This window comes from Prunus mume, linkage group LG4 (genome assembly GCF_029339155.1).
Source record: "Prunus mume cultivar Tortuosa linkage group LG4, ASM2933915v1, whole genome shotgun sequence".
Classification (NCBI taxonomy): domain Eukaryota; kingdom Viridiplantae; phylum Streptophyta; class Magnoliopsida; order Rosales; family Rosaceae; genus Prunus; species Prunus mume.
The window spans coordinates 14351272-14915139 of NC_142701.1; the positions used below are offsets into that span (position 1 = coordinate 14351272).

Sequence of the window (563868 nt, forward strand, 5' to 3'; positions counted from 1 at the left end):
AGTGCGTAGGAAGGAATCCAACTGGAAGGAATTCTTTTTTTTTTTAAAGGCAAAATTTAGTGCCTTTTTTGTGGTCGGTTGTAGAACCGTGTAAAAATGGGCATTGTTGTTAAAGAATCGACACACGAGGAACGCATTTCAGTGGGACTGGACCGGGATAAAATCCCCACGCGCCATTCCTCGTGGCCCAATTTGCTAAAGCCAGAATCGACAGCACATTGACTTTGTTCTAATAGTCCATAAACAGTGGCAGGCAAGAGCAGGCAGCCTTCTACCAACCATTAATGCAGGCAAGAATAACTCAAATACTGTCATTGTCTTTGACAAGTAGCAAGTAGGTGTGAGAAATTCTCTTTATATAGTTTTTATTGTTGAGAAATTCTAAAATTGTATTTATAATTTAATTAAAAGAGTTATTAGTCATAAATTATCAATAGAAACTAGTCATAAAGGGCAATTATAATAATAAACTAATTTAATATGAAAATTAAGATAATTTGGTACGCCTACACTAACAATCACGTATGATCGAAAAAACTATGGCATAGGCATACTAACTAACATTACAAACTCAAAATAATAATAATAATAAATAAAGCTTGAAAAAACCAAATTATAACAATACAAATAAAACTCTCACAATGGAGAGATGAAAAACTCTCACAAAAGGCCTCTTTTTATAATTTAGACCATCGATTGTACTTAAAAAAAAAAAAAAACTACCAAACTTGGATTGGAACCATTTTTCCGCGGTACAATACCAAAACATCTTCCAGGTTTTGAGGGCTTTTATTGTCTTTTTAATCCCAATAGGAGGGTAGTTGGCTAGCTAGTCTTGCTAGAAAATTCTCGTTTTAAACGTCTTGAGCCTATTGGCTGCTTATAAGTTGCCTTCCTCTCTTCCCGTCTTTTGCTCACAAAAACATCAAACCATATAGCAATCAAATAATCAAACATGGAGAGAGGAGAGTTCAAGGTGACCATGAGCAAGCAGGAAGTGGTGGCTGCTGCCTTGCCATTGCAAGAGCATTGGCTGCCACTCTCCAACCTTGACTTGCTTCTGCCTCCTGTGGACGTGGGGGTGTTTTTCTGCTACAAAAATGAGCAGAGCATGAGCTTCTGGTCTATGGTTGGGGTTCTGAGAAAGGCCATGGCCCAAGCTTTGGTCACTTTCTATGCCTTCTCTGGTGAGGTGGTGCAAAACTCTGTTGGGGAGCCTGCGATCTTGTGCAACAACCGTGGTGTCGATTTTTTCGAAGCCTTTGCAGATGTTGAGCTTAAGGACCTTAACCTTTATGACCCTGATGAGAGCATAGAGGGCAAATTGGTTCCCAAGAAGAAGCATGGGGTGCTGGCTGTCCAGGTATCTGTCTCTCTAGATAGATCATGTTATGTCGACATAGATAAAATCTGGACCAGCTAGAACTTGACTTTGGGAACTGTGGGAACCAATTAAATCAAAACCCTAGGTCAAATAATTCCTTCCATTTGGGGATTATTTGACCTAATTGGGAATTACTCAACCTAATTGGGAGTTACTCAATTTAATTGGGAGTTACCCAATTAAATTGAGAATTACCTAATTAAGTTGGGAATTGATTTGATTCCTACCCCAATTCCCAATTAAATGAGGAGTTACCTAATTAAATTGGGATTTGATCTGATACCTACCACGATTAGGGATTTGATTTACCCTAATTAATCAAATCAATGCCAAATCAGGGAGGAATAATTCCTTACCAACTACGGAATTATTCCTCTGAAACCCTAATCTCCGAGACCATTATAAATACTTGGCTACGCACAAAGGTCAAGGTACGTCTAAATTCCTCTGAAACTCTGCAGAAATTATTTCTCACAAACCCTAGCCACCACTTTCTTTCTCTCTCGACACAAGGCTCAGCCACCACACACGGCTCCACCCGGTTTTCTTGAAATACCCTACCTAACTTAGGCATCGGAGGCCTTTGGCCAACACCCGGGTGTGGTCCTTTACCCGATCTGTTTTGCAGGGAGAAAGAGAAGTGGAGAAGACGAAGGAATCTTAGACGAATATTCTAGTGGGACGAAATTTGCTCCCACAGGAACCTTAGTTATATCGAATGCCACAAGAAAAACTTGACTCATTAATTGCAAACTCAAAACCTTAGTTAAAATCATATTTACGTTATAACAAAATATCCCAACACGAATTGCAGGCAACTGAGCTCAAGTGTGGAGGAATGGTGGTGGCATGCTCGTTTGATCATCGCATAGCAGATGCCTACTCGATCAACATGTTTCTGGTCTCATGGGCTGAGATGGCTCAGTCGAAATCACTCTCTCTGCTACCAACTTTTCGTCGTTCTTTGCTCAACCCTCGTCGTCCTGGTCACATTGATCCCTCCCTAAACGACATGTACGTGCCCATCACAGCTCTGCCACCTCCCAAAAACGACACTGATGTTGACCAAGACCATCTCATCAGTCGCATATACTACGTCACAGCTGAGCAACTTGATAATCTGCAAGCCCTTGCATGCTCCAATGGGTTCAAAAGGACCAAGCTCGAATCGTTTTGTGCATTCTTGTGGAAGATGGTGGCTAAATCTGACACTAAAATTGGTTGTGCCCAAAAATTATGCAAAATGGGCATTGTTGTTGATGGACGTACAAGATTAAGTGAGCGAGAAAATTACCGAAGTCACCATGCCTCACATATGGCTACATACTTTGGAAATGTGCTATCCATTCCATTTGGTGGGGAAAAAGTGGAAGACCTAGTTGAAAAGTCGTTGAATTGGGTAGCTGATGAAGTCCATGATTTTTTGAAATGTGCTGTGACAAAGGAGCATTTTTTGGGGTTAATAGATTGGGTTGAGGCTCATAGACCGGTGCCAACCTTGGCCAAGATATACAGCAGTGGAAGTGAACAGGGGCCCGCTTTTGTCGTGTCATCGGGGCAAAGATTTCCTGTTTCGAAGGTGGATTTCGGGTGGGGACAGCCGGTTTTTGGGTCGTACCATTTCCCGTGGGGCGGCAATGCCGGGTATGTGATGCCAATGCCGAGTCCGGCTAGGAAAGGTGACTGGATTGTGTACATGCACATCTTCAAAGGGCAATTGGAGTTAATAGAGAAGGAGGCTGCTCATGTGTTTAGACCCTTGACTTTTGATTATCTTAGTCAAATTTGAATATTAGTGTTACCACATCCATTAGCTATGTCTATCTCTTTAATAGTAGCATGATTGCTGCAACTATATATATGTATGTCTTGTTTGTATCAAAAACATGCATGCATATGGTTCATATCATATGTTAGCCAAGTGTTTCGCCTATTTACTGTTTAACTGAGTTACCTAAATGTAGCGTCCAATAATTAATGTCTACAAAAGAACATACTAAAAGTCTACTTTTCTTTATGCAAAGAGTCATTCAAGTCAGCAAGTAACATGCGTCAAGGCAAGGGCAAAGGCGCATGCCAATCCTTAATCCTTTTTTTGGTCGAAATCCTTAATCCTTTGTCATTGAGCTGCATGAGATCGTCTGAAACCCACCTTCTTGATTCTAGAGTGTAAATTTTTTTGAAAAATAGAAACTTGATGTTAAATTTACTGAAGTTCATCCTATATTTGGTGGAAATTATTCTACCCTATTTCGGTAAAACTTAACTCGTTCCACAACTTTTAAAAAAACAACTTGGCTCATTCTGCCTAAGCAACTTTCAAGAAAAAACCAACTAAACTAATCGCGGATAATAAACGAGAAACTTAAGAAAATTCTTGATTCCGCTTTTGGAAAGTACTTGCCAAATTCTCCTTCTTTTTCTTTTTACTTGTTTTTACATTCAATATAACTTTCTTTCTGTTTTGAGACAAAAGCCAACTTGTTTTATTAATTGAAGAAAGTTGCTCCTTTTCAATTTAGGGCATGCACGTGTCCGAAGGTAAGAAGCGAAGTACCTTGCACTTCCCTAATAAATCAAAATGTTAATAACGTTTTTAACGTGAGAGGTGACATATGCATATGCCGAAAGTGATCTTTAACACTAAGCTCAAAGAAGGAGCAATTACTTGTTTTCACATATTTGCAATCATTAATTCAAGAATGTTGTTTTTGTTTTTACTTTTATTTAGTTTTGCATGTGCATGCACCCAAACCTAATTGGCAGTCCCATTGACCTAGTCCGCGGGGACCAGGGGCCGTGTACATATTTGTGTACACAATCCAAATACACTTTCATACGTGTAGAATTTTTTTTTTTCCTCCAACTCATCTCCATCTTTATCACCCTTCCACAATAATGACATTTCTTCATTGACCAAAAAAAATCATGACATTTCTTTCGGGCTTTATACAAATAGGCACTCATTCTTTTTTTTGTTTGTTTGTTTTTTTTTTTAATAGTCGAAATGGTGAAATGATCATTGAATCAGAATCCAAATACAGACCACCATGTAAAAGAAGGCAAAAGCCCAACCCCACACAGACTGAGAAAGGAAAAACAAGACAAGACTCAAGAGAGACCAGCATGAAGCTTATCCCCACTCAGACTAAGACCTTACAAAGATTAACTAGGAGGGCACAGCAGCCCATCCGACACCAAGACATGAACCAGGGACTGCGGTGGCTGATAGGCCCAACTTTCCAGTTCCACGGACCGAAACCTATTGACGCCGCCTTGGGCAGCACGATTTGCTTTCCTAGAGACCCAACTCCATCGGACCTCGCAGAAGTTTTGACTAAGCAAGCGAATTTCTTCCAAGAGAGGCAGAATGCCCAGGCTTGGTTGCAAGTACGATCGTTAACACCATCAACAAGAACTTTGGAGTTAGTTTCCATCACAATGGCCAGATGGCAGCCTTGAGAAGCTAGATGGAGACCTTTAACCGCCGCCGCTGCTTCAGATTGGAGAGCAGAGTTGCTCCAGTAGGGATAGGCCAAACAGCACAAAAGGACCATCGGTATTCCGAATCACAACACCCAATCCCGCCTTGATAGAGTCTGGTTTGACTTTGACATACTCATGCTGTGGGGGGATAATAGGTACTCATTCTGACATAACATATTATACAAAAACTTTTATAAAGTCTATTTGGAGAGAAAACTCTAAAATTAACCATTTGTCATTTTCTAATGACTTATTTGTTCAGATGCCCCCTGTAGTTTCCAAATACTCATCTCCCCCCTCAACTTCCATTCCGTGACAAAGGTTACCTCATTCCGTTAGTTTTCAGATAAAAATCGTTAAATCAATTGACGTGGCAAAGGTAATTTTAAAATAAATATTTTTCTATGGAGAAATTATTTTAAATGTTGCACCGCTCGTGTTAGGAACATGTCATACACTGTTGTTTGACCTTATTTGGTCACTACAAGCATATGATTAGTCTTGTGTTTGTTAGAGTTTTCTTAGTTGTAAATTTTTTGCAAAAATGGACACATTCTTGGTGATGAGCACATACAATGCGGGAACGCCAAATATCGGCATTGATTATTACCTAAAAACCAAATTATGCAACATTATCCTCTAATAATAATAATAATAATAATAATAATAATATCATCCCTTTACTATACTAGGTTACCTAATTTTATGCATTGATTTTCCTAGTATCACAAATTAGTATAACTAACATATGGTATAATGTTGGTTATATCTCTAGTTAGTTAAGGGGTTTTTTTTTATTAATTACAAGCGATAATCTAAATTATTTTAAATTAATTTAATTTACATAGAGAGAAACTCGAACTTAGGTGCAAGAAGGTAAACTCACCACTCTCACCAACTGACCTAAGCTACATTTTCTTCTTTTGGGGTTTAAATTGCTCACAATGTTGATTATCCCATTATGTGAACCAATTTGTTTCACAACTGTCCTTTTTTATAGCAAAATTTAGTACCATTAGGTAAAATGGGCATTGTTTGTTAAAGTAAGAATCGACACACGAGGCACACATTTCAATGGGTCTAGACTAGGATAGAATCCCCACGGCACAGTCCTCGAGGCCCACTTTGCTAAAGCAAGAATCCACAGCACATTGACTTTGTTCTAATAGTCCAATAAACTGTGGCAGGCAAGAGCAGGCAGCCTTGTACTAACCATTAATGCAGGCAAGAATATACTCAAATACTTTGTCATTGTTTTTGACTATTTTTTTTTTTGGTCAAGTGTCATTGTTTTTTACTATTAAGTACCAAGTATATATGTGTGGGAAATTCTCTTTTTATAGTTTTTTTTAAATAGAAATTTTAAAATTGCATTTCTAATTCAGTTAAAAAATTTATTAGAACTAGCCATAAAAGTTCATTACAATAATAGAGCGGTCTAACCTCAAAATTAAAACAATTTGGTGCGCCTTCACTAACAATCACGCATGATCGAAGAAACTTTGACATAGGCATCCCCACTAACATTGCAAGCTCAAAATAATAATAATAAATTAAATCTTGAAAAAACCAAACTATAATAATACAAATAAAACTCTATCAAAGAACAGATGAAAAGCTCTCACAAAAGAAAGATAAAACTAGGGCTTGTCCAATATATATCCCTACATTTTCTATTTCCTAGACATATACCCATCACTCTATAAATCTATGTGTAAAACCCAATTTCAAATTTAAATGACCAGTAGGATATAAGATGTCGTAGTATTTCTATGTTTTTACATTGTTGCCACTAAACTTCATATTTTATTTATAATTTATTTCAAGTATTTCATTAACTGCCATAATTGTAATTAATATACTCCCTATTAATAGCATATCAATCACCCCATTTCTTATAGTTGTCATTCCCTCTCACATCTCGCCCCCTAAAATTGCAAACAAACAAAAAAATCTGTAAATTACATATCCAATAATGTACCTATGAAAATTATAATATAAATATATACATATAAAATATAGGTATCCAATAAATTACATATAAATTACATATCCAATAATGTACCTATGAAAAATAGGTACATTATTAGAGGAAAAAAATCGGTAAGTTATTTGGAGAGAGAAAATAGGTTCATTTAAAAAAATTACTTTTAATAAAACAAATAATAGGTACTTTATTCAAAGAAAAAAGTCTATATTATTTATAGAAAAAAATAGGTACATTATTTAGATAAATAATAGGTACTTTATTCGTAGTACGTATGTTATTCAAATGGTAGGTACATTGGATGTCATATAATACCTAAATCCTAATTGTAAGTACATTAAAATTAATGTAGGTATATTAGATGTCGTATAATGTAGGTATATTGGAATAGATAATTATGTACACTTTTCATACTAGGTAAATTATATTTTTCATAAAACAAACAAGTAATAGGTACATTATTTTTTCAACATAATTAGTATGTATAGTTTTATTCATAAACAATTATAAAGTGGATTATTAGTCATGTATAATTCATAAAAAGAAAATAACATAAACATTTTATTAAAAACTGATTACCCAAATTTGAATTTATTGTTAAATTTTTTTTAAAAATGTTTCAAAATTAATTCCTACATCCATTACAACAATTTGGAGATCTTTCCAAATTCAACATCTGTCATTATATACAATCCAATTAAAAACTGTTTCCATATTGATTCCTATATTAATATACAAAATGCAATAATGGCTTAGTTGAGGATATTTTTGGAATCTGAAAAGTACAATAAATCAGATTTTATGCTTAATTAGGTAACTTGCTGAGTTGAATTCTAGTCATGGGATTTTACTTATACAAATTGGGTATTATTTATAGGAACAAAAAGTGAATGGCTTTAGGTACGGCGAATTGAATTTGAAGGGTGTAAGCCAAATTTACTAATAAAATTATCAAACTGGGAACAATTTTTCCGCCGTACAATACCAAAACATCTTCCAGGTTTTGAGGGCTTTTATTGTCTTTTTAATCCCAACAGAGGAGGGTAGTTGGCTATCTAGTCTTGCTAGAAAATTCTCGTTTAAACGTCTTGAGCTTATTGGCTGCTTATAAATTGCCTCCTCTCTTCCCGTCAAGCTCACAAAAATATCAAACAATATAGCACTCAAATAATCAAACATGGAGAGAGGAGAGTTCAAGGTGACCGTGAGCAAGCAGGAAGTGGTGGCTGCTGCCTTGCCATTGCAAGAGCATTGGCTGCCACTCTCCAACCTTGACTTGCTTCGCCTCCTGTGGGACGTGGGGTGTTTTTCGCTACAAAAATGAGCAGAGAATGAGGTTCTGGTCTATGGTTGGGGTTCTGAGAAAGGCCATGGCCCAAGCTTTGGTCACTTTCTATGCCTTCTCGGTGAGGTGATGCAAAACTCTGTTGGGGAGCCGAGATCATGTGCAACAACCGTGGTGTCGATTTTTCAAGCCTTTGCAGATGTTGAGCTTAAGGACCTTAACCTTTATGACCCTGATGAGAGCATAGAGGGCAAATTGGTCCCCAAGAAGAAGCATGGGGTGTCTGGCTGTCCAAGTATCCGTCTCTCTAGATAGGTCATGTTATGTCAACATAGATAAAATCTGGACCAGCTAGAACTTGACTTTGGGAACCTTAGTTATATCGAATGCCACGAGAAAAACTTGACTCATTAATTGCAAACACAAAACCTTAGTTAAAATCATATTTACGTTATAACAAAATATCCTAACACTATAGAAACAAAATGAATTGCAGTGCAACGAGCTCAAGTGTGGAGGAATGGTGGTGGCATGCTCGTTTGATCATCGCATAGCAGATGCCGACTCGACCAACATGTTTCGGTTTCATGGGTGAGATGGCTCGGTCGAAATCACTCTCTCTGCTACCAACTTTTCGTCGTTCTTTGCTCAACCCTTGTTGTCCTGGTCACATTGATCCCTCCTAAACGACATGTACGTGCCCATCACAGCTCGCCACCTCCCAAAACGACACGATGTTGACCAAGACCATCTCATCGATCGCATATACTACGCCACGCCTAAGCAACTTGATAATCTGCAAGCCCTTGCATGCTCCAATGGGTTCAAAAGGACCAAGCTCGAATCGTTTTGTGCATTCTTGTGGAAGATGGTGGCTAAATCGACACTAAAATTGGTTGTGCCCAAAATTATGCAAAATGGGCATTGTTGTTGATGGACGTACAAGATTAAGTGAGCGAGAAAATTACCAAGTCACCAAGCCTCACATATGGCTACATACTTTGAAATGTGCTATCCATTCCATTTGGTGGGGAAATGGTGGAAGACCTAGTTGAAAAGTCGTTGAATTGGGTAGTGATGAAGTCCATGATTTTTTGAAATGTGCTCTAACAAAGGAGCATTTTTTGGGGTTGATAGATTGGGTTGAGGTTCATAAACCGGTGCACCTTGGCCAAGATATACTACTGATGGGAGTGAAGAAGGGCCTGCTTTTGTCGTGTCATCGGGCAAAGATTTCTGTTTGAAGGTGGATTTGGTGGGCTGCGGTTTTGGTCGTACCATTTTCCGTGGCGGCAATGCGGGTATGTGATGCCAATGCCGAGTCCGCTAGGAAAGGTGATGGATTGTGTATGAAACGACCGACCCAAATTCCACTTTGAAATCCGGGCGAATCCCGTTTTAAACTAACACTGTATCTGTGGATCGTAAATGACCAAAATGCCCAGAAGCGATAACACAAACTCGGGCCCTATCTCGTGGCTGCGCTTGGTAATAGGCTGCCTACGCACTTTCGATGGATCAAGCCACACGTAGTTCTTTCACCGCCCGACATAATTGGTTCAATTATCCGTAAAACATACTCTAGGGTTGACGTTTTCGGAGTATCCGGGACTCCGTTTTACGATCCGTCAAATACTATACGATCCTGGAATTACCTAGATCAACGTACCTGAAAATTGTTACGATCCAACGGTGCAAAACTAGTGAACCCGGAAATCATACACTAGGCGAGATCCGTTCGGGGTTCAAACGGTATCCGAATTAAGATCCGCGAAATCCTATGCGCTCGTGAGGACAAGAAGATCACTCTAGAACTGACTGTGGTTCCCACCCTGCTGCCCACGCGCCGCCATCGCGCTGGCAGCGCGTGGTGCCTAAAGCGATAACGCCTCGCCGGAAAATCTCAACATCTCGGTTCAAGACTCCTATCCTAGGTAAAACACCCTATTTGGAACCACTTTTGTTCTTGGACCAACCCCAAAAAGTGGCCGGAAATGGCCGGAACAGTGACTCGAAAACCGGCTGAAACCTAGCTCGTAAATCGAGCTATCTACGCTGGAAATTTCTGAAATCCTACCCAACCAGCAGCTAGAGCACGAAAAATAGCTAGAAAACCATACCTCACTCGTCTGAAACGATGGCCGGAGGAGGGAGAACGAGCTCCACGAAATTCCGTCAAAAACTGTCCAAACCACCCTGTTTCGTGGCGGTTTCCGGCTACCACGACGGCAGATCGAGACTGAGATGGGCTGGGACTGGAAGAGCAAAGTGTGGTGGTTCTAACGTGACCGGTCTTGCCTGAATCGGTGACCGGAGGTGGGAGAAATCGCCCCGGGAAGCTGGCTGGTCGAGCTCCCGAAACCCAGAAATTTCTGGGTTTATATAAACTGAAGTTTGAAATATTTACGGTTATGCCACTGAACTTCTTTTGATCGTAACTCCTTCGTTACAACTCCGATTTGAGCCCGTTACATGTCTACGAACTCGTTTCGTCGCGCTCTACGCAACGGTACAACTAAAATCCCCAAATTCCTTCCCGGTCAAAAAGTCAACTTTTAAACTAATAAAATATTCTAGGGGTATTTTTGTCTTTTTCTCAAATAAATTAATAATTAAATATTAATTTTAGGTTTGGGTTATTACAGTGTACATGCGCATCTTCAAAGGGCGGTTGGAGTTGATAGAGAAGGAGGCTGCTCATGTGTTTAGACGCTTGACTTCTGATTATCTTAGTCAAATTTGAATATTAGTGTTACCACATCCATTAACTATGCCATTATCTTTAATAGTAGCTTGATTGTTTATATATATATATATATATGTGTGTGTGTGTGTGTGTGTGTGTCTTGTTTGTATCAAAAGCATGCATATAACATGTAGAAAAGTTGATAGTGGTTAAAAAATCCAACCAATAGTTGGGTTTAGTCCTCGAATTATTGTTTGTTGATATAAGTTCTTTGACTAGTTTGCCATGTAAATTAGATTCTATTTTTAACAAGTTGATTCAAACTTTTGTATTTAATTTTTTTTTTTCCTATTATATCTCTATTGTCTAAAACGGGTAAGATGATTGGTCATTAATGATTAGATTTGATCATGTACAATTAAATGAATAATTACATTTTGAATGTAACTGTCGGTCCTTCATTTTTTTTATTTGACTTTTGCAAATTCCATTTTAACATGGATTTTATTATTGCACATGCAAGATTTTATTTAACATGAATGTGACCCGAGATCATAGCATTCCATGTTACAAGATTCCGTTTCCCTTCCGTTTTCTTCGAAAAGTTGTAGGTAATTATTTTTACTTTTGTTCACCCTATGGTAGAAGTATAGTATATATTTTCATAGATATATTATCTTATGGTGTAGGTATATTGTCCTATTGCTTATTACCTATTGCATAGGTATATATATGTGTATTTTTTTTTTTTTTCATATTTTAGACAATGAATAATAGTATTTTATGTACATTTTTTTTTTATAGGTAACATACAATTTTATTTGTCTGTTTTTGTATCTGACTTACAGGTAGTCTTTTAATTTATGTTCATAACTTATAGGTAATATTCTAATTTATATTCATGACTTATAGGTAACACGATTAACAGCATCAGTTGACCCAGGTGACCGATCACACTACCGATCGTTTTGTCACAGAGGGCATAATTCTCAGATTTGAGCTAGGCGACCGATCGTGACCATCTTCGCGACCGATCATTTCGAAGCCAAGAGCATCATCTTCTGCTCCAGACTTGGGCGACCGGTCGCTATCGGATGGGCGACCGTCGTTTTCTCTCCGAGAGCAACATCTGTACTATCCTTACCTACATCATTAAGTCTAAGATCCTTCAATCTGAGACTCTCCAATTCACTCTCCCTCTCCCCCTGAATTGAAGAAGATGGAGAAACATAATACGACACTTCTTCATGGAAAGTTATGTCCAAAGTAATATGCACCTTTTGAGTAGGAGGGTGATAACATTTATAACTATTTTGAGTAGTAGAATAACCAATGAAGACACAGCGTAAAGCACATGGATCAAGTTTACTCCGTTCATGGGAGTATACATGAACATAAGCAACACACCCAAACATCTTCGGAGTCAACTTAGAGATAGAAACTAGAGATGTATGGGCACAAAACACATCAAGCGGAGTCTTGAAATCAAGAACCCGATTAGAAGTATGGTTAATCAAATAGGCCTTGGCCAAAACACCATGGCCCTAAAGCTGATGGGGAACAGACATGTCCAGCATAAAAGAGCATGCAACTTCAAGTAACTAACGATTATTGCATTTAGACACACCATTTTGCTGATGAGTGAATGGAGTGGCAGTTTGATGAATAATGCCTTGATCATGAAGAAATGGGTCCAGGTATTATTCACATATTTACCTCCGTTATTAGTCCGAAATGCTTTGACTTAAACATGAAACTGAGTAGACACATAGCACAAAATTCAGGAAGAATAAAAGCAACATCATGTTTATTCTCATCAAATACACCCAGATTAAGTGAGTGCAGTCATTAATAAATGTAACAAACCAACGAAAACCATTAGAAGTCACACGAGCAGGGCCCCATCTGAATGTACTAAGGGAAACACAGTACGATGGCTCTTGACCATTACACAAGTCTCATAGTTGAAGCTAGACTTATCACATGAACTAAATACGAAGGAAACAAATGCTTAAGATAGCCAAATAATGGACGTCCTAAGCAACGATGCCATAACCAAAATTGTTGTTTGTCTTTGATACTACCACTCTGAATTTTATTAGCAACACAATCACGAACTGCTGCAATCGGTAACGTTATGTAATACAACCCCCCTATCCGTTTACCATGCCCAATCATCTCGTGAGTCTTGAGATCTTGAAAGGAGAAATGGATAGAATAGAAAGTAGTAGACACATTAAGTGTATCAAGCAAATGAACAACAAATATTTGGAACCAAGAATGCACGAGCCAAGGGTAAAGAAGGGGTAAGGTGGATGTTACCTTCATGGGTAACGTGAGAAGGTAAACCAATAGCACTAGTAATATAGGGGTCACAACGGGTACGAGACAACTCATCAAACAGATTAATATCACAAGTCATATGATCAGAAGCACCAATGTCAATTATCCAAGTATTGGAGCCCATACCTGGCATAGTCTCAGAAGCACACAAATTTGCAGACGAGGCCTGAGGATTGGCATCGTCTTGGGTCATAGTGCAAGCGGCCTTGGGACTATACATGCGAGCTTTGTAGTCAGCAAACCAATCAGGGTAACCATGCTCTTTAAAATGCTTTTCAGAGTAATGATCACCATTAAAATGACAACACTTACGAGAACCTTCAAAAGGACGAGAACCATTAGAAGATGCGGGCTTGTGAGATGACGAGTGACCGGTCGTATCTTGACGGGCGGCGAGTCAGTTACGAGCAGGATCCACTTTAGGGCCATCGCACCACCCCCGAGCATAGCAGACTGACGAGTGTTTTCCTCCATGACCATGACATAAGCTTCTAGAGGAGGTGAGACAGGATTGAGAGCAAGACTTCTACTAAATACACCATTATACTGTGTGAATCAAGTCCTCCTAGAAAATCATGAACTCGATTGGCTTCACTCTCTTTCTGACGACAAGCTACATCAACAAAACAACTAAATACATTTGGAAGCAAACAATTAATCTTCTGTCAGATAGCATAGAGACTTTTATAAATCACTTTCACAGATTCACCATTCTGACATGTAAGTATGGACTACCGTCGGAGTTGAAACAACCGAGAACTATTCTGAGTCACAGTATAAGTCTTCCGAGCAGCCTCCCATATATCAAAGGAAGTAGCACCGCCTTTAAACAAGCACGAACTGGTTTAGTCATGGAATTGAGAAGCCATGACTGCACCAAGCAGTTATCTTCTTCCCATTCGGTATAGGCAGCAGAGCCTGGAGATGGAGCAGTCTTCTTCCCATTGATCCAATTTTCCATATGACGACCAGTAATCGTAAGGCATGCACTACGAGACCAAGAGGCATAATTGGAGCCATCCAATTTGTCAGGAGTAATAGGGGTTGAGTAATCACGCAAATGACGTTCCTTTTTCGTTCCAGAAACATTAGAACGTACCACAACTTTGGAATCATCACCCATGATAGCAGCGGAAACACAACACGATGCAGATAAGACAAACACGGCACATGCACGGGCACAAGAGAAAACCCTAAAAGAAATTAGGGTACACTGTGCAACACAAGTGGGCACAATACACATGTCACCAGAAAATAGGCTCTGATGCCAAATCAAATAATATGGATAGAATATTTTTAGGTTGTATTTCATTCTCCAAAAGGATGTATTTAATACAAGAATGTAACCCTAGTATGGTCAAACTTGGAAACAAGATAAAATAAAAATTACCCAATATCTGTACAAAAGGAAAGAAATAGAGTCCTAATATACTATGAAATAAATATCCTAATTAGACTAGGATCTCGCTAAAAAAAACTTGCTTTTTATTTTTTACAGAAATGTGGGGATATTATGCCACCTACAATTTTTCAGTAAATTTGGATATTGTTACCAAGCACCGCTGGCCATGACTTTTTCTAGTGTATGGACATGGTACATTAAACATTGTATTTCAATAATCAAAACCATCTAGTTTTTAGATATTCCTACAAAATTAATCTCTGCAAATCATCACTTGAATCCGAAATCATTTAACCATTCCATTAGATGGTTGTTATTATAGTCTTTTCTTGAAATACCGCGTTAGTCTATTTTGTTTGTCCCAATTAGATGTCTTAATTTTCAATTTGCCTCATTTTTGCAAGGATGATTTATGAATGAACACCTGAAAAATAGACAGTTTGGAACGTGGAAAAAAAATTTGTACAGAACCCTAAAAGGTGTCCCTCGAATAAAATTATTTTAGGAATCCCTAGATAAATGGGGATATATATAGGGAGCAGATCCGTGGCACTATATTTTTTACACAAGTCTTGCCACAAATTTTCAACCATTAGATTATAATGAATTGAATGGTTGAGATTATGTTTCATTAATTACTTAAATTAAATTAAATCTCTAATGCCAAGTAAATTTTATTTTTATTTATTAGTTATGATAACCATGTTTGCTTTCACTTGTTGGTTTCTTTGGAAATGGAGGAACAAAAATATTTTTGATCAGGGGTTTGTGTTTCCCAGCAACCCTAGACTCATCATTCTTATGGCTGCTGCAGATTGGACACAAGCCAATATTGAAAAAACTAGAAAACCCACCCGCTCTCTCACTGCGCTCTCTTGGCAATATCCGAATGAAGGAGTGATTAAAATCAATACTGACTGGTGCAGAAAAGGTGAGGATGGACGCATTGCTGCTGGGGGTGTACTAAGAGATAGTTCAGGCAGTGGATGAGAGGCTTTGCTGTCAATCTTGGTGTAGGACAAGTCTTGGAAGCTGAGTTATGGGGCATCTATCTTGGACTGAAACTTGCTTGGGATATAGGTTGCAGTGTAGTTGTGCTTGAGTCTGACTCAGTGACCGCGGTACACCTGCTTAACAAAAATGTGGAAGACCTTCACCCTCTTGCTACTATGTTGTGGGGATGCAAGGACTATATAAACAAAAACTGGGTTTATTATATTCATCATGTATATCGTGAGTGCAACATGGTAGCCGATAAACTAGCTGAATTGGGTTCATGTCTTGAGTTGGGTTTGTCAACTTTCCAGGACCCTCCTGATAGTATTAGGCCCTTTCTGAGTGAAGATCTACTTGGAGTTTGTAGGCCTCGAGCCATTGTTTAATTTCTTTGTTGGGCGTTAGCCCCGTCTCTTCACCAAAAAAGAAAATCACTCAATTATCTTTCCTCCTTTTGTTTTCTTATCACTAGCCTCAATGCACGCGCTTGGCTTTTTTTTAAAAAAAATTAAAATTTATTTTGGAATTTAAAAAGATAATGGGTAGTTGTGTTCAATAAAAATAGGATACATTATCTGATTTTTCTTTTAATTTTAATTTTTTTTAAATATGAAAAGTGTGAATTTACCATATTATCCTCATTTAATTAATAATTTCCATTCTTAGGGCCAGTTTGGTATTGCTGTGCTGTGAAAATAATCATTGTCAGATTTGCTGTGAGAAAAAGCAGTTTGACATTTGGTAAATTTTTTGTTAAAAATGTTGTTGGTAATAATTTTATGTATAATCAGAAAATGATTGCCGCATAATCATTAAATACAGCGCCTCTTCAAACGATTCTCAGTATAATCAGAAAATGAAAGCACCTCATTAGCTGCTTTCCCTTATAGCTTTCTCTCACAACAATTTTTAACAATAAGTGATTTTCTCATAGTGTACGAAACGGGTTGGGTTCTCAAATTTTTTAAAAAATCACTTATCACCACAAATAAGCAATACCAAACTAGCACTTAATGTGTGTATTAACCAATGACATTTTTTGGTATTTTGAATATTTCACCATTCTCTGCCTTTTACTTTATATATACTAGCCCCTTGGCACATGTTAAGCATGCTTAGGTCAATTGGTTTTCTTTTTTCTTTTTTATTTTATTTTTAAAATTAAGAATAGGTAGTTATGTTCTATAAAAGTATGACCTATTATCTGATTTTGTTTTTTTTTATTTTTTTAATATAAAAAATGTGAATTTACCATATTATCTCTATTTAATTAATAATTTCAATTCTTAATGTTTGAATTAACCAAGGGGATTTTCTGGTATTTTGAATGTTTCATCATTCTCTGTCTTTTGCTTTATATATATAGATATAGATTTTCTCAGTTCTCAATTAATATATCCTGCGAAACCTCACAATTACCTTCCCCTTGTCATTGACATCTACACCAACCGAGCATTGTCCCACGACATAGAAAAATTGTCTCAATAAGCCTACCAATATTGAAGAGAAAATAGGATATTAGTATTTAACCAAAAAAGAAAAAGCCCAAATTTGTTGCAATATTTCTTCTTTATGGTTTGGTTGGTCTAACTCTGTGTTGCTCTCTCTCTCTCTCAGTGTTTTTTTTATAACATCTTAATGGCTTACAAGATTTAGCTTTTATTCAATATGATTAATAATAATATTAAAATATATGGAAAAGACAGTTCACCTTTAGAAGAAAGAGGAGGAGGATGGGAAAGTCATTGCCTGAAGAATTCTAGAGGATAGAGAACGACAAAATGGGAAGATTTGATAAAACATTAATTGAGGATAGAGAAATAAGAAAGAGAAAGTCAATTAATAATTATTTTTAATATATATTTTTCTTAAAAAATATATAATTAGTTTAGTTAATCTTAACCATTCAATCCATTTCAATCTAATAATTAAAAATTTGTGTCGAAAATATAGTGCAACGGATCCGTACATTACTAAAAGGATATTAATTAAGATATTCTCAAATTTAAGCTTGTCAATTATGAGCTGAGGTTTGCATGTTCGGGCAATTTTGGATTTAAGTTTGGTGAGAAAATATTATTCTGTAGATTTATGCAAAGAGTCATTCAAGTCAGCAAGTAACATGCGTCAAGGCCTTGTGCTTGTCGTCAATTCATTGCATCTTTTTCTACTCTGGGAAGGGCCTATGCCAATCCTTAATTATTTTTTTGGTCGAAATCCTTAATCCTTTGTCATTGACCTGCATGAGATCATTTGAAAACCACCTTCTAAATTCTAGAGTGTAAATTTTTTTGAAAAATAGAAACTTCATGTTAAGTTTAAGGAAGTTCATCCTATATTTGGTGGAAATTATTCTATCCTATCTCGGTTAAACTTAACTCGTTCCACAGCTTCTAAGAACAAAAAAAAATTGGCTCATTCCAACTGAGCAACTTTATAAATAAATAAATAAAAACAGCTAAACCATTCGCAGATAATAAACGAGGAACTTATGAAAATTCTTAATTCCGCTTTTGGAAAGTACTTGCCACATTCTCCTTCTTTTTCTTCTTCCTTGTTGTTTTTACATTCAATCTAACTTTCTTTCTGTTTTGGGACAAAAGCCAACTTGTTTTATTAATTGAAGAAAGTTGCTCCTTTTCAATTTAGGGCATGCGCACGTCCGAAAGTAATTAGCCAAGTGCCTTACACTTCCCTAATATATCAAAATGTTAATAACGTTTTTAACGTTAGAGGTAACATATACAGGGACTTTCTCGGTTACGAAGTGCAACTGTGCGGAGTCAATGCGGAGTTTTATTGTGGCCATTAGATTACTTTTACGCTGTAGATTTGAAACTTGATTGAGAGAACTCGTTTTCACATCGTGGTAAATATCAAAACTTTTCAGTATTTTCGTCAGAACCAAAATTTCCAGTGCTTACACCTCCAATCCACTAACCTCTATTTATTTTTTCCACCTCAACACCTTCCCTTCCCTATGATTTCATCCGATGCTTTCATCAATTGCTATATGTGACTCTGCATATGCAATACGTCATTTCGTCGCTGATTTGGGTTTGGCTTTTACTTGGTCTTCGTATAAACTTGCCTCTTGAGATACCAAGGCACCATAGGGTTTAGACAGTCTTGTTGGCCTCATTAGTGGTTTAGACAGTCTTGTTTGCCTCATTAATAATGAATTATCACCACATTCAGTTATTTCCCCTCTACCCTCTTCCACAACTATGTCAGATTTTGCGGCTCTTGTCCATCTCTTTAATATATATTTATTTGGCAAATACTCAATTTGTTACATTTTTCACGTATGTCAACACATGCCTGCACAAGATTCCTTCAAATTCAAATTTTTACATATACATGAAGCTCTGCAACTTTGTCAACCATGACTTCTCGCACCTTCAACTTGAAGCTACCATCTTTTTTCCTCTCCATTACCTTATAAAAGCATAAATTGTCATCATCTTTCGCAAGTTGAAGTACACATGCCAAACATTTTCCACAACTCCTTTTGAAACTTGCAGAAATGGTAGTCATTTGCTTCTCCATTATCAATGGAGATTCAACATAGGCTGCTCATTGATATCAACATGATCAGCAATTATCTCTTCATGACGTTGCTGGGCAAGCGTCCTATTAAACCGTAGTATGAAATATATAGCTTGAAAAATGCATGAACACCCTCTACTCGTTGGCTACTTGACATTCCTGCTAAAAAAATATCTTTCACATATACCTTGCACCCATCTTGAACATATTCTATAGATTGAAGATAGCCACTCATCATCATTTAGTTTACCTTTGTGGACCACATCCATCCACTTTGACTCAAATTCTTCCTTTGTGTCTAATTCCCACACACAACTTCGAAGTTCTTTATTTTCATCCTTATATGCAAGTGTTTATCTTTTGAGAAAACATATCCAAAATGTGTCAAATGCAATATCCATGAAACACACCTGGAAAAGCTTGTGAAATAGCATTTCCATGGCTGGATCCTGATATGTAATAATTATTTTGGGTGGACCAGCAAGCATAACTTTCTTAAATTGCTCAAACAACCAAAAGAAAAGACTTAGTGATCTCGTTGCTCAAGGACCCACAACCAAAAAGAATAGTTTCCCCATGGTTATTAACCCCTACCAATGGGGCAAATACCATACCATATTGATTAGTATTGCATGTGGTATCAAATACAATCACATCACCATAAAACTTATAGGCTCTTCTAGATGTTGGATAAGCCCAAAAACAATGTTTAAGCCTATCATCATCGTCAGCCTCTATCATAAAAAACAATGATTCGTTTTTTGCTTGCTCACCAATAAAATGCTCACTCAACATCTTTGCATCATGCCCCTTCATCTTTCTCTCCAATTGTCTTTTTTAGTTATATAAATCTTTCTTTGTATATTCAATGTTTTACATCCCTCCTGCTCAGTGGCTGAGCCACCTAAGGACCAGGGTGGGCCCAGGCCCTCTTTTTTTTTTTTTTTTTTCCCCTCATATTTTTACTTATATGTTTGCTTCTTAGAGTAAAAACTCTTCTTTTTTTTTTTTTTCTCCTTCTCTTCCTCCTTTGTTTAATTTAAGCTTTGTGAATTCTCCTTTCCCCCATTTTACATGTCTAAGTAGGGTATCTTAATATTGGGATTTATGAACATTTTTTGTATTTCTTCTCTCTGTTGAAGTATAAATTATTAAATTTTGAGTCTTTAATAATGTAGATGATGAGATTAATATTCAAAAATATGAAATTCAGGACAATTATGATTGTAATAAATGGATCAATTATTAATCAAGTATGAAATGATATTATTAACTCCCTTTTTCTTTCTGTCTTCTCTCTTCCGCGTCTTTTCCTCTTGGTTTTTTAACTTCTTTTTTCTTCTTTCTTTCTTCTGTCTTTTGCCTCCTTTCCTCTCAGTTCTTTTTTCTTCTTTCTCTCTTATTATTTATTTCTTCTCTCTTTTTCTTTCTCCTCTCATTTTCGTCTTTATTTTCTTTCTTCTTCCTCTCTTTCTCTGATTTTCTATTAATCTAAATTTTTTTCTTGGTTTTATGTTTCTCTCTCTCCCTCTATATTTCTTTCTTTGCAACTCTCTTTTTCTATTTCTCTCTTCTTCATTTTTTTTTCTCTTCGTGTTTTGTTTCTCTGTACATATATGTGTTCATCTTGTAGATCTGGGTGAAGTTCTTGGAGATATGGGTTAAGTTCTTGTAGATCTGGGTAAAGAGCTTGTAGATCTGATATGATATTTCATATTTTCTATGATTTTAGGCTGATGATGGTACTGATAATATCGATAATAAAATGCTTGATAATATCGCGTCATTTCTCAACAATTTCATTTATTTTTCAGTTTCAATCGTGATATATTGCCCAAAAAAAGCAAGAATGAGTACGAAATTATCGCCTCTGATATTATCGCGAAAATATCGATATATTGACTATAATTAAGTGGATATGGCCTAAAATATCGCTCATTCAAAAAAACGAAATTATCGGCGAAATATCGCCGATAATTTCTATATTTAAGACTGTGGTTGTTATAGAAGTTATGGCATCCTCAGGTGATTCAAACTCTTGACCAATTTTTGGAACATGCTGGTTTTCTATACTTGAGGATTGAAAACTAATTCTGAATTATTTTCGTTAGTATCTTCCGTAAATTCATATGTCCCGAGTCCTTATGGGCTTCCCATCTCTAAATTTTCATCTATTAAAGCAAAAAATAACAAAAATATTGGCCAATGGGACATTGGTAAACAATAGCAAAGAATACTGCAGCAATGCTTAAACCAAAAGCCAAACTCGTAAGAACATATCAAACCTGAATTAGATAAACTTTCAACCAAAAAATGAAATAGAATAACTTAACCAAAACCATACAAAACAAAGACCAATTAGTAGACAAATCCGTATAACCCATACATCAGTGCTTTCTGTTTTTCCGATTCCAACCTTCGTGATTTCCAATGAAACCCAAATCATTTTAGTAAACAATCTCATACCATAAGAAAATCAGAAAACTTTGCATAAGCAAAATGGAAAATACCCATATATCATAAAGCAAAAAAAATATATATATATATATATATATATATAACCTGGAGGAGCAGCTATATTGCCAACTGCCAAGGATGAAAGCACAGGGATGAGAAGGTGTTCAAAAGAAGAAATAAAAATATTATAACCCGAAGGAGCAGCTATGATATTGCCAGGGATGAAAGCACAGGGAAGAGAAGGTGTTGTGGTGGAAGAAAGAAATAGAGGTTAATAGATTGGAGGTGTAAGCGCGGGAAATTTTGGCTCTGACGAAAAGATTGAAAAACTTTGATATTTATCGGGATGTGAAAACGACTTCCCTTAGTCAAGTTTTAAACCTATAGCATAAAAGTAATTTAACGATCACAAATAGAACTCCGCATCAACCCTGCGCAGTTGTACTTCGTAATGGAGAAAGTCCCACATATACATATGCCGAAAGTGATCTTTGTCATATGCCGAAAGTGATCTTTTTACACTAAGCTCAAAGAAATTAGTTTATTGGGAAAAAAAAAAAGAAATTAGTTTATTGGGAAAAAAAAAAAGAAAAAAAAGAAAGAAAGAGTAATTACTTGTTTTGACCTTCTTTTTTAAAAAACAAGCAATAATTAATTCAAGAAAGTTGCTCTTTTCTACTTTCACTTAGTTTTGCATATATATATATATATATATATATATATATAATTGTACACAAAAATTCTCCTATGCGAATGTTTGGACATTTGGACGTTATTATCATGCGAACGCCATGTATTTTCCATTATCCCTCCCTACTTTCCTTGCAGCCTTTAAGTGCTTGGCACTCAACAATACTATTGTCATTAGCATCACTTCAATACATATAGAGATACCTCTTCAAAAATCCATTACAAGCCAAGTTGATGCACAGCCGTTGAATTTTTCCTTGTATATGCAACATGCTGCTTGATCATTCTTCTGAGATGCCACTGGCCACAGATATATAGTTTTGTTCTTACCCCAAATGACACTTGAGAAGCAGAGCTTCTCTTATTTCTGTTTTCTTTCAATTTTGGCATAATAGTTTCCTTGCATTGTTGACATAATATTTATATTTTACTTGAATTGCAATTCTCAATTCTCAATTCTGTTTTCTTCACTCTGGTTCTTTGAGAAATTGGATTTCTTGCAGTTTGGTGGAGTGCTCAGATATTTGCAATTTGATTAAGGATGGTGACGATGGGCCTTGATTGATTTTTATTTTTTTAAAAGATCTTTTTGTAACCAGAAATTGTATAGCCTTCAGTTTGATTTCTTGTAAGGAAGAAAGAGATGTTCCTTTTTTTTTTTAGGGTTAAGAGTTTATACGTTTTACTCAAATCAAATATTGTAAATTTAACAGCATGTGTAGGTAGTGGAAAGTGTACATTGCTATATATTTTGAGATTTTATATGGAAGCATAAATTTTATAAAATAAAATAAAAAAAAGCATCGACCAAAATAAAAAAACAAAAGGGTTCAGTTTATTTATGCAGCACAGGGAGACTTGAACTTTGTACCGAGAGAGGCGGAATTGAAATAATATAATTGAACATGGATTAAAGCCTTGATGTAGAAAACAAAGATGAAATGGGAGAGGCATAGGAGACCTTTCCAATTCCAGTACTTTAATGCCCTTCTCCTTCGTTTCTTTCGCCGTTCCTATCATCTTTTCCCCCTCCATTGTCATCAACTTCCTTTTCTGCCTCATCCACCATCTGTCATCATTTAAATGAAATTGCTCTTTAAACATGAGGAGCTGATTTTCTCACTCCTCTTTTGTCCACTTACACGCCCTTTGTTGGAAATTGTATGTTCCCACTTCACTTTTGTCCACTTACACTCCCTTGTATATTATAGTAAAAAGTATTAAAAATAAAAGGGAGTGTAAGTGGACAAAAGTGAAGTGGAAAAATCAACACCCTATATATAGAAATGTACATACTAGTATAATTGAATTTTATCATGTATGAATGGTTTAAGTAGTCATATATTCAAATACTCGAAATATCATGAGTTGATATAAAACTATTTGTACCATTTCAACTAACCGTTTTCTATACTTTTAACGGAGGTGACACTCAAAATCATCGACCAAGATGGTACAAATGCCAGTGTATTCATCCAAACTTACTTAAGACTTTTTCTCCTTTTCTTTTTGCTTGTTCTTTTTTCTTTTTCTTGGATTTGTTGAGAGGTTATGAGCTTTGCTGGTGATTGTAATTAGAACAAAATGTAACTTAAAATAAATGAAGGGGTTGTGTTTTGAAATCGAGAAAATAAATTATAATACACCCTTTGAACCCCTTCATTTTTTTATACCTATTTATTCTTTTAAAATGAAGGGGTTGTGTTTTGAATTATTTTTATTGTTATTTTGGTCAAGAGCTTAAAGAGTTTATATGCGGGTGACTTTTTTCGCATCACACACGTAGCGTGGTTTATAATTTTTCAAAAACAATTTCCTATTACGCACATAGCGCAACTCAAAATTTAACAAACAAATCTTAAATTATAAAATTTTAACAATAATAATTAAAATTGAAAATTAAATAAAAATAAAGAGACAAACTTGCTAAGATTGAAGAACCACTAAAAATATGTTGATACAATTTTGGAGAGAAAGAGAGTCACTTCTTTTTTGGTTCTCTAGTAATTTTAGGCTTTTTTTTTTTCCGTTTGGCTTGGCTTATTGGAGGCTTGTTTGGTTGGAGGCTTGTTTGGTTGGAGGCTTATGTTCTATTATTTTCGTTCGGTTTTTTGGGCTTAGTGGATTCCTTATCCACTCCTTGTGTGTGGTGTTAAAGATGGCTAAGTGGGTAGCCTTCTTTTTATACAGAATGATAGGCTAACTTACACAGTGGGGTAGGCTGATACAATTTTGGAGAGAAAGAGAGACTTCTTTTTTGGTTCTCTCGTGCTTTTAGGCTTTTAGGCTTCTTTTTTTCCGTTTGGCTTGGCTTATTGGAGGCTTGTTTGGTTGGAGGCTTATGTTCTATTATTTTCGTTGGTTTTTGGGGCTTAGTGGATTCCTTCTCCACCACTTAAAGATGGCTAAGTGGGTAACCTTCTTTTTATATAAAGTGATAGGCTAACTTATGTATAAAGGGGTAGGCTGACTTGGTTAGTTGTACCGGAATGGTCGAATTCTGACGTTTGATGTATTGAGGGGTACTACTTTTAGCACGGCTCATGTTAGGTACATGTATACTATGTTGGTTGATCCTATTTTATCACTATAAGCATATGATTAGTTTTGTGTTTGTTACGTTTTCTCGATTGTAAAAACCATACAAAAATGGACACATTCTTGTTGATAAAAGCACACAATGTGGGAATGCCAAATATCGGCATTGATTGTTACATAAAAACCAAATTATGCAACATTACCCTCTAATTTATCTAATAATAATAATATCATCCCTTTACTATACTAAGTTACCTAATTTTATGCATTAATTTTCCTAGTATCGCAAATTTAGCATTGCTCGTGTTAGGTACATGTATACTTTGTTGTTTGACCCTATTTTATCACTATAAACATATGATTAGTCTTGTGTTAGAGTTTTCTCTATTGTAAAAACTATGCGAAAATGGACACATTATTGTTGATAAAAAAAGCACACAATGTGGGAATGCCAAATATCAACATTGATTATTACATAAAAACCAAATTATGCAACATTACCCTCTAATATACCTAATAATAATAATAATAATAATATCATCCCTTTACTATACTAAGTTACCTAATTTATGCATTAATTTTCCTAGTATGGCAATTTTAGCACCCACTTGTGTTAGGTACATGTCATACTCTGTTGTTTGACCCATATTTGATCACTATAAACATATTATTAGTCTTGTGTTTGTTAGAGTTTTCTTGATTGTAAAAATTATGCAAAAATGGACACATTCTTGGGTGATGAGCGCACACAATGCGGGAACGCCAAATATCGACATTGATTATTACCTAAATATCAAATTACGCGACATTACCCACTAATATACTTAATAATATTATCATCCCTTTACTAAGTTACTTAACTTTATGCATTGATTGTCCTAGTATCACAAATTAGTATAACTAACATCTGGTATAATGTTGGTTATATCACTAGTTAGTTATGGGTTTCTTTTTTTGAATTACAAGCGATAATTTAAATTATTTTAAGTTAATTTAGTTTACGCAGAGAGGGACTCGAACTTGGGTGCAAGAGAGTGAACTCACTGCCTTGACCAACTGCCCTAATCTACATTTTCTTATTGAGGGATTTAAATTGCTCACAATGTTAATTATCCCATTATGTGAACCAATTTGTTTCACAAATGTCCTTTTTAAAAGCAAAAATTAGTACCTTTTATGGTTGGTTGTAGAACTGTGGAAAAATGGGCATTGTTTGTTGACGGACGCACCAGGGTTAACTAGCGGAGTGGAAATTCATGAAAATGGAGTGCGCTTGCTACACACTCTCTAAGGATGTATTGATGAACCAATTCAATTTCTTACTTTCTTTGGATTTGGAAAGAAGCTTCTCCTTTCCGTACTGCTAAAAGCTTGAGGTCAAATTATTTGACAGGGTTTTTGATTTGGACTTATGTCAACTTTTTTATTGATGTTATTTCAATAAACGATTAACTACATCATTATAATACAATACATTATATTTTGATGATCCGAATTGTTATTCATTAAGTATTTTTCCATATATTATTTATTTTATTTTAATGTTTTCTTAAAGCATTGTGTTCTTCCATTTTGTTGATTACAATTAAATGTCTTAATAATTTTCAATTTAACTAACTATATGAATGAACATTTAAAAACATACTGTTCGGATTGTTGAAATAAAATCTGTAGGCCTCATTTGTTACACAAGATTGTCTTAACATGGACTATGTTTTAAGGACTGTCGTGGATTGACTTAGCTTGGTTTAAGCTGGATTACATTTGTCCTACGTTTGGTGTATGCTTGAACTAGGACTAAGTTGTATTATTTTTAAAATTATTAATAACGGGGGCAGAATTATTTTTTTATTTTTTAACTTTTCTTCTCTCTCTGCACCTTTGTCTTCTTCGTCTTCCTCCTCCATCTTCTCCATCCTCTCTCAGTCTCCTCTTATTCTCAGTCTTCTTTTTATCTCTGCTTTTTTTTTTTTGCTCGAAATTTTTCTCTCATTTTCCTCATTTACTCGTTTTCTCCTTTTCTCCCTCTGCTCGCAAAACCGTCATCGTCGCCTACCACCCTAAGTCTGAGCTATGAAGTCTTCGTCGTCAGCCATTGGTGCCAACTAAAATCGTATGGCTATGATGGTAGTTTTTCTTATCATCTGAGTTTTGAATGGAAGTCCAATTTTATAGTTTTGGATTTGGGGCTGAGTTTTGAATGGATCTGAATTTGAATGTTCTTGGAGTTTGGTTTCTAGTCACATTTTTGTTGTTTCTCAAAAATTTGATGAAGAAGCGATGGTATACATACAAGAATATGAAATGCACCTTCTTTCTCCTTGGTATTTTTGTTCTGGCTGCGATGGTGGAAGGTTTGGAACGGTCGCAGCACTTGACGATTACGAGGGACTATTTGTCCCGCTTTCTACACGGGCTTCACTAATACCACCTAAGGAGGTGTTTTTGATTGGATCAGTACTAGTAATCCCACTTAAAATTCATTAGTACCAAGTAAAACAAAGATGGGATAAAAGTTAATACAAGCCAGTTTAAGTCTAGAAGGTAAGGTGTACCAAACAAGACCGTAGTGTACTCTGAATCGTTGGTCACAAATAAGGTTATACCCTTATACATGCACACAGTCCTCTCCTCGAGGCCTAATTTGCTAAAGCAATAATCGACAGCACATGGACTTTGTTCTAATGGTCCAATAAACAGTGGTAGGCAAGAGCAGGCAGCCAGCCTTGTACTATTCATTTATGCAAGCAAGAATATACTCAAATACTTTGCCATTGCTTCTGACTATTAAGTACCAAATGTGTGTGAGAAATTCTCTTATATATATATATAATTTTTAAAAAAATTTAAGATTGTATTCGTAATTTAGCTAAAAAAATCTAGTCATAAAGGACCATTACAATAACGGAGCGGTCTAACATCAAAATTAAGATAATTTGGTGCGTCTTCACTAACGATCATGCATGATCGAAGAAACTCTAGCATAGGCATCCTAACTAAGATTGCAAACTCAAAATAATCAAAAATAAATAAAACTTGAAAAAACCAAACCATAACAAATACAAATAAAACTCTCACAAAAGAAATATAAAAAGCTCTCACAAAGGAGAGATAAAAAGCTCTCACAAAAGCATCTCCTTATAATTTAGACCATTGTACTATAAATAAATAAATAAATAAACTACCAAACTTGGAACCATTTTTCGGCCGTTCAATACCAAAACATCTTCCAGGTTTTGAGGGCTTTTATTGTCTTATTGATCCCCATAGGAGGGTAGTTGGCTAGCTAGTCTTGCTAGAAATTTCTCTCGTCTTGAGGCTATTGGCTGCTTATAAATTGCCTCCCTTTCTTCCCGTCTGTTGCTTACAAAAATATCAAACCATATAGCAATCAAATAATCAAACATGGAGAGAGGAGAGTTCAAGGTGACCAGGATCAAACAGGAAGTGGTGGCTGCTGCCTTGCCATTGCAAGAGCATTGGCTGCCACTCTCCAACCTTGACTTGCTTCTGCCTCCTGTAGACGTGGGGGTGTTTTTCTGCTACAAAAATGAGCAGAGCATGAGCTTCTGGTCTATGGTTGGGGTTCTGAGAGAGGCCATGGCCCAAGCTTTGGTCACTTTCTATGCCTTCTCTGGTGAGGTGGTGCAAAACTCTGTTGGGGAGCCTGAGATCTTGTGCAACAACCGTGGTGTCGATTTTTTTGAAGCCTTTGCAGATGTTGAGCTTAAGGACCTTAACCTTTATGACCCTGATGAGAGCATAGAGGGCAAATTGGTTCCCAAGAAGAAGCATGGGGTGCTGGCTGTCCAGGTATCTGTCTCTCTAGATAGGTCATGTTATGTCGACATAGATAAAATCTGGACCAGCTAGAACTTGACTTTGGGAACCTTAGTTATATCGAATGCCCCGAGAAAGACATGACTCATTAATTGCAAACACAAAGCCTTAGTTAAAATCATATTTACGTTATAACAAAATATCCTAACACTATGGAAACAAAATGAATTGCAGGCAACGGAGCTCAAGTGTGGAGGAATGGTGCTGGCATGCACGTTTGATCATCGCATAGCAGATGCCTACTCGACCAACATGTTTCTGGTCTCATGGGCTGAGATGGCTCAGTCGAAATCACTCTCTCTTATACCAACTTTTCGTCGTTCTTTGCTCAACCCTCGTCGTCCTGGTCACATTGATCCCGCCCTAAACGACATGTACGTGCCCATCACAGCTCTGCCACCTCCCAAAAACGACACTGATGTTGACCAAGACCATCTCATCAGTCGCATATACTACGTCACAGCAGAGCAACTTGAAAATCTGCAAGCCCTTGCAAGCTCCAATGGGTTCAAAAGGACCAAGCTCGAATCGTTTTGTGCATTCTTGTGGAAGATGGTGGCTAAATCTGACACTAAAATTGGTTATGCCCAAAAATTATGCAAAATGGGCATTGTTGTTGATGGACGAACAAGATTAGATGAGCAAGGAAATTACCAAAGTCACCAAGCCTCACATATGGCTACGTACTTTGGAAATGTGCTATCCGTTCCATTTGGTGGGGAAAAAACGGAAGACCTAGTTGAAAAGTCGTTGAATTGGGTAGCTGAGGAAGTCCATGATTTTTTGAAATGTGCTGTGACAAAGGAGCATTTTTTGGGGTTAATAGATTGGGTTGAGGCTCATAGACCGGTGCCAGCCTTGCCCAAGATATACAGCAGTGGAAGTGAAGAGGGCCCCGCTTTTGTGGTGTCATCGGGGCAAAGATTTCCGGTTTCGAAGGTGGATTTCGGGTGGGGACTGCCGGTTTTCGGGTCGTACCATTTCCCGTGGGGCAGCAGTGCCGGGTATGTGATGCCAATGCCGAGTTCGGCTAGGAAAGGTGACTGGATTGTGTACATGCACATCTTCAAAGGGCAGTTGGAGTTAATAGAGAAGGAGGCTGCTCATGTGTTTAGACCCTTGACTTTTGATTATCTTAGTCAAATTTGAATCTTAGTGTTACCACAACCATTAGCTATGTCATTATCTTTAATAGTAGCATGATTGCTGCAACTATATATATATATGTATGTCTTGTTTGTATCAAAAACATGCAAGCATATGGTTCATATCATATGTTAGCCAATTATTATATACCCAAGTGTTTCGCCTATTTACTATTTAACTGAGTTACCTAAATGTAGCGTCCAATAATGTCTACAAAAGAACATACTAAAAGTCTACTTTTCTTTTTGCAAAGAATCATTCAAGTCAGCAAGTAACATGCGTCAAGGCAAGGGCAAAGGCGTATGCCAATCCTTAATCCTTGCATCTTTTTCTACTCTGGGAAAGGCGTATGCCAATCCTTAATCCTTTTTTAGGTCGAAATCCTTAATCCTTTGTCATTGAGCTGCATGAGATCGTCTGAAACCCACCTTCTTGATTCTAGAGTGTAAATTTTTTTGAAAAATAGAAACTTGATGTTAAATTTACGGAAGTTCATCCTATATTCGGTGGAAATTATTCTACCCTATTTCGGTAAAACTTAACTCGTTCCACAACTTTTAAGAAAACAAATTGGCTCATTCTGTCTAAGCAACTTTCAAGAAAAAACCAACTAAACTATTCGCAGATAATAAACGAGAAACTTAAGAAAATTCTTGATTCCGCTTTTGGAAAGTACTTGCCAAATTCTCCTTCTTTTTCTTCTTACTTGTTGTTTTTACATTCAATCTAACTTTCTTTCAGTTTTGGGACAAAAGCCAACTTGTTTTATTAATTGAAGAAAGTTGGTCCTTTTCAATTTAGGGCATGCACGTGTCCGAAGGTAAAAAGCCACGTGCCTTGCACTTCCCTAATAAATCAAAATGTTAATAACGTTTTTAACGTGAGAGGTGACATATACATATGCCGAAAGTGATCTTAAGCATATCCGAAAGTGATCTTTAACACTAAGCTCAAAGAAAGAGCAATTACTTGTTTTCACATATTTGCAATCATTAATTCAAGAATGTTGTTTTTGTTTTTACTTTTATTTAGTTTTGCATGTGCATGCACCCAAACCTAATTGGCAGTCCCATTGACCTAGTCCGCGGGGACCAGGGGCCGTGTACATATTTGTGTACACAGTCCAAATACACTTTCATACGTGTCGAATTTTTTTTCTTCCTCCAATTCATCTCCATCTTTATCACCCTTCCACAATCATGACATTTCTTCATTGACCAAAAAAAATCATGAGATTTCTTTCGGACTTTATACAAATAGGCACTCATTCCTTTTCTTTTCTTTTTTTTAGTCGAAATGGTGAAATGATCATTGAATCAGAATCCAAATACAGACCACCATGCAAAAGAAGGCAAAAGCCCAACCCCACACAGACTGAGAAAGGAAAAACAAGACAAGACTCAAGAGAGACCAGCATAAAGCTTATCCCCACTCAGACTGAGACCTTACAAAGATTAACTAGGAGGGCACAGCAGCCCATCCGACACCAAGACATGAACCAGGGACTGCGGTGGCCGATAGGCCCAACTTTCCAGTTCCACAGACCCGAAACCTATTGACGCCGCCTTGGGCAGCACGATTTGCTTTCCTAGAGACCCAACTCCATCGGACCTCGCAGAAGTTTTGACTAAGCAAGCGAATTTCTTCCAAGAGAGGCAGAATGCTCCAGGCTTGGTTGCAAGTACGATCGTTAACACCATCAACAAGAACTTTGGAGTTAGTTTCCATCACAATGGCCAGATGGCAACCTTGAGAAGCTAGATGGAGACCTTTAACCGCCGCCGCTGCTTCAGATTGGAGAGCAGAGTTGCTCCAGTAGGGACACGCCAAACAACACAAAAGGACCATCGGTATTCCGAATCACAACGCCCAATCTCGCCTTGATAGAGTCTGGTTTGACTTTGACATACTCATGCTGTGGGAGGATAATAGGTACTCATTCTGACATAACATATTATACAAAAACTTTTATAAAGTCTATTTGGAGAGAAAACTCTAAAATTAACCTTTTGTCATTTTCTAATGACTTATTTGTTCAGATGCCCCCTGTAGTTTCCAAATAGTCTCAGTTTGCCCATTGATATTTTAAATGACTCATCTCCCCCCTCAACTTCCATTCCGTGACCAAGGTTACCTCATTCCGTTAGTTTTCAAATAAAAATCGTTAAATCAATTGACGTGGCAAAGGTAATTTTAAAATAAATATTTTTCTCTGGAGAAATTATTTTAAATGTTGCACCGCTCGTGTTAGGAACATGTCATACACTGTTGTTTGACCCTATTTGGTCACTACAAGCAAATGATTAGTCTTGTGTTTGTTAGAGTTCTCTTAGTTGTAAAATTTTTGCAAAAAATGGACACAGTCTTGGTGATGAGCACATACAATGCAGGAACGCCAAATATCGGCATTGATTATTACCTAAAAACCAAATTATGCAACATTATCCTCTAATATACCTAATAATAATAATAATAATAATAATAATAATATCATCCCTTTACTATACTAGGTTACCTAATTTTATGCATTGATTTTCCTAGTATCACAAATTAGTATAACTAACATATGGTATAATGTTGGTTATATCTCTAGTTAGTTAAGGGGTTTTTTTTTATTAATTACAAGCGATAATCTAAATTATTTTAAATTAATTTAATTTACATAGAGAGGAACTCGAACTTAGGTGCAAGAAGGTAAACTCACCACCCTCACCAACTGGCCTAAGCTACATTTTCTTCTTTTGGGGTTTAAATTGCTCACAATGTTAATTATCCCATTATGTGAACCAATTTGTTTCACAACTGTCCTTTTTTATAGTAAAATTTAGTACCATTAGGTAAAATGGGCATTGTTTGTTAAAGCAAGAATCGACACACGAGGCACACATTTCAATGGGTCTGGACTGGGATAGAATCCCCACGGCACAGTCCTCGAGGCCCACTTTGCTAAAGCAAGAATCCACAGCACATTGACTTTGTTCTAATAGTCCAATAAACTGTGGCAGGCAAGAGCAGGCAGCCTTGTACTAACCAGTAATGCAGGCAAGAATATACTCAAATACTTTGTCATTGTTTTTGACTAATTTTTTTTTTTTTGGTCAAGTGTCATTGTTTTTTACTATTAAGTACCAAGTATATATGTGTGGGAAATTCTCTTTTTATGGTTTTTTTTTAAAATAGAAATTTTAAAATTGCATTTCTAATTAGTTAAAAAATTTATTAGAACTAGCCATAAAAGTTCATTACAATAATAGAGCGGTCTAACCTCAAAATTAAAATAATTTGGTGCGCCTTCACTAACAATCACGCATGATCGAAGAAACTTTGACATAGGCATCCCCACTAACATTGCAAGCTCAAAATAATAATAATAAATTAAATCTTGAAAAAACTAAACTATAATAATACAAATAAAACTCTATCAAAGAACAGATGAAAAGCTCTCACAAAAGAGAGATAAAACTATCAAACTGGGAACAATTTTTCCGCCGTACAATACCAAAACATCTTCCAGGTTTTGAGGGCTTTTATTGTCTTTTTAATCCCAACAGAGGAGGGAAGTTGGCTATCTAGTCTTGCTAGAAAATTCTCGTTTTAAGCGTCTTGAGCTTATTGGCTGCTTATAAATTGCCTCCTCTCTTCCCGTCAAGCTCACAAAAATATCAAACAATATAGCACTCAAATAATCAAACATGGAGAGAGGAGAGTTCAAGGTGACCGTGAGCAAGCAGGAAGTGGTGGCTGCTGCCTTGCCATTGCAAGAGCATTGGCTGCCACTCTCCAACCTTGACTTGCTTCTGCCTCCTGTGGACGTGGGGGTGTTTTTCTGCTACAAAAATGAGCAGAGAATGAGCTGCTGGTCTATGGTTGGGGTTCTGAGAAAGGCCATGGCCCAAGCTTTGGTCACTTTCTATGCCTTCTCTGGAGAGGTGATGCAAAACTCTGTTGGGGAGCCTGAGATCATGTGCAACAACCGTGGTGTCGATTTTTTCGAAGCCTTTGCAGATGTTGAGCTTAAGGACCTTAACCTTTATGACCCTGATGAGAGCAAATTGGTCCCCAAGAAGAAGCATGGGGTGCTGGCTGTCCAGGTATCCGTCTCTCTAGATAGGTCATGTTATGTCAACATAGATAAAATCTGGACCAGCTAGAACTTGACTTTGGGAACCTTAGTTATATCGAATGCCACGAGAAAAACTTGACTCATTAATTGCAAACACAAAACCTTAGTTTAAATCATATTTACGTTATAACAAAATATCCTAACACTATAGAAACAAAATGAATTGCAGGCAACTGAGCTCAAGTGTGGAGGAATGGTGGTGGCATGCTCGTTTGATCATCGCATAGCAGATGCCTACTCGACCAACATGTTTTTGGTTTCATGGGCTGAGATGGCTCAGTCGAAATCACTCTCTCTGCTACCAACTTTTCGTCGTTCTTTGCTCAACCCTCGTCGTCCTGGTCACATTGATCCCTCCCTAAACGACATGTACGTGCCCATCACAGCTCTGCCACCTCCCAAAAACGACACTGATGTTGACCAAGACCATCTCATCAGTCGCATATACTACGTCACAGCTGAGCAACTTGATAATCTGCAAGCCCTTGCATGCTCCAATGGGTTCAAAAGGACCAAGCTCGAATCGTTTTGTGCATTCTTGTGGAAGATGGTGGCTAAATCTGACACTAAAATTGGTTGTGCCCAAAAATTATGCAAAATGGGCATTGTTGTTGATGGACGTACAAGATTAAGTGAGCTAGAAAATTACCGAAGTCACCAAGCCTCACATATGGCTACATACTTTGGAAATGTGCTATCCATTCCATTTGGTGGGGAAAAAGTGGAAGACCTAGTTGAAAAGTCGTTGAATTGGGTAGCTGATGAAGTCCATGATTTTTTGAAATGTGCTCTAACAAAGGAGCATTTTTTGGGGTTGATAGATTGGGTTGAGGTTCATAAACCGGTGCCAGCCTTGGCCAAGATATACTACAGTCGGAGTGAAGAGGGGCCTGCTTTTGTCGTGTCATCGGGGCAAAGATTTCCTGTTTCGAAGGTGGATTTCGGGTGGGGACTGCCGGTTTTCGGGTCGTACCATTTCCCGTGGGGCGGCAATGCCGGGTATGTGATGCCAATGCCGAGTCCGGCTAGGAAAGGTGACTGGATTGTGTACATGCGCATCTTCAAAGGGCAGTTGGAGTTGATAGAGAAGGAGGCTGCTCATGTGTTTAGACGCTTGACTTCTGATTATCTTAGTCAAATTTGAATATTAGTGTTACCACATCCATTAACTATGCCATTATCTTTAATAGTAGCATGATTGTTTATATATATATGTGTGTGTGTGTGTGTGTGTGTGTGTGTGTGTGTGTGTGTGTGTGTCTTGTTTGTATCAAAAGCATGCATATAACATGTAGAAAAGTTGATAGTGGTTAAAAAATCCAACCAATAGTTGGGTTTAGTCCTCGAATTATTGTTTGTTGATATAAGTTCTTTGACTAGTTTACCATGTAAATTAGATTCTATTTTTAACAAGTTGATTCAAACTTTTGTATTTAATTTTTTTTTCCTATTATATCTCTATTGTCTGAAACGGGTAAGATGATTGGTCATTAATGATTAGATTTGATCATGTACAATTAAATGAATGATTACATTTTGAATGTAACTGTCGGTCCTTCATTTTTTTTATTTGACTTTTGCAAATTCCATTTTAACATGGATTTTATTATTGCACATGCAAGATTTTATTTAACATGAATGTGACCCGAGATCATAGCATTCCATGTTACAAGATTCCGTTTCCCTTCCGTTTTCTTCGAAAAGTTGTAGGTAATTATTTTTACTTTTGTTCACCCTATGGTAGAGGTATAGTATATATTTTCATAGATATATTATCTTATGGTGTAAGTATATTGTCCTATTGCTTATTACCTATTGCATAGGTATATATATGTTTTTTTTTCATATTTTAGACAATGAATAATAGTATTTTATGTACATTTTTTTTTTATAGGTAACATACAATTTTATTTGTCTGTTTTTGTATCTGACTTACAGGTAGTCTTTTAATTTATGTTCATAACTTATAGGTAATATTCTAATTTATATTCATGACTTATAGGTAACACGATTAACAGCATCAGTTGACCCAGGTGACCGATCACACTACCGATCGTTTTGTCACGAGAGCATAATTCTCGTTTGAGCTAGGCGACCGATCGTGACCATCTTCGCGACCGATCATTTCGAAGCCAAGAGCATCATCTTCTGCTCCAGACTTGGGCGACCGGTCGCTATCAGATGGGCGACCCGTCGTTTTCTCTCCGAGAGCAACATCTGTACTATCCTCACCTACATCATTAAGTCTAAGATCCTTCAATCTGAGACTCTCCAATTCACTCTCCCTCTCCCCCTGAATTGAAGAAGATGGAGAAACATAATACGACACTTCTTCATGGAAAGTTATGTCCAAAGTAATATGCACCTTTTGAGTAGGAGGGTGATAACATTTATAACTATTTTGAGTAGTAGAATAACCAATGAAGACACAGCGCAAAGCACATGGATCAAGTTTACTCCGTTCATGGGAGTATACATGAACATAAGCAACACACCCAAACATCTTCGGAGTCAACTTAGAGATAGAAAGTAGAGATGTATGGGCACACAACACATCAAGCGGAGTCTTGAAATCAAGAACCCGATTAGAAGTATGGTTAATCAAATAGGCCTTGGCCAAAACACCATGGCCCCAAAGCTGATGGGGAACAGACATGTCCAGCATAAAAGAGCATGCAACTTCAAGTAACTAACGATTATTGCATTTAGACACACCATTTTGCTAATGAGTGAATGGAGTGGTAGTTTGATGAATAATGCCTTGATCATGAAGAAATGGGTCCAGGTATTATTCACATATTTACCTCCGTTATTAGTCCGAAATGCTTTGACTTAAACATGAAACTGAGTAGACACATAGCACAAAATTCAGGAAGAATAAAAGCAACATCATGTTTATTCTCATCAAATACACCCAGATTAAGTGAGTGCAGTCATTAATAAATGTAACAAACCAATGAAAACCATTAGAAGTCACACGAGCAGGGCCCCATCTGAATGTACTAAGGGAAACACAGTACGATGGCTCTTGACCATTACACAAGTCTCATATTTGAAGCTAGACTTATCACACGAACTAAATACGAAAGAAACAAATGCTTAAGATAGCCAAATAATGGACGTCCTAAGCAACGATGCCATAACCAAAATTGTTGTTTGTCTTTGATACTACCACTCTGAATTTTATTAGCAACACAATCACGAACTGCTGCAGTCGGTAATGTTATGTAATACAACCCCCCTATCCGTTTACCATGCCCAATCATCTCGTGAGTCTTGAGATCTTGAAAGGAGAAATGGATAGAATAGAAAGTAGTAGACACATTAAGTGTATCAAGCAAACGAACAACAAATAATAAATTGCAACAAATATTTGGAACCAAGAGTGCACGAGACAAGGGTAAAGAAAGGGTAAGGTGGATGGTACCTTCATGGGTAACGTGAGAAGGTAAACCATTAGCACTAGTAATATAGGGGTCACAACGGGTACGAGACAACTCATCAAATAGATTAATATCACAAGTCATATGATCAGAAGCACCAGTGTCAATTATCCAAGTATTGGAGCCCATACCTGACATAGTCTTAGAAGCACACAAATTTGCAGACGAGGCCTGAGGATTGGCATCGTCTTGGGTCATAGTGCAAGCGGCCTTGGGACTATACATGCAAGCTTTGTAGTCAGCAAACCAATCAGGGTGACCATGCTCTTTAAAATTCTTTTCAGAGTAATGATCACCATTAAAATGACAACACTTACGAGGACCTTCAAAAGGACGAGAACCATTAGAAGATGCGGGCTTGTGAGATGACGAGTGACCGGTCGTATCTTGACGGGCGGCGAGTCGTTACTGAGCAGGATCCACTTTAGGGCCATCGCACCTCCCCCGAGCATAGCAGACTGACGAGTGTCTTCCTCCATGACCATGATATAAGCTTCTAAAGGAGGCGAGACAGGATTGAGAGCAAGACTTCTACTAAATACACCATTATACTGTGAATCAAGTCCTCCTAGAAAATCATGAACTCGATTGGCTTCACTTTCTTTCTGACGACAAGCTACATCAACAAAACAACTAAATACATTTGGAAGCAAACAATTAATCTTCTGCCAGATAGCATAGAGACTTTCATAAATCACTTTCACAGATTCACCATTCTGACATGTAAGTATGGACTACCGTCGGAGTTGAAACAACCGAGAACTATTCTGAGTCACAGTATAAGTCTTCCGAGCAGCCTCCCATATATCAAAGGAAGTAGCACCGCCTTCAAACAAGCACGAACTGGTTTAGTCATGGAATTGAGAAGCCATGACTGCACCAAGCAGTTATCTTCTTCCCATTCGGTATAGGCAGCAGAGCCTGGAGATGGAGCAGTCTTCTTCCCATTGATCCAATTTGCCATATGATGACCAGTAATCGTAAGGCATGCACTACGAGACCAAGAGGCATAATTGGAGCCATCCAATTTGTCAGGAGTAATAGGGGTTGAGTAATCACGCAAATGACGTTGCTTTTTCGTTTCAGAAACATTAGAACGTACCACAACTTTGGAATCATCACCCATGATAGTAGCGGAAACACAACACGATGCAGATAAGACAAACACGGCACATGCACGGGTACAAGAGAAAACCCTAAAAGAAATTAGGGCACACAGTGCAACACAAGTGGGCACAATACACATGTCACCAGAAAATAGGCTCTGATGCCAAATCAAATAATATGGGTAGAATATTTTTAGGTTGTATTTCATTCTCCAAAAGGAGGTATTTAATACAAGAATGTAACCCTAGTATGGTCAAACTTGGAAACAAGATAAAATAAAAATTACCCAATATCTGTACAAAAGGAAAGAAATAGAGTCCTAATATACTATGAAATAAATATCCTAATTAGACTAGGATCTCGCAAAAAAAAACTTGCTTTTTATTTTTTACAGAAATGTGGGGATATTATGCCACCTACAATTTTTCAGTAAATTTGGATATTGTTACCAAGCACCGCTGGCCATGACTTTTTCCAGTGTGTGGACATGGTACATTAAACATTGTATTTCAATAATCAAAACCATCTAGTTTTTAGATATTCCTACAAAATTAATCTCTGCAAATCATCACTTGAATCCGAAATCATTTAACCATTCAATTAGATGGTTGTTATTATAGTCTTTTCTTGAAATACCGCGTTAGTCTATTTTGTTTGTCCCAATTAGATGTCTTAATTTTCAATTTGCCTCATTTTTGCAAGGATGATTTATGAATGAACACTTGAAAAATAGACAGTTTGGAACGTGAAAAAAAAATTTGTACAGAACCCTAAAAGGTGTCCCTCGAATAAAATTATTTTAGGAATCCCTAGATAAATGGGGATATATATAGGGAGCAGATCCGTGACACTATATTTTTGACACAAGTCTTGCCACAAATTTTCAACCATTAGATTATAATGGATTGAATGGTTGAGATTATGTTTCATTAATTACTTAAATTAAATTAAATCTCTAATGCCAAGTAAATTTTATTTTTATTTATTAGTTATGATAACCATGTTTGCTTTCACTTGTTGGTTTCTTTGGAAATGGAGGAACAAAAATATTTTTGATCAGGGGTTCGTGTTTCCCAACAACCCTAGACTCATCATTCTTATGGCTGCTGTAGATTGGACACAAGCCAATATTGAAAAAACTAGAAAACCCACCCGCTCTCTCACTGCGCTCTCTTGGCAATATCCGAATGAAGGAGTGATTAAAATCAATACTGACTGGTGCAGAAAAGGTGAGGATGGACGCATTGCTGCTGGGGGTGTACTAAGAGATAGTTCTGGGTAGTGGATGAGAGGCTTTGCTGTCAATCTTGGTGTAGGACAAGTCTTGGAAGCTGAGTTATGAGGCATCTATCTTGGACTGAAACTTGCTTGGGATATAGGTTGCAGTGTAGTTGTGCTTGAGTCTGACTCAGTGACCGCGGTACACCTGCTTAACAAAAATGTGGAAGACCTTCACCCTCTTGCTACTATGTTGTGGGGATGCAAGGACTATATAAACAAAAACTGGGTTTATTATATTCATCATGTATATCGTGAGTGCAACATGGTAGCCGATAAACTAGCTGAATTGGGTTCATGTCTTGAGTTGGGTTTGTCAACTTTTCAGGACCCTCCTGATAGTATTAGGTCCTTTCTGAGTGAAGATCTACTTGGACTCTGTAGGCCTTGATGAGTCGATTTTATATTATATATTTAACCCTATTCTTAGTATATTTTGGTTAATATTTTGGAAGAATTTTGATACGTTGAATTATATTTTCAATATAGGACTTTCGACTCTCTCTGGAGCAGAATATAATCAAATGGACGAATTTTGGAGTAATTCCAGTTGGAGGACGTACGTGAGTCACTTAGCTTGATCGTATCAAAATATCAGACTTTTACACTAAGCGATGATTTCCTGGTGAATAAATGAAGGAGCGATGTGCAGTGCTGGAATAGTGACGTTTTGGGCTTATATTGCGTTTTTGGAGCCCAAGATGACCTCGGATGGGTTTGTGGCCTTCTGGAGAAGTGTTCGGAATATTTTTATCTTTAAAACGAGCTATCTTGGGCCAGATTTGGAGGAGATTTGAGACCAAAACGTGGCTGGGCAGATTTGGGCAGATTCTCCTAATCCAATTTGGACTTTATTTCCTAGTCTTATTTTATTTTAACTTAATTTCCTTGTGGGGATTGGGTAGCTAGGTTTTAGGAGGTATTTAAGCTTCTTTTCACTGCAATTTAGCGGGCTCCTTTTAGAACTTCTTTTTGGCTTTTGAAGCAATTGCTAGGGTTTTGGATTTTCGCTACTTTGAGGTGTTTTCATTCTTACTCATTCGAATTATATTTTCTTGGATTTCAATTATGATTATGTGTAACTAATTCCCTTTGCTAGGGCGAGGCCGTAAGCCTTAGCATGAATATGTAGTTTTATTAATTTGCTTATGAATGGATGCATGTTTGCTTTGAATTATTAATCACTGTGTTTAAAACTATCTATCTATTTTAATGATTGATCACCATTAGGATATGTAGACAAGTAATTTGATGCAATTTCTGTTGGAACATCACCCTGAAATTGAGGAGGGCTTCTTGTGATTAGTAATTGTAAGTTCACTTAAGGCGAACATCACGCTCTTAAGGGTTGCATGGTTTTTCAAAGGGTTTTCACAAAGCTTAATGAGTCTTGCATGTTTATATTTGATCTGAACATCACAGACGGATTGCATGTTAGATATACGTTTTCGCTTGAACATCACAAGGAAAATATGCATTAGGAAAACCTAACCTTCAAAGCATATATGTGGAAATTCATAAGTAATTGATAGAATTGCATAGGATTGCGACGGTGTTGGCTAAGCCCTAGTTTTCTCTAAATTGTTAGTCTTTAAAAAGAAATTGTTTTTCTTCTTTGCTGTTATTATTTCCCAACTTTCATATTTCTTTTACTGTTAGTTTAATCTTTTCAAATTCATAAACTTCAAATCTTTGATAAAATCTATTTTATTTATTAATTAAGAGTTAGTTTAATTACAGATTAGTCAAACAATCTTTGGGGACAACGACCTTGCATGAGCATTTATACTACAATTACCTTGTATTCTTGCAAGTATTTTCAGTGATTTTAACCCTGTTTGCGCAGGTACTAAAAATCCTATTAAGAAATTGGCGCCGTTGCCGGGGATTGTTTTAACTAATTTGTTTTTATCATATTCTTAGTTGATTTTGTTTACACTTTTTCTGTTTTTATTTATTTATTTATATTTTTTTAATTTTCGTCAAAATATTAATATTAAAAAAAAAAAAATTGAACATTGCTTTGATTCTGCAAACTGCATGGTCCGACAAGATCAGGAACTTCACATCTTATACAGTTTGATCCGAACCAGAGCGCACTCTGCATAGACAACGAAGAGAAGTTAATTGGGCCAGGACCTGTTCACTCAGGCACTTTTTGCAGAATTTGTTTGTAGACGAGGGTAACATGGCGTTAGAATTACCTGCAGCAGGTAGACCACTCAGAGAGTCATTGGCAGCCCATGCCACTGATGTTCCTAATTGCATAGTCTATCCGGCCCAGGAAGAGGGTGATTCGTTCGAGATCAAGCACCACATGCTTGAGATTTTGCCAACATTCCGTGGGCTGCCCAATGAAGATGCGAACATACATATTGCAAAATTTATTGTGGGTTGCAAGAATATTTTGATTAGGGGTTTTTCTGCTGAAGCTATCAAGTTACGTCTTTTTCCTTTCACTTTGAAAGACAAGGCAGAAACTTGGTTATTTACTCTACCAGCTAATAGCATTACTACTTGGCAGCAGTTACACACAAAATTCCTGAACAAATATTATCCAGCATCCAAGACATTGAATTACAAGAGAGAGATTTTGACATTTACACAGAAGCCTAATGAAGAGTTTCATGAAGCATGGGAAAGATATACAGAGATGTACATAAAGTGTCCACATGTTAATATTGATTCAGATACACAGATGAATATTTTCTTTGATGGGCTTAATCCAACATCTAAGAGTCATGTGAATGCATCAGCTGGAGGATCGTTGTCAAATAAATCTGCACGAGAAGCATTTGAATTATTTGATATGATGGCTACAGAATCTCAACAATGGGCAGCAGAACATTCACAGAAAAGGGGAATTTTTGAGTTATCAGCAGGATCTCCTAACATGTCTGCACAAATGGCACAAATGGAGAAGAAAATTGATGCAAAGTTTGACATTATTCTACAACAAATGGCAAGTTCTACACAGCAGCCACCTGTAACAACAGTTTGCACTATCTGCAGCATGGTTACACACGACATAATGGGTTGCCCACATAGAGACTCCTACCCAGAGCTTGTTGAACAACATGTCAATATGATGAACAGCTATCAAAGGCCTAGGAATGATGCATATGCCAATCATTACAATCCAGGATGGAAGGATCATCCTAATTTCAAATGGGGTGACAATCAGAATAATGCAAAACCATTCCAAGCATGCCCAAAAACCTTTTGTTCCCTCCAAACCATCTCTGGATGATCAACTAGCTAAATTGGCAGCAACAACTCAATCATTCATCGAGGGTAACAATCAAAGATTTCAAAATGTTGAAGCATCAATTAAAAATTTGGAGCAACAATTTGGCCAGCTAGCTGCACAGATTTCAGACAGAGACAAAGGCAAATTTCCTAGTCAAACGATTCCTAATCCAAATGGACGTGAAGATTGCAATGTTATTCGGACTTTACGTTGTGGAAAAAGTTATGACAATCGTGAAAATAGCATTCAACAGGAGCAGCAAGCAGTGGAGGATAATATAGAAAATTTTGCAACAGCAAAACCTACCAAAATTGCAGAAAAACATAAACGGAAGATCCAGAAACTGTTCAAAACAAGTTCCTGAGCGTGTTTATGAGGCCCCAATTCCATATCCAGAACGTTTGAAGCCAAAAGCAAAAGATCAGCAACTCAAGGACTTTAGGTAGACATTATCCAATGTTCAAATCAACATTCCGTTACTGGATGCAATCAAGAAAATTCCATCATATGCCAAATTTTTGAAGGAAGTTTGCAGCAGCAAAAAGAAGCTTCTAGATTTGGAAAAAGTCATTTTGACAGAACAGTGCAGCGCAGTTTTGCTACACAAATTGCCGCCTAAGAAAAAAGATCCAGGGAGTTTTAATATTTCTTGCACTATTGGAAATTCTAATTTTAAAAGTGCTTTAATTGATTTGGGTGCAAGTATTAATTTGATGCCTTTTTCTGTTTTCCAGCGATTGGGGCAAGGAGATTTAAAGCCTACATCAATGATACTTCAACTAGCTGACCGTTCAATTACTTATCCAAGAGGTGTTATTGAAGATCTAATTATAAAAGTTGATAATCTTTATCTACCAGCAGATTTTGTGGTTCTAGACATGGATGAAGACATTCAAACACCTATTATTTTGGGGAGGCCGTTTATGGCCACTGCTAGGACTTTAATTGATGTGGAAGCTGGAACATTGACTCTAAGGGTTCAAGACCAATCTGTGGTATTTAATCTGTTTGAGACTACAAAACAGCCTACGGAACAGCAAGATTGCATGCGTATTGACATGATAGACAGTATGGTTCAAGACAGATTTTATGGCAGCTCAAAAACAGATCAGTTGCTACATGTTTTACAAGGGGAACTTGGGGCATATTCTGAAGATGAAGGTGTTCTTGAGTACATTCACGCATTGAACGGTCTGCCAACAGTATTGCCAAAGTTTAGACATGTTTACGAGAGTTTAGGGGAACCTAAACAGCCCCTTAAACCGTCCGCACAACAGCCACCAAAACTGGAGTCAAGCCTTTACTGAACATCTGAAATATGCATATTTAGGAGCTGCAGAGACGCTGCCAGTTATAATTGCAGCAGATTTAACACATACAGAGGAAGATAAATTGCTTCGTGTGTTGAGAAAATATCAAGATGCATTGGGATGGACAATTGCGGACATCAAGGGAATCAGCCCAGCACTATGTATGCACAGAATCTTAATGGAAGACGACGTGAAGCCAACAGTTGATGCTCAACGCCGCCTTAACCCAATTACGAAAGAAGTGGTCAGATCAGAGGTTATGAAATTACTTGATGCAGGTATGATTTATCCTATTTCTGACAGTAAATGGGTTAGCCCGACTCAAGTTGTGCCTAAGCGGACTGGTATTACAGTGGTGAAAAATGATAATAATGAGTTAGTTCCTACACGATTGACTACGGGATGGAGAATGTGTGTAGATTATCGGAAGCTTAACACAGGGACAAGAAAAGACCATTTTCCTTTACCCTTCATTGACCAGATGTTGGAAAGGCTAGCTGGGTGTGCTTTTTATTGTTTTCTTGATGGTTATTCTGGGTATAATCAGATTCCAATTGCACCAGAGGATCAAGAGAAAACCACTTTCACTTGTCCATTTGGTATTTATGCTTATAGGAGGATGCCATTTGGATTATACAATGCACCTGCTACGTTTCAACGTTGTATGATGAGTATTTTTTCTGGCTTGGTCGAAAATATTGTGGAAGTTTTTATGGATGATTTTTCTGTTTTTAGGGATTCATATGATCAGTGTTTACAGAATTTATCATTAGTTCTTGAGAGATGCCAAGAGACACATTTAGTGCTAAACTGGGAGAAGTGTCATTTCATGGTGAAACAGGGAATTGTCTTGGGTCATTCAATTTCTAATAGAGGCATTGAGGTTGACAAAGCAAAGATTGAAATTATTGCAAAGCTGCCACCCCCTACATCAGTAAAAGGTGTGAGATCTTTCTTAGGACATGCAGGTTTTTATCGTCGGTTCATCAAGGATTTCTCCAAGATTAGCCAACCTTTGTGCAATTTATTGACTAAGGATGCATCATTTACTTTCGATGAGGCCTGTTTAGAAGCATTCAACAAGTTGAAATCACTCCTAACTTCGGCACCCATCATTGCTGCACCAAATTGGGATTTGCCATTTGAACTAATGTGTGATGCATCGGATTATGCTGTTGGGGCAGTTTTAGGGCAGCGGAAAGATAAGCTTCCCCATGTCATTTATTATGCAAGTCGTACTCTCAATGATGCACAGCTTAACTATGCAACTACAGAGAAGGAATTGTTGGCTGTTGTGTTCGCACTAGAGAAATTTCGGTCTTATTTGGTTGGGGCTAAAGTGATTATTTATACGGATCACGCTGCACTAAAATACTTGTTGTCTAAGAAGGATGCAAAGCCTAGATTGATTCGTTGGGTTCTTTTACTTCAAGAATTTGACCTAGAGATTAAAGACAAGAAGGGCAGTGAGAATGTTGTGGCTGATCATTTATCTAGATTAATTATTCCAGCAGCTACGGAGGCAGATTCTCTACCATTGAGTGAGAGTTTCCCAGACGAACAGCTATTTGCCGTCCAAATCAACACACCTTGGTTTGCAGATATTGTCAATTATTTGGTTAAGGGTGTGATGCATCCAGATTTTTCCTACCAGCAGAAACGGAAGTTTTTATTTGATGTGAAGCACTATTTCTGGGATGAACCCTACTTATACAAGTATTGTGCAGATCAGATTATTCGCAGGTGTATTCCAGAGGCTGAACAAGACAGTGTTTTGACATTCGCACATCAGCATGCTTGTGGTGGTCATTTTGGGGGAAAACGGACAGCAGCTAAAATATTACAAAGTGGGTTGTATTGGCCTACTATTTTTAAAGATGCTCATGTTTGGTGCCAGGCGTGTGATAGATGTCAACGTGTGGGCAATCAGTCAAAGCGGAATGAAATGCCACAACAAAGTATTTTGGTTGTTGAATTATTCGATGTTTGGGGCATTGACTTTATGGGACCATTCCCGTCATCCCATGGCAATCAGTACATATTGGTGGCTGTTGAATATGTTTCTAAGTGGGTCGAGGCTGTTGCAGCACCCACAAATCAAGGATCTGTGGTACTGAAATTCCTCCAAGGCACTATTTTTCCACGTTTCGGGACACCTAGAGCGATTATCAGTGATGGGGGAAAGCATTTTTAAATAAACAGTTTGCTGCACTACTCACTAAATATGGGATAAGTCATCGGGTGGCCACTGCATACCATCCTCAAACTTCTGGGCAAGTTGAAGTTTCTAATAGGGAAATTAAGCGCATCTTAGAGAAAACAGTCAATGCCAGCCGTAAAGACTGGAGTGTTAAGTTGATTGATGCTTTATGGGCCTACAGAACAGCGTATAAAACGCCAATTGGGATGTCCCCCTTTCGGCTTGTTTATGGTAAAGCTTGTCATCTACCTATGGAGCTTGAACACAAGGCTTATTGGGCAATTAAGGAGCTTAATTATGCCTATGATGCAGCTGGAGAAAAAAGAAAATTACAGTTGCACGAGTTGGAAGAACTCCGGAATGACGCATATGAAAGTTCAAAGATATACAAAGAGAAGACAAAAGCATTCCATGACAGCAAAATTCTCCGAAAACAATTTCAGCCGGGTCAGAAGGTTCTATTTTTCAATTCAAGGTTGAAGTTATTCCCTGGAAAATTAAAATCTAGGTGGCAAGGTCCCTACAATGTTACTAAAGTCTATCCACACGGCGCTGTGGATATTACAAATGGGAAGACTGGTTTCGAGTTTAAAGTAAACGGTCATAGACTCAAACACTACTTGGAGGCGCCGTTTGACAGTGCAACCGAGTCGGTGACTCTGAAGGAACCGGTGATTTGACCACCAGGCTTCTGCAAAGTCTAGCTACAGACTTAAAATAAAGCGCTCATTGGGAGGCAACCCAATTTTTCTAAACTCTCTAATCCTTTTAATTTCAACAAAATAATAAAATTTAAAATTTAAAAAAAAATTTGTTGTTTTCTTTAACTAGATGTTTTTTTTATTTTCTTTCTACTCCTAACACATCATTGATCCAATGCAGGGCACAACAATCAGCAACAAACATCAAAAGCAAAAAAAAAAATCCTAGGTCGAATCCGCACCCAAAGAAGAAGTCTACACAGGAACGACACAACAATCAGCAGCAAACATCAAAAGCAAAAACAAATCCTAGGCTGGAATCCTACACCCAGCAGCAAGTCTACACTGGAATCATGCACCCAGCAGCAAATCTACCAAATTTCCAACAACAAAAGATGCAAGGGATTCGAAATTATACCTATGAGATGCACGGATTGGGGGTCCTCAGGGCTTTTTGCTGTTTTGTCTTTTGAGCTTGTGTGTTTATTACCCTTTCCCTTGAATCTCTCTTGGATCCGCAGACCTTACACAGCGAGCACCAATATGAGTACCTGCATGGGCAAAGAACACACATCTCTACATATCACACATCTTTACAGATCAGGATCCAACATAAATTCTGGAATTACTCTTACCTTCGGATGGATATTGGAAGGCACTGATGCTGCGAGATCGAGGACCATCATGGATGTAGGTGAACGTTAGTGACGGTGCTGGCAGAGGTTTGAGACAGAGGCATGTACCAAGCGGCATCCTCCACCTTCAGATCAGGCTCTTTAAGTTTGCATGGAGCCAATCAACAGAAACAACAGACCCATTTGTAAACTCTGCTCGTGCCCCAGCTAGTAACGAAGCCATTGCACGAGGAACCCAAACCGACGCTTTATATTTCGTATAGGCAGGGTCAGCTCGTAAGTGTTCTATCCCCCTATTGAACAAAGAAGAGAAAATTTGGGGGCTTTTGACAGAGTGAGTATGAAGCAGAGTGGAAAAGGCGATGATGACCCAAGCGAGTCCTTGCTATGAGATCTACAAAGCATTTGAATTTGGGTTGGGAATCCAACAGAGATGCTGGTTTTGATTTTGACAGAAGAAGCAAAGGACTTTGGGTTTGAGAGAAATGACGAAGCAGCAGAGGAGATCGATTTTTCACAAGGCTAAGGTTTTAAGACAATGTGGAGTGGAAGTGGAGTTTTATTGTGGATAAGAAAATTTTAGTTTGGCAAGTAGCATATGAGATGCTGGTTTGGGTTTTGACAGAAGAAGAAACGGACTTTGGGTTTGAGAGAAATGACGAAGCAACAGAGGGTTTGAGAGAAATGACCAAGCAGCTCAGTTTGTGAAAAGGAACTGACACCGCAGCTACTACCCCAATATATTATATCTGTTGCTCGAATATGACACAAGTGTAGACGTGTGCGAGTTGGTCAGCTCGTCGTTGCAAGATCTTCGCTCCTGGTCCTGCCTTCGAACCCCTGTGGTGTCAAATTTCTGGGTATTTTCTTTCCTATTTCTTTTCTTTTATTGTTTTTCTCATTTTCTGCCTTACTTTATTTTCTTTATTTATTTTTGTTATTCTCTTTTGCTTTCCTAGTTTCTTTTCCTAGAGTGTTTTCTTTATTTTTTATTTCCATTTTCTAGGATTTAGTTGTTTGGTCTACTCTTGTTTCTTTTGCTTATTTTCCACACCTTGAGGACAATGTGTGATTTAAGTTTGGGGGTAGGAAAGTAAATTTTAGTTTTTATTTTTTATTTTTTATTTTTTATTTTTTATTTTGAGTCTTGTTTAAAATTTTCGTTTTTAAGTTAATATCCATAGATTATTTTAAACTTTAGAACAAATAGACATGGTGAAGATTAGTCCCACAATAGAGTCTTTTCTGTTTATTGTTGCTTAGACACTAATTCATGAATTATACTCTGAAATTTGCACATCACACCAACATGGTTTGTGGGGAGTACGATTGAAATACTTATTGTTTGTCCCAGTGTGTTTTAATTTTTGTTCTATATAAATAAGTTAGTTTGTGTTATAAAGTAATAATTGCCTCACCCGAAGCTTTGCCTAGTAACCGGGCCAGTCTTGCCTAATCAGCAGTGATTCTCGAGTTAAATCGTAGAGTTTTTGGCATGAGGCAGGGTGGTTAGTTGGTTTCGTAGCCTTTTCAGCTTGAGTTAATAAGTCCTTAGGGGTGTTCTACACCTAGTGCCCTAAAGCCTTAGTGGTTTGGGAGTCATTGACCTAAAGCTCGCTACATGGGTTGAATCGAAAGCTTAAGGGAGCCGACATTGCACAATCACTACTGTTACTGAAAAAAAAAAAAAAGAGAAAAAAAAGGAGAAAAAGAAAAAGAAATGTGTGAAGTAAGTGTGTGAAGTATGAATAAAAGGGATGAGATGTAAGGGTTTTAGTCGAGTCTCTTTAACTATGATGGTTCACTTTACACCGAAGGAAGTTTGTGAATTCTTTTCTAATTGATTCTAAATAGCTTAGACTTAGTGGTGGGATGAATTGGATCCTTTGAATAGATGTTCTAGTTTTTAAAATTCGCTATGGATTGCAACTTGAAGGTGGAAATTTTGTTCTGGTTAAAGTGTTAGCCAGATGTCTAGTTTGTTAAGTTTTTATTTTTGTTTGAGTCTTGTTTTGCTTGAGGACAAGCAAAGAGCTAAGTGTGGGGGTATTTTGATGAGTCGATTTTATATTATATATTTAACCCTATTCTTAGTATATTTTGGTTAATATTTTGGAAGAATTTTGATACTTTGAATTATATTTTCAATATAGGACTTTCGACTCTCTCTGGAGCAAAACATAATCAAATGGACGAATTTTGGAGTAATTCCAGTTGGAGGACGTACGTGAGTCACTTAGCTTGATCGTATCAAAATATCAGACTTTTACACTAAGCGATGATTTCCTGGTGAATAAATGAAGGAGCGATGTGCAGTGCTGGAATAGTGACGTTTTGGGCTTATATTGCGTTTTTGGAGCCCAAGATGACCTCGGATGGGTTTGTGGCCTTCTGGAGAAGTGTTCGGAATATTTTTATCTTTAAAACGAGCTATCTTGGGCCAGATTTGGAGGAGATTTGAGACCAAAACGTGGCTGGGCAGATTTGGGCAGATTCTCCTAATCCAATTTGGACTTTATTTCCTAGTCTTATTTTATTTTAACTTAATTTCCTTGTGGGGATTGGGTAGCTAGGTTTTAGGAGGTATTTAAGCTTCTTTTCACTGCAATTTAGCGGGCTCCTTTTAGAACTTCTTTTTGGCTTTTGAAGCAATTGCTAGGGTTTTGGATTTTCGCTACTTTGAGGTGTTTTCATTCTTACTCATTCGAATTATATTTTCTTGGATTTCAATTATGATTATGTGTAACTAATTCCCTTTGCTAGGGCGAGGCCGTAAGCCTTAGCATGAATATGTAGTTTTATTAATTTGCTTATGAATGGATGCATGTTTGCTTTGAATTATTAATCACTGTGTTTAAAACTATCTATCTATTTTAATGATTGATCACCATTAGGATATGTAGACAAGTAATTTGATGCAATTTCTGTTGGAACATCACCCTGAAATTGAGGAGGGCTTCTTGTGATTAGTAATTGTAAGTTCACTTAAGGCGAACATCACGCTCTTAAGGGTTGCATGGTTTTTCAAAGGGTTTTCACAAAGCTTAATGAGTCTTGCATGTTTATATTTGATCTGAACATCACAGACGGATTGCATGTTAGATATATGTTTTCGCTTGAACATCACAAGGAAAATATGCATTAGGAAAACCTAACCTTCAAAGCATATATGTGGAAATTCATAAGTAATTGATAGAATTGCATAGGATTGCGACGGTGTTGGCTAAGCCCTAGTTTTCTCTAAATTGTTAGTCTTTAAAAAGAAATTGTTTTTCTTTTTGCTGTTATTATTTCCCAACTTTCATATTTCTTTTACTGTTAGTTTAATCTTTTTCAAATTCATAAACTTCAAATCTTTGATAAAATCTATTTTATTTATTAATTAAGAGTTAGTTTAATTACAGATTAGTCAAACAATCTTTGGGGACAACGACCTTGCATGAGCATTTATACTACAATTACCTTGTATTCTTGCAAGTATTTTCAGTGATTTTAACCCTGTTTGCGCAGGTACTAAAAATCCTATCAGGCCTCGAGCCATTATTTAATTTCTTTGTTGGGCATTAGCCCCGTCTCTTCACCAAAAAAGAAAATCACTCAATTATCTTTCCTCCTTTTGTTTTCTTATCACTAGCCTCAATGCACGCGCTTGGCTTTTTTTTAAAAAAAATTAAAATTTATTTTGGAATTTAAAAAGATAATGGGTAGTTGTGTTCAATAAAAATAGGATACATTATCTGATTTTTCTTTTAATTTTAATTTTTTTTAAATATGAAAAGTGTGAATTTACCATATTATCCTCATTTAATTAATAATTTCCATTCTTAGGGCCAGTTTGGCATTGCTGTGCTGTGAAAATAATCATTGTCGATTTTGTGAGAGAAAGCAGTTTGACATTTGGTAATTTTTTGTTAAAAATGTTGTTGGTAATAATTTTATGCATAATCAGAAAATGATTGCCGCATAATCATTAAATACAGCGCCTCTTCGAAACCGATTCTGTATAATCAGAAAATGAAAGCACCTCATTAGCTGCTTTCCCTTATAGCTTTCTCTCACAGCAATTTTTAACAATAAGTAATTTTCTCATAGTTTACCAAACGGGTTGGGTTCTCAAAATTTTTTAAAAATCACTTATCACCACAAATAAGCAATACCAAACTAGCACTTAATGTTTGTATTATCCAATGACATTTTTTGGTATTTTGAATATTTCACCATTCTCTGCCTTTTACTTTATATATACTAGCCCCTTGGCACATGTTAAGCATGCTTAGGTCAATTGGTTTTCTTTTTTCTTTTTTATTTTATTTTTAAAATTAAGAATAGGTAGTTATGTTCTATAAAAGTAGGACCTATTATCTGATTTTGTTTTTATTTTTATTTTTTTAATATAAAAAATGTGAATTTACCATATTATCTCTATTTAATTAATAATTTCAATTCTTAATGTTTGAATTAACCAAGGGGATTTTCCGGTATTTTGAATCTTTCATCATTCTCTGCCTTTTGCTTTATATATATAGATATAGATTTTCTCACTTCTCAATTAATATATCCTGCGAAACCTCACAATTACCTTCCCCTTGTCATTGACATCTACACCAACCGAGCATTGTCCCACGACATAGAAAAACTGTCTCAATAAGCCTACCAATATTGAAGAGAAAATAGGATATTAGTATTTAACCAAAAAAGAAAAAGCCCAAATTTGTTGCAATATTTCTTCTTTATGGTTTGGTTGGTCTAACTCTGTGTTGCTCTCTCTCTCTCTCAGTGTTTTTTTTATAACATCTTAATGGCTTACAAGATTTAGCTTTTATTCAATATGATTAATAATAATATTAAAATATATGGAAAAGACAGTTCACCTTTAGAAGAAAGAGGAGGAGGATGGGAAAGTCATTGCCTGAAGAATTCTAGAGGATAGAGAACGACAAAATGGGAAGATTTGATAAAACATTAATTGAGGATAGAGAAATAAGAAAGAGAAAGTCAATTAATAATTATTTTTAATATATATTTTTCTTAAAAAATATATAATTAGTTTAGTTAATCTTAACCATTCAATCCATTTCAATCTAATAATTAAAAATTTGTGTCGGAAATATAGTGCAACGGATCCGTACATTACTAAAAGGATATTAATTAAGATATTCTCAAATTTAAGCTTGTCAATTATGAGCTGAGGTTTGCATGTTCGGGCAATTTTGGATTTAAGTTTGGTGAGAAAATATTATTCTGTAGATTTATGCAAAGAGTCATTCAAGTCAGCAAGTAACATGCGTCAAGGCCTTGTGCTTGTCGTCAATTCATTGCATCTTTTTCTACTCTGGGAAGGGCCTATGCCAATCCTTAATTATTTTTTTGGTCGAAATCCTTAATCCTTTGTCATTGACCTGCATGAGATCGTTTGAAAACCACCTTCTAAATTCTAGAGTGTAAATTTTCTTGAAAAATAGAAACTTCATGTTAAGTTTAAGGAAGTTCATCCTATATTCGGTGGAAATTATTCTATCCTATCTCGGTTAAACTTAACTTGTTCCACAGCTTTTAAGAACAAAAAAAAATTGGCTCATTCCAACTGAGCAACTTTATAAATAAATAAATAAAAACAGCTAAACCATTCACAGATAATAAACGAGGAACTTATGAAAATTCTTAATTCCGCTTTTGGAAAGTGCTTGCCAAATTCTCCTTCTTTTTCTTCTTCCTTGTTGTTTTTATATTCAATCTAACTTTCTTTCTGTTTTGGGACAAAAGCCAACTTGTTTTATTAATTGAAGAAAGTTGCTCCTTTTCAATTTAGGGCATGCGCGCGTCCGAAAGTAATTAGCCAAGTGCCTTACACTTCCCTAATAAATCAAAATGTTAATAACGTTTTTAACGTTAGAGGTAACATATACAGGGACTTTCTCGGTTATGAAGTGCAATTGTGCGGAGTCAATGCGGAGTTTTATTGTGGCCATTAGATTACTTTTATGCTGTAGATTTAAAACTTGATTGAGAGAACTCGTTTTCACATCGTGGTAAATATCAAAACTTTTCAGTATTTTCGTCAGAACCAAAATTTCCAGTGCTTACACCTCCAATCCACTAACCTCTATTTATTTTTTCCACCTCAACACCTTCCCTTCCCTATGATTTCATCCGATGCTTTCATCAATTGCTATATGTGACTCTGCATATGCAATACGTCATTTCGTCGTTGATTTGGGTTTGGCTTTACTTGGTCTTCGTATAAACTTGCCTCTTGAGATACCAAGGCACCATAGGGTTTAGACAGTCTTGTTGGCCTCATTAGTGGTTTAGACAGTCTTGTTTGCCTCATTAATAATGAATTATCACCACATTCAGTTATTTCCCCTCTACCCTCTTCCACAACTATGTCAGATTTTGCGGCTCTTGTCCATCTCTTTAATATATATTTATTTGGCAAATACTCAATTTGTTACATTTTTCACGTATGTCAACACATGCCTGCACAAGATTCCTTCAAATTCAAATTTCTTACATATACATGAAGCTCTGCAACTTTGTCAACCATGACTTCTCGCACCTTCAACTTGAAGCTACCATCTTTTTTCCTCTCCATTACCTTATAAAAGCATAAATTGTCATCATCTTTCGCAAGTTGAAGTACACATGCCAAACATTTTCCACAACTCCTTTTGAAACTTGCAGAAATGGTAGTCATTTGCTTCTCCATTATCAATGGAGATTCAACATAGGCTGCTCATTGATATCAACATGATCAGCAATTATCTCTTCATGACGTTCCTGGGCAAGCGTCCTATTAAACCGTAGTATGAAATATATAGCTTGAAAAATGCATGAACACCCTCTATTCGTTGGCTACTTGACATTCTTGCTAAAAAAATATCTTTCACATATACCTTGCACCCATCTTGAACATATTCTATAGATTGAAGATAGCCACTCATCATCATTTAGTTTACCTTTGTGGACCACATCCATCCACTTTGACTCAAATTCTTCCTTTGTGTCTAATTCCCACACACAACTTCGAAGTTCTTTATTTTCATCCTTATATGCAAGTGTTTATCTTTTGAGAAAACATATCCAAAATGTGCCAAATGCAATATCCATGAAACACACCTGGAAAAGCTTGTGAAATAGCATTTCCATGGCTGGATCCTGATATGTAATAATTATTTTGGGTGGACCAGCAAGCATAACTTTCTTAAATTGCTCAAACAACCAAAAGAAAAGACTTAGTGATCTCGTTGCTCAAGGACCCACAACCAAAAAGAATAGTTTCCCCATGGTTATTAACCCCTACCAATGGGGCAAATACCATACCATATTGATTAGTATTGCATGTGGTATCAAATACAATCACATCACCATAAAACTTATAGGCTCTTCTAGATGTTGGATAAGCTCAAAAACAATGTTTAAGCCTATCATCATCGTCAGCCTCTATCATAAAAAACAATGATTCGTTTTTTGCTTGCTCACCAATAAAATGCTCACTCAACATCTCTGCATCATGCCCCTTCATCTTTCTCTCCAATTGTCTTTTTTAGTTATATAAATCTTTCTTTGTATATTCAATGTTTTACATCCCTCCTGCTCAGTGGCGGAGCCACCTAAGGACCAGGGTGGGCCCAGGCCCTCTTTTTTTTTTTTTTTTCCTCATATTTTTACTTATATGTTTGCTTCTTGGAGTAAAAACTCTTCTTTCTTTTTTTTTCTCCTTCTCTTCCTCTTTTGTTTAATTTAAGCTTTGTGAATTCTCCTTCCCCCCATTTTACATGTCTAAGTAGGGTATCTTAATATTGGGATTTATGAACATTTTTTGTATTTCTTCTCTCTGTTGAAGTATAAATTATTAAATTGTGAGTCTTTAATAGTGTAGATGATGAGATTAATATTCAAAAATATGAAATTCAGGACAATTATGATTGTAATAAATGGATCAATTATTAATCAAGTATGAAATGATATTATTAACTTATTAACCCGTTTAACGCTTGAGGACCCCTATTCGAATTATTTTAAAAATTTTGTGAAAGGCCCCCTCTAATGTGAAATTTGCTCCGCCACTGCTCCTGCTTGCACTTCAAGAAGACTAAATTGTTGATGTGTTGTTCCTTCTTTTATCTTCAGAACCGCAATCTTAACCTTACACCCACTTCGTACTACACCTCACTGCTTTTCACTTCCATTAGAAACTTCTTTGGAATATACTCCTTTTTTGTAGCACACATGTTCTTTTCTTAAGATCTCATTAGCAGTTTTACTCCTTTGCTGACAATAACTTCAAACACTAAATCTCGCTTGTTTTGCATAGTTGTTATCAAGGTCTAAAATATCGAGAGTTTCGGAAATATCGATAGTCCAAAAACACGGATATATCGATGGAAATATCGAGAAAATATCGATATCGATAAAAATTGAATAAAAATCACGGAAATTGTAAGAAAAACTTGGAAATTTTTATTGAAACTTTAGAGGATGTTTATTTAGTCAATTGTCTTTTATTTTATCACAAAAAATTGGAATAAAATGCATGGCATGGTGGGTTAGAGTGATTTAAGTTGATTATGCAACGACCTAACAAACACCGTGTCTTTAGAAAATATGTAGTAATTAATGAAAAAAAATTAAACGCACCATAATTTTTTAGTTATAATAATTTACTACAATATATTGCATATGATAAGATATATGAGCTTGACAAAAAAATATATATATATATATATGAGTAACTTAGTACCACATTTAAAAAAAAACAAAAAATATATATATATTTAAAATATCAAATTTTTTAGGCCCAAACCCAACTATTTTATTATACCAACAAAAAGCCCAAATTTCCCAAGTCCATTGCCCAAGTCCAACAAGCCATTTTTTAATATCCCTAATCCTATCAAATCCCACTTCTCACTTCACTCTCTTTCTCTCACGCACTCTCTCTCTTTTCCTCTCAGATACTTTTAACTCTCTTTTTCTTTCTGTCTTCTCTCTTCGCGTCTTTTCCTCTTGGTTCTTTAACTTCTTTTTTCTTCTTTCTTTCTTCTGTCTTTTGCCTCCTTTCCTCTTAGTTCTTTTTTCTTCTTTCTCTCTTATTATTTATTTCTTCTCTCTTTTTCTTTCTCCTCTCATTTCGTCTTTATTTTCTTTCTTCTTCCTCTCTTTCTTTGATTTTCTATTAATCTAATTTTTTTTCTGGGTTTTATGTTTCTCTCTCTCCCTCTATATCTCTTTCTTTGCAACTCTCTTTTTCTATTTCTCTCTTCTTAATTTTTTTTTCTCTTCGTGTTTTGTTTCTCTGTACATATATGTGTTCATCTTGTAGATCTGGGTGAAGTTCTTGGAGATATGGGTTAAGTTCTTGTAGATCTGGGTAAAGAGCTTGTAGATCTGATATGATATTTCATATTTTCTATGATTTTGGGCTGATGATGGTACTGATAATCAAGGATTAAAATATCGGCCGTGCAGATAATATCGGGCCTCCAATTTACGGATATTTCGGGGGATATATCGTTATCATTTTAGGTATCGTGAAAAAATCAACAAAAATGACAGATATAGGCATTGAAACACATAATTTTGATGTAAAACTTTCATAGATATTATATACATTATCAATGAATGTATTGAACAAATAAAACTCAAAATTTACTAATAATAAGATATACATATGATGAAATATAAGTGGTATGTAATGCGCGTTAATGAAAAGTTTGAAAATAAAATGTTAATTAGAATGAATAAACCATGCATAAATCCATAGTTTGTTTAAACATTGGATTACAAATTAGATAAGTGTCCATCTACATAAATGAAGAGCTCCTATGAGATTCAAACAATGAGGAACAACCATCTACATTCATACAATAGTCATATCAAGTCATGTAACTCGAGCAGTTTATAAGCCATGTTTAAATATGGTGCACATAGGTCTCTCTTAAGACCCCTATTGTCCTCCCATATATGGGATAGTTAGGATTAACCAACTACTAGGTCCATAATCTTTTTTATCATCTTGAGCTCCATAACTAGTTCCACTATAATGAGACATGACATAACCATAGCCATCATAAGATTCATTTGAGTTAGTATTAGGTCTAGTTCCTATGCTCATAGATCCAAAACTGATTATCATGTCCTCTTCAGATGGATTGAAGGTATGTGGGCAGTGGACTGTGCATAGATTCTTCATATTAATATATTATAGGGTTCTCGACAAGGTTTAGCTATTTTTGGGTTTCAATTTGCTTCACTTGCCTTTAAAACTTCTAAATTTTTTTTGGGTTCTGTTATGGGTATCGGGAAATATCGGGGATATCGGCAAAATATCGGGGATATCGCACTTATCGGGGATATATCGTCGATACATTGGAAGATATGGCCTTACCCCCCAATATCGGTGTCGACAGTTGAAAATACCGATATATCGGCAGATATATCGGTGTATCGGCCGATATTTCAATCCTTGCTGATAATATCGATAATAAAATGCTTGATAATATCGCACCATTTCTCAACAATTTCATTTATTTTTCAGTTTCAATCGCGATATTATCGATAATATCACGATATATTGCCCAAATAAAGCAACAATGAGTACAAAATTATCGCCTCTGATATTATATTATCGCCTCTGATATTATCGCGAAAATATTGACGAAAATATCGATATATTGACGATAATTAAGTGGATATGGCTTAAAATATCGCTCATTCAAAAAAACGAAATTATCGGCGATAGACTGTGGTTGTTATAGAAGTTATGGCATCCTCAGGTGATTCAAACTCTTGACCAATTTTTGGTACATGCTGGTTTTCTATACTTGAGGATTGAAAACTAATTCTGAATTATTTTCGTTAGTATCTTCCGTAAATTAATATATCCCGAGTCCTTATGGGCTTCCCATCTCTAAATTTTCATCTATTAAAGCAAAAAATAACAAAAATATTGGTCAATGGGACATTGGTAAACAATAGCAAAGAATACTGCAGAAATGCTTAAACCAAAAACCAAACTCGTAAGAACATATCAAATCTGAATTAGATAAACTTTCAACCAAAAAACGAAATAGAATAACTTAACCAAAACCATACAAAACAAAGACCAATTAGTAGACAAATCCATATAACCCATACATCAGTGCTTTCTGTTTTTACGATTCCAACCTTCGTGATTTCCAATGAAACCCAAATCATTTTAGTAAACAATCCCATACCATAAGAAAATCAGAAAACTTTGCATAAGCAAAATGGAAAATACCCATATATCATAAAGCAAAAAAAAAAAAAAAAAAAAAAATTCTAACCTGGAGGAGCAGCTATATTGCCAACTGCCAAGGATGAAAGCACAGGGATGAGAAGGTGTTCAAAAGAAGAAATAAAAAAATTATAACCCGGAGGAGCAGCTATGATATTGCCAGGGATGAAAGCACAGGGAAGAGAAGGTGTTGTGGCGGAAGAAAGAAATAGACGTTAATGGATTGGAGGTGTAAGCGCGGGAAATTTTGGCTATGACGAAAAGATTGAAAAAATTTGATATTTATCGCGATGTGAAAACGACTTCCCTTAGTCAAGTTTTAAACCTATAGCATAAAAGTAATTTAACGATCACAAATAGAACTCCGCATCAACTCTGCGCAGTTGTACTTCGTAATGGAGAAAGTCTCACATATACATATGCCGAAAGTGATCTTTTAACACTAAGCTCAAAGAAATTAGTTTATTGGGAAATAAAAAATAAAAAAAAGAAAGAAAGAGTAATTACTTGTTTTGACCTTCTTTTTTAAAAAACAAGCAATAATTAATTCAAGAAAGTTGCTCTTTTCTACTTTCACTTAGTTTTGCATATATATATGTATATATATATATATAATTGTACATAAAAATTCTCCTATGTGAATGTTTGGACATTTGGACGTTATTATCATGCGAACGCCATGTATTTTCCATTATCCCTCCCTACTTTCCTTGCAGCCTTTAAGTGCTTGGCACTCAACAATACTATTGTCATTAGCATCACTTCAATACATATAGAGATACTTGTTCAATATGCAACATGCTGCTTGATCATTCTTCTGAGATGCCACTGGCCACAGATATATAGTTTTGTTCTTACCCCAAATGACACTTGAGAAGCAGAGCTTCTCTTATTTCTGTTTTCTTTCAATTTTGGCATAATAGTTTCCTTGCATTGTTGACATAATATTTATATTTTACTTGAATTGCAATTCTCAATTCTCAATTCTGTTTTCTTCACTCTGGTTCTTTGAGAAATTGGATTTCTTGCAGTTTGGTGGAGTGCTCAGATATTTGCAATTTGATTAAGGATGGTGAGGATGGGCCTTGATTGATTTTTTTTTTTTTTTAAAGATCTTTTTGTAACCAGAAATTGTATAGCCTTCAGTTTGATTTCTTGTAAGGAAGAAAGAGATGTTCCTTTTTTTTTTTAGGGTTAAGAGTTTATGCGTTTTACTCAAATCAAATATTGTAAATTTAACAGCATGTGTAGGTAGTGGAAAGTGTACATTGCTATATATTTTGAGATTTTAAATGGAAGCATAAATTTTATAAAATAAAATAAAAAAAAGCATCGACCAAAATAAAAAAACAAAAGGGTTCATTTTATTTATGCAGCACAGGGAGACTTGAACTTTGTACCGAGAGAGGCGGAATTGAAATAATATAATTGAACATGGATTAAAGCCTTGATGTAGAAAACAAAGATGAAATGGGAGAGGCATAGGAGACCTTTCCAATTCTAGTACTTTAATGCCCTTCTCCTTCATTTCTTTCGCCGTTCCTATCATCTTTTCCCCCTCCATTGTCATCAACTTCCTTTTCTGCCTCATCCACCATCTGTCATCATTTAAATGAAATTGCTCTTTAAACATGAGGAGCTGATTTTCTCACTCCTCTTTTATCCACTTACACGCCCTTTGTTGGAAATTGTATGTTCCCACTTCACTTTTGTCCACTTACACTCCCTTGTATGTTATAGTAAAAAGTATTAAAAATAAAAGGGAGTGTAAGTGGACAAAAGATGAGTGGAAAAATCAACACCCTATATATAGAAATGTACATACTAGTATAATTGAATTTTATCATGTATGAATGGTTTAAGTAGTCATATATTCAAATACTCGCAATATCATGAGTTGATATAAAACTATTTGTACCATTTCAACTAACCGTTTTCTATACTTTTTAACGGAGGTGACACTCAAAATCATCGACCAAGATGGTACAAATGCCAGTGTATTCATCCAAACTTACTTAAGACTTTTTCTCCTTTTCTTTTTGCTTGTTCTTTTTTCTTTTTCTTGGATTTGTTGAGAGGTTATGAGCTTTGCTGGTGATTGTAATTAGAACAAAATGTAACTTAAAATAAATGAAGGGGTTGTGTTTTGAAATCGAGAAAATAAATTATAATACACCCTTTGAACCCCTTCATTTTTTTATACCTATTTATTCTTTTAAAATGAAGGGGTTGTGTTTTGAATTATTTTTATTGTTATTTTGGTCAAGAGCCTAAAGAGTTTATATGCGGGTGACTTTTTTTCCCATCACACACGTAGCGTGGTTTATAATTTTTCAAAAACAATTTCCTATCACGCACGTAGCGCAACTCAAAATTTAACAAACAAATCTTAAATTATAAAATCTTAACAATAATAATTAAAATTGAAAATTAAATAAAAATAAAGAGACAAACTTGCTAAGATTGAAGAACCACTAAAAATATGTTGATACAATTTTGGAGAGAAAGAGAGTCACTTCTTTTTTGGTTCTCTCGTGCTTTTAGGCTTTTAGGCTTTTTTTTTTTTCCGTTTGGCTTGGCTTATTGGAGGCTTGTTTGGTTGGAGGCTTGTTTGGTTGGAGGCTTATGTTCTATTATTTTCGTTCGGTTTTTTGGGCTTAGTGGATTCCTTATCCACTCCTTGTGTGTGGTGTTAAAGATGGCTAAGTGGGTAGCCTTCTTTTTATACAGAATGATAGGCTAACTTACACAGTGGGGTAGGCTGATACAATTTTGGAGAGAAAGAGAGACTTCTTTTTTGGTTCTCTCGTGCTTTTAGGCTTTTAGGCTTCTTTTTTTCCGTTTGGCTTGGCTTATTGGAGGCTTGTTTGGTTGGAGGCTTATGTTCTATTATTTTCGTTGGTTTTTTGGGGCTTAGTGGATTCCTTCTCCACCCCTTGTGTATGGCGTTAAAGATGGCTAAGTGGGTAACCTTCTTTTTATATAAAGTGATAGGCTAACTTATGTATAAAGGGGTAGGCTGACTTGGTTAGTTGTACCGGAATGGTCGAATTCTGACCTTTGATGTATTGAGGGGTACTGCTTTTAGCACCGCTCATGTTAGGTACATGTATACTATGTTGGTTGATCCTATTTTATCACTATAAGCATATGATTAGTTTTGTGTTTGTTAGAGTTTTCTCGATTGTAAAAACCATACAAAAATGGACACATTCTTGTTGATAAAAGCACACAATGTGGGAATGCCAAATATCGGCATTGATTGTTACATAAAAACCAAATTATGCAACATTACCCTCTAATTTATCTAATAATAATAATATCATCCCTTTACTATACTAAGTTACCTAATTTTATGCATTAATTTTCCTAGTATCGCAAATTTAGCATTGCTCGTGTTAGGTACATGTATACTTTGTTGTTGGACCCTATTTTATCACTATAAACATATGATTAGTCTTGTGTTAGAGTTTTCTCTATTGTAAAAACTATGCGAAAATGGACACATTATTGTTGATAAAAAAAGCACACAATGTGGGAATGCCAAATATCAACATTGATTATTACATAAAAACCAAATTATGCAACATTACCCTCTAATATACCTAATAATAATAATAATAATATCATCCCTTTACTATACTAAGTTACCTAATTCATGCATTAATTTTCCTAGTATGGCAATTTTAGCACCCGCTTGTGTTGGGTACATGTCATACTCTGTTGTTTGACCCATATTTGATCACTATAAACATATTATTAGTCTTGTGTTTGTTAGAGTTTTCTTGATTGTAAAAATTATGCAAAAATGGACACATTCTTGGTGATGAGCGCACACAATGCGGGAACGCCAAATATCGACATTGATTATTACCTAAATATCAAATTATGCGACATTACCCACTAATATACTTAATAATATTATCATCCCTTTACTAAGTTACTTAACTTTATGCATTGATTGTCCTAGTATCACAAATTAGTATAACTAACATCTGGTATAATGTTGGTTATATCACTAGTTAGTTATGGGTTTCTTTTTTTGAATTACAAGCGATAATTTAAATTATTTTAAGTTAATTTAGTTTACCCAGAGAGGGACTCGAACTTGGGTGCAAGAGAGTGAAAAGTGCCCTAAGCTACATTTTCTTATTGAGGGATTTAAATTGCTCACAATGTTAATTATCCCATTATGTGAACCAATTTGTTTCACAAATGTCCTTTTTTAAAGCAAAAATTAGTACCTTTTATGGTTGGTTGTAGAACTGTGGAAAAATGGGCATTGTTTGTTGACGGACGCACCAAGGTTAACTGTGGAAATTCATGAAAATGGAGTGCGCTTGCTACACACTCTCTAACGATGTATTGATGAACCAATTCAATTTCTTACTTTCTTTGGATTTGGAAAGAAGCTTCTCCTTTCCGTACTGCTAAAAGCTTGAGGTCAAATTATTTGACAGGGTTTTTGATTTGGACTTGAGTCAACTTTTTTATTGATGTTATTTCAATAAACGATTAACTACATCATTATAATACAATACATTATATTTTGATGATCCGAATTGTTATTCATTAAGTATTTTTACATATATTTTTTATTTTATTTTAATATTTTTTTAAAGTATTGTGTTCGTCTATTTTGTTGATTACAATTAAATGTCTTAATAATTTTCAATTTAACTAACTATATGAATGAACATTTAAAAACATACTGTTCGGATTGTTGAAATAAAATTTATAGGCCTCATTTGTTACACAAGATTGTCTTAACAGGAACTATGTTTAAGGACTGTAGTGGATTGGCTTGACTTGGTTTAAGCTGGATTACATTTGTCCTACGTTTGATGTATGTTTGGACTAGGACTAAGTTTTATTATTTTTAAAATTATTAATAACGGGGGCAGAATTATTTTTTTATTTTTTAACTTTTCTTCTCTCTGCATCTCTTTCTTCTTCATCTTCCTCCTCCATCTTCTCCATCCTCTCTTATTCTCAGTCTTCTTTTTATTTGTGCTTTTTTTTTTTGCTCGAAATTTTTCTCTCATTTTCCTCATTTACTCGTTTTCTCCTTTTCTCCCTCTGCTCGCAAAGCCGTCGTCGTCGCCTACAACCCTAAGTCTGAGCTATGAAGTCTTCGTCGTCAGCCATTGGTGCCAACTAAAATCGTATGGCTATGATGGTAGTTTTTCTTATCATCTGAGTTTTGAATGGAAGTCCAATTTTATAGTTTTGGATTTGGGGCTGAGTTTTGAATGGATCTGAATTTGAATGTTCTTGGAGTTTGGTTTCTAGTCACATTTTTGTTGTTTCTCAAAAATTTGATGAAGAAGCATGATGGTATACATACAAGAATATGAAATGCATCTTCTTTCTCTTAGGTATTTTTGTTCTGGCTGCGATGGTGGAAGGTTTGGAACGGTTGCAGCACTTGACGATTACGAGGGACTATTTGTCCCCCTTTCTACACGGGCTTCACTAATACCACCTAAGGAGGTGTTTTTGATTGGATCAGTACTAGTAATCCCACTTAAAATTCATTAGTACCAAGTAAAACAAAGATGGGATAAAAGTTAATACAAGCCAGTTTAAGTCTAGAAGGTGTACCAAACAAGACCGTAGTGTACTCTGAATCGTTGGTCACAAATAAGGTTATACCCTTATACATGCACACACGAGGCACGCATTTCAGTAGGACCGGACCGGGATAAAATCCCCACGCCACAGTCCTCTCCTCGAGGCCTAATTTGCTAAAGCAATAATCGACAGCACATGGACTTTGTTCTAATGGTCCAATAAACAGTGGTAGGCAAGAGCAGGCAGCCAGCCTTGTACTAGTCATTTATGCAAGCAAGAATATACTCAAATACTTTGCCATTGCTTCTGACTTTTAAGTACCAAACGTGTGTGAGAAATTCTCTTATATATATATAATTTTAAAAAAAATTTAAGATTGTATTCGTAATTTAGCTAAAAAAATCTAGTCATAAAGGACCATTACAATAACGGAGCGGTCTAACATCAAAATTAAGATAATTTGGTGCGTCTTCACTAACGATCATGCATGATCGAAGAAACTCTAGCATAGGCATCCTAACTAAGATTGCAAACTCAAAATAATCAAAAATAAATAAAACTTGAAAAAACCAAACCATAACAAATACAAATAAAACTCTCATAAAAGAAAGATAAAAAGCTCTCACAAAGGAGAGATAAAAAGCTCTCACAAAAGCATCTCCTTATAATTTAGACCATTGTACTATAAATAAATAAATAAATAAACTACCAAACTTGGAACCATTTTTCGGCCGTTCAATACCAAAACATCTTCCAGGTTTTGAGGGCTTTTATTGTCTTATTGATCCCCATAGGAGGGTAGTTGGCTAGCTAGTCTTGCTAGAAATTTCTCTCTTCTTGAGGCTATTGGCTGCTTATAAATTGCCTCCCTTTCTTCCCGTCTGTTGCTTACAAAAATATCAAACCATATAGCAATCAAATAATCAAACATGGAGAGAGGAGAGTTCAAGGTGACCAGGAGCAAGCAGGAAGTGGTGGCTGCTGCCTTGCCATTGCAAGAGCATTGGCTGCCACTCTCCAACCTTGACTTGCTTCTGCCTCCTGTAGACGTGGGGGTGTTTTTCTGCTACAAAAATGAGCAGAGCATGAGCTTCTGGTCTATGGTTGGGGTTCTGAGAAAGGCCATGGCCCAAGCTTTGGTCACTTTCTATGCCTTCTCTGGTGAGGTGGTGCAAAACTCTGTTGGGGAGCCTGAGATCTTGTGCAACAACCGTGGTGTCGATTTTTTTGAAGCCTTTGCAGATGTTGAGCTTAAGGACCTTAACCTTTATGACCCTGATGAGAGCATAGAGGGCAAATTGGTTCCCAAGAAGAAGCATGGGGTGCTGGCTGTCCAGGTATCTGTCTGTCTCTCTAGATAGGTCATGTTATGTCGACATAGATAAAATCTGGACCAGCTAGAACTTGACTTTGGGAACCTTAGTTATATCGAATGCCCCGAGAAAGACATGACTCATTAATTGCAAACACAAAACCTTAGTTAAAATCATATTTACGTTATAACAAAATATCCTAACACTATAGAAACAAAATGAATTGCAGGCAACTGAGCTCAAGTGTGGAGGAATGGTGCTGGCATGCACGTTTGATCATCGCATAGCAGATGCCTACTCGACCAACATGTTTCTGGTCTCATGGGCTGAGATGGCTCAGTCGAAATCACTCTCTCTTATACCAACTTTTCGTCGTTCTTTGCTCAACCCTCGTCGTCCTGGTCACATTGATCCCGCCCTAAACGACATGTACGTGCCCATCACAGCTCTGCCACCTCCCAAAAACGACACTGATGTTGACCAAGACCATCTCATCAGTCGCATATACTACGTCACAGCAGAGCAACTTGAAAATCTGCAAGCCCTTGCAAGCTCCAATGGGTTCAAAAGGACCAAGCTCGAATCGTTTTGTGCATTCTTGTGGAAGATGGTGGCTAAATCTGACACTAAAATTGGTTGTGCTAAAAAATTATGCAAAATGGGCATTGTTGTTGATGGACGAACAAGATTAAATGAGCGAGGAAATTACCAAAGTCACCAAGCCTCACATATGGCTACATACTTTGGAAATGTGCTATCCATTCCATTTGGGGGGGAAAAAGTGGAAGACCTAGTTGAAAAGTCGTTGAATTGGGTAGCTGAGGAAGTCCATAATTTTTTGAAATGTGCTGTGACAAAGGAGCATTTTTTGGGGTTAATAGACTGGGTTGAGGCTCATAGACCGGTGCCAGCCTTGGCCAAGATATACAGCAGTGGAAGTGAAGAGGGCCCCGCTTTTGTGGTGTCATCGGGGCAAAGATTTCCGGTTTCGAAGGTGGATTTCGGGTGGGGACTGCCGGTTTTCGGGTCGTACCATTTCCCGTGGGGCGGCAATGCCGGGTATGTGATGCCAATGCCGAGTCCGGCTAGGAAAGGTGACTGGATTGTGTACATGCACATCTTCAAAGGGCAGTTGGAGTTAATAGAGAAGGAGGCTGCTCATGTGTTTAGACCCTTGACTTTTGATTATCTTAGTCAAATTTGAATATTAGTGTTACCACAACCATTAGCTATGTCATTATCTTTAATAGTAGCATGATTGCTGCAACTATATATATGTATGTCTTGTTTGTATCAAAAACATGCATGCATATGGTTCATATCATATGTTAGCCAATTATTATATACCCAAGTGTTTCGCCTATTTACTATTTAACTGAGTGTTCATTGGTCATATCAATCTCATTCTACTTTTCGTACAACTCAAATAAAGGCAAAACTTGCTTTTTTATAGAAAGGTGGGGATATTACGCCACCTGCATGTTTTTAGTAAATTTGGATATTGTTACCAAGCACCGCCGCCCGTGACTTTTTCTAGTGTCTGGACAGGATACATTAAACATTGTATTTAATTAATCGAAAATAGTCTAAGTTTTAGATATTCTCACAAAAATAATTTCTACAAAACATCGTTTGAATTCGAAACTATTTGACCATTCAATTATATGGTTATTATTATAGTCTTTTTTTGAAGTATTGCGTTAGTTTATTTTGTTTGTCCCAATTAGATGTCTTAATTTTCAATTTACCTCATTTTTTGTAAGGATGATCTATGAATGAACACTTGAAAAATAGACAGTTTGGACCGTTGAAAAAAAAATTGTACATAACCCTAAAAAGTGTCACTCAAATAAAATTATTTTAGGAATCCCTCGATAAAGGGGGATATATATAGCGGGCAGATCAATGGCATTATGTTTTGCAAGTTTTGACACAAATTTTCAACCATTAGATTTGAATGGATTGAATGGTCTCTCTTTCTCCCCTTTTTTTTTTCTAACATCTTAATGGCTTACAAGATTTAGCTTTTATTCATTATGATTAATAATAACATTAAAAAATATATGGCAAAAGACAATTTGCTTGAAGTTCCTTGTGTGTGGGTGGGTGGGGCCCTAAGCCTTTTCTTCGAGAGTCATAATCCATGTAGAACTATAACAACCCAAAAAATAAGTAGTTAAAAAAAAGCAAAAATCAAAGTTAGGGATGGAGAAGAAAAGAATCAGACACTTATAAAGCTTTAGAAGAAAGAGGATGAGGATGGGAAAGTCATTACCTGAAGAATTCTAGAGGTTAGAGAACGACGAAATAGGAAGATTTGATGAAACATTGATCAAGGATAGAGAAATAAGAAAGAGAAAATCAATTAATAATTATTTTTAATATATGTTTTTCTTAAAAAAATATATAATTAATTTAGTTAATCTTAACCATTCAATCCATTTCAATCTAATGATTTTATATTAATTAAGATATTCTCAAATTTAAGCTTGTCAACTATGAGCTGAGGTTTGCATGTTCGGGCAATTTTGGGATTTAAGTTTGGTGAGAGAATATTATTCTGTGTATTTATAAATTAGCGTCCAATAATGTCTACAAAATAACATACTAAAAGTCTACTTTTCTTTACTCAAAGAGTCATTCCAGTCAGCAAGTAACACGCGTCAAGATACTTTGTCGTCAATTCATTGCATCTTTTTCTACTATGGGAAAGGCGTATGCCAATCCTTAATCCTTTTTTTCGTCGAAATCCTTAATACTTTGTCATTGACCTGCATGAGATCGTTTGAAAACCACATCCTAGATTCTAGAGTGTAAATTTTTCTGAAAAATATAAACTTCGTGTTAAATTTACGAAAGTTCATCCTATATTTGGTGGAAATTATTATACTCTATCTCGGTAAAATTTAACTCGTTCCACAGCTTTTAAGAAAACAAATTGGCTTTTCTACCTAAGCAACTTTCAAGAAAAAACCAATTAAACTATTCGCATATAATAAACGAGAAACTTAAGAAAATTCTTGATTCCGCTTTTGGAAAGTACTTGTCAAATTCTCCTTCTTTTTCTTCGTATTTGTTGTTTTTACATTCAATCTAACTTTCTTTTACCCCCCATTTCATCCACAAAAAATAAAAAAAAGTTGCACCTTTTCAATTTAGGGCATGCACGCGTCCGAAAGTAAAAAGCCAAGTGCCTTGCACTTCCCTAATAAATCAAAATGTTAATAACGTTTTTAACGTTAGAGGTAACATATGCATATTGCCGAAAGTGATCATTAACACTAAGCTCAAAGAAAGAGCAATTACTTGTTTTGACATATTTGCAATCATTAATTCAAGAAAGTTGTTTTTGTTTTTACTTTTATTTAGTTTTACATGCGCATGCACCCAAATCTAATTGGCAGTCCTGTTGACCTAGTCCATGGGGACCAGGAGCCGTGTACATATTTGTGTACACAGTCCAAATACACTTTCATACATGTTGGAAATTTTTTTTCCCTCCAACTCATCTCCATCTTTATCACCCTTCCACAATCATGACATTTCTTCATTGACCAAAAAAAATCTTGACATTTCTTTCGGGATTTATACGAATAGGCACTCATTCTAACATAACATATTATACAAAAACTTTTATAACGGCTATTTAGAGAGAAAACTTCAAAATTAACCACTTGTCATTTTCTAATGACTTATTTGTTCAGATGCCCCCTGTGGTTTCCAAATAGTCTCTGTTTGCCCGTTTATATTTTAAATGACTCATCTCCCCCCTCAACTTCCATTCCGTGACGGTGGCCTCATTCCATTAATTTTCAGATAAAAATCGTTAAATCAGCTGACTTGGCATAGGTAGTTTTAAAATAAATATTTTTTCTTTGGAGAAATCATTTTAAATGTTTTTTTAAAATTTGACTTTTTAAAAAAACTTAAAAACCTAGCAGCCCCTCCCAACCCCTTTCTCTTTCGATCTCTGCTACTCACCACAATAGTCGGCGTTGGCTGCCATCCTTTATCCTCCGCATCACCTTCCCCTCCTCCATCGTCATCGGGATCGTCTCTCTCGTTCTCACTGGCTCTCTCTCTCCTTTATTCCTCGTTCTCTTTCCAATCACTCTTCCTCCATCATTATCACCCACACACCCCTTCCTCTTTTCCTCTTCAATCACTCATCATTCATCACCCACACAGTAGGTGTTGATTGTTGGAAATATGAGTGCTAAATTGCTATAAAATAAATACTGCACATAAAACAGATTTTTACAAAAGGAGAATTGAATTAGAAGAACCTTAATTGAGTCGAGGCAAGTGTTGGACACTTTGACCTTAAGATGAATTACGCCCCACACTGGTGCTTATGGTTCACTAGCGTTCGCCTCCCAGGATACAACGACTCCCCTCCTTGTGAAAGAAGCACTGCAATTCACAAGGAACTTTGAACCAAATTATGCAGGAACCTCTCTTTATGAAAACTCTAATGTTTTCTATATGTGAAAGTCTGTATGTAGAGAATTAAACTGAATTTTTAAAACTGCAGGAAGATTGATCTATTTATAGATGATGAAATACCCTTTCCAAAAAGGTATCCTTATCTGAAAAGGCAAACAATGCATCCCTTGGTTTGAAGAGTTGTCACCCCCCATGTGAAGATGTCTTTAACCCAAGGGTCATGTCTTTAACCCAATGGATTTTATTAATTTCTATTCAAATAGGAAAATCAATATTAGTTAATATTAAATTTTCCAACAATTTCTCTCCCTTTTTATTTTTCATTTTATTGAGTTATTTATTGGGGAGTTCTGTAAATTTTGGAAATGGTGGACTTTGGGTTGGATTCGGTTCTGTGGAAGAACTTAGTACAGTTTAGGGGGAGATATTTCTCTGGCGTCACTCTCTCTTCCAAATCTAAGTTGCAGGGGAAGAGAGGAGAGACGAGAGAGATAGCATGAGAGGAGATGGAGAGATGAGAGAAAGAGAGAGCGTCGGTGGGAATAGAGAGAAGATGAGGGGTTTGATGGTACCGTCGAGCTTGAGGGTTAGGAGGGGCTGCTGGGTATTTTTAAAAAGTTATTCCTAATTTATTAATTTTTATTTTATATATTCTTAAAAAATTTAAATAATTTCAGGTAACTTTTTATTTTTTTATTTTTTAAAGATGCCTCATCACGCACCACCCTCACTAAGCTTGAAAAAGGGAGAGAAGTACAAGCATGAATGAGAGATTTTCAAGTTGAAAAAAAAAATCGACAAACTCTTGCTAGAGAAAAAAATGGCATATGGGAGAGTGTGGAATTTTAAAGGGATGAAATAGAAGAAACGTGTGAAAGGATATTTATATATATATATATATATATATATTTACCCAAAACAAATTGCATTAAAATTATAAATTGGGTTTATTGTTTAGACTAACGTCCACCATTGGATTTAATCCAAGAGTAGTTGACCAAGATAGTCTGTGGTCCCTGTGGACCATGTGAACGGGACTGAAAGCCGAGCCAATTGTTGGTCAAGTACCATGCACTTCCTTAAATCAAATCAAGTTAATTTGTAATAACGTTTTTAATACTAACATATGAAGCTAATTAAAGTGATTTTTTTTTCTGTCAATGAGGGTTGGTTGAGTCAATAAGGATTGTTCTCTTCACTATTAAGGCCTAAGTTCGAGTCTCGTTGCCGACAATCCCTCTTAGTGAAAACCAAAAAATGAGCTAAGGCCCCTTTAATAAGTCCTCAAAGAGACCCCTAAACTTTTTTCCCAAAAAAATAAATACAAATTTATAAATAAACCCAATCCTAGACATGTATTTATAAAAAAATCCAAACACTATTTAAACATAGAAACACACCCAAAATCAACCCCAAAGTCAACTTTTTGGGTGTGTTTATAAATGAGTTTTGAGTATGTGTAATGATGGGTTTTGGGTGTGTTTATATGTTTAAATAGTGCTTGAGTTTTTTTATAATTTCAACCCCCATTTTGGGTGTTTTAGTGAAACTCCCAAAAATAAAAGAAGGTGATTTTAGCATAACTTTTCTGAATGCTAATCAAACTTTTTTTTTTTAAACTAGAAGCTCAAAGGGATTGCTTTATTTATTTATTTTTTTTTTAAAAAAAAAACAAGAAGGGTAATTAGGTACAGTGACAAAATTTGAAAAGTATAGAAAGAGAATATGGAACAAAGTGGATTTTTTTGTTATTATTTGGCCGTCACAACCAATGGATCGAATGAAGACTCTTTGATATATTCGTAGGTATCTGAAACATAGGAGACTTTGTGTTATTGAAGGTTAAACTAATAGCATCATCACCAACCTTTAATTATGGTGCATTAGCTATGCTCAACAAATAATTATTGGATTTGGAAGAAGTCACACCTTCACCATATAGGTTTGTTTTGGTCCAAATTAAAAATTCATCCAATAAACCATTTTAAGTATTAATAATTAATAGCCAATGAGGTCTAACCTAGTGAAAATTGGTCTTGACTTGTAGATTAGTGGTCTCATATTCAAACTGCGTGTGAGAAAACCTAATCCCCTTCTAATTTAGACTAACATTTGTATTAAAAAAAATAGTAATGACCAATAAGATAAAATTAAAGGGACTTAGGAGGGGCCAAGTAGTTTACCTATGATCAGCCAACCACTATTACCACAGTTGGTATGACATTAGAAAGACCAAACCCATAAACCTACTTAATTTAAAAAAGATTAAAGAAAAAAATAAATAAAATATACCCAAAAAAGAGGGGTCCCTAATAATGTTGGGTTACTACTGAGGTTGTGGAAGGCCAACAGAAAGGATTAAATATATACATCAGCTTAACAACTCTAGACTTTTGACTACATAATATGTTGTGTCACTAAATTAGGTCAATGCTAACTCCTTGAGGAGCAAAACCTACCTCTATAAAGATAAGAATTTTATATCTTGATTAGATTAATATAGAGATTAGTATAAGGAGAAGATATTAATTAAGCAGCTTTCACTGGTAAACTACTCTATGCTCATGATTGCTATGGCTTGTGTTGTGGTCAGTGGTCACTGTCATCAACAGCCAAATAGAAGAAACTTTCAATTAATAATAGTGGTTTCATGAAAATGCTTAGTATGAAATTACACTTTAGCCCCTGCATAACATTTGTCGTTTTGTTTGGTACTTTATTATCAAAACCTTACCATGTAGATCTTAACGTTTGTACGTTGTTTCAATTTTGGTTTCGCTTATGAAGGGAATTAAGAAACTAATTGAATTTTTAGCAGACAAGGAGAGAGAGAGAGAGAGAGGCGCCCACAACGCAAAAGTGGGCCCATGTAGCTTATCTATTTGTTATTCTTAATTAACGTAATCCAAATTAAACAAAGCTTCCCAGGTTTTCCATTCATAGTTGTTATCGACGGCTTAAACAACTTCAAGTTTGGTCTGAACTCGTCACTCTGGTTAGCTACTCCTAAAACTACGATTTTGTTAGGGAGTTGCTCATCAACTTGGTGACAACAGCCCCATGACAGGGATTTGCTCATCAACTTGACTAGCTAAATTATATTCAATCCGAATTCGCAATCTGCCAACCGAACATGTTAGATATCATTTTTTCGTGTTTCTTATAATTCAGCACTCATATAAAACAATAGAACTTCGTAATTTTTTTTTTTTTTAATTCAGAAATTTGTGGTGCCCGTGTGAGCTTCGCCTATCCGGTAATTACACCATGGTGCAGAGACTTGGAATTAAACCTGAAAAATCTTATGCAAATCCAGGCAGTTGTATGTTAATGTAGCACATTGTCAAATAAGAGTTTGATGTTACTGGATTGAAGAGCAAGACCAAGTTTACAAGAACTTGAACAACCAAAATTCCTCAAAGGCTTATAATGCAATGAACACTTATTTCCAACTCTTATTATAGAAACACAATAAAAAAAATACACATCAGTTAGCTACAAGCACTCTATCTTCAACTCCTGTTATCCATGAACAAAATGTACAATACCCCCATTAGGGGTAGAGGTCTATGAGGTGAAAGACCCTAACTGCCACCATCTGGTTTTTCTTCAAGGAGGCTTATACTCGCATCGAGGCTAAACTCATCCAATCTTTTTAACTGTCGCATCATTTATGATCAAGATAACTTTAGCTTGATGTTACAGATTAATCCGAGGTATTTAGCAGTGCAGTATAACTAGGCCTCATCATAAAGGAATTTTGTCAGGCAGAAATAGGTACCGGAACCGTGAATCAAATGGAAGAATGCCACAGTTGCGCGAACCAAGCAGACTTTGTCGCCGCTGTGATATGCATTGTTCAACAAAGGCGGCTTGGTGGGGTGGAAGATAATGTGATATCCATACAGCCAAATTTGAATCATCCACAATGCCCTTGGCAAAGCAGTGCAGCATTTTTGGCACCAACAACCTCCCCTTGCTGCTAACCCCAACTGAAGCTCTAACAAAATCACGCTGTGCTTCCTGAAGCTCGTCCCTCACATTTTTAGCAGTGTAGATCCTTACCTGTGTTTATTTATTCCACGTCAAAACATGTAAAATACAGCTCAACTTCCAAATGGAAATAAAAATTAAACGATCCTTCAGGAGAGAGCAGAAGTGTAGATATTACCGCTGGTGAAGAATACATTCCACAGCTTAATGCAAAGGTTATGAGTGGTTCATACACATCAATTGCAGATTTCCGTTGCTCATCTGATACCTTCAGCTTGTGAAGGGCAAGAAGCAAAGCCTGATAATTTATCACTAGAATTGTCAGTCAGGGAATGAAGTATATTAAGGTAATAAATTCAAAGTTAGTTGGATGAGATTGTTAGGCAAGGTTCATACAATTTGTGGTCTATGGAGTGGTGGTTTCATCTTCAGAATCACGTACTCAATGGCAGCTGCGCTGAAAGAATGACCACCAACAGTGTAAGCTGCCTGTAAAAGTACAAAACCAATTAATGCAGTCTAAGCATGAAAGCCAGTAATTCTTTGTTGAGTAGTAGATTTGAAATAACAAACTTTTACATAATAGTTTCATTGACATCAAGAACTTGAGAAATGCAAAACTAATGAAAGAATAATTTAAGAAATCAGACCTTTTGCATCAAAGAGAAAAGCTTCAAGTCACTTCTAGGGACTCCATAAGCTAAGTAAGCCTGTTTACAGGAAGACATATTCAACTCCACAATTTTGCATGCATGCTTTGCATAGTTGACCAATGCAACATACACTACACGTGTGAGAAAATAAAGGAAACTTACATGCATAATTAGTGCATTGTACAAGTTAATCCAGAAAGCAAGCTTCTCATTGCAACTCAAATGGATAGGATTTACTTTCGCCAGTTGCTCGACCAGTACTCTGTTCTCACAATAATTATTCCGAACCAAAAAAACAAAGAAACAAGGAAATTATTTTCAGAACAGCTCTATATTCAAACAACAATTTAGCAATTCCCAGAAAAAGGTAAGCGTTAATAAAGTTCAAAAATTGTTTATACAGTTATACTTGTCTGACCTATCTACAATCAGAGGCTTAGATGCCTACATCAAGTGAGTTACAATGGAACCTTAATTGACACTGAAATTGACAGAATATTAACTGAAGCAAATGTAAGTAAGCTATTTAGGAATTATGAATCAACATCTTTATGACTTCATATCTACATATAAATTCTTTTGAGAATCATGTGGGATCTATCAATAACTTGGGGATTGCTTCAAATTAATACTTTACTCAACCTGGAAGGGGAAAAAAGCCAATAGCCAATATGAGCTAAAGGTAAAGCCTGCAAATGTCCTAGAACATTTTGATATAATGACCATTTGAAGTATATTTTATATTTTTCAGAATAGCAGTTTCTTGATAATTTCATATAGTTTGCCAAAGAGAGACAATACAAATTCAAAATAAGAGCTTAATAAAATTTTACCTGAAACTCCTCAGTGCTCCTGCAGCATATTCTAATTGCTTCTTCCCAACTGACATCCAAGAAACTTCACTTGCTAATCCATAGTTCCCAATGTCAGCCCAACTCTGTTTCCCTCGAACTCTGTAGGGATCACAGGCATTCTCTGAGGCCAATACTTCAGAGTTACTCTGTATATCAACCTGTGGGCTCTGCACCCATGATGAAATCATTGACCGTTCAGATGATGACCACCATGAGGAATTGGAAAGATGCCCGCGTGGTGACAATGAAGAGGAGTAGCTCTCTTGTGCAGAAGATTTTGATGGTATAGCTGAATCAGCCAAAGATATGAATATATTTTTCATGCATCTGACCATATCCTCTGACAGTTGATTTGGATGATCCCAGAGGCCCTTGGAGGGCATCCCTTTAGGAATCTTCCTGTACTCAGCAAGTTGAAAAGATTTGGGATCCATCTTCCTAGACATTTTCATATCATGGCAACTTGCAACCGAGTCCTCTGCATACTGATAATCACAATAAAATGTTATGCCATGGGTTTACCATTTAAGCTCTTCAAACATTAAATACTATCTGAACATTAAACACTAACAGATACCTCAGTTACTGACTGTCTAGAAGATGCTTGGCCACTAAGTTCTGATGGTTGATCTTTTGTCTCCTGGCATGAGCCATCTTCAGAGGAATGATGTATTTCAGGACTGGAATGATCTGAAGACCTCAAAGAAGATGAAATCTGGATAAAGTAAAATGGAAGTTCATTATGCTGCAAGCCATTTGGCAAAGACAAGATGTTATGGCAACACTTTACCACTCAAAAAAAAAAAAAAAAAAAAAAAAAAAAAAAAAAAAAAAAAAACCTTATTCAGTTAAAACCTGAAATAATTAGCTGCTAATGGATGTTCAATCATCCAAAAAACAATCCTATAAGCTGCTCATGGGTTTTTTTTTTTTTATAATAAAACTCCCTGGTGCTCAAAAAGACTAGCATGTGAATGAGTTCACCTTTTAAAGCATCATTTCGGGAGTTGGAATAATTCCAAATTTTACTATTTGATATCATTTTATCATCTAAACTTGAATATAAAACTTTAGACTTGATTAAAACATAAATGTTACTTTGAAAGTTAAGCAGCTGGTTTCAACTTAGAACTTTATCTGAATTGAAGTATCTTACAAACTTCGTGACATTAACTAAGGATATTTTCAATTCTAAGGAGGAAAAAATAATAAATCTTGCAAAGTAAACAAGATGATATCTGCAAAGCAAGTAGAAAGTATACGTTCATAAGCTCAAAGAATAATAGCAATGCCATCAACATCAGCAACATCCTTACTCTTTTTTTTTAAGACATTGGACAATCTTGGAACTATTTAAGAAGAAATCGAAAGGTGTCCAAAACAAGGAGGGAAAGAATAAAAGCAGAAAATATACCGGTAGTTTCATAATGTCAGAGGAGTTAGGAGACGTTGACTGAGGAGATGGATGCCTCAGACGATATTCTGCAAGCCTTCGTTCATTTCTTTCTTGACTAAGTTGGAAATGCAAAGCAACCAACTCCTGTTCAAGTTTTGAAACCGTAACCTCAAGTGCAGAAATATTGCCTAGGAGCTCTTGAGCCTGTGCAAGTGGGACAAAAGACTACATCACAATCTAAAATCCCAATTTGAAACCTGGCCAATGGTTAAAATGGGAATAGGGATGGGATATCGAAAAGAGGAGTTAAGGAAATCATTCAAGCTCAGAAGAAAACAAACACATAGGTTTCCCCATTTCATGTAACTCTAGCTCTAAGAAAAAGTTAACCATAAAAGTGACGGGTTATACTCTATCAAACAGTTGGTGTAGATCCCACATCATTCACAAACCATGCCCTAGAATGGTATATGAGTTTGATGTTGCCTCTTCCCAGTAGCCTATGCTTTCAGGACTGGCCTGGGAGCATTATAGTTGGTATCAAAGCCATTACTAGGCTGCATCAATTTGCACGGAGTGGAACATTAACCAACCAACAAGGTTCTGTTGTTCTGTACAGAAGGGCCCAACATAGTGTGGCAAACATAGAATCCAACTAAGTCCTAGTTTAGTACATGAGTTTGATGTTGCCTCTTCCCAATTATTTGGGCTTCTGTGAGAGGCTTGGATACGTTACATTTGGAAACATTTTAGATTCTTTCATGTCATCATTCCACAGTTGATTTATTATAGTTAGCTTTCATTTAACTTCTATAGCAATGGAGTATATAGCATGCCTCATAAAGCAGTTAAATTTTATGAAGGGATTCCTGGGCTAACTAGTGATCAATCCAACCAATAAATAGTTTAGAATAAGCAATTACACAGAATTACCCTTCCCACTCTACCGAAATGCAACAACAAAGGGGAAAGACAGGAAATACTAGTGACAAGATCAAAGAGCTTGAACAATAGATATATCCTCTACAAAGAAATGTAGCATATAGAAGTAATGTAGTGTGCGTTAAAGAAATGTAGAGCTTCAACAATACATCCTCAAAATTTCCCTCCCCATGTCAATATTATGTAGAAGAAATGTAGTTGGCATTAAATTACCCTGAACTCCATGGTTGAAATGTCACATAGAAGGTTAGTTTTAGGACTTTCACAAGAAAGTTCAGCGGATGATTTATGAAAAGGTGAAGTTAATTAAAGAAAATAAAAATAAACAAACAGGACAAAATGGAAAACATACATAGTAAGGAAGGCCTGACCAACTGGAGCATTTAATAGCATTTTGTTCAATTGCATTTTCCAGAATAGCATGTAGCTCTAGTTCTTCTCGCAGCTGCTGTTGCAACCTTTGTACCTATAACAGAAGCAATTACCTTGGTGAATTGTAGTTTGTGACTATGAAAAGGATGTCCTTTTAAAATGTTAAATATTGGCTCTTTGACATTATGGAAGATATTTAAACAATTAGATGGGCCCTAGCTGCAACATTCCAATCCAGAAATCATATTCATATTTTTTAATTCCTATCTGCAAAATTCTGTCATGATATCATCAGTGTAATCCATCAATTCAACAATTAGATACACCGAATTCAAACTTTCGGGCATCTTCTAAGTCCAAATTTGGCATGACATTGCAAAGGACCTTCACAAGTTACCAACAATTCTCAGTGGCTTGACACTTGGGGAGATCCACTTTCTATGGAAATTCTTTTAGCATGCCATTAGAACTATGACATTACCTATAGGTTAACCTAAACTAGGAATTTAGCAACAGTTGAAGAAATGTTATCTGCTGCAGTAAAACAGAAATCCCTGGAGATGGAAACAGACATAGAGAACAAGCCTACTAAAATCCAGGTCCATATGGATAATCATGCATCCAGGACACAATCGGAAATTTTATACATTCTCTCACTGGTTGATAATGTTATACATCTATCTCCTAAGTCACAAGTCTTATTGAAAGTCAAAAGCAATATTTCGATACCTACTCTGCTCCCAACACTTTTGCATTGAACCCCATAGAAGATGCATAAAGAATAGTGGTACAGAGACACAATTAGTTGTTTTTTGCTTCTTGGTACGAAGAAAACTTACATCCTGTTCAAGCTGAAATCTGTAAGGGTAAGTATCAATGTCTTTAGTGCACGATCCAAATCTTCCAATACCTTCAACAGGATTGCTCACCTAAAGATAAAAACAAGCAGTGAAATATTTGAAGCAATTGACTTCAACCATGGAGCCCAAAAGGAAAAGGAGGAGAAAGTGAAGACAAAAGAAAACTATCTAAATAGCATAAATTCAACTAAATATAATTTCCAAAAAGGTCTCAATTTGCTGAAACACAAATCAAGTTTACCCGCATGGAAGATGAGTCCACCAGTTCTTACCCGTGAAATTGTGTTATCACTCTGAAGTTCTTTCACAGAATCTGACTGAATTTCCGAATTACATGTGATGCTAGAATGCGAATATTTGCAAAGAGAAACACTTCTGGAAAATGCAACCAAAGAAAAAATAAGAAAGCATTATTAAAGAAATAGCTTAGAGATCCACTCCATATATGGAAAAAAAAAACAAAAACAAAAGGTAGAGTAACTACAAAGAACAAGAATGAAAACTTACTGGTTCAAGCCAGTTTGCACAAATGGTGAGTCACACATCCTGCGATCATAGACTTTGGCGTTTATCACATAAAGCTCATACTGCAATCACCCAAAACAGCTTGGCTTCTGGTACTAGAAGCTATATGCACGTACATACAAACAAGCATCCCCAATCCTGCAAATCCACTTCAAATGTAAAACATCTGGCTCTTTTGCATTTTAAAAAATGAGGAATTTCAAGACTGTTTTCTGGTAGAGTATCTCAGTGTAGCTTGGAGGCATGCCTAAGTGAGATGTATAATTTTTTTTTTTTAAAAAGCACTGTACACCTGTGAGCCATATAAGGACAAACAAACTCATGAATGCACAGCTACCAGTCATTTTCAACACAACCACACAAATATTATCAGGACAGATTTATTAGCCCAAATTTCGGTTTCGAATTAAGACAGAACCAACCAAGACCCCGAAAGACTATGAAAAAATGGGAAAATTTGGCAAACAACCTTCTGCACTTCCATCATACAGCAATCAATTACAATTTACATTTCATGAAATTCAGAGCTGCTAAAAAAGCAGTCATTTACAGAGATCATGAGAATATGATATCTCCGACAAGAAACAGCCAGAATGATTAGATTAGAGTAAAGGGGCAGTTGATAGGACACGAAATGCAAAATAAAAAAAATGCTAAAGAACAGAAGTGGGGCACTCACTAACCCTTGTGCAAGTCAAAAGTCGCTTCCATTGTGAGTTAATAAGACGGCAATCTCAAACCTACCCTCTGAAAGTTTTTCTAAAGTTCATTTGGAGAGAGGAAGTGGTTGCTTTTAGCCCCATTTCTTTCCTTTCTATGGAATTAAAGAAAAAAAATTCTTTTTGATTGATGCCCATGCCCATGCCCCATTTCTTTCCTTAAAAAAATTCTTTTTCATTTCACACATATCATAATCAGACGGAGAAGGGTACTGGTTGTATCACTGTGTATTCAAAAGTGCGAGTCAAAAAAGGCAAAGGGGTTTGCTTTGCAAAAGCTTCCAAACTATAGGATATGATGAACTAAATTACTCAAAACAAAGAAGCAGCAGAAGATACAATTCCAGAGGACGGATCTCAGTGGTCCCTGTTGCCCAAAAGACCTCTCCTTTCATTTTTGACACTGATCACAATCTGACCCATGAAAAATTAAAAGATCCCTCTTTTTCTGAATGTTCAACAAGACAACAAGTAAAACAAAACAGGACCTTGCAGGACCCTTTTTCAGCTGCTAACCTCTCTTTGATTCAATTGGGTTTTGAAGAAAGCTAGCCAGCTATATATTTTTTTAAGGGGAAAATGAAAAAAAAAAAAATTGGCTCCAGAAATGAAAAGGGGTTGTTACTTGTTAGCTCAAAAATAAGTAAAAAAGCAGAAAAAGAGCATACATATAGCCTAGAGGAAGATTCACCAACTAGCAAAAGATCCTCTGCTTCTTGAGAGAAATGCACAAAGACCCTGAATCTGAAAAGACCCCAACTTCAATTCAAAAGCTTCTCACTCGGGATCCCTCTCTAAAACACCGATGAGGTAGAATGCCACAGTGTTGCATCAACCATATTCTCCCTCCAGAAATTCAAATCTTGTACACCTCAAAAGTGACAAAGATGCGGCTAAGCAGCTAAGACTTTGATTATAAGAAGGATTTCGTGTAAACAAAGAAACAAAAAGTTTGGAGAATATGGAACTACCTCCAAACAGCTAAACACTAAAATAGTACCTGCCCTTTGACTAACAGTGACAACATATCCAATAAAATATATAGGATAATGGGCTTCTTGTTTCTTGTTTGCTCTTGTTTTTCTGTCTGTTTATGCACAGAGCCTAGTGCAGCCAAAGAGAGATACTTGGGTTCAAATTTGGTCATGGAAAAAATGGTTTTGCATAGAGAGAGAAACACACACACACAAATAATTAGATACTTTCAGAATAGTGTTTGAAATTTGAAATTAGGAGAAGGAAAAAAACAATCCATTTGCCAGAAAACCATGCTGTTTATGTTACATGGGTATTTGAGCTCTTGAGTGAAATTGCACTCTCCGTCTCCATCTGGTCTAGAGATGCGTGAAGTAAAGCATTTATTTGATACTTCATAGCCGTAACAGACGTACAGTTAACACAGCACGAGGAATATAATATAAGGCATGGGCATATTGGGTAATTTAAATGTTCCCGTTTTAAAGCTTTTGTGTTTGACTTGGGGATATTCTGGTTTAACTTAGAATCTACAATAATGCTTCCTATTTTTTAGTTAAAATTTAGTTAAAAACACATAAAAGTTATTTTAAGAGCTCTTTATAAAATTTGAACTTCAATTATACTATATAATTTAGGGAGTCATAAATACTATAGTTATTTTTTAATTCAATATGATTCGTACATCTTTATAAAAAATAATATATAAAAAAAGTTAACATTGATTAAAAATTTAAACTACGCATAAAACAAACCAACATTAAATTATAGGGAGTTACGATGAGTCTTTTCTCTCTCTTCATATTTAAAGCCCTGTTTGGTTCATGAGAAAGGAGACTTGAAGATGAGAAATCAATTGTTTTCCCATGTTTGGTAAGCCCAGACGTGGAAAATCGTTGCTTGGCTCATGGGAAAATAGTGGGAAAAGTGAAGCCATCCTCCCAACTTGATAGTTATTTTTTAATTCAATATGATTCGTACATCTTTATAAAAAATAATATATAAAAAAAGTTAACATTGATTAAAAATTTAAACTACGCATAAAACAAACCAACATTAAATTATAGGGAGTTACGATGAGTCTTTTCTCTCTCTTCATATTTAAAGCCCTGTTTGGTTCATGAGAAAGGAGACTTGAAGATGAGAAATCAATTGTTTTCCCATGTTTGGTAAGCCCAGACGTGGAAAATCGTTGCTTGGCTCATGGGAAAATAGTGGGAAAAGTGAAGCCATCCTCCCAACTTGGGTTTTATTTTCCCTCCTCATGGAAAAGTTTGGGAAAATGAGCCAATATTAAATAAACATTTTTCATGACCATTTTGTCCCCATTAACAATTTAAAATTACAATATATCATTAAATGCATTCTTTTTTATTTGGTTTAATATGGGTATAATTGAATATTTATACAAACTTCATTTTCCATTCATACTCAAAACAAACATTGGAAAGGAATAAAGTGATATCTCCCGGTTACTTTCCCAGCATTACTAAACGTGGGAAATGAATATTCCATTTCTCATATCTTGGGAAATGACATGAAAAATAATTTCTCCTCAAATTCATTCAGTGAACCAAACAGGGCCTAGGAGCTCCTAGAAGTCTTTTAGAAGGTGGATATAGAACATAGTTGGAATTGTATTTTTCCAGTTCCTCCCTAAAATTTGTCTAAGGAGATGGTTTAGGGAGTTCATTGTGGATGCTCTTATTTATCAAAATAGATAAATTGACTTAAACAGTTTTTTTTTAAAACACAAATGACATTAAGAGAGGGGAAATCAAATCTAGGACATCGGGTGTATGGATAAATATTCTTAACAACTTGAGTTACAAAACCCTTGTCATCTTCTTGGGTTGTTTAGTTATTTATTTATTTATATAAAAATGATATTCTACTTTAATCTAATATAAATTACGGGAAGGGGGTTCTGAACTCGGATGCAGAGTGGGAAATACAATCGTTCTAGTCAACTTGGCTAAACTTATATATGCTCTTTTTGTTTAATTTTAATTTTGTGTGAGTTGAGTTTTGTTTAATGAAGATTTTTTTATCAGTTTTAATTTCTAGAAATTCTTAGAAATAAAATTGAACACTTTAAAGTTTGGAAATTAGGGGTTCAAGGCAACAACGATAGTTTTGAGTGTCCATCTATATCTTCAAGGCAATCATTGGTCTGCAACTGAATAGCCCATTGACACTATGGGCATGTTTACATATCAGTAATGGGTATGGGAGGAAAGGGAATGATTTCCATTCATGACTTCCCCTGCGTTTACTTGCAATTAGGAATGAAAAAATAAGTGGGCCCCACCTCAAAATCCGTAATCACATTCCCTCAAAACTGGGTATCAGATCAACTAGGGGGGAGTAGTCGATATGATTCTCATTCCTGTTTTCTCTTATTAACTTCCAAAGATACCCTTACTACTTTACTATAATTCCAAAACAACTCAAACCCTAAAATAAAAAGATAAAAAATTACACGCTAGAAGGAGAATACACGCCAGAAGGAGTTCAAACAACTCAAACCCTCAAGTGCCCAACAACGTGCCCAACAGAAGAGACCCGCACAAGATGTAGCAAGTGGTCCAAGTAATCCTCGTAGGAAGGTAAATGCTTTGAATGAAATGTCTAACAAATTTGGACTTATGGCTGAAGCTGTAGCAGGAATGGCACCTCAGCTTGCAGGCTTGGTTAATGTTCTTTCAACAGAGAAGGATCTTGCTGATATGCAAGCTAAACTTGGTGGTGAATTGAGGAAAATAGAATTCCTATCTCCTTTGCAAGTATTTCGTATCACCAATATTTTAGCCAAAGAGCATGATTTGCTGAGGGTCTTCTTTACCATGACCGATGAAGAAAAAAAAGATTATGTATTTAATCTTATGGAGCATGGCTTACAGTGATTGTTATTGATAAGTAATGGGCAAATGACTTACTAGGTTCATTATATATCTCTTCTTTTGGTAGTATAACTATTACGTATTTAATCGTATGAAGATTATGCAAGTTATTATTATTTGATTGTTTACTAGTTATGTAGGTGAAAGATATTTGTTTATTGGAGTTTATTTTTTCGTATGAAGATTTCTTTGATAACGGATTCCCTCTTACTGATAAATTCAAAACCCCCTTTCCAATAGTTTGGTCTATTCTTTGCATATTTATTGTGAATAGAGAATTGAGATAAATGAGAGAACAGAAAACAGAAAACAGAAAAGCAACACATGCAAATGCAATTCAAAACAAGAACTAGGCAAAGCATCAAAAACCCAAAACACAAATTAGCAAAATTACGATCCATTGATTAAATTAAAAACGAACATGGATGACACTTGACACTCACAGACAGCAACACAATGACACAAACTCACATGTAGAAATATATCCATCACTTTGACTTAGGCACTCTTTATTTATACTACATATGTTGTCGTTCTTTTCCTTCTTCTTTACGTTCATCTCCTCTCCAATGTCTCGAATCCTCAAAGCTTGGCTTGGTCTTCACCGAGGCTCTGCTGCTGCTTCCCCTTACTTCACTTGTGCAAATCATGTTTACACCGCATTATTGAGAATTATATATGTGTTGTAGTGAAAATGTGTAGGGCATTTTAGTAATCAAATTAATTTGGATTCTGATTCATGAAAATTAGTAAACAATAACAATGGGAATCAACCCCATTCCTTAACTAATTCCGTATGTTTAGTAAACAACGTAATGGAAATGATTCTTCCCATACCGATTCAATAGTTCTCCGATTCCTAAATTCTCTGATTCCTTTCCATACCCATTACTGATACGTAAACATGCCCTATTTTTATTTTTATTTCCTGAAAATCACTGCATGACGCCCAGAGAGAGGCATAAGACCAAACAACCTAGGCCCGTTGAGCCTTTAGTCACTGCTCCATTAAATTTCTGATTAAAGCACATAGGTAGAGCTGCCCCAAAAAAAAAAAAGCATATAGCTAGAATCTTAAAAAAGAAGTAGGATTGGAATATTATCTGCAAGAAAGAACAAATTATAGAATCTTTTACTGACCTATCGCCAATCTATGTCATTTTGAGGACTTAATCTTAAGAAGTTATAGATTTCCGTTCTAGTTGTTAATGCAACTGCTAGCTCCTTCTCTTCCAAATACTTTTCAGACTCCAGACATATGCCCCTCGTGCAATATGTAAATTGTTGGTTCTACATACGCTTAAGTGGTGGAGCGTGAAATTATAATTTGTTCTTATCAATTCATATGTGGCATTATTTTTTATGAATTTTCTTACATGTCTATATTACGCGTTCAACACATTGGTTAGAATAAACATGTGAGTGATTAGTTTAAGCTTGTGAATCGGTTGTTGAAGTTAAAACTACGCATTTTTCTCTAATGGAAGAAGGGTCAAATTCTAATTCGCCCTTCAAAATCGGAAGAAAAATAAATAAACAAAAGAAAAGCTTCTTTTAAGGGAAAGAAGGCTTTCTCACCAACACAACCAGCATGGTACAAAGTAATGCTACCATGGCAACACAGACACTGCTTTACATCGTCAATGCCACCATTTCCTTGGCGAGCTCCCAATAAACTTTTGTTAGACCAGAACTTATTTAAGTTGGTAAGAAACAATTTACAGATTGAGTTGCTGACATAAATCACATGATATGTCATACCAACATACACACTAAAGGAGAGAAAACATAAACATAAAAGATGTTCTCGCTTTTTCCACCCAAAGCAAAAGAAAAACAAAAAACAAAAGATGTTCTGGTTTTGATCCTGTCCAAAATTTACTCATCTTTTTCAGAATCTTACATGGACTCTGTCTTTGCTCGAGTTCTGGGAAGTCCTTCCTCATTGATAGCTCCTCGAGTATAGTCCAAGTTCATCCATGAAACTGAAGTTTGAGGCTCAATATCTGGTGCTTCATCAATGATCCAATCATCCATTGGATCAATTTCCTCAGCCACAATGCCAGTCTTCATGCCTGAGCAAAACTGCTGCAGGTGCAAATTATAGTGAACAAATGCGAGATCTTTCAGCCGTTGTTGCTCGATAGGATTCCTTCCATTTGTAACCAGCTTCTCAGCCAGAGTCCTTTTGAGCCCATATTTTGAAGCGCCATCACAGTTTTGGCTCAGAATTCGAATGGCAAACCGCTGCAGTTCAGGAAATTGATGTCCATAACAAGACCACCATATAGCTGCAGTCAATTTAACATAACAACTTAGTTTCAAATCTTGGTTTTTGACTGACCTCAAAACTACCGGCTTAATGCCTAATTGTAACAGAATAAGAAAACATACAACAGAACTTCCCTTATTCATTTGTTTATATTGATATCTTCTTTTACCTGGAGGAATGTTTCTTCCCCGATTTCTGTCTCTTCCCTCTTGAAAACTCCCTTTAGCAAGTCTATACTTACTGAATTGACGTGATATTAAGACTTGAGTTTGATAATGCTGCACCATTTGTACAAGAGAGTACAGAAGGGCAAATGCAACCTCAGGATCACCATTGAAATCCCTTGTATAGAAGAGACTTGGATTAAGATAATAAGCAGCCCCATGGAGAGGACTGTGGAGATGATTGTCCCAAATCTCATCAATAACTAACCAGAAAGGCATGTATTTGGATTTTTCGTTTTTAAATTCTTCTTGAATGGTCTCCTTCACTTGATCCATGGTTTCATATATGTACCCCACAAGTGGCTTGTCAGCCTTAAAGATCAGATCAAGAATGCGGATGAGTGGCATAGCTGCTTTCAAGACCATCCAAGCTCCAGTCCAGAAAGAGTGATCCTCCACCAAATCTGCAACCCTCTTGCCCTCTGCTCTTGAGGCCCAGGGTGACATGTTCCACTCAGACGAGGAGAACATGTCTTTCAGATTCTGCTTTTCTGATAAAATATTATTTAAAGTCATAACCGGCATTGCTGACCTTATCTTGGAGGGCTGAATTAGGTCCCTACCAAGTGTATGTTTCTTCAAAAGCTTCAAAACTGTTGCATGTCCATGAATGAACTTTGTAATAACCTTGGCCTTATCTAATATCCTTTTAACAGAGCCCATCATCCCAATCTTCTCTAATATCAGCTCAATGCAGTGAGATGCACTCACTCCCCAAAATACACCTTTGAACCTATTGTTGAAGTCCTCCTCCCCAATACCAGCCCAGCCTGTCGTAGAATCTGCCACTACCTGGACCACATTTTCTACCCCCACATCCTTCATAATTTCCGCCAAAAGTGAATATATGGCATCAATATCGAAGGATGAAATATCATGGGTGCAAAGATAAATTGCGCCTTCAGGGCAATTCACCAAAAAGTTAACAAGCTTTCGTCCCTTTTCATCAATCCAACTGTCCAACAAGATGCTGCACCCAGTGGTAGCCCATGATTTTCTAATCTTTGTCACATATTCTGTAACCTCCTTTACTTCATCCTCGAGTATCCAACCTCTGAGCTCTTCATAGCTGGGGATCTTGAACTCCCCCAGACCAGGACCAAGGGTAGAATGTATCATGTTTTTGAAGCTAGGTGAATTTGCAGCAGCAAATTCTAATCCTGTTTCATATAAGAATCTCCCGATGCACTTCTTGGCTTTCCTTGATGCCGTATCATCTATTGTTTCCTCATTGCCACCTCGTTTTGAGCCTCTACTTCCATTGGAAACAAAGACATTTCCTGTTTCACCATCTTCCAACGAAAATTCCATCTCTTCTTTTTCTTGGCTTCCATTCTGAGAGCCAGAAGTCTGAGAAGTTTGAGGCTTATTATGCTTAATGCCATTCGAGCTAGGACTGCTATTCGTCCTCCAGGGAAGATCAGGGAAATGCAGCTCCATATGTTCCATGCCAAATGTTTCTCCTTTTCTCTCCATCAACCGGTTTCTCATCAGCTCCCTCACATCAGCTGGAGCACTTGGACATGGCACTACATCTCCCCGGATTCCTCCTACATGGCACTTCAAACGGTATGAACCACTCACCACCTTACCGCAGTAGTTGCACGCCACTCTACCCTTTTTTCTATCAACAACTGTACAATGCTCATAAACGTTGATGGCTTCACTACCGCTACCATCCATTTTTCTTTTCAAATAAAACCCCCCCAATTTCACCTCAAGGTCTTTATGTCCAATGTGTACATCTAGTGTTTCAGCAAGCTAGGCCTGCAAATTCACCTCAAACGGTACTAAATCATACAATCAGTATGTATACATCATAAACACAATGCATGTAACTGATATGAGTTTGTGATCACAAAGCAAATAATTAGACTAACAAAAAAAAAAAAGGGATTCAAACAGAAAAATTATTCCTTTTGCCCACCACTTAGCCACCACAAGAAGAGGAAAGAAAAATAAAACCCCCATCTTTTTCTGGCTCATAAGGAAAAAAAGAACCATCTTTTGGGCCTTCTCTGTTATTTTTTTTCTCATTCTCTCACAGAGAACCAAAACACTAAGAACTGGAACCAAAAATAATTTTGTTATGTAGAATGCCAGTACGTGGTATCATGGTAAGCAATAAGTATCAACAAAAATGGCACTCAACAGTCACACATACATGCACACACAAACAAATAAATTTTGAAAAAAAAATAACAAAAACAAAAAGAAGAACAGAGGAAGAGAGCCAAGAGACATTGGTGTACATACCTTGACAAAGTGAAGAGTGAAGATGGAGCTGCCATGGCTGTGATCAGGAAGAGAGATTAGATTAGAGAGCAAAAGGGTAGAAGAAAGCCAGAGTCTTGATCAGGTGTGGCTTAGCTTGCAGGGGCAGTTATGAAGAAGAGTCAAGAAGTTCAAAAGGTGACTTGGCTGGTGCACAGTCTATGACACGCGCTCTCTGTATCAGTCGCCTCGTCGTCTCTCCTCTCTCTCATGCATTTTTTAGCCCAGTAGTGTTTGTGATTTCTCAGACCCACGCGCAGATGTGACACAACGCTCCACCCAAAATTGAATTGGTTCTTTTTTTGTTCTCAAGAAATTTGAATTGGTTTGAGAGCATTGCTTTGTACAATTTTTTCTTGTGCTTTGAATTTGTAATTAGCAATATGGATTTTTTTTTTCAATTAGGAGTTTATCAAGCAAACCAAATTGTAGCCTATTTAGTTTGTCCTCTTCATTAGAGAAAATGAGAAGGATGATACTCGAATTCTTATTGTAAGTGGTGTGGAGTTAGTGTTTATATTAATTGAACTCTAGAATTTTTCTTACTTTTCTTTTGATTAGTTTTTCCTTCTTTCATTATAATGCATAAAATTTCCATGTATTCTACATTATTTAATTAGATTTTCATTGTTTGATGTTAAGTATATCAAAGTTAGTGTGCATATTAGATGCATGTAATACGCGTGAAATTTGGTGTCAGATGATGAATCTCACATATTAGTAAGTTAGACGCATGTAAGACACGTAAACCCAATATGTTTAGTAGTCAGTTAAACACATATATTGTATACGTTAGGCGCATGTAATACACGTGGAATCTACTGTCATATAATGGATCTGATGATACTAGATGTGTTATGTTAGCATGTGATATACCATTGTTAATGTGTACGTTAAGTGCATGTAATACACGTGGAATGTATCCAGCCAAACAACAATAAATTATTACTTTAGACTTCAGATTTTGATGCTGAGCTCCAACTCTTTTTAATATGATTTTCTTTTAATTAATGTGCACCCTAAATCTTAGTTAACAAAAAAGGAATTGAATTCAATTTTGGAAACCCTCCTCAATACAAGAAGTGTATTGCCACCAACGTGAAACACGAGCCCTTCCATAAGTCTCCCTGCTCCGTCTCCTCAATTTGTATCCCCAAACGTTCCTTCTTGAATAACCAGAGATTCATCCCAAAATTGTTTTTCCAATTCTTCCATCGATCGCTCCACGTCGTAAGCTTTTTGCCCAAGCAAATAAAGGGTTGCATGAGCTAGAATGCCCAAAACCCTAGCAACCACTCAGAAAACCCTAACCCTTCACTCCTTGCAAGAGACGTGTTCTTACTTTCATTACAATGTTTAACATTTCATTATAATGTACAAAATTTCCATGTATTCTACATTATTTAATTAGATTTTCATTGTTTGATGTTATGAGCATCTACAATAGGCTCCCTAAACCACATTCTTAGAAAAAATTTAGGGAGGAATTGGAAAAATACAACTCTAACTATACTCCTGATCCACCTCATAAAATAAGGAGACCTCTAGGAGCTCATAAACTTAAGGACAAAGAAACAACTCTTAGAGATGGGCCAATCATAATAAATTAAAAAATATTTATAGTATTTATGATTCCCTAAACTAGGGAGTATGATTGTAGTTCAAATTTGATAGATAGTTCCTACAATAACTGTAGTTCAAATTTGATAGATAGTTCCTACAATAACTTTTGTGTGTTTTTAGTTAAATTTTAACTACAAAGTAGGGAGCATGATTGTAGATACTCTAAGTATACCAAAGTTAGTGTGCACATTAAATGCATGTAATACGCGTGAAATTTGGTATAAGATGATGAATCTCACATATTAGTGCCAAGTATACCACAATTATTATGTAAGGTGTAGCATGTAAGACACGTAAGTCTAATATGTGTGTTGTGTTTAGTAATCAGTTAAACACATGTATTATATACATTAGGTGAATGTAATACGCGTGGAATCTAATGTCAGATAATGGATCCAATGATACTAGATATGTTATATTAACATGCGACATCATTGTTACTATATACAAGGGCGGCCCTGGCATGGTTCAAGTGGTGCCACTACACAGGGCCCTAGATTTTTTTAGGGCACCAAATTTTTTTTTTTTACTCTATATTATATATATTAATATTATAAAAACTTTATATATACTCAAAGCGTGCAACACATTGACACAAAAGCGTATTTTTGGTGGAGATAGTTTCTAGTGCATATCCCTTAGTACAAGACCCATGTTTTAGTCATATATCACATCCATATGATTTCTCCTAAAAAAAAAGTATTTTTTTTCCACTCAAAACAAAAATGCATGCCTTCTTCTTTCTCTTGAACTTTTATTTTTTTACCAAACATTTACGAATTTATCAAATGAAAATATTAAAAAATTTATGAATTTGATTTGTGATTGTTATTACATGCTAATTGATGATGAATTTTAGTTATAAAAAAAAATGTTTTATGACATTAAGTAATGGCAATTTTTTTTTAGTATTTTCATATTAGATTATGTGAGGGCTGCAGCTAAAGTTTCACACAGGGCTCTCAAAATCCCAGGACCAACCCTGACTGTATAAGTTAAATGCATGTAATACGCATGGAATGTATCCAACCAAACAACAATAAATTATGACTTTCGACTTCAGATTTGATTCTGAGCTTTAACTCTTACCACATTTGTATACTACATCTTTATACCATCTTATGTGGCAGTTGAGGTGGACAGACACATTAATTAAAATTATTTAATATTTTCTTTTCTTTTATGATTTATTCCAGTATTTATTTTTCTAATTGCCTTAATTAAAATATACTTCATTGATTTTATTGATGTGGCATATAATATGGACATGTCACATTATGTGGTATAGAAATGTGGGATACAAATGTGATAAGTGTTGCATTACTCTTTTCACTGATATGCACCCTAACTATGCGGTTAACAAAAGGGAAATTCTATATGAACCCCATTAATTGCTCTTTACACCCCATAATTTTTTACACCCCACTAAAATTTAATAAAATTTCAAATTACTCATTAATCCCCTTTTTTTTTTTCCTAAATTGCCCTCATGAACCTCATTCCCTAACTCATTGTGTAAACCCCATCCCATATCAGACACCACCCACTGAAAACTCCCTTCCCTTTCAACACACCTCATCTGAAATCAAACCCCACCCCATCTGATATCAAGCTTCACCCTATCAAAAATTCTCTCCTCTTGCAGACACACGTCGTCGCAGAACTCATCCCTTTGCAAAGACCCATCGCACAACCCAGCAAACCTGTCATCGCACAACTCAGCAAACCCGAACCCATCTCTGTAAACCACCGAACCCCATTGCATCATCGCACAACCCATCTTCATCTCTGCAAACCCGAACCCATCTCTGTCAAGTTTTCACAAATCATTCGAAGAGCCAAGGTTTGATTTCAAATTTGATTTCTATATTTACGTTTCTAAGTGTTGATTAAGCCTACGTTTGATTTTACTTTTGAAAAGTCAAAGTCTGATTCTGATTTTGATTTTGATTTCAACGTTGTGTATAGTTCGAACCTGGTTTGCAGAAACTGGATTCTAGTTTCAGTGGATTACCACCGAAATGGTTACATTCATTCAGTGGTAGTCCACCGAATTTGAACCTGAGTTGTACGAAAATTTATTTTACTTTCGGTGGGTTACCACCAAAATTGTTACCTTGTTTCGATAGTTGTCCACCGAATCTATTTTTATTTTTCAGGAGACTCCCACCGAATTTATTTCGGTTTTTCAGTGATACTCTACCGAATATGTGTTCTTTTTTCAGTGATAGTCCACCGAATTTATTTCCTTTTTTCAGTGATTATCTACCGAATACGTTATTGAGTGTGTACTTAATATTATTTATTTTTATATATGAAGAGGACTCGCAGAGATACTATTGAGGCTTCATCATCCCGACCTAATAGACAGCGTCCCACGGCCTCAACGAGGAGGCAGAGAGTGCCTCCTCAAGATCACTTTGAGAATACTACAGAGGTTGAAGATGTAGTTCCTACTCATGATAGTAATGTTGACGCAGAGGTTGAAGATGTAGTTGCTACTCAGGATAGTAATGTTGAGGTACATGCCGAGCCTACTGAGCCATCTCGAGTAGGTCTCATTGATCCATCTTTACTTAAGAGATTTAAAACTCACATAGCAGCTGCAATTTTGAATAACAGGTAAGTCGTTTTACTGTGACAATAAAAGGTAGAATATAAGTCTGGTTCACGAGCCCATCGAAGTAATGCATCTCTACCATTGAATATCTACACATAAAACTCATATTATTTAAATATAAAATTTGAAACATTAATGCCACGTTAATGATACTAAAAAGGATTTCAGACAAATAATTACCGAATAAGTTGTGAATTGATCACTATAGTCCATTACACATTCTGTTCCCACATTGTTGCCTTCAGTAGGGGCGTCATCTTGTTTTTGTTCCTTCAATGGGAGTAAGATCAAAATAGCTTGGATTAAATTTGTGGTCGATAATAAGTTACTGAAAAAATAAATAAATTTTGATTGGATGCCACTGAAACGCTGGTAAAATTTCGGTAGAAAACCACTGAACTACGTTCCATCTTACGGTGGATCTCCACCGAATATTAAGTTTCGACCGATCAAACTCAACCGAAAACGGTGCAACGTTTGGTGGCATCCCACCGAATTTAAGCTATTGCGTTCGATCGATGTATCAACGCAACCGTTATGAATTACTGAACTTGCAAAACTCCAAAAAATAAACTTATACCTCATTCGAAGTCTCTTTAACTTCAATCTCACCCTTCATGAATAAATACAAGATATTTTTTCACCAGTATAAACGTATAAATCTAGGGTTTAGGGTTTAAGAACGTGATAGTTTGAGAAAAAAGTCAAACTAGGATTGCAGGAACATATGTGGGGTGTAGTGAGCAATTTAATTTTTAATTTTTAAATTTTTTGTCCTTAACGGTAATTGTGTACAAGGGTAAAATATGTTATTTATATTTAAAATTAGTATAGGGTGTAAAGAGCAAATAATGAAGTGCCAATAAAATCACCCTTAACAAAAAGGAATTGAATTTTCAATTAAATCAGTTTTTGGAAACCCTCCTCAATTCAAGCCCGCATTTTTAGAAACCCTCAGTTTTGAGTCAATTTTTGCTATCATAGAGAGGTGCAGAGTCAAATATTCAATAATTACCATTCCACTTCCAATTAGATGTGTTACACGCTGTGAGATTTGCCAATCCTGTTAGGAATCAATTGAAAAAGAAATTAACAGATATTTCAATTCAATTTAAAATCTTTCATGAGCTCTCTCTCTGTAAAGGTAAAGTAATTAGTGGCTTCGTGGATTGGGAATTTGGGACCTCTTTTTTTTTTTTTTTTTGGTCAATGGGCTTTTCGATTTGGTTTGAGGTTTCAAACCATTTGGATTCTGGACCGGGTTTTTGTCCTAATGCAACTCTGGTCTGACATTTTAAGGAAGAACTTTAGCTTTAAGATTAAATACTAAAAGAAAAAACAGTTGTGTTGTATTTTTGTTAGGTGTAATGTAATTAGCTCATAGAAAGAAAAAAAATTCTAATATATAAAGCAAACAAAGAATTTCAACTTCAAATTTAGATGTTTAATGTTAACTTCAGATTTAATTATATGCCAAAAACTATTTGGTTTAATGACATTTAGTCTTCACTTTGTTCGAGTAAGTAGAGTTTTAAGAAGTGTGAAGGCGGCAGCTATCGCAAATCCATGACAATTGACAACCCTTTGGTTTCAATACTTGAGTTATTTGCTTTGATGTCAATTTTCGCCATCACTTTGGAAGAGAGTGAAGAGTCAAATTATTGAAAACCAAGGCTTCATTGCTGTATGCTGATGATTAAAACAGTTTCTTCTAGTTTTCAGACCCTGCTAGCTTCATCTCCAAATCACATTGATAAGCATGGTTTCAATAAACAATTACCCCATGTTAACATATGGATTCTTAAACAAAAAGATGAAGGACAATTCAGACAAAAGTTCATCGAAATTTGAACTAGAATTGCTGATTTCCTCTTTCATTAAACTACTATTAGCTGTCAAGAGAGAGAGAGAGACACAAGTCAAGCAATCTCAATTCAATTTCTAGTTTTACCTACAAAACCTTGGAAGTTCTATACAAGATACAAACAATGGACTTTGGAGTAGTGCTGGAAAGGTAGAAGTTATTGCTGAGGATTTTCAACTACACCCTCATCTGGTTTCTCTTCAAGACGTTGCTTTTTGGTGCATGCTGGTGGCTCAGATTCACTGCTATCAGTAGCTTTATGCTTCAATGATAGAGGTGATGATGAGTCAGACTCAGCAGGTTGCGTCGGCGATACACCAGCTGATGATGAAGGTTGTTGTTCAGGCTCTTGGATGGAATTAGTCGTCAGCGATGACAAGGCTTGTGGAGAAAGTAAGGCGCTGCCAGCTTTCTGTTGCTCCTCCAAGATCTTCTGCAAGTACTTTGCATGATCTTCTATGCGTAGCTGAAGGGCCCTTTGAACCTACGTATGGATATAGAATAGAACCATAAAAGATTGAAACCAAAAGTTGTTAATGGGCTCAAAACCTGAATTACCATGAAACAGAAAATGCAGCCAAAAGCGAAAAAAGGGAAGATACAAAAGCAAACAATCTCACCTCAAGCTGCTCATGCAGTTGCTTCTGAACTTCCATTTGCATGCGCAGAGCCTCGGTGATTTGAATGCTCCTAATACCAGAAAGATAACGGTTCACAAAACAAAACAATAGTAAACAACATTTATTGAGAAAGATTAAATATATCAAAAGAAATATTCACCCTTTTCTTCGTCCATCACTTTCGCTGCTGCTTGAAGCTGCTTTCCTTTCTTCAGAACTAGAGGCCTTCTTATCTAAAGAGAGAAAGGGAAAAGTGCAAGTCAACAATTTGTCAGACCATTCAACTACCATAATACTAAAGCACATCTAATCTTCTATCCATCATGTCAAACAAGTTGCAAAAAGATGATTGTAAGGATGACCATAAGCATGTTTCTATTTTCATCATCTCTTCCTTACCTTCTCTTTTCTCTGGCATATACTTGGCAAGTCGGTATTTCTGCAGATGCCACGAAAATAACAATATATGGTCAAATAGCTAGAAGTAACACAAGATTTAGTCTCAAATCACCAAATAAATTAAAGATGAATACCTGTAAGTGGCTTTTCACATGATAAATGGTTAAGCCCTCAACATTCATGGCCTTTAATACACCTTTTGGAGTAGCCTCTACAATTCAAAGTAAACTGATGAGCATTTTATAAAAAAATTTACTAATGTTGGCATCTTTCCTAATGGTTCACTTGATCAACTGAGAAATTTGTGAATTGATAAATAGACTAACTTATAGAACTAGGACTCTGACTGAAAGGGGACTAAACCCCATTACAGTAGAACAGAAGTTGTTGTATTTACTTTCAGCACCGTCAAGCTTGTTAACAGCCTCTACAAAACGCTCATGGAGCTCAGGTGTCCATCGCATTCGTGGTCTATGTGCAGGCGAAGGTCCAGGAGAGGGGTGACTTGAAAGAGCATCAACAGGTGGTGTTGTCAATACTATGGCCGGTTTTAGTGAGGCTTGAGGAATTTCATATATTTCCTGTACAAACAACATATTCAAACGCAAAGTACTAGTAAGCATATGACAAGCAACATATCCCCAACAAATTCGAAACTGGCTAAAAAATAAGTAATTTGTAATTGCTTCATTCTTCTAAGGATTGTATTGATATGCAAAGTGAGAGCAAACAAATTACTTTTTGGAAGGCCAAACATTTGGTTCTCACACCACTCTGGATTTTATAACATAATATGTCAAAGCTGACACTTTATGTGGTTGAAAATACAAACCAGTAATATCTTGAATTCTTTTTTTTATGCATATCGCATTTGATCAAAATGTAACCAAAGATGACTACATTGTACTTACGTCAAGCCCGGGATTTTTTCCATTGTCCGTGATAGCTATGTCAAGTTGATCTGACAAAAACTGTAACTCTAATTGCTCTGTAAGTGCTAGAGTGTCACTTCCACAACTAATACCATGAAAGCTACCATGAGAGCCATCTCCATGCAAATTAAGAAAGTCTTTCATGAGATCCTCTGATTCTTCGTCATCATATTGATTGCACATATCGTCACTTAAGAGAAATGGCGATTTCGAAACAACAGCAGAAATGGACTGGCTATATGTTGGAGGATGTGGAAGAAATGGCAAATTTCCAAGCTGCCGAGAGGTTTCAGAACTCGATGAAGATGACTGATACAAACTGGTACAGAAAACAGAAGACCGCGAAAATGTGTTCTGGGAATGTTGAACACTAGATCCTTGAATATTTGTAGGAGAACCAAGAGATTCTGCCCGTATGAAAGGTGACAGGCGTGCAGATGAGCATTCACTGGCCGCTAAACTCCTGCCTTCTGATTCACTACCCAAAAAATCATGCATCTGGGATTTGGGAGTACAATATGATTGTGTCACTCCTTTGGTAGTCTCACTTTGAGGTACAGAGATCATATCATGGCGACTCATGATTGTAGATGGAAGCCCAACCTTCATCAATCTATCAAGTAGATGGTGCAATATACCACAATTTGGTAGCGGACTTGTACAGCTTGAAATCTATATATCTAGATTGAGAGAATGAATTAGAATCAAAGCTTCAAATGAGAGAAATCCATATATGGTTGCATAACAATGAAGACCAGGCAAGCAAAGTTTGAGTTTCATTTAAGTTCGAATTCCACCCAAGGAATCAGCAGAACCAAGAAGCTACATTTCAACTACAAAAGTTTTCTTCAACACAACCTACAGGCTAATATTTCCCACACCATATGCTTATTTCACTAATAACATAGACCCGGAACCAATAATTCGGTTACATTTAAATGGAGGGAGAAATTAGACCACCAACTTAGAGGCCAAAGGAACTAACTCAAATCTAACCCACCAGTAAGTTGTATAAGGACACACATTGAGCATGGTCTTCTCGTGTGAAAGACCATCTTCTAAGGTAGAAGATCTGCAGAAACGACCACCAAAACAGGTGATCAGCATTGTGGCATCTAATAGCAATTTGAAAAAAAATATATAACCAAATAGAATCAATCCAGTCACTGATTGACACGCTAACCAAGTAAAAGCAGAAAACCATTCATGAATACTTCACAATCATCTGATAGGTAATGTACATAGCATAGAGTAGATGACTAACTGTAAATGGATCACCACAAAATTGAGTCAAAATTATCCTAAAAGGCTACTTAGAGACTCCCATTTACATTGTTCTACAACTCAATAGTTTTTTAAAAGAATATTCCCCCATTTATACTCACAATTTAAACATTTCAAACTATTTGTGCCACAACTTCATTTTTTGCTAAATTTCCCCCATATGATTCTTAAGGTCACAAAACTTTCAAGCCAAAAAAGTTTTAATTCTTTTTTCCTTCTTGTGTCGTCAAGATTTTCTGCCTTTTCCTAATGAGAAAAGCATTCCGCCGTAACTTGAACCCTTCTATTGTTCAGTCCTTATATGCAGGATTTAATCACAAATTTTGGGTGCAATACCAAAAGACATTACCAATAAACCAGCTCACTTTATACAACAAACATTAGATTCTAACAGTTCACACTTATACCTTTATCAAAAGCAGACATACAGACAAAATTTAATTGCTACAAAAACCACATTGACCATAAACACAAAAGTTTTGCATTCATTAGTCAAAAAAAGGTTTGCAACTTTATTTCTTCAATAAAGAAATAAAAACAATGTAAACGGTAAGGGTTCAACAATTACTCAGTTAGAATTTATCCAACCTTCAGCTAAGAGTCAAAGAACGTGTAAACGGCACATGGAACCCTTTAGTCACTTGAACAAGGTTTAAAAACAGTCAAACAGGATAAAGCCCCTTTTACCTAAACCAATAGGATGTTTGTGTTAGGATTTTCTTTTATCTGGCTTTTTTTGTTTCTGTTGGGCTGAAGCCGTGTACCTATCAGTGTTGGGCTGGTTTTTTATTTTTGCATTTCCTAACCGTGTAATCCCTTTCATCTCTATGGAATGAATTACCTTGACCAAAAAAAAAAAAAAAAAGGATGATTCACACAGCAATCATATCCTTCCAAAATGGGAAAGTCTTCAATCTATTACTAATTTTGAAAATCACCTTCAAGATTAATTTGTGTATTAGGAGCTCTACACTCTATAGCTTCATTGAGTTGCTGATGAGTACTGGTTTCTCATTTATTTTTAATTGAGATTCCATCAAAAAATTAATTTTTTTAAGAAAACTTGTTCAAATTCAAAGAAAGAAGAAGACTAGAGCATGGCAACAGCTGCTAGCAATTTGAAAATCTTCCTTCATATTATAAATAATTGCACAAAAAACCATCTGATTCACCACAGAAAAAGAAAAAAAAAAATCACTGATTTGGGAAAAAGCTATCAAATTGATAAAAGTGTGGTGACAAAAACTGATAAAAATCTAACCTGATAAATAAAACATATATAGAGATATAAATATACAGGAAAGAGAACAAAATATGAAATCATAGCTTAATCGAGAGAAAGAAAGAGAGAAGATAGAGAGAGAGAGAGAGAGAGAGAGAGAGAGAGATGATATTTAGAAAAATACTGACCTGAGAAAGAGATCTTGTACTCTGAAAGAATTCTGAGACAGAGCAAATGAAATGCTGACTCACAGAGAGACAGGTATAAATAAATGTCTCACAAAGCAAACCCAACCAACAGAACGTTGTAGTAAAACAACGTTATATGAACTAAAATTTTATAAATTCTTGGCTCATGGGCAATTGGGTTTGCGAAGGTATCTCTATAAAATGCAAAGCTTGAAGCTTTGTAGGTGGCGTCTTTGCTCTTCGCTCTTTGGCTGCGCGCAAATGATTGAGTTTTGAGCGTGTGAAGACAAGATTATGAAGAAGATGGTTTCTTTCTTCACGCGCTCTTTTGGTAGAGGTAAGTGCACGCGCCAATGGGAGGTGCCGAGGTGGGTAGAGCCCTCTTCATCTGTCGGATGTGTCAAGTGGTAATTTGGGCCGCCAGCAATTTTGATGTCGTCACCTTTGATTTATTCCATTTTTGTAATTATTACAGAAAGCACTAATAATCTTTAATTAGAGTACCACAATCATTTCTATGACGTAGTACTTCTTTTTTACTTTGACAAATTTCTATGCGTATTCTTTCCTATCTTGTTGGCGCATGCGGACCCTACTTATCTATGTCAACAAATGTGAATTTCATATTACATTTTATGTCTATATAAGAATGAACGACTATCAATTGTTTATGAATGTGAATTTCGTATTACATATTAATCTTACGTGTATAAACAACTTACCCATTGTATAATGACAAAATTTTGGCATTGAATTCTCAAAAGTAAGGAATAGATTTCAATAAATAATAGGCATATGCATGTGATGATTTAACATGCTCACTTGTGATTTGAAACATCTCAACTATTGGTGTATGAAAAATTAATTCTTATAAGTTGTAACGATCAAGCTTTTTTTTTTTATAATTATAAATCATTTAGTGCTTATTTATTAAATTTGGTCAAATCACTATCACTAATATCTAAGACTTCATCCACCTGGCTAGTTACCCCAAAAGGCATATACTTTGAGTATGCAGAAATGAACCATTTCTTGATTGTGGGGGGCTTAATCTACCATGATGTTGGATAAGGAATACACCTCTACAAGCAAGTGAAGATTTTGGTTTGCTTGTATATCTTTATAAATTCATATACTCTCTTTGTATAATGCCTTATGTGGCGTATTGAGAAAATTATCATTTAAAATTCAGACTTCGTGTTTTTCCGCGTTGATTTTAAGTGTAACTTGTGAGAACAAGAAAATAAAAATGATGGATTTATAAATTATAATACTTTGTGTGTGTGATATTAAGGAACTACTTTCAGGTAGACCCTATAAAAATGTCACAACAGATCCTCTCAGCCAAGACAGCAAATGTTAAAATAATGTGATTAAGAACTTGAAAAACAGCAATTATGATTTAATTAAAGATAAGGAAAATGGGCCTCTTAGGCATCTCAGATGAATTTTCTTGGTTCTTCAGCCCCCCATCCATGGTCTCTACCATTTCAATCATTCTCTCCTGACCCCATCCACTAGGGTTTCACCCTCACAATTTGCAGCTGTCAATCAAAGGGTTATTTTTATGCATTGTTTTTATACATGACGTATGGTATAGGAATTTTGAGATAAAAGTATAGCTAGGCAGGCTAGTAGATACCAAAATGATCACAACTTTGTGTTTCCATTTCCAAAATTGTTACTATAACTCCAATAATAATTTATTCGTAGCCTTAGCTACAACTTAGTTAAATAATACAAATACGTGGGGTACAACACATAAAATAGACTCAACATGTTCTTCTTCTTCTTCTTCTCTTTGTGAGTATCTTGTTGCTAGTTTCTAATTAGTCATCTCCTAATTTTTTTGGTGTTAAAACTTATGATTCCATGGTGTCGTAACGTGTTTGGAGTTTAAGAGCTTAGTATTTAGAATACATTGAGAGATACTTTAAACGAAATGATAAAATTCTATCGTCTTTTTATCAAAAATAAAAATAAAAATGCTAGAACGATGTATTTTTAGATTCTTGTATTAGATAATTAAATGATTCTAAAGGGATCTTTGGTTTTTCATAGCTTTACTAGAAAATCAATCAACATGTTCTAATACGGTTAAGAGTCCTCTAGATTACACATCCACCACTTCAACAATTAATGGACCAAATCGCCAGTCTAAACCAAGTGCCAATATTTAAACAACAATCGGTACCTCTCTTTATCTAACACACAATTTTGCTTTCAAATAAAGAAAGAGACAAAGCGTAATCCTGTTTTATTATGATGTTATTTAATAGAGACGACACTCATATGTGTTTTGGTGAATTTTAAATTTATTAAAAATATAATACATAATGTGGTATAGTAATATGATCTCCTTAACATATCCGTTGTTTCATAACGACAATATGATATGATACTGGATTACAACCTATATTAACAAATGTACATAAATAATTTATACAACGTAACTGTATTCCAACATGCAAATCATATCACAAACATAACATCGACAATTTTACGTGACTATCATAGTAATTGATGTTATATCCAATCAACTTTCTGCAAAACTAGTGTTATACTCAAAACCATTTATAGCATTCAAATCATTAACCCTAAAAACCACCAATGAAAAACAAGTTGCTTGAATTGGTTCATTCAGATTCCACTATCTATAATTACTCTAACCAATCAGGCAAAAGTACATCATTTGACAGAATGCATGAATAGACTTTACATTTTGGATGTTGCAATTATTTTTTAATTTTTCTTTCCAACGTCACTGGTAGTCCCCACTGTGTGCAGTACTGAGTGGTACAGATTGTCAAACATGATCTAGCAACTTGGTTATCACACATAAACCAAATATCAATTAAACTCTAGACTATATTGCCGATATTAAAGAACGGATGGTATTTTTCTTCAGTTTATTATAAAATATCTGAAAATTGAATCTCTTTTGGTTTGATATGACAATCGCATGAATGATGCGAGAAGCGAGAATAGCCCTTGATACGCATTATTGGTACACATGAAATTACTCAATGTTGTTTTGATATTCTCGTTGATCATGACTTCCATGGAGGCAAACGGTCCCACAAAATGTCTCAAAGAAGCTGAGGTAAAGGGCATTTGGTATTCTATTCAAATAGGAGCCTCAAAAACTTTTATTTTTCTTAAAAATAAGGAGTTCTTAAATCTATATTTAATATTCAAAAATTTGTTTGGATATGCAACTTGAAAACTGTTTTTAAATCTTAAAAATTTGAGAACTTGTAGTCTTTAGAAAAAAACTGAAAGAACATATTTTTTTTGTTTTTAATAATTGGGGCGTTTTTTAGTTGAGAGTTTGAGTTTTTAAAAATAGCTACGAAACAAAGTTTTCTTTGTTTTGAATTCAAATTATATTTTTGAGTTTAAAAAGTTGGATTCAAGTTGAATATCGAACAGGGCCATGTGACTTGTGTGCTTCATCTTGTTTCCAAACAAAAAATTCATGAATCCGTCACTGTATGTGATGATGTGTTCAAAAAGAAAATCAATAGAACTTCGTTTTTCTTATGTCTTGTACTCCTCTCACATTATTAGCATGAGACTGATGCCATGCCATGGATATATCAAACTTAAGAGCCACTACATCCACAAGATTGGTAAGAGATATAACGAGATTTTTTAATAGTGAAGGAACACAAGGTTTAAAGGGGATGAGGAAGTTCGTTTAGAGTAGTGTTGCCTCATGGGGGTTGGAAATGGGCATTGGACCAGCAGAGTCATTGTCTCCTAACTTTTGCCCTGGATGTATGGTGTCACATGTGATGAAGGGTCACAATCTAAAACTTTCTGGTACTGTATGCACGCTTCCTGAGCCCACATTTATGCAAACCAAATGTGCTTGGGCCGAGATGGGTCCAAAATTATTTACTGATTTAAGAAGCAAATGATTATTTTTTATTGACAGCAACAATCCCAACCGAGACAGATTCCTACCTAACATATCAAATGCCCTTCTTTATTGATTTGTGCTTTCAGATTTGAGCATTGGAGGAAAGGAAGAAGAAGGCTGGGAAGTGTAACAGAAATTCAAAGCAAGACAGTGAGTGAATTGTGATTTCTATCAGCTCAGAGGAGTTCAAAACCCAAGTAAACAATAATATTGTAGGCACATTTAATAAGGTACACAAATTTTAGTTATCATAGTATATAGAATTTCGAAATTTATTTGGGTGTTTCTGGCATTCCACCAAGTTAGGGAATCACTACTTTTAATACTTGTGGCAGAATGCAGGGACCATTCATCAAAGGTTTCAAATTGAAAGCCACTTGACGTTTTATGATACACTTATAGAAGTACTACTTGGAGCTTCCTTTTACAATAAACAAACTCAACAATGCCATGAGTAAACTTTGGTTTCCATCTTCCACCAATGTAGTTGAGGATCCAAATGTTCATCTTGAACTTTAAATATGAGATTTACATGTCACGAATATTTTAGTAAATGAGATTTCTCGAGTGTTTAAGATCCATAATTTTCTTAAAATAATTAAATTTATATGTGAATTTTATTAACACAATAAATTAATATTTTAAAACTTGAATAAGGCAATTTACACTAAAAATGCAAATCTAAATGGACCTTAAAAATAAAAATGAAGGTATAGATTTCAAGATCTAGCAAAATATATTATTTAAAATGCCTAACGTATGAAGTCATGCAAAGGACAAACGGTCATAAGAATGTAGTCCAAAAGTCAAAAGAGAGATAAAGAGATAGTTGGGTTAGAAGGAAGCGGGAAGCCGAGGAAGTCGTCAAACCCCACAACACCAGAAAATCAAACTGTCGTTGATGAATGAAAGATTCATTCTTTAGTCAATTTTCATGTTAATTTTGTGTTTTGTTAATTACCCAAATCGTTTCTCTCTCAGAATCTCAGACAAAAATTTAAAACTTGAGGAAATCTTGAATTTTAGCTCATTCATAGCAGAAAGTCACTTCCTCAAGATTCTGACTTTCGTTACTTTCCCATTTCCCAATTCCCAATTCCCAATCCCAGCGACAACAGGGGGAAGATCTTTCTTTCTAAAATTGCAGGTTAGTTTTTCATAACAGCTGTTTTTTCATTTGCTTTTATTTAATCTTGTTCCATAACTTTGGGATTATTTGGATCCTTTATGCATACAGTATTTGGTGAATGGGCATCCATTTATTGACTTTATAGTTCTTTCTCAATACCCCATCTTGCAAAGTAATCAAATTTTTTTTTTTTCAAAGAACGAAAGAAAATCAGAAGGTAAGGGATAATCTACAGAAGAAAGTTAGAGTTGAGCTTCAGAAATTTGTTTAGAATGCATTTATGTAATAATTCCTCATATTTGGGATTCACAAACTTCAATGTGTTGGAAAGAATATAGTTTATGTGTTCCTAAATATTGGGGTTGGTAAGTACTAAGTATTAATTTAAGTCAAAACCTTGTGCAATCGGAACATTGGAGTGTCTTACTTTATGCATTAATGTTAGCACATTGTCTTTGTGTCCTGCGTCAACATCACCAGCATGTCCCATGTTTCTGTCTAGTCAGCTTAGTCTATTTAGTTCTGTTCACAATTTCTTTCTCTCTGTAAATATTGTCCACACTGTCTCAATATATGGCCTATGAATAAGTGACTGAGAAGATGTAAACTTTTTTGTAGACTTCATGGGAAACTATCCTTTCTGATATCATTGTATGGTACTAAGAATTCTGTGTAATTAGGTAAAATAGTCTTGTCGTCTCAACCTGTAGATGGGAGATGGAAGCCTGGAATACACTGTCGATGAGGCTCTTGTGGCCATGGGGTTTGGAAAGTTTCAAATTCTTGTGCTTGCTTATGCTGGCATGGGTTGGATCTCAGAAGCAATGGAGATGATGCTACTCTCATTTGTTGGACCAGCGGTTCAGTCTGCTTGGGGTCTTTCTTCTCAACAAGAAAGTTTCATAACCAGCGTGGTTTTTGCTGGAATGCTAGTTGGAGCGTATTCATGGGGCATAGTTTCTGATAAGCACGGACGTAGGTGGGCCATTTTTTGTTTTCTTATTTTTCTTCTCTTCAGTTAATTCAAACAGTCTGAACCTTTATGGGATCCTGTCTATTATGTTGGGGCCAAAAAGGTGGCTACTAATATCATGTGTTTATCATTTTATTTGATTTAATTTAGGCTCTTCTCTTAATGTCAAGATGCCTTAGATGACTCAATAGACATGTTTCAATTGACTACATAAAGTCATTTTGCAACATGGTTCGAAACTGTAACTTCAATAGCTGCGCCGTTGCTCATTATCAGACAACTTTTGATTATAAGAAAGACAAATCTTGGATTCATCACATAGTGATGATTGAATATTTTTCTTTTTAATTTTTAATTTTTGTGTGGATTTTGGTCTCAGAATTTGGTATGATCTTTTGATTATTGTTATTTTCCCTAAATTCTCAATCTACTGAAAAAGAAAATGCTAATTTTTAGGCATGTGATATCCAGTTGACCTATATTACTCGAACCATAACTTTAAATGACAGGGTTTTATTCTGCTAGTACTGATCACTCCTGCTTGGATTTGTTATTTGTAGCATCTACTTGCCATTTCTGATGTCCAGTTTTTCTGTCCATGCACCTGCACATTGTAGTAACTGTAGTTTTCCTTTTCTATTCTTAATTGGATACATATTTGATTCTTTATTCCTTTCATAGGGTTCACTGTGATCTTGAATGCACCAATTTTTCTGACTTAATGATTCTACTGGTTCTTTTTGTTTTGTCTGTACACTTCTATTTGTTCAGGAAAGGTTTCCTCATTACAGCGACAATTACTTCTGGAGCTGGTTTTCTGAGTGCTCTTTCGCCTAATTATACATCCTTGATCCTTCTTCGTTGTTTGGTCGGTGTTGGTTTGGGAGGTGGCCCTGTACTCTCATCCTGGTTTCTGGAGTTCATTCCTGCTCCTAACAGAGGCACCTGGATGGTTATTTTTTCAGCTTTTTGGACTCTTGGAACAATTCTCGAGGCTTCACTTGCATGGGTATGCTTTTGAGTACTTCATTTATATTCGTTTGTGTTTAAGCCAACTTTTCTAGATTTGATTTCCTGGATTTGTGTTTTTCTTATGTTTTGATCTTTCAATACTGGAATTAAAGGAACTTTGGCATCAATACTGTTACTAACTAGGCTTTAACAATTGTGTTAAGTAAATACAATGAACATAGCAAACATTAGTAGTAACTTCTATTGTCATTCCATAAATAGTGGATAATAAGCCAGTTGAACATTGGGTTAGCATATTTCCTTTTCTTTTCTTTGGGTGAATAGCTATTGTAAATATATCTAATTGCGTAACAAGTTGACAAACAGATAGCTTTCCCTATTCAGCTTACTTGTTCAGCTGCATGTAATTTTAATTTTCCCCTGTTTTGGGGCTGTAATGCCAATATATGTAATAAGAATTTAAGATTGGTGCCTTCATATATTTATGTTGTGTTCTTTGCAGTTTGTCATGCCAACGCTGGGCTGGAGGTGGCTACTTGGACTGTCTTCACTCCCTTCATCGCTTCTTCTTGTATTCTATTGGGTAGCACCTGAATCACCCAGGTATTTATGCTTAAAAGGGAGAACAACTGAGGCAATCAATATTTTGGAGAGAGTAGCAAGACTGAATGGAACAAAACTCCCTTCTGGAAATCTTGTTTCTGATTTAAAAATCGAGTTATCTGAAAAGAGTACTCTATCAGAAGATGCACGTTTGATCTCACCAGCAGAAAATGAAGATACGTCACCTAAGGAGATGGATTCTTCTGATATGGGGGGCATCTCTTCACTGTCAATGCTTCTTTCCCCAAAATTAGTCAGATCTACCTTGCTCTTATGGGTAGTATTCTTTGGGAATGCTTTTTCATATTATGGCCTGGTGCTTCTGACCACTGAGTTGACCAATGGACATAGTAAATGTACGCCAGATAAATTAGAGTCAGACAAATTGCAGGATACTGGCTATAGAGATGTTTTCATCGCTAGTTTTGCAGGTAAATTTATCTAATTATTTCAATGTTTGTAATTATTTATTTATGGAAAAAGTGTTATCCTATTTCTAGAAAATGGTTTAGTGACATTTAACTTTGTTTGGAATGAAGAGTTACCTGGGCTCCTCATATCTGCTGCCACGGTCGATAGACTGGGTCGTAAGCTTTCAATGTCAGCCATGTTCTTCTTGTGTTGCATTTTTCTACTCCCCTTAGTAATTCAACAGTCTCAGGGCTTGACCACTAGCCTTCTTTTTGGAGCTCGCATATGCATCACAGCGACCTTCACAATAGTCTATATATATGCCCCAGAGGTAAATTGTGAATGCATTTATCATTTTAAAAGCCAGTGGACATGAAAGTGTTTTTCAAGTGTGCAAATCCATGTTTTTCTTCAATGCATGATCGTCTGAGATTTTTAGTTTTTTGGGTTTCTTTATTATACAATTTTTTATTTGAAGTTGGGCATCTTTAACTATCAGAAGCGTTTTTGAATAGAATGAGTTTTCTTTCTTCCATTTTATTATTATTTATAAATAGTACTAAAGCTGGTGCTTAACTAGTTGTAGTTCTGGAATTAGAGCCTGCCAACTAAACTCTCAATCCAACATGGGGATAAATAAATTTCTAGGTTTAGAAATACCCTTACATGAGATTTATGTTCAAAAGGCATGGCGCTGAAACCAAGTTCAAACATCACACAAATATGTCAGGTCTGGCTTACTTTGGAAATTCCATGATGGCATCTTAGCAAATTGCATAAAATTGACTCTAAAATGATTATATGGCTTTGGTTGACATGAAACACATCAAATGTGGAAGATATCTAGAGCTCGTTTTCCCATTTTTAATTGAATGTCAACTAGTTTAACTAAAATTTTCAGTTATTATATTCTTTTATGGTGGAGACAATTATGTTGGAAATTCCATGTACTCTGAATCTAAACCACCTGGGTTCTAATTTTCATATGTTGGTATATGCGTCGTGTGTGTGTCACTGTCAACTTCTTGCACATAACCTCTAATTTCTCCACCATATTTAAATAATCTACATAACTGCAGTGGTAAAGCAAAATGCACTCACTGCTTAGGATATGAGAAAAACATGGTTGATCTAAGAAAAACCTTGCTTGTAGATTCACATTCTCGGTCTTCTGTTTGTATGAATTTGTGTGCTTATCCATGAAAATCAATTTGAACTAGTAACAAGTACTTAATCTCTTAATCTTTTGTTTGAACTGTAGATATACCCAACCTCAGTCCGAACAACTGGTGTCGGAGTTGCAAGTGCAATGGGAAGAATTGGTGGAATGATATGTCCTCTTGTGGCAGTAGGTTTGGTACATGGATGCCATCAGACAGCATCCATTCTGCTCTTTGAGATTGTAATTTTTCTTTCCGGGTTATGCGTTTTGCTCTTCCCATTTGAAACCAAGGGACGTGAATTGAGCGATACTGTATCATCTAACTCAGACAATCAAGGCCAGTAAATGCATTTGTATGAATATCCCACATACAGTAGAGGGGGCTTTCCCCCCAGTCTTTACACACTGTCCATTTGATAAACATGAAGGACAACAAGAATTAGTCAGGGCTTCACTTGTTCATTATACCAAATGCAGCTTGTGAAAATTAAGCAGCTCAAGTAGTGTTTTATTCTTTCCTTAGAACAAACTCTGTTCCTGAAGATCTTAAACTGATTTTAATGCATTTCTAAGTTAAAACTGAAAGGTAGGGTACAAGGATCAATTTTCATTAACTTCTGTGTTTTAGTTAGAATGCTGAAATGTTTTTTCAGTTACAGTTTGTTGGTTCTCATGAAACCAAAAAAGAAAAAAACATTTTATCAGACCCTTGAGGCCAAAATCAGAGACCACTATTGGTGTCCTTGGTTGCATCAATGAGTTTGTCCAATATTTTTAACTAGGCATCAAATACTCTGTTACCTATGAGCTGAGATCAAATTGACATTCATTAGAGAATTGAGATTTTTTAAATTTTTTATGTAATACCATTACCAGCAGTATTGAGGGACAGGAGAATTGAACTTAGAACCTTTAGTGCAGAGGTAAATATTCTCAAGAGAAGGGAAAGACAACATTTACAGGATCTTACAAGAGGCTTGGAGAACTCCCTGCTTATTTGTGGCACATGGTTACACCACCTTCTGACATCTGCTGGGAGAATTAATTTAGCACATATCACGTGACCTGGTTAGACAAGAGAAGGGAAAGACAACATTTACAGGATCTTACAAGAGGCTTGGAGAACTCCCTGCTTATTTGTGGCACATGGTTACACCACCTTCTGACATCTGCTGGGAGAATTGCTTTAGCACAGATCACGTGACCTGGTTAGCCAAGTTCTTCTCCATCCATGCACACTCCAGGACAACTCTCCATGTACTGCTACCACATCATAAGGACCACTTGGGAATCACTCAAACATTTAGGATCAGTTTGGCATTGCTATGTTGTGAAAATAATTACTTGAGATTTCTGTGAGAGAAATCGGTTGTAAAGGAAAACAAAAAATCAATTTATGAGTGTTTGGTAAAATTGTGTGTAAAAGTGCAGCAATTGTGTTCAATAACTAAAAAGGGCATAATATTAACAATTTTTTTTCCTTTCTAAATTAGTGAAAATAACACTTTCACTTATTTTTTCGGAGCAATAACACTTCCACTTTGACTTGTACAATTCTTGTGTTAACTATGTTTCAATTATAGAGTAATGAAGTCATTATTTTAGATAGCAATATCTCTCCGACATGCATAATATCTCCAAATGTCATGACCAATTACAAAACTGAACATATGTCCATTAATAATTTTGTTTACCCCACTATAGTTTATCTCTCCACGTCCAACAGTCAATTCCAAATTAATTGTCAATTCCCATCTAGTCCCGTCGAGTATACTCCATGCCCATCATCATCAATTTCTTCTACTCTTTAATTTCTACTCCTACTTGCATTATTGAATATATATGCATTCCCTTCCTTTTATTTTTAAGTTAATTTAGAAATTAAAAGAGTAAAACAAATTTATGATGATGATCTGGGAGATTTGGTCTCTTCCTGGTTTTTTTTTTTTTTTTTAAAATAAAAAAATTATCTGAGTCTCTTCCTGGTTTATGTACATGATTCTGCAGTGTTTTGGGTTGCTAGTTTCATATTGTTTTCTCAAACCTTTTGGGAGTCATATAATGAAGGTTTCATTATGTACACCAATAAATAAATAAATAAAACAGACAAGATGACAGAGAGACATCACCCATATACAAACTGAAAAAACGTAATAAAAACCAAAACAGAATGACATAAATATCACCCAGAAACAACCCCCCCAAAAAAAAAAGTGTGAAGTCCAGTGTGAATCCTAGAGAAAAATTATGCGGCTCATCCTTAAATCTGGGTCTCGCTAACATTATAGAAGAAAAGTGTGAAGACATTGTTAGATATGGGTTATGCGAAAATTAAAGAAGAAAAGTAAATTTTTGTTATGCGAAAATTAAAGAAGATAAGAAGAAGAAGAAAAAAATGAGGAAGGAGGAGAGATTCAGAAAACGCATGGGAAAAAGTACAAAGACAATGGAAGTAATATCTAAAAATTAAAAAGGTTAATTTGGGCATTTTAGGAAAATTCATTAAAACACCACTAGTTCCTCACTTGCTTTCCGCATAAGCGGAAGTATAATCATCCATTTACCTGCTTCTCCAAATAACTGTTAACAACAACAATTATGCTTGAAAACATATTTATTTTTCATTTTCCAAACATGTAGATGATAGAAAACTTTCAAAATAGTTTTAATATTTTTAGTCATCTTCCGCTATCAAACACACCGATGTGTAATTCTTTTTCCTATCTAGCACCATTCTTTTACTAGAAATCTTTCACAATTCATTTCTCTCAAATATTAATGTTGAGGATTTGCATTGGTTATTTGTACATTTCAAAGTCAGTGTCAGAAATTGATCATTTGGTCTATGGCAGCCATTGCACGAGTGGGTCAGCCTATGGCAGGTACACAAAAGTATAGTGTTGCAGATGTCAAAGACTCTGACCCAAGACTCAAAATAGAAGTAACTTTTTTCTGATGAGGAAAAACAGAAGTAACTTACAACCCAAACTATTTACTGTTTTATTTATTTATTTTAATTAGGAATTTCTTTTGGGTTGAGATAAAAGGTTAAAAACTATTGTCAGAAATTTATTATTTAATCTTCTTTTTAATGACCGAACAGTCCCCAGAGAAGTAAAAGTCACTCGGTGCTCATTAGATTTGCATATTTCTCTTTCCGGGTACCCACTGTTCTTTTGGCACTCAACATAAATTTACCATTTTAGTGACTTCCACGCCCAACTTTTATTTTATAAAATTCCAATTACTATTAAATAAATAAATAAAACCCAACAATATAAAACGAAAATGAAATTTGCTTTATTTTATGATGGGATACAAAAAAGAAAAAAAATAGAGAAGGCAAAGCGAGAAACTTCTTGTTTCTGCAGGATAAATATGGAGTACGTTATAAATATATAAGAGATATAATTGTTAATAATGTTATGAGGGAGAGAGAGATAGGTACATATACATATAGTAGATACACTCTGCCTCTGCTTAGATTCCCGTGCGCGGTGTCTCTTTGAAAATTGAAGATCTTTACTTCAGATTCATGGCGGCAAACCAACCGCAGGCTCCAGATCGTACGTCTGGTACGTCAATACCATCAAACCCATATCGCAAATAACCTTCCTTTTAGCTTTTTGTTTTTTTTTTTTTAAATTCTGCTTGCTTCTTCTATACCCTTTATCATGATTTTTGATGATTTTTGTTATCTGTGTTGTGGTGTTAATCTTTTCCTCTGATGGGTTTCTTTTGTTTGTTTGAATTTTGCTTTGATCCTATGTAAAGTCAATGAATTGGATAATTTTTCATTTACTTGTGAAATTACTTGAACAAGTTTCTGTATTTATTGGGGAAGTTGGGGCTTTAGCGTTTTTTAGTTTGAATTTTGGCATCCAAGGTTGGCTTTGTCCGTAGAACTGTGCCCTGATCTGGGTTGCAGGCACGCTTAGGAGTATCTAAACATTGGAGATCTATTATCTGATATTGTTATATGGCAGAATTATTGCAAGCTTTGGTCGTTTCATTTTCTGTTTTCTTGTTTGGATTTTTTGTTTGAGAGGTCATTGCTTATTGATATGTCGGGTCATATGATTGGGTTACTTCGAGGTCAGTCATCATTTAGTCCGAATGCTTGATATATGTATAATTGTATATGTATTAAGTTATGTTTGCTGCATGTATGTATATGGATATACTGAATATGCAGTTTTGATGATTATGTTTGGTTTGTAGGAGTCATTTGAATATTCATTTTCAGAATTGCTGTCAACAAAAAGCATGCGCTAGACTATAGAGTGGTTGTGCAATCAATTAATATGTCATGCGTGTAGTTACTTGCAGACTCAGTTTTTGTTTTTAAGAAGCCTCTGTTTGATATTGCACGGAATGCCAACTTTCCTGAACTAGAATTATATAGGTAGAGCATCAGGCCTTTTCTAATTTCTCGTTGTTGTAGTCTTTATAGGTGTATTGTCATGTTCTGGTTTACTGGGGACTGGGGAGAGGCAGATAGAAAAGGAAAGATATTTTCTCCGAAGTAGTAGGAGGTGGATGAATTGGAACAGTTAATATCAGACTAGCTTAAGATGAAAGAATTAAGGGAGGTAATGAGGCTTTTGAGGTCAATACTTTTTTTCTTTTTTTTCCTTTTCCTTTTAAAATTTGTGGGAAATTTTACTTCACTTCTTTTTTCAATATGGGTTATCACTAGAAGCTCTCTAGATAACTTATACGGTTGGGCATCTTGGTTCATTGTGTATCCATAAACAATTCCATGAATGTCATTATTTATAGTTTGAGAGGTTAGGGTCATATCTATGGCAGCTTTTCAGTTTTCTGAAGTTGAGACCTTTATATCTATCAAGGATTTTTTCTTCTAAAGAATTCTATTACTGGTGGCCAGCTCGAAATTTTGTATGTTTTATAACTAGATTTCGAACCTATTGATGTAGACATGACTGAAATATATTCATGTACTTCTATTTATCATGTGTGCATAGGTGTGCACGCGTGGATATGTGCGCACATATTCATAGCTTCAAGTTTTCCTATCACCGAATTTTGCTTTGGTTGGTCAATAATTTGTACTGCCTGTGTTTCTAAGACTCTACTAAGTCACTGAGCATACTGATCATGGATGCAGAAGAGAAACCTGCTGAACCAGATAACATGAAGGAGCAGGTAGTTGCGAATCCAGTACAATGCTCTTCTGATCCATTGCAATTGAAGTTAGTTTGTTTTCTTTACTCCCTCTTGTGCATGACAGTTTTCTGTTTGTTTATCTGTTATCAGCCCCATGTAGCAAAAATTGAGAGGTCAGTTTCTCCTAATCCTTCTCCAGATGCTGCCACAATAGGTCATCCAAGGGATGCAGCAGGTCAATCGGTTCCTTTTGGTTCAGGTGGAGATCACACTGTTATCCCACCTAATGTCTATGCCCCTCAGGCCCAGACCTTCTACTATAGAGGTTAGTCTTGTGTTCCTCTGGGTCTGGATGCGCAGCCATGGAAATGGGGGCCATTCACATCTGTACAAAGTCTGAAAATAAACTTCACTGTTTGTTGGCCTTCTTAACATACATTGATTCAGCTCCATCAGGGAGGAACTTTTTTTCCCATTTTCTGTGTGGAGTAGAACCAATCAAAATCTGGTTTACATTAATCTGTGAGGTTGGAATAGTTATAAATTTCAAAATCTGTGCATTTTTGGCTGACCTAGGAATTCAGGGTTCATAATTGGCTTTTTTAACTTAAGTTTTAAGTCAATGATAGTTTTTGACTCGTATAAGGAAAAGAATTGTTGTTATATTATTTATTTAGTTGTGTTTTATGTTACCGCCACTTATAGAAGGTAAGAGATATAATGTTATCATCTGTGATGTAGGTTATGAAAATGGAACTGGTGAGTGGGATGAATATCCTCCATACCTCAACGCTGAAGGGTTGGAGATTAGTTCTCCTGTGAGTGTATTTTTTTTCTTCTTCAATTCATATATCAACATTTCTGTTAATTTATTGTAATTTGATTTGATATTTAATCTTGATTAGGGTGTCTACAATGAGAATCCTTCTCTAGTCTTTCATTCTGGATATGGCTACAATCCTCAAATGCCCTACGGGCCTTACTCCCCGGTCACAACACCTATGCCGTCTGTAGGTGGTGATGCACAGTTATATTCCCCCCAGCAATTTCCATTTTCAGGACCACCTTATTATCAGCAGCTTGGTCCTCATAGCATGCCATATATTACTTCACCAACTACAGTTTCACAGCCAGAGCTCACCACTTTAGTTAGCATTGACCAACAAGGTGACAATATGCTTTTTGGACCAAGGCCTGGTTATCATCCACCAGTGGGATCTTTCGGTAGAGGCAATTTTCCAGGAAATCCGGGTAGTCATGGTTTTCATGATTTGCAGCAGGGATTTGATGGATTAAGATCTGGAGGACTTTGGTCAGATTGGTCTAAACCCTCAGACAGGCACAGGTCTTTGACTCCCTTATCGCCATCAGTATCTCCACAGCCACTTGGCCCACTGGGGTCATTTGGGCAGAACGTTGGAATGGTTTGTTCTTGTACCTGTGTATATCTTCTGATGACGTTCTTTTGAAATCTCGTTGGTCTTTTCTTCATCCTTCTTGCAACAATTGTTTGGGATATTATTTGGAGGAAGTTAGATTTGGTATATTAGGTAGAACTTGTATATTATCCTGGGTGCTTTTACGCAAAATATTATTTGCAATCTGTCGTTAATCACATGCGTGTCATGTGATGAAATTTGACTGTCTCCTCGTGCTTGTTCACAAAAGCAAACCAGAATGTTGGAGCAAGTGCTTTAGAACTAGGAAACCCAGGGAGCACAAAACTAACTTTTTTAATGGCTGTCATGCTCCTCTAGGTGTCATAGCCAATAATTGTATTAGTTTTGCACGCAACCTAGGCATATGACCTGATCAAGCCAATTAGAGTGGAGTGGAATTGATTGATTTGGTTGAAGATGTGCTTTACCATGATAGGTCTGCTCTTTAAATATATCCTTGGCCTAAAGCTCTGAATATTTTGTTCTCAAAGAAGTATGGTAAGGGGTTTACTGTGACTTCCTCCCAAGACTTCAAGTTTAAAAGTGATTAGAACTTCTTAAAACTTAATGATAGCATTTTTTCCTATTTTCCAGGCTCTCAGTGTACTTCTGACCGATCTTTATCTTTCACATTTTTCATATAGAAGTGTGTGAAAGCTTGTATGAATAAAATATTATTCTCTCTCCGTGTCCCTCCCTCCTCTTCCCTCCTTTTAACAGTTCCTAAAGCTACTTTCGACTTCATTATCACATCTGCTATTGTTGACCCTTATATTAAGTTGTTTACCTTGTGTTTCTTCTTATTTATGATCCCAGATTTTGTATTTGTGTAAATCCATGGTAATTGAGATATTATAGTTTGCCAGACACCATAACTAGATCTTCATCGTTAGTAGTTCTATTCTTGCAAGGAAAATTTATTGTTTATACTGTAAACCATGATTCCCAGTCAGTCATTGGATTCATTGGCATCCAAATCAAGACCTACAAATTTATATAAGTGGAATTAAGGAATGCAATATAGTTTATAGATCTAGGCATGGATTGTTTGAATTGAATAACTATGGGTATCTATCTACCGACAGTGGAGCTCAGGTGTAACCCTTAGGTCATGGTCGTCTTCCATCTTTGGTGTCAAGCAACTTTGGCTTATCTTTTATGAATGCATATCTTGGCAATGATGCCTGCCTATAAATGCTTGTGATATAGTTGATTGTCACTGACATCATCTGAAACTTGATGAATCTAATTAGACTCATGCATTTTAGTATTAATGCTGATTAATGAATTTTCTTCAGGCTTCTCAACAACAAAGGTCATTGTATGGGTTTGGATCTGGTTCAAACTCTTATAACAGAGGCTACATACCCAGTGGTTTTAATCAGGCCTCTAGCCTTGGAAATGCATCTTTGTCTAGTTTTGGAGCTAACAGTCGTGGCTTTCTATCATTAGAGAATAGCAAGCGGCATGTGAGGGGCAGTGGTCCCATATGCAGTTGCAATGCCCCCCTTGATATTCTTTGTGAGCAGAACCGGGGACCAAGGGCCTCAAAGCCAAAGAGTCAAATCATGGCTGATAGCTCTGTGGAGAATACCAAACATAACACTACTGCAACCAAGGTGCATGATGAATCATACAACAAGCCAGATTTTGTAACAGACTACAACGATGCTAAGTTCTTCATTATCAAGTCTTACAGTGAAGATAATGTCCACAAGAGCATCAAATATGGTGTCTGGGCCAGCACACCAAATGGGAACAGAAAGTTAGATGCGGCTTATCGTGAAGTTAAGGAGAAGCATGATGGCTGCCCAATTTTCCTCTTCTTTTCGGTAAATATATGGTCTTTTTGGTGAATACATGTTCGCAATATAATTAATGTATGCCATATGATTTCTTCTTTTTTCTTTTTCTGTAATTGTTTCCATTCTTTCTATTCCACCAGTTTTTCCTTATATGGTTATATTTAATAATACTCAGGTGAATGCTAGTGCTCAGTTCTGTGGGGTGGCTGAAATGGTTGGACCTGTGGATTTTGACAAGAGTCTGGATTACTGGCAGCAAGACAAATGGAGTGGCCAGTTCCCTGTCAAGTGGCATATGATTAAAGATGTCCCCAATAGTCAGTTTCGGCACATCATTCTTGAAAATAACGACAACAAGCCTGTAACTAACAGTCGAGACACTCAAGAGGTGACAATTTGTGAAAAGCCTGTTTTTATTATATAGGAGTTAATATTGCACACAGTTCTTATTTTTAATAATAGCCATAACCAGACGGAAACTATATATTTAGTTTGTTTACCTGAATACTTATAGTAGCTTGACTGAGCTTTTGACTATCGAACCAGTTGCAGTTGCTGCCAATATGTATGGACTATTAAGTGTGGTGGATTAGGTAGATGTGTATCTTTACTGGGAAAGGCCTTGGTTTTTTCTCATTCTCTCAAATCCCTCCGAAAGTTCTGTCTGAGATGTGCCACATATGCTTTTTGTGTAAATTCTAAGGTTCTAGAGTCTGAATTTTCATGTTGTTTTCTCCCTTCGTTTTCTTATCTAATTATGCTCAAATGCTGATTCTTAGGTCTCATAAACCAGGAGCCTCTTATTTTGAATCATGTGCAGCTCTTCTTGTCCTATGTTAAGGAGATTGCATTATAAATTTGATGAAAAAAATTTGGAGTTGTAGATTAGGAATCTCTAAGCACACAGTATTTCGGCAAGTGTTGTACTTTTGTTTACAATGCCCTTTTTCTCCCATATGTGCAGGTAAAATTGGAGCATGGGATTGAGATGTTGAACATCTTCAAGAACTATGAAACAGATATGTCGATTCTAGATGATTTTGATTTTTATGAAGACCGGCAGAAAGCAATGCAAGAGCGGAAGGCAAGACAGCAAGCCAGCCTGATTGCTGTAGGTGTAGTTGGAGAAAAGGAGCCCAGAAATACTGTTCAAATACCCAGTGATTTCATTAAGCACATGTCAAAGAGTTTTGCTCAAGTTGTCCGCTTGGATGAGGGTAGTAAAGAAGCTAATCTTTCTGAAAGAGCTAGTCCTGCTTCTGACGGCTCCATTGGCACCAGGGTAAAACTTGAAGATGCGATCCCAGTACCTGTGTCTTCTGCTCAGACCAGTTAGGAAGAGATGAATGCTCGGATTGTATGTGACAGACTTAAATACTACTTTCAGTTTTTGATTAACTTGTGATTAGGTTGCTGATGTCTCTGTATTCATAAGGAGTGCATCAGTATCTGAATGAAAAGGGGTTCTACCGGTTCTACGAAGCTGATGGCGGGCTTCATGTATCATATGCGTCGTGCGTGCTACTTTTCAATGGTAGTCATTAGTATCATAAGACTTGCATTGAGTGAGTAGTTTTCTTGAAAAATTGGATAATGTTTTTTGCTTTTTCAAGGGTCCCCATCTTTGCAGGCAGTTTAATAAGAAGTATGCAGCAAAAAGACCTTGATGGAAAAACCTCATATATTATGCTTGTTCACCATTTGATTCATTGATTTATTTCATCAGTAGCAAGCAATGCTGCCCCTATTTTGGAACCATGCCTTTTCATCTTCCATTGCACTTTATTTCATGCTTTTGTAGAATATGCTTCATTGGTTCCAAATGGTACTTTTCTTTTAAAAGAACCAGACAGAACAAGAATTGACTAACAAGCCATGACCCAGTTTTTTGTTCCTTGAAGTAAGCATTTCAGCATAATCTCTGTTCCCAAAATACATAACATGATGCATGTGATTGGAACATAACTCAGTTCATGATCCCACGATCATGCTTTTTCTTGAAGAGGAGTTCTCTTTCGAACTTTTCTCTTCTTTTTCTGGTTTGTGTGTAAATGTATTAACTGTAAACTGTATAGAGGTGGAAGTGCAAGTGTACAGCTGCTGCTGTCGTTTTCCTTTTTTGTATGAATCGTTGAGAATTTAATTCATGCTTATCTTCCTATGTTATCCACCAAGACACTGAAAATGCAATCCCATTTGTGGCTTCTAAATATAGGTGACAATGTTGATTGTCACATCAAGTTTGTGGGCTTTTGTGTTTCAGGATCAAGACCCATCTCTTGAGAATTAGTCAAATACTTTAGAAAACATGTGTACAAGATGAATGGTGAGGCTGTGTATTAAGACTTCAAATTCCAAGTTATTAAGGAAAGGGCTATCTTAAATATAATTTATTCAAGAAAAAAAAAAGAAAAAAGGAAGCCCCTACACGCTGGTTGAATGACATTAAAATAGCAGTTTACCAAAACAACCACCGCACATTTTGTTTTCATACAAGCGATGTTCCGGGACGACTGAATATGCATGAACTCGAAATATGAGGGAGATGTAATTAATCGATTGAGCTACAAATTTCTTTTAGAAAAAAAGAAAAAGAAAAATTAGATGGGGCTTTTCAGTTTATCACTTGCACTGCATGACTTATAAAAGAATGCCACGTGTCAGACAATATGAATCTGAAAAGACTACATTACCCCTCTTATCCAGATATGAAGATGATAGCACTCCTCACAGTAAGATACGTTGTAGCTGAGCACAGCGGATTATATCCCGCCAACAGTCCCATCGGCGACTTCGATGCCTTTGAGTTCTTCGCAAAGCACAAACCGAAGCTGCATCGTATATAACACAGAAAACATAGGGGCACAAGTTCAGAGCTGCTCATGAGCCTCTATAACTACGATTAGCGAACCAGAGAATAACAAAGAATCAACAGAGATGGTGAAAATCGTGGATTTGAGGAGAGTTCACGGCATGTTCCAAGGATCATCGGAGGAATTTTGGCGGGAAAATGTTTATGGCGGTTTGGCGACTCTTGTCGCTCTTCTTTTCGTCTTGGCTTGGCACTGTGCCAAGAGGTTCGTCTTTAGGAAATCCTCTTCCTCCAAGTCTTCTCCAGTTGGTGTCTCAAATTCTGATCCAACCAGTTCTGGGTTCAGGTCAAGTTTCTTAATTTTCCTCCTGGGGTATTTTCCTCTTAAATATGAGATTTTGCGAATTGGGTTTTATTTTCAGTTTTGTTGTCTTACATTTCCTTTTGGGTTTTATCTCTACTCAATTGGGTTTGTATTAATTTTTCTACAATTTGGTAATCGGGTTCAATTGATTTTAAGATATCTGATAATTGAGTTTTGATCAGTTGTTATCTCAAATTTCGTTGCGTTTTTCATGCTCTTTCTCCAGTTTTGGTAAAAAAAATAGTATTAAGTTTGGGTTGATTGATATTGAGTTTCTAGAAACCAAATTTTGTGGGATCAACTTGTGATTGTATTACTCAAGTATTTGTTCTGTTACTTCTGCAGCATCTCGGAAATGGTCACAGATGCAGATTTGAAGTTTCTAATTGAAAATTTGGAGGAAAATGACCCGTGAAAATGAGAAATGGGACAATGTCATAGAGAAAAGAAATGATCTTCTATCCTACTATGCTAAATGCTGCAAGCCTAAGGTCGTTCATACGGGTGTTGTTTTTCTGACAAGTTAAATCTGATTCTTGTGTCTTGTTGTTTCACGAGTTCATTACCCCAAATTTGCTCGAGGCATCTACTCTTGGTCTAGTATTTGTTGCTAGCACAACTACTTGTTTCCCTGTGTTACTCTACTGGTTCCAGAGAATAAAGGCTATGGAATTGAGTTAATGCATATTTGTTCTTGCTTTCAGGATGGCCCTGTGAAATACTTGAGCTCAACAATATTTGAGAATTGCTCTCCTGAGAAGCTGAGAGATTTCTACATGGACAATGATTACAGAAAGCAATGGGACAAGATGCTGATTGAGCATGAGCAGTTACAAGTGGACAAAAACAAGGGGGTTGAAGTTGGTCGGTCAATAAAAAAGTTTCCACTGTTGACAGCCAGAGAATATGTATTAGCTTGGAGGTTGTGGGAGGGGAAAGATAATACATTCTACTGTTTTATCAAGGTAACTGATTCCAACAAAATCGTTCACATGTAAATTACTTCTAGGCAATTTTGAGCCGTGCATAGTTTTTATTTTCCATGTGCTGGTGCTCCAAATGTTGTCTAGTGAATTTATGTATGCAGTTATGCATCTCTCTCTCTCTCTCTCTCTAATCCTTTACTGTTCTTTACCTTGTGACAGGAATAATCTATTATAATCTATTAAGCAGGGATTGCTTTAGGAATATTCTTGAAAGAAAAGTTTATAGTACATAACATCAGAAAATACCCTTTATTTGCTTGTAATTCCCAGCATTAACATAATACCCTTTATTTGCTTGTAATTCCCTGCACTAACATAATGCCCTTCGGTTTGTTTAGGGATTAAGTTTTTGCCTTTGATGCGTTTGATCCTTTTAGAACTTCTGCCTCTCTTTGTGAGTTACCTAATATGTTTTCCAATTTTTGGCAATAGCAGGAATGTGAACATCCTTTGGCACCACCCCAGAAGAAGTATGTGCGTGTTAGTATTTTCAGATCTGGTTGGCAAATCAGAAAAGGCAAGCTCCCAGCGAATCCCTCTTCATTTGTTTCCTTTCTCTCTACCTTATGAAAAAAATTTTCTTTGTCTTTGCAATTACTTACAATTTGTCAGTTTGTCCAGTTTGGGCTGCTTTTATTACTCGTACTGTACTACTGTGAACTATAAGGCGTATTCCAAATAAAACATATGCTTCATTAAGCTTTATCCTATTCAGCATGATGCAGGAAATATTCCAATAAGGATCATATTAGTTTTGCTTCATGTACTGGTGGTGGATAAAGGAATAATTTTCTTCTGCTTTAGCTTGACTTGCACTTTTCAGACCAAAAAGAAAGGAACCACTTACACTTACGTTAAAAGGCTTGTTTGGCTGACATTCTGGCAGACTGCATTATATCTGTGAAAGTGGTACTTGATGTCCTAAAATGAGAAAAAGAAACTGTTTATAATTTTGTAATTTTTAATCATCTCTACAGTGCCTGGTAGAAATGCCTGTGAAATCAAAATGTTTCACCAAGAAGATGCTGGTTTAAATGTGGAGATGGCAAAATTAGCTTTTTCCAGGGGCATATGGAGTTATGTATGTAAGATGGATACTGCACTTCGCAGATATTCTACAATCAGCAATCATCAGTTAAGTTCTGGTGCTACTGCTGTCACTTTGATTAAAAAGGTCAGGACAATTCTCTTCAATATAGTAATATTGTTTAACTGTTTATATACGTTGCTTGTCATGTTACATTTCTTGATAGCAATTGATATAATTTATCAGGGTACTTGGCTAGTTTGTCATGTATTAATTTCGGTTGAGAGTTAGTTGTGGTTGATGAATTGTCTTGGTGTAAGTAATAAACAAGTTTCAGTTGATGGTTAGTTGTCTGGGAACAGCTGTGTGTAGGCATCATGTTTCCTAAATCTTGGCTTTATTGTGCTGTTTAGTAAGGATTTCATGCCTTTTAAATTAATGGTTCTAAACAACTGTGTGCATTTTGAGTGTTGACTAAACTTGGGTTTGGTTGACCTAGACAAGGTTCTATTACATCCAGAGCCCATATTAGTACAAGTTTGCAGCATTGTGCAGCCGAGATGAAAGCATCATTTGAATGGTTGTGTTAACTCAATTACTACCCTCATGGATGTTTCTGGTGTTTTATATTGGTGAAATGATACTTACTGTCATCTTACAGGGATCGTTAGCATGCTTCCTGGTCATAGAAACAACTAGAAGGATTCAAAGGAACTGTCTGGTTCATATCTATAGTTTAGGACAATTCATGCCTGGGTTTTTTGGTTCCAGAGATTATAACATATCTAATCTTCTACATACTTCATCTGCATGCTGTTTTTGTTGTTGATTGTTATTCTCCTCCACACAGGTTCCCCCTGGATTGGAAGCCACAGATAGCATGACTTCTCAAGAAAACTCTGGAGCAACTTCTGTTCACAGACCAATCACTGGTGGGGGGAGGAAATTGTCAAGAACACCATCAAAGAAACTGCTTGCCAATGGCTTGCTGATTCTTGGGGGTGTGGTCTGCTTGTCTCGTGGTCACTCTAGCCTAGGTGCTAAAGTTGCCATGGTGTACATCTTAACCAAACTGAGTAAGCGTGGTGCGTCATCAAGTGAAAGCAGCCCAAGTTCAGGTGCATGACCTTGTTGGCATCACAAGTAATTTTGGAAGGCCAAGTAAAGTTTTGTTGTATAAATTATAGACAGGGCCCATCTACCAAGAAGACCGACTACTACACTACTTTTGCAAAAATGAGAAATGGAGGAAAGGGTAGGGGGTAGTTCCTCCTTCATGATTTTCTGTACATAACGCCTTCCAAATTCCGTACATATCTGCTACACTTTTACCAGATTTACATTCTGAAGCCTAGCAATTGGATTTCGCACTGATAAATAGGAAAGGCTTATTGATTCTGGTGCACTTTTTAAGTTTTAGTCCTGGAAACTAGTCATTATATGAACTCTTGTGGGTTACAGAGTGTAATGGTGTGTGGCTGCAGTTGGGCAGAAGAATTCATTACTCCTGTGTGATAACTCAGACTTCCTGCAATGAACTCAAAGCTACTTTAGAAGTTCTCAGAACTACTTTCATGGGTAAGGCGTTTGGACCATGATGTTTATATGTATGTGAGTACCATACTTACATCCTTCATTTTGTGTATTAATTATTACCTTGTGGATATGCGTTGATATCCTAATAATGTAAAATTGTTCTAGACTATTTCTTCTTGGTGAATTACACTCATCCACTGGAAATTAGACCCGGCACATCACCAGTCAGGCAATTGGCTCAAAGTGCATAGACTTTGTAATCGATGCCCTCTCTACACGAAGGAACTCGACCTTAGATAATAGAAAGGGCTATCGTTTGCTGGCAGCATAACACTAACAGATGCCCCATCTGCTTGCAATTTCATCAAAGGAAGGTCGTTTCATTTTATCATTCTATGGCCAAATCTGCATATGGTACTCATTATATTTGGAATGGTTCGGTACTTTCGTCTCCTTGGTTTCATAGCTTTTCCTCTTCTTTCTTTGTACCTCAAAAGCTACTTAGAACTTTCAAAGTCAAAAAGTCTATGTTTATCGGTAAGTTTAGAGTTCAGCCCAAATCTAGTCTTCACTCTATTTGATCTTATTTAATATTGTGTTCTGAGAGCATTGACATCATTATTTATGTGTGCAACAAAACTTTCTTGATGCCGTCAAAACTCACTCCCACCTCTCATGGAATCGAAAAGAATGCGCGCGTAATTTATTTGGGAAAAGGATTAGAAAATTTGGTTCTCTCCCACATACAAAATTTCACATCTGCATATTTCTGCTTTTATGCTGAACAAATCATATCTTTGGACATAATAATTTCTTCAATGGAGAGGGATCGTGACCTGCATAGCTTCCTTCTTTTTTTTTTTTTTTTTTTTTTTATTAATTTATAAAATCAACGTAAAAGGGGATTCGAAACTTGGGATATTCTAACATTGGAAAAGAAAAAAAATACACGAGACTAAGAAATTAGGTACCACTTTAGTAAAACTGATAATGTTAACTTATTGTGGAAGCTATGCAATTGTCTTCATTTGACCAAATTCTATGTGGCTATATATATGGTTTACATTTTTGGCATTGGTTAGATATAAGGTTGTTTTTACGCGGAAGTGCTCACATTTTAGTCACATGACCACTTGCTATGAGAAGAAATTCTTGTGTATAACCGCCTCCTGACAACGGCTAATAAGATATGGTTGGTTGTGAAAGGATAGTTGTATACAGAGATTGTATATGAAAACAGGTTAATATATATTTATTCTTTTTGGGAGAGGGGTATATATAACAGTTGTATACAAAAATGAAACAGGCAGCAAAAGGGTATGATGGGTAAATATCCAGCCGGGCATTTGAAAAACAGTTGAAAGAGGCGGAAAAACGTTGGGCTCTCGGGAGGCTCTCATTTGGTCCTCACGTTTCGCTGAGACTGTTGCAAATGCTGTCTTTCTCAACGATTTTTAACTGTACATTGTTAATGCTAATGCATCTTCTTTCCTCTTCCTCTCTAATTTTAGCCAACTCACATCATCTCTCTCAGAAAACCAACCCAAGAAACACCCCACTAACAACAACATTCACCAACAAAAAACATACAAGAAAACACAAAACAAGAAAATATAAAGTTTAGGATGCCTGCTCTTTTTTTTACCTTAATCAATCAATCAACATCTTCACCCAAAAATCCACCTATTCTTTTTCTGATTCAAAACCCATAACCCACCACCCTTTTCTTTTGATTGTTTAAAAAAAAAAATTTGTTTTTGCTTTCTGGGTATTGCTTCTCTTTTTGTGCTTTGAAAGGATGATCCATTTCCACAACATTCTGGTGTTGTGGGTTGTTTTATTTGGGTTCTTCACAACTGGGGTTTATTCCAAGACTAATTCCCAAGATGGTAAGCATATCTGATTTTCTAGTCTAATATATGTGTAATATGTGTAGTTTCTTGTGTTTAGATTTTAAATGTATAGCTTTAATCTTTTTATGAGGGTTCAATTTCATCCTGAGAGAGAATATTTATATAATTAAGATTACTGGGAGGTAAGGTATATCTATGAGGAAGTAAGATTACACATTTTACAATCCAATGAGAATTTCTTGTTAAATAAAAAAAAGTATTTGAACCATATGTTAATTCTCCTTTTTTTTAGTAGATGACTGGAATTACAACATTATCAGGCGAAATTTTCACCTGTGAGAGATGTTCCTCATAAGATCCATTGAAAAAAAGAAAAAAGGAAAGCCCTCAACCCTTGGCAAAATTTCAGAAATGCCAAGTCAGTTTGTTAACAATTTTCATAATGGCTTCTAGCTAGGCATCTACTGTCCTGATTTTGAGCTTCCTTGAAACATTTCTAATTTGTAATTCTCAGGGCCTGTCACCTTTACATGTCCTTAAATGGTCTTATGAAGATAAACAGAAATCAACTAATTGGAACATTCTATTCAAATACTCAGTTTAATGTCAGAAGTTTCATTTGAATATTTGTTTTTTATTTGTCTATACCACTGTATTACAAGTTTCATCAGAATTTTTTCTTGTCTGTTGCGCCAGTTTTTGAGCACCTTCATGACATGAGTTTCATTTGAATGTTCACTTATTTTTCTGTACCACTGTACCATCTACATCATATTTCCATTTTCCTCCATGAAAAAGATAAGCACTTAAATATTCTGATGTTTTACTGTGCTTTGCAGTCTCTTCCCTTAATGTGATGTATAACAGCATAAACTCTCGTTCGAAACTAAGTGGTTGGAAATCAAGTGGAGGTGACCCTTGCGGCGATTCCTGGAAAGGGATAAAATGCTCAGGCTCATCTGTAACTGAAATGTATTTCTCATTTCTTACATGCATATATACTTGCATTATCCAAATCTATGGTGAAGAGAGCGAACAGTTCGATTATTTACAAGATATATGCCTAAAATGTACAAGTTCAACCTATTTTCTAAATTTTATGCAGAGATCTGGCTGACCTTGGGCTCAGTGGATCAATGGGTTACCAGCTTGCAAGCTTAACATCTGTCACTCGCTTGTAAGGACCAGTTCATTAGAATAGGCTTTTCTTTTTATACATATTTTTGTTTTCAAAGCTCATAATCTGAAGGATATGCATTTGTTCGTCATAGTACAGTGATTTAAGCAAGAACAACCTCAATGGCGATATACCGTACCAACTGCCTCCTAATGCAAAGTACATGTAAGTCCGCAGACAAACACTTCTTATTATATAACATTGCATGTTATCATCCGGGTGTGTGTGGTGTGTGTGTGTGTGTGTGCATGTGCTTGCGTGGATGAATTTAATACGCGTGAGGCCATAAACTCTTGTTTATTTCCTGCAGATTGACAGTTTATTATTTCGTCTTGCAATACTTATTTGTTACAATGACTTTATCCAACAATCAGACCTCAGTTTATTTCCATCATTGTCAATACTAATCTAATTCCGTTGATCTGCAGAGATCTTTCTCAAAATGGCTTCACAAATACTGTGCCATATTCAATATCTCAGATGTCTGACCTTGAAACTCTGTAAGTAGAACTTGTTCTTGTGTTAGCATAATCTTGTAAGGAGCCACTCCCATTTCTCACAAATTTGTGGGTAAATGCAGAAATCTTGGTCGTAACAAGCTCAATGGACAGTTGACTGATATGTTTGGGAAACTTACTAAACTCAAAGAGCTGTAAGTTCTTCTAACTTTGCAGTAAAGGTTGTACTCTTCGTTTTTTTGTTGTTGGTGTTTTTCACGATTGTGCATTTTCTTTTCAAGAAGCTAGGGTATTTGAGTCTAGCTAGCACCAAGGTTTCATGCGTGTTTGTTATGTCTCTTACTATAATACAAACTTAAACTCCTCTTGAGCTTTTGTAAATGGCTTCTACTGTCCATTACCCCTCATTGTCCTCTTGAGCTTTGGAAATTCTATTCATACCCTGATTGCCGTGAAAGAATGTGACTAGTGGTAATGCCATTTTTGAATTAGATAGTTATTCTTGTATTTAGATATGACATAGATATCTGCTGTAATTGAAGGATTCTTGACTCACTCATATATATCATGAAATGGTGTGCAGTGATTTATCGTACAACTCAATGACTGGCAACTTGCCTCAGAGTTTTGGAAAGCTCTCAAGCCTGAAAAAATTGTAAGAATCAATACAATTTAAACCTGCATGCGTGTCCAAGGTTCCTGGTTGCTAAGTCCTCTATGTCTCCATGCAGGAATCTGCAGAACAATCAATTTACTGGTCAAATCACTCTACTTGTGTACACTCCCGTTGAGGACCTGTAAGTATACTTGAGCTAGATCCATAAATGATAGTTCTATATGTACCTGTTAGAGTTAGTAGTTGTTTTCACTCAACGAATTCATTATCATGCTGGCAGGAATATTGAAAACAACCGCTTTTCTGGCTGGATCCCTAACGAGTTGAAGGGTATAAACATAAAGTAAGTATCCTTTTCAAAGATCAATGTCAAGGATGAAGCTCTTAATGATTTGCTTCTGACTTTTTTTATTATCTAATTGAAGGTCTGGAGGAAATTCTTGGTCTTCTGGACCATCTCCACCTTCCCCCTGGTGCACGCCGTAATAGAGGAGGAGGGTCTTCCTCACAGAGTGGTGGGGGGAAGTCTTCTGTAGCCACCGGATTAACCATAGCTGGGATAGCTCTAGCCATATTGTTGGTGCTCGCAATTATAATTGCCCTTTTTTCAAGAAGAAGACGTCCTTCTACTTCACACCTCCTTGATGATGACAGGCTTAGCCAGCGTAAATCCTTTGGTGCCTCCTATTCATCTAAGGAATTGTCTAGAGAACTGAATCTTTCATTCAGAAATAAAGGTAATTTCTTCATTCAGAAATTTTTTTGATGGAAAATTTTGTTAGAATTGCCTTTGAAATATCTTTGATTATGAGTTTCTGATAAAGTTTGTTATATTTTTATTTGGATTTTCTTTGCTAATTTATTTGTATTTTAAGCTGTTCTAATGAAATCCTGCAACACTCTTAACATAGAACTGAACTACTGTAAATCTGCTTGCAATGTAACTCAACGTGTATGTGATGAGCTTTCCACCTGACATTATTTCTTGCCCCCCAAGTCTAGGTTCCTGCCCCATTGGTCATGCAGTCAAAATAATGTATCAACTGGCTTTTTAATATCTGTCACTTTACAAATGTTTATTAACTTTCTACTAACTAGATGATATGCCGGTGACAGATCCCGGAGCCGTTTCAATTGACATAAAGCCTGTTTCAAAATCTCCATCAATTGGTTTTAAGTCGCTTTCTGGACGTTTGCAATCCTTTGCCAGAAGAAGCACCTCTGTAAAAGCTACAAATTACGCTTTGGCAGATTTGCAGGTTGCTACTGCTAACTTTGCACCCGCTCGCCTTCTTGGGCAGGGTACCATTGGACGTGTCTATAGGGCTAAATATGATGATGGGAAGGTATAGTTTTCGATTACGATATATTTGCTACTCACCACCAAATCTTCTACTGGTTCATGTTATAATTTGTGTTTAAACGTAAGTCCTAGCATAAAACTTCATTGTGGAATTACTGATGTGGATACCTTTATCAACCGGAGTTAGGGATAGTCCTATCTTATTGTTAAGAGGTGTCTCTCAATTTTTACTCACGGTTCTTATGCCTTATGCATGTCAGGTTTTGGCAGTGAAAAAGATTGACTCCTCACTATTTCAAGGCTCAGCGCCACAAGAATTTTCTGACATTGTTGTAAATATCTCCAAGATTCGCAATGCCAACATCGCCGAACTTGTTGGTTATTGTTCAGAACACGGGCATAACATGTTAATTTACGAGTACTTCAGGAATGGCTCGCTTCATGAATTCTTACACATGTCAGATGACTACAGTAATCCCCTAACTTGGAACACAAGAGTCAGAATTGCTTTAGGCACTGCCCGGGCTGTTGAGTAAGTGAATATAAATCCTACTCCTGAAACTGCTCATACATTTTTCTATCAACCTGATTAGCCAATATGTTTAGCGATCTGAATCGAGCAAATCAACAATTTTGATTTACCAGGATTTCTTGAGGTCATTGAAATCAACCCTTTGTGAACTGTTTTCAGGTACCTCCATGAAGGCTGCTCTCCATCCACAGTTCACAAGAACATCAAATCATCTAATATTTTGCTTGACATCGAACTCAATCCTCGTCTCTGCGATTATGGCTTGGCAACCTTCCATCAGGTTAATTGCATTCTCTTGAAACTCAGTGAATCATTGTGTTTATAGGATCAATTACTTATATGTTCTTTTCAAGATAACAACCTGAATGGTGCAATGTATTCTTTCAGCGTACTAGCCAAAACCTTGGGATGGGATACAATGCTCCAGAATGCACAAAGCCATCAGCCTATACAGCAAAGAGTGATGTTTACAGTTTTGGGGTAGTCATGTTGGAGTTATTGACAGGTCGTATGCCGGTTGACAGGTGTGTTACATTGGCGTCTCGCACTGCCTTTTATTCACAAACCTTGTCAATGTCTTGCCAGTCTTAACCATTTTTGTTTCCTTTCGTTAGTTCAAAACCACCTGTAGAGCAATGCCTTGTCCGGTGGGCAACCCCACAGCTCCATGATCTCGATGCCTTGTCAAAAATGGTGGATCCTGCTCTCCGTGGACTCTACCCTCCCAAGTCAGTCTCGCGGTTTGCTGACATCATTGCCCTCTGTGTTCAGGTGATTTCTACACACCCAAAAATACACACACAACCTATATAGGAAACTGTAGCATTTATAGGGGCTCTGGTTAGGCTTGGCTTTGGGCATCTAGAACTGTAAGAGTGCTGCTATTTGTACCACATTTATTAACAGTCTCTCTGCAAAAGAGAGGCTGTTAGCAAGTTACTCAATAAATATGGTACAAATAGCATCATTCGAACGGTATTATCAACAATTCCATAAGAATTTTTTTTTAAAAAGAAAAAAAAAAAAAAGGGCTGTTTCTGCAAGTATTGGTTCACCTATGCATTTACGCTTTTATATTGAGTACTGGGAAATGACAGAAGATTGTCCTTGACTAACATTTTCATTCCTTAATTTGTATCTACAGCGGGAGCCTGAATTCCGGCCACCTATGTCAGAGGTGGTGCAACAGTTAGTGCGGTTAGTTCAGCGCTCTAGTATGAACATGAGAGAGGATCTTGGTCTCGGGGCGTCTCGTCACTCGAGTGCCATGAGCAGCACGAAAGAGGATCTTGCAGCTTCTCGCAGGTTGACCGACTTTTGATGGTGATCAATATCATGTAAGCAAGCATATGGGAGACAGAGATTGAGTCATTCCATTAAATGTTTTTCTCTGTCTCTCCCAAAGCTGCCCAATATTTGTTAATAGACTTACTTCAAAATTAATCTCATGAAGCCTGGGCCCTAAAGTTGTTCAAGGCAGTTTAGCTAGTTCATTATTGGAGAAGCAGATTTGAGAATGAGGAAAAAAAAATGGTTATTGGAAATTGTTCATGGGAGACTACAAAGCCAACCTCAGGGAAAGTGTATACTTCAACATGATGCATTTTGGGGGATGGTTAGGAATAGTTTGTAAACTTGGTTTTGTCCCCAACTGAGTCTTGGTTTTGTTCATTGCTCAAATTGATGAATGTTGATATCAACTTTAAACAAGTTTCAAAAATTTCTTAATTTGCAGAGATCTAGCTAGCTTGAGGAATCAGACATTGAGATTGAGTTATAATTTCCAATTTAATTTGGCTTTTGTTGGATTGTACTTAGAAAGCCATGATACAAGCACCCAAATCAAAAAAATTTCGGCTATTGTGTGCAAGTTGGGAGTTCACAATATTCACTCTCCAACTTAAGGGGGAAGTGTTGAGAAGTCAACTAAATCCTAATATATTAGGGATTGTTGATTAGCCAAATTATATGTAATTAATTATACATGATTTGCTTTCCTTTATTAGTCTCTTGATTGTAGGAAACTTGTGTATAGATACCCTTGACACTGTAAAGAGAAAATCATCCAGTAATCAAATATTCTTCCTTTGATTACAATTTTACAAGACCTAGTATGTGGCCCTTAGCATTAGCACTAGCCCTCACCCATACGTCACTCCCACATGTGAGCCATTCTGTCTCTTTAGCAATGTACAAACCTTCACATGTGAGTCATTATGTCTCTTTAACAATGTACAAATATTATGGGGTCATACACATTATTAAGAGTTCGATCTTGAGATTATTGATCTATAAATTAAAGTCAAAATCAACGTGAGCCTTTACCTATTAATTTGAACCCTTGTCACGTTGTAGTTGAAATGACGGAAGCAAAGATAAGACCATATACCTGAGAGAGAATTAATGTGATCGCAAAATTTGATTAAATTTGGGGAGGCTATCCATGGAGCCGTACCAAATGGGCCCATGCCAAGATAAAGCTAGCAGCTGTACCTACCAATAAGACCAACCCCACCGTTAATTTTTGCTCTTGATTTTCCAGCTGCGGTGGTTAATTTTTGCTTTTGGAATGAATCCGCATTCACATGTTAGGCTCACTGACTTGGAGTTTGGTGAGTAGGAATATTTAGTGGTAAGACTTGTTTTTTATTTGGCTAATATTTGTGCACGTCCACATTGACTTAATTGCTCCTATTTTTCCCTTAAGCTTGAATTATAAATATAATCTATCGCTTCTTTTTATAAAAAAGAATTACTAACAATTTGAGGCCAGACAATAAATAAACTAAATAATGCACCAAAAATTGTTAATCGTAGTTGTCATATGAATTGCTTTGGTACACTTTTTCTAAGTCTTCCATTTGGGCTAGCTTTTTTTTTACCACTGTGGTCTAGTCGTGCACGTTTAATTATGTACGCAATTATTTTTGTTAGTTTTCTTGGTGCAATATTGTATCATTGTTGACTTGCTGATCCGTACGCTTTTAGTGATGGGCTTGATTCTTATATGAGATATTTAGTTATATATTTATTTTTAGCACTAGCGATATAAATAAATTTTACATTATTTAATTTTCATAAACAAACCTACAAAATGACAGATAACCCTATTGAATTTAGGGAGATTTACTATTATACCAAATATAGGGCTCAAATTATATAAGAAAAAACTCTAATGAAATGGAATTTAGAAACACACCTAAAGCTTATTTACAACATAATAAAAAGACTTTTAACTTCTTATAAATTACAAAATTGCCATTGATTTCTTAAAACAAGCCCAACTCCAAAATCTCATTAAAAAAACCCACATCAAAGTAATTTATTGAGTGTTTTGGGTTTTATTATGAGGCTTTGAGGTTGTGCTTATTTTAAGAAATCGATGATAGTTTTATAATTTATAAAGTTCAAAACTTTTGCTATATTGTAAATTAGATTTAGTGTGTTCTAAAGTCCATTTTATATAGATTATTATTTTTTTATAATTTGGTTTTCTATATTGAGTATAATAGTAAATTTTTCTTTTTATATTTGTTGAACGCAGCATGCATAGGTACGTGTGCCGGCTTTAGCTTACAAAAATTTACACAAACACACGGAGATGGAGAGACACGCAAGATAGGAAAATCCAAAGTGATTCGGGTTGTAGGAAATGGACTATACTCTCTGTCCCTGTCCCCGAAGACCCATGACAAGGAGAAATTCAAAACGTTTATGAAAAGGAGAAATTCAAAACGTTTATGAAAAGGAGAAATTCAAAACGTTTATTCAAAAAATAAATTCAGATTTCATGTCCCCACACACGTAACCCAATCCCTTAATATCTTCGGCTTTCATTATTATGAGTTACTTATGAATTAAGAGTTGAAAGTTTTAGTCACCCAATAGGAGGTTCACTACTTGAACAAACTATGCGTTGACAGTGTTCAATTCCATGCCTCTACGTGTGGGGTTGACTAATTATTATAGAGTTTTTCTATTTAAACTTCGTTTTTTTATTTATTTATTCACCTTATATTTTAAGTTCACTTCAACTTTTATTTCAAATGTTCACAATTTCATAATAAATAAATAAATAAATAACTCATTAGCATCACATTCCACACCACGCTATCTCGCCCCTCACTATTCTAAGTTCACCTTAACCTCATATTAGAGTTCGTGAAGAGAATATAATAGTGTAATAGGTTACTTGGATTATAAAAAAAGAGTAATTTGACAATAAAGTATAGAAGAGTAATCTGGCAAAAAATTGAGAGATGAAGATCACCAGTTTATCAAATCAAGCCATACATGTAATTAAGGGATCTGTGGTGGCTTGTCCGTGGCCTGCACTTTTAGGCCACACCACGTCTATCTGTCCTTATCAAGGGTCAATGGCCTCAAAAGGCGACGACGTGTGAAAATGCCGTTCCCGGCATTGTCTGTGTAGTGTTTATTTTATATTATACATGGAGCTGTTCAATGCTGACTTCGTTGAAAGAAAATGACGTATAGCTGATCAGCTTAATTACCAAAAGAGCATAAACAACAACATCACATGCCTATATTTACCTCATATTGTCCCTATTGTTATTTGTCTAAGTTCTCCTCCATTTCAGCTCGCTATAACCAAATTCTCTACAATCTTCTCTGCAAACTGCACTTGCGGGGTCTCTCTCTCTCTCTCTCTCTCTCTCTGCGCGTATTAACCATACATATACAATATACACACACAAATATATCTGAGCTAGCTATCTGGCCAACCCCACCTCTCTTTCATTCTTAGCTATATAACCAAACTCTACAATAAGGTTTCTGCAGCTTCTTCTTTGCAAACTGCAAACTGCACGTACGGGGTCTCTCTCTCTCTCTCTCTCTCTCTCTCTCTCTCTAATATCCATACACACTATATATACAACAATTGAGACATTTACAAAATATGGAAAGCTAGGGGATCCTATGATTAATCTGCACTATATATAAGATTTTCTTGAACATGCACTATATATATTCACCTATAGCTACTTAGCTCATCTTTATGGTGTGTTACTTATACATTGCATGTGCATGAAACAGGTTCTTACTGAGAAGATATATATACCTTGATATATAATTAATAAGAGATATTGAAGAATGTGGAAGCTTAAGGTTGCAGATGGAGGGAATGACCCTTACATCTACAGCACAAACGACTTTGTGGGGAGGCAGATATTTGAGTTTGATCCTGAGGCAGGAACTCCCGAAGAGCGAGCTGAGGTGGAAGAAGCTCGTCTTAATTTTTACAATAATCGCTATCAGGTCAAGCCTAGCGGTGACCTCCTATGGCGTATGCAGGTATTTATCCATTTAATTTCATTACTACTCGGTAATATTCTCTTATTAAACTTATGTCCTCAAACTGTAAATTTGAGTTTAGCAAGAGAACATGAGTGTGTGTGGGTATAAAATATGATAGGTTTGTCTTGGTTTTTATTATTATAAGAATCTAAGGGGTTTCAAACTTTATATCATATCTTACCAAAAATAAATAAATAAATAAATAAATAAAGAAAAATTCAACTAGACAGATAGTTAGCTTTGAACCTAGTCAACTTTTGAATTCCTTTTCTTCTTTTTAGCACCCATAAGTTTGTTCTATAATCAGCATCATGAATTAACTTACTTTTTCTCTAATACCAATCATAATCCTCTGTTCACTAAACTGCAGTTCCTAAAAGAGAAGAACTTCAAGCAGACAATTCCCCCAGTAAAGGTTGAGGGTGGTGAGGAAATCACATATGAAAAGGCCACAGCCTCACTGAGAAGATCTGTTCACTTCTTTTCAGCCTTGCAGGCAAGTGATGGCCATTGGCCTGCTGAAAATGCTGGCCCATTGTTTTTCCTTCCTCCTTTGGTGAGTGTATAATTTCTAATTTCCTTATAATTACAGCTATTTTTAGAGCTTTGGTTAGATTTTTGACAAAAATTGAATGTTTTGGAGCTTTTTACTAATTTCCTTTTCAAATTCCTTTTTTTTTTTTTTTTCAGGTCATGTGTACATACATTACAGGGCATCTTAATACTGTATTCCCAGCAGAGCATCGCAAAGAAATTCTGCGTTACATATACTATCATCAGGTACATACTCATTTGGTATATTTGTTCACACAAATGGGATCAAATTTTAAATTCAATTTCCACTCCTTGTGCATATTTTGTGTTATTCTAGTATATAAAGAATGGTAATGTACTTTCAGAATCAAGATGGTGGTTGGGGATTACATATTGAAGGCCACAGCACCATGTTCTGCACAGCCCTGAGCTACATTTGTATGCGTATTCTCGGAGAAGGACCTGATGGAGGCCAGGACAATGCTTGTGCCAGAGCAAGGAAATGGATTCTTGATCATGGTAGTGTCACACACATGCCCTCTTGGGGAAAGACTTGGCTTTCGGTACGTATGGCCTTGTTGAATGGAAAAAATATGAGTACTAGTTGCGCATTTATTAGGCTTCAATTAATATGAGTATGTTGCTTTTGTTGTAGATACTTGGCGTGTTTGAGTGGTCTGGAAGCAACCCAATGCCGCCAGAGTTTTGGATGCTGCCTTCATTTCTTCCTATGCATCCAGGTTAGCACACCTGCAGATTGAAGAACTCTGCAAACTCAAGGAGTGTCCTCATGATTTAGTTAGAAGTTTTCATTTTTAACATCTTTTATCTTGAAAACGCAGCAAAAATGTGGTGCTATTGTAGGATGGTTTACATGCCTATGTCATATTTATATGGGAAGAGATTTGTTGGCCCAATCACGCCTCTCATTCTGCAATTGAGGGAAGAACTGTATGCTCAACCTTATGATGAAATTAATTGGAAGGGAGTGCGCCATCTTTGCGCGAAAGTGAGTTTAACTTAATTAAATTAGTTAATCAGTTTATGTTTCTTGTTTAAGTACAGAACCTGATTCCAGGTATTTAATTGCAGGAGGATATCTACTACCCACACCCTTGGATACAGGACATCATGTGGGATAGTCTCTACATATGTACAGAGCCTCTTCTTACTCGCTGGCCGTTTAACAAATTGGTCAGAGAAAAAGCTCTTCAAGTAACAATGAAGCACATTCATTATGAAGATGAAAACAGCAGATATATTACCATTGGATGTGTGGAAAAGGTAATGTAGATAAGGATACTGATATACCATGTAGGACTGTGGAGAAAAATATTATCTTTTCAGATTCTCATCATGTTATTTGCATTACTTGAACAGGTGTTATGTATGCTTGCTTGTTGGGCTGAAGATCCAAATGGAGACTATTTTAAGAAGCATCTTGCTAGGATCCCAGATTATTTATGGGTTGCTGAAGATGGGATGAAGATGCAGGTTAGTACGCATAGCATCCCAGATTATTTATGCTGTTGTAAAAATTATGCATATGATTTTAAGGCAGAGGTTTGCTCCTTTGGTCATTAATTCAAAGTGTAACTCACCTAAAAGAAGAATAAAAACCTTAGAAGTTGACATATTTATTGTTTGATTGATATATGCAGAGTTTTGGAAGTCAGCAGTGGGATACTGGTTTTGCCATTCAAGCTTTGCTTGCTAGCAATCTCACTGATGAAATTGGACCTACGCTTGCTAGAGGACATGACTTCATAAAGAAATCTCAGGTTCAATTTTAACTATAGTTTACCTATAAATGTGTGTCCATTAATTTGTTCAGACTAATGAATCCTTTGTCCTCAAACTGTACAGGTCAAGGACAATCCATCTGGTGACTTCAAAAGCATGCACCGCCACATTTCTAAAGGATCATGGACTTTCTCAGATCAAGACCATGGATGGCAAGTTTCTGATTGCACGGCAGAGGGTTTAAAGGTAACTAAATTTTCTCAAATGCTTCAATTTGACTTATCTACCCTGTCTGTTTATCTCCATGTTTCTCACAATCTCCCACACTGCAGTGTTGCCTGCTGTTATCGACGATGCGACCAGATATAGTTGGTGAAAAAATGGAACCTCAGAGGTTATACGATTCTGTCAATGTCCTACTTTCCCTACAGGTGAGAACTTGCCTGCAGAAAGGATTGTGTCTAAATTATTCTCATCCTGCAGCCCCTAGTCATAGATATGAATTTGAAAGCTTGTGCTTTTCCTGCAGCAATTTGATCTATATTTGTTTCGCATCATTCTTTCACCCTAGAGTTGCCACTCCTAATTGTTGCTCTAGTTTGAAGAATTTAATTAACTTTTAGCACTTCAACCCAGACTCATTAACTAAGCACCTTTTTTCGTATCATTGCAGAGTAAGAATGGTGGTTTAGCAGCCTGGGAACCAGCAGGAGCAGCAGAGTGGTTAGAAGTAAGAATTCTAACAAATTGGAGCCATGTTCTTGTGCAAATCTGTCAGATGAACAGAAATTAATGCTCTTAAAATAATCATTAGCAGATACTAATATTTTCCTCTTTTATTTCCCTCAGATGTTAAATCCCACAGAATTCTTCGCGGACATTGTGGTCGAGCACGAATATGTTGAATGCACTTCATCTGCAATTCAGTCTTTAGTTCTGTTTAAGAAGTTGTATCCTGGGCACAGGAAAAAAGAGATTGATAATTTCATTACCAATGCTACAGAGTACCTTGAAAACATACAAATGCCAGATGGTTCATGGTATGGAAATTGGGGAGTTTGCTTTACATATGGTAGCTGGTTTGCCCTTGGAGGATTAGCAGCTGCTGGAAAGACTTTCAATAATTGTTTGACTGTGCGCAAAGGCGTTGACTTTCTACTCACGACACAAAGAGAGAACGGTGGCTGGGGAGAGAGCTATCTTTCATGTCCAAAAAAGGTAAGATGTTGGAGGTGGATTGCGTTTTAAGCAAGCTTCAAATTTCTTAAACCATCCCATTGTCTTACATGAAAATATTCCTCTCTTGGCGGTTGATACAGGAGTACGTTCCTCTCGAAGAAAACCGATCGAATTTAGTACACACTGCATGGGCTATGATGGGTCTTATTCAAGCTGGACAGGCAGAAAGAGATCCTGCACCTCTTCATCGTGCAGCAAAGTTGATTATCAATTCTCAAATGGAAAATGGCGATTTTCCCCAACAGGTATCTTTCTTAGCACAACATTACTTGCATTGCAATCTTAATTTTTACTTGTAACTTTTTTCTAACCATTAGTCACTGAACTATGGCAGGAAATCACAGGAGTGTTCATGAAGAACTGCATGCTACATTATGCAGCTTATAGAAATATCTACCCTCTGTGGGCTCTTGCAGAGTACCGCAAGCGGGTTCCATTGCCTTCGGAAGCCTAAATCGCTAATAGTATTGTGTAGCTCATCCAACATAAAGGATTAAACATATATATATAAGAGCCAATTGTTGAAATTTATTTTTATGAGAGGGGATGCTTAGTGAGAATGACTTTGTACAAAATACAAATTTTTCAATAAATTTACGACGAATTACGATTACTGTGTACAATCCAATGAGAGAGGATCTTGCAGCTTCTCACCGCTTGAGTCAATTAGGTCAATTAAAATTAAACCTTAAACATTTGTAGAAGCATGGCCAACATATGACCTAGCTTTCAAGAATTTGAGCCTAACTGTACTGTTATTTTTAGATATTACATGCATGTACATTTATTAAGTTTACTGGGGAACTCAGTGAAGAATTAGCCAATAATCTTTCAAAAATACTAGTCATTATACCACGTTTATATATCACTTTGTGTACTCTCTCTTTAATAGAGGTGTGCCGGCTCCACCTCTCTAACAAAGTGGTATGCAAATGTGGTATGCCTAGCATTGCTCATAATCTTTTAGTCTAATGGCACACGAGCAAAATTGTTGATTAATTAAAAAAAATTACAAAGAATTGAGGATAATTAAAACATGGTCCTTGAATAACTTGGTATGAACCTTAGCTTCACAAAGGTCAAACCAGCTAGAGAAAGGAATCATATCATAAATATAGGTAGGTGTAGGATAGGAATATGAGCGGTAGAAACTTTGTGCTTGGTTTATATATGTCCATATTGGTGGGCTAATACAATAAATTCACTAAATAACACTCCAAAAGTTGTTAGTATTTGTCTTTAATGTGGTCCTAAGTGCATGTGGTATCCTATCATCAACACTTTCTTTTTGGGTTTTCGGCTTTTTGCTTTTTAAATAAAGTCGAGAGAGAAAAAGATAAGATGGAAATGAGGGAGAAAGAGGATGGTGGATGGTGGAGAAAGAGTGAAGATAGAAATAAAGGAGAATATGTATAAAATAAAATTTTGTTGTTTTAAATTTTTAGCTTTCACCTACATGATTTCATATGTCTTTGTCATGTCTTCACTCCTCTCATCTTCCGGATCTTTTCCTTTCTCACACACACAATCATGGTGGCATGTGGGTTCAAATCTTAAACTACTAGTTTGCAAGTTAATGCTATTTTTCACGAGTTTAGACCCCGTTGACATATATTTTGTTCCTTAATATTAAAAAATGTGTCAAATTCGATTTCCAAAAAATTATTAAACATGTTATCTAAGGTAAAGATATTATTGGGAAAATACACCGACATCAACATATATATTGTATTTAGTATACCTGTTCAATTATTATTCCACCTTGGTCCTACATGCTTAGAAAACGTTGACTTCTTTTATACCCAAGATTATTGTTCGCTTTGTTTTGATATGAGATTCAGAGATTGTGTTCTTTGTTTAAAAATCCCTGCATTTTCCATACTTTTCATGCGGTTTCCTATTTTAATGTATATATGCCTCAGTAATCGCTGGAAGCTTTGACTAGGTCTAGGTGGCTGTTGACCTCATGCCATTAGTAACTCTGTTCATATATATATTTTTATTATAAAAAAGCGATAGTATTTTATTAATAAGATAATCAAAAACACGTACAAAGCAACTAATGTACACGCAACTTCTTCCGTGAAAAATATTTAGATAGCTTTCTCCCAGCTGGAGGGAGAATCTTTTTCCAAATTTATGTGCATATTCAAATGTTGCTAAGCCCCAAACATATGCATGTGATCTTTTCATATGATAATTTGAGTTCATTAATGTGATGTATCAACTAATGTTAGTGTGAAGATGCCATCCACGTGTCTAGGTTTCAAGCTTGCTAAGAATTAATTCTTGAAGAAAAAAAGAGTGAAGTGAATACAAAGGAAGAAGCTTTTCCCTATTAGAGATTTAATTACGTTGGCGAATTTTAGTCAATAGGGTCATTACTTTCAATAAAAATCTTTGTACCTAACATCTCCACTAACTAAAAGTTCAACGCCATAATAATATAATTGTAGAGATTCTGTGTACATTTGAGTCAATGGCCAAAGAAAAAGACAAATTCAGATCATGCATATCCCCCAAAACCATATGAACACGCATTTGTAGTAGCTTTCATTTTTAATTACTCTGTATCATACAAAAATCTTTCATAAAGATCCTAAGTTTGAAAATTAAAATAGAATAATGCTAAGTTTGAAAATTAAAATGGAATAATGCCTTAAGTCTTATTGTATATAGAAGTTTTTGAAAAATCTCCGTATTGCTATTGGGACTGGGAGGCTCAAATTATTGAACAAGTTTTTACCCATATCTGCCATAATATTGCATTCTGTTTATCCGCCTTAAAAGAAGGAATGCAAAATAATTTTTTTTGATACAACTGTCATTATTCTTACAATAAAAATGAAAACACAACTCCCATTAAAAAAAGGAGGGAAGGAACTCGTGCATTTAATCTTTGATGTGCAATATTATAATTTTGTGTCGCGTGGAAGTGGCACTCATATTGAATCATTCTTGGGTGGATGGTGGATGGTAGATGGTGGAAGTGACGCACCTTACTTTAGAATATATAATAAGAACTACATGGCCTATGGGTGCTTGTTTAATTTCTATGGATCTATAAATGTTATATATAAGTACAAATTTAGGAAGGTGATATGTATTATTCCTCTATCGAAGCATATTAAAGAATCATTAGTTGCTGATCACGAAAAACTACTCTCCCGTTATACAAACACACACACACACACACGTATATAAATAATATAAACTAGCTAGCTGGCCAACCCCACCTCTCTTTCATTCTTAGCTATATAACCAACCTCTACAATAAGGTTTTGCACCTTCTCACGTACGGGGTCTCTCTCTCTCTCTCTCTCTCTCTCTCTCTCTCTCTCAAAATCTATAGATACATACATTGCATGCATGAAACAGGTTCTTAGGTAGAACAGCAGTGGCAGCTATATATATAAATAATAATAATAATAAGAAAGAGATATTGAAGATGTGGAAGCTTAAGGTTGCAGATGGAGGGAATGACCCTTACATCTACAGCACAAACGACTTTGTGGGGAGGCAAATATTTGAGTTTGATCCTGAGGCAGGAACTCCCGAAGAGCGAGCCGAGGTGGAAGAAGCTCGTCTTAATTTCTACAATAATCGCAATCAGGTCAAGCCTAGTGGTGACCTTCTATGGCGTATGCAGGTATTTATCCACTTAATTTCAGTAACTCGTAGTGTTATTTTCTTAGAATTTTTGTTGTCAAACTGTAATTTTAGATCACACATGCATATAAAAATTAGTTTGACTAATGATTTAAATTCAGAGTCTGATTACAAACAATATTGTTTATCTTATTGGGGTTATATTGTTTGTGATTATCTTACTGACCGTCTTTCTAATCAACATACAAACGTGAGTTCTAGTTACGTACGGATTCCACACTATAGTAGAAAATTGGTCAGTAAATGTTGATGGGTTGCTATTTTAAAAAGTTTTGAGCAGATAGACAAACTGATGATTATGAGGGTTTATCAGAAAAATAAATAAGTAAATAAAGATGATGGCGGAGAATTGACCTAAACCAAGGAATTGTTTACGCTGATAGTGACGTGTGTGTGGGGATATAAAATTACAAGTTTCATAAGAGGTTTGCATGATGCTCGTGTTCCATGAATCCACCATTAGAGACTCTAACAACCATCCCAACACTATCCTTCACGTCAAAATGTTAGACCTTTTTAATTTTGGTCTGTTTGTCTTGTTTATTTATTTACTTATATTTTATTTTAATTATATAGAGGCGGGAATTCAAACTTACAACCTCTTCAAATTAAATACAAAAAGGAATATTACTAGACTAGGCCCCGTTTGGAATTGCTTTTTTCTCCAAAAACCTGCTTCACTTTAAAGTTAAGCAGTTTTAGGTGTTTAGTAAAAATAAAATATCTCGATTATTTTAAAAGCGGGCCTTTTGACAAAGAACTTTTAAAAAGCGGTATGAGTTGCTTTTAAAGCTTTCAAAAGCAGAGATGAACCTTTAATGAATTTTTTAATTCCTAAATATCATCATTCATTTTAAAAAATAACACCACCTCTACTCCAACTCCACCACTTACACCACCACATTCACTACCTCCACAACCACCGCCATCGCCACCACCTCCACAACCAACACACCACCACCACCACCATGCTGCCACCTTCACCACCATGCTGTCACTACCACCACCTCCACAAGCGCCATCCCTACCACCACCACCTCCACTCCATCACTACCACTACTACCACATTGATTATTACATAACACTTTTAACATCATGTCTATTTTAGTCATTATTCACAGTTACAACAATTTTATATTAAAACTTACCAAACGGTTTTGACACTGCTTTTTGTACTAACAGCACTTTAAAAATATTGTTTACCAAACACGGAGCTGCTTTACTTTACACCTAATTATTTTCAAAGCACAGTAGAAACAACTTTTTTTAAAAAGTAATCCCAAACTGGGCCTAATAGTAACGTTTAAACCTTTGAACTTTTGCTCTCTGTCTTGTTTTTAGCACTTATAAGTTTTCATTTCCCTTTTGATGGGTAAAACCATTTGATATGTGGAAAGTGGTAACAAGAGAAAAATTAAAACCAAGGAATGATTACATAATAATAAATTTTTGGGAGTGTCAACATCTCCCTAGTATTCAAATCTTGTAGTTCCATCCGAGGTCCCAATTCGATTATCGCTGATACACTCCTAATACTAAATTAGAATGTTAAATATCGCTGCCACTCTTAATACTCTGTTCACTACACTGCAGTTCCTAAAAGAGAAGAACTTCAAGCAGACAATTCCCCCAGTAAAGGTTGAGGATGGCGAGGAAATCACATATGAAAAGGCAACAGCCTCACTGAGAAGATCTGTTCACTTCTTTTCAGCCTTGCAGGCAAGTGATGGCCATTGGCCTGCTGAAAATGCTGGCCCATTGTTTTTCCTTCCTCCTTTGGTGAGTATATAATTTCTATTTCCCTTATAATTACAGTTATTTTTTACAGCTTTTAGTTAGATTTTTTACTAAAATATGAATGTTTTGGAGCGTTAATTCCTTTTTTTTTTTTTTTTTGCAGGTCATGTGTACATACATTACAGGGCATCTTAATACTGTATTCCCAGCAGAGCATCGCAAAGAAATTCTGCGTTACATATACTACCATCAGGTACATACTTATTTATTTGGTTCATACAAATGGGATCAATTTTTAAATTTAATTTCCACTCATTCTGCATATTTTGAGTTAAACTAGTATATAAAGAATGGTAATGCATTTTCAGAATCAAGATGGTGGTTGGGGATTACATATTGAAGGACACAGCACCATGTTCTGCACAGCCCTGAGCTACATTTGTATGCGTATTCTCGGAGAAGGACCTGATGGAGGCCAGGACAATGCTTGTGCCAGAGCAAGGAAATGGATTCTTGATCATGGTAGTGTCACACACATGCCCTCTTGGGGAAAGACTTGGCTTTCGGTACGTATGGCCCTTTGTTCTACACAAATCTACATGCTTATAGTTGTTGCATGAAAAAAAGCTATGAACACTAATTGCATTATTAGGCTTCAATTGTTGTGCTTAACCGTATATGAAGATGAATTAATGTTGCTTAACTTGTTGCAGATACTTGGTGTCTTTGAGTGGTCTGGAAGCAACCCAATGCCCCCAGAGTTTTGGGTTCTGCCTTCATTTCTTCCTATGCATCCAGGTTAGCACAATTAATCCAAGTATTTCCACCTTCCACATGTTGATTGATTTAGTTTTTACTTGTAGTCTTCATTTTTAACCTCTTTTATCTTGGAAATGCAGCAAAAATGTGGTGCTATTGTAGGATGGTTTACATGCCTATGTCATATTTATATGGGAAAAGGTTTGTTGGCCCAATCACACCTCTCATTCTGCAGTTAAGGGAAGAACTTTATGCCCAACCTTACAATGAAATTAATTGGAAGGGAGTTCGCCATCACTGCGCGAAAGTGAGTTAAACTTAGTTAAATGAATTAATCAGTTTGTGATTCTTGTTTAAGTACAGAACCTGATTACAGTAATTTAATTGCAGGAGGATATCTACTACCCTCACCCTTGGATACAGGACATCATGTGGGATAGTCTCTACATATGTACAGAGCCTCTTCTTACTCGCTGGCCGTTTAACAAGTTGATCAGAGAAAAAGCTCTTCAAGTGACAATGAAGCATATTCATTATGAAGATGAAAACAGCAGATATATTACCATTGGATGTGTGGAAAAGGTAATGTGGATAAGGATACTGATGTACCTTATAGGAGACTGGAGAAAAATATTAGCTTTTCAGATTCTCATCATGTTATTTGCATTACTTGAACAGGTTTTATGTATGCTTGCTTGTTGGGCTGAAGATCCAAATGGAGACTATTTTAAGAAGCATCTTGCTAGGATCCCAGATTATTTATGGGTTGCTGAAGATGGGATGAAGATGCAGGTTGGTATATATAGCATCCCAAATTATTTATGGACTGCTGTAAACTTCTTTATTATTTTGTATATTCACAAATGCTTTTAATTTTAAGGAGTAACTCACCTAGAAGTTGACATATTTATTGTTTGATTGATATATGCAGAGTTTTGGTAGTCAAGAGTGGGATACTGGGTTTGCAATTCAAGCTTTGCTTGCTAGCAATCTAACTGATGAAATTGGACCTACGCTGGCTAGAGGACATGACTTCATCAAGAAATCTCAGGTTCAATTTTAACTAGAGTCAACTAAATTATCATTTTTTAATGTAAATGTGTAACAATTCATTTGTTCTGATTAATGAATCCTTTGCATTCAAACTGTACAGGTCAAGGACAATCCATCTGGTGACTTCAAAAGCATGTACCGCCATATTTCCAAGGGATCATGGACTTTCTCTGATCAAGACCATGGATGGCAAGTTTCTGATTGCACTGCAGAGGGTTTAAAGGTAACAAGCCCTTCAATTGAGATATCCACCCTGTTGGTTAATTATCTCCATGTTTCTCACAATAGCCCCCTCTACAGTGTTGCCTGCTGTTGTCGATGATGCGACCAGATATAGTTGGTGAAAAAATGGAACCTGAGCGATTATATGATTCTATCAATGTCCTACTTTCCCTACAGGTACTCTTATCTTGCATCTTAAGTCATAAATATGAGTTTGAGTGGTTTCCCTGCAGTAAGCAAATTGTGTCTTTTATGTCTATGTACTCATAAATAAAAAAACTTTATTTTACAACTCATTGCAGAGTAAAAATGGTGGTTTGGCAGCCTGGGAACCAGCAGGAGCTGCAGATTGGTTAGAAGTAAGCATTTTAACAAATTGGAGTCAGATTGGTTAAGTAAGAAGTTAATGTTCTTGAAATATCCATTAGCAGAAACTTATTCTCCCTCTCCTTTTTGTTTCCTCTAGATGTTAAATCCCACTGAATTCTTCGCGGACATTGTGGTTGAGCATGAATATGTTGAATGCACTTCATCTGCAATTCAGGCTTTGGTTCTGTTTAAGAAGTTGTACCCTGGGCACAGAAAGAAAGAGATTGATCATTTCATTACCAATGCTACGCAGTACCTTGAAAGTATACAAATGCCAGATGGTTCATGGTATGTTTATATTATCAGATATGTGTGTGTATATATATATATATATATATATATATATGTAAATATGTGAAAAAGAACTTAGTTGAGGAACATTTTGCACAGGTATGGAAATTGGGGAGTTTGCTTCACATATGGTTCCTGGTTTGCCCTTCGGAGGGTTAGCAGCTGCCAGGCAAGACTTTCAATAATTGTTTAGCCATGCGCAAAGGGGTTAACTTTCTACTCAAAACACAGAGAGAGAATGGTGGTTGGGGAGAGGCTACCTTTCGTGTCCCAAAAAGGGAGGGAGATGAATATATTTTTTACAAATTTATAAATACCATGTATTTATCAAGCACTATTTAAACATGAAACACAAAATCCCATAAAAGTGTGGTAAAATGAGGGAGATGAATATATTTTTAAGCTTCAAGTTTCTTAAACAATCCCGTTGTCTTACATTAAAATATTTGTCCCTGTGGTGGGTGATACAGGAGTATGTTCCGCTCGAAGGAAACCGATCAAATTTAGTACACACTGGATGGGCTATGATGGGTCTGATTCATGCTGGACAGGCAGACAGAGACCCTGCGCCTCTTCATCGTGCGGCGAAGTTGATTATCAATTCTCAAATGGAAAATGGGGATTTTCCCCAACAGGTATCTTTCTTAGCATAACATGACTTGCATTACAGTCTGCTTAATTTTTACTTGTAACTTTTTCTCACCGTTAATCACTGAACTATGGCAGGAAATCACGGGAGTGTTCATGAAGAACTGCATGCTACATTATGCAGCTTACAGAAATATCTACCCCCTGTGGGCTCTTGCAGAGTACCGCAAGTGGGTCCCATTGCCTTCCAAAGCCTAAATACTGTACTGTGCAGCTCATCCAACTTAAAGGATGCAACATATATATAAGAGCCAATTCGTTGAAATTCATTTTTATGAGGCTCAGTGAAATTATCTGTAGGATGAACTTAGAATGCCTAGAGGAGGGTGAATAGGCCAATTTAAAATTATAATCAAATAAATAAAAATAAACTTCGGTAGTAGGATTGATATGGCTTATCAATCCTGAAATGTGCTAGGCATAAAATAAAAGAACACGCAGAGAATTATTTTACGTGGTAAAACCCCACCTCTTGGGAAAATCCACGGGACTTCTCAGTCCAACACAAATCCACTATAGAACGATGATTACAAGAAGTAATCGCACACTTATCCTAGACACATTTTAGAGAATGTTTACAAACTTCTTCGTAACTCAACTTCTATCACGGAAATGATCTTTGACACTTATGTTGAACGCAATACTAGTCATGATCAATGTTTTGAAAGGCGAGGTGCAGAGGCAAAGCGTTTTTGTTCGCGCTATGCGAGGCGTAAGCCTTGAAGTGCTGAGGCGTAAGCCTTTCGAACATTAATTTATTTTAATAAAAAATTAATAAATAATACAATACACAATTAAATTGTACTACTAATTATTATTGAACCCTAATAATGTATTAAGTATAATCAAATATAAGTACTAATGGTCTCATTCATGCATAATAATCAATCCCTAAATCTAAAATATTTATTCAACATCAAAACAAAAACACAATTCAGTTCATATATTAGGGTTATACTATAAATAAATGAATATATATATATATATATATCCATGTTAATAAATTAATTTTAGAAAAAGAAAAAGAAAAAAAGGGTAAGTAGTTGTGTTTCAGTGAAAAAGGGTAAGTAGTGGTGTTTCAATGGAGGTTTTAAGCACATTGTTTGTTAAAAACAAAAAATCTTGATTTAAAAATAATAAAAAAGGCATGCTGAACGTCAGTGCTAAACGTGCGTTTCATTAACTATATGAAACGAAGTCGTTTCATTCCCAATGTACACTAAAAAAAAAAACACGCGAGGTCATCTTCTTCCTCTAACATGCTTGCGTAGCAGCTGCCCTTCGTCCGCCTCGCCACACGTTGCCACGCCTCTCCACGCCTCATTGCGCTAAAGCGTGCAACCTGCTAAATAGATGAACGCTTCAGCGATTTCCTTCACCTCGCCCTAACGCGCGCTCCGACACGCACTTAGGCATGCCTTTGAAAACACTGGTCACGATTGCTTCAAGCTCGCCGGAGGAAAACCGCCACCACGGTCTTGGTGTCCTCAACCGTATGAGTCACCGACATGCATATGTATGCAACATGAATGATGAATAGATTCGATAAATCACCAAGCAACAAGGGAGCACTTGATAACTTACCAAAGAAAATAAGCACGACAGCTTTTCCTAGAAGATTCAATATAATCAAAGATGTAATTGCAATGAAAAAAACTTAACATTGAAAATGAAACAACAATGGCTTTATGCAAAGCAGGTTTCTCTCTCACCAGAGAGAACCACGAGACTACACTTCCAAAGCAACTATGACTCTAAGACCCATTCAGACTAAAACTCCTAAGCCTGATGCAAAAAGGTCTCTTCAAGAGACATCCAACAGATGACAACCCAACTATCCAATTAGAATGTTAAGTGATGACGCCAAATGATGCATTGATGTGAGGAAACCTAATGACTTTCCACTACAGCCAATCTTTTAAAACAATATCTACCTAAACAAATTAATTAGAACCAATCAAGTAGGAAAGAATATCAAGAGATAAAATCTAATCCTATTAAAAATAGGGCTAATAAAAAAGTACTTGATTGAAAATAACTCTAATTAGAAATCCTATAATGAATGCATGATTATGTTATGATTTACCTGAAATCAGTTTCTCATATCGGTCAAGTCATGCCTCGGAAGTATGAGGTTGAGCGAGTTGTGCCAAAACGTCCGGTAACAATTCTTCACACACTAGTTTTCAATCTATGCTAAAGTGTAGAAAATGACAGCACAATTTTCATACTAACACTCAGCTTGATGCCTAGTGAGAATATCTGTGTATACACAATGTGTCAATAAATTTATGAAAAAGTTAGATTACCTATACAATTCAATTTTAATTAAAGAAAAATCTATTTGTGCCATATACTAAATTATGCTTTTCTTAGTTGATGGCTACAAGAGAAATGACGTACGTGTGAGATGTTCTTAAAATGATCAATTGAAAAGAAGGAAAAAAGTCCACAACCCTTGGTAACCTTCCAAAAATGCACCAATCAGTTTAAGGGCCTTTAACCCTGCTAATGACTCTACTTTGGGCCACAAGACCTTGTTTATTTGGACAACTGCTTTGATGTAGAAGATCCTTGTTGATGTGAAGAATGGTGTATTGGACTCTGGTGGCATTTGTTGTCAAGAATGATTTTCCTTGGTTGTGGATGCCAAATTGTTACTCTAGTGGCATTTGGATTTTGTGGGACAATATGTTGTGCCAAAACACTCCAAGACTTTGTTGTTGATGGACTATGCAACTATCAGACACAAGTCATGCAAAGATAAAGCACACAAAAACCAAAAAGTAAACAAGCACACAAAGAACACAAGAATTTATAAAGGTTCAGCGTTGTGCCTACATCCTCTTGGTGATTCCTGAGAAATTCACTAGTATGAAAGAACCCATTTGGTTATAATGAAAAACCCCATTTGCTCTCTCACAAACCCTAGCTCTCTTTTCTCTCACTCTTGGCTCAAACTCAATTTGATACCTTAGTTTTCTAAACTTATAATAATCTAGTGCTAAAGTGCCTATTTATATGTCATAGGTAACAATCTATCCTAATTCGCCAAGGATCCACGATGGATTCGCCCTCCTGCTCGAGAGCCTTGTGTCCACTCTAGCGCCTGGGTCGGAGCGTGCCGCTCGAGAGCCTATAGGTTTCGCTCAAGCGCGAGTGCCTGGGCAAGACACCACCATTCTAACGCTCGAGCGGCAGAGCCCAACCAAAACAACTGCAGCTCTTTTGATCGTCCGTTTCCTTCACTCCTTCCACATCTTTAGGTGAGCCAAAATCAACACGACTATCACATGCAAGAGCATAAACCGCAAGATGGCATTGTTCAGCAAAGAGTATAGAGCCTCAAGATCGCATATGTAATAGGGATTTCACGGGCTTGAGCAAACGCAACAATAGATTTTGTTAGAAATATGCTCTTAAAGCCAACTAATTATGTAATAGTTAGAGTTAAGGACATCTTTGATAAAAGACATATTATGTTATCAATGGACAAAAAAGGTTGTTTTATACATTAAATCATCTTATATTATCTTTCAATATGTAGAACAACCATAGTTCAAGGAATACACAAATAGATATGAGAGCTATGTAATGAGATTGCATACATGGAGACTTCTCATCTTCCATAAATCCTGAATATGTTCATGGTCATAAGAATATTGATTGGGCGTCAATATTCCGTGAAGACCAGTACACGCAGTATCATCTCTATATGTAGGGAATGACAAGGTCTCAAGTCATTAAGTGTGGAGACACATCTATATGTGTGTAGGTGCTTGTAGAAGAACAATTACACTGAACGCGATCCAACACATGAGTTACAGCATGAAAGTCTTTACTCACATGTCAAGCTAGAACTCATAAATTGCAATGGTGCAAACTAATCCTTAGACTTGAGGCATCATAGATATTTTGTGGTGATGTTGTTAATCTTTGAGGGCACTATACGGTCATGCTGAATTAGGCATAGCTTAAATGTGCTCATCAAGATTCTCAATAGAGTCATGGAAGCAAATGAATGTACAACAAGGAATCTTTACTCTTAGTAAATGAGAGAGAATACTCCAACATATGATTGGTCAAATCTCTATGCATATATAGTAGTGGATAAGACTTGAAAGAAGAAGTCTTCAAATCTTACCAGGATAATCATATAAAAGGAATGATTCACATTAGGATATTGACAATCGGATTCCATAATCTAATAATGTGAATAAGGAGTATTGACATAAGAGAAGGATTCAATTGCATAGTCATTCCAATTTGAATAGGTTCTTTCACAACGTCTCATTTAGGTCGGATAACCGTGACTTGCTGCTAGGTGACAACCATGGTTTGTGGATGTCCTAAAAGGTTTCAATTAACCTTTATTAATAGGAAGAATTTAATTGTGGAATTTAATTCGTATATCATCTCTAAGGAGTTGAGTCAACCTACTACCTTGCTAAAGGGAACCTACGGATCTACACACCCAAATAATGTGATTAGAGGTACAAATGAGGAGAAATTAAATGAGGAGACACAAGTTAATGGTTAAAAATCAAATGTCAAACTCAACGGTCAAAAGTCAACATGTTGACTGGAGCAATTGACCAAAGTCAAATAGTTCGATCGGGTCAATTAAGTAAGACTATAATTATAATTTAATAATTTAATTATAATTAAAAGATTAATTATGGAATTAATATTGACATATAGAAATATTGAATTGAGCTTTTAAATATAATTTAAAAGGAAATGGACAAAATAGTCCAAAAGGCTATTGGGTCCAAGGGATAAGTGGCATAAGATGACATGACCCATGGACCAAATGGAGCTCCAAATACCCACCCAATTATTTTTTGTATCCTATATAAGCTAAGTGTTGGAGAAAACCTAGTTAGGGTTTTTGGTTTTCCTACTTAGGTTGATAAGTGATCATCTTTGCATCTCATCTTCCATAAACCAATAATTGGTCTAATCAAGAAGTAGACTAGCATCCATGCTTCTTGATTGCCTTCTCTTCATCTCTAGGAGCATTTGGTGTGGTGAGGTAGAAGACTCCAATCTTGGAGCCTGAAGGTGAAGGAGTCAAAATCAAGAAAACAAAAGGTCTTTCCAAGAAAGATGTCCATTCTTGAGAAATCAAGAAAAGGTCATCAAGGGTAAAAGATCTATTCCCTTTTTCTTTTTCTATTTGTGTTCAAAGATACTTGGTTTAAAATGAAAAATGTTTAACTCAACAAGTATAAACAAAATGAGCAACCCAAGTAGAATGAGCAGAAGTAAGGCAAGCGACAATGGCAAGAACTGTAGAACTAAGAGAACTATTGATCCAGGATAAAACCAATTGTTCTTGTTGAATCCAAGTATCATAAGCAAGATTAACGACATCAGTAAGCTTGCCCTTGTCATCCGTAAGAAAAGGAAGAGGTGAGATAGCATCATCTTTGACAAAGGACATCATATTGCGGCTCTTGAGGAGAGGGAGAATCTAGGCCAACCAAATGGAATAGTTATTTTGATCAAGCTTGAAATGAACAACTTAAGAGACAAAGGGAAGAGCATCACCGGAATCAGAAGAAGAGGTCATGGGGAATAAAAAATAAGAAAATTTTTAGATTGTAAGTGTTGGAATAAAAAAAATCACAAAAAAAAATAAAATGAAACGTGGGTTGGATAAGCCCCATGATTTTGATATTTGTTATTAGCCACATCTAACAAGCAGAAAGTTTAGGGTAGAGAAGTAGGGGTCTAAACCAATGAAAACTCTTAAGAAAGCTTAGTGGCTCCTATTTTTGGGGGGCTGATTATTCAGTTTTCATACACTAAGAAGGACCTTGGTTTATAAAAGGGACAGCAGTAAAGAAAAAGAAAGCGGGGAAAGAAAGGAGAAAAGAAACGACAGAAGAAGAAAACTACTGCAGGAGAAAAAAAAATTATAAGAGCACAGACACAAGAGAATACTTTTCACAGGTATACTGAGTCTTTCAATTAGTTCTTGTTGGGTGGCAACCCTCAAATCATTTTTTTGGATGATGAATCCATATTGGGTGGCAACCCTCAAATCAAACTCTTGGATGATAAATCCATAATGGGTGGCAACCCTCAAATCATTTTCTTGGATGATGAATCCATATTGGGTGGCAACCCTTAAATCAAACTCTTGGATGATAAATCCATAATGGGTGGCAACCCTCAAATCATTTTCTTGGATGATAAATCCATAATGGGTGGCAACCCTTAAATCATACATATGTACGGAAAAGTCATGAGAGGATTCCTGTCCAACAAAGCTCTGCCGAGCAAAAGGAAATCCTCTGAAACAAAAATGGTGTTCTAAGGGTTAATTCCAGAATGCACAGAAGAAAAAAAAAAGGTGTGAACTACCTCTTGGACTCTCTGGCCACTCTTCTCCATCTCTGTATGAGAAACTTTTCTCTGAGTAAACTACATCAAAAAAAAAATGGAGATCTGCAAGAAAAGTGGCTATACTCCACTTTGTGTTTCTAAAAACAAAAATAGATGAAGCAGCCTTGTTTTTCTTTTATCGGAGGAAAAGCTTAGTGCAGCAACAAACCAAAAAAAAAAAAGATAGCCATCGAAAGGAAAAAGGTTGAAGACAACACTTTTTTTTTTCTTTTGTATGGGCTGGGTAGAGAAGAAGAAAAGTCAAAACAAAAAAAAGAAAAAGAAAGAAGGTGGCTGACGCCACTTTGTTGGAGATTGGAAGAAAAGAAAAAAAAAAGACATAAGAAACTTGTTGTGCAGAGGAAAAAAAGTGGAAAAAGACAAAAAAAATCTGAAACCTCTTGATATGTTGCGGCAGTTTTTCTTCTGGTTTTTCTTTTTGTTTGTAAAGGCTCTGTACTGATTGTGACTTCGTGTACCCTTTTAAAGATTGAACAGTAACAATGTTTGCTCTTAATTCGGACTGATCACAAGTATTCCAGATAAATATGGGATTGCAAGGTCTGATTTTACTTGGAAACAAACTCTACAAAGAGATATCTATCAGATTGTTTCAATCGCTTGCTGGACCAAAGCTCTTATGGGCTCCTTGTTCGTGGGCCAACTATCAACAAATATCAAAGGCCCGAGATAGAAAAATGGGCTGTCAAAAATAATTGCCCATTAACTTTCAAAAGTCCATAGTATTTAATGGGTAATCCAAATAATTACCTATTAAATTTATATAGGCCCAGATTTCTTGTTATATGGTTAATGGATTAATTCAACCATCTTCATTGCCATATTTGGGCCCAAGTCCAAATAATGTTAATTTTAGAAAATTAGTGGGTTAATTAAAATTGCTCATTATTTTTCTTGGACATTAACAAAAAGGAAAAATGGTACAAAACCATCCAATTGTTCTCGTGGGTCATCTACCCATGAAAATTCCAATGAGATTAAATTCAAATATCTCAAACACAAATTCTCAATTAGTGGGCCATACTTACCCATTAATTTCCAAATTTTCCCATATGTCATCTACCTACGAAAATCCCCAAATTATCTCAAAGACACAAATTCTAAATTATTGGGCCATACTTACCCATTAATTTCCAATTTTTCCAATAGATTATCTACCTATGAAAACCTTCAAATCGTCTCAAAGACACCAACTCTAAATTATTGGGCCACACTTACCCATTAATTTCTAAACCTCCGAACTACGTTGGTTTGATCCCTTTGAAAGGGTGTAGGCAATCTAGATACAACCATCCCAAACACAATTCCATATCGAACCCTTGGTTTATTCAGTTAGATTCACTCAAACACACTTCAATCAAATTCATTCAAATTCCTCATTTTGCAATGAGTCATTTACTTATTGCGAATTTTTGAACTACAAGTGGCTTGATTCCTGCAAGGGATACGTAGGCACCCTGAGGTTGAACTTGGGAGCAGCCGCAAAAACCAAACACACACATTCTGTTTCTTTATGATGGAATCAAAGGGTTTTCCCTTGTAGCGAGGGATTGTAATTAAGAGACTTGTGTCTTGAGTGGGTCGAACCTAAACTAATAAAACCCCATTAATTGATTAGTGGTGGTGAAATTATGTTAGGAGGTTCATATTTTCCTTCAACATAATTTTTTTTCCCATTAATTGTTTAGTGGTAGTGAAATTATGTTTGGAGGTTTACGTTTTCTTCAACAGTAAGTCAATAGGCTCTTGATACCATGAGAGAATTAGAACATATGGGGTAAAGCCTCAATCATCATGAGTGTATGTTGTATTGATTTATCTAGTATTATAGATAAAGTCCTATACAAAGGTATGATAAGAATACAATATAATCAAATAACCAAGAGAAATCCCACAAGGCATAAACATAAATACAAGATAGAGTCCTGAGTACAATAGTTATCTAATAATTTTGTGGTTGTAGATTCTCATGGCATTATTCAATTGCATCGTCTTTTTTGGTAACTGAATAATTCTATTAGGCACCCGCAAGGAAAAAAGAGACCTAAACAGACAGAGCAGCAAAAAAGAAATACAATAAAGGAGCCAGAAAACAAAGCTCCAAAGAACCAACTAAAGAGTAACTAGCTAAGAGGCCCAAGACAGAGCCACAAAACCAGAATTATATCATAGCCACATCAAGAATATAAAAGATTCTCCAGACGCATTGTAGAGGTAACAGGCGTCATCATGATAAGTGTAACAGGGGTGAAAAATGCCTTTAATTTTTCGACAATTGTCCGACACTTAGACTCCTCCTAAGTCAGCCTTCTCTTCACCTCCAAACCCGTGAGGCTTCAAAGTACACGTAGTGGAACAAAGTCACACCAACACACACAAATGAGACTTGCCTCATGCAGGAAACTTTCACACACACACACACACACACATATACGAGAAAGCTCCCAACCTTCTATTCACAATAGCAAATGATTACGAGTTTTCATTTTTAGTTGGATTACCACATCACTTGATCACTCAACCACACACCTTCACAAGGTATTTATAGGCCTACACTATGTAAATGACACCCTCATCTACTTAGGAAACTTTGCCAACCATAAGATCAGCCACCTAGACACGTTTTTCCCACTCAAAAAGCTGTCTAGCACTCCTAAGCCGCTACCTTGCAACCCACTCCTTCGAACAGGCTGCTACTACCAAGTAACCGCCCACTAATGCTCCAAGATAAGCCACAACCCGAGTTTTAAGCATGCAACAACTCTAGCCAGGTCTAACCACTCATTGACTGCTCAAAAACCATTTTGCCATGTCTTAGACCCAATCCATGTTTTTAGCCAAACTTCCACATCAGCCACAGCCGCCTACGTTCGCGCAGTCTATACGCACGCACCAGCACATGCTTGCGCTGCAGCCTTGCGCCTAATGTTGGCATCCTTCGCATACAGCGCGCATGTGCGAGCTTCGCCAGCACCCTTCATGCATCCTACGCAAGACGCACGCGCAGCCCCGCCGACATCTCTTGACAGATTTTGTCGACTTCGTGTCATATCATTGTCGCTGCCATGTCTTGGCTGCCAATTCCCAGCCCAAAACACATGTCTTCTGACCATGTCTTGCTTCACAAGTACACCTCTCACGCACCCTTGGCTTGCCTTAGCATGGTGCAAAACATCAAAACCATGTCATGGACTATGCCAACTTGTAAGGGTCTTACAAACCTCCCCTACCACAAGAGCTCGACGCCCTCATCAGCTCAACTCCTTGGCGGTCTTCATTCCTCTGAACATGACTTAGGCTTGCTTGAACCACTTCAGCATTGCTATCTCCCATGGACTCGTCATCACTTGACTCAACTAGGATCACCTCTACCTTGAACTCTTCCATCGACTCCACCCAAGGCTCACTTTCCTCCATTGGCTCCTCCTTAGCCTCGGAGTTTTCATTCCTTTTTTCCAACATAGCATTCTTCAAAATGCTATCGACGGCTGAGCTCTCCCATGGCTCCTCTTCCGACTCACTTTTCGAATGATCTGAAACAGAAAAATCAAATTGGGCCCCATCTGTCATCAACTCATCGAACTGCTCCACAAAGTCTCTATGCCTTGTGGTCATGTACACTAACTTGAAATCAAACTTGTCTAGCACACTTAAATAAATGACAAACTCGTGTCGAATGTTACCTGTACAATACATGTGACTATGCAACACACAAGTCCTCACCACAAACTTCCTATCCAGCAGATAAATCCTCCAAGTATCTAGATAATGTGCCAACGCCGCAAGCTGCATCTCTTCCAATCCACAATCCATATCCCAATTTGGAACCATGTCTTCAATGGCCTCTATTAGTATACCTCAATGCAGCAGAGAAGCATCAATGAAAACTTCTGAGGGCTCCATGACAAACACATCCATGAACACCTCAATCACAGGCAACACCGGTTGCACAATGGCATCTTGTCCCAAAGGATCTTCTGGTGAGATAACTCGTAGTGAATTCAATAAAACCATTGGACTGGTCTGGAGACTGCTGCCCTCTTCAACACCTTCATTTCCCTTCGCAACGATTGCATTCAAGTTCTGCTTTCTCGGACAGTCTTTTACACGGTGAGGCCTTTGGCAAAGAAAACAACTCGAGAACGTCTTCTTGTCCTTGCTTTCTCCACTTTTGGCACCATCTTGAACAACCTTGGCCTTCTTTCCTTTGTCGATCGTCTTAGTGTCCAAGTGTTTCTTCTCACCTTGCTCTTTCTTCCCATTAGAAGTGACTGCTGCTCTGTAGTTCATTAGTCTCTCCGCTGCAACAATGGCGGAGTAAGGCTCCTGACATCCCATCTCCTTAATTCCGACTGTGCCTAAGGCTGCAAATTCGTGAGGAAGTTGAACTTGTCCTCCTCAGACATATTAGACACATCAAGAATCAAAGAAGAAAAAACCTTCACATAGTCCTTCACTGAACCTACTTGCTTCAAATTCTTCAAAGCTTCCCTTGCAAGCCATGCAGTATTGCATGGAAGGACCTGGGCTCTTAATTTCTTCTTCAGACAACCCACTCCTCAATGTCAGGTTTCCCCCACTTGACACTTCTTGTGCACGAGTTCTCCACCACAACTTAGCATCTCTCACCAAGTACATGCTCGTGACAGACACCCTCTCAGCATCTGGAACCTAGCAACTTTGAAATACTGCTCCTTATCCCACAAGAAATTCTCCAACTCTTTGGAGCTTCGTTCGCCAACATAAGCCTTTGGCCTATGCACCTTTATCTTGGTTGTCATTGAACCCTCATGACTTGACGCACTGCCACCCATAACAAGCTTCATCACACTTAATTATGTCTCCACCTCCTTGAAGTTTCCACCGACGGCCTCCGTTAAGCCATCCATATCACCTAGAACATCGGTGACCTTCTTCTCCATCGAAGCTTTCAATTCTCCAAGGATTCTCTTGATCTCTGCTGTCTTGGCATTGAGATCTTTCATCTGGGCAACCATACTCTCGACTTCATCTCCAGACAAGGTACCAAGGAAATTCTCTATCCTTGATACTTTCTCCTTCAAGGAATCACTATCTTCAGCCATTCCTTCACAACTTCAAGACTATTCCTTGCTCAAAAATTGCCACACACGGATCCCAGGGGACAATCCGCAATTCGAACTCCACTCGAACACTATTCGAACTTTCCACTCGAATACACCAAAAACGTGACTAAGCACACTCTGATACCAACTGTAATAGGGGTGAAAAATGCCTTTAATTTCTCGACTCTTATCCAGCACTTAGACTCCTCCTAAGTTAGCCTTCTCTTCACCTCCAAACCCATGACGCTTCAAAGTACACGTAGCAAAACAAGTGACACCAACGCACACAAGTGAGACTTGCCTCACGCAGGAAACTTTCGCACACACATATACGGGAAAGCTCCTAACCTTCTATTCATAATAGCAAAGGATTACAAGTTTTCACTTTCAGTTAGATTACCACAACACTTGGTCTCTTAACTATACACCTTCACAGGTATTTATAAGCCTACACTATGCAGATGACACCCCATCTACTTAGGAAACTTTGCCAACTATAAGATCAGCCACCTAGACATGTTTTTCCACTCAAAAACCTATCTAGCACTCCCAAGCCGCCACCTTGCAGCCCACTCATGTCATGGGGTAGAATTTCCTCCTTAAAAATCTCTCCACTCCTTGGAACATGTTGCCACTACCAAGTAACAGCCCATTAATACTCCAAGATAAGCCACACCTGAGTTTTAAGCATGCAGCAACTCTAGCCACGTCCAACCACCCATGGACTGCTCAAAAACTGTTTTGCCACGTCTTAGACCTACTCCAGCACGTTTTTAGCCAAACGCCAAGTCCAGCCACAACCCGCTTATGCGTTGCACGCGCGCGCTTTGCCTTGCGCCGCTGCTTGCGCTTGTTCGCTTGTGCGCTGCAATCTTGTGCCCAATGTTGTCGGCATCCTTCGCGCTGTGCTCGGCTTCTGCCAGCACCCTTCAAGCATCCTACGTGCACGCGTGCAGCCCCTATCGACATCTCTTGGCAGATTTTGTAACAGCTCTCGTGTCATGTCGATGTGCTGCTGCCATGTCTTGGCTGCCAATTCCCAGCCCAAAACACATGTCTTCCGACCTTGTCTTGCTTCATAAGTGCACCTCCCACGCATCTTTGGCTTGCCTTAGCATGGTACAAAACATCAAAATCATGACGTAACCAATGCCAATTTGTAAAGGTTTTACAGTAAGGATCTAATCACCCGTTGAAGCAGATTATGGAAGACAAGGAAGCCCATCACGAGAAAAAAGCATGAACAAAAGAGGATGGGGGCTCATCGACCCAAACTTCCATACCCATCCCTCGGATTGCAATCGTCGCCGCCGCATCAGCGACAACATTGGCTTCTCTTGGGATCTAGTCCCAACGAACACTGGTAAACTTCTACCTCAACTCTTGGATACGCCTCAAGGATGGGTAGAGTTCCCAAGCTCCCTTGGCAATTTTCCCTAGCAGCTTTTGATGAGGGATTTGGAGTCAGACTCAACACAGATGTGAGAAAATCCTTGGCTAACAGCAAAAGAAAGACCCTCAATAATAGCCCGAGCTTCAGCATCCACAGCAGAGATGGACGTCGTCCTGCAAATTTTACCACTTTTGAACTCCCCATAGTGATTCCTAATAATTATTCCAATGCCAGTGTGCCCTAAGTTTTTGAGCCATGCAACATCAACATTTAGTTTCAAATAAAGCGCGAGGGATGCTTGCCCTTGCAATATTGTGCTCCTCATCAACTCAAACTTCCCCTCCACACCCCTATTTATGGCTCCCAAACTTGGAGTAGAGATGAAAAATTATGTCCAGTCCTCCTCTGAATCACGAAACCAAGATTTGGAAGATGGTGCTTGAAAATGGCTTTACAACGAGCCTTCTAGATACTCCTCATTCTGTGATGAGCTAAGGAGTGATATAAGAGATAACATCCAGATATCGAGGTTGGTCACATGTTGCTTATCCCCTATATATCCCAACGGGCTTTCAAACCAGACTCCGACCACCCATGGGTATGTAAGGAGGGCATGCTCAACCATTTCAAGATGCTTCTCACAGATCGGACATATAGAGGAACAAGGTATACGACGACTTGTTAAATTGGCCTTTGTTGCCACACAATTTCTCACGGCTCTCCACAGAAAATGTTTAATCTTTGGTAGAGTTTTAGCATGCCAAATCAGATTTCCATATCTTCTTATCCACTACTCGGGATCCAGATGGCCTACCAATAATCCTCAGGTTTGCCTGATTAAGTAAAAAGTGATATCCATATTTGACAGAGTATTGCCCGTGTTTATTGAGAGGCCATATAACTTAGTCCAAACCTGCACAACTGCCAATCAGGATAGAGCAAATGGCTGCCTCTTCTCTTGGGGAAATTAGGTGCCTGATCGAGTCCAGATTCCAAGACCTTGTATCAGGATCAATAATAGTTGCTACCCGCACCTCTCTACACATTTCATTATTTATAGGACATAGAAGCCGAGTACCCAGGGTATAATGAATCTGGCGATCATGTCATAAGCTAATATTCTGACCATTTATCGCTTGCCATTGAGTGCCACTGCTTATAACCTAATCCCCTCCAAGATACTTGACTAGCCCAATGAAGTCCTGGCACCTTTTTTAGCATTGAGCACATCTCCATTAGGAAAATACTTGTCTCTAAGAATATTGGCCCACAGGGAGTTAGGGTACATGAGAAGCCTTCATCCTTGAGATGCTAAGAGAGCATTATTAAACTCACTGAAATTACGAAAGCCTATACCCCTTCAACTTTTGTAAGCCCCATGTTCTCCTAACTTAGCCAATAAACTTTATCTGAATCATTTGATTGCCCCCACCAGAAATTTCCAATAGATGAATCCAACTCACGACAGAAAGTGATAAGGAATTTAAACACGGACATAGGATAAGCAGAAATGGCCTGGACCACAACTTTGTTTAACACTTCTTTCCCAGCCTGAGAGAGTGAGATGTTTCCAGCCATGCATTTTCCCAAGAATCCGGTCCTTTACATATTGCACAACACCTTTCTTTGATCGACCCCACACAGTAGGGAGGCTTAGATAGGCCCTAGGATTCTCAACTACTCTCATCCCCAACAAGTCATAAACACTAGTTTTAACATATGGCGGAGAGTTAGAGCCATTTCTGCTTAGTCTGAGTCCTTGAATGAAACCTACTACACAACCTTCATGGATCATAAAGGAGAGAGACTCACTAACCATAAGAAACAGATAAGGAGACAATGGATAGCCTTGCTGTAATCCTCACGAGGGGCGGAATTGCTTTCCCGGTTTACCATTAATCAGCACTGAAAACTTAACAAAGCAAACACACTTGAGAATCAAAGCAGCCCACTTCAGGTCAAACCCCATTTTAATCATGGCAGCCTCAAGAAAATCTCATTCCACCCTATTGTAAGCTTTACTCATATCCAACTTCATAGCCATTTCATAACTCTTTGGTTTTTTTAGAAGCTTGAGGTGATGAAAAACCTCATGGGAAATAATTACATTATCTTGTATCTCGCGGTTGGGAACAAACACACTTTGATGATGGGAGATTATTTGCTACAATATGGGCTTCAATTTATTTGCAAGGACCTTTGCGAAGATCTTATACGAAAAATTACAACAGCTAATGGGATGAAATTGGCTGACTGATTCAGGAACAAATTGTGACTAAGAATCAGTTGTGTTTTTAATAAGCTTTGGGCCAAAAAGTCAGAGTTTCTATCCAAGCTAAGGAAGAGATAACTTCTGAATTGGGCCAAGTCATAGACCCAATGGCTGCAGCCCAAACTTGTTTGACCTTTTACTTAGTAATTTTACCCACAGTCTAAATGGGTTTACCCAGGTAAATACACTTTACCCAAAGGATTTGTCAAATCTTGACAACTGGGGGAGATTTTAGGTGGTAAACCAAGGACTAAGCAACCGCATTAAATGCGATTTGAACGTTAAAGGCCTACTGAACTAACTTGTCACTAAAAGACCGAACTAAGGCCAGTTCTCACCGTCAACTTAAGAATCAAGGCACTCGAGTTCACCAGCTCACCCATAAAAGAAGGATTGATAGGGTAGTCAGCCATCTTATCACCTCATGTGCATATACAAATACCAAGAGGGTTATATATACTACCAATTTGGAAATGAACGGGACATGGACAATCTCTCTCGCATTCAAAACGAGATGAACATTCAAACTTGATCAATACCTGATCTCGTTGAATTCAAATTACACTATCTTCATTTTAAGATTTTCAGTTGACTACTCTTGAGATTTCTTTTGTTTATTGCTCTGCCATTACTGGGTATGATTCCTAGTTTACAGAATTAGTCTTTTAAGTTCTTTTGTTATCATCAACTCTTTGTATCTTGAACTGAACAGAGAGATATTCTGTTCCAAGTTGTAATATAGCCCGTTTTAATCTCAATACAAGGCTATTTACTCTTTCTTATATCTTAAAGCTCAAATTGGGCAATGTCAACAGTGTGAAGGTCATATCTGGTAGTGTAGCTCGATTTGTATATTGTTGTATCAGACTCTGTCTTATCATCATACAAAGTAGAATATTGAAGTTCTTAATCATACAAAGCATTAAAAAGAACTAATCAAAGCCAGTTCCTCACTTGTAGCACAATAGCTTGATTAGATGTTAAGAAATTTAGCGTGAATCTTAAACATTTCAAACAACAAATTAGTTACACATAATTTTATAGGTCTTAGCCAAGTACCAACAGTGGCACGCCTATCCAAAGTGAGCTCTTTATTCAGCTTGATCCAACATACAAGGGCATCAATACTTTAAAGATACGGTACACCTGCCATTTTAGGGTGAATAGTAAACTTGTGGGCTCTGGTTGAGTGTAGTTTTTGTCTTGCCCCTAGTTCATCAAAAAAAGTACAAAGAAAAAAAAGAGAATGAAGTAAGCTTTGGGCCTGGAAAACACGACGAAAGGATATTCAAATTTGAGGAATTACGATTACTTGTGGACAATCCAATGAGATTGAATCTCTTGTCAAATCCAAAGAGATTACTTGAATCAAAATTACGTGGTTTCGGGTTGAGTTACATGAATCATTATATAAAAACAAAAGGCATGACACAAGCACCCAACTCAAAGTCTGGTCATAGTTGAGTGTTGACATTTATTTTGGATACTGCATACTAGTATGTGGCCACTTCAGGCCGAACTACAGCCACGACTACGGTGGGCTGTAGCCCAGTAGGTTTTGAAAACAAAAATAAACCTACATCTATATGCTCTAGTCTAGTTGGTTTAATTATTGTTTGCTTCCTTCCACAAGTAGATCATCAAAACCCATATCTATAAACGTGTAAGCAACACGTTAGATTGTTTGCTTCTTTCCACAAGACTCTTTTTTCCTTTCTTTTTTCTGTTTTTCTGCTAGACCTCCTAGAAGAGGGAAATATTATTTGTTTTCAGTCTATTTTTATTCCTTTTTGCTTTTTTGAGGTGTTTAATAAAATATTATTTTCTTTGCCACTTTTTGGTGGGAAAAGGGTTTTAAAAAGGGCACAATATCTTAATCTAATTATTTATATTTTTGCACTTTGCATTTGTGAAGCTTATTCGATTGATGCGGAAAAAAATTAACATATATATTCCAACTGCAAACATCAGAATTAACATCATAATCAAGCAAGTAAAAGAGCACACGACCTACTCATATACATTCATTTTGATAATATGTATTTTTTGTTGTTGCATTTAATATGTTTTTTTTTTCTTTATGATAAAGCTTATTAGAAATTACCTAATGAAACTATGATTTATATGAATTAATTATAATTTTATTTATTAAAAACTACAGAAACTGTAAGTTTTTTAATAAAAATAATAATTAGATTTTAAGTTAAAAATTTTAGCTAGTAAAAATTTTAGCTAGCCCACCCATAAAAAAATTTCTAGTTCCGCCCTTCACCCATCCCGGGAGTTTTCTCACACTTTATTAAGTTATCCCAAGAGTTCAAATTTGAGACTATTGATTTGTAAAGTAAGATTATATTTTTAAATTCTGGAGCTAGACCAGTTAACAATTTTCACATATTTTAAAACTCTGGCTTAAAAAATGACGATAAAATAAGTTCACATAACAATACGTAATTAATTTCTGTTACAACTACTGTTGTCCACCTTAGCTCTAAGGGAAATTTATAAAAAATGCCAACAAAATTGTGTACGAATAATGAACCGACAACGAGATTATAGATATGAACCAATCTAGACCTTTGCAAAGGTCACAGCAGCGAGGGGAAGGAATCATATCATAAATATATTTTAAAGTTTCCATTATTGATTTTCTTGCCCTTGGTCCATTATGTCTGCATTGAGTTAAATTTAAATAAATTTGTTAATTTTCTAGTAGCAAATTAAGTTGCATCGTTCGGATTAATATGCTTCAAAAGATTCATTTTCGTTTAATTTTATTTTAACTTTTAATACTCACTTTGAGATTTTTATTATGTAAATATTTTATTTTTATTTTTTAAAAGCAACGTGGTAAGTTGGAGATACAAACTCTATGTCTTAGGTATATTAGATGGTACCGAAACATGAAAAAATTTATCGGAGACTTTAATACAAACCCAAAATCATTGTAAGCTTTTTCATATTAATGTGAACCTTTTTCGTGTTGTAAAATGACAGAAACAAAGATGATTAAATTGGGGGAGGCGATCCATGGAACCATACCAAATGGGCCATCCCCCCAGTTGCTCTTGAATGAATTATATTGAATTAATAAATACATATTTGTAGGCTCACTGACTTGGACTTTGGTGGGTAGGAATATTTGAGCACGTCCGCATTAACTTAATTGCTATTGTACCGTGGATTTTCAGTAACTATTGAGTGTTTTGAATTTTATTATAAGGTTTTAAAATTGGATTTATTTTAAAAAATCGTTAGTAATCTTGTAATTTAACCTATTTGTTATGTTGTAAATTGAATTTATTTTATATTAAGTATAATAGTAAATTTTTCATTTTATATTAGTTGAGAGCACATCGGTACGTGTGTCGGCTTCAGCTTGCAAAACTCACACAAACACATGGAGATGGAGACACGCAAGATTGGAAAATCAAAAGTGATTTGGTTTGTTGGAAATGGACTCTACTCTCTATTCCCAGTCAGCCATGCATGAAAAGGAGAAATTCAAAACGTTTATTAAAAGCAGAAATTCAAAGCGTTTATTCCAAAAATAAATTCAGCTTTCATGTCCCCACACCTAACCCAATATTCGGCTTTCATTATTATAAGTGAGTTAGGAATTAAGAGTTGAAAGTTTTAGTGACCCAGTTCACTGTAAAATTATATTTCATTTATATATATAGGACTTATACAATATGACTTGTATCGAGTCACTTACACAAACATATGACACTTTCGCAGTACGAATGAGAAATCCCCTCTCACAAGATCACCAGTTTATCAAATCAAATCATACACGTAACTAAGGGATCTGTCATGGCTTGGCCGAGGAAATAGCACTGACGAGTAAACGCCGACTTCATTGAAAAAAATGACGTATAGCTGATCAGCTTAATTACCAAAAGACCAAAAACAATAACATCACATGGCATACATACCTCATATTGTTTGTTTTGTCTATAAAGTTCTCCTGCATTTCATCTCGTTATAACCAAATTCAATCTTCTTTGCAAACTGCACTAGGGGCTCTCTCTCTCTCTCTCTCTCTCTTCTCTCTCTCTCTCTGCGCGTATTAACCATACATATACAACATACACACACACATATATATATATGAGCTAGCAAGCTGGCCAACCCCACCTCTCTTTCATTCTTAGCTATATAACCAAACTCTACAATACGGCTTCTGCAGCAGCTTCTTGCAAACTGCAAACTGCAAACTGCACGTACGGGTTTCTCTCTCTTTCTCTCTCTCTCTCTCTCTCACGCACACACAAATTTCCGTACACACTATAATACAACAATTGAGACATTTACAAAATATGGAAAGCCAGGGGATCCTATATATATATATATTCACCAAGCTACCTAGCACATCTTTATGGTGTATTAATTGTGACTTATACATTGCATATGCATGAAACAGGTTCTTACTGAGAAGATAGATATCAAGGTAGAACAGCAGTTGGTAGCTATATATAGCTTGATATATATATATATATATATATAATTAGAAAGAGATATTTAAAGAATGTGGAAGCTTAAGGTTGCAGATGGTGGGAATGACCCTTACATCTACAGCACAAACGACTTTGTGGGGAGGCAGATATTTGAGTTTGATGCCGAGGCAGGAACTCCCGAAGAGCGAGCCGAGGTGGAAGAAGCTCGTCTTAATTTCTACAATAATCGCTATCAGGTCAAGCCTAGTGGTGACCTCCTATGGCGTATGCAGGTATTTATCCACTTAATTTCGTTAGTACTTAGTAATGTTCTCTTGTTAGACTTAAGTTTAGCAAGAGAACATGAGTGTGTGTATGTTTGTCTTGGTTTTTATTATTAAATTATTATAAAAATCTTGAAAGGGGTTTCAACTTGATATCATATCTTATATAAAAAAAAGTAAAAAAAAGAAATAAAGAAAAATACAACTAGACAAATAGTTAGCTTTAAACCTGTCAAATTTTGAATTCTTTTTCTTGTTTTCAATTAGCACTCATAAGTTTGTTCTATAATCACCCAGAAGATAGGCGGGTAAGGCGGTCGTCTAAGGAATCCAAATTAGAAGGGCCCTCAATTTTTATAATACAAATTTATAAACCACTATATATATACATATGTATGTTACTTTTGTACCGTATTGATATTAAATTAAGCCTAAGTATTGTTTTTAAAAAGAATAATGATATTCTTACCATATTTGTATACCACATCTTTATATCATCTTATGTGGACAGTTGAGGTGGATAGCCACATCAATTAAAATTATTTAATATTTTCTTTTCTTTTATGATTTATTCCCGTATTTGTTTTTCTAATTGCCTTAATTAAAATACACTTCATTGATTTAATTGATGTGTCATATAATATGAACATGCCACATTATGTGGTATAGAAATGTGTGATAAAAATGTGGTAAGTGTAGTATTACTCTTTTAAAAAAGCCCAATTATCTACTCTAAAACTTAAAAAAGGAAACTCAATAAAGGACCAATTATTATTATTTAAAAAAGTTAAAAAAGTTAAAAAAGTTAATCTAGTTGAATATATGTACTGCAATAGGAAGCGCTATTGGAGGAAGAAAAAGAAGGTAAAAACGCACAAGACTATTGCTTTATATTTTATATTGAAAAAGACATGGTAGAAAAACTTGATTATGTAAAGTTAATTGATACTTTTTGCATCAAAAAATTTAAGACAAGTGATATTTAAGTGTTGTTTTGATGTATTTTATAAAGTTATTGTGTGAATTACATTTTATTTGTTTCTTTTTAGGTTACAATTGTGACTTTGAGTTCATATAATTTTTTCTACTTATCCAAAAAAAATCAAATAAATATACAAAAGGGTAGAATGTCACATTTTGGTGGTTGCCCTAGGGCCTCCAAAACCTTAGCACCCCCAATCAGCATCATGAATTAACTTACTTTTTCTCCAATACAAATCCTAATCCTCTCCTCTGTTCACTAAACTGCAGTTCCTAAAAGAGAAGAACTTCAAGCAGACAATTCCCCCAGTAAAGGTTGAGGATGGCGAGGAAATCACATATGAAAAGGCAACAGCCTCACTGAGAAGATCTGTTCACTTCTTTTCAGCCTTGCAGGCAAGTGATGGCCATTGGCCTGCTGAAAATGCTGGCCCATTGTTTTTCCTTCCTCCTTTGGTGAGTATATAATTTCTAATTTCCTTATAATTACAATTATTTATTAGAGATTTTTTACTAAAATTTTGGAGCGTTTTACTAATTTTCCCTTTTTAATTCTTTTTTTTTTCCAGGTCATGTGTACATACATTACAGGGCATCTTAATACTGTATTCCCAGCAGAGCATCGCAGAGAAATTCTGCGTTACATATACTATCATCAGGTGCATACTTATTTATTTGGTTCACACAAATGGGATCAATTTTTAAATTTAATTTCCACTCATTGTGCATATTTTGTGTTAAACTAGTATATAAAGAATTGTAATGTATTTTCAGAATCAAGATGGTGGTTGGGGATTACATATTGAAGGCCACAGCACCATGTTCGGCACAGCCCTGAGCTACATTTGTATGCGCATTCTTGGAGAAGGACCTGATGGAGGCCAGGACAATGCTTGTGCCAGAGCAAGGAAATGGATTCTTGATCATGGTAGTGTCACACACATGCCCTCTTGGGGAAAGACTTGGCTTTCGGTACGTATGGCCTTGTTGAATGGAAAAAATATGAGTACTAGGTGCATTTATTAGGCTTCAATTAATATGAGTATGTTGCTTTTGTTGTAGATACTTGGCGTGTTTGAGTGGTCTGGAAGCAACCCAATGCCGCCCGAGTTTTGGATGCTGCCTTCATTTCTTCCTATGCACCCAGGTTAGCACACCTGCTGATTGAAGAATTCTGTGAACTCCAGGAATGTCCTTGTGATTTAGTTAGAAGTCTTAATTTTTAACCTCTTTTATCTTGAAAATGCAGCAAAAATGTGGTGCTATTGTAGGATGGTTTACATGCCCATGTCATATTTATATGGGAAGAGGTTTGTTGGCCCAATCACTCCTCTCATTCTGCAGTTAAGGGAAGAACTATATGCTGAACCTTACCATGAAATTAATTGGAAGGGAGTGCGCCATCTCTGCGCAAAAGTGAGTTTAACTTACTAAAACTAGTTAATCAGTTTATGTTTCTTGTTCAATTACAAAACCTGATTACAGTAATTTAATTGCAGGAGGATATCTACTACCCTCACCCTTGGATACAGGACATCATGTGGGATAGTCTCTACATATGTACAGAGCCTCTTCTTAATCGCTGGCCGTTTAACAAGTTGATCAGAGAAAAAGCTCTTCAAGTAACAATGAAGCATATTCATTATGAAGATGAGAACAGCAGATATATTACCATTGGATGTGTTGAAAAGGTAATGCGATTACAGAATCAATGAAGGATGCTAATAGTTTTGAGGTTCTCATGTTATTTACAAATGTTGCCTTACTTGAACAGGTGTTATGCATGCTTGCTTGTTGGGCTGAAGATCCAAATGGGGACTATTTTAAGAAGCATCTTGCCAGAATCCCAGATTATTTATGGGTTGCTGAAGATGGGATGAAGATGCAAGTTAGTACACATTTTGTTTAAACAGTAGCAGTTAAACACCATATACAGTGAACTTTACTGTGATTTTGAATTTTCAAACATTTACTCTTCACTATATAGTTGTACGCATTTAATTTTGAGACAGAGTTTTGCTCCTTTGGTCATTAATTCAAAGTGTAACTCAACTATATGCAGAGTTTTGGCAGCCAACAATGGGATACTGGTTTTGCCATTCAAGCTTTGCTTGCTAGCAATCTCACTGATGAAATTGGACCTACGCTCGCTAGAGGACATGACTTCATCAAGAAATCTCAGGTTCATTTTTAACATCAGTGAACTCAATTATCATTTTTTTTAAATGTGAATGTTTAACCATTAATTTGTTCAGACTAATGAATCCCTTGCACCCAAACTGTACAGGTCAAGGACAATCCATCTGGTGACTTCAAAAGCATGTACCGCCATATTTCCAAAGGATCATGGACTTTCTCTGATCAAGACCATGGATGGCAAGTTTCTGATTGCACTGCAGAGGGTTTAAAGGTAACGAACACTTCAATTTAGATATCCACCCTGTTTGTTATCTCCATGTTTCTCACGATAGCCCCCTCTACAGTGTTGCCTGCTGTTCTCGATGATGCGACCTGAGATAATTGGTGAAAAAATGGAACCTGAGCGATTATATGATTCTGTCAACGTCCTACTTTCCCTACAGGTGACAACTAATGTGTCTTCAAGTACTCTTAATCTTGAACCTCTAGTCATAAACTCATAAATAAAAAAGCCTTATTTTACAACTCATTGCAGAGTAAAAATGGTGGTTTAGCAGCCTGGGAACCAGCAGGAGCTGCAGACTGGTTAGAAGTAAGAATTTTAACAAATTGGATGTTCTTGTGCAAATATGTCAGATGTGTAAGAAGTTAATTTTCTTGAAATATCCATTAGCAGATATGTTGAATCCCACTGAATTCTTTTTTACTTCCTCTAGATGTTAAATCCCACTGAATTCTTCGAGGACATTGTGGTTGAGCATGAATATGTTGAGTGCACTTCATCTGCAATTCAGGCTTTGGTTCTGTTTAAGAAGTTGTACCCTGGTCACAGGAAGAAAGAGATTGATCATTTCATTACCAATGCTACAGAGTACCTCGAAAACATACAAATCCCAGACGGTTCATGGTATGGAAATTGGGGAGTTTGCTTCACATATGGTTCCTGGTTTGCCCTTGGAGGGTTAGCAGCTGCCGGCAAGACTTTCAATAATTGTTTAGCCATGCGCAAAGGGGTTAACTTTCTACTCAAAACACAGAGAGAGAATGGTGGTTGGGGAGAGAGCTACCTTTCATGTCCCAAAAAGGTAAAATGTGGGAGGTGTTATATTTTTAAGCTTCAAGTTTCTTAAACAATCCCATTGTCTTACATTATAATTATGTCTGTGGTGGGTGATACAGGAGTACGTTCCGCTTGAAGGAAACCGATCAAATTTAGTACACACTGCATGGGCTATGATGGGTCTGATTCATGCTGGACAGGCAGACAGAGACCCTGCACCTCTTCATCGTGCAGCGAAGTTGATTATCAATTCTCAAATGGAAAATGGTGATTTTCCCCAACAGGTATATTTCTTAGCATTACATGACTTTCATTGTAATATTGATGACTTGCATTGCAATCTTGTCGACTTGCATTATAATCTTGATGATTGAGAAAGATCAAATACAAAATAACATACCATGTTGGAATACGCTTAATCTAACCACTAATCATTGAATTATGGCAGGAAATCACTGGAGTATTCCAGAAGAACTGCATGCTACATTATGCGACTTATAGAAATATCTACCCTCTGTGGGCTCTTGCAGAGTACCGCAAGCAGGTCCCATTGCCTTCCAAAGCCTAAGTCACTTGCTGTATTGTGTAGCTCATCCAACTTAAAGGATGAAACATACAATAGCCTGTTGAATTTATTTATTTTTACGAGGTTCAGCTTGATGCCTATTGAGAGTAACTGTGTATAAGCAATGTGTCAATAAATCTATGAGGAAGTTAGGTTACCTATTTACAATTCAATGAGATTGAATTTCCTGTTCAAATTATAAAACAAAATAAAATTTTTATTGTGTCATGTTAATTATGCTTTTCTTAGGCGATGACTATGACTACAACATTAACTAGCAAAAAGACCGTGTCAGATGTTCCTAAAATGATCAATTTGAAAAGAAGGAAGAAGGTTCACAACCCTTGATAACCTTCCTAAAATGACTCTACTTTGGGGCCACAAACCCCTGTTTATTTGAACACTGCTTTGCTGCAGAAGACCATTGTTGATGTCCAGAATTGTTACAACTAATGCATAACGAAAACTCATGTGACATGTTGTAAATTGATAAACATTAATTTATGAAGTACATTGATTTGAGCTGAGTTCAAGGAGCCCCCATACGGGTTGATGAAAAACAATTCATTTTCTGGAATACTAAGCATTGAACATCATTCAGAGGGCCTCCAATACCTGACAACGATATTCTCCAAGGGCCCAAATGGGAAAAATGTTTCGGTAGGCCGAATAGCTGATCATGCAGTTCTTGTTGAAGACTCCCGTGATCTCCTGTAAGCGAAGTGAAAGAATTACTGAGTTCATGTACCAGTGGTAATTGGTAATCACAGTTTGATTTATTTTTGGAATCACTTAGCACAGAGGTGACTCCTTTCAGGTTATTTTTCAGGTTTACTGGCAGTCCTCTGCGGGAGGAAGTGACTGTTGCATATCATACGGGATGGTCAGGGAGTGTGTTCCACTGCAACACAAATGTGTGGCAGGTATCCAAGACTAAATGTGTTGAGTAATATTACAGTTAGCATGTACAATCAAACCAAAGCAAATGTATTTCTTTGACCATAGAGTTGCATGTTCTTTTGTAGTTGTAGATTCTCAGGACATAGTTCAATTGCAGAGTCAAGCAAGAGAACACAATGTTTTTATACGCGAACAAATTCCGGAGAAAGTGGCTAGATTTACCTTTTGAGGAAAATCTCCATTTTCCATTTGAGAGTTTATAAGTACTCTAGCTGCACGGTGCAATGGAGTTGGGTCTCTCTTAGCCTTTCAAACAAGAGAAAATAACAAAACATACGGGTACAAAAGTCAGTAACATGTAGTAGAAGTTCATATAGTTATTCATAAAAGCACCCCAAAACTATGTAGCTGCAGTTTTAGAATACACCCAGCTTTCTTTCCCTCGTCTTTTCCCACTTTCCATCCTTCCTCCTCTCCAATAGTGTTAGTGAGAAAATACCCCCACACAACAAAAGAAAAAGAAAAAGAAGGAATACGATTGATATCAATGTACCTGTCCAGCACCAATGAGGGCCAACATAGCCCATGCAGTATGGACTATATGTGGCCTATTGTCTTTGAGATTTGTATACACCTGGCATAGAGATAGTCGGCATTAGAATCATGCAAGACTAACTTAGATCATACATTTTGTCAAATGTGTACATGAGTGAAAACCAGAAATTATGAAAAGGGACAAATCACATGCCATCAACATAATAGGAATTTTTCATAATTGAAAGAATGAAGTAAGCTCTGGGCCTAGAAATGACAAGGATATTTCAAATTTGAGGAACCATTGAACCTTGTTCTGACATGACAGATAGCTTTCTCCCCATCCACCTGAAGGAAGCTCTTTGGATAACAAAAAATCACATGCTTTACGGATACTAGAGCAGTCTTTATATGTCCTTCCAGCAGCAGCCAACCCCTTTATCCCAAACCACCCAGCATAGGTGAAGCATACTCCCCAGGAACCATACCTATTATAAAAACTCCAAAGTAAATTGGTGCAACTAATCTCATAATCATTATGTTCTTTTGTTGTTCATCATCAGAGAGAGGTGACAGATTCTGTCTGACAGGACAGTTTAACATGTTATGTTGTCAACCAGTTGATCAAGATCATTAACGAGATGAAATTATGTTTGAATGTGCAGTGTTGTTTAAACACGAAAAATTTGTGTGCATCTGTGTCTTTTCAATTGTGGTCTGACGCAGATGTCATAGATCACCACAAGCCATTGATTGTGTTGACTTTGTGGATTGCTTGGACTGCACAAAGAACACATACAACCAACAATATCCACTGGCACACATCCAGACTGCGCAGTGAAACGGGTACATGTATGAATGAATATTATATTGAGTTTGAAAACAAACCAAGAGCCATCTGTTGCTTGTATCTTTTCAATGAACTTTGCCGCACGAGCAATACAGCTTTCTATTTCTTCCCTCCTATGTCCAGGATATAATTTTCCAAACATTGTAAGTGCTTGAATTGCTGCCGAGGTGCATTCCACATATCTGCATTGCCGTTCCAGTCAAGATGACATCAGTCATTTTCCACAATACAGGACTAAATGTACGAACAACATTCAAAATGATGTGTGTAGAAATCTTACGGATAATCGATAACAATGTCACCAAAAGTTTCGGCAGGGTTGATTAGCTGAAAATAAGATAGATTTAACAAATCATACAGATCTAATCCAACCATCATCAATATAACAGTATATTGACATTTGACACAAAAGTTTCGGCATAATGCAAACAGAATAACATGGCATAGGCTGAAACCCAATAGACAGTTAAACACAATCCAACCTCACCACCAGTCTACAAAAATAATAAGATTCCACAATAACCATGATTATAATAGAACCTGTTACAAAATAGAGTTCAAGGGCTCAAAGTACATAATGGTAAAAAACATGAGGAGACTTGGCAGCATATTCACAAAACTTGTTAGACAATGGGTTTGCCATTGAAAGCATACCTCTACAGAGAATACTCATACGGTCTATATCTTAAAATAAAAAAGGGAAAAGAAGGAAAAGAAAAGGAGCATAAATGATTCATACCTCCAACCACTGGTATGATCTGGTTAATTCATAAGTCGCAAAACCACCATCATCATTCTGAAGTACTTCCAAAATCAAAAGATTAGGGAATTGATAAAGTAAGCCTAAAACCAAAATGCAGGAATATGTAAACATTCTGTCAAAATATTAAGACACAAGCTGCCTAATTTATAATTTCCATCAATATATCCTGTGTCAGATTCCAACTCCCATATAGCCAATCATTACCTGTAAGGAAAGCGTAACATTTACGGCATCATATAATTGCTTCATATCCAATGATTCGCCAACTATTCCCGTTGGAAGTTTTGATAGTAATAAGGCAGCCTGCACAAAGAAATAAATATTATTAAAAGAAATGTATGTATGTGAAATGTTGACTTTCCAAGCTACCTTCAGTCCTTCTGCAGTGCAGTCAGAGATGGGCCATCCATGATCTGCTGTTGAGAAAGGCCAAGCACCTTTTGAAATGTGACGATACCAAAAATTCAGATCTCCAGGACAATCTTCTAAGACCTTCAAAAGCAAGGTACTAGTCAAGCAAGGATAATTAGCATAATTTTTAAGTGATAACAGTATGATTTTAAGCCCCCGAGAACCTGGGAATCTTTTATGTATTCATGCGCTTTTCTTAAAGTAGGTCCAAATTCTTCAGCAAGGTTAGTTGATATGATCGCTTGAACTGCAAAAGAAGTATCCCATGATTGACTTCCATTGTAGCCCTGCAGCAAAGGGAAAAAAAAACAATTAGCAGCATATTTACAAAGTTGTAAGTTTGTAATAACTCTAATGATACAGAACCAAAATTGAGATTGTTTCAGGTGAGAAAGAGGGAGTGGGAGAAGAGATAGGGAGAAACAATTGAATGCTATTACTGGACCTGCATTTTCATGCCATCCTCAGCAACCCACAAATAATCAGGGATTCTCGGAAGATGCAACTTGAATGCGTCTGAGTTTGGATCCTCCGCCCAACAGCAAAGCATATTTAACACCTGCATTCGTTTGGGATATAGAAAATCAAGAGCCACACAACTACTCATTGCATCTAAGTGAATCAGTGAAGTAAAGAAAAGTGTCAATTGCGCAGTTCCATTGGCATTTGGCAACCATGTTCATAGATGTATGAGATCTATTGGCAGATGATGATAGATGTTTAGGATAGTCAATTACTAATCCAACTTGTAAATTAATTTTAGATATTTGAAATGTGTTGGAAGATTTTTTGAATGATTCAATTACTTTATAATCGATACATGTGTGAGACTTGTTGGCAGCCATGGAAAAATGACAAAAAGTCAAGCAAACAATTCCAATAGAAGGCTACTAGTAGGTTAGAAAAAATTCAAAGAAAAGGCGTATAACTAGCAAAAAGTTATCTTTTCTTTGATTTACCATGGACTTCTTATGTTCTAGAATGGAAACTTTCTATACAATGTAACAGGTTAGTGACCACATCCTTGAGTATGACGTATTTTTTGTTCTTTCAAATATAACTCTTTGAATCATATTGTTCTATTCCTAAAAAATGTGCTTGCTGTCAGTTGTACAACATATCACACACATTAATGTATACCAATAAAAGAATTAACATGGTAAACTTGTAATTTCATACACTGCTCACTACTTCTACATATAAATCAAAAAGCACGTGATGATACGCATACCTTGTTAACAGGCCCTATGCATATATACCGAGTATTTTCATCTTCATAATGAATATGCTGCATTACAGTCTGCAAAGCATTCTCCCTCAATTCCTTCGCAGGCCAGCGCGTGAAAACAGGTTCATATACATAGTGAAGAGATGCCCACAAAATATCCTGAACCATTGGGTGTGGGTAGTACAGATCTTCCTAACAATTGTATCAAGCATCCCATGTAAGCATCAAAAGAACATTTGCATATAAAATTTTATATATAGATTACCTGTACAACTACAATTAGATGAAAATATGCATGCACCTATATAAATAGATGCAGTGCACACGTGTTGTATTTGTATTCAAGGAGTTATAGGAAAACAATCTACCAATTAACCATGTCTAGGACCCTAAATCATAAATGTACTTGCACAAAAAGCTATCATATATTTCACCTGTGCCTAAATTATGGAAAGCGGAAGTGTACAATTAAACTCAAAGACATGGGATTCTTTATGCAGGGGAGCTGGAGGAAGAAGAACATATTCAAAACGACAGATGTCTCTTACCAACCTTTGCACATAGATTGCGAGCTTGATTCCAATCAACTTCATGATAGGGGACACTATAAAGCTCCTTCCTCAATGACCAGATTGTGGGTGTGATAGGTCCAACAAACCTCTTCCCATACAAATATGACATGGGCAAATACACCATTCGACAATGACACCACATTCTTCCTATAAGTGGAAATTTCGCAAATTCATAACCAATGAAGAGTAAAAGTTACACATTAACAAAATGCACAAATGTATGTTCCCTAATAATGCTAATGGGACCTCATTAATCATAATGGAAAGAAAGTATATTCATTTTCTTGATCAAGATTTGTTAATGAAAGGAGACTTGAATTTCTTGTTATCCTGCCTAGAGTGAACCTATAGCATCAATGTCAAATGTAACAATAATGATGAGAGACCTGGATGAAATGGGAGAGAGTAAGGACATAGCCATACTTCTGGCGGCAGTGGATTATTCCCAGACCATTCATATGTCCCAAGTACCTATCACCATCAAAGATGCATGTCAACTAATATTTCCAAAGGACTACGTATTTGGCACAATCCAACAATATAAGCATTGAGTTCATACTGAAAGCCACATTTTCCCCCATGAAGAAATTTTAGTCACGCCACCATGGTCTAATATCCATTTTCGTGCTAATTCCATTGCCCCTTGTCCATCATCGGCACCTTCACCAAGCAACCTCAAAGTTACATAATTTAGTGCAGTACCAAACATGGTACTTGGCCCCTCAATATGTAGACCCCATCCCCCATCTTTATTCTGCAAAAACAATTCATCAGTTCTTCTCTTCATTAATTCAATATTAGTTAAGACAAGTAGTAATGCCATTATTGGTATAAAAACAAACCATTCATGTGTATAACTTATAAGCAATTCACTGAGTTTGATAAAATGTTAATATTTTCCTTTAAGAAGAGCAGAACGATACGAGTCATATCAGTTTGTCATCTTATTATCATACAGGGAGAAAGTAACCTGAAATTCTATGTGTAAATAAGCTTTCTTAAAAAGCATTAACTTCATGAGAAACCATTCTTGCCTGATGATTATAGAGATATCTGCACATTTCATGTTGATGCTCTTTTGATAGCACAGCATTTAGAGCTCCAGTAATTGAAAGTGTAATGACCTGTTGCAAATTGTAATTGGTAAGTAATACTTAGTTACCCAACTATTACCAATTGGACCATTCATTGGTCCAATTGGTAATATGAGAATGGCCATGCAGTTCAAAAACAAATATGTGACCATCTTTTGGAATGTAAAACTTCTTTCTCATATTCAGCCATGATATAAAGATTTGCCGTGTTTTAGATACAAATATTGATGGAAACAGAATGTTTACTAGTTTCTCCCTTACCAAACCAGGAAGCAGAAACATTGGACCCCCATAATCCCCAGGCCAATGACCATCATGTGCCTGGATTGTTGAATAAAAACTGATAGCTCTTCGTAAGGTCATTTTCACCAACTCTTCCGTCACCTCTTCTTCATCTTTAACTTTGAGTTGTGGCAGATTAGTGACACATGGATTCTCCTTTTCGAACTACATTTCATTAATAAGAAAGAAACATTGGTTAAAAACAAAAACAAAAGGAAAAAGTAGTGTTGCAAAATATAGTAACTAAAAAACTAAAACACAAACTTCAAACCTCATATCCTTTGTCCTGAAATCGCTAAACTCCTTTGCTCATATTGTCAGGGGATTAACAAATTAGGCATGATTGAGGAGACAAATTTTAAGGATGGTTACACGGTTTATGCAGCCATTCTTTAACAAACTATTATAGATATACCCAGATGCTACATATGAACGCCAAAGATACAGGAAACAGAAAAGATGAAAATTTTCTATGACCATATCACCATGGCATGCAAAATGTTGGATGGCATACAATTAAGCATAGGAATGACGACACAGTATTGAAAATACAGATCATCCGGAAGAAAGAAATATTCTAACTTACAATGCATATCCCTGCACATAGAATCAGAGAATGCAGTGTGAATAATTTGACCACATTATCAAATTCAGGTGATTGTACATACATAATGCGATGATCCAGAAGACCACAGTGATATTGTGAACAATAAACATGTAATTGGCATACAGGACAAACCATACAGCCATATACAGTATGATCCATTCTTGGGAAAAGTCTTACCCAACAATAAACAAACACCAATGAATTGACAAATAGAGAAAAACCCAGATGAAAGTTCAAGAAATGGAAGGCTTTGCAGAAAGTTTGTGTTTGTAACCTGAATTCTCATGAGGAGGTCAGAGCTGTGCCGCCTCTCAAAACGGTTGTCCCAGAAAGCCTTGCGGGCATCTTCAATCCGTTGAAGCTCTTCTGGGCTTCCAAGCTCTGGATTGAACTCCCACACTTGCCGTCCCAAGTGATTGTTCACACTCTTCAGCCATTGATAACCGCCTTCTCCAACTGTCTCTGCTCCTATCTTCAGCTTCCACATTTTGACTTTTGTGTTTCTTGATAATCAGTCCTGAAGAAAGTTCGAATTTTTTTTTTATGTGGGCTTAGTTTTTAATTGGTGAAATTGGTCATTGAATTTTCAGTGAGAAAGAAAAGAGCAGAAAGTTTATGTTTTTCAACTTGCAATTGGGTTTCTTATCAAAAAGAAGGAAACTTGCAATTGGGCATTGAAATTTTGTTAGTTGCCAGTTGGGATTGGAGAAGAAAAAACTGAAAAGAGGGGTCAGCTTGGTTTTCCCTCCTTTGGGGTTTGGACACTACGAATGAGATTATCAGTTGAAGAATACTTCACTCAATCCATGTGAACAAGAGAGTTTATTTTTCCTTTTTCTTGGCCATGTGTGTGAGCACATCAATAATTGTGGGTTTATATAGAAATAATAGATGATTATTCTTTAGAAGGTTTGGTGCGCTGAGTGGAAAAGAGGTATTGATAAGTTTCCAAAATTAGGCAAGTTTTAAAGATGTTAAAGATTTTTATCTAAGGGTACCCTAAGAGCAAGGTAGGCAGCCGCCTACTTCATTTTTGGCCAAATAAAAAATTACCCAATACTTAATACAATCAAATTTCTTCTGCCTACTCAAACCCAACCCACTAAAGACGGTCATACCCTAGGGGCAAGGTAGGCAACCGCCTACTCCATTTTTTGCCAAACCAAAAATTACCAATATCCAATACAATAAATTTCTTCTGTCTACTCAAACCCAACCTACCAAAGGAGATCATATCCTAAGAACAGGGAAAGTAGCCGCCTACTCCATTTTTTGCCAAACCAAAAATTACCCAATACAATCAAATTTATTCTGCCTACTCAAACCGAACCCACTCAAATTTTTCCCTTTAACAAAAACAATAACCCAATCCACTCAAACTTTCTCCTTTAACAAAAACAATAAAAAGCAATATAAGCATGTGAAAGTTGTAAGAAGATTTTTTTAAATGTTGACTAACATTGTGATTTTTGTTAATGCTTATGCTAAGCGCCATAATGAGTTAAATTTAATTCGAAAAGCTGAACTCAAAAAGCTGTTGGATTCGGGAATGAGATGTAGAGGACTAAGGTCCATTTGGGATTCTTTGCCACTTTTAAAAAAGTTGCTTCACTGTGCTTTGAAAATAATTAGCTGTAAAGTAAAAAGCTCCGTGTTTGGTAAACAATATTTTTAAAGTGTTGTTAGTACAAAAAGCAGTGTCAAAACCGTTTGGTAAGTTTTAATATAAAATTGTTGTAACTGTGAATAATGACTAAAATAGACATGATGTTAAAAATGTTATGTACTAATCATGTGGTAGTAGTGGTAGTGATGGAGTGGAGGTGATGGTGGTAGGGATGGCACTTGTGGAGGTGGTGGTAGTGACAACATGGTGGTGGAGGTGGCAGCATGGTGGTGGTGGTGGAGTTGGTGGTGGTGGAGGAGGTGGTAGTGGTGGTGGTGGCGGTGGCGATGGCGGTGGTTGTGGAGGTAGTGAATGTGGTGGTATAAGTGGTGGAGTTGGATGTGGAAGTGGAGGTGGTGTTATTTTTTAAAATGAATGATGGTATTTTGGGAATTAAAAAAATTCATTAAAGGTTCATCTCTGCTTCTTTTGAAAGTAGCTTTGAAAAGCAACCCATAGCCTACTTTTAAAAGCTGCTGTCAAAAGGCCACTGCTTTTAAAATAATCGAGATATTTTATTTTTACCAAACACCTAAAACTGCTTAACTTTAAAGTGAAGCAAGTTTTTGGCGAAAAAAAGCAATCCCAAACGGGGCCTTAATCAAGGTCGTAGTTTGAAACGAGCTGGAGCCACTCGTTGGGGATCTCACTTTGCCTCTATTACAAGTTTGATGAGTTTATTTAAAGAGACTAAAATACTTCTCCAAGAAATCGGTGATTATGGACCTAACCAACAATTTCGTGGCAATGCAGAGAATAATTATATTGCTATGATGTCTTTTGAGTTTGTGTTTTCATTTCTTTTGATAGATAAAATTATGAGATTGACCAACTTTCTTTGTCAAGTGTTTCAGACAAAAACTCAAGATATTGTAAGTACTTTAAACTTTGTTGAAAACACAAAATCACAATTCTAAGATATGAGGGCACATGGTTGGGATGATTTACTCATAAGTGTGGTATCATTTTGTGAACAACATGGTATTGATGTTCATGATATGAATTTTCATTATATGATGAGCACACGTCATTCTTGTCAATAAAAAGATTTTATTACAGTTGAACATTACTATCGTGTTGATGTATTTATTGATGTGATAGATTACATATTGAGAGAGTTAAATGATAGATTTCTAGAGCAAATAGCTGAACTTCTTATTCTTAGCTTAGCATTGGATTCTCGTAATCCTTCAAATAATTTAATATTGGGCATCTATGTAAACTTGCTGAGAAATTATATCATGCTGATTTTAGTTCAAGTGACTTGAAAGCTTTAAAAATTGAGTTGAGGATATTTTCAAAATGATATGCATAGTCTTCTCTACTTTAAAGACCTCACCACTCTTCCTCAGTTATATCAACAATTGGCGGAAACTACTTTGGCAAAAAATACCATTTGCTTTACATGTTGATTCAGTTGGTGTTGACTCTTCCTGTTTCTATAGCAACAACAGAACGAGCTTTTTAATGTATGAGAATTATTAAGAATAGACTTCGGAGCACCATAGCTGATGAATTCCTTACTGATTGTATGATTCTCCACATTGAAAGAGAGTTTGCTAATAAGATCGATAATGAAGATATAATTGAGGAATTTAATATTTCTAAACCTCGTAGGGTAAAGTTTTATATTTAAATAATTTAGTTTTGTGGTGCATTGCATTTACTTCTTGTTTTTTTGTTAAGCTTTTATTTATGTATAGATATGCATATTTGAGGGTAAGGCTCATTACGCCCCCCCTGACTAGGTCTTATAGTTCAAGTGATTATAAAAGTATTTACCTTTACACTCAAGATCTTAGGTTTAATTCCTTTCTCCCTCAATATGACTTGTATAAAATTAGAACAAAAAATGAAGAGTGGTATCTCACTGATGGCTCGGCCCTCCCCGAAAGGGGGCCTTCTTCACCTTCCACCTAAGTTGCGCAGGAAATGCCCAAATTTTAGCTAAAAAAATTATTTTCAGATTTTTAATCACTAAAGGGATCCTCGAGCACTGCTCAAGGGATCTCGAAGAGGATTAGACCCTAGAGAGGATTTGAGCAATGCTCCTCGAAGGATCCTTGAGTTATTATATTTCTAAATCCTGAAATTTTAAATTTCCCTAAAATATTCATGCATGATTTCTAACAACTAGCAGTATCATGGGATAATGATATAGAATGCCTATTCAAAACAAGGACACCACCAGCCATGCTGCTACTATTATATCATTGTCACTAACACCAATATGTTTATTGATATTTTGTCCTTGCTCACCATTATCATCTTTATCTCTATCTCTATAGTAGGGCCATCATCACCAATCACAACTATGTATTATCAAGAGATTAATTTAATCAGATCCAAGTCAAATTCAACCCAAGTAAAACCCAGGACCCCTATGTGTTTCACAAGCTTAGCAAAGAAATAAAACACTCTGGCCAATGGGTTCTACTACAGTGGTGGCGACTTCCCCCTTCCCTCATGGCACCCCAGTTTGAAATTCCATGTGTGCAAATTGGCACTTGAGCCCCCTCCCCTTAGAGTAGTATCGTTGTATCAAAAATAAATAAATAAATAAAACACTTTGAAAATTGAAGAGGCGTTTGGTATCCTATTCAAATAGGGAACTCAAAAACTTTGATTCTTCTTATAAACATGGAGTTCTTAAATCTATTTTTAAGATTCAAAAACTTGTTTGGTATGGAACTTGAAAATTGTTTTCAAATCTTAAAAACTTGTGGGTTTTGAGAACTTGTTTTTAAAATAATAGGTTTTTTAGGTTGACATAAAAAATTTAGGGAAAAAAAAAGAATAAATAGATCTTTTTTGCTTTTTCCAAAATTTTTAATAATTGGGGTGTTTTTTTAGTTGTTCTTGAGTTTGAGTTTTTAAAAATAGGGTTACCAAACAGGTTTTCTTTGCTTTGGACTCAAATTCTGTTTTTAAGTTTAGAAAGTTGGATTCAAGTTGAATCTCAAACAGGCCCTGAATTCCTCATAATGTACATATATACATGTATATATGTATATATATAAACACATATATACATATATAATATATATAATATACATATAGATATATACACTTATATATTATTATTATATACCCATATACACATATACATATTAAAATTATAATAATAGCATACATGTATATATGTAATATATATATATTATATTATATATTATAATACATATATATACATATATGTGTATATATATTATACCCATGTATGTATTATAATATACATATACACACGTATATACACATATACATTATATATTATATATGTATATATATTATAATATACCCATGTATATATATATATATAATATACATATATATATATATTACACACACACACATATATATATTATATTATTTTATATGTATATATACATATATATTATATATATTATAAAATACATATATACATATATATATATATAGATATTTTTGAAAAAAAAAATCTAGTCCCAGTCCAAGCATACACCAAACACAGGATAAGTATTATCCAACTTAGACCAAACCAAGACAATTCCTAAGCATAGTTCATGCCAAGACAGTCCTGTATAACAAACAAGCCCCTACATTTCTGCCAATAACAATTTAATATGTGTGCATAAGTTTTTCTTTTTGAGTTTTCCAATCACAAAAGGAAACGTATCCTTTACAAAATTTGTAATGTATTGCATCAATAAGAGTTTGGTAGGATGCCTAACCACATAAAGAGTTGGGTAGGATGCCTAACCAACTCTCAGTTGGACCTAGCAAGTAAAACATGGGTAATGATTTCCCCACTCAATTTTATCCACTTACACTCCTTTTTTAGTTATAAAATGGAGTATAAGTGGATAAAATTAGAGTGGGGAAATCACCACTCTAAAACAATACCTATAAATTATAATTATGAAGGAGGTTAGTCGTACTTATCATAGCTGGAGACCACCTTGGAAATTTGAGATGGCCAAACCTTTTTTTTAAATATAACCAGGCTTGGCCGACTTAGTTTTGCCCTGTAGGAAAGGAAATGGCATGTTGTATTGTATTGTACCATCCGTCTTCTAAGATAGTTCTAATTCAATACATGACAAGGTTGCAGAAAACAATCCATGCATAATTCAAAGAAAACAACTTTTCTATAGATTCTAATTTATCAGTCAACGTTGAGTTTGGAAAATTGATGAGATAGGACTTTTTATATTGTTTTTTTCAAAAACATTTTGAGTTTCATTTAATTTGGGGCAAAAATGTGTTAGTTTAATTATTCATTTCAATATGTAATGTCCGATTTCGTAATGCTTGACAACCTATGTGTCATTTTGCCTACTCATTTATCGTATTAAAGGTTTACTCCTCCTATAGCATGAGGCAATGCGACAATTATTATTCTAAAATTGTATGGGCCTCAATTTATTTAAATGTTGGAAAGTAGAAACATGTAGAATCATTGAACGTATTTTTCTTTATTACAAAATGAACCCCAATTCAGCTCATGCTTTGGAGATGAAAATGTTGATGTAACAAAAGACAAATAAGGTTTGCTTTTCTTTTGGAAATGCTCTAATGCAAGACTGTTGGGAGGATGGCATCAATGATCACCACCTCTTACTATTGCTCTTTGATTTTCTCTTACATTAATTCTTCCACCTTTACAAAATAAGTGAAATTAACACGAAGATACGTAATAATGAAGCACCGAAAATATGTGGCAAGACTGGCCAAGAAAACTTACATATTAGGCCTAGACCACACTAAGTGACCCATATTTCTCTCTCTTCTAACAGAAACTTAATGCAACAAATCCAAAATATTCTCTCTTTAATTCAAATACCGAATTGAATCAAATCCAAATTTAAAAGTAAGGACTACATTCATCTAATGGTCCAAATTTAAGTCAAAATTTACATCCTTCTATTGGAAAAAAGACAAATTTATATTGATTGAAAATGTAAATAAGAATATAAATATGGCTTTACATCACCCAAATTTACATCCCCATTAGAGATCCTCTCAAAGATTATGTTCAGTTAATAGCATTGTCCCGACAAATACACGAATATACATGCAAAATAAAAAATAGTCGTAGATTTTGGTATATTGAACTAATATATGCACATACATCAAGTGTTTGCTTTGGTGAATACCAAAAGTTTGTGCGTAAAATACCACAAAGCCGATTGTAAATTGTTTGTGTGTGTTGAGCTCTGTTGTTTGGTGCATGGGTGGGCATAAGCCCAAGAACAGAAAACAAAACCAAAATCCAACCAGGAATAGAATAGATATGGGCCTGAGCACGCATCTCACCATGATGGATCAATCAAAGGTAAAATAAGAAGAAAACCCAATTTTCCTTAAGTAGTAATTGTTAAATTCAAATATATGGCCAGTGATCCACTACTAACAACATCGATATTGTCATCAACTTAACTACCTACAAAGCCAAGTAGGTATGGAGTTTTATCACAAAAGGCCTTGGTAATTTTAGTAGTGGAACAATTCATTATATATTTTATTTTATTTAGTCAAGTTTCCGATGTGGGACTTATATTCTTCAATAGTAATCACCTATAACCATTGTAACACCACGTGATGGTGTGAAAGTAAAATTAAAAAATTACTCAATAAGTGCTATGTACTATAATTTGGAACTCCGGTAGTAAACTGTGCTCCAAAATGCGCGAAAAGTTGGTGTACCAAATAGGATTGTTGGTTTCAAGTGAGATGGGCCAAGATCATTCATCACGTTCTTCACACATCAAAATAGAACCTCTGTAGGTAGAGAGCAACTTTAAAAATAATTTTTCATTTGGAGGCCTCAAACGTTGGTTCCAAATATAGTATTGGCACGGCATCTATATCTAGAATCCATGCAATTGACAATCTCAGTACATGATCGTTGTTTCCTCCTAGTCCTTATTGATAATAAATCAGAATAAGAAGAGAAAGGAAGGGATTGGAAAAGGTCCTACTATATATCAATACATAGCTATATTAACTATCAATCACTAAAATTTAAAAACTTTCAACTATATATGTGTGTAATCTTGTGAAGGAAAGACGAACAAATAAAAAGGGTCTGATGTAGACACGCCATTAAAAATGTGCCATCGAAATATATTTTTGTTATAGTGTAACAATAGTGTCCATGCACAGTTAAAAAAAGCAAGAGCGGGGGTAAATTTTACACCCTAAACCCTAAGGCTAATAATCGACCAATACGGTGTTGAAGATGTTTGGCTCACCATGATGAGGGAGAAGGAAGGGAACTAAAAGCTGCAAGAGGAGCAGTGGGAGGATAAGAAGATGTCGTAAGAAAGGAGCAGTTGCGTGCCGAAGACCGGTCGTCGTTGACCAGGCGACCGGTCGCTTTGTACCAAGAGCTCAAGTTGTATATTCATCTCTAGCACGCTGTTTGACATTTTTGGCGTGTTTTGACTTGGTTTTTCCTATTGTTTTAGGGTTTTCTAGCCTAATATAATAGGGTTTTAGTTTCTTATTCCTAACTAACTTATAACAAAAGTCCTATGCATTATAAATAGGACTTTTAGGGTTAGGTTAAAATAAGAGAGAAGAGAGAGAGAGACACAAAATAATTCAAGAGGGAATTCTAGGGTGTTTACAAGAGCATCAAAGGGTTAGGATGAGAGAAAAGAGAACTAGGGTTCTTGTAAGAGCTAATGGGGTTCAAGTTGTTCTTACATATTAGTGAATTTCTCGGGTGGATCACCAAGAGGACATAGGCATAAGGCTGAACTTCTATAAATCTTTGTGTCCTTGTGTGTTTACTTTTCGATTCGTGTATGTGCTTTATCATTGCGTGGCTCAATATCTTGGAATGTTTCATGCAAAGGGCTATATATCCTCCCAAGCTCATATGGTTAGAAACTCTTGCTTCTAATACGTACCCAAAATCCCTTTTTTTCCCTCACAAACATCCAAGTGTAATTAAAAGCAAAAGAAGATAGAAGAGGGTTAGAGAAGATGCCTTTCTCTGGGACCAAATGAGCACATCATCTTCGGTTGTAGTATGTTGGGAACATCGACTCATATTCTAATCACTCCAAAACATAGAATATACAAATAATATGAATAATATATCACTCCAAGAAGATCATTGAAGATTTGTAGATCACTCCAACTCAAAAATAGTTTTTTTTTTTAAATTAAAAAAAAAAAAAAAAACTCTAGGAATCTCTATTTCTCTATTTCTACATATCAATCAAAAGCTGAAAATTATCAACAAGTTTCCGTCCAAGAAGAAGCATATATATGCCAGCTAAATGGCTGTTAAGTTTTTAATTGACTAGAGATTTTTTGTTGCTGATATTCTTGCATTAATGGTATGAAAACAGCTGATTATTATATATGCGGTTGCGTATGGTTGTCTGATATAGACTGATCATGAGTGAGTGAGACCACTAACCATCATGAAAAAAGAAGATATTGACCTAATATACACACCAAAAAATAGGTACAAACCTATGCCAAAGTCATAAGCACGCCAAGCTACACATAGTCTCGCTTTAGCAAGCCTCAAGTAGCCTCACTTGCCTTGAATATTCATAAAATGAATCATTATAGTAGTAGTTGGCATCACTATCATTATATAAATTAAATAACTACATTTGAGGCGGACACCAATGTGGAATTAATCAGTCTCCATTATTAACAACAGTAATAAAAGATAGGTTATGTATTGTCCAATTAGTGCAAGACATAACATTAATTTTTAATTGGGGCCAAAAAATTTATAAAAAAAATTGTATATATATTTTTAAATTTTTTAAATTTGGATCAAAGATCATCATTTGAAACCCATGTGGATGAACGGACAAGATCTCTGCAAATTGTGAAGAAAAAAAAATCCAAGACATGCTCTCACTAGCGTACATGATCATCTGCGCACCTACCTTGACCAAAAAAAGTAGTACTTGTTTTTGTTTTTCTTATTTCTCTATCTTTCAGGCATTTTGCTGAGCACAAGCATGTGAACGATGCTGGCTTCAGTCAAGGACCATTTTGCCAACCCAATAAATGTATGAGAAACTGTAAAAAGGAAAGCCTTTGACTGTGGCAACTATAAGAGACTCTTTCTTTTCTTTTCTTTTCTTTTCTTTTGCTAACGATGCAATAAGAGCTCGACTTGTACTTTAGTTGAATACTGCTTTGGGGAGTGATATAACTCTCCCCAAATTAATACCATGTCTGTAGCGAAAACAAATAAACCAGATCTACTTACTTTTTTCATCAGATTTATTTACTTTGATTGCCTTCGATATGTAGTGCTTAGGTCCGATGGTTCAGCGCTCGGGTTTAGAATTCAGGATTCAAGTTCTTAGATAATATTTAATTATGAACTGATTTTATTTGAGAATATGATATAAAATTGAAACTTATTGGATCAATTTCAATGGGAATCGATGGGAATTCCTAATTCAAACTTAGATCTCTAGGTAAATATTGGAACAGATTGAATATGTGCGCACAAGAGGCACATGCACTGTACAGCAAAGTTTACCTTTTTTTTTTGGGGGTCAAATTGCTAGCTCTCTCTCTCTCTCTCTCTCACTGTGGGAGTTGGTAGCCCATCATACATCCATTCTTTGACCTGTTTGCTTAAGACAGGCTCATCTTCATTGACTTCATGCACTCACCAACTTTGAACTGAACAGTAATTTAATTCACATCACTTTCATTTTATATGTATATGGACAAATAATAATAATAAAATTTCCTTCTGGCTGGCCATCTTAGTTTTCCTTGAAACTGTCAATGCCACAACTATTTTTCATTTCCTGGGTTACACACAAAATCTGTCGTTGAACTTAGACTGACATAATCTAATTGCGTTGAATAAGTCAAGCCCGCCATTTTGTATTTTTAATAACCAAATTACCAAATGTTGTTTCTTCTGATTGCAAGATTAACAAGGCTTCAACAAATATATATTTATCTTACCAAAAAAATAAAAGTATATAGTGGTCACTATAAGTAGTCAAACTTGTAGTACTGCATTATAAAAATAATTAAGTTTATGATATATCATGTTGTTGCAGACACCATCAGCACGTACGACAAAGGGAGCATGAAGTTCCAAACCATGAATGGCCATCCAGCAAAAAGGGACTTTCATTTTAACATGTCGTTCCAAAAGTAAAGAATATCTTCTTCTTGATGATAATGCATATGCATAAATGAACAAAGAACGGAAAAAACAAAACAAAGCACAAAATACAAGGAGGGTTTAAGTAAGACTAATCTTCACCATTTAAATTCATGTGATTTTAAAGTTGATATATATATGTACGGACATCCTCTTGTATATATATAGTTATTTTCTTATCTGGATGTTTGTAAGTTATTATAGTGTAGATACCATTGTAAATAAATGGGAAAGCAATGAGAGATAGTAAAAATACATGACGTGTAGATGATAATAACGTCCGGACATCTACATAGGAGAATTTATATTTATAATTAGCAGTAAGATACAAACAATTATTCGTCATGAACTTACAATTTCAGGTTGTTGAAAATAAGTATGTTTGTTGCTTCAAGATTATCAATGACCAGTTGACAACTCAGTTCGTATGCTTCATGTCTCTATCAATTTTTTCTTTGCAGCACATTCTGAAGTGTTATTTTTAAAACTACACTCTTCTCAAGTATCTTAAAATTTTTGTGAGGGTTTATAATTTTAGTGGTAAAATATTTATTTTAAAATTATAACACGAGTTCGATTCTTATTTTCTTAATTATATTGTCCGAATACAAAAAACATAATATTTGAATCGAAAAACACATTTCCAAATTAAGAGGGAAAACACATTTTCAAAATCAAGAAAAATGGTTTTTTTGTTTGGTTAACTTTCTCCTATAGTAGTAGTAAGCTCAAGCAAATTGTGCAGAGACTGACTTCCATGTCAAGGACGGCGTGTTCTACCAAAAAGAAATAGGGAGCTTTTACTCAGCACATTGTGCGAAGACTGACTTCCATGTCGAGGATGGCATGTACTACCAAAAAGAAATAGGTACCTTTGCTCAGAGAGAGAGAGAGAGAGAGAGAGCTCTTCTCTATGTTCCTTCCTTTTGGGTATCAAAATGTAATACAGCCAAAAATTAGCATCATGAGCCTTTGATCATTTCAGCAATTTTTTATTTCCTACACAAATCTACACAAATTTTTTATTTTCTATCCGGGCCTATCTATCCAACAAAACTATTTCACCAAAAAAAGACTATATTTATTAGTATAATTTCACATGTGGGACAATTTAGCATCAATTTGTACAATAATGCAGCCAAGTATCATTTACAGCCAATATATAGTAACATCGTGTTTTGTGTGTGAATTTAGCATTATCATCCCTCTTAATAGACCACATACCTATAATTTTTATTTTAGAACAGTTGATATAGATCCAAATTCCTATCGAGGAGTTGGATTTAATCCTTAGATTTAGTGACTTTGATCCAAGTCCTTTGATTTTTGTGAGAATTACATTCCATTATTTTTTGTTCAAATCTTATGACTTGAATCGAAATCATTTATGTCATATTGCCTATTGCCATAACAATGTGTAATAGTATTTTATGTATCCGTACAATTTTATTTTGTCTATTTTTGTGTCTAACTTATGTGTTTTCTAATTTATAGTTCCTAACTTATAGGTAACATTATTTATCACTAAATATCTAATAATCCCTGTATGTCAGATACATAATTTAAGTTTAATCCCTTTTATCCCACCACCAATTATAAGAAAATAACATTAAATTTAGATACCTATATTTATCTTAAAATCAACACAACGAGAAAAGTAATAAATGTCAAAAGACCCACATCTAAAACAAAAAAGGAAAGGACTAAACCCAATAACAGTTAATCATTTTAAACCTAGATCTAAAAAGCCCTTTTTATTTCCAACTATAAGGTATGCATATTAATTTGTGACCAACTTTGATTGCTTTTGGTGGAAGGCCCTGTCTGGTTGGGCTGGAAGAAATTTTACGAAATGATGTTTCTTGTGACCAACTTTTTTGCTCTCATTAATAATCTAGCCCTTTCCTAACCAAAAAGAAAAGGAAAAGGAGGAAGATGCATGCGATAATATTGATGGGACAATTTGTTCTGGCAATGAACATAAAAAATTAAAAAATATGAAAAAGTAAAAACTTGTACATGTAGTAAAAATATTGATTAGTTGAATCGTATACTAAAACCAAAATACAATTATTATGAGAAAATATAATTTATAAACACCAAAGTTGACTTGGAATTATTTTATTTTACCTCTAATTTCTCTCTCTCTCTCTCTCTCTCTCAGTCACACAAACAGTTGAGGATGGATAAAATATTCGAAAAAATGGGGCTTGGTGGATTTTTATTTTATTGTCGGCGTCTGTAAGCAAAACCTTTGTATCTATATAAAGTGGGGTTCCCATGCATCAAACATCACAGACTCATCAGTATTATTTGTGCTAAGCAACTAACTCAAGCAACCCGTCCTTGTTCCTTCCCTCATCATCACCAGCCAGTTTTTGCAGATCGGTGAGTTCTCAACAGCCAGTTCCTTCACATATGTACTCAAATATATATATACAAGAGTTCAAATGGATGAACATCAGGCCAGCTTTTAGAATCTCTCATTTGCCCTAGTAGTTTTTTTTTTTTTTTTTTTCTGTATTTCTACCAAAGAGGTGAGGTAGGTAAGACAGAAATGGAAATTCGAACTCTGACCTTACCTCTTGGTTAAATACTCTCAACCAATGGAGCTACAAGTCTACGAGAGCTTCGTCGTAGATAGATTAATATTTTCTAATCATATTATTAGTACTCAAGAATCATACTAATTTTTTCTGTGCTCCATTCATGCAGTTAATACAAGAAGAAACTTTTTGTACTAATTAATTAAGTGATCAAGAGAAGATGTGGAGGATGAAGTTTGGAGAGGGGGCAAATGACCCCTTGTTGTTCAGCACAAACAACTTCCATGGAAGGCAGACATGGGAGTTTGACCCAGATGCAGGTACTCCTGAAGAGAGAGCAGAGGTTGAAGAAGCTCGTGAAAATTTCTACAGAAACCGCTTCAAGGTTCAGCCCAGCAGTGATCTCCTCTGGCGTTTTCAGGTAATTATTATAAATTTTGGGCGGCCTGCTTTAATTGTTTACTAATATATTTTTTTTAAGGTATAGTTTATTTGCACCACATTAGTGGAGAGATACACACATGTTGAAGATTTGGATGAATCTCAAGAAGATTATGCCTTCCTCTGATAACAACAAGAAAACATTTAAATATTTTAAATTCCAACCCCAATCCGTTCTTTCTGTCGTATATGATTTCATGTTAATACTTAAAAAAACGTGATATAAATATATAATTTTTTTCTTTTTTACAAATTACTCCACCAATTGCAAAAGTTTCTAAAAAGTCCACTGGTGAACCTGCGTGAACTTAGGAAAGTCATGTGATTTTTTTTTGCGGTAAAAGTCCACTGGCCAACTTTGTTTGACCACTGGTTGGACCATTTCTTTAAATGGTGGGATGTAGATACTGATTGGACTTAATCTGGGACTTAGCAATATTTAAAGCAACCCACAATACTTAATGATATGTATACAAATACTGAATAGTGTATTTCTTTGTATACAAATGGTTGTCCTTTGATTAAAATTTAATTAGTCCAAACTAATTATAATTAAGTAAAGTCTCCCTAAATTAAGTAAATTTAGGTTTTAGCCCAAAAAAAAAAAAAATCACTTTTGGAAAAAGCCAAAGATTTTTCAAAAAAGACATAAAAACCTCTCAACTTTCAAATTAAAGACATACAAATGTAAAAGATTCTTTAGGAAATTCAAAAATAAATAAAGACAATTTTATCCATTTTGACTTTTTTACAAAATTTCTCTCTTCTTTGTGTTTTTCCAAAGTCTTCCTAATAATTATCAGTATGACCTATTAACTCCTTTTTTTTTTAAAAAAAAAAAGTAAGCGATAATTGTATTCATAATTTAGACACCAAGAATTTGAAGCACAGTAACCTTAAACTAATGTTTTTATTACCAATGGGTCAAGAGTTTGAGGAGCCTTGAACAGGCCAATGTTAACCTTAATTAAAGATAACCCTTTGTTGGTGAATTAAGACCCTTTGTTGGTGAATTAAGAGAATAATCCATATGTTAACCTTCACATTGAGTACAAGTCAGAGCAAATAATTAATTTTAGTGGTGATGAGACAGTTATATACACTTGTATTAGGTGAGTGAAAAGGAAAGGGGAAGGGCCCCAGAAAGGCACAGCTTTTCCCCCATCACATTTTTCATGTAATTGTACCAAATCAGACAAAGAAAATCTCAAAATTGTATTATTGGTTATAAATTAATGCAATGTTCCCACTATTAATCTTTGTTTATTAATTTTTTTTCGTTGACCAATGGCAGATGTTAAGAGAGAGAAACTTCAAACAAGAAATTCCACCAGTAAGAATTGGGGAGGGTGAGGAAATCACATATGATCAGGCCACAGCTGCGTACAGGAGGGCTGCTACCTTTTGGAATGCCTTGCAATCACCTCATGGGCATTGGCCTGCTGAAAATGCTGGCCCAAACTTTTACTTTCCACCCCTGGTAATTACTACTCTTCATCTCACAGTAAAAAAATTGATCATTTACCATAAAAAAAAATATTTACAGTAAAAAAAAAGAGATGCTGTAAGTGACACTGTGACAGTAAAAAAAAATTGGGTTTCTTTTTGGTGCACAAGTATTTGACAACTAACCAACTGTTACATTATTTCAATGCAGGTCATGGCTGCATACATTCCAGGATATCTTAATGTTATTTTCACACCTGAGCATAAGAAGGAAATCTTGCGTTATACATACAACCATCAGGTAATTAGAAGCTATTAATTCAAAGGATCAATTATTTCTTATTATGTTTTGTTTTGTGGTTGAGTTTATTGAATTATGAACTTGTCTACTGCAGAATGAAGATGGTGGGTGGGGATTGCACATAGCAGGGCCTAGTATGATGTTCACCACATGTCTTAACTACTGTATGATGCGTATACTCGGAGATGGCCCCGATGGCGGTCGTGACAACGCATGCGCAAGGGCACGAAAGTGGATTCTTGACCGTGGGGGTGCATACTATGCTGCATCATGGGGAAAAACTTGGATGGCGGTATGACATACTTGATTGAAATACAGATAAAATGTTGTTGTACTGCGAAGGATGCATGCTTAATGAATATGTCTAGAAAGAAGATCTTTATTGTTCAAATGATTGAACTTAATTATTGTGTTGCAGATCCTTGGTGTGTACGATTGGGAAGGCAGCAACCCCATGCCCCCGGAGTTTTGGAGTTACCCTACTCTGCTTCCTTTTCATCCATGTAAGCACAATTTTCTTGCAGAGTCCCTTATTTTTACTGAAGTTTGCTACTTATGATAAGTCTTTATAGTATTTTTTTTACTTTCTGGTTCTAACTAGTACTGCTTCTTGTGTGCAGCAAAAATGTTCTGCTACTGCAGGTTGACTTACCTACCTATGTCTTACTTTTATGCCACAAGATTTGTTGGTCCAATCACTCCTCTTGTTGAAGAATTGAGACAAGAAATTTACCGTGAACCATACAGCGAAATTAACTGGAGTACAGTGCGCCATTCGTGTGCAAAGGTGAGTTTATTTTTCTGTTCGTGAATTCATATACGCAACTTTAATATAATGTTCTTGAAATTTTACTCAAATACACAAGCTGACTTTGCTGTACATTGTTGATCAATGCAGGAAGATAACTACTATCCCCATGGCAGGGTTCAACGTTTTATGTGGGACAGTCTTTACACAGTTGCTGAGCCTCTTCTTAAGATCTGGCCCTTCAAGAAGATCAGAGACAATGCTATTCAATTTACAATTGACCAAATTCATTATGAAGATGAGAACAGTCGCTATATTACGATCGGATGCGTGGAGAAGGTAATGAAATTAGCTAGAAGAAGAAAGATATGGAATGTGTAAAAGAATGCCTGATGGTTATTTTAGTGATCTAATAATGCCATTTGAATTGGACAGCCATTGATGATGCTTGCTTGCTGGGCCGAGGATCCTAGTGGAGAAGCTTTTAAGAAGCATATTCCTAGAGTTACAGATTATATATGGCTTGGAGAGGATGGAATCAAGATGCAGAGTTTTGGCAGCCAGTCATGGGATTGTGCTCTTGTAATTCAAGCTTTGCTTGCTGGGAATCTCAATGCTGAAATGGGACCTGTACTTAAGAAAGCACACGAATTCCTGAAGATATCTCAGGTTCCCTATTTAATCCATAAAGAATTTTCTTTAATAATATTTCAAATGTTTCCGTTATTTTGAGATTTTCTGTTGGCCTAAAATATTAATCCTGTATGTAACATTGTAGGTGAGGATCAATACTTCCGGCGACTACTTAGCTCATTTCCGTCACATCTCTAAGGGAGCATGGACTTTCTCTGATCGGGATCATGGATGGCAAGTTTCCGATTGTACTGCAGAGGCATTGAGGGTAATTGATTTTAATCATGCACTTTACTCAAGTTGAAGACTGAGCTTCAACTATGATGACAATGGGGCTGACTTGTAACTTTTTTGTTTCAGTGTTGCTGCCTGTTTGCAAATATGTCCCCAGAAGTTGTTGGTGAGCCAATGGAAGCTGAGTGTATGTATGATGCTGTCAATGTCATAATGTCTCTTCAGAGTCCAAACGGTGGTGTATCAGCCTGGGAGCCAACAGGAGCACCAAAATGGTTAGAGTGGCTCAACCCCGTGGAATTTCTCGAGGACCTTGTCATCGAATACGAGTACATCGAGTGCACTTCATCTTCAATCCAGGCCTTAATTTTGTTCAGGAAGTTGTACCCTGGGCACAGAAGGAAAGAGATCAACAATTTCATCACAAGGGCTGCAGACTACATTGAAGACATACAATATCCTGATGGCTCATGGTATGGAAACTGGGGAATCTGCTTTGTGTATGGTACCTGGTTTGCAATCAAAGGGTTGGAGGCTGCAGGCAGAACATACAACAATTGCGAGGCAGTACGCAAAGGTGTTGACTTTTTGCTCAAAACTCAAAGGGAAGATGGTGGTTGGGGAGAGCACTACACCTCATGCACAAACAAGGTATTAGAATTCTTCTACTAACCTGATTGTAATCAAATTCATTTGCAAAGAAAGCATAATCCTCATAATATTTCCCTTTTCTATGTCTTCAGAAATATACAGCTCAAGACAGTACAAATTTGGTTCAAACTGCACTTGGATTGATGGGTCTGATTCATGGCCGGCAGGTCAGTAATGATTTAAACATCTCAGAGCTAACCTCTGCTCTCTCCATGCTCTGTTTTGATCCGTCACAATTCCCTCCACAAAACTGATCTCTAAATAATTCTAATCTTTGTTATAGGCTGAGAGAGATCCAACTCCTATTCACCGTGCTGCAAGGGTGTTGATGAACAGTCAATTGGATGACGGTGATTTCCCCCAACAGGTACTGTAGTAAAACCAAAAATGGAAAAGAAGAATGACAATACATATTACTTATATATATATATATATATACACACACACATACACTAACTATTTGTTACTCTTTTTCTATTGCAGGAACTTATGGGAGTTTTTATGAGGAATGCCATGTTGCACTATGCAGCATATAGGAATATCTTCCCATTGTGGGCTCTCGGAGAATACCGTACACTGGTTCAGTTGCCTACCAAAACGATTTGAGACTAGAACCACAAGCAAAGGAGTTCATGGACTTGCCAATACAACCAGAACCAATAAAAGCTTGTTCTAGTTGGGCCATATTTTGTCTTTTGTTATTTTATGTTTGTAGAGTTTGATGTACTTGTAACCGCTTAAGAATGAATAATCTATGCATATATATAAATATATTGTATCTTGCTTATACACAGATGTATCATCTATGAGGCACAAGGCTTCAATAAAGTAAATGAATATGAGTTTTCCTTGTAACTGCTACTTTACTACATTCTGCTCTTCAACTCCATTCACTGCATTCCTGCATGAACACCCTAGAAATGAAATAACAGATGAGGGCAATGTTTTAAAATATATAACCAAATTCCAGATTTCACCAATTGAATCTTTATTAGATGACTTCGTACTCTGCCTCACAGAATTTCTACTTTTAAGACTCTTGAAGCGTTTCTGGACTCGTCTCATCTTTTACCCGTGAAGAGCGAGAAAGTAAGCAAAGACTAGAACTGAAGAGCAGCATTTGCAGGTTGCAGTCTACAGTTGAAGATGTTGAGGGCAAACCTTCAAGAGTTTCAATGGCTTGTTCTGATATCACCTTGTCTCCCACTCCTTGGTAAGATCCCTGTTTTTACCTTTAACCCAGCCACTAGAGAGTTTATGACTCTTCATGGTTGTTGCTTCATTTGTCCGTAAATAACCAATGTTCATTATACTTGAACGCCAAGCAAGAAACCCTATTGGATGATACTCATCACTGTGTTCATCAGTAGGACACGTAGTTGCTCCATCACGAAACCCTATTAGATGATAACCTTTTAACAATTTTTGAATCTTTGTACTCCAAGACACATAATTGGTGTCATCCAACTAAGATACATGAAGTCACCAAATTTCCCAGGTGTTCCAAATTAGGGCACCAAAATTCCCAATTGGATCACACAATAGCAACTTACAAGTCAGAGCCTCAAATTCACCAATTGACAACTAATTCAACCTTCTTAACACAGAGCAAGGATCTCGCACCAATCAAAAGACCATAAATGGAATCAACTTAAGATATGAAAACATATGATGCTGTAAATGTAACATGTACATATGAAGAACACATTACGTAGGAGAGAAATCCATGATGAGCTTGAAGAAGCAAAAAGTGAACAAAAAGGTGAAAAACTTAGCTCAGAGTCACACGCGAAACAGGATCTCAGATTCTGTGTTACAGCTCTAATACTAATACCATGGAAGAAATCATTGTGCCACATCAAATCACTGTAATTCACAATTAATCAATTACAAATAGAGAGCAAATATCAAGACTAGTGAAGAAGAAAAGCAGGAGAGAGCAGAAGGGTTAGAATGGGCAGGGAAAAGCCTTATGTATATATTTATTATTAATAAAATTTATCATCAACTCTGAAATTTTTTTAAAAATATATGCTTAAAAGTAAAGGTGATATCCAAAACCAAATATAAAGTATAAAGAGAATATTCACCCCCTTGTATTTTAATAGGCTGCATAAATAACTCATTAACTTTTAAACTGTTTTCTTCCTTTACTTAATGGCGTTAAGCAGACAACACTCTTTGTATATATGTACATACACATAGATTAATCTACACGACTACACATAGAGAGGCATTGGAAACATATTGCAGTATTCTGCAAGAGCCCAAATTGGGATAGTATTCCTGTATGCTGCGTAGTGTAACATGCCATTTCTCATGAAAACTCCCATCACTTCCTGTCACGAGAAAACGAAAATAAACAAAAGATGAGCAACCTGTAGCTAGTAGTAATTAAACAATATCCTTTTTACTTTTTCCTTGGCGCAGGAGAAAATACTTCCTCATCACCGGATGTATATGATAAGAGAAATAGATGCATGGTTGTATACAACCCGGTAAGACTTGAGATTTTCTCATGCTGCAGAACAAATGGTGTTCAAGAATGGTACCTGCTGGGGGAAATCGCCATTTTCCAATTGAGAATTGATCAACATCTTTGCAGCTTGGTGAATAGGAGTAGGGTCTCTCTCCGCCTATTGCATAAATAAAAAATATAAACATGAAAACTTAGAAATTGGGAGAGGAATATGCAGAAGTAAGAGAACTGAGGAAGTGGCTGGCACATAGCTAGGTGTAAATATTCATGTACTAACCTGTCCACCATGAATTAAACCCATTAATCCCATTGCAGTCTGCACCAAATTGGATCGGTCTCCTTCAAGAGGTGTATAGATCTGTGTAACCAATTGAAGAGATTAATTTTAGTTTACTCTGAAGAGAGAATATATTTACTAATGAATCTCAGAACAACTAGGCGCATGGTATAAATTGAGCGTGCATGTGCTAGTGTGCTATGAGTATTTTGGGAATAGACCAACAAAGCCTCAACATATTTCATGTAAAGGGGGAAAGAAAAGAAAAAGAAAGAGAAAGTGAACCTTGTTTGTACAAGAAATGTAGCTCTCTCCCCATCCACCATCATCTCTCTGTGTTTTGAGTAAAAATTCAACACCTCGGCGTATAGCCTCACAATTATTGTAAGTCTTGCCAGCAGCCTCTAACCCTCTGATTGCAAACCGTGTTCCATAAATGAAGCAGATTCCCCAGTTTCCATACCTGTGATAATTATTGCCTCTTTAGTTTATTTCTCGAACACAAGTAAGAATATAAGTATGCATACCATGACCCATCAGGATTTTGTATGTCTTCAATGAACCCTGCAGCAGTTGTGATGAAATTATCTATCTGTTTCTTTCTGTGGGCAGGGTATAACTTCCTAAACAAAGCTAATGCCTGGATTGAAGATGAGGTGCACTCGACATGCCTGCATGACTCTTATGTTAGTCTTCAAGGAATGTAGTCTAGAACTTAAGGAATTACAGAATGGAAAATGTTGGATCACAAGTGTTACTCATATTCGATGACGAGATCCCCAAGAAATTCTACAGGGTTGAGCCACTGAAGGAGAAAATGAATATATGCATGTCATGATACACATTGAAACAGTGGAGATATTAAAATTCTTTGATCACTTAAAGGGATTTTTCTTACTTACCTCCAACCATTTTGGAGCTCCTGCCGGTTCCCAGGCTGATACACCACCATTTGGACTCTGGTTCAAATCATAGAATGGAGCTCATTAATACCATTATGACAAAATAAAGGGACAGTAAATAGAAAATAAAAATAACTATCTTTAGTAGTTATAAATTTCCCCATTAGAGATATACTAGTTTTTATTCAATCTAATCCTCACCTGCAGAGAAAGTATGACATTGACAGCATCATATAAACGCTCAGGTTCTAGTTGTTCACCGACGAGTTGTGGTGGCAGCATCGATAACAACAAGCAACACTGTGCGACATAACATGTGCTTGAGAAACATATACAATTGTAATGGCTCTAGCTCAACCATCAGCTTGACAAAAATAATCACCTTCAAACCTTCTGCAGTACAATCAGAAACTTGCCATCCATGGTCTTGATCAGAGAAAGTCCATGCTCCTTTAGAAATGTGGCGAAAATGGGATAAAAAGTCACCAGAAGGATTATCCCTAACCTAGAATATTACAATCCGATGCATATTTTAGCCAACTTAAAATGCAATGGGAGAAACAAAAATGCTTGATGGTCAAAGTGAAAGGAAGAAGGAAAAGGGCTTTTATAGAACTTGTAAGTACAGAAACCTGAGATTTCTTAAGGAAGTTATGTCCTTTCTTAAGTACAGATCCAAGTTCATCATTCAGATTTGCAGCAAGCAAAGCTTGAATGGCGAAACTAGCATCCCACATCTGGCTACCAAAACTCTGCATATGAGTACAATGAATCAAAAACAGAACTTTGTTGCCCAAATAGCACTTCCAACCAAGAAGCTGAAATTAAAACCTGAAATATGCAAACAGCTAACCTGCATTTTCATTCCATCTTCTGCAACCCATATGAAATCTGCAATCCTTGCAAGATGCTTCTTGTAAGGTTCTCCATTCGGATCTTCAGCCCAGCAAGCAAGCATATTTAATGGCTGCCAAATTCAAATAACTTTGCATTTTAAATAGCAGCAATGTGAATACTATTCTCATCTAATTAGTTTTTCTTCCATTATGATCTGATTACCTTTATCACAACTCCAATAGTAATGTATCGAGTATTCTCGTCTTCATAATGAATGTGTTTACTGGTTTCTTGAAGAGCCTTCTCTCTGAGCTTTTTGAAGGGCCAGCGAGTGAAAAGAGGCTCACAGATTGTGTGAAGACTATCCCACATCAAGGATTGTAACTTACCATGGGGATGGTAGTTATCCTCCTGCATTAAAAATAAAATAAAATTGAACATTCATCTTATGCATGCACAGAAATTTTTCAATAACATCAAAATGTGGTGGTGTGGCACGAATCAAAAATATTTGGTGCATGCTAACCATGTAAACTCACTTTTGCACACAGATGGCGCACTTTGCTCCATTTAATTTCATTGTAAGGTTCATTGTAGATTTCTTCTCTCAGTTGCAGAATTAGGGGTGTGATGGGGCCAACAAATCTTTTCCCAAACAAATATGACATAGACAAGTAGATCATGCGAGTATAGCAGAGCATTTTTGCTGCACATATGGAGTATCAATCAGAATGAGAAAGTTACAAACCACAGAACTATCAGTGAATTCACTTCGAAGTCAAAGTTACATCCTTTTAATTGAACTATATCCATTGTACTATACTACAATACTGTTTTCTGAGTTCTAACGGAAAAATTAAATTGCGCAAACCTGGATGAAAAGGAAGGAAAGATGGGCAGCTCCAAAGCTCTGGGGGAATAGGGTTGTTCCCCTCCCAATCATACACACCGAGTATCTATGATCAAAGAAATTTAATCATTTGAGACAGTACTAATCTACAATAAGTCATTGGTGCATAAAATTCAGCATTAAGGAATCACACTTAAAGAAATGAAAAATGGTAATCATATGAGAAGAAGATTATAATTTTGTTAGAAATGATCATACTGCCATCCAAATCTTTCCCCAAGATGAAGAGTGTGTTGCACCACCATGATCAAGAATCCATTTCCTTGCTCTTGCACAAGCATTGTCTAGACCACCATCGGGTCCTTCGCCAAGTAGACGCATACAAATGTAGTTCAGAAGTGTACAAAACATCATACTATGGCCCTCTATGTGTAATCCCCACCCACCATCTTCGTTCTGCAACGTGCAAATTTCTTTAGACTGAACTGGTATCCTTTTACATGATTAATTAATGTAGAAAACCATATAAATAATAACAATATGATTTTAACCTGGTGACAGTACATGTACCAAAGCATTTCCTTACGATGGTCTGCAGAGAAAACCATATTAAGATGGCCCGTAATATACAGGGCCATGACCTGCATTTTAAGGGAAGAAACAAAAGAAAAGAAAAAAAGGGGGAATTAATTGCTCCGAAACCCAGATGGCCAAATATATCAATTTCATCTACACATCATACTTTTGCAGTTAAGAGATAAAAAAAACTTTGTTTTGGGAGTTTGACAAAAGTAGTATGCTCTTGCATATTGTGGAAACAAATTTAAAGAGTTACAACTCACAACGGGAGGAGTATAAAACAAAGGACCAGTATGTTCAGCGGGCCAATGGCCGTGTGGTGATTGCAAGGCAGACCAATAGGCAACAGCCCTTTTGAATGCAGCGGTGGCTTTTTCATGTCTGCATTCCTCATCATCATCTTCGATTCTAACTTGGGGAATTGTTTGCTTGAAATTTCTCTCTCTGTGAAGCTACATTTATTCGTTAAAGAAAAAGTTATTAGAAAAATGAAAAAAAATGTAATCGAGTATAAAAACTTCAATTTTATCCCGTAACATGGAACATAATCCCCAACAATTCATAGTCCATACTTGGGGAATTGTTTGCTTGAATTGTTTGAGTTGATACGTTTTTGTTACTGACATATTACTTATCTCGAATAATATTAAGAGCATCCACAATTGTTGTTCAATAATTCAATTGATTGAACTATTTTGGCATCTATTAAATTAAACTGTAATTTTAGTTGCATAATGTATTAATGACTGTTTTTTTTTTTTTTTGGGTATGTTAGTCTCATGGTTAGTCTTAGGGGTGGGCGTGATCTGGTTTGGTCCAATTTTCACCTCAAATCGGAATCGAAACCGGTTCTATCTAATTTTACTGAATATATATATTTTTTTTTGAAATTGGCCATCTGGTTTGAACCAATTTCGATTTGGTTTTCGGTTTTTCCAGTTTTGAACCGGATTATTATTATTATTATTATAAATTATTGAAAGTGACTGAATCTAAAACATTGTGTGTCAAAAATGTGCCTCTCCCTATCTTGACTATATATATAGAGATATTTAATGTGATGTACCTGCATTCGCCAGAGGATTTCACTGGAGGCCTTGACCTTGTAACGATTGTTGTAAAAGTTTTGACGAGCCTCTTCAACCTCGGCTCGCTCTTGAGGTGTGCCTGCATGATGATCAAACTCCCATATCTGCCTTCCCACAAACTCGTTTGTGCTGAGCAAGTAAGGGTCAACATTTTCACCCTGAGCTCCAAACTTCAGCTTCCACATTATTAATTCTTGATGATCTCAATTAATTTGACTGAGATCACTAGAGACTACTTATAATTAATGTCGTTGTACACTTCTTAATGAAGAACTACCAAAAAGATTTTGGTTGGGAAATTTCTCAAGGGTTCTTAAACCATTTGCAATGCTTGCATTGTTTGTGATCCTCAGTATGATAAGCCTCCATATATATATATATAGAAACTCCCCAACCCACTGGCTGATGGGATATAGGAATGATATTATTGGTGGTGGATAGGGTTATGTGGGAGTAACCCACTGGCTGATGGGATATAGGAATGATATTATTGGTGGTGAATAGGGTTATGTGAGAGTAATAATAGGTAAGAGAAGAAACTTGTTCTCTTGTGATAATCAAAAGACAGAAAGTAGTGGGACACTATTTTAGATAATGATAATGTTCCTTACTTAATACAAAATGAAGAGAAAAGGGTGGCTTTATATAATAGCCACTACCAACCTAACACATTAAAAGAAGAGTAATGCTATTCTTACCACATTTGTATTTCACATTCTCATACTACCTTATGTGGTAGATGAAGTGGACAGTCAAATCAATTAAAAAAATGTCAATAAATCATAAAATAAAGAAAATGTTAAATTAATTTTAATTGATATGGTTGTTCACCTTATCTGCCACATAAGGTGGTATAAGAATGTGGTATACAAATGTGGTAAGAGTAACATTATTCTTAAAAAAACACAATTAATACCAAACATAGTTAATTCAACTAACTTCTACCACACTATTATTTTAACCCACAACTATTAACAGCCAACTATTACTAATTTACCAGTCGACTATTAATGAATTTTTAACACTGGTCACGTACTTTGCCTCTGTAGTTAATTTTTTATTAGTCTACTGATAAGTCCATAAATTTACACATTTATGTACTCTTTATACTTAGTTTTCGTTGGAGAATTTGGTTTAAAAAAGACTTATTTTATCAATTTTCAGCTTTCCAGAGCAAGTAATTTGTTTTCAACGGAAATACAACTTTTTGGTGGAGTTTTAGTACGAGACGATAAAAGCTAAGACCTTGAAGATGATTGTGAAATTTTTCTAGAATTTTCGGAGCAACCAATGAGAGCAGTCTTTGAAGTTAAGTCAGCATAAGGTGCAATCCCTTCAAAACTGTGTTGTTGTGGAAGAATGACTATTTGAAGACTTTCCTGATTTTTCCTCAATGCGTGCGATATATGGCTGGAAGATAAGACAAAAATCTACAATTTATATATTTTTTCCGAATTTTCTTGGAGGAGTAACAACCCCAAACGTGCTTGCAAAGTAACTGAAGTGTTATCCCAGTCAAAGTAGGAAGAGGAGTCAAGTATTTACCCATTTTGGATTTATGTTTTAATTAGGTTTTTCTTTATTCTTGGGCTGCTGTAAAAGCCCAGCTAGGGTAGGAATAGACATGGGTTGATTTATTTAAGCATGAGAAACAACTCCCTTGGAGACACACAAAGACTAGGAGAAATTGGAGATGCCGAAAGAGTACCGCAATTGGCTAAGTTTTATTATTTATTCCTTATGTTTTTGTTTATGTCGAATTCTATCATTATGTGTAACTAATCTTCTTTGGCAAGGGCATGATGTAGCCCTAGTATGATAATCTAGTTTTCTTATTTTACCTATCTATTGATTGCCGTTTGATGTTGGATTCTTAATCACTATACTTAATAACTTGGTTGATTATCTTGATGCTTGATCACTATCTAGACTTTTAATTCAGTTAATCGGATGCAAATTATAGTAAATACCATACTTAATTTAAGGCTTGCTTCTTGTGATTAGGATTTGTAATTCGTCTAGGGTAAATACCATACTCCAAGGGTTTACATGCTTGTTCGAGGTTTTCATTGATTTTAATGAGTTTCTATGTGTTGATATTTGACCTAAGTACCACAGGTGAATTGCATGTAGGAATATACGAGTTAATATATAGGTAAGTGAATAAGAGGCTAGATCGGATTACTAGTGGTGAATTCATTGTCCTAGTGCTTTTATTAATTCGAATTTCTCATCCTTGTGTTTCGTGACCTCCTACTTGTTTTGTCTTTTAATTTCGTTGGTAATTAAATCATTCTTTCAAAAACTATTTTTGTGTTTATGTGAGTATGCTACGTGTTTAATTGCTTGTTTATATAATTAGAGTAGTTAAACTATTTTGTGAAGTAGATAAGGTTAGACTAATTGATAGTTGAACTTAATCCTCGTGGGAATGACCTCGTATTTGCCATACTATATTATGATTGACCTTGTGCACTTGTGAATATAATTTGTGTTTAGACTAATCCTTATAATCTCCATTTTTCAGGTTGTCTAAAATTCACAACATCTACGTCTATTATTAGTAAGGTTATGTTAAACAAACTCAACTCTGCCCAACTTCCTCAAGATGTAATGAATGCAGTTCACACACTCTCCTTTTTCAATTGCAGTCCACTGTTATCAAGTAAGCAATTAAGGCCAGTTTGACATTGCTGTACTATGAAAGCAGTTTGGCTTTTGGTACAACTTTTTGTTAAAAGTGTTGTTGGTACTGATTCCCGCATAATCAGAAAATAATTGCCACATAATCATTAAACCCAACACCTTTTCGAAACTGATTCCTGCATAATCAGAAAATGAATGTAACTCATTAGCTGTTTTCCCTTATAGCTTTCTCTCACAACAATTTTTAACAATAAGTGATTTTCTCATAGTTTACCAAATGGGCTGAGCTTCCCATTTTTTTTATAAAATCACTTATCACCCCAAAATAAGCAATGCCAAACGGGCACTTAGTATGTCCATAAAATTTTAGGAATTTATAGTATATGCCTACCATAAATGGAATTATATGAAAAAACTTTCCTAAAATTCAGCGTTTCTTTATATATATATACATATTTCTGTAGTAAAACCAAAAAATGGAAAAGAAGAATGACAATACATATTACTTATTCTTATATATATACACACACACACATACACTAACTATTTGTTAACTCTTTTTCTATTGCAAGAATGATGGGAGTTTTTATGAGGAATGCCATGTTGCACTATGCAGCATATAGGAATATCTTCCCATTGTGGGCTCCGGAGAATACCGTACACTGGTTCAGTTGCCTACCAAAAGGACTTGAGACTCGAACCAAAAGCAAAGGAGTTCATGGACTTGCCAATACAACCAGAACCAATAAAAGCTTGTTCTAGTTGGGCCATATTTTTTCTTTTGTTCTTTTATGTTTGTAGAGTTTGATGTACTTGCAAACCTTCAAGAGTGTCAATGGCTTGTTCTGATATCACCTTGTCTCCCACTCCTTGGTAAGATCCCTGTTTTTACCTTTAACCTAGCCACTAGAAAGTTTATGACTCTTCATGGTTGTTGCTTCATTTGTCCTTAAATAACCAATGTTCATTATGCTAAAATATGAATATGGTTTGAATACTTTGGGTTAGATTTTATTCTTATTCATAAGGAGGTATATATAGGAGTTTACGTGAGTGCTTTATAAGGAAACAAATATAGTAATCAATTAGGATAGTATCTGCTAATTATACAATGATTTGTCAACTATATAGAATAGGAAAGTAAATCCCTTAATTAATCAAGGAAAAAAATCTCCTTGATTAATTAGGAGACTCACGTCAACACTTCTCCAAAAGTTGGTGCATATATGTCACCAATGCTCAATTTGGTAAGTGAGTCATGAAATACTCTGCCACAAACAGCTTTTGTTAAGAAATATGCAAGTTGATCTTCTAATTTTATGAATGGTAGGCGGATGATCTTCTTCTCAATTTTTTCTTTGATAAAATGTCTATCCACCTCAACATATTTGGTTTGATCATGTTGAACTGGATTATGGGCAATATCAATAGCTGACTTGTTGTCATAATGTAACTCCATTGGCTTTTCTGGCTTGAAGCCCAATTCTGTCAATAGTCTTTTAATTTACAGTAATTCAAAAACTTCATGAGCCATTCCTCGATATTCTGCTTCTGCACTAGACCGAGAAACCACATTTTATTTTTTACTTTGCCAAGTGACTAGGTTACCTCCCACGAAAGTAAAGTAACCTAAAGTGGAGCATCTATCAGTAATGGAGCTAGCCCAATCAACATATGTATATCCAACAACTTCAAGATCTCCATTTTTTGAGAACATCAATCCTTTCCCAAGAGTTGACTTTAAGTATCTAAAGATCCAATCAACAACATTCCCATGAGAAACACTAGGTGAATGCATAAACTGACTAACAACACTCACAATATATACAATATCTGGTCTTGTGTGCGCTAGGTATATCAACATTCCAACAAGGCGTTGGTACTGTTCGTTATTGGTTGGTTCTTAGTCCATGTCTTCACACAACTTGTGATTCATCTCAATGAGTGTGTCAGCAAGCTTACATCTAAGCATTCCTGTTTCACTGAGTAGATCTATTACATATTTCCTTTGAGACAAAAATATACCAGTTTTTGACCTTGCTACTTCGATTCAGAGAAAGTACTTCAGATCACCTAAATCCTTCATCTCAAATTCCCGGGACAAATACTTTTGCAACTTTAGTTGCTCTCCTGTGTCGTTTCCAGTTACGACTATGTCATCTACACAAACAATCACTGCAGTAAGTTTTCCTTCATCACGTTTCAAGAATAAGGTGTGATCTGAATTACTTTGTGTATATCCAAAATTCTTCATAGATTTAATAAATTTGCCAAACCATGCATTGGGAGATTGTTTTAACCCATATAATGACTTTCTGAGCTTGCAAACTTGATTCTTCTTGTCAGGAGTTGAATTACATCCTTGGGGTAAGTCCATATATACTTCTTCTCCCAAGTCTCCATGTAAGAATGCATTTTTGACATCAAACTGATGTAGTGGCCAATCGAGATTTGTTGCTAGAGACATTAAGACTCTAATAGTGTTAATCTTGGCTACTAGGGCAAAGGTCTCCTGGTAGTCTATCTCATATCTCTGTATGTACCTCTTCGCCACCAATCTAGCTTTACATCTTTCAATGTATCCATCTGCTTTGAGTTTCACAGTATAAATCCACCTGCATCCTATTGTCTTCTTTCCATGAGGTAAGGGGACGAGTTTCCATGAAACATTCTTTTGGAGAGCTCGCATTTCTTCATTCATGTCTTCTTTCCATTTTGGGTCTTCTAGTGCTTCAGTTACACTGTTGGGATATATACATCAGCCAACTGCTTCACATAGTGCACACGTGACTCTGATAATCTGCTGAGAGATATATAATTATTAATGGGGTATTTCCCTTTGGCTTTAAGATTTGCTTCATATTGTACTCGAGGTTTGCCATGGTTATTCCTTTCTAGAAGCTGATATGTAGGCTCTGTGCCTTCTGAAATCAAATCATCATGGGATATTTCATTAGTGTTTCAGGGAAAGATGTTACCAATGACTTCTCAGCAGTGATTAGTGTGGTATCGAGTTGAAGCGAGCAAATCTGATCAAACGATTCAATTTCCTCCTCCCGATTTTGATAGCCCGAGACAACAGATCGCTTTCCTCTAGCGACCGATTCGTGTGTAGGCGACGGTTTTGAAGTAGGTTCTCCGGATTTGAAGAATTAAGGGGGCGACGTTACTTTCCACTGGCGACCAGTCATTTTGATGCAGAGTGATGTCATGGGGAAAAAAATTGAGAATTGGAGCAGTGGTGACTCTTTATTCTCCTCCTAGGCTATTGAAAAATATAAGTCATGTTCTCGAAACACAACATCTATGAAGGTAAAGACCTTATGACTAGGAGGATGATAACACCGGTATCCTTTCTGATGAGGTGCATAGCCAATGAAAATACACTTTTCTGCTCGAGGAGCCAATTTGCTTCGTTGGTGGTCATGTAAGTGGACAAATACAACACAGCCAAAAATCCGGGGTTCCAGGTTTGGGGTGGGACGTGTTTGGATATGGTGGTGAAGTGTTTGAAGTGGTGTTTGGAAATTTAGGATACTAGAGGGAATCCGATTGATAAGGTATGTTGTAGAGATGACGGCTTCGCCCTAAAAGGATCGTGGCATATTGGCACCAAAGAGAGAGGCACAAACTACTTCCAATAAGTGTCAGTTCTTTCTTTAAGCCACCCCATTCTATTAGGGAGTGTAAGGGCATGAGCGTTGATGTATGATGTCATGATCTTGTAAGAACTAGTTAATATCATGGTTGAGAAATTCTCCGCCATTGTCAAAACAAAGAACCTGAATTCTGGCATGAAATTGAGTCTCCACCACTTGATAAAACTGTTGAAATTTGGAACTAACTTCCCCTTTAGTTTTGAGAAGGGAAACCCAAGTCATGCGTGTGCAATCATTTATAAACGTGACAAAATGCAACGTTATTTGAATTTGGCAGCCATTAAATATGCTTGCTTGCTGGGATGAAGATCCAAATGGAGAATCTTACAAGAAGCATCTTGCAAGGATTGCAGATTCCATATGGGTTGCAGAAGATGGAATGAAAATGCAGGTTAGCTGTTTGCATATTTCAGGTTTTAATTTCAGCTTCTTGGTTGGAAGTGCTATTTGGGCAACAAAAGTTTTGTTTTTTGATTCATTGTACTCATATGCAGAGTTTTGGTAGCCAGATGTGGGATGTTAGTTTCGCCATTCAAGCTTTGCTTGCTGCAAATCTGAATGATGAACTTGGATCTGTACTTAAGAAAGGACATGACTACCTTAAGAAATCTCGTGTTTCAGACTTACAAGTTCTATAAAAGCCCTTTCCCTTCTTCCTTTCACTTTGACCATCAAGCATTTTTCTTTCTCCCATTGCATTTTAAGTTGGCTAAAATATGCATCGGATTGTAATATTCTAGGTTAGGGATAATCCTTCCGTGACTTTTTAGCCCATTTTCGCCACATTTCTAAAGGAGCATGGACTTTCTCTAATCAAGACCATGGATGGCAAGTTTCGATTGTACAGCAGAAAGTTTGAAGTGATTATTGTTATCAAGCTCGAGGGTTGAGCTAGAGCCATTACAATTGTATATGTTTCTCAAGCACACATGTTATGTTGCACAGTGTTGCTTGTTGTTGTCGATGCTGGCACCACAACTCGTCGGTGAACAACTAGAACCTGAGCGTTTATATGATGCTGTCAATGTCATACTTTCTCTGCAGGTGAGGATTAGATTGAATAAAAAGTAGTATATTTCTAAATGGGGAAATTTATAACTACTGAAGATAGTTATTTTTATTCTCTTTACTGTCCCTTTATTTTTTTATAATGGTATTAATGAGCTCCATTCTATGATTTGAACCAGAGTCCAAATGGTGGTGTATCAGCCTGGGACCCAACAAGAGCTCCAAAATGGGTGGAGGTAAGTAAGAAAAATCCCTTTAAGTGATCAAAGAATTTTAATATCTCCATTGTTTCAGTGTGTATCATTTTCTCCTTCAGTGGCTCAACCCTGTAGAATTTCTCGAGAATCTCACGATCGAATATGAGTAAAACTTTTTATCCAACATTTTCCATTCTATAATTCCTTAAGTTCTAGACTACATTCCTTGAAGACTAACATAAGAGTCATGCAGGCATGTCGAGTGCACCTCATCTTCAATCCAGGCATTAGCTTTGTTTAGGAAGTTATACCACAGTAAAGAAATGACAGAATTTCATCACAACTGCTGCAGGGTTCATTGAAGACTACAAAATCCTGATGGATCATGGTATGCTTGCCTTAGATCAGATTATGTTCAGCATACTCATGTTCTTACTTGTGTTAGAGAAATAAACTAAAGAGGCAATAATTATCACAGGTATGGAAACTGGGGAATCTGCTTCATTTATGGAACATGGTTTGCAATCAGAGGGTTAGAGGCTGCTGGCAAGACTTACAATAATTGTGAGGCTATACGCAGAGGTGTTGAATTTTTACTCAAAACACAGAGAGATGATGGTGGATGGGGAGAGAGCTACATTTCTTGTAAACAAGGTTCACTTTCTCTTTATTTTTCTTTTCTTTCCCCCTTTACATGAAATATGTTGAGGCTTTGTTGGTCTATTCTCAAAATACTCATAGCACACTAGCACATGCAGCTCAATTTATACCGTGCACCTAGTTGTTCTGAGATTCCTTAGTAAATTTATTCTCTCTTCAGAGTAAACTAAAATTAATCTCTTCAATTGGTTACACAAATCTATACACCTCTTGAAGGAGACCGATCCAATTTGGTGCAGACTGCAAGGGGATTAATGGGTTTTGTTAGTATGAAATTTGTATTGTCATTTCCTAGACTCAAGCATCGGTTGAAAATTAGTGTGTGAAGAATTGTTACTGGACGTTTTGGCACAACTCGATCAACCTCATACTTCCGAGGCATGACTTGACCGATATGAGAAACTGATTTCAGGTAAATCATGACATAATAATGCCTTCATTATAGGATTCCTAATTGGAGTTATTTTCACTGAAAAGTATTTTTATCTTAATCTTATCTTTAATAGGATTAGATTTTATCTCTTGAGATTACTTTCCTAGTTGGACTCTATTTTGATTTAAGTTTTATCTTTTCCCATTATGACTTGCACGTTGCTCGTCTCCTACTTGATTGGTCTAATTATTTTGTTTTAGGCGATATTGTTTCTCCCACAAAGATTGGTTGTTTGGCATCGTCATTTAGAGTCCATACTAGTTCGAAGTTAATATTCATGATTGATACTTTTGTAGTCTCATGTTTGGCGTCCTTCCAGAAAGTTGATAGTGAATCAAAGTGATTATTCATAATGGCATAGTAGTGTGTCTTTTGGTTTTGACGTGATTGACTTGAGTCCATATGGGATCAAGTTTGAGAATCACATTTGAATAGAATTGTTGGCCTATTTGGTTTCTCTCTTACTAGAGAGAACATGCTTTGAATAAAACGTGTCTTTATTTTCACATAGTAAGCTTTCGACATATTTGGTTTTGCACAGATTGAATTTTTAAGAGAAAGCTCTTGCGTATATTTTTGAGATAAGTCATCAAGTATTCCTTGTTTACTTGGTGATTTATCATACACTTTCATCATTCATATTGCATTCACATGCATGTCAGTGACTCATACGGTTGAGGGCACCAAGACCGTGGTGGCGTTTTTCCTCCGGCGAGCTTGAAGCAATCGTGACCAGTATTGCGTTCAACATATGGAGTGTCGAAGATCATCTCGTGATAGAAGTTGAGTTACGAAGAAGTTGGTAAACATTATCTAGAATGTGTCTAAGATAAGTGTGTGAGTACTTCTTGTAATCATCGTTCTATAGTGAATTTGTGTTGGATTGAGGAGTCCCGTGGATTTTCCTTAGAGGTGGGGTTTTACCATGTAAAATAATTCTTAGCGCGTTCTTTTATTTTATGCCCAGCATGTTTTAAGATTGATAAGCCATATTAATCATGCTACTGAAGTTTAGTTTTTGTTTATTAATTATAATATTAAATTGGCATATTCACCTTCTTCTAGGCATTTTTAGTCATCCTATAGGTATTTTCAGGTTTAATTCATGGAGGACAGGTTAGTACATGAATATTTACACCTAGCTTTGTGCCAGCCACTTCCTCATCAGTTCTTTTACTTTTGCATATTTCTCTCCCAATTTCTAAGTTTTCATGTTTATATTTTTTATTTATGCAATAGGCGGAGAGAGATCCTACTCCTATTCACCAAGCTGCAAAGACGTTGATCAATTCTCAGTTGGAAAATGGCGATTTCCCCCAGCAGGTGCCATTATCTTAAACACCATTTATTCTGCAGCATGAGAAAATCTTAAGTGTTACTCGGTTGTATACAACCATGCATCTATTTCTCTTATCATATACATCCGGTGATGAGGAAGTATTTTCTCCTGCACCAAGGAAAAAATAAAACGGATATTGTTTAATTGCTACTAGCTACAGGTTGCTCATCTTTTGTTTATTTTATTTTTCTCATAACAGGAAGTGATCGGAGTTTTCATGAGGAATGCCATGCAACACTACTCAGCATACAGGAATACTATCCCAATTTGGGCTCTTGTAGAATACTGCAATATGGTTTCAACGCCTCTCTATGTGTAGTCGTGTAGATTAATCTAGTATTACGTATATACAAAGAGTGTTGTCTGCTTAACGCCATTAAGTAAAGGAAGAAAACAGTTTAAAAGCTAATTAATGAGTTATTTATGCAGCCTATAAAAATACAAGGGGGTGACTATTCTCTTTATATTTGGTTTTGGATATCAGCTTTACTTTTAAGCATGTATTTTAAATATACTTTGTCAGAGTTGATGACAAATTAAGGCTTTTCCCTATCCATTCTAACCCTTCTGCTCTCTTCTGCTTTTCTTCTTTACTATTCTTGATATTTGTTCTCTATTTGTAATTGATTGATTGTGAATTACAGTGATTTGATGTGGCACAATGGTTTCTACCATTGTATTAGTATTAGAGCTGTAACACAGCATCCGAGATCCTGTTTCGCGTGTGACTCTGAGCTAAGTTTTTTTGACTATGATGAGCAAAGTTTTTCTCCTTTTTGTTTACTTTTTGCTTCTTCGAGCTCATCATGGCTTTCTCTCATAGTTGATATCTGACATCGATTATTTTTACAGCACAACAATGTCAAACTAGCCCTAATTGCTTACTTGGTAACAATGGACTGCAATTGAAAAAGGAAAGCATGTGAATTGCATTCATTACATCTTGATGAAAATCGACTTATATCTAAGAAGCCCTAATCTAATCTTTCTTTTTAGCTAGAATTAGGTAGATAGATCTTGAGGAAGTTGGGCAAAGTTGAGTTTGTTTAACATAACCTTACTAATAATAAAGGAGTGCTGCTACTTCCACCCCCTTGTCCTATTTTCCCACCCACCATGTAAATTTGAAAAAAAAAACAGTCCTATTTTTCCACCCATCTTTGTTCCTAAAATACCATTGTATTATTAATTCAACCAACCCAAACAAACCCAGCAACCTCTTCTTATTCTTCTTCAATCACAATTCTAAATAAATCCCAAAAGACACCCTTTAGTCCCAAGTCCCTACATCATCCCCTTGCTTTCATTGAAAGCATGCTAGCCTTCAACCCCCTGCCAATCCAAAACCCAATAACCCTTTTGAGCTATTCAACCTAATCATACCAAATAACAAACGAAAGAAAAATAAAGAATCAATTCATTCATAGGGGTGGCTGTCAAGAGGAGGGATGAGAGAAATATGGATAAAAAAGGTGGGGGAGGGTGGATGGGCGCATGGGGAAGATAAGACAGATAGTACTAGTAGGGTGAAGAGAGAGAGAGAGAGAGAGAGAGAGAGAGAGAGAGAGAGAGAGAGAGAGGAGGTGGGGTTCGGATGTGTGGTTGGGTGGTGGGGCGATCGGGGATTCTATACCAATGTTTCCACCAAGTTAGGTCTTTAGATAGAGAGAAATAGAGAGGAAAGGAGGATTTGTCAGCAACGGGGGAGGGGTGCCAAGTAGATGGGATGGTGACAAGTTGGGTGGGTGGGTGAGGGAGATTTGGTGTTGTTGGGTTTTTATTTTTATTTTTTTAAATAATTAGTTTTTGTTTTTTTTTAATTATTGAACATGTGTCTAAAAATTAGATAGTCCTTAAAAGTCATTTTATAAATGGATAAATTTGTCTACAAAATTTTGAAAATAAGGTGGTTCGGGAAATAGGATAGGTGGATGGAAATAGCAGCACTTATAATAGAGGTAGACTAATAAAAAATTAACTACAGAGGCAAAGTACGTGGCCAGTGTTAAAAATAATCTAATGAAATCGACCGACATCTATTTGAGTGTCAAACTCCAACGGCTTTTCACCGTTGTTGTTTATCTGTAACGACGACGGTTTTTAAAGAAAATCGTCGTTGTTTAGAGATAAAGATTATTAATTATAGGAGAAAAGACGACTATTTTTAATAAAACCGTCGTGTATTGTATGTAAAGAGGACAATTTTTGATGAAAACCGTCGTGGATTGTTTATAAAGACAACGGTTGTTTTATAAAAACCGTCATCTTTATATATAATAGACGACGTTTTTTAATAAAAAGCGTCATCTTTACATATAATAGACGACGGTTTTTATAAAAAGCGTCATCTTTACTTCATAATAGTAGACTACGGTTTTTATAAAAAGCGTCATCTTTACATATAATAGATGACCCTTTTTTTATAAAAAGCGTCATCTTTACATATAATAGACGGTTTTTTATAAAAAAACATCATCTTTACATATAATAGACGACGGTTTTATAAAAGCGTCATCTTTACATATAATAGACGATGGTTTGTATAAAAATCGTCATCTTTACATATAATAGACGGCCGTTTTTATATATATAAAAAGCGTCATCTTCACATATAATAGACAACGGTTTTATAAAAGCGTCATCTTTACATATAATAGACGACCCTTTTTTTATATAAAAATAGTCGTTAATTATCTGTAAAGACCATAATTTATTGTCAAAACCGTCGTCTAATAAGTTTCCAAACTGCTACATTTTAGTTCTTTTTTATTTCCTATGATGCTATACAACGATTTTAACTAGAAAACCAACCATAATGTTTTATTAATGAATATATACACTCAAAAATAGTTTTTTCATAAAACTTGAAGATTCAATAGTTATTACATAGTTAACCAATCTTTATTCTACAACAAACATAATTCCTAACAAGACCTACGTACTCCTAATCCAAGCATTCATCATCCAAACATACAAATGATGTACAACTGAAGTCTCCTCCATCATCCTTGTAAATAAATCAAAATGACAAAGAGAGAGAGAAAAAAGAAGAAGCTAAGATTATAAACATAAAAAATTAGGTGGAAGAGAAATTTTACCATTGGTCCATATTTCCATAGAAAACTTGTAAAATGAGCATAAAAAAGATCATCGAGAACCTGCAAATTTTCAACAACAAAAAACATACGACTCACATAGAAAACCTGCAAAAGAAAAAGTTATAAATCTGCAAGCGTCCTCCTCATCTCTTGATAACAAATCAGAAAATCTAAAAAGAAACTAGAAATATAAAAAAAATATGTAAACAAACCAGAAAAATCAAGAGAGACAAAATCTGAAATTAGGGAGACAAAGAACATACCAAAAACGTAAAGAGACAAATCTAGAATTCACTAGCAAGATATATAAGGGTATTAAGAGATTAGGTGACCTTCAAATCAAACCTTTTAACCAGCTTTGATTCTCAAATACAGAACATCCCTCTACATCTTATGGATCTGCGAAGACCTCAATCTCTCAACTCCTTCATTGATATCGATTCTTTGATGATTTTGTAGAGAGTTTCATGAGGGTGTTTTAGAGAGTGCAGGAGGGTTTCAAGGAGGGAGAGATAAGGTTTTCAGAGACGGGGGAAAATCTGAAAATTTGGAGCGCGAATTCACTTAAGTAGCCTTTTTTTAACGTGTTTTAAAAGACGATGCTTGTTAATGAGAGATAAGGTTTTCAAAGACGAGTGAAAATTTGAAAATTTGTCAAGCGCGAATTCACTTAAGCGCCCATTTTTTAGCGTGTTTAAAAGACGATGCTTTTTTTTATAAAAAAAATTGTCATCTTTACACATAATAGACGACAGTTTTTATAAAAAGCGTCATCTTTTCATATAATAGACGACGGTTGTTTTATATAAAAACGTCATCTTTACATATAATAGATGATGGTTTTATAAAAACGTCATCTTTACATATAATAGACGACGGTTTGTATAAAATCGTCATCTTTACATATAATAGACGACGATTTTATAAAAAGCGTCATCTTTACATAATAGACGAAGGTTTTTTTATAAAAAGCGTCATCTTTATTTCATAATAGACGACCTTTTTTAAACAAACCATCATCTTTACATATAATAGACGACACTAGTGGATACCATAAAATCTTATGTTATATTTAACGAAAGTATAAATAAACTCTTAATTGTTAGTGAATATATTGTTTTGATAGCATACGCATTTTAAGAAACTAGTTTGAACGATCCAACCGTCAAACTTGTTTTTTTTATACTTCGAGATCATATACGCCAAAAATCGGAAAAAATAAACATTCAGAGATCAAGTAACAGGACAAAAAATTTCGACGGTTACAAATGAAAAATCATGATTTAACGGTTATTTTAACTTCGATTTTGATGATTTTTTACCGCTACACTCCTTGACCCTATATGAATACAATGACTGAATTTGATCTTCAATTTAAAATATTTACACTAGTGGATACCACAAAATCTTATGTTATATTTAACGAAAGTATAAATAAACTCTTAATTGTTAGTGAATATTTTTTTTTGATGGCATACGCATTTAAGAAACTAGTTTCAACTATCCAACCATCAAACTTGTTTGTTTATACTTCGAGATCATATACGCCAAAAATCGGAAAAAATAAACATTCAGAGATCAAGTAACGGGACAAAAAATTTCGACTGTTATAAATGAAAAATCATGATTTAACTGTTAGTTTAACTCCGATTTTGATGATTTTTTACCTCTACACTAGTCTAATATTTGCTAAAAACGTACTTCAATTTTCTCTCATTTCTCTTCACAAATCTCAAAAACTATATTTATGAAAATTGACTATTTAAAAACGGCTAGTGATATTGATATGGAATTGATAGCATTTTTTGGTTAGGATCAATGCAATTTTATTGCATGAAATTGAACTAAAATAATAAAATCTCATTTGCAATAGTGTGATTTAGTTCATTGCAATAGATGCAATTGTACTAGAGGGGGCTATGTGATGAACCCTCTGTTGAATTGCAATAGACTAACTACGGGTGGGCATTCAAACCGGAAAATTGAAAAACCAAGCTGAATTGGAGCTGAAAAAATCGAGTTCACCAAAAATAAATTGGATGGGTTTGGTCCGATTCCAATTCCGATTCTTGTAACGGAAAAACCAGACCAGCCCGAATCGAACCGGTTGTGTATTATTTTATTTTTTGTACAAAATTATTTAAATCCAATGTTACATTTTTAATCTCATAACTAATATTTCCCTAAGCCCAACTTCTAAACATCTCTTTTTTCTAGGCCCAATGTCTCTCTTTGTATGAAATTGGATCATTTGTTCATTTTCATGCTCAAAAAATAAAATTTTAGTAAGAATTTGTATAAAAATAATAATAATAATAATTCGATTAAAAATGGGAAAAATCGAAAACTGAATCGAAATTGGTTCAAACCAGATGGCCAATTTCAAAAAAAAAAAAGAAATCATCAAATCAGAATCAACTGTTCCAAACTAGATTGCGTCCACCCCTAAGACAAACCATGAAACCAACATACCCAAAAAAAATAAAAAAAATACAGCCATTAATACATTATGTCGTTAATGCATAATGTCATAATACATCAATTAATGCATTTGTAGCGTGGGTACTTCTTTTCTCCGATCAAGTGTAGCATGCATACTTGAACATGTAAGAAGATTTCAATGGTACAATTTTATTGTTATTGAATTGATCCATTTTATTTTATTTGAGTATGTAAAAGAACATGTAAGAAGATATAACTATTGAAATGTATCATTGCAAGTAAAATTACAATTCAATGTAATAGATGCCAAAGTAGTTCAATTGATTGAATTATTGAACAACCATTGTGGATGCTCTTAATATTATTAGGGATGAGTAATATGTCAGAAACAAAAATGTATCGACTACAAACTGTTGTGAAAAATAATAATTTCCCTCTTTCCGTAAAGCCAAATACAAAATATTTATATTATAAATAACATATAAACAAATTGAAAAACTTTGAAGGTATAATGAAATTGAAGAAAACAAAATAATAGGGAAATAAAAGGAAAATAAATAATAGGTAAGAAGGTGAGTTTGGTACGGTGAAGCACGTCAAAGACGTTGTCCTAAAGCCTTTGTAGCCTCCCTACGTGCAGGTACTGACGGTCTACAAGACTCCAAGATACGACCCCTTGTACACAAACTCAAGATCCGCTATGAGCACGTTCATAGACAGATATAGGTATCCAAGTCACAGAACCATTACCCAAAATAATAATAATATAAAGTAAAGAATATATGTAAAAGTAGAAAAGGAAAGAATTAGTTTGTGGTGGTGATTGTGGTATGTGATATTCTAACAGTGTATTGTGTTTTTTGTGTGTCTCTTGTGTGAAGGAGGAGTGGCCTTTTATAGGCATCCAAAACCATGTAACCTTCACCAACCATAAAAGTTCACCAACCAAAAAATTAAGGCATTCACCAACCAGAAATAAAACCTGAATATTAAATATTTATAACCCCCACAATAAATAAAATAAAACAGCCAAAATAATTAAATAAATAAAATGGTTAAATTTTTAAAACCTTTTAAAATTCCAACAATCCCCCACAAGGTTTTCAAAATTTTACCATGACGAAAAACCAAGTGAAAAATATATAATATATATGGGCAATATAATACTATGTAATAGGTGTAGGTGCCTTCCGGGCTTGAACCTACACTTAGTGATGATAGTCTCCATTTGAGGAACCTGAGTGTACACAGTATTGAACTCGGCCCCTTTGACCAAACTTCAACATATCCCACACATAGTATTAGTTGAGACTTGGATGCGGGGTAGCGCTATTTATGGCCATGCGCTAATCTTGATTCTCATGAGAGTTACTAGAGAATAGCCCAATTCTCATAGTCGCGGCCTCACGACGTCTCTCACTTAGGTGAGTTCTCCAAGAGTACATGTGACCCGTACCCTGCGGGAGTTTGCCCGCCTCGAAACTCATTCAGGGATAAATCCCTTCCTAACGTCACATAAAATAGCACTTTTGCCTTAGGGATGAGCAGAAGAATATCTCAAGGATATCTCCTCAGTTTTATGAGTGCTATATGAGTCACGCAGTATGGATTGTTTCTACCACATTGAACTTCCTTCATGGGATCTCCAATCACAGAAGTTGGGTTACCTCCCTAGGTGACTCCCTTATGGGCTTAAGCACATCCCCCTCGACATTTTGCATTAATAGCCTCCTCCACGAGGCATGCATATTAAGACTAGCCTTCACAAGGCATATATAATGTAGGTCATGTCTTTGTTCTCCATTTTTGGCGCTTTAAACCTGCATGTTATTAAAATATTTCCTACACAATCTTGCACACAAATAATTAGTAGATTTCACCTCAGTATAATTGGAAATTAAATATGCATTGGTATACAGTTAAGTATAACGGAAATACATCATACATTAAATCTTTTGATCAAGAGTACCTCTCAAGTCCATAAAACTTTGAGTACACCTGCTACCACTTATGAACAACAATATAACAATTAATTCATTAAATAAATTTATTTATAAGCACTGAGTATTTCAGGATACCCTTAATCCCTTTTGTGCACTCCAAATGGCTGAAATCATGATCACATATCCAAGTTGAAATTGTATCTTGTTGATTCTCAATATGAATCTATAAGACAATAAGAAGTCTCTACCAAAATTTTATGCCAAAATCATCATTAGTTGCAAATATTTTCGTATCAAATTGAAGATAAATTAGTCTCATAATAAACTTGCATAATGAAACAAATTTCATATAGACATAGTATGTTTGCCAATAAAATATAAAAAGTATTATGTCACTAAATGAATCTTTCCCATGAGAGCATAAAGAAATTAAAAACACACAAAAAATTATGGGAAAGAGAGAAGGAAAAGCCAACATAAATGAATCTAATATTTTCCAGCAAAATTGCTTAATGTTAGTAACAAATGAAATTACAGTATTAAAGTTCCCCTTTAAGAAAATTCAACTTCCACAAATTGGTCCACACGTTTTAAAATAAAATATTAATAATTATCAAAACGCAAATAACGTAAGCATTTGAGCGCTAATTAAAATAGAATAAATCTGAATAAAGGAGATATGAAAACTTATATAATAAATGTACAAAATAAATTCAGTTTTAAAGAGGTAATCAAAACCACTCAAAATTTGGAAAATTACATTCAACATAAAATAAGTATTGAGATTAAATTTTGTGTTTGAAATACCCACATAGTTAAGGAAAAACTCAACCCCCACAAATTAGGGAATTCTCAAAATATATGAAGACTGTACCAAAATTTATTTAATTTTAAAATTATAAGATATGTACTCATAGTTATCTTGATAGTCATTGTAAACATAACAGTGTTTGAAAGTCTTACACCAAAACTCAAAATTAATACCACTTACAGTGATATAATTTATTATTTCATTTCAGTTTTCTGAGGAGGATTTCACAATGTATACTTCATGACAATTAACTCAAAGTGTCAGCTGTCAACACTTGACAATCAAAAGAATATTAATTCACTCAATATATTTGTATCAAGATTAACTCAAGTAACTAATACGAAGGATTGCACAATCGAATATGTAATTAAAAAGAATCCAAGGCATTAAAACAAAGATGTAATTAAATTGCATAAATGTTCAGAACATTAAAGGCAATAATCAACTGCCAAAATAAAAGCTCTAAATGTCATGAAGGGTTTAGGGTAAAGCTAATCTAACGGCAGGTACTCTAATGCCAATTCAATGTCATCTTAATAAGCATAATAAATATAATAGTAAAACCACTAAATACATAAAATAAAACTGATATTATATATATTAATAACACGGTTTGATACTAATAGTTTTATGTAATTTGATTACACGGTTTGAAAAAAATATTAATGAATACTTTTGATTGCTTCAGCAAAAAGATTTTGTAATAAAACCTTCAGCAATTAAAAATAACCATCACAATAAGAAATTGCCTTATTTGAAAGACCAATTGAAATGAAGTCATAAAAAGAAATTAACGGCAACCAAAATAATGATTGAAAGTAATACCAAGGTACAAAACAGTTATGTCAATGAAATGGCCGTTGCAAAGCTTCTAATTAAAGTTAATGACAACAATGGATCTCAAAAACTAACGTCCAAAATAAATTGTACCAACAATGGATTTCAATATAGGACATTATATTCTCAACAAAATAGAATAGTCAAAATTAATTTCTCCATAAATGTAAAAATTCTAATTCTCAACATTGATGTATCAACCAACTAGCTAATGGCATTTATACTATAAAAAAAAATGCTTCGTTTTTCTCCCAAATTTAAAGCAATGACAGCCAGCAATATAAAGAATAATTAAGCTCAATAAAAGTTGCAATAATATCACATAAACTCTCTGCACGTTTCGCAAAAATTGATATCTATAAATGAAAATAAAGAATCAATATAAAATTGAAAACACAGATAGGTCAGAACTAAAACTGACACAAAAAACTATAAAGATAATGTATAGAAACCCAACGTTAAAAAAAATAATTGCAAACAATAAACTTTACGGCCAAGAATATATTATAATTGCTTCTCACGTTGATATGAAGGATTTCCAAAAGTAAAGCAGACCTTTTTGGCAATTGAGAACAATAAAACGATTTTAAAAAAAACGATTATAAAGGACCATTATATAAAGGAAGATTGATGGCAACCAAAATGAATGAAGGCAAATGTTAAAAAGGCTCAACACAATAAAATCAAATATATATACGTGCTTTGAAATTTCAATGGTCATTAATTAGCTTTTGAATGCTATTAACATTATTAAGATTCTGAAATGTATTTTAAAAACAGACACACCACATAAAATAATAATACTTTGAACTATAATAATAATACCAAATAAATTAGTCTGTAGGTTTTTATTTTCAAACACTAGCAGTAATTTCCCAAACGTTAGCGACAAATTATAAACATATAAAAGTACCAACAATATTTAAAGCAGTTGAAATTGTATAGACAACATGAAAGCTTCAAACTGAATCTACCCAAAATAAATCGTAATTTTCATTTTGAAAATCCAATACGAATGCAAAAGCTTCCGTCAAAGAGTTAAAAGATATTAAAGCTAGCAATACGGGAAGAAAACAACTTTAACTTACAAAGGCTTTAGATTGTTGTGAAAAATAATAATTTCCCTCTTTCCGTAAAGCCAAATACAAAATATTTATATTATAAATAACATATAAACAAATTGAAAAACTTTGAAGGTATAATGAAATTGAAGAAAACAAAATAATAGGGAAATAAAAGGAAAATAAATAATAGGTAAGAAGGTGAGTTTGGTACGGTGAAGCACGTCAAAGACGTTGTCCTAAAGCCTTTGTAGCCTCCCTACGTGCAGGTACTGACGGTCTACAAGACTCCAAGATACGACCCCTTGTACACAAACTCAAGATCCGCTATGAGCACGTTCATAGACAGATATAGGTATCCAAGTCACAGAACCATTACCCAAAATAATAATAATATAAAGTAAAGAATATATGTAAAAGTAGAAAAGGAAAGAATTAGTTTGTGGTGGTGATTGTGGTATGTGATATTCTAACAGTGTATTGTGTTTTTTGTGTGTCTCTTGTGTGAAGGAGGAGTGGCCTTTTATAGGCATCCAAAACCATGTAACCTTCACCAACCATAAAAGTTCACCAACCAAAAAATTAAGGCATTCACCAACCAGAAATAAAACTTGAATATTAAATATTTATAACCCCCACAATAAATAAAATAAAACAGCCAAAATAATTAAATAAATAAAATGGTTAAATTTTTAAAACCTTTTAAAATTCCATCGACACAAACAATTAAAGCAAAGAATTCCCCAAGTATGGACTAGGAATTGTTGGGGATTATGTGCCATGTTACGGGATAAAATTGAAGTTTTTATACTCGATTACATTTTTTTTCATTTTTCTAATAACTTTTTCTTTAACGAATAAATGTAGCTTCACAGAGAGAGAAATTTCAAGCAAACAATTCCCCAAGTTAAAATCGAAGATGATGATGAGGAATGTAGACATGAAAAAGCCTCCGCTGCATTCAAAAGGGCTGTTGCCTGGTCTACCTTGCAATCACCACACGGCCATTGGCCGGCTGAACATACTGGTCCTTTGTTTTATACTCCTCCCGTTGTGAGTTGTAACTCTTTAAATTTGTTTCCACAATATGCAAGAGCATACTACTTTTGTCAAACTCCCAAAACAAAGTTTTTTTTTATCTCTTAACTGCAAAAGTATGATGTGTAGATGAAATTGATGTATTTGGCCATCTGGGTTTCGGAGCAATTAATTCCCCCTTTTTTTCTTCTCTCCTGTTTCTTCTCTTAAAATGCAGGTTATGGCCCTGTATATTACGGGCCATCTTAATATGGTTTTCTCTGCAGACCATCGTAAGGAAATGGATTCTTGATCATGGTGGTGCAACACACTCTTCATCTTGGGGAAAGATTTGGATGGCAGTATGATCATTTCTAACAAACTTATAATCTTCTTCTCATATGATTACCATTATAAGTTTGTTAGAAAAGATCATACTGCCATCCAAATCTTTCCCCAAGATGAAGAGTGTGTTGCACCACCATGATCAAGAATCCATTTCCTTGCTCTTGCACAAGCATTGTCTAGACCACCATCGGGTGCTTCGCCAAGTAGACGCATACAAATGTAGTTCAGAAGTGCACAAAACATCATACTATGGCCCTCTATGTGTAATCCACACCCACGTACTTTGCCACTGTAGTTAATTTTTTATTAGTCTACCTCTATGATTAGTAAGGCTATGTTAAAAAGACTCAACTCTGCCCAACTTCCTCAAGATCTATCTACCTAATTCTAGCTAAAAAGAAAGATTAGATTAGGGCTTCTTAGATATAGGTCGATTTTCATGGAGATGTAATGAATGCAGTTCACACTCTCTCCTTTTTCAATTGCAGTCCATTGTTACCAATAAGCAATTAAGGCCAGTTTGGCATGTCAGATTTGCTGTGAGAGAAATCAACTGTGAGATAAAACAGTTTGACATTTTGGTACAACTTTTTGTTAAAAGAGTGGTTGGTACTGATTCCTGCATAATCAGAAAATGATTGCTGCATAATCATTAAACCCAGCGCTTCTTTGAAACTGATTCCTGCATAATCAGAAATTGAAAGTACCTCATAAGCTGCTTTCCCTTATAGCTTTCTCTCACAACAATTTTTAACAATAAGTGATTTTCTCATAGTTTACCAAACGGGCTGGGCTTTCCCAAATTTTAAAAAAAATCACTTATCACCCCAAAATAAACAATGTCAAACGGACACTTAGTATGTCCATAAAATTTTAGGAATTTATAGTATATGCCTACCATAAATGGAATTATATGAAAAAACTTTCCTAAAATTCAGCGTTTCTTTATATATATGTGTGTGTGTGTGTGTGTGTGTGTGTATGAGTTTCCTTATATATAAGGTATTTCTTTATATATATAATGTGTTTCCTTGTATATATACACATATATATATATATGTACCTACCTTAATAGTTTTTTCTTGAGTTTTCTTAAGCAATTTTTTTTAAAGCTTCCTATATATATAGAATTTCTGTAAGGGAAAGCAGATGTCATCACATTATGTCATTGTGAATTGGGAGGAAAGTAGGGAGGAGTAGTAGAAAATATATAGTGTTCCCACGATAATAACGTCCGGACGTCCGCATAGAAGAATTTCTGTATATATATATACACGCACCCACACACACACACATACCTATATCTTCCAGGTAATAGTTTTTTTCTTGGGTTTTCCAAAGCAATTTTTATGGAGTTTTATCTCAACATACTCAAGATGAGTACCTGTTGTGGACGTGTGAGTTTCTTTTTCCTTTTTCTGTAACCTTTTATATGGGTACTTTTTTACTTTAATTATGAGTTTAAAGATCCATACCAAATGTATTATATGAGTTCAATTACCTAGACTTGAGGCAATTTATGGGTATAATTATGCACACAAGTGTTGGCTTTTGGGCTAGAGGTAACTTATGGATTTAATTACCTAGAGCTAGAGTAGAGGTAATTTATTAGGTGATCCAATATGTACCCCAGCTAATGCTTATTCTATTAATAACGGAATTACCTCTAAAAGAAAAGGCACTCTTACAATTATTGCCGCCGCTTAGTCTAAATATAGAACATTTACAACTAAAACAACAAACGATATTGTGTTAACTTGCCATATACGTCTGCTCCCTCACCATCCACCTACATTTTTCACCATTCTTCTGAAGAAAAAAAAACCCACGAATATTTGTTCCATCAAAGTGGTATTGCTACCTTCACTTTTCTTTTTGTTTTGTTTTGTTTTTGGTTGATCTTCTGCCTTTTGCTTTAAAATTTTATTGAATTAAAACTAATTTCTACTCCTTATGCTCTAACAGAAATGAATGTGAATATACTGTGTACCTTTGGTAGAACTCCCAAAAAGAACTATAATTTGAAGGACAAAGTTGTGTGGTCAAAATGTGCTTGTGTATGTAGTGCGCAACAAGTGCTATTATATGTGGGGATGGAAAAAAAATTCATGCATGTCGTGCACGGATTTAGATGACTTAGAGCAGAAGAAATTAAAGCGGGGTCACAAGAGAGTGAGTTGGAAATCTTCATAAGATTTCAAGATGTTTAGGATTAATGAAGAAGAGAAAAACTTTGCCGGGCCAATTGTGTTGCAGGGTTTTGTTCAGTTTGTGCAGTTTGTTCTGCTCTATATATTGGTTGATTGTGTTGTGTGCTTCTCTAGCTTGCTTTTCGGTGCAAGCAGTTTACTGGGAAAACTTGTTCCCCATTGGTTAAAAGCTAAAATAGAATAAAAGATGTGTAGGATACGTACATACATGAAGGGTGATCGAAATTGAATGCAATGGAATGAGCAACCTAATCTACATCTGCCATTTTGCATTGACTTTATAAAACTTTCATCGTATATTAAAGAAGTTAGATATGAGTTGATCGAAATTGAATGCAATTGAATGCAATGGAATGAGCACACTACCTTGACCTAATCTACATCTACTGTATTGCATTGAAACTTTGAGAAGTGAGTTGGTGCTTCTAGAATTATTACTTTTTCTAATAAAACTTAAGTAATTTTGAGTTTGCCATCTTGGTGGTGAGCATACACCAGATTAAGAATAAAAACCTATATGAAATGTTGATAGCATTATTTTGCTAATCCTCGGTCAATTACACTGCTAAATGAAAAAGTTATTACGTATGACATAGCGTGATTGACAAATGATAGCAAAATAATGTTATCCTCTTTACACCCAAATTTTTCTCCAGATTAAGAGGTGAGCAATGGTCAAGTCAATTTACTAGTGCACAATCCATTCGTCGTTGAATTGTCAAAGTACAAGAAGTTCAATTCATTGGGCTGGACAGGAGGCAGCAGAGAAGAAGCATCTTGCTTTCTTTTTGTAGCTAACAACACTTCGAAAAAAGATTGACAACTTGCATTAATTGATAACCAATAGAGTTGGAGAATTTTGAATTGTATTTAGACTCCAAGTCCAATTAGACTTATTGGGATAACCAAAAAAAAAAGAAAAAGAAAGAGAAGTTCCAACTAGACTTTACTAACTACGGCTACGACTAATTTGCCACTGAATGGATACTTTTCATAAGAAGAAAAAATGGACTTCATTGTATCATGTATGTGCTTGCTATACACGTATTTTAATCACAATTAGGTTCCTAATTATACGTAGCCCATCATGCTTTGATCTACTGATACACGCAACGTGGCTGAAACTGGCACGTCGGATTCCACCGTCACACGATTGCTTGACACGTTTCGTAGAACATGCTTAGGAAATGACTTACTTGCATGCAATGTGTATTGCACATTTTGTATGAGATCAGGGAAGAGGAGAAGTTTTGAGAAATCAACGGTCCATCTAGTCCCATTGCTCCAAACTGACCCCTTGGCAACCGTTGATTTAAGAACCATGCCCTGTACTACATTTCGGTCAACCATGACTTGATCAATGGTAGTAAAATACTGTCCGTTAGATTGATCTAGTTGGACGATTGGGACACCCGTATAATCACCTGAAAACATATTGTCAACAATACTAATGCCACATGCCACACCCTTCAGCGATTTAATCAAAATAAAGGCATTGCCAAGGAAGAATGACCCCGCTATATGGAGCTGGACCGGGTCCTCCGCCACAATACCCGTGAAATCAAAGTAGGAGTTCAGTATTCGAGTCTGGGTCAACCCGGGAGCCCGAACATAAATTCCGGTCCCACCCCATGTAGTGGCCTTGTTATAGCAATGTACCCCAGTGAGCACATTGGCTTGCCCTTGTACCATTACACCAATTGATGCTGAAAAAATTACCACATCGGTGATTGCGTTATCGTTTCCTTGGATGTTAATTCCAATACCAGAAAAGTTCCTTTCACGGTGATCACCGCCAATATTGATGTGTTGGCCGATAAAGGAGTTTCTAACATAGGTTTCATGGCCACCTTGGATTAGTATACCATTGGTGGTGAAATGTGAAATGTAACAATTGTCAATGGTACTTCTTAGTGAATTTATAACTGCAATGCCACCACCTCTGAAATTTGAGTTTATCATGAGATCCTTGAGTGTAATGTCTTCGTACACAAAAGAATTCGAGGATGACCACAACTCGATCAAATGGCGATCGGTCGGGAAATCATCAGATGCATGAAGGGATCCACCATGAATCTGTAACACCATAACAATATCCCATGAGACTATGGACAAAATAAAATTTTAAAAATATAAACATGAAATATGAAATCAACTTTTTTTATTTATTATTATGACATGAGGGAAATCGAATTATACATCTTTTAGCATTAATTAGGAAGATAATTATTACTAAACTAAGAGCTAGTTGGTTGCAATCAATTACATGAGTCAATATTCACCTGCAATCAATTATAGATATGAGCTTAGCCAAGTTGGCTAGAACGGATATGCTCCTCACTCTGCACCTGAGTACGAATTCCCTCTCTCCTTGTAATTTAAATTAATTTAACGTAGATTATCGGTTTATAAAAAATATAAAAAAAATTAATAAGTCTGATACTAAACTTAAAATGTTAAGGCTACCCCATATAGTAATTACATATTTCATCCAACACACTCCATCCCATTAAAACACACAGTGAGTTCATCTATATGTACTACTAATTGAGATAATGTGTTAGAAGGAATACCATAAAGTTTCGACCACAAAAAAAAAAAATTGTACCATAAAGTTTCCACCACCGGCGTCTGGTAAGCGCAATGGACGGCTGATCTTGTACGTGCCTCCATCAAGGTGAACTTCAGTGCCTCCAAGGTCAGCAACACCCGTAATCAGGTGACCATCAAGAGGAGATGCAAAGGCAAGCAGAGATAGCTTCCTGAAGTGCCCCTGTGCTGTCCAATCTTCCAGTGGGGTCAGCACCATACTCAGTCACGTGATGAACACGTGAGCCCGAGGACACCTATGAATCACATATGAACAACCATCATATATATCTGATCATTTCGGAAAATTAATCAAAATAAGCCAAACCCAATTTTTATTTTCTATTTAAAGAAAAAATAACAAACTATGGACTTCGCACCTTATTTTGGATAGTATGTGATGCCTTCATCATCAAAGCCATGCGCTTCATTTGGTCGTGGTAAGTATCATCAGCTGCCCCTGCGTATGAGCTTTCTCCATGATTAACCATTACATTTAGATACATAAACCACATTAAGAGCTTCACTAACATAGCATTTGGTGGTAGCATGGCTTTCTGTTTAGAGAGAGAGAGAGAGAGAGAGAGAGAGAGAGAGAAATGTATGTAGACTCTCCATCTCAGCCAACATCTTATATATACTGGCTAACATTCATACTAATCTTTGAAAGATACTTTCCTGGCGGAAGCCAAAAAAATCCTAGACTCCGAGGTCATCCTAGGCCTACATGTAGTTCCGCTGCTAATTATAATGATTTTGAATTCGTTTACTTTCTTTGAAAAAGATAATAGAAGGATTAAATTTGTGTACGTAAATTAGAGATGACCGAATTAATGAATTAATTATGACCTGATTATATCAACACTATTTGAGATTTGAATTTATAGAGTGCCCCAAATGTTAGGCAATAATTAATCAATGAAAGAGAAAATTGAACTTGAAGTTTGACTAATTGATGATGAGCGCGATGAGTCCTGGGCAAATTAAACTTGAAGCACACGTTTACAATTCATGTCACACTTTTCACAACACAGTTGGTCCGTATGATCTAATTTCTAGTAATGTGGTGTGTACACTCCTGGGGCAAGAAATACCGGTGCAGCAGCGGGGAAGTTAGGCCAGAGTTGCTGCAAATATCTTCAGCTATTGCTTTCATTGTTTCTTGGTCATTTGGGTTTTCAACTTCGAACTTGACCGCAACAAAAGCCACCGGGGTTTTCAACCTTGATAGGCCAGGCCAGGCCAGCTCTGTTTTCTCTCCATCGTTTTAGTCGTTTTCTTCACTTATCTTTGGTATTACGTTTCTACTGAATTTGAAACTATAGAATGTGTGGTGCATATGTTCCATGATTTTTTTTTTCGTCAGAGAGAAATTTATGTCATTAGGGTTGACGAAAGTCGTATATATCACTGTGCATGTGATGAAAGTCGGTGGAAGAAGTTGATGGGTGTGGAGCGAAAACATAGGAGAGTGAATAATGGTGAAATTACTAAGTTAACCTTCAATTTTAATTTTATTATTAAATGGACTTGATTGATAAAAGAACAACTGATATTTGATACTTTTTAGTTATTGACAAAAAGAGTTCTCTTGAATAACCTTATTTATGTCAAAAAAACAAAAAAAGGATAATAGTAAGCTGACATATTGCAATTGTTTTTCAAAGTTTTTGAGAGATTTTTACAAATAAACAGGAATTGGTTACACAAGTTTCGATAGCGATTTACTTAATTTAGGAAAGTGGCAGACTTGAGAATCTAGCTATTAGAACACCGTTATTTTTTTTTGGAACCAAAACAAAACCATTATTCTTGTTAGTACTTGTACTACTAATTTTTCTGATTTCTAGCTAGCAATTAACCCTTGCATTTGATATAGTCCTAAGAATTTAAAACCCATCATAAACCATAAAACAAAAAATCTAAAACCCACCAATAGGTTGATTAGTTTCCTGTTTTAATTCATGAGAGATATCTGGGAGAAAATAAAACATTATACAAGCTCAAGGAAAGCATGATCAATCATCACAATCTATAATTGGCAATACAACGTTGCCCACAATATATAGCAAAACAACATTTCCAATTGAAAGGCAGGCCTTACATCTCTCCTGTCTAAAACTCAACCTCTATCTAACACACAAAAACAACCCTTTTGCGCTGTCTTGTGTGCACACTAATTAGACCTTGTCAATTTCATGGACTATGGTTTCCTAATTTCTTCCAATATCATCCCCACCCCTCTTCCTCTTCTCTGGTTTTGGCCCCTTCACGCCCACCCTTTTGCATGTCCTCTAATTCCCATTTGCCACACCAATACCAAAATCAAAAGCAAAGACAGAGAGAGAGAGAGAGGTTTTAGTTCATTCAAATTGATAGAAATCAGTTTAGTTTCTGATAAGTAAGCTGGGGACCCTTTTTGGTTTTCACAACAACGCATGGTAATGGGCGCGCATATGGCTATGGCTAGGCTTATGCGCGCACCAAACCCTACCCCAACATTTTTTGTTGCTCTATTCATTGCCGTGCTTTCATGCATGGTCATGCTACCTTTTGGTTCACCAATGGCTACAACCACTGAAGCCCTTATGAGGTTCAAGAAAACGTTACAATTGGGAAACGAAAGTGCCACTCTTAGCAGTTGGGATCCTAACAAAGACCCGTGTAATGGTAACAAGGTGAATTGGGTTGGTGTGCTTTGCTTCAATGGGAATGTGAGGGGTTTGCAGCTTGAAAACTTGGGTTTGCAGGGAAAGCTTGATTTGGAGCCTCTTACTCAATTGCCTTATTTGAAGACCCTAAGCTTCATGAACAATAGTTTGGCTGGTCCATTGCCTGAGCTTAAGAACCTAAAGTTGAGGTCTTTGTATTTGTCTTATAATCATTTCTCAGGTGAGATTCCTGATGACGCATTTGAGGGCATGATTTTGTTGAGGAAATTGTATTTGGGGAACAATCAGTTTACAGGCAAAATCCCTTCTTCCCTTACCACGTCGCCTAAGATTTTTGATGTGGGGCTTGAGGGGAACAAATTTAGTGGCCAAATACCAGATTTTCGACAGAAGAGTCTGAAGAGGTTGAATCTAGCTAACAATGAATTGGAGGGTCCAGTTCCAGAAGGCCTAAGCAAGCTGGATCCAAGTAGTTTTTCAGGTAAGTAATTACAAATGTACATTCATGCATGAGATTTCTTCCCATATATGTAGACTGATTTATTTTGAATTCAAAGAAAAATATGGATGACTATGCAATGCATGCCTTACAATGCAAGTAATCTGGTATTAGGATAATTTTTCATCAAAAGCATCACTGTTTATTTATTTAATTTCCTGTGAACAAAATGTAGGCAATGGAAAACTATGTGGTCCACCTCTAGCGGGAAAATGCAGCGACCCTCCTCCTCCTGCTTCTCCTCCTCCTTCAGCTCCGCCATCTGAATGTTCTGGGGACTCATGCGGCACCGCTAAGAAGCCATCGTCGGGTCTAAAAATAGCCCTGATTGTGATGAGTATATTGCTCCTACTGGCCCTCATTGCTGTGATTTTGATTTTTCTCAACAAGAAAAGGCAACAATCAGAATTAGACGTGGCCGAATCATTGGACGACTCGGCCTCCAAGTACACGGCAGCTGGTGGGAGCAGCCAAATGGATGTTAAGTCGGTAGAAGCTACGCCACATCCAAAGAAGGGTGACCTTGGAAAGTTGTCATTTGTGAGGGATGATAGGCAGAAGTTTGATTTGCATGACCTGCTTAGAGCCTCGGCTGAGATCTTAGGGAGCGGGACGTTTGGGGCTTCCTACAAGGCTCTGATCATGACTGATGCTGTGGTCGTCAAGAGGTATAAGCAGATGAACAATGTGGGAAGAGAGGAGTTCCATGAGCACATGAGAAGGCTTGGGAGATTGACACATCCAAACTTGTTGCCTCTGGTGGCCTATTATTATAGAAGGGAAGAGAAGCTCTTGGTTTCTGACTTTGTGGAGAATGGTAGCTTGGCCTCTCATCTTCATGGTGAGTTTTTTGGCTTCATTTTTGTCACAATTAATAAAAGTTAGATTACAGTTATATGCATGCTTCAAACATAATCACGTGAGAGATGTGATCAGCAATGCAGTCATTAAATACGGTACAAATACTTTTATTCATCTATATTGAAATAACATCATCCATGGTGGAGTTGCTTTTGTACAGGCAATCACAATTCAGATCAGCCTGTGCTGGACTGGCCAATCCGTTTGAGAGTAATCAAAGGCATAGCCAGGGGATTGACCTACCTCTACAGCGCACTCCCTAGCTTGGTTGTACCCCATGGCCATCTGAAATCCTCCAATGTACTTCTAGATGAAAACTTTGAGCCCCTCTTGAATGACTATGCCCTACTTCCAGTGATCAACATGGAGCAAGCCCAACACCTGATGATGGCCTACAAGTCACCCGAATATGCCCAGCACCGGCGCATCACGAAGAAGACCGATGTCTGGTGCTTGGGGATCATAATCTTGGAGGTGTTGACAGGCAAGTTCCCAGAGAACTATCTCAAGCAGAGCTTCGACAGCAGAGCGGATTTGGCCAGCTGGGTTAACGGAATGATCAAAGAGAAGAGGACCAGCGAGGTGTTTGATGTGGAAATGGGGGGTGTGGGGAGCAGCAAAGGAGAGCTGCTGAAGCTGTTGAAGATTGGTGTGAAATGTTGTGAGGAGGATGTGGAGAGAAGGCTGTATTTGAATGAAGTGGTTGAGAAGATTGATGAGCTGAATGAGGGAGAAAGTGATGGAGATTATCGATCAAGTGTTTCGAGTGAAGGAGATGATTATACCTCTCAAGTTGTGTGATTGCAGAAGAGAAATGATGAGGACTTTTGGTTCCAAGTATTGCTGGCTGGTTGGGACTTAGAGAAACCATGTTGTAAATTAGAAGAATATTATTTATATACGTGCAGGGGCTACTAGGTTTCAGCTAGCTTCATTCCCATGAGTTGAAGCATGTGGCAGGGAGAGATTTGAAATTTAAAGCAATGAAGAAATTAATTTGTTTTTGTTTTTGTGTGTCATTGTTTTTTTCTTTTGCCCCATTTCTTTTGGATTAGGAAGTGGGGTTGTATTTGTAGGTGTTGGGGATGATGGCTCTTGTATCATCTTGGTGTAATGGGAATTAATTAGTTGATAAAACTAGTCATCAGATATGCTCTCTCTCTCTCTCTCTCTCTCAATTCCTTTTGTTTTTGTTCTTTTTTTGTCAAACTCTCTTTAAATTCGGGCACTGCGTTCTGTGTGTTCCTATTTGAAACCAATGACCTGTGTTAGACTTGGAATCAACTCAAAACGTATTCATATTGTCCATTTTTCTTTAATAATTTTACACTTTTAAGACTTGATTGTTACCTACATAAATAAAATTGCCAAACTTAAATGAAGGTATATCAAAGTGAAAAGTTTGGTCAAACTACAGAGATCAAGAATGTAATTTGGTAGCAAAGGACTTGTAGTAGCTCAAGTGGTTAAGAATATTTTTCCCGCATCTTAAGTCCTAAATTCGATTTCTCTTCTTTCAAAGAAATGGAAAAATGTTTAACTGAATGAGTTTGAAGATGATGTGTACTAGTATGTGCTTAAATCGTGGCTGAACTTACGATCCACCACCCATTTACCACCCCACTCAATGAGTCAATTTGACTTGAGCCAAAGTTCATGATTATTCTTGGCCGGTAAATATCCATTTACAAAACCATACGGATGAATAGAGAAAACTAATCATGAAGTTAATAGTGGTTATATTTTTTAGTTAAAAAAAATCTTAAATTCAATTCCTCCTAGATTTGGCAATAAAAAAAAAAAAAGTTCAATAATTCTAACTCTTTTTTTTTTCTTCTGCCAATTTATACTCGACTCTTTATTCGACCCAAAATGCGTGAGTCATTTCACATGCAAAAAGGGTTCAAATTGTTGAGTTTTCAAAACTTGGATGAAAAAAAGTTGATAGGTCATTCTGCCCTAAAAATAGTGTGTTGTGGAAAAGGGGAGGGGGGAATCTCATTGTCTATGCTTAGATCTTCTACTTTTGGCAGCCGACTATGTTATTGTGAGGCTTCTATATACTTAGTCTTTTTCTTTTTGATCTGAATTGTGAGGCTTCTATTTTAAAAAGCCAAAATAGAGAAACCGCCAGGTTTTGAACCAAAAAAGAAGAAGAAAAAAAAGTAAAAGTTCTGTGCCTGTGGTGGCTCATAAATTCTTGTAAATAGCAAATTCTAAGGTGGTCAAGTTTGATAAGGGACAAGAGGTTTGAGGCATCAAGATTTCTGGGCCACTTTGTACAGAACATGGAAGAGTTTCTACTTGATTAGTTTGTGTCCTAGCAATATTCAGTTTTTCATAGTTAGAGCTCTTGAAGAAAATGTGGCAAGCAAAAGGAGGAAATGGGACAAAGAAAGGAGCAGGAGGAGGAGGAGCAGCAGGAAATGGTTTGGTGGCAGTTGCCATAGACAATCAGAAAGGGAGCCAAAATGCACTGAGATGGGCTGCTGAGAATGTTATCACCAGAGGCCAAACTGTAATTCTACTACATGTTGTTCAGAAGTCATCTTCAACATCTTCATGTAATCTCTCTCTCTCTCTCTCTCTCTCTCTCTCAAGTAACCAGAAGAGTAACTTGCTATTAAGATAATCTAAAAGTTCATAACCATTGTAATATAAAAACAGTTATATTATATATGCCTGGAATTCACAAAGCAACTTCAACATATCAGATACGTTGTGATTTCAATTTGTCCTATCCAAGAATACATGCACAGGTATATTATATATGCCTGGAATTCACAAAGCAAGTTCAACATATCAGATACATCTGTGATTTCACAATTTATATTGTCTCTTCTCACCTCTGGAGCTAATTCAATTTTCAATGCAAGGCCAAGTTACAACTTCTTTTTTTGGTACAGTGGCTGGAAACAATGCCCTTATATGTGATGTAAGCAATCCATCTCAATCGCCACGCAAACAGCAGCTTGAGAAGATGACCAAGGATCTGTTTCTTACCTTCCATTGCTATTGTACGCGTAAGGATGTAGGTTTCAAAGCTCTACCTTCGTAAATTTTGGTCCATGAGCATCCTGCATAAAAAGGCTTAATTTACAATTCACCATTTGGAGCACATCCTTAAAATTTCTTACACATAATCATATCGATAATCACGACAGCTTTATCAATTGGTTTTATATATGTTACTCTTTGATTGTTTGCTCATGTAAATTTATTTTCTCAGATAAATTGCCTTGATATCGTACTTGAAGACGCGGATATAGCAAAAGCAGTAACAGAGTATGTTTCTTATGCTGCAATTGAGAATCTGGTTCTGGGAGCTCCAGCAAAGCATGGATTTATCAGGTAATGGCCTCATTCAATAAATCTGGTTTTGAGATTCTGTGTTTTCTTGGACACATTTTGGATAGAAATATATGTTTATACTTGTAAAGACTCGTTTAGTTTGCTAATACTCAATGATTTTCTCACGCAGATTCAAGACATCAAGTATTCCAAGTAGTGTATCGAAAGGGGCACCTGATTTCTGCACTGTATATGTCATCTCCAAAGGGAAGATCTCCTCGGTGCGAAATGCTTCTCGTGCAGCACCATACAGTTCTCCACTAGTTAACCAAATAGATTCATTAAATAAGCAAAGTTTCAAACCACCTGAAACACCTAGATACAACAATATGTATTTAAAAGGTTTGTATCTCTCAGTTATTATGCTTTTTGAAAACTGATTTTGGATGAACAGTACTCTAAATGCAATATCTTTATCCTCAAAATCTAGCAGCTAGACCGTCGTTCAAGCCTCGTAACTTGCAAGATGAAGCAAACAGGCAAGTTAAACAGACAATGCCTTAGTGTTATGCTATTATGTATGAAAATAGATGCTGTGTAATTTACCATAGAAACTGATACCACCATCCTGAATTGAAACAGATTGGGATTAACAAGAGGAGGTTTTAGTAATGGGAGGATTAGTGGAGGATTCTCAGAATCGGAAAGCGACATATCATTCATAAGCTCGGAAAGGGCAAGCACTGACCGTGCTTCTTCTGTGACGTATGATTTTATGGATACAAACCGAGGACGGCTATCTACTAGCTCAGATCAGACCGTCGGGTCAATGCGTCAAGGACCTAAGTTCGCAGACCTCAGTTCTCTGCATGATTTTTCATCGGTTTCACATGAAAGCAACCTAACATCATCTTCATGGTCATCACAGAACCTGGTAAGGACAGGATATACTCAGCTCAACCTATATCAAGTGTCCTTCCTTGCACATTATCTAGCTAGATGTTTTTTTTCACTGCATTTCTAAATTTGTGCAGGACGAAGTCGAATCTGAGATGAGGAGACTAAAGCTAGAGCTGAAGCAAACAATGGACATGTACAGTACAGCATGTAGAGAAGCACTTTCAGCTAAACAGAAGGTGATAAGGAGTCTACATTTACCTTCTGCATTTTCAAGATTCCATTTAACTTTGTGTCCCCCACAGGAAATGGAGCTGCACAATTGGAGGGTTGTAGAGGAGCAAAAACTAGAGGAGGCACGACTGGGTCAAGAAACTGCAATAGCAGTTGCAGAGAAAGAAAGAGTCAGGTGCAGGGCAGCCATGGAAGCAGCTGATGCTGCTAAAAGAATTGCACAGTTGGAATCACAGAAACGAGCAAATACAGAAATAAAGGCCCTCAGAGAAGCAGAGGACATGAGGAAACTATTAGATAATCTAGCCCAAACCGATGACAAATACAGAAGATATGCTATTGAGGAGATTGAGCAAGCAACAGAACACTTTGCCCCATCTCGAAAAATTGGGGAAGGAGGTTATGGTCCTGTCTTTAAGTGCTATCTTGATCACACACCAGTTGCAGTAAAGGTCTTGCGTCCGGATGCTGCTCAAGGAAGGACACAGTTTCAGAAAGAGGTGAGTACCGAGATCCTTGCTTAGAAAATATGATCTACTAAATTTTCTTTGCCTTGGTTGCATGCTTAAAAAAATTGCAATCAAAACTTGGCTTGTTCTTTTTCTACAGGTGAAGAAAAAAGGAAAACAATAAGGCCAAGCATAAGTGTTCTTTTTGCTAATTTGTATGGTAAACTAACAAAGAACTCTGTTTTAAAACCTGATACCTTGTGGAGATCAACAAACAGAACGAAATTGATCAAGACAGTTAAAAATCTAAAATAGTTAGAAACTTACTATATTTAGGGAAAATGTAACAAAAAATGGCAAGATTCTAGAACCGAAAAGGGTGAGAACTCAAAATCACTCGAATATTCTTAACAAAACTAAAGGTTAAGATTTCAGAAACAAACCCAAATAAACTCCAGTAGGATTCAAGAACCAGAAAAGGTAAGATCTCACAATGCCTGCTGCATCAATGTCTCTAAATCCAAGTGGTACTTGGTACCTGACAGTATTTCACATTCAATTCCATATACATTTCATGCAATGAAATAGAAGCTCCATATACAGATTCTTTTCCAACATGCTTTATTCGCTTACTTCTTGTTCTAAATTGCTTCCACCAAACATATAACGGTAAAAGATATGATATGGATAATTTTTTATCTAATCTCTTCTGTCATGATCCAAATGCAGATTGACATACTTAGCTGCATTCGACATCCCAACATGGTACTACTTCTAGGAGCCTGCCCAGAGTATGGCGTTTTAGTCTATGAATATATGGCCAATGGAAGCTTAGAGGACTGTCTCATAAAGAGAGGGAACAATCCAGCTCTTTCTTGGCAACTCAGGTTCCGAATCGCTGCTGAGATTGCCACAGGGCTCCTCTTTCTTCATCAGACCAAGCCAGAACCCTTAGTGCACCGTGACCTCAAGCCCGGCAACATTTTGCTAGATCACAACTATGTGAGCAAGATTAGTGATGTTGGATTGGCCAGACTTGTCCCAGCTGTTGCTGAAAATGTGACACAGTGCCTCATGACAGCAACAGCTGGAACATTCTGCTATATTGATCCTGAGTATCAACAGACAGGAATGCTTGGTGTAAAATCTGATGTCTACTCCTTAGGCATTATTCTTCTCCAATTGCTAACAGGTAGATCGCCGATGGGCTTGGCTCACCATGTCGACAAGGCCATTGAAAAGGACACATTTGAGAAGATGCTGGACCCAGCTGTCCCTGACTGGCCAGTGGAAGAAGCCTTAAGCCTTGCAAAGCTAGCAATCCAATGTGCAGAACTCAGACGAAAAGACAGGCCAGATCTTGGCACTGTGGTACTGCCATCACTAAATAAATGGAGAGAACTTGCTGAAGATAAGATGAACCACAAGTTATTAGACGGAAATAATGGTCTTTCCCCACATCACAGTCATGTTCCCGATCAACAGGTAAGTCGAAAAACTCAAAAACTTAGAAGCATTTGGTGCTGACTATGAGATCATTGCATAAGTTTACCTAGAAAATCAAACAGAAATTCTCCACCTTCTCTAAGATGCTTGGTATTAAAAATTTAGTTAAGACTAAAACAAATGGAAAATCAAGTAGGCTCATTCAAGTGCCAACAAAACCAACATGAATCACATTATTTTAGCTCATATATTAGGACTTCCATGTGATCAATGATCATCAACCTTAACTAAAAGAACTAGGAAAAAGCACATGTATACGTGGTTCTACCGGTTTTCGATTAATGAGGAAGGTATTTGACATTGTAGAGTATCTTTTGCAGGAAGTGATGAGTGATCCACAGCTCAATAATTCAGGAACCTCAAAGAGCCAATCAAGCACATCTTCACAGACAGAAAATCAAGCAGAAGCAGGTATAGAGTGACATAAACAATTTTGACAAGAAAACATGAAGAACTAAATTTAACGGTTTTCGATTTACTTTGTTTCACAGGGCCAACTGAAACTGAATAATGCTAGAAGGTCAGGTGAGTTCCATGATGCAACATTGCTCCAGTGACCTCATTAGGTTAATTGGCAATTTGTTTTCTCAATTTTTTTTTAATTGAAATTTTGGGTCCCAGAATGTGGGCTTCAGTGAGAAAGATACATGGGCATCAGAGACATCAAATTCAAAGTCTCAAGACAGCCTGAAATTTTGTTGTCATGTAAATATGATTGGCATTCAAGTGTACATGTAAATATACATATTATCAACAACAATGAGTATAACAAAGTTGTAAATTTCAAACATGCGTCTAAAAAAGCAACCAACCAAAAAAAACAAAAAATCAACAGTCATTTCCACGACACCACTTCGGTTACTTCATCCTTATTTTTGTACAACCCGGGCAATGTTCTTCTTTCCCTTGATGGGCTGCATAAATCAGGCACCATTTCAATTTTGAGGGCTTTTAATTGCAACAAAAAAATTGAGGGCTTGTTATAGAAAAAAAATATTCCCATTTTGCTGAAAATTTCCAAATTAACCCATATCTTCACATTTTCCAACATTTGTTTTTTAATTTTTACAATGATTTCCAAATTAAACCTAAGGAACAAACATTCTAGGCCTATAATGATGTGGCCCAATGGACAGTCATGGGGGTCCCAAGTACATAAAGGCTCAACTTTCAGAACCCATTCCATGAAATAAAAGATGGGCTTGAAGTTATCTTCCCCTGTTCTTGGAAGCAAAACTCTTGAATTTTTGCTTACAATAATAAAACTCTTGTTGAATTAACGTAAGCAGTAGAATACTCTAATTAACAATGGTATTATTTCATTTTCAGATATCCTCAACTGTAAAGAAAGTAAGAAACGTGGCACCTTCAAAGTAGGGACGTGTCGTGTTCATAACAAACGGTGGCTGCAAGTGTGAAGTTTCTAGTGGATTAATTTTCAATTTCACTTTTTACCTTCCTATTTCTACCAAATTAAGGAACATTCCCAGATTTTCTGATCTTTCTCATGTCAGCAAGAAGATAACTAGTTCTAGCATTATCAGAAAGTGTTTGTTGTTGCACAAGGAAGGAACAATGGGACAAGGCGATGAAGTCAAGACCAGAGCTGATGCCCAAGTTGAAATTCAGGTTCCTTTGTTTGTGTTTGAATGCATGACATGCCAAAACTGAGTTTTCTTTTCTTAAATCACATGACATGACATGAAAGTTGAAGTTAAATGTTGATTCTTCTGATTCAAATATTATGTTGGTTTGTTTTGTTGTGACAAATTAAATGGCAGGAGAGAGGGGAAATATTCTTCTTCTACAGGCCAAAAGTTAACAAGAAGGAAGCTCACAGCCCAGATGATGTTCAACGTTTGTACATAGTTTTAAGGCCAGAGTCAGGTGAGAGGTCAATTGAGGAGAAGCAAGACCCTGATTCAGGAAAAGAAGGTGCAAAGAAGAAGGGACCAAATTCTGGTGAAAAAGGTTCTGGTGGTGGTCAAAGTAGTGAAGGTGGGCATGGAAGGCAGGGAGTGAACATTGAGAAGCAACCATTGCTGAGGTTCATAGTGATGGGAAGGAAAAGCCTTCCTGACCCAAGCAAGAAAGGCAGACCCTATTGGGGTTTTGTTGAGATGGTCACCACAAATATAGATGATGTGAAAACTGCTCTTCAAGGAGGTACAAAATTTCCCATTTTAACTTTTTACCATATTAATCCCATTTTAATTTTGCATAGATTACTATTTCTATATGATAAGATCCTCATCTTGGTTTTCAACTTGTTGGGTTTAGTGTTTTTAATTTTGTTTAGTGATCAGGATTTTAATTAAAAGAGATAATCATCACTACCATGTGGTGATACTAATTCACTCAAATTAAACATGTGGTGGCGATCCCACAGTATATATAACATGTGTGAATTGTTAACATAGTGTAGGTATTACAGTCACACCGAAAAGTTACTCGTAATTTTGGATGTAAACACAATATCAGCATGAGAAGCATAAGTAGAAATCAGAACTCATTGTATATACATGTTGTATGGCAGAGGAGTATGACACTAAAACCGAAGGGCACAGACACACTTCTGCAGCAAGGGCATTAGGAGAAGGCATATACCGCATTGTGAGGCATAAGGAGGGGAAGAGGAAACCCCACACTCATTTGATTTACAAGCTTGAGTTCCCACCAGAAGATGAGAACAATGAGCCTCAAGAGTCACTTAACATTAAACATGAAGGCTCATTTCATGTTCAAATAAAGAACCCGGATCAACATGGCAGCAGCAGTACTTCTCAGTTCAGAGGGCTACAGAACAACCGCAGGGCTATGTTTCCTGCCCACCTGCAAGGCCAGTTTGGGAATTTAAGGTACTGCCCAGCTGATCCACCTGACTTCTTGAACTATGAAGGATGTGAGTTCTTGCTCATATCGGCTTCGGATGATATAGAAGAGGAATTAGGGCTGGAGCTGCAGACAGAGGGGGAAGCAGTTGAATCTTGTTCTGATTTGATCAAAACTTTTGGGGAGACTGCATCTACCAGTTCTCTTCTGAGAGGCACTTGGGTTTGAAAAAGAGGGGGCTTGAAAAGGAAAATGGTACCATGCATAGTTGTAGTTTGTTGTGTGTAACTTTTGAAGCACTTTGTGGGCACTGGCCTGTAGTTTGTAGATTTGTGCAGTTTGTGCGACCAACTCTATTGCTGCAGATATAGGGTGACCATGTGTTTTGTGAATCAGTGGTTCAATTATTTTTGTAAAAGCAAGCCACGAGTTGGTAAGTGCAAAGAAAGTTGAAACTGGGTTGGTTCTGTAGCTCAAAGCAATAGCTGGTAAAAGTGTTTAAATATGCTGGAAGAACAAATTTCATCAGAAAAAACACAAAAACTAGTATGTCCTCATGCATTAAACAGTTTTCGTAGAGAGAAGTAGCTGACTCAAATCTTAACAATCCAATAGATTATATGTTTTTGGTGTAATTATCCAAAAGAGGTTTTTATCTTTCCTTTTTTCCTAACAAAAATACACAAATACGAACCACTCAAAAGCAGAGCTCCTCCTAGGATCAAAACTTGTGAGTTTTGACAAAAGATAGGACACAAAATTAAACCAAACTGAAAATAAAACCTTGGTGACAACAATTAATTTCAATCATAACTTGTTTCTTTTATAAATATATATATATATATATTTTTTTTTGGTGTGGAAAGATTGTTTTATAAATATTGGCTTTTGTCTCATTGCAGCAGAAGTCCCGCCAAAGGGATATCTAACTTACTTACCAAAATTCGACCAAAAATACAAACTTGCCCGAAAAAGTGAGCTTTAGCTCAATCCAAAACAAAAGGATGAGAACTTGCTCTGTTGAGTTTCAGGGTTTTAGGGTTTAAGAAACTCTGTTTCTATGTATGGATGTGATTCCTCTAACCATGTCCTCCTCCTCCAAATTCCTCCAAATCCCCACAAACCTCACCTTAACTTTCAAACTTACCTCATCCCCAAACAAACCCACAAACCCATCTCTCCTCCCCAACCCATCAAACCCCACTCTCACTCTCAGACTCCACCTGACCCACAAACCCAAAAACCCAATTTTCCACACGCCCTCCAAAACCTATCAGCACCTTCACCATCCCCTGTTTTCCACACCACCCAACAGCCCTGCACCTCCGCCAGACCACCAATCGGAGCAATTCAAAGCTGCCCAAGACGCTCTTTTGGAGTTTCTTCAAGAATTTGGGGTTTCTGAGACAGAAGCCGCCTTTGTTTCGTCGAATTCGCCGAGGTATTTGCGGATGTTGGTCGATGGGGTTTTGGAGTTGGATGAACTTGGGCTGTGGAGAGAGCGGGAGAGAAAGGAGGGGAGAGAATTGGTTGGGTTTAAAGAAAAGGTGAGATATTTAGCCAAGGAAAAAGGTGACAATGGAAAAGTTGCGTTTTTGGAGAGTGTGGTTGGGTTGAGTCTGTCTTCGGCTATGAATCTTGCCAGGTATTTATCAGCAGAGACACTTCCGAGACTCGCTGAGAAGGTAAGGGCATCGCATTTCAGAAAATAATAATAATAATTTGTTGAAGTTTTGGTCGACAATTTGTGAGAAAATAAGTGAATGTAATTTGTTTATGTTATGGTAAACAAGTAATTGGTACTTAGGATTGCTTTTTCAACTTTTTTGTGTTCAGTTCTTGTTTCACGAACAAGTCATTGAATTTATTGGTTTCTTTTATGTGAACAAGGTTGTGAATCTTGTGATTATGGTGAACTAGTTATTGGTATTTATTTGGGACAATTTGTGAGAAACAGTCTAGTGGAAGTTATTTATTGGGTTATTTTATGTCAATCATTTGAATGGGAGAAGGGTGAAGTATATTTCTCATCTGTGGAGCGTAGTGAAAAAAGAACATATTTTTTATATAGCATGACAAAGGAAGGCAAGACTTGTTGGAGTTACGTATTGTCGGAAGTGATGGCATATTTTTCAGTTTTAATAGCTTATCTATGGCAATGCCCTCTTATCCACACTCAATATTACAAATCCTGTACTATAAAAATTATGTATTATTTTTCTCAGGAAATCTTTTTGATGTGACCCAAAATTCTTTGAAGTTTGTATGAGGTTCTGCATTATTAACATCATTGTGCATTCTTCATCAAGTTTTGACATGGAGAGAGCTCACTGGAAAGTATGAGTAAAATGACTTCCACTAGACTGTTTCTCACAAATTGTCCCAAATACCAGGCTGCATACATAGATGATATTACAGAATGGGAAAGTGTGCAGCCTGATTATTTTATAGTACATAAACCTTTGAAATGACTTCGTGAGTTTATAACTTCGTAATCAAGGACGCAAGATGAATTAGGACCCTATAACTGTAAAAGTGGAAATCTTATGACATGGACAAGACCCAGGAATTTGGTATTGATTCTCTAATGTCATATGAATGCAGAAATGAAATTATTCTTCAGATCTGTTGCAGAATTTTTTCTTATTTTGCATTTGGCTTATAGGTTAAGTATGTGAAGGAAATATTCTTTTCTGGCAGTAATGATGTGGGGCTCATTGGGAAAAATGCTCGTCGTATGATGATGCACTTATCAATTCCTATTGATGAAGACTTGCAACAAACCCTATCATTTTTTGAAAAGGTCTTGTATGTCTCTTCCAAATCTTAGTAATGCATGTATGTCAAACTACAAGTTACTTTTAATTCTTTGTTATTTAGAGATTCATGGTTCGTGTGCATTTATGTGTCTGGATAGTTTGTTCTTACTTCCAGTCGGTTTTTCTTTTTATGCTATAGATTGCAGCAAGGCGTGGAGGTCTGGACATGTTGGGTTTTGGAGACGCCACTTTTCGTTGTTTAATTGAATCCTTTCCCCGCCTTCTTTTATTGTCCTTGGATCCTCACGTGACACCTATTGTGGAATATCTCGAAAATATTGGAGTCCCAAGAGAATGCATGAGAAACATAGTTCTGTTATATCCACCCATTATTTTTTGCAACATTAAAGTCATTAAAACAAGAGTGCTTGCATTTAGAGAGGTACAGTTAACTTCGGTTCTGCTTTCTCTCAATTTTAATTTAAGTGCAAAATTATTATGTAACTTAGGTGACTTTAAATATATAGTTACCAAATAGTTTGTTATTTCCGAAGCTGTATGAATGATAAAATAAGTGATCTCTATCTCACTGTGCAATTATGTTGGTTCTAGCTTCCTCTTCCCCACCTTGGACATTTCCTTGTTCTTTGGACATGTCAACTTTTGGATTTATGAAATTTCATGATCAGTATCATAACCAACTTTACAGAGATTACATTTATAACATATGCCTTTGGTTGTACATGTAATAAATAGAATTATGGTGTTGGTTTATACATTGTTCACTTGGTCTATATTATTTGGACCAAGTATGGATTTCATAACGTTATGGAGACACCTTGTCTGCCATGATTGAGCATTTCTTCATGTATTGTTGTGCAGGTTGGTGTGGAGGATAAAGATGTTGGTAGAATGTTGGTTAAATATCCATGGATTCTATCTACCAGCATTCAAGAAAACTTAAAGGAGGTTCTTTCTTTCTTCGATTTGGAGAAGGTACGGAATCCAATCAGGTCTTTTTATTTATGCTGGCCTATTTTTCCAACTGGAATGAATCATTATTTTAGTTAAAATACTAAATGAGGAATTGTGCTTCATTACAGGTTCCAAAAATGAGTGTTGGTCTCGCAATCAAAAGCTGGCCTCATGTTTTGGGTTGCTCAACCGGCTTGCTAAAATTGATGGTTGACCAGATTGGTGAATTGGGTATTAGAAACAAGAAGTTAGGTCAGGTTATCTCTAGAAGCCCTCAGCTATTGATACGGAAACCTGTAGAATTTCTTCAGGTAGGTAATTTTTGTGTTTATTCATATCTTCCCATCTATATTACACAAACTTGTTTCCTTATAAATTTGTTTATTTGTATTCGCGATTTTTACCTCATGATTTAGATGTTGGCTGCAGAGCTTACTTGTGTGGCTATTTGGTAATTTTGCTGTTTTAGGTTGAATATGAAATATTGAAGCCATATACGGTTTTTTTCTTTTCTTCCAGTTTCATGCTTTCAAGCTGATAATATCTAGCCTATACTGCTTGGTTCTTCATCAAATGACCAAGAAAAGAAAAGGATGTCATTAAAGAACTAGTCTATAAAACAGGAAGTAACAAATTGACGCGACGAAAAATTTTGAAAAGCAACATATGCATAGATATATATATATATATATATATATTGTTCTTTAAACTGTTAGGTTGTTGCCTTCTGTGTGTGTTGAGTTTGCAAATTTTATGATGGACTGCAGTACGGTGTCTACAATGTGCAACACCACATGATTTATTTCTCTTATTATAAGCGCAATAAAGCTGCTAGTACCAGGTGAACTCATATTGTCCAAAGACTTGGTCTCACTGCCAATGCAATTAAACTTATGTAATGTGACCTAACCTAATCACCTACCAATTCAAGTTGGTCCCACATTAGAGATCAACACAATGCAACTGGATATACTTTACCAGTCTGAAGGATTCAGGAACCATGTAAATGTGTCACAGTTTCTTGAGTCCAGTTTTAACTCTTATTACTGCTTTATACAGGTGGTTTCATTTGTGGAAGATCTAGGATTTGATAAAGAAACTGTTGGCATCATACTGGGTCGCTGTCCTGAAATATTTGCTGCCAGCATTGAGAGAACTCTCAGTAGGAAGCTTCAGTTTCTTGCTAGTATTGGTGTCTCCAAAGTTCATCTTCCACGGGTTATCAAAAAGTATCCAGAGCTTCTTGTTTCAGACACTGATAGAAATTTACTTCCTCGGTAATGCTTTTTTTGTTTAGTATATGCAGCACCACAAACTTAGAATTCTCTAGTTTTTTTTTATGAAATGTGAATTAGTCTAATGTGGGGAATTTGGTGAGCAGGATTAAGTATTTGATGAAGAAAGGGCTGTCACGGAGGGATATTGCATTCATGGTCCGCAGATTTTCACCGTTGCTCGGGTACAGCATTGAAGAGGTTTTGAGACCAAAGCTTGAATTCCTCATAAACACCATGGAGAAGCCGGTAACGGATTTGGTGGAGTATCCCAGGTACTTCAGTTATTCATTGGAAAAGAAAATAAAACCGAGATATTGGGTGCTTAAGGCAAGGAATATGGAGTGTAGCTTAAAGGATATGTTGGGTAAAAACGATGAACAATTTGCTGAAGAGTTTATGGGTGTTGGAAGCATGCTTGTTCCACTTCCTCCTCCCCCTATACAATAATGAAGTGATAGGAGCTCCTAATTTTTACTTTGTAAATAATAAACCACAGATTTGTTTAAAGTTTTGTAACATTTTTGTTGTAACAGTCAATGTATAGTAGTCCTATTTCATTAAAAAATTTAGTTAATGAAAACTTTAACATATCTATTTATATAAAGGCAGATGGCCTTAAAAGGTGAAATAGTCCATAAATAAAGAATGCAATACTCCATTCTATGAAATACAAATAAATGAGTAATGCTCACACAACGAACATCCATAAATCATAGCTTAATCTTCTAGGGTGCGGAGGTCACCCTGGGAGTATAGCCGAACGGCTATACTAATAAAAAAATTTAAAAAAACGCCGAGCGGCTATACTCTGTTAAAGAAAATATCCCAAGGCCGGCTATACTTCTTTTTCTTTTTTTCCTTTTTTTTTAAAAAAAAAAAAACACCGAGTATAGCCGCCCGGCTATACAATTTATTAAAAAAAAACCCACCTGCCGCCAGCATTGCTTTGCCGCGTGTCAGAAAAGTAGAGCCTCGCGGTTAGTATAGCCGCACGGCTGTACTATATTATAAAAATCCGAGTCTAGCCGCCCGGCTATACGTTTTTTTACAAAAGAACCGCCTAACGCCCAGTGCCCGTTTCACACGTGTCAAAAATGGTATAGCCGTTCGGCTAGACTATTTATTTTTTTAAAGCGCTCGTTTTGCAACGTGTCAAAAAATTATTGCCGTGCTATACTTTTTTTTAATAATAAAAACCGTGGGATAGCCGCTCGGCTATAACCCCCGAGTATAGCCGCGCGGCTATACACTTGAAGATGGGAATTGTGGGTCTGCTGTTTTCTACGGTGTGAGTAATATTTGTGCCAAACAAAACTTACCACTCAGACATGTCAGAAGGGATCTCAAGAAGTCCACCACGGCTGTCTTCAAGATCGGCATCATAACAAGTAACACTATAAACAACACTCAGAGCAACACCAATCTAATACCTATCCTCAAGAGTCCAATTACCATGGTCATGACTACCACAAACAAGAATTGGGAAAGGGTCGATAGGAGAGTTTACAAAAGGAGTTTAAACATAGGGAAAAAAACTCATTGCAGTGAAACGATTTGAGAAGCTAGTCAAAGAAGGTGGGAAGGAGTTTCGTGTGGAGATGCAAGCAATGGATTTTACTTTGAAACTTTTTACGTTTATGTGAGTTTTAATTTTAAGGTTATTTGAGTCTTTTTAAGTGGGCTTTATGCTATATTTGAATTTTTTTTTATAGAAACTGATATTTATGAAAGTATGGGTCATATTTTGGTTATTTTTTATAAATACTCATGATCTAAGTAGGCTCTAATATTTAAATTAAAATTTTAAATTAACTAAATACACCCTATTTAACTACCAAAAATACCCTAGTAATTAAAAATAAAAAATCATGAATAGCACAGGTCAACAACTTAAATAAGAATGTGTAACGTGTTCTAATTTTTTCAGAGATCTAATGAAAGATACTAAGTAGCATATCTTTCTTTTCCTAGGTCTCATTGCTAAGCTGATCATCTTATTCTTCAAGTTCTTCCTTTCTTTTGATTTTCTGAACATGGAAAACCAAAGCAGATAACATCTTGCAGACTGCCCCAAACCCCTTTATCTTAAACTCTTTCTAAACGAAAAATAAATAAATAATGAATCAACTCTTACTACCGCCAAACTCCTCTACAAATCTATTGGTTTTAGCCTAGACTCTCTCTCAGGGACAGTCCCAATCTTGGTTTCCTTGTTGAACACTTCTCTTTTCAAGCATTTCTCCCGATTCTGGTACCTAAAATCCAACACATTCTTTCACCTTAGCTTCCCTTCATAAAGACGTCACCCTAGCCACTTTCACCCCTAATATTAACGTTTGTGGAAGTAGGTTTTTCCACTTACGTTTGATTAGGGGTTGAATATGGGGTAGGGTGTACTTATATTAAAATTACATTTCTTTTACAATTCAAAATATTCTTTTTGGTCATTTCTATATTAGGGTAAATTAGTAATCCAATAAACAGTTTGGTAGTAAGTGTACTCAGTTTATTTATGGTTCGTTTAACAGCACTCTTATTATTTCTATTGAAAGTGTAAGTGTGACATGTCAATGAATAAATTATGACAATCAAGACAACTTAACTTTTTTTTTTAATTTTTTTTAGCAGTCAACTACTCAACTCAACTCAACTACTTTTGTGATGAGGTTTCTAACCGATGAAGAGTTGTAGAAGATGAAGGCGAAACGAATGGCTCCATACACAACAAAACGTCTAGATAATTTAAGCATTGCACTTACTACTGCAAGCATACAAATTCAACAGTTGAAGGCACTTTTCCTTTCTAGTGTTGCATGGCACATGTTCTCTTGCTTTCACTTCCGCTTCGACTACTTCAACCCCGTCGTCCATTTCATTAGGAAATCTCCTACTAGGATACAACCAACGCTGAACAGGATCAATAACTATTTTCTCCAGTGCAACGACATTCTTTATAAGGTACATGACATGTTCAGCAGCACAACTATTTTCTACTACCTTGAGGGTAGGATGGAGGCATTTGCCAACATTATTATCTTTTACTCCTCTTCTTTCACGGGAATATTGAAAATGGGCCCAGCCAGCCCAGTCCCATTTTTAAATCTATTTTATTTTATTTCCCGACCGTTGAGGTGAAACGGTTTCTCATTCCCGTCCCTCCCTCCCTCGTCACAAAATAACAAAACCTCCACCCAATCTCACCATCTGCTGCTAAAAATCACAAAACGTCCAACAAGAGAGAAACTCCAAGACAGACAAGGCTCTCTTCTTCTCCATGTACCTGCCTTGCCTTCTCCGTTAATTTCTTTCTTTTGCTTTATTTTTTCCCTCGCCTTTGTTGTTGTTGTTTTTGGTGAACGTTGTGGGTTTTTTAATTGTTGAATTTGTATTATTTTGCTTTAATTAATAACTTTTGGATTCAATTTTGTGTACTGTTGTGCAGCTTGATGGTAGAAATAAACACGTTCTTTTGAATTTGAACTTTTATTGCTTGCAATGGGGGATGTCATCAGTAAAGCTGCAGATGGGGTCGGTGGTCTACTTGAGAAGGCGTTCTTGGCTCCCTTTAAGACTATGTTTGGTGGCTCATGCGAGTAAGTTCTACTGAAATGAAAATGTTCTCTTTTATTGCCGGCCCGGCCATCGTCCTGTTCAATCATATCATATGTCGTAATTTCAGATGAAAATTACTATGATTTGTTGACTTCATTTCATCTCCAATAGTTTCTTGTGTTGCACTGACTTGGAGGCCTGCTATGAGTCCCTAATGTTCATACATGTTTTCCTTATTGTCATGACCGGCATTTCTTCGCAGTACACTTCTTGTTTACTTCTTCCTTTTTCCTGCCAAAGGGGTGCAGCTTATAGGCATAGGCACTTCATTTTCTTAGCTGCTAATCTTAGGAAATCTTATTTATTATCTTCTAGTGCTTGATTTTCTTACCGTTTGGCAATAAACTAACAAAACCATGCTTTCAGATTCTCCTTCGTTCCCCTTAGTTCTTGTTTGTTTTCCTCAAAGATGTAACCTCCCAGGCATCGATGCCGATCGGAGGGGAAAATACTCCTTTGCAAGATAGGAATTAGCTGAATACTTTTCTGAGCTTGTGCATATTCATGTTCAACTATAGATGATGAGACTGGATGATGGATTTACCTTTGGATCATACTTCACTGCCCTGCTAATATTACTATGATATGTTTGATTCTGCAGGGATGTGTGTTCAGGACCCTGGGATTTCGGTTGCTTTATTGAGCATCTATGTGTCTCCAGTCTGTTGAAACTGTTAATGATCTTGGTCCTCTGCTACATAAGTAATTTCTTCTTCTTTAGTTGTACTCTTCTTATTTTCGTTAGAGTTTGCTTCGCAGACTAGCCTTGGAAGTTCATTGGTTATGAGCTTCAGTTGCAGAAATGTTGATTTGTTTCTTATTCATATTTTTCACTTTCTTTCAGCTTTATTATTCTTCTATCTATTATTTAAACTGGGGTTATTCCAATGCATTGGAAAAAGCCTCTGTAAGATGTGTTGGGCTGCATGTGAGACATACTGGTATGCACTAGAAGATATTACTTGTTTCTTGTGTTACAAACTAAAGAACACTAAGAGGGTAAACCGCCGTCGTCGCCGTCATCGCCGTCGCAGCCAATTTCGAGACATTGAGCAAGGATACAGTTCAAGCGAGGAAAATGATTTGTGGGATAACTATCATGAGTTAAATGTCAGCAGAAAGCGGAAGTCACTCAGCAGGAGAAGAAAGCATAAGCCGCAGAGCTCTGTTTACCCATCACGTAGGCACGGCACTCGTAGTCACCACCATGTAAGGTTAAAGTCTAGGGGAAGATCTGTGCGCATTGTGGGCAGATCTCAAAGGCCAAGAAGCTCGAGACATCTTCGATTAAGAAAAGTGAGAAATGTTCGAAGGCAAGCCAGAATATCGAAGAGGAGGAAACTTAGGTGATTGCCTGTGTTTCTGAAATTGGTTTTGAAATTATGACGGTTGTAATTAGTTGAATTTAAGATATGACTTATAATAAAAGAACATATGAAATTTCAATTGTTGCATATGAAATGTGATTGACCAACTTTTTGCCTCCACTTGAGGCAGAAGATGAGATATCAGTTTACACCACATTTTTTGAAAGGTTCATTGTTTACTTTTATTTGTCTACAAAGACTATTGCAAATTCATACATACATTTATTGATGTAGAGCAAGCTAGCTCAACCCCACTAGTGCAACCTGAAAGCCATATGCATGACTACTTATTTACTTCGCTTGATCGGAAAGGAAGTTCTGGACATCGGGTTCTTAGAACAAGTTTGATCAGACGCTGCAGCCATATTCTCTATGGTTACCCCAGCGTTGCCCATGTTGGCAATAGCTCGCATGTATTTCATTCCATAATTTGATAAAGGTCCACAGTTGTTCTCATAAGTCCTCATCTGCATGGAAAAGAATTCAAAATCAATATCTGAGAGATGAGCTCAAACACTAGTGCATCTGCCATCATTTCATGTTTGAAGTTACAGGAGAAGGACTTACAAGCATCTTGAAGCAATCCCAATCATCTACTAGAGGTTGCCCCTGAGGCCTAACATTAAGCAACACTTTTGAGTTCTTCTGATGTCCAAACAAAAGCTCCCCTATTTTATTTATTCTGTAGTCCACAAGTTTCCTATGAGCAATTTCATCGAGCAGCTGCTTTCAGGCTTCCAGTTTGGTATGAGAGCCAGCAGGAGCTTTGTGGAACTGAAGAATAAAGAGAAATAGTTGTTAGCTATAAGAAAAAGAAAATCTTCTTTTGCCTGGCCTGCTATGTTTCTAGAGTTCAGAACACAGAATAAAATAATATTAGAAACCTTGTGATGAAGATGAAGGAGGTCTGCATCACGTTGGCTAACAACCCTTCAGATTGATGGTGAAGAGATATCTTCCATGGAAGTGTAGCTATCATTTGCAGGATCTGCACCCATGTAATTAAGTTAAGAGGAACTCCTTTCTGTGACTCATATCTCCATACTGCATAACATGAGAATCATTTGTTCTTCTTCGAACCTGTAATTTATCGAGATGGTCATATTATTCTAATTTTCCTTGACATTATACCGTCTGACATGCATATGTCAAATATTTTATCTATTATATTGAAAGTTCAATCATTGTTTAGAAGTTTGAAACATTGTCATTGTTTACCCTTTCATATTGCTTCTCCAATGTTTCTTTACGCAAATCATTTTTGTCACTGCTCTCAAATGTGAAAGTACCAAAATCACCACAACAACAAAGTAATCAGTGTGAGCCTTTTAGCGAAAACATGTTGGAAACTGATGAAGCAATGTATACTTTGTTTAACTAGAACAGCATCTTAATAATGAAAGTATTGCATACCAATCCTCCATCCAGGAAATACTGAACAAGTCTCCCAAACAGGTATCATACTCAGCAGGAATACCAGGTTGACCAGGACAGTATGTTGCATAACCATCCTCTTCTGCATTTGCTGATGTAGTAGCATAAATACTTACATTCTTTGGAAGGAGGCCTTCAAATATACTCCCAGACTCACAAGCTTCAAGGTAAAATACCTATTTTGTGTAACAAATTCATAAAACCTTAATAAGTGCAGAAGTACACCCAAAAAAATATTCGAAAACTTCAGTGAGGATGGATTATACATTAATTACTGATGAAGTGGAAATTCCTACCATGCTTTTGTAACATTTAGCAGCATGCTTCTTCTTGAGCACATCTATGAGGTCTATTGCGAAAACCGAAGGAGTACCAGTAGGCATCCCTGAATGTAAATATAACAACATCTGTAATATGCACTATATAATTTAATAGAAATGTGAGTCTAGACTATAATATAAGAAAAACTTCCACTTTCTTTTCCTGCATACTATGATCTGCATGCTTATTGCTTTGTTAAAATATTTCAATTGGAAAAAGAAAGAAACTCATGTTGCATACAATTTTCATTAATACAAAGTTACTTACCAAGTAATCCTGCAGCACCATGGTCAGTGTAATATATGAAAATATGGTCATTTGGACCGCTATGCAGAACCTTCCCACTACCACTGAGGGTACTTTTGTTTCCAAGAATAACAGCATAAAGATTGTCTGCATTAACATCATCCCCTGTATAATCCTGCATAAAAAAATAAGTTACCTTACAGTTTAAAGGATGTTAAACTTATTAACAAACCAGCTAGAAACTGAAGTCCAATTGAGAAAAATAAAATAAACCTTGGGAACTCCTTTATAAACATCATGGCCTTTTGGTTTGTTGATGATGACACCTTGTCTAGGATTTTCCGGGTTGAACACAATATCATCATACTTGAAAACATTGATGTTCTCATCTTTCAGTCCACCTTTCTTCAGTATTTGGTATGCATGGCATACATTAGCCTGCATTTTTCAAAAATTATATAAACGAAGATAAGGTCACTTGATATTATATAATGAAATTTGGACGAACTTAAACCTGGTGCCTATAATTTCCGTAACCATTAGACCTGGCAACTAGAACAGCATATTTTTTTCCATTATCCTGGGTGGTACTTGGAGAGCCATCATCACCATGAGTAATAGAGTCTGTGTGTATTGCATTGACAGGGAGGCACAAGCTTCCAGCAGTCAAACTTAAAACAAGCAAGAAATATCAATGCTCCACAACTTTGCCTAGCCATTCTGCAGTGCAGATTATACAAGGTGATCTGCAGAAACACAATTTAGGCTTAATTAGAAGTTAACAAATAGTTAATGTACAAAGCAGCCTTGATGAATGATTAAGGAGATGAACTAGGAGATAATATTTAATGTGGAAGACCAAACCTCTTACCAAGTGATTTTCACAATGTCTCTGCAAAGTTGCAAAGTACTCTATTTGTAGAGTTCTGTGGTTGAAATGAACGGCTCAGATTAAATCTTCTATATATGCTAAACAAGGAAGTGAGTAGATATACTACATAGTTAGCAGCCCATTTTAAAAAATATAAAATAAATAAAATCTCATGCATGAAAGTTAAAAGAACAGGAGAATATGAGTATTAAAAAATAAAAAAATAAAAAAAAAGGAAGGAAAAGAATAGAGGATCCTTGGCTACAGTCCATCTCCCTTTCTTAGTTTAGAAATTAAACAAATTAAGTTGGGTGTTTTATTGTCTTAATTAGTAATATTGTGAGTCTGTGAGATGCTACTAATGTATTTTCTCCACATTTCAACTAATCCTGAGGTTACTTTATGCTTATTTGGATAATTTGTTCCATTTGTTTAATGAATTTATTATATTATATACATATATATTGTTATGTGTCTTCTTCGCACCGACGTTCAGTCACACATTGAAATTAGTCACTAGATGAGTAAAGTAATTGATGTGTAACAGCCAATTTATGATATGTGACGCGAACAAATATATGCATAAGGTCTACTTGGAGATGAAGTTCTGTGACTGAAGGGATAAGGTCTACTTGGTGAAGTTTTGTTAAGAAACATGTTATAAAGTTAATAGTATATACAAAATTATAGGATGAAATCAGGCAACAAAATTTGTGACAATGCAAAAGTTATTCTTAAGGGTCCATCAATTGAAATGTGAGATTTCAAATATAAATGTTTAGTTGATGTTCTATTGGTTAAATCCTTTGAACCTTCTATTTAGTCATTTGAAATACAGCAATTTGTTCAGAAGTTGAGTTACCTTTTCTAATAAGGAAAAAGTGGATACAAGATACATGTGTTTGTTTGATAAAAGTCTAATAATTTAATCTGGGTTGCAGAGTCTCCATGTTTTCTTGATCGAATTCCTTAAGTACTTGTTTCTTTTGTTGCCAAACGTGTTCGCGAACGATAATGAAAACATCAGTAGGCTCTTAGCTTGAGAGCTTGTACTGGCTGCTGAACTGATAAAGATCTTGGTCGGCTACAGAGTGATGAAATTTTTCGCTATTTAGTCATCTTTCAATATAGAGGTTGGTTCATAAGATTAGCTTTGAAAGAGCATTAATTAGCAACTAACGGCTAGCAAAGGTATTATCCGACACAGAAATGTAACATATGTTTAAATGCTAGATTTTACAGATCCACAGTTGGCATCACATTTTTGAAACATTTTTTATTAATTTTCATTTCTTATTTTCATACGAAGACTGTTGTAACATCAACCCCATTAGACCAACATAAAATTCATATACATAACCTTTTATTTACTTCAGCTGATCAGAAAAGGAAGTTCTAGACAAAGGGTTTTTTGGAACAAGCTTGATCAGAAGCTGCAACCATTTTCTCCATGGTTACCCCAGCATTGCATATGTTGGCTATAGCTCGCGCGTATTTCATTCCATATGTTGATAAATGTCCACAGTACTTCTTATAAATCCTCAGCTGCATGGATAGAACTCAAAATCAATATCTCAGAGATAAAATTTACTGGTTTACTTTAATTAAAGAATTAGATAGACAAGCACAAAAACTTGTGTGTCTGTATTAATTTGATGTATGGAATTACAGGAGGACTTACAAACTTCTTGTAGCAGTCCCAATCATCTACTACAGGTTGTCCCCGAGGCCTAACGTTCATCAGCATGTTTGAGCTCTTCTGGTGTCCAAACAAAAGCTCCCCTATTTTATGGATGCTATAGTCCACATGTCTCCTATGAGCAATTTCATTAAGCAGCTGCTTTCGAGCTTCCAGTTTTGCATGAGAGCCGGCAGGAGCTCTGAGGAACTGAAGAATAAACAGAAATGGTTTCTAGATATGAGAAGAAACACTTAGAATACAGAATTATATTAGCAAAATATATGAAAATTTGTGCAAGTTAAAGAACATTCAAGTTTATGACTCATAATAATTTAAGAGCTGAAACCTTGTGCTGAAAATAAAGGAGTTTTGTGTCACGTTGGTTAACAGCCCTTGAGGGTGAAGAGATATCGCCGATGGAAGTATAGCTATCATTCACAAGATCTGCACCCATGTAAGTGAAGAGGAACTCCTTCCTGTGGCTCATATCTCCATACTGCATAACATGAGACTCATTTGTTCTTCTTCGAACCTGTAATTTAGTTGAGATGGCCATATTATTCTAATTTTCCTTGGCATTATACATATACTTCATGCTCTGCATCTAACAAGCATTTTCAAAATATTTCATCTATTGTAATGAAAGCTCCATAAATATCTAAAACTGTGAGAAGTTTTTAATATTTTACCCTTTCATATTGCTTCTCCAAAGTTTCTTTGCGCAAATCATTGCTGTCACTGCTCTCAAATGTCACAATACGTTCCAAATTCATTGAAACCACAAAGTAATTAGTGCGAGCCTTTGATTCAAAATATATTGGAAACTGATAAAGTAATGTACTCTGTATAAAAGCATCTTAATAAAGGACAGCATTGCATTACCAATCCTCCAACCAGGAAATACTATACAAGTCTCCCAAGCAGGTATCATACTCCTCAGGAACTTCAGGTTCACCTGGACAATATGTCCCATAACTACTCTCTTCTGCATTTGCTGCGGTTGTAGCATAAATATTCATTTTATTTGGAAGGAGGCCCTCAAATATGCTCCCCGACTCGCAAGCTTCGATGTAGAATACCTGATATATGTTTTTTAAATAATTGCATAAAAGCCTTAGAAAGTACTGATATTCAGCAAAGATTGATAGTTGTAAACTGTAGCAAGGCTACAACCTTATCAATTGCTGTTGAAATGGAATTTAATCTTACCATGCTTTTGAAACCGTTAGAAGCATGCTTCTTCTTTAGCACTTGGATAAGATCTTTAGCATAAACAGCATCATATTCACTAGGCATCCCTGGATACAAAATACCACTCACACGTAACCACAATGTCTAATTTCACAGAAATGTTACCCTGTTCCCTATTCTTTCAATTAAGAATAACTTCTACAGAAAACAAGAGTTGGTTCTTCCTTGATTGGATCATGTGCATGTTTATTCCTTCGTTATTACAAATGTAACTCCAGAAACAAAAGAAAAAACTTCTACTAAATTTATGGGATTCTAATAAGATCATATTACATACGATTTAATTTCATTAACAAAATATTTTGAAAGTTAATTAAAATAAGCTACTAACCAAGTAATCCTGCAGAACCATGGTCTGCATAATAGATGAAAACATGGTCATTTGGACCACTTTTCAAAACCTTGCCGCTACCTCCCAGTGAGGTTCTTTTTGTTTCCAAGAATAACAGCATAGAAATTTTTTGAGTTAACATCTGTCCCTGTATAATCCTGCACGAAAGACAAAAAAAATTGCAATAGTTAAAACAATGTTAATCTAACAAACTAGTTAGAAACTAAAATCGAATAGAAAAATTAAACCTTGGGAACTCCTTTGTAAACATCACGTCCCTTTGGCTTGTTGATGATGACACCTTGTCTAGGGTTTTCGGGGTCGTGTGCAATGTCATCATACATGAAAACAATGATGTTCTCATCTTTCAGTCCACCTTTTTTCAGTATCTGGTATGCATGGCATATATCAGCCTGCATGGAAAAACAATTAAATGTACTATTAGTAACATAACATAATCTTTGATACTAATACTAAATGATGAAATTTGGACAAATTTAAACCTGATGCCTATAGTTGTAGTAACCATTTGACCCGGCAATTAGAACTGCCCATCTTTTTCCCTTATCCTTCTTAGTGGTACTTGGAGAGGCATTTTCACCATGAGCACTGAAATCTATTTCTTTTCCATTTTCAGAGAGGCACAAGTTAATTCCAATACTCAAACTTAGCAAAGCAAGGGATAGCAATACTCCACAACCTAGAATAGCCATTCTGCAGATTAAGATCACCTGTACAAATTTAACATAGAATAGCTAGTGTTAGTAATTAGAAGTCGACAAATTAACGCACGTACGTATACGCATGTTACGTGGTAATGTAGATCAATTTTAATGTACTTTTGATGGTATAGGAGCACTATGCTTAAATTGAAGCGCTTCAAAACTCTCTCTAAAGCTCACTAGCTCAGCCTTGAAGAATATCGAGAAAAAGGAAATGAAACTAGAAGAAAGGCCAAAAATCTTACCAAGAGATTTTCAAACAATTGCTAAAAAATATTTCACTCGAGCTCTCAGTGAGTACATGTTCTTCCAATGAACAAAGGACTCAATTTATAGATGCTTTATGGTTGAAATGAACGGTTGAGATTAAATCTCTCCCATACTTGCTGAAGAAGGAAGTGTCTAAATGTTTAGATGAACAGTTGTTTCATCACCCACTCCAATTAATATTCTTCATCATCAGCTTTGTGATTTTTGACGTGGCCCATAACATACATAGTGGCTTAGTTCTTACAAATTCAAATGAACTAAGGCAACAATTTTTCATTTACCAACCTCCCACAAAAACTGATCATAGTGATTTAAAATAATTAAAAACTGGACCAATGTCGAATTTTTGAAAATCTTGATACTATAAAAAGTTTAACGTGTTGAGAGCACTAGATATTTTGAGCTAATTACCTAAAAATTTAAGTATTTTAAAATGGTATAAGTATAGGTCATCTTAACAAGGATTGTCCAAAATAATCCTGGATCACTCAAAAGAGGGGATTACTTGTGCACAAATTGCTTTTTCTTTCTTTTGTCATTCGCTAGGGAAGAGAGGGGGAAGTATCATATGGGAGCAGTTGGGGAGGGGAGGGGGAGAGTTTGGCCCACTTTTCCAATGCGGTGCCACCCCATGTGCTTGTGCACAAATTGCTTGACATGTATTAATAGCTATGGGCGATGAATTAAATCACGCATATTTGGATCAAATTTTTTCCATTCAATTAATGCAGTGCTGATTATTTATTGGAATTAATGCGTCTTTAATTCGAACTAAACTATTGTGTGACACATTGAAATTACTATGTAAAGGATTTCAATTTCTTGTTCTTGAAGAATGATGGAAGTTAGCTCGTTGATATATTTGCCTGCGTAACACATTGGAATTAAATGCAAAATAAAAAATTAAAAAATTGGTATGGTGATATGTCTATTTCAATTTCTATTCTGGAAAAATAGTTTGTATAGCTAGGGAAGCTTTTTAGCAAAGGTTTCACATTTTAAGCATGTAGACCAAGATTATATTAGAGAACAGTTTTATAGACTGTAATACACCCAACCTTCTGGCCACTATGATTTAATTAATTTGACTAATTACTCGATCCTTCTTACTTTTATTTTTTTATAATAAAAACCGTAGTATAGCCGGGCGGCTACTTGTTTTTAAAAAATGCCCCGCGTATAGCCGCGCGGTTATACTGTTTTTAAATTAAAAAAACCGTAGCCGGCCGGCTCTCCTTTAAAAAAAAAAAACACCGCCTATAGCCGGTAGGCTATACTATTTATAATAAAAAAGGACACCTGCTGGGCTCCCAGCGCCGCTTCGCCACTTGTCAAAACAATTATAGCCGGACGGCTATACGATTTTTAATTGAAAAAAACTCCTTGTATAGCCGTGCGGCTATACTATTTGTAAACTGACCAGCTGCTGGCGCCTGGGCCCGCTGCCCACGTGTCAAAAATAGTATAGCCGAACGGCTAAACTATTTTTTTTTTTTTTTTTTTAAAAAGAGGCCCGCCTGGCGCCTGGCGTCCAGCGTCCGCTTCAGTTCCTCCGTACTCGCATAACTCTTCCTTGCCATCAACCCTCCGCCATTGTTGTCCTTCTTCTCCCTTGCGGTCCCCGACTTACTCCCTCTCGAATTCGACAAAACCCCATTCGCTTTTTACCAACACTTCGCCGGCGAGGTCATCTCAAGCGTCGACGGAAGCCTTGACGATGGCTTGCGGTTCTCTTTTCTCAACACAGCGGAGAAATCAGGCACTGACTGAGCCTAGCCAGAGGACCCTTTACGTGATTTGGTCGTATTGGTTTGAAATTTGACTTGTTTCTTCAACAAGCTGTGGTTTAAATTCAGGTTCTTAGCCTCTTCTGGCCTCAGATACTTCCTTCGCAGCTTTGATTCTCTGAACTCCGCCTAGGCTTTGTATCTCGGTCCTCTCTCCATGATGTAGTTATCTGTGATGAACGGCAGAGGGACTCGACTGGCTCTTGATCTGGTTTTGGGTTCTGGGAGAGAATGAGGCTGGAAGAGATATTGAAAAGCAGGGTTTGGTTGATGATGGGTTTGTTGCAGAGAGCCGTTAGTGACTGCCATTGTTGATGAATTTGAGCTCACGCTGTGTGCAGAGATTTTTTGGGTTTTGGTTTATTGAGTGGGAAAACAGGACAAGGGTGGAAATAGCAGCATTCGTAGTATAGCCGCGCGGCTAGAGTATAGCCATCTGAAACTTCATCTTCCCCATCTGAAACTTCGACTCAATCTTTGGCGGGAGTCCTCTTTAATTTCGCCTTTCCTACAAAAACCCACTTGAAAAAACGGTACCCACCTGCGCCAAACGGGTTCAAAAGACTTAGGCTTGATTTTCCCTGCAAAATGGCTGCAAAGCAGGGCATTTTGGATCCATTTACACCGTCGTAAGGCCGGAGCTCCGGTCCGCCGGGCTCTTAGTGGAAACCTGCCTTGCTTGGAGGACCATCGGATTCGGACCTGCCCCATGCACATGACTTTAGGAGAATAGGGCTCTTGGGTTTCAATGGCGGTGTTTTTTTTCCTCACAAACATTGGGCTCGAACGTAACCGCCCTCTGGTTCTGCTCCCAACATTGGTCCTCGGAAACCCCATCAATGGCACGTGACGAAAATAGTCTAGCCGATCGGCTATACAATTTTGAATTAAAAAATCGTGGTATCTCCGCCGGCTATACTCTTTTTTTATAAATAAAAACCCCTAGTATAGCCGCGCGGCTATACTATTTATAAAATAAAAAAAAGGGGACCCGCCTGGCTCCTTCCGCCGCTTCGCCACGTGTAACAATGGTTTAGCCGCTCGGCGATACTTTTTTTTTATTTAATAAAACCGAGTATAGCCGCTCGGCTATACGCTTTAAGTATACACGGCTATACTCCTATTAAATCCAAGAAATATCATCCAAACTCTTCCTATTAACGGCCTCTTCAGTTAGGTGCTTTGCCGCTGCTCGAGGATCCTTTATGCCTCTAATCCAATCAACAACTTCTTGGTTAGACGTCACATTCCACAGTCCATCACTTGCCAACACAACGAACTCAGTGTCCTCGTCAATCATCTCCACCACCACATCAGGTTCACAACTAATGTGTTTCTTTAATGTTCAATCACCAAATGCTCTTCCTACAGCACAGCCGACCACCCGTCGACACGGGGAAGTTTCCCTGGAACGATTAATACGTAACCATCTCTCTTTTCAATTTCTTCTTTTTCTTTGATTGGATCATGATCAACAGAGAGTTGTTTAGCCACACCATTCTTGCAGATAACAGCACGAGAATCCCCAACATTGGCTACCACCAGCTTCTGCTGGCAGTTGAACAATATAGCCGTAACCGCAGTTGCACCTCCTTTTTTTAAATCATCACTTTGCAGTATATTAGTGTCGGTTACATGATATGCTCGCTTGACTGCACTCTCCGGATCTATCCAGAAATCAGGCTCATTTCTGGTGTTTTTGAACAGATGAACTTGCAAGTATATAGGAATTTCAAAGCTCTGATGGCCATCAAATACTGCAAACAATCCTAGCTGATCATGATCATCAATTTGCTTAAAATGTGAAACAACATAGTCTTCCATAGCATGATCAAATTTTCCCGTTACCAAGTGGAAGCCGTGCGTTACATTCACATGTGACATGTTGCACTCCTTATCTGTATGGGAGCTAATCCAAGTATGTTCTTTACCTTCTGGAGAATTTCTGTGCCAATGTGAGCCGCAAGCTTTTACCACCAGGCTGCTTCTTCAACAAGTTTATGCGACCTTAAGCATATATATAACAAATTAATTGAGTTCACATATAATTGTCAAAAAGAAAAAACTTCTAACAACAAATTAATTTATGGGATTATAAGATCAATTATACTAACATTTTGTATTAATTAATTTAAAATTACTAACATTTTGTATCAGCAAACTAACGGAGTTTTTTACGGAACCTAACGGCAATGACTATTTGTGATCGCACATACTAGCCTTGAGGACCATGAGTGACACAAAAAAACATTTAGGATGCAATATGATAGTTTCGTAAACTTTAGGGACTTTTTGAGATATTAAGCCTTATATATTTTTTCTTCCAAAGAATTGTTATAATATTTCTTTTGCCAAAGAAGTAGGCAAGTTACATTTGTAGCTTATCTTGAATGTCTAAGATTTGAGTTACAAAGAATTGTATGGATCTATCCAACTAATTAAAATGAGAACATGCATTGCTGATTACCTATCTCTGTCTAATAGTCAAACTCTCTGGCTTCTGATGTTTAATATGCTTAGAAATCAGAGCAATGCAAATCAACCAACAACTTCTACTTTATTAGTTACTACTATCTTGAATACACAGAAAATATTGTTTACCATCTCAAGAATGTATACTTTATTGGTCGGTTACTCTAAAGACAAGAACTACTAATTTATGGCCAACATGTTTAGTATTAGTATTCGTATTGATACTGATATTCCACTCTAAAGACAAGAACTACTGATATTCCTCATAATTCATGACTTCAAACATTCGACTTGTATGATAATCAATTCTCAGGTTCCGTACCCACTGCTATCTTCAACTTATCTGCATTGCGAACAATTGATTTCGGCAATATCAGGTACGAGCCAACAAACAGTTATCTAGGAATTGATTATTACCATTTAACATTAGTTAATTCTTTTGTTTTTCATTCTCTCTTCTTTTTCTGTGGCATGTGCCCATGTTTAACAATGCTCAAGGAGGTGCATCTTGACTCCAACAATTTCAAAGGTATGCTATTCTTATACGACTCGGCATTTTGTTGCAGAAAAAAAAATTTCACTTTTGGAAAAAGCCAAAGCTTTTTCAAAAAAGACAAAAAAACCACTCAACTTTCAAATCAAAGACATGAAAATGTATTGGATTCCTTAGAAATCTAAAAATAAATAAGGGCATTTTTGTCCATTTTTGCTTCTTTTAAAATTTTTCTCTCTCCTTTTGCTTTTTCCAAAATGTCCCTATATAGTATTCATAAACAGCTTATACATATAATCTTAGGGGCTGGTTGATGATAATGGGGTTAAATCTATACACGTTAATTTCTCAGAAATTCCAAACGAGATCAGCAGTTTAGATCAGTTAGAGAAGTTGTTTGTGCAGCGGAATGCCCTAGAAGGTGATATTGTTCAAGCCGGCCAGATGAGATTAAAGTTGGGTGCTCGGGTTTATTGCATGTGGCAGGTGAAATACCAGATGAGATTGGCGATCCACACATGGCACTCCATGTTAATAATCTCAATGGCGTCATCCCATCCAGAATCTTTAATTTATCCATGATAAAATTTATTTCTCTATTTAGTAATCAGCTCTCAGGTAGCCTCCCAGCAGACATAGGCACTGGGGGTTCCAGACCTGCAACAACTTCCTGTAGGAGATAATAAGCTCAGGAGAACCATCCCCAGACCTGCAACAAATTCTTGGCTAGTCTTAGAAATTTGTCGATGATCAGCTTGGAAGGTAATCCATTAAATGCCACGCTTCCTGTTTTCTTTGGGAATCTCTCAACAAAGCTTGAAATTGTTGATTTAGGCAACTGCAACATGAGGGAATGCTTTCAACAAGTGGGGATGTGTACAGTTTTGAAATTACAGCCACAGCACACAGTACACAATTAAGGGACATAAGTCGGGCTCCTCAGTTAATGCACAAGGCCTCAGCAAAGATAGATGAAGTTTGAAAAATCCAGACCCACCCTGGCACCCAGACCCGCCTAGCGCCGCCTAGCTCCGCCCAGACCTGCCTAGCGCCTCGCAGAACCTCCCAGTGCCGTCCAGACCAGCCTAGCTCCGCCCAAACCCTCCCAGTGCCGCCTAGACCAGCCCTGCAGTGCATAAGTTTGAAAAATCGCTAGGCAGTAGGCTTAAAGAACAAAAGAAAAGAACCAAACCCACCCTGGCACCCAGACCCGCCTAGACCCGCCTAGCGCCGCCTAGACCCACCTAGCTCTGCCCAGACCTGCCTAGCGCCTCCCATACCCTCCCAGCGCTGCTCAGACCCGCCCAGACCCTCCCAGAGACGCCTAGACCAGCCCTGCAGTGCATAAATTTGAAAAATCGCTAGGCAGTAGGCTTAAAGAACAAAAGAAAAGAACCAGACCCACCCTGGCACCCAGACCCGCCTAGACTCGCCTAGCGCCGCCTAGACCCGCCTAGCGCCGCCTAGACCCGCCTAGACCTGCCTAGGGCCGCCTAGACCCGCCTAGCTCTGCCCAAACCTGCCTAGCGCCTCCCATACCCTCCCAGCGCCGCTCAGACCAGCCCAGACCCGCCCTGCAGTGCATAAGTTTGAAAAATCGCTAGGCAGTAGGCTTAAAGAACAAAAGAAAAGAACCAGACCCGCCTAGACCCGCCTAGCGCTACCCAGACCCGCCTAGCTCTGCCCAGACCCGCCTGGCGCCGCCCAAATAAACCGCCCTCTTGTTCAGCGCTTTAATTAATGGATCCTATATCCGATGACATATATTTCATGCCATTTTGTTTTGGTATAATTTTATTTAAATTTTAAAGACAATAATATATAGATGGAAATTCAATGCTTCTTACTTGGTGTGATTGCTACAAGCCTGCAACTACAGCCTCTTGGGTGCTTTGCCGCTGCTTTGTAAAGAATATTTATTAGGTTTACGATTATCTTGTTAAGTTGTGGAAGTCCTATTGTTTAGGGACTCGGTTGTTTAGTTGCTAGTTAATCGGAGAGTCCAAGTTATCATGGAGTCATGGTTAGTGGCTGAATGTCATGGTTTAGTCGTGCACTAGCAAGGCAACGTTTCAATGAAGAGCTCTTCTTGCGGATTCCTCTGAAGGCCTTTGGCGGTCTTGGCAAGTTTGGAAGGTGAATGTCATCAAGATGTATAGAGTTTAGTTCATGTGAGTGTGCAAGAGATTTTAATAAAGCCTCCTCTGTCATTCCTGCAAATGAATCTGGAGAATATCCATTCCATGAGAAGTTATGTCAAACAAACCAGGAAATGCAGGACAAGGATAATAATGTATCAGCTCACTGATAAGTGTATTATTTCCTATATTTTTACACCTTTTATATGTAGGTTTTGTGGGGAAAGTTAATTAAAAAGAGTATTATTACTTTACTTTCCTTATTTTCAACTATTCTGCGCTCTTGGAAGGATTTCAACTGAAAATCAACTTTTCGAATGCATTTTAGTGCAAGACCAATTGTAGAAGAAAGCTAAGACATTGAAGATCATTGTATCAAAGTTTCATAATTTTCTACCAAGCCAAATGCTCCAGACCTGCAAGTCAAGACAGCCTAAGTTGAAATCCCGTCAGAACTGCACTGCTGTGGAAGAGTGAAGATTTGAATATCTTTCCGATTTTTCCTAGTGGTGTGTAATATATGCTTGGAAAGCTTAGAGATTACGTTTCTCATATTTTTCCAGAATTTTCTAGGAAGTGGAACAACCCCAAAACGTGCGTGCAAGTTGGCTGACGTGTTTCAAGTCAAATAAGGATTATTTCCTAGTTTGTTTCCTTAATTGTTTGAGATTTTGTTTTGCTTTAGGAGAGTTTTTCTAGACCTTTTTGAAGTAGGGTTTAGTTGTTTTATACTATATAAGGTCACCCTAGGATCTCTTCATGGTATCACCTTTTTCCACCATCATCTACCATATTTTTCCACCAACTTTCATACAACCAGAGAAATATCAGAGGAAGCAAAGAATTTGCTGCTGCATTATTTGAGGAGCTTTTGAAGGTGTTCCTGTGAAGAATCTGAAGATCAAGTCCATCGGCCAAATTGGTTTTATGACAATAATTCTCTTGTTTATATTTTCTTCTGTCATGAACTAATTTCCCTTGCTAGGGCTACGATGTAGCCTAACCATGAATACTCAATTTTTATAGTTATATTAATTCCTTATTATTATCCCATGTTGAGTATTTGTTACTGTTCTTAATGATTTAAATATCTAGCTAATATTTAATTGATGATCCAAGCGGAGACCGAGAGGAGATGTTTGGTGTTTGCTTCTTGTAACAAATACCATGACTTGAATGAGTGCCCGAGAGGGACTAACATGACTCATGCAGTTTTCTTGTAGGTTCTCATAGAACTTAATGGGTTCTTGGTTTTCTAGGATCTCTTCATGGTATCACCTTTTTCCACCATCATCTACCATATTTTTCCACCAACTTTCATACAACCAGAGAAATATCAGAGGAAGCAAAGAATTTGCTGCTGCATTATTTGAGGAGCTTTTGAAGGTGTTCCTGTGAAGAATCTGAAGATCAAGTCCATCGGCCAAATTGGTTTTATGACAATAATTCTCTTGTTTATATTTTCTTCTGTCATGAACTAATTTCCCTTGCTAGGGCTACGATGTAGCCTAACCATGAATACTCAATTTTTATAGTTATATTAATTCCTTATTATTATCCCATGTTGAGTATTTGTTACTGTTCTTAATGATTTAAATATCTAGCTAATATTTAATTGATGATCCAAGCGGAGACCGAGAGGAGATGTTTGGTGTTTGCTTCTTGTAACAAATACCATGACTTGAATGAGTGCCCGAGAGGGACTAACATGACTCATGCAGTTTTCTTGTAGGTTCTCATAGAACTTAATGGGTTCTTGGTTTTCTAGGATCTCTTCATGGTATCACCTTTTTCCACCATCATCTACCATATTTTTCCACCAACTTTCATACAACCAGAGAAATATCAGAGGAAGCAAAGAATTTGCTGCTGCATTATTTGAGGAGCTTTTGAAGGTGTTCCTGTGAAGAATCTGAAGATCAAGTCCATCGGCCAAATTGGTTTTATGACAATAATTCTCTTGTTTATATTTTCTTCTGTCATGAACTAATTTCCCTTGCTAGGGCTACGATGTAGCCTAACCATGAATACTCAATTTTTATAGTTATATTAATTCCTTATTATTATCCCATGTTGAGTATTTGTTACTGTTCTTAATGATTTAAATATCTAGCTAATATTTAATTGATGATCCAAGCGGAGACCGAGAGGAGATGTTTGGTGTTTGCTTCTTGTAACAAATACCATGACTTGAATGAGTGCCCGAGAGGGACTAACATGACTCATGCAGTTTTCTTGTAGGTTCTCATAGAACTTAATGGGTTCTTGGTTTTCTAAATCCGTTGCTCGAGAGAGAATGGGTTGTTAATTGAGAATACTTTTGGTTGAGCCCGAGAGGGGATATCGAATGAATTAGGAGAAACCAACTGTCAACAGGGATAGTAATTAGGGTTAATTGGCTATAAGAATTAAGTAGAATTGGTTATGGTGAAATCGGATGCTCTAGTGTCTCATCATCTTAATTTTCTATCGTTAATTAAATTGTTATTTTTCATAATTGTTTTAGCTTTCTTGAATCAATCAATCTTCTTAATTAACTGTTCAAATAAACTTCTAAATTAATCATAATTGGTAGTTAATAGGAAATTACAGTCTTCGTGGGAACGACACTCTACTTATTTCTATATTACTTGTACGAATTGTGCACTTGCAATAATTTCACAACAAGTTTTTGGCGCCGCTGCTGGGGACTGTTTTATTTCTATTAATATCAATATATTTTAATTCTGAGTTTAATTTGAATTTCTTCTTTTTGTTTCAGGTACTTTGATCCGTGTATGCACCGTTCTCGTACCCTAGAACTCATACCACTTGACCCAGAAATCGAACGTACGTTTCATAAGCGGAACAAAGGAAACAAAAAGCACACTTTGGTGGAACCACCATCCACACCTATGGCGGAGGAAGCAGAAAGAGCCGTGGGGGAATTTGGCCCCAGTGGCAACTCCCTCAGCGATCCGACGTCCTGCTATTGCAGCCAACAATTTTGAGATCAAACCAGCCATGATCACCATGCTGCAGAATTCATCTGTATTTTGTGGTCTACCGAATGAAGATCCCAACATCCATCTTGCGATATTTTTGGAGATTTGTGATACGTCCAAGTTCAATGAAGTAACTGACGATGCGATCCGTTTAAGGCTATTCCCCTTCTCCTTGAAAGATAAAGCCAAGCTTTGGTTACTGTCACAGCCACAAGACTCCATCCGTACTTGGGATGATTTATCTAAGAAATTCCTTGCTAAATTTTTCCCACCAGCCAAAACTGCAAAATTCCGACAAGATATCATGTCATTCGCTCAATATGATAAGGAACCTCTATATGAAGCCTGGGAACGATTCAAAGACTTATTGCGCAAGTGTCCTCACCATGAGCTACCAACCTGGATTCAAGTTCAGACTTTCTACAAAGGGTTGAGTCAAACAAGCAGGACACTAGTTGATGCAGCTGCTGGAGGGGCTTTAATGGCAAAAACGGCTACCGAAGCATTTGAATTATTGGAGACCATGGCATCCAACAACTACCAATGGCCAAGTGAGAGAATGAATCTGAAGCCAGCTGGGGTCTTGGAAGTCGATGCTATGGCTTTGCTAACAGCACAAATTTCTAACCTTACTAAAAAAGTTGATTCTTTAAGTGTTAATTCTATAAACACTAGTACTAATTTTGGTTGTGAACTTTGTGCAGGCCCTCATCCAAGTTCAGAGTGTACCACAGGGAACCCATTTGCGTCTGCTGAGCAAGTCAATCAGGTTGGAGAATTGAATCGACAAAGGAATAATCCTTATTCCAATACATACAACCCCGGTTGGCGAAACCATCCAAATTTTTCATGGAGCAATACTCAGAATGTGCAAAGACCACCACCTGGCTTTCCGGCTCAAGAGAAGAAAATAAATTTGGAAGATGCTCTTACTCAGTTGACTATGTCTACCACCCAATTCATGACTGAAACAAAAACTCAATTTCAGAATCAGCAAGCTTCTATTCAGAATTTGGAGGTGCAAGTTGGCCAATTAGCTAATGTCATAAGTGGAAGAAACCAAGGAGTATTTCCAAGCCAACCTGAAGTTAACCCGAAAAATCAAGAACAAGCAAAGGCAATCACTCTTCGCAAAGGGAAGCAAGTAAATATAGCGATTGACTTGGAAAAAGAAGCATTAGAGAAAGAAAAAGAAGCTAAGAAGTCTGCAACAGAAATGGGGCATGCATTTTCACCACCAATCACCACCACAGAAAAATCCCAAGAAGAAGAAAATTCTATACCAATTCCTTCTCTTCAATTGAAGCCATATGTCCCACAAATCCCTTTTCCACAGAGGTTGAGAAAAAATAAAGTTAATGGGCAGTTTGCAAAATTCTTAGAGATGTTCAGAAAGTTACAGATCAACATTCCTTTTGCTGAAGCTTTGGAACAAATGCCAAGTTATGCAAAATTCATGAAAGACATTCTCTCCAAGAAGAGGAAATTTGGAGAGCACGAGAAAATCCAACTAACAGAAGAGTGCAGTGCCATCTTACAACGGAAGCTTCCACCAAAACAAAAAGATAGAGGGAGTTTTAAAATTCCATGCACTATTGGAAATAATTTCTTTGAAAGAGCTTTATGTGATTTGGGTTCTAGCATTAACTTACTACCGTTATCTGTTGCTAAAAAGATTGGCATTGGTGAAATTAAACCCACTACTGTTTCTTTGCAGATGGCGGACAGGTCAATCACATACCTAGATGGAATTATAGAAGATGTTCTAGTAAAGGTTGATACACTCATATTTCCGGCGGATTTTCTGGTTTTGGATATGGAAGAAGATTCTGACACGCAGCTAATTTTGGGCCGCCCATTCCTGATTACTTCACGCACTCTGATTGACGTAGAAGAAGGCTTACTAACTTTGAGAGTTGGGAATGAACAAGCGACATTCAAAGTTTTTGAAGCAATTAAATTTCCAAGAGAAGCGGAGGATTGTTTTCACATGGAATTAATAGATGAAATTGCTTCAGACACATTTAAAAAGGAGAATCCGAGCCATCCATTGGAATCTACATTGGTCCATGCTGCTACCTCCCAAGATGACAACCCCATGGTTGCTGAATATGCCTTATATTTGGATGCATCACAACCATACCATCCAAGGCAAAGGAATCAGTTCGAACCACTAGGAGCAGCACCTCCTAAGGCTGCACCTTCTGTGATTGCTGCACCTACACTCACTCTGAAGCCATTGCCAACACATTTGAGGTATGCTTATTTGGGAACTTCTGAAACTTTACCAGTTATTATTGCTGCAAATTTGAGTGAAACTGAAGAAGAAAAAGTATTACGGGTTTTGAGAAAACATAAAACTGCAATTGGGTGGACAATCGCTGACATCAAGGGTATTAGTCCTTCTATGTGTATGCACCGAATACTAATGGAAGAGGAGCATAAGCCATCCGTGGAGCATCAACGCCGATTGAACCCCAACATGAAAGAAGTGGTTCGTGCAGAGGTATTAAAATTGCTTGATGCAGGTATTATTTACCCTATATCTGATAGTAGTTGGGTAAGTCCTACACAGGTTGTGCCAAAGAAAGGAGGGATGACTGTTGTAAAAAATGAAAATAATGAGTTAGTCCCAACAAGAACTGTTACAGGATGGAGAGTCTGCATAGATTACAGAAATTGAATTCGCAACTTAAAAGATCACTTCCCACGCCTTTTATTGATCGGATGCTAGAAAGACTTGCTGGGCATGCCTATTACTGTTTCCTAGACGGATACTCAGGATATAATCAAATCCCTATCGCGCCTGAAGACCAAGAAAAAACGACCTTCACATGTCCATTTGGCACTTTTGCCTATCGTCGTATGCCTTTTGGGTTATGTAACGCTCCTGCCACTTTTCAGCGTTGCATGATAAGCATTTTCTCTGACATGGTGGAGCGATTTATTGAGGTATTTATGGATGACTTCTCTGTTTTCGGTTCATCTTTTGATTCTTGTTTGGATAATTTGGCATTGGTGTTGGCAAGATGTGAAGAAACCAATTTAGTTCTCAATTGGGAAAAATGTCATTTTATGGTACAAGAAGGAATTGTGTTGGGGCATAAAATTTCAGCAAGAGGTATTGAGGTTGACCGTGCAAAAATTGAGACCATAGAAAAGCTACCACCCCCTTCTACAGTGAAAGGAATTCGAAGCTTCTTGGGACATGCTGGGTTTTATCGTCGATTTATTAAGGATTTCTCAAAAATTACAAAGCCTCTTTGCAAGTTGTTATTGAAGGATTCTGAATTCAACTTTGATTCAGACTGTTTGGAGGCATTTAATTTATTGAAGAAAAAGCTCACCACTGCACCACTCATTATGGCACCTGATTGGGAATTACCATTCGAGATTATGTGTGATGCCAGTGATTATGCTATTGGAGCTGTCTTGGGTCAAAGGAAGAATAAATTACTACATGTAATTCACTATGCAAGTCGTACATTGAATGATGCTCAACTGAACTATGCCACTACGGAAAAGGAATTGTTAGCAGTGGTATTTGCATTGGATAAATTTCGTTCTTACCTATTGGGTGCGAAGGTAATTGTGTATACGGATCATGCAGCTTTAAAATTTTTGCTCGCCAAGAAGGAAGCAAAACCAAGACTAATTCGATGGGTTTTATTACTTCAAGAGTTTGATATTGAAATTCGAGATAAAAAAGGGTCTGAGAATGTGGTGGCCGACCACCTCTCTCGGCTAGTCCGTGAGGATGAAGTTATAGAAGATGTTGGGCCTATCCTAGAGACATTCCCGGATGAGCAATTATTTTCCATCAACTCTGAGAAAGAATTCATCACTCCCTGGTATGCAGATTTTGTAAATTACCTAGCTTGTGGTATTCTTCCCCCTCATATGTCTTTTTATCAGAAAAAGAAATTCCTATCATTGATTAAACATTATTATTGGGATGATCCATATTTGTGGAAGCACGGTCCTGACCAAATTATACGAAGATGTGTACCTGAGACAGAGATGGCTGACATATTATTGCATTGTCATACTTTGGCATGTGGAGGCCATTATGGTGCTTCCAAGACTACGGCCAAGGTTCTACAATCTGGATTTTTCTGGCCTACTTTGTTTAAAGATGCTCAAGACTTTGTTGCAAGGTGTGATCCTTGCCAACGTACAGGAAATATCTCTAGTCGAAACCAAATGCCCTTGAATAATATTTTGGAGGTGGAATTGTTTGATGTTTGGGGTATTGACTTCATGGGTCCGTTTCCGGCATCATATGGGAATTTGTATATTTTGGTTGCAGTGGATTATGTATCCAAATGGGTCGAAGCAACTGTCCTACCCACGAATGACGCCAAGGTTGTGGTCAGATTTCTACGAAAGAATATTTTTACAAGATTCGGGGTCCCTCGTGCAATTATTAGTGATGGAGGTACGCATTTTTGCAATCGTCAATTTAATTCCCTTCTTGCAAAATATGGCATCACCCATAAAGTGTCTACTCCCTACCATCCGCAAACTAGTGGGCAAGTTGAAGTTTCGAATAGGGAATTGAAGAAAATCTTGGAAAAGACGGTGAGTGCCTCTAGGAAAGATTGGTCATTAAAATTGGATGATGCACTATGGGCTTATAGAACGGCGTTCAAAGCGCCAATTGGGATGTCACCATATAGACTTGTTTTTGGGAAAGCATGCCACCTTCCGGTGGAATTGGAGCATAAAGCGTTTTGGGCTATTAAAACACTCAATTTTGACATGAGTTCAGCAGGGGAGAAGAGGAAGTTACAATTGAATGAGCTAGAGGAACTTCGAAATGAATCGTATGAGAATGCGAAAATTTACAAGGACCGTACAAAGAAGTGGCATGACAAGCACATCTTGAAGAAGGAATTTTATGTGGGTCAAAGCGTTCTCCTCTACAACTCACGGTTGAAACTTTTTCCTGGGAAACTTCGCTCTCGTTGGTCTGGGCCATTCACGGTGTTAACAGTGTATCCTTATGGGACAATTGAAATCAAGAACGATCGTGACGGTACAACTTTCAAAGTTAATGGCCATCGACTCAAACACTATGTGACAGCCGCATTTCTTGAGGAGGAGAGCACCGTCCTACTCGATGATCCCAAGTAAACGCATCCAAAAGTCGGGCTATTGACTCTAAACTAAGCGCTTGTTGGAAGGCAACCCAACTAGGTACCTTCGTTCCTTATCTTTTTAATTTTTATTTGTGTGTTTCCCTCGTTCATTTATTTTACTATTCTTTGTCCTTGCTCTTATTTTCTATTTAAACATTGAGGACAATGTTTCATTTAGGTTTGAGGTGGGTAACATTCATTTTATTTTTTGCATTTTTTCGTTTTTAGTCTTTTTCGAGTCATGCAAAGCATTGGTGTTTATGTTTCGATAATACTGTTTTAATCTGTGATAGAATTGAAGATTTGGCCCGCGTTGCCTTCTTCAGTTTTTCGTGCTGAATCCATCCATATAAGGCTCGTAATTTTCTGACTTTTCGTTTGGAAGTTATAGCTGTTTTTCTGAACAGGGGTCTGGAACTGGAATATTTCTGCGATTCTGTACTGTGTTCTGTATTTAACGTCAGTTTTCATGCAGTTCTAGTCTATTTTCTGGTATTTGGTCTAAAGAAAAGTTATGCGTTTCTTTGTCTATTTTCTGAGCATATAAGGTTTGTCAAAATCCATGCAGTACTTTAAGAGATAATTGTTGAAAACTGATCTGAGGTCAAAATTGAAAAGAAGCAGTTTTTGTGAAACATAAATTCTAGTTAAAGTTGTCACTTTTCCTTGCTAATAGAGATGTATATGCCATTTTTTGATCATGAATGCTTTACTAACGTGTTGCCATGAAGGGTGATTGCATTATAATCTTTGCACTTCACAATACCATACTCGTAATGTTTTGGTGGACAAGGTTGCTATGCTCGAATGACTATGGAATATTAGTGGAGACTACCTTTGTGAGATAATTGAGCCAAAAGCCATTCTTTGAGAGGGGTTTCATTGTTTCTACTCTTAAACACTCTTCGATTTTATTCTTAATTAGATTGCTCTCATTAGGTTTGTATTGGATACTAAAGAATTTTCTTATTTTTGTAGGTATGTTGCTTCCAAGTTGGATGGACCATAAGAGATGATGTTAGGCTATGCATGTTTTCACCCTCTAAAAGACTTTTCATCCTACCCCTTTGTGTGCGTCATTAACCCCTTTGCAACCAAACACTTAGCCCTTCCTTCATCACCCCTACTATCTTTTAACCTATATAACCCGTTTCTAAGCCATACCTTATAGCTTAGGATGTGCCAAAGTGATGAAAATAAGAAGATTGAGCTCTACACCAAAGAATTGGCGTGTACCGAGGTGTTTGTGTAAAAATTGCAAGAAAAAAAAGAAATATAAGAAAAGAAAAGAAAAGAAAATATTTTGCAAATCAAAAGAATAAAAGTTCAAAATCACTCCAAATGGAGTAGAAAATATGCACAATCCCTGGACGCTGAGTGGTACAAAAAGTTCAAAAAGAGCTGTCCGTGTATGTGATCGTGAATAATGCTTTGGTATGTCCTAAGTTTTTGTTATTCCTTTCCTTTCTTTCTTAACCCAAACCTAGCCTTTCATTACAACCAAAGTAAAAGACCTAACTGATCTTTTGGGAAATCTTTCTTGGAGGTGAGGTATGTACTCTAGTTCTTAGTATTCGATTCTTTTTATGAGACATTATTTTTAGAAATTGCCATTCTTCAAGCTAAGCATATGTGTTAATATTTGATTTCCATTACATAACTTCATACACATATGTGACATTTGAGTGTAAGCCTAGGATTCTGAGAGAAAAATTATAGAGTGATATCCGGTGAGGATTAGAGTCAAGGCGAAATAATTCCATGGTATTCGAGTGTGGTTGTCTTTAAGCTTTGATGTTATGAGTTTTGGTATTACACATTACACTATGATGCAATTTACTTAAAGTGGCATATCTTTAGTGATGCAAATGTGATTGGCATGCATTGATTTTTATTAGCCTGTTAAAGTGGTGTCTTTAACGACTTTGTTTTGTAGTAAACGTTTGTGGGTATCGTGACTGGTAAACCCTCAGGAGACACAACTCCTCCTACTAGGGACACCTAGAGGTTTAACGGCTTGTGGCACATGCTAAGTGCCATCGAGTTTACCTGCGAAAGTGGTTTAGTTAGTTTTTGTCTTGTGTTTGTTTTAATTTCTAATTTTGCTCGAGGACTAGCAAAAGATAGGTTTGAGGTAGTTTGATAAGTGTATTATTTCCTATATTTTTACACCTTTTATATGTAGGTTTTGTGGGGAAAGTTAATTAAAAAGAGTATTATTACTTTACTTTCCTTATTTTCAGCTATTCTGCGCTCTTGGAAGGATTTCAACTGAAAATCAACTTTTCGAATGCATTTTAGTGCAAGACCAATTGTAGAAGAAAGCTAAGACATTGAAGATCATTGTATCAAAGTTTCATAATTTTCTACCAAGCCAAATGCTCCAGACCTGCAAGTCAAGACAGCCTAAGTTGAAATCCCGTCAGAACTGCACTGCTGTGGAAGAGTGAAGATTTGAATATCTTTCCGATTTTTCCTAGTGGTGTGTAATATATGCTTGGAAAGCTTAGAGATAAAGCTACGTTTCTCATATTTTTCCAGAATTTTCTAGGAAGTGGAACAACCCCAAAACGTGCGTGCAAGTTGGCTGACGTGTTTCCAAGTCAAATAAGGATTCTTTCCTAGTTTGTTTCCTTAATTGTTTGAGATTTTGTTTTGCTTTAGGAGAGTTTTTCTAGACCTTTTTGAAGTAGGGTTTAGTTGTTTTATACTATATAAGGTCACCCTAGGATCTCTTCATGGTATCACCTTTTTCCACCATCATCTACCATATTTTTCCACCAACTTTCATACAACCAGAGAAATATCAGAGGAAGCACTCACCATCCAGTAGTTTCCAGAAATTGTCATAAACTCCTTCAAAAGCTTACCCAAACTCCAATTTCTTGGATGCTATTAAGCAGTAGGGAATCAGTAAGATGAATTAGTGGACAGCAGTATACAATATCCTATTTGAAAAAAAGGCCAAGCAAGATATGGTCGCAGCAATCGGTAATACAAAGGCATTCATACATTGATAATTTGTTTTGGATGTTGTCACACTTAGCAACCTCAAATTTTCCTATGCTTCAGATTGTAATATATACTGATCCTCTCAGCTACCTTTAGGTGATATGACTCAGTTTTGCATTCTGGGCCACACTTTCTAAATTTATTTGTAACATCGCTAAATACTACAAACATAGAGAGGTTTAAAAGTTAAACTAGTTATCAACAATCTTCCTTAGACCAGGTAAAACCATTTTTCTGGATGTCTATTGCTTTGAATTTTTCCCCGATATCCAAGTGTCCGTACGAACAAGCATGCTATTGTAAACTGATTATCTACTGTATTCTAGTTCAAAATATAGCAATACATTTGAAGTACTGACACAATGTTTACAATAGTGAGTGTTTATAAATTTAGAAGTTTAAGTAACACACAAAATGCTACTATATTTGGGTGATAAATTAGATGGCTGCGAGAGCGAAGTTGGTGAGACTCAGAAACTTACTGGAATATGTGCTGGGAACAACTTTCATTATCACCAGTTAAAATGGACTGTCTAAGTTCATAGACATGCTTTCTCTGTACCTGGAAAAAGGGAATAAACAATTCGGCAGAGGTAGTTTTCGTCGGGAGAAGTCTAATCCGGTAAATTTAAAAATTTAAAATTTCGTAGGGACCATTTGTGATAGGTGTGTGAAACCTCAGGGATGTTTTGTAATATATATATATATATATATATATATATATATATGCCACGTCAGCAAACTAACGGAGTTTTTTACGGAACCTAACGGCAAGGACCATTTGTGATCGCACATACTAACCTTGAGGACCACGAGTGACACAAAAAAAACATTAAGGATGCAATCTGATATTTTCGTAAACTTTACGGACGTTTTGTGATAACCTAAAAAAAATCAAGTACATTTGATTTGTGAATCATCCATGGCCCTCCAAACAATATAGATATGGCTATTTACTAATATGGTTTTGAATTTTATCAGATTGTCATTACAAAATCTTTTCACTTGGCAAATTTGATGATCCAACGATGGATTTACATGCTGAAAATCACACTTACAAGATTTTCATTCCTTTGCCTTCCCTGATTTCAAGTTTCAACACCATATACATCAGTCATATATGGGTTTGTATTTAAAGAAAAAAAAATGAAATTGGATATATATATGACCTTTTAAAAGTAATTTTCAGAAAATAAAAATCAGGTAAATGCAATCATTTGAAAGGTGGGAGGGAGAATAGAAACAACATTGGGAAAATTGTCACTCTTTATTTTATAGGTGGTGGAAGGGAAATTGAGATAGCTCATCTGGCAGGTTTGAAGAGACGCATCAACCATTGCTCCATGGTATATTATAACCCCGGCTTTGCACGTATCGGCAATAGCTCGTGTATTTCATAACTCCACACCTGCACGAAAAATAGTCAAATTAAACCAGCATCATCAAAGGTGACAAAATAATTAGTGATATTCACCATGTTATATATAGTGATATTGGATTAACTATGTAGTCATATGAAGTCTTACAAGTATTTTAAGATAAGGGGTGGACGGTGGGAAGACCTCTCTCAATCCAAAAATCTAATTCCTAGTTTATGGATTACATTTGAAGTGGACGGTGGGAAGGCTTAATAAAGCATCTTCAAACTTGGATTTGATGACCCTATTCCGTCGACGTTAAGGGTTCTTTACTAATTAAGTTTTTTGTTTATTTATTTATTTTTGACCTCGTCCAAAATGACGTCATTTTGGAGAGGAATTTAAAAAAAAAAACACGCTAGCGCAACAGCAAAGCAAAAACTAGCCTCTTTGAGGCATTTCGACAAACACGTTATGGGCACAACCATAGAGGCAATTTCCAGCAGCATATTCATGGCTATTTATGGCAAGGGAGATGCAACTGCACCTCCTTACGCCTTTGTGGGTTTGCCATTGACTAGAGGTTGCACCAGAGGCCTAATAATGTTCAACACTTGTGAGCTCTTCTTATATCCAAACAAAAGCTTCCCTATTTGATTTATGCTAGGTGCCTCCTATGAGCAATTTCATCGAGCAGTTGCTTATTAGCTTCAATCTTCTTCTCATCCGACCCAACATGAGCTTTATTAAAACAAGGAGCATGGATGAGACATGAGAGTTAAGACTACTAATTATATGTGCTGTTGGATTAATTCAAGGGTCCTTATTAAAGAGGCCATCACTAGTCTTACCATAATTTTATACAACATGATGTGGCAGTTAATGTGTACAACATCAGCTAATTAATGTGATTAACACATCTTTTTTCTTTATTAAAATACTAGCCCCTCACGCATGTGCCAATTGGTTTTCTTTTTTCTTTTTTTATTTTATTTTTAGAATTAAAAAAAGATAATATGGGTAATTATGTTCCATAAAGTAGGACCTATTATCGGATTTTTTTAAATTTTAATTTTTTTAATATGAAAAAAATGTGAATTTACCATATTATCATCATTTAATTAATAATTTCAATTCTCAATGTTTGAATTAACCAAGGGCATTTTCTGGTATTTTGAATGTTTCACCATTTTCTGCCTTTTGCTTTATATATACTAGTTTGGCACGCTCACGCATGTGCCAATTGGTTTTCTTTTTTCTTTTTCTTTTCTTTTTAGAATTAAAAAAAGATTATATGGGTAGTTATATTCCATAAAAGTAGGACATATTATCTGATTTTGTTTTTATTTTTATTTTTTAATAAAAAAATATGAATTTACCATATTATCCTTATTTAATTAATAATTTTAATTCTTAATGTTTGAATTAACCAAAGGTATTTTCTGGTATTTTGAATGTTTCACCATTCCCTGCCTTTTGCTTTATATATATGGATTTTACATATATATATGCTTCATTGATTTAATTGATGTGATATATGATATGGACATGCCATATCATGTGGTATAGAAATGTTGGATAAAAATGTGGTAAGTGTTACATTACTCATAATTTAATAGTTTAATAATTATTTATTTATTTTAGAAAATTATAGAAATAGGTTTAAAATTTTAATATTTTAGGCACATTTTTTTTTTCAGTGCTACATTGACATACATGCCCTTAACAAAAGACTCATGTGCATGTCATCTAATGGTCTCGACATAGCTTTTAAGAGAAGTTAACTTAAGTGGTATATTAGCACTGAAATTGAAGTTTGGGTGGTAAATTGCTAAATTTTTTTCTTTGTTTGGTAAATGCACATACCCCAAAATAGGAGAAAAATTTAGTTGCAACGACCAATAATGCTATACTACTTGGAAGTATTATCACACCTGTCATAGCATTATTGGTCAGAGATAGCAAAACTGTACAATTTCTGTTTCATAAAAGTTAATAGGCCATGTGATGTATATGCAAAATCACATATTTTATATTATAGTATGAATTTTTACTATGCTATCCCTGTTTCATGAAAATTTTGACCAAAAAAAAAAATCCCCGTTTCATGAAAGTTAATAGGCCAGGTGAATATGCAAAATTTCTACTGTGAATTTTGAATTGAGTTGATTAGTATCACTTATCTCTCAAAAAAAAAAGTATCACTTATCTTTAATACGTGCTCAATTAACAAAGATTTTTTCCAACAACCAAAAACATTAACAAAGATTTTTCGCCTAGAAAAGCGGCTGACATGTCATCGTTTGATTGGGTCGCTGACATGGCGTCATTTCATTGGGTCGCTGACATGGCATGGTACCACGTGGAAAACAAGACCGAATATCCAAAGGCACCCTTCTCTCCTCAGTGCTCCCGAAACAGTCAGTGTCAAACGTGAAATGACGTTACGATCAGATCCCATCCCACCAAAAATCACTCGTAAGAAAATAAAATTAATATTTGAAAAATAAAAAAATAAAGAAATTTTGCCCCTCTCTCTCTCTCTCTCTCTCTCTATCTAAAGTCTGTCTCTGAAAAGTCTTTGAGTTCCTCCCTCCAAGGAGCTGTTGAAACCCTAACCCAATCTGTCTACGATCACATTCATTCGTCTGACTCGTTCACTGGTAAGAATATGTTCGTCTTTGATCTCTCTCTCTCTCTCTCCAATTCTTGATTTTGGGTTGCTGTTATGATTATTGTAGAGATCTTAATAGTCGCTTTGATTCGCGACGCTCAATTTCAAATATAGAGCTTTTGCATTTCGATCTCATTGTGGTTCATTGTGAATTTTAAATGAATTTTCCATCTTCATTATTGTATTGTTTGGGTGGCGAGAAAATGAGCGCTGAAGTTGAGAGATCCAACGTTTGTTTGGGCATTATTTCGCTTGTTGTGCTGCTCTCCGCTAGCATTCTCACGGAAACAAAATAAAGCATTCAAATAACTTTTGGTCATCCATTTTGGCTTTTGAATTGATCATTTTAGTCTAATGGGGAGGACTGTGAATTTTACAATTGGGCACGAGTTTTTTTTTTTTTGATGTTTTCTGTCTCAGAAATGTTAGTTTTCGTTACTGGAGTTTAGTGTTACTACAATAGGAGAGTTGTTAGGCCATTTTAATGAAAAGGTAGCTCATTTGTCTTTCTTATTTTTTTTAATCGAAAAAGTAGCTCATTTGTCTGATTTCGTTTTTCTATTATTTTTTAAGTGTTACACAAATATTCAATCAGATTTGGCTGCTTGAAAATTTTGATAGTTGTAATTAGTGAGCTAATTTGTCAATGTAATATGAAAATTCAAAATTTCATTGTACAGTCAACAAATTAATGGGTTTTTCTTTAATAGAGAAGTGGCTTGTCATAAAAGAGACTTGAAGACAACTATTTCTCATTCAAATCTGGATTTCTGGGGTGGGAAGAAGGAGAGAAGATTTTGAGTTCAGAGGACTGCTGGACCGTTAGCCAAAGATACTGCTTCTATACTTGTATGAGGTGAAGTACTTGAAGTAATTTTTCTGGCTGAATAAGAACTTCAAAATTCAGCGTCCAGGTTCAGGGGCCGACTTGCCCCAAGGTGGCGAGTACAGTCCTTTTCCTGTAGCTCGGAAGGTGAATTCCAGCCATTCTATGGTCATGGATGTCGATGTGGAGGATGGTAATTTGGGGCCTTACCAAGACAGGCCAAGGACATTCCCTAACATGCGTGGTAAATCTTACAACCCGTTGGTAAGAATGTTATGCCCACTTTAGTACCTGTTTTCTAATTAGTGTTTGTTTAGTGTAGGGAAAACTTATGTCTCTATGTTTTTTTCTAGGCTCATTTTGTCTTTATTTTGTTTGTATCGCCTTAAATTGAGAGAAACAAAGTTGAGAAAAACAATGTCCACTTTGGAGGTGACAATCATTGGTTGCATGCAGAAAATTGCTTTACAGTTCATCTGGGGCAAGAGCTGTACATCAAAATTGTGCATAATAATAACCATCCATGTAGCCTAAACCTTTTGACCTCATTTTTACACATTGCTTATTTGGCTTAACATATGTGAAATTATATTTAACATTTCCGTAAGCAAATTCTTCTGCTATTTGTGCAGATATTTCGAATTCTGATGCGAATAAATGTCCGTGTTCTTTTTGTGATTTTACTTCTGGCACTTGGAGTGGTCTTTTACGTTGGAGCAAGCACTTCTCCTATCATTGTATTCGTCTTCTCAATTTGTATTATCAGCTTCCTTGCGTCTTTGTACCTTGCTAGATGGGTTCTCGCAAAAGATGAGGGACCTCCGGAAATGGGTCAGGTACATCTTCTTCCAATGTCTTTATCTATAAAGTATTATTAAAATTGATGTATCTTGTATTATATTCATTCATGATCCATTTGATGTATTATGTGCCCAATAATTTATGAGTCTTTTTCCTTTTTCATTTTTTTTAATTTTTGATAGGATGCAAGACATTATTAATAAAAAGTGATGAAAAGTCAGCTAAAACCCAAAACCATCATCTGCCTACACAAATCAGCTAAATAGACATAAGTTAATTGTATATGACTGAAGAAAGGCATAATAGCCAGTGGCCCAACTGCTTTTTTGGGTGGTAAACTAGAGTCTGGGTAGTCTGACAAGTCCCCCCTCATGTCCAAACTATGAGGTTTGTGTTCTGTTTTTGAAGACTGAAAAAACTAAAGATGGTATTGACATGTTGTTAAATGGTGACATTCTTTAACTCTGCATGTACTTTTGTTGAGCTTGTCATTTCCCTTTTCAGATATCAGATGCAATACGTGATGGCGCTGAAGGTTTCTTCAGAACCCAGTATGGGACCATCTCTAAGATGGCATTTTTACTAGCTGCGGTTATCTTTTGCATATATTTGTTTCGCAGTACGACTCCTGAGCAAGAGGCATCTGGTATCGGGAGGTGATAATATGTGTTTCATATTCATTATGATACAACTTATCCTCTTCACCCCGTTCGAAAGAAAAGATCTGTCAACATATATTGATGATTTTCCGAACTTGCTGATGCAGGTTCACTTCCGCATATATAACGGTAGCTGCATTTCTTTTGGGAGCTTTGTGCTCAGGTGCTGCTGGGTATGTTGGGATGTGGGTTTCAGTTCGTGCAAACGTTCGAGTCTCTAGTGCTGCAAGACGGTCCGCAAGGGAGGCATTGCAGGTCTGTGTCCTATCTAGTTAACTGTCTGAGAACATATCAGATTCATATCTTAAAGGGGAAATAATATGTGCAGATAGCTGTTCGTGCTGGTGGTTTTTCTGCTATGGTGGTGGTTGGTATGGCTGTAATTGGTATAGCCATCCTGTATGCCACATTTTATGTTTGGTTGGAAGTGGATTCGCCAGGTTCAATGAAGGTTACTGACTGTATGTGCTGACTCTCCTCGATCCTCTGCTTATGATTATGATATTTATTGCATAAATTTAAACAATTTTTGTTTATCATTCATGTTTCTATTATCCTATGATGTGACATTAAAGTGTACATCTATCACTTATCGTCAGTTTTTGTGTTTACTTTATTTTTATTATGTGAATATCTTTTGGATTATCTTGCTTTGCTGTATTGATTTATTTAAAATTTGGTTTGCGGGGTCATGGTTAGAATATGTTCAATCTGTTTGATATTGTATTCACAAGCTTATAACTACCCTTTTGCTCCGGTTTAACCTGTTCTTGACAGTAAACGTACATTTCGTTGAAATGCTTATATTGGATGGTCTCAACCTAATAGCTATATATGATCATGTTAGCTGTTTGACTGCATACACATATTTTATGCTTTCCATTTTGACTATTATATATAAATTACTATTTCCATTGTTTTGTTAGATATTTTGCTTGACTTTGATGTACTTTGTTTTCAGTGCCTCTTCTTCTTGTTGGATATGGATTCGGAGCATCTTTTGTTGCCTTATTTGCTCAGTTGGGTGGTGGAATATACACAAAAGCTGCTGATGTTGGAGCAGATCTTGTGGGAAAAGTAGAGCAGGGAATTCCTGAAGATGACCCTAGGAATCCTGCAGTGATTGCAGATCTGGTATTTTTCTCCTTTGTTGGCTTCATTTAAGAGCCTGTGCATAGCCACTGAAGCTTGTTGTTTGGGTTAAAACAATCCCTGATCTGATGTTTGCCCTTTTATCCTTGTATGACTTTTTTCATTAAAGTTGAGGCTGAAATGAAAAGAAGAAACGCGAACATCGGATGTTTTTTAAATTCTGAAATCTGTGGCAGTAAAGTTCATTGAAGACCAAGATTCCATTTTTTGTGTGTTTCATATAAACTGTTAAATGTTTTATTATTCCATTATTATGGGTTTCAAAGTCCTTTAAACTTTTTATTTTCTCATAAGGTGATAGGCAAGGCACCTCTGCCCACCTTGAAGTATGTTGTAAGGCTCAATGTGTGGAGATGTGCTTTTCGTTAAAAAAAAAATTTGAGTTATCATACTTAACAGCTAGAATAATTGAATGGCGGATGATTTGTTGGTGATGTTATTTTCTCTCTTCGGGCATTGAGTACCCTCGATTCTTATGGAGGAATTCCTTGTACGCATAAATGTACAACAAGATAATGTAACTATAAATTACAAACAGAAAAAGGATAATCGTTTAAAGTATAAAAAAATGTTTGTCTTTCTGTTATTATTGTTTCATAATTATAGACATTCATTAGCGTGCATGCAGATTTTGCAGTTGTATTAGAAATGTAAAAAAATGGTTTGATCCTTTTATCCATAGTTGAGAACGTCACTGAATAAATTTCTATCATGTCTGCTACCTTTAAATGTGTAAATTTATTGATTTTACTCCATTGAAATTAAGGTTGGAGATAATGTGGGCGATTGCGCAGCTCGTGGTGCTGATCTTTTTGAGAGTATTGCAGCCGAAATAATTAGTGCAATGATACTTGGGGGAACAATGGCTAAACGTTGTAAAATTGAAGGCAAGCACAAGTTTTGGTGTTATATTTATTCATGCACACAAACACTCAACCTTGTGTCTGCATGTGTTGAAAGAGGGACGGGGTTGACCATTTCTTTTATGTTACTTATTTTGTTTAAACCGGGTATCTATTTCTCTGAGAGACTCACCTTTACATTCACTTTTTTGTGCAGATCCGTCTGGTTTCATATTGTTTCCTCTGGTTGTTCACTCTTTTGATCTGGTGATTTCATCGGCTGGAATATTCTCAATTAGAGGTACACGTGATTCTGGTGGAAAGGCTTCTTCGGAGGATCCAATGACAATTCTACAGAGAGGATATTCTGTTACAATAATTTTGGCTGTTCTGACATTTGGTGCGGTAATACTTCATTGACCATTGTGTTATGTTTCTGTTTATTTTGTAGCAAATAACAAAAAGAAATCAGCGGATAGTTACGATTTATCTTTTATGTTCTTTGTCATTTGAAAATATTAGTGTTTTAAGTTTAGACTTTAGAAGCTTGCTTGTTTTAGTTTTGAGACATTATTGTCATTGCGGTTGTTTTATTGTACAGTCTACCCGATGGCTGCTTTACACCGAGCAAGCACCGTCTGCGTGGTTTAACTTTGCCTTGTGTGGGTTAGTTGGCATTATCACGGCATACATTTTTGTCTGGATTACCAAGTATTATACCGACTACAAACATGAGCCCGTACGCATGTTAGCCCTTTCGAGCTCCACAGGTCATGGGACTAATATAATTGCTGGAGTCAGTTTGGGTCTGGAATCAACAGCTCTTCCTGTTCTTGTCATTAGTGTATCTATTATCTCAGCTTTCTGGCTGGGCCAGACCTCTGGCCTAATGGACGAAAATGGAATTCCAACTGGTGGGCTTTTCGGCACAGCTGTAGCAACAATGGGAATGCTCAGTACTGCTGCTTATGTTCTCACTATGGATATGTTTGGTCCAATAGCTGATAATGCTGGTGGAATTGTAGAGATGAGTCAGCAGGTAGCCCTGTTATGAATTCGTTAAGATTCTTGTCTCAATTCTGAAGACTTTCTTGTTTCTTTTTATATTGTTTGGTTTTAATTATAATTTAGCAAATGTCTCCTTACAGCCTGAAAGTGTCCGGGAGATCACCGATGTTCTTGATGCAGTAGGGAACACTACAAAAGCTACCACTAAAGGATTTGCCATAGGATCTGCTGCACTTGCATCTTTTCTTCTGTTTAGTGCATATATGGATGAGGTTGCTACATTTGCTCGTGAACCTTTCAAACAGGTAAGAAAGCCAGCTTTCCCAGTATTGATATTTCCCCCTCTTTAAATACTATTCAGTCCTGTTGTAATTTGAAATTTATGATGATTGCCAGGTTGATATTGCCATTCCAGAAGTTTTCGTTGGTGGATTGTTAGGCTCTATGCTTATATACTTATTTAGTGCTTGGGCCTGTTCAGCAGTTGGCCGAACTGCTCAAGAGGTTGTTAAGGAAGTAAGAAGGCAATTTATTGAGAGGCCCGGTATAATGGTTAGTAAAGTTTTCGTAGCAATTCCCATGTTAATCTTTAGCATTTTTTTATAACCAAAAAAGTCTTTACTATTATAAAGTCAGCTCTTCTTTGGGTTCACAGGCTTCACCACAATACTATTATAGAAAAAAAAATTCAGAATTTTTTGTTAATATATATATAGTATTTAAATTGGTGGATGACGTCATGCTGATGTCAGCATGAGATCAGCAAACCCAGGCAGCAGCTCAGGCAATTCTTGCCTTTGGGCTTGCCTGGGTAACCCATTTTTGCCCGGGCTGCCTTTCATTGCTGGGGAGCTTAAACCCAGCCTGGGCTCCCTTTTGCCCTGGCAAAATTGACCCGCTGGAAGTGCTCTTATACAGACACCCCAAATGTCATTTAAATGCATGATTAATTCAAACAAATTATTTAAAGTGGATATTAATTGCAAATGAATTAAAACTGATTGTGAAGACAAAATGGTATTATTGTACATAAATGGACAGTAACCCCTTCTAATTATGCTTTTTCTGTAGGACTATACGGAGAAGCCAGATTATAGTCGTTGCGTTGCTATTGTAGCATCTGCATCTTTAAAGGAGATGATAAAACCTGGCGCCCTGGCTATTGTTTCACCTATAGTGATTGGTTGGTTAATCTTGTTTTTCCTCTTAATTTCTTTCATGTTTGACCATTCTTCCTTACATAAGGTTTTTTAATTTTTTGTTGGTTACTCTTTGCATAAGCTTTCCAATACTACATGATGAAGGATTAATTCTTGCTCGTATCTTTTGCAGGTATAGCATTCCGGATCTTTGGATATTATACTGGGCAGCCTCTACTCGGTGCTAAAGTTGTAGCTTCCATGCTGATGTTTGCAACAGTTTCTGGTATTCTCATGGCACTTTTCCTGAACACAGCCGGTGGTGCCTGGGACAATGCAAAGAAGTACATTGAGACAGGGGTTCTCGGAGGCAAAGGAAGTGATAGCCATAAGGCTGCTATTACAGGAGATACGTAAGTCCCGTCTCTCTCTCTCTCTCTCTCTCTCTACATTTCTTGTGCGTTGGAAAGAGTTTTGAGTACTGTTCCTTTTGTTCAGTTTTTAATGGTATCTGAGTTGGAAATAATTATATGATCTGGTTTTATTTGTTGTGCAGTGTGGGTGACCCATTCAAAGACACAGCTGGACCTTCGCTTCATGTTCTCATTAAGATGCTCGCAACAATAACGCTGGTTATGGCTCCTGTCTTCCTCTGAGAGTTGTTTATAACATTTGCGGTTGTGCCAGTTTACTGCACCCCCCTTTCCTTCATCTTGAATACTTAGCGGCAAAAATATAGATAGGATTTTTTTGGATGTATATTGAGGGTGCCTAATTCATAGTCTTACCAAATTATCGCTTTTACGATTGGACCTTGAATAATTAATGTTAATTGGCTGCTCATTCTAGTTCGATGTAGCGTCTATAACGTATTATTCTCTACGAAATTGATCCCAATACATAATTCATCCTCTGTTTCGAGGCTCTCTGTATTTCTTTTTTCCTTTTTAATGAAACAATAAATTGAAGTGACATAATGATAGCTCAGCAGAGGTTCTAGTTGGTGATACCATGTCAAAGAACTTCTGAATTGGAATTGCATGACTCAAATTAAACGGTTTTCCTTTGGTGAGAATTCGTTTGCTTGCCGTGTTTGTTTGGGACTCCGGACTAGTATATTGCAAATAGTCCAAGCAGTGCCGTACTACTTTTCCCATTTTCTATTAAGATAAATCTAATCACACGCGTCGTCACTCGGGCTCTCTGTTTTCTTGGTCAATCTCAACAGGTCTTTACATACGCGCACGTGCTTAAGATTACATGCATGTACTTAAGATTGGTAACAACAATTTCAATGGGATGGCGTTCATAATTAAGATGAAACACAACAAAGCAAGTGCCTCTTCCAACTACAACAAGCTCTTTCTCTTTTTCGGTTTTCTTCTGCTGCCTTGTTCTGCCTCTGCTGCTTGTGCCCAAGTGGATCATGCCTCCCTCTTGTCCTTGGCTTTCAAGCCACCATTGAATTGGTCTTCTTCTACTGACTGTTGCTCCTGGGAAGGAGTAAGTTGCCAGCAAGATGACGATGATCACCGTGTCGTTCGTCTATGGCTGCCTTGGAGACGCTTATCTGGTGTTATCTCTCCATCTATCACCAACCTCACACATCTCACCCACCTTAATCTCTCCCACAATTCCTTCTCTGGTCCTCTCCCAAATGACTTGTTTTCCTCCCTCTCTAGACTCCAGGTCCTCGACTTGAGCTACAACCGCCTCACCAGCCACTTACCGGTGTTCTCTTCCAAAACCACCAGGCTCGAGACTCTAGACTTGTCTAGAAATTTGTTTAATGGTTCAATTGTTGTCCCGGCCTCGGCTGCAGCCACTCTCACCACTTTCAATGTCAGGAAGAACAACTTTGCTGGCTCCAACCCCATCTCTTTTTTCTGCAACAATGGTAGCGATCACACTTCCCTCACCATCTTAGACTTGTCCTTCAACAAATTCACTGGCGAAATTCCACCTCGACTCGGAGCATGTTCCAAGCTCCAAGTATTCGGGGCAGGCTTCAATAACCTCTCTGGTTATCTCCCTGGTGAGATTTTCGACCTCGCTGATCTTGAAGAGCTCTATCTGCCTGGCAATCGCCTTTCGGGACACATTGGCAAAGGAATTGTGCTCTTAACCAAACTCAAGATCTTGGAGCTCTCCTCAAACAAATTCTCAGGCCCAATCCCAAGCAACGTTGGCAAGCTTTCAAGGTTGGAAAATCTTCGTCTCTCCACCAACAACTTCACAGGTCATCTACCTCCATCTCTCACCAACTGCACAAATCTGTCCACCCTGATTTTGAGGTTCAACCACTTGACTGGAGACCTCTCTACCTTCAATTTCACAACTCTCCCGCGCCTCACCACGCTTGACCTCGGCAACAACAACTTCACTGGTGAGTTACCTCAAAGCCTCTACTCTTGCAAATCACTTAAAGCAATCAGATTAGCCAGCAATCAGCTCACAGGCCAGATATCTCCTGAAATAGTTGCACTGAAGTCTCTCTCCTTCCTCTCTCTCTCTATAAACAACCTTACAAATGCCACTGGTGCTATTAGGATTCTAACGGGATGCAAGAGCCTGACCGTTCTGGTCTTGTCCAAGAATTTTCTGCTTGAGCCTGTGCCTGATGATGAAAATCTAGCAGAGCTAGATGGGTTCCTTAACCTCAAGGTTTTGGCTCTTGGTGGTTGCCAATTCACAGGTCAAGTACCCTCCTGGCTTGTCAAGCTTAAAAATCTTCAAGCCTTGGACCTCTCATACAACCTCATAACCGGTTCGGTTCCGGGTTGGTTGGGTTCTCTGCCTAATCTTTTCTACATGGACTTGTCCAATAACCTTTTTGAAGGAGGATTTCCTACTGAGCTCTGTGGGATGCCGGCTTTGACATCAGAAGAGACCGGTGATCATAAGGTGCAGGAAAGTTTTCTAGAGTTGCCTCTCTTTGTGAAGCCCACCAATGCTCCCAATCAGCAGTACAAGGAGCTCTCCAACTTCCGCCGAGCCATATATGTGGGCTACAACCTCCTTAATGGCACCATCCCCATTCAGATTGGACAATTGAGGCTTCTTCATGAGCTTGACTTCAGTCACAACAACTTCACTGGCAGCATCCCGGATCAGATTTCTAACCTGGCCAACTTGGAGAGATTGGATTTCTCCTACAACCATGTCTCTGGTGCAATCCCTGCTTCTCTCAAAAGTCTAAATTTCATGTCTTTCTTCAGTGTGGCGTATAATGATCTTCAGGGACTTGTACCATCCGGAGGCCAGTTTGATACTTTTACCATTTCCAGCTTTGAAGGGAATCCAGGATTATGTGGCCCGCCAACCGTGCGGCTCACTTGCTCTCCTCAACCGCCACCGCCGCAGCCGCCGCCAGTTGGTGGAGGATCTAGCTTTAACGGAAAGCTTCTTACTGGCATCATTACTGCCATTGGTTACGCCATTGGTTTTGGCATTGGTTTCTGGATTGAAATTAATAAAAAAAAGTTTCTTTGTAACTTAAAGTGTATATTTAAAACTTGTCGCTCTTTGATCAATCAAATGACAAAGAGAATACAAAAATTTTGCACCATAGATCAACAAAATAATGATTCTGTAAATTAAGTTATATTGAAACGAAAGCAACCAATATTCAAGTTCCATGTTTGATTTCTGAAAATCTTCGTTCTCCCTGTGCATAGATTTTGATGTTGATTGCTATACAGATAGACCCAAACCAAATGAAAAAAAAAAAAAAAAAAAACCTGAAAATTAAGGAATGGAAAAAAAGGCCTCTCTCTTTATTTATTTATTTGAAGACTTTTTCTATTGAAAGAAACTATAATATACTAAATTCACATACTACATGGATGCTAGGACTCGAACCCATGACCTTTTCTAAGAAAACAATTGTTACAAACCACTACACTAATGGGTGATTTGCAAAGGCCTCTCTTTTTGGTACCTTGGGGTTCAAGTTGTTGAATACAAAAGGTTGAAACTAGACATAAAATAAAAAAACTGTCGAGAAACGAGGGAAGATGGGGGATGAAGTGGTTCAGAAACTTTGAGGAAAATAGTAATAAATGAATAAAAGGTTGGATGGAAAGTTAAACATCCTGAACTGTGATTAATTCTGAATAATAATTAATGATACTTTCGACATTCGTAGGGGAAAATGAACCAACGGACTAATTAATTATATTATTGCATCAAATCGTGACTAAGTATACCTGCCCTCTCAAAGACTCAACGTAAACGCTTACGTTGAATGTTAGCAAGTCGGTCCAACAAGCCAAAGCCTTTCTTTACCCGAAAAAAGGAAAGAATAACAACCCAAAGACGTGACATAATTTGGGCGCGAGAAACTAATCTTACAAAATTTTAGACGTCTCCCGCTCTTACCAAATAGTTTTCCTATTGAATCAAATGTATTAATTTAGTATAATTTAGAATGTAAACGGTCCACTAGTGTAGTGGTTTGAAGCAAATACTTCCTCCAAAAAATACTAAGTTCGAGTTTTAACATCCGTGTAATATGTATGAGTTTAGTATATTATCGCCCAAAAGGAAGTATTAGTATAAGCATGCACGTGTTGTGCCTGAAGTTGTACTGGGTTCAGCATATCAAGCTAAACGATGGTTGTTGAGCCATTTCCGTCCTCATTTGCAAATACTGGTACTTTTCCTAGAGATATTTAATTCTTTTAAAATGTACCATTTTCCAAGCTAGAAGATGTATTGGATTATTTTTATTTTTATTTTTTAATACCAAGTAGCAAGTGCCAACTACTGAGTTTCTATCTTTGGAGGAATCACATTTGGTCAATAGAACAAAGACATCTAGTAAATTAAATGCTGCTCTGATAGATTTTTTTAGGACAAACTACAGTAAATTCCCCAACTTATAGGGTCATTTATGAGTTCATATCCGATTTTGGGAATATTTATGGGTACATACACAACGTCGCAAAAAATTACAGATCGCCCCCTCCGTTAGCGATTCCGTCATGAAATCCGTTATGTGCCTACGTGGCGTTTAGCTGGACAATTGTTTAAGGGCATTTTCGGCAGATCAGGTCCCTGGTTTTCGCGCCAACACGTGATTTAGTTTAATTCAAAAAAGAAAAATAGAAAACCCCCAAATCGTGTTCTATATCTAAGCCCCCACTTAGACCTAGCCCCCAAAATCGATAGAAGTGGATGCCCAGGTTCCAATTCGAAGAAGACAAAGACGACGAGGTCGACGATGTCTGCAAATCAAAGATGCGAAGTGGGCCACCCCATTTGTCACTGCGGCAATCAATGTCGTCGACGACGTCATGGATGACAACAACCCTGGGGGAAGATTTTGGGGCTGCGCCGATTATGGGGTCAGAAGAGGTTGTGCATTCTTTGAATGGTATGATCCACATGTATGCGAAAGGTCCAAGATTGTGATATCTGGACTATTGAAATGATTGCGTAAGGAAGAAGAGGAAAACCGAAAATTGAAAAAAGAGGTTGGAGCTGCCTTAAAAGCACAAAGATTTCTACGAGTAAGTGTTCTGGGTTCTTGGATTTTTTTGATTGTGTTGTTGGGAATGATAGTAGTGGAATGGAGAGACTATGGACTTCCAAGAATGTGAAATTAGCACTTACATTTTAGGGTCTATATCTTAGAAGAGTTGGGTGATGTATTTTGTGGCCATTTGTGAGACATTCTGGAAAATCAAAGTGCTTTGTGTATGAAAGGTCTTGTAATTTCCCATGTGAAGTTGTATGAAAGATGTTTATGTATGAACAATTGTGAGGCAAATTGGAAATGCAGAATGTTTATGTATGCAAAATTGTTAGGGAATTTCCAATTGAACAATTGCTTGAAGGCAAATTCCATTATATTTTGAGTTCAAAACACATGCATACATTTCCAACATTTGCATCTCAATTTTACAAAATGAACATGAGCACCTAATCTGGAATACAATAAAACAGCTACCAAAACCAGAAGTCGGTCCCCACTTGGAGTTCAAAATACCAGAAAGTAAACTTCAAAAGGCCACATCACAAAACCAGACATAATACTAGTTCAAAATCAAATGGAATTTGCATAAACTAAGAACTAAGAACTAAGAGACTATTTTCTCTGTCTCTTGGATGCTCTCAATACTATTCCAACAGTTTCAGCTGCATTTGGCTGGGAAGCATTTAGGGCAGCCTTCTTTGCAGCAGCAGCAGCCTTTGCCCTAACATATGCATTCTTTCTCTTAACTCTTGCAGCTGCTTTTGCTTCATCCTACAGACAAAATACACTCTCAGCTTCAAACAATAAAACAATGAAATTGCTTTTCCATTTTAAAGAAGAAACAACATAACATTTCATCAACACAACCTAGCAATAAAAATAGGCACTCACAGCAGCAACTGCAGGGTCTTGGTTAGATATCTTTCTTGGTTTTCCTTTACCCCTTGAAAGGGGTTTTTCCTTTTGAGGTAGATTCCGATGGTGGGTGGTTTTGTTATTGCTAGTTGAGCCACAAATACTACACCTCATTTGCATTCCTTGTCTTCCCAACCTTTTTTCCCACTCCTATCTATTCCCTATTCAGCTCCTTTTATCCTCACATTTCTAGGTCTTCCAGGTTGTCTAGTGTAGGCTGGGGGCTTTATTGCTGGCTGGTTGGTCTTCTCCCATAGCTGTGATCCATTAATTGGCATAATGAGATTGTTATAGAGGGTCATGTAACTGTCCTTACTGTAGTATGAATGCACATAATCCTCCACAGCTTTACCTCCCTTGTAATGTATGACAGCAATTCCATGAGCACAAGGAATGCTTGGCAAGTCCCACTTTATTCAAGAACAAGTGTGATTATCCAAATCCACCACATATTGGTCACCTCATCCTGCATCCACTTGATATTTAGGACCACCAAACCACTGCACAGTACAATTACATGCTTCTAGCTTTTTCTGTTGCACATGGTCAAAAATGTTCTTACATATTTGATGAGGCCAACTGCTCATCTTGTCTCTCCTCCACTGGATCCTTCTCATCAACAAGCACCTGATCATCTCTAGCATTGTGATAATTGGCTTGTCCCTTGCTGTCTTGATACTATTGTTGAAGCTTTCACACAAGTTATTCTACAGCATATCACACTTAATATGTGTTCTGAAATGAGACTTACTCCATTGTGTTGGTGGCTTCTCAGCAAGCCACTCTCATGCATTGCTATCTAAGGTCTTTATTACTTCCATTTGATAGTTAAAACAAGGCACATTGGTAGCTCTAGCACATGTCCATAACTGATCCCTCAATACTTTACCTTTATACGTTTTGTTGAAGTTATCCCAAAGGTGCCTCACACAGAATCTTGTCTCAGCATTATGCACAATGTCTTCAAAGGCACCAAGCAGTCCTTTTTGCTTGTCAGATATAAAGGCCCATCCATAGGAATTAACAATGTCCACATCCTTGGCCAACAGAACAATGAACCATGTCCATGACTCCCTTGTTTCTATCTCAACCACATCATATGCTAGGACCCAAGTCTCGTTATTGGGATCAATCCCAACTGCTGTAAGCAACTGTCCACCATAAACCCCGTTTAAATGGCAGGCATCTAACCCAATAAAAGACCTACAGTTCATCTTAAACCCTTTCTTTAATGGTTCTAAACAAATGTACAAACGCTTGAAAACAACTTCACCATCAACAAACTCACACTGCATCTTTGTTGTGGAGCCAGGGTTTTTGTCTTCCAGCTCATGGCAATAATCCCATAGCATGGCATATTGCTCAGCAACTGATCCTTCAATCATTTGAAGTGCGTCTGCCTTTGCCCTGTAAGCTTTCATCCTAGATATACCTACTTTAAACTTAGAAGATGCTGCATTCACTATAGACTGTGGAGGCATGGTGGGATTTGACTGAATCCTAGGCAAGAACTTCTCTGTCAACCATTTACTTGAGGCTTATGTGTTTTGAAATACTCTGACACAATTGTGATTGGGATTATAGTATTTCACCACCAAGCTTCGATCTGTAGCCAAGCCACATAAATCTGCCATGGACACTCACGCTTTACACACGCCTTCAGCTTATACTTTTCATTCCTTGTGAAAGTGACCTATTTCCCACTCAACAAGCAATATTCACGAACAGCTTCTCTGAAAACCTTGCAGTCACTGAATATCATTCCAGTATCAAAAACAGGATTTTGCTTGTTTGTTTCATGGTTGTAGTGTTTGAATTTTTTCCCCCTTGCAACTGTTTCATCATCTTCATATGAATGAACACTTCTTAACTCATCCTCCACTGCTTGATCCCTTCTTCCAATCTGGTGTCTTCAAGATCTGTGCGGTGAAAATCCGCAGTCCGAGAAGGCTACTCCCTATTTTGACCAGTCTATGAAGGTTGGTCTTCATTTTGACCAGTCTGTGAAGGGTGGTCCCCACTTGGGCCAGCTTGTGAAGGGTGGTCCCCACTTGGACCAACATGTAAAGGTTGGTCCCCACTTGGACCTTCACCCTCATTAACAACACCACCCTTATGTATCTCTTCATCTTCAAGAGGCTGAAAAGTATCTTCAACTGGGGAATGGTCTGCAATCCACTGTTGCAAAAATATGGTTTCCTCAGCTATCTCTTCAATGTTCCCCCCAATACTCACTTTGTCAGCAAAAGTAGATGCATCTGATAAGGATGCATCACTATCTTCCCTATCTGTTGCAGTTGCCATTGCCACACCTTTACCCTTTGAAAACCTTGTAGCCCTTGTAGCCCTAGCCCTAGCCCTCTTTGGTGCCTCAGGTTCAGCTACATCTTTACCCTTTGAAGACCTTGTAGCCCTTACACTCTTTGGTGGCTCAGGGTCAGCCACTTCCTTATCCATACTACACCTTGCAGCCTTTCCCTTCTTTGCTGCCTCAGCCACTATTTTACCCTTTGCATTCTTTGGTGCCTTAGGTTCTGAAAAATCCCCAACATCCTCTACTGGTTATTGCTCCCCTATCTTCAGTGTTTTACCCTTTGCAGCAGCCTTTGCCCTTACATAAGGATCAAGAGGAATAGAATCAGCACATCCTATATCCTCAATCACGACCGACCTCTGTTTTTGGACCCTAGAACCTTCCACCCTTTGCAGTTCCATCTCTTTGTGTTTGTTTAAAAATGTATAAGGGTCATCAGCCAACTGTGTCAAAAATATATCTATCTCCCTTACTCCTGACACACATTCACACATTTTCAGAACATCTTCATCAGACATAAGCTTCTCTACAGAAGCAGAGTTGGGAAGCTCATAGTGATATAACACTATACCATCATAGCCTAACTCCTTAACCATCAGACCAATTTCAAACATAGACATTTGGTCCTTATCACAAAAATCAATGAAATCCAGAGTCCCATTTACATACAGGTTGTCACATAAAGAACCCTCATGGTTCATTCGAATAGTAAACTTATCATCTTCACCTACAATGCCACATAACAGTCAAACCTATCAATACACAATTGTTCAATATTTAACTGGTGACTAAACAAGGACATAAACAAATGCAGAGGTTTTGGACCACTAAGTACTGTCTCCAATCAAAAGCAGTTTGGTTTGAAAAGAAAAAGTGCTTCTTTCTTTTTTTTTTTAATGCATTTTCAACAACACAACTACGTTTACTATCAACCATGGACCACAAATATCACTATCAAGCACACTTCAAAGTAACTGAAAGTTTCAGACAAAATCAAACTGCACGCATCTTAAACCTTTGCGAGGAAACCAAAAAGCAAGAAAATTTAAAAACTGCCTTTAACTTACAGTAACGAGGAGCACGACAACCACGAGGACGAATACCCCAGGGCATCTCGAATTACATCAACCCAGCCTTCTTTGCGCTTTCGATCGATGCAAAATAGGGATTAGGTTTCAATTTGTGCAATCGGTTTCGATTTGGGGGGGAAATTGATTTCGGTGATAGAAGTTAGGGATGATGAGCTTCTGGAACGATTGGGTTTTTTTTTTTTTTTGAATTACGTTATGCCACGTGTTGTTTTGGGCGCGAAACCCAGGGACGTGAGATGCCGAAAATGCCCTTAATAGATTTCTTGAATTACAGAAGGTCAGACGCCACGTAGGCACATAACGGATTTCATGACGGAATCGCTAATGGAGGGGGCAATCTGTAATTTTTTGCGACGTTGTGTATGTACCCATAAATGTTCCCAAAATCGAGTATGAACTCGTAAATGACCCTATAGGTTAGGGGGTTTACTGTAGTTTGTCCATTTTTTTATGTGTAAATCATTCATGTCATGGTCTATGTGACAAACTTCCCAAGAAAATTGACACCCTTTTTGATAGATTTATTATGTGCTAGTCATACTTCAGGTGTGGTAGTCATTTTTTATGTGATTAAAGTCATTTTTGATGTGCTTGATTTTTGGCTTAAGTCTTATTAAACACTTTTTATTGTGATTAATCTGTTCATGCAATGTGAATTCGAGACTCTCTTCTTCTCTCTAGGTCAATGGCTGTTTACTGAGTAGTGTCCAAGTACTTCCATGTTCACAGAAGCTCACACCAGAGCTACATGGTCAAATAATTACAATTATATGTACAGATTGGTACTGATGGTTGCATATGGATGGAGATCATTTAGATGAAAAACAATAAAGCAACCTCCTCCAAGGAGAAGAAGGAGGAGGTGCCAACAACACCATAGCAAGGACCAAAAACACAGCTTCTTCTCTTTTTGGGTCAATGGCTTTTCCTTGTGTTGCTGCCTTCTTTTGCCTCTGCTGCCTGTGACCAAGTGGATCACGAAGCTCTCTTGTCCTTGGCTTCTAAGGTATCATCATCCCCACCATTGAATTGGTCTGCTTCCACTGACTGTTGCCTTTGGGAAGGAATACTTTGCAACCAAGATGATCAACGCGTCATCTGTGCATCACTTCCTGGGAGAGGCTTAAGTGGTGTCATATCCCCGTATATCACCAACCTCACATATCTCACCCACCTCAATCTCTCCTGGAATTCCCTCTTGGGTCCTCTCCCAGATGACTTGTTTTCCTCGCTCCGACACCTCCAGGTCCTTGACTTAAGCTTCAACCATCTCGTTGGCCAGTTATCACCCTCCTCCAGCCAAACCACCGCACTTCAGACAGTTGACTTGTCCAGCAATTCCTTCAACGGCTCAATCCCATCTTCATTCATTGTCTCAGCTGTGTCTGCAGGCTCTCTCATCACTTTCAATGTCAGCAACAACAGCTTTTGCTGGTCCTATACCCCTCTCTGTTTTTTGCAGCAATGGAAACAATCACACTTCCCTCACCATCTTGGACTTGTCCTTCAACAAGTTCACTGGCCTAGTTCCCCCTGGACTTGGGGCATGTTTCAAGCTCCAAGTCTTTCGAACAGGCTTCAATTACCTCTCAGGATCCCTCCCGGATGACATTTATGACGCTGTTAATCTCCAGGAGCTCTCTATGCCTGTCAATCATCTTTCGGGAGTCATTAGCGATGACATCACGCGCCTGAAAAATCTAAAGATCCTATGGCTCACCTCAAACCAATTCTCTGGACCAATCCCCAGTCATATTGGTACGCTTTCCAGATTGGAAAGCTTGCTTCTCTCCCCCAACTACCTCACAGGTGCCTTACATCCTTCAGGTTTTGACATGAAAACATTTTGATCCAAACGCATGGGAATTCATCAGGTGATATAAGAAAACAAGCAGCAGGATTAGTTGAATAAAATGTCTTTGATTTAAGTTATATTGTGTTACCAGAATAAAGGGGGTAGAGATTTAAGAAATTTTGTTTGATAAAAGAAAAGGGTTTTAGAGAGGGATTCAATAGAACAAATGTACTAGAGATAAGAGTGATAATTCGTCATGAATTGAATTGACATATGAAATTCCTTTTTGAGTTTTAGAGTGATTATATCATTATGTTTTTATTATCTATTAAGAACCAACTCGAGAAAATGTCCCTTGATCAAGTGGTGCCGTTCGGGTTTAGTACTTTATTATCTATTAAGAACCAATTCGAGAAAATGTCCCTTGAGGGACGTCCTTTAGGATACCATACAATTTTTTTCCTAATAATCCAAAGCATCTATTTTTTAGGTCTTCATTCCTAGATCATCCTTACAAAAAATTAGACAAATCTGAAACCGTTTCGACATCCAATTGTGTTTTACAAAATCAATGAACACGGTGTTTCAAGAAAGTACTAAAATTTCAATAATTCAATTGAGTGGTCAAATGATATCGGATTGAAGTGATTTTTTGTAGGGATGATCTTTGAATGAGTATCTACAAAATAGACGGTTTGGATTAGTGAAATACAATCTGGAGTGGGGCCTACAAAGAGTGTCCCTCACATAAGCTTATTTGAGATTGGCCAACTGAAGTTTATTCATGTGCTGGACCTGAGTCACAACAATTTCTCTGGCAGCATCCCGGATCAGATGTGTAATTTGATCAAGTTGACGCCACAAGTGGTCTCAAGACTCAGCCATCTCCTTCCAAGCTAGCTATACTTAGAGCATCCATAGTGGGGGTGTGTATTTTTTGGGGTGTAAAGCCACTTTTACATCCCCTTTACACCTCAGGGGGTGTAAATACGTTTTTTGCTCCAATGGGAAACGATGTAAATCTAAAGATATATAATTGATTTGTTTGTCTTACTTCATTTTTCCTCTCTTTTCTCGGGTGAATCCCGCCTACAAAGGATGTAAAAATAGATGCAAATGCACATTTTATTTTACATTTCCATGGTGGTGATGTATGTTTACAACCCTTTACATCTCCCTATTGGAGATGATTCTGATGACAAGGGGTGTATATTTAACATATACCCCCTTATACACCTTCTCATTATGAATGCTTTTAAGAGAATAGCTTTAATTACTTGATCACATACCCAATTTAATTAAAAGAGAAACCTCCAACCCAGCTTAAATTTTGGCCAGTAATTTGATCAAGTTGACAGCACAAAGTGAACTCATGAAGTGGTACTATCGTATTATTTTATAATTTAACACGACGTAATACTACCGTATTATTTTATAATTTATCTTACGTTAAAGACTCAACTTTGTGACGTATTTAAATTTCCATATAGGATTTTTGTATTTTCATAAAATATAAATAATATTGCAACCGTTTCAATTGACTGACCAATCAACACGCGACTTTCCATCTCGTGGGATGGACCATTAACTGACTATATGTATGCCAAACAGAATGGACCGTTAAAACAAAGATGCTAAAGATAAACCATCCAGCAGCAATACATTATCTCCAAATAAAAATGAGATTTTCACAAATTCTTATGATCAAGTGCTTTAGGATAATCTTATTAGCTCGGGTGTGAATCTGTTACATCTTACAACAAAAAATTAAATGTTAGTGCTAATTTTAAACATTTAATTTTCAAAAAATAACCTTTGAACAATTAAAAAATTTAAAGGTCACAAAATTGGCTTTTAAGTTGCGTCAGAGTCACATATGTGTTACGAATTCATCTGTTATAATATTGGTGAATACAAGTTGATATTTCATAAACCTACAATAAAATATTAATAAATAAATACATGTAATATAACATGAGTTGATTGATAACACAATGTGATATAATAAGCTTAGACTAAGCTAGGCGAATACACCAAACACAAGACAAATTTTATCTAGCTTAGATCAAGCCAAGCGAATTCATGACAATCCCTAAGGCCCCATTTGGTTCATGGGAAAGGAGGTTTGGGAATGAGAATTCAATTGATTTCTCATGTTTGGTAAGTTCATACATAGGAAATGGTTTCCTGGCACATGGGAAAGTAGGGGGAAAGTGAATCACTCCTCTTAACTTGGGTTTTGTTTTCCCCCTTTATAGGAAAGTTTGGGAAAATGAGCCAACATTCAATACACAATTTTCATGACTATTTTGTCCCTATGAACAATTTATAATTACAACTTATCATTAAATGCATTCTTTTTTTATTTGATTTAATATGGGTATAATTGGAAAATTATACAAATTTTCTTTTCCATTCCTACTCAAAACAAACATGGAAAAGGAAACAAAGTGAAATCTCCCAATTACTTTCCCGACATTACCAAACGTGGGAAAGGAATCTTTCATTCCCATTTCTTGGGAAATGTGATTTCCCCTCAAATCCATTCCGTGAACCAAGCAAACCTTTGGAAGACAAATGAGAATAATTTGGAGTGCAAGCTCGTATTAATTGTGAGACTTAATTCACCAGGCTTAACATTCACCTGCTATATGCATTGATGGAGCTAGGATTTCAAATTTAAAGGGTCTTTCACAAATTTTTTAAGAATCAAGCTAAATTTTTAAAGGGATCGATCAGTTCACATGAACCATAACACAAAAACAAATAAATGTTGCCATGGGCCAAAAAACCCAGATCGGGTCAGAATGAAATTCCCATGTGATGATGGTTGAAATTAAATAGTTGACATCTCATAACTATCAGAAAAGGAAAACAGGAACTACCAACCTGTAATTCCGATGCGATGATGATTAAATAAGAATTTATGCCACATTTAGCTAAATGTGGTCAGATAAAGTTAGTTCAAATAAGAGGAACTCATTAAATAAAGGGAGTTTTACTAATACACCCAAAATAAGGACTGAAATTATAAAAAAAACCCCACATGAAAAACACTTTATAAACACACCCAAACTCCATTTATTAAACACACTCAAAACCCATTTATAAACACACCCAAAAAATAAGGTTTTTTAGGTTTTACACATAAAAGAATTTTCACTTTTGGAAAAAGCCAAAGCTTTTTCAAAAAAGACAAAAAAACCACTCAACTTTCAAATCAAAGACATGCAAATGTATTGGATTCCTTAGGAAATCTAAAAATAAATAAGGGTATTTTTGTCCATTTTTGCTTCTTTTAAAATTTTTCTCTTTCCTTTTGCTTTTTCCAAAATGTCCCCAAAAAATATACAATTGTTGATTTTTAGGTTTATTTTGGGTGTGTTTCTATGTTTTAAATAGTGTTGGATATATTTATAATTTCATGTTTAGAATTGGGTGTTTCACTAATTTTTATATTAAATAATACCATTTTTTTAAAAATTATTTTGTATAAGTTGAAAATTTTCTTTGGATTCCATATAGCAACATAATAAGAATTGAATTATTGGTTCCACAAAGCTCTCTTTATTCTTCTTCACGTGACCATGACATCATGCCTTCTTTTATAGATGTGCCTAAGAAAATTCCATTGGTTGGTAGGTGTAGAAAGTATGTATTTAAACCTTCAGGTTTTGACATGAAAACATTTTGATCCAAACGCATGGGAATTCATCAGGTGATATAAGAAAACAAGCAGCAGGATTAGTTGAATAAAATGTCTTTGATTTAAGTTATATTGTGTTACCAGAATAAAGCGGGTAGAGATTTAAGAAATTTTGTTTGATAAAAGAAAAGGGTTTTAGAGAGGGATTCAATAGAAAGATAAGAGTGATAATTAGTCATGAATTGAATTGACATATGAAATTCCTTTTTGAATTTTAGAGGGATTATATCATTATATGTTTTTATTATCTATTAAGAACCAACTCGAGCAAGGGCATTCAAGGGGATATGGGTAATTGCGCGCTGTGCGGAGCTCGGGCGGAGACACTTCATCACGTTTTCTTGGAATGCTCCTTCTCAGTTTTAATCTGGCAGACCAGCCCTTTGCAAAGCGCATGGCGTGATAGAGATACACGGGACCTAGCAGGTTGGATTGAACAAATTCTGTTGTGTGGGGATCGCCAGAAAGTTGAGCTTCTGTTTATGATTCTGTGGAACCTTTGGAACTAGCGCAATACGGTTGTCTGGACTGCAAAGCGTCGACACCCCTGTGAAGTTGTGGATGGCACTATGCGGCTGTTGCATGAGTTCAAAGAGCATCAGCCTACCCCGTCGTTGTCTATTTCACGTGCTCAGGCGAAGTGGCAAAAACCTCCTCTGGGTGTCATTAAGATTAATGTGGATGGGGCCTTTCAAGGGTTAACTAGTATGGGCGGTGGGGGGATAATCGCTCGGGATTCAGCTGGTTGTTTTGTGGCCGCCCGTGTGTGCAAACTCAGCCATGTCTCTTCCCCGGAACATGCTTGTGGTAACCAAATTAAATCAAAACCCTAGGTCAAGTAATTCATTTCATTTGGGGATTATTTGACCTAATTGGGAATTAACCAACCTGATTGGGAGTTACTCAATTTAATTAGGGATTACCCAATTAAATTGAACGTTGCCTAATTGGGTTGAGAATTGATTTGATTAATTACCACGATTCTCAATTAAATGAGGAGTTACCTAATTGAATTAGGATTTGATTTGATACATACCACAATTAGGGATTTGATTTACCCTAATAAATCAAATCCCTAATTAATCAAATCAATTCCAAAAAGGGGAAGAATAATTCTCTTCCATCTATGGAATTATTCCTCTGGAACCCTAGCCTCCAAAACCACTATAAAAGCATAGCCACACACAAGGGTTTTCGGTACGTCTGAAATCTCTACTGAAACTCTACAGAAAATTCCTCTCAAACCCTAGCCACCTCCTTTCTCTCTCTCTCTCTTTTACATAAGGCTCTAGCCGCCCGGTTTACACCCTAAATACATCTCCGTACCCTAGTTAGCTATTGTTTTCTATACGATTCAATTGAACTAATTTAGGCATCGGATGGTCTTTGGCCAACACCCCCCCGGGTGTGGCCCTCTCATTCTCATTTGTTCCATTTTGCAGGGAGAAAGACGAGGCGAAGAAGGAAGAGGAATCTTTGCAATCGAATATTCTCGTGAGGAAATTTGCTCACACAATGCTGAAGCTCTTGCCCTTCGTGAGGCCCTTCTCTTTGCCAAGGATATTGGACCAGGTCCAAAGCTGATTGAGATTGATGCGCAAGGGGTGTTACACTCTGTTCAGGATGCGCAGGAGGATAGATGCTATTTAAGCTGTTTGTTTTCAGATTGCAAGTTTTTCCTTTCCCAGTTAGAGAATACTTCTATTAAGTTTGCTTTTAGAGAAGCTAATCAAGCAGCGCACCGCTTAGCTCGGTTGGCTATTACTTTGCCAGAAACATTCACGTGGCTTCAGGATCCTCCTGATGCCGTGTGTGATATTTTGGTGGAGGATATTTTGTAACCCTTTCCTTATCTATAATGAAATCGCTTTTATCTCAAAAGAACCAACTCGAGAAAATGTCCCTTGATCAAGTGGTGCCGTTTGGGTTTTCACTTGATCATGATATAAATGATTACATGTTTATACTAAGAATAACATAATAACTCTAGATTAGATAATTGTGTATATATATTTCTGGTCATTTGGTGATTAGTCAACATAGTTAAGTAATAAACAACAGATGACCACATAACCAACCTAGTTTCCAATGATTTAGTGTGGGTTCAGACGTCAGATAAACAAGAATTTAGACCAAGTCTAAGAGCTCTAAAAGTAAACGCTTATGATCATATATGTACAGATCGGTAGGTAGCTATTATTTCATCAGGGGCTGATGTTTGAGATGAAAGAAAACAAAGAGACCGCCAAAAGAACACAGTTTCTTCTCTTCTGGGGGCAATGGTTTGTCCTAATGCTGCTGCCTTGCTTTGGCACATCTGCCTGTGACAAAGTGAACAGTGATTCTCTCTTGTCCTTGGCTCTCCAGGCACCATTGAATTTGAATTGGTCTTCTTCCACTGACTGTTGCCTTTGGGAAGGAATAACCTGCGGCCCAGGAGATCAAGGACATGTCGTCCGGCTTTGGCTGCCTAGGAGAGGCTTAACCGGTGTCATCAATCCATCAATCACAAACCTCACCCATCTCACCCACCTCAATCTTTCCCACAATTCTTTCCTGGGTTCTCTCCCTGAAGATTTGTTTTCATCTCTCTCTAGTCTCCAAGTCATTGACTTGAGCTTCAATCGTCTCATTGGCCGCCTACCACCTTCAAATAAAATCAGTCAGCTTCAGGTTCTGAACTTGTCTAGCAATTTCTTCAATGGAACAATCCCATCTTCGATCCTTGTCCCATCGGTGTCCATTTTCAATGTCAGCAACAACAGCTTTTCCGGGTCGATACCCATCGACAATGGTAGCAACCACACATCCCTTACCTTCTTGGACTTGTCCTACAATAAACTCAATGACACAATTCCCCCTGGAATCGGATTATGTTCCAAGCTCCAAGTTTTCCGTGCAGGCTTCAATAGCCTCTCTGGTTCTCTCCCTGATGAAATTTTCAACCTTGCTGATCTCCGACAGCTCTCTCTGCCTGTCAATAGTCTTACAGGACCCATCAACGATGGTATCATGAACCTCACCAATCTCCAGATCCTGGAGATCTTTTCAAACCAGTTCTCTGGGCCAATCCCAAGCCAAATTGGTAGTCTTTCCAGGTTGGAAAATCTGCTGCTCCACGTCAACAACCTCACAGGCCCCTTACCTCTATCTCTCGCCAACAGTACAAAGCTGTCTGCTTTGAATTTGAGGGTCAACAACTTGACTGGAGACCTCTCTTCCTTCAACTTCTCCCCTCTCCAACGCCTCACCACTCTGGACCTTGGCAACAACTACTTCACTGGTGAGTTCCCCAAAAGCCTCTACTCTTGCAAGTCACTAACAGCTATTAGATTGACCGAGAATCAGCTCACAGGACAGATATCACCTGAAATAGTTGCATTAGAATCCTTGGCTTTCCTCTCCATCTCTACCAACAACATGACAAATGCCACTGGGGCTCTTAGGATTCTAAAGGGTTGCAAGAACCTGACCTCTCTGATCTTGTCCAATAATTTTCCGTTTGAGCCTGTGCCAGATGATAAAAGCCTAGGAGACCTAGATGGATTCCAAAGCCTTCGGGTTTTTTCTCTGGGGGGTTGCCAATTCACAGGTCAAGTACCCACCTGGCTAGCCAAGCTTAAAAACCTTCAAGTCTTGGACCTGTCATTTAATCTTATAACCGGTTCTGTTCCCGGTTGGTTGGCTAGTCTGCCCAACCTTTTCTACATTGATTTGTCCAATAACCTCCTTCAAGGTGGATTTCCTAATGACCTCTGTGGGATGCCAGTTTTGACATCGAAAGAGGCCAGTGATAACGTGGACAGAAGTTATTTAAAGTTGCCAATATTTGTGAAGCCCAATAATGCTACTGATCAGCAGTACAACCAACTGTCCAACCTCCCCCCAGCCATATATTTGAGTAACAACAGCCTTAATGGCAGCATCCCCATTGAGATTGGCCGATTGAAGTTTATTCATGTGTTGGACCTTAGTCATAACAAATTCTCTGGCAGCATCCCAGATCAGATTTCTAACCTCACTAACTTAGAGAAATTGGATCTTTCCTATAACAATCTATCTGGTGAAATCCCTGTTTCTCTCAAAGGTCTGCATTTCTTGTCTTCCTTCAGTGTGGCATACAATGATCTTCAGGGACTTGTACCATCTGGAGGTCAGTTTGATACTTTTACCATCTCCAGCTTTGAAGGAAATCCAGGCTTATGTGGCCCTCTAACTCCCAAGCGCTCTTGCCATCAAAGCCCTCAAAGCCCTCCACAAGTACTTGAAGTTACTCGGAGATCTAAGACGCAGACGATTCTTATTGCACTCGTCTTTGGGATCTTCTTTGGCATTGGCTTTGGTATTGGTTTTAGCATGGATGATAAAAAAATTCCAATAATTGGCTGGCGTAGGAAGTAACTAATTAAGTTTATGTGTATAAACCTGCCGATATGTAAGTTTTGATGTGCCGACATTTTGATCCATGTATGGGAGTTCATCACATATCAATAAATGGCTTTGCATTTGTCTTTGTCAAAACAAAGGGATAGATTAGATTCTGAACCGTGTGGAGATGAACAAATGTTTTAGAGATAAATATCTTGTCAAATTACTCTCCACATGTGAATTTCACAGAAAATTGAGAAGTGTTTTAGATTAAACCAACCTCATATAACATCCACTTGCCAAAACAAAAATGTATTCTGCTAATAAAATCCACAATATTTAAGCATTGTGGGAAGAATGTAACAATAGAGAATTGGAAAGGAACCAATAGAGAATTAACATGAATAATCTAATGGTCCATGTCAACTCTCTCTAGGTCAAAGGTGTTTATTATTTCAATTTTGTCACATCTAGATTTACAAACTTCTAGGTGTTCTGCACATGCGGTGAATCACATTTATAAAAAATGAGCAGAAAAGCCCATCACTACGGACCTGGCCTAATAGGTTAAAACGTTTGTGACATATAAAAAGCAAATAATTTGCTCGGAATATAGGAATCATAGTTGCAAAGAATACGGGAAATATATATAAGTGAAAGACTAGAAACATAAGAATTATAGATGTACGGAATTAAGGACTCTTTAAGAAACCTACACTATAAAAAAAGGTTGAAAAAGCAGACCCCAACAGATATTGGCTAGAGGGTGAAGAGCACAGAGAGATTCTTTCTCACGGCATTTTCAGGTTTTCTCTATTCTTCTCTTCCATGTCGTTTATTGCTTTTGGTTTTTTCTCTAATCATCAAAGTTGAAGCTATGTGTTTCTAATATTTTCCAACTTTAGTTGAGGAGAGGGGAAAACCCCCCACCGATTTATTATCTATGAAATTCCCATGGTTTTGTTTTGTTCTCTTTTTTGGTTATGATTTATTACTTCACATGAATGAATAATAAAATTTATTGTTTTATAGATCAATCCTATCGATCATGGCTGAACCTCTCAAAGAGATCGAATGCTTTCTCGACCTGGTGCCTGTCCAACTCACCAGAACCAACTATTTTCTCTGGAAACCTTTGTTCATCCGCACTCTAAAGGCCTACGACTTGGACTTGTTCAACATCATGGAAGGAGTCGAGCAGTGTCCACCACAATTCGCGACGAATGAAGAAAGGGATGAAAATCCCGCCTATACCGACTGGATTATGAAGGACCAAACATGCATGGCCGTGATCACTACAACTCTATCAAATTCCGTACTCCCCTACACCCTAGGTTGCACAAGCTCCAGAGCTCTGTGGCTAAACTTGGAGATTCGATTCACTACCGCTGCTAAATCTCATTGCTTGCGGCTCAAGGCTCGCATGCAAAGCCTCAAGAAAGGATGGATGCAGTCAATGGAGAAATACCTAAATTTGGCTGAAGAAATTGCCAATGAGCTAGCCGCCGGCGGATATCCCCTTGAAGATTGTGATTATGTTGGTCACGTCCTTAGGGGACTTCCATCTCATTATGATGACTTTGTTGCGTGGATGAGGGCTGGAGGGAATATTACTGTGACTCGAGAAGAATTGCATGGTTTGCTTCTTCAAGAGTCCCGTAGGAGAATTCAGCCTGATTTTATAGTACAACCCCTGCTCATTGTCTGCATTACTGTGATCATTGCTCTTATTCGTCGTTAGTTAGGGTTTATCTGTTTCATTAGGGTTTTTTCTGTGGAGAGTATTTTCGTTATCATGATTCATTTTTAATTCGTGTTAAACTATTATCATCTATATATTTAATATGGGATTTCATGCTACTGTTATTAATTAATATAGCCTGTCATGTCTGTCAACATACAATTTTTGTCCTTATTTACAGAGAATTTTTGTTGATTACTTTTATGCGTTTTTAAACTCGCCTAATGTTTTGTCTTCTCATTTTATCTCGATTTCTGATTACATTTTAATAGAGTATTGTTCTATGTATTACCAGCGTTTTGAAACATTATTTGAACCCTTTGAAAAATAAAGGGATGGAAAGATTCTGATCACTTTGTGGAAAAGAATTAAAGCTTTAGAGGTAAAATCGTGAGGAACTTGAATTTGAATTTGTGTTTCTACTATGCAGTTAACTTGTAGTCTATATGAAATAAAAATAATTCTGAACACTAAAAAAATTTCTGCTGAAGTAAAGTCCTTTTCAGGTATACAAGACCAGGTTTAATCTCTCATATGGGGTAAGATAGGAAAGGCACCAATAGATAATTCATGAAGAACCTAATTGTCATCATAGGCTATTGGATTATGTTATTGTGACTAGTTTGCAAGTCAAGCAGCCACTACTAACTAAAGCAGCATGCATCAACTGTCCCCTTGCCTTCAAAGTAAACGCTTGTTTGATGCGCCAATGTGGACTTGTAGATATTGGTCTCAAGTGCATCAACTGTCCCCTTGCCTTCAAGTAAATGCTTATTTGATGCACGAATGTGGACTAGCTAAGTGGAAAAGGTCCTTGACTTCTGCTGCTGCTTCTGCCTTGCTTTGCCTCTGCTGCCTGTCACCAAGTGGATCATGAAGCTCTGTTGTCCTTCCTTGGCTTTCAAGGTATCATCGCGGCAGCCATTGAATTGGTCTGCTTCTGTTGACTGTTGCTCATGGGAAGGCATAAGTTGCCGCCAAGATGATGGTCATCAACGCGTCGTTGGTCTATGGCTTCCTGGAAGAGGCTTAACTGGTCTTCTCCCAAGTGACTTGCTTTCCTCCCTCTCTAATCTCCAGGTCCTTGACTTGAGCTCTAACAACTTCTCTGCCAACATCCCTGATCAGATTTCTAACCTCCCCAACTTAGAGAAATTAAATCTCTGTCACAACCATCTATCTGGTCGAGTCCCTGGTTCTTTCCAGAGTTTGCTTTTGCTCTCTTCTTTCAGTGTGGCATACAATGATCTTCAGGGCCTTGTACGTACCATCCGGAGGTCAGTTTCGTAATTTTATCTTCTCCAGCTTTGAAGGGAATCCAAGATTACGTGGCCCTCCAACTACGCATCTCTCTCGTCCTCATCTAGAATTACCAGCTCCTGAAAGATCTTAAGATACACTTTTTTAAGTAGTGAGAACCTCTTGTCTGATTTTCTTATGGGGTTTGTGGCATTAATAATACAACACATTGTGAAGCGGTGCATATTTAGAGCAAAATTTAGTGGGGATTCAGAATAGGAACTCTGGGTTTTCATGTACGAACATTCCGAAAACAAAATGTATTGTACCATAAAACAAACAAAACTACATAAATACATACTCAACTTATCTTATAAGATGAAAAGTAGGCAATTTTCTTCAATATTATTGATAGCATTGACTTCATCATGCAATGACAAGTTGTTTTTCTTTTCCTTCAACGGTAACAATGAGAAACAACCTGTCATCGCAAGATGAATGTGATCAACGGTTTATGATGATTGTAAGTATTTCATATGATCAGATAGTCAATACGACTCATTATTTATGTGACAGTCATGATTTATGTGATTAATTTTCTAAGAAATGTGATAGGAAATGACTCCTGTGTGTTAGTCATGGTTTCTGTGACAGATTATTTTATCTGTTACTCTATATGTGATAAATTTTTATTTTGTGACAGATTTTTGCTTATGTAAACGCATTAATATTATGATTTATCTGTTCATGCAACGTCACTTGGACATTTTCTCCAGGTATGCTTACTGCAATGCACAAGTAATTCCAGGTACATGAAAGCTCAGACCAGACATACAGAGTCAAATCTATGCATCGATCATATGATTGGTATTAATGATCACAAAGTCAAAGTCTAAGAACAGAGGCTTTAGTGGTATATCACCTCCAGCTATGAAAGGAAATTCAGGATCCAATTATGCAGCCATCTTGTCCTAAACAAGAATTCGCTGCTCATCAAGGATCTAATATTCTCACTGAACTCGTCATCAGCATTATTTATTTCTGCAGACAAGAAGTTCCATTGCAATTTAGTGTGCATTCAAAAGAAAATCATACCAAGTGAAAGATAATGTGATAGCAAAAAAGCCACTTGAACCTTCTCTATTTCATGTTAATAAAGTTTGACTGTCAAATTATGCAGCAATATTATATCATTTCTCTTAATAACCACCTTCCTTTGATCAAGTGGTGCGATTTGTGGTGTCACTTGATCATGATATATGTCTAAAATAACTATGAATATATTACACACTACCTTTTATATATTTATGGTTACTGGCCAGTCAACATAGTTAAGTCGTAAACAACAGATAAACACAGTGGAAAGTTGCTGGATGCCCTAACCAACCTAGTTTCTAAGAGTTTAGTGGGATTCAGACGTCAGATAAATAGAAGGAATTAGAACAAGTCTAAGATCTCAAAGTAAGCGCTTATGTGATACATATAGATTGGTACTTACCAATGATTCCATCAGGGGCTGATGAATGACATGAAAGAAAACAAAGAGAACACCATGGACGAGGAGCTCCCAGGAACACCAAGCCAAAGACCAAGAACACAGTTTCTTCTCTTTTGGGGGCAATTATTTCTTCTGATTCTGCTACCCTGCTTTGGATCCTCTGCCTGTAACAGAGTGGACAGTGAATCTCTCTTGTCATTGGATTTTAAAGTATCGTCGCCATTGAATTGGTCTGCTTCCTCTGACTGTTGCTCAAGGGAAGGAATAAGTTGCCACCAAGATTATGATCATCATGATCAACGTGTCATCCATCTATGGCTTCCTGGGAGAGGCTTAACTGGTGTTATCTCTCCATCTATCACAAACCTCACCCATCTCACCACCTCAAACATTCCCACAATTCCCTCTCAGGCCCTCTCCCAAAGGACTTTTTTGCCTCCCTCTCTAGTACTCTTCAGGTCCTTGACTTGAGCTTCAATTGTCTTATCGGCCACTTACCACTCTATTCCAACTAAATCAGCCAGCTTCAAATTATAAACTTGTCCACCAATTTCTTCAATGGAACAATCCCATCTTCAATCCTTGTCCTCTCAGTGTCCATTTTCAACGTCAGCAACAACATATTTTCCAGGTCGTTACCCATCAACAGTGGTGGCAATCACACTTCCCTTGCCTTCTTGGACTTGTCCTTCAATAAATTCACTGACCCAATTCCCCCCGGAATTGGATTATGTTCCAAGCTCCAAGTTTTCCGTGCAGGCTTCAATTGGCCTTCCCGGTTCTCTCCCTGATGAAATTTTCAACCTAGCTGATCTCCAACAGCTCTTTCTGCCTGTCAATAGTCTTACAGGACCCATCAGTGATGGTATCATGAACCTCACCAATCTCCAGATCCTAGAGCTCTTTTCAAACCAGTTCTCTGGGCCAATCCCGAGCCATATTGGTAACCTTTCCAAGTTGGAAAATCTGCTCCGCCACATCAACAACCTCACAGGTCCCTTACCTCTGTCTCTCGCAAACAGTACAAATCTGTCCACCTTGAATTTGAGGGTCAACAACTTGACTGGAGACCTCTCCGCCTTCAACTTCTCACCTCTTCAGCGCCTCACCACTCTGGACCTTGGCAACAACAACTTCACTGGTGAGTTACCCAAAAGCCTCTGTTCTTGCCAGTCATTAACAGCTATTAGATTAGCCAGTAATCAGCTCACAGGACAGATATCACCTGAAATAGTTGCATTAGAATCCTTGGCTTTCCTCTCCATCTCTACTAACAACCTGACAAATGCTACTGGGGCTTTTAGGATTCTAAAGGGTTGCAAGAACCTGACCACTCTGGTCTTGTCCAAGAATTTTCTGTTTGAGCCTGTGCTAGATGATGATAGCCTAGGAGACCCAGATGGATTCCAAAGTCTCTGGGAGGTTGCCAATTCACAGGTCAAGTACCCACCTGGCTAGCTAATGTTAGAACTCTTGAACTCTTGGACCTGTCATTCAATCTTATAACCGGTTCTGTTCCCGGTTGGTTGGCTAGTCTGCCCAACCTTTTCTACATAGATTTGTCCAATAACCTCCTTCAAGGAGGATTTCCTAGTGAGCTCTGTGGGATGCCGGCTTTGACATGGAAAGAGGCCGGCAATCAAGCGAGTCAGAGTTCTCTAGAGTTGCCAGTCTTTGTGAAGCCCAACAATGCTTGTGATCAGCAGTACAATCGACTCTCCAACCTCCCCCCAGCCCCAGCCATATATCCGAGTAACAACAGCCTTAATCGCAGTATCCCCATTGAGATTGGCCGATTGAAGTTTATTCATGTGTTGGACCTTGGTCATAACAAATTCTCTGGCAGCATCTCAGATCAGGTTTCTAACCTCACTAACTTAGAGAAATTGGATCTTTCCTATAACAATCTATCTGGTGAAATCCCTGCATCTCTCAAAGGTCTGCATTTCTTGTCTTCCTTCAGTGTGGCATACAATGATCTTCGGGGACTTGTACCATCTGGAGGTCAGTTTGATACTTTTACCATCTCCAGCTTTGAAGGGAATCCGGGCCTATCTGGTCCTCCAACTGTACATCGCACGTGCCCTCAATCATTATCACCAGCGGTTGGTCCAAGATCCAACACTCACAGAAAGCTTCTTACTGGACTCATTGTTGCCGTTGGTTACTGCATTGGCTTTGGCTTTGGTTATAAACAAAACTTCATTGTAATTAAACTGGAATTTCATTGATCAACAAGTGCTTGAATTTTAATATCTTTCATTGTTTCTAAGGTTCAAAATATATTGAAGTAACAGACGACAACAGTTAAACTCAACTCCATTGGAGAGAAAAATAAAAGCAAAGCAAGAGAAGCAAACTAACCTGGAAGAGAGGGAACAGCCAGAAAGAAGACAACAAGAGCAACAAGCCAATACGAACAAGAAGCCCAATCCAATAAAACCCGGGCCATATCTCAACCCATTTGCTACACCTAATCTAGATTCTAGTGAGAGAAAAAGACCATTTGACCCTTGTCAGTCCCTACAGAGTCCGCCTTATCTCTCCATAAACCCTAAAAAAGGTATAAGAAAAACCCATTAAAGATCTTCCCTCGACTTCTCCAAAATTCACCAGAAAGAGAGAAACCCGTAAAAGGCTTTCATATTTCTTTTTGTTATTTCACTTTAATCTCTTGGAAACCCCAATGGAACAGCCAACCTTCAACTCTCTCCCTCAAAACACTAACACCACAACATCATCTTCCACAGCAAAATCCCAAAAGAAAAAGCTACCAACCCCACAAGAACTCATCTCCCACTATGAGTCACAAGGCCTTGACAACCAAGAGGCCTCTCTCAAGGTCATAGGTGACCTCCAGGCTGCCCTCTTTAGGGTCATAACCTCTGGCAGAGGCAGAAAGGACAAGCTCTTGGCTGAGACCTCAAGAAAGATTGACAGCACCAACAACAGCCTTGCCATTCTCAATATGAAGATTGACTCCAAGCCTGGCTATGGTGAAGCTTTTGGTATTGGAGTTGCTTCTGGGGTGACTTTGAAAGGCATTGAGACTGTTCTGCCTCATGTTCTTAGGGGTTTTGGACAGATTTGGAACACTGTCAGGAATGCCACTAAGGATTGATGTTCTGTTTTTTTTCTGCCCTTTTTCTTTATTCTTTTTCTTTTTTGGGGGGTTTTGGGATTTTTTGTTGAATTTGGTTGGTGGGTTTCTTGGGATATTGCAGAAATTTGTAGTGGGAAACTGGGAAAATGCATTTTATTGATGTAAAATTAAATGTAATTTCCATTGAGAATGTTAGAATTATGCCTTTACTTTAGCCAAGGTACATTTGAATTGGTATTGAATGATAAAACTTTGGCAACAGAATATATAGTTTGGACTGTGACTTCCAATTACAAGTTTTTTTTTTTATACTTCATAATTTCCAAGTAAAATGATAAAAGTTAAAACTTAATAAGCCGCCTCCTTTTCCACCAAGTCTGATAGAATAAAGTCAAGCCAAGCCTAAGCATTTTGATAACTGTGGTTGTGTAGTATTACCAATCCATTAAATTACATAACATGAAAAATTAGAATCTAATACAAAATTATCCTAAGCAACCTTTTTCCAAAATACTATCATCTACTTCTTCCACAACCCATATGATGAGTTTTTGAACAAAATTGCGTCTGGAAATTCTTGAGGTCTATGCAACAGAACTTCAATGGTCAAGAACTGTATGGCGCACCTACTTGGACAATAATAATTTGGTAATTATCTTGAATATCGATCTACAAGTGCCTTGGCTCTATCTGGTGCAAAAAACCGTGCCTGCGCATGAAACACCATGATTTATAGCTAAATTTCATGGAACACAGATTTAGAGATTAGCAACATTCGATGCCATACGAATGGATGCACACAAGGAGAATTAGACATCTAACTTGCCTTATCCACCTTTTTAATATATCGTGTCTCTTCAACAAAAAAAAAAACTGACAGATAGTTCATACGGACACAGACACCCAACACCGATCTTAATTTCTTTTTCACCTTCAAAGATGGTTGTAAATACAACAAAATGAAGGAAAAATGAAATGCCATCATTCAAGTTATAGGCCATGGGACTCAACAATGTGGAACAGCACAGGGCTTTCCACTCCAGTACTGTTAAAGGCCTTCAAGTAGTATAATGCCCACAGGAATTTTAAGCCACAGCTAATTGTAGCAGGCATTAGTATGGATGAGATGGTACGCTAAACTGAACATATAATGTGTGTGTGCATGTGTGTGTATGCCTGCAGGTAAACATCTGTATCTACCGAAATATACTTCATCTGCCAATAGACATTCCAATATTTACCTGTATAAACGTCAACTCTTTACATGCAATGCGTGTGTGCACGTGCATGCTCTTGTTTCTACAGAAATATAGTTCATCTGCAACCAGACATACATATATTTACCTGTATAAACATCCTCTCCGCTTCTCCAACTTTACCATTTTCTCTCAAAATAATTCCCTGCAGAACCATTAAAGAGACAACTTTAAAGCAAACACAAGTTCTTTTTATCCAAAATACCAAGGATCTAGCAAAAGAAGACAAGCCAAAATACCTAAGGGAAGAAGAGTTGTCTAAAACAAAAATAGTTCAATGACCTTCAGTTGTGCTTTTTCCTCACTAGGAGACCTTTTGTTGGCATAAAGAATTTCAAAAAAACTGAAGTGCCTCCCACATATTCACTTGGAAGCACTTCTTGAAGAAGCACATGTTCTCCAGCACAAACTAAAGTCATTCTATAACCTAGCAAACACTTGCATCTATTTCTACCAAACACAATAAAAAACACTTTTAGTTATATGGAAGTGCTACCAAGCAAATCTGAAGACCTTAAAGGATGTCGCCAGACATGAGAAATGACATCCTTTACAGTAAAATAACATGCGATGGGGTTCTTGGTTAGAGCTAAGTGGCAGACCCTGATTTTTTTTTAATTTTTTCTTTTCTTTTTCCCTTTCTTAGAACATCCAACCAACCCCGTCTCTTTCTTGAGTTTAGCTGACGTGATCATATGTAAATACACATGCACTGTAAAAAATTAAAAAATACTGACAATCTTTAAACAAAAAGGAAGCAAAAGGAAAAGGAATTAAAAAAACCTTAGCCAAGTAACCACGGAAGTCATTTGGATGACTAGAGATGAGCCGATCATAGACAGATACAGCATCACTTACATGACCCCAATCTGAATATGCTTTTCCAAGAAGTAATTCAACCTGATTATTTGTGGCATGACCAAAAGAGAAAAGAGAGGAAAAAACACAAAAAATTAGATATTGCATAACAGGAAACAATTGATCCGAACATTTTAAAACTTAAAAAGAAGGGGCGAGGGGAGAGAGAGAGAGAGAGAGAGGTGTGGGGATAAATTTGGAATATTAAAAAGTAAAATTATTTTAAAATAATGGTCAAGACAGATTCTTCTCACAATATTGGTTTGGTTTGGTTTGGTTAAATCCTTTTTATTTAGTTTGGTTTTCTGAACTTGTTAAATCTTTTTGGTTTGGTTTGGTTCTCTCACCTTATAAGCAAAAGCATTAGCCATTTCAGTGATGCCAAAATACGTAATATTATAGAGAATCTGTGACTCACTTGAATTGGGTCCACCTGCAAATTTGCTTCAGTTGTAGTGCTTCCAGCCTTTGCATCTGGATTGGCAGCATTCATACGTTCACGAGAGGCAAGAAGAAACTGAACAGCCTGCAATAAGTTTGATTTTACTTGTAAGAAACTCAGTAAAGTATTTGTCCAAAAAAAAAACTCAGTAGAGTACATAGGATAAACAGGGGACAATTGAGATTCAAAATCTCACAACAACAAATAATCAAATACGCAATAAATAATGATTGGTACCAGCAAGCCACCAGATTCCTTTGGTTTTCCAAACTCAGGCCATATGGAAATGAAATACCATAGTCTAGAACGCGTAAAATCATCTTATATGACATATTTAATACCATAAAAGGATTTCTAAGCACCCTGCTAAATTATTTGCACCCTGACTAATGATGTCAATAGGAATGCTGTCACAGGAATATCTTAAAATGAAGGTTAGTGCGTTTTTATTTCAATTCACAAGAATAAGAAAAAACCTCATCTGGTTTTTTAGCAGCAAGTAATGAATTTGTAAGGCCACGAAGAACTTCAAATTTGAGATCTTTAGACACCTGTCACACAACAACATAACATTCATGTACCACATTTTATTGAACTTATTAATAATTAATGAAAATTATCAACTAACTAACAATATCAATATATCTTCAGTAATAGAAGTGATGCGAATTAGTTGAGCTTAGTGTGCACAGTTTACAGAGACTGACCATTGAAGAAACCTTATATGCAGCAGCACTCCCTTCATAATCCTTGAGTTCATATTTAACTTCTCCAAGCAAACGAAAAACTTCGGGATCACTTGGTTTCTCCTGTGTACCCACCCTATCAGCGTGATAATTTCCTAGAGAGAATATTTTAAACAGCATGTGCCACATACAATGAGCAATAAATCCAAAAGCAAAAACAAGAACAAACCTTAGCCAAGTCCTGAAGCAGAGTGGAAGCCCGAGTATATTCTCCTAATTCTACCAAGGTTACTGCAGCTCCCTGCAAAGCCCCAAGAGAATATTTGATATGGCTGCCACTTGAGGATTCAGTAACAAAGGAAGAAGAATAGTCTTGCGTTTCACACTACAACTCACCTCAAGAGCAGTTGGATCCTTCGGGGAGTTACTAAGCATTGCTTCATATTCTTTCAGCCGAGTCTGTCACAAATCAAGGGTAAACGTGTGAAGGATCTTTTAATACGAAGTAATATGAAAAGACACAAATTTAAAATGCAAAATCAAAAAAATCAGGAAACAGAAATGAAAGAAAGATGCTTAGTCCATCAAAGAGAAGAGAGAATATAACAGACAGGCTTCAACTCCTACAGTACGACATACAACAACACCACTAAATGAAAAACGCAAAGACAGAATATTTTGCCCTTGAGCATTACCTGAAGTGACACTTTCTCTTCTTCGGACAGTTTATTACTGGTTACTGCAGCATCCTCAGTAGGACTTAAACTGAAAACTTGAAGACCATATCAAAATGAAATCATTCCTCTGCAATTACTCAACAATCAACTGCTGTAATAAGAAGGATATTAAGAAGATGAGGAAGTCGATAACAAAATACCAATAGTTTAAAACCCTAAAGCAGCCTTGTTCCTTCCCAGATATTAATTCTCTTCATAAAGTAGATTAACTATTATTTTCAAAACATAAAGAAGAAACAGTAAAAGAATAGATTAACTCCAACGAATTTTGAGATATCAGATTTTAAATTCTGACAGACTGTCAGAAAGATTTATATATAACTAAAAGGAAACAACGTAGTTATGTATGTACACAATACATATAGATATACACCTTCCTCTTTAATCAAGTGGATAGAGAGATAGCATAAATCTTTAATGTTTCATGATTTTTCCACCCAGTCTGAAATCATATGCCAAGGTAAAGATACGGGAACAATATGACAAATCAAGTGGTCATTGGCAGACATGAGAAAGATAGAAATATAAGGATACTTTAATCTGAAAAGACCTTTAATCAACTACATCATACCTTCCGGAAGGAAGAAAATCTCCAAGAGCAAAAACCAAACCAAAGACCACTACAGCTACACCTACTCCAATCTGTTCCATGAAAACTTTGGATTAGCAATATGTGTAGTGTAAAAAATGATTCTTAGCATTTATTTACAGTTAGAACGCAGAAAGCAGCAAAGTTTACCTGTGTACCAAGTCCAATTGATTTCTTCTCCTTCTTCTCCAACTCAACAGGTGCATCATAGTCAATTGCCCCAAATTCCTTTTTTTCCACCACTTTTTTCTGCTCAAGTGCTGAACTGAATTTCATGCACAAGGGATGATACTCATTGGAAATAATTCTAAACTAAAAATTATGAATATGGAACCATCCAATCAGCTCTTATGATATGCTAATGCAGCAATGCACACGCACAATTTTTACCTTCTGACTGCTTGCAGACGTTCCTCAAACTCAAGGTCAGCAGGGTTTCTCTTAACCTTTCCATCAAATCTAGAATTCAATCCAGGTGCCTCTATAAACAAAAATGTGACCTTGAATTGAATGTAATGATAACCCAATAGAAGAATACAACTTATAAGGAGCACAACCCACTAATCAAACAAGAGTGTGGGACTAGAAAATGATTAAACAAGCCTTCAAGTTGGTCATGAAATTTGCAACACATCTGGAAAAGGAAAGTTGGGTAGATGCCAAAAATAAATAATAATAATAAAAGGTTGATTCACTTACGGGTAGGAACAGCACCCGACCGTTTAGTGGTTGATTCCTGCTCCAAAAATGTTAAGTTTTAGCACAGATTTTTTCATTAAAAATATTACAAATTTAACTAAACCATAAAGAAAGGCTTAATCTTGGTCATCAATTCCAAAAATGGTACCTGATTGAGGTTGTTCTTGTTCCGGTTTTTGTTCTTATTGTTGGTTTTGGTTCCGAAACCAGTTCTGGGCTTCGAATCAGAGCATTGAATTTTGACCTTAAAGAAACGACATGTCGTCATCGTCATCGCTGTTGTTGCTGCGAGTGACATGACTGTGTTTTTGCAGCTCGTTTTCTCCAAAATTTCAGATTAACGGTCTGCTATGCGACTGTCTCTGTTTCTCTCTCTCTCTCTCTTTCTCTGTTTTTTTTGTTTTTTTTTTTGTGCTTACACAGAGACACAACACAATCTCGTCGAAACTATTTGAGCTAAGTGGGCCCTCCAGATAAGATTGGTGACCCGTCAACAATATTAATGAAAGAAAAACTTTTTTTTTTCTCTATCGAAATGAAAGAAAAACATATAGTTTTGGTTTCTTCTATTTTGAAACATGTTTTTCCTTTTTCCGTGGAATAAAAAATTGCAATTTAAGAGTTATTTGGTAAACCATCGAAATTGTGAATTCATCAGTGTTGAAAAATATAAACTAAGGATGAAGTTGAAATTCTAGTACAGATTGCACTCCATTTTTTTACTTGAACAAAAACCATAACAAAAGGCCTAGGTGCAAAGCAGATGAGGAACTCTCCATGGCTATATGATCCACATAAATTTGTTCTATTTAACCAACAAAAATACTTCCACCTCATTCTCGATGGTGAACAATACAATAAACTCTCGTCCATAAGTGCACAATTAGCAAAACGAGATACGAATTTGAAACTAGAATCTTAAAGCTACAAACAGCTTAAATTAATCAAACGAAAACTAAAATTTTCCACCCACCATGGTTAAAGAATGTCCATATAACATAAATAATAATCAGTCTCAGACCCTAGCTTTCTGTAATAGAGGTCTAAATCCATGGCGATGATCACAACACATACTATCTCCCTTGCTGCATATCGTAGAGGAATCAAAATTACCCACCTCAGAAACCATCTTCAAGAACTCAGGCAACTCCAAGCTCCCATACATTTTCTCATCTTTTTTAAGCAAGCTCAAGACTTTTTTGAAGAACACAACATCACATGGCAACACTATGCCTCCACTGGCCTTGAACCCAAACTCCTCCCCAGATTTATCAAGAAGAGCTACAAAGATTGGGAAGTTGAGGAAACGGGTCGGGATCAAGAATCGGATTCGATCCCATCCAATGTACACAGGAAGGAAGCCGGAGGGAGCGAGAGAAGATTTCACATTGAGGCTTATGGCCTTCCAAAGTTTCATCACTTGTTTGAGTTGGATGGCTTGCCTGATTGTTTTGACCCTTTTGCTTGAGGTTGCCATTAGGAAATGAAAGATGGAGAATGGTGATGACAAGGGTTGGATTGTCATACCACTCATGCTAATATATCCCCATGGTATATATGTTGTGAAACTCATGAAAGTGAGAAGAGTGTATATATAAGGTTTCCAAATGTAGCTTCTTGAATGTCCATGTACATATTTAATACATTTATTTTTTTAGTAAACTACAAGGTAATGCAAGCTTAGCATTGGTTAGCACTAAGACTCAAATGACAACAAATTCCTATCCTATTAAATGCTAAAATCCGTTTGGTATAAAATACCTAATTTACGCCATAGCTGTTGTTGACATTCTAAAAAAATCATCATACATTGTTCTTTTATAAAAACATAGAAGATAATTTGCACTTCAAGATAACTTTTCGATCGGAATGTTATAAAACTTTATCCGTATGGAATTTATATATTTTCATGATATTTGGATTCTTCCACCGAAATGTGAATTAGATTCGGATCATGTAGCTAGCCCATCTTCATCTACAGAGATATAATTGTTGCCTATCTATCGTTGTATCCAAAGTCTAGCTAACAAGATTATAGCAATTGATATGTATCTGTTACAGCTCACAAGTCACAACATCAAATATTTTTAGCAAGGTTCAGTCCTTATTAACCAATAGCACACAAATTGTTATGATCGATTTCTCCAATCTATTTACCTTAATTCTAGCTAAATTCAGATGCATACGCCAGTTGTGTTTTTATATCTTCAGGTGAAAACAAAAAGGGTGGCTCTTGGTTTTAACTAAAGTACACTTTGGTCTATTCCAAATTTGGCATCAATGTAATGTCAATGTGAATTTGTGAATGAGGTCTAATTATTCATGGACTGTGAAACTCAATTATAAAGGTGGATTTCATGCGAGTCTCATAATCATCTATTAAAAAATGTGGTTGATAACGTACACAACTTTCATAAGTTCACACATCTACGAACTACATTCCTGACCACATTTCTCATTCTCAATTATAGTGAACCCCATTCCATGATCACTATAAAAAAATTGTGGCTGAAAAATTCTAGATGGCTTATGCTTATTAATTTATTATTACACTATAACAACGCCAAAAATGCCAACCCCTTAGCTGTATTATATCGACCGTATACATAATGGCAGCCAAATCTATACAGCACGTGGACAAGCCAAATATAGAAATGGCTGTGAGAATTCCACGGCGGAGCACTCAACAAATCTGGACTCTAAATGGTCTGAATTTCTATTTAAATGTCAACAAAATTTACAGCCAACTTAACAATTAACAAATCCTAAACCGATTATGACTAGTTCCTCCCCAACTCAAAACATGTTGAGTTTCGCAGAGAAAGAGTTTTTTCTTGCGTTATAAGAAACTTTTTCTCTGCGAAAACACTACCAACAAAAAAAAAGGTGTTCTAATTTGTGGTTGTTCGTAAAAAGATTAAAATTCCGACATGAATTCTATCTTCTTATGAATCATGAAACCCTTTTTTGCATGCATGGACTTGGCTCGCCAAGATTTCTCACCCAAGGTTCAAAGCCATACCTAATTTCATCATCATTCATCACCAGCAGTGCAATATGAAGCAGCAGCGAATAAGACACATTGCATGGCCCAAGCACATGAACATCCACCGCCTACGGCTATGGTTGCCTCCACTCAATCACGAATCTGAAGCTGTTTCCGGAAAGAACATGACCATAAGAATCGCAGAGTCCGGTGAGACCTCTGAGTTGCTCACCGGAGAGCTGTCCGATGGCCGACAGGGTGGTAGTTCGGTACTGCAAGTTCCAAAAGGGTTCTTGGCAGTTTATGTTGGGCCGGAGCTTCGAAGGTTTGTGATTCCCATGAGCTGTTTGTCATCACCGGATTTTAGGGTTTTGATGGATAGAGTGGCTGAGGAGTATGGATTTGAGCAAGAAGGTGCACTCAAAATCCCTTGTGATGAAGAGGATTTTGAGCATATTTTGGTCAGGTGTTTGGCAAGTAAGAAGAATGATAAGAAGAGAAAGGTGTAATTAACTAATGCAACCTTTTGTTTTTTCTTTTAATCCCTTCTCCTACAATTTAGGCAGAAGCAGAATGTGTATAAATTTGGTTCAGAAATTACAGACAAAAGAAAAAAATTGTTATCATTTACTTCATCTACTTGGATTGATTTGAGTTTGAAATTTTTGTTTCATATATATGTTTTTCATGTGGGGACAGCACGCCTTCTTTGAAAGTGCTTTTGGAATTGTCAAAAGCACTTCCAAATAAGTCCTTTTTGCTTCCTCTGGAGAATCATTTATCTAGCTTCTCAAGAAAACATTTGCAACTAACATGCAATTAGCCCTTTGATTTTCAAAACTTATGTGTTCGAAAGGATCAGATTGCACTTCGATCATCAAAACTTAAAAGAGAAAAGAACCACCCAAAAAAAGGGGTTCTGAGACATCCTTGTTTCAATATTATCCCTCAATAAAAGAAATGGACCAACATGCACGGGCCCATGGTTTTTTGGACATGGTTAAACCTCCTTTTCATTTGTTTATACAAACGATAATGTACTTTAATCTAATCTAAACTACGAGGAGAGGAAATCAAAGTCGGGTGCAGAGTGGGGAGCACATCCGCTCTAACCAATTTGACTATGCCAATGTCTGCCTATTTCTTTTCTTTTCATTTATTACAATACTATTTTGAAATATAAAAGAAAATTTTGAAATACAAATAAATAAAATGAATAAAAAATGATAGCAATGGGAGTTGCATGTGAGTTTTGATAGCAGAAGCTTGAGGTTTCAGTATCATGCTCAGGGCTGGCAGCAGCAGGATAACTCAGATGTCCGTAAACTGAGTCCATTATAATAATAATATGTTATATATATGCAATTTAATTAACAAACGCTACTTGCATTTCTCTCAGTTCCCACAATGCCTTGAGCAAAGCATTACATTGGTTATTGGAAGATGCTGTTGGAAAAAATAAATAAATAAATAAAAATTTAAAGTCTCTGCAAACCCTGTGCCGACTAGTCTACACAGTTCTCAACTAGAAAACATTCAAAAGCACTTCCACAGCAGAAGCACCATTTCTGTCATGGATGTTATTTCCTTTCAAAGCAAAGATTAAATTCATCACTTCATCATCATATGAAGATTATGAGATTTCTCATTTTCAGGACCGCTGCTTTTATTCTCTCCCCTGTTTTGACTTGGAGCTAAACTTATAGAGAGATTCTTTTTCTTCCTCTCATCAGTCATTAATTCATGGGATGAAAACTCAGAAAATTTGCAGTGACATTTAAACCCTAAACTAAATAATATTTCTGCTGTTGAATGATGAAAACTTCATATCCCTTGCACTAAAAGTGGTGGTAGATAGATACAACATAGCTTACTTGGATCTTGATTAATGATATCCAATCCAACTAGTAAACTAATAACTCCCCTGCAGAACATGAAATCTACCTTATTATTAATTCATCTCTAAATCCTCCTCTAATCACACTGTGCTCTCTTTCCATTACATTTATCTTCACAAAATGATGCAAAAGAAAGACGAAAAATATGGTGAAGAACATGTACTCAAAATCAAGAGCATTATCATCTACACATTTGGGGGTGATGAGAAGGTGTAAGCTCACAATCTGATGGGGAGGAGCAAAAATCAATCTTGTCTTTCTCTGCATTAATGAATCCAAACTCATTGTGCAAGAAGAACACCTCCCTTTTCTCTTCAACCACCTTCAAGATCTTCTCAAATACAGTCACTTCACATGGAATCTTGAGCACACCTTCTTGCTGAAACCCGAACTCCTCTTCGGCTTCCCGGAGCAGAATCCGAAAAGCTTGGTGCCCCAAGTACTCAGTTGGGATGATGAATCTCTTCAGCTCCTTCCCAACACAAATGGCAAGAAACCCTTTCGGTACAACGTCGTTTTGAGCCGCTGAGACATCTGAGAAGGAGAGTGTTCTCTTAATAAACTTCATGCTTCTGCTGCTGCTAATAGAAGTAGAACTGTTGAGACTATTTGTGCTATTGGTTGAGGATGAATTGGTGCTGGGGTTTGTGTTTTTAGGGGCATTTGCTAGCTTCTTCCACTTCTTTAGGATCTGTTGGAGCCTAACAATCTCTCTGATCTTGTTAGACTTCTTTGAATCCATGAAGTAGAAATGGGGCTAGCTAGCAGATGCAGGACAAAAGTAGGGGTTTGTGTTCTGTTCTTCTTAGTTCATTGGTGTGAAGTCTCAAGCAGGTGGAAGGATTTAAAGGAGCTGGGGAGGCTGAGAGTGATGAATTGCTTGCAATATTTTAATTGTTTCGGGAAATATTTTATTTGCTATTATCATTACATTTCGGGTACGTCGGTTGCTGGTGCAACTGCCTCAAGACTCAGAACCCATCAAGGTCTTTGTTTGTTTAATCCCTAGGTATCTAGTGGCACCTGCTACCTTCCAGATTACTGAGGCCTGACTATCTTGGTTTTTGCATTTTCTTTTACTGTTTTTATTTATTTATTCCCTCCCTCAAGTTCACAAAATTAGGGTTATTAGATTCTAAGTTCAAATATTGTCACCCAGAGGAAACTGGAAGAAGACAAAAAAAACAACTAAAGGGAAAACAAGTCTCCAACAAAGTCACAACAGCATGAATTTGAAACAACTAAAGGGAAGAACAAATCTTTAACTTTGCTCCAAGTCTCCAACAAGGTCACAAAAGCATGAATTTGAAATGACATGCTTCACCAAAACCATTTGAGATTGATTTCATGATTTTATTGGTTAAACTATATGGATAGTCTATTCATGACATTGATTAAGTAACCTTACATTACAAAAGATTTGTACAATAATATTCCACAATGTAAGATCTAGAAAAATTAATAATCCCAAAATGGAATTTTTTTTTTCTTTTTTTTTTTGGTGGAACCCAAAATGGAATCTAATACATGTATATATGGTTATCCGTACAATTGTTTTTAATTTTCCCACACTAATATTCTTAGCCAATCCACTCCATTGGATCCATGCAAATTTAAGTTTTTGTTAGATCTACATGCACATATCATTGGATCCTCCTTTTTTTTCTCCCCTCTTCTTTCCGGGAGCATTTTTGCTCACCACTTTAACCCAATGTGTATGCTCATCGCCCTTCTCAACACTTGACACGTATTTATAAGCATAAACATGGTTACATAAATCAAAGTAATTAAGTTAACCATGGTTATACCTTTGAACACGTGTCAAGTATTAAGAAGGGTAGTGAACATACACCTTGGGTTAAAGTGGTGAGCAAAAATATTTCCCTTCTTTCCTCTAATCTTATATGTCCAATTGCAAGTTAATTAAAAGTAGAATCTAATTAATGAATCCATCCCATTTTTGCAATTAATGTATACATATAATATTTAATTTGTCATTTTCAAAACCAAAATTCCAACAGTTCAAGCTCATCCAGCTCCCTCCTCCCTCAATATATATTGAAAATTTATTATTAGAGACTTTTTCTGAATTAGGGTTGAGCTACTTTTACCTCTCTGACAATGCCCATGTTTGGATGTCAAATTTTTTGGCAAAGATAGTGTTTTTTAATTGCAACTGGTTTATGATAGCATCTCCAAGAGAGATGTCAAATACCAAACATCAAATTTAAATTTGACGGCTAATGTGGCAATTTGACATTTATACAGTTTTACACTCCACCCGATATGTCAAATAAATAATTATTGTAACAGTCAAATCATTTAAGATAAAGAATAAGAAAATAAAAAAAAGAAAATAATAAATGAAAGTAACAGCCAACTATCTTTTAAAAATAATAAAATATTCATTTGACATATTGCTTTTGGGATGTCAAAAATAATATCTCAACCTCCAGCCTTCATTCCACATCAGCCTTGACACATCGATTGGAGTGATATGAGATGTTATTTTTAGCCGTTAAATGTCTATGTGGCACTTTTGACACATCGATTGGAGATGCTCTGAGGCAACTGCCTTAACAATCAAAATCCCACAAGGCATCCAGAGGGATTTGCCAACATTATGAACTCTCCAAGCTTTTTCTGGCTTGGTATCCGTACTTTATGTCTATTCAATCTTTTTAATTGAATTGGTATATTGTTTATTAAGGTTTGAGATGCTTAGAAGATCGTGGAAGATGGCACCCTATGGAATTCCATGTGAAAAGCACTTATTTTAATCCAAAATTAGAGAGAAATAATCCAATAAAATAGTAATTAGCTCACAAGTCGAAACGGATGTACATAGAGAGAACATGGAAGTCCTTTCCATTCTACCAATGATCACTAATTATGCATCCTTTTCTAATCGTTTGACTAACACTGCATTAATTAAATGATTAGTTGGGGTATGTTGATTTTGATACAAGAAAACTTTATGTCATATGTTAAGATGGGAAATCTTCAATTGCAGAGCATCTCATAATTACTACTCGATCAACTTTATTTTTATTTTTTTTAAAGTTGTAGCATCCCATGACAAAAAGTTTATATGCATGTAAAAGGAGTATTTTATGTTTTTATTTTATTTAATTTTTTGCAACCACCAATTGAACATAATGTGTGCCCTTTCAATTAGGATTCAACTACTTAATTCACTAAAAACTATATAAAAAATCATAATTGTAAATGAAAAAATATCTAAGATCACCTTCTTCTCTCTATCTTAAACAACGAGGGAAGTGATTACGAAGTAAGTGTATGCTTTCTTGTTTTATATTATGTTATTAGATTATCAATTTGTATTACATATTTAGAAAGACATATTGACCTCAAACAATAATTTATCTCAACAGTTTTAATGTCTATCTTTTTTAATCAAATAGGGGGAAGCAATAGAATTAGAGACACTTTTTATAACTGAAAAAAGAAAAACCACTAAACTAAGAGTTATCTTACCAATTATCTCCGACTATTTTTTGAACTCCCTGTTTTGTCAATAGACATTGTATTATATAATAAGTGTTGATGTAGATGTATAGGTTAGGCAAGTTGGTCTATGTACTCCTACCTCCTTTCACTCAAATTCGAATCTCCTCGTAAATTAGATTAATTTAAAGTACTTCAGTGTTGACAAATGAACTCAAGTCCAACTATTATATGGAATGGATCCTATTTAAATTATTAAGTGTGCCAATTAACAAATAGGGAATGAAACTATGGATGAAACTATGGGTCATGCAACCAACATGTATTAAAATAGGAAGTAATAATGGACACTAATTATTTGGTCAAAGGTCAAAGGAGATGGACAATCGTACAATTAGATGTAGAGGGTTCTTTAATTGGGTTCTGGTTTTGGTTATTATCTAGATATTGGGATAGGTGTCTTTCATTATCTTAAACACTGGATGATTGCAATGCACATGATGAAGGAGCACAAAGTCCGTACTTCGATTGGGTTTTAATTATGGCATTTCAGAGGGGTTTGATCGATCTAATTTTAACTTTTCTTTGTTTCTTGATGATCACATGACATGAGCTCCCCTTGGTTTTGGACGTTATTTAAACAAATTAAGAAATCAAATAAATAAATATAGAATCTCTTTGTGCATGTGTACCTCTGTTATAGTGCATCCACTTACTAATAGGACATTTGGTACAATAAACGCTATTGGATACGTAAATTTGGACAATGAGTCAAGAATTTATCTTTCATATTATAAGTTCTCTAACTTTTTTCTGTGAAACGCATTCTTTTACCTGAAACCCTAGTTCCGTCACTGAATACATATAAATATAATGTATAGAAGGGTATAGAAAGTTTCGTATGAGGTGGATATATCAGCTCTCAATAAAATAGAAATACGATATAATTAGTTTCTCTAAGCGAGAATGCATATGCATGCATGCAACGCAAACATTAATAATTGATGCAGAAAAAATATGGGCCAGAAGAGGTGCATCTCCAAGTACTGCAGAAGGAGATGAAAGAGATCATGTGGGGAGGGGTCAGGTCTTTCTCAAATTTCCTTCGAATTGAGGCAGCAGATAGAATGGATATATCGTCTGTTGCATGCAGGCTTGCATGGAATAAAGAAACCAAGTGAGCTGAACGGGGTCACACTCACACTGTGAACTTAATAACAAAATCTGGTGTCTCTGACTCACTCACTTTTACATGTAATATATGCATATCTCAATTCCATTAATGTGTGATTCTTCAGAAATAAAGCTACCAGATCCCAATGGGGCCCTCCAATCATATATATTGTTGTACCACTAATGTATACATGTTTTTAAAACCATTATTAATTTAGCATATCTTTATGGGCCCTTTCCAATCATGCCTTTTTCTTTCATGATAGAGGTAAACAAATGATGAAGTTCCCACTACAATTGGTATGGCCTCTGACAAAAATATTAGAAAAGAAAAATTTGTTATGCATAATGCCTTGTAATATTACATTCTTCCCAAGAACATTGTTTATGTGAACTTACCTTCTCTTTTTTTCCTTTACACAAAGGGGATAACTATGAGTGAAAGTAGGATTTTTCTTTACCACTTAAGTTATAAGTCATTTGTTCGAGTATAAGTTCAACGTAAGTATTATTTTTAAATGACATAGACGTATAAGTATTATTTCGATATTCCCACAATTGCTTAAAAAGTTCATCGATATGATTTTATCGATATTGTATCTAGGTGAAACAGAAACCTACACTTCTCAACTTAATTTATTACACCTAATTTGTTAGACTGCCAATTATGAGTGCACAGTCGAACAAAATTATTTTATTTTATTTATCAACAAGAGTGAAGAACTCGAACTTTGTGACTCATTCTTAAATTTAAGAAGAGAAATATCACTAATAAGAACCGCGAATCATAGTAGTTTTAATTGACCGTTAAGATGCTAAGAAATCATTGCACAAAATAGATGCCAAAGCATTGTCAGTTCCAAAAAGAAAAAATAAGGTGTGCTAACTAAGGAGAGTGTCATACCATATCACCATGTGGAAACCATTTCTTGATGGACAAATAGTTTGCGTTCGAGAGAGGAACACCGCCGCGCAGAGGAAAAACAATATAAGATTTCTACATCTGAACGTTAGGCGTCTCAAAAACTATTCTTTTGGACATGTGATGTGATGAATTTACCTCTCTGATTTATTACCCAATTGCATCAAGGCATGTGGATCTCCACATGATTTCCTGTGGTGGGTAAGATTGCTTCAGCAATATGATTTAAACAAAGAAAATTTGTAGCAAATGCATCGGTTTGTGAACCCTTCATCGCACACCCAAAAAGGTTGACACTTTGACAATAATGGTGACCTAGAAAAAAAAAAGTGCATGAATTAATATATATGAATCAATTATACAACTTGTTGAACAAATCTGTGACCACCATTTTCATTAATCATTGTATAAGAATACTGTTTTTAGACTAATCATCATTGTATAAGAATACACAATTAGATCAGTTTGGTTGACCATGTGTATACTTGTACATTTCCATACATAGATGCATGCATCTTGTCGTACCTCCATTTTCCTAGCCCCCTTCAAAAGTTGCTTCTATATTTGGCTTCGGGTTCAGTAACATTTCAGTTTCTTGAATAGCTTGAGGTTTACAAAACTCGATGCTTCTTTTGGCAAATGAATTTTGCTACGGATATAGGTGATTTTTAACAGTTAATGCATGTAGGATAACTCTCAATCATTTATATAATATGAATCTCACATACATCAACAACTAGATGCGAGACGAGACGACTCACCCAAAAAATTGGTTTTTTCGTAAATATCAAACCCAACTACTCTCATTATCTTAGTTGCATCTGGATATATCATTGCATGGTTGTTGCATGAGATGAGAGGACATGGCATATGCCAGGGCAATGATTGTAGGATCTGATTCATATCTCTAATATTACAATTAGACCTGCATTTGGTTTTGGACCAAATTTAATATCGACCCCAATAAGTCTCAGACAGAGGGTGTGAGGTTGTGGGTTCTAACACTTACTGGGAGTGTCATCTGCGGGTTGGCAAAAATTATTGTTGACTTTTTTTTTTTTTGCATGTAACATGACTCTTGTGTGACAAACAAGCATGGAAATACAGTCGATAATGGCGGTGAGATTTGAGGTCAATTCCAGAATGTGATGATGGAGGCGCTTACAAGTAACAGCCAGTATGATCCAAATGATGAGCTATCTTATGCAACATAGAATAATCGTCATCTAAAAGCTGGTAGGTTGATGAGATGATGAAGTTGGTAAATGATATTTTAATACGGAACTTGTGGGGTTGGCAAAAACTAGGGCTACAAGGAATTGGTTGGAGCAATTGATCATTGGAAAATATAGGGTTAAGGGATGATGCCACGTCACATGCCCGGTGGATGGATATAAGAGGATGAACACTGAATCTTCTGGTAGAGATGCATGTATAGTATATATACTAAGTGAAAATGAGTTTGAAGATTGAGAGGAAGATTATAGAACTGATGTTTCTTTAAGCATATGAAAATTTTGAACTCAGAAAAGCAAAATGACTAGTATTTACATCAACTGACATTATATACACATGATCTAAGGAAAACCATAGAAAGGATGCTAACTAATCTATTGTGGTACACCAATCAAAAAACTTTTACACATGGCATACAAACCCCTTACCAGAAAATTTCAGGTGAAGCTCGTTCACATCGGAACCCCTGTCTCCTGCTCTTGGTTCTCCAATTGCAGTCTGCAACAACTTACAGGTTCTCCATCTCATTCTCAAAAAGATGAATGGAAAACTTAGGCTCCAATCCACGACGAGCAGGTAGCGTTGGTGCTGTGCGAGGAAGTTCACTGGTTAAGGATGCTAGGCAAACAAACACTGCAAACCTGTACAAAACATTGACAACCAAGAATGCAGTTTCAAATAACATATGTTAACAACCATGATCAAATTTATAATGTAACTTGTGGTAAAATATAGGTGCCATGCTAGAAGAAACATATCATACCTAGATAAAAACAGACAAGCTAATCTTTCCTTGTCTTGGGTGGTCTTATACCACCACTTGCAGTTGAGGAAGAGGATAGAGGTCTTTTTGAAGGCACGGGTTTCATTGATGTTTCAGACTTCTTTGAAGGAATAAGAGCTGAGTAAAGAATAGCATCAACAGCTTCGCGCTGTTTTTTCCTTTTTGCGATTAAATCTTGAGAAGTTCCAGCTTGATTTGAAGCTCTAACTCCATCACTTGCATCCTTAGTTTGATTTGCAGGAGCTGAAACTTGATTTGTCTGGCTTCTGTCACCCTCAGAAGCTCTCTTAGCCCTTTTTGATTCTTGTGATTTCATAGATCTACCATCATCTGTTCTTTGTTCAGAGTTATCTGCATCCCTTTTCGAAGTTTCAAATTTAACTTTTCTCTTTTTTCTGCTTTCTTTATCTTCATCTGTAGCATGATCCCTTGACATTGCTGACTTCACCTCCTTGGAAATTTTATTGTGGCCATCTGGAATGGCATCAGTAGAAAGGCCGTCCTTCACTGGTAAATCAGGTTCGTCTCTAGCACTTAATTTTTTTATTCTAGTTTCTTCTTTAGTTGCTGAAAAATCTGTTTCACCTCCATTAGGCCTTCTTTTACTCTGCGCAACATGATCAATGTGTTTTGTTTTTCTTTCAAGTGTTTCCTTTGCACTGCGTTCACTTTTTCTTGCATGCTGATGACTTGTATCTTTAATCTTTTGAACACGTTGTGGCTCTAATGAATCAGTACCAAATTTTTTCTCGGAAGCTGTTTTGAACATGTCCTTGTACGGCTTTTCAGCTGTTATAACCAAATTTCTTTTTTGAGCATCTTTTACAAGAGCAGTCCAGTTTTCGTTTGTCTGCAAAGTCCTCGCGTTACCCAAAATCCAAAGTGAGAATTTGGCTCTTGTCAAAGCAACATTCATCCGTCTCACATCAGCAACAAACCCAATACTGCTGGAGTTCCTTCCAGGTGCCTCTGCTGCTCTAACAGTGGAAAGTATCAATATATCAACCTCCCGGCCTTGGAAGCCATCAATAGTATTAAGTTCCATTTCATCTAAGGTAGAAGATCCAAATGCACTAGAAAAACGAGAGCGCAACAGCGAGAGCTGACACTTATATGGAGTTATGATGCCAATTCTTCCACCAAGAAATTCAGAAGGGTACCTAAGCAACATATCCACTATATAAGCAATCACCCAAAAATCAATAACTAATCTTGAAGGAGTCTGGGTACCAAGGCAACGTATCCAGTATACAATATTTGAAGCAATCAATAACTTAATTTTAAGAAAAAGGAGGCTCAGTACCTCTTTTTGAAAAACCTAAGTAATTCAACTGCAGCATCAGCTTCGTGCTCATTATACAGGGACAAGGCACTAGCATTCTTACCCCGAAGCTCCCGGCCGTCAATAACATCATAAAAGAGATAAGGTCCAAGACCTTCAGTCTCGTGAAATGGTGCTGATTTGCTAGACATGTGATCGCCATTCAGCAACTTCTTCTCATAAAAATGCAAAGAAGGAAACAGACATATTTCTGGATGCATCCTATACTGCAAATAATAATGTGCAAGAAAAATTAGCAGGTTCTAAACAAGAGCACAGTCATACCGCACCTCACTCAGAAACAGAAACAGTGGCAGTAACAGCAGTAGTAGTGGACAGTTTAGTAATAGTACAATAACATAGAAATAACCTTTGAAGTAGTAGCAGCAGCAGTAGTAGAAGAAAGCATACAAGAAGTTTGCAAACAATGATGAATGATCTTGTAAAAAGCAAAAGGTTACAAAAATAAAAATAAAATAAAATATATTTATAACTTGCGAATTATGCAACATTAAACTACTACCTTCCTCCCTTTGAAATGGAAAATTTTGACGGTCAAAAGACATGAGGCATTCTTATAAGCCTACAAACACTCAAGTTACAGCCAATAAGAGCGAAGCAAATGCCACTTTAATATGGGACCCCAGTTGCTTTCTGGAATCCAACCGAATAATCTTTTTGTACACTTCCATTGCACCAACATAAAAAAATAAAAAATATACAGCAGAAATTGTACAATTTATAGCCAAGTTCCAATAACAAAACACTCCTAAATATGGCCAGAACACATCATCATATTATATCATGCACTCCTTCGGAAATAGAACGCTATCTTTACCAACACAATATGTATATAACATTAGAATGGGAAAGGGGTGGCGAATTCTTGTAATTTTACTCTACCTGTTTGGTCAGCATAATAACTGGGTGCCCTGCTCTTTGTAAACGTTCAAACATGCTGCACTCATATAGAAATTTACTGGCAACATTTGAGAGAACTGTTGCAGGAAGTTGCTTTGGATCGCCAACCTTTAACATTAATTGCAAATTTCAGCACTACCTAACAATAGAAAATTCTTACGTAATCAACTTAAACACTCCTTACCATGATACATTTGGTTCCATTTGACTTTAAAAGCTGAAGAGGAATAAGAGTAGCAGGTTCCAGAGCCTGTTGTAACAAGCAGCAACGCTCAAAAGGTAAGAAAGAAAGAATCCGCAACTATTGTTATTAATATTAAAAAGTTGACAGACTTTACTTGAGCAGCTTCATCAATAACAACAGCATCAAAAAGAGTATGTTCAGATGGACTGCCAAACTTATGACTTGACATAGATTCAGAACACACTCCGTAAAGGTCTCCCCCACAGCCACTTAATGTAGTTACCACAATTTCAGCTTCTCTCAGTATAGACTTCCGCAGTTTAAATTTAAGTCCTCTGATTTCTTCGTTAGTTTTCTTCTCCTGCTGCTGAACAGTACTAAGATCCTTATAAATTTGCTTCTTTTGCTCATAAAGTTTTCTTAACTTGAAAGCTATCTCTGCATCAGACATTTCCTTCCCATCATCCCCCTTATAACTATCATCTTCAGAAGACTTTTTAAGGTCCGGATTTTGATCATTTAAGTTAGCACGCTTGGCTTCAAAGAATCTAATACGATCGACTAACTTTTCTAGATTAGAGCGCAGTGCAATTGAAGAATCCACACTCAAATCATTCTTAGCATCAATCAATTTCATCCTCTCATCTGCCAACCGTTGATCGACAAGTGTATCAATAAAGAATGGCAGCGAATTTGGATGAACCGTTTTTGCATTTCCAACCCTCACAAGATATGGCTTATACATCTTTCCATCACTGCCATACAGCCCTTGGCTAGAAATCCTTGACACTAACTCATCAACAGCAGCATTAGATTGAGCACAGATGAGCACCCTTCCCCTCAAGTAACTTTCTACAGCTTTGGTATTCCTTCGTACATCATCATTCAGTTGTCTAGCCAAGGCTGCATCCTGCCACGCCCTTGCAATGGCAGCAGCCTGGTTAATCTTGGGACCTGAAACTTGTTTCGAACTCCCAGCCAGAGTATTTCTTTCAGGACCTGTCTTCTGTGAAGGGGAAGCAAGCAAAGCACTGACAATGGCCACAATAGTTCTTGTCTTACCAGTACCTACATATATGATATATGCAATTAAATCCAATTAACAAATGATAAATCAATTAGTTTAGATCTCTGAAAGTTAGGCGAGGTAAACCACAAACCTGGAGGACCCTGGATGAGAGATAATTCAAAATCTTTCGTCCGCCTAGATGTTCCAGTGGCAATACTAATAGCCTGAAGTTGACTCTCATTAAAGGATGACTTCAGTAATTGCTGCAACGGTCGGGACAGTTTACTCAGATCTACTTCCTTGCTTTCACTAGAATCATAAGAATCATTGACTGGCTTCAAAATAATTGGAAGTAAGGGGATATCCTTTATTGATGATAATGCCTGAAATTCACGAAGTTGAGGTGTAATGTTCATAATACGACTTGCATGCCATTTACTACGTTCAAGGAGGTTCCTTCTGGCTTGATGTAAACGTGAAGTACCATTCAGAAGATAAAACCTGATGAGTAGTAAACTTAACCTTCGCTTATTGTCTCTCTCGCGCCTCTCCACCTGAGAAACACAAAGATTATTTTAGCATTAAAAATATATATATATATATAAGAAATTTGTTTTCTAGCATGATATAAAGATATAGATGTGCATAGATGTGTGCATACCAAAGTTGCTCACAGAGTTTATCTTCTACAATGAAAATGTAGCAGAAAATTCTATCGTATAGACGTGAATCTAGCTCTTCTAAACCTGATAACACTTTTGGGCACTCATAAGTGATTAAACTTTAGAATGTTTCACTATTCTTTTTCATTCTTACTATTTTCAAAGAAGATTTTAATCTTCATCAGCAGACAAAGCAACATCCTGATCATCATTAAAACTTACAAATCACTTTTCATGTAGGAATATCACAACAAACTTACTAGTTGCATGACTAAATATGAAGGAATACCTTCCCAAGCACATGAACATCATGTGAACATTTTTGTGGGGGCTCTTTTGTTAGCAATACAAGATCGTTTTCTGAGAAGTTGCTTGATGCTGTAGAATCATTGACATCATGAGAAAAGCGAACAAGATGAAAATCATCAATTCTCTCAACTGAAAGCACTGATAAACTGCCAAAGTACATCTCTTCCCATGAAGACATTTCAAGAAATGAACTATGTAACTGTGCTTTAAACTCCTCCAAAACCAATGGACAAAAGATTTCAACATACTGTTCAGGTGAATGGAACTGCACAGGAACCTCCTTTAATTTCGCAACTTTATGGTTATCATTTGCACTTCCAGATGAAACCCCCACTAGAGCAAAGTAATCTAACTCTAAGATAGGTCTATACCATTCATCAAGCCTTGGCGGCTTGAACCTTTTTCGAACTCCCATCCTCTGTAAATGACCAGGTCTGTTCTGAAAAGGTGATCTAAGCTGAATAAGTTGTCGCTTAGGACCAGGAATGCTTGTTTTTGTCAGAAGTGACTGCTGAGGTCTGACCGAATTGAGAGCAGACTCTAATGAATTGTCTTTGGCATCGCATACTATATGTTTCAACACAGTGTTGTCTTCTTTCAAGACCTCATTGTTGGAGGCTTGATTCAACTTTTTGGAACTGACAGCACCGTCAGATGAGTTATTCAAATTAATTTTATCCCGGAATTTTTCAGAATCAATTATACTGCATTCAGGGATTATTTCTTTCCTGCTATTATCTACATCTTTTGATTTGAGCAAAGAAACATGTGGCATTTTTCCTCTTGATCTATCAAAATCCTGTTTCTGATAAGCAAGGCCAGCACCCTCTGTAGCATCTCTTTTCTGGAAGGCCTTGAAAGAATCCTTGTAAGTGTCTGCACCAGAAATATTCTTCGCAGGTTCAGTATAAGAAGCGCTTTTATCAGCACTACAAGCAATTTTCTTGTCACCCACCATGCACGGACTCATCTTAGTATCAGACAAAATTACTTCACTGGGTGAAACTGCTTCAGTTTCATCATCAGAAAGGACAATCATACCATCCCTACACTTTCTGTTATCGACCAATGGTGACTGCAGGATTTGAACATCTGGTTCCTTGATTGGCAAGGGCTGCATAACTGGAGCTGAATACTTCTTCTCAAAAGATAACCCTTCAGGAAACAAAGCATTTGAACAGAGGTCGGTCTTTCCCACACTAGAAGAGGCTTCCTTGGATAAAGAAACTGAAAGGAGTGCCACTTGTTCCATCAATTGATCCATGGAAACGCAATCTAGATTTAGAAGGCACAACACATAAAAAACTGTTAGTTTCAATAGTGAAAAATGGTCACTGCTTCAACAGAAGAGAAGGGGGTGAGGTGCTCATTGCAAGATAGTAATGTTTTTTTTTGCATCAATGTATATCAATATAGAAAGCTCACCGGATGAAATTAGATTTTCAATGGTGCCGATTGTTGATGTGATAGAACTGTTGCAAAAGCCTTTTAGCAATTTCAGCAAGGAGGTGATTGTTCGTTGCCAGTATACGACCACAGTTTTAAGTGATGACTTTCCCCAATCCATAAAATCATGAAGCCATGAGAAGTCATGTGTATTTTCCTTTGTTCCAGAAAATCCAGACTGTTTATGACATAAACAGTATATATTTTCAAACACACAAGGGAGGATCTCAAGTATTCGGACACAAGTCATCTGAAACAAAATGTAAGTGAAAATAATAAGAATTCCAGCTTAATAGAACCCAGAAATAACGCAACAAAGAAGCTGAGATCCACTTTTCCTTCCTTTTTGTAGGAATTGTTGAACTCGTATAGTTCCAAAAATAACTAAAAACTAAAACTGCACGTAAAAACAATACTCAGGTGCACACAACACATGCAGAGAGAGAGAGAGAGAGAGAGAGAGAGAGAGAGAGAGGACAAGTATTTTACTTCATCTAATAAGTTACCCCACAGCCCACCCCAAGGAAAAAAAAATGCTACCAGTACCCATAAGTACAACACCAAGAAGTTGTCTTCACTATTCGAATAACCAAAATAGAATTGTCATTCACAATTAGAAACACTACCTGACAAACACTGTAATCAATAAATGCTTTTCCTTCTAATAAGCACCTGCAGATGGAAGGCCATGCAGTTTCTGATAGCAAGTAATAAAATCTTTCCAGTAAATTTGAGTCGACATTTGACGGATGGCCATTGACATTGACAGGTGAGGAATCAAAGACTGGCTGCCTAAGAAATCCACCTTGGGAAGAAAACTTCGTTGTATTTAAGTGGTCAGGTTCTGGAAAGTCCGCAGCACGTGAATCCCCGTCAATAAGTAATCTCCGAAGAACAAAGAAAAAATGATGTAGGGTCTGAAACTTTAATATAACAGTATCCAGTTGGACCTGAAAAATTGAAATGAACTGTAGTAGAAAAAGAACAGAAGCAAAGGATAACTTTTCTGTAAAACTTAATGACTGTAACACTGGTAATACACACTACCAGCATTTCAGAACTTATGTTCTACCCATTAAACATAGACCTATACGTTCTTTCTCTATCTGTGACCAGTTTCCTGACGAGAGGAAAAGGGACCCACGTGGCTTCACATTCTAATTAAAATTAGCATGCCTGTTTATCTAAACATAGAAGGTCAGGACACAAATAGCCTCTTTTAACTAATCAAGAAACTGACAATTAAATAAAATACGGATCAGAGAGAGATAGCACGAAACTTGGACCTCTTTTTGAGATCAAATAAAATGAGTGTCCATCAACGTATAAGTTTATTGTAATTATAAATTCACCATCAACAGAGAAGTTTATTGAAATTATGAATCAAGCTAATTAGTTGATTTAAAATTGAACACATGTACAGATGCACTTAGTTATATACTAGACTAACGGGACAGATACGTGAACCAAATGCTGCTGCTATATATCAGTAGTTTCAATTTTCAAGAAATTTGATGAAATTTGATGAAGCAAAAGTATTACCAGTTTCACAGCATGTCTCAAGCCCAAAAGGACAGCAGACAATGAAGATCCATAAGAACATAGGAATTTCAAACTACTAGCAAGACCCTGTGTATTGGAAACCTGTTCCACGATGCACTTGCCAAATTTCCTCACATTCTGCATCACATAGAGATTAATGCAATACAAAAAAATTAAAATGGACACAATAGAAGATGCAAACAATAAGTAAAATTAAATGATAACATTATGAGGTCCAATTAAGTGGCATCTAAGCTATAAATATATGTTTTCTGGGCTAAAAGTAAAAATAGTATAAATAACTGTTGGAATCCAATAATTACATCATTGGGATCTATAAGTGAAAGGAACAAGCTTTCACCCATCCTTGGCTCCCATGTCCACTGTTTACGAAGTTCCCCCTGCCCCACATGAACCAGAAAATGTGATGTTAACCTGTAATACACCACCATGTTAGTACTAAAAGACTCACAAAGTCCACCAGGAACAAAGTATACAAAATGGAAGCTATAGCACATAAACTGAAAAATATAGCAGCATTTCTATAACATAAGTAACAAAGGTAAGAAGAATGAATGGAACGAAAATAACCTGTTGAATGTTCGTATTAAAGGAAGAGACATTGTTGAGACTTTAATTGAGTTTTTTGATTCCTTCCCATCTCCACCATCATCAGAACCAGTGGGGACCTTCCACCCAAAGGTTGAAGATATTTCTGTAGCTAAGGATGAAAGCCAGGTTCTGACTGGAAGAGCACTTTCTGCACCAGTCTCAGGTTCTACCATAGGAAAACGAGATCGCGCCCAGAAAACAGCCTTGGAAAACGATATAGGAAGAATTGATGGATTGATGTCAACAAGGACATCAATCCATAACATTGGAATGCACATCCAGTCTCCAAATTCCCGAGATGTAATTTTACTTTGAATGCTAAATTCACTCCATGAACTATTATCCTTCTCTTCAGCATCCACAGAAAATGGAAGCCCCTCATCATCTTCATCATTCAACTCATAAGACATGCTTCTTTCAGAACCCACGGTTGGGTGGGTATTCAACACTGAGCTTATTAACACAGCAGCATCAGACACCATGATAGTTTGTATAAGATCAAAGGCAGGTTGTCTTAGAGAACTGTGAAGCGAAGAATCCTTCAGAGATGACACAAGAGAAGGGCCCCTGTCAAATACAAACAGATTAATCAGGCAACAGTAATGTTGTGCAAAACCCTTGACCAATTAAATAAACAACAACAAGACACAAATAAATATGTGATTGAGATAACCCATATGCATAATTTCTCTAAAACACATAAAATCCAGTGTGAAAGAGCATCAGGAAGGAAATTTGAATTCCCTTCTTTTGTTTTTGGCAAGGACAACGAGAGCAATAGTACAGGACCTTCATCAATCTTTTATACCAGATATTTACGATTAATATGAAGATAGGAACTAATTTCTCTGCAACACTCAACCCCAGGAGGAAATTATTTTCAGACGGAAGTCTCCCCTATTCCCTCCTATAGTTTGCAAAAATATTTGGCAAAAATGAATGACAGAAAATACATATTCCAAACTGAAAAGTAATAGCATAATCAACTTCATGTCATTTGTTTTCTCCCCAGAAACAGCCTCCACAGATATATCAAATCAATGATAGATAAATTACATACCACATATGTGCACATTCAGATGGAGGACAAGGCGGGTTCATTGTGTAACCTCGATGCACAATTAGAAGGGCTATCTGAAAATGAAAACTTGCGATAAATAAAGCAAAGATAATGCAGAAAATAAAACTGTCTTACAATAATAATGAGAAGATGCATAATCTAACTAAACACAAGATACCGTATTACAATCTAAGGGAAGAAATAAAACCTGACAAGCCTTTTGTCTCGTTAAGCCACTGAAGTTACTGCTCACGGGAACCTGAATGAGGAGAAAATAGAGAAAATGCCTACGTTGCTTTTCATGTTCCCCATCTTGCAAAGCCTCAAGAGACTGCATAAATTGGACTTGGACATATCAGATTAGTAACTACTCTAGCAAGTGAAAAAATAACATACAGGAACAGGCTATAAATGAAAGTTGCCGGAAAAGGCTATAAATGAAAGTTGCAGAATATATCACAGACATGCCTGCAGAAAAGGCTGAAAAAGATCGAAAATGTCCTTATGGCTCTTCTCGTTTCGAGTATGAAAACACTGGCCCAGTAGAGTATTGCGCATCACACTTGGAGACAATGTAGATCTCAGCCAAAGTTTACAACCTAAGTCAAGCCACAATTGTAAGGAAAAATGACTGAGGAGTATTGAACAGAAAATCAACATATAATTGAAAATTAAAAGGAGATGTGTACCAAGCATTTCAAAGAGTATTCTCAAGCAAGCAACTGCATGAGAGAATTCTAATGAGTCACCACTAATATGGTTGAGTACAATATCAAGAAAAATGGGATAGCGCTCTAATATGCCTTCTTCAAAAGCTGGAGGTTCCAAAAACCCAAGCCTTCATAAAACACACAAAAGGATCATTACCAATAAAACTGGAAAAGGAAAAATACTTTTGATAATAAATTATTTGTAGCCAGAAGTTCCTACAGTGATTTTATTCCAAGCCATATGGACATGCGTTCCAGCTGCACTCTTGGCCTTAAAGTTTTCAAAGTTGATGGTAACACTTCAGTCTCCAAGAAGCCGATGAATTTCTTAAGCAAAGGCTGCAAGGGTTCCAAGTCTGTTGCTCTCCTATGCACAAAGATAACAAAAAATGAAACCAAAATGCACAGACTGAATTACAATTATAGATAAATATAAAGCATTTGCATAAAGGCAAATGCTAACTAAACAAAAAGGCAACATTTCATAGATGAAGGTAGTTTTGAATGTGAATAGTGATATCAGTAGTGCATAACAACAGTATCAACCCAAAAAATGTGATTTGGTGACGCATTCAAACATTACAATGTAAAATGTTAAAACACCTGCACCTCACCCACCCCCCTTACCCTCTTCCACCACAGGCTAAAGAGCCCAAAAACAAGACCAGGTTGTTAGCACAATCATCAGATGACAAATTTTGAAACTCAAGATCAAACCATTAAAGCAGAAACCAGCATAATATCAGAGTACCTCAGTTTTCCCATAGAACCAGCTAAACGATGACCAACAGAGCGCACTCTTCTTTTGAAGAAAAATAATGCATAAACACCCTAACAGAAAACAGCTTCAATCTATAAGGAAAAAATTATACACTTATTTAAGAAAGACAAAAGCCAACTGAGAACACATAGAAACAAATCTACCAAAAACATACCGGAAACTGTTGCTGTCCAGCCAGAGCCAGTTCGTGCATATTATCAACTGCTTCAATGAATTTTTCAAATTCAGTGAATAAGGACTCATCATCCAATAGTACAGGGAACATTAGGACCTGTCAAGCAGTAGACAACAAATGTATCAAATCAAAGTCAATTCTAATCTGACAACATCCAAGGAAATCTAATGCATAGATAAATGCATACATATCACTTATAAGGATGAAAATGTCAATGACAGTACAAATACTGATACTCCCAATTCACAGAAATATCGACGGAAATAGTGATATCTATGAGAATAATAATGGTAGAAAACCAAAAAAAATGATAAACCCTAGAAATGTAAACTTCAAAATGAATGATCAAGTCCTCCTGTCCTTTTTCATCCCCTAACAAAAACAGGCTTTCATTGTGTTTTTCAACATAAGGAAGGCTTGTCCAAATACCTCTAGAGCTCGAACTTCCATTTCTCCTACCCATTGACCCCCTTGCTTGGCTATTAATTAGATTGGTTTTCCACAAGGCAAATAAAAAACAAACAAATGGACAAATGCACAAACAGGGAAGACAAAAAACTAAAATAGTCATAGCATTAAGCTGAGCCCAATCTGTAACTTCCTTCAAACCAAGTAAATACTAATGGTCCATTCCAAAATTATACAAAGACATGGGCTTAATAATTTAGATAGCAGGACCAGTTAAAGCCCAGCAAAGTCGCGGGGTAAAATCACAAAAAGCAAACACTATATTCAGCCCAACCTGAAAACAAGATCCACTCCGCTAAGTAAAACAACTGAGCAAAGCTGGGACAGAGAACCAGCCCTTTACCCATTCATACGCCTTTTTCCTCACACAGCAGCAGCCCCTTTTCCTTCATTTATTCAGTTTTCACAGACACCAGCATACCATCTGTGTGTAACTCAAAAAGGGGGGTGGGGGGGAGGAAGGGAGGGAAGAGAGAGAAAGAGAGAGAGAGAGAGAGAGTACCCAACTGCCAAACACCCTCAGATAATCCATTGGTCATCTAGGTTTAAAACTCATACTAAAGTGTCCCTTAGTTTTGAAGTTACCACAGTATGTCAAAAAGGAGCTACATAAAAAAGAATTTTCCAAAAACCATGCCAAAATTTTGGTTGATACTTACCACTATATCACTGAAACTTCAGGAATTTTTCCTAAATATCCAGTTTTTTCTAACCATTTCAGCCAAAATCAAAATTTCCACATACAATCGCCAATATTTCGTGAAAACTCTGTAAGATATAACTGGTCCACACCCACCCAATTGTCCATATTGGCAATGGCACTCTACTTTAGAAGGACAACGTATCCTGGGGTAAGATATGGCATCACCATACATAACAACACCAAGAGAACTTCCATAACAAGTTTAAATATAAGATATGATCATATGAGAATCAACTGTAAGCCTGATATTTACATAAGCTCAAATGATCGACCAAATGCCATACTAGGCCACAAAAACCAAATCATTACAGTTTCAACAAACTTTTTTGCAGAAACCGGGAAAACATTTCAACTTCTCTCAGAGATATGTCTTGTAAACATAGTGGTTAAGAAAAAGACCAGGACCAAATATTACACGATAAATTATCAATCATTTCTTTGACCATCCAACTTGGATATACTGATAAACATGAAAAGCCTATTTAGACTGCCTTTTGATGAAAACACAGAATTTTAATACTCTATTTTTTCCACTGAACCAGACACGGATGTCAATTATTCCTTCCAGGCACGCATCTTGACATACAATTACATTGTTGGAATGAATTTTCCAATTATTTCATTAACACCCTTTGATACCGACATGCTATACATTCAACATGTATGAATAAAAGTTAACTATAAGTACAATTCTTGTTGTATCATAAAGAATAAGTCAATAAAAAGAAATTTGAAAGAGAACATCGGCATACCTCATACATGACACTAATGACTTCTGCATTATCACAGGCAGCATCATATTCTTTTCGGGCTAATTTAGTATTTATCTCTATCAAGTGCTGTGTCACTCTTTCCTCATCAAGACTTCGCAAAACATCCAGAAGGGGACCAATAGAACTCGATTCGTACTCCGTGCTATACATCTCAAGGGCTTGATAGTGCTGGGAAATGCATTGGATGCACTGCCGCATTTCCTCAGAGATTCTCCTCCATAGTTGTCTAAGAGGAGAATCAGAATGTTCATCTTTGAAGTAATTGTAAAAAGTCTCCAGAAGAGGCCCCATTATATCCCAGGACCCACACCAAATATGATTTTCTTTTGGCAAACAGATCAAGAATTTAAATGCATCTGCAAACCTGACACAATGCCAAAATGGAATACTAAACGTTAAAACTAAACAAACACATAGAGAGTCTAGTCAGCTGATTAAGAATAGTAAACCATCAAATCTTGAAGATAACCACCCCAAAAAAAATAAAAATAAAAGACAGAAAAGAAAACAAATAAATCAAGAAGGATGCATGAGTGCATTCTCAGGTTAAGGTAGTTCTTGGATTCAATCTTACACAGCAGAGAGAAACAAAAGGTCTAACTTTAGATGAATTCAATTGCTTAAGTCTCACATAATAATTCTAGGTTTAGAATTCTTTACAGTAATTTACAGAGTTAACAATTAAAACTGAAATTTGAACTGCAAAAAAGGCTTTGTGCCTAAGACTTCCTAGATCAGACATATCCATGAAGAAGCCCACACAAGAAATGATAATAAAATTAACCACATACGCGAAGAAATTGATGTGGATCATCAGCAGAAACAAACATGCTAATGTAGTTCACTTCTTGCACTACATTAGGGATCGCATTTAGTTATCCGAATAGCAATTCTGCATAAGTAAATAAGAATCTTAACATAAATAACATACCTAGAACAACAATGCCAATGCATGCAGGCCTAGTGTAACATAATAAACAAAAACTCTCCATTTCCCATGCTTTCTTTTCTCCACATAATAAAAATCTGATTTTCCATCCAGCACATAAATCCATTTACTAAGCCGCCAATCAAATTCGGCATTGCTGTCGTTAAATTTAGTTCTTCTATTTACTTATCTTATCTAAACCAAGCAAAATTAATAGCAATAATGAATAAACAAAGTTCACTTTAGATAACTGTGTTTAGCATTTTTTGGAAAAGTATGCTTCCTGAGAGCAAGGATTAAGCGAACTGGCTGCAAAACCAAATTAAAACAAAGAAGTGAGAGAGAAGACCATTGTTCTTTGTTCTGGTGGAGACGATGACGTTTAGAGGCGTCAATGCGATCGTCGTCTTCGTCTGCTTCTTCCTCAATGCCTCTCCAACGGTCCAATAACTCTCTTCTCGTGGCCAGTTTATTCGCCATTTATCCAAATTACAGTGTTTCTATTTTTTCTTTCAATTTAATGACAATTTTCTAGGGTTTTCTGCACAGAGAAAGATCATGGAAGGAGAGAGAGAGTCTGAGAGTAATAAGAGAGGGAAAGTGGGAGACATAACAAAGGAGAAAATATATAGGCAACGGAATTTGGATGTTGGAGGGGCTTACGGGTCATTTCATCATTTTGTCGAAGAAACGGGAGGGCTTCTATCCACTAGGTTCGGGGTTCGGATTTATTTTACCGCCATCTCATCGGACAATTGAGCCGGGTCTCCTTTCAGATTATCTAAACGGGTCAAATCACATATGGCCCAAAGTGCAAGTTTTGGACTTATCTTGTCGGCCTGATCAACTACTGGACTTGAACCACATCCTTCTTTTCTTAAAGAAGTGAAAGAATTCTATAGTGAAGGCTCTGAGACGATTCCCTATCTCTTAATTGTTTGATCAAATTAATTTATTATTGGATTAAATTTATTAATTTGATCCAACAGTTAAGAAATAGGATCTCGTCTTAGATAAGACTCTCACTAAAGAAGTGTGCTACTGTGCTAGATTAGAATGCTTTCTTTAAGACTCCTTGTTCTCGCAAATCACAAATTGATATATATTAAAATGACTAATTAAAAGTATTTTTTAAAAAAAATTATATATGCATGTCAAATTGTGATTGGCTTATAATGAATGAGGAAATGCTCATTATATGTAAGAAGCCAAAATATCTTATTCGTTTTTATGTATAAAATTTGAGTCGTACATAGTCTTGAATCTCACATAACTTCAATGGGGTTGTTGCTTGAGTGGTAGAACAATCTAATTAAAGAATGGCATGTATTTGAATTTGTTTATCAGCTTTATTTTTTAAAGACATGTCATTTTTTAGTTGGATTTCAATGTCATTCAATATTGTCACGTAAAATTTTATTTTTTCTAAGAAAGCAATTTTGGAAATGAATATCCACCAATGGACTAGCACTCTCCAGCCTTGAATTAGATCAACCATGCAGTGAATTGACACGAAACAAAAAATATACCTAAAAAGGAAATTGGGGGCATGGTTATTATTTTGGGAGAAATCAACCGTCCTTCCCAATCTCCTCTTCACTGTCAAACCTAACATTTTACATAAACAAACAAAAGGAATGTAAATGATCAAAAGAGATAGAGTCAGGGAATTGAAACTTTTTGGATGATAGCAAAAAGTTGATACTTTCTCCTCCGTCTATACTGGCTTTTTTCGGATGGTCCCGAAGTCATCTATTGAAGTCTCCTCAGCTCATAAAGATAAAAGGTGCGGATAGAACGTGGGTCTTGGACATCTGAATGTGACCAAAAGTCTTTGTTCTGATTTGGTACGTCACATTATTCAACAAGTTTTGGAGACTTTTCCTTTTATGTAGATTTTTTTACATATTAAGCAATTCTTGTTGTTAATAACAATCTTATTTTAAATCTTTTCATATACATATATATAGTGGCTATAACAAGAAAGTAAAACATGTATTGTAGTTTAGTTGAATTTGGATTGAGTCAAAATAAATCCTAAAATCGAGACTTGAAACTCCATATTATGAAAACGAAACTCTTGACCTCGACATGTCCCCTTGATACTTGAATTCTATTGTAGACATAAACCCTATATTCAAGATACTAGATTTTGATGTTTAAATTTGGGTCGGAGTTTGTTCCAAATATAAATTCGGTGTTTGGGGTTATCCGAGATTCTAACATCCAAGTTCAGTCTAATTCAATTATAATATGGGATACCAAAACAAAATATAACATTATTTAAACAATCCAATTTGGTAATATCATATTACAGATAACATTCTACAAAATTCTATGGAATTTAATATTGAATAAATCTCCTTAAATAACAATTCAATTCAATTCGATATTGTGTACCAAATGCAGTGATTTTAGCATATTTTTTTGGATTCAATTACCCAAACCATTATTCTTCGTGTATATTTGTCTCTCTCTCCATTTTTGTGGCGGGTCTCAAAGTCAAAACGAGGGTACCTTTCCATTGCAATGCAAATGGGAAAGCAAAGCACAAGAGAAAACCCAACCCAACTCAACTCAACCCAACCCTAAGGACAAACACAACAAAAACGTTTCACAAAAACATCAAGAGCCAAGAGTCAGTCTCAAAAGGCAGCAAAAAACCAAAATCACCAAAAAAATCTCTCTCAAAATCAATGTCCCCAAAACCCCACTCCCTCTCCCTCTCTCAGGCATGTCAATTCCAAACCCCTCCCTCCCTCTCTCTCTCTCTCTCTCTGTATTTGATACATTATCAAAGATGGCAAGCTTTATGTTATAAGAATCTACCAAGAAAAGTCTTGAATATTTTCTGGGAGTGTTTTTTGATTTTTTTCAGTACTAATAACTGCATTTGATTGAATATTTTTATCTTTGGGGGTTTTTATTTTTATGATACTGATAAGGAAAAGCATGGCATTTGAATCACAGTCTCTGAAGAAGGAGAAGAAGTACAGTGGGGTATTTGGGGATGTGTACAGTATGGCCATACTTCCCAAAGAGCTTGAGCTTGAGAAGGAATCCCACCCAAAATTCGAGCTCCGGTTTCAACTCCCTGACCTCACCCAACCCATAAGAGTAAGTCCCCCAATTTTTGGTTTCTTTTATTATCATTTTGAAGGGAAAGGTTTTGTTTTGTTTTATTTCATTATTGGTCTGTTTGGTTGCTGATAAAGTGGCATACAAGTAATGAAAATAGAGGAGGAAAAACAAAAAACAAAAACCCCATTAAGGAAAATTATCCCATTTCCTTTCAAGCTCTCAATCTCTCTCTCTGTGTATGCCTGAATGGGACATGCAATAAAAGTGAGGTTTTTTATTTTAATGTTTTATTGTTTTGTCTCTGCTTTGTTTCTGGGATTTGGATAAACAAAAACGAAATACAAAGGAGAGCTTTACTGAAAATGAAAAACCGCTTTTTTGAAAAGTTCAAATACTAAAAAGATGGAAGTTTTGGGATCAGTTACTCACATTAAATTTGGACATTGTTATCTCTGGGTAGTTTGGGCGTATTTTTAGAGGCCAAAAGAAAAGTAACATGCTATTTTGTCATTGGTATCACAAAAAGTGTGCCCTGATGTTCTTCAGGAATTCTCAAGGAGAAGAGAAGTTAGAGAGTTCCTTAGTGGAGCTTTAGCAGGGGCAATGACCAAAGCTGTTCTTGCTCCTCTTGAGACCATCAGGTTAGTTTTGCTATTTTACCAATGTTTAAAATTATCTCACTAGTAATTGCATTTGATACGTTATGTTTATATAAGCATATTAGCTTACATGCTGGAGTAAATATGTAAGTGAAGAAGTGCATAATTATCCAAAATTAATGGTCAACGCAACTTCTTATGTTCATTCAACAATTAAAGACCTGAAGACAACAATATTGTCTTTATTTAGCTTCCCTTGTTAATAGAGCACTATATATATATATATATATGTTCACATCCTTGACTTTTTCATTTCGAGTCAACATTAATTGCAATCAACAATCTCAGCCCAAAGGATATTGGTAATTGATTCCCAGAGATGGCTTTGCACCATCATGTTGTTGATCAGCCTAGCTTAGTTGTGTTGAATACACAAATAGTTCCCCATGTTTTAACCTTATTTTCAGTAAAGCCACAAGGTCTTGAGATTGTGATGGAGATGGACTTGTTTTAAGTCTGAATGTCTAATAATGGAAGAGATTTTGTATGCAGTTATGGTAATTTCATATTGTAGTGCTTAAACTAAGTTTATATGAGGATCTCTGAGGCACCTTGTATTAACTGTGAACAAATTCTTTTGCACCATGGATAATCCTCCACATTTGGTTGTTTTCTTTAATTTATTTGTTAGATTTTTCGACTTTAATCAAACATCTTTTAGCAATCATATAAAATTTTGCAGAATTCAGTAGAAAAGGATTTTAAGTACTATATAACTCTTGAAGACTATTCTTTAAGTGTTGATACATGATTCCCAATCTGTTGGATGTGATACGTGCAGGACTAGAATGGTAGTTGGTGTCGGATCTAGACACATTTCTGGCAGTTTCTTAGAGGTCATTGAGAAGCAGGGTTGGCAAGGACTGTGGGCTGGAAATGCAGTCAATATGATTCGCATAATCCCCACCCAAGCAATTGAGTTTGCAACATTTGAGTGTGTTAAGCGAGCAATGACCTCAAAACAAGAGAAATGGAAGCAGGCTGAATCCCATAAGGTGCAAATTGGCCCTGTAAGCTTGAACCTCTCTATCTCCTGGATTTCTCCTGTTGCTGTGGCTGGTGCTGCTGCCGGAGTTGTTAGCACACTTGTGTGTCATCCCCTTGAAGTTCTGAAGGTATTTATATCATGGGTAAACTTTTTGAGGATAGAAATTTAGTCCAGTCAGAAAGTTCTTTTGTTTTTTTATGGATACTAAGAAGTTCATTTTCCTCTCAATCATATATAAAGTTGCTTTCTGCTTTTCTGCTGCTCTGCTTCATCATGTCTGATGGCTATGTCACCCATCTTATCTTCCCTGTTTCATTTATATATGTGCTTTTCGTTTGTTCTCATGGAAATACATATTGTGGTTTTAACTTTTTATATATTTTTGGATTTAATTTCTACGTATAAGATTTCAGTGACGAACTGTAGATTCATTCATGGTATGTCACTTTTGCTTGGGTAGTTATTGTTTCTTTCTTCTAATTTCTTACAACAGGATCGGTTGACTGTGTCTCCTGAGGCATATCCTAGTTTAAGCATTGCAATCAGCAAGATTTATAAGGAGGGTGGGATTGGTGCATGCTATTCTGGTCTTTCACCTACACTGATTGGGATGCTTCCGTACAGTACTTGTTACTATTTCATGTATGAAAAAATGAAGAAATCCTACTGCCAAGCAAAGAATAAAGAGTCACTTAACCGTCCAGAGATGCTACTGGTTGGAGCTCTTGCAGGTGAAAATTTGGTCGCTGTTGCGTAAATTAAATTGAAAAGATAATTTGAACCCATTGTCTGTCTCCATTTTTTTTTATTAAAAAAAAAACCTTTAAAACGTTGTTTGAAGATTGATTAGTTTATGGACTTTATGGATGGTAACTCCTATTTCGGACCGATTTGCTAAAAGAATCTAAATATGTTTGAATTCATGCAGATTACTGAATCACTTTCCTATTTGTTTTTTGGTTTTTTAATTTTTATCTAGCAACATCATGACTTTTTATTTATCAGATTTACAAAACAATGACATGCATCTTCTTAGAAAGGTTGTTTAAATAAAGGTCTGATACAACCATCTGTTTAATTGTATGTAATTACTAATAAGAAGTATAGAAGAAGTTCTTTTGTTTTGTTGTTGGGCTATCTGTCCACTATTCGACAATGAAGTTGTATTTCACTGAATAAATTCTCTGATGACAGTCTGGTCTTCCACCTCTTAGACATTAAAAAAAGTGGAAGGAAGAAAATAACTGCAAAACTTAGGGAAGCACGAGAGAGAACAATATTACCTGTCAATTCTGTAACTGTTATGGGGAACTCTGAAACCTGGCTTTATTGTCCAATATTTTTTTTTTCTCTCGTTGGTCTTTGGCATCAGCATTATTGGATGGACATATTGTTGACTGATTATAGTATCATAACCTGATCACTTGTTCATGTGGATTCTCTAGGTTTTACGGCTAGCACAATCAGCTTTCCGTTGGAGGTGGCCAGGAAACGGCTGATGGTTGGAGCTTTGCAAGGTAAGTGCCCACCTCACATGGCAGCAGCACTCTCAGAAGTCATTCGAGAAGAAGGTTTGCTGGGACTCTACAGAGGGTGGGGGGCAAGCTGTTTAAAGGTCATGCCATCCTCTGGCATCACCTGGATGTTTTATGAAGCTTGGAAGGACATATTGCTTGTTCAGAGGAATTCCTTATAAGTTATAACAAACTCAAGCAAGATTTCACTTAGGATCATAGTTAAAACTCACATGGAGATCTCTACTGGTCTAAATTACCAGGTAGGAGGTGTTGACTAATTTGTTGAAGTGTCGTCTAGGTTATTTTACACAGGCCTAGTTTGGTTGGAAATTGGATCTTGACTCCCTTTAGTATTAAGTGTTTATTTTGATTTTTCGATTCTTTTCATTTGGGGTTGGTTTCCCCATGTTCTCTTTTTTTTTCCCTTTCTCCAAAGCCTTTGCGCTAGTGTTAAGTTTTGACCAACTGGCAGTTGCGCTTCAATTCTTTCTGTGCCAGACAAAGAACATGTACTGATAAATGATATATTTGTGTCCTTAAGATTCTTTTTCCTTATATATCTTCAAATTCATACCAATCAAAAGTGAAAAAGGAAAAATCAAATTTCAGGTTCTTTTTTAATTTTTATGAGTATTGAATAATTGTGAGGTGAAGAGTTGATGGAAATTTTGCCAATCTGCAATAGGCTTGATAAGATTAGTGTTCATAGCTTGCACTCTTTCTTCTTCTAAAGAACTTGTCGGCTGGATGTTTCTGTACGGATACTTCGAATTGCACCCAGTTTCTTTTCCTCACAATTTCCTAACCTTCCCATTCTGTCCTCATTGATTGTTAATTGATTGATTTCTTTTTAGCTAAAATAAAGTGAACATAATCATGGTGGTTCACACCATGGTTAGCTGGTCGTGTGTAAGTATGACAATTACTATTTTTTGTCAAATCAGAACTCTTTGTCTTTTTTTTAAATATTTTTTCTTCTAAAATGGAAATTATTCTTTAAAATGTACTGGACTATTTACCTTGACGAGGTCTCGTTTAGGAAATAAAATGAGATAAGGATGGAAATAACAAATTCAACTTTATGCTATCATGTTGTCATTCTCACTACAATAAATTAAGAAGTTAATATGAAAACATAATTCATGTTAACATGTCACGCGGTGTTACCGTCATACATAAAAAATAAAAAGAGGTTAAGGAATGAGGAAAAAATAACTTTTCTCTGTCCAAAAATTAAAATTTAGATATAAAACGAAAAATCTTTTTTTTTTTGGTGTGTGTTGTGATAAAATGTTACACTAAACTCAGCCATTTAATAAAAGTGAAAGTTCAAAAAGAAAAACGGTTTATGCCTTCAGCGGTCCAGATGATACTAAACCAACGGCCATTATGTTTCCAGCTAACAGTGGCATAAGATTAACGCCAAGATTTCACAAAATAAAATAATAACAACAATAAAAAAAAATCTTTTATAAGATTGTTAATTAGGGCGCAAGGAAAGGCCGGGAAACGAAAATATGACCGTTAGAGGGCTCACCGCCTTCAACCCTTATCCCTATATAATGGAAAAAGGAAACCCAACTCCACCAGGAAAAAGGAAAATCAGATTTCATAAACCCTCACACAAAGTCACGAGCTTTCAATCAACGCGTCAAATTTAAGCAATATAAAACCCTAAACGCTTTGCTTGCTTCAATTTCTCTTATATCGTCTTCTTCGTGGATCAGCCACTTCTCTGTTTCTTCAACATCAACCACTTCATCTCTTTTGCTCTTTTGCTCTTTACTCAGTTGATCGTTTTCTCTGTTTCTCCATTTGTTTTTGTCAAAACCCAGAAGCCAAAAGCTTTCATTTTGTTTTCACAAACTATAAGAACAATGGGTACATCGAAGAGGAAAAGAGAAGCCCAAAAGGAAGACGAACCAGGGCTTGTACAGAAAGAGAGAAGTTTGTCAATTCCTGAGTGTGAGTGGGTTCGAGGGCGGATGCTCGGCAAAGGCGGATTCGGGTCGGTTTATTTGGCCACTGCGAAAAAACCCAAGTTGGGTAGCGATGGTTTGCCAGCGATTATGGCGGTGAAATCAGGACGGGTCTCTAAATCGCCAGAGCTGCTCATGGAAAGGACACTTCTTAAAATTTTTGGCGACTGCCCTTTTGTTATCGACTGTTATGGATCAGATATGACTGCTGATGCTGAAAGTAAATGTACATACAATGTGTTCATGGAGTATGCTGATGGAGGAACGATGAGGGATTTGATAAAGAAATCCAGGGGTTGCGGGTTGCTTGAGCCCCAAGTAAGAAAGTATACAGGGTGTCTTCTGAAGGGGCTTCAGTACATTCATGTAAGGGGCTGTGTCCACTGTGATCTGAAGCCTGAAAATATATTGCTTGTGAGTAACAGTGATGGTGATTTTGTGCCCAAAATTGGGGACTTTGGACTGGCAAAGTTTGCTGTTTATAAGAAAAAGAGTCGCAAGGAACCTGCTTGTCAAGGCACTGCAATATATTTGTCACCAGAAGCCGTGCTTTATGGAAGTCAGGAGAAGCCTTCTGATATTTGGGCCTTGGGTTGTGTTGTGCTCGAGATGTTAACAGGGAGGTGGCCATGGGATTTGGAAGCCGGTGAGACACTTCAAGACCTACAGCTTCTGATTGCTTCAAAAGTTCCCACTGTTCCTGGCTGGCTATCAGAAGATGCTAAAGATTTCTTGCGAAAGTGCTTTGTGAGGAACCCTTCTGAGAGGTTGGAAGCTGCTAAGCTATTGAACCACCCTTTTGTGACCACCAAACTTGATGGGCTTGGAGAGGTCAAAGTTGAGCCATTAAAGAAGCAAGTCTCTGCAGTGCCATCCTCTGAGAATTGTGAAAAGGCAGAAGGTTCAAAACCTGGGCATGCAGAGGAGATTCTTCCCTTGGCAGTCCTGTACCCTGGGGACTCAAAACCTGTGATTCTTCCAACCACTGTGTGCCGAAAACCATCAAATTTTGGTATAACTGGTGCTGCTTAAAGCATTTACATGGATTAGTATGATACCTCATCATTCTGTATATTCTTTTCTTGGTGGCTGTACTGATTTCATTATTAATAGAGAGCTAGTTCCACTTTGATTTCTTTCTCTTGGTTCATTTTTCAAGTTTCTTCTTGTTTTACTCATGTTTGTACTTTGCATTTGATCCACTAGGTTTATATATGATTAGTAGTTTCCAAGTTGGGATTAAATCAAGTAAAAATGTTCATGCTTGCCCCAAAATTCAGGTCATTCTAACTTATAGGCAGCAATATTGAATTCATATATTTTCCCTTAATAAACATAGGGACAACAAGATGGACATCTCTTCTTTATTGTTCCCAAAGTACATTTTTGTTTTCGAAAGTTCCCGTTGTTCGTGGTAAATTAGATCACTGTTGAAGAAGCATGGTTTTTCCTTGGACTTTCATTTTTCCCATCTTTTTCTTTGTCATTTCCAGTCAGTAATAATTCTAATCAACAATCTCAGCTCAAAGGAAAATTGTAACAGATTCCTAGCTATGGATTTTTACCATCATTTTCTTGATCAATTTTGTGTGCAGTAAGGGTTGTAGTAAAAACTAAATACCAGCATTTGTTCAGGAATGGTTTGAATTATTCAACCATTTGTACCATAAAAATTGTATCTCTTGGTTAACAAAATTGTACCACCCCAAGAGCAGTCAGGCACAAAGTTGTATGTACACAGAAACTTTGAGTAGCCAGCCCGAAATACAACCGCACGAAAATACACAGAGATTCATTTTACACGGAGGTTACAGAAAACATATATAAGTTACATAGTATCCTGCTCTGCAGCATCTTTCTCGGCTAGATCATTCGTTCTTCTCAGAAAATCGAGACAAACATGAACTGATTGACTGATTGTTCTCAGCTAACATATAAAGGCAAAACAAGATTATCATGTTTCAGGAGCAGACATATTCTAGGAAAGTTATATATGTCATATGTGTGATGTTTAAAACAAAGATACAAGTCAGGCCAAAAAGGAAAATTTCCATGAATGCATTCAAATAGTGAAAGACTTTGCAAAAGCAAGTGGAAATCAAACAGTGGCTTGATAAGATTATTGTTTATAGCTTGCTTGCACCTTTTCTTCTTCTAAAGAACTTGTTGGCTGGAGCTTTCTTTCTTTACGGATACTTCTATTTTTACCCAGTTCTGTTTCTCACCACACCTATATCCTCACAAAAAAATTTCTGTTCTATCCTCATTGGTTGTTAATTGTTTGATTTCTTTTTAACTGAACATAAAGTGAACAACATAATCATGTTGGTTGACTTAGAAGGTCGTGTGTAAGTATGACAATTACAATTTTTTTTTTTGTGGTCAAATCAAAACTCTTTGGGTATTTTTTTAATTAGATTTTTTTTCTTCTAAAATGGAAATTATTCCTTGAAATTTACTAGGACTATTTACCTTGATGAGTTCGTTTAGGAAAGAAAATGAGATAGGGATGGAAATAACAAATTCAACTTTATTCTATCATGTTGTCATTCTCAATACAATAAATTAAGAAGTTAAGATGAGAATACAATTCATGTCAACATGTCACGTGGTATTACCGTCACACATAAAAAATTAAAAGAGAGGTTAATAAAGAGCGAAAGAAAACATAAAAGGGAAAATCATTTTTTGTGTTTGTCATAATAAAATGTGGGTGTAAATAAACTAAGCTCAGTCATTTAATAAAAGCGACGATAAAATAAAAAAAACAAGATTATGCTTTCAGCAGGTTAGATAATATTAAACCAACGGTCATGATGTTTCCAGCTAAGAGTGACCTAAGATTTCAAATTGGTAGCAGTCAGTCATTTATTACATTTCACAAAATAAAATTTTTTTATTTGATTTTTTTGTTGAGAGAATCTTTTAATTAGATTTGTTAATTGAAGCGCAAGGAAAGGCCGCGAAAGAAAATTTGACCGTTAGAACGCTTACCCCTACTACTCTCTCTCTCTCTCTCTCTCTCTCTCTCTCTCTCTCTCTCTCTATATATATATAATAGAAAGAGGAAACCCAGCACCACCAGGAAAAAGCAAACTCAGATTTCAAGAACCCTCACAAAAACTTTCACCGAGTCAAAATTGAGCAGAGAGAAAACCCTAAACGTTACGTTCGTTTCGATCTCTCTTCTCCGTATCAACGATATTGTCGTCTTCGCTGATCACCCACTTTCTCTGTTTCGTCTCTTTTTCTCTTACCCATTTCAATTTGATCGTTTTCTCCGAAATCACGAGCTTCAATCACCGCGTCAAAGTTACGCAGATAGAAAACCCTAAAACGTTCGCTTCGATCACTCTTCTTTGTTTCAATGATATCGTCTCCTTTGTTGATCACCCACTTCTCTGCTTCGTCTCTTTTTCTCTTACCCATTTGATCGTTTTCTCCGTTAATTTGTTTCTATCAGACCCAGAATCAAAAGCTTCAATTTTTGTTTCTACAAAATACCAAAAACAATGGGTTCTTTGAAGAGGAAAAGAGAAACCCAGAAGGAAGACGAACAAGGGCTTTTAGAGAAGAGTTTTTTACTTACTGGGTGTGGCTCGTGGGTTCGAGGGCGGAAGCTCGGCCAAGGCGGATTTGGGTCGGTTTACTTGGCCTCTGTGAAAAAACCCAAATTGGGTAGCGAGGGTTTTCCGGCGATCATGGCTGTGAAATCGGCATTGATGGTTGAATCGCTTGAGCTGATGATGGAAAAGTCACTTCTTCAAACGCTTCGTAGCAGCCCTTTTGTTATCAACTGTTATGGAGAAGATGTGACGGCTGGGTTTGGTCATAATTTGGTATACAACGTCTTCTTGGAGTATGCTGATGGAGGAACAGTGGGGGATTTGATAAAGCAATCTGGGGGCTCTGGGCTCTGTGAATTACAAGTGAGGAAATATACAGAGTCGATTTTGAAAGGGGTTCAGTACATTCATGAAATGGGTTTTGTGCACTGTGATTTGAAGCCTGAAAACATCTTACTTGTGACCTCTGGTTCTGGTTTTGTGCCCAAAATTGGGGACTTGGGACTGGCAAAGAGGGCTGTGAGCAAGCGTTCTTGCAGAGGCACTCCAATGTACTTATCTCCTGAAACTGTGCTCGATAGAATTCAGGAGAAGCCTTCTGATATTTGGGCATTGGGCTGTGTTGTGCTGAAGATGCTCACTGGGAGGCATCCATGGGATGCAAAAGCCGGCGTGAAACTTCATGACCTAAAGCCTCAGATTGCTTCTGGATTTCCTAACATTCCTGTTGGGTTATCAGAAGAGGCGAAAGATTTCTTGAAGAATTGCTTTATGAGGAACCCTTCAGAGAGACTCACAGCAGCTAAGCTATTGCGCCACCCCTTTGTGACGAAACTTGATGAGATTGGACAGGTTAAAGTTGAACCTATGAAGGAAGTTTCTTCAGTGTTATCTTCTGAGCACTGTGTTCTTGATTATGATAGTTTCATACCACTTGGAAGTTGGAGCTCTGAAGAGGCAGAGGAGGTGGAGCAACAGATTCTTCCTTTGGCCCTCATGTCCCCTAGAGATTCAACCCCTGTGATCCCAACCACTGGGTGCCAAAAGCCATCAGCTTTTCCTATAATGGGTGCAGCTTAGTTTATATTGTTTTGAAAGCCTTCCATGAATTGATGTAAGGCTTGATATGTATATTCTTTTCTTGGCAGCTGTATAGGTTTTATGTTAATACAGAGAGCTAATAGTTCCACTTTGATCTCTTTTCCTAATGTGTGTTGGTGTTACTGTTTTACTGATGTAGATTATCTCACCAATCATTGCATTTGACCCACTAGGTTTATATAAGATCAGTAGTTAATAAGTTGGGATGAAATCAGTAAAAAGTAAAATGTGCATGCTTGCCCCAAAATATAGCTGAATCTAACTTACCAAGCTCATTCTAAAGTTAAAGGCCTGTCGACAGCAATATTGGATGTATATCTTTTTTCTTAATCAGCATAGGGACAACAAGATGGACATCTTTTCTTCATTGTTCCCAAATTACCTTTTTTGTTTCCAAAATTATCTAAAATTAACTTGTTCATGGTAAAACAGAGCACTGTTAAACATAGATTTTCTTTGGACTTTCATTTTTCCGATTTTTCATTTCCAGTCGGTAAAAATTCTAATCAACTATGTCAACTCAAAGGTTGTAGCAAAAACTAATGACAGGCATTTATTCAGCAATGGTGTCTGTTTGTACAAATTTCCTCACGAGGATATTCGTCTAAGATTCCTTCGTCTTCTCCACTTCTCTTTCTCCCTGCAAAACAGATCGGGGTAAAGGACCACAGGTGTTGGCCAAAGGCCCTCCGATGCCTAAGTTAGGTAGGGTATTTCAAGGAAACCGGGTGGCGGAGCCGTGTGTGGTGGCGGAGCCTTGTGTCAGAGAGAGAAAAAGTGGTGGCTAGGGTTTGTGAGAAATAATTTCTGCAGAGTTTCAGTAGGAATTTAGACGTACCTTGACCTTTGTGCGTAGCCAAGTATTTATAATGGTCCGAGATTAGGGTTTCAGAGGAATAATTCCATAGATGGAAGGGAATTATTCCTCCCCTATTTGGAATTGATTTGATTAATTAGGGATTTGATTTATTATGGTAAATCAAATCCCTAATCGTGGTAGGTATCAGATCAAATCCTAATTTAATTAGGTAACTCCTCATTTAATTGGGAATTGGGAATTGAGGTAGGAATCAAATCAATTCCCAACTTAATTAGGTAATTCTCAATTTAATTGGGTAACTCCCAATTAAATTGAGTAACTCCCAATTAGGTTGAGTAATTCCCAATTAGGTCAAATAATCCCCAAATGGAAGGAATTATTTGACCTAGGGTATGATTTAATTCGGTTCCCACAGTGTCAATTATTCAACAGTTTGTATCATAAAATTGTATCTCTTGGTTAACAATATTGTACCACCCCAAGAGGGGTCATGCACAAAGTCGTATGTACACAGAAACTATGAATAGCTCGAAATACACCCACAAAAAAAAATACAGATTCATTGTACATGGAGGTTACAGAAAACATAAGCTACATAGTATCTTGCTCTGCAGCATCTTCCTCCGCTAGATCATTTGTTCTCCTCAGAAATCGAGACAAACATGCACTGATTGACTGACTGTTCTCAGCTAACATATAAAGGCAAAACAAGCATAATCCTGTTTCAGGAGCAGAGGAAAGTTATATATATGTGATGTTTAAAACAAAGATACAAGTCAGGCCAAAAAGGAAAATTTACATGAATGTATTCAAATAGTGAAAGACTTTGTATCAATAAAAAAAACAAAACAAAAACAAGTGGCAAATCAGACAGTGGCTTCTGAATCTGACAAAACAACACATAAGTTGCCACCCTGATTTTTATCTTAAAAGACCAAACTACGAAAACAATCTCAGCTACGAAGAGGTAACAGATTTAAGCAAAAAACATACCAGCATAGGCAACTGTAAGACCTGAAACCAACCGTCCCAAAGCTGAAAGCATGTAAAGACAAAACACCACCTGGAGAAAGATTTAAATGAGAAGTTATTGGGTTAGCTGTCTGCAAGAACTACTTATGATTAACAAATTTGCAAACTTTATTCTATGTGATAACATGTTATCACGATACTGATAAGCTACATCTGCAACCATCACAACCAATAGGAAAATAAAAATCAATTTGATAGACTAGCACAGAAGCAGACTGCTTTAATAACACATGATGGCCTGTCAGCCAAAGGACCTGCCATGGGACCGCAAGATGTCTTTACTCAGGTCAAAAGTTTCATGATTACAATTTAGAGTTTATAGCTAGAAAAATATAGTGAGGGCTGTCTGTACTCAGTGCAAAAAGTTAATTTTCTACTATAGCAAAGCTACAAATCAGCTACAAAGATATTTTTTATTATCTTGTGGACTGTTATCACAAGTACATTTTAGCTTCCATTCTATTCTTCTAAAATACTATGCAGTAGAAGAGAAGGTGCATTATGGAGTGCCCTCGAAGTGGCATCCAAGCCTTGCCAGTGAAAAAGACAAATGCAAGCATGAAACACATGTGGACGCATAACAACATGCATATGGAGCTCAATACCAAAAGAAATCCAAATTTCTACAATATCAAAGTTCAAAATATGTCCTGACTTGGGCCACTTTATAATTCTTAAGACATGTATTAGCACCTCTCCTTGATACTTAAAGCTCGCAGCAGCTTATGTCTACATGTTAGCCGCTGAAAATTTTCATCCATAGCCACCAAGTAACAGAGACTCTGCAAAAGCTTGATACCAAAACAAAAATCCATTGCAGTCATCAAGCATTATTACCTTGAAAAACAACCTCTTGTCGTGCCCGGTGGCTGCAACCCTCAATACAGACTCAGCTGCTCCTATGGTATTGGCTAACCATGCAACAATGCTATTAGCAGTGTCCTGCGAAATCTGCCACTCGAGTGGATCGACGGGTACCCTAGTCAACAATAAAACTAGATACTTCAACACAAAGATCACCATTCACCACTACAATCGTATCAAATCTATAAATTCATAATATGACACAGAAACCGCTTATCAAATAATACCATTCACACAATTATAATTTGAAACAAAGAACCACAAATTCTCAGTTCATCTATCTTGGTAACAACTCCAATTTTTCTTCAATCCCCCATAACCTATTTCAATTCCAATGCATCCATTCAAGACAACCCTACAGAGTAAAAGAGCCTATCAAAATCTAAACAAAACCCAATTCTCAAAATCATTCACAATCAAACTCAATTAAAGCACAAAAAATTTGCATTCAATTTTCAACCATTATCAGATAAAACCAAACTCCAAATTGACCCAATAACAAGACTTTAGAAACCCAAATTCCTCAAAACCCAGAAAAATAAACCAAAAACAGAAAGAAAAGCAGTCGTTTTCCCGCATTTTCTGGGCAGACAAAACAAGGGCGCAAAGGAAAATGAGAAATTTGGACTTACGAGATGTTCATCTGGCGAAAGAGAAGGCCGAGAATGGCAAGCGAACAGAGGAGGACGATGAGGACATCGGAGACAAGAGAGACGAGGCTGGAGTTGCGATGCGCACAGTGGTAATAGACTAAGCTACCGCAAATCAACACTATCACCGGCTTCCCTACTTCTGATCGATAATCCATTTCTTTGATATCTTCATGCTCATTGAGGTTTCTATTGTCCTCTTGTTTTTGAATCTCCTCTTTAATTTTTTTTTTCCTTTTTTTAAAATTCCCTGTGGTCAAAATTTTGACTCTACCAAATTAATTGTTCTTTTAATTTTGGAGTTAGACCAAATGACTTTCTTTTTACCAATTAACATTTTTCACTGCTTATTTAAGTTTAAGTTTAGGGAGCTGATTTTCTCACTCCTCTTTTGTCCACTAAAACACTTTGTGCATGTTTACGTATCAGTAATGGGTATGAGAGGAAAGGGAATGATTTTCATTCTTGACTTCCCCTGCGTTTACTTGCAATCAGGAATGAAAACATAAGTGGGCCCCACCTCAAAATTCTTAATCACATTATCTCAAAACTAGGTATCAGATCAACTAGGGGGAGTAGTCGATACGATTCTCATTCCTATTTTCTCTTAATAACTTCCAAAAATACCATTTCCACTTTACCATAATTCTAAAATTAATTTGGATTCTAATTCATGCAAATTAGTAAACAATAACAATGGGAATCAATCCCATTCCTTAGTTAATTCCGTATGTTTAGTAAACAACTTAATGAGAATAATTATTCTCATACCAATTCAGTAGTTCCCCGATTCCTAAATTCTCTGATTCCTTACTTTCTGCATTCTTGATACATAAACATGCCCTCCATTTGTTAAAAATTGTATGTTCTCACTCATCTTTTGTCCGCTTACACTTTTTTTTTTATATTATATTAAAAACTATTAAAAACCAAAATGGAGTGTAAATGGACAAAAAGAGTAAAAATCACTACCCTAAGTTTATCCAGAAATTAATGAAAAAGGACCCTTAAATTGATTCACAATTTTTTTTACAACCCTTATTTACATGTTTATGATCTTTGATGTCATTTATGGTAGTTTTCAATTAAAAACCTCATCACTGAAAACATGATTTGCATTTTGGAGAGCTCTTTGTTTGACTTGGGCCTCTGGATTTATTTGTATCCCCAAAAAGAAAACCACAATTTGTAAGGTTTTTTTTCTTTTCTTTGTCGTCAAATGTGGAGGCTTTTCTTTTGACCATTGACAAAGTCTTTCTTCTACAACACTTGAGAAATTTCACATGACATACCATAACTTTTTACATCATATTACAAATCAATGCAATTTTTCTGTCGTTCCAAATTCACACACTACGAAATAGGCCCTACGCAGTACACGTAGGCCGGCCAGACATGAATACTTATTTCTTACATTGCTTTACATGGATGTATTATATCTGACTGTACATGTACAATTTGAAAATACACAATACATTTACATACTTGGAAATATCAAACAAGCTTCTAGCATCTGTCTTTTGGCTCTTCTTCTTGCAAAGAGGACATGGTAGCTGATCTTGAGTTCTCTTACTTGCATATAGTTTCTTGAGTTTTTAATAAATCACCAGAAATGTAACCTTCTCTCAAGAATAGCACTCTTTATAGAACTTCTAAATGATGGAAAAAGAAAGGAGACGTAAGACCTTCAGTCTGGTGCGTAGGCCCGATGTTTCCTACTCTTTAATTCTATAGAAGGTGATATTCCTGAAACGAATATGTATATCTTTTGCTGGTTTTGTTAAAAACACCAGTTTCTAATGTAATGCTTCTGCCTTCTGCAACTGTCAAGAACAACCCTTGGGGCCAAATGGATTAAACCCTATGCCCCCTCAGCTTCTGAGGTTTGGCCATCTGCATTAAAAATCAGTATCCAAATAGAATAATTAAAACAAAGAAACAAAGCAATTCTTTAAGCCTGTATAACAGTTGCACAGCCCGAGGGCACGTTCAGGTTAGATAATGACAGATTAAGAAGCCACATAAAAGACAACCAGCCTTCTATTAGATGCAGATAAAGTGGAAAGTGCTCATAACTATGTGCACAAATTGAAAATGGAAAACAGACGCACCTTCACCAGATAGCTGTTCAAACCGAACAACTATGTGTTTCCCGTATGTATATTTTTTCAGAGCATCTATATGAACTCTTATAAGATTGAGCAGTGTTTCCCGCTGTCTATCATTGCTTGTTTCAAGAACCTTCTGAACCACATAATTGGCAAATTGGTCCTTCATCATTGGCTGGAATATAAAATCAAATAACATAACTCAGTAAGCAGAAAACAACCTTTAACCAGCATTCAAAATCAACACTTCCAAAGAAATTATTTGGACTCTACAACGCTCCTCGTGTTATTTAAATAGGAAAGCTTTTTGAAAATTGTTTGGAACCAAAGGAAATCCACCCATATGGAAATGAAGTCTTCAGTTCAACTTGTAATATCAAATTGTATAACTGGATGTTTCCTAATTGGCTCATATTTCACACTATATATTATGCTGCCTTGGAGCCAAATGCTGGTCAATACCTACCAACTTTATTTTCATAGGTAAAGAATAAAAATCTGAATATATGGGATAACATATCATATGCGCTTTGGCTTGACTTACCAACAGACTATCATTTTCCTCCATTTGCCCAATGATTTCCTCAATCAAGAGCTCCCGCTCAGCAACATCACCATGTTCCAGACACTTTTCAACAACATTTGATGCATATTTATGCTGACTCAATTGTACAATTTTCCCAATCAACTTGCTGATAATTTGGCTTCTTTCATAGGGCTTTCCCCTTTCCAAAACATGCTGCAAGCAGTATGATCCATAATTATATTTCATTCAATTAGAAATAACAGAGACTTGGGCAATGAAATCACACATGAAGAAGCAATTTATAAATATATATATTGACCCGCCTAAACCCTCAGTCATAATGCTAATGATACCAGGCCAGATGATTTCTTTAAAAGCTTGACACTACCATTAAACCATTTCAGGTATCTGAAAGAAAGTCATATTTATGTAGCAGCTCACAAGTTAGTTCAGATTAAAAGAACCACTTTGATTGTATCAAGAATTTTACCATTGAGCAACATTTCCAAAACTCTAGAACACTCTGGTCATTTTCCAAGTGCTAAGAGAACATAAAGAAAATTAAGAATAACATTGAACTAGAAACACAATCAAATTAGGGTTACGGTATTAGCGGACAAAGAAACAATCCCTTCAAGCACCCCTCCGTTAGCAAACAACAGAATTGAGGAATGAAATAGTTAAGTGAGGCTAGATAAAAACAACAGAGAGCACAAAGTAAAGACACCAACCTGGGTAACATAATTCCCATATTGGTCTTGAGCAAGAGCGTAAGTAGATTCTAAGATTTCATCAACTATAGATTGACTTTGAATGTCATCTGAACAATGCTCCAAAACTCTCTATCAAGTAAAAGTGTATTGTTTCAAAATGCGATACACATAATCTAATTGGAGACTTCACAATGGAAAACTGTGTGCCATTACCTGTATGACGCGACAACCATAGGGATGAGTAGAAAGTGTGGAAACTTGGCCTCGAAAAGCAGAAATGATAAATCCAATTTTCTCTGTGGGAATGCATTCTATACACTTCTGTATTACATGATTTCCATTTTGATCACGTACACATTTCAGAACATGTCCATCAAGCTCATGCACAAGTTGTGTTTTCTGGTCAAGCTCAATAACTTCAAGAGCCTAAAATAAAGCATCCAACACAGAATCCAGATATGTAAAACATAAGGACAAGTTTTTAAGATTCATAAATTCTAAAGAAGTTATGAGGGAAGAAACATGTGTAACAAGGCTTCCAGATTTACATCCTCAGTATATACTTAAGAAAAATGTTGATGAAGCCAATTTGCAAGCCCTAAAAAAGTATATCATTGACAATAATGATAATTTTGATCCTTTAGCAGGTGTAATTGCCTAATAATCAATAATCAGACTACATATGAATAACCATGAAATATTTTCAAAGTTCACATGAATTTGATCCAACCACTAGCATACACAACTTTATGATGCTCAGGTCGGGTGTACTATAATGTAGTTTATATATCTAATCACGATGAAACTCAATGCAAGAGATTAAGTCAAAGATACTTCAAAAATCAGACAAAGCTTTAATTAATTAATTCCAACAATGGTTCCTGTAGTTAAAGGTGTTTGAGTGCAACAGAACCATTGTTTAAATTTGCATCACCTCAAGGGCATGTATGTGAATTAAATTGATCGGAAAGGATAAAAGATAATCTCTCCATATTCTCTTCATCAGCTGATCAATGTGTCATTTTTAAGAGAGGATTTTTATAGAGTCTGAAAGTTACTTCGAAAAAACCTATTTTGGAACCGCTCTCCCCCTTGCGGTGTAAAATTTTCTATTAATATTGCATCCCTGGGAAAAAATAAAAAATAAAAAATATTTGTCCTATTGACATGTAATGTAACGACTATGAAAGTCTCAATAAGTTCCATTCTTCGCTCTGAGATAAAATGAACTCATAAAATATACATAAGCAGAAGATAGAATGATTGCTGGAATTAAGACAACATATTTATTATGAAAATCAAATTTCAGCATACCTTTTGGATTACACGACAACCATACATCTGCAAACTTAAAGGCAACATTTGTCCAGCAAGTTGATCTGCAAGCTCCTTTTTCTCCTCGGCACTCCCATATTCAAAAAACTGTAACAGAAAAAATAACTGTACAATGTTAATAGGCCATCCTCAGAGTTCACAAGTCCATAAAGTTGATAAGTGATCCAACAAAGAAGCAATTAGGCAGACACAAATTATGAATTCATACCTTCTGAATAACATAATTCCCAAATACATCCGTCATTAGTTTTGAAGCACGTGGAAGAATTTCTTTGAAAACTGATGCCTTGTCTTCGGCAGTGCAGTATTCTAGCTTCTGCTGAATAAATCTACTCCCATGTTGATCAACACTAAAGTTGTATACAAACATAAAAAAAATTATAACTAATAGTACAACCAGAATAAAGGAACAACAAACTTAGTATGGAGCAAACAATACCTGAACTCAACAATGCGCCCTGCTATATCAGAAAGTTCAAACTTACGGGGATTACTAGTTTTCAGTTCTTCGAGAAAAGAATGTCTTTTAGGGTCATCCGAGCTGAAGCTTCTCGGCCCTTGCCATCCAGAATATACTCCACTAATCGAACCTTGAGGAAACCTGATTTCATTTTTCCGACCAAGATGATTTGTTCTACCCATTGGAGATGATGGCAATATTGGACTACCAAGAGGCGAGGCTGGAAACTGTGTCATTATAGGCATGGTAGAATTATTTCCATAGTAACCACTACCATTGATTCCCACTTTTCTTGGACTTGGAATGCCCAGATTACCAATACTTGAAGACTGAAAATTTTGGTCACCCGTATAAGCAGTACTATATAGTTCTTGCTGTGAAAGCTGGCCACCAATACCCCTTGATGCCAAGTGACCATATTGACTTGAGGCACCATATGCATCCTCCAAAGGGCGTGGATAGTATTGCATATTTAGGGGATCCAAAAAAGGTGGCTGGAGCATTGGCCCATGTTGCCCATAAAATCTACTTGGGTGTTGCATATCACCTCCATGGGGAATTCTCTCCCCTCTTGAAACATCAGCAGTTCGACCATTAAAGCTTGGCCCCGAAGTAGCATCAAAAGGCATAGGAAAGGAACCATGGGAAGCATACCCAGGCATATATGAAGGAAGAAATGTAGAACCTAAAGCATATCCACCGGCGCCATATTGTGCAGGAAATATACCAGATGGCTGATAATTCGGGTAGAATGGATTTCCTGAAGTCATATATGCTGCTGTTGTAGCGTACAAGGGAGGTGTGAATCCAGGTGAGTGCAATGAGGGTTGTATATCAATAGAAGAGAACTTTGGATAGCCATGGGGAAGATTTTCCATTCCACTTTGCAAATGATTCATTCCTTGTGAAACTAATTGAGTCTGAACCCCCTGACGTTGATATGGAACACTTTGTTGCGTAGAAAACTGGTCTTGTGGCACATACCTCCCATAAGATTGTTTCTCATTTTGCTTGTTGATATCAACATTAGATGCTCTCACCCTGGAAAGATCCAACCCAAGCTCACCGCTAATTGATGCATTATTCCCCAACCCATCATCATGCTCAATATTAGATTCATCTTGCTGTAGGTTCCCTGTAGCATCACGATGTTGAATACTTGGGGAGGTGGTAGCCAAAGGAACATCATTTGGTATGTACCCTACAGCATGCGCATCCAGGGAACTTGTATCTGAACAATCATTTGTAGACCCTGAATTTGGTTCTGGTAATTTTGACTTGTTGAGAGAAGAAGCATTTGGTGAAATCGAATGTACATCAGTATCAGTTTGTTCATCTGTTGTTCCAAGACTGGATGGGAGAGATTGATTATATACAGGAGATGGAGTTCGGGGGAAGTCTTGCTAAAAAACCACCAAGAAAATGAAAAACGTGAGCCATGGCAACACATACTGGAAAACTAGAGCTACTACATTAAGAAAAAATCTTGTAAACCACTTATTGGCCAAAGGAGCTAATAATAAACAACTACCACATAACAATTCTGAACTATATGATTACTCATGATTCCAAAACTAGTACACACTACAAAGTATAAACTGATAAATGATTTTATGCACAACTTATCTTCAACAACAAAAAAGGGAGGGTGTGTTAGAAGGGAAATATGGTAATACTTCTAAATGCATGAAGCAAAAACTAAAAACAAGAGAGTTAAACATTGTTAAGCACAGCTAAGCCAAATTATTGTTGATTAAAATTTTAGATGCTAAACCACTAACTTTAATTCCTATACCTGTATGAGATCCACTAAACTCTTATTATAACTTGCCAAAGAAGCCGTGTTCTTGACAGGCATTACTGCACCACTATTTTCTGCCAGGTTATCTTTAGATATTGTGGCCAAAGGAGCTAATAATAAACAACTACCACATAACAATTCTGAACTATATGATTACTCATGATTCCAAAACTAGTACACACTACAAAGTATAAACTGATAAATGATTTTATGCACAACTTATCTTCAACAACAAAAAAGGGAGGGTGTGTTAGAAGGGAAATATGGTAATACTTCTAAATGCATGAAGCAAAAACTAAAAACAAGAGAGTTAAACATTGTTAAGCACAGCTAAGCCAAATTATTGTTGATTAAAATTTTAGATGCTAAACCACTAACTTTAATTCCTATACCTGTATGAGATCCACTAAACTCTTATTATAACTTGCCAAAGAAGCCGTGTTCTTGACAGGCATTACTGCACCACTATTTTCTGCCAGGTTATCTTTAGATATTGTGGCTGACCTAGCATCAGTAGGGTCCTCCTTATGAGTGGGAAGAGAACCTTGAGAAAGATGCAAGGATCCATTGCTGCTGTCATCTAAAGAAGGCAATTTCCTATTGGTGCCTAAGCCCCCAATTTGACGGACCATGTGATGATTCTCCCGTAAGATAAGTGGTGGAGGAAGACTTGCATTCAAGTTCATATTCGATAAATAATATGCCAAATAAGCTGGGTCTGAACGCAGATGTTCCTCAAACTCAACATTATTAACTATGCTGCTTAAATTAGTCGAGCTTGTTCCCATACTGGAGTTATGTTGACTTAACAGGTTTTCAATAGAGGAAAAGGAACCTTCCATACTTGGTGGAGCACTACCACTTCGATTAGGTATATCTTCAGCTCTATCTCTCCGAAAACTTCGCCCCTTCGAAATGCAGCTCGAATCCTCTGCTGCCATACTTATCAATGGAGATCCAAATGTTGCAGCATCCTTAGATGAAGGCCACTTTTTGCCTCTGCTGCTTTCCACCATTCTCGTGAGGCCCTCCGTGGCCATCCTAACCGAACAATGATGGTTTTTATTTATCAACAATTACCTTCACAAATTATTTGGCAGCATATCCAAGCCATATTAAGCTCCTTTCAACAGTACACAGTTGCAAGTAATAATTTGATCCAAGCAGGTAGCACACTCACAGAACCTGAATAATGTACCCGTAACAAGAAGGCCCTGCATATAGAACATAATTCGTACGAATTAACCACATCATGTCCCTTATGTATTCAGGTTCATATAGAGAGATTGAAAATGAAAAATATGTTGAGAAATCTGAGCCGAAAAAAATAAATAGTTCCACATTGTTAACTTCAGCACAGACCACGTTGACAAACCCACAACAAATTCAGAAATAACTGTCTGAGTCTCTCATGAAAAAACTATCACATATCTAGTATGCAGACAGTAACCAATCTATCAAATAGAAAAGGAGAGCTAAGAGTATTGAAACATAGGTAAATCCTTTCACATTCTCCTTTACAAATTGTAAGAATCCCATTGCAGCCGATAAATGAACTTCCACCCACTACAACACTTAATTGCCTACGTGTTGACCAGAATATCAGTTTAGGTGTATAAAACTACATGAGAAACTTGGTTATTTATGGTTTCCTTAAAAAATTAGCCCTTTAACACTTATTTAATTTTGTTTTGGGCCATACATCACGCTACAAACTTTTTCTCATCCACAACGTATGTCCTAATAATGAGTCACTGTACCAAAGTATACATGTACTGGAAAATTTACTTAGTATCTCAATTAGCATTGATGTTCTACTCATGCAATCTTGTGGGAATGACGATAAATACAAAAATTACTCATGTAAGAATAATGTTATCTGCAGAACCATTTCTGATGCTGATACCTATTACTTATATGGAAAATATAGTTCTGATTCAGATACATTAAACTGCCTCTCACTTAAATGCTCTCTACTGCGTATAGTTCTTATATTGTGTTCGAATTGACCTATTGCCATATGTGAACCATAGTTACTACCAAATTACATTTGATTGTGTATAACTGCTGTAGCTGTTCATATAGCTTCTACTGTCTCCCATGCATTTGCTTTACACTCTAATACAGTACACCACTAGTGTTTTAGCTTCCCAACCTTAAAGGATGGTCAATTCATGAAATGAAACTACCCTTAAACGCATTTCTTTCTAAAATCAATTCATATGCCACAATTACAACAAAGTAACCTTACGATCACAACCACTTAAACAAAACTTGTAACAGTAATTTCGAAAGCAAAATTCAAAAAAATAAACAAAACCCACTAAGCCTATACTCATTTACACCCTCTATAAATAGAATTTGAAGAATATTCCCAGTACAAACAATCCCAAAAGACAAATGATAATAAATAGCAGAAATAAGTTCACAAAACAAAAGTATAAGCCAAAACGAAAGCATAAACTTGCACATGTTTGAACAACAGGAAGGGTATTAGAACCATCAGAAACAAGCAGAGCATGAGAATTTTGAGAACTAATGCTAAGAATTTGAGCAGAAAAGGATTGAAAGTCTCACCAGGTAATGGCAGCACTTCTTCAAAGTCTGAAATTTTGGATGAACAGAACACAAAGCTCAAGCCTTTTTAAAGCTCTGAAAGATACGTGGAATTACTAAGAAGGGGAGCTTAAGAGAGAGAAAGTCTTACAAAGAAAGTGCTTGAGACTTGAGAAACAGAGAGCTTCTTTGTTTGAGAAATACAAGAATGTTGCTTGCATAACATTCTCATTTCTCAGGGTTTGAAGCTTTTAATATTAAAATGCTTTTGACAGTTTAAATAAGTAGAGTTTTATTCTGGAAATATATGTACAATAAATGACATAAATGCCATCGATGCTTAGCCTTAATCTGGTATTTTGGATGCTGTGTGTATGGATAATTATGTCCATAGATGGGGACACGTGGGACTTCAAGGTTTGCCCCAAATAAAGTTCTCAAACACGTGGCTTCCTGGCTATTGTTGACATTAGTTAGGTCTTCCAAAACGTGAGGCAGTGTTTGGATGAATTTGTATATGTCAAGGAATGGAATTTACTTGAATTTGGGTTCAAGCCTCTTGGGAAGTTCAACACCATTTCTTTGCACTTTCTTCAAGCTTGACTTCCAGTACGAATTGAAGCAACAATTGTATTGGTTTTCCATGCCTATGTGGCTAATAAATGAAGTAGTTCAAAACTCAAGTTCTATTTTGAAATACTACTAAAATTTAATGATGTAAATAATCTTGTAAATTCGGAGCGAGCAGTTCTGCTCCTAGTAATAAAGAATTTCAAACCCGCAGACACGACAAGAGTTCAAACTCTCGACATTTTCTTTGTTTGAATACAAATCTCATGTAATAAAGAATTTCATATTCACATTCATGATGAGTTCGACTCTCGACTTTTTCCTTTTTGAATAAGAAAGGGTATAGAGTTGGTTCAAGGAGAGTTGATATGAAAGTCATAGAAAATTCACTTGTGAAAAGGAGGCAGTAGGTGACTTAATTGTCACGAACTTACAATCACAAAATTCATGAGTATTTTTGTATTGGCAAACTCCAAACACTCCATGAAGTTTGTCATAGAGTGGTTGTCGTTTGAAGGCCTACTTGGCCGTTTAGAGGACAATCCACTTGGTTAATTGAGGAGCCAAAACGTCACCGTCCAATACATCCCCACTATTTATTGCCTTTCTATTGGTTAGTAATACACTTGCTATTGAAATGTTATAACTTGGTGACGAGATTACCCCTTAAGATGGATAATACCATTGGAATTTACTCGCTCAGCCGACCATTCGTGCGGGGTAGTCTTGGGTTTTAACTCATTCATCAACTGCTGACGTCACAAAATGGGGGGCCTGATAGTACCATTCATAAATTTTAGTCAACTGCCTATATTATAAGAAATTACATCCCTACCCCCTAAGAACATATGATATGTGTCCAATTTATTTAGCTAGTGCTTGTTTTGTTTTTTTTGTTTTTGGCTTTATTTGGTGAGGGTTTGAGTGAGAAAAGAGTATTGGATCAATTGATTGAAAGGCAAAAAATTAACCCCAAAAAAAAAGAAAAGAATTAATTGTAAACAATTATCATACTAGTTTCTTAATTGAAATTGTATTTATCAGGATAATTTTTCCATTGGGTAAATGTTAAATTTTTTGTTTCACATATTGGGCATTTTGGACACTTAACAATGAAAAATATTATAATAAAAAAATACCCCATAAAACAAATCAAAGCATAAAGCATAGAACATAGCCATAGGGCATATCAACTAAAGCAAAAGCCCATATCTAGGGCCACGTGAATGGTGACTATGTGAGGTGGTGGCTTCTGTTAAAAGCACTGTGGAGTTTAGTATGTCATCTTTTAGGGAAGCGTGTTCCCGAATGCCACAACATTTTAGATTTTCTAATGTGAGATGTCTTGGCTTTATTGTCCTAAAGATTAGCCCTTTGCGCTGTTTGGTGTGAATTTCCGGAGTCGTACGGAAAATTAGCAGTTTAGCGGTTCAACTCACACGATTAAAATTACAAGTCAACCCGATACGACCCCACCAATTGCCAGCCCTAGTAGTCTATGTGTTGCTATAAAACAAACCCTCAAGCTTAAACTTCTAGTACTTGCAAAAAGTCCTAAAGAGATTTATAAACTTCTCAAGAAACTTATCATATTTGAGTAATGTTAATTCAATCACTATGCAGTCAATGTTCTTGTTAGAGCAAATTTACTACCAGCAACTCTAGTTTAATGACAAAATAATAGCATACTACAATGGCAGAAAATTTAATCTGAGCAACTTTTTGTTTTATATTCATATAGGAAACTGATCAATGGCTCTCCTAGTCTTAATGGCAAAAGGGAAGTTCCTCATTCCTAGAGAAAGTGAGAGACTAAAGAAAGGGATCAGTCTGCTGCTGCTAAACATCAAAGGAACATATGCTTAGCTTCGTAGTTCATTCCTAGAGCTATTAACAAGGGAAAAGGGTGGGAGAGGGGTCTCTCCACAACTTGCCGTCTACTAAATCTAGTTTTTTCATCTTTTCCTCACACCAAAACAGCTGCTCTTTGCTTATTCTCACCATCCGAAGAACCCTCGACAAAACTTTGGCATCGATGAGGCTAAACAAAAGCTGAACATCTTCTTGAGATTGTGGCCAGGATTTCTTCTTCCAGCCTTTCCTCTTGTTCCGCAGTTCCTTTAGTTTCATCCATTTCTGCAGCACAATTACACAAGTTTTAAGACATTATATAATCATTTGAATGAGAAAGAATTGAACATGATATTAATAGAAGGATTACCGCCGCCATATACTCTTATCATTATCTTATACGTCATTCCATTCCATGACATGAATACCACACAGAACAATGCGGTGATTACAAGAATCAGTTAGTAACCAAACCACAATGGTCATGAGATACAACAAACGGGAGAAAGCTTTCTATTACTTGAGGGTAATTTAGTACTCTTCTATATTTTTATATTCATGCACAACCATATATGCACACACAGAGTTTGGAGCAAACTCTTTGACTAACGATTTAATGATCACTCATGCTTACAAAATCGAGACAGTGTGTGCTGTGTTGTGTTGTGTGTACACCTACAAGAGGTTTGTGAAGAAACTCACACAAATAAAGATAAGGCGTGAACCTTCAACAAGTACACAATACAAGTGTTGTGCGTAATAAACCAGGACAGATGTTTCATAATTGGGATCCCTAATCAGCAGGCTATGAATTTCCTAAGCCCACTTTTCTTATAAGACTTTGCTATAACTTGTATAAAGATGTCAAGGTGGAAAAATACACCAGCAAACTTCACCTTCTCAAGAGAAGACTGAATCTGCTGAAGTGGGGTGGCAGCCTGGTTTTGATTCCCAAACAAGTTAAGAACGGAGCTTGTTTTTTTCTTATCCATCTTCACAAAAAGCTGAAAAGTGAGGATTGAGGTTTCAATAATCTTGATGAGATCCGGGGCATGAACCATATAATCTGATTCTTCTTCCTCCGTTCCTTTTTTAACTGGACCTGAATAGATTCATGAAGCCAAGTTGTTAAAATCACAAGCACAGAGACAATGAAATTAACAGCAGGTATTAATTCTAGTAAGCTGATAACAAATATATACGCATTTTATAGTACACAAAACTCGGCTTCTACTCTCAAGTGAATTTACAACCATAGTAGACATAAATTTTTTTATCTAAAATATTTTGCATTTGTCACAAGAACCTTACTTTGTATATCAGGGACCCGGAGTAATTTAGGCAGATGTCTCTGCGTGCGAGCATAAATTTCAGCCCTGTGGCCCTCCTCAAAAGGTTCATTTTCAATAAACCTTTGTAATAAAACCTGGAATTGTTGAAACTGTTGAGCACTGTGGTTATAACAGTTGGGATTGTCAGGTTGGCATGTGATTAGCTGGTTCAGTTGAGTGTACTGACAGTGCAGTGCCTCCCAAGACAAGCAAATTTGAGCTACATATGATGTCTCAATATCCTGATAAGGATCATTCTGTGGCTGCTGAAGATGCTCAGTCTCATCATCAGGTTCTTCAATCTTCTTCAAAGAAAGGCAGCGAAAAGGGGAGGTAAGCTTCTTAGATGCAGATCTTGGTGATGGAGTTGTAGGGGTTTGGATACCTGCAGAACCTTTATTTGTGATGAAAATTTGAAGAATCTATAGGTATGCAGTAATCATGCAAATCAAGAAACAACAAATAAACTAATGTAAGGTTGTTAGAGTTTATATGGATATTAACAGTCCTAATCTTCAATATGGAGAGTATTATTTAGTTTGCATATTAAGAGGCCGTAACTGTGGATATGAACAGATAGCTTCAGAAACGTGAGCTTACTTTTACAAACTGAAATAGATGTAATTTAGTTCACATTTTGCTGAGAAATGATGTCTTATTCAAACAGCAAAACTGATATATTAGATTCAGAAGAGAAACTAATGTTAGCAAAATAAGAAACTGAAAAATTAATGATGCCTCGTGCGTCTGCGCTCAACTCAATCAAATTACTAGCATTATTGAGCTATCTACATTTGTCTGAAAATTCAACTCTCTACCAATTATTTCAAAGATAACTAAAAGCTCAAAACAGATGCACTTCTATTTATATCTATACTTATTCTTTTTTTGAATAGGTTGTTGGGCACAAACAACCTTTCCTTGTTTTTCTATTTTAGCTATGAAGGGGAAAACTTCATATGTATTTTATGTGGGTAGATTTGTATAAAAGATGTTCTTTCAAGCCCAAACAACCAGTCAAAAAGAAGTGGTCTTAAAAGTATGCTGTAATTTGAAAAAATATAAATTAGTACAAATCATTATGTTTACCAGTTTCATTAAGATGCTGCGCGCTCATCCGTTCAAAGAACAACATTCTCTCGCAGTACTTGTCGTATACAGCACCAAAGCCACACCACCATTGCCGGCCTTCTGCTTCTACATCCCTCCACTCGTTAGAGCTTGTCTCACCATGCTCTTCTTCTTCGTCCTCTTCTGGGAATGACTCTTCTTCCGGAATCAACACCATAAAACTATTCCTTCTCAATTCTTTTAACCTCCGCTTGACCTCCTCTGTTATGAAATCATCATCATCATCCTCGGCCTCAGCTATAGAATCAGCATTAGCTGACTTACCAAAATCATCACCACTCTCCTTCCTAGGTTCCTCCAGCTGTGGCACAGGATTGTCCTCTGAAACATTTTCTGGGTCTGGTTTGTGGGCTTTTCTAAACTTTTTAACTTTGAAGAAATCCATAATCCAATCAACAACAGATAGGCTTTTCTCAATACTTACTCCAGCAATAATAACTCCACTTTGTTCCAAGGTTTCTAGAGACTAAAGGCAATGAGATCTACCAGTAGATATGTTGTGACTTTTGAACAATAAAACCATTAAGTTATAATAGAAAAATTGGTAAACTTGCATTTCTCAAATCCATTCTGAGCCAGAATCTGATAAGTAAGAAACCCTAGATCTAAGAAGAAGATCTAACAATCCAAGCCTCCTAATAAGAAAATGAGTGATCTAAACACTGAACTGGTGACAACCCAGAAACTTTAGTGAGTCCAGAACAATAAAAGTACAAACTTTTAGTCAACAACCTTAAATAAAAACATCATAGAGCTCATCAAACGTCAAGGTAGACAAGCTACAAGACTTCAGAGACTCAAAGTACAGATCAAGAAATCACCTTTAGACTCACCAAAACGCCAGAGAGATCAGAACCCACAAAATTGCTCAAAGATCAACAGCAGATTTCTCCAACATTTCCAGTGCCTGGAAGTACATTACACTAGCAGCCACCTAAAAACCTCCTAGGAGCTCGGTCGGTGGCAGCATACACAGTGATCAAAACCCAAAATACCTTAAAATTGCTCATTTCTTCAACATTCCACTGCTCAAAACCACGCCTTTAAGCTACCCTACACTGAAAAGTAAGTCCCAAAAGATCAAAAAGTGCATGAACAGCTAAGACACCCTCATGAAAAGTACCACAAAGTAAAGTCAATCTTCCAACTGCTAGAAAGCCCAACACTGAAAAAATGTGAACCCTTTAATACACAAAAGCTAAATCACCCAAAAATCCATGAAATCCCAGAAGATCCAAGTGCATTTATTAGCTACTGAAGCCCCAAAAACACAAAACTTTCAATTATGAAGAAAAAGAAACGGTCCCAGCCAGAAACCCAGCAACCCAGAAGAGCAAAATATGCAGAGAGAAGGGTGAACACTGTTTGGGAACAATGTAAAATGCTTTGCATGTGAGCGATAAATTGTTGGGTTGTAATAATTTCCCAATAAAATCAGCTTCTTTTTCCTTTTCAAATTACTTTCAATTTAATTTAATTAAAGTTTGCTGTAAATGAAAGATCTTTTCTTTTTTTCTTGTTTGATTTTATTTAATAAATGAGTAGGGATTCAGATTAATTCGCTATAATTTAATAGGTGTTTTCTGAGTGTAACAATGTGTTGGGTTTTGGATTTTTCTCGGAAATGGGAAGAGCTCGAAACTCAAGAGGAACACAGAACAGTGGGCATTAGCATTTGGAGTGAGGAGAGAGAGACACTTGTGTCAGTCCTCGTACAGAGAATATTGTCATAAACACAGATTAGAAAAAAAAAAGCCGCGCAAAAGTGTGTTTGATTTGTGCATGGTGATCCAAATTACATTCTTGCCCTCCTTAAACTTCTAAAATAACCATCACGTAAATCTTCATCTTTTTCTTTTCAATTGAATAAATATGATATGAAATTATTTTGCAATTTGTTGTCGGTGGAAAATTGCCATCCAATCAAATTTCACACTTAAGAGCATGGTGAGTTATTCATGTGATTGACTAACCTCATGAAATATGTGCTTATTTGGCGTAGAAATATATAAAATTGGCAATCCATCGAAAACAGATCAACAAAGAAATATATGTATCTATAGTTAAGATATTGGAGGAATTAAATGAAAACATTCGTTACCTCAACATTCTCATTCAGGCGATCATATACGATGAGGCAAAATTCTCATTTGTGCCATTACATATGAGATTGCAATCTCCAGTCCAAATCTAAGAAATGATCGAAAATGATCGAAAATGAAGAAAAGTGTTATAAATTTTGATTTTATTTTTATGTTATGGTGTGATGATAATAAGTGCATATACTGTGTTATGACGTATTAGTTTATTGTTGTCATTTAATAATTTGATAGAAACAAAACAGAATAATAATCAAAGGTAGTTTGTCTCTCCTTATTGTAGGAACAATTGAAAGCAAAGTGACAAATGGGCGTAATTCGTTTGTGCTTAAATCTTTTGCATCAGTTTCAATACTGTGTACTTGGACAACACAAAGAAAACAAGTCAAGCACGAAGTAAATAAACACTGACAAAAGTTTTGATTATAGAGGTTGTCATTAATGTTCCAAATAATTATCATATACTCCTTTATTAAAGGAGGATGAATTATTTTAGAGTACTAATTACAATTTTCTCTTAGAAAACTCTTAATGAAAAGAAAAGAAAATACGCGAACATGTATCTGTAATCAACATAAAAATAAAATAAAATAAAAGTTATATTTCAACATAAAAATAAAAGTGAACGACTTATTTTAGAGTGCTAATAACAATTTCCTCTTAGAAAATCTTAATATATATATATAAAGCAAAAGACAGAGAATGGTAAAACATTCAAAATACTAGAAAATATCATTGGTTAATGCAAACATTAAGAATTGAAGTTACTAATTAAATGAGAATAATATGATAAATTCATAATTTTCATATTAAAAAATTTAAAATTAAAAGAAAAATCAGATAATAGATCTTATTTTTATAGAACACAACTACCCATTATCTTTTTTAATTATAAAATAAATTTTAATTTTTTTTTAAAAAAGCCTCTCGCATGTGCGGAAACGCGTACTGAGAGGTTAGTGAAAAAAAAATAAAATACTCATCTATCCGTAATCAACATAAAAATAAAATAAAATAAACGTTATATTTCAAAATTAAAATAAAAGTTGAAATAAAAACTCTTGTGGGCTTCAACATATTTGGGCCCACAGAAGACAAGTGCGTTTCGATAGTCTACTGCCATAATCATTGGAGAGGCCTTCAACCAAAACACTTGATATCGTGAAAATTAAAATTTTAAAAATAAAATTTCCGTTGCCGGGACTTGAACCCGGGTCTCTCGGGTGAGAGCCGAGTATCCTGACCAACTAGACTACAACGGATTTGTTAATCATAACAACAAAGATTATATATATATACCATTGTACAAAGACCGTAACCTTATTTATTAATTTAATTTCGCCCAAAATAAAATTAGTGTTTTATCCCTCATTGATTTCTTTTAGACAATTCTAATTTCTCCCAACTTTCTTCCCCAACCTGGGTGGCATTTTCACATTGTAGTCCACAAAAGTTGTAACTTCTAATGGCATTTAGAAATTAGTCTAACAAAACATAAGGGGTTTGACCCAAAAAGAATCTTGTTCACGGCTTTATGCTAAAATATTATTTCAAGTTGCATTACATTCTCGTGGTTGTAGTTGTACAACAAAAAATTTCAAGTAACTCTTCTCCTCTATTTGGGTATTCGAATCATGCAACTATTAACAGTACAAATATAAACAGTTTCTTTATGCTCCTATCAAGCATGGTACACAAGACTTTCAATTTTTCAGACGGCCAGTATCTTCGAGATGAGACAGAAGGCAGAAGCAAAGAGTGACCCCTATATATATACAAATACTCATGAATCCTGAATAACTAGGCATTTGAGGTGGATCAGTAACCTAACCAAATGGATGGTATTGGCTGAAATTTGGTCTTTGCGCAGGCCAACACATCATAGTAATCTACATGATCAAGGCAGTCGCGAAAATCTGTGAAGAGCTTTTCAAACACCCTCCATTGGACTTTGATTGATCTTGAGTAGGGGTATGGAAGAAAAACCTGCTGAATATGAATGAATTAGCAGCGGATGACCTATACTACATCAAAGAAAATAAACATTTTGCAAGAACAAGATAAACTTGGTCGTGTTTTTATGGTGCTTTGTCACAAAATACAGGTAATTTCTCCTACAGTATCATCCATATTCTCCACCACTAAAACAAAATACTATCAGCCAACACATCCTCTTTAAGTAATTTCATAAATCAACTCAGATAGTAAGTGTCAGAGAGAAAAGACTGAACTAATGTATGCTCGGTATCTCCACAGTAGTTATAGTGAGTATATTAATTAACAGAAAAGATAGCTTACATCCCCCTCTTGTGCGAGACGTTTAAGTATTTGAAAAGTGTGCTCATTTTCCTCTAAATTGTCAAGAACAGCCAGCCAGATCTGGGAAGCAAGATCATGAGCCATGTCTCTCGATTTACCACAAGCAATAAACTGATCTGCTAAAACACGCAGTAATCCCGGGTCATGATGTGAAAAGAATTTACAGCCTGATATTAAATAAACTAAAGTGTGAGCACCAAACTTCACTATCAGATTTGATATCCAACAATCCTTGCCACATGACAGTGGACAATAATGGGTTCAAGATAACATGTACATTCCAATACCATATTCTAATTATCAGGACACTGAGATTGGAATTCTAGAACATCAAATGGCATCATGGATCACAATTTGTGAGGTACAGACATAGGGATGTATACTTATGCATGCCATACATGTTATTTAAAGCAAAAAAAAAAATTGAACATGTCCATAAGTCAGAAGCAAATGCAAGATTGGGGATCAGTATTTAACTAAAGTATAGTCATTGCACATATCAAATTTTCAAATCTAAACATATGAAGGTAGACAGCAAGAAAAATGCAAGCAAAATTTGAAACAGACCTATTATGGTTCCATGCAGTATGCTAGAAGAGGGTGGCATAGTTGAAAGCTCAAGCTGATCTTTTAGAAATAAATATGTATGGCCCACAATCTCATCAATCTCACCATCCAGAGAAAAGATATGTTTACTGACATATAAGGCTGCAAATCTCCTGAGAAAATTGTCAATAGCTTAGCAAAATATAATGCACGGATTTTGTAGTGAAGCACATGCATCAGACCAGCAGCTACTGTAAAAGATATCCTTGCACTTGTAAGTCTAAGTTGTTTTTTCTGCATTGATTTGGAAACAAGATTATAACGTGGATCTTAGGGGAGAGTCACAGCTATCTGCTTAGGATGGGAAAGGAGATTCTTCACTAGAAATCCAGAACAACAGAACATAAAAACTCAGAAGAAAGTAATTATTAAAAGAGATAAGAGAAATTGGAAAGTTAGAAATGGATAGAAAGCAAGAAAAAAGAAATGACCATAGCAAGGAGAAATGTTATGCCACCTCTTGCTCAACCCTCGAGGGATAGGTCCAGGCCACCTTTTAGCTTGGTTAGCCAAAGGATATGTTGTAGCAAGAGCAGCTTGCCACAGGCATTCTCCACGAAACAGATTGGCCCACTGTTTTTTGACACAGGATATTTGTGCCCACTCCGAGACAGGAACTCGAATGAAAATTTCTATTAGGAGATGATCAGGAAGCTTTCCAAATGAACTATCAACTGACATTAGAGTTCTGCAATGTGAGAACCAAAAACATGAAAGGTTACTTCAACAAGAAAATCAACAATAAAATGGACAAATCTTCGTTTAAAACAAGGTCATAGTTTATGGTTCTGAACAAATACAACATTTTCCAAAGCACTGAAATTTCCAAACAGAAGAATAAATTCTTAACCTAGTGCTATTGAAGAAAACTACCAATCATTCTAAAACAAACCCAATCAAGCTCCAAAAATTATATTAGCCAACACACTCCATCGTAAAGTTTATATAGGGTGCATGTATTATTATCTTTTGGAAGTTCAATGCCTTCACTGAATATTCCATAGCAATTACAAGAACCAATCCAGCATCCAAAAGGAGATAGTTGAAAAGAAAAACTTTGCCATTTGTAGAATAACTCTCTAACCAATCAATATATCATAGTCAGATAATTTCTGAAGTGGTCATCAGAGAATGCAAGGAATTTCAAAAAATAACAAGATTAACTTATTCTAGCTTAGAGAAACAAGACAATCCAAGGAGATGACAGAAATAAAAGGAAATCCTTCGTTCTTGCTCTAGAGACAAAAAACGGTTGACCAACAACTCCTCCAGAAATTAACATCAAAATACAAAGTAACCCATACTTGTTTCATCAAAATCAATCCAATTCTGATAAATTTACTCAAAGACCAAATAATATACAAAACAGAAGAGATGAAAAGGAAAGAAATGGATGGAATATCACTTAATTAACCCACCAAACACATGTTACTCTTGCAATTACATAAAATGCAAAGCTGAAACAATTCAGGATACCATAAGGCACATAAACTTGCCAGCCCACAAAAGCCTTGTTGAATTAACATAATTCTATTAAATTTTCAGTTCAAAGTTCAAACCCAAAATACATTCTCATCAAAAATGAAAAAGGGTAAAAGAAAGATGAACACTTTGTGAAAAATCAGGATAGATAGGTACTTAATCTGCTAAAAATAAATATACAGAGTAGAAAAGTTCAAAATTCTATTAAGCGCATGGAAGGAACTTGGCCACACCCACAAAAACAGAGTAAAAGCTCAGTGGAGATTTCATGGTGCAAATATGAACTGAATGAGATAAACAACAATTCAGCAACATCACTGGGCAAACAAAGTTTATACAAATAAAATTTCAGAGAGAGAGAGAGAGAGAGAGAGAATGATAATGAAAATTAACCTGAGAGGAAGAGTGAGTTTTTCAGCTCAAAGCTTTGCCTTTGTTGGCCGAATTTTCAGCTGAATGTTGCAATAGAAGAAAAGAGTCCTGCTTTGCTCTGCTTAGGTGGCTATTTCAGGTGAGTGACGTGAGATCTTTTGTTTAACTTCTTAAAAATTGAGTCTTTTTCAATTATCTTTCTGGTTTTTTTGGGTCCCTGCAGAGTTGCTGCTGTTCGTAAGCTTGTTAATTACAGAAAGAATAAAATAATGAAGAAAACCCTTTTTTGTGGTCTGCAATGCTTTGGATGAATTGGCATATGTGCCTTCTAGGATACACGTATGTTCGTGGGTTGGCTTTTACTACCAACCATGTGTTGGATGCTCGGATCGGATGTGAAATGATGCGACATACTGTTGTGGTTATTTCCAGTCAGCATAATACGATGTGACATATTATGTTTCTTTAAAAAATAATATAAGACCCATAAAAGAATAATAAGGGTCCCAAATGGTAACTGCTGTGGAAAACATGTTACTATTGGAGAAATTATAGAATGATATTGTATCACAACGTCAGCTGGTGATACTTCCACTCAAAATTTGCCACATGTATTTTTTTAAACAAAATTAAAATATATTTTACAACTGGATTTGGCTTACAACTTTACCCTTCAACTTTAATGACCCTAACCCTTCCCCCCTCTAGCTTCCCTGTGCTATGCCCCTGCTATCGACGTCACACAACCCTCTTCCCTTCCCCCTCTCAGCCACCCACCCCGGCCTTCCCTCCCCCTCCAATATTCCCACCCCCTCTCTCCCTCTCATTTTCGGTGAAAAGTTAAACCCATTAATAAAAAAGCCAACAATCTTAAAAATATGTGCAAACCCATTAAACATGAAACCATAAATCTTTAAATAAATAAATAAATAAAACACTAGTGAAAGAAGGGAAGATTGACGTAATGGGCAACCAGGAATTAATTGTGTTATAGAGCAAGTCATTGGGGCGGGGCTTGATGAAAGAAATCCGCCAAAAATCTCCCCCTTCTACATCAGATTCTTCTTCTTCCTCACCATCTTCATTATCAGCTTTCATTCAAGATCTTTTTAAAAGAGTAAGAAGTGAAATTTTCAGAGATTACCCATCTTCTTTAGCTTCAAGGGTGTCTCCAGAGATAAAATGGTAGAGTTTGACTGGATTTTGCTTATGGGTTTTGAGTCCTTTGACAATAGAAGTTCTTTAGATTCATTAACTATGAGGCTGAGGTAGACGGTGAAGGCTGAGGTAGGTGGTGAGGGAGAAGGGAAGACGTGTGGTGTTGCAAATAGCAGGCATAGCGTAGGGAAGAAGACGGTGGACAGGGAAGACAGTGGGGAGGTGTTTCAGTGATTAAAGTTGAAGGGTAAAGTTGGTAGCCAAAGTCTAGCAGTAAAATATATTTTAATTTTGTTTAAAAAAAATACATGTGGCAGATTTTGAGTGGAAGTATCACCAGCTGATGTTGTGATATAGTATCATTCTATAATTTCTCTTACTATTGTTGTAAAAAATAACTTACATGCAATGTGGCGTATATTTTCCGTCTTGTCTTTTTTTATTATTTTGTGATGAAAAGATAAATTCATAAAAAGAATATTAGATATGCTATAACTATTGTGGAAAATAACTTACTTGCAACGAAGCATGTATTTCTTTTTGTTTATCTTTCTTTTTCATTGATGTAAAGAGAAATTGATTACTAGAGAAGAGAGACGTACACCAAAAAAAGTATATTTCAGGTTACATGGTGAAACAAAAAGATATGCAGAGGTTGAAATCAGTAAAATATTTAAATATTAACTAAAGAAATAATAATTAAAACATAACTACTAATTAAAATAATTAAAAAATACTAAGCTATTACTTAATTACATAAAATAAATTTAAAAAGTCGGCCAAAAAACGGAAGTAAAGAAACTATTTTTTTAATTTATTATTTATTTTTTAAAAAACCTCTCCTAACAACATTTTGTTGTCATATGTGTATGTCGGCAAATATTTGCCAATTAGACCTCTCCTGACAAAATTTATCTATGCTGACATAATGTCATCAGTAATGCCTAATATGGCAAAATTTCGTCGGGATAGACATGTACCACCATGTCAGCTGGTAGTACTTCCATTCAAAATATGCCATATATCTTTTTGTTTTTAATTATAATTTTTTTTACAGCTGAATTTAATACTTTCTTTTTAACTTTAGAATAAGATTTTTTTATTTTAAAAAAGAAAGAACCCAAAGAAGCCGACGGAAACCACCTCCCACCACAACCCACTCCCCATCCTCGCATTTCTTCCACCCAATAGTCCATGGGACTCGACAGGTTTTTGTAGTGTGCTGGTTATTTCTTTTTGGGTTTGTTGATAATCATTTTTACAAAAACCACAAAGGAAATAATCAGTTTTTGTTATTTCCAGTGATTTCTTTATGTGGTTATTGTTGTAGATTAACTAGGTGGCCAACCAAAACCCTTGGGCGATTAGGTTGGGTGGTTGGTAGTGCAAGGTAGGAAGATTTGGGTTGTCGTGGGAGTTGGTTTCCTGCGTCTTTGGTTTTTTCGTTTTGTAAATATTATTCTAGAGGGCAAACGTCCAGCTGTAAAATAAAACACTATAAATTTTTTAAAAATGACACGTGCCATATTTTGAATAGAAGTACTACTTGCTTACGTGGTAGTTCAGTATCATTCTATAATTTCTCTAGGTGATGCTATTTAAAGGGTATAGCCGCGCGGCTATACTTTTAGAGTATAGCCGCGCGGCTGTACCTTTAAAATTTATATATATTTTATGTTGACATTATACGACCAAAATTACAAATTCTAGTTTTATCTGAAAGCCAAAGCTAAACTAAAATTATTAAAAGATTGTTCAATCTTAAAATCCAGTCACATTTCACGTTCACCAATCACCATTTGAATGTATGCTAATACACACACTCATAAATCCACCATCTCTCTAAACTCACCAGAAAAAAGTTCAAATGAAAAGAAGCAGAAGAAAACCCATAAGAATTACGAAAATCTTCTCATTCTTCTGCTGTATGCCTTCTTCAACAGAGCTTCACGTCCAGGAAATCTGTTTGAATTCTCAACCATCCAATCTTCACCATTCTCTTTGTTCCTCCCTAATCCAACTCCATTTCCAATATCACCCCCACCCTTTTCCAAAATCCCCAACTTCTCCTCCCTCTCCTCCCTCACCCCACCTTCTTCCCTCTTCATTCTCAACCTCCCCCTCCTCTCCCTCCTCCTCTCTCCACCTTCCCCCAAAACCTCAACCTTCTTCTTCTTCTTCTCCCTCTCACTCATCCTCTCCACCTCTCTCTCTCCTTCTCCATTTTCACTCAGTCTTGGAATTCTTCCACCTCTAGAAGTACCCAGAAGCTCAAAATTCACTTTGCTCCAACCAATCTTGTCATTATTATCCCAACCAAACCTCTCACTCATTTCCAACAACTCAGAAACTCCACCTGCACCAAGAGCACTGCTCCTGTTACCATTCAAAACGTTCTCAGCCAACTCCCACTCGATCCGGTCCTTGTAAACGGCGTCGTCGAGCACTTGGTCTGCGAGCTTTGCCCAGTCTTCAAAGTCACGGGCTCGGAGGTTCTTGGAGACCCATCTGAGGTAGCTTGAAGGGAGAGTTCCTAGCATCTTGCCCTTGTGTTTTCCAAAGTCTATGACTCTGTCTCTTGCAGGTGGTGGTGTTGTTGAAGAGAAGAGAGATGGTGGTTTGGGGGTTTTGGGTTTGAAAGAGCAAGAGAGGTGGAGGTGTGGAGAGGTGTGAGAGAGGGTAGGGTTTGAAGGTGAAGTGTGGAGATGGAAGAGAGTGCTCAGAGTGGTCATGGTGGATGGAGTAGATAATGTTGAGGCAGAGAAAAAACAGAGTAGGTTACATTTACATGTGATTTGGAACACTGAAGGATATAAAGGCAATTTACAAATGTAATAGTTCATATGATTTTTTTGTTGAAATAATATTTCATTAATTAAGAAGAAATAGAGTCTTCATATTTGAGGCATGTATGTATGGTAATTTTATTTCTTTCCATCTATTGTTTTTCCCACTATTTTAAGGGAAAATTGATAACTTCATATTGAAAATCAGCCCATTTAAGTTAACTTTTATTGGTGATTAAGTTGAAGATTAATGTTTATCTACATTTCAACGAGATCAATGTTATTTAGGTCTTCTTATTTTACACATCAATCTTAACACCATATCACTTATATTTAATTTTCTGTCAAAATTGTTCACGTTATTTGTCCCTGAATTTATTCTTAAAATTGTTGTTATTAAATTAAATTAGAATTGATGTCGCATATGACATTGACGTGGGACATAAGCGAAAGAGAATGAGAATTACGTTGCTTTAATAGAAAAATTAGGGATAAAAATGATGCGTAAAATGTAACAAAGCAAGTAGGAGAAAGATTAATTTTTCCCTTTCGATTCGAGCGAAGAAAGCATTTTCCCTTATCCAACATACGAGGTTGGCACTCTGCTGCTCTCTGATTTTCAATCCTGACATGTCAGCTTCTTGGCACACTCTCAGCAGCCTCACTGCTCTTCCGTTAACCTCAAAACACCGCCGTCTAATACCATCGTCATCATCATCATCACCAGCATCAGCCGCAGTATCTCAGTTGCTCACAGTCGCCCACTCCTCGCTCACCGGATTCCAAGAACTGTCCACGGAGCCTAAGCAAATTGAAGCTATAAACTTGAAAGATGCCCGCAAGAATCAGAAGCAGAACGACGTCGTCCCAGAGAACCAAGAAGAAGAAGAAGAAGAAGAAGAAGAAGAAGAGCATGGAATTTCTAAAATCCCAGTGCCCAGGCAGAAGTACATCCCTGTTTCCAAGGCTGAGCTGCTGGACGGCGTCGTTTCGACTGTGTTCCAAGACAAAAATGGCGATGAAGATGATGCTCTGCAATACTTTCTTCTTCTCTCGTCGTAATCCCATTGAACCCATTTCAATGGCTGGAAGAAACAAAGACATATTGAATAACCAAAAGTTGTTTCATTTGCAGGTGCTTGGACTCTATTCTTCATGCTGAACACAAAAGCATCTTGGAAGCAATGCGAGCTGATTATTTTGATTCCAACTCCATGGAACACAAGCAAACAGTTAATGAGGTTGAAGAACAAGTTGTGAATAATGGGCAGGGCTCAGATTCTGATAGGAGTGGCTTTAATGGAGTTGAGAGTATGGAGGCAAATGGGGATGAAAAAGTTGAAGCTGACAAGCAAATGCCATTCGATTATGTTCTGGGGTTGAAAAAACTCTTGGGTTCTTCGGCTAAGAACGTCAAGAGGTATCACAATTTTCTCTTGAAGTTAATATTTTTCTTCATTTTTACTACCCAATTTGTAAACTACTGGGAAACTCATCAAGCACAAGCTGGAGGCTTTGAAAAGCTTCAATGCTAGGAATTATGCTTAGTGCTTCAGGTCTAGGATTTGTTATACTCACTCTAACATTGGATTTAAGAAGTAAAAATGTATGCTTGTAGTTGTTGCAGAGTATATTTGATTTGAATTGTATCAGAAGACAACTCTTTATCTAATTTCATGTTATAAAATTAACTCTTATTACAGAATAGGACAAAGATGGTACTGTGTTGGTTATTATTAGTTTCTTTACAATGCCAATTTGAGGTTAAAGTTTGAATGATCTCCTTTTTAATTTTTTGGAGGCTTGCACAGTGTATGTTCTATATTTATTCTCAATTATTCTTCAGACTCATGGTATGGAAACCTTTGACATCAATCCTATGGAATATTTTCTTTTGATGTAGAGTTGCTGTTTCCGCTCGTTTCCAGCATTCTTTCATGCAACTTCTTTGTGATGCTCAGTTTGTAGAACTATCAGAAAGGGATTTAATGCTGACATCTGCATTGAACACTGATTATCTCCTTACTTTGCCCGTATATGTTGACTGGAAGAGGGCATCTGAGTCAAATGCAATAATATTCAGGTGATTCTAGTTTTTTATATTATTCTTTACACTAATTCAAGCTCAATCATGAAGCCGTATTGCATTATGACTAATTTCATTCTTAAAAAACATAGATTTTATGTTTCTGGTTAAGAGTCAAGATCCCTGAACAGGATTTATGCGACCATTGTGTGTTGAGCTGACCACTTTCAAGATACTAAACTATCTAAATATTGACTCCACATGTGAATTCCATCTGCCAGGCGAGGATATGCAACAGAGAGGCAGAAAGGCCTGCTGCTTGTGGAAAAACTGGATTACATACAGTCCAAACTTCTACAAGGAGCCTTCTTCATCGTATCAAAACCATTGGGGAGATTTGGGAGCTGGATAACTGAGGTCATTGTCTTTTTCAGAACAATGGCTGCCTCTTCATCTTGGGCAGCAACCTAGAGGTTTTTGTTTCTTTTCCCCTTTCTTCTATATTTAGTTTGACATACTTTTTCTCTCTTGCTTTATGACAGGCATTCAGAGTTGCTTGTCAAACTCCAGAAGTACAAGATTTGACTAAAAGAATGCAACTTTGGCTTAAGGAGCTGTCTGTTTTTCAGCAAGCATTTCGTTATAATGAACAAACTTCTGATGATCTTCTGGGAGTAGAGCAACCATCAGATAGGGACCTCCCAATATGGTTGGCAGCACAGAGAGCAGTATCTCGTTATGAAGGGCTTTTATCTACAGTTGGACCCCGTGGAAGGCTCTTAAAGAAGTTGCTTTCATGGATTGGACTTATTTCCCCTACACCAGAAACACCATTTGAGCTGGATGGTGATACTAATGCTTCTGACCCTTATGCAAGGTTTTCCTAATAATTTTTTTTTTGTTCACACTCCATCACACTTTATCCCTGTTTTTCTATATCCAGTTGTTTGCTGCTTTTCCTCTAACTCGAAGAGAAGCTATTAACTTAACCAACTGAAAGCAGTACCAAATGTCAATCTTCTTGACCAAAATGAATTTGAGCTCAATACATCGGTGTTGGTCCCTTAAATTTTTTTATTTTTTATTTTTTATTTTTTTGGTGTATTGGTTTCCTTCTCTTAAAAAGTTTCAAATTCTGTTTTTTTTTTTTTGTAATCTCTTATTTATTTCGAAGATTATATAGAATTGATTGTATTGTATTAGACTTGGAGTATTCACATTGAAGTTCAAATGTTAATTGATTGAAACAAAAAACTGACTGGTTGCATGAAGGACCATTTAATACAATGCCATGTTAACAAGCGATTTCATATTTCAAATGTTTGGCCTGTTCTTATAGTCATGGATTTTCTAGTTGGAACCTTATAATGGTCAAATAATAGTAATATTGTTCGCACAGGCCCATTTTCTTATCAAGGATATCACTTAGTGACATATGGAGACCTGCTACAAGGAAATACTGTGGAAAGGACATTTGGAAAATGCTAAAAACTTCCGTTTCTATTCTTTTCTCACAGTCAATCCTCCAGGTACTGCTCATATATAGTTTGATTCTACTTCCTTAGTTACCTCTTTTGTATAAGCAAACCTTCTAGGATGATTAGTATTTCTCTTCTGTTGTAGATATAGTTACATACTGATGGTAATAATATTTGGTGTCTTTGCAAATTAGGAGGCAGCATTTCAAGAATTGATTCTGCTTTATACCAAAGAAGTAGATGACAGCAATACTGGCGATAATGCTGCCGTTCCATCATTGCAGTTAAAGATTTACGAGAGAATTCCTATTCCAGATCTACCAGTAAATACTTCTGTCTCAAATTTAAAGCTCATCCAATGTAATTGTCATTGCTTCTAGGAATTGATTTTCAAAGTTAGTATTTTTTCTAGTTCCTGCCTATTGATTTTCGTGTTTTTTTTAATTTGATTTGTAGGTTATCTTTCCCCACAAAAAGCTATCTTTCCGTATCATAGACACGGTATGTAGATCATTGTTACATGCTAACAATTATGTAGCTTAGTGGATGGATAATTTCCAGAAGTAGTCTCTCTTCTCCTCACCTGGCTACCATCTTTTTAGTAAAATTTTGACTTCTTAAATTACTATTCACTAGTCCTCTACAAATAAACATTATTGAAAAATTAATGAATGTATTTATTTAGAGGCTTTTTTTTTTCATTGCTACGAACTATCTATGCATCCTAACATATGAATGATACTAAAACTATTAATTTGGTTGTTTATGGTTTTCTCCCCCTTTGGAACCAATCCCAGCTTCATTCTTGTTGACTGGCAGTGAGTTCTAGTTACTGTGGTTATTCATATTTTGATTTGATCACTTAGGAGAAAAAAAAGTAGGATAATGCTGATTATTGAATAAAGTCCTTTCATATTTTGAGACTCATGGCTGTATTCTGTTAATTTGCAGGTACGCTTGGACATCGCCTCAATATTAGGGCTTTCAGCATACTTCATAAACTACAAATTTGAGAATGTCTTATATTCCCCGTATGCATTCCTTTTTTTAATATTTTTATAGCAGTTGTTTTTTAATAGCAAGATGACCCTTAATTCTAGTGCTCAGCGATTCCTTTTTCACCTTCCTTTGACTAATTTTTCTATTGAGATTGTCCCTCAAAATGCAGTTTAATTTCCTTGGAAATTGCCATTAATTTATCTTATTTTAATATAATGACAGGTCAGCAATATTTCTTGATGTGGTTGCAATCAGCGCTCTCATAATTTATGTGTCCCGTGTGGTTTTGGGATACAAACAGACATGGGATAGGTATCAAGTGAGTCAACTTCATCTTTCTATTCCGAGTTTACCATTATATATTTCTGAATGTGATATTCAGTTTAAAGTACTTAAGTGATTTCCTAAAGGAGCCTTGCATTACAGCTTTTGGTCAACAGGACGCTTTATGAGAAAACCTTGGCAAGTGGATTTGGCTCAGTTCATTTTCTTCTTGATGCTTCTGAACAGCAGCAAGTAAGGATCTGCTTCAATGACTTGGGTTCACTGGACATGTAGGAAGAAGGGTACATTAAGGGGGGAAAATGTAGCAGCTTAGAGTTTCATTTGCTGGGAATTCAATTGATTTTTACGCAAATCACAAGTAACTTCCTAAATTTCAAAGCAAAAGAAATAATAATGTTAAAAAACATTAAGTTGCATTCTGTAATTAGACCAGAAGAAATAGTTTTAATTAGTTGCCTCATTCAGTCAGATGCTCTAGTAAATGGTTTAGTCACATGTTAGGTTAGGTACTGCTATTAGATTGGTCTTACATATTTCCCCTACATGACATCTCTTGATTTTAGCGAAGATCTTAAGATAAAGGTCAAATTCGTAAATTATAAATGAGTCCTCTGGTTGGGAAAATCATATTTATGTTCTTCTGAATGTAGATCTTGATTGTAGCACAAATTTAGTCTGACATCTAAGGAGAAAAATATAAATTTTGGAATGCCTTATGTGATCTACAAAGCTCAGTGTTTTCTTTTCCTTCTAAAAGTTGTCTTGTTTTAAGCAAAATTCTTTGCGTAATAAGACTTGTGCAAATAAACCTTTTAAAGAAGATATGATGTTTTCACTTTCTTCCTTGCAGTTTACTTATAAAATGTCCCCAAATTAAACTATTTTCCTTTTTTCTTTTCAATACTGTTTGCAGTACAAGGAAGCCATTTTGGCCTATGCAATCCTTCTCAAAACGAAGAAGGGGAAGGTTTGATCTTAGTGCCTAATTTGAACCTTTTAGTATGCTGTGATAGGAAGTTATAAAGCTGCTATCTATGCATGTTTGAAGTAAATCTAGCTCTTGACTATGATGTTTATTTATTATATTAAGTACAATGCTTGCTGCTTATTATCTTTTATATCCTTTTGTTTCTACTACTTTGATTATTTTGTACTCATGTAGAATGAAACTAAACCGACATTGTGTTCTCGTTGGTGAATGTAAAACACATAGGCAACAAAGAACAGCAGCAGTGATAGGACGTTGAAACCAAAAGAAGGTTAAGAAAGATGAACATGTCCGAAAAAAAATAAAATAAAATAAAATAAAATTTCCTGCTATCATATTCATAGTAGAAGAATATGATCCTAATTGAAAAGATTTCTGATAGTGCTGCTGTTATAGAATGTCTGCCTGGGAGGCACATAGGGCAATTGTTAAGTTTATTTGATCCTTTGATGGTTTAATTGCACCACTCAGCTGAGCCTGATAAGAAATCCAAAATTATGATAAATTACAAGAAAAGAGAGTCCAAGAAGCTTTTATGTTTGGATAAGGTCTTTAAAAAAGTGGTCTACATTGAACCTAGTTATTCCACTTATCATTAAAAAACCACCAACTCGCTGACCTGCTAAAGATGCATGGGGCAAAGTTCTTGTATTAGTTGTGAGGGTTTAGGAGGCCAGATATATCTCTAAGATCTCTGGTATCTGGTTATTAAACATAAATTTTCTTCAGCTCAATGAGAAGTTAGGTCTTTTTTTTTTCTTCTTTAGGAATTTTTTCAGCTGCATGAATCACCAAGATTTTCTGACTGCAGCTAACATGTCGCCAGAGTGTTGGAGATGACTGCGAAAGATTTATGTATGATGTGTTTAAAGTAAAGGTGAGAAAAGTCCATTAAATGCCAATTTGACTATATGCAGGGGTGGAGGGAAGGCTGCCCTTGGCTATGTGCTTTCAGTGACTGTTGGTTTACGATCATGCAGGTTGAAATGCCAGTTGACAAGGCAGTTACTACATTATTAAGGCTGGGCCTAGCTACAGAAACTCCTATTAATGGAAGGATTAATTTGCAGGCTATTTCATGTTCCGAGGCATACGAGTCGCTTAAAGAACGCTGGAATAGCTTGCTTGGTTAAGATTTTTTATTGCTCATTTCAAGGTCCCATCGCCATACAAACGTCTCTAGTACAAACCAAGCTCATGGAAAAATTTATTAGAAAATAGGTCATGTAATTGTATAGGTTATATTATATCAAAAGGTGTAAAATTTCTTTTTCCTTGAACCCCCCAAATAGACAGAGTCAGTACATCAGCTTTGCACATCATTTGCTGTTTGAAGGTAGAAACAGGGCAGGTTGTTAGGAGAAAGCCAGAACCTAAGAGAACAGAAGCAAATCCATTCAAGAGGGCAGTGCAATGCTGAAGTGCTGCGTAACCAGAATATATACAATGGTACGGTCCAGGGCAATGCCTATAACCTGCTTTGATTCACACTTGATTCCAAGCTAGATCCAATGGTGAGACAAGAAGCTTGAATTTTGTACATTTGTTAACTGATAAAGATTAGAGAGACATAAGTGTAAATGAGCCCATACTTTATGGTTGATACAATTACCTTGAACTCATCCTTGTATAGATGGTACATGTTCTGTTTTGTCAAAAAGTAAGAAGAAAATGGAATGTTTCTAATATTTTCTGGGCATTGGTTCCAACAAAAGGATCAAGCTGTGCGTATCAATGCATCTATGATCCCCAGAACTAATTGTTCCAAGGAACCCAAACTTACTAATCAATCATGGTGAGAAAAGTAAAACCGAAGAACGAGATGACAAGAGGCCTCTGCATTCATCAGTTTTCCACAAAAGAGTGGCAGCAATGTTAAAATTGTAGCTAGTAAACATCCCTGCACCTGTGGAAAATGGACAATATGTAAAACTTGTTGCTCTCTACCTGTACGTAGCCCCAAATGCTATCACCTCATCAGTCCCATGCACTTCCCAATTTATTCCCCATACCGACCCAAAAAAAAAAAAGAGAGAACAATTTGTTCCCATATGAAACCATAAGATGGCTAACAGCTTCCCACTAGTTCAGAGGTTGAGCTTTGGTGAAAACAAAAACTCCTCCACCACCAACAGCACGCCCCAGAAGCATATTAGCATCCAAGTAAGAAAGGTAATATAGTCCTCCTACTGATTGCCTACAGTTTTAAGCAAGTATTATCACACAAATGACAAATGTATATACAGGAAACTTGCTATTTATATTTATCAAAATATGATTAAGAATGATGTACCGTCCTGGGTCTCTAACCGGAATTTGAGCTTTGAAATTACGGAGGTACTGCAAGATCTGTACACACAAATTTAGATGTAAAAAGAAAAATTTATAGTTGCTTTCATGTGATGCCAGAGTAAGAAACTCAGTGACAAGGTGTGTTACCTGTAAACTTAAAAATGATCGTGGCAATATTGCTGGAGCTATTAGAGCCTGCAGCTCTTCACTAATTTTGATATTTTGAACATTAATCTGGCAAATACAACTTGCAGGGTTCAGATAAATTTCAAGAAGAATACAATGAGAAGATATCGTGTAGCAATTGAAAATGGAGATGTATTATTTCATGTAAGCAATATGATCAGTTCATAAGACAATCAAATCAGTAGTAGGAAAGGTCACAGCTCACATGCCTTAACTTTTATGGAAGTTATACTTGATAAAAGAGTAGAAAACTGTAAACTGACCTCTTCAAACTGAAGGTAGATGTTACGCACAGAAACGACCGAAAATTTCGCAGAAACTAGCAAAGTGGCACCTTCTTGTTCCTGCAAAGGGGCATATGAATTTGATGCCTGCATTCTCTGGAGGACAATAACCTTCTAGGTGAAGCAGATCAAAAGTTTACCTCTAACAATGGCGGCACACTCCATCTGACAACATTACGGATTACTCCCCCGCTGGACTGGTCTTTGCATTCAAATTTCTGAAAAATCTGCCCAACCTATCCCCACATTCATGCAGAAATAAGCAAAACATAAAGACGACAAAATAAATCAATAACTACAAAGAAAAAAGAAAAATTTAGGTCATCTATGAGTTGGCATTTTAAAAGCACAAATGAAATGAATGATATAAAATAAGAGATATTAAGTTTGTGGATATAAAGTGTGAACAGTTAAAATTGCAAAGTTCTTCAGAAACAAAGAAACTTTCTTATAAAGAGAGGCTTTTAGCCAATATTCCACAGTTAACAAAGAAACTGCAAAGCAGAGAGGTTAATTCAATCAACTAGATTCTTCAATAAGCAAAGGCTTTCAGCAGTTACTATTTATATGAACAAAAGAAAGCAGGGGAGAGGAAGTTAATTGAAGCCTAAAGATATTCAAGCAGAGAAAACAATAAGAAGAGGACCAAAGGCTCAATGGTTTAAGCATAAAAAAATTGCCTCCTTTTCTTTGGGTAAAGAAGCTTATTAATTTATTTCGAAGATGATAAGATTTCGAAATGTAGTTCATTGTTTATACCTGAAAAAAGGGTACCCTTGCAGCAGCTTCCAGAAGAATGAGAACATCAGAAGCAGAAGTATATTGCAAACGCCATGTCCCATCCAATTTCACCAAGTCTAACGGTGCACCCTTGTTATAACCCTCCACACTCACCTACCAGTCTTTTACACAAGTTATTATAAAACAATCTCAATTCTATGATTTTGCACCTTCTTTTTGCATAAAACTAACATGCGCCTAATGTATGTTAAAGCAATTTCATGCACTGTGCAAAAGATTATTCAACAGAAAGAGACAGCGTCACACCAGAGCCTCCTCTATAGAAGAGCGTTGATCGTCAGTCGTAACAAGGCCCCTTTGGGTGTCTTGGATAGCTCTCAACAGCTCATGTTTTTTGCTCTCTACCTCAACCTCCACTGTCTGGAACCCAAAAATGTCAACTTTTTAAATTTATTTTAATGTAGAAATGAATTAAAAGAAAACATAACCACTAGTAAGAAGACAACGAAGAATAAGAACCTGGACTGTCTGGTTAGCAACAGCTGCCAAACATGGAAAGAATTTCTGAGGGGACACCTTTTGGGTGGCAATAAGCATTGAGCTGTAAGGCTTAATCTTATTTACACCTCTTGTTGCACTTGAAGGGAACAATGGAGAAGAAAGAGCCAGGTCCATAAGAGATTGATGCAAATTTGGTTTATGACCTAGACATAAAATCGAAAGCAATTCAGTTAACCAGTCTTGTAAACTTTAATGGCATTTTCTTTGCAATTAAAGGGTGATGCTTATGAAAGCTAGAACTGTTATCTTCAAAAGAAAATCTGCAGTATTGCTGGTCCAGTTCTATACATTATAGTTCAATTAATCAGCAGCCTATATGCTAGTGAAGCCAAAATAAGATAGATATTATCATTGCAAATCCACTTAAAATTCAACTGAGAGTTTCTGAAATTGTGTAAACACATTGAGGGATTAAGGGGATACAAGATAGATAAGCATGAAGAACAGAAGAAAGGAAGAAAAATGTTTCAATAGCCAAATACAAGAATTAATCTGTCAGTTTAGCTGCAAAAGGTCAAGAACTCTTATCCATATGAGAGGTGGCAGTTCAATTCAAAATTGATTGAACAAATAATCATAAACAGAAAAGAGCATAGGAAATACAATAGCTCTAAGGTGACTATGCAAAAGGGTAACTGCCAAAAGAAAAAAGGGATTTGAGAGAAAAATAAAGAAGTTATATCATAAACAAAAGAATACCTGGTAAGAGTTCTTTGTCTGTGGACTCTCTGTCTGTCTCAGGCTCTCCTCTGCCAACGCAGCTTGTCTATTCTATCCCCTCTTTCCACTTCATACTTTTTGAGGTGCAGTAAAACTTTGTACTGCTCCTGGTAATTGGGAAGTTGGGCTTCACTTTTAACGGTACTGGGCCTTATGATGTTGCATAGTTGAGGTTGTAGACTCTCCAACAACAGGGGTTTACTTTATGTTGAGGAGGTGTGTTAGGCGTACAATCCTCCTCCGGTTCAATGGTAACTCTGCAAGTGATCGGATGGTTATTAAAGACTTTCCCTTCTCCTCTTCCCCACATCCCCACCCCAAACAAAAAGAAGAAGAAAAGAATACTGCATTAGTTGTGATAGTGACCCATATGTGTAATTTTTTCAACCAATCGACAAATTAACAATTTTTTTTTTCTCTCAGAAAATGATATCATTTTTTTGTCTGCGGCAATTAACAATATTATCCTCTCTCATTCTATACTACATTATGAAAAATAAAACTTTATTTTAGGAAGTTGATTTTCCCATTCCTCTTATGTCCATTCACACTTCTTTGTCCTCTTTTGTTTATTTACACTTGTTGAAAATTCTATGTTATAGTAAAAAGTATTAAAAAAACACAAGGGGTATAAAAGTATCTCCAATAGTAGTAGCAAACCAAACTCTTCAAATTGAAGTTTGTTAACCTAAGTGGCAATGTGAAAAGCTTTGTTTGCTACTTTAATATTTTGTGCCCCAATGGTTTTTTCAATTCAATTAATGCAATATTATGTCAAAGAATGAAAACATGTGAAAAATGTTTATATATTTATTGTTTGAAAAGAAAGAAGGGAGTTTCACTAAAACGCCCAAAATGGGAGCTGAAATTATAAAAAAACCCAATACTTAAAACACTTTATAAACACACCCAAAACCTATCATTACACACACTCAAAACCCATTTATAAACACACCCAAAAAATAGACAATTGTTGACTTTGGGTGTGTTTATATGTTTAAATAGTGTGTGGGTTTTTTTATAAATACATGTCTAGGATTGGGTTTATTTATAAATTTGTAAAGAAAAAATGCATGTTTTTAACATTTTCAAAGTAGGTTTTATTTTTCCAAAGTAAAATTAAAGGTTTTGAAGAGCCAATGTCAACTAACCAGTCCTGAAGCAAGAGAAAGAGGTTGCATTGCACCTTTGATGACTAAGTTTGACAAGGTTGTTGGAGAGGGTTTTGATGATGCGAATCACCTATTTTAGCATTCCAAAACTGTTGGAGATGCTCTAAGTGGACAAAAGGGTAGCAAAGTTTGGGGCACTACAGCAATTAAGTAAAAAAAGCTTGACAAGAAAAGTGACAATTAAGTCAATGGAGGACTCGAGGCTTCTAGGGAATGACAACTCTGAATTTGTTCACTGCCCAGTTTTTCAAAACTTGGAAACTCTATATGTGTACCCTTGTGATAGATTAATGAATAATATTCTATGTTCATCCTTAATATCCTTTCAGAATCTAACCGCTTTTCACATATCCCATTAGACAGACTAATCAAGGTGCAAGAAATCGAGCCACGAAAAATGAAGCCTTGGAATATTGCAATTGTTTAACGACATCCAAGTGCATTTTCTTAACACATCCTTATCTGGACATCTTTTCAGCTCATCTCCAAAGATTGAAAAGGCGTAAGTGTTTATGTTTATATGAAATCCCTATTGAACACAAAAATTACATGACAATGAAAGGGGCACAGGATAAAAGCCCAAGACGTGAAGGTTGATCTTTAAAGCTGCTGATTGTTTCTTCTAGAAATTAAAAAGGAGATAAGGTCAGTTTTCAAAAGAAATATAAAATAAAACAAATACAAATAAAAGGTGGGAAGAGATCATGTTTATCCTCTACAACTCCATTCAGCAGAGAGGCCTGCTAAAATATGAATATGGTTTGAATGTATTAGGTTGAACTTTATTCTTCTCCATAAGGAGGTATATATAGGAGTTTACATGAGTGTCTTACAAGGAATTAGATACAGTAAAGAATTAGGAAAGTATCTCCTAATTATACAATGATTTATCACTTATATAAAAAAATAGGAAAGTAAATCCCTTAATTAATCTAGGAAGTAAATCTTCTTGATTAATTAGGAGACTCAAGTCAACACTCCTCCTTAAGTTGGTACATATATGTCACCAATACCAAACTTGGTAAGTGAGTCATGAAATATTCTTCTATAAACAGCTTTGGTTAAGATATCTGCCAGTTGATCTTCTGATTTTACTAATGGTAGGCAAATGATCTTTTTCTCAATTTTTTCTTTGATAAAATGTCTATCCACCTCAACATGTTTGGTTCGATCATGTTGAACTGGATTATGGGCAATATCGATAGTTGACTTGTTGTCACAATGCAACTCAATTGGCTTTTCTGGCTTGAAGCCCAATTCGGTCAAGAGTCTTCTGATCCACAATAATTCACAAACTCCGTGAGCCATTCCTCGATACTCTGCTTTTGCACTAGACCGAGAAATCACATTTTGCTTTTTACTCCACCAAGTGACTAGGTTACCTCCCACGAATGTAAAGTAACCTGAAGTAGAGCGTCTATCTGTAATAGAACCAGCCCAATCAGCATCTGTGTATCCAACAACTTTAAGATCTCTATTTTTTGAGAACATTAATCCTTTCCCAAGGGCTGACTTTAAGTATATTAAGATCTGATCAACTGCATTCCTATGAGAAACACTGGGCGAATGCATAAACTGACTAACCACACTCACAACATATGCAATATCTGGTCTTGTGTGTGCCAGATATATCAACCTTCCAACAAGGCGTTGGTATTGTTCCTTATTGGTTGGTTCTTGATCCATGTCATCACATAACTTGTGATTCATCTCAATGGGTGTGTCAGCAGGCTTACATTCAAGCATTCCTGTTTCAGTGAGTAGATCCATTACATACTTCATTTGAGACAGAAATATACCAGTTTTTGATCTTGCTACTTCAATTTCGAAAAAGTACTTTAGATCACCTAAATCCTTTATCTTAAATTCCTGAGACAAATACTTTTGCAACTTCAGTTGCTCTTCTGCGTTGTTTCCAGTTACGATTATGTCATATACATAAACAATTAATGCAGTAAGTTTTCCTTCATCACGCTTCAAGAACAGGGTGTGATCTGAATTACTCTGTGTATATCGAAAATTCTTCATAGATTTAGTGAATCTGCCAAACCATGCGCTGGAAGATTGTTTTAACCCATATAATGACTTTCTGAGCTTGCAAACTTGATTTTTCTTGTCATGAGCTGAATTACATCCTGGGGGTAAGTCCATATATACTTCTTTTTCCAAGTCTCCATGTAAGAATGCATTTTTGACATCAAATTGATGTAGTGGCCAATCGAGATTTGCTGCTAGAGACAATAGGACTCTAGTAGTGTTAGTCTTGGCTACTGGGGCAAAAGTCTCATCGTAGTCTATCCTATATCTCTGTGTGTACCATTTCGCTACTAATCTAGCTTTATATCTTTCAATGGATCTATCTGCTTTAAGTTTCACAGTATAAATCCACCTGCATCCTACTGTCTTCTTTTCATGAGGTAAGGGCACGAGTTCCCATGTGACATTCTTTTGGAGAGCTCGCATTTCTTCATTCATAGCTTCTTTCCATTTTCGATCTTCTAGTGCTTTAGTTACACTGTTGGGGACAGATATGTCAGCCAACTGCTTCACATAGTGCACACGTGACTATGATAATCTGTTGATAAATATATAATTATAGATGTGGTATTTCCCTTTGGCTTTAAGGTCTGCTTCATATTGTACTCGAGGTTTGCCACGGTTCTCCCTTTCTGGAAGCTGATATGTAGGCTATGTGCCTTCAAATCAAATCATCATGGGATATTTCATTAGTGTTATCGTTTCAGGAAAAGATGTTACCAATGACTTCCTCAACAGTGATTGGTGCGGTATTGGAGCCGGGCAAAATCTTATAAAACGGTTCAATTTCATCCTCCCGATTTTGACAGCGTGGAGACAATCGATTGTTTTCCTCGCGATCGTCGTCTGTTAGAGACCATCGTTTTAAAGCAGGTTCTCTATAGTTGGAGAACTAGGGAGGTGACAGGTTGCTTTCCATTGGCAACCGATCATTTTGATGCAGAGTAACGTCGTGGGGAAAAAAATTGAGAATTGGAGCAATTGTGGATTCTCGATTCTCTTCATGAGCTGTTGAAAAATATAAGTCATGTTCTCGAAACACAACATCTATTGAGATGAAGACCTTCTGACTAGGAGGATGATAACACCGGTACCCTTTTTGATGAGGTGCATAGCCAATGAAAAACACACTTTTCAACTCGGGGATCCAATTTATTTTGTTAGTGATCATGTAAGTGGACAAATACAACACAACGAAAAATTCGGGGTTCTAGGTTTGGGGTGGGAGGTGTTTAGATATGGTGGTGAAGTGTTTGAAGTGGTGTTTGGAAATTTAGGATACTAGAGGGAATCCGATTGATAACGTATGCTGCAGAGACAATGACTTCGCCCCAAAAGTGTCGTGGCATATTGGCACCAAAGAGAGAGGCACGAACGACTTTCAATAAGTGTATGTTCTTTCTTTTAGCCACCCCATTATGTTGGGGAGTGTAAGGGCATGAGCGTTGATGTATGATGTCATGATCTTGTAAGAACTGGTTAAGATCATGGTTGAGAAATTCTCCGCCATTGTTAGAATGAAGAACCTGAATTCTGGCATGAAACTGAGTCTCCACCATTTGATAAAACTGTTGAAACCTAGAACTGACTTCCCCTTTAGTTTTGAGCAGGGAAACCCAAGTCATACGAGTGCAATCATTTATAAATGTGACAAACCATCGCACCCCTACCAGAGTGACAATTTTAGCAGGTCCCTAAACATCAGAATGAACAAGGGAAAACAGAACCAAACTTTTATTTGAACTTAATAGGAATGGGACACGATGGCTCTTAGCCAATTCACATATATCACACTGTAAGCTGGAAACATCAAGACTGGAAAATAGTGATGGAAACAACTTCTTAAAGAAACTGAACGAGGCATGCCCAAGACGTTTATGCCATAACCAAATTTTGTTTCTCTCCCCCTCAGAACGAGTTCCACTGGTTCTGAAAGCTTGAATAACCTTGCCCTCATTATCCGATGCCCAATCTAAGTAGTAAAGTTTGCCCCGTCGAGTACCACAACCAATCGTCTTTCCAGTGAGGATGTCCTGAAAAACACAATGATTCGGCCAAAAAGTTACGGTACATCCCAAAGTAGTAGTAAGTTATGCAACAGATAACAAGTTATGGTATAAAGATGGAACAAGTAATACAGAATCCAGATGTATGAAAGTAGAGAGAGATAGAGAGCCCTCCCCCAACCACAAGGAATGGGGTACCATTAGCATTAGACACCGTCGACAAAGTGGATGATTTGCGACTAATAAGTTGGCTAGGATCAAAAGTCATGTGATTTGTAGCACCTAAGTCGATAATCCATGAAGATTTTTGAGATGACATATGAAAACTAGAACCTTTGGTGGCGGCGATAGAAGTATGAGTCCAAGTAGTCGAGCCAGCAGAACTTTGACATTGCAGCGGAAGTAAAATGTGATATGGGAATATGAGGAATTGTGATTGGAGGAATTTGATGTATAAATTTGATGTAGGAATTAGATTTGAGAGGTATGTGTATAAGATTGCGTTCATCTTCCAAACTTGTTTGTGTCTCTCGAGTGAACTCATCTGCTTTGGTGTGCAGTTCTTGACATCAACATGAACTCTTTTACCTTTTCTTTCAACTTCATCAACAATACGCTTCATCATGTCTTTTGTAGCTTATACATTCTTCAATTGGCTCCTTAGATTTTCAAGGTTGCTTTTGTAGTGAATTAGATAAATAACTCACTTGACTTCCAACTTCCATTATTGCATGAATAATTGCTTTTCTAGATACGTAGTTAAAGTTAATGTAAAACTCGACGCGATGAATGATTAAGATGATACATCACTCTAAGGAATCCAAATGTAGATTAAGAGAGAAAACACATGGGAACACTTAATCACTATAAGGAATCCAAATGTAGATTAAGAGAGAAAACACACGGGAACACTTAATGATAGATAACTTGTCATTCTAAGGAATCCATCAACAAAAAAAGAGTTAGAAAACCTGAAGAAATCATTCTTCTCAAAAGCCAAAAACTATCAAATTCTCTCAAATATGGATGTTCAATTCCATAAGAGGCGATGAATTTATGTAGTGTAGTCATGAAACAACCCTAGGTTAACCCTTATTATAACTTAACCTAGATACATACTTAGATTTATTGTAAAAGTCAATGCGATCAATGATTAAGATGAATTTAGTATGAACTTTGAATAAGAATGCTATTAACCATTTTTGAACAAACCCAAAACCATAACATACATATTACAACAAGTCCCCGAGATAAATTGTACAGCTCCCCCTGCAATAATTCCATACAGCCAGAATAATGGCTTAAGCTCCTCCCCATCCAATCGATTGTTAGAAACAATGAGAAACTCTACTTGTTTATGGAGTTGGACCTTTTTCGCCAACTTTGCTGAATTTTACGACACTGATGAAAGGAAACCATGTTAGCGCATAATTCATAGAAACACTTTGTCTTTTCATGGCATTAATCTTTCAAACTTGCTTGTGCCTCTCGAGTGAACTCATTCACTTCGGTGTGCCAATTCTGGACATCAGCATAGACTTTTTTACCATTTCTTTCAACTTCATAATCAATATGCTTCATACTGTCGTTTGCAGCTTCTACGTTCTTCAATTAGCTCCTTAGATTTTCATATTTGCTTTTGTTATGATTTAGATAAATAACCCACTTGACGTCTAACTTCCATTATTACATGAATAAGTGTTTTCCAGATATGTAGTCAAAGTTAATGTAAAACTAGATGCGATGAATGATTAAGATGACACATCACTCTAAGGAATCCAAATGTAGATTAAGAGAAAAAACACAAGGGAACACTCAATGATAGATAACTTGTGGCTTGAATGAATCCACCAGAGAGAAAAAAGTTAGAAAACATGAAGAAATCATTCTTCCCAAAAGCCAAAAACTGTCAAATTCTCTCAAATATGGATGTTCCATTCCATAAGGGATGATGAATTTATGTAGTGTAGTCATGAAACAATGCTCCATGAATAGGTTAATCCATATTATAACTTAATCTAGATACATACTTAGATTTAATGTAAAAGTCGATGCGATCAATGATTAAGATGAATTTAGTATGAACTTTGAATAAGAATGCTATTATTCATTTTTGAACAAACCCAAACCCATAGTATATACATTACAACCATCATCATCTTCTTCTTTTTCATCCATTTTCTTTATTATTTGTTGATTTTTTTGGTCTTGAACTACTTTGTATCAGTGACTTATCTGGGAAAATCATCAACTCGATCAAGCATTTCTTGATGATTAAGGAGTCAAATGATGGGACCCTGATAGTGCAAATTTCTGATGAGCAAAAGCCACGCAGAGTTAGTAAATCAAAAAGTTTCAAATGCTACAAGGAACTGAAAGCAATCTCGTAATAATTTCCTAAATCTTCTTCATTTCCGTTGCTTGCCACTATCTCTATAAAGCTTTTACAATCCCCAACTTCCAACCTTTTGAGTTGGTGTAAGCATTTAGCCACCGAATAAGTTGTCAAGTATTTCAGTCCCTCACAACCTCCCACCTATCAAGTGATTAGATTCCGAAAGGATATTGCAGATAAAGTTAGATTCTTTTATCTGCCACATTGCACACCTTTAGAATTTCCAAGTGTGGAAAAATTGATTTGTAGTCGTCATTCCCCATATGCATCAACTCCTGCATTCTGACGAGACCCAAATTCTTTATGTACGGGAATGTCCTCCCAACAGCATCTATTTCCCCGCTACTAATTCCTTCATACACAAATATTTCTTTCCATGGACCACCAATAACAATGAGCTCTTCAAGACCATGTAATTTTTGGTTGAAAGCAAATGAGTTGGGGTGTGCACAAGAAAATCTAATTTTTTTTGTAGATTTATAAACAACTCTACTAGAAGTGGACTATGCGCTTCATACCAAATCTTCATGTTCTCATCCAAACCCAACTTTTCCAAGTTGGGGAATGAATTACCCTGAAATAAAATAAACTCCTGGATGTCATTGTGAACCCACTTGGCTACTGGTCATCAAGGACCAAGGAATACTGTGGTCACTTGTCGGTAAATCTAATCCAAAGGCAAATAATGATTCAAACCTTAATTAAATTTTACAAAACATTAATTATTTATAAAAAAAAAACTTCAAATATGCTACCGGCTTCAATTATAAGAATGCTATTATCCATTTTTGAACAAAACAAAACTCATAGTATACATATTACAACCATCAAGTTCTTCTTATTTTTCCTCAACTTCCTCGATTATTTATTGTCTTTTTGGGGGCTACTTATTATTTACAATTGTTCTGACCAAGTTCTTACCACTAGAGGGAGGAGACTGACCAAATCTCGAGAAGCAGCAGCCAGAAGTGCAAGGGAAATAGCAAAAACGCAACAAAGATGGAAATCTACAAAAGATGTTGCAAGCTCATTTATCACGTACATTTTCTCAAAAAAAGGACACCCCATATCCTGAGAAACTTAAGATTTTGAATCAGTCTAAACCTAACATAGATGATGGACTTCTGATATCACCACATCCAAGTACATCTGGTGTCTCTCTGTCCTCACTTGTGCTATCAGAAGGAAAGAAAAAGGAACCTAGTGAGCTCATGCGGATTATGCATAAAATTGAAGAGGATCCTGATTGTTATGAGGATAGAAATGTAGGAAATGTGCCAAAAGGAAAACAAATCAATACTCATAGCCAAATTTTCAAGAATACTTATGCTCAACTTGAGAAAGATAAGGCTCAGCAACAAGAGTACAAGGACCTTACCTTTTAATGGGTGGTTAAAATGGCTACTAATCATGAAATATGAAAAAGGCCTTTGATTGAGATTTCGTTCAAAGACCTAACACTTACTTTGAAAGCAAAAAATAGGCATCTATTTAGGTGTGCAACTGGTAAAATTAGGCATGGCAGCAAATTCCTGATGAGCAAAAGCCTCGCAGAATTGGTAGATTAGAAAGTTTCAACGCGATCAATGATTAAGATGAATCTAGTATACTCTTTTAATAAGAATGCTATTATCCATTTTGTGAACAAATCCAAACCCATAACATACATATTATAACCATCATCATCTTCTTCTTTTTCCTCTACTTCCTTTGTTATTTGTTGTCTTTTTGGTCTTGAACTACTTTGGATCAGTGACTTGTCTGAGAAAATCTTCAACTCGATCTGACATTTCTCGACCATTAAGGAGTTAAATGAATGAGACGCTGTTAGTGCAAATTTCTGATGAGCAAAAGCCTCGCAGAATTGGTAGATTAGAAAGTTTCGATGCGATCAATGATTAAGATGAATTTAGTATGAACTTTGAATAAGAATGCTATTATCCATTTTTGAATAAACCCAAACTCATAGTGTACATATTACAACCATCATCATCTTCTTGTTTTTCCTCCATTTCCTCTGTTATTTGTTGTCCTTTTGGTCTTGAACTACTTTGTACTAGTTACTCATCTGGAAAAATCTTTAACTTGATCAGACATATTTCGACCATTAAGGAGTTAAATGATGGGACTCTGATAGCGTAAATTTCTGATGAGCAAAAGCCTCGCAGAATTGGTAGATCAGAAAGTTTTGATGCGATCAATGATTAAGATGAATCTAGTATGAACTTTGAATAAGAATGCTATCATCCATTTTTGAACAAACCCAAACCTATAGCATACATATTACAACCATCATCTTCTTGTTTTTCCTCCATTTCCTCTATTATTTGTTGTTTTTTTTTGTCTTAAACTACTTTGGATCAGTTACTCAACTGGGAAAATCTTGAACTCGATTAGACATTTCTCAACCATTAATGAGTTAAATGATGGGACCCTGATAATGCAAATTTCGGATGAGCAAAAATCTCACAGAATTAATAGATCAGAAAGTTTCAAATGTTGAAAAGAAGTGAAAAGAAACTGGTAAAAATTTTATGAATGTTCTTCATTTATGTTGCTTGCCACTATATTTGTCAAGCTTTTACAATCCCCAACTTCCAACCTTTTGAGTTGTTGTAAGCATTTAGCCATCGAATAAGTTGTCAAGTATTTCAGTCCCTCACAACCTCCTGCCCCTCAAGTGATTAGACTCCAAAAGCATATTTGCGAATGAAGTTAGATTCTTTAATCTACCACATTAGCACACCTTTAGAATTTCCAAGTTTGGAAAAATTGATTTGTAGTCGTCATTCCCCAGATGCATTAGCTCCTGCATTCTAACGAGACCCAAATTCTTTATGTACGGGAAGGTCCTCCTAACTGCATCTATTTCCCCACTACTAATTCATGCATACACAAATATTTCTTTCTATGGACCACCAATAACAATGGTCTTTTCAAGACCATGTAATTTTTGGTTGAAAGCAAATGAGTTAGATTGTGCACAAGAAAATCTATTTTTTTTTAAAGATTTATAAACAACTCTACTGGGAGTAGACCATGCGCTTCATACCAAATCTCCATGTTCTCGTCCAAACCCAACTTTTTCAAGTTGAGGAATGAATTACCTTGAAATACAACTCCTGGATGTCATTGTCAACCCACTTGGCCAGTTGCATAATTAAATACTATATTCAGTGGCGTTCACCTGGTCATCAGGGACCAAGGAACATTGTGGTCACCTGTCATTAGATCTCATCCAAAGGCACATAATGATTCGAACCTTAATTATATTTTAAAAAATATTTTAATTATTTTAAAAAACTTCAAATATACTACTGACTTCAATCCACCAAAGAGAAAAGATTTAGAAAACTTGAAGAAATCATTCTTATCAAAAGCCTAAAACTATTGTCACATATGAATGTTCCATTCCATAAGGGATGATGGATTTATGTAGCGTGGTCATGAAATAATGCTCCATGAATAGGTTAATCCTTATTATAATTTAACCTAGATACATACTTAGATTTAATGTAAAAGTCGGTTCGATCAATGATTGAGATGAATCTAGTATGAACCTTGAATACGAATGCTATCTATTTTTCAACAAACCCAAACTCATAACATACATATTACAACCATCATCTTCTTCTTGTTTTTCCTCAATTTCCTTTGTTATTTGTTGTCTTTTTGGTCTTTAAATACTTTGAATCAGTTACTTATCTGGAAAAATCTTCAACTCGATCAGACATATCTGGACCATTAAGGAGTTAAATGATGGGACTCTAATAATGCAAATTTTTTATGAGCAAAAGCCTTGCAGAATTGGTAGATCAGAAAGTTTCGATGCAATTAATGAATAAGATGAATCTAATATGAACTTTGAATAAGAATGCTATTATCCATTTTTGAATAAATCCAAACCCATAGCATACATATTGCAACCATCATCTTCTTGTTTTTCCTCCATTTCCTCTGTTATTTGTTGTCGTTTTGGTCTTGAACAATTTTGGATCAGTTACTCATCTAGGAAAATCTTCAACTCGATCAAACATATCTCGACCATTAAGAAGTTAAATGATGGGACTTTGATAGTGCAAAATTCTGATGAACAAATGCCTCGCAGAATTGGTAGATCAGAAAGTTTCGATTCGATCAATGATTAAGATGAATATTGTATGAAATTTGAATAAGAATATTAGTCATTTTGTGAACAAACCCAAACACATAGTATACGTATTACAACCACCGTCTTCTTCTTCTTTTTCCTCTATTCATTTGTTATTTGTTGTCTTTTTGGTTTTGAACTACTTTGAATTAGTGACTTGGTTGGGAAAATCTTCAACTCGATCTGACATTTCTCGACCATTAAGGAGTTAAATAATGGGACCCCGATAGTGCAAATTTTTTATGAGCAAAAGCCTCGCAAAATTGGTAGATTAGAAAGTTTCAATGTGATCAATGATTAATATGAATCACGTATGAACTTTGAATAAGAATGCTATTATCCATTTGTGAAAAAACCCAAACTCATAGCATACATATTATAACCATCATCTTCTTCTTGTTTTTCCTCAATTTCCTCTTTTATTTGTTGTATTTTTGGTCTTGAACTACTTTAGATCAGTTATTCATTTGGAATTTTTTTTTAACTCGATCAGACATATATCGACCATTAATGAGTTAAATGATGGGACTCTGGTAGTGGAAATTTCTGATGAGCAAAAGCCTCGCAGAATTGGTAGATAAAAAAGTTTCGATGCGATCAATGATTAAGATGAATCTAGTATGAACTTCGAATAAGAATGCTATTATCCATTTTTGAACAAGCCCAAACTCATAGTATACATATGATAACCATCTTCTTCTTCTTATTTTTCCTCTATTTCCTCTGTTATTTGTTGTCCTTTTGTTCTTGAACTACTTTGGATTAGTTACTCATCTGGAAAAAATTTCAACTCGATCAGACATATCTCGACTATTAAGGAGTTAAATGATGGGACTCTGGTAGTGGAAATATCTGATGAGCAAAAGTCTCGCAGAATTGGTAGATCAGAAAGTTTCGATGCGATCAATGATTAAGATGAATCTAGTATGAACTTTGAATAAGAATGCTATTATCCATTTTTGAACAAACCCAAACTCATAGCATACATATTACAACCATCATCTTCTTCTTGTTTTTCCTCTATTTTCTCTGTTATTTGTTGTCCTTTTGGTATTGAACTACTTTGGATCAGTTACTCATCTGGTAAAATATTCAACTCGATCAGACATATCTCGACCATTAGAAAGTTAAACGAAGGGACCCTGATAGTGCAAACTTCTGATGAGCAAATGCCTTACATTATTGGTAGATCAGAAAGTTTTGATGCGATCAATGATTAAGATGAATCTAGTATGAACTTTGAATAAGAAAGCTATTATCCATTTTTGAACAAACCTAAACCCATAGCACATATATTACAACCATCATCATCATCTTCTTTTTCCTCCACTTCCTCTGTTATTTGTTGTCTTTTTGGTTTTGAACTACTTTGGATCAGTGACTTATCTAGGAAAATCTTCAACTCGATCAGACATTTCTCGACCATTAAGGAGTTAAAAGATGAGACCCTGATAGTGCAAATATTTTATGAGCAAAAGCCTCACAACATTGGTAAATCAGAAAGTTTCGATGCAATTAATGATTAAGATGAATCTAGTATGAACTTTGGATGGAAAGATATTTGGCCACTGAGGCTGAAAGGATATTTTTCAAACTCTCACACGAATCCATTATAACTAACTCCAGATTTGGGCACCCAAAAGTTTTCAACTATGTCCTTGATGTGCCGTATGCTTCTTTAACGTTAAATACTACTTGTAGTAATTTGCATTGCTTTAACACTAATATGTCTAGAGCATTCAATCTTTCCATCATACTTGGCGCAAAGATATGTATTAGACTATGACATCTCAAAACTTCAACTAGTTTGTGCTTTCGAAAAGAGCTTGGGTCAAGTTGGCAGTGCCATTGGTCCTCAACTTGGCATGTCACGGATGATCAAGCTTTCCAAACTAGGAAATCCTACCTTAGATGGGGCAAATTCATCATATGAACTTATCAATAAACTTTTTTCTTTCACATTAATTGGAAACAAATGCTGAAAGGAAAAGAAATAAAGGTATAATTCACCTTTTCATTCCAAAAAAAATATTGTACATCAGTCTCACTATAGTTATTCATGTCCCTATCTTCAGTTTGTTTAACTACTATAACGTTTTCACTCTTCAAGCAAAATCTGGTGAGCCTTGGAAGATGTTGCATATGTAGATGTTTTAGCTGGGGAAATATGTTTTCCGTATCTTCCTCACTGCTGCCAATTTTGTTACTATCTATTCCATTATTTGGCATTTCGATATCTCAATATGTTCGAGTTGCACAAGACTTCTAGCCATGGAACATGAAAACAAGAATCTTAAACCATCACATTGATGCAAGATCAAGCATGTTAAGTTGGGCGTCAGATACTATGTATAGTACACAATTCACGTTTAATTAGGAAATGACAACTTATATGCTGGTCAATTGTATAGATTCCAAATTAAGTAGACAAAAAGTAAAGGTCTAATATGACATAACTAGTAACTTATTAGCCTATGTCCTTGAACTTCCATTAATAGAATGTTCTACAATGAGAGGAGCAAGTGGGTTTAAGCATTAGTTATTTTTTTGTTGTTGGTATAATTGAAATTTTGGGAAGTCTTTTTTACATTATTTAAGGCTTGAATCATTATTTATCATTGGATGAGATCTAACGGTGTGTGACCAAAGTGTTCCTGGATCTTTGGCGACACTATCTATTCATCTGATGTTACCGACTGAATTATTTTAACTTTCACAAGTCTTTTTTCTCTATTTAAATTTTCGAGTCTTTATTTTTTTGGATACATGTCTTTAGTATATATATATTAGTAAATTACTACTCCCTCGATTATTATTTTTATTTGACAGATGTGCTTTAAAAATTTTGACAAGGTGGAGGCCAACAAATCATTTAAATAAAAGAAAAATCTAATATTTAATAAGAAAAAAATTGTAAAGAAAATATATGAAGAGGAATTTAGCTACATGAGCAAATAGTGCAAGAGAATTATGTACCTTATCAACTAAAAGGAAAGATTGATTGATGGGTGTACATACAAGGCCCGAATCAAGTCTTTCTTGGAATCTTGAATATTCTGAAGCAAAAATCTCCACTTTACCAAATTTAAAGAATCTCAATGATTTGAGTAATAATGGCCCCTTGGGAACATGCAACCCTAGATATAAGCTCCTCGTTGGGGTTGATTTTTAAATTCCACAAGTGTTATTTTAGAAAATACAAACTCCTCAGTTGGTGTTGTCTCTACTCCTTCCTTGGCGACAATTTCCTCCAATATTCCACATTTCTCGACATGCAGTATGCATAACTGCTGAAGACCTTTGGCCACTAAAGCTGGAAAGATATTTTTCAAACTCTCACATGAATCCATCACAACTAAACCTAGATTTAAGCACTCATAGCATACATATTACAACAAGTCCTCGAGATAAATTGTACAGCTCCCCCTCCATTAATTCCACACAGAAAGAATAATGGCTTAAGCTCCGCCCCATCTAATCAATTGTTAGAAATAGTGGGAAACTCTACTTGTTTATGGAGTTGGATCTTTTTCACCAACTTTGCTGATTTCCTACGATGTTGATGATAGGAAATCATATTAGAGTATAATCCATAGAAACACTTTGTCTTTTCATGGCATTGATCTTCCAAACCTTTTTGTTCCTCTCGAGTAAACTCATCTGCTTCGGTGTGCCAGTTCTGGATATCAACATGGACTCTTTTACCTTTTCTTTCAACTTCATCAGCAATATGCTTAATAGTGTCTTTTGCAGCTTCTACGTTCTCCAATTGGCTCCTTAGATTTTCAAGTTTACTTTTGTAGTAACTTAGATAAACAACTTGATGTTCAACTTCCATTATTGCATGAATAATTGCTTTCTAGATTTGTAGTCAAAGTTAATGTAAAACTTGATGTGATGAATGATTAAGATGACACATCACTCTAAGAAATCCACCAAAGAGAAAAAAGTTAGAAAACATGAAGAAATCATTCTTCTCAAAAGCCAAAAACTATCAAATTCTCTCAAATATAGATTTTCCATTCTATAAAGGATGATGGATTTATGTAACGTGATAATAAAACAACGCTCCATGAATAGGTTAGTCCTTACTATAACTTAACCTAGATACATACTTAAATTTATTGTAAAAGTCGATGTGATCAATGATTAAGATGGATCTAGTATGAACTTTGAATAAGGATGTTATTATCAATTTTTGAACAAACCCAAACCCATAACATACATTAACAAGTCCTCAAGATAAATTGTATAGCTCCCCTTACAATAATTCCACACAGCAAGAACAATGGCTTAAGCTCCTCATTATCTAATTGATTGTTAGAATAGTAGGAAACTTTACTTGTTTATGAAGCTGGATCTTTTTACCAACTTTGCTGATTTCCTACCACGCTGATGATAGGAAACCATATTATGGCATAATCTATAGAAACACTGTTTTTTCATGGCATTGATCTTCCAAACTTGTTTGTGTCTCTCGAGTGAACTCATCTACTTCAGTGTGCTAGTTCTAGACATTAGCATGGACTTTTTTACATTTTCTTTCAACTTCATTAACAATATGCTTAATAGTGTCTTTTGCAGCTTCTACATTCTTCAATTGGCTCCTTAGATTTTCAAGGTTGCTTTTGTAGTGAATTAGATAAATAACCCACTTGATGTTCAACTTCCATTATTGCATGAATAATTGCTTTCCAGATACGTAGTCAAAGTTAATGTAAAACTTGATGCGATGAATGATTAAGATGACGCATCACTCTAAGGAATCCACCATAAAGAAAAGAGTTAGAAAACATGAAGAAATCATTCTTCTCAAAAGCCAAAAATTATCAAATTCTCTCAAATATGGATGTTCCATTCCATAAGGGATGATGGATTCATGTAGTGTGGTTATGAAACAACCCTCCATGAATAGGCTTACTCTTAGTATGACTTAACCTCGATACGTACTTAGACTTAATGTAAAAGTTGATGCGATAATTGATTAATACGAAACTAGTATGAACTTTGAATAAGAATGTTGTTAACTATTTTTGAACAAACCTAAAACCATAGCATATATATTACAACAAGTTCCCGAGATATATTGTACAGCTCCCCCTACCATAATTTCACACTAGAAGAACAATAGCTTAAGCTCCTCCCCATCCAATTGATTGTTAGAAACATTGGAAAACTCTATTTGTTCATGGAGTTGGATCTTTTTAGCCAACTTTGTTGATTTCCTACGACGTTGATGATAGGAAATCATATTATGGCATACTCCATAGAAACACTTTGTCTTTTTATGGCATTGATCTTCCAAAATTGTTTATGCCTCTCGAGTGAACTCATCCGCTTCAGTATGCCAGTTCTAGACATCAACATGAACTTTTTTACATTTTCTTTCAACTTCATAAACAATATGCTTCATACTGTCCATAAATTAATTTTTTAGCCAATTTAGCCATCGTATTAAATTTATTCGCCAATTTCGCCCATGCCGTTAGCTCTTTCATAATTCCTTTTAAATGCCCGTTAAAAACACCATGTGAATGACACGTGAGGCTTCTGTTTAGGGCAATCTCGTCCTTTTTCAACTTTGCTGCTTGTCTTCCAAAATCACAAGGAATTATAACAAACGCCTTCCAAGCATTCGAGCCATCTGTAATCAAAGCCATTAGCTTTGGTTCTTGCGTTCCAAATCATCAAACCCCGAGCCATTGAATTTCGATGCTAAAAATGAGGCTTCAAGTGCCTGCGAAGATAGGTCAACCAAGTGTTTGATATGGTTGGATGAGCAGCCGAGCCAGAGCGTAGTCTTCTTGTGCTTCGGGAGCAGAGGTGCGTTCTCCGAGGCACAATTAATCAAGATTGCCATGGGTTTGGAGAGAAGCAAACAGAGATTCTTGTGGGTTGTGAGAAGCCCTCTGGGTTCGAGCCTGGTAGAGCCAGATCTAGAGATTCTGCTACCCAAAGAGTTCTTGGAGAGGACAAAAAACAGAGGCCTGGTAGTGAAGTCGTGGGCTCTGTCGATCAAGCAAGACTTTCATGAGGGGCTGTTGGCCTTGGGGCAGCAGCATTTGAAATGGCCAAACTTTATTGGTCATTTGCACTTGCTAAGAAAATAGATATCTCAAGTTGTGATTCCACAGAAATGCTGAACCTTTTTGATAGTGCAGAGGAGAAGATGAAAGTTGCCACGAGATGTGGGAGAAGCTTGAGGAAAAGAGAAAAAAGGAACTAAAGGATCCAAGTGTAAGAAAGAGAGAAGAATTGTTGAAAAAAAAGGAAAAAACAAGGAAGCGACAGTGATGTACCTGTTGAAGCCAATAAAGGCAATGAGATTCTTTTAGGGAAGTGAGATAATTTATTTCAATGGTGGCTTCCATGAATAATCTTCAATTTGTGCTTGTTAATCATGAGAATAATCTCCACAGGCTGTTATTTTGCACGATGGATGTGTAGGTGGGTTTGTGACTCATTGTGGGTGGAATTCAGTACTTGAAGCAGTGTGACCTATGGGGTGCCAATGGCGGCATGGCCTTTGTATGCAGAGCAGGCGGTGAATGGTGTTGTTTTGATGGAGGAGATGAAGTTGGGGATACCAGTTGAGTCAAAAGAAGGGTTTGCAAGTGCAGAGGAAGTAGAGAAGAAGGTGTCACTGTTGATGGATGGGAAAAGTTCGAGATTACCCTCAACAGAAGCCACATGTGCTATTCACGTAGTGTTTTTGATGACATTTGGATGGAATTATGAAAAAACTAACAGCAGGGGCGAAATTGGCGAATAAATTTAATACGATGGCTAAATTGGCTGAAAAATTAATTCATGGTGGACATTTCGACAATCGAAATAGTCCATGGGGGGTATTCGGCACTTTACCCTATTAATAAAGATGAATAAACCATTTGATAAATGATCAATGAACATTCTTAATTTCTTGAACAAATATCTCGTGTTCCACTACATGAAAACCTATCCTTTAGTATACCCAACTAACTTAAAACCAAAATCCCAAAGTGAAAAGTGTCGTATCCACACAATATTTCCATATTTTGTCTTCTTCTTTAAGCTCACAAGTAACTTCTTTGCTTAGTAAGCACAAAGGTTGGTAAGATGAAATAATTTTGAGATATGGTATCCACTCCACTTATAGGAACATAATATTTGGAAAATCTGATTTTTTATGATGAACATATTCAAATTTCCCATTCCAAATATTTCCTCCGAACCATATCATAGTGAAGAATAAATGATTCCTAAACATAATCACGAATGTCAAACTTGGGAGGTTTTATCCACTTACGAAGTTCATGCCCACATAGATCTGAATTACCCACATAATTCACAGGTGGCATTCTTCAAATCCACTAGCATGACTTGACTATCAACATTTACGCAACTAATTTCGAGTATCTTGTAGAATTCTTGACCAATATTTCGATCTTCTAATGATTTACAATTACTGGGCCTCTGATGTTTACGTAGTTGAGCTCCAACATACAAAATTATTGCTTGAAACCTTTCTAAACTCTGGGAAGTGCAACATATCATTGGCATATGTCTAGGTTTGGGCCTTGGTAAACCAATTTTATCATTTTTTCTAAGACGAAAAAAATATAAAACTCTCTTGCCATGCGTAAGATTTTTATATCTTATATATATATAAGGGAAAAGTCTCAAATGGTGAAACATTCAAAAAAAAAAAAATTGAAAATGGCCGTGGTTAAAAAAAAAATTAGAACAATACATATAATATAATTAGAGTAGAATAGCAAAAAAGAACTAATTGCTAAATTACAAAAATAAAAAACAAATTACACCTAAGTAATTAAGAAAAAGTAGTTACTACTAAGTCCACTCATATTTCATTCGCTGACTATACCCATGTTCTTCTTTTTTTTGTTTATTTATAACTAGCCTCTCCGTACTCGCTTCCGGCCTAAAAGATAATGGGTAGTTGTGTTCCATAAAAATAAGATTAATTATCTGAATTTTCTTTTAATTTAAAATTTTTAAATGTAAAAAAGTGTGAATTTATCATATTATGTTCATTTAATTAATAATTTCAATTTTTAATGTATGCATTATTCAAGGGTATTTTATGATATTTTGAACAATCTTTTTATATACACCAATAATTAACTAATTAAAAGATACCCAAAAAAACAAAAAAACAAAAAAGGCTAAGGCACACGCGTGAGCATGCCCCAAGAGGCTAGAATTCAATTACATGTTAGAAAAAACAGAATACATTGGAAATACATAAAATGTTATGGTCAACCATATGCGTGACATGTGAAAAGAGGCTAGAATTTAATTACATGTTATAAAAAAAATGAATACATTGGAAATACATTAAATATGATAGTCACCCCCATATGTGTAATTTTATCAACCAATAGACCAAGTAACAATATTAATATATTATCCTCTCTCACTCTATAATACATTCTGAAAAAAGGCTTTATTTTATTGATTTTTTAGCTCTATATATGTAATAGAAAAATAAATGACAATAAAGATGATGAGGACAAACAAGACACCACACCTAGCATGTGCCACAACCAGCACCAGACAGCCTTATTTGTTTTTATCCACATTTAAAATATCCAGATATTTAAATATGTAGATTACAAAAGAACCCTTGTGACAAGGTCCTTGTGACTCAGCTACAGGTTGAAAAGGGTAGAGGAGAGATATTGTTGAGCACACTTGTGACTTGGAAATTGATAACTGGTCAGGGAAATATATGGAGAGTCCAGTGACAGAACAGATCCAAAAAAACAAAAAACAAAAGAAAAAAACCACTTTCCAGGAAACATCCTACATCTGGCACGTGGCAAAACGCCGTTGGCTTCTGGTTCCTCACATTTTAATACGTATCACCAACTATATCTCACCACGTCAGCAGTTAAATCCGCAAACTGTGGGACCCTCATTACGTGGCAGGTCGCAACCGGACCGCATGTAGTTATAGATAATACAGTCGGCCGCAGCAGATCAGGCCCTCTATTCTCTCTCTGATACCAATTATACCATCCCATAAACTACAGTCGGGGGTCCTCTAAAAGCTTCTCTCTTTATCTCTCTCTGTTCTTCGGTCTGTAAATTTCTCTCTCTCTCTCTCTCTCTCCCTATCAATCTTCTCCGTAATTCGGTTGGAACCCTATAGGGTTTTGGTCGAGCTTTGTACGTCAGATCTCGAATTTTCGGTCCGATCCGTGCCCAAAATGCCAGCGGTGTACGGTTCCCGATTGACCACATTTGAGGACTCCGAGAAGGAGAGCGAGTATGGCTACGTCCGCAAGGTTCGTTCCACTTCCCTAATCGATTCGAACGGATCAGATTCATCTTCTTCAGTTTCCTTGAATTCGATATTCAATTCGATCTGTTTTGTTTGTGTTCTAATCGAATTTTTAAGTGGTTGGATCAGTGCTCTGTTGCTGTGGATTTTGTAATTGTTGTGATTTTATGGTTGAATGAAATGGCTTAGTTTTGTTTAATTGATCCAAGTAGTGTCGTTCATATGTTCATTGTGATCAGTATGTTTGATTGCTTGGTGCGTTTAGAAGGTACGATTTTCATTTCTAAAAAAAATGGGTGATTGATTAATCGGAGTAGAAAGATACTGAAATCTAAAATGAAACAGTATGGAAAGAATCACCTAATTCATTTAGTGGTATTTGTGTGTTGAAGCAGCAAAAGTAGAGTACTTTTCCTGCTGCTTTAATCACGAGTCACATCGAACTTCTCCTTTTTGGGTTTTTTGATCATGAGTTATTATGTTATCATGTGTCTATGACCTGTTTAATTAGGTATCTTTTATTTGTTCACTGCCATAATTATTGTTTTATTATTATTGTTGTAGCGGAGGGTTGTGGAGTTTGTTTTTGCGTGAATTGCTTCTGGCTAATTGGATTTAGCAAATATAATTAACAGGTCTCAGGACCAGTCGTCGTTGCAGATGGCATGGCTGGAGCTGCCATGTACGAGCTGGTTCGTGTTGGACATGATAATTTGATTGGTGAAATTATTCGGTTAGAAGGAGATTCTGCCACAATCCAAGGTTACTTGTTTCTTCATGTTCATGCTTTCTTGTTTGCATTCATATCTAGTCGTGTTTGGCTTCCCTCATTTCCGTAAAAGAAATCATTAGCTAATTTTTATTATAACCATAAGTTATTTTCCATGACCATTTCAGTTTATGAGGAAACAGCTGGGTTGATGGTGAACGATCCTGTTCTACGTACTCGGAAGGTGAGTCTGTCATCTTGTTTGACCCTATTTGTTTTAAGTTGCTTTAACTGAATCAGCTAATAATTGTTATTTTGATGTTTCAGCCTTTGTCAGTGGAGTTGGGACCTGGAATATTGGGAAATATTTTTGACGGAATCCAGGTTTGTTTGAACATTACTTTGAAGCTATTCTTTTTCCTTTTTTTAGTTTTGCAGACTAATTGATTCTATTTATTACTTTGCATTCTCTTTAGCCAAAAGTGAACCTTGAGAATTTTGAGAGAACTTTATTAATTGGAGCAACTTTTTATGCTTACCTGGTTCTTATTTTATTTTATTTTTTTATCATGGCAGAGGCCTTTGAAAACTATTGCAAAGATATCTGGTGATGTCTATATCCCACGTGGTGTATCTGTCCCAGCTCTTGACAAAGATATACTTTGGGAGTTTCAGCCTAAAAAAATAGGTAACCTAATTCAAATTTGTGTAGCTGTTTAGCGGCAATTATTAAATTCATTGTTAATATGGTTAGTTTGATTTTGAAATTCATTTCCACCGCTGATGGCAGGTGAAGGTGATACTCTCACTGGTGGAGACTTGTATGCTGTAAGTTTTGTAGCATTGAACTGTTGGATTTATGTAGTTTATGAATACTCGAGTATGATCATTTTCTTTCAAGTTGAATCTAACTCTAGGATGGCATTTTTTGCATTGCAGACCGTCTTTGAAAATAGTTTGATGGAGCACCATGTTGCGCTTCCTCCCGATGCTATGGGCAAAATTACTTACGTCGCACCACCTGGTCAATATTCATTGAAGGTTTGACTGATTTTTAAGTTACTATTTTGGTATCCCATTCTATGACCATCATTGTCAACTGACATTGTAGTATGTTTGGAGTATGTATATACAGTTGCATGTATACAAATGATATATACACGGTTCTGTATACAGCATGTCCTTGACTGAGAAGATATATAACTTTATATATGTACCTGGTGGATTTTTGAAATCATGGTCTGACAGCTAGAAGACATTGGAACTCATAATTCCATGAAATAGTATAGAAGGAGAATTATAATTTGAAATTTGTCCATGATGCGTACTCCTCTTGGACATAATGTATCCTTTTTAAACTCATGAGATGCATGTTCGGCAGCTTTGTCATCAATGCATTGACTCTTCCTATATGCATTTGCAGGATACTGTGTTAGAGCTTGAGTTTCAAGGTGTCAAAAAGAAATTTACTATGCTTCAGGTTTGTATAGTTTGCTCTGTGGGTTGTGCTTTCAGAGTGTTCATACACTATGGTTCATCATTGTAAACTATATTTTATTTGGTATGCATATTTGCAGACATGGCCTGTACGTACACCAAGGCCTGTTGCATCAAAGCTTGCTGCTGATACCCCTCTACTCACTGGACAGGTAGATTAAATGTTTGTTCTATCGACTTTATTTATCTTTTGGGATTAGTGGTTTCTGACAACTTTGTTTTATATCAGCGTGTTCTTGATGCCCTTTTCCCCTCTGTTCTTGGTGGGACGTGTGCCATTCCTGGGGCTTTTGGTTGTGGTAAAACGGTTATTAGTCAAGCTCTTTCAAAGGTACACATTGATTAATTATGAGAGATTTCCTATTGTTATTTATACACTGGACTTCACAGTAGATGTTTTGCTTGTGTGCAGTACTCTAACTCAGACACTGTAGTTTATGTTGGTTGTGGAGAACGTGGAAATGAAATGGCTGAGGTATGTTATTCTATAATCAGATAATTATTTACCTATTTCGACTGTCTTGGAGTTGATCAAGTCAAAGTAATCAATGGTCCAGGTGCTTATGGATTTTCCTCAATTGACCATGACTTTGCCTGATGGCCGTGAAGAATCTGTGATGAAGCGCACAACACTTGTGGCCAACACTTCTAACATGCCTGTGGCTGCTCGTGAAGCTTCAATCTATACTGGTAAACCTTAATTGCTGTCTCACTAAGCTTTCACTAATCTAATAAAGAACTTTAGAGTGTGAGAGGTTGATATTTTATTCTTATAAAAGTACTTGATTTCATTCCACTTCATCACCTTCAATGGTCCATTACATTGGCCAGCAAAAAGCATAGAGATTGACTGTGGCTCAGATAGGAATTGAACTTTTCTACAGATTTTTTCTGGGAAAAATTACTTAGATTTGGTTAACTTTTATTTGCTGATGTTACTGGTCTTCTGGTGAGTTCGAGTCTAATTATTATTTTAGGAATTGGTTTCATATTCTTCAACTTGTGTCCTTGAAATTTTCAGGAATCACTATTGCTGAATACTTCAGAGATATGGGTTACAATGTCAGCATGATGGCAGATTCAACTTCTCGATGGGCTGAAGCATTGCGTGAGATTTCTGGGCGGCTGGTAATTTTCTTCCTTTATTTTGTTTGTTTATTCAGAAAGATGCTATTTAATTGATTTATACTCTCTCTCTCTCTCTCTCTCTCTCTCTCTCTCTCTCTCTCTCTGTGACACACACAAACACACCCACCCACCCACAAGCAGACACAAAAATTGTCACATGGCTTATTTTCGTTCGCAAACCCCTTAGGAAGCTTTCATATTTTCCCTCTATAAATGAAATATTATTTCCATCCTTTAATTGCATTTGTCTTGCTTTTACAGGCAGAAATGCCAGCAGATAGTGGATATCCTGCTTATTTGGCAGCACGTTTAGCATCATTTTATGAACGTGCGGGTAAAGTGAAATGCCTTGGTGGACCAGAGCGTACTGGTAGTGTGACTATTGTTGGTGCTGTTTCTCCCCCAGGAGGAGATTTCTCAGATCCAGTGACGTCTGCAACCCTTAGCATTGTACAGGTATAATTTTCAATGCCATTTTTATGCATGAAATTGTAGCTAATAGAAGGCTTTTTGTTGATGCCTTGCAAGTGCCTGCCTTGTTAAGTCATAAATGCACCAAATTTATGAGCTTGAGAGCAGCAATAATAATACATTTGATTCGTTCCACCAGTAAGGGTCTATTCCTCCCGGGAAAAGACGTCTTTGATTATCTTACCTTAATCTTTTACTCTCATTAATGATTTTTTGCCCTTTTTGCAGGTTTTCTGGGGTCTGGACAAAAAACTTGCCCAGAGGAAGCATTTCCCCTCTGTGAACTGGCTTATTTCCTACTCTAAGTACTCAACAGTATGTTCATTAACTGTTATTCCTTATCATTTATGAAAGGCGGCCCCTTTTTTGGTGTCACTGATTGAAACCATATTGATCGTTCATTCCTTTTTGTTGATTGTTTGGCTTGTTTCTCTGTATGTTGTTCTTAGGCATTGGAGTCTTTCTATGATCAATTTGATCCTGATTTTATCAACATCAGGACAAAGGCACGTGAGGTTTTGCAACGAGAAGATGATCTGAATGAAATTGTCCAAGTAAGTTCTTTTTGCTTGCACTATGAATTAGGGGGTTCTTCAATCCTAAGGACAGAAACCATTATATATTTGCACGTTACTTCAATAACACTCAACTACAAATTACCATAAACATTAAAGAGTGGGGTGATGTTTTAGGCCTTAAATTGATATCTTGGTTACTGCAGCTTGTAGGAAAGGATGCTTTGGCTGAAGGAGATAAGATCACCTTAGAAACTGCAAAGCTCCTGAGAGAGGATTATCTCGCACAGAATGCATTTACTCCGTGAGTTTCAGCTCTGTAGTCCTGTTGACCTATACCTGTTCTAATTATCAATATCTTCTTTTCTTTGTTATTTTTGGTTGGGCCTGGTAAGCTAATTGATCTTTTACATGGTTCGCATGGCTGGACAGATATGACAAATTCTGCCCATTCTACAAGTCTGTTTGGATGATGCGGAATATCATTCATTACTTTAATCTGGCCAATCAGGTGAACTGTTTATCCTTTTCTTTCCTTTCTTTTTATATGACCTACTATTTCTGCATTAGCAAATATCTTCGGTATGTGTGAAGAATCGTGTCTAGGTTGATTGAGTTTTTTCTTTCCTGTTCATATAGTAAGGGAAATGATGGATATTAATGTTATCATTGCTATACGTATTTTTTTACCCGGAACCAGCTCCTAGAAGGGTGCAATGGATAAGAATTAAGCAGTTTATTTATCATACATGGAGAACTTTCAAGTTCAACTTAAAATGGCAAATTGATTGAGCAGTGGTTGTGGGTGGGTCCTTTGTTGATATGATGTGGTTCTCAATATGCAGGCAGTAGAGAAAGCAGCTGGTATGGATGGTCAAAAGATAAGTTACAGCCTAATCAAGCACCGTTTGGGAGATCTCTTTTACCGCCTAGTGTAAGTAACATTATAATGCTGAACAGGAGGGAGTATTTCAATAATTTATAGGAAACAAGTCTTTAACCCCTTTATGGTGGCGTGCAGGTCGCAAAAATTTGAGGATCCGGCAGAAGGGGAAGAAGTGCTTGTGGGAAAATTTAAGAAGCTACACGAGGACCTGACAAGTGGTTTCCGCGCTCTTGAGGATGAAACCCGATGATTGAACATCGCAAAACTATGAGTTTTAGATTATTCGAGTGGCTGTTATAAATTGCGTGGTGATGCAGTTTGAGTTACAGTGGATTCTTTTTGTTGTGCCTGAAGAACGACAGTTTTAGGTTTTGTTGTGCCACCACTTTTGCTTTGATCATGTGGCAGTTCTAGTTGGAATGTGTAGTTATAGTTTTAATTATTGTATTCCTGTCATTCCCTTGGGGTTTTTGTTCCCACAATAAGAGACCAGATCCCATTCCTTATTAATGTATTTAAGCAATAAGCAGGGGCGGAACCACACTAAGGGCTACAGTGGGCTGTAGCAGTGTGGTTTTTTAAGAAAAAAATATAAAACTTATATATATATTTAACTTATTTTCAGTATTAAGTACAGATTACTGATTACCTTATTTCCATTTTTAACATTTAAGTAAATGTCTTTGTCATTTTACTTTTATTTATTTTTATATTACTCCATTTACTTAAGTTTACAATGTAAATAAAGAAGTACCCCCCATTTGGATTCAAATAAAAATACTAGAAAATCAAATTCCCACTAAATCAAAATATGAAAAATCGGTTTTAGTGCAAAATACGATTTAGGCTAAAAATAATGGCTCATTAAGTCAATATATACTTCATACTAAAATCCCATAAAATCAAGTTTTCTTATTTGATGTGTAAGGAATAAAAGCCGCCAAAAATTATCTTAAGAAAATGATTATTTCGAAAACCTATTTTTCATACTTAGTCAATATTTTTACATAATATAACTTTTCATCTATAATATGAATGCATGAAAGAACCTAAGATCAATCTAGGTAAAAAAATCTTAGATGTTCAATCTACTATGGTGTTAAACCTTATTTGGTTTATGTTAAAACTTATTGAAAATTAGTCTATGGAGCTATGAACTAGCTTGGTTTATATGATTTAATGTTTACTTTTATTTCTAGAAAGACTATAGAAATTGTAAGTACCAAAAAAAAATAATCACTAAATTTTAAAGCTAATAACTTTAGCTAGCCCACCCGTTGAAAAATTTCTGGTTCCGCCCTTGGCAATAAGGTATGTATGATTTCCATTTGTCATTTATTGGTTCCTTTGGCCATTTCTCTCTTCTGCATGTCTATTTTAGTCTGGAAATGAAGGCACAGAGTAAAAGTAAAAGGAATAACAAACATGCCCTTATTAAGATGATCCAAAAATCCCGTCCGTTTTCTGATACATTAATGCAATATTGTAGTACGGTCGCATGGTATAATCAACGTACACGTGTTAAATCATGAGCGGAATGAAAAGCCACATGCTGGTGTTATATGTCTCACCAAAAACTTGCTTATGTTTCCCATCCTTTTCTCCGAGTAGCACCATTCGGAAAATAATTTGAGACAGGTGTCTAGTTTGGCTTGAATCACTGTATAGCTGGGATGTGGAAGAAGTGATTAGTTCTAGCTCCAAACCTAAAGCTCGGTAAATCAACAAGGTACCTCCTATTAGTTAGCACATTCCCGATGTTTACCCTTAGCATGCTTGCGTTACAAAGCCCCAACCCATGACCTTTTTGGAGGGCCATGATCTATACGTGACTTTTATAGTGATCAATTCCACTTAATTTGTACACCTAAACCAGACAAGAAATATCCATGCTACCTGCTAGATCTCGAGCAGGCTAGAAAGATTAAAACGCATTCACCAGGCAAAAACAAAAGAGAGATTATAAGGCCGTGTAATCATCCTCCGGACACGAAGAGACTACTAGGAAGCAAGTTACTGCTTTCAGCTTAGCAATGAAATTGAGATGGTCGTAGAATATGAAGGCTTTGAAGGACATGCAAACTTCATAAGGGCTAAACACGTTATTGGTACCACAAAAGCAAGGTGCGAATAAAATGTCATTAGCAATCTACACAGATCTGAACAGAAACCGCCATATAGAATACAAATCGTAAATTCGATGTCCACATGAACTAGACCATACATATAGCACTGGCTTCAAAATGACAAATGAGATGGTTGATCCTTCGGCTTTCATCTTCAACGACTTCCCAGATTTAGCCAGGGCCAACTTTAGGAATGTCATAGTGCTCACTCATGTTTGCCAGATACTGGTTGAAGTCTTGAATTCTGTCACGGTGGGATTTATTCGCTGTCTTGGCCATCCTATGCGTATCAATTCTCTCTCTCTGCTCTATATATCGCCTCTCTGCGGGTGTGAGATGATCATCGTAATGAGGAGCCTTCCCCTCCTCACCTGATTTGTTGGCATCATTTATTTCTTCCTCATCAGGGTTCGTTGATAGTTCTGTACTTCCACCTATACCCATTGAATGATTAAATTCAAACAAAAGGAATAATTTTGGAAACTAAATGGGATGATGAAAAGGAACCCAGATAAACATCATCGTAATATTTCAATTAAAAAACAGTATCAAATTTTGTTACTAGGTTGGCTCTTACTTAGTAAGAAAAACTACATTGCATATAATGATACTATGACCAAATCAAAGAAATTAGCATCATTGACTGTTCATTAAGTATTTCAGTAGTAATGGCATTAAGTATTACAGTAGTACTGGAGGGTACTGGTGATCCCAGAACCATTGATCACACACAGAATTGATAAAACATATAGTAAACTAAAAATTAATCTTAAGTTAGAGAACAGTTCTCTTCATTTCCGTTTGTGTTTTTACACACACGTATCCGACCAAACTTTTCTCAATTTGCATGACAATAAAAAGAGGTAAAAAGGCAGCTTATTAAAACTTGAAAATAAAAAAAAGAAAGAAGACTTCAACTTGATATCAAAAGGATAACTTACCAGCTGAGAGCTCATGTTCTGTGACAAGAGATGTTTGATCTTGATGTTTCTTATGTTTCTTTTTCTTCTTCATTCCAGGAGCCTTCACATCCAGAGCCTTCCCCTTAAGCTTCAGCTTCCCACCAACAACATTCTCATATGATGACATTTTCCTTGTCTATAAGATAAGAAAGCAAAAATTTATGCTCTAGACCACAAAATTGAAAACAATGCACAAAAAGAGTATATGCACATGGCAGAAAGCATTCATAAGTGGAAAGAATGAGCTCACAAAACAGAGGTAATCACAGGACAACTATGCACTGCCCCAATAATCAAAGAGGGTAAATTGGTGAAGCAACAAGTGATAATAATTTGTCGTTGAACCCACATTAACCCAACTCATGCTACACAATAAAGCTCAATTGAACTCAAAAAGCCCTACTTTCAGGTAATTGGGGTGGCAGAAAGAATCAATTTTACCCTTATCTGAGAACCATGAAACCAGAAGAATAAATAAACAAATAAACCAATTTGTTATTCCATAATGAGATCCCAATTTCAGCCAAACGGGTCCTAATCTAACAAGACGACAGAAATCAATTGATTCATGAACCTTTTTCTTCCTTGGCAACTGACAACTTAATAATAAAATCCTTCACATTCAAGAAATACATAACATAACCCAAAAGAAAATCGTGATCTCCTCAACTGGAAAAAAAAACAGAGAAAACATAGTAGATTAAGAAAAATGAGCACAAATTCTCAGATGAATATAGAGAAAGCAAAAAAGCAGCGAACCCTAGGATCGTACCTCAAAACAAAGGAAAACTGGTGCTCAGTCGCTTAGAAATTTGACCAAAGATTACTTCTTTTCAGTTTTCTGATTCAATAATCAAGCCGCGAACGGAATGATTTGGATTCGTTTCGACTCGGAAGACTGATTTTTTGAGTTCTTCCTTGTGTTTGAAACCCGGGACCCAACTTTTAATTTTGTCCTTTTTATTGGCCAGGAATTTTGCTACCCTTTTTACTGACCTTTATTTGTATATTTTTCTAAGTTTACCGGCCTTTATAAATCACGGCAAAAATAAATGAAAATACAATTCGAAAAAAATAAAATAAAATAAAAAAGGATGAGAAAAATAGCAAAAATTAAAAATTAAATGAAAAGTAAACTGAGTAACAAAAAGCCAGCTGGCAGTGGCAGATGGTAAAATTCTTGACGGTAAAAAGTTGAATTTTGTCGGGTGTGCTAATACATGTTGCAAGTTTATAGGTTTAATCTCTCTTTTTCCTGACCGTTGTGGAGATTATTAATTTTTTTTTAACAATTATGTAATTTTTAGTTTCTGTTTTTTTTTTCCTTATTGTAATTTAAGTTGTTCTTAAGATTTTATGAATATATATATATATATATATTTGTTCGTAAGATATTACCATATATGTAAGTTGTTTCTTCCCTGATGAATTAGGAGGACTTGATGTTTCCTTTTGAGGGTGTTGTTTTTTCCTTGTTCAACTAGCATTATTTTTTCTCCAAAGGAAGAAAAGGAAACATATGTTTTCCGTTTTGAAATGGGGTTTATTAGTTATGTTTACTATATAAAGAGGTGTTTGAGGTGTGATTTGTTAAACTATCTACAATTCACCACATTATTCACTCAAACTCAACCAATCTCTCTCTCTCTCTCTCTCTCACTCTCTCTCTCTCACAACGAACAAGAATTAATGGGCAGGCAGCTTACTTTCGGAGTATTATTTAATGGATGCAAGAAGGATAAGAAAAAAGCGGGCGCGTTGGAGAAAGAAATAACGGGCGTGTTGAAGAAATTTGATGGCGTGCATCTGAGAGAGTTTGATTTCGGCCAAGGCAAGTTGGTGGTGGAAGTGGCGGACAATACTAGTGATTCAAACCTACTCACTATTATTAAGGCGCTTCAAAAGATTAAGAAAGTGCATAGCGTAGACCTCATGAAAGATGAAGGGGCTTCAGAAAAAAGCCAACCACAACAACAGCAACTCAACAAGAACATGGAAGCTGGTGGTGGCAAACCCAAAAAAGCTGTCACGTTCATATTGCCTGAGGAGGAGGAGGAGGAGGAGGAGGAAGAATCTGATGCTGATGATGATGATGATGATGATGATGATGAGATGCCCAAGGTTTGCATGGGAGAGATTGATAAAAAAGGTAAAGAAAAAATTGGATGGACACAAGGGAGAGGCAATGTTGGACATATGCATCAAACGGCCAATATGGGCCATATGGTTCAGAAGGCCATGATGAGTCAGATGGGCCAGATGAGCCATGTGCGTCAGATGGATCAGATGGCCCTTATGGGCCGGGTGGGTCATTTGGGCCAGATGGGGCAAATAGGTGGTTGTTATACGGGGCCCATGGGCAGCTATCCAGTGGGTCCAGCAGCACAAGGGATGATGGGGTATGGGTATGGGTATGGGTATGGTTATGACAATTATTATAACCATAATCAAGGGCAATACATGAACATGACGCCGGCGATGGGGATGGATGAAGGGAGAGCAAACTGGAATGATAATGATATGAACAACAACACGCCAATGCCATCACAGCAAGAGCAAGCAATGGATCCTTATACTTACTTTAGTGAAGAAAATGCTAATGGCTGCGCTATCATGTAACACGTTAGACTTTCTTTCTTTTTTAGGTAGAACAGAATTCTCCTTGTTTATGCCAACAAGATCTAATCCTGCGGTTTTCGGTTCGAACCTCCAATTTAGTATAGTTTATCTTCTAATTCTAAGATTTGTTTTATAGTCGAATTAGTGGTAGGGCCAAATTTCGTATAACAGTAAAAGTAATCATCATTAGTTATTGACTTGGTAAGTCTTTTATATAATTTACCTTTTCTCCTCTTTTACATGTTCTTGGTATTACTTATTTGAAATGAGGAAGTCGTCCGTTAGATACATCAATAATTGAGAGAAGGAATTAAAATTGAATCAACTACTACTTCTAACACCCATCATCTCCCCCCTTCCCTTTCCAAATAAGTAAACATGTCATCAGGTTACATAAGGTTGTGTACATTGAGGAGTTGTATATATGTGTTTGAATGTTTGAATAACTCTCTAGCAAGCGCCACCGAGTTCCATTTTCAAAATAAAAGATGGATTTTTCAAACCCAAAAAATGGTGTCCAAGAGGCTTGCTTAGTAGGGGCAAGATACAAGGATATATACCAGCACCATGCACCCAGAGATTCCAAGACTTGCTCTCAACATCATCCGATTGAGATTAATTGGAACGTGGCACTTGGATTACTTTCCCTTCTATGCTCACCTCTAGATTCACTTCTACTTCCCCTTGGAATGAAACTTGTTTGACATAAGCCTCATCTGCATCTGCATGGTCAGCAACGACTTATCTCTTTTTTTTTTTTTTTTGGTGAAACGACTTATTAGCCTTCCCATGATTTTATTAGCCTGCTAAATTATAGACTAGATTTACACTCCACTAGAGATGCCAATTACCATGGCCTCATTGCACAAAATCAACAAAGAGGACACAGCACAGCTCAACTCTCACTCCCCATGTTTAGCAAAAAGCAGTGAGACAATTACTCAGGTACATATGCATCTGCACAATCTAGTATTGACAAGATAAAATTAAAACACTCACCTTTCTGTGGTTTTTACGAAGGCTTGTCTTTGTTGTTTTCCCGTACATGTGGTGGTAGTGTAGGGACTATCTGTGAAGATATGGACAGATGAGATCTCTTTTTTTCAGCCAACGTATATTTATCAAACTATACAATACATATAATTAAGGAGAATCACATTATAAGTTTCAGGAAAACAAACACCTCATGTGGAGCTTTTCTCCAAATCAAGCATTCGACATTTGCTTTGAAAAAATTCTTGCCTTTGCCTGCCATATCATATATACTTGATGCTCCACCACCAAACTATAAAGTGCTAGCTGAAAAATGCGACAAATGACGACGGGTATAAATGAGAAGAAAAGAGCAGATGAATCAGTTGAGAAATTTCAGCCACTGCGGAAAGCATCCAGCCTTTACATGGATTTTACTTTGAAATTCTAGCACTCTTGCAAATCTTGGTTAAAATCCAGGACTTTGACATCGCAAAGTTATTATTAGTATTTTTATTTTTGTTCAAGACATGTCTCATGAACATTTTATAATATTTATCCAAAGAACCTAAACAGTAAGTTAACCCTTTTTTCCCCATGCTCATTGAGCATCCACTGTCCACAATAACTACCAGGAACATGACCAACAAATATTAATATTCACCAAGGAAAAAGCATCCCTCAAATAGGGAAATCACTCGTTGACAAACTTAGGATACACCTTCAGAAACTTTGCAGAAGTATGGTGACTAAATTCACAATTTTATTTAGGCAAACTAGTATTGAGATTTATAGGACGGTTGACGTGGTATATGTTGGGAGAAGTATAAATGGATAGCACCCAGACCAAGCAACCCCAACAAATATACAAAATCATAGTGAGATGAAGCATGAACTGAAACAAGTGAAGCATGAAAAAGCCATGATTAGATGAGATCCATTCAAATGAAGAAACCGTTCTAATGTTCAGTCATAAGGATCTAGATGAAGGAAGTACATAATCAGCATCTTGAATTACCCCCTATTTATTTACTCCAATAATTGGTAACTAGCAGTGATTTGTACCATCTCTAAAAGTCATAAATACGTAAAATTATAAGGTATGGTACCTTTTCCCCTAATTACTAATAAAACAAGTTCCCCTTTTATTTTGTTAGAATAATATGTTTGTTCAATTCTAATTTGTGCACTTAATAAGTAATAATTGACTACTTAATGATTCACAAACTTTTGTGTGCGAATTAGAATGTCCATTTATGAAATTTTATGTAGTAACATTTGTAAGAAACAAGTGAAAGCCACAAGAGTTTGGGAATGAGAAAAAAGCTCTTGGTTGAAGTAACCACAACTAGCATAGTTAAGGTAATAGTTAGGTTGATGTAATTGAGTTGAATTTATGATACTACCTACAACCAGGAAATCCAAAAGAAATTCACGAATTCCAATTGAATGATTACATTTAAAATAAACCCTAAAAGCCAAAAGAAATATAAACATAACCAATTGGACAGGATACAAAATTTAAGTTACAAATATTACCTTTAGAATGCTAGACGAAATAGCATTCAAAATCGTGAATTTCCAAGAAAAGACATTCAAGAGGCATATCTTAACCATATAAGTCTCAACCTATCGAAGCAGCCACATCACAGAAGTCTTCAGAGCCAGATGTCTCCACATGTAGATCAGTTTCTGAATAAGCATCCGAAAATGTAATGTGACCATCATCTCCTTTCACACCTTCAACAACTTCATCGGGAAGTAATTCATGCATTACCTCAGCAGATATCAAGCCCAAATTTCTCATCTCAATCCATAGGTCAATAACTGAAATCAAATTATATGATCTACAAAGAAATTTTGATAATCTCAAGACAGTATTGTAGCTCAGTCGTACTTTCGCTTCAATCATCTCTCGTAGCATTAAATTAACCATATTAAGATCTCTTTCTTTAACAAAGCCAGAGACCATTACATTGTAAGTATATTCATTAGGTGTCAAACCAACCTCCTTCATTTGGCGATAAAGTGAACAAGCCTCTTCAGTTCTACCACCCATAAAAAGTCCACGAATGGTAACCGCATAAGCTACAACATCAAGTGCATATCTCTCAGAAACTACTTTCTTAAATATGCTAATGGCTCTATCAAATTTACGAACCTTTATAAGCCCATCTATAAGAACAGTATGAATATGAGCATCCTGACCAGGGTAATTCATGACAATCCCATGGTACACATCAACTGCTTGGTCAACTCTTCTAGCTTTACATAGTCCATTTAATAATCCAACAAACGTATACTTATCGGCTGTAAAACCTCTATCGAGCATAACCTTATAAAACTTCACAGCCAGAGCTGGAAACCCCGACTTACAGAAATAACTGAGAAGTGAGTTACATAATAATAAGTCAGCTTCTATGTCAAGTCCGCAAACCAACTTGGGGAACAGAGAAAATCTCCTAGAAGAACATATGGCGGATAACAATGAACAGAACGTATACGAATCGGGAGACAATTTTCGTGATCGCATGCCAACAAAAACATCAATAGCATCATCGTACCTCCCAACCTTGGTGAGGGAGTCTATTAACACATTACAAAGAACCAGATCAGGGGCATCTCCTTTAGATTCCATAATACTTAAAACGTTGAATGCATCGCCAACCATGTGAGACTTTAAAAATCCTCTGATTAAAGTTGTGTACGTTACAATATTAGGAGAAGAACCAGTCTCAACCATCTTTTCCAATAATTTACCAGCAACATCAAGTCTCTGCAATCGACAAAACCCATAGATTAACATACTCCAAACATTTACAGACATAGAGCCGCCCAAAGTAATCATTAGACCCAAAACTTGATGCGCCTCCACTATATTACCCATTTTGCAAAAACAGTTCAAAAGCATCTCAAATGTCTCAACTTTTGGGTGATACCCCCACCGCAACATCATTCTCAACACATCTCCAATATGGAACAAATCATTGAACTTACATAAATTACACAGCGTAATATTAAAAGTCAAAAAATTTGGCACTTGGGTCTCTTTCAGAGACTTAAAAGCTAAATCACCACGCCCAATTTTGAACGATACATCAATGATTACATTACGCACAAACGTGTTTGGAGTAAAACCATAAGCACCCATTTGCTCAATTGCCTCAAAGACCATCTCATACATTCTGCCACGCCAATAAATCCTCAGCAAGAGCAAAAATGTCTGAGATTTTATAACACACCCTACAGTCACTAATTCCCTAACAACCGATTTAACTGTTTTGTACCGTTCCATCACACGCTTGATCACACCAACCATGTGGTCAAACACAATCCTATTGTGAAAAAAATTAGGTTGTTGAGCACACCACAAGAAGAATCTCAGTGCAATCAAATCCGAAGGACAGTTCAATAAAGTGGAATGCACATTCTGATGAGTGAGAGTGCATTTACTTCTTTCTGGGTCAAGATTTTCCTGGAAAATTTTCTTGGTTTTGTTAGTTGGGCATACCTTTGGAGATGAAAAGTGGCAAATTGGCAACATGCGCAGTGCTCTGATGATTTGGTTTGGCCCTTTGTGTAGAAAACACAATCTAAATCTCCATACTTTTTCCATCAAAGTTTGATTTTTCCTGCAAACCAAGCACTACATAAGAAATTTACAGGAGAGGGTGAAATTACTTTTTAGTCCCACATATACACAAATTGAATGAAAATGAGAAGGTAAATATAGCATTGTAATCAAAACTGAGTGACTATATAAAATTTTGAATGTCCCTACGAATAGAAACGACCTTGTTAATAAGGATAGGAGTAGGAAATGGAAAGCTTTGGTAGGCAAACTATACCTCCGATGATAAGGAAAAGAAAGGTAGGGTAGTTTCAACAAATGTTACATCTAATAAAATTTGAATGCTTCCAGTTCATTTTGCAATCGTTTGTTGTTCCACCCAGCATACTTTCTGTAATTCAATCTCCCCTGATATTAAAATTGCCCTATTTACCCCACAATTCTTTTCCTTTTGAGCGATCAATATTCAATAGGAAAAAACTAAATAATTAAATGCACTTACTTTCATTTGCCCACCACTGAGAGCCCGTGAATATCTGGGTTACTGCAGCTTGTATGAAATGAAGCTTTAGCTGAAAAATAAATAGGTTTTGGTTGGTCCTTCGGGGATTGGGAGCAAATAAGCAAAACAAGCCTCCAAGATCGGCTGGGAACTGCTGAACTGGGACTGTCAGGTAAGTGGGGTTCCAAATACATCTGCCAACACACCACCTGCTACAATCAATAGTGGCTAAAATAATCACATGCACCATATAACTAAAGACTTGATTTTTCAGCTAAGATATCCAGATATTGCGTCAGACTACAAAAAACATGGTTAAGATGAAAACTCCAAGCCCTTACTATGGCGACGTCGAAAGTAAAGCAAGTAAAGCAAGCAAAGCATGAAGAGAAAGAGCTTGAAATACCTGAGGAGGAGAGGAGCCGATTGAAGAACAAAAATGGAGGTGAGGTGAGGCGTTGTGGTGGGTTTGAAGAGAAACAATGAGGAGGAGGAAGAGAAGCGACGTTAGAGAAGTGGAGTTGAAGACGGCTGGGCAAAATATGGGATTTGGGTCGGACGCCTAGGCCTTTCGTCGGGCTGGGCTACTTGCTTGTGGTTAAAAGATACAGCTACCAAAAAGTTTTGGGCTATGCAAGACTATGGTCGGGCTGATAGATGAGGTATAGGGCAGCTCCAAGGCTAGCCTCTAGGGTTTCTGGCTAGCCTTAATGGCCCTTAGCAATATATTTTTTTCGTCTTCTAATTTTAAGAAAATAAAACGTTTCTTGGTAATTTCATCTAAGGATGGGATGGGACTATAATCATCCTTTTGTTTGTTTGTAAGTGATATAGGGACAATGAGGATGATATAGGTGAGCATGTGTTATAATATAAGTGGACAATGAACTCGTGGTTTCTGTTTGTTAGATGTTATATTCCTTTTTGAATGTTTATTCTATGGTTGCAAATTTGATCTAATAGTTATACGTACGTTATTAATGTTCGTGGGAGGTGTTAGCTTCGAGAGGCTGTTCATGAGAAAGAAGGCGGCTTAGACTAAAGTTGGCAATGTGACAATCACACCGAAGAATTCATACTACTCTACATTGTGTTATCTTAGTACTAGGTTTTCAGTTAGCATGCCTTGTATACCGTTTAAATTGGAGTATGTCGAATTTCTTTGAGTTCTTTACCTCCTATGCCAATGGAGTTAGCTCAAGTGGCTAGGGAATGTGAGAAAATGAGTTATAACATGGATTAGATCAAGTGTTCGATGCGCTCCAACATAACCAATAAAAGAAAATAGACGTAACGGTAATTCATGGGGAAAAATAAAACCAAAAATCCTCTGGTAGATCCAAGTTGGAGAGCCATTAAAATAAGCCTGAAATTCTATATCATAAATAACTAACGTTTCCTTGGCTAATACCACAACTCATCCAAACTTACATCCGAAATCAAGAGAATGTAAGTTGAAGGGGAATGATATAAATAGCATTGCCAATTCACCAGATAGGCAGAGAGTAGAAAGACTAAGTTCAACGAGAGGCGTCGCTTGATGCATAAAGGACTCGGACTCTTCAATAGATTCCAGGAATGACCCTGTAGGACACCTTCTGACAATATAGTTTCCAATATTTCCCGTACCTGCAAGAAGAAAGTCGTCAAAATCTCATTCAAAATTATATAAAATGCTCAAAACCATTTCATAATTTGATGGCTTTTTCAAAAAAAAATTCTTCAAATGATATCTCTTCGTCGAACTGTCAGCTAAATTTGTATGTAACAGGAATCTGTATCTGCTTACTTGGACCGACATCGATCGTCATCCCTTTTGGCTCGGTCAAGTAGAAGGATGGTAAGAAACACCACGTAGAAGTAAGGTAGAAACTGCAGGAGAAAAAGATAATAATAAATTCAGCAAGATGTTCTCCACAACATCCAAGTATCAAGTACCCCGTCCCAACAAACACAAAGAAAACAACAGAACACTAAACATAAATGGTTACATGATTGAAAAGAGCTGGAACAGTCCAGAAAAAGGCAGCTGATATTTCTGGCACATAATGGAAATGACGAGATAAACCCCACCTGCAGGAAGAGCAAATAACCTCAGCAATAACTTTAGCTCAAAGTGCCAGCTTATCTTTTAAATTATAACATATGCACGAATTAGACTACGCTATGTGCAGAGGAAGAGAAGTGGACCAACAAAAGCATCACTCAACTAACTCTCCATGTGCAACAAAAAGCACTGACACAAAAACTCAGTTATATGTGCATGCACAATTTCATATTTACCAGAGACTAAAGTACTCACCATCCTGAGGTTAAAAGAAGGCTTGTCTTTGTTTCCCCAGATGTGGTAGTGTATGAAGCGACAATCTGATATGTACAAATCATTTTTTTTTTTTTTCAGTCAATATATCTCAAACTGTACATATAACGATAATCGCAAGATAATTTTTACAAGACTAAATACCTTTGATGGAGCTTTCCCCCAAACCAAGCATTTTCCATTTGTTCTGCGAAATTCTTGCCTTTGCCTGTCGCAATCATAGTTGATGTATATGCAAAGAATCCCGGCCACCAAAATAAAAAGTGCTAGCTGGAACATGAGGTTGGAGGTTGTCAGATATGAGACCAATGATCACAGAAACAAATAAGGAAGAAAAGAATAAACGAATCAGCTAAGAAATGTCATTCATTGTGGAAAAACCAGCCTTTACAGGGATTTAAATTTGTAATACCTACATAAAATTCCTGTAGTTTATGGGTAAAATCCAATTCTTTCAAATTGCCAAAACTACAGCCTGACTTTCACTAGCTAAAGTTTTAATTATTTTCTTTCTTTTCTTTTTATTTTTCCAGAGCATTTTTTTCCCTTTTTGGCACTGAATCTTATTTTCCAATAAGAAGATAATCTTCTCCGACCTGAAAAATACCTTGTCCCATATAAAGACAAGATCTTATCCCAATTTTCGTGCATGCTGCAATGAGACCAAATGTAAAGATTTTCAATTCTTTGAAGTCATACGTCAAGAACATCTCATAGTATTCATTCAAACAACCTAACCAGTAACCAAAGACTAAAGGTTAACTTAATTCTGTTTTTCTCCATGCTCATTGAGACATGCCAACTTTTAGTAGCAGAAGCTTAGATAATAACCATCAATCATGCATAATGAACCCCACATATAGAGAAAATGTGCATGACCAAGACATAAGCCTTTAAAATAGGGAAATCACAAGTTGACAAACTTACAACACACCTTCATATGATTGTTAACTTTTAATAAATTGGGCAAACTACATATGCGGATGAAATTATACCTGAGTTCCAAGATTTACAGGATGATTGACCAGGTACATGCCAGGAGAAGTATAAATAGATGGAACCCAGACCAAGCAACCCCAGCAAATATAAAAGCCCGCTGCCAGAGACAAAAGTACAATGAACCATAGTCAGATGAAGCACGAACTGAACCAAGTAAAGGATGAGAAAAAATTGATTGAATAAGAAACATTATTGTGGATCAATCTACAGGGGTAAGAATGAATATGAAGATGGTCAACATGAAATTCTCGGAGTTGTTAAGGATGCAGTATAAAATTTGCCCACAGAGTACCATAACAAACTTGGTAAATACAAAGCCCATCATAATAGAATATCAATGCAATCAGCCCCCAAAAGACCGCAAAATTCATTTTGTTTATAAAAAAAAACCTTCAAATATTAAGGCAAATATTGGCATCACATCTGATGGTTGCTCTTGGACATGCCAACAGCAAACAATGGAGAAAAAGTAAAAGGTAGAGCATATGTGAACCTCGATCATGCGCAATATCCATTGTATTCCAGTATCCAGCCTCCCACCAAAAGAACTTTGTCACATAAACCAGCATCAATATAGTATTTACAAGCATTGAATCAGCTACTGTCCCATTAACTTCATACTGGTAAAAGAAGAAGAAAAATGTCAAATGTTAGAAAAACTATGGTTGGAAAAAAATGTTAAAAAGGTGAACACATTTAATCTTCTTCATAATCCTTCCATCCTGTAGGTTTTTCTTCCTTGGTGAAATTAGGGCAAAAATTCACGTTCCATCAATTAATGTAATGGAAATGTAAATGTGGACGGCTTTGAAAATGTTAACTACCATAAGGGTAACTAGTAAGTTTATTGAAAATCGACCCATAGTGACTAAAGTGAAATATTGGACCTCAACGACAAGGACAAAAAGAAATATCAGAGAAGAATCATTTACCTGCTTTATGCAATAGGTCACAGCAAGAACTGCCCAAGACATCATCCCAAATCTGCAGTTTGTGAAAACTTTGATATCAAAGTTTTTACCAATTCGAGGATACAGCTCCATTCCCTTAAAAAATGAAAAGGGAACACTAATTTCTTACATGAGACCATATCCAAAAATAAAAAGATTACTTTCATTAAAAAAATAAAAATAAAAATCTCGTACAATAATAATTCTATTTATAGGCAGCTATGAAGTATAATGTATGGATGGAGTCCATTAATTTTCTTTTCGCCTTGACCGAATTTTTTTTTTCTTGCAGGATACTTGAATTTATAAAATGAAAGAAAAGGTGCAAGGAAATACAGACAAGAAGTCCATCAAACTAGTCAACTACGAAAGAGTAACAAAAAATAGCATACAACACAATAATCCCTGTCTAATCAGGATGAATTATATCAAAAGGGCTACCAGGTGCTCCAGTAATTCAGTATGCCAAAACGTACTTTTCACCTTGACTGAGTCTAATTTAAATAGTATTGCATCAGACATCAAATACTAGAGCATGACCGTAACATTTCCATAAATTCTCTTGTGACAAAGTTATTCTTCGGATACAGTCCATTAAGAACCTGATTGAAAACGAAGTTTATAAATTCTTTTGTGCATTTCCAACTGCTTGTAACCAAAGAAAAGCAGGGGTCTGTTGCTCAGATAGATTAAAGATAACACAGTTATTGATGCTATTGGCTTGTCAAGAAACATTTTTACATGGTTTATTTTAGTATGAGTTAAAGGATATAACACATATTTTGAAAAACTAAGTCAGAAGGCAGAGTCACAAATGTGCAACTTAGCATAATTAATAAATAATAGAGCAAAGCACATACTGAATCTGTACGTTTTAGGGGTATATATTCAGTTAGACCTAAAAGATCTGTCCATCCTTAAAATTTGAGTTGCTACTGTTTACCACTGGCAAGGAACTGAATTGATGAAACAGAAAAAATGACACTTACCCAGTAGAAATCAATTATTGCATTCCCAGAAGACCCAGAATCGGTGGATGATGGTGCCAAGTGACCCTGAACACACAAAGAATTTGTGTCAAGAGAAATAACTAAAATTCAGAGGAACTTATATTTCGGTGTAATTACAAAACCCTCACTTTTATGTACAGGAGAATACAGAAAATGAAGCTTCCGAAAATGAGTGCTGAAAAAATTTCTCCCAAATGATCATAAACAATTGTAGGGTTGAATATCCCAAACCTGAAATTTAACATAGAAAAAGGCATCAAATGCACTAGAAAACAGTTTGGTGCTTGGCAGATAGGACAACAAATAACAAACTTTTATGGGGGAAGGGGGCTTAATAATACATAGACAACCATTGTGGCCAATGCGTCAATAACTCAGTATTTCCCACCAAGAAACCCAAAAAAGACTATCAATGCCTTTCTAGGTATACGAATTCAAGGATGCACAGCATTATATAAAAGGAGACACTATGAATTGATGGAAAAAGAGTGTACCACCAAAGGCCGAGGTAGGTAGCCAATGTTACAAAATATGCTGCCATACCATTTGCCTGCACAATGCACATCCTATATTAATACATACATAACCATATTTAACAAATAGCAGGAAAAATGGCAAAAACATGACCCAATGCAAGTCCAGATGCAGAATTTTTTTTTTACAGTTTTGAAAATCTACTGACTTGGAGAAGGCAGGTTGTAAAACATTCAAGACATATAACTTGAGTTTGCATCAGATAAAGATTTGGAACCCTGTGTTTACATAATCACTTTGGCAATAGAGTTTTCACATAAAGAAACCGAGTATCCAGCACCTTGTAGACAGGTCGATTCCCTGTTGGAGAAATTGGGCCCTCAACCCTTTTTCCAGGTAAAAGCAGCTGGAGTGCAGCTTCGAAAGCACCATAGCAGGCAATAATTTTCCAGGCAGTGGCAGTAGGTATTGGCCATAATTCAATGAAACCCTGCAGACCATGCTGCTTTAAGTAATCCCAAGTTTGGGAAATAGAGCCATCAGCATGTACCATCGTATACCATCTGCATTAAGTATCAGATTCTGATCTCAACCACTCATAATTATCATAAATTATATCTATAACATGTAGCAGTAATTGTTGTATACAGTGATTAATTGATAAGGTGTTCCAGGGCACCATACAGGTGAATGTAGTATTTAGCAGTTGGAATCAGCTCACTTTTGACAATATTCAGCTAAGCATCACTTCTCTTAACTCAGATTAAGACATTATAAGCTTTCCGTGGCTGATTTCAGCTATAGTCTATCTGGGTGATTATAGCAATCACAATCAATTTGGTTTTATCAATTAAGTATCCCTTTTCTCTATTAAACAAAAAACAAAAAACAAAAAATAAATAAACAAAAGACAAAGGAATTTTCAGAATTTCAATTTAATAAATGCAGTTTGTTATAACTCCAAAATATGCCTTGGCTACTTTGATTCTCTTTATGATTACTTGTTACTTCTTATCCTACCAAATCATCTCTTCAAAAGCCACAAAAAACACACAAACGACTCAAGCTTTTTAACATCCATAAATCTGATTTGGATTTTCTTAAACTCGGGTTAGCTGTACTAATGTTGAGTTATATACTGCGTCCCAAGTAATCAAAATCAAATACTTAAAAATTTCTATTGGGATTCTCTGCCTGCCTCTTTTCATCAACGAAACAGAGCAATATAAAAACGAAGGAACAAAAAGATATTAAATTACAAATGAATCTATTTGAGATATAAACATCAAATATAATCTCAGGGCCTTGTATAATATAAAATGTAAAAATCTTATATGATTTAAAATCTGCGAGTATTCAAAGCTTGGAAAAAAGATGAAAGAAACTGAACATGTCCCTGCACCAGTTCGAGCTCTAATTCATCTTGCTTTGCATTCTTTCGAAACAATTTTCCCATAAAATTAATATTTTCTATAGAAACAAACAAGAAAACTAAAAACACGATGAGATTTGGATTCAATGACCCTACTTCTCCACCAAACCAAAGAAATAACGATAACCCATTATTTCCTATAATCATTATTCCTCAAGAATACGTATTTTCACATAAGCAAACATAAAATTCATTTCTTAGAGAAAGAAACAAAAAATGAAACAAAACAGATTGACATAGAACTCACAGTAGAATTACAAATGGAGGGCAAAGACAAAGCAGTGATAACATGGAAGCATATGTCACCAATGGTGAATGTACGGTATTCGTCTCCCCCATTCTCTCAGATCTCTCTATGAGTCTGAGAGTGTAGACTGATTTTCTCTCTGCCTCTGAAGAACTCTGGTTTTTTTTTTTTTTTTTGGGAAAGGTTTTTTTAATCTAAGCGTTGACAGACCAGTGAAGAGGACCTCGTACCGTAGCATCACAAGTCTATGGTGTTTTGTTTCATTTCCAATTATGCCCCTAGTGGTGGGCCAACATGCGATCTAAGTTTGCAAAACTTGGGCAGTTCAATCTGAATCCAACCCAACCCAACTCAACCCAACATGAGTTATTAAGAGCAACTCCATCCATTTGCTTTTACATGCGTGAGAAATTACTATTTATTCGTGAATAGTTCTGCTACAAGAACCTTAGTTGTGGTGTTTCCACCAATTGCAATATAACTATTCACATGAGATATGAAGAGAGAAATTTGTATAGAGTTTCGATATGGGAAGTGAAAACTACAATTAAGTACTTATTAAAAAAAAATTCTGAAATTCTTTGTATTTTTTTTAGATTTTTTAAAATTTTTTTGTTGCTGACGTCATCGATGACGTCAAAAAACTGGGGCTGGACCTAAGGCAGATCTTGCCTAAGGGCCAGTCAAGGTTCATGGGCTCCATATCTTGCCAGGGCAAGACAGGCCCGTTGGAAATGAATTTTTGGTGCTGCCCCCCCCTCCCCAGCCTCGGGCTTAGGCTCGTGGGTGGAATGGCTCTAATGGGCAGCGTAGGAGTTCAAATTGAGTTCAAAAAATTTCATGTGTTTGTGGTGAACAGTGTTCTAATTGACAAATGGTACAAAAACGTTTCTGCAATTTGGGGTATTTTTTTCTCCAATTTCTCCGACTATTATTTATTGAAAAATCTAAAACAAGAGATCGAAACTCTTTGGGAGAAACAATATATTATATTAACAAAAAAAAAAAAAAAAAATACTCGGGGTTAAGTTGATCAAATTGTTAGAGCAAGGTTACATCAATCTCAAGTCCCTAAACTCACTATTAGATATTTGGATTTGAGGGTCTCCTAATTGCTGAGCAATTTTCATTTCCACTACACATCCCAACAATTTGTTCAAGTTAGGCACTTGATAAAGAATGTTTTGATGGCAAAGGAGGATACTTCAAAGTTGTAGTGTAGGTACCTTCGAGAATTGTGGTTGTAAATGTCACGTATTGATGTGGTATACTTTTATACTTTTTGATTAAATGGTAGAATTTTATTTAAACAAATAATGAAACAATACATCGACTTCTAACCAGTAGAGGAGTCATATTTGTACCCTCATTAAAATCTTACTTTTAAAAACTCCAAGAGAGAAAAATTTGGTCAAGAAAAAAGAGTACCACGATTCCTCTCATAAAGACAAATACAAAAGAACTAGGCATTTTCACAAATTGTCCCCAACCAAGATGGAGCCACATCCTTCCACACAAATTGAATCCCTTCTTTTATAAATGATATTGATTTTGTGGTGACAACTAAAATAGATAAATGGTATTAATTTGGTGGTGGTGGTAACCATTTCCTCATCACCAACTATTGAGATTTGAATCTCGCCTATTATAATTTCAATTTGGGGCATTTTTACAACATTTTTAGATGTTTGAGAATTGTACATGTGTAACCAACTTCATATAGAAAACTAGATTTTATTATATATTTAGACTTTCATGTCTTTTTTTATAATACTATTAATTAATAATAAATTACATAATACAACAACTAATTTAAAATATATATACTAACATTTGGTTTCCTCCAACATTTTAGTCAGACATCTAAAAGAGAATGAAAAACTTTGCACTTTGCATAAAAACTCTATTTTTAGTACCATAAAATTTTATAAATAACGAACATAATAACAATACAATTGTGTGTGCCATACATACATATATATATATACACACACACGAATGAAATGAACATTAGAATCATTTAGAAACACTGTAGTGAAAATTTTGTGACTATAAAAATGATGAATGTGTGCATATAAATAACTAATTATAAAAAAAACAAAAAAAATAAAAAAAAACAAAACAGGCATCTGTTTGTCTAGTGCCCCTTGGGCCTGTTTGTAAGCTTTAGCATATGGGCTCTATCGTCACAGAAACGGAATTATAAGACCCAACAAAATGAAAGGTATGAAAAACATTGACAACTTAGATTTTATTGTAAATGTAGAGACTTAACGGAAATCCAAATTCAACTTCGGAACCAATCCATAGGAATCGAACATTGAGCGAGCCAATTACAGCAATAACGGTAAAAATTATTATTAAAAAAATATTGACCGCAGCCCAAAGTACAGAACCAAAACCATGTAAGAAAATGGAAGCAGCTTACCAAATTGGCATGTAAACATATACCCCAACAGGGAATGAGCAGCTGGACAGCATGCCTATGACCGTTAGGTTTATACCTAAGATTCAAACAGAAAAACTCCCGGGAAAGTGAGATTGCCTCAGAGGGCATGTCCTGATGCAACACTAATTTTACATACTTCCAAGGCCAACAAAGAGAGAACATTATTTTGTATTTTGTGAAAAGAAAAAATATTTCAATGGAGGAGGATGATGGGAAAAAAGTTTATGCTTCTCCAACATCGTCTCCTCCAACACCTCCCTCACCCCTCCCCATCAGTGTAGGACCTGGCAACCAAAAGTACATATTTTCAGCGTCTCCGTCCCCCTCGCCGCCTTTCTCTCCACCTCCGTCGAGCCACACGTCAGCTGAGAACCTCCCTCTTCTGCATCACGATCAGAAGTTCTCTAGCCCTCCACTGCCATCTTCAGCATTCTCCTTGGATTATCGGCGGCCCCCTGAGGATTTGGATTCCAGGAACTCATGCCTTGCAGACTTGTAAGTGCCTTCTATATCTCTTTGCCAATGTAGATAGCAATAGGGGAAACTAGTTCTTAGTCAAAATGACCAGGATTTTGATGAAAAATCATCAACACATTTTGCTTACCATATTCATATTGGATGAAACAATAGTATTAACTAATCACAACATCTAGCTTTGCATTACAATTTATGTTGATGATGGACTTTCAGTGGGCAGATATCTGTATTCAAATTGTGCTCTTTAAGTCATTGATTTTTCACATTCTGGGCATGATTTATATTTTCATGAGCAATTGTCAAATTCTGTCGACTCTATGCAGAGGAGCTTGATAGGGGCTTTTGACTGGTAGGTTTTTTACTTTTTCCCCCCTTTTAATTTGAGAATCGATTCATGGTTACCACATTGATTCCTTTCTTTGATCCAAAGCCTAGACCTAGACCTATACCCACCAGTCAAAGTTGAGGAAACCCAGAACACAAACGAGAATCCTTCAAAACCAACCAAAACAGACACTCTAAATTGTACAAGGCTTTAAATGAGTCCTAAAACCCACAGAAGAAAACCTACCCATGAATTGACTGGTAGTTAGGCATGCAATGCTATGTCAACTTGTATTTGCTTTGCTGTCCAAATGTTATAAAAAGTCAACCCCCTTCAACTGTTCAACAAAATTAATCATATAATTTAAGTTCTTCTTCCAAATTATCTCTCTCTCTCTCTCTCTCTCTCTCTCTCTCTCTCTCTCTCTCTATAGTTTGACTAATTCTATCTCTTTCTGCAAACAGGTTAAAGTGGTTTATAGAAAAATGCTGCAACTGTGGTTCTAAGTCTTCCTAGTCTTCTTCTTACAAATACAGAACAGATATGAAAAAAGAAAGCGGGAGCAGTCAAAGTGTGAAATCGCTTGCTCTGGTTTTGCCTCCAATTGATTTGCCAGAGATTTAAAGCTGCAAGTTGATCCCTTCTAAGTTCTAACATGCGTTCTAACTCATGTAACCAGCCATCAATCATCAGATGCGTTTTTTTCACCCTCAACTAGTTGAAGAGGAGGCCTGCAGCAAAAGTGAATGAGTGATATTTGTAACAAATAACATTCTTTGCACATTCACATTGTCTCATAAAAAAAAATAAAAAAAATCAGAGAGATTCTTGGTCACTTGGTTTGCTATTATTTACTTATATATGCAGCAATAATTCAGGCACTTACTATATTGTTTCTGCAAAATCATCTCAGACAGATCATGAACAGCTAGACAGCTCACAATACAGTACATATACATAACCAGTGCCTGAAGAACCAAAAAATAAATGAAATATACAAAAAAAGCCGGCCCATATACAGAGGAACACACAAAAAGAAACATTAAAAAAGAGAGAGAGAGAATATAATATGATACAGGCAGATACACGTTATTTTAAAAACAATGATATTTTTTGTGGCCCTTTTTTATTGATTTCAATTTATTTATTTATTTATTTTTAAGTACAAGTGATAATATAAGTTATAAAAGCACTTCCACCCACAAGGGTTAAGTCTAAGGCAAGGGTAAGCAAGGGTTACTACTATTTACGTGAATAGTGTCATTTTTATCGTTTGTGTTCCACCCATGAGAGCTAAGTCTAAGGCAAGTCTAAGTCAAATACTATTCATATGAGATATGAGGAGATGAATTTGTATATAGTTTTTGGTGTGAGAAGTAAAGAATATGTCTAGGTATTTATTTAAAAAATTCTGGAATTTTTGGTTTTTTTCCTTTTTTTTTTTTTTTGGGTTCTGACGTCATAATGACGTCAGCATTGCATCAATTTGCCCTAGCAACAGCTCGGGCTGAATTTGCCCGTAGGCTTGCCTGGGCTCGTGGGACCCAGCTCTTGCCAAGGTTGGCCCTTGCGCGCTGGAGCTGCCTTTTGCCCGGTTTTGAAGCAAGGGTGGACTTGCTCTAAAGGGAGGGGTGTTTCTCACACACTACCATAGTGCTATAGAGGTTTGAACATGCAAATCAAGGTCCTTTTCCACCGGGCTAGACTCTCGTTGATATTGATTTTAGTTTCAAGTGGATCTTAAAATTGTGTTTTTTAAGACACTTCAAATTAGTTCAAGAGTAACAGTCTAACTAGGATTTTTATCGCAAAACGTCCATAACGTTTGTGAAGCTATTAGATTGCATCCTTAATTTTTTTTTTTTGTATCACTCATGGTCTCTAACGTAAGTATAGATGCTATTAAATAGTCTATCTATAAAAAAAAACTGTTAAATCTAAGGATATAATCGTCAAATCAATCCAAAATTATAATATATATATATATATATTATTTCCTTCCTCCCGTCCTTCTCTCTTTTTGTTTTTTATCTCTCTCTTCTTCTTCTGTCTCCAATTCTCTCTTTTTCTTCCTCTGGCCGATTCTTCTTCCTCTTTTATATTTCTCTTTTTCTTCCTCTGTTTATCTGTTTATCTGTTTTTCTTCTTCTTCTTTCTCTCTGCCAGATTCCTTATCCCTGAGACAAGCCCTCCTCAAAAGACTGGTCCTTGAGCTGAGCAAAGTGGCAGCCACATGAAGAGGAGTGACCTGAGCATGGCCTCTCCTCCTTGCCAAGCTGAGAGAGTGCTTCAAAACTGAAGCAGCCTCCGCTGTGAGGGTCTGCTGAACAGCACAAGCTCCTGAGCTCATCACTTCTCTTAGTTTGTGACAACTTATCTTCAGATCCAGAATACCACTTAGTTTCTTTTTCCCTTCTCTTATAATCCCCCTCTTCCTCAACACCACCCCCACCAACTATTAACCTGAGAAGAAGAAGCTAAGGAAAAAAAATGGAACTGTGGAAGGCTTCAAACTACTATCACACACCACCAGCTCAAGGTAGAGAGAGAGAGAGAGAGAGAGAGAGAGAGAGTATTCCAGTGTCTCAGCAAAAGAAAGGTGCTGATAAGAAGAAGAAAAGCAAGACAGAAAGAAGAAGAAGAAAAACAGAAGAACAGAGAAAGAAAAAGAGAGAGAATTGGAGACAGAAGAAGAAGAGAGATAAAAAACAAAAAGAGAGAAAAAGACGGGAGGAAGGAAATAATATATATATATATTTTATAATTTCGGATTGATTTGACGATTATATCTTTGAATTTAACAGTTTTTTTTAGATGAACTATTTAAGAGCACTTATATTATCGTTATGGACTATGAATAATATAAAAAAACTTTAAGAATGCAATATGATAGTTCGCAAATGTGAGGAACTTTTGTGATAAAAAGCCATTAAAATATTGCAAAACAAAAACCTTTTTAACAAAGACTTGGCCTTGAATTAGTGGCACCAAGTTCTTTATCCTAACAACAATTTATTATTATTATTTCCTTCAAAATAATGTGATTTCAATATAAAATTGATCAGCTCATATCATAATCATTGTTGTATTTTTGGACATATTTTTTACGTATCCAATTTATAAACTTGTCATTTATATTGTCTATACTTTTGGCTGACTTTTTGGCTGAATATAGAATAAAATATTCAAATTATACACTCAGGTATTTTATACATATTTTGTTTTGGTAGTACAGATTTTATCCATATTTTTTGTTTGTTATGATTTTGTATTTATTTAGTATTCAAAATCTATTTATCTTTTGATGTTTGCATGATTTCTCATTTCTTTTGCCTGCAATAACACCATCTGTCTGTTTTCAAGGCCTGCATTTAAAATTAAATTTAAAATACAAAAACAAATACAAAAAAATCCCAACTTTTGTCGATCACCCTCGGTCCCTTCAAAGTCCACCGTATCACTTCAATTCATAAGAACCCTAGAATTCGATTCTCAAATTGTTCATCCAATTGATGCCTGCATTGTTTCAGTGCCATGCCGATCTTCCTGTATTGCTAAATTGCAGGTCAGCCCCTTAATTGATCTAAAAAAGATTCAATCTTTGCTCGAAATTTACTAGTTTGTTGATTAAATTCCGAAACTTTCGATGTGATTTTTGTACTTTGTTCATCACATTTTTGGATTTTGATTTGCATAAAATATATTTATTGCATTCGCTGGTTTTTTTTTTTTGGGGGGAAGAAATGAAGCTTCTTTGTATGGACAGTTGTATAATTAGGGAACTTGAAAGCTGGAGTTGAAGTTGATGCTCTCTACAGATTAGTAAAGTTGGAAATTTTTGCAAATTTTACATAATTGTCATGGCCAAACTGAGAAAGGGATTATCTCTTTAAGAAATTCAAAGCAAAGAGCGTATTTTTATCATAAGCTGGTAATTAGACTCATGTTACATGTTAGGCTGGTTGCAAGAGTTTGTATCCTACCTATGAACGTAATCAATATCAATTGTTTGCTATGCTTCTGTTTAGAGACATATTCATTTTTTCCTAAGAACTTCTGTTTGTTCTTGATTGATACTTGGTATCTTCATCCTTAGCCTTCTACTATCGAATCATCAAAATTTCTGCAGATGTTTTGATACATGAATGTTGATTGGAGTAGAGGTCGGGTGTTGAACTTGAAAGACCATATAGTTTATACTTGTCCATATGGATGTTTTATGGAAAGTTCTTAGAGCAGTTTAGAATGTTAGATTATTATTTTTAGTACTGGAATTGATTTTAATTTCCATATCTAACAAGTAACAACACCTTGACATGTAATGCAGGTTTTGGTTCCTAACTGGTGTACTTTTTGTCTATTTTATAGGTTTCCATGTTCCGATTGAAATGGTCTGTAGGAGCTACAGCACTGGAAATGACGTTTTCTTTGTATTCCTGACTCAACATTCTTCGCAATGCAATTAGTATCAAATGATAGTCGCAAGGAAGATATTACAGAATGTGAGCCCATCTTATGTCAGTCGGACATTTCACAGAGACCCACAGAATCTTCATCCTCATGTGAAATTACAGCTGTGCAAGGTGATTTTGCTGCTAATGATGAAGAGTCACAAAATCTGGATGTCGATGAAAATTCGAAGTTGGTGAATCCCGAGCACCCACAATGCCGTATTTGCCTTGATACTGAAGAAGGTTCTTCTTATATTTCCTGGCATTTCTTTGTGTATCTTTGGTTTCACTGTCACCATTAGTTTTTAGAGAAAGGTTTAGATGATGTGGATACGCATGTAACAGTTAACCGTAGTTCAGTACCTTTTCAATCTATCTTTATAGGTGGCCAGCAATTCAAATATGTTAGGGTGCGTGCTTATTTATTTTTCAGGGGAAGACTTAATTGCTCCATGCCATTGCAGAGGTACTCAGAAGTATGTCCATAGATCATGTCTTGATAATTGGAGGTCAACAAAGGTGAAGATTTCTTTCTTCATCGCTGACCCTTCCTCCTGACCTGCAGATGAATTTTTTTTTCTTCAGAATTTTTCTTTTAGAATAATGGAATTGTAGATAATCGTGTAGGCACTTAAAGCAGTCAAATAAATGCAATTGTATCTATTCTTTAAATATTATTTTTCTGTCATGGAGGCTTGGTACCAATTAGAGATATTTGGTTATATACCCATTCTTAGCGCTAAAACTTTAAATAAACCCGACACCATTTAATTTCTATAAACGAATCCCCAAAAAACCCCAAAAATGAAAGCTAGCCCTATTGAATTTAATTTTGATTATTAAATTACTTTGATGCCCTATTGAGTGTTTTGGGCTTTTTTATGAGGTTTTGGAGTTGGGTTTGTTTTAAGAAATCAATGGCAGTTTTGTAATTTAAAAGAAGTTAAAAGCCTTTTTGTTATGTTGTAAATGAGCTTTGGGGGTGTTTCTAAAGTCCATTTCATATAGGGTTTTTTTATAATTTGGGCTCCTATATTGGGTATAATAGTGAATCTCCCTATTAATTATCCCTATCCTTCATTTCTTCAGGAGGGCTTTGCTTTTGCTCATTGTACAGAATGCAGGGCAGTGTTCATATTACGAGCAAATGTCCCTCCCGACCGCTGGTGGTTGAGATTGAAATTCCAGTTCCTTGTTGCTAGAGACCATGCATTTATTTTCATTATCGTGCAGCTGGTATGTTTACAAACAATTTATATTGTTCATATCATTTTATCAACAGGTAGTTTTCCCAACAAAAAAAGGGTGCTTTTCCCTAAGTTTCATTTAACTTTGCATGGCCTACCGAAGAACTAGTTAGTAACAGAAGACATTTGTATGGTGCTGTTATATTTTAAACTGGGGTTATAGAAGGGTACTGTTAGAATTGATTCTAATTGTTTTTAAATTTTCCCATTTTTGGTGACTCTGAACATTACTGTTAGGTTTTCCAGTTAGTTCTATTTTATCAAGTTCTATCAAGTAACAAACTTCTATAGAAGAAGATGTAAGACTTCCTTAGTTCTGACAGTCTTAAACTTTTAAGAATATTTGCTTTTATCAGATTGTGGCATTCTTGGGATTGATGGTATACAAATTTTATGGAGATGAACTAAGGGAGATGTTTGGTTATGAGGAGCACCCATATGGGTTTTACACTATGGCTGGTATGTAACTTCTGGCTGCCCTCTGAACTCCCTATAATATATGTTATTTCTTTGTGTAAGACATCCCCCGACACATAAACCCAGATGATCATCATTTGCAGAGTTTCTGATTGAGCTGTGCACTTAAGTTGAAGCACAGAAAATAATTCCATTTCTTGCGAAGGGGTTGTCTCTCATAAAACCCTTTAGCTACCCCAAAAGAAAGAAAGAAAAAGAGAGTTTTTACCTACTTTAATATGATTACACTAATTGCAATCTAATAGTATCTATTATTTTGTCGCAGTTTTAGCTATTGTTTTGGTGGGGTTGCTTTACGGCTTCTTCATAGCCATAATATGTGGACAGAGAATCAATGAACGGCATTACCATGTTCTTGCCAAACAAGAATTAACAAAGGTTTGTTAACTGCTACTTTGAGCTTACTTTTGAACTTTAAACTATTCCTAATGAAACTTACTGGCATTCCGGACTAACAGTTATATTCTAAGTTATGAACCTTCTTTTTTTCAGGTTGTTTTAATTAAGTTTTTTTGTTCAAAAGAAATAGCAACGTATCGTATGCTTTACATGTAATATGATTCTTCATAGACATAATGTGTGGAACAGAGCTGTATTTAAATTATTCCAACTGAATTAACTGGTACCTTTGTGCATTTTGGACTCAAGTTTCCTTGATCATTTGTTGGAAATCTTTGCTCTATATTCATCTTTCTATTGGCACTTCTGAACAAGTTTTACCAAGACTACCAAAAGAAATTTGTATTACTAGTGTATTTCATGTGGTATGCTGTATTATCATCTTTTCTGTTGCCTTTCTGGATAGCATGATTTGTAAACTAAGTCTAATAGTTCTTTTGAAGCATTTAACTCTTATCATATATTTTCAACTGATGGATCAAGAAATTTTATGATGCCAGGAATATGTTGTAGAAGACCGAGAAAATAATAAGAATGCCCCCGAGTTAGACCCCAGTCATGTGACAGAGCTTAGAATGTTGGGCCTTTATTAGCTGGAAGTATTCGTTCTGCAGATTGTCTCGTCCTGTAAGCAATTTTTACATTCTGTAACTACCTTTCGTATTATCTTTTTTCCTTTTTAAAGCTTTGCTTTCTCCTACTTTCTCTCTCCATGTAACCTGCCACTTAGATCAGGGATATATTCCTCTCTCTATATTCTAATTGTTTTTGTGTTTTTATCTTTTTGCCTGGGTTTATCTTCTGCACTTAAGTGCATGTGCCTATTTGTTTGTATTTACCAGTGTTTAAAAATGGCGCTTTATGAAGAAAAACTAAAATCTCCAGGTTTCGTTATCTTTGCACTAATTTACTTCTTGTTTCAGCCTTGATAACTCTCAGTTGTATGTTTGTTCCTTTGCATGCTCTTGTAACAGAGAATGGGACTTCAAGTATTTGATGGATGCATTTTCCGAATATATTCTTGACAATTTGTGTCTTTATAGTCTCTCAATTTTCACTTGTATTCTCTTCAGGTTTTCCTGTGCTTTGTAATATTTCCCAGTGAGAGTGGAAAGCTACATTTTCCTGTCAGATTCTTATATTAGCCAAACACCACCTTCTGCGCTCCTGCATCTTGTGGCGGCACTTCTTTACGCATCCTTAAGGGCACTACAGTTTCCCATATATTTTCTTCCGGGTCCTGCTTTCCTATGGCTGTGTCATTTATATGCGGCATCTGGAGTTTTAACTCAGCAATGAACTTGAAAAACAGTCGTTTCTCCTCACCAGGTATATGGAACTGATCAACGAGCATTGTCTGTGCTGTCTAACTGAACAGCAATAACAAGAGTGGTTTGTCTTCACAAAGTAGTATACCTGTATGTTCATTTATAAGTACAAATAAAATACTTACAATTTCTACAGAGCAGAAAACCACTGTTTATATGTTTTCTGCATCAAGTGTGCATCTCTTTCTCATTCTTTGTTTTTTGTTTTTGGGAGGGGGTAGAGAGATTTCAAGAATACGGTATTAATTGTATCAAGATCTTGTTCTTCCTGTTTGGACAATGTTGTAATTCAATTCCCAGTGTTATATAAAATTCTTTTCTCTTTGCACTTTGTAACTTTTACCTGGGGAAGAGGTTAATGTTGCCCCTTTTTTCCATTTTCTTCTGGCCACGGGAAGAAAGACACAAAGTTGGCCGAACTAGACTTATTTCAATGAGACCATAAGCTGTTATTCTCTTATTTTAAAAGATCCATCAGCAGTTATTCTCTTTCAAATACAAATCAAAATTTTGAAGCATGAGAGAGAGAGAGAGAGAGAGAGAGAGAGAGAGAGAGAGAGAGAGAGAGTTATTTAATGAGACCATAAGCTGTTATTCTCTTATTTTAAAAGGTCCATCAGCAGCCGTTTTCTTTCAAATACATATCAAACTTTTGAAGCCTACAAAAGTGGCACCAAAGGTAAAACTAAGCATGGCTATCACTAAAGCAACTTATTTCCCGCAAGAATTGTCCTCACAACTGCCTACTACTGCTTTGACCTACCTGCTTTAGGAGCAGCAGCATTTACTTAGCGCAGTTGCGCTTGATCAATGGAGGAAATGAAGGAACTAATGGGAACATTTTCAGCAAGCAATTCTGGTCAATTGCTTGGAAGGCCTTGCAACAAGCAGGGCCTACTACAAATTTACCAGTAGAGATTGAGGTATAAATTTCCCATGCGCACCCTGGAACATTTTGAAGTGATGACCAACACTTTGCTATGTCACCCGGGTTCCCTGGCGGCAGTAGCCCTGGGAACCCTGGAGGCAATAGGCTTGGGATCCCAGGTGGCAATAGGATTGGGATCCTTGGTGGCACTAGGCCCGGGATCTTTGGCAAGGTCAGGGGTGGTGGTGATGGTGGCACATCTGCCAGCACGGTTACTGCACATGCTGCCATTAGCAGTAGTGAAAATATTGCTTGAGCTTCTCTAATCATGGTTATTGGCAAACTTGGAACTCTCACTTCTGTGCTGTACATCTGAAAAAGGTTAGCTAGATTGGCTTTGTTGATGGTTGGAGAGAAGAGGGTAAAGGGTTTATATAAGAGCAACGAGTCTGAGCCAAGTTGAAGAGTTTAATGCTCAGGCGAGTAGGTTACGAATGGAATTACAATTTAATTCAGTTATAGTTCTGTTTTTTATTTTGATGAGCTGAGCTTAAGTAACAGTTATAACTGTTAGATTATGAGATTTATGACAAGTTAAATTTTGCTATTAAATAAGTAGTAAATGCTTTTGACCTTGTGATCCTTTGAGATCAAATTGAATGCTTCCAAATTAAAAGTTGCCATGCTGATCTGAGACAGAGAGGCCACTCTGCATCAGTTTGTTTCAATTGTTTATGACCTTCAACACAACAAGCCTTTGTTTTACTTTTTAATTTTGGCCTCACCTCAAGCCTGGCCTAACACCAATGATGTAAGTTGTCTATGATGATTAGTAAACACCAATCTCTACTCTGCACAGAAATGAAATGAATGGCTTTGGTGCAACAGTTGGTTATGAAGAAGCCTGTGAACTTAAAGAACCTGGATTGAAACTGTATCGTGTTGGATAAAGGGAAACTTATGTTATGTAAGAATGTGAAGGTAAAAAGTTCCACATTGGAAAGTTGAGAAACTTAGAAAGGGCTTATAAGGAATTGGGCTACTCTCAATGTAAAGAGCTGTGTGGGTAATATGTAAAACTTATAGCCGTGCGGCTGGGCTACAGAAGTATAGCCGGGCGGCTATACTATAGGACTCTATAAATAAAGTGTGTTAACAATATAGCCGCACGGCTATAATATATAAATAGAACATGTTAACAATATAGCCGCACGGCTATAATATATAAATAGAATATGTTAACAGTATAGCCGCCCGGGCGGCTATAGTATATAAATAGAATATTCTAAAGTTATAGCCGCGCGGCTATACTCTATAAATAGAATATTTCAAACCATAAAACGCTCCTAGCCACCACCCACCAGATCCTTGACTGCCATCACCATCTTCTCCGTCATTGTCATCATCGTCGTAAATTCAAAGAACTATCTTCTGATCCCAAAACTGGATGAAATTCCGAAGTGTTGTGGGAGAAATTCAGAGCTGGGTTTGTTGTTGTTGTTTTGCTGATAGTAAAACTCGTAAAGTCTCCAAATTGGCGGTGGCATGCTACAAAGCCGTCCTACTTTCCCTACCAATACACCGTGTTTCAACCTTTTCACCATTGATGATCCTTCTTGCTTTTTTCTCTTACTTACCACACCTTTTTCCCCTCTCTCTCTCTCTCTAAATTTCTAAACACGCAGACCATAATCCACTCCCAACTAATTTCTGGACAACATGATATTTATTCAGGTAAACCTTCGAGGTGTATGGTGAGAGAGATAGAGACCAAGGGGACCGACGACTAATAAATCATAGTGTCCTTCTAAAGCATAAGTAGTATAATACAATCTTCACCCACAACCAAACTTGCATGGAACATGGCATATACGTATCAAAACCAGGGTGTCACTTGTTCTCACATATATACAAACGTCACCTTAACATAACACAACATACATGCCTTATTCTTTCATGAATTACATATAGTACATGCAAGCAGCTGACCCGGTAAACAGCAGCTAGAATGATACTTGAATATCAAGCAATGCCATCAACTGAGAAATGAACTCTGGGTGGCCCGGCCACGCTGCTCCCGTAACCAAATTTCCATCCGTGAAGCAACGATCTATTGGATCAGGTTCCAGCCATGTTGCTCCCGACAAAACCACATTAAGCTTCACCGCTGGATACGCGGTACATTTCTTTCCCTAAAATTTAGCCAGTTAACAACAATTAGGACATGATTAAAAAAAGTTCACAATGTGAAAATAAGTAAATCAACCTCAATCAGAAGAATCAGCAAAAGGCAAACAGATTACAACTTCAAGGTGGTTTCTTTTTCACCTTGTCATAAAATACTCACTCAGTAAATCAACCCTCTTACAAAATTGATGACACTCCCAACTCTTCCTAACACCTGAAAAACTGAAACTGCCTAGCTCAGCCAAGCCTTTTGGTTTTCCTTACTAGGTAATTTCTTGTTTTACCCCATTCTTAAACCATTCCATCTAGCATAGATTTTTACTACTTCATATATTCCTTCAGAAAATCTGCATTACAGTACACACCTTCTGACTTTTATATTACAGCACAAATGTTCATGCACCAATTGGCAAGCTTGCTCATCAACACCCACAACAGAACAAACATTTAAATTTACCATCAACTATATTGATAGTGAGTAAAAGAACAAATAAATCCACAGATTATCTGTATATTGTCCTTTTGGTTAAACTTCCCACACAAAAAATTAATTTTACTCTAGCATTTTAGTTGATGTTAAAAAGCGTAAGAAGTTATGTAATCTACATTATACATGTATATCTACCACGGAAATGCTATAATGAGGGGTTGTGGGTGAGGGGTTCAATACCACTATCCAATAATATAAAGGAAATTTTGAACTTAAAACTTTTTTAATGATTGGATGGTTGGATTGAACCCCTCACTCAAACGCCCCACTCAGATCCCCCTCATTGTAGCATCTCCCATATCTACCATATCATGCTTGGACATTAAAATTCCAAAATTTATAATCTCGATTTTGTTATATGATTTTGGATTGTTAATGAGGATTTTGCGTCCTTGTTTGTGTGCCTAACAAATTAACTTCAAATTATTGTTTCTGCATTTTGTACACTTTCAACTCATTTAGTTTCAGAAATCAACTTGGACTTTAGATTGAACTTCTGGACAGCATGGGACTGATCCCAACAACATGGGACCCATCCCTATTAAAAGATGAGCTATAGATACAATAAAACTACACTGTCACCTAAACAGGGATTACAGCTTCACTTTGTTTCAGTTGAACCCAATTATTGGAGCAATTCCTTTGGTGGCATTACATGGAATTATAGAAAGTCAGTAATATTTTTAACAATATCAATACTACGTTTGATGATGCACCGAATTGAAACAATATGGAAATAGTCGGATTTGATTGAGAAACTTAAAGAATATGGACCAAATTGAAATTCGGATCAAATTTCTGGAAACAAAGGCATAGCCTAGCTTAAAGGGAGTAACCTTACCTGTAGAACACCAGCAGCAGCTAAAATCTGCTGCCCGTGGCAGATGGATGCAATTGGTTTCCTGGCTTCCACAGTTTGCCTCACTAATGCAATAACTTTCTCATCCAACGCCAAATATTCTGGGGCTCGACCTCCAGGGATTACAAGAGCATCATAACTTGAGACATCTAGAGCTTCAAAGTCAGCTGTTAAAGTGAAATTATGGCCCGGCTTCTCACTGTATGTTTGGTCACCTTCAAAATCATGGACAGCAGTTGCACAGATTTCACCAGCTTTCTTCTTGGGGCAAACTGCATCAACATGGCATCCTAGAGCTTGAAGAGACTGAAAAGGCACAATTACCTCATAATCTTCCATGAAGTCCTACAAGTGTTGAGGGAGAGAAAGTGAATGATGCTTAGTAACTGTGAGAAATATAAAATTTTGATCATTGACTAGAATAATACGTAGATAACAATTAGTTCATAAACAAACAACATGCAGCTTTAATGTTCTTGTCAAGGGGTTTACTAGATTTACAGTGACTTAAAACACGTAGCCAAACTTGATTTATCGACCATCTTATCACTATTGATATTGACAACTAAAATAATATTTTGAATTTGGTGGGCTTTAAGGTTTGTCAAGTAGCCAATCTTGATTTATGGACCATCTTATCACTGTTAAATAACCAGCTTACAAAACGTGGTGGGGGTTAAGGTTTGTCAAGTTGTATAACTTTTGGCACTGTAGGCAGAGAAGTTTAGGTATGCTTCAAAGGATTTGGTTTTAAAGGAAAAACAAACAACTGGTTTCAAGAAAATAGGTTCTTATGAAATCTGACAGCAACTAATTTATGGGTCTAGGGCAGTAGTAGCATTTCGAATTTGGAGAACTAATTGGCTTGGGTATTGGAGGTATTCAGTTTGGGGGGAAGGAGGGAATTGAAATTCTTCAGTAGTCAACTTTCCGGAAAATTAAAGTAAAGAAGTCTCTTAAAATTCATAGAGGATGTACTTGTCTATGTATCATGTTTAGAATCCATAATTCAAACAACTTGAAAAATGACCAGTATGCATGTTTGGATTTACTTTCACAAGTTCACAACTCACACAAATGACCTGACAAACAAGTATTCGAATGGGCAACGGACCCAGGTAGGCAGACCAATGAAGCATACCACCAAAACATTGAAAAAACACATGGGAATGAATGATGGAACCCTATCAAACCAGAATTGTGGCAAATCTGGTAAAGCCCTTTCAGGTTATTTTCACTATCTTTCAGAAGTATCTGTAAAAGGGCAAATCTCGATACTATATATACTCAATATTGATCGGCATCACAATTTCATATTTTTCATTGCACTACGAAGGAAAATTAAACTTACCCCACAGAGAAACAGGATCCTCCTATCTGAACCAGTTATGTTACCTCCTAGTGCCTTCACAAAAAGCCTAATGAACTCAGGATGGCCTTCATATGTAGCCCCAGTAATTATATTACCATCAACAACACATGCCAACATGGTCTCAGGTTCCACCCAATAAGCACCTGCAGCAACAAGTACAGGTCTGACAGCTGGGAAGGCCGTACACTTCCTACCTTTAACCGAGCCTGCAGCTGCTAGGACAAGTTGCCCATGGCAAATCGAAGCAATTGGCTTTCCGGAGTCAGAAAACTTTCTCACCAATTCTAAAACCGACGCATCCAAAGCAAGATATTCAGGTGCCCGTCCTCCTGGTATTATTAATCCATCATATTTGTTAAATTCAATCTCATCAAATGTTGCATTGAGTGCGAAATTGTGACCACGTGATTCAGAATAAGTCTGCAACCAAAGAAAAAAATACAGAAAACCAAAACACATATTAAAACAAAGGGGGACCAGAAAGACATATAGCATTTGAAGATTTGTAAATTAAACACAGATCACGATTCAGCAAACCTAGGTAGCCCATTATCAGATTGTTTTCACTTAGAGATGAGGGCACTAATGCAATTTTGTTTATTGAATATGGTGTACGCAGTGACGTTGGAGCCAAGAATTTGTTCACGCTGTCTTGTCCCCAGAACTCAAGCTCAATACAGGTTAGTTCTCTAGCTCATAATGAATGAGCAAGCACTCTAACAAAACTCCTAACATGTGTTCTTGTTTGAGCTTACTTTAGTCTCGCTGTCCACACAACCTAGAACTATAAGTCTATAACCTACGGATTGCTATTTGTCAATCTAATAGAGTGGCTCTAATCAAAAATAAAAATTATTCATTTTGTCTATAATTAAGGCTACCAACGATTGGCTGATGCAAAAAACTAAACTTGAATGCGTGATGTTCGTTCGTAAACTTGACAAACTAATTTCCAGTCCCAACAGATTCCAAATTTTAGAGGAGGCAACATAATCCCATATGTGAGAATTGTAAGCAATTCAATCTTTGAGACAAATTTCTTGTTTTGGGGTTACAAATTCAAGTGAAGTAAGCATTCAATCTTCAATCTAATTGAGTGTGCTTGATTACAGAGCATGGAAAAGACCAATTGACAGTGCTCAAGATGTAATGAGGCTAAACGAACAAAGGAAAAGGCAAAAGAAGCAGAGGTGGGTGACCTGGTGAGCAGGAGAAAGTTGATGAATGGCTGTGCGGCAGATATCACCAGCTTTCTTGCCAGGACAGACGGCATCAACGGACACTCCATATGCCTGCAGTGCTTGAAATGGAACCATCGCCTCGTAGTCTTCCACGTAGTCCCCCAATACCAACAACACCCTGCGTTCACCTTTCGCCATTTTCTTGTGTTTAATTTCTTGGAATTTCAGAGAGAGAGGGAGGAGGGGGTGAGAGAGAATATAGTGGACTAGACTCTCAGATGGATAAGGAAATAAAATCTCATGGCTTTACTCTATAAATAGAATACGTTAACAGTATAGCCGCCATACTATATAAACAGAATATCTAACAGTATGACCGTGCGGCTATAATCTATAAATAGAATATGCTAAAACGTATAGCCATTCGGCTATACTATATAAATAGAATATCTAACCTTATCGCCGACCGGCTATACTTTATAAATAGGATATGTTAAAGGTATAGCGGCGCGGCTATGTCATATAAATAGAATATGTTAATGGTATAGCCGCTTGGCTATACTATATAAATAGAATATTCTGAACTCATAGCCAGGCGGCTATACGCTGTAGAGCTGTACTATACAAATAGAATACTAACTGTATAGCCGTGCGGCCGGACTCTATAAATAGAATACCTTAAGCAGTATAGCCGGTCGGCTTTGCTTATCTTTCCATATAAATAGAAAGCCCTCCTATTTTCCATACCAATACACCGCGTTTCAACTTTTTCACCATTGATGATCCTTCTTGCTCTTCTTTTCTTTCCATATATATATATATATATATATATATCTCTCTCTCTCTCTCTCTCTCTCTCTCTCTCTCAATTTCTAAACACACGCAGACCGTAATATAATAAAATCCACTCCCAACTAACATTCATGCACAGATCCATCAAGCCCACCACCACCAAAACCAAGAATCCAGCTATCATTATTTTATTTTTGGTTCGAAACCTTTAGAAATTTCATTGGAAAAACCTAGTCTGCAAAACATACAACAGGGGTGGAAAATTTTGGTTCATTTTAATTTTCATTTGTAGGGTGTGGGGAGGCAGCCAAGGTATATGTTACAGACAAAGCTTCAATCTTACTCCCTCTCAGAGACACACCTCCATTGACGCTAATTGTTCGGGCTTCTTGCTGGATGGGGCTGTTTTTTCTTTTTCTTTTTAAATTTTTTTTTAAATGTTATTCTAGTTTTCTTATTAATTATTTTTATCTCCTTTTTGTTTGATTGATTGATTATTTATTTTACTCCAAATTACGAGTTTATCCTTATAATTAATGGAAAATTGGTTGAAATTCACACAAATTAACGGCAAATGCTAAATTTGCCATTTAATTAATTCGGTTGTTAAATTTGCTTACTTTTTAGTTCGAGAGATTCGATTGGGATCTTAGTTCGGAGTTGTGTACAACAATTTACTCTAAATTAATTTATGTTATTTTAAATGGAATTGAATTTGTTAAATAATTGATTTTCATATTCGAATTAGATTTGGATCAAAATTTGATGCATTGAGAGGTAAGTCTCTAGTTTGATTGTGTTGCAATACAAGGGTCACAGGATAAACCTAGAATGTGATATACCACTTGAGACTTGGACCATTACTTGTGCTGGACATACCAATTTCTGGACTTTTTATATACATATAATTGGTCACAGGAACATCAGATAGCGTTGTTAAGCCTCTGAAGATCAAACATTTGAGAAGATAAGGAGTGATGTGATGAATAGGCCCTCTTGCTTCTATTTTTCCCTTCACTGCTATGTTTTTTTTATATATTAAATAAATTGTTAATTCACAGAAATGTATCATGTGAAAAATACACTCTAGATGCAGCAACGAACGAAAAGGACACTTCGGTGAGTGATAAATCAAATTTCAATATAAAGCACAAGTAATAGGCATATGAATATGTTATCCCAATAATCACGATATTCATTCCCTATATTAGGAATAGCATGCAATCTCAGATCAGGATTGGGATTCGCAGGGAAGACAGAACTTACTGTTAATTCCTTAAAGCCATAACATGTTTAACACTAACCTGAGTCTGACATGGTGCTGGCGCAGATTGGATGATGCTGGAACAGATTGGCAGTGCAAGGTATAGAAGTTCTTCTCCTGAGAATCCGATCCTTATAGCTATAACTCTGATGGGTGAATTTCTGTTTAGCTGTGTTGTGTTATTCGGATCTAGGAGGGAGCCTTCTATTTATATGCATCTCTCTAAGTGTCTTGCCCATCAAGAAACACTTAGAGATATCCTTCATGCTATAGGATTAATCCATTCCAATCCTTGTAGAACTAGGAACCCTTAAGCCTTCATTATCCTTATTGGACACTGTTTGAGGCTTGCCTAATCGAGATAGGTTTTGAGTTCCTAATAAACAATAAGTCTTTGTAATCCTAAGTTGATTAGAAGATCACTTTAGTAGGTTTAATGTAATAAACCTTCTTACACTTACTTGCATGGAACATGGCATATACGTACAGATCAAAAACAGATTATTACTTGGTCCCTCATTGATACAAAAGGCAGCATATCATCGTAGTCTTAATCTTTCATGAATTAAGTATATCACATGCTAGCGGCTGACCAGGTAAACAGCAACTAGAATGATACTCGAACATCAAGCAAGGCTATCAGTTGCGAAATGAACTCCGGGTGGCCTGGCCACGCTACTCCAGTAACCAAATTTCCATCAGTGAAGCAACGATCTAATCAGGTTCCAGCCATGTTGTTCCCGACAAAACCACGTTAAGCTTCACTGCTGGGTATGCAGTGCATTTCTTTCCCCATAAATGTAGGCAGTGGATAACAATTAGGGCATGCCAAAAACTTCATAACGTGCAAATAAGTAAATTCTCCATCAACCAGAAGAATCAGACACAAACAGAGCAGAACTTCAAGATGGTTGCTTTTGGACTTTGCAGCCAATCTTGATTTATTAACAATCTTATCACTGTTGAACAAGTACAAGTTTGATCCAGAATAACAAGTAAAAGAATATTTTGATGTAGGATAGCTTAAATAATCAGCCTACAACTGCTTATGTGGTGGGCTTTATGGTTTGTCAACTTGTATTTTTAACTTTTGGCGTTGTAGAGAGACAAGTTTCACTAGGATTCAAAGGATTAGATTTTAAAGGGGAAAAGGGGCTGGTTCAAGAAAATAGGTTGGATGAAATCTGAAAGCAACTGAGTTATGGATTTGCGGCTGCGTTTGGACTTTGGAGAGCTAATAAATGGGAATATGGGCAATCTTTAGTGGTTTAGGGATTTAGTTAGGGGAAGGAAGGGCAGAATTGAACTGTAAAGAAATAAGCAAGCATTTTTAGTCCTTTATTCAATGTCAGCATAAAACTTGAGATTTGAAATTCTTGAGTAGTCTACTTCCCTTGGAATCATGATACTAAATGTAAAGTGGTCCTTCAAAATTCATAAGGGAGCTACTTGTCTATGTATCGTTCCAAATCCAGAATTTGCACAAATGACCTGAAAATGGGCAGTATGCATGTTTGGATTTACCTTCACATTTCACACAAATGACATGAAAAACAAGTATTCCAATGTGAAACACAACCCAAATAAGCAAACCAATGAAGCATACCGCCAACACATTGCATACATTACATAGGAATGAATAATAATACCACGTCACAATTTGTGGCAAATCTGGTAAAGCATACTGAGGCTTTCCTCCCTCTTTCTTTCAACAGTATATGTAACTTACTCCACTGAGAAACAGGATCCTCTTATCTGAACCAGTTATGTTACCCCCCAGAGCGTTCACAAAAAACCCAATGAACTCAGGATGAACTCAGGATGACCTTCAAATGTAGCCCCAGTAACTAGATTATCATCAACGGCACAACCCGACATGGTCTTAGGTTCTACCAGTAAGCGCCTGCAGCAGCAAGTACAGGTCCCAGAGTTGGGAATGCAGTACACTTTCGACCTTTAACAGCTCCAGCAGCTGCTAAGACCAATTGCCCATGGCAAATAGCAGCAATTGGCTTTCTAGAATCGGAAAATTTTCTCACCAATCCTACAACCGATGCATGCATAGCAAGATATTCAGGAACCCGTCCTCCTGGTATTATTAGTCCATCATATTTGTCAAACTCAACGTCATCAAATGTTGCATTGAGCGTAAAATTGTGACTGCGTGATTCAGAATAAGTCCGCAACCAAACACATACAAATACCAAAAGAAAAACGCAGATTAAAACAAATGAATACAGCTTATAGATTAGAACATAAATATAGCATCCAAGATATGCAATGCATACAGTACAAATGAAACACAAATCGTGATTCAGCAAACCTAACTTGCCCATTATTAGAATATTGTCAATGAGGGAACTCTTAAATGTTGATTAGCGATTCCCCACCCTGAAACAGATAACAGATTTCAGAAAAGGCCACATGACCCCATATTTGAGAATTGGAAGCATTTCATACTTTGGAATAATTTCTTGTTACTTGTTAGGAGTTCAACCATTCAAGTTAGCATCCCATCTTTTCAGTTATAACTATCTTCTAACTGATTGTATAATATGTTCTTGTATAAACACATTGCTTATTGTATTAATACAGTGAGTCTATACTCTTTAAATATATTTTGTTTTAATTATTATTTAATATATAAAAAAATACACAAAATAATTCATTACTATTTATTAAGTCATATAAGAAGTATAGCCGCACGGCTATATGTTAAGCAACTATATTTATCGAGTATAGCCGCACGGCGATACTCTATACCGATATGATCATCTGCGAACAGCTGAAATCGTTTGTGGGAATTTTAAATAGTGTTGGAAAAAAATGGGGCTAGGCAGCCGCCTAGGCGCTCGGCGACCGATTTTTCACAATCGTTGTCTATGATTTCCATATGTATGTCATTTTGTCATTTTGTGCTCATCAATTAGAGTTATGGATCATTTGAGAACAACTGAAATAGTTTGTACGAGTTTTGAGTTTTTCAGATCTGCGATCTCGTTTTTGATTCCGTCGAACTGGAGGCCACGGTGGTTTCCAGGTCTTGTTCTTAATCAATTGTTGTTGTCCTTGGGGTGCCCCTTCTTTGATTATGGAGGACGGATCGCCAGGGGTTTTCCTTAAAACCTACCGTTCAATGAAGCGAGTTCGGGTTGGAGATGATTGCGCCCCTGTGTGCGATATGGATGATCAGCCCAATCCCTCTCTAATGGAACATGTGACGTCTAAATCTAAACAAGGTCCTGTGCCGAATTCAACTTTTGGAGTTGGAAGCTTTTGTGACAAATTGATGAACAAGGTCAATTTGGAGAAAAACGTGGGAGTTGATATCAGTTCTCTTGATGCTGATTATGATGATGAAGATGTTCAAATATCTCAAGGAGAACGTGGCCCAAGTATTCAATTCTCTGATTGGGCTATGGATCGTTTATGTAAGCCTTGGAGAAATGCTCTGATTGTCAAATTGTTAGGTAAATCTCATACCTATAATTATATTCATGCTAGATTATAGCAGAAATGGAGTTTGAAAGGGGCATGGAAGTTGGTAGATTTGGTTAATGATTACTATGTGGTGAAATTTGATCTTGAAGAGGATCTAAACTTTGTTATGACGGGTGGTCCTTGGATCATAGCAGGACAATACTTGGTAATGCAGAAATGATGACCAGGTTTTTGCCCAGCCACTACTCGTATTACTTGTATGGTAGCTTGGCTCAGGGTTATTCAACTCGAGTGCTTTGACGTTTGGTCCTTGAAGCAGATTGGTAATTTGCTGGGTAAGTTACTAAAAATTGATTCATTGACCACTACTCAGAATCGTGGTAAGTTTGCTAGGTTGTGTGTTGAGTTAGATTTAACTAAACCTTTGGAGGCTTTTGTACAAATCAATCAAAATTGGTACAACATTGAGTATGAAGGTTTGCCTGATATTTGTTACCATTGTGGAAGATATGGGCATAAACGAGAAAATTGTGAGTTGAGAGTTAAGGTACCTGCTGATGTGAACACTGAGAGTACAGTTGGTGATGATTCAGATAAAATGAAAACTGATTCTGCTGGGGCTAGTGTGAATGATTCTTTGGCTGATTCTGGTTTAAGAGGTCCATGGATGAATGTTCAATCTCGCAGGCGATCTAAACCTGATTTTAAAGCTTATGGTGGTAAGGGTTCTAGTGCAAAGGTTAAGGGTTCACGTTTTGATGCGCTTAGGAACCTTAGTGACAATTTTGGAAGAGATGAGGCAGCTAGTGATGTGTTTGTTGAGCAAGACAAGTCCAATTTTAATAGGTCATTTCTTCCTGATATGGAGCATGGCAAGAAAGTATGGACTAAAACCAAGAATGCTAAGGCCGTGCCTAGAAGTGCTTTGAATGATATTTCCAATAAGCCTTTTGAAGGGAAAGTTCTTGGTGATATGAGTTTCAGGAAAGGTGGTGGTCCTTCAAATGTGTCTGCTGGAACTGCAACTCGTATTGGAAAGATAGTTGTTCAGGGAAAGAAGTTTGATTGTTCTAGCCCTGTTAATGATCAAATCACTAGTTGGGTCACTGATCAAAAGAGTCACTATGAGAAATGTGTCTACATCTTTGGTCATCAACTGCCTAATATAAGTGAGAAAGATGCTAATAGTGTGGGGAGCACAGATTCTGAGGGTGATGAGGATACATTGAACTCTAATATTTCTGATAGCTTGTGTCAAGCTGATAAAATGGATCTTTTGGAAGGTTAAGTTAATCTATGTGGTGGGAACTTGGCAGGCAATACCTTCAGCGATGGTGGAGGTATGACTGTTGGTATTTAATAAAGGGTTTAGCCCTTGGGTCTTCTTATCTTTCTACTTGTTTTTCTGAATATTGTATGCTGGAATGTTCGATGTGCTGCTTGCACAAAATTCAAGACTAATATGATGGATTTGATCTATTCTCATCATATGGACATCTTGTTCATTTGTGAGCCTCGTATAAGCGGTGGTAAGGCTGCTTCTATTGCTCAATCCCTAGGTTTCTCTAATTTTGAAATTGTGGATGCTACTGGTTTTTCTGGTGGTCTATGGTTGCTATGGGATGCCACTAAAGTACATGTTGATATTTTGGGGACTTCAGACCAATCTATTTCTGCTTATGTGGCATAGTCTGGCCAGTCTCCTTGGTTGTTTATAGCTGTGTATGTTAGCCCTTGTGGTATTAAAAGAGCTAAGCTATGTGAGTATCTAAGTTTTATCGCTGACGGTCAACATTTGCCTTGGTTAATTGCTGGTGATTTTAATGAAATGTTGAATGTGAATGATAAGCTAGGAGGAGCTCCTGTTTGTAGATTGAAAGGTTTTAGAAGCTGGTTTGATTGCAATGCTATGGTTGATTTGGGTTTCTCGGGCCCAAAATTTACTTGGAATAATAAGAAAGTCTTTGAAAGGGTAATTTGGAGTAGAGGGGGTTGTTTGCTGAAGCCACTGTGAGACATTTGCCAAGAACCAAGTCGGATCATAACACTGTTAAGATTTATCTTACTTCGTGTTTTTCAGCCTCCCCCGCCTTAAGGCCTTTTAGATTTGAAGTGATGTGGCTGCATCACGAGAAGTTTAATGATTTTATTTCTGAAGCTTGGGGTCCTGGTGATGGTACAGTTGTGGAGAAGACTTTTGTCTTAATTGAGCGTCTTAAACATTGGAATATCAATGTTTTTGGACAGCTGCGCCAAAGAAAAAGTTGGTTGTTGGCTCGAATTACTGGTATCCAGAGAGCTTTATGCAAGGGGCCTAATAGGTTTCTTAGTAATTTGGAAACCTCTTTGATTGATGATTTTAATAATATTCTTCAGCAAGAAGCTGTGTTTTGGCAACAAAAATCGAGAATTACTTGGCTACAAGATGGTAATAGAAATACCAAGTCTTTCCACACTACTATTATCATAAGAAGGAGAAGAAATAAGATTGAAAGGTTGAAGAATGCTAATGGTATTTGGATTGAGGAGGTGAATAGCTTAAAAAACTTGGTGGTGGATCATTTTTCGAATCTCTTTTCTACTACTTCTCTTTGTGATTATGTGGTTGATCTCCCTAACCTTTTCCCCCCTATTGATGTGGCTGATCTGCATGGGTTGGTTCAACCAATTAATATGGATGAGGTTAAGACTAGTCTTTTTAATATTGGTGGACTTAAAGCTCCTGGTGTAGATGGGTTCCCTGCTTGTTTTTATTAGAGTCAGTGGAATCAATGTGCTGGTGATATTTTTCAAATGGTGGTGAATGCTTTTAAGGAGTGTCGAATCCCAGAGAAGCTTAACTATACTCTAATCACCTTGGTCCCTAAAGTTGACAACCCGCAGACTATGGTGCATTTTCGACCCATAAGCCTGTGCTCTACCCTTTTAAAAGTTATTTCCAAAGTTTTGGTTGCTAGATTAAGACATATTTTGCCTCACATCATCAGCCCTAACTAGGTAAGTTTTGTGCCTGGTAGGCAAATCACAGATAACATACTTATTGCTTAGGAGTTGATGCATAAATTTAAGCTGTCTAAGGGGAAGAAAGGCTATATGGCCTGGAAAATTGATTTGTCTAAGGCTTACGACAGATTAAATTGGAAGTTTGTTGAGCATGTGTTAGTGGAGTTGGGGTTACCTTGTCCTATCACTAAATTAATTTTGAGTTGTGTTTCTACTGTGAGGTATCAAATCTGCATGAATGGTGAGCTTACTGATCAGTTTCTTCCTAAGAATGGCATTAGACAAGGAGACCCTTTATCTCTTTATCTTTTTGTGATGTGTGTTGAAAAGCTATCTCATCTTATTTGGGATTCTGTTAAAAAATGAGTGTGGAAACCAGTTAAGTCTTCACAATCTGGCCCAGCTGTGTCTCACTTATTCTTTGCAAATGACCTGGTTCTCTTTGTTAAAGCTAATTCTACTCAAGCTAGGGTGCTAAAGAGTTGTCTGGAGAGGTTTTGCAGTGCTTCTGGGCAAACAGTGAACTATGATAAATTTGTTGTTTTCTGCTCACCAAATACAAGGAAGGAGACAGCTAAGGAGGTAAGTTTTGATTTGTGGCTCTCCTCTTACTGAGGACCTGGGTAAGTATCTGGGCATGCCTATGTTGCATTCTAGAATTACTAAATTCACCTATGGTAGTTTAATTGATAAAGTGCATAAGCGGCTTGCTTCTTGGAAGTCAAAGTTTCTTTCTTTGGCTGGTAGAGCAACTCTTATACAAGCTGTCACTTATGCTGTTCCTATCTATGCTATGCAGACCTCCAAGTTACCTGGTAGTGTTGGGCAAGAGCTGGACAAATTAAATTGCAATTTCTTTTGGGGTGGCAGTGAGAAAAAGCATAAGATCCACCTTTGTTAATGGGATTTAGCTTGTCGTCCTAAGAACAAGGGGGGTTTAGGTTTTAAAAAAACTACTGCCATGAATCAGGCCCTTTTGGCTAAAGTTGGGTGGAGATTACATAAAAATGACAAGGGCTTATGGGCTAAGATCTATGAGTCTAAATATCTTAAAGGGAAATCTGTCTTAGATCCTTCTTTGATGTTTCAACAGGATTGTTCTACCACTTGGAAGGGTGTTATGTATGGGGTGGAGTTGTTGAGGCAGGGAATAGGTTGGAGGGTTGGTAAGGGGGATACTACTAAATTTTGGAAAGACAGTTGGCTTATTGATGAGCCTTTGTTGAAGCATGATGAGGTCTTGCATATTGAGGATATAGATTGCTTTGTTTCCAATTTTTTTAAAGATGAGTGGTGGGATTTGGATAAATTACGAAGAGCTTTAACGGAAGATCTTGTTCAACATGTTGTTAATTATTGTGTGGGTTTTGCTAGTAATTTGCAGGATTGCCAGATTTGGAAAGGAACTGCCAATGGAGTTTTTTCTGTAAAAACCGCTTACAATCTGTCCTTTAAAGGTCCCTCATGGCCTGATTATAGTTTTAGTTCTTTGTGGAAACTAAAGATACCTCCTAAATTGCAGATCTTTGCTTGGCTTACTGCGCAAGGCAAAATTCTGTCCAATGAGCAAAGAGTTAGAAGACAGCTGACTTTTGATGCTTCTTGTGGTGTTTGTGAGTGGCCTATTGAAACTACTTTACATATACTTAGTGATTGCTATAAGGCTAGAGGTATATGGAATACTGTTTTAATGCCTAGACATCATGGCCATTTCTTTCAAATGGATTTTCTGCCTTGGTTTCGGACTAATCTTCTCTCCCAGGCATTTTGGTGTAGTAATATCCTGGAGTCTGGTGTTTATCTTTACTTGTTGGTATGTGTGGAAATGGAGAAATCACCAAGTTTTTCAAGGGGATGAAGATGTGCCTTTTGATCCTAAACAGCTTATTGTTCGTGCTGTCCATGAGTGGTTTAAGGCTTCTCATGTCTTGAGTAAGCATAATCATAAAGTCCAGTTGATCTTAAGTGGGAACCTCCTATTTCTGACCAGTTCAAGTTAAATGTTGATGGGTCTAGGAGGAATGGCTCTGGACATATTGGTGCCTGGAGGTGTTATTAGAAATTCCTCTAGAGATTGGATCAGTGGTTTTGCTGTGAACTTAGGGAAGGGGCAAATTCTTGAGGCAGAAATATGGGGATTATTTTTTGGGTTGAAGCTTGCTGTGGACAAAAGAGATTAATAATCTTGTTGTTGAAATGGATTCAGCACTTGCTGTCCAATTGATCCGAAGCAGGGCCTTACCGATGTTCATCCTCTTGCACCTTAGTTGCTAGTTGTCGGGAGTTGATGCATAAGATCAACATTGCAGTGTTTATCATGTTTACAGAGAGAAACACAGTGTTGCTGATTGTTTGACGACTGGAGCTATAACTTAGACTTCGGTCTTTATATCTTTGTTGATGCTCCAGCTTGGGTTGGGCCTAGTTTGATCGATGATTTGCTAGGAATTACTAGATCTAGGCTAGTTCCTTCTGACTTGCTGGTGTAGTTTGTTTTTTTGGGGGTTTTGCCCCCTTTTTCATAAAAAAATAGTTTGAAGGAGTTTTAAACAGTGTTGGAAAAATTGGCCTAGGCGGTGGCTAGGCACTGGGCGGCCCATTTTTTTTTTTGCAATCGTTGTCTATGATTCCCACCCAAGATTCCTTTTTTGTTATTGTTTTGAAGATTCTGCTCCCTATTTTCTATCTGATAGTTTAATTTCACCAAAGGATTTCAATTACGTACGTGAGAGAGAGAGAGAGAGAGAGAGAGAGAGTTATTTTAATGAGATTAATTAGCTGTTATTCTCCTTCAAATACATATCACAATCCTGAATCATCCAAAACCAAAGCAACTTAAATGGCACCAGAAGGTAAAAACTCTGCATGACTACGTGACTAATTGAAAACAGAATCAACTTATTTCCTCTGAGAACTATCCTCTCAACTGCATATTACTGCTTTGACCCACCTGCTTTTGGAGCTGCAGCATTTGCACGCTTGCTGTTGATCAATGAAGGAAATGAAGGAAAGAACGGAACATTTTCAGCAAGCAATTCGTCAATTGCTTGGAAGGCCTTGCAACATGCAGGGCCTACTACAAATTTACCAGTAGAGATTGAGGTATAAATTTCCCATGCACACCGAACGCTCAAGTGAAGACCAACACTTTACTATGTCATCCGGGTTCCCGGCGGCAACACCGATCCCCGTGGCAATAGGCCCGGATAGGTGGAAAGAGAGGCAATGGTGGGGTGGTACATGCGCCAGTTGCAGCACATGCTGCCATTAGCATAGTGAAATTATTGCTTCAACTTTTCTAGACATGGTTATTGGCAAACCGGAACTCTTACTTTTGCACTATATCAGAAAAGGGTTAGCTAGATTGGCTTTGTTGATGGTTGGAGAGAAGAGGGTAAGGATTTATATAAGAGCAATGAGCCTCACTAAGTTGCAGACTTTGATGCTCAGCTAATGGGTTACAAATGGAATTAAATTGTATTGAGTTATAGTGCAGTTTTTATTTTATTTTAATGAGCATTATTAAGTAACATTATAACTGTTTGCCATAGTGTTTCGATCTGAGACCATACGAGCTTCAAAAGTTATAACGACCCTGCAAAAGTTTATTTCAATTAATTCTCTATTTAGTTTGACTCCAACACTACAAGCTCTTGCTTTACTTTTGGCCGCATCACAAGCGTTATTGCTCTCACCAAAATGGACTAAAACCCTTCAGTTTGGGACGCTGATACTTGTCATACACGGCTTTGGTGCAGGGAAACGAGATAAAAAAAAAAAAAGGGATCCTAGTATATAAAGAGTATAGCCGGTGGCTATACTATTTTTTTAAAAAAGAAAAGACCACGGTATAGCCCATCGGCTATACTATTTATGAAAAAATGAAAAATAGTATAGCCCGGCGGCTTTACTATTTATAAGAAATTAGAAGCCCCACCTAGCGGCTAGCGCCCATTTTAATAATAAGAGCACTTCCAGCTGTAGTTGTGGCCCGAGCAGGAGAGGGCCCAAGTCCTAGTTCGATGTCATAGCGAGCAAATGCAGCCCGAGTAGCTAGTGGGCTCCACAAGCCTGAGTTGGCCCAAAGACAAGAACAGCATGGGATGTTGCCTGGGTTTGCTAACGTCAGAAACGATAACAAAAAAATTAATGAAAAAAAATCTGAAAATATACCAAAAATTTTCAGAATTTTTTAAAATAAATACTTAGTCATATTCTTCACTTCCCACACCAAAAATCTATACAAATTCCTCTCCTCATATCTCATGTGAATAGTAGTTGCCCTTGGGTTTCCATGACAATGGGTGGAAACACCACAAGCCTTTTGCAAGGGCTGCCACTATTCACATGTAACAGCCTTTGCCTTTTGCCATAGCAAATGGGTGGAAGTGCTCTAAAAACAGTAGTATAGCCGCACGACAGACTATACTATTTGTTTGGTCCATTAAATAGAAGCATTTTTACATGAATTTTTTTTCTGAATATTTGGGGTTAATTATATTTGGGTTTTGAATTTTGTAACAATAGGAATTAATTTTGATTTCGTTTCTCTTTGAATTTGGGTGGGTTGAGATGTCTTTTGAATTTTGTGTCTGGGATGTTGTGCTGGCGGTGGTGGTTGGCTCGGATAAGGTGGCTGGGTAGAGGTCGGTGATGTCAGGAAGGTGTGATGTTATGCTGGATTTGCTATCACCGACTAAGGAACTTTCCTCAGAACAAAAATGTAGTCCCAAAAAAATTACTTTTTTATAATTTTCTTTTTAAACTTAACTAACAGAATTAATGAAATTGACTTGATTTGTTAACGACTACAACTATAGTGACGAAAATTGGAAAATTAAAATTTCGGTGACCAAATTTAAATTCAGGCCTAACCCCAGTGACCAAAAATGTAATTACCCCAATTGAAAAAACAAAACTTCAAGTATAGCCAAGCGGCTATACTGTAATAAAAAAGACCACCCACATGGCAGCTAGCCCCGTTTCGCCACGTGTTATTTTTTAAAATTATAAATAGTATAGGCGTGCGGCTATACTCATTAAATATAATATACTTAAGGGGTATAGCCACGAGGCTGTACTACGGTTTTCTATTATAAACAAAATCGTATAACCGCGGGCTATACAATTTATAATAAAAGACCAACCACATGGCAGCTAGCCCCCGTTTCGCCACGTGTCAAAAATAGTATAGCCGCACTGTTATACGATTTTTTTAATAATAAAAAACATAGTATAGCCTCACGGCAATACTCTTTAGGTATATTGTATTTAATATAAGTACAGCCGGCGGCTATACATTATTTTTTTAAAGGAAAGGCCTGGCTCGCATAGTATAGCCGTTGGCTATATGATTTTTAAATAACAAAATCGTAGTATTAGCGTCGTCCAGGTAACTCTCTCTCTCTTCTTCCTTGTGCCGAACCCAAGCCTCTTTGGCTGTGTTTCCACATGGGGAAGAAGACGAAAAAGCCGTGAAAAGGCAAAGAGAAAGCAAGCGGAAGCTGAGGAAAAGAGAGCTCGCAGAGAGACCAGAAGCTCTCACTTGAGGATGACATCGATGCCATTGTGGTAATTTCATACTCGAACTATGCATATATATATATATGTATGTCATTTTGTGCTTGTTAATTAGAGTTATGGATCATTTGAGAGCAACTGAAATAGTATGTGGGAGTTTTAAACTGTGTTGGAAAAATCTGCCTAAGAGGCCGCCTAGGCGGCTAGGCGCTCGGCGGCCGATTTTTCACAATCGTTGTCTGTGATTCCCATATGTATGTCATTTTGTGCTCGTTAATTAGAGTTATGGATCATTTGAGAACAACTGAAATAGTTTGTAGGAGTTTTGAACAGTGTTGGAAAAATCGGCCTAGGCGCTGGTCGGCCCATTTTTTGCAATCGTTGTCTGTGATTCCCACCCAAGATTCCCTTTTTGTTATTGTTTTGAAGATTCTGCTCCCTATTTTCTATCTGATAGTTTTTTTTCACCAAAGGTATGATGATTGTGGAAATTTGGAATTCCCATCTAGATTCATTGCAAGAATGTCCTAAACTGTATGTATTTTGCAAAATTTCCAAAATTTAAGGCTTTAATAATATATGTTATTTCCAAAATTTCCAACAGATCATATGGCACTAGCATGGAGGGTGTGAAGTTGGGAGGGTTGTTGATAAAGAATAAGGAGTTCTTGGTATTGATTCTCTGGGGGTTATTGATGGTTCAACGTTGTATCACACTCCGGGTGTGAATCCTGAAGCTACTGTCATGATGCTTGGAAGGCAAGTATACTTGGAAAACATATCATATATACATAATCTTCTCGAAAATCTTATACTAATTGCTGCTTAAACCTGCATTTTGGTTTTGTTTGTTATGCATGTGGTGCAGGTACATGGGGCAAAGGATTCTGCATGACAGATTAGTCCATGCATCAAAAAAGAAAAATAATGGTAGAGGTAGAGCTATAATACTGAAGTTATTTTTGTGGTACAAAGTTGTTCTGCTTTGTGACTAAGCAAGCAGGCAAAGTGACTTTAGCATGTGGCTTTGCACAATGCAGGGAAATAGTGTGATTTTATTTAGGTGGAATGGAAGGTGGAAGCCATATATACAAGCAATTACTAATTTCCCTGATCCCTTTTGTCAGTTGTGGCCATATAGCTTTGTCTACATACTCAACGACTTTGTTCAACATTTTTTAAAATGATTTTGAATAAAATATTGAGTTTGGACCTTCACTCTCAGTTATAGTGTAGTAGTATGTGTATATATTGCACCATTCTAAATGAGTTATATTGCTCACACACATCACCTATTAAGATATAACCTCATGGACAAAGCCATGAGAAATGTTTCAGTTTTCAGATTTCTAAGCATTGCAACCGTTACTACCATTAGCTTATGCAATAGAAATTTGGGTGATCCTTGTAAACAAAATGAGAGACAAGCACTTCTAATGTTCAAGCAAGATCTTAAGGATCCTTCAAATAGGCTTTTATCTTGGGTTGGTGAGGGAGATTGTTGCAATTGGACTGGAGTTGTCTGCGACAATTTAACCGGTCGTGTATGTGCGTTTCACCTTGGAAATTATTATTCAGATGAGTATTTGAATTACAGTTTGTATCAAGAAAACTCTTTGGGTGGCAAGGTAAATACTTCTCTACTAAATTTAAAGCATCTGAGCTACTTGGATCTAAGCAACAAGGATTTTGGAGGAATACAGATTCCTAGGTTCGTAGGTTCTCTTAGAAGCTTAAGATATCATAACCTCTCAGACTCAAATAGTTCGCTGGAATAATTTGGCATCAATTTGGAAATCTCTTGAGTCTACACTCTCTAGGACTCCGGAGTAAAAGCTACTACTGGATGAAGGTTGAGAATCTCCAATGGCTTTCTGGTCTTTCGAGCTTGCATAACCTGGACATGAGTCATGTAGATCTTAGCAAAGCATCTGATTGGTTTCAGGTGACAAACACACTCCCCTCTATGTTGGTAGAGTTGCATATGTCCAGTTGTGAACTCAATCAAATACCAGTTGGTGTTGCAAATATGACAAGGCTTGAAGTTCTTAATCTCAGGTTGAACATCATCTGGGGTACCATACGTCAATGGTTGTGCACTTGTAGCAATCTTGAGTCCCTATCCCTTTATTTGAATCTCTTGCGAGGTGAAATTTCAAGTTCTATGGGAAACTTGACAGCCATTGTCAATCTTGACTTGTCTGCTAATCAACTTAAAGGGAAAATCCCAAACTCATTGGGAAATCTTTGTAAGTTGACGGTTCTTGGTCTGTCAAGAGACTATTTCAAAGGAAGCGTATCAGAAATATTGGGAAGCTTGTCAAGGTGTAGTTCAGTTCAAATGGAGTCACCGAAGCTGTCAACAAACGATTTTTCAGCTGGGAAATTTCAGACATTTACGCCTCCTTGCTCTTTTGAGTAATTCAATATCAGGTCCAATTCCAGTGTCCTTGGGAAATCTGTCATTCCTAGAAGAGGCAAGTATTTCTGAAAGTCATTTTAATACAAGTCTTCCAAAAACTACTGGTCAACTCAAAATGGTAATGGTGTCTTACGTAAAGAGTATAGCCGTCCGGCTATAATATTTTTTAAAAAAAACGACCAGTAAAGCCCGGCGCCTATACTATTTTTAATAAAAAAATATCGAGAGGCCGGCGATACTCTTTTTATAATAAAAAAATCCGAGCACACCCTATACTATTTATAGAAAAAGGCCTCACTAAATCGCGCCATTTCGCCACGTGTCCAAAATGTATAGCCGATTGGCTAAAACCGAAGTATAGCCGACCGGCTATACTCGCTTTATTTTTTTAAAAGCACGAGTATAGCCGAACGGCTATCCTATTTATATTAGCACAATTCTGCCACGTGTCAAAAATAGTATAGCCGCGCGGCTATACGAATTGTTTTTAGAATAAAAACCGTAGTATAGCGGCTATACTGTTTATTATTTAAAAAAAACCCCAAGTTGGAAAAGGTTTGATGACGGTCCGCGAGCGACCAATCCTGATGCTAGAGATTTTCCTGTTGACATGGGTTTTGCTAACTTGTGTATCGCAAAAACCAGTAACTCCAAACAGAAGATTGCAACAACAAAAATGTGATTTAGTCTGCATTGCTTGCAGATATGTGAGAAAGTCTTTTGGGATGATCATCTTAAAGGTCGATCTGAATGGTTACCTTTAGAAAGTTGTCTGACATTTGTTGCCTTCACAGAAACAAGGACGGGTACGAAATGAGGTACAAGAAAAGAGGAAACATTTCGTCAAAATAAGAGAGGTAAGTGAAAAAACTGTTCTTGCAAATGTATGGTTTAAGTGGGCAGATTCAGCGACATTCATTTTGCTTTTGGATGCAAGGTGGAATCTGAAAATACCTGCAGGATGACTCAAAATGCCTAGAGGAGGGTGAATAGGCCAATTTAAGATTCTAATCAAATAAATAAAAATAAACTTCGGTAGCAGGATTGATATGGCTTATCAATCCTGTAACGTGCTGGGCATAAAATAAAAGAACACGCAGAGAATTATTTTACGTGGTAAAACCCCACCTCTGGGGAAAATCCACGGGACTCCTCAGTCCAACACAAATCCACTATAGAACGATGATTACAAGAAGTACTCACACACTTATCCTAAACACATTCTAGATAATGTTTACCGACTTCTTCGTAACTCAACTTCTGTCACGGGATGATCTTCGACACTCCTTATGTTGAACGCAATACTGGCCACGATTGCTTCAAACTCATCGGAGGAAAACCGCCACCACGGTCTTGGTGCCCTCAACCGTATGAGTCACCAACATGCATATGAATGCAATATGAATGATTAAAGTGTTTGATAAATCACCAAGTAAACATTGAACACTTGATGATTTATCTCAAATATACGCACAACAGCTTTTCTTAGAATTCTATATGCTCAAAACAAATATCTCAAAAGCTCTTCAAATAAAAGAATGGCACATGATCTTTTATACAAGACTTGTTCTCTCTCATGGGATGGGAGAGAAACCCAATAGGCCACGAATATTAAACTTCCTATTGCACCACAACCTATCATCAATAAGAGATTTGATTCACCTTGGACTCAAAGTAATGACGCCTCTCTTTAAACCAAATTAACTAAGAGGTAAGCAACGTGCAGAGTCACAATAGGAAAAGATAATATTTTAACTTCAATTAAAATAGAGTTGAACTAGGAAAGTAATCTCAAGAGATAAAATCTAATCTTATTAGAAATAAGATTAACATAAAAATACTTGAGTGAAAATAACTCCAACTAGGAATCCTATAATGAATGCGTGATTATGTCATGATTTACCTGATGTCAAGATTCTCATATGGTCAGGGCATGCCTCGGAAGTGTGGGGTTGAAAGAGTAGTGACAAAGCGTTCAATAACAATTCCTCACAAACTAATTTTCACCCTATACTAAAGTCTAGGAAATGCCAATACGAATTTCGTACTAACAATCTCCCCCTTTGGCATTTCCTAGACAAAATACCTATTACAACTCAAAAGAAATTACATGGGATTTAACAAATGAATTCTTATTCTAAGCTTGAAGCCCTGAATCCCTGCACATTATGAAACAACAAAACCAGTGAAGCATGTGGGAGAAGAAATGTAATTCAAAGCAGAATTACAACACAACTCCCCCTTAATTCCATAACACAATCTCTCCCTTAATTCCATAACACAATCTCTCCCCCTTAATTCCACAACACAATCTCTCCCCCTTTTTGTCAGGAAATCTAAAGGGCAAAGAATGAACATAAGGGAGCATATATAATAGGGAAAGAAAAAGAAAAAATAAAAAAACTAGATTGCATTCCCAACATATAAAGACATAGAGAATAACCAATAAAGCATGTAAGAGGCTTTATCTTGAAAACAAACATAAAATTCTTTTTTTTTTTTTTTTTTTTTGGGATAAGCGACAGGAAAATAGAGAACTAAAAAGAATAATGAGAAGTTGTTAAGAACCAAAACATATAAAAACAAAAGCAATACACTCAAGACAGAAAGCTCAAAACAATCAAGACATAAAACATACTGTAGATGCAGACCCAAAGTTCTCTTGAAGATATAATTATTTTCCATTCATAAACATGCCAAGTTTGTGGGTAAAGAATGAAAGAAGCAACAAACCCTTTGCTGTCTTGAACGCATGTGAAGCAAAGCATGTCAGGGACAAACACACGACAGCACACAAGACTCACAAACTCACAGAGAACAGTAGAGGCATACCACAGTCATGGTGAAAGATAAAAAAGCATCAAATGAGTCTACCATCAAGGAGCAAATGTGTTAAATGAACTCTTTTTCAATTAAGCACAAAAAATATGTCCACACAAAACGAATCCCACCAAAGATTGCACAAACACTAAGTGCATAGTAAGTATAAGAAGATCAATTTATATATATATTTTTTAATACGAATTTTGTGGCTCACTTTATCTAGCTTTCGACATGATCCATGTAACGGATGGTCAATCAGTGTGCTTACGTCAGATGACTGGAGGCAACTGGGTGATGAAGCACCCCTGGGGAAATACTGATCCGAATCATGAAGGCTCCAAAGATAAGCAAGGATAGCAAACCATCACAACCAGTTGACTCGAACCTCGACGTTGGTTAGACAAGAGGCCCGGTTACTGAGCAATGAGTGGTTGACACCCTTTTTTTTTTTTTTTTTTTAAATTTTTAAATTTATTTTTATAAACAGATCAAGAACTTACGCACAGTAGTGTTATGGCAATCCAAAGAGAGACAAGTGCATGATAAGAGATATTCAAAGGACTTCAAGGAAAATAGTGTGGTGTGCAAAATAAAAATAAATAGATGGATAGATCATTTAATGAAGTTTATAATGCACCAAGACAATGGAAACCTTTGTGTGAAGCTGAGAGTGTAAGTTCTTAATATAGTGCAATGTTAGAGCCCAATCTAAGATCAACAAATACGTTCAGACAGTTACAGGATTGATACACCTTAACAATCCTTGCACGAGCTGGACAGATTTATAAACACAGAAATTAATTGAAATATCATAAAACATGAAAGAGGCTTTGGCATGCAATAGACTCCAAATTAATCTAGAGCACATATACCTAAAGACTTTCTAAGAGTGTCAAATCGAAGATTATCCAAGGGTTTTGCAGCAATACATTTAAGATCCAAACTTTCTAAAGCAACGGGTTCATGCACAACATTAGTGGAGGAAGACATACAATTATGATTTTCCTTTTCCTCCAAACTAACTTTGTCTTAGTTGACGGCAAACAATGAAAAGAAGATAGTTTGGATAAGCGGTTTACCTCTTTCATAAGATTTGAAATCTTATGTTGGATACTTACTTTTCCACCCATGCCATGAGAATTTGAACGAACAAATTCGTTTCGAAGCTTATTGCATCTCGGTCTTATGTGCCCACGAGTTCCACAAAAGTGACAAATTGGAATAAATTTCTTGACTTCATGAGAGGCAGAAGGTTCAATAGGTGAAGTGGATTTGACAAACTTTGTTTTAGACACAGCGGAAGACTTATTACTTGGTTCAAATCCCAAGCCTCGTTTGTCACCATCTCTTTGTCCCATGCTAATCATCTTGTCAATTTTTTCTGCACCAATGGTTAAAGAAACAATCCTTTCTTTTGAATTTTTAAGTTCAAGTTCAAGGGCTTTGTTGTCAGAAGTTAGAGAAGCAATTAATTTATTCTGATCAGTCAATTTTTTCTGCAAAAACATCAATTTTTCGTTCATACCTGCACTTACCTTTTCGGAATCTGCATCAGGGGATTGAAACTCGTTTGCAATCCTGCAATTTTCCAGCTTCAGCACAGCAACTTCTTTGACGAGCTCACTATTTTGTTTATTGAGCTTCTGAGATGCAGCCAACAAATCATCATATTTGTTCATGATAAACTCAATATTTATACCTTTACAATCATCATCCTCACGTGATTCATCCAAGCTAACTGTGGTTATAAGTGCAACCGTCTTTTCATCATTCTCGCATTCCGATTCACTATCACTCCAAGTAGTATGCATTGCCTTATTCTTGCCATCCTTTTGTTTCTTTAAGGTGTTGGCACATTCCGAAGAAATGTGTCCATAGCCTTCACATTCGAAACATTTGACCTTTTCTCTTAGATTCTTTCGTTCATTTAACCTGCGAATTTTAGATCCACCATCAAGTATAGTTAACAAACCTATTTTTAGAATTTATACCTTTGAATCTCGACTCCTTGGATCCTGATTCTTGAGAAAGTTCATGAATCGTCTTGTGAGAATCGTTAATTCCTCATCACTGCAATCTTCATTTGAATGCCCATCATCTTCTTCATTCACAACCTTGAACGCAACATTTTTGCTCTTTTTAAGAGGTAGATGTTTCATCTCATAGGTTTGTATGGACCCTATGAGTTCTTGAACTTTCAAGGTGTTCAAGTCACGGATTTCTTCAATAGCCGTGATCTTTGGTTGAAACCGTTGAGGCAAGGATCTCAAAATCTTTTTCACAACTCTATCTTCTGGAATTTTTTCACCTAAACCTGAACAAGCATTCACAATTACACAAAGTTTAGCATAAAATTCAGAAAAAGTTTCATTCTCATCCATCATAAGTGTCTCAAACTGTAAAGTGTGCATTTGAAGCTTGGCTCCCTTGACAGTATCTGTTCCTTCATGAGTAACCTGCAAAATATCCCAAGCTTCCTTAGAAGTATCACAAGCACATATATATTCAAATTGATCGGAAGAGACAGCAGTAAATAAAGCATTTAACCCCTTTTGATTATTAGTGCTGTGTGTGACTTCTGCAGTGGTCCACTCCTCTCTAGTTTTGAGGACTGTGGTTTCTTCATCTCCTTTTCCGATCGTCTTTGTGGGTTTAGGAAATCCATGAACCACTGTGCTCCATACACGTTCATCTAAGGACCAAAGAAACGACTTCATTTTGGCCTTCCAAGCGCCATAGTTGTTGCCATCGAAATATGGTGGATGTGCAATTGAGCCCGAGGCACGATCCATCCTAAGGTATGTTAGATCTTGCTGAGTATGTCCAGCAACCTGCTCTGATGCCAATTGAAAATACCTGCAGGATGACTCAAAATGCCTAGAGGAGGGTGAATAGGCCAATTTAAGATTCTAATCAAATAAATAAAAATAAACTTCGGTAGCAGGATTGATATGGCTTATCAATCCTGTAACGTGCTGGGCATAAAATAAAAGAACACGCAGAGAATTATTTTACGTGGTAAAACCCCACCTCTGGGGAAAATCCACGGGACTCCTCAGTCCAACACAAATCCACTATAGAACGATGATTACAAGAAGTACTCACACACTTATCCTAAACACATTCTAGATAATGTTTACCGACTTCTTCAGTAACTCAACTTCTGTCACGGGATGATCTTCGACACTCCTTATGTTGAACGCAATACTGGCCACGATTGCTTCAAACTCATCGGAGGAAAACCGCCACCACGGTCTTGGTGCCCTCAACCGTATGAGTCACCAACATGCATATGAATGCAATATGAATGATTAAAGTGTTTGATAAATCACCAAGTAAACATTGAACACTTGATGATTTATCTCAAATATACGCACAACAGCTTTTCTTAGAATTCTATATGCTCAAAACAAATATCTCAAAAGCTCTTCAAATAAAAGAATGGCACATGATCTTTTATACAAGACTTGTTCTCTCTCATGGGATGGGAGAGAAACCCAATAGGCCACGAATATTAAACTTCCTATTGCACCACAACCTATCATCAATAAGAGATTTGATTCACCTTGGACTCAAAGTAATGACGCCTCTCTTTAAACCAAATTAACTAAGAGGTAAGCAACGTGCAGAGTCACAATAGGAAAAGATAATATTTTAACTTCAATTAAAATAGAGTTGAACTAGGAAAGTAATCTCAAGAGATAAAATCTAATCTTATTAGAAATAAGATTAACATAAAAATACTTGAGTGAAAATAACTCCAACTAGGAATCCTATAATGAATGCGTGATTATGTCATGATTTACCTGATGTCAAGATTCTCATATGGTCAGGGCATGCCTCGGAAGTGTGGGGTTGAAAGAGTAGTGACAAAGCGTTCAATAACAATTCCTCACAAACTAATTTTCACCCTATACTAAAGTCTAGGAAATGCCAATACGAATTTCGTACTAACAGAATCTAACAATGAGAATCAGACTCTGCCAAGCAAAGAAAAATGTGAACTTGCTTTGGAAGGAGCAGGTTCCCAAGAACACTCGGATAGTCATTTAAGATCTGTCATTACCCTGAATAATCTGTTTCTACCTTGAGGCAGAGCCCCAGTTGGATAGATTCATTTTCCATACTTAAGGACCAAAATCAGAAATTTTAGGTTTTACATGTAACATGTAGTGATTGAATGTTAAAGGAAATAGTTTGTTCAGTTTTGTTTGTTGGCATTATCGTGCATTCCTACTAAACATTTGTTGAGCATATGTTTATTTGTCTCCGCTTGTCTCTGGAATTATTTGCTTTAATGACTAGACATGCGCAGGAGCCTTTATTTACTTTCTTATGGTGGTTTTATTTGTGTTCTACAATTAATATAAGCTTTATTTGTTGTTGCACAAACCTATCTATAAATGTGGAATTTGGTTTTTCAAATTGAATCTTCTGTTATCTAGGAAATGAGCCTGGTGAAGTATGGTTTACGTCCTAGTACTTTGAAGGGTGAATTGTTCGGAGTTTTGCTAAAGCGAGGAATTCATGGGTTGAAAGTTTCTGAGTTGGCGAAGTCATTGCAGGTAATTTTCTTGAAATATTTTTATCATAATCTCTCATGTTTTAATCTTTAAGTTGATACCAGCCAAGCACAGCATTCCACTTGAATTAGTGATGGACTTTGTTTTTTGTTTTGCAGATTTCTGAATTGAACCATTCCAGTGGAATAGAGGAGCTAGAGTCTTTAATTGGTTCTAACTCCTTCAAGTTATATTACATTATTTGAAAAGATTTCATCATCCACATATCGTGTGCGTATTAATTCTTCTGAAAAGAAAGTGGAGGAATCCCAATCAGATACCGAAGACTCTGGAGCAGTTGATGATGACCTCAGTGACAGTGGTACATGTAGCAGTGATGATGATTCTGGGTGCAATTCAGGAAATTCCAAAATTAAAAAGCTGACTTATATGAACCATGGCAAAAGTAAAGATAACATGGTGACAGTATAACACCGAAATTGATGAGAGTCATCCAGGAAAAGTATGGTTGTTAGGACTGAAGGAAGGCAAATATTCAGATTTAAGCATTGAAGAAAAGTTGAGAGCAATAGTGGCACCAATTGATCTTCTTCATGCAAGTTCTAGTTTCAGAATTGAGGTAACATATAGAATCTTTGCATGGACATTGAAACCTTTTCTTTGTTTTTATTTTTCCCACTACTATGAGGTTGCCCTATTAAATGGAAAGTGTTCAGTCCTTTGTAAGATAATATCATCTGAATGGTGCAAACTGCATTATATTAGTTAAATACTTTGACAGTAAATATTAGTTGAATATTTAATGAGATTCAAGTAGCCGTAATTATTATGGTGGTTTATGAGTTTAATATTGGTTCATATTATTGTTTTCCTTAAAATTGGATCTACCTTTTGGGTTGCACATATGTGACCTGACTGAAGTCCTGACGGGTTCATTACGGCTACCTTCTTTGGCTTCTCCAAACGAAAACAAAAAAACAGAAACTGATATAGCTTCTTGTTGTCTTTGCTATTGTCATGTATCATGTATTTCCCCACTGAGTTCTTAAATGTGCTTCGATTGTAACTATAGTTTTCAACAGCATTTAAACATGCATGGTATTTAATTACTGTTCAGCAGATTAAACACGTCTCTCGTTTTCTTCTTATTCCTTTATAGGATCTTATAAATGCTATTGCTGAATGCATTCCTAGCAGCCTTCATTCTGGTTCAGGGGTGAAAATTAAAAGGTTATCAACTAAACAACATGGTATGCCCAGGCCAACCTGGGTCCATGCAGGACATACGAGTGGTGCAAAAGAAGATTCTTCCGGATCAATCTCAAAGTTCTCTGACGAGAGATTCTCTACAAAAGAGAAAAATGGAAAAGAAAGAGAAGTTTATTATTAAACCACTCAGACTTAAGCAAGAAGTTTATGTTATTAGAAAGTCTGAAAATAGCTTTATTATTATTTGTCTTTCACGTGTACATTTGAAGAGAGAATGTTGGCGTAAATCATTTAATTGATTTAAATTAGGAATTGTAATCCTGTATAATTATAGGATTCCCGTATTAGATGGGATTGTAATTACTTTCCTTTTGTTGTATACTTGCACACATAAATACCATCATAATAGTATAGCCGCGCGGCTTTACTATTTTTTATCAAAAACAAAAACCGAGTTTAGCCTATCGGCTATACGTTTTTTAATTAAAAACAAAAACCGAACGGCTACACTGTTCATAAACAAAAAGGCCCCACCTGTCGCTAGCTCATCACACATTAGTACAGCCGCGTGGCTATACTATTTTTAAACTAATTTTCTATAATAAAAACTGTAATATTAGCGTTGTCCAGATAATTCTCTCTTCTTCCTCGCGCCGAGTCTAGGCCTCTTTGGCTTTATTTCCAGACATGGGGAAGAAGACAAAGAAGCCAGGAAAATGCAAAGAGAAAGCAGCGAGAGTTGAGGAAAAGAGAGCTCGTAGAGAGACCAGAAGCTCTAACCTGAGGATGACATCGATGCCATTTTGGTAATTTCATACTCGAACTATGCATATATATACATATATGTCATTTTGTGCTTGGTAATTAGAGTTATGGAGCATTTGACAACAGCTGAAATAGTTTGTAGGAGTTTTAAATAGTGTTGGAAAAAAATGGGGCTAGGCGGCTGCCTAGGCCCTTGGCGGCCGATTTTTCGCAATCGTTGTCTGTGATTCCCAAATATATGTCATTTGTGCTTGTTAATTAGAGTTATAGATCATTTGAGAGCAGCTGAAATAGTATGTGGGAGTTTTAAACTGTGTTGGAAAAATTTGCCTAGGTGGCCGCCTAGGCGGCTAGGCGATCGGTGGCCAATTTTTAACAATCGTTGTCTGTGATTCCCATATGAATGTCATTTTGTGCTCGTCAATTAGAGTTATGGATCATTTGAGAACAACTGAAATAGTTTGTAGGAGTTTTAAATAGTGTTGGAAAAATCGGCGTAGGCAGTGGCTAGTGGCCCATTTTTTTGCAATCGTTGTCTATGATTCCCACCCAAGATTCCTTTTTTGTTTTTGTTTTGAAGATTCTGCTCCCTATTTTCTATCTGATAGTTCATTTTCACCAAAAGTATGATGATTGTGGAAATTCAAAATTCTCATCTAGATTCGTTGCAAGAATTTCCTAAACTTAAGGCTTTAATAATATATGTTATTTGCAAAATTTCCAACAGACCATATGGCACTATCATGGAGGGTGTCAAGGTGGTAGGGTTGTTGATAAAGGATATAGAGTTCTTGGTATTGATTCTCTGAGGGTTATTGATGGTTCAACGTTTTGTCACACCCCGGGTGCTAATCCTCAAGCTACTGTCATGATGCTTGGAAGGCAAGTATACTTGGAAAACATATCATATATACATAATCTTCAAGAAAATCTTATACTAATTGCTGCTTAAACCTGCATTTTGGTTTCGTTTGTTGTGCATGTGGTGCAGGTACATGGGGCAAAGGATTCTGCATGACAGATTAGTCCATGGATCAAAAAAGGAAAATTGATCTGGTCACTTATGTTTCCCAAACATAATTTGATTAGTGATTATTGGAATATATGTCTCTGAGACATTTGATTAATATTGTAGAGATTGGAACCTAAAATTTTAAAATCTATATAGTTGATGTCATGTTTATTTACCTATCATCACATTTGGTGTTGAATTGATCAGATCTGGTATGGTTCAAGCAAAACTCTGTACATAGTCTTCCTGTGATTGAACATACGCCTTACTAATAAAACTAAATTAGCTCTAAAAATAATTAGTTAGTTTTTGTTTATTTTGTTAAGAGCGTAATTAGGAAGGAAACTAGTAAGGAGGTGAGGATGACACAACACAACTGCAAGCACTTTCAGAACTTTTGATCACATGGGCTGCTCTAACTTCATGAAGTCCTTCAGGTAGGCCTTATTTTTATTTAGTTGTGATGATTTTTTTGTACATTGTTCGCAAAAGAAAGATTTGAAAAATGATTACCAAATTAACAAATAAGGCATTGCGCACAATCATGGCAGCAGAATGAGCGCTTTCAAGGCTCGGATAAGGAGGAGAAGAATCTAGCAGCAGAATGAGCCCTGGCCCCAACAAAATCCTTGAAAAGCAGCCCTTGATGGATGTTCACAGCATAATCCTTAGGATATGCCATTTGTGCTTACTGGTTTATTCCATCTCTTGGAGTCTTTGAGCCCTTATATAACCTGTGCCGGGCCATCATTGAAAAAGTATACTTGAAGAAGCCATACATAGTAGAAGAAGTATACTTGTCAAGTAAGCAAAGCAGTCGTATAGGGCTCCTCTTTCTTGGCAGGCACTGGTGACTGATGCACTACAAATGTGCAATCACTTTCATTGGCCTGCCATCTTTTCAGTTATAACTATCTTCTTACTGATTGTATAATATGTTTTTGTATAAACACATTGCTTATTGTATTAATGCAGTGATTCTATACTTTTTAAATATATTTTGTTTTAATTATTATTTAATATATAAAAAATACACAAAATAATATGACGTATAGCCGCGCGGCTATACTTGTACGTTATTATAATTTTTGGAGTATAGCCGTTCGGCGATACTTTTAAAATATTCTATTTTGGAGTATAGCGTACCGAGTATCGCCGAGCGGCTATACTGATATGATATTCTATTTTTGGAATATAACCCTCCGGATATGCTTTTACAATATTATAGTATAGCCGGTCGGCTATACTGTTAAGCAACTATATTTACCGGGTATAACTGCACGGCAATACACTATACCAGTATGGTATTATATTTTTGGAGTATAAGTATAGCCGCGCGGCTATACGCTTTAAATATATTTCCACATTACACCAACAATAAAAATATGGATTTCTCTTTTAGGCTTATTTTTTGAGGTGTCATTTGTGAAAATCCGATATCGAAAATCCACACTCCAATAAAGGTGTTTATAAAAAAAGCACTATAATGATTTGGTAAGTGTGGTTAACATTATAGAGTTGGGGTACTGGGCTTGGCTATATGCTCCGCTTTTGATTTGGCTTGGCTAGAAACCCATGTATGCATAACATACAGGAAGTTTTAATCCTGTTATTTGGCAGAAGAATATGTATAGTTACTGCATTTGCTATAATATAACTCAATGGTGACTTACATAAGCACCTGATATGCATGATTTTCAAGTTCAAGCATCATTGTTTTACATAAGCACTTGGGATTTTATTTTGTTGCAAATTTAGAAAACCTGCCTCCATTTTAGTGGAGTTTATTACGCCTGTGTATATTCCCAATCAAATGTTATTACGAAGTGTCAAAATACAGATGATCTGTCCACATCCAGTTTTCTTTTTCCTTGCAAAAGGAATTGAACCTAAAATCTACAAAAATGACCTCATCTAATACTACTTGAGCTGCATCATCATTTGGTTTGCTAATTTACTTCTTTTATTGGAAGATGGTGTCTTGCATTTCCCTTTGAAGAGGAACTAGGAAATAGTGCTAATCCCTTTTTTCCCATTGATGGTTACACAGTTGTTTTTGGGCAAAGGAAGAAAGAAAGGATTTCAATGATGTATGAGAGAGAGAGAGAGAGAGAGAGAGAGAGAGAGAGAGAGAGAGACTTATTTTAATGAGATTAATTAGCTGTTATTCTCCTTCAAATGCATATCACAATCCTGAATCCTCCAAAACCAAAGCAACTTAAATGGCACTATGTGACTAATTGAAAACAGAATCAACTTTTCTTCTGAGAACTATCCTCTCAACTGCATATTACTGCTTTGACCGGCCTGCTTTTGGAGCTGCAGCATTTGCACAGTTACTGTTGATCAATGGAGGAAATGAAGGAAAGAAAGGGAACATTTTCAGCAAGCAATTCTGGTCAATTGCTTGGAAGGCCTTGCAACAAGCAGGGCCTACTACAAATTTACCAGTAGAGATTGAGGTATAAATTTCCCATGCACACCCTGGAACGTTCTGAAGTGAAGACCAACACTTTGCTATGTCATCCGGGTTCCCTGGCAGCGGCAACCCTGGGATCCCTGGTGGCAATAGGCCTGGGATAGGTGGAAAGAGAGGCAATGCTGGTGGGGGTGGTACATGTGCCAGGCCAGTTGCAGCACATGCTGCCATTAGCAGTAGTGAAAATATTGCTTCAACTTTTCTAGACATGGTTATTGGCAAACCTGGAACTCTTACTTTTGCACTATATCAGAAAAGGGTTAGGTAGATTGGCTTTGTTGATGGTTGGAGAGAAGAGGGTAAGGATTTATATAAGAGCAATGAGCCTGAGCTAAGTTGAAGACTTTGATGCTCAGGTAACTGGGTTACAAATGGAATTAAATTGTATTTAGTTATAGTGCAGTTTTTATTTTATTTTAATGAGCATTATTAAGTAACATTATAACTGTTTGCCATAGTGTTTCTGATCTGAGACCATATGAGCTTCAAAAGTTATAACGACCCTGAAAATGTTTATTTCAATTAATTCTCTATTTAGTTTGACTCCAACACTAAAAGCTCTTGCTTTCCTTTTGGCCACATCACAAGCGTTATTGCTCTCACCAAAATGGATTAAAACCCTTCAGTTTGGGACACTGATACTTGTCATGCATGACTTTGGTGCAGGGGAAAAGAGATAAAAATAAAATAAAATAAAGATCCTAGTATATAAAGAGTATAGCCTCCGGCTATTTTTTTTTTTTTATGAAAAAAAATGACCAAGGTAGCCCCTCAGCTATTTACGAAAAAATGAAAAATAAGTATAGCCCGGTGGCTATACTATTTATAAGAAAAATAGACACCCCGCCTGGCGGCTAGCACCCATTTTAATAATAAGAGCACTTCCCGTTGTAGTTGTGGCCCGAGCAGGAGGGGGCCCAAGCCCCAGTTCAATGTTCTAGCGAGCAAATGCAGCCCGGGTAGCTGGTAGGCTCCACATTCCTCTTCTTATATCTCATGTGAATAGTGGTTGCCTTTTGGTTTCCATGACAATGGGTGGAAACACCACAAGCCTTTTGCAAGGGCTGCCACTATTCTCATGAATAGTAACAGTCTTTGCCTTGCCCTTGCCTTTTGCCATGACAAATGGGTGAAAGTGCTCTAAAAACCGTAGTATAGCTGTGCGACCGACTATACTATTTGTTTGGTCCATTAGCTAGAAGCACTATTACATGATTTTTTTTTTTGTGAATATTTGGGGTTAATTATGAGTGGTTATTTCCCCACTCCTTTTTCTCCTATTTTATCCACTTACACTCCTCTAAGGAGTGTAAGTGGATAAAATAGGAGTGGGGAAATCATTGCCCTTAATTATATTTGGGTTTTGAATTTTGTAACAATAGGAATTAATTTTTATTTCGCTTCTCTTTAAATTTGGGTGGGTTGAGAAGTCTTTTGAATTTTGTGACTAGGATGTTGTGTTGACAGTGGTGGTTGGCTGGGATAAGGTGGCTGGGTAGAGGTCGGTGGTGTGAGGAAGGTGTGATGTTGTGCTGGATTTGCTATAAGCGACTAAGGAACCAGAACAAAAATGCAGTCCCAAAAAAATTACTTTTTTTTATAATTTATTTTTTAAACTTAACTAACAGAATTAATGGATTTGACTTGATTTGTTAACGACTACAACTATAGTGACGAAAATCGGAAAATTAAATTTTCGGTGACCAAATTTAAATTCAGGCCTAACACAAGTGACCAAAAATGTAATTACACCAATTGGGGGGGAAAAAAAATCTAGTATAGCCATGCGGCTATACTATTTAGATCATGACAGCTAGCCCCCGTTTCGCCACGTTCTATTTTTTTATATATTATAAATAGTATAGACGTGCGGCTATACACACATTAAATAATATACTTAAACAGTATAGCCACGAGGCTGTACTAGGTTTTTTATTATAAACAAAATCGTATAATCGCGGGCTATACAATTTATAATAAAAGACCACCCGCATGGCAGCTAGCCCCCGTTTCGCTACGTGTCAAAAATAGTATACCCGCATGGTTATACCATTTTTTTACTAATAAAAAACCGTAGTATAGCCTCGCGGTGATATTCTTTAGGTATATTATATTTAATGTTAGTACAGCCGAACGGCTATACTATTTATAATAAAAAAAGAACCTCAAAATAGTATAGCCGCGCGGCTATAAGATCTTCTCCATCAGAGGATCGGACGGCTGTGGTGGGACATATGGCACTATCTGATTGATTTTTAAATAATAAAAATCGTAGCATTAGCGTCATCCAGGTAACTCTCTCTCTTCTTCCTCGTGCCGAGTCCAAGCCTCTTTGGCTGTGTTTCCGACATGGGAAAGAAGACGATGAAGCCAGGAAAAGGCAAAGAGAAAGCATGAAGTGAGGAAAAGAGATCTCGCAGAGAGAGCAGAAGCTCTCACCTGAGGATGACATCGATGCCATTTTGGTAATTTCATACTCGAACTATGCATATATATATATATGATGCAGGAGCATATGGTGGATCAAGATAGATATTTATCATTTAATTAGTTATTTCATGATATATTGTTATTTTCTTATTTAGGTAGTTTTAGGATATCTTTTATTATTTATGTGTGATTTTATAATTAATTAGTTTACTTTTGGACCAAGCAGTCTTGGTGCCCAAGTCTTGTAAAGCCTATAAATAAGGCTATTGTAATAGTTGTAAAAGTTGGAATATTGATGATTAATGAAATAGTTTATTTGTGGCATGGATTTGCTACGATATATGTGAGTTTGCACTAGCCCTAGATTTCTTTAATGACTATATGCGCAGGAGCCTTTATTTACTTTCTTATGGTGGTTTTATTTGTGTTCTACAATTAATATAGCTTTATCTGTTGTTGCATAAACCTATCTATAAATGTTAAATTTGGTTTTTCAAATTGAATCTTCTGTTATCTAGGAAATGAGCCTTATGGTGAAGCATGGTTTACGTCCTGGTACTTTGAAGGATGAATTGTTCGGAGCGAGATATTCATGGGTTGAAAGATTCTGAGTTGGCGAAGTCATTACAGGTAATTTTCTTGAAAATATTGTTATCATAATCTCTCATCTCTCATGTGATATTACACGAATTAGTGATGGACTTTCTTTTTATTTGCAGATTTCGGAATTGAACCTTCCCAGTGGAATAGAGGAACTAGAGTCTTTAATTGGTTCAACTCTTTCAAGTGATATTACATTATTTGAAAATATTTCATCATCCACATATCGTGTGCGTATTAAATCTTCTGAAAAGAAAGTGGAGGAATCCCAATTAGATACCGAAGACACTGGAGCAGTTGATGATGACCTCGGTGACAGTGGTACATGTAGCAGTGATGATGATTCTGGGTGCAATTCAGAAAATTCCAAAATGAAAAAGTTGACTTATATGAACCATGGCAAAAGTAAACATAACGTGGTGATAGTATACACCAAAATTGATGAGAGCCATGCAGGAGAAGTATGGTTGTTAGGACTGATGGACGGCGAATATTCAGATTTAAGCATTGAAGAAAAGTTGAGCACAATAGTGGCTCCAATTGATCTTCTTCATGCAGGTTCTAGTTTCTGAATGGAGGTAACATATAGAATCTTTGCACGGACATTGAAACCTTTTCTTTGTTTTTATTTTTCCCACTACCATGAGGTTGCCCTATTAAATGGAACGTGTTCAGTCCTTTGTAAGATAATATCATCCTGAATAGTGCAAGCTGCATTATATATGTAAATACTTTGACAGTAAATATTATTTGAATATTCAATGAGATTTAAGTAGCCGTAACTATTATGGTGGTTTATAAATTATACGACTTTTACTTTTGTATTTTTTGTATCCTTGATATTTTAAATAATAATAAAAACTACTAAAAAAAGTTTACTTTTTTTAATACAGGGCCATTTTAATACAATGTTTAAGCCCATTTTACAAAACCCAACCCGTTAGTTATATTAAAAATTAGGTTATATGTCTTCTTCTTCCCAAGGCAGCCTGCACTCCTTCCTCTCGCTGTTTCGACTTCATCTCTGTTTCTCGGTCTTTCTTCATGCAGCGCCTCAGTGCCACCTTAAGCGTCGACGTCTCAAAGGCAAAACGCCAAACCAGACCAGCCCAGGCAGGCAAGGCGGGCTAGGCGGGGGTTAGGCGGGGGCTAGGCGGCCTAGGAGTCCTAGGCGGGCTCTAGGCGGCCTAGGCGGCGCCCAACTCCCTGGCGGCTACTCCTTACGATTAGGATGAAATCGCAGCGGAGGCGTCCCTCCTAGCACCTTGAATGTATCTGTTTGAAATGCTGATCAAAGCTATGCACCTTGCATAGGAAATTTGACTTCCGAAAGATGGTTCTCTCCGGTGAAACGTAAACACATGTTTTGCTATCACTTCCATAGTTAATATAAATTTAACCTATCTTTTAATGAAGTTGAATTACAATATGAGAGAGAAGAAAAAACAAGTTGAATTCCAATAGCTGTTAATTGAAGCAGTTTCCCAAATAATTGATGGCCTCATTCTCATTTCATCCATCTCTCTGCATAATTTCATTTTGATGCTTCTAAAACAAATTAAAGCATGGAGTGGAGTTTATCGCATTCTGTTCTCACATGGCTCCTGGTAATATCCATAACACCAGGGCAGCCACAGAGGGCCATAGTGAGCTCAAACTCATCTTTCACCATTTCGATAACCCGTCTCACGCCGCGTTCTCCGTTTGCTGCAAGGCCATAGATTACAGGCCTTCCAACCTGCAGCAACATTAGCCTGTATTTCAATAAGAAAATCCAAAATAATACAAGCAGTTTAAGGGTTCATATCAGAAGGGCAGCTTTCAAGGCCCGGATAAGGAGGAGAAAAATCTAGCAGCAGAATGAGCCCTGGCCCCAACAAAATCCTTGAAAAGCAGCCCTTGATGGATGTTCACAGCATGATCCTCAGGATATGACATTTGTGTGCTTACTGGTTTATTCCATCTCTTGGCGTCTTTGAGCCCTTATATAACTCGTGCGGTCCATCATTGAAACACAAGCAGGAGCATCTATACATACTAGAAGAAGTATACTTGTCAAATAAGCAAAGCAGTCATAGTTAGTGACTGATGCAGCTACAAATGTACAATCACTTTCATTGACCTGCCAAAGAAGAGTTGCCCTACGATTGCTTTGGCTTAATGAAATTTGCAGCCTATCTGATCATGCAGTAGAGCCCTGTCAGGCAAAACATAGGCTAGCCAAGGATATACGTAGGTTTTGTCATATTTGAAAATAATGGAAGAGGTAGAGCTATAATACTGAAGTTATTTTTGTTGTACAAAGTTGTTCTGCTTTGTGACTAAGCAAGGGAAATAGTATGATTTTATATAAGTGGAATGGAAGGTGGAAGCCACATATACAAGCAATTACTAATTTCCCTGATCCCTTTTGTCAGTTGTGGCCATATAGCTTTGTCTGAGAGGATGTTCTTGCTATGTGCTTATAGTTTGGTTTGGGATACGTAATTGTGATCATAGTTAGATCTATTTAATATTATTATTTTAACCGTATCTACCTTTCCCTAACCAATGACCAGAAGCAAACCATTTTGATCCTAATCGTAATATGGAATTTGTGATTCCATCTGAATTATTTGTTTACTGGTTCCATGCAGGACATATGAGTGATGCAATTAGTTTAGCAGTAATTTTAGCTACAATTATGATCAGTCCCATGCTAGAAGATTGGGCACTGAGAGCAAAAAGAGATACCATCATGTTGTCACAAACTTCTTAAAGACTCTAATGAACTTCTTTGGGCTGCACGATTACATGACTGAGTTTGGATACAAACACAAAACTTATAGGGCGCTTAACTTGTTCATATACTATGTTATCACCACAGATGCTGCAAATGTTGAGTACATCCTAAAACAAAACTTTGCAAACTATGGCAAGGTAATCAGACTTATGCAAGAAGTTTATGTTATTAGAAAGTCTCAAAATAGCTTGATTTTGTTTTTTTTTCACGTGTACATTTGAAGAGAGAATGTTGGCATAAATCATTTAATTGATTTAAATCAGGAATTGTAATCCCGTATAATTATAGGATTCCCCGTATTAGATGGGATGGTAATTACTTTCCTTTTGTTGTATACTTGTACACTAAAATACCATCCTAGAAGAATAAACCACTCAACCCTAATAGTAGGCTTTACTCTTTTTATTAAAAACAAACAAAAAAAGGAGTTTAGCCTAGTGGATATACGTTTTTTATTTTTTAAAAAAACGAGTATAGCCGCACGGCTACACTTTTCATAAACAAAAAGGTCCCGCCTGGCGCTAGCTCACACTTCACCACGCGTCACAAAAAGTATAGCCGAACGGCTATACTATTTTTAAATAATAAAAATCGTAATATTAGCGTCGTCCAGATAATTCTCTCTTCTTCCTCGCGCCGAGTCTGGGCCTCTTTGGCAGTGTTCCCAGACATGGGGAAGAAGACGAAGAAGCCAGGAAAAGGCAAAGAGAGCAGTGAAAGCTGAGGAAAAGAAAGCTCGCAGAGAGACCAAAAGCTCTCACCTGAGGATGACATCGATGCCATTTTGGTAATTTCATACTCGAACTATGCATATATATATATACACACACACATATATGTCATTTTGTGCTTGTTAATTAGATTTATGGATCATTTGAGAGCAGCTGAAATAGTTTGTGGGAGTTTTAAACTGTGTTGGAAAAATCTGCCTAGGCGGCGGCCTATTTTGAAGATTCTGCTCCCTATTTTCTATATGATAGTTTATTTTCACCAAAGGATTTCAATTATGTATGAGAGAGAGAGAGAGAGAGACAGAGACAGAGACAGAGAGACAGAGAGAGACTTATTTTAATGAGATTAATTAGCTGTTATTCTCCTTCAATTACATATCACAATCCTGAATCCTCCAAAACCAAAGCAACTTAAATGGCACCAGAAGGTAAAAACTCTGCATGACTATGTGACTTAATTGAAAACAGAATCAACTTATTTCCTCTGAATACTGCTTTGACCGGCCTGCTTTTGGAGCTGCAGCATTTGCACAGTTACTGTTGATCAATGGAGGAAATGAAGGAAAGAAAGGGAACATTTTCAGCAAGCAATTCTGGTCAATTGCTTGGAAGGCCTTGCAACAAGCAGGGCCTACTACAAATTTACCAGTAGAGATTGAGGTATAAATTTCCCATGCACACCCTGGAACGTTCTGAAGTGAAGACCAACACTTTGCTATGTCATCCGGGTTCCCTGGCAGCGGCAACCCTGGGATCCCTGGTGGCAATAGGCCTGGGATAGGTGGAAAGAGAGGCAATGCTGGTGGGGGTGGTACATGTGCCAGGCCAGTTGCAGCACATGCTGCCATTAGCAGTAGTGAAAATATTGCTTCAACTTTTCTAGACATGGTTATTGGCAAACCTGGAACTCTTACTTTTGCACTATATCAGAAAAGGGTTAGGTAGATTGGCTTTGTTGATGGTTGGAGAGAAGAGGGTAAGGATTTATATAAGAGCAACGAGCCTGAGCTAAGTTGAAGACTTTGATGCTCAGGTAACTGGGTTACAAATGGAATTAAATTGTATTTAGTTATAGTGCAGTTTTTATTTTATTTTAATGAGCATTATTAAATAACATTATAACTGTTTGCCATAGTGTTTCTGATCTGAGACCATATGAGCTTCAAAAGTTATAACGACCCTGAAAAAGTTTATTTCAATTAATTCTCTATTTAGTTTGACTGCAACACTACAAGCTCTTGCTTTACTTTGGCCACATCACAAGCGTTATTGCTCTCACCAAAATGGACTAAAACCCTTCAGTTTGGGACACTGATACTTGTCATGCATGGCTTTGGTGCAATAGTTTCTAAGAAAGAAGCCTATGATCTTAAAGACCTGAATATTCATACCTTACCAAGTTGAAAAAATAACAGGCTTCATTTTTTTTCGTCATTTACACATATGGTTTCATACTTCTAGTATGTTAAGAGATGATGGGAAAATTCTTGCATATAATCAGTGTATGTATACACCATCACTCTCACATTCAACATCTCGAATGTACTATACACCCGTTATATGCAAAATTTTCACTTGAGGAGGATATCTTTGTGGATAGACCAAAATATAAGCCAACTTTGTTTACCCTAGTCCCCGAAATTTTTCGTTCTTTACTAAGTAGCGAAAGTAAGGCAATGCAAATCTACTTTAGCTACTGTTGAACTCATAACATTTTCTGTGTTTTAGGAATCTGTATTGTTGTTGCAGTTGCTATAATGGACCTCATTGGTGACTTAATGTCTGATGTGCATGATTTCCAAGTTCAAGCATCATTGTTTTCGATTTCCTCAATTTAATAACCATTTGTCTGAATTTAGGATTTTTGTTGCAAATTTAGAAGAAGAAAAAAAAAAGTGCCTCTGATTTAGTGGAATTTATTTTCTCATGTAAATGCACCCAGAATCCCAATAAAATGTTATTGCAAAGTTACAAGACAATGCCACTTGATCTGAACTCTAAAAAAAGATCTCATCTAATCCCATATCACTTGAGCTAAAATTTATGGGCAAATTAGAAACTTTAAGTATTTTTGGTAAAGCCACAAAAAATCTTGATTTTCTCTTGGAAGAGGAACTAGGAAATAGGCAAAATTCTCCCACTCATGGCATTACAGTTGTTCATATGGCCAGGAAGGATGAAAAGATTTAATTGGAAGTATATTGCACCAGCAACATAACCCGTAAATATGAAAGGGGAAGCGTATACGATCACCCTAACCCGGGAATTGGAGAGAGAGAGAGAGAGAGAGAGAGAGTCTTAATGCAATAAGATTCATCAGATGTTATTCTCTTTAAAATATTCATCACAATTCACAACCTAAGCAAAACTCAAGGTATACGTAAAACTTGCATGACAATGACTAATCGAGAACAAAAACATAATTTTTTGCCTGCAAGAACTATCCTCTCAATTGCCCACTACTGCTTTGACCCAACTGCTTTAGAAGCAGCAACATTCCCTGGAGCACAGTCTCCCTGGGGTAATGGAGGGAAGAAAGGAGGGAGCAATTTAGCCAAGCAATTTGCATCAATTGATTGGAAAGCCTTGCAACAAGCAGGGCCTAGTGAGAGTATCCCAGTAAAGATTGAGCCATAAATTTCCCATACACACCCCGGAATGCCCTCAAGTGAAGACCAACACTCTGCTGCTATGTCACCCTGTTTCCCTGGTGGAAATAGGCCTGGGATCCCTGGTGGCAAGAAGCCTGGTATCCCTGGTGGCAAGAAGCCTGGTACCCCTGGTGGCAAAAAGCTTGGAGTCCCTGGTGGCAAAAGGCTTGGGACCCCTGGTGGCAATAGGCCTGGGATCGTTGGAGCCCCCGGTGGCAAAAAGCTCGGAGTCCCTGGTGGCAAAAGGCTTGGGACCCCTGGTGGCAATAGGCCTGGGATCGTTGGAGCCCCCGGTGGCAAAAAGCTTGGAGTCCCTGGTGGCAAAAGGCTTGGGACCCCTGGTGGCAATAGGCCTGGGATCGTTGGAGCCCCCGGTGGCAAAAAGCTTGGAGCTCCTGGTGGCAAGAAGCTTGGGGCCCCGGGTGGCAATAGGCCTGGGATCGTTGGAGCCCCCGGTGGCAAAAAGCTTGGAGCTCCTGGTGGCAAGAAGCTTGGGGCCCCGGGTGGCAATAGGCCTGTGATCGTCGGAGAGGGCGAGGGTGGCACATCGGCCAGCACAGTTGCAGCACATGCTGCCATTAGCAGTAGTGAAAATATTGCTCGAGCTTCTCTAGACATGGTTTTGTCAAAGTTGGAACTCTCAGTTTTATTTTTATACTAGGTCAGAGAAAGGGAAGCTAGATTGGCTCTGTGGCATGTTGGAGAGAGGGTAAGAGGATTTATAGAAGAGCAATGAGATCGGAACCATGAAGATTTTAATGCTGAGATGGGTGGGTTACAAATGGAATTAAATTTTGTTTTTAGTTTCTGTGCAGTTCTTGTTCCATATACCTATCCTCCCCACAACATATCAGGTGAGATAAAGAATACACATAAGTTTCTGATCAAAATAATTTTCTTTAGTTTATGCATCAGTTTATTTCATTAAACTAGCCATTTATTGTCTCCAATCCTTTAGAAAATCACCAGTATAAATAGTAGCCTAAATCTTATTCATCCATAGATAGGTTTAGTCACCAAATATGGCTTAATTTTCGTTGCTTTCATTCATATATGACTTCTGCATCTCACAAACCTTTATGATTCTTGTCAAGTTGTCAGTTTTGTTTTTTGTCTGAAGGTCATATGGTTTCATACTAGTTGAGGACAATGGAAATCCTATGGTTTGCTCATGAGACGATGATGTCTCACATGAAGAAAAATTTACATACCCGGGCGAGAGATTGGACAACTGTTCCTACAACACTCGTGACATGACGTTACGAGTGTGTAGGAACAGATGTCCCATCACTCAGGTCAACTTAAATTTTTCCTCCAAAGACATGGGGACAAAGATTAGAGGTTTTCAAACATGAAACTCTGACCTATTGCAGTCGCTATTATAGACCTTAATATGTTGCTTATGTAAGTGCCTTCCTCAGTTGATGTGCCTCAAAATTAGTTTAATAGTTCAGAATAAATTGTATATCGTACACACGTGTTGCATCGGCCTCCCTCAAAATACATATATTAGAATTAGACCACCAAACGCGCCACCTAATTCTTAGCAAGGCCGTTCAATTAAAATATAACTTGGAAAGAGCCTACCAACTAGTACCAATCAATCTAAGTCATCACAAACATAAACCAGCCAGCCCCCCCTTCTTGAATGAGAAACAACCCGATCGAACAATTGAAAGAAAAATCTGTTCCAACACATGCCTGGTTTTATTTTAAAACCCTTTTCCTCCTCTAACTACTTTTGAACTATAAAAAACACACAAACAGATGATGGCCGGTCAAGCAAAAGAAATTAATCAATGCATCAAGCCAAAACATAATAGTTAATTCCGAAAACGAGCCGAGGTATTATTATATCAATGAACAAAAAGGATTGATGTAATTTTCACTATATTTACATGGACATTCAGATAAAAACTGAAATGCAGATGGTAAACCCAAATAGAGCAAATTAAACATGCAAGGAAGGGTACAAATAAAATACAATTCAACTGAAATTAAACTTCGATAATCAACTGTACATACACGAAGAATAATTACAGTCAACTCCCTTTGGGTTGTGAACTTGAACTCTTGGATAGAAGTCATTCTACCTGGCTAACCAGGCTGCATCTGTACAGCTCTTCACCTTTACGAAATGCCTTTCATCAATGCACCTTTCGTCCTCCTCCATACAATTTACAAGACCAGATGAGCCTGCGTATCCCAGCAACCAAAGCAGAATTAGCTTTCAAGCAATAGCTTTGCTTAACCAACATTAAAATTGAAGGAACAAGTCCATCTAGAACAGGACAGATTTATTTCAGCCTAGTTATCAACTGCTTGTCACGAAAGCAAAACAAATATTCTAAGATAAGCAGCACCGTCATTTGAACCAGGGCATGGCTCTTTTGTCCTAAGATTAGTCCCCACAACACAGCATCAACTCTTTTCAAGTGAAAGTCACCGGCATACTAAAAGATCATATTTGACATTCAATCCAAATCCATTGTCTCACATAAATATATCAATTCAACAATTGATGATTTATTAGCATCCAAATTCAGAGCTTGCACACACCCCTCATGATAATTTAATAATGGGCTGTGAATTAACCATGGCCTTAAACACCTGATCTGAAGCAGAGTGAACAAGCTCAAAACAGATGTTCCCAACAGAGACTGTAATTCATTACGCTCCATATTGAGGCATTGGTCAACCAATATTGTATTAATAAAATATGTTTGCTACTTGAGGGAAGAGAAAGAATTTCTCTTCGGTCATCGTATATGCAGCAGCTTAACTTCTGTAATTATAAACCTCCACCAAATAGCCTCAGTTAATCCACTTTACCCAAATTAGTTTGATTATTTGCTGCCCAAAACATTAAATTCCCCCAGATAGAATCCAAAATGAATGGCATTGATTTTACTAGTTGAGCAAAAACATTTCTTCCAACAAATACAAAATCAGGCAATTGATCTGATATTAAGCTCACCTCAGATGCCGGTTTTGAGAAATACATTGTTCATCCTTCCTCATCTTCAGACTTGGAGGACACGTTTTTAGAACTTTGATCCACCGCCTCCATCGGTTGTGGAGATGCACCTACAAATAGAAAGGAAGATAAAGCATAAGCACCAATTTCTCACCTAAATACAGAAAATTACACAATTCAGAACCAATCCCAGATGATCAAATTGCACAAAAGAATCAGATACTCCAACTAACAATCCAGGGGAACCCACAATTCAGAAACCTAATTTTGAACAAAACCCAATGAACATGATCCAAAAACTCAATCAAACCTTCTATGAAGTAGGCAGAAGAAGGCCAGCCTCTAATGGTGGTCATAGACATGGTCTCCTCCTCAGTCAAAGGGTTGGCCAGCTTATCGACCAGCTGAGCCAGACCGGTGGATCTTGACCGGGGCGGTGGGACCCAGTAGGAGGTACCGGGAAGAAACGGGAGCCAATCGGGTGCCGATCGGCGGACCATGATCCGGTGGATGGCGTCCTCGAGCTTTCGCAAAAGGGGATCAGAAGGAGAGTCGGCGGATGAGTCTGTTGTTGGGTCATGGTGAAAAGGAAGGTTGGATTGGGCCCGGAGGGTTATTAGGCGAGACGAGGAAGACGGCGATGATTTGGATGAGAGGTGGCGGGTTAGGGTAAGGGTTTGAGAGATGGACCTTGCCATTGAGAAAGGAAATTGGGAAGAGAGAAAGGGGATATTCTGGAGGGTTGTTTGGATAAGAGGAAAATGTGAGAGAAAATTTAGGTGTTTGAGGAGAGAGTGGTAGAAGATGTGAGAGAGTGGAGGAGGAACGAGACTTTATATACGGTCTACCGACCGTACCGTCAAAAGCATTTTTTATTAGTGAATTTTTAATGTTTAAATTTTTGGTTAATGGAGGTTTGAAGAATAGTGGATTCAATTTTTGGGGCCAACTGGGGATGAGTTGGTCAAGTTAGAACAGCCGACGTACTTAATTTTTTTCTTTTGTTTTTGTTTTTGGTACTACGAGATACTTAAGTAAGATTCCAATCCATTGTTTGGTAAGCAATGAATTTGAGATGCATATCTAGATTAGGCTAGTTAGGTAAAGTAATATGTTCATCCCTTGTATCCGAGTTCGAACTCCTTTCTATACTTCAGAATATCGTCATTCGGTTCATCAAATTAGAATAAGTAATGAATTTCACCTAACATCTTTAAAATTCAAAGTGTAAACTTCCAACCATCCAAATAAGACTAACCAAATTAATATAAGACTTCATATATATATATATGTAGAGTCACACAACTTTCATTACAATGTTGTTAGTATTAATCACACACTCACACAACTTCCATTATTAACAGCTTGTCATTTTCAATTCATTTGTTTATATATAAGATAGCCAGACATTCATAATTGTATTGTAACACTTAATTTGATGTTGACAAGTTTCTTTTCAAATTATTTGTTGAAATGTTGGGGGAAACTAAATATTAGTATAGAAATATTATTATAAATAGTCAAAATAATTGTCCTTGTGGATGATGAGGGAAGGGAAAAGAAATCGAGAAAGATTAAGCTAAATCAAAAGTTGAGTTTTGTAGTAAACAGTGCTCTGTTTGTTTTGTCCAAATTGACATTGTTTGCCTATGGACTTGGTGAAGTTGGATATGCTTATTATGGAGTTTGAGGGGTAAGAGTTGTGGTTCAAGATGGTAAGAGGCTTCAATTGTTGCTTCCAGCATGTTTCTTTTACAAATTCATGGAACGCATGATCAACTGCGTGAAAGCTTGAAAGTTTCATTAAAAGACAGGATCAACCAAGCGAACATCTAGTTGTGATATCAATACGAGAATTAGTCTAGCTATGTTATTCTTACTTCAGGTTTTTCAATGGAGACCCAGTCAATGACCAAAATGTTAGAAACTCAATTTTCATTTATTACTTATTTTTTATGATTATTTTACCTTTGAATGTAAATAATGAAAACTAATTAAAATTGATTTATTTGATGTATTTGTACTCTCAGATTTTGAATTTTGGACATTTATGTTTAAAAAAATTCATAACTTAATGTTTCAATATTGAAATAAAAATAAAAATAATATAATCATTGAATTTGCAAAACTACTTTGATATCTATTTTTTAGTTCCTACCCACGTAGTTTTTGTGAATTCGTACGACCGTAAACCAAATATTCTATTTTAGATTTAATGGGGCTCTAGAATCACATTCACAAAATCCAAAAACTCTACACATGTAATTAAGATACACATAATCTACCTAACCAAAAGGTACAAGTTCATCAAGAAATAACTTTTATATGTGATAAATAGGCAATATGAAATCAACCTTAGCCAACAGGTGCCAAAAAAACTCACCTACCGAAAAGGTAAAAATTATAAATTTTACATATAGGGTATGCATCTTTTGCCACTATGTACCTTTGACAATGGTGTAACACCACCTTAATTTGTAGCAATAAAGATATGCAAACAGTTATATATGTAACACCGCTTCGGCATACCATGATGATGTTCTTCTTCTTCACCATATTCTCAACTTCAATCAATATGATCAAACTTTCATGTAAAGCGAAAAGGATATTGCAAGAGGAAGAGTGCGAATCAACGTCTTAAAAGGTACCAGGGTTACTGGTGGCATATGCCAATGTGGTGTACATTATAGTAATACCATTGTTGTAAGAAAGTTTGTTTCATATTACTAAGAGTACGAGATATTTGTCAACTTATCATGCAGCATACTGCAAAAGAGATGGGATGGCTCCTACTTTTAATTGAACCTTCGGTGTCTTTTGCTATTTCGGACTATATACTGACTAATCTGCGCCTTCAATTTCTTGATAAAATTATCAAATTTCATTCTATCACGCAGAGCTAGCACAAAAACTAAAAAGCACAACCTAAACAGAGGATTGTTTTTAAATCGTAAAGTTGAATTCGATAATAAGCAAACAGTATATACAAAACTTACACCTAACTCACTAGAAACCGACCGAAATTCGACAGAATTTTAACACCCCGTGTCACAAGATCCAACACAAATGCAATATTCGCAACAAACAAATAAGAGTTTCACGTTAAAACCAGCAATTTAGTGGTCTCAAAATTATGAATGAGATCAATTAGAGGAAGTAGTTGATCACTTCCAATTCATCAATTTATCTATTACTAAGTTCCCAATTCATAATCTCCTCCATTCATAATAAACAAACGTGCTCTTAGGGTTTTCTTTTTCCCCCCTGCAGTACTACTTTGTATCGTATTGTGAGGCATTATACTTGCAATTTTGAAAAAAAAACATTGTATGAACAAATTAATTTGAAAATAGATATGGCATCAACATAGGGTATCTGATTTTCCTTTTACAAATTCATGGAATGCGTGATCAACTGCGTGAAAGTTATCGGTTGGGAAGAATTTTGCATGTGGTGCTAAGCTTTTTTTATTAGTGAATTTTTAATGTTTTAATTTTTGGTTAACGGAAGTATGAAGAATAGTGGATTCAATTTTTAGGGGCAACTGGGGATGAGTTGGTCAAGTTAGAACAGCCGACATACTTTAATTTTTTCTTTTGTTTTTGTTTTTGGTACTACGAGATACTTAAGTAAGATTCCAATCCATTTTTTCTAGATTAGGCTAGTTAAGTAAGGTAATATGTTCATCCCTTGTATCCAAGTTCAAACTCCTTCCTATACTTCAAAATATCGTCATTCGGTTCATCAAATTAGAATAAGTATGAATTTCACCTCACATCTTTAAATTTAAAGTATAAACTTCCAACCACCCAAATAAGACTAACCAAATTTATATAAGGCTTCATGTATATATATAGAGTCACACAACTTTCATTACAATGTTGTTAGTATTAATCACACACTCACACAACTTCCATTATTAACAGCTTGTCATTTTCAATTCGTTTGTGTGTATATATATAAGATAGCCAGACATGCATAATTGTATTATAACACTTAATTTGATGTTGACAAGTTTCTGTTCAAATTATTTGTTGAAATGTTGGGGGAAACTAAATATTAGTATAGAAATATTATTATAAATATTCAAAATAATTGTCCTTGTGGATGAGGGAGGGAAAAGAAATCGAGAAAGATTAAGCTAAATCAAAATTTGAGTTTTGTAGTAAACAGTGCTTTGTTTGTTTTGTCCAAGTTGACATTGTTTGCCTATGGACTTGGCCAAGGGATTGTGCATCCGGAGGGGAATTTAAACACCGCACCACTGCATGGAATGCTATTAGACGTGCCTTACCGATTCAATGAATCGGGGGCAAATCTGATACAGAGCCTTCTAGTGTACGAACCTCGGGGGAAGTTGACAGTTCAGAATGCCATTGGACACCCTTATTTCTCCGATTTGGATACAGATATGCTGTGAGCAAAACAATGCCTCAGACAAATAGCCATGGGAAGATGCAGCCAGTGCAGTTGGTGGGCTCCACGAGCCTGGGGCTGCCCCAAAGGCAAGAATAATCTGGGCTATTGCCTAAGTTTGCTAACGTCAGTAATGAAAAAAATTTATAAAAAAATCTAAAAATTTCAGAATTTTTTTAAATAAATACTTAGTTATATTATTTACTTCCCACACCAAAACTCTATACAAATTCCTCTCCTCATATCTCATGTGAATAGTAGTTGCCCTTGAGTTGCCATGACAATAGGTGGAAACTTCACAAGCCTTTTGCAAGGGCTATCACTATTTACGTGAATAGTAATAGCCATTGCCTTGTCCTTGCCATTTGCCATGACAAATTGATGAAAGTGCACTTATACAGCATATTGCAAATAAACATTAAATTATGAATGAGATCAATTAGAGGAAGTAGTTGATCACTTCCAATTCATTAATTTCTCTATTACTAAGTTCCCAATTCATAATTTCCTCCATTCATAATAAACATTAAATTAGGGTTTTCTTTTTTCCCCCTGCAGTACTAGTTTGTATCGTATTGTGAGGCATTTATACTTGCAATTTTGAAAATAAACATTGTATAACAAATTAATTTGAAAATAGACATGGCATCAACATAGGATATCTGATTTTCCTTTTGGTAGTTGTAGCATGTTGTCTTGTTTATTTTAATGTCCTCGTTTTTGCTTATTTTTATCGCATTTGCAATAAAAAATAGAATTTTATTTGAAAAAGAGTATAACTATAACAACCATAAAGACATCGATTTTCATATTGTTGAATCATATATAAGGCCGTTTCTGTTCATATATGTGCATTCACCTTTTTATATGGAGTCAGTCACACAACTTTCATTACAATGTTGTTAGTGTAAGTCAGAGACTCACACAACTTCCATTGTTAACAGCTTGTCATTTTCATTTCGTTTGTGTATATAAGATTGTCACACATAATAGTTATGTCTGTATATACACATAATTTGATGCATGATATCCTCAAAAATTAACGAGTTTCTTTTCAAATTTTCAGTTGAAATATTGGGGGAAACTAAAGATTAGTTAAAATATTGTAAATTAGTTGTCCTTGTGGGTGATACGGAGGGAAAGAAAACAAGCTAAGATTAAGCTGGATCTAAATGCAATTTCCGGGGTACTTTGTCATATTGCGAGTCCTCGGTGATTTTTTATTATTTTTAGTTGGAATTATTTGTGTGAAAGAAATTCTTTTTGGGACTCAAAGTGGTGAAAATTAGAGTTTTTGTTATTTTTACAAATTAAGTTGAAATTTGGAAAATTAATTGGCTTTATTGGAAGTGTTAGAAAACATGTTGCAAAATATTTTGAAGTCATTTGTAGAAATGGAGTTTACAAAAAATAGTAGAGGTGAGAATTGGATTTGTAGTAATTTTTTTGAAACTCTAGAGGTATTTTTGGAGAATTTTAGAAGGTCGGGGAGAATAAAATTTTAAATGAATTATGACATGGCACAATCCTAGTCATCCCAGTGGCACTCATGGAGCAGATGTGATGAACCAAGTACGCTGAAATGGAAGATGACAAGGACTTACATTGCTGAAGTGGTGATGTTTCATTGGTTATTCCTCATGTGGCAATGGCTATAGTAAAATATACGTAGTTTTGTGTAGGTTTGATTTCGTTGTGATATAACTCTTGTATTATACAAAAATAGAATTTCAATCATTTTAGCCTCCATCATGATTTTCATTTCCGCAATTATTTTTAACATCACATCACTTTGTTTTCTCCATCTCCCATGTCTATAAATTTTTTTAGTATGAACTGAGTATTAATAAAAATAATAAATACAGAAATAAAAAAGATATGAAAAAACGAAAATTAACTTGGTTTATAAATAATAATAAATAAATAAAAGAGCTTCATTTTTTTTTCAGGTGCCCCTCTTAGCTTGATTTATGTTATTTATTTAAAAAGATTTAAGTTTTTTTCTTGGAAGTCCCCTCTAGCTCCCTAGCTCATCTACTGCTAAATTGACCATGAGTTGACAACCGCTAATAATAACAACGTATATCACTTAAGCACTTCCATCTATTCCTCATAGCAAATGGCATATGTTTTATGCTTTTCCGTCCATTATTATGGCAATTAAAAACAATTAGTATTCATATGAGATTAATTTTATTTATTTATATAAAATTAATAAATAAATAAAATACTAAATATGTATAAAAAAAAGATTCCAAATTTGTTAATAATTTTTTAGAATTTTTTTAATTTTTATTTTTAAAATTTCTTCACTAACGACAGCACACTTCGGGCGACAGCTCGAGCTGATCTTACCTTCGGGCTGCCCAGTCTTGATGGGCTGATGGAGCCCATGTCCCGCCCGTCTAGAATTCATTGGTGGAGAGGTTTTTTCAGCCAGAGTGGAAATGCTCTTACTTATCAAAGGATTAGTATTATACAAATAGTGGAGTAAAACCCATATGAAAAGAGAACAAACCAAATTCATATTGATCCAATCCTTTCTTCCTTTTTATTTTTTTTTAATTTTTTTATATCAAGCTCTCTGCACTCACTACAAAAATTTGAACTTAATTACGAACATATCCGTGCTACAAGAAAACCAAAAGCTTTATATATGCTCTACTCAAACAGAGCCGCCTAGAGCTCAGATTGAGGTTCTGTACTCTCTCTGTCAGAAAAGCTCCTCTTCACTTTCTCCTTCGTCTTCTGCACTGTTTCCCCAACTAATTTGGCTGCTGTTTTAGCCGAGGAGTCCACCGTCTCTGTGCTCTTCCCAAAACTATTCCCCACAACCTCTCTCACCTTCTCTCCCGCTCCTCCTCCTCCTCTGCTCCCAGCCTCCTCTCCAAAATAAATATTATTACCACTCCCCCTAAAACTAACACCAATTCAATAATAATCACATAATTATTAACAATCTAAATCATATATTCTTCCTCAGAAACAAAATAATTACTAAAGAAAATATTTATAAAAAAAACATACTCTAAACTGGGAGGGAAGATGTAGGCTTGCCCTTGGTTCAAAAGCGCTTTGGCCTTCTCCAAGTAGCTTCGGATCCCCAAAGGTGAAGATGTGTACGGAGGAAAAGCATTTCTGGTCATCTTCCACAAAGATGGTTTTTCTGGGGCATCGTCATTTCTGCTTTCCTCCACCTTATACTGCTGCTCGCCTTCATCCGCAGAACCAAAGCCAGTAGTGACCAATAACAATATAGTGCAGAGAATCAGCAAAACTGCAGATGAACAAGTGTTTTTCCTTCTGAGTTTCAACTCCATTGCTGAAAGCTGCATTTATGGTGAGAGTAAGTGATGTACTGGGATCATATAAAAATCTCTCTATATATGATGGTGTGAGCTTTCATGTTGTGTCACAGTTTGTTGACACGTGTCTAGATGCTGATTGGTGAAGCGGTGAAGCCTCAAGACGTGGCGCTGGCAGGTGGCTTGTTTGCCCTCGTCGGCTCATATGTCAGACTCAAAAGAGTCGGTCAGGCGTTATCCAAACTTTGAGAATTCCTTTTTCTTTGTCTTATTATATTGCCTCGTTTTTGCTCTTTTAATTTCCGGAAGCTCACAAGAAAAAGGAAATCCTTGTAACTTTATTTAAATTAAAGACAACAAAAACAAAAGTAATTAGGATTTTCACAAAAGATCGAGATCAAAGGTGTTTTGTTCGGAAAATAATTAATTTTTTCAATAAAGAAGTAAATGATTAACCAATTCATTTTCAATTTGTTACAATGGCCAAACAGTTTGCATTTACGATAAGAAAAGTATTAGCGTAATCGTACTAAAGCTTACGTACTATTTACATTTTTACACAAATGATATTGTTTTCGTTGTCAAGCATTACTTCATGCACGATTAACATTATTTTCCGTATTATACTAATATGAGATACGTATGACTTGATGGAATAACGCCAAAAAAGTTCTTATTTGTTTGCACGCGATAGAGGCTAGCATTTTTCTTAAATAATATAGTCACATACATACAACATGCTAGAATTTAACTAAACAATATCTGTATTTCAAAAACTAAAAATTAAAATACCGAGAAAAAAATTTAATTTTTTTTAATTTTTTTATATGCCGTTAGGCCATTTCCAATGTAATGACTCAAACCCAAATTATCCCCAAAAATCTCTCTCAACCCAACAAAATGAAGGACCCAAAATTTGAGAAAATCCAAATTTAGACCCAAATATGGGTCCAAGTATTGCCTGGACCCAATCTTGTTCTTTGGACCCACCGAGGTGGTGAGGCCATGTGATTCTGAAAATTTGGTGGGACCCGCGCTATTGACATTTTCTGATGGGTTTGTCTGCTGCCCGTGTCGGCGCCTGGTTTTGTAGCCGTTGCAATTGTATGGTCTTTTTCTTCCTGACTACAAATAGTAAGGAGGAAATCAAGAAATCGTCCCTTATGTCGAGTTCAAAAATTAAGCCCCAAAATACCTCGAAATGGCAGTAGAGCCTTAGGAAGTATTTTGGTTACCTTCACCAATCAAAATAATGGCAGCTTACAGGTAATTTCTTCATGCTTACAGATAAACTCTCGAGCTCAGCGTGAGTGGCATGTGGCATGGGAGCAAAATCAACATGAGTTTAGCACTAAGAGAAAATTTAGGCTTGCTTTGAGGGAAAAGGAAGTGTTAGGGTAAGGAAGGAGAAGTTTTGTAAGAGATTTGGCTAGGAAAAGGAAAATGAAGAGCAGAGTTCTTAGCTGAAAGCAAAATGGAGAAGAAGATGAACAGTGCACGAGTTTGTTGAGTTTTTGCAAGTTAGAGAGAAAGCTTGCTCTCTGCAGGTTGTGAGTTGTTTTTGTTAGGTAGGGGAAGACTCAATTTATAGCTGCTGAAATCACCATTTTTCAAGAAACCCTAATGGCTTCTACTTATTTTGGCTAAGTTTTTTCTTCATTTCTCCTCCTCTTCTCTAACTTCCCTTTCTTGGCAAAGATTGCTTCTGTCTATTTACATGAATTCAGGGGATTTGGGGGCTTAACATCCTCCTTTCCCCATGTGCAAGGGAGCTTCCACTCTTGGTTTGTTGTTTTTCTCATTTCCTTTCCCGCCATTTGAATCGATAAAGGAAAAGAAGTGAAAATATATGCTGGTCCAAGGGTGCTTTTGACAGTGCAGACCAGCATTTCTTGGTTCTTTGGGCGTCTCTAGCTTGGAACTTGCTCCCAGCAGCTTTGTGATGAGTCGCCAACCTCCTTCTTCACGTGTTCTCTGTTTTCAAAATAGTGAAGCTTTTGTGGGCTATTTTGGGTTTTTCTAAAGGCCAAGATGGCTGCCTAAGCAAATGGGCTTTTTGTGAAACATTTGGGCCTCCTGATTTGGGCTTATTTTTTTGGTTGGGTTATCTCTTGGTTAGGTTATTTTGCTTGGGCTTTTACTTTTCTCTCAGACTTACCCATATGTTTGGGCCAAGAAATGGGCCAGTCTCGAGGCTCCCAAGTAACCCGAGACTTTTCATTTCCCGGCCCATCAATGGGCCTCATGTTGATTTATTACAATCCATGCCACAACCTACTCAAGCAAGCCCCGGGCATTTGAGTGGCTTGGGCCCACTTAAGCTTGTAGTGCGATTGGGTGTGAAATACTAATTTCCGCTTTGCATGACATGTTGCTTGGCATGTTTTTAAATATGGCGCCTGATAGGATAATTGGCATGGATTTGCAGAGCTAAATGCATTTTATAATTTTAATCTCAATTCCTAGCTCGACAGATTTTTTATTTAGCATGGCGTGCGGAGTATGACTCGTGTATGTCATACTTTCATGTGCTCCAAATCGGATCTTTTTCCAATAGTATATTGTCTTGGGCTAGAAATTTATTCGGGCCCAACCATTGATTTTTTGGGCCTCAACAGCAATTCAAATGGCTACTTTTTTATTTATTTAAACAAATCTAAAGTAACTTTAAAAAGGCTGGGCCCACTGTTGGCTCATTCCAACCTTAAAAGTGCCGTTGCAAATAACTATTCCTTTTTTTTCAAATTCTAATAGTAACTTTAAATTAACGATCTAGATTAAATCTAAGTTATTTTAACGGTAAAAAAAAAGATCCAACGGCTGAAATTTAAATCCAACGGTCAAAATAATATTTTAAATTAATCCAAATCAGATCCAACCCCAAAACTCACTCCAAACTCTATAAATACCCATCCATTTCTCAATTAATCTACCAAAAACATTATTTCTATTTCTCAATTTATTTTTCCTTTGTCAATCTCATCAATCTCCTTTCATTCTCATATTTTTGATATCATTTCAAGCACATCATCTCCTTCATTCTCATACTTTTCATATTATTTGAAGCTTTCAATGGATAACCTTGGCAAGGCTATCTTTTCCTTTATGTTTGATGATGATTCAGATGATGAAGAACATCATCAGAGAGTGATTGAAGCCATTGTCCACCATACTTCACAGGAGAATGAAGCCACCAAACATGGTGGGTCGGTAGTCGGTCGTGCGTACAAGAACTGTGAGAGGGAAGATCGCCATCGCAATCTCATGTCCGACTACTTCGTTGAAAGGTCACAACAATATGAGTTGGAGCCAAACATTACATATGAGTACCACCAAGGTAGGAAAACTCTCTCTGATTACATGATTCGTCATAATAGAGTTCGATCTCCACATGTGCATCAGAGTCTCCGAAATGATTTGATTAATCACTTTTGGAGGAGCTTTGGAGATGGTGAATGAGGTCGACAATTGTTTCATTCCTCATTTTGTGTTTCAATTATGTTGTGTGTTTTTTTTTATGTTGTGTTTTTTTTTTTTATGTTGTGTGTTTACTTTTGGAATAAAATTTCAATTTTTTTTAGGTCAAATTGTTCAAAAAATTAAATTATGATGTTATTTAAAAAGATTAAATGAAGAAAAGTTATCCGTAAAAAAAAAATTAGACTTAAACTGCATCTTAAATAATTTAATAAAGTTGCGGACCTAAAATTTGAGTCCGTAGGGTTGGAAGAAAAAACAATTTGAATCCTGGCAAAACCCAAATAGTCACTTTTTGGATGAGGAAAATTTGGGTTTAGCCCCTCATGAATTGGAGAAGGCCTTAGTTTTCGCTTATCTCTACAGTCTAAAAACAGAACAGGGCATTGTACGCAAGACACGTCGGTAGTATAATTGGGCACTTCGCTGCTTTCACCAGAACAGAAAGCTCCAAAGTACCCATGGCTTCAGTCATGGCTTCTCATGCCATCCTCTTCCAAACCTCAAACCCAATCAGACCCAAACCCAAGCTCAAACCTTTCTGCACCCCCACTCTCAAATTCAGCCCCAACCCTAACCTTAACCCCAACAAAATTCCAAGATTCTCCCTCAGACCCCTCTGCGCCTCTCTCACCACAAACCCCCAAACCCTAAATACCCAAATCCCATCTCAGTTTCCACCACCCCTAGCCCATCTCCCTACTCGGACACTCACCACCCTCTTCGCCCTAACCCTAGCCGTCGTCCGCAACCTCTCAATTTCACTATTGAAATTCGGATCCCAATTCGGACCCTCCATCGGTTCCGCCGCCGGACCCCTCTTCTTCGCGGCGCTCGGAGACCGCCCGAGCGGCTACTTGAACACGCCGTTGACGGTGGTTGCCGCCGGACTCTCTAAATGGCTCGATATCTACAGTGGGGTTTTGATGGTTAGGGTTTTGCTCAGTTGGTTCCCCAATATTCCTTGGGACCGCCAACCCCTTTCGGCGATTCGGGACCTCTGTGATCCCTATTTGAATCTCTTTCGCAACATAATCCCGCCGATTTTCGATACCTTGGATGTTAGTCCGCTCTTGGCTTTCGCAGTTTTGGGCACGCTGGGGTCGATTCTCAACAACAGTAGAGGAATGTATTGATTGAGCAAGAAAAATTGGCGGGTTTGGGTTGGGAAGCAATTGGGTAAGGAAAGTTATCGGTTGTTTAGCTTAAGTTCATATTTTTTGTGGATTATTCATAATGTGTTTCGGTTATAACACTGTGATAAGTTTAAATTCAGTATGAATATATAAATTTTGACATATTTTATGGATGACATTTTCAATTTTCGTTTCATATCTGTTGTTGCAGTATTGTGGTGCTAAGCATTGTTGATTTGTCAGAATTTTGCATGTAATCTTGTTAGTGATATGCAAAGTTGTTGGGAAACTCTGGATACGTGATTACGGAACGTGGGATTAGAAAGAAATTACAAAACTTAGCACTTTGTTGTTTACATTCTAGAATGGTGATAAATTTTGATAAAGCAATAAAATCTGTGACAACAATTTATCAGTTTTCGCATGGTTAAAGAAAGAAAATGAAGAAGGGTGAAACCATACTTTAGTCACAGATAGATTTGAGCGGCTCAGTTGGTTTATTAGGTCACATCTTGTTATTAATCTGTGATTAAGTCCAACGTGGAACATACTGCTGGCAGGACGTTTCTACTTGGAAGTCGTGAATAACCAGCTTCCACCAGAATATGCTCATGGCTTTACAATGTTTTGCAGAAGAGATATCATTTCCATGCTACTTTCACATTGATTTTGGACAATTTTAAACAGAAAGAATTGATGTGTTATAGCTTTAGGTACTGACATCATGAAGCCTTTGTTAGGGAATCTATGTTATCTTCAGACAACCCTATAGAGATTCAAATTTCCATTGACAAAACACAGGTTTCCGAAGGAGCCACTAGATGACTAAGAAATTTGATATTTTAGTTTGCTGTTTTACTTAGTATTATGTACTTCTGAACCATGCGGATATGCATCTTCTTATACCAGTTATGCGCACAGGTTGATGAAGAAAAGGGCGTATGTGGGAAGTCTATTTTGATTATTCTTTTCCAGAAATGGAGATTTCTTTCAAAGAGTTGATTACATTTCTCTGTGTTGTGTCAAAATGTATGTTTGAAGGGTTCCTCTATGATAGTTTGCCTGTTCAAATTATCATCTATCTATATTCATGCAGAAGATTTGCTTTGGTGGAGATATATTATACTCCATTGCATAAACCTTTTTTTCGTCTCCACTCCGTTTTCATAGATAGTCTCATTAACATTCGTGGAAGCTATCCATTTTGTACTTAATACCATGTTTGTTAGTTGGGTTTTCTGCATCAATAATCAGATAAGTTCATGTTTGAGTGCAGAAGCATGATATGGATTGTACCACAACCTTCTAAGTTCTAACTGAGAATGTGGCACAAAGTTTGAATCTTTGGTCAAGTTGAGTTACTTGATTGCTGATGCCATTTGCTTTTGTGGGGAATTCTATCTACCCCGCAGTTTTTGAGTGAATGAATGAACAACATCTACCCTTTTGACTGTGACTAGCTTCATTTTTTGATGTAAGAAAGCATTGAAGGAGCACTAAAAAAATTTATTATATTGGAAACAACTCATTTAATTTGGCATACCAAAAAAATATATAAGAAAATCTTCTTTCCAATTCATTCCGAGTCATTTGCTCTCAGTTGTTTCTCAAATATATATCAGGGTACCCTATATATCAGTCCTGCTCACCGAAGGACCTAAAAATGAGGTCATGTGAGCATTTACTTAGTAAAAGGTATTCTAATGGCACAAGTTGTTAGTAATTTAAACCCTCATCGAATCCCCTTGTTTTACACCAACAACTCCTTTTTAACCATTCTAACCCACAAAAGAAAAAAAAATAAAAAAATAAAAATTAGGGATGCACTTTCGTCCCTCTTCCTCCTCCGTAGCCGTCTTTTCCCCCCTCCCCCCTCCCTCTTTCACCATCGCTCTTTCCTCCATGAACAGAGGATATTCAATTCCCTTTGCCAACTAAAAAACACACACAAGAAATAAATATCAGAAGAATTGTTTTTGTTAGGGTGAAGAGAATAAGCTCATCTTTTTTATTTTATTTTTCAAAAATACATGAGCTTATCTTGATTCTTAGTTATTTTTATTTCTGGGGTTTTCCTATGCAAACACATAGTGGAAATTTAAATTGTGAATTCCCTACACAAAGTCACATGGAGTCGAGAGGTTTCTTTTTTTCTTTTGGGGTTGAACGGATGCCGTCATTGATAAGCCTTAGTCGAATGGATTTTTTGGTCGAGAGGTTTCTTATGACTCTACCAAGGTCACAGTGATAAGCCTTGGTCCAACAAGAATAATATGCTTTATTTTTCAATCTCTATTCATGGAGACTGGGAAAGAGCGATGGCGAAAGGGGCGGAGAGGGAAAAAGATGGATGGAGAGAAGGAAGACAGGGATGAACGTGTATCCCTAATTTTTTATTTTTTATTATTAATATTCTTTAGGTTAGAATTGTTAAAGAGTTGTTTGAGTAAAACAAGGAGTATGCGTGAGAATTTAAAATACTAACAACATGTACAGATTAATTCAAGGACTTTTATTAAATAGGTGCTCACAGCATCTCATTTTTAGATCTTTAGGTAAGCGTATTGCCCAATATTACTTCCTTTAGAAGGCAGCCTCTGTCGTAAGCCTAATGATTAAGAAACATCTTTAGCAGGAAAATAATGAAATCAATCAAATTGGGACCCAGTTGAACACCTGAGAAACAGCTGCAAAAAGGCAAACCAGAATGAAAATGCCGAACCCCAACAAACAAAAGCAGGCTTAATAAAAAACCAAGCCCGATGATTGGCAATGAACAGCTGAAGCAGGGTAAATGCAGACAAACAATCACAGTAACAAAAAGAAACCAAAATCACTAGGCCACCCTAGAACAAGGGAGGCATCACTGATAGAATTCTATATAGTGAAGGCCCCTATTACTTAGTTGATGGATCAAATTAGTTAGTTTGATCCAATGATTAAGAGATAGGCCCTCAATTAAGGGCGTTAAAGCCCTCACTATAAAATGACCATGCATCACTGCAGACCAACCAGAAGGGTTAAGAAGAGCAAATTTAAACCAACATACAAGGCAATCACCCCAGAAGACAACAGCCTCAGCCATCAGCAGCAATATTACATTACTGAGTGATAGGAAGGCTAACCAAGTTTGTGGTGATCATGTGGAAATATTTGCCTTGTCAAGCTCATTCTTCTTTTCTTTTACTAGCAAATACTCCAAAATGATTCTCAGCAGTTTTTTACTTTTTACCTTTTGGAAGCCATCTGGAACGAAGGCCCCTTTAAGTTATTGGAGTGACTGAAACACCAGTTTGTGCAATAATATTTATGAGAATATAAAGCTCTAAATCTGTCTGTGGTTATATGTTTGTGTTGGTTGGATCTCTCTCTCTCTCTCTCTCTCTCTCTCTCTCTCTCTCTCTCCAGAAATTCTTGTTCAATCATGTAATCCAGCTCTGCGGAGGACTTATTTTATGCAATTAAAAATAAAATAATGTGTTTATAATATTCTGTTATCCCATTTTCAAGCATTGACGTTTACTTTGCAGCTGAACTCCAATTGCTGCATACAAATTGAACACTTCTTAATCTGTCTGGATTTGTCTGATCCCTTAGCTTTCACGCATCAAACTTGTTGATATGACATGATTGGAGAAGGGCCGGATCTCAAATACAATTTATTGGTAAATGGAATACTGTGTGCCAAATTTTTTCAAGGAGGTGGATTGTTTCAATTTTAGCTGTTAGGCTGTCACTGCAAAGTGGTATCCCAGGATTAACAGATTTAGATATGCGGTGGACCAATCAAGTAGCATCCGAGATGTTGAAATAACTTGTTGGTTAAACTGTAATTACGGTTGTTCTTGATTCTTCTCCCATTTTCCCACTTAGACATTTGTGTACGTCTCGGTGAAATCGAACTCTTGTCATGAATATGAAGGAAAGAAAACAACAAAACTAGATAATTATCTCTGGAAATTATTGAAAACAAAAACAAGGAAATATAATGACACCATGGTCACCAATCACTTTGGGATGCATAAGCAACAATACGTAGTTGAATCTACCTTTATCTTAAAAAAAGAAGAAGAATATGATCTTCCAACAGTTGTTTATCAACCCTTTTGGACGAATCTGAATAATTTACTTATTGTGGTGGGATTTGAGTTTTCTTTTTCTCATCTTTTAATACTTTTGAAACAATTTAGCATAAAGAGTCTATATAGATTAGTCATCACGCTCTTCAAAATATCCAGTGATCTCATTGTTTGCCAGATGCATCATGCTATACAGAGAGAGAGAGAGAGAGAGAGAGAGAGAGAGAGAGAGAAGGGTAGAGCACATTATAATACTTTGAATAAGTATTTTTATTATGCATGGTGGATCAACTTTTTGAAAGTTGAATGATAATGTTATAATTTATTTGCCAACTGATAGAGATATTGCACCCCATGCACATTGGATGAGAATAAATTGCAGCAGTCTAATTAAAAATTTATTGAATTTAAAACAATTAAATCTCTTTCAAGTAAGATATTTTTAACATTTACCCATTTCATTAATTCAAGAGACCATTCTCCAAAAAAATAAAAAACCATAAAAAATATCGTAGGACCACATAAAAAAATGATAAAAATGTTAAATTTCAAAGAGACGAGTCATTGGCTCACTACTAACAACACGATATTGTCCCCAAGTTAACCACCTTTAAAGCTGAGTAAGTGTGAGGTTTAATTACAAAAAGCCTCGGTGATATTAGTAGTAGAACCATTTATTATATTTTGTATTTTATTTAATCAAATTTCCTATGCCGGACTCATATTCCTCAACAAAAAAATATGGGATGAGTCAAATAAATTTTGAACCTTTTATCCTCCCAAATGACATTTGGTGTGTTATAACACCATTGGCCTAAAAATGGTCAAGATGCCATTAATTTGAAAATTACAATGTTGAATATTTTTGGAGACGTGTGAAGTTGAACGATAATTTTTGTTGTTGTAAAAAATAAAGAAAATTGAGAATGAAGGGTTTTAATTTTATTATGGTGAAATGAAACTCTCATGCTAATGATGATGATGATGATGATGATCATAATTTTTATAAAACAAAAAATTGACTTGTAAACCAACTCTCTTAGTTCTCACCTTCTACAATCTCATACCCCACACACACTGCCTAACCCAACTCATGTTTTTTTTGTGTGTGTGGCTTTTTTTGATGATACATGCCATTTTACAGTATTTACCAATCACAGACATCGATATCAGGTAAGTTCAATTTTCAGATCCACCTCCATGGGAGCTGAAAAAAGTTTATAAAAAAAAATAAAGAAGAAAAGAAAGACACTTCATGGAACTTCTAAGAGCATTCACAATGATACTCTTTATTTCTTAGCTAAAATTTGGCTAAGAATATAAGAAAGCTATTTTAGGAGCTCTCTAAAATTTTTTAACTCCAACCATACTCCCTAATTTGGAGAGTCATAAATGCTATAACTCTTTTTTGATTGGTCCATCTCTATTAAAAAATAAAATAAAAAATAGTTAACATTAAATATAGGTTTGAAATACTCATTAAATAAAACAACATTAAATTATAGGGAGCTACTAGGAGTCCTTTCTCTCTCATCAGATTTAGGTGCTCCTAGAGGACTCCCTATTTTAGGAGGTGGATATGAAGCGTGGTTGGAGTTGCATTTTTACAATTCCTCCCTAAAATTTGTTTAAGGAAGTGGTTTATGGAGCCCATTGTGGATGCTCTAAGTAATTAGTAAATTCCATCTCTTGTAAGATGTACTAGTCAAGGAAATCACTCAAACTGTGGAATGTTATACAGCTAAGCTAATGAAAAATGCTACACTTCTCAATTTTTTATCCCAACCTTATTTTTTCAGTTAATATCGCACCGTCATGACGGGTTCTACAACATGATTATTTCTCAATGCAATATGCAAGCCGCATATCAAGTTCTGTATTAGTTGGAAAAGAAATTTTTAGGGTGTTTAGTATTTTTATATCTATATTTTTTTTGGTAAATACTACGAGGTATCCCCACACTCAAATGATGGGATTAATCCCTAATCAGGATTCTGCTTGCCCTTAACCACAAAGGTTAAGAAATTCTCAATACTAGCTTTAAAAAACCAAAAAACCAATGAGCATTGATTTTTAATTTCTGATGAGTCATAGGATTTGAGCTTACGCTATTACTCTATAATGATTATAAAATTTTAATAAATAAAGACAACTGTATTTCTCAAGGATGGTAGGTTCTAATCTCCAAAAAGTACCCTTAAGAGGTCATGATATTAGGGACATTAGAGGCCTCAGGATATTAATTAATTGACTCCTGGCTCTTACATATAAAAGCTTGAATATAAACAAAGGAAATAAAAAATCTAAAAAAATTTACCCCAAACAAAATGGAAAAAACATAGAGAAAGAGAAATGCAAGAGAGGAGAGAGAGGGTGGAAGGTGGAAGGAGACTTTTCAGGTAATATTGAAATAATATTTTGTTTATCCAAAGTCATTTACTGAGTTTGGTGGTTTTTGCCGGATGAGACAACCTACCAGTTGTTGCGGCTCTTTGAAGAGTGAGAAAGAAAGAGACTTTTTTGAGAGAGAGAAAGAAACAAAGCATTTCAGAGAGAGAGAGAGATTGTGACTGCTATAGAGATGGGATCTCACTCTCACCAGCAGAATCATTACTGCTATTATTACCACTTCAACCACTGTGTTTGATCCATTTCAGCAACTAAATCTTTTTCTTCTTCTTCCTCCTCAGGTATTACTCTTACACTTACCTCATTTTTATCCCCATTATGCCCCTTCCCGCATTGCCACCAATCTGCTCTGAACCCAGATGAAACTTTTCTTCATTTGTGTAGATCTTCCACATTTCCATGGTTATAGTTCAAAATGGTGATCTGGGTATGCTTTGTTTCTCTGATTTGGGCTGTGAAAGCTGCGTCTTTTATTTAATTTTTCATTTTTAATTTGAGAATGCCATGGTTTTGTTTGTACTTTGCTAAATGTGGAGGATTGTGCTGTCTTTCTTGTTTTGTTGGATATCGATCATCAATTTAGTTCCTTTTTGTACTCTGGTTGGTTGATGAGAAAATGTGGAAATACGCAACTTTTGAATGTTGGGTTTTGTCAGTTCTTACAGAAAAAAGGATAAAAATGAGAAGCTCAAGGGACAGAGCCAATTAAGATATTCCTGAGAGCTTTATTCTCCTGCCTATCAATTTTTCTGAGATCCAGAAGTAGCCAGTAGTCCTACAATCCCTTCTTCTTGCTTCAGATCTTTCATCAATGAAAATTTGTTCTATGAATGATAGATTTCAGACTGTAATGTTAGTAGTTAGGAGATGATTTGTTTTACTTGCAATTCTATTGTAGTTTTAAGTATTTTTGCCTAGTTTCTTAGGTTGCCAAAAATTGAAGATCAGGACTTCGCATTATAAATTAACCTCCGAGTATTAGAGATGCTTGTGCCACCACAAAACAAAAGTTTGCTCTCAAGACTTAATCTCTGAGAACATGCCCAATCTAAATCATTATCGTATCTTCGAAAGTTCCAATTGTTGTACTTCAGTTGGAAGTTGAGATAATATCACGTGCTTATTGTTCCTTTGCTATATTCTAGTGTGACTGATTGGTTATATCATTGTACCTATAACAACTATTGCTTGATAGCGTCAAGTATTGAGCTAGTTAATAAGTTGATGAACAATATCTGATTGTCCCTCTTTCTCTCTCAGTAGGACTTTGAGTGTCCGTTAGATAACCATCTTGTGCTTTGTCCTGTGCCCCTCAAAGAAGCTTGATGGGTTCCAGATTCCCATCTCATCAGCTCAGCAATGGTCTATACGTATCAGGCAGGCCTGAGCAGCCAAAAGAAAGAGCACCTACGATGGGCTCAACGGCCATGCCCTATACTGGTGGCGATATCAAGAAGTCAGGGGAGCTGGGAAAAATGTTTGATATCCCTATGGACGGGTCCAAGTCTAGGAAATCTGGACAACTAACCAGTGCCCCTTCAAGGACTGGATCATTTGGAGGTGCTGCTTCTCATTCAGGTCCCATTATGCCTAATGCTGCAGCTCGAGCTAACTATACGACATCAGGTCCTGTATCTTCTGGAGGCATGACTGGTTCTACTTCAGTAAAAAAGACTAATTCTGGGCCACTCAATAAGCATGGGGAACCATTGAAGAAGTCTTCTGGCCCTCAATCTGGTGGAGTGACACGTCAGAACTCGGGCCATATTCCACCAGTTCTTCCCACAACAGGTCTTATCACGTCTGGACCCATATCTTCAGGTCCACTAAATTCCTCTGGGGCCCCTAGAAAGGTATCTGGACCTTTAGAGTCTATGGGATCAATGAAATTACAAAGTTCCTCTGTTGCTCACAATCCAGCAGTGACTACTCTTGGCCAAGATGATTATTCTTTCAGAAAGAACTTCCCAAAGACAATATTGTGGTCTGTGATACTGATATTTGTGATGGGGTTCATAGCTGGTGGTTTTATTCTTGGAGCGGTCCACAATGCCATACTCCTTGCTGTTGTGGGAATTCTTTTCGCTGCAGTTGCTGCTTTGTTCACTTGGAATACTTGTTGGGGAAGAAATGCTATCGTAAATTTCATTTCTCGTTATCCTGATGCTGAGCTCAGAACTGCTAAAAATGGGCAATATGTGAAAGTCTCTGGGGTATGTAACATAGCCAATGCTGATATAATATCTTATAGTTATACATCCTCTTGTTGGTTTATCTGCTATTGATATTTATGACTATAGAAATTCTACTTTTAGTTTGCACTTTTCTTCCCTGCCTTGGATCTCAAATAACATCACCAAGTAGTTGTTTTTCACTTTGTGCTTGTGTCTGTTCCACCTTACTTAAAACTTCGTTTAGAAGATTTACGTATGTTTACCTTTAATTCATTTGTGCTCTCAAACAGTGATATAGAATCTATAGATTTGTTGTGACTGTGAACATAGCCTGGCTGGTATTTGTTGTGCAGTGGTTCATCACCTGTTGTCATTTTTTCTGCATAAATAGTATGCTGAAGTTTAGATGTTATATGCTTGTGTAATTCTTGAAGGTGGTTACCTGTGGTAATGTGCCCCTTGAGTCATCCTTCCGGAGAGTTCCTAGATGCGTGTACACATCTACAAGTTTATATGAGTACCGAGGATGGGATTCAAAACCAGCAAACCCTACACATCGTCGATTTACATGGGGACTTAGATCATCAGAGGTGAGTAAATGAGAAGTGACAAATTTCCTTTGAAATTATGTTGAATGGATAATTGTATTGGAGAACCATACCAATATGGATATGGGTAACTTTTGAATACTCTGCAACAAGTATCTGATTATAAATAAATGGATTTCAATTTTGAAAATAATTTTGTTGACACTAAACTTTTTAAATTTTTGAGATGTATACAGTACTTGATACCCCTAAACACATCGTAGCTATTCACATTCTTTAAAGTCATAATTAGGCAGTTTTTGATAGTTTAAATAAAGAATTTGAGTTATTAGTATAATGGTATGTATTAATATAGGAAGGGTGTGCACTCTTTTAAAAAAACAGGGTTTATGATGCACGCCACCCCAATGACCAATGTGTAGATGAAAGGTCCATATTGTACTTCATTCTCATAAAAAATGATAGATTCATACTTATTGCTTAAAATATGTGTTCATAACTTCTTTTTCATGCTTAATGGCCTTATAATTTTAGTAGGATTGTGATATGTTTTAGTCATTTTATCCTCACAGTTAGGGACCTTTTCTTTCCAAAAATAAAGATAGAAAAAGAAGAACGAAATTTAAAGGATATGCATGTAGGTGAACTGGATGATTGCCTTTGCAATGTAGATACTAGACATTTTAGTTACATTTCCTGACTTCGAAGCTTCTTCTTAAAATCCTTTTTCTTTAAAAAAAGAAAAAGATTTCCTTCTCACATAAAATGTCTTAGTTAACAATTGGAGGGCCAATGTGGCAGTATCATGCCATGCTGTAACTTTTGAGGTGTAAGATTTTTAATGTTGAACTGTACTAATTTGTTTATGTTGCTTGACAGAGGCACATAGTGGACTTCTACATCTCTGATTTCCAGTCTGGGTTGAGAGCATTAGTTAAGACTGGCTATGGTGCAAGAGTTACTCCTTATGTTGATGAGTCTGTCATTATTGATGTTAACCCAGAAAACAAAGACATGTCTCCAGATTTTGTCAGGTGGTTGGGAGAGAGGAATCTTTCAAGCGATGACCGTACGATGCGATTGAAAGAAGGGTAGAAACCTATTGCTTATTTAATTTTTAGGTTCTTATAAATATTCTTAATGAAAACTGTTTTCCCTTCTTTTGAGGGGGTTTTGGAAAATGCATGAATCAGTTGTATTACTGGTTTAATCCAAGTGCATCTTACATAACTGCAAGTGATGCCCTTGTGTAGGTACATCAAGGAAGGTAGCACAGTTAGTGTGATGGGAGTTGTCCAGAGAAATGACAATGTGCTTATGATTGTCCCTCCACCAGAGCCTTTGACAACTGGATGCCAATGGAGCAATTGTACTTTTCCGGCTAGCCTTGAGGGGGTTGTTTTGAGATGTGAAGACTCATCAAAAAATGATGTCATACCCGTTTAGTTGTTTGTGCTCCAGAAAACGTTTTCGGGTATATTGCTCTTTTGAAAAATATTTTGTTCACAATGTCAAAATTGATGGTGGATGGCAGTGGTGGTGTTGTAGTGATGAACAGTGATGAGCTTGATGGTTTAAGATGACGTGATTTTTTTTTTTCTCTCCTTGTGTATAGATTTTAGAAATTTCTTATCCATTGTTTTTCCTAGGGTTTGAAAATTTCTGTAATGGTGTGGCTTCATGTAGTGGGAATTTTACCAGCTTGAGAAGACTGTTATAAAGGAAAGTGTTATATATTCATCAGTTTTTTTTATGTTGAAGTTCCCTTGCCCCTCTCTCTCTCTCTCTCTCTCTCTCTCTCTCTCTCTCTCAGCCATTTGCAACCTAAACAAAAAGCTTTGGTTAAGAAGCTTCCAGCCTGGAGCAGGGAAAGGGTCTTGTTCTAATGCAATCTCTCACCAGAAAAATTAAAATTTGTGTAGTTTCTGGCCTAAACAAAATGAAGGTACGTGTGCACTCGCTCTTGAACTGCGTGGGGGCAATTGGCCAGTTCATGATTCTCCTTTTCCCTATTTTCACGGATGCCAACTCATTATATAAATCGAAGGATAACTTAGAGAGTTTGAGAATTCTTCCCAATATATAGAAGCAAGAAAATGTTCAACTTTCTTTCCACGGATTTAAGGGTCTTTTGGTAATACTCTCAATTTGGTTTTCAGTATTTATTTTTAGTTTTTTTTTTTTTTTTTTTTGGGGTCGAATTTTTAGTAAAAGATAGAGAAAATGCATGGGAGAAAATAGGGAGAAAAAAAAGGTAGAAGGAAGGGGAGGAATGAATGAGGGATAAAATGTGTATGGAAAAAAAAAGGGCAAAAACTAAAAGCAATTCTAAATAATTTTCATTTAAGGTCGCTATTGGAGTTTTAAGTAAAAATGAGTAGGCACATAGAAATGAAAGTGTTACCAAATAAGAGACTATTAGCAGCTGGTTTAGCAGCGCACTTTATGCTGACTCGTGTTTCTTTGCATTGCTGGTGATAAAGTATAAATACCCTCAATCAACGATGTTTCTTTTGAAATTTATTGGGCATATTATGTTATCAAATTCCGAATGTGACAGATATATACATTGCTGATCAATTGACGTGTAGAAGAAGAAAAAAAAAATAAACGAATTTGCCTTCAGATATGTGTCCACTTAGGTTTCTATATATTTCTCTTGGAGTTTATTTGGAATGTTACGTTACATGGAAATTTGACATCTTATCAAAATACGCTGTATATATTGATAGTTGAGCAACATAACATTTCATATTGACATTTCCCTACGAGCATATCTTAACTAAGTTGACATGTACTCATTAATGATTAGTTCTTACTTATCAACTCTAATCTTTGAAACATCTACAATATTAATTTGTTATATAGAGATTGCATACAATTGAATTGTTCTCATCCAAACCTAACTTAGCATGTTGAGAGAAGGGACATGAGTGTGAGACCCAACATATCCGTGAGGTAAATTTTTTTTTATGATCCTGTGACCACTCACTAGTTTTGTACATTACCATTGTAACAACGCAAAGGGTCCAAAACAGACCAAAATATAAATGATAAAAAGAAGAAAAAAAATAAAAATTGAAAATAGCCCCACAAAAGCTATCGAGGAGAAATATGTCATTTTAATAGGAAATGTACGGTTTTTTTTTTTTTTTTTTTTGGGGGGGATATATATTGAGATGTACAGTAGAGCTGTAGACTGTAAGACTGAGCTATATAATAATTCCTATATAAAATTTGTATACCTTGGTACTAAAAGTAATCACATTTTTCTTCGAGTTCGGAGGTTTTGGCCGGACGAGACAGCAACACCCACCAGTTGTTGCTTGCGCCTCTCTCAAGTCTCAAGTGAGAGAGAGACAGAGAGAGAGAAAAACAAACACAAACCCAAAAGAAGATTTTAGAGAGAGTCTCAGATTTTTCTTTTTGGTTCTATTTGTCTTTATCAGTCAAGCCATGATGTCTCCAAATCTCCAGATTTCAGCTCCTACTGCTTCTCCTTCAGGTATGTGAACAATTTTCCTAATTGTCATTTGGTTCCTGCCCCTGCTTTCTCTCTCAGTCAGCTAATCTTTGACTGTGATAGTTTTATTGTCAATATCTGCTTGTTTTCTTAGATCTTTTCGATTTTCTTACTGTTTGCTCCAAATGGTGATTTGGGTATGCTTTGTTTTCTTGATTTGGGCTGTAAGAGTGGCCATTTGGATGGTTGGTCCTTCAAGATGGTGTCATTTTGATGAAATTTTTCGTATACGGAAGGTTATGTTTCTTTGAATCTGGGTTGCTTATATTTCTCTGAGTTTGTCTGGTTTTTGAGAAAGTGGAGGTAGAGAAATCAAAACGACAAGTTTGAATTTTCTTTTTGTTGCATTGGGACTTGATATAGCTATAAAACCCCCCACTGAACTCTCACTTGAAATCTGTACTTGTATTCTAAATCTTTTTCATGTCTTTGATTTATGTGCAAAATGTTGATGTGGACATGCTTTGTTACTCTGTTTTGACCCTGAGGTATAAATTTAGTTTTCAAACCTTTCTAAAAATAGAAGATTCTGATACTTCCTTTTTCCTAATTTTGTAATTATTGTTTCTGACCTATTTCATGATTATCTTGTTTGAAATTGTTTTGAACAGATCCTGTAATTAATTCATTCGATCCATGATATTGTTCTTTTGAGTTTGGATGGCGTTTCAAAATGATAATACTGCCTTCATTTTATAAATGTAAATGTGCATATGATTTTTGAACTGTAGATTCTTACATGAATCGACATATAAAATAGTCTCCACTCAAACTCAACTAAGATACTCTGAAACAGCTTTTGCTTGTTGTTTTGACTTCATTTGCTTAATCTTCATAACAGGATGTTATGTATGCGCAGCACATTCACATTCATACACACAGAGATTGGTTTTGTTTCCTTGACTTCTATAATAACACTGTTTGGTTCCTTGGGTGGTTGGTGTTTTATTCGCAGAAATCATATCCATATCTTCTAAACAAGATATTTCTTGTACGTTCTCTGAAACCCCACTTTTCTATTATCTCTAGTGTTTTTAATAGAGGACAATGGCTGTAAAGATTGTACAAGTAAATATAGATTGTCCAGAAGATGGCATGCATGTTGACTATTTCAGTGGTGTATAAATTAGGTGTGCATTGTGATAAATTTTCCAGGGCATACAAATAAAGTATATAATCTTTAGAAATGTTTTAGCTTTACTAGAAATCTAAGATGGTACCGCGTTTTAGTTCCTTTGTGACCTTTCTTTATTGGTCAGTGAAAACCTTTATTTTCTCTAACGTACTACTAGTTCCCTTGCAATCTCTAATTCATTTATGTGTTACTATAGTGTGAGCGGCTGTAGCTGTGGGTTACTGTTTTGGTTTTTGGATAAGCAATGGGTTATATTCTAACTGTTGCAGTGCTTTTTTTTTTTTTTCCTAGGAGGATCTCATCAGTGAATTCTATCTGCTAGTTGAGTTTATTGATTAATATCTTGTGGGATCTTTCAAAGGAGCTAGATGGGTTCCAGATTCCCATCTCATCAGCTCAGCAATGGCCTTTACGTATCAGGCCGGCCAGAGCAACCAAAGGAAAGGACTCCAACTATGAGCTCAGTTGCTATGCCCTATACTGGTGGAGATATCAAGAAGTCGGGAGAACTAGGAAAGATGTTTGATATCCCTATGGATGGCTCTAAGTCTAGAAAATCTGGACCTATAACTGGTCCTCCTTCAAGGACTGGATCTTTTGGAGGTGCTGCTTCACATTCAGGACCAATCCCTAATGCTGCAGTTCGTGCTGGCTATACCACATCAGGTCCCGTATCATCTGGAGGCATGCCTGGTCCAGCTTCCGTAAAGAAGTCAAATTCTGGACCGCTAAATAAGCATGGGGAACCTCTTAAGAAGTCGTCTGGTCCTCAATCTGGTGGGGTAACACCAACTGGCCGCCAAAACTCTGGACCTCTTCCTCCTGTTCTCCCTGCAACAGGTCTCATTACATCTGGACCCATTTCTTCTGGCCCACTAAATGCTTCTGGGGCCCCTCGTAAGGTATCAGGTCCTTTGGAGTCAATGGGATCAATGAAAGCACAAGGTTCCTCCATTGTTCACAATCAGGCCATTACTACTCTTAGCCAAGATGATGAGTTTTCATTTAGGAAGAGCTTCCCAAAGCTAATATTATGGTCTTTGATTCTACTTTTCGTGATGGGGTTCATAGCTGGTGGTTTTATTCTAGGTGCAGTCCACAATGCATATCTCCTCATTGTGGTTGTGATCCTTTTTGGTGCAGTTGCTACACTATTCACATGGAATACTTATTGGGGAAGACGAGCTATTATAGGTTATATTGCTAGCTATTCAGATTCTGAGCTGAGGACTGCGAAGAATGGGCAATTTGTGAAGGTCTCAGGGGTAAGTTAATCCGTTGATGGATTCAAACATATGGCTTTAATTGTTATTGAGATCTACAAAGGAGGGTGGGATGAAGATACATGGAGGAATTTAATTGCTGGAAATACTATATCTCTATAACATTTATCTTCTAGGTTCTAATACAAATGGGTTAAGGACTTGAGTGTTTGTCCTTTTTGTTGAGCTTAGCTATTCTTATGTAAATGTTAATCAATAGTTTTCACAAGTTGTATCTGGTTCTGTTTTTGAAGGTGGTCACTTGTGGCAATCTGCCCCTTGAGTCGTCCTTTCAAAAGGTTCCTAGATGTGTGTATACATCTACAAGTTTGTACGAGTATCGAGGATGGGATTCAAAAGCTGCCAACCCTACACATCGTCGCTTTACTTGGGGGCTCAGGTCCATAGAAGTGAGTAACTGAAAGTCAGCTTAATGTTTCATGGATAACATATAGTATTTCTCGCGGGGGTTGGGATTTTCATAATTAACGAACTGAATTTTATTTCTCATTAACTTTCAAAATATTTAAGATTTTGCCGTTGGCTGATTTTAATTCTAGTGCCTGAACAATGCCATTGCCAATCCACTAGTTGCTATTTGAATTTTGTTAATATATTTGTTTCTAGTTTATTTGCCTTCCTGCTTGAATGTTCTGTTGCTGGAAGGAGCTATTGCATGGTGATACCAAGGGATGACTTTTGTGGCCAACAGGCTTGAAAATTCTTGGGTTTAGATTTCACACTTTTGACCAGAATTTCTAATTATGTCGTTTGACAGGGTCGTGTTGTAGATTTCTACATCTCTGATTTCCAATCTGGGTTAAGAGCATTGGTTAAGACTGGCTCTGGAGCAAGGGTGACTCCTTATGTTGATGATTCGATTGTCATTGATGTGAACCCTGAAAATGAAGAGTTGTCTCCAGAGTTTATTAGGTGGTTGGGTGAGAGGAACCTTTCAAGTGATGATCGCATGATGCGGTTGAAAGAAGGGTAATAGCTCTTTCTTACAATTAATTTACGTTGATGCCTTTTCTCTTATAATTATAAATGATAAATGCTTCTATGAGTTTTTTTCCTCATAATCTATCATTTTTATAGTTGTGTTAAACATAAATGCCCCTTATAAGGAGTTTATAATGTGCTTTCAAATACCGGGCAGTAGCAGTTTGTACTTTCTACTGATTTTAGCTTTTTCTCAGTTGAGGCATTAGCACGAAGTTGGGTGGCCAATATGCGGATTTGGGTGGTTTGTTTGGGTTGAAAAGTGCTTCAGCTCTCTAGCCACTCTTTCCCATTCAACCTAAAATTTTACCCTTAAGATAGTTGAGTCATCCAATGAATCCAGTACTAAATTTAAGTAAAGAAATACAAAATTAGATTTTTAAACACAAGAAAATGGGAATTTGACAGTATCTGATTTAATGACGACAGTTGTTGTCCCTGTCTGTATGGTATGTATAAATTCAATGAGATTAGTGAAATTTTCTATACAAGCTGTTTGAACGTGATAGATGCAAAGTGATGTGGTTGTAGATCTAAACTGCCGTGCCATATTTGCAGGTACATTAAAGAAGGAAGCACAGTTAGTGTAATGGGAGTTGTCCAGAGAAATGACAATGTGCTGATGATCGTTCCTCCCCCTGAGCCGATCACGACAGGATGCCAGTGGGCCAAATGTATCTTTCCAGCTAGCCTTGAGGGTATTGTTTTGAGATGTGATGATGCATCAAAGAATGATGTCATACCAGTTTAGCAGTAAGTTGAATTGCAGACTTATTTTAGGTTTTGCTCTTTCGAGAGTATATTCTTTCCCTCTATTATTATTATTGATGATGTTGGTGATGGCGGTAGGAGTGAAGAAGTTGTGTTTGTAACAGATTAAGATGGGGGTGGTGGTGTTTATTCCTTTTAACATGGTGTATAGTTTTCCTGGGTTTCCTTTCCCTTTCTATTTTTCTTTTAGGTTTTGAAAGCTTTTGTAATGGGGTGGCATGATGAAGCAGGGGATTTACATGTTTAATCAGATTGAGTTAATGTGAAATAGAAAGAAAAAATAATTGAGTTATTTGTATATGATCTTTTCCAATGCTTACATTGGTTTGTCCATCTTCACATACCTGAGATTCATTGTTTATATTTTGGTTGCACACTTACACTTGAAAGTTCATAATCAGAATCATTCGATTTGGTTCAGTTCTTGAACAAAAAAGAGTCGAAATCTCTCGAAGCATTACCGGACTGATTAGATCCGGTTTAGTTCACGGTTCTTGACGCTGATCGGTTTATTTATATTTATTTATAACTGTCTTATAAGTGGGTGATAGATTGATTTTTATGCTACAAACACGCCTACCAAAATGCAAGAAAATAAATAAAACGTCGTGAGCCCAAACTGAACCGAACTGTTCTTGAATTGGTTTAGGTTGGTTTAGTTGATATAACCATTTTTTGTGCGTTAACCGGATTGAATTATTCCCATTCCTAATAAAAACTGATCAACGAGGAAGAAGAGATAAAATAAAAGGTCTTATTTGGGCCTACTTTTCTAGGAAGTAACTTTTATTATAGAAACATTAAAATTTTCTTAAAAAATCCAATTGATATTCTCCATTTAAAAATTATTAATTTTCTAATTTCGCTATTAAAAAAAAGGTGATTTTTATATAATAAATTTAGATTTTAGTCATAAAAAAACTTTCACTTTTGAAAAAAGTCAAATTTTTCCGAAAGAAACATCAAACTTCTCAACTTTCAAATTAAAAACATACAAATATAAAAGATTTCTTAAAAAATTCAAAAATAAATAAGAGCATTTTTGTTCATTTTGCTTCTTCTAAAAATATTTCTCTCTCCTGGGCCTTTCCCAAAATGTAATGTTTTCTATTAAGTTGCTTCACTGCGAAACTAGAGGAAGGGATAAATTTGCTCCGACCCCGGGAAAATTGGTAATTGCAGAAAACCTCAGTCACTGCAATAATCAGTGTCGGTGTTTCTCTCTCTGTGTCACCGTCACTCTCATCTTCCAATTGGGAGAGAAGATAAATGCGTAAAGCGTAGCTCTCCAACTCTCCATTAGTGAACCCAGCTGAGCTCTGCAACATTCACATCTCTCTCTGACTTTAAAACTACGATTCTTTCATTCATTCATTCATATATGAGATGGTTAGGCCCTCTGCGAAGCACACATCGGCTCGCTTGATGTTGATATGCGTTGGCCTATTGGGGCTTGCTCTGATTGCTGATTTCCTCTGGGCTTCCTCGCCTCGTTTTGCTAATTCCTATATCTCCATTGCCTCCAATTGGGCTCCTCCCCTTGATATTTCAAAACCCAGTCTGATCCTCACACCCAAGAAGACTGACGATGAGGTACCCGAAAAGGTTTGCCTGGCTCTTTGTTATCATCTTGTCGAAATCTTGCGTTTTTATGTGAATTCTCATCTGGGTATTGGTTGGCTTGCGTCAAAAGGCGGGAAAATGATACTTTTTACTTTTTGGTTGTTTTGTTGAAGCTCATTCGTGCTGATTTATGATTTTTCATGTGAATTTGATCTCAGTATTGTCTGATTTGTGAGGAAGTGTGCCTTTTTAGTTTGTTTGGTTGCTATATTGAAGCTCATCTTTGCTGCTGAGTTTGTATGAATATTTTCGTTGCGGTCTTATTTAGTGTGTTAGTAAGTGCTCCGCAAAGGAATTGGTGCTTTTATTTCTGGATGTGAGAGTTGGTTGATCATTAAAGCTTATTGTTGGTAGTTGTACATTGTGAGTAGTGTTTCTGTGGATTTCAACACCCACATTGTTTCAGGGTTTGTCTTTTGATGTGAATTCTTACCGGCATTGTTCCGTTTGTGAAACATGGTGGAAAATGAAAAAAAAAAAAAAAAGTTTGCTAGGTTGCTTTGTTGAAGTTCATTGTTGCTTATTTGATTAGTTTTTGCAGATTTCAAATTTGATTTTGTTTTGGGTGCTGAGAAGATGCCGTAGAAGAAAATGGATATCAGATTTGGGATATTAGTATATTCGGCATATTGAACATTATGAAATTGCATGAACTGCTATTCTTTATTTTGAGCTTTTAGGATGCTTTTCCAGTTCCACTTGAAAATGCGGGGAAAAGAAAAGCAAAGTGAATATTTCATGAATTTGGGTTTCTGTTATTGGGCATATGAGTAAATTCTGCACCTATTAGAAAAACAATGGTCCTGTTATTGGAGCTTAATTCCATCCATCAATGGGTTAAGTAGAAGGAATTTCCACTTTTATGAAACCAATGTGTTGTCCTTTTACTTATCTTGTAGAACTTTTTCCTGTTATGTTAAATTATTGGCAAATAAAATTCTAACTGATCCTTGTTTCAGCTCTGAATATTGACCACTATTCTGTTACCTTTAGGGAAATCATAAAAACGATACTGCTCATGGGAGAGTTTTATCAGCAACTTTTGCTGATTTGCCTGGACCAGAATTAAAATGGGAAAATATGGCTGCCGCACCTGTAGCTCGCTTGGATGGGGCAGCTATACAGATAAAGAATCTTCTTTTCGTGTTTGCTGGATACGGTACCATTGATTATGTGAGAACCTTGTATTGCTCCTTCACTAAATTATTTTTTTATATTGTTCATGCTAGCTATCTCTACAGAATTTTTCAGGCTATGTCCTTTTTTATTTATTAAAATGGTCTGTTGCTTATTTTTTAACATCCAAATTTTCATGATTTAGCACATTACTTTTAACTTAACCCCGTTGAAATGACCACTGTATAGAGTGGTCTTACATTTTCTTGAGCTCTTGTTTTAGTTGATGCTATGGGAATTCTATCTTTAATTTTTTTTTTTTTTCCGGGAAATGAACTGATTTAATGTAGTCCCTTAACAAAATAAATTGTTGATGCTCCTGTGCAAATAACTTTTAAGATAAATAAAGAGCCATGGGCATTATTTTATGGGTTATGGAACTTTTGAAAGTGAAGATTGACTAGTATGACGCACATGTACTCAATATGAATATTCACACTGTATTATGTTATTAGTTACATTTCTTGAAGAAATTATAAAATAAAAACAAACAATGAAATCATGTAGAAACTAGAAATGGTTTTATATATTTTTTTAGCACTAGGGGTTGGGGGAAGAATTTGTTAAAGAGGTGGTTGTAATACAAACTACTTCATGAGAGAGAAGGGTTTCTATTCTATAGACCATGCAGAGAATTGGAAAAGGATATCAAGATTTAGTAGAAGATGTTCGTGTTGCAAGTGGATTAGGAATTGCTAGGAGCAGCTATGAAGGAAAATTGAAGATTGTAGCACAAACTGCTCAGGGTAGTTCTTGTTCTCTAAATTTTTGGAATCCGGTAGTTAAAAAGTGAGATTAGATGGGTTGAAAAGGGTGTGTTTTTATGGGTTCTTACTTTGACTTAATTGTATCGAGTAGAACTGTGGTGTCTTTATGGGAATCTATGTCAAAGAGTTTTAGGATATTGCCTTTAGTTTAATTTATCTTGATTTTGTGGGTGTTATGAAATAGTTGTAAATTTATTCCGTAATTTTCTGCATTGTCTTTTTTTTTAAATAAAAAAAACTTATAGAGAGACACGTTATCAAAGCTTCATGACTGGTGACATCAATGAATTGGGCCTCAACTCAACTACTGGGGATAGATCAGATCCAACTGCTTATGTGGAACTATGATAAACATGTTTTATTATGTTCACTTGTTCACCAAAACTGAAAAGATTCTCCCTTCTTATGTTAATGGGCTTTCCTTTCTGTTTATTGTTTACTTTAGGTACATTCACATGTTGATATCTACAATTTCAGTGATAATACATGGGGAGGAAGATTTGATATGCCAAAAGAAATGGCACATTCACATCTAGGAATGGTAACTGATGGAAGGTACATATACATTGTCACAGGACAGTATGGGCCACAGTGCAGAGGGCCCACTGCCCACACATTCGTGCTTGATACTGAGACAAAGCAGTGGCGGGACATGCCTCCTTTACCAGTTCCTAGGTTTGTTTTTCCCTTAATAAGATTGAATAGAATGAAGTGTACGATTCTGTTGTTAAATGCTGTGTGATACTGAAATCGAGCACTGTGTATTCCTGTATTGTGCTGCGTGCTTACACATGTTTGTGAATGCGTGTCATTTATACCATGGCTTTATGTCATTTTGCTCTTATTTAATACCACCTGATTTCATTGTAGGATATCTGTTTATATATGTATATATTATAGATGTATGTGTGTATTTGTATGTGTGCGTGTGTATATAAAGGTAGTGTAGCTGAGCCCAGATGTCAGGATTAAGGCTTTGTTGAGTTGTAGACTTTGTTTGCTGGTTTCTACTTAGCTCATGGGAACTTTTTGTACTGATGGTGTGAACTGGAAAATCAATTTGTTAGTGTAAGATTTCATTAGTAAGTATTTGTAGTCCAGAACAAATCATATAATTTTTCTTCTGTAGTTCACACGTAGATTGAATGGTTTTAACTCAGTAATTTTCAGGTACGCACCAGCAACTCAACTTTGGAGAGGTAGACTTCATGTAATGGGTGGTAGCAAGGAGAATCGATATACACCTGGAGTAGATCATTGGAGTCTTGCTGTTAAAGATGGAAAAGTATTAGAAAAGGAATGGAGGACTGAAATGCCTATTCCCAGGGGTGGACCTCATAGGTATGTCCACTGTCTTATTCTTGCTGCGTTTATGTAACTAAGCATTTCATCATGGGAGATCTTGGTGGAATTCCCGCATATGAAATTGAGTACAATTTTGCATTCATTGGCCTTGAAAGTGATCACATAAAATTAAATCATAAATTTTGAAGTTTTTTTTTTACCAATAACCATTGTTGAAAGTTCTAGGCAATCTGTTGGTATGAGTGCTCTCTTCTTGATTATTTTGTAGGTTCATATTTCCTTTTGTGATCTATCAATTCCAGATTCTTTCTTATATGTAGCAATGAGAATAATCCTCTTTGGTGTCTAGGGCAATAACATAAGGACAATGATACACACTCCCTGCTTAGAATGTTTATAGAGCTAGCTACAGAACTTGGGGTTCTGGTGTAAGCTTCTTGATGTTCAAATTTTGATGATAGAATTACTTGATCTCCATCAGACCTGAAGAGAATAAATGGAGTAACTTCTCTAGAATTTTGTTATCAAAAGGTCTTTGGTCTCCTCATGGCTTTTTCACTCTTGAGTTACAAAATTCTGTTCAGAGAATTTAGAGTTAGTTGATAGAGGGAGAAGAGAAAGGGCTTCTTGTTATTTGATATTCCCAAGGGATGAAAATTGGCTCCCAACTCCTCCTGGAGCTGTAAATACAAGTGAAACATGACAACTAGTGGAAAAATTACTTTATTATTTGTACTGCCTTGGGTGGTTCCTTCCTGAGAAAATAATTATTGGTTTTAAGACCTCTTTCCTGAACCCTCCCACTGATTTTTTTTAAGGGGCATGACGCTATGAGCTATAATGTGACCTTTTATTTGCCAATTGGAAGCAAGATTTGTCTATGGTAATCCCATCAACTAAATCTTAACAATGTTCTACTGTAATTGGCATCTTTTTGTAGGGCTTGTATAGTTGTTGATGATCGTCTTTATCTTATTGGTGGTCAAGAGGGTGATTTCATGGCCAAACCTGGATCACCTATTTTCAAGTGCTCTCGCAGGAATGAGGTAAGAATTTCATATATTTATTATTCTTTTGTTGGATCAGTTATGTCTGAGTTTTGTTAATAATATCCAAAGGGTTATGTCAGTTTCTTTTGGTTCTAGGCGATCATAGGTTCTTCTTGATGTATTGCATCATCATCAGTTGTACAGATGAAAAAGAATCAATGATGGATCTTTTTTAGGCTTTTAATACACACACAGTTACACCTATTTTACTCACTCAGTTAGAAGCATGCACTGTTTCTAAAGGAACCAGTCAATTACTTACTGGAAGCTTCAGAGCCCTACACAAACATAGAATGAATTTAGCAAACAAAACCAAGAAACCAAAGTTCAAATCTGGACTTGTCCTCTAGAATAAATTTCATTTTGTTATTTATGACAGGTTGTATATGGTGATGTTTACATGCTAGATGACGAAATGAAGTGGAAAGTGTTACCTCCCATGCCTAAACCAGATTCCCATATCGAATTTGCTTGGGTTGTTGTTAACAATTCTATTGTTATTGTTGGAGGCACAACAGACAAGCATCCTGTGACTAAGAAGATGACTTTGGTTGGAGAAATATTCCAGTTTAACTTGAATACACTGGTATTGACGCTCACCTCTTATGCTTTTAAAGATAAAGTACATGTGCCTTAATTGTTTACACACAAACAAATGAACAAAAAACCACGCAAACAGTGAGGCAGTCGCTGTTGGTATGTGGGTTAAGGTATCACAATGCCTTAAGCTGGAGTCAAGATTGCCCTTGATCTTGAGTTTTTATTTATTTATCTCCATTGATTAGATTGTGGATAGAGTTCACTGCAGTGGGTTCACAATTATTCTCATATGCAGTTACCATCTTGTCTTTCTTGTGGTGACAAGAGAGACCATCTTTTTGATGACTAGGTTTGTTGTTGTGGACCTACAGCAGCACTCCGAAACCATCCATGGAATGTGTGAATTTATAGAAATCTAACTCATGCATTTACATCAGTTACTACAAACAAGCTATAGCCCAGATAATGGGTCATAAGTTTGTTTGCTGTTATCGAAATCTCTTCAATTTTGTCTAATTCATAATGTTTCTTATTACCCCTGCCCTCTTTACCCTAGGGGTGCCTATACAATGTCGGTTTCTACTCTTAATTTCTGATTTTTGTTACAGAACTGGTCAGTTCTTGGGAAACTACCATTTCGAGTTAAAACCACACTAGTTGGCTTCTGGAATGGATGGTTGTATTTTACATCAGGGCAGCGAGACAAAGGACCAGAAAATCCAGCACCAAAGAAGGTCATCGGAGAGTTGTGGAGAACAAAGTTAAAATTGAGCTCGTGATTGATTCGTGCTGGTTCTTTTGTAGGATAGTTTTCTGCCAGTACAACCATTTGTCATCTCGTAGCAAACGCAAATTCAAATCTGATTGTGATTTTATAGAAAATTTAATTATTTATTTTCTGGATTAGAAATACTTCTTCCCTATTGCAGTGGGAATGAAATGGAAAAATCACCTACTTAGAGGAAATCTTGTGGACATATTCTATTGCTGTAATTCTCATTGTTGTGGGCAAATATAACCTGGTTATGTAACCTTGTATTGTATATCAACTTGAGTTTATCGAAATTTTTCATTCATCTGAATTATTAATGTACAACATGTTGATGATTAGTTCAAATCAATACATTTATTTTTTCTTCTTTTAAGATACAAATCAAGACATTGTTGTTAATGAGCGTAAACAGGGAGCAGCCAGGTCATGTTGTCTTTTCTTTGCAGCAACAGCTGTTTGCATCTTGTATTGCTTTTCACAAGGAATTATAAATGGGCGTCTTACGTATTCTTATGGACTATGGCTTTGCAGGCTATTATTGCTTGCAAAAGGGTTGAGGTCGAGAATGAAGATTTTAAACTCAAAGTTTCATAGGTTTCACCCAATTGTAAGCAAATGTAAAAGTATTTAGATGAGTTTTATAGTTGGCATTATTCTTTCTTTAATTGATTTTTTATGCATTTTATGCGTTTAATCTGTTAAAAGTAACTAATAATATGGCTTTTCTCTTTTAGAAGAACCTAACAAAGTGAGAAATATTACCCAAAACTATACCTGCAAGGTAAATACTCATTTACCTCTAGGCCTCTCACGCTTCTCTTATAAAGCTTATTGTGATCTTTTATGGTCCCACGTAAAAATTAAATTCAATCCCAGTCAACTTACTCTAGTGACATTAGTGGTCCTAAGATATACATACCTTCAAATTATTGGTTTGCTTTCCAAGAAAAAATACAGAACAAACGACAAAATGACGTTGGCCAGGTTGCCACTGAAAATGACACACCCTAAAATAGAAAGGCACTTAAAACTACTCCCATCGATTTAGAGTATTTACCCTTGCACCCGAAGTCCTAGGTTCAATTCACCCTCCCACATTATCGCTTGTATAAAAAAAAATAACAAAAGAACTATTCCATTGATTGGGGCATTGCCATTTTTCTCATTCACATATATGATGCAGATTCCACATTGACTACTCGAAATGCAAATGTAGTTAGAAATAAGCTCTCCAAACCCCATGGAAAATAACAATGCATGAAAAATTCGTTTAGTCAGAGAATCTCAATTCTAATTTTTTAATTTTTTGCCTTTTCTCGTAGAACAGATAATCTCAATTCAAAAGAGACGTACAGAGCAAGTTATGAGCAACTATGTACAAGACTTGGTGTACTGGAATGGCAAGTAATTAACCAAATTATGCCGATGCTTTAGGAAAGGAGGCTTTGTTTATACGTATGCACGTACCTCAACTGTTTACATAGATTGGAGCACGTGATCAAATATGATGGCAAGTTTTCGATTGTTAGGGGCTTCCTAAAGTAGCCATCAGCTTCGGTAGCAACAAAGGCTGGCTATGTGAACGCGTAAGTACTAGTGGTCCAGGACAACCCAAAAATGGCACCCAAAATCGCAGCAATTCTCTTAACTCAGCCATGGCTAGTTAAAAGAATTGTTGGGATTTGGAGTGCCAATTTTTGGGTTGACTAGTGACGCATTCGCAGAGCCAACCTTTGTTGATGCTGGAGCTAATGGCTATTTTAGGAAGCCCGTACCAGTTGAAAAAAGTCTCCTTTCCTTTCTATAATTAAAGCAATTTCATCTTTTGTACCAAAGATATATTCATTCCTCCTTACAGCTGGAGCACAAGCTCCACAAGGACGAGCTCTCCATCAAACCTCAGCCCGGCAGGGTCAGCAGGCTGAAGTACGCCATCCACCATTCCACCAAACATAAACAAGTAACGCCCGGAATTATCTGTGCAGGCACGATGGAATGACCGGCATTTGGGTTTGTAACCGTTTGCCTTCAACCTTTTCCACATTTTTGCCAATAACTGCACAGAGTTGAGTGTAGTCGGCTGCATTGTAATGGATGGAACTGCACTTATGTCTAAAACCCAGAAGTCATTCTTCCGGTGTCTGTACGAATCCTCTCCTCCACAAATCAGCAAATGACCTCCTAAGATGAGAGTAGCTGAGTGACCAACTCTAGGGAGGGAAACTCCTCCAGGAACATTTTGTAATTCATAGAGTATTTGTACCCATTTAGGTTGACCATCATGAATATCCAAGAACCAGACATCATGAAGCACATCATAGCCCAATCCTCTCCCTCCAAATAAAACTGTTCGGGTTCCCCCAATGCAAGTCAATGTGTGTCCTGAGCGAGCTGGCGGACATGGATGAGCCACGATTTCATACCAAGTTCCAAATCGAAAGTTTTCGGAGAGTTCCAACACCCATGTATCACCCAACCTGACACCATGCAGCCCAATTCCTCCATGGATAACCATCTTTCTGCCATCAATGCAGCATGCAGCATGAGCCCCTCGCTGCGAAGGTGCATCGGGCCCCACGACAAGCAGCCTCCATGACAGTGTGATACCAAGGGTCTCATGGCATGCTACTTTCCCAACCCATGTATCGTTGTGACGGTTTCCATTGTCATTTATTCCTCCAAATAGAACAAGAAAATCATCAATAACAACACATGAATGCCCAAATCTGCCACTTGGAATGCCTGAATTGATCTTCTGCCACTTCAACATTCTCCGAAAATCATTACCAACGTATGCCACCCATGTGTCATCTAGATGGCGTCCTAAAAAATAACAAACAACAGAAACAGAATGGTTGGTTATTAAAATAAAAGTACATGACAAGAAACACAAGCATGCCCCAAGGACAACTGAGAAGACAATTCATTTAAGATGGTTAGTTGTTCTATAATTCTATCATATTCATACAGTAATCTTGCACGGCTCAATAAATGTTTATAGGAGTGACTAGCTTGTACTGATAACTTCAACTTCTGATAAATGAAACCAAATTAATCTACTTTATTCAGACTCAGTGGTGTCCAGATTATTGTTTTCTTCTCACAGTTTGATGAAAAAAAAACCATAGGCAAAGTTAGACAAAAGGGATAGATTATACCTGCTGAAGTTTGAAAGAGCCTTTGAGAAAAGAATAGAAAAACTTGGTTATTAACTGACTAAAAAGAAGACAGCACCTTGTTGTGCAGCTCAAGAACTATGTTTTTTAGTCTTCTTTTTTAGGTGGTTACAAGTAGAAGTAGATTCTCAGGGTTCATAGGAATACTACACTCCTAAATGGATATAGCACATCTTAGATTTCTGCCTTTTGTGAACAAAAATTCTTTCATTCAAGAATTAGATTAAACAGTGGCATGGTGCAGATTATAGAACGACAAATGTTTTACAAATTATGTAAATATAACTTCAAACATCTACTCAGTCAGCCAACACCTGTGAGCAAAGGTTTAAAGGCTAAATTTAGAAGGAAACAGAGTTCAAAACAAGTCTAGGCATGCTAAGTAACAAAGCAACTGGTGTAAATGGAGACTATCCTTATGTATAGCTATTTGACCATGCCCTTCTTGACTGACATAGAAGGGCCTAGTTTCAAACTATAAGACTAATGTTAACTAATGATATGAAGAGAAATAGGAAAGAAAAGCCTCAAACCTAGTGATCCTACAGGTCTAGTATCAACTTCTGCTATTTAAATGTGACAAGTAATTACTGAATATGAAAGAAGGCACTTCTATTTGGCATGAGAATTGGCATATTAAGGGACCGTTTGTGCAATATTGTGGTAAATAGTATAAAATTTCCATAATTTCTAAATTTCTGTAGTAATTCGAAATGGAAATAAGAATTTACCAATGGCAAGACTGGCCCAACCGGTACACATCCAACTATCTACGTGCGACCTGATTCCAAGGGAGGGTATGGCTGACTCTCTTTCTTAGTAACCATGATAAAATTGGAACTAAATACAATTTGGAGCAGGTGTTCAGTTATAGAAAGGTGACCACAAGCATCTTGAGTTGTTGTTTAAATCGTTTCTAAAACAATTTCATTGCCTGCTTACAAGTTTGAAAGAGGTTATCTACAGGAAAAAAAAAGACACTTGAATAGGGTTTTATAGCCTGCATAGATTAAATTTTCTGAATATCAGAACTGAAACCACAAGTCATTTATTCTCAGCATGTTCTTCTAATATTCTGCAGTTCTGCAGATTAAGAGGAACAGTAGAGTTGTAAGCATAAGTCTGAATCTTGAGAAGCTGGGCATCGACTCTAGTACAACCTAACCTCTCTGATCAATGGAAAAAATGTTCTTCCAAGTTCCATCATTTACTCGATCAAACCAAGAACTGACAACAACAACAAAATCAAAAAATTTGATATTTCAAGATTAGAATTCAGGAGGAGCAGAGGGATGGGGTTTAGAAATTGATCAGGTTGCCAACTATTCGTTTGACCATTTTGTCTTTAATGTAGAGAGAGAGACCTTCATTATCTGGTCAGGTTCAGGTTGGTCAGACTTCTAAAAAGCTTATTCTTACATGCAATTCATGCAAGGCAAGATATGAAGCATTATTGTCATGGTGGTCCTTTTTTCATCATAGAGTTTCCCTATAATTTTGTCGTAAAAACAATTAGACATTTTATCAATGCTCACAACATCTCCACTGATTTTACAAGTTCAGAAAGCCTCCAAAACCAAAGAGACCCAGTATAAATGATGTGGAACAAGTAGGAGGGGGCATGAAAAACTAGAAGAGACTACTTATGAACATATATTTTATGAGATGTTCTATATTGTTTATAAAAATGCATGTGGAATGACTTTCATCTAGCCAATGGATTATAAAGTTCAATAAAATATAAAGTTGTGATGGTGAAATCTCAAGCAGTATAATTTTTCAAACCAAAACACCAGGAAGACGTCTCAGAAGCCCCATTAAATAAATAAAATGAACAGCCAATCATCAAAACACAGAACATGAGATTTTTCATCATGAAACATAAACAAATAAACCAGAAGCACGAACAAAAGAAAAGTAGAGCTGGGAGAATCTTCAACAAGATTAACTGACTGACCTCCCTCACTGCCACCACCAAACAAAACCAAGCAATCAGACACAAAGTTGAGAGAATGAGAGGCCCTGGGACTTGGAAACACCAATTCCCCATCTGGGTTAGACAATTTATGGCAATAAACAGAGTCCACGCGAGAGACTTGCTTGTAGAGCCTCATCCAAGGCAGCTGATGATGAAAATTTGAAGCCTTGAGGGCCTCAACTGATTTGGGACCCCAGTCCCTTCTGCATATGGACTCCCACAGAGTGTCAGAGGCTGTCAAAGCTCTAAACTTCTTGCAGGCCATGGCAAAGCAAAGAATTGAATCTACAGGAAGAAGCAACAAGATTGTAAAGAGGTGGTCTTGGGCTATGTAGGAAATTGGTGAGCCCCCATTGGTGTTATTGAAGAAACTGTTGCTACTGCTAGTACTGGTTTCTGCCATTGAAGAAAGCTATCTTTGTCTTCTTGTAGGTTGTTGGGGATTTATGGCTGTGATTCTTGGGAAAGTGAGGTGTTATAGGGCAGATGGTAGAGAGCTCCAAGACTGGGTTGGTTTGATTTGTTCTGATTGTTCATGGCAAAGGAAAGGTAAAATGAGTTTCTGTTTCTTTTTTCCTTTTCTTTCTTTTCATTGTTGATTTAGAAGAAGACGGTAAATTTTCATTTTGGAAAGAGAATGGTGGACTGTAGTACCTGTTGTTTTTTGTCCTGTTCATGAAATTATAGCTTTTCACTCCAATAACTTGGTTTATTTTCTACAGTTGTTCCTGTGAGTTAACTTTAAATTTAGCAAAAACCTAAAGTTATGACTTATAAGACAAACATATCTCAATCCAAGTCTCTTTCTTCTTTCTTCTCTCCACGCTGTCTGTCGTTTCTCTGTACGGACGGTGAACCAAAGGTAAAGCTCACAAATGGAAGCACCGAGAAAAAACTGGTCAGGTCTAGGGTGCACAAAACAGCGGTGCAGCATCAAATTAACATGACGTATGTCACGCATGGTATGGTAATTTATGCATGAGTGATGAAGTAGCTTCTAATCTAATAGTATTTTTCTTTTCAATGTCCAAACAAGTATATGCTTTGATCTCATGTCATATATCTCATACGGACCATTGAAAGTTGGTGAACTTATTATGGAGAGCTACCCAACATGGAAAATTCCTCACTTAGTAATTTCATGTGGGAATTTGACTAAGCATAATAAAGGCTAATAAAGGCTCGATGCTACCTCCTAGGAATTTGACTAAGCATGAACCTGCTGCCAGGCACAAGCCACAAGGTCATGGAATTTTGGTGCCACTGCCACCTGAGAAGGTATAGTCATCATTAAGGATATAACATGATGAAGTGGACTAATCCAATCCACTGATCTAATAGGTGGCATAGTTTTGACCCTTGGATGGAAAATTTGTCTCCCTAAAGGGATTGAATAGACAGATGAAAAGCTCCAAAAATTTGGTAAATCCACGGCACACTATCTGTCATACAGGTCTTCCAAAACATATCCACAACATTAACAAGATATATATCCACAACATTAACAAGATGAGAAGAGAAAAGTCTAATGTCTTTCCTCCCATGTGAGTCCAAAGGATATTTTGTATTTATATCAAAAAGACTCTTAGAAACTCAGATGCTTTTTTTTTTTTTACTTCTCAGTAACTCCCAGATTGAGAATAAATAATGCACTGTAAAAAGGAAACTTCACTAATATACCCAAAATAGAGGCTGAAATTATAATATATATAAAAAAACCCCACATGAAATGCACTTTAGAAACACACCCAAAACTCATTTACTACATAAAAAATTAGTATTTAAATTCTTATAAATTACATGACTGTTATTGATCAACTTAAAAAAAAAAAAAAAAGACCAACACAAAAAACTTAAATAGCGCTCAAAACAAGCCCAGCCCAATTTTACTAAAAAAATCCAAACAACTCATTACAAACAAAAGATCTTGAAAACCATAGTTTCATTAACGTGTCATGTTAATTAATGACTGTAATGTTCCACACCTTTACTGTCATGTTGATTAATTGTTGTAATGTTCCAGTTTAGGGTAATAATACTGCTCTGTCATGTTGATTAACGGCTGTAATGTTCCGGTGTAGGGTAATAACACTACTAGTTTTCTATAACATCCTATTTCTAATGCATGTTTACCCTTGTAATGTTCTAGTGTAGGGTAATAATACTGCTTGTTTCCTATGATATCTTATTTCTAATGCATGTCTACCCATATAATGTTCCAGTCTAGGGTAATAACATTGCTACTTTACTGTCATGTTAATTAATGGCTGTAATGTTCCAATCTAGGGTAATAACATTGCTAGTTTATTGTCATGTTGATTAATAGTTGTAATGTTCTAGTTTAGAGTAATAACAATACTAGTTTCATATGACATCCTATTTCTAATGCATGTCTACTCTGTAATATTCAGTTTAGGGTAATAATATTGCTAGTTTCCTATGACATTTTATTTCTAATGCATATCTACTCTTGTAATGCTCTAGTCTAGAGTAATAACACTGCTATTTCCTATGACATTCTATTTCTAATGCATGTTTACCCCTATAATATTCCAGTATAGGGTAATAATACTACTAGTTTACTGTCATGTTGATTAATGTTTGTCATGTTGCTATTTCTAATACATGTCCACCAAAGAAAAGATGAAGAAAGAACAAACTAGACCAACTCAAAATAAGCTGAGCCCAGATTGTTGTATGGGCTTTTTTTCTTCCTGCAGCTACAAATGGGCCGTAAGGAGGAAATCAAGAAATCGTCCCCTGTGTCGAGATAGAAAATTAAGCCCCAAAATGCTTCGAAAGGGCAGTAAAGCCTTAGGAAGCATCTTGGTTGCTTTCACCGACTAAAATAACAGCAACTAAGAAAGGGGAAGTTTAGGCTTGCTTTGAGGGAAAATGAAGTATTAGGGTAAGAAAGGGGAAGTTTTGTGAGAGATTTGGCTAAGAAAGAAGGCATAGAGAACATAATTCTTCCGGCAGCTTGACAGATGCTTTGTCTGCCAGAAAAGAAGAATGGAGAAAAAGGTGAATAGTGCACAAGGTTGCTGGGTTTTTGCAAGGAAGAGAGGAAGCTTGCTCTCCAGATGTAAGTTGGATTTGTTAGGTAGGAGAAGCCTCAATTTATAGCCGCTGGAAACCACCAATTTTCAAGAAACCCTAATGGCTTCTATCCATTTTGGCTAAGCTTTTCCCTAATTTCTATCTCCTCCCATGGCTTTTCCCATTTTGATGAAATCTCTTCTATCTATTTGCACAAGATCAGAGTTTTTGAAGCTCAAGGCCCTTTTTTCCCTCAGCTGTCTCAATGGCAGACTTCCATTTCCAGCCATCTCTTTTATTGTTTTCTTCTCTTTTTTCCATGGCCAAGTCTGATGGGAAAATGAGTTGGGATAAATATGTTGGTTCGAAGGGTGCTTCTGACAGCTTGCAGGCTAATATCCCTTGGTTCCTTGAATGTTTCTTGCTTGGAACTTGCTCCCACCATGTGCTGGAACCTCCAGCAGCTTTGTTCAATGAACCATATGACCCTCTCTTCGTGACTTCTATTTTTTCTAGCAAGGGCTGAGGTTTTTTGTGGCTTATTGTAGAGTTTTGCATGAGCCAAAGTGGTTCATTAAATAAGTAGGCTATTTTGTTAAACATTGGGCTTTTGAGTCAATAGGCTATTTGGCTCTATTTGGGCTATTTCTTTTCCCTCTTGTGCTCACCCACATGTTTGGGACTAAGAAATGGGCTTGAGTCCTAAGGCTCCCAAGCAACCCGAGACTTTCCATTTCTCGGCCCATCAATGGGCCTCTTGTTGATTCCTTACCGTCCATACCACAACCCACTCAAGCAAGCCCTGGGTATTTGAGCAGCTTGGGCCCTCTTAGGCTTGTAGTGTGGTTGGGTGCGGAATAATAATTCCTTGCTTTGCATGGCATGTTTCTTGGCGCGCTTCAATTTTATCGTCCTTGAAGAGGGACACGGTGCTTAGTTTAGCATGAGCTTGTATTTTATAATATTATTTCAATCATTGGCATGGCATATCGCTTGGCATGCTTTTAATTATTATGCTTGACAGGATAATTAGCATGGATTTGCAAAGATAATGCATTTTATAATCTTAATCTCGATTCCTAGCATGACAGATTATTTATTTGGCATGGCGCGTGGAGTGTGACTCGTGCATGGAGGATTTTTGTGTGCTCCAAGTCAAAATTTTTCTCAATAAGGTATTGCGCTGAGCCAAGAATTCATTTGGGCCAAGCCGTGGATTTTTTGGGTCTCAACAATTGTTAACACTATTATGTCGTAGAAGTATATTGTTAATATTCTGTCATAGAAGTACATTGTTAATATTTTGTCATAGAAGTTGTTTGGGCCTAAATTAAACGCGCCCAACCCAACACGGAGAAAGCCCAGAATAAAAGCTACAAGACTCAAGCAGCTTGGGCTTTTGCAAAACGAAAGGCAAAACCCAAAGTCCAAAGAGGCCCAGCCCAAGACTCATCAAAATGTGGCAAGCAAACTTGGGCCCCCAAATGAAAAGCAGTTACCTTTTGGCTCCAGACAAATCAAAATGGGCGCAGCATGATTTAAAAGAAAAAAAAAAGGAAGAGACCCGTTTCTAGAATCCACGTGACTACCAAAATGGAAAAGTCAACAAACTCAACTAAGTTGATTGAGAATTAATTAAAGCAGGTCAGTGGCAAAAGGACTTCTCTGAATTTCTGCCACCAGAAGATCAAAATCCTCTCTTACATGTATATATATATATATATATATTCAGAGATATTTTCTCTATTTCAAATAGGGTGATTGTCCCAAGAGATAAGCATGCCTTGTTATTTCAAAAAAGAAAATAAGTAGAAGGGTAAAGAGTTGTTCAAACAGGAAATCAAGCTAACCATCACGGTTTGGGATCTCATAAGGGCAGTTGGATTAGAAAGGAGTTAGGTTCTCTTTCAAAGACAGAGAAGTGACTATTGAGAGCTCGACTGCCAAAAATTAGATAAAATTCATTTTTCTTGTGTTTTAAAATTAAAAAGATATTTCTTAAGAAATTGCCGCCCATTATTAAAAAATTACCCTGCTCCAGAAAACATTTTTCTATAAATATAAGAGAGGGTGAACAGGTTGAAAAACAACAAAAAAACGATCAATTCATTAACCAAACAAACAACTCAAAATCAACCAGAAGCTCACTTGAATTCCAAATGAAACCAGCTTTAGATCAGAATTCACAAGGTTCAGACTTAGAAAATAAGTCATTTAAAACGAGATTTCTCTCGTTACAAATTTGGTTCAGCAAAAAACCAAGACAGGTAGAGCTTGAGCTTTTCCCAAACATGAAAACCTCAACAAATTTTACAGTGCAGTCTCTAGCTCATCAAGTCCTCAAAAGCACCACTACGCCATCTCAGATCAAGAAGCCGCAGCTGCCCACTCAAAAGCCTCACAAAAGCTTGAAGTATATTAAAGCTCTGCCAAAATTGACCTTTGGTATCGATTTACAGCTGAAGCTTAGCAATTGAAGTTGTTAATAGTTCATCCACCTAGATATTTCCAGTCTAGCCCGGATCGAGCTTCCCATCCGCAAATGGAGTTCCAAATTGTCTTTTATCTTTCTAACGTGGGTATTTATTTTTATAGTTTTGTAAAGGCGCTCACTAAGACTTAAATTCCATCAACCATTCGCGAACAACTTCTTTTTACTGAGATAAATTACTAAAGTCCTCACCAGTCTGAGGCAAGAAAAGAACTTACTTAAGAGATATTCCTCACCCAAATTCACAATCGTTTGTTTATAGAAATCAGTGACTTGAGGCGCAAGTTATCTACTCTAGAATAAGTCTGTTAGGATTTTCATTGCCAGCCGTGGCACGCTTATACACTAAAGAAAGCTGACTTGTTGACTAGTCAATGGTTTTCAAGGCAGTGGGGAACTTTGCCCTTCCATCTCAGGAGAAATCACAAAACGGGGTGAACAGAAGTACATTGTTAAACAAAAATGAGATTTATAACTGAAATAGTAACAAAAGTTAAATCGATCATCAAAGCTTAAAATACATTTTCAAAATCAACTAAAATCTGAAGAGAAACACATAATTGAAGCAAAAGATCAAAAATCTCAAGTCCAAACCAAACGACAACGACGACGACGACGATGACGATAACTACAACGAGGAGGTGGCGAAAGAGGAGTAGAGCTCAAAGATGAGGAGTGGAGCTAAGAGCATCTGATCGAGGTTTGTTTGAGGTCTTGAACAATCCCGATAAAAAAAATGAATAGAAGCACGATTTTAGAACAAGAAATCGAAGGTGAAATATTGAAAATTGTAGATTAAAGATGAAGAATATAGTTGGACTTGAGACTGAGCTCCTCTTGCTCCAACACCAGAGAAAACACCAGCAAGAAAGGAGAAAATAAATCTAACTTGGTTTTTTTGGCAGATTTGGGCATATTTGGTTTTATGATAGATCTAGGCAGATCTGACTTTAATCTCTTAAATTCATAGTACAAGGACAATATAGGTATTTAACACACACAAATAAACTAAAAAACAACTATTAAATTAAAAAAATTGACAGCTGTCAATTTTTGGGTTTTTTTTTTGGGTGTGTTTATAGTCTGTAAATGGTGTAGGATTTCTCTATAAAACTATGTCTAAGATTGAGTACATAACTAAATTTCTATATAAAAAAACTCCATTTTAGCTCATGAAACAAAATTTACCAACATGATAATGTTCTCTCATTTTCTTCATATAATGGTGCTATTATTACAGTTCCTATAGATTAACAGCATTATATGTAAGTTGACAAAACGGATGTGGTTATTGTTCTCAAATTTGAAATTTGAAAGGACTGCGACTTGTTTTACAGTCACCAACCATCCACGCTTATCCATTCTCCTTATCTCTCATAAGGCAGAAAGGCAAATGCATTATAAGGCGATGCCTGTCTTTTACTTTTATAACTTAAATACTCGGCCTTTGTTTATAAGTTTCCTAAGAGCAGCCTTGGCTTCCTCTAACGTCTCGACAGAATGGCCTTCGTCAAATGATATCCTCTGTATGTTGAACTGCAATAACCAAAAGATAATTTTTTACAATCATGAGAAAGGAGTACAAGAAACAAGATAGCATAAGAAATTCAGAAGGTTGTCAGTTTAAAAAACTTACCTGTGCACCCTGACGGACGCGAACATCAGTTCCTTTGCTGTCTATGGATATGAGAGCAGCATCATCGACCTCAGATTCGGCAGACAAAAGCTCTTTCAGGGGCTTCGAAAAGATTGCATTAAGTTCCTAAATGTATAGAGAGTTAAAAATGGTTAAGTCCACCAAAGCCCCAACCTGTGCATATTAAAAGTGAGATGCAAATTTGCAAAATCTACAAGCGGAAAACAAGAGACCCATACAAACAGATAAATAATACAAGATGGCATAAAGATTACATGGACGAGACAAGCATGCCATGTGTTGACCAAGATCTATCAAGGGCATATACAAAGCACTAAAGAAATGTCCCTTACAGCCTTACATGCAAATTAGTTCCCTTCTTGGTCTTTCATTTCAAACTGACTTTTTCAATAGGATATTTCAAAATATTAATGATAATATAATTATAATAGCAATAATAATAATAATAATCAGAGCACCCACCTTCAGGTTCTGCTCCCCTCCATCAACTGCAATCTTATCAGGCTGAAGGGCCTCATATTCTTTGACGTCAACCCAAGCAACAGTGCCAAATCCACCAATGAAATATATGTCACTGATAGCAAGAAATAAACAATATAAGTTCCAGCATGGAATAAAGACATTGAATAAACAACAGTCTTAAATTTTAAGAAAAAATGCACACAGACTGCACTGGCCATGTGGCAACATCAGAAATTTGTGCCCAGAAATACAAGCCGGAATACTTTTACATTCACTTTTCCCCATAGCAAGGCTGTGACTCCACTATATCGATATTACTTTAACCTGAATATAGTTCACTTGTATTTTTCACAATGCATCACCTAATTCATCTATACGAATAAATAACTTTTCAATATTCTGTCCAAAAAGTTCCATTTTATAAGAACAATCAATAGAGAAAGGCAGTACGCAGAAACATGGAATCTACCTAGTGGTTCATAGTCAACACCTTAACCACCTAATAAGAAAGATGACCTATCCCCTGTTGAAAATGGACTAAAGCTTTAAAGAGGCCCTTGACAAAGGGATTACATTTTCAGAAGTCCATAAAAGGTTCAAAATCCCAAATCGGTTTTTGCAAGTTAAAGAATATTAAATGTACAATGTACAATGTAAATGTAAAATTCAACTTAATAGTTCATAAGAGCCTAGCAGTCAAAATGCAATTACAGATACAATGCAAAGAACAGAACCTGAAACACAAGAGAGCTTTTCTAATCGTAAAATAAGCACAAACTGTACAAATTACTCAAGGCAAAACTAACAACCAACCTTATGTTCTGCATCCTGAAGTAGTAGAAGTTTCCCCATTGTTGAGAAGGCCCCTGTTGATGTTTTGCTATGTATTGTTTATGAGCCCATTCCTACAAACACAGCCAAATACAATAAATCTACTGCTAGAAAAACCCTTCTCTATTGTCTACCATACACATATTTAAGCTAAACATGCAGTAGCAACAGCTGCAAGTTAAATACTATTCTTAAAAACTCAAGCTATCCCTGACCAGATTCATATGGTCACCTGCCATCCAACTATACAATTAACCCAATGAACCACGAATTGACCCTAAATATGAGCTCGAAGGAAAAAATACCTACTTTTTAAGTACTATCTTCAAAATCAATCATTTCATATTTTCTTAAATGAGAAAATAAAATTATGAAATGAGATCCATATCTTAAAATTTCAATATAAATGAGAATCCATACAATAACAAAAAGAGCTATAGGGGAAAGCTTCATGTTCCACAACACCATTATGGCTAAAGGAAAAGCGAAAACTTCTGGCAAGGTAACCCCAATATTTCCTCAGCTATGCATGAGTTAGAAATCACCTGTTGATGCTCTGGAAGTGGGTAGACATCACCAAAAATGGTTACCCTTGCATTTGACAAGCCGCTCCATCCAGGAATCTACAAAAGCTAAAGCTTAACAAAATCCAAAAGGTGAACAAATAGGTAAATTGACAGAGTTATCAAATCACTAACCTGCACAACAAGTGTGCATCTTGGATCAGCTAACAGATTCCGTGTGTGGATGGCCAATGGTGAAAACGAAAATATAGGATCTGTATACCATCAGTGAATAGTAGAATGATCAGCCAGAGGTCCAAAATACAGACCAAAAGAAAAAATGGTCAAATACAAAGGACTACGGTTCAAACTGTCAACCAACATAACCAAAGACAAAACAGACAGCGTGTTGAATTTCATAGCATACACTATATTGTTCAAGTTATATAAAGAAAAAGAACATAGTAAAAGGAGTGATCTACAGTTCTGTCTGATTGACCACCTAAATTTTTACTTTACACGCAGATTTTTTTCAATTGAGGGAGAACTCTAAATTGTTTACTTAAATGAACATATTCAACAACTTACGCCCGGTAGAATCAGGTGCAAAATCAACCAGAGAACCAAATGGATATCCTTCTCGTCGATGGTGCATGCGCGACATTACGGTGCACAAATGAGCAAATCTAGCCTTGAATTAGGAAGCAAAATATATTTAGCAGCTTAAAAATAAATAAGCTACTAGCTATAATAAATCCTGTCCCAGTGAACAGAAATTATTGTATCTTTCAAAATCCACAAAGAAAAAGAAGAAAAAAGGTATTTACCTGCTCCATAAGATTGCGTACAGCTAAGGCGGGTCGAGGTAACCCATGAGCTGAAGTTGCACTCTGCACCCCTCCAGAAATTGGAGTTCTAAAGAGCCCAGCTCTCGTTCCCCCTGCTGCTCCATTTGCAGACGGGGTGGAAAGAGACATGTCTAAATTTAATGCCTCACTCACATTCTTCTCACTACTATCAGACTGATTTAAATTACCCTTCAAAACAAGTAAACAGAAGACAGAATATGATCAGATGCATTTAGAAAAATGAGAGCAAACAAACAACTATGTACCAAAAGACGTGTTAATACTGCAAAACGAATTTGGAGTGACCTAATTCTCCATTCTTAAAGTTTCCATATGTTTATAATTCCACACCAAAGCTATAAATAATAGACCTGTTAAAGACTACCTTCTGATCAAGATTCTATTCACAAGCATCGTTTGAAGCTCAGTTAGATGTTAAAAATCATTTAACTACAAGACAAAGGATGGCAAGTTAGGGTTGGCGAGGCAATGTTCTATGGTCTCCCGAGCTTACCTACTTTCTGAATGTAGTTTTGATAGTAGGTTTTGGAGGAATGCAATTGAAGGTTTTAAGTTGAATTCTCAGTCTCAATCATGGATTGTGAATTGGCTAAATGCACTTTGTGAAATGTTATCACTCCACTAGGTCGTCTTGCTGTTTTGGGCCAATCTGCTGTATCACCTATGGTTGGGAGGAACCTGAGAGTGTTCAGATATTGTTGCACTTGCAGCATTTAACTAGTCCTTGCTGATGTTTTTTTCTTTTCAGTTACACCTCCTTGCTGATATAAATTGCTGGGTCTATTTCCTCAGAATATCAAGGATTTATCTCAAAATTTAAGTATACTTGACAGGTTTCTTTCTTCATAAAGATTGCTGATTTTTCAGCAAAACCAATAAAACGGTTCCAATACATGTCAAATTCCTTTCTCAAAATTTAAGTATACTTGACAGGTTTCTTTCTTCATAAAGATTGCTGATTTTTCAGCAAAACCAATAAAACGGTTCCAATACATGTCAAATTCCTTACTTTTCCTTTGATCACAAATGTTTAAAAGTTTTACACATAAGAAAACTAAAACCAATATCAACTAACATTCAATTTCCATACATTTTCAGTTTCCACAACTGCATAGCAACCAAACAGGATTTATTAAAACTATAAATAAAAAAAATGCACACACAATTGCAGATTAATATACAAACAAGCATATGTAGACAGTTGAAAAACACATACCTGAGACAAAGAGCGAATCTCTTCAGAAACTAAACCAAACCCATTATTCAAGGGCCTGACCTCTTCACTGTCACCGGACCCAGAAGCCTCCCCTGAGAGAGCTTGAACCCGAAGCCCAACAAAATGAGAACTTTGACTGATTTTGAGAAACCCACTTCGCTTATTTGGTGTTCTGATTGAAGTAGGGTTGTGAAGAACTGGGTGCGTCTCCGGGACAAACGCAGAGCTTGCAAGGGCTTCCATGGAAGACGCAAAGTAAAGAGAGCGAATGAATTTAGCGTTTGGCTGGGTGTACTGCAGTCTACAGAGGCAAAACTGAGTGCGTGATTTTGGGTTTAGAGATGGCGATTGTTTAGGTTCTCTTACGTTGTGTGCCCCCAAAATCTGTAATTTTGTGCGTTTTTGGTAGTGGCATTCAATTCAGGCAAGTTTGGGAAGCGCCAACCCAAGGTGAATTTGGATCCTAAAAGTAGACCTAATAACGAATAAAAGCTCAACCATGAATAATTTTATAATAATATATAAATAAAAAATAGTAATTCAATTTTATGATAAAGAGATTAAGAGTTGTATTGGAGTTGTATTGCACCAATTAATTACACTTGAGAAAGGTTTTTTATTCTCACTTTGTTATTTTGAGTGATTCTATCAAACACCCTATTAATTAGATTTGTATTCCACCAATTTATTTGAGTTGGTATTGGAGTTGTGTTCTAATTTTTTAGAACAAAGATTTTTTTTTTGGTTGTCCAAGATAGAAAAGGGAGGTAGGAAACTTACACACAAGGGCACCATGGGGGCTTGAACCGAGGACCACTTGGGAGTGCACTAAAAACTTAAGTCAATCCAACTAACACACCGTTGATAAACAACCCTGTATTCAATCAGATAAAGAGTTTTATTTTTTTCTTTGTTGTTACAAAAGAGGGTTTAGGCCCTGTTTGGTTCATGGGAAATGAGACTTGGGAATGAGAAATCAATTGTTTTCCCATGTTTGGTAAGTCTATGTATGGGAAATCGTTGTATGGCTCATGGGAAAGTATGGGGGAAAGTGAAGTCATCCTTCCAACTTTGGTTTTGTTTTCCCTCCACATGGTAAAGTTTGGGGAAATAAGCTAACATTAAATATATATATTTTTGACCATTTTATCCCCATTAACAATTTAGAATTACAGTATATCATTAGATGCATTCTTTTTTTATTTGATTTAATATGAGTATAATTGAAAATTTATACAAACTTTGTTTTTCGTTCCTACTCAAAACAAACATGGGAAAGGAAATAAAGTGATATTTCTTGATTATTTTCCCAGCATTACCAAACGTGGGAAAGGAATCTTCCATTCTCATTCCTTGGGGAATGACATGGGAAATGATTTTCCCTCAAATTCATTCCATGACCCAAACGAGGCCTTAGGGTTTAGACTCTAAGTATTTTAATTAAATTATGGTATATTTAACATAATTTTTTTTCTTCCATATAACATAATTTTTTTTCTTCCATATCCTATTGCTATTATTCTCTCAAGAATTAATGAATGCACACTTGGCATAATTTAGACTTTTAAAGGAATTTTATCTTTTCAGCTTTGTTGTGTGTGGTATTCTAGTTTTTGTGTTTGTTCGTGTTGGCAACCATTTGATGGTCAAAGTATGATTGTCATTGGGTATAGTTTAGTTGGTTGAGCGCTTTCACTTTTGTTTATATGGGCAGAGGTTCGAAACTCCATGCATCGAATGAGTATTTGTGCAAACCCCCTCTTTCTCCAATAATTTGTACTAAAAAAAAAGATAAAAGTATAATTTGTACTTATATCTAAAATATACCCTCTAATTGTCATTCTTATTTAAGCAAGAATTAGAGAACACAGGGCAAAAAATAACTCACAATTACTTCCTTTGTCTGGTAATTTTGTTCCCATTACTACTTGCAGATGCAAGTCAAAAAACTCGGCATTCATATGAGGTTGTTCAACCCATTGTAAGTACTTCTTGTATATAGATATATACCCCTATATATTGCTTGGCTCTTTTTGATTACATAGTCAAAGGATAATTATTTTCATTTTTGTTTGTAGAAGCATTTGGATAACTATTTTCATTTTATGTTTGTAGAAGCAAAGGGTTAAAATGGATAATAGATCAGTGATAATGGCCTGTAAAGGCAAGAAGGAAGCTCAACTGGCAGAGAATTGTGCTAAAAATATGAATATGGTTTGAATAATTTATGTTAATTGTATTCTTTTCCATAAGGAAATATATAGGAGTTTATGAGGGTGCTTTACAAGAAAATAGATATAGTTATTAATTAGGAGAATATCTCCTAATTATATAAGGATGTGTCAACTATATGAAACAAGGAAGTAAATCACCTAATTAACTTAGGAAATAAATCTCCTTAATTTAGTAGATTAATATAATTATTATTAATCGAAGCGAAATCCAAAAACGACCCTATCAAGCCCATCAGCCCAACTCTCCAATGTTAACCAAACTTACCAAAGCATCATAGTGCTTTGTTTATATACAATTTTATAAAAGTGCGGATTATCGATGTGAGATTTTCACAAAGGGCACCTCAAAGAATAAGTCTACATAAAAATTCATATTTTTATTGTTGGCACATTGTGGAAATATTTGTTGTACTATGTTACTATTTACATAAAAATATATTATTTTGGTCTAACTTCTTTCTTTTGGATAGGATTTTCATCTTAACTAAGGTGAATATAGGAATTTAAAAGGTAGGACAATTCTTAGAAAAAAGAAAAATAATTAGATTTGAATGATATTGTTAGAACTTAGATATATGTTTCTTCAGGCCAAAATTCTGCACAGTTCTTAGAAAGAAAAAAAAAAGGTAAAATCATGATTGTTTCTTTTTTAATATGAGTGATAATTTGCTTAACTTTTCGTTCCCAATTATGGCATGGTCACACTAAATTTTACAGCATAAGCAACCTCTTTATATCACCGCTCATACACATTCAACACACAAATAAGGCATAAATCTTCACTCAACCCTAAGCGCCCTCTATAAATAGAAAATTTTAAATGTATAGCCGGGTGGCTATATTGTATAAATGGAATATTTTAAATTCATAGCCGAGCGGCTATACTCTACATACACAATATTTGCAAACGTATAGCCGCGCGGCTATACTCTTTAAATAAGCTATCGCTGCGCGGCTATACTCTTTAAATAAGCTATCGCTGCGCGGCTATACTCATTAATTAGTAATCATGTTTTAATTATTATTTCTTTTGTGAATATTTAAATATTTTACTAATTTCATAAATTACTTAATAAATATAATTATTTTGTGGACTTTAAAAAAAAGAAAAAAAAAAGTATAGCCGGAAGGCTATAATCTTTAAATATTCGAATATATATAACGAAATATGATAAAGGGAACATAAAAAGATAAAGCAACTTCTTTGTATCATTGCTCATACACATTCAACACATGAACAAGGCATAAATCTTCCCTCAACCCTAAGAGCGTCCTATAAATGGAATATTTTAATAGTATAGCCGCGCGGCTAGAGCCGTTAGAAATGAATATTTTAAAAGTAGAGCCGCACGGCTATACGCCACATATACAATATTTCAAAGGTTCAGCCGTACGGCTATATCCTTTTAATAGCTAAATCTGGATTTCTCTTTTTAAATTACTTTAATTAGTAGTTATGTTTTAATTATTATTTAAAAGTTAATTACTATTTTTGAAGTAATATAATTAATGAAGTTAATTAAAATATTTAATACTAATTATTCACTAAATAAATAAAAATTAAAACATAATTACTAATGACAGTAATTAAATAATGCTAAGATATTATTTAATTACTAAAAAGAAATTTTAAAAAAAAATTATTGACATAAAGTACTAAGTTTATATTTATTTGGGAAAAAAACTCTACCAACGAATGTTCGTCGAAACAGGTCTATCCCAACGACATTTGCTCTAATCCTGACAAAAGTTCGTCAGCAGAGGTTATTTCATCAGGAGAGATCTAATCCGGTAAATATTTTCCAGGTATAGACCTGTGCCGACGAAATGTCATAAGGAAACGTGTTTTTGCTTCTTATTTTAATTTTAAAAATATAAACAACTTCTTTAATTTAATATATGTAATTAATTAATATCTTAGCCTTTTTTTAATTTGCAATTATGCTCTAATTATTATTTCTTTAGTAAATATTTAAATATTTTACTAATTTCATAAATTACTTAATAAATTGTAATTAATTATTTTGTGGACTTTTTTTTTATTTTTATATATTAAATAATAATTAAAACATAATATATTTAAAGAGTATAGCCGCACGACTATAATATTTAAATATTCGAATATATATAACAAAATATCACAAAGGGAACCTAAAAAGATAAAGCAACCTCTTTATATCACTGCTCATACACATTCAACACACGAACAAGGCATAAGTATTCCCAAAACCCTAAGCGCACTCTATAAATGGAATATTTTAAAAGTATAGTCGTGCGGCTATACCCTTTAAATAGAATATTTTAAAAGTATAGTCGAAGAGCTATATACTATACATATTATACAATATTTTAAAATATACAGTATAGTCGCGTGGCTAAACCCTATATACTATATATATACAATATTTCAACAGTCTAGCCTCACAGATATATCATTTAAATAGCAAAATCTGGATTTCTCTTTATGTAATTTTTTTAAAATAAAAAATAAGCAAAAACAACTATCCTGACAAAATTTCGTCAATAGATGTCTAGGCTGGCAAATATTTACCGGATTAGATCTCTCTCAATGAAAGCTACCTTTGCCAATGAAAGTTCGTCTGGAGAAGTCTAATCCTGCGAACTTTCATTGGCATATACCTGTGCCGACAAAATTTTGTCAAGAGAAGTTTTAAAAAAATAAACAAATAGAAATTTAGTATCTTTAGGTGAATCACTTTTTAAATTTTTTTTCTTGTAATTAAATAATATCTTAGCCTTCTTTAATTACTTTCATTAGTAATTGCTTTTTAATTATTATTTATTTATTGAAATAATTAGTATTAAATATTTTAATTAACTTCATAAATTATATTACTTAATAAATAGTAATTAATTAATTATTTTAATTTTCTTCTCATTACTTAATATTTTTAATTGAGTAATATCTTAATATATTTAATTAATGTAATTTGTAATAAGATATTAGTTACTATTTATTTAGTGAATAATTAGTATTTAAATATTTTAATTAGTTTCATAAACTTCTTAATTAAATAGTAATTAACTACATATACATAATAATTAATATTTGATAATCATAGACTCGGTCTTGGGTTCGTCTGGAGAGGTGTTTTTGTTTTAATTTTAAAAATATAGAATTAGTTTCTTTACTTTTGTTTTTTGGCAAACTTCTTTAATTTAATATATGTAATTAAGTAATATCTTAGCTTTTTAAATTGCTTTAATTAGTAATTATATTTTAATTATTATTTCTTTAGTGAATTTTTAAATATGTTACTTATTTCATGAATTACTCAATAAATAGTAATTAATTATTTTAAATTATTTTGTGCAATTTTCAATTCATGGCAGTAATAAACCTTATTTCATTCAAATTTAAATTGAAAGGATATGTCAAAAATGCAAAAAAAAAAAAAAAAAAAAAACTTATTTTCGTTTAGTTGTGTGAATTAAATTTCTCCAAAGCCCAAGAGCCCCAAGGATGTGCTTCCCAATTATCTTTCACATTGGCACCTCAGTCATAATTTTGTCACTTTTTGAACTTCTTAAGTACAAGTGATAGTCTAAATTACAGGGGAAATGAGTTTCTCACACACACACGTGCGCACACAACTAAGATGCCATGAGAGTTCGAACTTGAGATATCTGGTTTGAAAGTCAAGGGGCTTTTCCACTTAGTGGACCATCTACATTTAAACACTATATTATTGTTGTATTTTTTTTAATGTCATTTATGACTGTTTTAAACCCAATAAGTAAATGCGTGGAATTGGACCAGATTAGTGGCCATTGCTGCAATGTGGGCATTTTGACTTAGCTTTAAATAGTAAACAGGCAAGCCAAGAGGAGATTTGTGAGAATAGGCAAAAATTCAGCTTTAGATAGATGAAATATACCATAATTTAATAGTTCAAGTAAAGCATGAGAATTTTGTTTTACATCTATACGACGGGATAGATGAGGATGAACAACATGTAAAGATTCGCTTGGAGGAACATATTTTTGGCTAAGGTAACATGTTAGGATCTCTTATGATGGATGCTTTACCCTTTTTCTTTTTCTTTTTTCTTTTAAATTAGGACATTTTCTATTGAGAGAGAAGATAGTATACTCAACTCACACACACTACACGGATGTTAGGACCCAGGACCTTGATTGAGAGAATAAATACTCCAAACCATTACACTAATAGGTCCTTTGCTGCTTTACCCTTATCTAACATATTGTTGGGATTAAAAGAAGATGATGCCATGAAATAAAACAACACAGATTTGGCCCAAATCCAAAACCAATATGCAGACCCAAATAACTGAATTTGGATTTAGGGACTGATTCCAAATCTGTTGGCGTGACTTGTGGATATTGACTTACTTTCCTTACACACAAAGGATTCCTATTTTATTTGTAATTGATTTACTTTAATTCCTGATTTCCTACTGTAAATAGATTTAGGAATTTATTATTTACTTGCCCATTCAGGTTTTGTTGTATTATAAATATGACCTCCTACAAGGAGAAGAATACATAGAAAATTCCCACAAACAAATATTCTCTTATAGTTTTCATATTTTAGCATG

The 563868-nt window shown here is 36.5% G+C and overlaps 62 protein-coding genes, 3 non-coding genes and 14 pseudogenes across 127 annotated transcripts; 43 read left to right on the top strand and 36 right to left on the bottom strand.

Annotated features, from left to right (window-relative positions):
• Positions 1 to 877: 877 nt before the first annotated feature.
• On the top strand, positions 878 to 3305 carry LOC103343172 (coniferyl alcohol acyltransferase-like). Its single transcript, XM_089051398.1, has 2 exons — positions 878 to 1363; positions 2199 to 3305. The coding sequence occupies exons 1-2, from the start codon at positions 956 to 958 to the stop codon at positions 3171 to 3173; spliced, it is 1383 nt and encodes a 460-aa protein (XP_088907524.1). The 5' UTR covers positions 878 to 955; the 3' UTR covers positions 3174 to 3305.
• Positions 3306 to 7866: 4561 nt separating this feature from the next.
• Positions 7867 to 10894, top strand: LOC103343173 (coniferyl alcohol acyltransferase-like; annotated as a pseudogene).
• A 17216-nt stretch (positions 10895 to 28110) lies between these two features.
• Positions 28111 to 29962, top strand: LOC103343907 (coniferyl alcohol acyltransferase-like). The gene is made up of 2 exons (XM_089051171.1): positions 28111 to 28616; positions 28818 to 29962. Exons 1-2 carry the CDS (start codon positions 28209 to 28211, stop codon positions 29790 to 29792), a joined length of 1383 nt encoding a protein of 460 aa, XP_088907297.1. The 5' UTR covers positions 28111 to 28208; the 3' UTR covers positions 29793 to 29962.
• Positions 29963 to 33203: 3241 nt separating this feature from the next.
• On the top strand, positions 33204 to 35082 carry LOC103327532 (coniferyl alcohol acyltransferase-like). The gene is made up of 2 exons (XM_008229863.3): positions 33204 to 33880; positions 34082 to 35082. The coding sequence occupies exons 1-2, from the start codon at positions 33482 to 33484 to the stop codon at positions 35054 to 35056; spliced, it is 1374 nt and encodes a 457-aa protein (XP_008228085.2). The 5' UTR covers positions 33204 to 33481; the 3' UTR covers positions 35057 to 35082.
• A 6819-nt stretch (positions 35083 to 41901) lies between these two features.
• LOC148917968 (uncharacterized) lies at positions 41902 to 43354 on the top strand (annotated as a pseudogene).
• LOC148917969 (small nucleolar RNA R71) lies at positions 42316 to 42422 on the bottom strand. The gene has a single exon (XR_016126503.1). It is a non-coding gene; the product is annotated as a small nucleolar RNA R71 (small nucleolar RNA).
• Positions 43355 to 43362: 8 nt separating the features above from the next.
• Positions 43363 to 44297, top strand: LOC148917970 (uncharacterized). Its single transcript, XM_089050462.1, has 2 exons — positions 43363 to 43389; positions 43437 to 44297. Exons 1-2 carry the CDS (start codon positions 43363 to 43365, stop codon positions 44295 to 44297), a joined length of 888 nt encoding a protein of 295 aa, XP_088906588.1.
• Positions 44298 to 65567: 21270 nt separating this feature from the next.
• On the top strand, positions 65568 to 67353 carry LOC103327529 (coniferyl alcohol acyltransferase-like). Its single transcript, XM_089051418.1, has 2 exons — positions 65568 to 66007; positions 66213 to 67353. The coding sequence occupies exons 1-2, from the start codon at positions 65600 to 65602 to the stop codon at positions 67185 to 67187; spliced, it is 1383 nt and encodes a 460-aa protein (XP_088907544.1). The 5' UTR covers positions 65568 to 65599; the 3' UTR covers positions 67188 to 67353.
• Positions 67354 to 73734: 6381 nt separating this feature from the next.
• On the bottom strand, positions 73735 to 81624 carry LOC103327468 (ubiquinone biosynthesis protein (Protein of unknown function, DUF547)). Of its 5 annotated transcripts, none has more exons than XM_008229809.2 (13): positions 81412 to 81624; positions 80007 to 80162; positions 79772 to 79874; positions 79479 to 79568; positions 78620 to 78733; positions 77344 to 77529; positions 76507 to 76644; positions 75909 to 76414; positions 75238 to 75337; positions 75073 to 75132; positions 74819 to 74911; positions 74601 to 74720; positions 73735 to 74494 (listed from the first exon to the last, which is right to left on the bottom strand). In XM_008229809.2, exons 2-13 carry the CDS (start codon positions 80042 to 80044, stop codon positions 74177 to 74179), a joined length of 1866 nt encoding a protein of 621 aa, XP_008228031.2. In that variant the 5' UTR covers positions 80045 to 80162; positions 81412 to 81624; the 3' UTR covers positions 73735 to 74176. The 5 variants fall into 5 exon arrangements, with proteins under 5 accessions (XP_008228031.2, XP_088906291.1, XP_088906290.1 ...); XM_089050165.1 differs by lacking the exon at positions 81412 to 81624 and adding an exon at positions 80708 to 80722; XM_089050164.1 differs by lacking the exon at positions 81412 to 81624 and adding an exon at positions 80494 to 80526.
• A 4625-nt stretch (positions 81625 to 86249) lies between these two features.
• On the bottom strand, positions 86250 to 89568 carry LOC103327467 (uncharacterized). 2 transcript variants are annotated; one of them, XM_089050168.1, is made up of 3 exons: positions 89374 to 89568; positions 87063 to 88884; positions 86250 to 86912 (listed from the first exon to the last, which is right to left on the bottom strand). In XM_089050168.1, the coding sequence occupies exons 2-3, from the start codon at positions 88798 to 88800 to the stop codon at positions 86521 to 86523; spliced, it is 2130 nt and encodes a 709-aa protein (XP_088906294.1). In that variant the 5' UTR covers positions 88801 to 88884; positions 89374 to 89568; the 3' UTR covers positions 86250 to 86520. The 2 variants fall into 2 exon arrangements, with proteins under 2 accessions (XP_088906294.1, XP_016649229.2); XM_016793743.2 differs by having other exon boundaries at positions 87063 to 88907.
• A 5902-nt stretch (positions 89569 to 95470) lies between these two features.
• On the bottom strand, positions 95471 to 100393 carry LOC103327465 (myb-like HTH transcriptional regulator family protein). Of its 3 annotated transcripts, XM_008229805.3 has the most exons (9): positions 100144 to 100393; positions 98450 to 98521; positions 97429 to 98129; positions 96915 to 97098; positions 96652 to 96728; positions 96518 to 96557; positions 96279 to 96351; positions 96119 to 96188; positions 95471 to 95982 (listed from the first exon to the last, which is right to left on the bottom strand). In XM_008229805.3, exons 3-9 carry the CDS (start codon positions 98056 to 98058, stop codon positions 95656 to 95658), a joined length of 1401 nt encoding a protein of 466 aa, XP_008228027.1. In that variant the 5' UTR covers positions 98059 to 98129; positions 98450 to 98521; positions 100144 to 100393; the 3' UTR covers positions 95471 to 95655. The 3 variants fall into 3 exon arrangements, with proteins under 3 accessions (XP_008228027.1, XP_088906297.1, XP_008228028.1); XM_089050171.1 differs by lacking the exon at positions 98450 to 98521 and having other exon boundaries at positions 97429 to 98121; XM_008229806.3 differs by lacking the exon at positions 98450 to 98521.
• Positions 100394 to 104870: 4477 nt separating this feature from the next.
• Positions 104871 to 109764, top strand: NIAP (Major facilitator superfamily protein). Of its 2 annotated transcripts, none has more exons than XM_089050169.1 (6): positions 104871 to 105215; positions 105908 to 106176; positions 106942 to 107179; positions 107645 to 108176; positions 108285 to 108487; positions 109418 to 109764. In XM_089050169.1, the coding sequence occupies exons 1-6, from the start codon at positions 105003 to 105005 to the stop codon at positions 109661 to 109663; spliced, it is 1701 nt and encodes a 566-aa protein (XP_088906295.1). In that variant the 5' UTR covers positions 104871 to 105002; the 3' UTR covers positions 109664 to 109764. The 2 variants fall into 2 exon arrangements, with proteins under 2 accessions (XP_088906295.1, XP_088906296.1); XM_089050170.1 differs by having other exon boundaries at positions 105056 to 105215; positions 105878 to 106176.
• Positions 109765 to 112624: 2860 nt separating this feature from the next.
• Positions 112625 to 119447, top strand: ECT5 (evolutionarily conserved C-terminal region 5). 4 transcript variants are annotated; one of them, XM_089050570.1, is made up of 9 exons: positions 112626 to 112893; positions 113763 to 113910; positions 114307 to 114487; positions 114599 to 114773; positions 115190 to 115266; positions 115354 to 115872; positions 117186 to 117719; positions 117868 to 118080; positions 118657 to 119447. In XM_089050570.1, the coding sequence occupies exons 3-9, from the start codon at positions 114440 to 114442 to the stop codon at positions 119026 to 119028; spliced, it is 1938 nt and encodes a 645-aa protein (XP_088906696.1). In that variant the 5' UTR covers positions 112626 to 112893; positions 113763 to 113910; positions 114307 to 114439; the 3' UTR covers positions 119029 to 119447. The 4 variants fall into 4 exon arrangements, with proteins under 4 accessions (XP_088906693.1, XP_088906696.1, XP_088906695.1 ...); XM_089050567.1 differs by lacking the exon at positions 113763 to 113910 and having other exon boundaries at positions 112625 to 112893; positions 114411 to 114487; XM_089050569.1 differs by lacking the exon at positions 113763 to 113910.
• Positions 119448 to 121223: 1776 nt separating this feature from the next.
• LOC103327463 (Polyketide cyclase/dehydrase and lipid transport superfamily protein) lies at positions 121224 to 124586 on the top strand. Its single transcript, XM_089050571.1, is given in 6 exon segments — positions 121224 to 121274; positions 121276 to 121359; positions 121573 to 121833; positions 122290 to 122371; positions 122832 to 123028; positions 123732 to 124586. Coding segments are annotated over 6 exon segments (951 nt in total). The 3' UTR covers positions 124008 to 124586.
• Positions 124587 to 124742: 156 nt separating this feature from the next.
• LOC103327526 (protein STRUBBELIG-RECEPTOR FAMILY 5) lies at positions 124743 to 129084 on the top strand. The gene is made up of 10 exons (XM_016793619.2): positions 124743 to 126306; positions 127110 to 127242; positions 127376 to 127447; positions 127547 to 127612; positions 127876 to 127947; positions 128028 to 128099; positions 128489 to 128560; positions 128637 to 128702; positions 128802 to 128864; positions 128947 to 129084. The coding sequence occupies exons 1-10, from the start codon at positions 126216 to 126218 to the stop codon at positions 129005 to 129007; spliced, it is 768 nt and encodes a 255-aa protein (XP_016649105.2). The 5' UTR covers positions 124743 to 126215; the 3' UTR covers positions 129008 to 129084.
• A 38-nt stretch (positions 129085 to 129122) lies between these two features.
• Positions 129123 to 132076, top strand: LOC148917971 (protein STRUBBELIG-RECEPTOR FAMILY 5-like). Its single transcript, XM_089050566.1, has 7 exons — positions 129123 to 129258; positions 129638 to 129867; positions 130085 to 130356; positions 130516 to 130636; positions 130744 to 130880; positions 130971 to 131127; positions 131501 to 132076. The coding sequence occupies exons 3-7, from the start codon at positions 130229 to 130231 to the stop codon at positions 131675 to 131677; spliced, it is 720 nt and encodes a 239-aa protein (XP_088906692.1). The 5' UTR covers positions 129123 to 129258; positions 129638 to 129867; positions 130085 to 130228; the 3' UTR covers positions 131678 to 132076.
• Positions 132077 to 134753: 2677 nt separating this feature from the next.
• LOC103327461 (beta-amyrin synthase) lies at positions 134754 to 139804 on the top strand. 2 transcript variants are annotated; one of them, XM_089050564.1, is made up of 16 exons: positions 134754 to 135187; positions 135415 to 135672; positions 136046 to 136231; positions 136366 to 136455; positions 136575 to 136772; positions 136865 to 136949; positions 137052 to 137218; positions 137302 to 137493; positions 137590 to 137703; positions 137871 to 137990; positions 138076 to 138198; positions 138285 to 138383; positions 138626 to 138682; positions 138802 to 139170; positions 139272 to 139436; positions 139526 to 139804. In XM_089050564.1, the coding sequence occupies exons 2-16, from the start codon at positions 135472 to 135474 to the stop codon at positions 139643 to 139645; spliced, it is 2286 nt and encodes a 761-aa protein (XP_088906690.1). In that variant the 5' UTR covers positions 134754 to 135187; positions 135415 to 135471; the 3' UTR covers positions 139646 to 139804. The 2 variants fall into 2 exon arrangements, with proteins under 2 accessions (XP_088906690.1, XP_088906689.1); XM_089050563.1 differs by having other exon boundaries at positions 134940 to 135194.
• A 2626-nt stretch (positions 139805 to 142430) lies between these two features.
• LOC103327459 (beta-amyrin synthase-like) lies at positions 142431 to 147633 on the top strand. The gene is given in 15 exon segments (XM_089050463.1): positions 142431 to 142840; positions 144454 to 144639; positions 144761 to 144850; positions 144966 to 145163; positions 145311 to 145395; positions 145497 to 145663; positions 145747 to 145938; positions 146035 to 146148; positions 146288 to 146407; positions 146510 to 146632; positions 146710 to 146808; positions 146934 to 146990; positions 147098 to 147288; positions 147391 to 147448; positions 147451 to 147633. Coding segments are annotated over 15 exon segments (2064 nt in total). The 5' UTR covers positions 142431 to 142639.
• A 126-nt stretch (positions 147634 to 147759) lies between these two features.
• Positions 147760 to 148321, top strand: LOC148917972 (beta-amyrin synthase-like). The gene is made up of 2 exons (XM_089050572.1): positions 147760 to 147926; positions 148018 to 148321. Exons 1-2 carry the CDS (start codon positions 147816 to 147818, stop codon positions 148135 to 148137), a joined length of 231 nt encoding a protein of 76 aa, XP_088906698.1. The 5' UTR covers positions 147760 to 147815; the 3' UTR covers positions 148138 to 148321.
• A 19207-nt stretch (positions 148322 to 167528) lies between these two features.
• LOC103327460 (beta-amyrin synthase) lies at positions 167529 to 172804 on the top strand. The gene is made up of 15 exons (XM_089049996.1): positions 167529 to 167834; positions 169077 to 169262; positions 169376 to 169465; positions 169581 to 169778; positions 169869 to 169953; positions 170056 to 170222; positions 170306 to 170497; positions 170581 to 170694; positions 170869 to 170988; positions 171094 to 171216; positions 171290 to 171388; positions 171481 to 171537; positions 171662 to 172030; positions 172125 to 172289; positions 172454 to 172804. Exons 1-15 carry the CDS (start codon positions 167634 to 167636, stop codon positions 172571 to 172573), a joined length of 2286 nt encoding a protein of 761 aa, XP_088906122.1. The 5' UTR covers positions 167529 to 167633; the 3' UTR covers positions 172574 to 172804.
• Positions 172805 to 173027: 223 nt separating this feature from the next.
• On the bottom strand, positions 173028 to 180667 carry LOC103327458 (cycloartenol synthase). 3 transcript variants are annotated; one of them, XM_008229799.2, is made up of 18 exons: positions 180086 to 180666; positions 179184 to 179369; positions 178863 to 178952; positions 178388 to 178582; positions 178215 to 178299; positions 177809 to 177975; positions 177260 to 177448; positions 176474 to 176587; positions 176193 to 176315; positions 175987 to 176109; positions 175822 to 175920; positions 175594 to 175650; positions 175135 to 175181; positions 174893 to 175036; positions 174315 to 174492; positions 174024 to 174104; positions 173693 to 173776; positions 173028 to 173281 (listed from the first exon to the last, which is right to left on the bottom strand). In XM_008229799.2, the coding sequence occupies exons 1-18, from the start codon at positions 180296 to 180298 to the stop codon at positions 173168 to 173170; spliced, it is 2289 nt and encodes a 762-aa protein (XP_008228021.2). In that variant the 5' UTR covers positions 180299 to 180666; the 3' UTR covers positions 173028 to 173167. The 3 variants fall into 3 exon arrangements, with proteins under 3 accessions (XP_008228021.2, XP_088906120.1, XP_088906121.1); XM_089049995.1 differs by lacking the exon at positions 173028 to 173281 and adding an exon at positions 173290 to 173431 and having other exon boundaries at positions 180086 to 180667; XM_089049994.1 differs by having other exon boundaries at positions 175822 to 176109; positions 180086 to 180667.
• A 12190-nt stretch (positions 180668 to 192857) lies between these two features.
• Positions 192858 to 198483, top strand: LOC103327457 (beta-amyrin synthase-like). The gene is made up of 14 exons (XM_089049997.1): positions 192858 to 193016; positions 193344 to 193595; positions 194910 to 195095; positions 195273 to 195362; positions 195457 to 195654; positions 195781 to 195865; positions 195983 to 196149; positions 196261 to 196449; positions 196546 to 196779; positions 196889 to 197011; positions 197104 to 197628; positions 197721 to 197795; positions 197912 to 197995; positions 198112 to 198483. Exons 2-14 carry the CDS (start codon positions 193395 to 193397, stop codon positions 198232 to 198234), a joined length of 2280 nt encoding a protein of 759 aa, XP_088906123.1. The 5' UTR covers positions 192858 to 193016; positions 193344 to 193394; the 3' UTR covers positions 198235 to 198483.
• Positions 198484 to 199695: 1212 nt separating this feature from the next.
• LOC103327456 (beta-amyrin synthase-like) lies at positions 199696 to 204997 on the bottom strand. The gene is made up of 18 exons (XM_008229797.2): positions 204619 to 204997; positions 203816 to 204004; positions 203525 to 203614; positions 203232 to 203429; positions 202995 to 203079; positions 202663 to 202829; positions 202346 to 202534; positions 202140 to 202253; positions 201919 to 202038; positions 201669 to 201791; positions 201488 to 201586; positions 201287 to 201343; positions 201143 to 201189; positions 200912 to 201055; positions 200670 to 200847; positions 200385 to 200465; positions 200181 to 200264; positions 199696 to 199967 (listed from the first exon to the last, which is right to left on the bottom strand). Exons 1-18 carry the CDS (start codon positions 204823 to 204825, stop codon positions 199848 to 199850), a joined length of 2292 nt encoding a protein of 763 aa, XP_008228019.2. The 5' UTR covers positions 204826 to 204997; the 3' UTR covers positions 199696 to 199847.
• Positions 204998 to 211231: 6234 nt separating this feature from the next.
• On the top strand, positions 211232 to 214901 carry LOC103327524 (lupeol synthase-like; annotated as a pseudogene).
• A 14375-nt stretch (positions 214902 to 229276) lies between these two features.
• Positions 229277 to 231460, bottom strand: LOC103327523 (polygalacturonase QRT3-like). Its single transcript, XM_016793704.2, has 3 exons — positions 231319 to 231460; positions 230958 to 231195; positions 229277 to 230425 (listed from the first exon to the last, which is right to left on the bottom strand). Exons 2-3 carry the CDS (start codon positions 231156 to 231158, stop codon positions 229421 to 229423), a joined length of 1206 nt encoding a protein of 401 aa, XP_016649190.2. The 5' UTR covers positions 231159 to 231195; positions 231319 to 231460; the 3' UTR covers positions 229277 to 229420.
• A 1674-nt stretch (positions 231461 to 233134) lies between these two features.
• LOC103327454 (pollen receptor-like kinase 4) lies at positions 233135 to 236124 on the top strand. The gene is made up of 3 exons (XM_008229796.3): positions 233135 to 234091; positions 234285 to 234950; positions 235131 to 236124. Exons 1-3 carry the CDS (start codon positions 233377 to 233379, stop codon positions 235769 to 235771), a joined length of 2022 nt encoding a protein of 673 aa, XP_008228018.2. The 5' UTR covers positions 233135 to 233376; the 3' UTR covers positions 235772 to 236124.
• A 964-nt stretch (positions 236125 to 237088) lies between these two features.
• LOC103327453 (U-box domain-containing protein 35-like) lies at positions 237089 to 242158 on the top strand. The gene is made up of 11 exons (XM_016794080.2): positions 237089 to 237534; positions 237877 to 238001; positions 238200 to 238321; positions 238452 to 238663; positions 238755 to 238800; positions 238904 to 239195; positions 239296 to 239397; positions 239464 to 239892; positions 240571 to 241326; positions 241668 to 241758; positions 241839 to 242158. Exons 1-11 carry the CDS (start codon positions 237333 to 237335, stop codon positions 241856 to 241858), a joined length of 2397 nt encoding a protein of 798 aa, XP_016649566.2. The 5' UTR covers positions 237089 to 237332; the 3' UTR covers positions 241859 to 242158.
• Positions 242159 to 242808: 650 nt separating this feature from the next.
• LOC103327452 (uncharacterized) lies at positions 242809 to 244648 on the top strand. Its single transcript, XM_008229794.3, has 3 exons — positions 242809 to 242976; positions 243129 to 243513; positions 243884 to 244648. Exons 1-3 carry the CDS (start codon positions 242923 to 242925, stop codon positions 244405 to 244407), a joined length of 963 nt encoding a protein of 320 aa, XP_008228016.2. The 5' UTR covers positions 242809 to 242922; the 3' UTR covers positions 244408 to 244648.
• A 456-nt stretch (positions 244649 to 245104) lies between these two features.
• On the top strand, positions 245105 to 249811 carry LOC103327451 (Mitochondrial transcription termination factor family protein). The gene is made up of 7 exons (XM_008229793.3): positions 245105 to 245864; positions 246845 to 246982; positions 247138 to 247380; positions 247821 to 247934; positions 248042 to 248224; positions 248973 to 249190; positions 249295 to 249811. The coding sequence occupies exons 1-7, from the start codon at positions 245244 to 245246 to the stop codon at positions 249635 to 249637; spliced, it is 1860 nt and encodes a 619-aa protein (XP_008228015.2). The 5' UTR covers positions 245105 to 245243; the 3' UTR covers positions 249638 to 249811.
• Positions 249812 to 252325: 2514 nt separating this feature from the next.
• On the top strand, positions 252326 to 254350 carry LOC103327450 (uncharacterized). Its single transcript, XM_008229792.3, has 4 exons — positions 252326 to 252466; positions 252633 to 252783; positions 253404 to 253504; positions 253647 to 254350. The coding sequence occupies exons 2-4, from the start codon at positions 252686 to 252688 to the stop codon at positions 254150 to 254152; spliced, it is 705 nt and encodes a 234-aa protein (XP_008228014.3). The 5' UTR covers positions 252326 to 252466; positions 252633 to 252685; the 3' UTR covers positions 254153 to 254350.
• A 106-nt stretch (positions 254351 to 254456) lies between these two features.
• LOC103327522 (vacuolar-processing enzyme-like) lies at positions 254457 to 256889 on the bottom strand (annotated as a pseudogene).
• Positions 256890 to 258302: 1413 nt separating this feature from the next.
• Positions 258303 to 261317, bottom strand: LOC103327449 (vacuolar-processing enzyme-like; annotated as a pseudogene). The gene is made up of 10 exons (XR_016126353.1): positions 261272 to 261317; positions 260808 to 261035; positions 260553 to 260717; positions 260305 to 260462; positions 259932 to 260020; positions 259605 to 259801; positions 259412 to 259460; positions 259069 to 259254; positions 258723 to 258929; positions 258303 to 258586 (listed from the first exon to the last, which is right to left on the bottom strand). The product of XR_016126353.1 is annotated as a vacuolar-processing enzyme-like (transcript).
• A 1460-nt stretch (positions 261318 to 262777) lies between these two features.
• LOC148917973 (uncharacterized) lies at positions 262778 to 263509 on the bottom strand (annotated as a pseudogene).
• Positions 263510 to 264206: 697 nt separating this feature from the next.
• On the bottom strand, positions 264207 to 264967 carry LOC103327520 (putative protein phosphatase 2C 39 pseudogene; annotated as a pseudogene).
• Positions 264968 to 268083: 3116 nt separating this feature from the next.
• LOC103330487 (uncharacterized) lies at positions 268084 to 276306 on the top strand. The gene is given in 6 exon segments (XM_089050464.1): positions 268084 to 268184; positions 270948 to 271133; positions 271135 to 273842; positions 273845 to 274190; positions 274290 to 275207; positions 275328 to 276306. Coding segments are annotated over 6 exon segments (5238 nt in total).
• On the bottom strand, positions 271457 to 271563 carry LOC148917974 (small nucleolar RNA R71). The gene has a single exon (XR_016126570.1). It is a non-coding gene; the product is annotated as a small nucleolar RNA R71 (small nucleolar RNA).
• Positions 276307 to 283092: 6786 nt separating the features above from the next.
• LOC103327448 (pyrophosphate-energized membrane proton pump 2) lies at positions 283093 to 290714 on the top strand. 4 transcript variants are annotated; one of them, XM_008229788.2, is made up of 15 exons: positions 283093 to 283344; positions 284066 to 284445; positions 284814 to 285017; positions 285487 to 285638; positions 285749 to 285896; positions 285970 to 286102; positions 286603 to 286775; positions 287560 to 287680; positions 287853 to 288040; positions 288237 to 288674; positions 288784 to 288948; positions 289040 to 289195; positions 289715 to 289826; positions 289976 to 290195; positions 290339 to 290714. In XM_008229788.2, the coding sequence occupies exons 2-15, from the start codon at positions 284347 to 284349 to the stop codon at positions 290436 to 290438; spliced, it is 2409 nt and encodes an 802-aa protein (XP_008228010.2). In that variant the 5' UTR covers positions 283093 to 283344; positions 284066 to 284346; the 3' UTR covers positions 290439 to 290714. The 4 variants fall into 4 exon arrangements, with proteins under 4 accessions (XP_008228010.2, XP_008228011.2, XP_008228012.2 ...); XM_008229789.3 differs by having other exon boundaries at positions 284071 to 284445; XM_008229790.3 differs by having other exon boundaries at positions 283094 to 283344; positions 284066 to 284425.
• A 313-nt stretch (positions 290715 to 291027) lies between these two features.
• LOC103327447 (receptor-like protein 2 pseudogene) lies at positions 291028 to 293420 on the top strand (annotated as a pseudogene). The gene has a single exon (XR_016126173.1). The product of XR_016126173.1 is annotated as a receptor-like protein 2 pseudogene (transcript).
• Positions 293421 to 295873: 2453 nt separating this feature from the next.
• On the bottom strand, positions 295874 to 297657 carry LOC103327519 (uncharacterized; annotated as a pseudogene).
• A 9680-nt stretch (positions 297658 to 307337) lies between these two features.
• Positions 307338 to 309589, top strand: LOC103327516 (tyrosine-sulfated glycopeptide receptor 1 pseudogene; annotated as a pseudogene).
• Positions 309590 to 311868: 2279 nt separating this feature from the next.
• Positions 311869 to 316185, top strand: LOC103327513 (receptor-like protein 2 pseudogene; annotated as a pseudogene).
• A 155-nt stretch (positions 316186 to 316340) lies between these two features.
• LOC103327446 (ribosomal protein-like protein) lies at positions 316341 to 317245 on the top strand. Its single transcript, XM_008229786.2, has one exon. The coding sequence runs from the start codon at positions 316615 to 316617 to the stop codon at positions 317047 to 317049; it is 435 nt and encodes a 144-aa protein (XP_008228008.2). The 5' UTR covers positions 316341 to 316614; the 3' UTR covers positions 317050 to 317245.
• Positions 317246 to 317363: 118 nt separating this feature from the next.
• On the bottom strand, positions 317364 to 322721 carry LOC103327444 (Tetratricopeptide repeat (TPR)-like superfamily protein). Of its 3 annotated transcripts, none has more exons than XR_016126175.1 (14): positions 322447 to 322721; positions 322299 to 322335; positions 321990 to 322080; positions 321750 to 321864; positions 321582 to 321652; positions 320969 to 321038; positions 320670 to 320732; positions 320503 to 320574; positions 320295 to 320396; positions 320064 to 320138; positions 319564 to 319671; positions 319071 to 319187; positions 318273 to 318432; positions 317364 to 317740 (listed from the first exon to the last, which is right to left on the bottom strand). XR_016126175.1 is itself a non-coding variant. In XM_008229784.2 (14 exons), exons 1-14 carry the CDS (start codon positions 322594 to 322596, stop codon positions 317684 to 317686), a joined length of 1185 nt encoding a protein of 394 aa, XP_008228006.2. In that variant the 5' UTR covers positions 322597 to 322719; the 3' UTR covers positions 317364 to 317683. The 3 variants fall into 3 exon arrangements, 2 of the variants coding, with proteins under 2 accessions (XP_008228006.2, XP_088906813.1); XM_008229784.2 differs by having other exon boundaries at positions 318376 to 318432; positions 322447 to 322719; XM_089050687.1 differs by having other exon boundaries at positions 318376 to 318432; positions 321750 to 321859; positions 322447 to 322670.
• Positions 322722 to 323313: 592 nt separating this feature from the next.
• Positions 323314 to 323775, bottom strand: LOC103327512 (protein SMALL AUXIN UP-REGULATED RNA 12-like). The gene has a single exon (XM_008229847.2). It carries the CDS (start codon positions 323773 to 323775, stop codon positions 323314 to 323316), a length of 462 nt encoding a protein of 153 aa, XP_008228069.2.
• A 1580-nt stretch (positions 323776 to 325355) lies between these two features.
• LOC103327443 (indole-3-acetic acid-induced protein ARG7) lies at positions 325356 to 325793 on the top strand. The gene has a single exon (XM_008229783.3). It carries the CDS (start codon positions 325356 to 325358, stop codon positions 325791 to 325793), a length of 438 nt encoding a protein of 145 aa, XP_008228005.1.
• A 1299-nt stretch (positions 325794 to 327092) lies between these two features.
• LOC103327442 (uncharacterized) lies at positions 327093 to 328164 on the bottom strand. Its single transcript, XM_008229782.2, has one exon. It carries the CDS (start codon positions 327922 to 327924, stop codon positions 327364 to 327366), a length of 561 nt encoding a protein of 186 aa, XP_008228004.1. The 5' UTR covers positions 327925 to 328164; the 3' UTR covers positions 327093 to 327363.
• A 4424-nt stretch (positions 328165 to 332588) lies between these two features.
• On the bottom strand, positions 332589 to 348963 carry LOC103327441 (P-loop containing nucleoside triphosphate hydrolases superfamily protein). Of its 10 annotated transcripts, XR_016126174.1 has the most exons (23): positions 348719 to 348963; positions 347421 to 347805; positions 345477 to 345593; positions 345293 to 345372; positions 344762 to 344908; positions 344521 to 344669; positions 344300 to 344430; positions 344040 to 344162; positions 343832 to 343905; positions 342751 to 343338; positions 342483 to 342594; positions 342160 to 342297; positions 341244 to 341567; positions 340597 to 340867; positions 339152 to 340446; positions 338352 to 338754; positions 337346 to 338259; positions 337192 to 337257; positions 336990 to 337115; positions 336069 to 336313; positions 334745 to 335925; positions 334410 to 334622; positions 332589 to 333060 (listed from the first exon to the last, which is right to left on the bottom strand). XR_016126174.1 is itself a non-coding variant. In XM_089050679.1 (22 exons), exons 1-21 carry the CDS (start codon positions 348847 to 348849, stop codon positions 334764 to 334766), a joined length of 6978 nt encoding a protein of 2325 aa, XP_088906805.1. In that variant the 5' UTR covers positions 348850 to 348963; the 3' UTR covers positions 334227 to 334622; positions 334745 to 334763. The 10 variants fall into 10 exon arrangements, 9 of the variants coding, with proteins under 9 accessions (XP_088906805.1, XP_088906804.1, XP_088906806.1 ...); XM_089050679.1 differs by lacking the exon at positions 332589 to 333060 and having other exon boundaries at positions 334227 to 334622; positions 344762 to 344905; XM_089050678.1 differs by lacking the exon at positions 332589 to 333060 and having other exon boundaries at positions 334227 to 334622.
• A 1937-nt stretch (positions 348964 to 350900) lies between these two features.
• Positions 350901 to 355212, top strand: LOC103327440 (Mitochondrial substrate carrier family protein). 3 transcript variants are annotated; one of them, XM_008229780.3, is made up of 6 exons: positions 350901 to 351101; positions 351340 to 351486; positions 351997 to 352091; positions 352891 to 353224; positions 353591 to 353828; positions 354543 to 355212. In XM_008229780.3, exons 1-6 carry the CDS (start codon positions 351066 to 351068, stop codon positions 354791 to 354793), a joined length of 1101 nt encoding a protein of 366 aa, XP_008228002.1. In that variant the 5' UTR covers positions 350901 to 351065; the 3' UTR covers positions 354794 to 355212. The 3 variants fall into 3 exon arrangements, with proteins under 3 accessions (XP_008228002.1, XP_008228001.1, XP_088906814.1); XM_008229779.3 differs by lacking the exon at positions 350901 to 351101 and having other exon boundaries at positions 351104 to 351486; XM_089050688.1 differs by lacking the exon at positions 350901 to 351101 and having other exon boundaries at positions 351362 to 351486; positions 351977 to 352091.
• Positions 355213 to 356257: 1045 nt separating this feature from the next.
• LOC103327511 (mitogen-activated protein kinase kinase kinase 20-like) lies at positions 356258 to 357729 on the top strand. Its single transcript, XM_008229846.2, has one exon. The coding sequence runs from the start codon at positions 356492 to 356494 to the stop codon at positions 357623 to 357625; it is 1134 nt and encodes a 377-aa protein (XP_008228068.2). The 5' UTR covers positions 356258 to 356491; the 3' UTR covers positions 357626 to 357729.
• Positions 357730 to 359469: 1740 nt separating this feature from the next.
• Positions 359470 to 361367, top strand: LOC103327510 (mitogen-activated protein kinase kinase kinase 20-like). Its single transcript, XM_008229845.3, has one exon. The coding sequence runs from the start codon at positions 360106 to 360108 to the stop codon at positions 361237 to 361239; it is 1134 nt and encodes a 377-aa protein (XP_008228067.2). The 5' UTR covers positions 359470 to 360105; the 3' UTR covers positions 361240 to 361367.
• Positions 361368 to 362501: 1134 nt separating this feature from the next.
• Positions 362502 to 364846, bottom strand: LOC103327439 (reticulon-like protein B22). The gene is made up of 4 exons (XM_008229778.3): positions 364609 to 364846; positions 363950 to 364091; positions 363074 to 363143; positions 362502 to 362799 (listed from the first exon to the last, which is right to left on the bottom strand). Exons 1-4 carry the CDS (start codon positions 364782 to 364784, stop codon positions 362672 to 362674), a joined length of 516 nt encoding a protein of 171 aa, XP_008228000.1. The 5' UTR covers positions 364785 to 364846; the 3' UTR covers positions 362502 to 362671.
• Positions 364847 to 365895: 1049 nt separating this feature from the next.
• On the bottom strand, positions 365896 to 371666 carry LOC103327438 (pumilio homolog 5). Its single transcript, XM_089050858.1, has 9 exons — positions 371564 to 371666; positions 369748 to 371171; positions 369517 to 369658; positions 369288 to 369395; positions 368187 to 368399; positions 367992 to 368102; positions 367279 to 367473; positions 366738 to 366909; positions 365896 to 366519 (listed from the first exon to the last, which is right to left on the bottom strand). The coding sequence occupies exons 1-9, from the start codon at positions 371624 to 371626 to the stop codon at positions 366488 to 366490; spliced, it is 2460 nt and encodes an 819-aa protein (XP_088906984.1). The 5' UTR covers positions 371627 to 371666; the 3' UTR covers positions 365896 to 366487.
• A 270-nt stretch (positions 371667 to 371936) lies between these two features.
• Positions 371937 to 374355, bottom strand: LOC148917975 (pumilio homolog 5-like). The gene is made up of 2 exons (XM_089050859.1): positions 374147 to 374355; positions 371937 to 372783 (listed from the first exon to the last, which is right to left on the bottom strand). The coding sequence occupies exon 2, from the start codon at positions 372607 to 372609 to the stop codon at positions 371956 to 371958; it is 654 nt and encodes a 217-aa protein (XP_088906985.1). The 5' UTR covers positions 372610 to 372783; positions 374147 to 374355; the 3' UTR covers positions 371937 to 371955.
• Positions 374356 to 376332: 1977 nt separating this feature from the next.
• LOC103327436 (DUF1666 family protein (DUF1666)) lies at positions 376333 to 380710 on the bottom strand. Of its 2 annotated transcripts, none has more exons than XM_008229773.2 (4): positions 378967 to 380710; positions 377858 to 378262; positions 377443 to 377648; positions 376333 to 376831 (listed from the first exon to the last, which is right to left on the bottom strand). In XM_008229773.2, the coding sequence occupies exons 1-4, from the start codon at positions 379391 to 379393 to the stop codon at positions 376586 to 376588; spliced, it is 1284 nt and encodes a 427-aa protein (XP_008227995.1). In that variant the 5' UTR covers positions 379394 to 380710; the 3' UTR covers positions 376333 to 376585. The 2 variants fall into 2 exon arrangements, with proteins under 2 accessions (XP_008227995.1, XP_008227994.1); XM_008229772.2 differs by having other exon boundaries at positions 377858 to 378271; positions 378967 to 380400.
• Positions 380711 to 382296: 1586 nt separating this feature from the next.
• TRNAE-CUC (transfer RNA glutamic acid (anticodon CUC)) lies at positions 382297 to 382369 on the bottom strand. Its single transcript has one exon. It is a non-coding gene; the product is annotated as a tRNA-Glu (tRNA).
• Positions 382370 to 382609: 240 nt separating this feature from the next.
• LOC103327435 (uncharacterized) lies at positions 382610 to 386140 on the bottom strand. 9 transcript variants are annotated; one of them, XM_008229766.3, is made up of 5 exons: positions 385908 to 386140; positions 384490 to 384720; positions 383994 to 384145; positions 383406 to 383593; positions 382610 to 383096 (listed from the first exon to the last, which is right to left on the bottom strand). In XM_008229766.3, the coding sequence occupies exons 2-5, from the start codon at positions 384711 to 384713 to the stop codon at positions 382926 to 382928; spliced, it is 735 nt and encodes a 244-aa protein (XP_008227988.2). In that variant the 5' UTR covers positions 384714 to 384720; positions 385908 to 386140; the 3' UTR covers positions 382610 to 382925. The 9 variants fall into 9 exon arrangements, with proteins under 9 accessions (XP_008227988.2, XP_008227991.2, XP_008227989.2 ...); XM_008229769.3 differs by having other exon boundaries at positions 383406 to 383545; positions 385908 to 386138; XM_008229767.3 differs by having other exon boundaries at positions 382610 to 383093; positions 385908 to 386131.
• Positions 386141 to 388779: 2639 nt separating this feature from the next.
• LOC103327434 (golgin family A protein) lies at positions 388780 to 389861 on the bottom strand. The gene has a single exon (XM_008229765.2). It carries the CDS (start codon positions 389774 to 389776, stop codon positions 388943 to 388945), a length of 834 nt encoding a protein of 277 aa, XP_008227987.2. The 5' UTR covers positions 389777 to 389861; the 3' UTR covers positions 388780 to 388942.
• A 485-nt stretch (positions 389862 to 390346) lies between these two features.
• On the top strand, positions 390347 to 397294 carry LOC103327433 (DUF3754 family protein, putative (DUF3754)). 8 transcript variants are annotated; one of them, XM_008229763.3, is made up of 14 exons: positions 390350 to 390888; positions 390966 to 391250; positions 391734 to 391913; positions 392138 to 392273; positions 392399 to 392733; positions 393256 to 393385; positions 393529 to 393657; positions 393791 to 393835; positions 394286 to 394365; positions 394556 to 394652; positions 394760 to 394849; positions 395532 to 395585; positions 396418 to 396483; positions 396587 to 397294. In XM_008229763.3, the coding sequence occupies exons 1-14, from the start codon at positions 390461 to 390463 to the stop codon at positions 396737 to 396739; spliced, it is 2208 nt and encodes a 735-aa protein (XP_008227985.2). In that variant the 5' UTR covers positions 390350 to 390460; the 3' UTR covers positions 396740 to 397294. The 8 variants fall into 8 exon arrangements, 5 of the variants coding, with proteins under 5 accessions (XP_088906491.1, XP_088906488.1, XP_088906490.1 ...); XR_016126091.1 differs by lacking the exon at positions 396587 to 397294 and having other exon boundaries at positions 390348 to 390888; positions 394760 to 394976; XM_089050362.1 differs by lacking the exon at positions 396418 to 396483 and having other exon boundaries at positions 390348 to 390888; positions 396524 to 397294.
• Positions 397295 to 397429: 135 nt separating this feature from the next.
• LOC103327432 (Plastid-lipid associated protein PAP / fibrillin family protein) lies at positions 397430 to 400612 on the bottom strand. Of its 2 annotated transcripts, XM_008229762.3 has the most exons (9): positions 400370 to 400612; positions 399629 to 399813; positions 399416 to 399529; positions 399128 to 399262; positions 398509 to 398604; positions 398348 to 398428; positions 398046 to 398132; positions 397900 to 397955; positions 397430 to 397803 (listed from the first exon to the last, which is right to left on the bottom strand). In XM_008229762.3, the coding sequence occupies exons 2-9, from the start codon at positions 399782 to 399784 to the stop codon at positions 397689 to 397691; spliced, it is 840 nt and encodes a 279-aa protein (XP_008227984.2). In that variant the 5' UTR covers positions 399785 to 399813; positions 400370 to 400612; the 3' UTR covers positions 397430 to 397688. The 2 variants fall into 2 exon arrangements, with proteins under 2 accessions (XP_008227984.2, XP_088906492.1); XM_089050366.1 differs by lacking the exon at positions 400370 to 400612 and having other exon boundaries at positions 399629 to 400337.
• Positions 400613 to 408772: 8160 nt separating this feature from the next.
• On the top strand, positions 408773 to 409568 carry LOC148917976 (ABC transporter G family member 28-like; annotated as a pseudogene).
• An 11569-nt stretch (positions 409569 to 421137) lies between these two features.
• LOC103327431 (V-type proton ATPase catalytic subunit A) lies at positions 421138 to 427155 on the top strand. Its single transcript, XM_008229761.3, has 20 exons — positions 421138 to 421443; positions 422075 to 422201; positions 422337 to 422392; positions 422476 to 422532; positions 422725 to 422836; positions 422939 to 422976; positions 423088 to 423189; positions 423572 to 423628; positions 423726 to 423797; positions 423875 to 423976; positions 424058 to 424120; positions 424203 to 424335; positions 424667 to 424773; positions 425035 to 425229; positions 425473 to 425559; positions 425694 to 425798; positions 425966 to 426063; positions 426192 to 426270; positions 426605 to 426693; positions 426781 to 427155. Exons 1-20 carry the CDS (start codon positions 421366 to 421368, stop codon positions 426893 to 426895), a joined length of 1872 nt encoding a protein of 623 aa, XP_008227983.1. The 5' UTR covers positions 421138 to 421365; the 3' UTR covers positions 426896 to 427155.
• A 1548-nt stretch (positions 427156 to 428703) lies between these two features.
• On the bottom strand, positions 428704 to 430702 carry LOC103327430 (7-dehydrocholesterol reductase-like protein). Its single transcript, XM_008229760.3, has 3 exons — positions 430506 to 430702; positions 429713 to 429869; positions 428704 to 429205 (listed from the first exon to the last, which is right to left on the bottom strand). The coding sequence occupies exons 2-3, from the start codon at positions 429858 to 429860 to the stop codon at positions 428943 to 428945; spliced, it is 411 nt and encodes a 136-aa protein (XP_008227982.2). The 5' UTR covers positions 429861 to 429869; positions 430506 to 430702; the 3' UTR covers positions 428704 to 428942.
• A 1947-nt stretch (positions 430703 to 432649) lies between these two features.
• Positions 432650 to 437962, bottom strand: LOC103327429 (Pentatricopeptide repeat (PPR) superfamily protein). 4 transcript variants are annotated; one of them, XM_008229759.2, is made up of 6 exons: positions 437804 to 437962; positions 437398 to 437591; positions 434864 to 436956; positions 433536 to 433651; positions 433352 to 433421; positions 432650 to 433074 (listed from the first exon to the last, which is right to left on the bottom strand). In XM_008229759.2, the coding sequence occupies exon 3, from the start codon at positions 436938 to 436940 to the stop codon at positions 434949 to 434951; it is 1992 nt and encodes a 663-aa protein (XP_008227981.2). In that variant the 5' UTR covers positions 436941 to 436956; positions 437398 to 437591; positions 437804 to 437962; the 3' UTR covers positions 432650 to 433074; positions 433352 to 433421; positions 433536 to 433651; positions 434864 to 434948. The 4 variants fall into 4 exon arrangements, with proteins under 4 accessions (XP_008227981.2, XP_088905829.1, XP_016648837.2 ...); XM_089049703.1 differs by having other exon boundaries at positions 432650 to 433155; XM_016793351.2 differs by having other exon boundaries at positions 437398 to 437606; positions 437804 to 437958.
• Positions 437963 to 438752: 790 nt separating this feature from the next.
• DWF5 (Ergosterol biosynthesis ERG4/ERG24 family) lies at positions 438753 to 445066 on the bottom strand. Its single transcript, XM_008229758.3, has 13 exons — positions 444830 to 445066; positions 443491 to 443713; positions 443171 to 443226; positions 442805 to 442907; positions 442656 to 442721; positions 441649 to 441762; positions 441210 to 441336; positions 440713 to 440813; positions 439862 to 439987; positions 439700 to 439764; positions 439389 to 439470; positions 439187 to 439269; positions 438753 to 439026 (listed from the first exon to the last, which is right to left on the bottom strand). The coding sequence occupies exons 1-13, from the start codon at positions 444919 to 444921 to the stop codon at positions 438960 to 438962; spliced, it is 1305 nt and encodes a 434-aa protein (XP_008227980.2). The 5' UTR covers positions 444922 to 445066; the 3' UTR covers positions 438753 to 438959.
• Positions 445067 to 447391: 2325 nt separating this feature from the next.
• On the top strand, positions 447392 to 448915 carry LOC103327427 (uncharacterized). The gene is made up of 2 exons (XM_008229757.3): positions 447392 to 447773; positions 448545 to 448915. Exons 1-2 carry the CDS (start codon positions 447475 to 447477, stop codon positions 448594 to 448596), a joined length of 351 nt encoding a protein of 116 aa, XP_008227979.2. The 5' UTR covers positions 447392 to 447474; the 3' UTR covers positions 448597 to 448915.
• Positions 448916 to 451324: 2409 nt separating this feature from the next.
• LOC103327426 (RING/FYVE/PHD zinc finger superfamily protein) lies at positions 451325 to 456310 on the top strand. Of its 2 annotated transcripts, XM_008229756.2 has the most exons (8): positions 451330 to 451645; positions 452449 to 452774; positions 452965 to 453050; positions 453621 to 453767; positions 454135 to 454237; positions 454521 to 454633; positions 455155 to 455281; positions 455728 to 456310. In XM_008229756.2, the coding sequence occupies exons 2-7, from the start codon at positions 452537 to 452539 to the stop codon at positions 455245 to 455247; spliced, it is 780 nt and encodes a 259-aa protein (XP_008227978.2). In that variant the 5' UTR covers positions 451330 to 451645; positions 452449 to 452536; the 3' UTR covers positions 455248 to 455281; positions 455728 to 456310. The 2 variants fall into 2 exon arrangements, with proteins under 2 accessions (XP_088906111.1, XP_008227978.2); XM_089049985.1 differs by lacking the exon at positions 453621 to 453767 and having other exon boundaries at positions 451325 to 451645.
• Positions 456311 to 456645: 335 nt separating this feature from the next.
• LOC103327509 (uncharacterized) lies at positions 456646 to 457334 on the bottom strand. Its single transcript, XM_008229844.2, has one exon. It carries the CDS (start codon positions 457220 to 457222, stop codon positions 456767 to 456769), a length of 456 nt encoding a protein of 151 aa, XP_008228066.2. The 5' UTR covers positions 457223 to 457334; the 3' UTR covers positions 456646 to 456766.
• A 1303-nt stretch (positions 457335 to 458637) lies between these two features.
• LOC103327424 (protein DJ-1 homolog D-like) lies at positions 458638 to 463239 on the bottom strand. Its single transcript, XM_016794042.2, has 4 exons — positions 462958 to 463239; positions 461738 to 462178; positions 460369 to 460731; positions 458638 to 459042 (listed from the first exon to the last, which is right to left on the bottom strand). The coding sequence occupies exons 1-4, from the start codon at positions 463135 to 463137 to the stop codon at positions 458854 to 458856; spliced, it is 1173 nt and encodes a 390-aa protein (XP_016649528.2). The 5' UTR covers positions 463138 to 463239; the 3' UTR covers positions 458638 to 458853.
• A 3464-nt stretch (positions 463240 to 466703) lies between these two features.
• On the bottom strand, positions 466704 to 471222 carry LOC148917977 (protein DJ-1 homolog D pseudogene; annotated as a pseudogene).
• Positions 471223 to 478269: 7047 nt separating this feature from the next.
• Positions 478270 to 479541, top strand: LOC103327497 (receptor-like protein EIX2; annotated as a pseudogene).
• A 21515-nt stretch (positions 479542 to 501056) lies between these two features.
• LOC103327501 (uncharacterized) lies at positions 501057 to 503078 on the bottom strand. Its single transcript, XM_008229837.3, has one exon. It carries the CDS (start codon positions 502002 to 502004, stop codon positions 501195 to 501197), a length of 810 nt encoding a protein of 269 aa, XP_008228059.2. The 5' UTR covers positions 502005 to 503078; the 3' UTR covers positions 501057 to 501194.
• A 131-nt stretch (positions 503079 to 503209) lies between these two features.
• On the bottom strand, positions 503210 to 505174 carry LOC103327423 (uncharacterized). The gene is made up of 3 exons (XM_008229753.2): positions 504674 to 505174; positions 504364 to 504473; positions 503210 to 503582 (listed from the first exon to the last, which is right to left on the bottom strand). Exons 1-2 carry the CDS (start codon positions 505059 to 505061, stop codon positions 504394 to 504396), a joined length of 468 nt encoding a protein of 155 aa, XP_008227975.2. The 5' UTR covers positions 505062 to 505174; the 3' UTR covers positions 503210 to 503582; positions 504364 to 504393.
• A 6107-nt stretch (positions 505175 to 511281) lies between these two features.
• Positions 511282 to 512144, bottom strand: LOC103327421 (uncharacterized). Its single transcript, XM_008229751.2, has 2 exons — positions 511807 to 512144; positions 511282 to 511699 (listed from the first exon to the last, which is right to left on the bottom strand). The coding sequence occupies exons 1-2, from the start codon at positions 512112 to 512114 to the stop codon at positions 511459 to 511461; spliced, it is 549 nt and encodes a 182-aa protein (XP_008227973.2). The 5' UTR covers positions 512115 to 512144; the 3' UTR covers positions 511282 to 511458.
• A 3804-nt stretch (positions 512145 to 515948) lies between these two features.
• LOC103327420 (ylmG homolog protein 1-2, chloroplastic-like) lies at positions 515949 to 518715 on the top strand. 4 transcript variants are annotated; one of them, XM_089051112.1, is made up of 2 exons: positions 515949 to 516740; positions 517974 to 518715. In XM_089051112.1, the coding sequence occupies exon 1, from the start codon at positions 516023 to 516025 to the stop codon at positions 516695 to 516697; it is 675 nt and encodes a 224-aa protein (XP_088907238.1). In that variant the 5' UTR covers positions 515949 to 516022; the 3' UTR covers positions 516698 to 516740; positions 517974 to 518715. The 4 variants fall into 4 exon arrangements, with proteins under 4 accessions (XP_088907238.1, XP_088907240.1, XP_008227970.2 ...); XM_089051114.1 differs by lacking the exon at positions 517974 to 518715 and adding an exon at positions 517607 to 517836; XM_008229748.3 differs by lacking the exon at positions 517974 to 518715 and adding an exon at positions 517619 to 517836.
• Positions 518716 to 523091: 4376 nt separating this feature from the next.
• On the top strand, positions 523092 to 527667 carry LOC103327419 (protein SHOU4-like). Of its 6 annotated transcripts, none has more exons than XM_008229746.2 (6): positions 523146 to 523466; positions 523570 to 523612; positions 524446 to 525398; positions 525794 to 525949; positions 526787 to 526998; positions 527161 to 527667. In XM_008229746.2, the coding sequence occupies exons 3-6, from the start codon at positions 524511 to 524513 to the stop codon at positions 527351 to 527353; spliced, it is 1449 nt and encodes a 482-aa protein (XP_008227968.1). In that variant the 5' UTR covers positions 523146 to 523466; positions 523570 to 523612; positions 524446 to 524510; the 3' UTR covers positions 527354 to 527667. The 6 variants fall into 6 exon arrangements, with proteins under 6 accessions (XP_008227969.1, XP_008227968.1, XP_008227966.1 ...); XM_089049720.1 differs by having other exon boundaries at positions 523237 to 523466; positions 524449 to 525398; XM_008229747.3 differs by lacking the exon at positions 523570 to 523612 and having other exon boundaries at positions 523092 to 523466; positions 524449 to 525398.
• Positions 527668 to 529108: 1441 nt separating this feature from the next.
• LOC103327418 (protein SHOU4-like) lies at positions 529109 to 533898 on the top strand. The gene is made up of 5 exons (XM_008229741.2): positions 529109 to 529412; positions 530857 to 531830; positions 532082 to 532237; positions 532606 to 532817; positions 533388 to 533898. Exons 2-5 carry the CDS (start codon positions 530934 to 530936, stop codon positions 533578 to 533580), a joined length of 1458 nt encoding a protein of 485 aa, XP_008227963.1. The 5' UTR covers positions 529109 to 529412; positions 530857 to 530933; the 3' UTR covers positions 533581 to 533898.
• A 760-nt stretch (positions 533899 to 534658) lies between these two features.
• LOC103327417 (Galactose oxidase/kelch repeat superfamily protein) lies at positions 534659 to 541142 on the top strand. 2 transcript variants are annotated; one of them, XM_008229738.3, is made up of 7 exons: positions 534659 to 535205; positions 536217 to 536396; positions 537612 to 537841; positions 538337 to 538507; positions 539412 to 539517; positions 539900 to 540106; positions 540669 to 541142. In XM_008229738.3, exons 1-7 carry the CDS (start codon positions 534987 to 534989, stop codon positions 540837 to 540839), a joined length of 1284 nt encoding a protein of 427 aa, XP_008227960.1. In that variant the 5' UTR covers positions 534659 to 534986; the 3' UTR covers positions 540840 to 541142. The 2 variants fall into 2 exon arrangements, with proteins under 2 accessions (XP_008227960.1, XP_008227961.1); XM_008229739.3 differs by having other exon boundaries at positions 534750 to 535193.
• Positions 541143 to 542101: 959 nt separating this feature from the next.
• LOC103327415 (Kelch repeat-containing F-box family protein) lies at positions 542102 to 546626 on the bottom strand. The gene is made up of 2 exons (XM_008229737.2): positions 545966 to 546626; positions 542102 to 543655 (listed from the first exon to the last, which is right to left on the bottom strand). The coding sequence occupies exons 1-2, from the start codon at positions 546387 to 546389 to the stop codon at positions 542685 to 542687; spliced, it is 1395 nt and encodes a 464-aa protein (XP_008227959.2). The 5' UTR covers positions 546390 to 546626; the 3' UTR covers positions 542102 to 542684.
• A 6073-nt stretch (positions 546627 to 552699) lies between these two features.
• Positions 552700 to 557506, bottom strand: LOC103327414 (Pyridoxamine 5'-phosphate oxidase family protein). The gene is made up of 9 exons (XM_008229736.2): positions 557055 to 557506; positions 555797 to 556006; positions 555558 to 555660; positions 555165 to 555244; positions 555012 to 555089; positions 554449 to 554540; positions 553636 to 553747; positions 553153 to 553278; positions 552700 to 553052 (listed from the first exon to the last, which is right to left on the bottom strand). The coding sequence occupies exons 1-9, from the start codon at positions 557295 to 557297 to the stop codon at positions 552942 to 552944; spliced, it is 1155 nt and encodes a 384-aa protein (XP_008227958.2). The 5' UTR covers positions 557298 to 557506; the 3' UTR covers positions 552700 to 552941.
• Between the last annotated feature and the right edge of the window lie 6362 nt (positions 557507 to 563868).

Bases quoted from the DNA above. Each gene is read 5' to 3' on its own strand.
- LOC103327430 (XM_008229760.3), bottom strand. From the start codon at position 429,860: ATGTCATCATATGAGAATGTTGTTGGTGGGAAGCTGAAGCTTAAGGGG. The intron at 429,206-429,712 runs GTAAGTTATCCT...CAATGGGTATAG, and splicing joins AGAACATGAGCTCTCAGCTG to GTGGAAGTACAGAACTATCA.
- LOC103327454 (XM_008229796.3), top strand. From the start codon at position 233,377: ATGGTAATGGGCGCGCATATGGCTATGGCTAGGCTTATGCGCGCACCA. The intron at 234,092-234,284 runs GTAAGTAATTAC...AACAAAATGTAG, and splicing joins GGATCCAAGTAGTTTTTCAG to GCAATGGAAAACTATGTGGT. The intron at 234,951-235,130 runs GTGAGTTTTTTG...GCTTTTGTACAG, and splicing joins CTTGGCCTCTCATCTTCATG to GCAATCACAATTCAGATCAG.
- NIAP (XM_089050169.1), top strand. From the start codon at position 105,003: ATGTTAATTTTGTGTTTTGTTAATTACCCAAATCGTTTCTCTCTCAGA. The intron at 105,216-105,907 runs GTTAGTTTTTCA...CTCAACCTGTAG, and splicing joins CTTTCTTTCTAAAATTGCAG to ATGGGAGATGGAAGCCTGGA. The intron at 106,177-106,941 runs GTGGGCCATTTT...CTATTTGTTCAG, and splicing joins TCTGATAAGCACGGACGTAG to GAAAGGTTTCCTCATTACAG.
- LOC103327419 (XM_008229747.3), top strand. From the start codon at position 524,511: ATGGGTTCCAGATTCCCATCTCATCAGCTCAGCAATGGTCTATACGTA. The intron at 525,399-525,793 runs GTATGTAACATA...TAATTCTTGAAG, and splicing joins AATATGTGAAAGTCTCTGGG to GTGGTTACCTGTGGTAATGT. The intron at 525,950-526,786 runs GTGAGTAAATGA...GTTGCTTGACAG, and splicing joins GGGGACTTAGATCATCAGAG to AGGCACATAGTGGACTTCTA.
- LOC103327441 (XM_089050678.1), bottom strand. From the start codon at position 348,849: ATGGCGAATAAACTGGCCACGAGAAGAGAGTTATTGGACCGTTGGAGA. The intron at 347,806-348,718 runs GTCTTCTCTCTC...GCATTGTGTCAG, and splicing joins CACCAGAACAAAGAACAATG to GTTTGCAGATGCATTTAAAT. The intron at 344,431-344,520 runs GTACACATCTCC...GGCTTGACTTAG, and splicing joins AATACTCTTTGAAATGCTTG to GTTGTAAACTTTGGCTGAGA.
- LOC103327529 (XM_089051418.1), top strand. From the start codon at position 65,600: ATGGAGAGAGGAGAGTTCAAGGTGACCAGGAGCAAGCAGGAAGTGGTG. The intron at 66,008-66,212 runs GTATCTGTCTGT...AATGAATTGCAG, and splicing joins ATGGGGTGCTGGCTGTCCAG to GCAACTGAGCTCAAGTGTGG.
- LOC103327465 (XM_089050171.1), bottom strand. From the start codon at position 98,058: ATGAAGGTTGGGCTTCCATCTACAATCATGAGTCGCCATGATATGATC. The intron at 96,352-96,517 runs GTAAGGAAGAGA...TTCTCTCTTTAG, and splicing joins TATGCCAGAGAAAAGAGAAG to ATAAGAAGGCCTCTAGTTCT. The intron at 95,983-96,118 runs GTGAGATTGTTT...ATCCATACGTAG, and splicing joins AACTGCATGAGCAGCTTGAG to GTTCAAAGGGCCCTTCAGCT.
- LOC103327423 (XM_008229753.2), bottom strand. From the start codon at position 505,061: ATGGCAAGGTCCATCTCTCAAACCCTTACCCTAACCCGCCACCTCTCA. The intron at 504,474-504,673 runs GTTTGATTGAGT...TTCTATTTGTAG, and splicing joins TTCTGCCTACTTCATAGAAG to GTGCATCTCCACAACCGATG.
- LOC148917971 (XM_089050566.1), top strand. From the start codon at position 130,229: ATGTTAATTTACGAGTACTTCAGGAATGGCTCGCTTCATGAATTCTTA. The intron at 130,357-130,515 runs GTAAGTGAATAT...AACTGTTTTCAG, and splicing joins GGCACTGCCCGGGCTGTTGA to GTACCTCCATGAAGGCTGCT. The intron at 130,637-130,743 runs GTTAATTGCATT...GTATTCTTTCAG, and splicing joins GCTTGGCAACCTTCCATCAG to CGTACTAGCCAAAACCTTGG.
- LOC103327421 (XM_008229751.2), bottom strand. From the start codon at position 512,114: ATGCAGCTTTCAGCAATGGAGTTGAAACTCAGAAGGAAAAACACTTGT. The intron at 511,700-511,806 runs GTATGTTTTTTT...AATTGGTGTTAG, and splicing joins ATCTTCCCTCCCAGTTTAGA to TTTTAGGGGGAGTGGTAATA.
- LOC103327532 (XM_008229863.3), top strand. From the start codon at position 33,482: ATGGAGAGAGGAGAGTTCAAGGTGACCGTGAGCAAGCAGGAAGTGGTG. The intron at 33,881-34,081 runs GTATCCGTCTCT...AATGAATTGCAG, and splicing joins ATGGGGTGCTGGCTGTCCAG to GCAACTGAGCTCAAGTGTGG.
- LOC103327501 (XM_008229837.3), bottom strand. From the start codon at position 502,004: ATGTCTAGAGAAGCTCGAGCAATATTTTCACTACTGCTAATGGCAGCA.
- LOC103327424 (XM_016794042.2), bottom strand. From the start codon at position 463,137: ATGGCGAAAGGTGAACGCAGGGTGTTGTTGGTATTGGGGGACTACGTG. The intron at 460,732-461,737 runs GTAAGTTTAATT...CAACACTTGTAG, and splicing joins GGATCCTGTTTCTCTGTGGG to GACTTCATGGAAGATTATGA. The intron at 459,043-460,368 runs GTAAGGTTACTC...GCTAAATTTTAG, and splicing joins CTGCTGCTGGTGTTCTACAG to GGAAAGAAATGTACCGCGTA.
- LOC103327453 (XM_016794080.2), top strand. From the start codon at position 237,333: ATGTGGCAAGCAAAAGGAGGAAATGGGACAAAGAAAGGAGCAGGAGGA. The intron at 237,535-237,876 runs GTAATCTCTCTC...TTTTTGGTACAG, and splicing joins GTCATCTTCAACATCTTCAT to TGGCTGGAAACAATGCCCTT. The intron at 238,322-238,451 runs GTAATGGCCTCA...TTTCTCACGCAG, and splicing joins GCAAAGCATGGATTTATCAG to ATTCAAGACATCAAGTATTC.
- LOC103327420 (XM_089051112.1), top strand. From the start codon at position 516,023: ATGGCTTCAGTCATGGCTTCTCATGCCATCCTCTTCCAAACCTCAAAC.
- ECT5 (XM_089050567.1), top strand. From the start codon at position 112,854: ATGGCGGCAAACCAACCGCAGGCTCCAGATCGTACGTCTG. The intron at 115,267-115,353 runs GTGAGTGTATTT...AATCTTGATTAG, and splicing joins GGTTGGAGATTAGTTCTCCT to GGTGTCTACAATGAGAATCC. The intron at 115,873-117,185 runs GTTTGTTCTTGT...AATTTTCTTCAG, and splicing joins TTGGGCAGAACGTTGGAATG to GCTTCTCAACAACAAAGGTC.
- LOC103327450 (XM_008229792.3), top strand. From the start codon at position 252,686: ATGGGGGATGTCATCAGTAAAGCTGCAGATGGGGTCGGTGGTCTACTT. The intron at 252,784-253,403 runs GTAAGTTCTACT...TTGATTCTGCAG, and splicing joins ATGTTTGGTGGCTCATGCGA to GGATGTGTGTTCAGGACCCT. The intron at 253,505-253,646 runs GTAATTTCTTCT...ACTTTCTTTCAG, and splicing joins CTTGGTCCTCTGCTACATAA to CTTTATTATTCTTCTATCTA.
- LOC103343172 (XM_089051398.1), top strand. From the start codon at position 956: ATGGAGAGAGGAGAGTTCAAGGTGACCATGAGCAAGCAGGAAGTGGTG. The intron at 1,364-2,198 runs GTATCTGTCTCT...CACGAATTGCAG, and splicing joins ATGGGGTGCTGGCTGTCCAG to GCAACTGAGCTCAAGTGTGG.
- LOC103327434 (XM_008229765.2), bottom strand. From the start codon at position 389,776: ATGACCACTCTGAGCACTCTCTTCCATCTCCACACTTCACCTTCAAAC.
- LOC103327452 (XM_008229794.3), top strand. From the start codon at position 242,923: ATGGGACAAGGCGATGAAGTCAAGACCAGAGCTGATGCCCAAGTTGAA. The intron at 242,977-243,128 runs GTTCCTTTGTTT...ATTAAATGGCAG, and splicing joins ATGCCCAAGTTGAAATTCAG to GAGAGAGGGGAAATATTCTT. The intron at 243,514-243,883 runs GTACAAAATTTC...GTTGTATGGCAG, and splicing joins GAAAACTGCTCTTCAAGGAG to AGGAGTATGACACTAAAACC.
- LOC103327458 (XM_089049994.1), bottom strand. From the start codon at position 180,298: ATGTGGAAGCTGAAGATAGGAGCAGAGACAGTTGGAGAAGGCGGTTAT. The intron at 176,316-176,473 runs GTCCAGTAATAG...CCTTTGCTGCAG, and splicing joins AGGATGGCATGAAAATGCAG to GGCTACAATGGAAGTCAATC. The intron at 175,182-175,593 runs GTATGAATCATT...TCTTATTTTCAG, and splicing joins GATCATACCAGTGGTTGGAG to CTAATCAACCCTGCCGAAAC.
- LOC148917970 (XM_089050462.1), top strand. From the start codon at position 43,363: ATGAGGCCCCAATTCCATATCCAGAAC. The intron at 43,390-43,436 runs GTTTGAAGCCAA...GACTTTAGGTAG, and splicing joins CCCAATTCCATATCCAGAAC to ACATTATCCAATGTTCAAAT.
- LOC103327435 (XM_008229766.3), bottom strand. From the start codon at position 384,713: ATGTCAGTTGATAGTTCATTTGGAAAGCTTCCTGATCATCTCCTAATA. The intron at 383,594-383,993 runs GTCTGTTTCAAA...ATTTAATATCAG, and splicing joins ACTGCATGGAACCATAATAG to GCTGTAAATTCTTTTCACAT. The intron at 383,097-383,405 runs GTAAGCTATCTT...ATTCATATTCAG, and splicing joins GTCTCGCACAAGAGGGGGAT to CAGGTTTTTCTTCCATACCC.
- LOC103327456 (XM_008229797.2), bottom strand. From the start codon at position 204,825: ATGTGGAAGCTGAAGTTTGGAGCTCAGGGTGAAAATGTTGACCCTTAC. The intron at 203,430-203,524 runs GTTAAAATCATA...TGCACGTTGCAG, and splicing joins GGTACATGTACTGTCACCAG to AACGAAGATGGTGGGTGGGG. The intron at 202,039-202,139 runs GTTAGCTGTTTG...ACTCATATGCAG, and splicing joins AAGATGGAATGAAAATGCAG to AGTTTTGGTAGCCAGATGTG.
- LOC103327448 (XM_008229788.2), top strand. From the start codon at position 284,347: ATGGTCATGGATGTCGATGTGGAGGATGGTAATTTGGGGCCTTACCAA. The intron at 286,776-287,559 runs GTATTTTTCTCC...ATTGAAATTAAG, and splicing joins CTGCAGTGATTGCAGATCTG to GTTGGAGATAATGTGGGCGA. The intron at 289,827-289,975 runs GTTGGTTAATCT...TATCTTTTGCAG, and splicing joins TGTTTCACCTATAGTGATTG to GTATAGCATTCCGGATCTTT.
- LOC103327418 (XM_008229741.2), top strand. From the start codon at position 530,934: ATGGGTTCCAGATTCCCATCTCATCAGCTCAGCAATGGCCTTTACGTA. The intron at 531,831-532,081 runs GTAAGTTAATCC...CTGTTTTTGAAG, and splicing joins AATTTGTGAAGGTCTCAGGG to GTGGTCACTTGTGGCAATCT. The intron at 532,238-532,605 runs GTGAGTAACTGA...GTCGTTTGACAG, and splicing joins GGGGGCTCAGGTCCATAGAA to GGTCGTGTTGTAGATTTCTA.
- LOC103327467 (XM_089050168.1), bottom strand. From the start codon at position 88,800: ATGGATGGTAGCGGTAGTGAAGCCATCAACGTTTATGAGCATTGTACA. The intron at 86,913-87,062 runs GTAAAAGAAGAT...AATTGACTGCAG, and splicing joins GGGAAGAAACATTCCTCCAG to CTATATGGTGGTCTTGTTAT.
- LOC103327451 (XM_008229793.3), top strand. From the start codon at position 245,244: ATGGATGTGATTCCTCTAACCATGTCCTCCTCCTCCAAATTCCTCCAA. The intron at 246,983-247,137 runs GTCTTGTATGTC...TTTATGCTATAG, and splicing joins CCCTATCATTTTTTGAAAAG to ATTGCAGCAAGGCGTGGAGG. The intron at 248,225-248,972 runs GTAGGTAATTTT...TGCTTTATACAG, and splicing joins AACCTGTAGAATTTCTTCAG to GTGGTTTCATTTGTGGAAGA.
- LOC103327457 (XM_089049997.1), top strand. From the start codon at position 193,395: ATGTGGAGGATGAAGTTTGGAGAGGGGGCAAATGACCCCTTGTTGTTC. The intron at 195,096-195,272 runs GTAATTACTACT...ATTTCAATGCAG, and splicing joins ACTTTTACTTTCCACCCCTG to GTCATGGCTGCATACATTCC. The intron at 195,655-195,780 runs GTATGACATACT...ATTGTGTTGCAG, and splicing joins GGGGAAAAACTTGGATGGCG to ATCCTTGGTGTGTACGATTG.
- LOC103327443 (XM_008229783.3), top strand. From the start codon at position 325,356: ATGAAGCAGCAGCGAATAAGACACATTGCATGGCCCAAGCACATGAAC.
- LOC103343907 (XM_089051171.1), top strand. From the start codon at position 28,209: ATGGAGAGAGGAGAGTTCAAGGTGACCAGGATCAAACAGGAAGTGGTG. The intron at 28,617-28,817 runs GTATCTGTCTCT...AATGAATTGCAG, and splicing joins ATGGGGTGCTGGCTGTCCAG to GCAACGGAGCTCAAGTGTGG.
- LOC103327512 (XM_008229847.2), bottom strand. From the start codon at position 323,775: ATGGCAACCTCAAGCAAAAGGGTCAAAACAATCAGGCAAGCCATCCAA.
- LOC103327429 (XM_008229759.2), bottom strand. From the start codon at position 436,940: ATGGAAAAAGTATGGAGATTTAGATTGTGTTTTCTACACAAAGGGCCA.
- LOC103327440 (XM_008229779.3), top strand. From the start codon at position 351,301: ATGATACTGATAAGGAAAAGCATGGCATTTGAATCACAGTCTCTGAAG. The intron at 351,487-351,996 runs GTAAGTCCCCCA...GATGTTCTTCAG, and splicing joins ACCTCACCCAACCCATAAGA to GAATTCTCAAGGAGAAGAGA. The intron at 353,829-354,542 runs GTGAAAATTTGG...TGGATTCTCTAG, and splicing joins ACTGGTTGGAGCTCTTGCAG to GTTTTACGGCTAGCACAATC.
- LOC148917972 (XM_089050572.1), top strand. From the start codon at position 147,816: ATGATGGGTCTGATTCATGCTGGACAGGCAGACAGAGACCCTGCGCCT. The intron at 147,927-148,017 runs GTATCTTTCTTA...GAACTATGGCAG, and splicing joins ATGGGGATTTTCCCCAACAG to GAAATCACGGGAGTGTTCAT.
- LOC103327432 (XM_008229762.3), bottom strand. From the start codon at position 399,784: ATGGACCTGGCTCTTTCTTCTCCATTGTTCCCTTCAAGTGCAACAAGA. The intron at 398,429-398,508 runs GTAAACTTTTGA...GCCCCTTTGCAG, and splicing joins GTGTGCCGCCATTGTTAGAG to GAACAAGAAGGTGCCACTTT. The intron at 397,956-398,045 runs GTAACACACCTT...TTGTGTGTACAG, and splicing joins GATCATTTTTAAGTTTACAG to ATCTTGCAGTACCTCCGTAA.
- LOC103327417 (XM_008229738.3), top strand. From the start codon at position 534,987: ATGGTTAGGCCCTCTGCGAAGCACACATCGGCTCGCTTGATGTTGATA. The intron at 535,206-536,216 runs GTTTGCCTGGCT...TGTTACCTTTAG, and splicing joins ACGATGAGGTACCCGAAAAG to GGAAATCATAAAAACGATAC. The intron at 539,518-539,899 runs GTAAGAATTTCA...TATTTATGACAG, and splicing joins AGTGCTCTCGCAGGAATGAG to GTTGTATATGGTGATGTTTA.
- LOC103327468 (XM_008229809.2), bottom strand. From the start codon at position 80,044: ATGTGTGACTCACCATTTGTGCAAACTGGCTTGAACCA. The intron at 79,569-79,771 runs GTAAGAACTGGT...TTTTATCTTTAG, and splicing joins GTGATAACACAATTTCACGG to GTGAGCAATCCTGTTGAAGG. The intron at 74,495-74,600 runs GTAATATCTACA...AAATAAACACAG, and splicing joins GAATGTATTCTTCACCAGCG to GTAAGGATCTACACTGCTAA.
- LOC103327442 (XM_008229782.2), bottom strand. From the start codon at position 327,924: ATGGATTCAAAGAAGTCTAACAAGATCAGAGAGATTGTTAGGCTCCAA.
- LOC103327510 (XM_008229845.3), top strand. From the start codon at position 360,106: ATGGGTTCTTTGAAGAGGAAAAGAGAAACCCAGAAGGAAGACGAACAA.
- DWF5 (XM_008229758.3), bottom strand. From the start codon at position 444,921: ATGGGGGAGACGAATACCGTACATTCACCATTGGTGACATATGCTTCC. The intron at 443,227-443,490 runs GTGCTGGATACT...TGCATTGTGCAG, and splicing joins GGAATCGACCTGTCTACAAG to GCAAATGGTATGGCAGCATA. The intron at 442,722-442,804 runs GTGAGGGTTTTG...TTGTGTGTTCAG, and splicing joins GTATTCTCCTGTACATAAAA to GGTCACTTGGCACCATCATC.
- LOC103327414 (XM_008229736.2), bottom strand. From the start codon at position 557,297: ATGGAAGCCCTTGCAAGCTCTGCGTTTGTCCCGGAGACGCACCCAGTT. The intron at 555,090-555,164 runs GTTAGTGATTTG...TAGCTTTTGTAG, and splicing joins GATGCACACTTGTTGTGCAG to ATTCCTGGATGGAGCGGCTT. The intron at 553,279-553,635 runs GTGGGTGCTCTG...CTATACATTTAG, and splicing joins GAGGGGAGCAGAACCTGAAG to GAACTTAATGCAATCTTTTC.
- LOC103327460 (XM_089049996.1), top strand. From the start codon at position 167,634: ATGTGGAAGCTTAAGGTTGCAGATGGTGGGAATGACCCTTACATCTAC. The intron at 169,466-169,580 runs GTGCATACTTAT...ATGTATTTTCAG, and splicing joins GTTACATATACTATCATCAG to AATCAAGATGGTGGTTGGGG. The intron at 171,217-171,289 runs GTAACGAACACT...CCCCCTCTACAG, and splicing joins GCACTGCAGAGGGTTTAAAG to TGTTGCCTGCTGTTCTCGAT.
- LOC103327426 (XM_008229756.2), top strand. From the start codon at position 452,537: ATGCAATTAGTATCAAATGATAGTCGCAAGGAAGATATTACAGAATGT. The intron at 453,051-453,620 runs GTGAAGATTTCT...TCATTTCTTCAG, and splicing joins ATAATTGGAGGTCAACAAAG to GAGGGCTTTGCTTTTGCTCA. The intron at 454,634-455,154 runs GTTTGTTAACTG...TTATGATGCCAG, and splicing joins CCAAACAAGAATTAACAAAG to GAATATGTTGTAGAAGACCG.
- LOC103327415 (XM_008229737.2), bottom strand. From the start codon at position 546,389: ATGGCAGAAACCAGTACTAGCAGTAGCAACAGTTTCTTCAATAACACC. The intron at 543,656-545,965 runs GTCAGTCAGTTA...GTTATTTTTTAG, and splicing joins TGGTGGTGGCAGTGAGGGAG to GACGCCATCTAGATGACACA.
- LOC103327438 (XM_089050858.1), bottom strand. From the start codon at position 371,626: ATGCCTGTCAAGAACACGGCTTCTTTGGCAAGTTATAATAAGAGTTTA. The intron at 369,396-369,516 runs GTATGAATTCAT...TTTCTGTTACAG, and splicing joins GGAATTATGTTATTCAGAAG to TTTTTTGAATATGGGAGTGC. The intron at 368,103-368,186 runs GTAATGGCACAC...TTTACTTGATAG, and splicing joins ATGGTTGTCGCGTCATACAG to AGAGTTTTGGAGCATTGTTC.
- LOC103327523 (XM_016793704.2), bottom strand. From the start codon at position 231,158: ATGGTGCTGACCCCACTGGAAGATTGGACAGCACAGGGGCACTTCAGG. The intron at 230,426-230,957 runs GTACAATTTTTT...ATGGTGTTACAG, and splicing joins CCGGTGGTGGAAACTTTATG to ATTCATGGTGGATCCCTTCA.
- LOC103327444 (XM_008229784.2), bottom strand. From the start codon at position 322,596: ATGTCACTCGCAGCAACAACAGCGATGACGATGACGACATGTCGTTTC. The intron at 320,139-320,294 runs GTCAGTCTCTGT...GTTGTGTGACAG, and splicing joins CATATAAGGTTTCTTCAATG to GTGTCTAAAGATCTCAAATT. The intron at 317,741-318,375 runs GTAAATATATGT...TTTCATGCGCAG, and splicing joins CGGAGAGGATGTTTATACAG to GCACGGTTTTTTGCACCAGA.
- LOC103327461 (XM_089050564.1), top strand. From the start codon at position 135,472: ATGTGGAAGCTTAAGGTTGCAGATGGAGGGAATGACCCTTACATCTAC. The intron at 135,673-136,045 runs GTATTTATCCAT...ACTAAACTGCAG, and splicing joins ACCTCCTATGGCGTATGCAG to TTCCTAAAAGAGAAGAACTT. The intron at 136,232-136,365 runs GTGAGTGTATAA...TTTTTTTTTCAG, and splicing joins TGTTTTTCCTTCCTCCTTTG to GTCATGTGTACATACATTAC.
- LOC103327439 (XM_008229778.3), bottom strand. From the start codon at position 364,784: ATGGATTATCGATCAGAAGTAGGGAAGCCGGTGATAGTGTTGATTTGC. The intron at 364,092-364,608 runs GTAAGTCCAAAT...ATTGTTGACTAG, and splicing joins TTTCGCCAGATGAACATCTC to GGTACCCGTCGATCCACTCG. The intron at 363,144-363,949 runs GTAATAATGCTT...ATCTTTCTCCAG, and splicing joins ACAAGAGGTTGTTTTTCAAG to GTGGTGTTTTGTCTTTACAT.
- LOC103327509 (XM_008229844.2), bottom strand. From the start codon at position 457,222: ATGTACAGCACAGAAGTGAGAGTTCCAAGTTTGCCAATAACCATGATT.
- LOC103327427 (XM_008229757.3), top strand. From the start codon at position 447,475: ATGGAGGAGGATGATGGGAAAAAAGTTTATGCTTCTCCAACATCGTCT. The intron at 447,774-448,544 runs GTAAGTGCCTTC...TTCTGCAAACAG, and splicing joins AACTCATGCCTTGCAGACTT to GTTAAAGTGGTTTATAGAAA.
- LOC103327526 (XM_016793619.2), top strand. From the start codon at position 126,216: ATGATCCATTTCCACAACATTCTGGTGTTGTGGGTTGTTTTATTTGGG. The intron at 126,307-127,109 runs GTAAGCATATCT...TGTGCTTTGCAG, and splicing joins CAAGACTAATTCCCAAGATG to TCTCTTCCCTTAATGTGATG. The intron at 127,948-128,027 runs GTAAGTAGAACT...GGGTAAATGCAG, and splicing joins ATGTCTGACCTTGAAACTCT to AAATCTTGGTCGTAACAAGC.
- LOC103327433 (XM_008229763.3), top strand. From the start codon at position 390,461: ATGTCAGCTTCTTGGCACACTCTCAGCAGCCTCACTGCTCTTCCGTTA. The intron at 393,386-393,528 runs GTACTGCTCATA...TTTGCAAATTAG, and splicing joins TCTCACAGTCAATCCTCCAG to GAGGCAGCATTTCAAGAATT. The intron at 394,850-395,531 runs GTAAGGATCTGC...TACTGTTTGCAG, and splicing joins ATGCTTCTGAACAGCAGCAA to TACAAGGAAGCCATTTTGGC.
- LOC103327446 (XM_008229786.2), top strand. From the start codon at position 316,615: ATGGAACAGCCAACCTTCAACTCTCTCCCTCAAAACACTAACACCACA.
- LOC148917975 (XM_089050859.1), bottom strand. From the start codon at position 372,609: ATGGCCACGGAGGGCCTCACGAGAATGGTGGAAAGCAGCAGAGGCAAA.
- LOC103327431 (XM_008229761.3), top strand. From the start codon at position 421,366: ATGCCAGCGGTGTACGGTTCCCGATTGACCACATTTGAGGACTCCGAG. The intron at 425,799-425,965 runs GTAAGTTCTTTT...TGGTTACTGCAG, and splicing joins ATCTGAATGAAATTGTCCAA to CTTGTAGGAAAGGATGCTTT. The intron at 426,694-426,780 runs GTAAGTAACATT...GGTGGCGTGCAG, and splicing joins GATCTCTTTTACCGCCTAGT to GTCGCAAAAATTTGAGGATC.
- LOC103327511 (XM_008229846.2), top strand. From the start codon at position 356,492: ATGGGTACATCGAAGAGGAAAAGAGAAGCCCAAAAGGAAGACGAACCA.
- LOC103327436 (XM_008229772.2), bottom strand. From the start codon at position 379,393: ATGGATTTCTTCAAAGTTAAAAAGTTTAGAAAAGCCCACAAACCAGAC. The intron at 378,272-378,966 runs GTAAACATAATG...TCACAAATAAAG, and splicing joins GCAGCATCTTAATGAAACTG to GTTCTGCAGGTATCCAAACC. The intron at 377,649-377,857 runs GTAAGGTTCTTG...GAATCTATTCAG, and splicing joins CCGGGTCCCTGATATACAAA to GTCCAGTTAAAAAAGGAACG.